General features: G+C 40.2%; 4 protein-coding genes and 1 long non-coding RNA gene across 10 annotated transcripts; 3 read left to right on the top strand and 2 right to left on the bottom strand.

Moving 5' to 3' along the window:
• Positions 1–179,322: 179,322 nt before the first annotated feature.
• LOC115608451 lies at positions 179,323–183,546 on the top strand. The gene is made up of 2 exons (XR_003991544.1): positions 179,323–179,450; positions 183,231–183,546. It is a non-coding gene; the product is annotated as an uncharacterized LOC115608451 (long non-coding RNA).
• Positions 183,547–185,294: 1,748 nt separating this feature from the next.
• SNTB1 (syntrophin beta 1) lies at positions 185,295–297,823 on the top strand. The gene is made up of 7 exons (XM_030487285.1): positions 185,295–185,918; positions 241,966–242,182; positions 257,825–258,032; positions 284,949–285,088; positions 291,430–291,626; positions 293,338–293,528; positions 294,890–297,823. Exons 1-7 carry the CDS (start codon positions 185,405–185,407, stop codon positions 294,980–294,982), a joined length of 1,560 nt encoding a protein of 519 aa, XP_030343145.1. The 5' UTR covers positions 185,295–185,404; the 3' UTR covers positions 294,983–297,823.
• A 3,596-nt stretch (positions 297,824–301,419) lies between these two features.
• On the bottom strand, positions 301,420–328,379 carry MTBP (MDM2 binding protein). Of its 3 annotated transcripts, none has more exons than XM_030489902.1 (22): positions 328,225–328,379; positions 327,696–327,776; positions 326,372–326,445; positions 326,104–326,249; positions 325,562–325,620; positions 324,477–324,621; positions 323,779–323,893; positions 323,043–323,177; positions 322,179–322,273; positions 321,436–321,508; positions 319,725–319,842; positions 318,205–318,378; positions 316,927–317,040; positions 315,449–315,613; positions 314,952–315,045; positions 313,435–313,590; positions 311,177–311,272; positions 307,810–308,076; positions 306,335–306,581; positions 305,080–305,193; positions 303,528–303,593; positions 301,420–302,023 (listed from the first exon to the last, which is right to left on the bottom strand). In XM_030489902.1, exons 1-22 carry the CDS (start codon positions 328,298–328,300, stop codon positions 301,988–301,990), a joined length of 2,646 nt encoding a protein of 881 aa, XP_030345762.1. In that variant the 5' UTR covers positions 328,301–328,379; the 3' UTR covers positions 301,420–301,987. The 3 variants fall into 3 exon arrangements, with proteins under 3 accessions (XP_030345762.1, XP_030345686.1, XP_030345842.1); XM_030489826.1 differs by having other exon boundaries at positions 323,779–323,896; XM_030489982.1 differs by lacking the exon at positions 311,177–311,272 and having other exon boundaries at positions 323,779–323,896.
• MRPL13 (mitochondrial ribosomal protein L13) lies at positions 328,274–365,209 on the top strand. The gene is made up of 7 exons (XM_030490111.1): positions 328,274–328,489; positions 329,136–329,259; positions 333,107–333,200; positions 334,834–334,894; positions 345,658–345,744; positions 346,073–346,194; positions 362,853–365,209. Exons 1-7 carry the CDS (start codon positions 328,463–328,465, stop codon positions 362,875–362,877), a joined length of 540 nt encoding a protein of 179 aa, XP_030345971.1. The 5' UTR covers positions 328,274–328,462; the 3' UTR covers positions 362,878–365,209.
• Positions 365,210–367,052: 1,843 nt separating this feature from the next.
• Positions 367,053–486,506, bottom strand: COL14A1 (collagen type XIV alpha 1 chain). 4 transcript variants are annotated; one of them, XM_030489511.1, is made up of 49 exons: positions 486,421–486,506; positions 486,123–486,217; positions 482,278–482,396; positions 476,559–476,675; positions 475,589–475,732; positions 472,307–472,393; positions 451,016–451,171; positions 450,179–450,298; positions 448,697–448,861; positions 448,192–448,353; positions 446,194–446,345; positions 445,895–446,024; positions 441,483–441,628; positions 440,072–440,201; positions 436,694–436,833; positions 434,889–435,015; positions 433,713–433,852; positions 430,447–430,579; positions 429,251–429,322; positions 428,309–428,460; positions 424,412–424,541; positions 423,262–423,384; positions 421,718–421,867; positions 420,876–420,992; positions 418,880–419,026; positions 417,228–417,302; positions 415,789–415,928; positions 414,612–414,735; positions 412,947–413,090; positions 410,817–410,981; positions 409,302–409,340; positions 408,945–409,083; positions 406,583–406,725; positions 405,504–405,613; positions 403,656–403,814; positions 399,174–399,251; positions 398,841–398,927; positions 394,474–394,527; positions 393,987–394,082; positions 392,674–392,727; positions 391,406–391,459; positions 383,371–383,424; positions 382,351–382,422; positions 380,372–380,407; positions 379,877–379,943; positions 379,185–379,373; positions 370,399–370,476; positions 369,301–369,456; positions 367,053–367,979 (listed from the first exon to the last, which is right to left on the bottom strand). In XM_030489511.1, the coding sequence occupies exons 3-49, from the start codon at positions 482,363–482,365 to the stop codon at positions 367,654–367,656; spliced, it is 5,667 nt and encodes a 1,888-aa protein (XP_030345371.1). In that variant the 5' UTR covers positions 482,366–482,396; positions 486,123–486,217; positions 486,421–486,506; the 3' UTR covers positions 367,053–367,653. The 4 variants fall into 4 exon arrangements, with proteins under 4 accessions (XP_030345371.1, XP_030345461.1, XP_030345290.1 ...); XM_030489601.1 differs by lacking the exon at positions 486,421–486,506 and having other exon boundaries at positions 428,318–428,460; positions 486,123–486,250; XM_030489430.1 differs by lacking the exon at positions 486,421–486,506 and having other exon boundaries at positions 486,123–486,250.
• Positions 486,507–501,286: the final 14,780 nt, after the last annotated feature.

Here is a 501,286-nt window from a genome sequence, read left to right on the forward strand (position 1 = left end):
TCTCTTAACCTTTGAGAAGTCATAACAGGAAATAAATGTAAAAACATCTCAGGAAGTAATTTAATCCAGCCTCCTGCTCCAGGGCTGAACTTGAACTGAGAATTTATAAGAAATAATAGGAGGTAGCCTAGTGAATTACTTTCTTCCTCAGTCACCTAAATTTCCTTTCTCTAAAGGATTCCAGTGATTGGATAAACACAAGCTTACCCTTACAAAAGCCATTTTTGTTTCTAGAAACACTAAAATTATGATCTTCTTTCTATTGGAGGGATTCTTTGATGCTGCAAACCTCATTGTACAATTAGTTCTCTGTCAAGGCTGTGAAAACATGCAGGTCCGACATAGCAACTTCTTAAACTGTGAGTGACACCATCATGTCAGAGATTTTTAGAAGATTTGGTGTAAGGGAACTTAAGTAATGCTCTACATCTCATTATTATTTAGATATTTAGAGATTTAGATTAGATATTAGGAAAAAAATCTTCACTGTGAGGGTTGCAAGACACTGAAACATGTTGCCCAGAGAAGTTGTGGATACCCCATGCTGGAAGTGTTCAAGGCCAGGTCAGATGGGTCTTTGAGCAACCTGGTCTAGTGGAAGGGGTTGGAACTAAATGATCTTTAAGGTCCCTTCCAACCCAAACCATTCAATGATTCTGTTATTATACTGACTGGATCTCCTTTGGCTATGTTGGGGTTGAATGGGATCCAGTGAGATACAGGTGTTTGAACTGCAGTCACAGGAATCTTAGTCATGTTCATATACAGGTTTGTATCTATAAGCACAGCCACTTTAGGTTTCATTTCTATGAAATGGTCATGTGAAATAGTGACAGTAACAAAGTTCCCCAAGAGAAAACCAAACTTAGGCAATAGATCTGGCTTCTAACAGGGATTGGCTGATGGCCAGGGGGCTCAAAACACTTGCCATAGAAGAGTTCCTTCTGCTCCTGGCACTTGAGCTCAGCTTATCCACGGCTGAACTCCCTTAGCCCTCTTGTGCATTCCCTGTCCCCAGCCCCCTTCCACTAAACATCTCTCAGGTAGGGCAGAGAAAACACATCCACTCGGGGATGCACATAGGGTCCTGCAAAGACTTCAGTCTTTTTGCCTATTTCATGTCCCTATATGGGGTTTTAGAGGGAACAAAGAAAAGATTCTAAGCTTCCAGCAGAAGGCAAAGGGGCAAAGATGTCAGATGGATAGAAAAGTTTTCCATTGTTTGCAAGTGTACCAGTTAGCCTAGTAAAAGATTGTTTCTGCCTACAAACCTTGTCTTTCATCACAAATAATTCAACTAACATTATTACTCCACTGTAATTTATAACACAGTCTAAGATTTTTTTAATCCTTCCGTTACTGTAGGGACTGAAAAACAAGCAAACTGATTATCACCTTGCCAACACTTATCATCAGGTAGCTGTGACTGTTTAGATTGCTGCCCAAAGCCATGAAGTAGTACATTAACTTAGAACAAAAAGTATTGTTTAAAAAAACAACAGTTACCGTTAAGCCCCCAGATATGGATCAACTAAATCCACTGATACTGTAGGGATCATGACCTCTGGGTCCCCTGCCAGGCCCATTACAATTTTATCTTATCATCACTGTATATCCAAATAAATCAGTGTGAGCCACAAAAACATACCACTTAGCACTGCCTTTCCAAAGGATGCTTTGCAGCTTTTGTTGCTTTAACTAAGCATTCCCTAATTGCTTTAGATTGGTTTAGCTGGACATCCAGGAATAGGGATTAGATTTTAAAGATTTCTGGGATGAGGTGTGTTCCCACATACCAATTTTTCCAACTGTGCTAACAAACAGGAGGCAAAATGAATGGGTGGCAGATACATACAGGGCTCAAAGCACTGGACTGCTTGGGCAATCAATTAACACCTTCAAAACTTATGAATGCCTTACAAAAAGCAAACTTTCACATCTCCTGAAGAGCAGCAGCAGATCGTGACTATTGTGACCCTCATAACAAGCTGTACAAAAGAAAGTCTATCCCACAGGGTATAGACTTGTGTGTCCAGTCTCTCTGGTTTTTGCAGGGTATTCTGCCCTTATGGCTGTGAGCCCCAAAATCAAGCATCTGTCATTGATTTGTCAGCCACTGTTCCTTGTTGTTTGCAGTGGGGGGATTTGAGTCTTGATTTTGAGTTATTAATGGCATCCACTGAAAAGGCAGTTAGAGAGACACTGTGGAAACTTTCTAACCGGAGCTAAACAAAGGTAAGGTCAGCCAGATTTGTGGAGGCTGTTGTGAAAACGAATGACTTTTTTTTAATGTCCTCTCCTAGCATTTCAAGTAATTTAGAGATGGTGCTTATCTTGTTTTCTGTGTTAGTGAAAAATTTTGATGATGAAATATTAAGGAGTACATTGGTGATTATCTGATCTTGCTGTAGACAGTAGCAAAGTAGGCACTATGATATTATATTTAGGCACTAGGCCCTCAGAGTCAAAACTTGAAGGGACCTGGAGATAGATAAGGAACAGATAACAATAGATTAACAAATCCAGCTATTGCAGTTTAAGAATGAGTCCTCAACTCTACCCCATTCCTGGAATTAACGACCCACTCCTGTGACAGAAAGGTATGTTAAAATAAATTAACCAATTTAGTGTAAATTGAACATTTTTCACTAAAATGGCTGAGATCTGAGCAAATACTGTTTTTCCAACTATGCTTTGCTCATTAAGCACTGCCAGAGAAGAGGAACAGTGGCAACAGAGAATAGTAACATGTTAAACCACTTCCCTTGAATACATCTTCAGTGCCCTTCAGCACAGAGGCGATCCAGCAGAGTGAGGTTCAACCAGCACCTGTAGGTACCTACTATGAAACACTGCAAAAAGCATGACTAAATCCTTACCCCTTGCTAGAAATCAAGAGTGGCCCTTGAAGTGGGTTAGGTGGTTCTCCCACTAAGTCTGAATGACAAGGAAATTTTCAATGTTGGTGTTACATCCATCTTTCATATCACAGCTGTGTCAATAGTGCACTGACCCATAAAGTACTTTAGGTTGAAGGGACTCAAATCCATGTCTTTGTCTACAAGAAAGTGCCTAAACCATTTGGCTAGGTAAGGTCCCCTTCACTTTCCAGTGGGATCTGTGCCCTGATGCAAAAAATAACACAGCACCTCAGGGCCCACTGAGAGATGTTCTTTCCCAGAGTGCTTGGTATGAAAAGTTCCGCAGTCAAGCTGAACAGGGAGGTCCTCAGTGAGTTTTAAATATTGCCATACATAAGTGACCACCAAAACGTGCATTCTTGGAGTTGGCATTTTAAGAAATTTCTCAGATCTGGTCCTTAGTCTTCTGGCTTTGTTGTTTTCCCCAAAATTATCAAAACCCAGGGTTTTTTACTGCAATTAAAATATCCACAGATGTTTATTTTACTTGCTTACATCACGTTCCTGGTGTCTACAGTGTGGGCAGGATTGCAGTAATAAAGACCTCAGACTAAATAAATACGAAAGAGCCTGAACTCCAGGCTTAGTAAAAGAAGCAGACACTTAGGAATTGAATTGACTTGAATGACTTATCTAAAAAAAATGAGATAGAAATCTCCAGAGGACTGGGAGTTTTAGGGGATTTTGACATCCCATGTTCCCAGTCAGGCAGCTGGCAGCCAAATGGGTGCTGTTTTCATAGTGTTTTGTGTGGTCTTCTTCCAGCAGACCAAGAAAACCAGAGAGGATGTTAATGCCTTGGAAGATCCTTTGGCTGCACCGTTTTAAGGTTCCAGAGGAATTTGGTTGAATCAGCTTACATGAAGGGATGGTTAGCTGACTTTTATTTTATCAGTACATTTGGCCCATCAGTAATCATGTAATGTATCCACCCAGTGCTCACTCCCACCTCTAAAAGCAGAAACCAGCAATGTCCTTCATCTGATAACCCACAGTCTGAATACTCCTATGTCATTCACTTTTCATTAACAACTTCTTTCTGGGCTTGATGAAAGGTCTTGCTTAACTCTGCATGTTACTGCATCCAGTGGTACATCGCCTTTGCTGTTTTCCTGCATTCTGCCATTATTGTCCTCCCTTTTTCCCTGGTCACAGCAGGAATTTGCCTTCAGATGTATACATTAAGCCTCTAAGCCCTAAGAACAGATATGCTGTGGCTGGAGCTATTCGTCCTGTGCCATATCAAGGAGGCTTGCCTTGCTGTTTGCAGAGGGCAGACACATGTCCTTCCTTTTGCTAACGCATGAGTGCAAAGTAGGTTTGACTCCCTCATCTGGGTGCAGGGACCAACAGTCAGCAGGTCTCCAACAGCTGCAGTCAGAGCCAGCAAAGGACTGTTCACAGCCAGGTGATGCAATGTTAGATTTTAAAATCCATTAAATTAGTCCATTACTTTTTTACTTATCAAAACACACATTGCCAGGTACTGCACTGCATATCCAAGTCACCAAGCACCCTCTTGCAAAAATGCGTATGTATGGTTTACAGCGCTGTCTTTCATGACAGTCCTCTAAGTGAATTCATGCTTATGATTAGCTTTCCTTCAGATATCTAAAGACCAGCTACTAGTCAGGGGATAAGTGCAAGACCAACATCACCTAAGCCAGTGTGACTACAGTCAGCATGTCTTATGTCTGTGCAGGAGGTACCAGCTCATCACTAGCCCTTTGGCAGGGGCTGCTGACAAAGAGGCTAACCAGCTCCAAATAAAGGGGTTTTCTCATGCAGACACATGACACTGGGATTCAGACCACCAGCTCTTTCCTCACAAGTCACTGAACATGCATCAGAGGGGAATGGTGTTTTGTTCATAAGACAGAGGTGAAAGGCCCTATATCCTACTGCATATCCCCTGAGCCAGCTAGTCTCCATGTTTACATTTTTGTCGGAAGAAATCAAGGATGTTTTTACATTTGTGAATGGAAATGCAGTAACAGGAGTGTGTATGAAGTGGTATTTCTTAGTGCCTCCTCTGACTTAGTGTTGGATAGCAGCCAAGGAAGGAAGGAAAGTAATTGCCAGCTCTCCAGCTGTGAACATGGGGCCACGCTAAACCAAGGATTTCTCTGGCACTCAATGGAAGTGATGGAGAATTTTTCTGTTCTTGAAGTCACCCTCAGAGCTGATTGATTGCTGCATTCTGGTGACTGTGCAGGTCTAAGCTAACACCACACACAGAACCAACAGTTCTGTGTCCTGGTGACTCCAATAAAGAGTATCGCTATAGTGAGCTCTCCAGCCTTGGGTCCTACAAAGTGATCCAGGCTCTGGAGAACTTGACTCATCAGATTTGCTCAATGCCTTTTGGAAATGCACTTCTTTCTCACACTTTGGTTTGGGATCATTATGTCCTAAAATACAAAAAGATGCTGTTTCTGAATTAATTTCCTAAGTCCTATTACGACTGAAGCTACAAGTGCTTAAAATAACCTGTGAATGATCCTTCTCATGTGCCAAAGTAAATCAATATGAATACCTCATAGAAAAACAGCAGAAATGTTTCTATAATGGTGAGTTAAATAGCACCAAGCAGAGTTCCCAGGTTTAGTGATTCAACCATATGTGTTGTTCAGCCAGTAGACTAGCTCCTGGCAAGGTTTTGACCTGGCTAGCTAGCTTTTTCCAAGGTGAGAAAGATTCGGAGCAGCCAGCACAGGCCTGGGAGCACTGCTGACCCAGTCTGGGTGCAGACGGACAGCAGAAGCTCTTTGGCTCTCATTTGTAAGCTCGCATGTAAGTTTTGGAAGATAGAAAAGAATGTGTGCAAGCCATTGTGTACCAGCTGGCCTCAATGCCCAAGGGCAGTCCCAACCTTGGTCATTTGGTTCCCTGGGAGTTGGCTAGAGATGGGATGAACAGTTCTGGCAGGGCTAATTTGAACCTGAATACAGTGTAAGGTCTTTGATGCCTGTTTTCTTTCTCAAGGCTTTTAGCCCTTCCAGCTCACCCAGCACATTCTGTCCTTTCAAGGAACTGATCTAAAACATGCTCTCTTCTTTGGTCTGAAAAACAGCGCCCCTTATCTCGGCTCCATTGGCTATTATTCACACCGCTGCCTCCTCTTACTGCCCTCCTGCTGCCTCTGCTCTGTGCTCTGTCTCCTCCTTCTCCTGAGCTCTTCTGCCTCCTTATCCTCATTGTTGCCACTTCTCTCCCACCACACCCCCCTAGAAATTTTCTCCAGCTCCTTCCTCCCCATCTCTCATGAACCAAACCATTTTTCCTGTTTTGTTGTTATAATTGCCTGTGGGCAAGATCCCAGCCTGAAGACTTGACTCTGTTGAATCATGCCCTTGACTTCCTTGGAGCCAGATTTCTCCTGAAATGTTTTGATTATTTCCCATTTCTGCACACAAAGAAAGACACGTGTGTGAACCAGCTCCTCCATAAGATTCATCAAAGGCCAGCAGTAGCTGATGAGTGAAACATGATTAAGATGTGATTATAGTATCAAACTTAGTTTAGTCCATTTCCGCTAAATAAGCCTATCTTTCTTGGCTTTCAAGTTGACTTTGTTCATGTGTAAATAGTTTCATATTATGGAACCCAGACCATCTCAGCTGTTCGGGTTAGTTTGTTTAAAGTTATAGGAAAAGCTACTAGAAATGATGGCTACAATCTGCTACTTTGGCCCAAATGTAATCTGTACTAGATTTCCCGAGTTTCTGAACTTTACAACATCATAAATTTGTTCAATTATAACTGTAGAGGCAAGAAGTATGTAAGCTCAATGAAAACATCTGAATTAACATCATGTAATGATAAATAGATTCCCATAAAAACTGCTACAGAAATCTCCAGAGAGTAGTTGTTAAACAATGACCAGAAAAAAAACCCCAACCAAATAACCTAAAAACATTATATACTGTATCTAGATGTTTTTGATTTTTAAATGGTCTACACTGGGCTATGACTATGACATTTTAGGAAAATTTTGAGTGGAACTGTTTAATGAAAAGTCTTCATAGTGCTCCTGAGAACAAATGCAGCTCCAAGGCTCCTTAAGAGAAGTCCTATAAGGTCTCTCGCTATATTGGCACTGGAAGACAAAGTTAATCAGCTACAAAAAAGTTAAGCTATTAAAATACCCTTTGGCTTATAGAAAACATTCAGCTCTCTGGCTTTTTATCCACTGCTAGGTAAAGAAAGAACTTCATCTGCTCCAGTTTAAGTCAATCACTACGTCCTGATTGACTTAAACAGGGAAATGGCTGGGCCACAAATGCAGGATGGGAGGGAGCTGATTGAAAATGGCTTCATATTTCTGTCAGAGCAAAGGAAAATATCTGTAAACAATTTCCTTCTAAGGCCTTTTAGAACTGAAGTGATTAATGGAAAGCAACTGGCAGAAAAGCAACAACCAACCCACTGAAGGGAGCAAAATAAGCAGAACATTTACACAACCATCTTTACAGGGCAGCTAATGTCTTTCTCACACCTATATTTACTTTTTTATGCTATCTGAAAGTGAATACACTGAAAAAATACATTTTTTGCTTATTTTCATAGCATCATCTTTTCTACCTTCTTTTCCAGCTTTGGTAGGGCTGCACAACATGTAATAGGGAGTTTAGTAAGCTTCAGCTGCTTTAACAATCATTTAATCTTACATTCTTTTGTTGTAGAATATGTCTTCTATATTCTCTTGTATCTCTTAAAAAATTGAGGCACAATGAGTGTGTAAGCAGAAGTATTAATTGCAAACACATTTTATTTATCTTGCAATGTGTAAATGAAGAAAAGATAGATAGCACTTAAAAGGAAAGCAGTCTTTCCTTCCACAAAAAAAAAAAAAAAAAAAAAAAAATAGACCTCTAATGTTCTTATCATTCCTGTTCTTATCTGGTACAGAGCACTTTCAATCCATCAAGACAGTACTCTTCTTGTCTAATCGAACTGCTGAGAGATAAGAGGTTTTAGGATTTCCTGACCATTGTTTGAACCTTTTTCTTTCTGGCTCAAAGAGGAAAGTCTTGAAAGTCACTAAAGCTCCAACTGTAACTAATTAGGGAATCTGAGGAATATTCAGTTCAATGCAGAGGTTAACAAATAGGAAAACTTCAAACCACTACAGAGATGACCTTAATGGGAGATTCAGATTTGAATTAAAGCTATAGTAAGCTAGTCACTGGAGATTCAAGCTGCTTCTTACTTTGAAAAGCTCAAAAGCCTACTGTTAAGCAAGCAAAGAACAAAAAACTCCAAACTTTAAAAAGGTTGCCCACTTGTATTTATTTTTATCGGAGTATTGAGCCATTTTAATGGAGATGAGCAAAGAGCTGGGCAATTAGCTGAGTAAGTTAGTTGTGTAGACTTACGGCTTGGACCAAAGTGGGCAAAGGAAAAATTAATGGAGTTTTTTATACAACTCTAATTGGCTCTTAGAATTTAAAATTAAATACCTCCTACAGGATAATATGACATTCCAGAAACAGAACATTACATTTGCCGATTTTATTCCTTTCTGTTGCAATATTATTTGGTTATGTGAGGACTAATTTTAACCAAACACATAAACCATGTAAAAGCAAAGCATGCTTGGCAAAGACCAAGAGACAGTGAACCACTGATTCCAGATAGTTGCCTGGTTTTGTTTTATCCCAACAGACTTTCAGTTCCTTTGAATACAATAGACTCGCATTTAATTACATAACCTTTTAAAATCATCATGTCTCCCTTGATTTAATGGCAAATTAAAGAGGGAACACTTCTCAGAATTTAGCTTCCTGCTTTTAAAATTGAAATTTTTCTTGTTCTGTAGAATTAAAAAATGTCATCAGGCTTTTACTGTCTGCAGTTTGTTATGAATCACATAAAACTCATTAAACATGGCATTTTTCATTGTCATGTGTATTAACAAAGTCATTACAAATGTGGTTCAATAAATCACCAGATCAACTGCCATGGAAAAGCCAACAGGAGAGTTAAAAATAAATATTCTTTCATGGTTTCCCACAGTAATGGGACTGTCTCAAACTCTAGCAATTTATTTATAGTCTTTTTTTAATAGTAGCTACTTAGTTGAATTTCCGCCTTCATATTTGGGTTGTTTCATCTAGACATGAGTATCAGTCCCAGCCTGATTGTTTGGATTCAACTCTAATTTCTCCCAGATTGTCCACAGAGCGTGTACATTACAGAACTATGTGGCTAAAAAGAAACATACATCGAAAAATCTAGCTCAATAACCTGCACCGAGACAGAATCAAGCAGACTAAATCCTCCTCACTAGAGGGTCATCCACCTTGATGTTCTTGAATGCATTCACTGAAAGGTTTTTCACACATAACTGGCTGGCCAGTGCTTCAGAATCTTCGTATATTTAAAGTTTTCTTCTTTTTAGGTATTAAACAAACCTTGTTCCTTCAGACTTTCCATATATGTGGTCTATATCCCTTATCATCTAGGAACCAGGTTTGGGCTTTACCAGCTTAGCTGCACTATCTAAACCTTGTTGTAACAATCCTAACACTCCTGGAACGCCCCTCCTATGAAGAAAGGCTGAGACAGTTGGGCTTGTTCAGCCTGGAGAAGAGAAGGCTCCAGGGAGTCCTCATTGTGAACTTCCAAAATATAAAGAGGACTTATAAGAAAGACAGAGTGAGACTTCTTATCAAGGCCTGTAGTGACAGGTCAAGGGGCAATGCTTTTAAACGGAAAGGGGTATGTTTAGATTGGACATAAGAAAGAATTTTTTTTATGATGAGGGTACTGAGGCAGTGGAACAGGTTGCCCAGAGAAGTTACAGATGCATCATCATTGGGAGTGTTCATGGTCATCTTGGATGGGGTTTTCAGCAACTCAGTCCAGTGAAAGATGTTCCTGCCCATGGCAGGGTGGGTGCTGGACTGGATGATCTTTGAAGGTCTCTTCCAACCCAAACTATTCCATGATTCTATGGTTCTACTGAAACAGTTAGAACAAGGTGTTGATTCGCAAGCAAATGACATTTTCTATTCCTATCTATTTTAAACTCTATCAATCATAATCTCCAAATTCACTTTGCTATACTGCTTTCATTGCCAGTTACTTCAGCTCTGCATTTGTGGGTTTGATCCTCACCCCGAAGTGTCCACATCACAGTTGTTTTTGCAGAATTTCCACCTGTCTGTTTTGAGCCATCTACCCGATTTGACAGACTTTGAATTCCCACACGATCCGCTGGGCTGTCATTGCCAAAACTCACAGGGCTCCATTGATGATGACAAGCCATGTCTCAAAAGCACTGGTGCATCCCACGGGGACTGCAGAAGTTCAATTTATCTCAAGGATGGTCCCGTGTTCATGTGCTGTTCCGTTTTACCTACAACAGAAGCAGCATGCAGGAGCTGCTTCTTTCTGCAGCTGGGGAAACACTCCAGATCCTCATTTTTGCCCATGCAATATAAAACATACAAGCTAATGATGAACTTTTTAACGGTCAGGAAATGTGGAACTTATTCCATTAAGTATACAAAGCGTCTAGATCTTTAGAAAATGTTTAGAGAAACATTTTGGCTACAGGAAGTTGATCATAGGCACTAAAGGACTTTTTCTTGAATTGGAAAAAAGATTGAGACATAAAAGGAATGAGACTTGCTTTTGTGAAATGCATTTAAGCTGTCCTTTTAATAATAAAACCCAGTTGTCTTCAAGATGGGATAACTTTTAAATATAAAAAAATAACACACCACAGGGAGCTGAAAGGAAAAACAAATTTAATTATGTATTCAAGGCCATCCAAACCACCCACCCACATATTGTTTGCTGTCTACACAGACGCTATAGTTGCCATGGCTCAACCAATGATTTTTGTATGAAAAGTAAACAACACCTTTGTTAAAAAATAAAAAAATGACATGGAGTGAATAATCAGACGGTTAGGGCAACATCCTGCTCCATCTGAAATCAGCAGGCTACTTTCAGCAGGATGGGTGCTAAATTTTCAGCTATCTAACAAAAGCTGGGGTAACTGTGGTGAGGATGTCAGGAGCTGTGCTGGACCAACAGCCCAATGCTCTGATAAAGAGCAGCCACATCTAACAAGGGGCCAAGGGAGGAAGGGTAGAGGTTAAGTAACGGGTGCAGGACTACCAGTGGTGGACTTTCAGAGCCACTGTGTCCATCTTAGTGAATTAATATGGAATTTAGTGGTATAGAGAGTCAAACTCCTGTGTCTGTGAGCATTCACTGGCATTGCTTTATTTTCTTATATAGATATAGCTCTCAAGAGCTGTCTGTCATGTTATCAACAGGTTGGAAAGGACTGAAGTAAACTGCCTTCAGTGTGCTGTCGCAGATGCCCACGGCAAAGCAGCTGTAGATCACCTCTGCCTGAACAAAATGCTGATTAATATTCAGTCTGTGTGCCATCATATGTGGCTGTGTCTGCTGGTACTTCAAAATTGCAAACACTGAGAGGCTGAAAATTTCGATGAGTGAAAGAATGAACCTAACAGGGTTGTGCACAAAAAGTCTTTCCAAATATCCCTGAAATGATGCATCTCACCCTTCTGCAGTCAGCAAAGTTTGCGGGTGGTACAAGGCAGCTTCATTAAATGGAAAAAGACAGGTCACTGCAGCAAGAAAGATGAAATATCTGCTTCTTTTATCTGTGTGTATATATATTGCATCTATGTATCATGCAGGCTTTTAGTAACTGAAATCTAGAACTGATGGCAACTGATATAATTTTGGTCCTTGAAGAGGGATGCTTTCTTATGGTACACATAGACTAAAGCCTTTTGGAGAAGACAGATGAAGGGACCATTGTAAAAACATATTTACCCATTTTCTGTGATGTATTCTGAGAGGATACTGATTTCAATTTGTCATAGTTTCCTGGTTGTTGATACTATCTTCCAGACATGAAAACATCAAAAGTGACAAAAGCAATCTGTGAAACTGCCATTTACAAAGCTGCAATTTGCAAAAGCAGGAAACACAAGAGGGACTACTGCTGGGAGTTTGGGAGTGCAACATTTTGGAGGCTTGTGAGGATGCTGCACCAGATGAAAGGCAGAAGTAGCAACAACAACAACAAAATTTTGCAATGGCAGGCATTCAAAAGCCCCCATGCTGAGAGAAAGAGACATCAAGTCCATCTGAAAAATAGCAAAGGTAGATGGATGCCAGCAAAAATAATTACTTTGTAGAGACAGAGCCGAACTTTTGGAAACAAACTGACTGACTACTGGAGGAACCATCCGTTTTAACTGGTTGTGGCAGAGGAGTCAAAAATACCTGTTGATGCAAACAAAATGAATAAATTAAAAATAAAGAGCTGTTTACAAACCTAATTGCTTAGAAGACCCTGAAAGGGGGAAAAAGCCTACCAGCAGCAGCAGTGTTCTTGCAGCCTGGCATTCCTTAAGACACAGAGGGCAAACTCCAGATAGACACATCACTGCCATGCTGAAAATGCATGCAATTCATTAGGATGTAATCATTTTGGTGAGGAAAAAAATTCTAGAAATACAGAATGGAGTAGAGCTAAGGGGCATTGGTAAATCTATATACCTGTCTTGAGTAATTATTCAAATGGTTGCTTCGGAAGAAACTAAAAGAGTGTTAAAAAGGAAATAAATGAAAACCCATAGGTAATACAAGTGCATCTGTGCAAATGAGACAATGTGATGCTGCTATGGCAATGACTGGGCTAAGAGAAATACTACAGAGTGAGTATGTCCATGATAATGAAATGTCTCCCAGAAGCCTAAACCACGTCAAACCGAGTGATATGCCTTCTTCTTCTCGTTTGTTAAATCTGGTCCTGCTGTCTTAAAGGCAAGCAGAGAGTGAAGGGGTGGCTGATATGAACCGCTAGAGAGAGGGAGTCTAGTAAAGTCTGTTCAGATACGTGTGTTCTGCTTTTGCCAATCTGGGGTTTCCATGCTGCCAGAGCTCCTGATGAAAGTAAGAAGCCAGAGGATGAGGAGCACTTTCAGGGAAGACTCTTTTCCATTTGCATGAATGAGTTTTCAGAGGTCCTGGGAGCACTGCACAGACCCTCGCCTGCAGGAGGTCTCTGTTCTACTGACCTCCAGAAAGCTCAGTTTACATTAGCAAGGGATTTTTCTCAATTCAGTTCCTTATTTGAAAGATTTCAGTTGCTTACCAAAATCTTTCTGAGGTGTATACACAGTTCCTTTTCCCAGGAAATCAGGCTTTAATCTACAGACATGTATTTTTATGCCTTAAAAGCAGAGATTTGTTTGAGAGAGAGAGAAAGGAGGAAGGACATCTCTAAAGAGCCTGCAGTCATGGGACATACACAAATAAATAGAGATTCCCTGGGGGAAAAGGGAACATCAGTCTGACCCTGCTAAATTAAACTCTTTCATTCATTCAGTATATGCAGTTAAGATGTAAGGATCTTGGTCAAAAGTGGATTAAAGTGCTTTGAAACAGCTGGTCTCATCTGGTAATTAACCAGGCATTCAACCCTATATATAACCAGGATAAAACCAGGAGAGCAATGCTAGATGTCCTTTTTTTTTTTTTTTAATTCATAGTAAATATTGTAATATGATTTTCTAAGAAAAAAAAAAAAGACAAAAAACCAAAACCAAAACACAATAAACCAACACAAAACAGACTACAATAGATATTTCTGATTCTTTATTAAGGCATTAAAATCAACTCCTATTCTTACTAATATTAATTACAAACATGGCTCCTGGATGATCTCCTAAAATCCTCACAATCCCAGAGAGCGGTTATTATCCCTTGATAGCAAAATATCCTTCAATATTTTTTCTCAGAATTCATAAGTGGGTCTGTGAGGGAGAAAATGCTATCTCACAACATAGCACTGGAGAACTGGTTGGTTCTTTTAGTAGTAACTTTCCATATGATTTTTACTAGTGGGAATGTCTGATAATAATTGCATGCTTTCCAAACCAGGAAACCATAAACGAAGCCTTCTTCGTTTATGTTATGTATGGCCAAACTGTTATGTATTATCATAAGTAATAGTCAGAATGTGCACTCACATTCACATAAATTCAGTGTAAGAGGGATGTTAGCACATAGCACCAGATTTGCTTTCCATGTATCTCAAATTTGCCCTTGTGAATTAAAGGAGAACCATAAGGTTTTGAAGACAAAAAGGCTGCTTAAGCCACTTAGTTCCCCTCCATGCCAATACATGATGGCTCCTTGATATGCAATCATGTGTGTGTTTTAGTTTTTTCTCCCTCCTTTTGTCTTAATACAGATGTATATGAAAAAATTTAACAAGAAACAAGAATGCCCGTGAAACAGAGCACTGTGATACTGGAACGCATGAGAAGCAACTTCGGATTTTCTGACTGCACTGAGAGGAGCCCAGCTGGTCAGTCCCTCCTGTCCTATTCCTCCCCCTTCCCAAATCCAACCAGAAGATTCAGCCTTCACATGCCAAGATTCTTGTCTGTGAGCTTTAAAAGCTACATACACACCGGTTTCCAAGTAAAGCAGTGCCAAGGAGAGACTGCTGCAATTAATGCAATTAAGAGAAATCCAGCAGCATGCTGAATCCCAGCCTGGCTCGAAGCCGATCCCTCCTTTCAGGAAAGGTCACTCCTAGCTTCAGATGGAGCAGAGTAGTCCACGTGCTCCTGGGGTTTGTCCTGTCAGCGACAACGTGGCTCATGTTTCTGGATGCTGCATGTGTCAGAGCAATCAATATCTTCCACCCTCCCAGACAGAGCTCTTCTAGCAACTGCAGTGTCAATTCTAGGAACCATCCTGTGTGTGAATGGGGAATTTGCTCTTACTGGGAAGCAGAAACTGCCAAGGGATTTACAAGGAGGGGCAGCATATCTCATTAGGAAAGTCATCCAGGAAGTCTCATTTCCAAGAACCAGCTGGTAAACAGTTTAGAGCACCCTGTTCACATCTGTAACACTCAACAATTAGTGAGATGCTGCTCATGTACCTATAAAATAACCTATTTGGTCTTGTTTATTTATATCATTCATTGAGCATTTGTCACTGGCTTTGAAGAGGGAAAACTAGGCTTAGCTGCAGCTGCAGGATTAGGGAGTGCTGGCACGGAAAGGTGACCTATCTCTCCTGTTAAACAAGCAGTGGCTATGGTCTTAATTTAATGTCAAAGGTATTTAGAGTGGCATTAGCAGTTAATTAATAGCCTGAAATACCCTAATCTATGATACTGCTCAGGTTTATACTTTACTGCTAGTTTAGAGCTGCCAAAATATTTCTCAGACACCTGGAGCGTCAGCAAGCAGTACACAGTCTCAGAAACGTTCCCCACCAGTTTTCCCTAGCCACGTACACAGGAGTGAGCACAACTCCCACTAAAGCATGAAATCCTGTCCAGACTCTAAAATGAAGTTCTCTTTTTCACGCTTGCCTGACCCAGAGAATGTCTGCCCAGTAGAGACTGGCAGCCCTCAGCGTTGTCCACTTTAGAAGAATACAGCTGCTCTTTTTTAACAGGGGGGAAAAAGGAGGCTTTTATGGCTATCCCTGAAGAGAGGCCTCTCACAATGCATCGCAGTGTCTAAACAGACCTACGTGCTCTGATCCCACTTGGCAATAATGAGGGACTTGTATTCCTCAGGCTTCGGAGACCAGCTCTCCACATCGGGCTGCAGATGCAGTCTCCAGTTACAGCAGCGGCGTGTTCAAAACCTGTGACATTTAAGGGGGAATGAAAATTAAAATTGTCTTTTGCTATTGTCCATGTATTTACCCTTTGCTTTGGTCTGTTTCCATAGCAATAAAAGGAAAGAGATCACATGTGTCCCCCTCGGAGCGGGGCGGGCGTGGGGAGCGCTGAGCCGCGGTTCTGCGTGCAACCGCGCCCCGCCGTGGCTCCGCGGCGAGAGTGGCTCCGCGCCCCGCATCCCACTTCCCTCCCACATCCCACTGCGGATGCACGCTAGGGGATGGAGCTCTGCCGGACAGTGAAGGGGTTTGTCTTGCCCCTCCAAATGTTTTGGGAAACTCCCGTTTAGCTACACTACCGGAGTGCTCACTGTTTTCTCTTGGTAAAGCCATGTGAAAGGCAAGCTTGCAAGAGGAACAAACCTCTCTGAGAGTGGATACCTGTTCAAAAAACAGCTCCTGGAACAAAGGAAAATCTGAAGACAAAAGGTTCAGGATAATGCCTCTTCCCTCGCCTGCATCAGCTTCCACTGACATTGACATGGCAGTGCAGATACAAACATTACAGCGTGATTCTATGTCTGTCCCCAGCTCCCTGTGTGGGGCAAAACCCTCACTGACTTCAGTGGGCCAGATTAAAAGAAGCTGTTGCCTGACTATTGGTTCTGCCGTCAGCCCTCTCCCTAGATATTTGATGAACTTTGGGAATTTCTACCTGTCTGAGCATAAACACATCAGATGGCCACGGCCAGCAGATCATGGCAGCTGCTCCCCTATTTTCTGTCTACATCCCATCAGAAATTGTATTATAGGCTCATAAAGGGTAATACATGGTTCCTAATACATAGCAGTTAATAGAGAACTTACTAGAGAAGTTAGTTAGGAGAAGGACTGAGAAATAAAAATAAAAGCCTCCCCTTAAAATAGGATTTACAATACTCAGAACTTTTTAGCATTAGTGAGTTTCATATTACTAATTCAGTTCATTCTATAGCTTTATTATTATAAATTTAAGTTAAGAAAGTGATTTCTTCTCAAAGAATAAGAATAAGAAAGCAAACTTTCCTAACCCAGAACTATTTTTTGCCTTAAAGCTGCTGCTAATGTTGTCACATGGTGGAAAGCAAGTGTAGTTGCCTCTGCTTGCTTTAAATAGTTTGGATACCAGAATTGATACACAACTCTCTTCTTTTTTTGTCTGGGACAGAGTTAATTTTCTTCCTAGTAGCTGGCATAGTGCAGTGTTTTGGATTTAGGGTGAGAATAATGCTGATAACACACCGACGTTTTAGTTGCTGCTGAGCAATGCTTACACTAAGTCAAGGACTTTTCAGCTTCTCATGCTGCCCTGCCAGCAAGGAGGTTGGAGGCACAAGAGGCTGAGGGGACACAGACAGAACAGCTGACCCCAACAGACCATAGGGTGTCATGAAATTCCATACCATATGGTGTCATGCTGAAAAATAAAACTGGGTGGACCTGGCCAGGGAGTGGTGGCCCACTGAGTGGGACTGGATGGACATCGTTCAGTGGGTGGTGAGGAACTGCATTGTGCATCACTTGTTTTGTATATTCTTTTATCATCATTATTATTTTCCCTTCATTTTCTGCCCTATTAAGCTGTCTTTATCTCAACCCATGAATTTTCCAGTTCTCTTTCCCATCCCACTGTGGGGGAGTGTCCTGGGTGACTGAATGGCCTTGTGGTGTTGAGATGCCTGTCAGGTTAAACCACAACAACATTTCTCTCTTCTTCAAATAATTTTTCTTGTTTCTTGGGAACTAGTTCAGGCTTCAATGAACTCTGTGCTGAAGAGCTAGACTGATTCTGGTATACCAGCTGGCTTCTTCAGGTCTAATATAGGCTTCAGAGTTTATAAGTTAAAAAAGCTAATTTATGAAGCATTCAATAAATCAAGTGCATTGGTGGGAAGAAGTAAACTATGTATCTAACAAAAAAAAATATAGAGGTTGAAATTGTATCTAATCCATTGTTGGGACGGATAGAGAATAATCTTCTAGGTTTGGAACATGTTTAAGTAATTTTTTTGGTTTTAGAAGAGACCTTCTATTAAAAACATAAAAGTACTCCTCAAGACTGTTGTTCTCTGATTTCAGATGTATCTCAAACTAACATCTTGTCAGCACTTTTTTTAGTGAAAGGATGTGGCTTACCAAAAAGAGGAACAGGGTATTTTCCTTGTTATTTCCCAAGTGGGGAATTAATACGTGTATTTTTGATAGTTGCAAACAGATCCATAGCCTTTTACCAGCCAGAAGTCTTGCAGAACTTTGAAGTGCAAGCAGCCACTTATTTTGTCTTTGTTTAAATAAAAGAAGAGATTTAAACTGCATGAAAAGCCATTGACCTTCCTTTGAAGAAATCAGTGCTTTTTTCTTCGAACAGAAAGAAATTTTGCTGCAGGACATGCTAAATAAGGGAATAAAATTTATTGAAACTAAAAATGCATTTTATTAGGTTATCCAGTGTCCTTTTCTGAGGATTGAGAATAATGGCACATGGCAATTGTAGCTCTGTGATTTATATAGCCATGTATGAATATAAATATTTTGGAGGCCACACACATTTTTGCCAAGTCAAATCCACCTTTTTGCTTCTGCAGTCCTATCTGATGCCCATTCTGGTAGCTCACATCAAGCTTATTGACTTGTCTTATATGTCTTGTTAGGAAAACAGCCTTTCCTGGTGAGAGCATTATGGATGTATGTTTAGATCTTCCAGTCAGAGATGATTAGGGGAAACTCTTGAGCTTCATAAAACATCAACTCTAGCTCCAGAGCTTGCAGAGAGATCAACGGGAAAAACAGTTGCACAATTTCAGGCAAAACCCAATGCAGGACTAGGGAAATGATCATCCCCTTGTACTGGGCAGTGGTGAGGCTGCACCTCGAATGCTGTATTCCATTCTGGGCCCCTCACTACAAGAAAGACATTGAGGTGCTGGAGCGGGTCCGGAGAAGGGCAACAAAGCTGGTGAAGAGTCTGGAGCACAAGTGTGATGAGGAACGGCTGAGGGAACTGGGGGTGTTTAGTCTGGAGAAAAGGAGGCTCGGGGGGGACCTTATTGCTCTCTACAACTAGTGAGGTGGATGTTGGTTTCTTCCCTAAGTAGCAAGCAATAGGACAAGAGGAAATGGCCTCAAATTGCGCTAGGGGAGGTTTACATCGGATATTAGGAAAAATTTCTTGTCTGAAAGGGTTGTCAATCATTAGAACAGGCTGCCCAGGGAAATGGAAGAGTCACCATCCCTGAGGTATTTAAAAGACATGTAGATGTGTCTTTTAGGGGCATGGTTTAGTGGTGCACTTGGCAGTGTTAGGATTATAGTTGGACTTGATGATCTTAAAGGTATTTTCTAACTTAAATGATTCTATGATTCTATATTCTGAAGATGGTCTGTAAGTCTTAGACTTGGGATAGGAATCTATCTGTATTTTCTGCCTAACAAGAAAAATAAAAATAATTAATGAATAAATAAATAAATAGAAACAATTTAAAAACTCCAATTGTCATGACTACTGTGTGAAAGTTTATAGTGAGGGAAATAAAAAAGATAGATCTATTCAAACACACTAAGGTATTCCAGAATGTCTTTTGGCTCTTACATTCAGGCGAAGAGATAAGAACCTCAGCATTTTCTTTGACTTAGGAAATAGCTTTCCAGTCGCTGCAGTAACATCCCATTCAGATAACAATATCTAGCCAAGGTATTTCTGATCCATGTAAGACTGTCTGTACTGCCTGTGACTGGGGCTAAACCTCCTCCTGTTTAGACACTGCCAGCAATCACAGTCTCTGGCACTGTGAAAATGGGCTGCCCGGAGCATTTAAGGGTAAGAGAATTGCACAGAGCAATGGAGTTTCCTCAGTGAAAGAAGCAGAAAGGTACCAAGACAAATAAGTCATCTTTGGATGTACGGTGTGCATCCGGCATCATAGTCCATACAAACACGCTGCCAGATGTGTGACTGGATGCACTTTGATAACGCAGGTTGCCTGCCTGTGTACCTCTGGATGGATGCACCTATTTCTGAAGAGGGCCTCAGGCTTTTCCTTTTTTTCAACATCTCTTTTCTGCAGGCCTCCCTCCGCTTGTCTGAAGGTGAAAGACTCCTCTGCATCGTCTGTACACATGATGGAAACAGATGAGTCCCAGGGGAGAGCAGAGCGACCTTTGCACTTCAGCAGCTTGGCAGAAGTGCAGCAGAGCACTTCAGATCCTCCTCCAGAGCGGGAAGGAGCCCTAGGATGTTGACAAGGTTCAGAGGGGTTTCCTTTCTGGTTCTGCTTTCTGCAAAGAGAAAGTGCTGGCAACCAAATTAGAAAAAGTTATGATACTCCTTGTTTGTTGGCAACATGCAATAGACAGGTTAATAACTTGCTGGCATATTTTTCCTTTTTTGCTTTTTTTCTTTTTGCTTATTCCTCAAACTTCAACACAATAGTAAAAAAACAAGAGAGAGAAAAAAGATTCTTTGCAAATGACTTGTTAAAAAGCAAGATGTTTCTTGAAAAATCCCAAAGATGATATAAAAGTCTACAGCTGGTTAGGAAATTAGAGTGAAATTGCAATAAATTCACTGTATTTGTATTCCATGTAAGGTTCTGTTCTCCTTGGGTACCAAAAATACAAATACACTTCCGTAAAACTCTTGTTTCTTTAACCTTGTGGTCATTCCTGCAAGTTCAGAGCCATGTTTTTGAAACCCAAGATTTAAATTTCTGGAATTTATCAACAAAGTTAACAAATCTTACTACAAAAGCTCAGCGTTCACACCTTACCTGTTTCTGCCATGAAACACAATAAGCTGAACCTGCTAAGGCTGATGTACTCTCTAACACATGGAATAATTTTGGAAGGCATTGATTTAATGGAAATAGTCATGATTTCCATGGAGAGTTGATAATATCAGTCACTCCCCTTCTTCCTTCCATTCCTTCCTCAAATGTTCAGTGGAAAGATTAAAGTAGAGGGTTTAGGAGAGTTCTGGGCTATCAGGAGGTGATCTGTGTGGCAGAAAAAGTTGAAGGAAAGACGGAACACAGCTCAGGTTATTAACTGGAAGAAGTCATGACTAAACCCAAGGTGCTCATGTCTAGGTCATCAAAGATTTGCAGAAACTCTGATGGGAATCAGTCATACAAATAGGAGAATGTGTTTAATTACCTTTGAAGTTCTTGGAGTAAAGGTCTCCTAAAACTGATCTTCTTCCTCCAATTCTGATCATCACATTAGAGACCTCTATGCCAAGTAGACTTGAAATATCACATAAAGCTGACTTTATGGCCAAACTTCTAAATTTAAGATTAGAAGTATGAGGTAGCCTAATCATCATAACCCTGTTGATTGTAGTTGAAAATTTGCATGGCATCCAAATAACTTATTCTCAGAGCTTATATATGCATTTAAATGCTTAAACTTAGTTGCTAGTATCTGAGAATTCTTGCTAACCAAATCAGGAAAACAGAATAAATTATTTCTGGAACAGGTTATAAACTGACTGTCTTTAGGAGCTAGAGTTTTTCTGCGGTAGCATTTTTTGTATAGCATATACCACTAGTGAAACCACAACCCAAAGTGAAAACTTCCAGTAGAAAACTTGAGCCCCCATGAAAGGAAGGCATACACAGAGAAACAAAACAACACCAATGGGTAAAACTGCTGGACTACAAGGATAAATGACACTTTACGTCTGTGCATTTGCAGAGTCTAATAACACAGATATTAGCTGGAATTAGGACATCCCTGTGCTGCTCTGACATAGCAATCATAGTATCTGAAAGGCACAAATAGCCCCAGAACAGCATAGGCTGTTTTTGTGACCACTGTCCACGCAAGTACAAGCAGGAGTGTAAGATACTCCTGTAAACAAGAACACAGTCATTAAGGTCATCCTGTGGGTCATGTCTAGTTTCTTACTGTCACAAGAAGCCACGCTGGACAGTCTCTTTTGTGAGCAAATCGAGGTTCTTCTTCAAAAGAAATACAACAAAGAGTTGATGATCTGGATAGCAGTTGTCACACTCCCACACAAGAGGACAGCGCACTGTGTTCCCCGGGGAGACTTCTCTCCACCCTGTGGCAACAGAGTGACTCCTGGAGATGGGCATTGTGCTTTAGTTTAGATCAGAAGAGCACTTTTGGAGCAAGTTGTTCCCATTTACTGTCCTTTGGTTCACGTTGTTGAGCAGTCTCCCAATGCACAAACATTCTTCTTTTGTGAAACTGAGCTTGAAGTGTGTGTGTCAGACACCTCGGCTGCAAATAGGTGTTCAGTCCAGAACTAATCTCAAAAAAAACCCCTTAAAGGTGCACAGGGTGGAGATCGGGTCTGCAGGACCAACTGCTTCACTGTATAGATCCATTTTATTGATGGGCACTGCCTGCTCATGCACACATAACCTCTGATGAAAAACCCTAAATGCATTTCTGGTTGATATTTCATATGAGTGAGTAATATGCATGCACAAAAGACAGTGTAGATGACTTTGCATCAAGTTTGTCTTCCCTGTGTCCTTGCAGTAGTAGATAGCACTTCCAGTAATGTCTGAGGAAACCCAGAACCCTCATTATGCTATACACTCCTCCTGAGCCCTTGCAACGCCTCTGGTTTATGCCATCACTCTCCAGGGCACATGCATTTGGTATAGAAGACTTAGCCAAGAGGAGTCATTGTTGCATTTAAAATACACAAACCTCTTAGAGTCAGTTTATGCTGGGGATAAAAAATCTCACTATCTAAAAATATCTTTATTTCCTTGTTTTTTAACTTGACAGAATTACAGCCATGAATCAAACAAGAAAATCTAGCAACCTATAAATAAAAGTAAATATGTGTCCAAACAAGGCTGCTCATTCACTCTCAGAGCTTGGTAGACAGACACCAGCAACTCCAACATGATTAATCTTTTGAGGGATTGTGCACAACAGATCTTCTCTGAACTCTTTGCAAGTGGTGATTATCTTTCTCCTTGAGTCTACTCTGTTTATATTAGCAATCCACAGACAAAGACTCAATTTTTGAACAGATATGCTCAGCAGCTTTCATCTTCCTTGTATTTCTCCCATTCGGTTCACAACCTGGGACTGTGTCCAGAGGATGATTAAATGAACAGACTTCTAGGTCCACATGTCTGTCTCATTCCCCATTGATTTATACTGGATAAAATAATATAAGACAAAATACAACAAAAAGTCTTCTGGGGCTGAGGGGATAAACTGAAGTGAGGAGGAACTGGTTCCATATCTCTCCTACTCCCTCTCAGCCCCCACTCCAGCTACGTAACTTTTCTGTTTAACATCCAGTTCAGCAAACATCTGAGCTTTTTCAGGACACAAGATTGCTGAAGACTCTGAAGTATATTTTATTCTTCTTGGTTACTGCTTATTTTTTAAGGGGTTTGCTTGCTTTGGGTTCTTTTCCCTAAGCTTGTGTGCTTCCTACCTGAGAAATCTTGGGCTGTTTGTAGTAGACTTTTGTAGCTATACGTCCAGATAAGCCTAGGATGGGCTCCATGCTGTCTAGATGCTGCATTCATGCTCTCTAGATGCAAATTACTTCTAGTATCTCTAGCATTTTTCACCCCAATTTACATCATTAGTCCTTTTCAATAAATATTTTTACTTGGCATCAAGGACCATATTGCACAGAGACATAGCAAGCAACAGTCTTCTTCCTCTGGACAAAGCAGGAGAAACCAAGGCACAACAAGGTCATACGATAAATCAATGAGTAGCTTAGCCATAGCACTCTGATCTCATACTCTACCTATAATTACCCATTTGGATACTAGTAGCCTTCTAAGTCATGTCATCAAAGATGCCAGCTGGCATGAAGGGCGCTTTGTGCCTCACAGAATGAGGTCCTAAAGAGATGAGTGGCATCTGAGTGCAGTTTCACTAGATGAGACAGAACTGGTGAAGCTGATTAAGAGGTTTGGCCCTCACAAGCAACAACCATGCTGCAGCTCACCATCCTCCCAAGAATGCAAGTACAACAGTGTGCAGCACCGGCACAGTCAGCTGCCTCCCGCACACAATCCTAAAAATACCCTCTGTCCCTGAAGGGGAAAGGGAGGGAAGACAATGTCCTAGCACCTTTTGTTTGTGCAAGGAACAACCTGTTGGCACCATGCTGCTACTTCAGGCTTAGTAATTCTGCTCAGATTTTATGGCACCCGCGCCTGCAGCCCATGAAGTGTCTCTGCCTTTCTCTGCTTCCTGAAATTGGAAAATGCAGTAGATCGATAAAGAACAATTTGCCCACAAATTAGAATTATGTCTGATCTAGGCTCCTGTTTACCCAGGAGCCAACTTCAATATCAGACCTGACCACTGAGCATCTTGTCTCATAGCTGTCTCTCACCTAGAATACAGTCCTTTCAAATAGCTTTAGGCTGACCACTGCAGCCTATACTCCAAAAGGAAGAAGCAGAGGAAAAGGCAGCCTTCTCATTTTTGGCCCAAACGTGAGCTAACTTGCTAGAAGATACATCAGTAAAACACTTGTTAAAATATTTTTGTTTGGAAAGCAAATCTACAGTGTTCCATCTCTGTTCTCAATGTGGCATCAGTACCAGCAGCTCACAGATATATTAAATGCGCTAATGGTTCCTCCTTGCCTGTGAATGCATTCCATCGGTCTGTAAGGATTCATGCTGGTGCTTCAGTGTTTTGAACACTGTTATTTCTAGGCTCCACTGGAAAGCAAAAGTTTCCCTGCTGTGGCAAGTAGATATGAATGGGTCATTATGTGTTTTTTTAATATAATGGTTTGCCCCTCTTCCCCACTGTGCCACACGACCACTTTCTGCCTTCTACAGCCCCCGCTTTTAATAGGCTTTACATCCTGTTCTTACCTTAGCCAATTCCTCAGTTTTACATAAATCATAGCTTCATATATATAAAAAAAAATATCTTCTATTTCCAGGGTACTCCATAGACAGAAATAACAGCTCTGCAAGGGTTTATTCTTCATAATTTCTAAATGTGTTTTTGGAAGGCTATTGAGCCCATGTGCACTTGCTGGCTGTTATTCCTGAATGAGAACTAGAGAATTCATCCCTTTAGCTGCAGAATTAATATGAGAGCAATTAGAGCATATTAGAGATGCTTAAAGTAGTAACAAGCCAGAAAGTCAGGACTTGTGATTTTGGCTTTTATTCTTAGCATTGGACATGACTTCAAGAACATTTTAGGACTGTGCTATACCTCCTTGCATATCAGCACCTTGCATGTTACCTATAGACAAATTGAAAGCCCTTCTGCGTCCTTAATCACTATGGCTCCATTTAGGAGTTTCCATAGCAGCTAATACATGTAATTTTGCATTCCAGAAAAATACATAGCATTTGAGACCTTGGGACTGAATACCAAGTCTTAGGACTTGGTGTTTGAGTGCACCACTAAAATTAATAAGTAATCTTTATTCTATAAGATATCTGGATTGGTTAGTGGTATCAGTCTATTCTCTGACAGAAGAACAATGCAGTCAAATGTTGTGTAAATAGGGAGGTATTAGAGTTTCCTCAAGTGTGGCAGACTATTTTCATCACAGATCAAAATAATTTAAGAGTTACCAGCAAGAATTATGAATTGTGATGGAGAGAGTGTTCATGTTAGTGATAATGTAAGTCAGAATTATCTCCTATATTTTCAGCTTCTCCCTAACTCTGATGTAAATCAACAAATGTGTTTATGCAGTACACTGAAGTATGGCTGTTGTATCATGCCATAGATAAACAATTACTTGCATGCTTCAGTTTTGCTCCTGTTAGTTTTCTGCACTAGAGGAGTAGGGGAAGGAGACAGGCTCTGAGCACGCCTGAACATCCAAGAGAATGAGAGCAGATCACAGGATGATAGAATGGTTTGGGTTGGGAGGGACCTTCAAGATCATCCAGTTCCAACTCCCTGCCACGGGCAGGGACACCTTCCACTAGACCAGGTTGCTCCAAGCCCCTGTGTCCAACCTGGCCTTGAACTCTGCCAGGGATGGGACAGCCACAGCTTCTCTGGGCACCCTGTGCCATAGCCTCACCACCCTCACAGGGAAGAACTTCTGCCTTATATCTCTAATCTAAATCTACTCTCTTTCAGTTTAAAGCCATTACCCCTTGTCCTACCACGACTTGCTTTTATAAAAAGCCCCTCTCAGGTTTCTTGTAGGCCCCCTTTAGGCACTGGAAGCTGCTCTAACACCTCCCTGGAGCCTGCTCTTCTCCAGGCTGAGAAGCCCAACTCTCTCAGTCTTTCTTCTTAGCAAATGTGTTCCAGCCCCCTGATCATCTTCGTTGCCTCCTCTGGACTTACTCGAGCATGTCCACCTTGTTCTTGTGTTGGGGCCCCAGAGCTGGATGCAGTACTCCAAGTGGGGTCTCAGAAGAGTGGAGTAGAGGGGGAAAATCACCTCCTTTGACCTGCTGGTCATGCTCCTTTTGATGCAGCCCAGGACACGATTGGCTTTCTGGGCTACAGGTGCACACTGAAACCTTGTAATGCTGACCTTCTCATCAACCAACACTCCCAAGTCTTTCTCCACAGGGCTGCTCTCAACACATTCTCTGCCCAGCCTGTATTTGTGCCTGGGATTGTCCCAATCCAGGTGCAGAAGCTTGCACTTGGCCTTGTTGAACTTAATAAGGTTCACATGAGTGATGACACCAGAGTAAATGCTGCAATAAAGAATTATGATTTGAAGCCTCAGACTACACTTGGTTTATTTGGCATCTGGGCCACACAGACAAAGCCAGCTCAGAGAAGCCCTTTATATCTCTCAGAATCTATACTAGGCAGATCTTATCAACAGTTAGAACAGAAAATGCTGCCTGGAGTGGAATTCGCTTTGCATTTGTTGGAAAGGCTGGGAGAGCAGAGAAAAAGTGTTTGTAGCACATGGCAGCAGCTGGGCCAAGGCTGGACAAAAGTGAGGTTCCTTTTTCTGCAGGAGAGAGATCTTTGGGACTCTTTGGAGTACACCTCCTGTGACATCAATGAAATACAACCTAACTTTTGTGTTTTAAAGAAAAAGTCTCCACTGAGCCCTAAGAAGCTGAAAGTAGCTGTAACAACCAGGATGACAGAGAGAAGGTCCTTCTTATTTCTGTTGCTGGGCAGTCATGGGCTTTGTCTCAGTGTCATCCATCTGGTGAGAACTTACTGCATAGAAAAAAGCTCAGAGAGACTTAGATTTCTGTATTTCTAACCCAATTTCTGTTCAGCCACGCAATGGAGTTGCCCCTCAGTTGCGGCTCTGGGCCATGTGATGACAGATGCTGTACAAATGGATCAAAAAGGACAATCCTCAACACCACCACCACTCCAAAAGCAAAACTGAATAAACAACAAGAAACAGCATCTGGGTAAATGCAAATTGCAATGCCCAACAAGACCTTTGCACCACTCTGCTCTTTGTGACATGGCCACATTACTCCATCTGTGTAACTGCAGTCAGGATTTAGGGAGCCTGATGGTTTGGGTTCTGGAGGGTTGCCTGGTTTGCAAGAGATCAGACTGATAGCAAGCTGTCTGATTTCTAAATTCAAGCTAATAAAACATTGCATGGGTGTGTTTTGGAAGCAGGAGCAATATTAAGATGCAATTTCAGAAATCTTAGATTTTGGCAACTTTTCTGGTAATTCTTTTCACCTTATTTTGGAGAACAAGAAAATTGATGGCAACATCAAAGCACAGAATTGTGAGATAGAGAAAATTATAACCTTAGAGGTGAACAATGAAAGGCATTTGTTTTCCTTTATGAAACACAGTTTTTGGATAGAAGCTAAAAGGTCCTGTGAGGCCCAGAGGAGTCATGTAGTGATGTGCTAGAAAGCTTGGGCTCTCTGTTGTCTAGTCCTGGGTGGTGCAAAAGTTATTTGAAAAGGTATAAACTATTGCTGCAACCCTGTTTCCCCTAGAGCAAATTGTTAAATCTGTGTGCTTTCCATAAGACAAGTGGGAGCTAGGCAGCTGGTTTGTTCTCTGGGAACAGCTGAGCCATGTAAAATGCTATGAATTGTGTCCTCTGGAAAAGGATGGCTACCTTCAGAAAAGGTAGGCAAGCAGCATCGGGAGATCTCTGGGGTTATGGTGGGAAAGATCTGCTCGGGTACACATGGGACAAAACAGGGTAGAAATGGAGTGACCAGAAGGAAAACAAAGTGTGGGGAACACAGGGCATCTAGGGACTGTGTGTGGGGGAGGCAGGCTGAGGCCCTGGAAGCCTGCAAATTTTGCAATAAAAGGTGGGAGAGAAATGAGCCCTAATATTGATAAACTGAACACAGTAATAGCTCATCCTGCTCACTGGAACTGGGACCTTTGGTTTGTCTCATAGGAGTGTTTGGAAATTTCTCACTGTGTTTCAAGATACAACTGATACCAGATCACAAAAGTGTGTGTAACTGAGCCAACTGAATCTTGAGGATAAGAAGCAGACTCTTCAGAAAATTAAGAAGAAAACCTAAACCATTACAGTACTTTGAAAGTATTTGGGAAAATGAACCACTGGATCAGAGTCGAGGTATTAAAATGTGCATGATAAATATATGCAAAATACAGTATGCTGGCGCTGCATTGTATCTGGCATATTTAATATCTGGCATACCTGTATCTACACTACACAGATATGGCAGGGAAGCTACACTGATGAGTGATTGAAAAGCTGAGAACTTCAACATTGCATGTCGTTACAGCAACATAGCAGAGAGGACTGGTACAACTGAACACCGAACTTTTTACACTTTCCTGCACTGAAAACTCCTACATAAAATACCACAAAGTGCTGAAAGATTGCTTGGCAAGTTGGCTCCAAAATGAAGATGACAGCTTGGTTTGACTGAAGCTTGTCAAATATTTCAGCAGTCTTTTTCAGAGAACATTGAGACCATGTTTTCTGTACAGTTTGTCACTCATCACTGCATTGTAACAAATCGAGAAATAAGGCAAGAGCAGTTTTGACACTAATTCCTATTGATAAGATGATATTACTGGTCCACTTCTGGTAGTGCTTTGGAGAGCAGCAATGTAGACCAAAGAAAGCCTCTGTGATTGCAGCAATGAAGCAATACCATAAATCTCCTAATTTTCTGACTAGAAGACAAATGACTAGACTACATAAAAAGAATTTTTTTGTTCCTATCATCTGTTTTAAAACCTCATTTGTCTCACTAACAGAAAGGAATTTTCCATGGTTATATCATAACCACTAACAGTTACATATCTACATCGCACAGCCACCATTATTCAACAGACAGTTCAACATTGTGGACTCTAGTTACCTGAGAACAGATATTTGCCTCTATAGGCTGTGAGCAATTCCAAGCGAAGTCAGCAAGGTCCAGATTTCGTCTCAACTAATTCTGCCTATGTAGGTTTCCTCTCCAGTCAGTGGAGGGACAGGTGGAACTGACCTGTCTGAAAATGTACCTCTGTATGCTGATAGCACTATTTGTTTCTTTTAGGATGAGTAACTCTCCTGGAAGTAATTATTGACTGACACAGAGTAAACCTTGATGATTAACTTGGATTAGAAGTCTAAGGTTTAAACAGATTGAGAAAGGTGAAGTGATTTCTAAGACTCACTAAATCTCCTGGGTGTGAAATGGCCCGAAGACACCTTGCAACAAGTACAAGAAAGAATTGTGCAGTTTTTTTCCACAGAAGACTTGAAACTGGCAAAAAATGGATCTATTGGACAGACAAATAGCAACAAGACCTAATAGTATGGGGAAATCCCACTTCAAATTGTGCAAATTGTTCCCTCCCCATGGTTGTGTGATTAACGGCTATGGGCACATAACTTCAATGATTCTGGTGCAGAGAGTAGGGCAGCTGCTCCTGTGTAGTAAGAAGGATACGCGTGTGGCATAGTGAGATACAATGCCATTTTAGTCCAGGCTCCCAAAGGAACAAGATTTACCTGATCACACTCTGACTGCATATGTCTATTCCCACAGCTAATTTCTGGATCAATTTGAAATAAAAATGGCAGCAAAGTACTAGTTCAAAGAAAATAGACAAATTGGTAAAGGAATTCTACTTGCAGAAAGGCTTCAGCAACACTTCAATCCTCATTAGTTATCAGCAGGTCCAGACAAAGAGCGCACATTTTGAAGGACCCATATGAACAGCTCAACTGTGAGAAAAATTCTGTAAAATATTTCCATTTCACTGGAGAGCAAAGAATCCAGACATGAAACCAGCTGCATGTATATGGACTAACTGGAGAGGAATTAAATATAGGTCTCAATATGAAAATATACATGCTTTTGAATTTAAAGTCATAGCTCTAATACATTAACAGTTATGGTTGGGATACAAAATACAGAAGACAAGGCTGTAATTAGACTCGTGAAGAGGAAACTTACATTTGATAGCTGCCAAATGTTTGCTGATCATGCAAAGCCTGTGGTGCACGTCTTTCCTACATGGTGCACACATTTACGTGCAAATATTTACTTCTCATAATTCTACTGCAGAACCAATGAGGGAATGTTATAAGCAGTGATTTGAGATAAAGCACTTCTACCATCAGGCCTGCAAATTCCACTGGGGTTTGAAAATCAGACTGCATGGTTGTGTTATTTTTGGTTCCCACTTATGTGCCACTTCCAGCAGTAAAAAATAAAGGATGGTTGGAGGCAATTTCTGATTTCTTGCTTTGCTTTCTTGTCTTTTGATCGGATCCCAAGAAGCCTTCTGTCCTTGCAGAGGTACAAGTCAGAAAAGTATTTGGCTTTGCAGCTGCAACTCAGTTAACAATTCTTTGAACAATTAACGAGCCAAACCCACATTTTTCTTTTCAATAGAGTATAGAGAGAGCTCTGAGGAGCTCGCTCAGGAGCACTGGTTTCATAAGCAGAGCTGAGGAAATGCACACACATGAACATGCAGAGGAACGTGCATTTTGCATTGAAGTGTAACATCTCCAGTCATTTTCCTCTAAAGCTGCAGTTCAGCAAGCTCATGGTTGCATCTGTGTTATCCCAAACTTTCCAGGGCCAGGAAGGTAGGGAGCTGTGCTGCTGACTGCGCAGCCTTTTGCCTACATCTCTGCCCCTGGAAGGATGAGCGGACAGTGAGGCAAAGCTGCTAGGGCTGAATGCTTTTCCTAATGTATAAGAAAATTGTACATCAGAGAATGATCCAAAAAAAGATGCTTGTTTCTAGAAGACACTCTGCCTGTAAAGAACTTCAAGAATCTACATAAAACAAGGAAGAAAAGGAAAACGACACTTTCCCCTACTTTACAGCAGCAAAGAGAAAAGTCAGTGTTAACTTCGCCTTTATTTCTTAGTTTACACCTAGCACTAAACTGTCCATCTTGGCCGGCATCTGGACAACCACAAGTTATATGGGAGAGGATTGTCTGTTGTAAACTCACCAGTAGCGTAGAGATCACGTATCATTTGTTCTTGTCTAACCCCTTTTAATAAAAGTAACAACAACAACAAAAATCTCAGATTTTGATTTGCGCTCTCTTCCGTCATAATGTGCCTCAGAGACGTCTCTGGCATTGTAGGTCAAGTTCTGCTGATTCAGTCCAAACAGTTTATCAGTATCCAGCTTGCTTCAGGCCATAGGGACAGATCCAGCCTCAGGAGGGTTCAAGTTAGGTCCCATATTTGAGACACTCCTTTTTCACAATAATCACTTATGGAAGCAAAGTTCCACTTTCCCAACAGTTCTTTCTCCATTTTTTTTTTTTTTTTTTCTCTTTAGAGAGGGGGGAGACAACTGTTGTTCCTTTTTTTATATTTTCCAAGTGAATGCCATAAAGACAATGGCTGTTTCCATTTCTCTAGACCCACCGTCTACACCAGTTCACATGCGCTAATGGTGCCAGACATTTATCACTGCTACCTGGGATTGTCTCAGGCTTTCAGTAAAACAGGTTTGAGAGGTCTGGGCTGAGCAGATGTATCTCACCTTACTTCCCCTGTCAGCCTTGCTTTAACTTTTCTGCGTCGTGGTGAATAACTAATGTCAAATGCTCTTACAGGAGGCAAATGGCCAGTATGTCATAGGCTGGAGATTACATCTTTATACGAAAGCTGGGATAATTATCTAGTTTTAACTTCTCCAAGTCAGGGATTTTGTTGTATCCAAAATCTCCTTCTACATTCTTTCACTTTATGGTTCATCGGAAATCTACAGAAATCAAATGTTAGATACAGAATCTAGCTATGAAAACACATAAAGGCTTCAACATAAAATAGAACCGCTTCAGTATCCTTTTGGTTTGGAGTCTTAACCAAAAAATTACTTATCTTCATACAAACATTCCCTCAGTTCTGGTCTATGATTGCACGATTGTAATATATCTGTGCTGCTATATTTTTGCAGAGGATCTAGACAATTCTTTTCAGAAGTATTATTGTAATTTTGGGGCAGATTTTCTGAGTTGCTCCATCTTTTTGTGAGATTAGATAAATTGTGCCTGAATTCAACTCTATAAATATTTTAATTGTTGTGAGACTGTCAACCACAAAGGTCATAAACAGAATAAAAGCAAAATCAGGAAAGCCATATATATTTCTACAAATATAGTCAGGAAGAGCCTTTTCTGATACTGTGCTTCTAGCTGTCTATCTAGTTGATGTTAACTGTCGTCCCTGCAGTCTTTCTTCTGTTGTGGAAAATTATTTTAAAATTAAATACACTTATTTCACAATAGAAAAATGATTTAAGACACAACATGTTTGTTAACAGTGTAGGCATTTTTACTGAAAATATTTTAGAAAGAAAATAGCACCAAGCTCTGAATAATTTTCTTCACTGTTTTTGCTGTCATTTAGGAAGTGACATTTAGCAAGTGGCACAAATGACCAGCAACTTTGGTGGAATGTTATCTGATATATATACAAATTTTCCTTAGGAGTTAAGTCTTGCAACATATTCCCAACTCTTCTAAGCATTTGGTGTGACCCATGACAATGAGTGTGCTTCCTTCCTAAAGCACCACCTTCCTGAAATAAGAAATTAAATTGGAATTCTAGTTTTCATTAGGAAAAAGAATAAAAACTATTTACATTTCTGGTCACTACAGTCACAGAAGAAAGCTGAACAGCTTGACTCAAGACTTAAGAAGTCAGACAAATGAGCACAACTGCTTGCTAATTAATTCTTTCATGTTGGCAATGCTTTGGAGGACAACTCATAATTTTTAAGTAGCTGGGGTGGGCCATACCAGCTATGGGATACAATATAAACATGGGGAAGGAGAAGGACTGTCTGCACCATCATGTTCTGGTTATGTTCATAACAGGACAACCAAAGGAAGGGAAAGTAGTTCAGTGTTGAGAGCTCTTGCATAGTAGACCAAAACATAGTTTGGGTGTGAATAACTGCAGTAACAGGCATGAGCAGCCAGGGTAATTATCCAGAGCCCCACTGGGTTAAATTAGGGACATGCACAAGCCATCTGCTGTGCAGATGGGGACAAGAATGGGCCCATGCCCTTATCTTCCACAAATCTAATGCTATCTCTGGCCATCAAATAACAGCTGAAAGGATGTGCCCGTAGGTCTGAAACCCACCACTTCCCTAACCTCCCGTAAGTCTAACATGTAAACCACAGGTTAGTTATTCTTCCCAAAGACACCTATCTCCAAAAAGTATAAAGTCTTTGAAAAGGGAGAAAGAACAATCCAGCACAAGTTTACAAGCCCATTAGCCTAAAGACTTTGATTTCCAGCTCCAGCTTAATCCAGTCCTAGGTTCCATTCCCAAGCCCGCTGTGCCTCCTCTGGAGCAGGTGGCAAACTTCATAGAATCATATTTCTCCAATTCTGCAGAGTTTTCCCATCTAAAGTGAAGACTATGATACTCATTTCTCTTTTTTAGAGCTTCTTCTTTGACAGGAAGATGCTAAACACATCCATAAGCAAATAGTAAGAACAGGGAAGATGGCAATGAGAAAGCATGGCTGAAACCAAGGCAGAAGAGTTACAAATGAAGATAACACAGTGGGAAAGTCTACAGCTGGGAGAGGGAGGGGGTGTGTGTGAAGAGAAGATAGCTTTGATTTGAAACACATGTGTGCTGGTTAATCATGGCTGGAACCTGGGATCGGGTGAGACTCTGTAGCGGAGAGGAGGTGGCAGACACAGGGAAATTATTTTTTATTTCAAACAGATGTATTCACAATGGTCTTATGCTGATGAAACTCAATAATGAAGAGATTTAAAGAGGGGTATACTGGGATGGGAATTTGTAGCTGGGAGGCAGAAGGGAAAATGATCATTTGCAATAGACATATGTAATCACTGTGCACGCTCAGTGCTGAGGAGAGGGTGGGACTGCATCTGCTAGAGCAAGTGAAAAGGAGAAGCCCAGTCACTACTGCAGCAGAAAGCAGGAAGAAGGGGTAGGCTGGCCCAGCAGGAAGGGAGGAGGAAATATGTGGTAGAGGATGTATACTTTTCAATTTGTGACTTTCAACAAAACTGACGGTGTTCCCTCAACATGCCATACTGAAGATATGTTCTGCTCAGTCCTGTAACTATTTTCTCTGTGGGATGTTTTGGGCCCTCTTAGCAGTTATAGCACAATGTCCGAATATGATCCTTGTGTTTTCATCATCAATACATTCATGATCTTTCTCATTCGACTTCTCATGAAGTTAGAATTTCACTTCCTCTTCACAGTTTTTTAATTTTTTTATTATTATTTGCTTTGGTGGGGTTTTTTAGCAATGTGTTAGAAACTTATGTTCCTAATTTGGTTTAAGGTGAGAGCTGTTATCAGCTTTGACTCCCTGGGGAGTTTCTAATCACAAGTAGTAAGAGATTTTACGTAAAAACATAAACACATATTATCATGAGTAACTGGGAAAAAAAAAAAAAAAAATCAGTGCAGGCAAGACCTGAACAATTTACATATAACAGCAGTAGAAATTTGGTGAAATCCATGATTATACGGATAACATGTTCAAACCAAACAATAAATGTTTAGACCTAATGTAAGTTTTACCTTGGAGAACACCGGCAGACAAAATGAAAGTGAAGAAGTCTTCCTCAAGTTTCGAGGGTACCCAGGGGTAGGTGTCCAGGTGAATGCAAGGAGGCTCAGCTTTCACGACCATAATTAAGATCTCATCATTGCCACTGCAGACTAGGATGGGATGCTTTGCCATTTTCAGGTGTTTACGTTAGAATAAGATGATTCCCATTTTACCCTCATTGACCACACTAACTCTTTGCTGTTTTCAAAAGACTAGAGTAACTCTCAAATCTCTCAAATGTATCTGCTGCAATGGAGATACCCTTTCTTAATCAAGTGAATCTGAAGCATTTTGCTTTCCCACAACAATGTATTTTGTAAGATAGGAAGACACAAAACAATAACACTTATTTTTAGGCATCCAAGGACTCAGATATGCATTTAAGTTCCAGTAACAAAGAGCACGTGCTCAGATACCATGGCTTGCTGATATGTGATGGCTTATTAGACCTAGGGAATTCCTTGCATCCCCAACTCTGTCATAAAAATAGCTGATTTTTCAAAAGCTTTCATACAGGCCACAGCCTTGAAACTGCATGCAAATAAAACTGTGATCTAATTAATGCTGGTTTATTCTCATACATGGGTGAAAAGTGCTTATTTCCTATGACTTGCCATTGACACAACAAACAGAAGGAACTGGAGATGCGTGATGCTGGGCTGCCCCTGGTATGGGAAATAACTGCTCTGACCCTCAGGGTGCAGTCTCCCCCTTTGGGAGGCTTTTGTTTTGCTCTAAGCTTTAAACAAAGCTCTCTGAAGACTGTTTTTACAAGACAAATTTTCTTTCCTTTGCTGTTTGGATGTCAGGGAGAAAGTAGAGTTTATGAAAAAAAAAAAATTTGGACAAGGCAGAAGTATTTAAGGGAGATTTCTGAGTTTGATTTTTTGTTCTATCTTTTTAAATAGTATTGCCGGCTTGCAGCAAAAGGCAAAGTAGAAATCCATGGGAAAGAAAACTGAACTTAGATTTTCAGAAAAGCTGTTTGCTATCAGCTTCTGCTGGTTTCAATCCACTGCATGCCTAGAACAAGGACATTTTATGCTCTAGGTTTTGCTTTCAAAATCCAGACACAAGGGAAGTGCTTGTCAAAAATTATTAACATCTTAGACAGGGTTTACTATAGACAAAGACATTAAGATAGATTTGAAAACGCCCATATACATTATAAAAGTTGGAGAAATGTGCTTTTTCCTGTGCTTTTATAGGACAGAAAGGAGAAGTGTATATTGTATGTTTCTCTTGGGACAGATTCACTAGCAGTGATTTGACTAGAAAGAAGCCTCCTTCGATTCTGCAATGTATAATGAAAGAAAACTGAGCTGTAAGTGAAAGATGAAGGTGAAAGCCTGACCCCAGTGAAAGTAATGGGAATACTGCCATTGATTTCAAAGAGGCCAGCATTTCAACCAAGGTACAAACTTTATTTTGTTCTGCCTTGTTCTGGGAGTTAGTCAGGAGTAGTGCTGTGTATGAAATAGGGTTTTTTTACTTTTTGGTTCTCTGTCCAAATTGAGGCAAAAATAAAAGAGAAAATAATCTCCAGTCAACCAAAACCCATTGTTTGTTTTGCTAAACCAACAAAAGCTCAGAAAAAGTTTTTTGTCAGCAGAGGTATTTCTTCTGACACAAAATGTATTGTTTGTGTGTCTCAAATCTCTCAGGCTTCTGTCTTCATTTACTATCAAAAACAGTTTTCCAAGTAAAAACTATTAAATGTCTTTGTTCAAAGATGTCAAAACAAATTGTTTAGAGTTTTCTAAATCTTCTACCACCTAATGCTTTTGTCCAAAAGCACTCATGAAGTTCAAAAGGGATTCATTTGAGTTCTTCAGGAACTTCACATTTTTGGAATAAATCCCTTTTCTGGAAAAAAAGACCCAAAACAACAACTCCAAACCAAACAACACAGATCTCTTCAGGATTTCAATGTGGAAGCACAGCAAAGAGAATTTAGGTTAGCTTTGAAAGAAATAATCATCACATCAAAACCACTTTACAGTGGTTTTTGAACAGTGAATAGTGATAGTGAATTTCAAATAGTATTTTCAACATGAAAAGTTAACATTTATTATTTTGTGTCACAAATGAGAGAGGAATGTGGACTAACATTTTAGTGCAAGAGACAGAATCAAGTACGGTCAAGATCCCAGTGCCTTTAGTTCTGAATATATACTCACCTCTGCTTCAAAAACTTGTCTAAAAACCCTCCCACTTCATTCAGTTATGGAGTTGAAGGAGCAATGCCATAGTAGCACACGGACATGCACAGAGTCATGGATAACATCACCACATAACCCAGCTGCTGAGGTGTGAACTGTTAGAGCTTAAGTGTTTGGAATGGATTGGGATTTTTGGCCGCCTTTTGTTTTGTATGCCAATATAATGTAGGTTTGAATAGCTCAGACTTTACACAGCTCTAGTAGAAATGGAAAGTCCTAACCACAGATTAAATCATCTGTATTGTATTATGAATAGTCAGCTCTGTTGAGAAAGGACATTTGACTTTGCAATGTGGTAGATATTAGCAAACACTTAAGAGAAACCACAAAACTTCATGTATTTGCTCGGAGTAAGCCTGCAACATCTGCTCGAACCCTTCTGGGTCTACACTGTTAAAGAACATAAGTCGGTTTGTTGGTCATTCCTCTGAACTTGAAGCCAGATGAGCAAATCCAAGCCATTTCATGGTACAATCACTCTAATCATTTCAGCATGGTTAGTAGGTTTTTTGCAGAGGATATGAGCTTCAGAAAAATATTAGGCAGCATTTGCAACACTTCCCTCCCTTACAAAGATTAAGCTGTGTGAATTGCAGAGCTCTGAGAAAAAGCCCTTCTTATCTGTCTGGCTGGTTTATTATTCATTTATTAGGTTACATTCCCAGGCCTTTTAGTTCAATTTGTATTTGGCACTACTGGCTTTTTTGTTCATGACCTGACATTGCCCATTTGTATTTTCAGTCAAAGGAATGGCTATTAAATATGCATATGAGTTACAACTTATAAGGATACATTTTATTGTACAGTATTTTCATAACTGCTATGGGTGTAGAAATATCTCTATGAGGTAGAACTGGATTTGTTCAGCTGGCAAGGTCAGCACTGACAGGTGAGTGAATAGGGATTATTTTCCTTGGCTCTTACTGCTTGTTAGATGTTGTACTTTGAGAGTCACAGGGTGTACACAGATAGCCAGGGTGTGCTATAGTAACAAATGCAAAGGTATAAGCAGCCGCTACCATATTGCCATATTTATACAGAACCCCTAATATACATAGCAGCCTGTGAAATTTGAAAGACAAGTCCCAGCCCTATGTATTTCACAATCCAAAAAAGACACAAGGTTGTAAACGATGACAGCAGACAACAGTGTACTGCATGAATGAAAGAAAAGCATTACAGGAGATAAAAATCCAGATTTGCTTTGCAAGGTTTTAGCTGTCTTGTTAGCTTTTTTTTGAGTCTCCCCTTTTATTCTGCTGATTTATTTTGGAACATTTGGATTTACTTACTCCATAGATACAAATTAACTGTAATGGGAACAAAATTTGTTGCCCATTTAAGACAAAAAGAAGCTTTCTGTTTTTCCAGTTCTGTGTCATTTTGGAAATAATATTTTCCAGGTGTCTGCATACAACTTTCTGTGTTGAAATGGGGTTGACAAAGTGTTGTTTCTTGAAACTTGAGTATTGATATGTAAAATCTAAATTCTTAGGGTGAATTCTAAAATCTGATCCAAACATTTCGTCTGGGAATTTGGTCAAGGTTTCTGCAGGGGCTGAAGCCAAATCAGAATTTGATTTGTAAAGAAATATCTTTCTGTATGAGGCAGAAATTCCTGCCCTTCTGCCCACCCCCAGTTTTCTTCTAGTGTGGCAAAATAGAGAATATTGAAAATACTTTGCCTCCTTCCCTCAAAGAAAACTCCAGTATTTTTGCAACATTCTCTTACAACTAAAAGAAATAAGTTAATGTGTAAGAATGTTCCACAAATGCTTTCGTCACAATAACCACTTTTGAAGCTTACCAGGTGATTGGGTATCTCATACAGAGGACAAATAATAGCAATGACTGGATGTGAATGAAACTGAATAAAGATTATCCTTCCAGTGTTCACCAAAATCAAAAAGGAGTCCTCACAAAAAGTTAGATACCTTTTAGTAAAGTGAGAAATCTTATATTTTCCAATTATCTTTTGTCAAAAGGAGGCAGCCAGGACCACTTCTTTCAATGCTTTCCAGGAAAAATAGATACTTTTGGCCCAAGTCTAAGCAGAGAGATTTGTACTAAAAAGGAATTGGGAGAAGCTGTAGATAACTGGCCATAAATGTGAGTTAAAAAAAAAGCAATCTGGCTATCAATTGTCTCATTATACCACTGCAATTACTGATGGAAGTTGAAAATCTTAGCAAGTCCAAAATAGTGATTTATATGTTCAAAATCAAAGACAGAAAGGATCACACTGTCCACACACATGCTGTAAAGAAACAGCAGCAGAACCATGTGCTGAAACAGTGGTGACGAGCCAACAAGTGTCACTCTGCCAAGCACAAACCTTCAAGGGAATTTGCCCTTTGTAGCGATAGAAACGGAGTGCACTGGTGGCTTCTGTGCGGCAGCTGCCATGGAGTCCCCTGAGGGCAACTCATGAGAAAAGCTCTCCAAAGGTGAGTTGGTACAGGCTGTCCTTCACTGCCTGCGTTGTCAGGGGAACTACTGCCAAGAAAGTGTTTGACTGTGCCAAAGAGGTGGTCAAGACAGTTCACCACCTCCCTTGGGTATTCCTGAAATGTCAAGAACTGAGAGAATATTGATTTAAACTAACAATCCTGTTGCTTTCGCAAGAGTCTTGCATGATTTTTCCAGAGGAACATCTGAAGAAACAAACACAAATACACACATGTTCTGGTCAGTTTTGCGTTTGGTAAGATGTCTCTTGTTTTCACATCTCATGCCCATAGTTCTTTCGACTGAGGGAACATATCACAATTGCTTCTCTGCTTTCCAACTAGAGGAGGAGAAGAGGAGGCTGTTTTATCCCCACTTTGTTCCCTGCAGAAGGAATTCCGTAGTGCATGTGGAAAGGTATATTCCAGATCTTCTTGCTAGTTTGCAGACCTACATTAATAAGTTGTGTTTTTTCTGCACAGAGCAAGGATACAAAACCACGAAGGCAGTGTATTAAATGAGCAGCTGTTTGCTCTCCAGTTCTGAAGGCACCTCCCAGTTCATTGCTCATTGTTTCTGGACCACTTTTTATCTGTTGTTATCACCTCTTCACTGCCATGAGAGAATCATTGCAGTCAGCTTTCACAACCTATACTTTCCACATCTCTCTCACAGCTTCAACTAAAGCCAATTCCTAATAGCCTGCACAGCAACCTAATACTTCTTCCTCTGGTCAAATGGTCCTTAAATGAAGCTACTACAACTGGAGGTCTAAAACAGAAAGTGAAGAAAACTCTTCTAGGAGGCAATTCAGAATTGGTGCTTGGTGAAAAAAACAGAGCAGATGAGAAGTCTCAAAATTAGTGATATGATCCAATCATTGATTGCAGTTATCCATGATATGCCTTGATATTGTGTATGTCTGAGTAGCCCACAACACAGTGTGTTATTACAGGGGAATATTGTACACATCTGTTGCATGCTGCAGGAGTAAGTTATGGGCTTTCTAAGCATAATGCAATTGCTCCACAATTAACAGCCACCACCAGGACTTTGGTTAACAGCCACCATCTAGAAACCTAAATCTAGATTTCTTTTTCTAAATGTTCCATGTTAAATTCTGAGGTGTAAGCTGCCTTTTACTTCTAATGGGTGTAGCAGACTGGAAAATACAAGAGTACAAATCAGATTTTTTTTGGGGCCGGACACCATGTAACCAAATGTTTAACGGAATTGATAACCTGAGCCAGAAATATGGAGTTTACTTATCCATTGTATTTTGCTTCTAAATAGAAAAGAAATTTAGGGAAAGGTCTGAAGTGAGACTCAGGTGTCTAAAGCAGAAGCTAGGTAGACTTCCGGTGCCAAAACTCAAACCTGCAGATAAAAATCCCTTCTCACCTGGTGGTGTGCTAGCTACTGCCTTTCTTCTTCCTTGGCTGATCTGAAAGTGTTAGGTCTGTGATTCTGCACTGTCCAAAGGCCCGCAGTTGAATAGCCTGTGGGAACTTCCCACAGTCCTGGGAAGCCAGAGGTACGTGCTCCAGGTTCCTCCAAAGTAGGCATCGTAGTGCTTTAGTCCATCTCCAGGTGAAGACTGTAGAGAGGCATTAAATAAAAGCTAAGTACACATTTCTCCAAGTATACATTTCCTCTACATTTGGCCAGGAAAAGTGGGATTATTCTCATCTGCAATGTAGCACATTTAGCAGGCAAAGCACTTCAAATCCTGTATTAATGAGTTCATTAAAAGTACTATCCATAAAGTTGTGGTGCTCATCATTGGTGGCACTCTGCTTTTGAGATACTATTCACCCAAACATAAAAGTTTCCAACCATTATTCATAAATCCTGTGCTGAGCACTTGAACTAGAGACACCTGTATACACTGGGAGCTGCAGACAAAGGGGCAGTCAAGCCAGGCCTTTGTACCTAGCAAGATTTTCATTAGAAATTGAACTATTCTTGAACACAACTACTTGTTCTGCCTAAACAGCCATATTGTGCAATTTCTCTTTGCAACTGCAGCTTCTGTGCACAGCCTCTTGTCAGAGAAGTGCCGGAACAATCCTTATTATCATAGATTCAGAAGAGGATTCAGTGGTGCCTATGCATAAAAGAGCAAGTAAACCATTAGCAGAAGTGGTTGGGCTGTCATGAAACAGTATTCAAAAAGTGGTTCTCTACCCAGTCACTTGTGAGGATCACAAGGGTCCTCTTAGATGAGTTTAATTATTTTTAATAGCTCTTTTCAGAGAGGAATTGGGTTATATGTATGAGCCCTGGGAGTGTGGCAAGTAGTAGGCATGTGTTCATTTGTTAAACTTCCATACTTGCTTTAGAAAAAGCAGAATATCCACACATGATCTTTCTTGAGAAGGTTTCATTGATTTTTTCCCAGGCTAATGAAAATCTATAAATATTCTGACAATTTTTGGTATGAGAGGTTATTTGCTGAGGTAAAAATAAATATAAATGATGAAATGTTTATACATTGAGGCCAGTACCTGCAGTTATGATAACCATAATAATTATTACAAGGTTTAACAAACCTGCTTTAGGGCATAAACTAAGTGTCTCAGTAAAGCCATCTTTTAATTAATTGAAAATGTTTCCAGTGGCTTCAGATGTAGTTGTTTAAGCTCCCAGTCTGGTAAAGACTTTCTCTTCCCCAATCTAAGCTATTGTTGGGCTGGAGAAGAAATTTACCAGAAGATAATGTTCCTTCATTTACAATTACCACTACTGATTACCTGGCATTTTTCAGTGTGGAAGACAGACTTCTGAGCTATATAAAACAATGGCTTTATTCAATAACATATTTTTTCTAACTAAAAATGAAAAGATTATTTTGAAGGTAAACTAGAAAAATATATCATGAAGTAAAGCTATTTTCTACTTCTTGTGTTAGCTTTGTTGGTAAAATATTTATTCTTCATATATTAACAAGTGATAATGAGTAATCAAGAGATTACAATAATTTTGGGTCTGTGATTCAACTCTAGGGTAATTTGGAAATGTTAACCTTGTGTAAAAAGTCAATTATAGTTTTTCACGGTAGTTGAACAATATCACTGTAATAACAAATAGTAGTACTTACTGGTCAAATGAGATCAAATCAGTTCATTAGTATTCTCCGTGTTTTATCAGAATAGACTCTGAGCTCTGTTAATGGGGATGGACCATATCAGTAAGTCTCACACACCACACAAAGATGCCGCGTGTGATGTTCATAGGAACCCAGGAGTTGATGCAGGAACACTATGAGGCTACAGAAGAAATCAAAGCTCTTTAACGCGGAGTCAGTGTCTGGCAGTGTCTGGCTTTTCTCTGTTTCAAGCTAATTTAAAATTTCTGTGATTATAATACATGTTAATAATACAAGCACTGCAGATGTGTTTCCTGCCTAAGTAGGAAGACACTGATTCTGTGCTTGCTATCAGAAGATCAGACCTTACCAGACAGAGCATGGGAAGCAGGACCCAGGCCACCAGACCCAGGCAGCTCATGTTTGTTATCAGTTTCCACACAGCTCTGTTACACCAAAACTAGGCAGCTTAGGAAGATGTTAACAAGCAATGGTTGTCTGTTTTTTACTCTATATTCAAGACAATAAATCATCATCTTTGCCACATTAGGATCTGAATTCTTGATCAGCTTAAAGAGGTATTTGATTTTTCGTGGGCCTGCAGTATGTTATTTAAAAAAAACCCCACAACACAACAGAAAATGAAAGTTGCAGATAAAACTTTCCAAATTAATTATCATTCATGTTCAACTGCCCTGTAAAAATAAATTAATCATCATGTTATGGTATCAATAAAACAACAAAGTATACTGCTGGAGGAGACAGAGAGCTGCCATTGGATGTCATCCTTCTGCCCTAAGCAGATCCACAATATCTAAAGAGTAGTACTGATAGAGTAGTTCCTGCCATTGACTTTTGACCAATTATTTTTTTCTGGATTCTTTAAAGTAGAATACAAAATTAAATTAATAAAATATAAGAAGAGAATTATACTTTCAAATATTTTTCTCCATAACTTAAGACAGAAGAGCAAAACAAGTTAAGGCTTTAACATGGCAGTATTCACAGTCATATCGAAAGCCGAAATAATCCATCTGGGTGAATCTGTGCATTTATGCTATTGATAAATCAAGATGTCTTCTGAAATTGCAATTTATGTAGTGCCACAGCTTTTACCACAATGGTATGTGCCATTTAGGAGTGCCTCCTAAAGCAGTTTTACACATGGAGGTGGATAAGTGCGATCCTCATTCCTTAGGTAGTATGAGTACTATACTTAGGTAGCATAGTGTATGTAACCCAGCCCTGGAACCATACCAGTACAATACACATATTTTCATTCTTGATCCTTACCTTAGAAATTGTCTTTGTGAGTTGAGCCTAAACCACACTTTATTAACACTTAACTCTCTTTTACACTGAGTTGCTGGTTCAACAAGATATTTTCAAATTATAAAATTACCTATCCTGTTTGTGATCCTGGATGATGGTATTTCTTGCCAAAACAAATAGGCTTGCTATCAGCATTTACGCTTTAAGAAGCTCGTGCCTGAACAAGATTAGCAGGAACCATGTATGTTCTCAGGAAGTGCTGTTATGAACAACCTTCACCAACACAGCTATATCTGCCAGCAGAACAGCTTCTGCTCTCTCCAGGCAAGTGAGTATTTATAAAAAATTCTGATATCCTAAATATTAAGAATGTAAATATTATTAAGAACATAAACATTGTAACAATTTCTGACATCCTAAATATTAACAATATTTTGTAGGAAACAGTTTAATATCTAAATTGCAGTTCTAGTAAATAGCACCAATGCACTGAATACACGGGCCTTTGCATTTGGGTGCTCTAGACAGTTTGAAGAGAAACCTGTCCAAATAGTTCTGCATGATGTGGACATCTTTCTTTCAGTGCCTCACAGAGATTCATTGGGCTGTCCAGGCCAGGATCAGACCCAGAGTGAAGTGTCCATCTACACAAGGTCTGAATTTGGACCCAAGACTCTCTCAGGCTTAAAAAAATTCTACAGCAGTTTACTAAAACAAAATCAATCAAAAAAGAACCCCCTCAACCCTATGATTAATCAAATCAAATATAAGTTCCGGTAGAATAATTATTTTCAGGATTAAAGAGAACACAGGGAGACAGCAAGCCAGACTTTTTAGCCTGAAGGCAGGGGTTTATTTATCCTCTGCATTTTAATGTTTTTTTTTCTTTTTTCAACAAAAAGCTAAGGAAATCACTGGTTTTCAGCACTTCTTCTCTGGTACTTTGCAAAATTAGTATAGGTTTTAGAAATCTCTTAATAAAATGTAGCCACAGTAACAGCCAATTTAACAGACTCACAGCTAGCCTGCTTGCTGTCATTTTACCACCTGGGAAAAACAGCCATCTAATATTAATTACAAATCACCCCCAAATCTTTGCAGGTTGCAAATACAAACACATTTATAGGCTATGCTCTCTAATATCTGATTTTATGGTCAGAAAAGCCAGAGCCAAGGAAATTCCCCATGTCCCCATGTCAAAAGGCAATAAACTGCGCCACCGCAGAACAATTATATGAACTGATTTTTTTTCTTATTCATCCTCATCTATGAGGTTCATCTGGTTAGAGTCTATGAAGATATTTTTGTAGAAGAAACTTCTCACCTGTTAAGAGTTTCCAGGAGGGAAGTGTTTTGTGTTTTGTTTCTGTTGCACTTTTTGTGCTAAAAGCAAAATTTTGCTTTAATTTTGTACAATGGTGTAAACCCTGACCAGCTTCCTTCACCAACAGAAAACCTAGTGATTCAGGGTTTGTACAAAACTAACTGTACATAGAGAACCACCCATGCGAGGAAGTTATATACCCTAAAGGACCTTCATTGAGCAGCAACAAACATATTCAGGCGTAGGAGCTACTTTAGTACCCTCGCAATCTATCCATAAAAAGTGCACATATTCTGAGGGTCCCAACCTCAGAATCTTTGGAGAGAAACTCTTCCTTTTATATATATATATATATATATATGCTATTGAAGTTTCCAAGCAGTGCTAATGCAATCTGTTGTTGGTGTTGTAGGGAAATAAAATTGCATACTTTGTCAGACCAGATGGAAGTGAAATTTGTTCGATTTAATATAGTGTAGACTCTCTCCATTATCCTGAAATATAGATAAGAAACTAGATAAGAAACTAGAAACTAGATACTAGAATTCCAGAATGCTAGAAGCTATATAAGCTACCCAAACATTTGAAGTATTGCTATAATAATTTCTTACTATAGACAGCGTCTCCCAGTTGACCTTTTCCTTCTTCCTTCCAGGTTGCCTATTATAACTCCCTAGTTTGGAATAAAGTGTGATTTCAACCCTCTTAGCCACTAGGATTCCCTCTTAGCTGTTTTAGGCGCTAAGAAGACTGGGAACACCACTGTAAAGAAATGGAGATGATGAAGATGACAAACTGGAAGCAGGTGGGAGCTCTTCAGGTCACTGGAGAGGAAAGATTGACATATCAAATGGGGTGTGTGAACCATCAGAGATCCCAGATACAAGTATTTAGAGCTATCCTAACTTTAGCTGCTTTAGAACAGCATTTTTCTCTGACAGGCATAGCTAATGCAGTCTGGTTATTTCATCCTGAGCTTGGGTGTTTCTGCATATACAAATTGCATTGTGCCATATAGATAAAGACACAAAAAGCCTGGAGCTCAATGCCGAATGAGAACCAAAGAAAAGACTTATTTCCATGGTTCTCATAAACCATCTGCATGAATTTGTGCAAAATAGGTGCTGGACATGAGGAAATTCACACTGCGTAACATAAAGCTCTAGTAGGCTGCTCTGTAAGCACTGGCCATTGCTCTTTTTTATAAAAGAGCATTCAGTCAAAGCACTATGTGTGACAGAGAGAAGATACAGTCATCAAAACATTAAGCTCACATGAATTCCCCATTTCCTTATGGGAAAGACTCTCCAGGATTTGAACACTCACCAAACCGTGTGGCCATTCTGAACCGAGTTCTGAGCATTGGAGCTCCTTGTTGATGACATTTTCCATCAACATCTGTTATGGACCTGCCTCCTTTTCCCCTTTTAAATTGGTTTCCATTGTCAGTGGAGCAAATATGCAAGCGGAAATTCATATGCTGCACATAGATGTCCTTTATAGTATTTAAATTCTTTCCTGGATCACGCTTCACATAGAGATAAGCCAAACATGAATTGCAACATATAGCTTTAGGAGGACAAAGTTTTAGAGAAGGAACCTTTTTTGCTGAAAATGAAGGTTCTCAGCTCAGTTTATGAGGCTTAGGACATATTTTTCACAATATTATCATTTATAGTCACGAATTGCTTTAAGCTGACAGAGGGGAGATTAAGGTTAGATATTAGGAAAAAGAAATTCACTATGAGGGTGGTGATACACTGGAACAGGTTGCCTAAAGCTTACTTCACTCTGCATTTGCCACTCAATATCCCCATGTAGACAATCCTTCAGTAGCTGCAGATAGGTCTCTATCTCCTGGCTATCATGGATGGATCTATGGAGATCCTGGCTGCAACTTTAGTCAGGCTACAGAAAAACAGGATTTCAGGTAAACCATAACCTTAGAAAGTCTCTTCCAGACTCTGTTTCGTAACTTTTACATAGCGGAGACTATAGACCTCGAAAAAAACATCATGGCTCTTTTTGACCAAGGTGGGGCAGTATCCTTGATACAAGCCATGCCACCTTGGCCAAAAAATAACAGGCATGACATTTGCTAACACATTATTTGAAATGTGTTCAGAAAAAAATATAAAATAGTCTAAAGAGACTATAAAATCCCAAAGCCTAGACTTCATGGGCCATGCAATAATGAGTGAATTCAAAAGGGTATTGAAAGAACATGAAATAGGCAGATACAGACACATTTATAGTGTGAATGGCACCATGTGTAGAGGCCTCTAAAATGTGGACAAATAGCTAAGCATATAAATGTGAATGTTCTCTGTGGTTTGTTTTCTTGGCACATCTTCTAGGATTCACTTCTTCTTGTATTTATTACTTAACGCATTGCGGATAATTTGTTAGCATCAGCTATTTCTCCCTTTAGGAGGCCCTACTAAATGAACACATTTGAAGTCGATAAAAACCAATCTCCCTAGAATAAAGAAAAACCAGTTTCTTGCTCATAAGGAACAAAATTATATTTCACATTCCAAGTAGTCTGTTGTTCGTTTTCAAATTGGCAGGAATAAAGTTGAAATCATGTCTAGATGGGTTATGTGAGAACTACCGGAGTTTGGAGGTATTTTATTAGGGAAAAGAAGATAAAAAAAATATCAAAAGTATCTCAAATAGAGGTTATCCATGTACACAACATTTAAATTTGGGACAAGCGTGAAATAAGTGTCTGATTAGTAAATAAGCCCATAGTTCCCCCACAACATACTACCTAGTAGCTGTAGAAAGAGTAGTTATATAATGGGTTAAAAAACACACAGTCAAGAAACTCAGGCTAGAACTAGTGTTACATTCAGCTTTTTCTTTTATCATGCCTTACAAGTAGGGGCAAGCTCTAGTTACCTTTGTACTGAAAAATAAAAGGATCTCTATTAAAAATAAAGCAAACACTACACTACAAAAATAATTTTATAGCAATTCTTAATGCAATTTATTTTTTGCAGTTTTATGTTAGGAATGGTGATCTTGGTCACCTTGGTTAGGACACTGGGCCTATACAATAGATTCATAGAATCTATTGGTAGGAAAACACCCTTGTGAATATCAAGTTCAACTGTTAACCTAACACTGCCAAGTTGGCCACTAAACCATGTCCCTAAGTGCCACATCTATACATCTTTTAAATACCTCCCTTAATTGCTACTACTAATATTAACAATTGCAGGGAATTAATGACAAAAAAAAAGACAATAGAGATGTAAAAATGCCTGAGATCACCATCTGAGAACATAACTCCTCTTTTATGGCAGTTCTACAATGACTACACCATATGCAGATACTATTAGAATAAAAAAGTGGATCTATTTCGTCTGTTTCTGGTTGTTTTTATTAATTGTTCTCTTCTGGGTACTTGAACATAGTAAGAAAAACGCAGGCTGTTACTTTAATTTTCATTTACATGATACCAATTAATAAACAAAGAAATTTGTTGTGTTTATTTTTCCAACTATCCTTTCATTCCCACTATTTGGACAGCAGTATCTAAGATCACCCCATTTCTGAGAGTATCCTTGAAAAGTCATCAGCATTAGCAATAGCAATCAATGGTTTCCTGAACTTTCAGAAGGTAGAAATGAAGCTGAGAGTGCTATGTGCCTAAAAATAATGTTGCCAAAATGAATGCCAGAACTTGAAAAGACAAGAGAGGCAGAAGTCTGAAGCATTTTAGAAATGTCATCAAGCCCAAGTATTAGAAGGAAACACTTTAAAAAGTAGGCCTAAGAGATGGGCTATGGTTAAAGTCTACTAATAGGGCAGGCAGTGACAGGGTCCAATAACGTTTGCTCTAAACTTCAACAGGAAAAGGACAGTCACTAAACATTAACAAGGGGATTTGTCTGATCAAAACCTGATGGCTACATATGCACTACTCTGTGAAATTCATTTCAGCTAATAGCAAGAATATCTCATCCTAAATAACAGGTAATGGTTTTAAACTAAAAGAGGGGAGATTCAGACTAGATATAAGGAAGAAATTTTTTACTATAAGGATGGTGAAACACTGGAACAGGTTGCCCAGAGGTGGTAGATGCCTCATCCCTGGCAACATTCAAAGTCAGGTTGGATGTAGCTCTGAGCAACCTGATCTACTTGAAGATGTCCCTGCTCATTGGGAGGGTTGGGCTAGGTGACCTTTAAAGTTCTCTTCCAACCCAAACTACTCTATGATTCTGAAGCAGACACAATAGGTCAGAAGAAATGTTCCCTAACAGAGTGTGGTCACTGCATGGGCTGCGCAAGTCCCATTGAAAACAAGCCACGTGTGGAAAAGTACTTTGTAGGTAACCAAAACACAGTGAGATTAATCCTGTACTATTGAAAGTAAAATGGTGCATCTCAGTTCAAGATTTATATGAACAGAATTGTAAAGTTAGAATTTTGGACAAATACTATAGCTTCTAGAAAATCCTAGTTTGTGTCTGCCTGAGAAACCCAGCCAGTACTGCTGAACATTCTTTAACATATTAAGTGTTTTATATTCCTTCTATAAACAGCACAATGAGAACTTACTCTTTTGCACACAAAAAAACCTACAATACCCTTTGTGATTTCTGTCTAAAAACAGTTATTGAAAGATCAAAACAAACCTTTCACTTGTTTGGCTTTTTCTAATACAAAAAAATAAAGTGTCTACTGCAGCACCATCCATAAGTGAGAGAAAAGGACCTTCCAAAACACCGTTCTCTATTACCCCTTGTTTGTAGATGGCAGTGGACAGAAGTTGGCTCTTGGATACTGAAATACTATCTTGAGTGCAGGCAAAATTAAATCATGTTCTCTCAAGAAAGTCCAGAGCTGGTTGCTCCTGCCCCAGGAAAGGGATCATAGCATGGGGAAGTCATATGGGGGCAGCTTGCTCCTCTGGGGATAGTGAGGACAGCAATTGATACTTCTTAGAGATGTCCCCTCCCCATGGACTGCCATCATTCTGCTGCTCCAGTCCTCTCTGATACATCATACTGCTGCCCCATTCCCCTCTGACACACCAGCAGCAGAGGGGCCTCCTGCCCCCTTTCTAGGTTTGGCTCTTTGTTTCCACAGTGCCTTTGATCATGTAAACAACTACCACCTCCACTTCAAGTTTTACAAATCAAAATGAAACAACAGTCTACATCAAACCCAATTGGTTGTGGGTTTTTTTGGTTTTTTGTTGGTTTTTTTTTTTTAAAGTCTCAAGGATATGTTGCTTTTTAAATTGCCACAGAATAAGACAGTACCTTCTTCCTTTACCAGCTTCCTTTTGTGCAGTTGTATCAGTATTGCCTTTTGTACGCACTGGATAGCTCATCATTCTGTGGGTAAGAGACTGGTGGTGTGGTTAGCCAAAAGCACCAGCCCATCTGACCCTAAAGATCTCTGAGCAAGCATCATTATCTGGGAAATGCTATTGTAGCAATCCTGCTGAGCTGGGATCAAATAGTATTGATTTGTATTTGTTAATTCCTTCCCCGAAAAGCTGGCAATTACCATGAAGCAGAGCTAGTCTGAGAAGGAATTTCTTAAATCCCACTTACAAGGGTTTCTCTCCTGATAACCAGAAGAAACTTCTGCAGCTTGCCTTAGTTGTAAATATCAGTGCTGTGATGTGAGGAAAGGAGAAGAAAAAACAAACACCCGCAGCAAAGTTCAGATTTAAAACAAAACAAGCTAGAAAAATAGCAGAATATCATAACTTTACTGATGCCTTTTGGTGGAGGAAGAACACATCCTTGTGACTGCTGCACAGTTTTGTCCTGTCCGACTGTTCTTGCCAGCTCACATTTCTTCAATTAAAACACTTCCCACTTATTGTATATAGTGCCTTTCATTCAAGTATCTCAAGTTACCTTGCGAACACTGATTTTGCCTTTCAGCCTTCCACAAAGAACAACCATAGTCCAAAGTCACAAATTTTTCAATGAGGAGAGAAATGTTGTCTTGGTTCCCAGCTTTATGCATTAGACACTAGTTAAGATTGTCTTTTTGCATATTCAGCATTTAGACCTTAAGGAGGTAATAAGAAAAAAGATTCTTGAAGATGGTAAAGACAAATCAGTGCTGTCACTGGAGAAGAGGAAAACAATTTTTAAAAAGGACAAAAGTTGATTTTTTGAAAGTCAAAACAATACTCTATTACTACATCTCAAATAAAGTGAAATGAAACAAAGAAATGCATCTTAGTGTTTTTGTTACTGTAGCCATATAGTCTGAATATCAGAAGCTGAAAGAAATCAATTTGGTTTAGAAAAGTAGATTGTTGATTGGTGTTTCTGCTACTATGCCATGTCAATGAGTGGTGCTAGCAATATAAATAGAACAATATGGATCTCCATTTATACCAAATATCTGCTGTGTTTTTTACATTGGGATCTGTATCTAAGTTAGTGAATTTTAAACATATCTGCGTACTACCTTAAGATTTGCATTCTAAAAAGAATTATGAACATGATTACTTGGTGTGAATTATGTGATTTTTATTTTTTTTTTGGGGAGAGGGAAAGTTACCTGTTGCCTTTAGTGTATGTTTATTCCTTACAAAGAATTGGAGGAAAGTAGGCCAGTATTGGAAGTCATAAATATTTCTCTTTGAACCCCAGCAAACTTTTCATTCCTTGATTTTTGATTCCTAAAAGGATAAAGTGTAACATGTACCATGTCTTGCCTTAATTTTAACTTTCTACATTCACAGGGCACCCATTCCCCTTCAATTTTCAACAAAATAACATTTTATCACTATCAATCAGGGCTGTCATTTGCGAAAAGCGGAATAGAGTAATTTGTAAAACTGAATTTTCCCACCTTTCTATCAAAAATATCACTTCCTTATTGCATTGTGGTTGAAATAGGCTAACTGGTTAGTTCTCAATTAAACCAAATTTGGAATACAGAAAATATCCTCAGGAATGGGGACAACACTTTTCGACAGAGGAAAAGTTCATCTCCTTCAGGGAAGCTCAGCATTCACACCAAAACATAGTAATGGGTGGGGAGGAAGAGAGAGTTTTTCTCCAGCAATAGCAGTGTCCTCAATTCATGTATATGAAAATATAGACTAGTATTTTTTATTTTAATGAACAGTGTCAATAGCACCTGCAGCCATTGCTGTCCGTTTGGTGTGGTTGCTGATGCTCTTATGCACTGCTGACTCCCAGCAGGTCTGGTTCAGGCTCCAGTTTCCCAGGCAGCCTATTGCCATCATTACTGACCTGAGGACACCATCTGATCTCTTGCTCAAAACCCTTCCAGGCGAACCTTCATATGTCCACATTTCCTAGCATACAAGCTGTGCTACCTGGCCTTCTGCACCCACCTCTCTAGACCCTTTATCACCACAGCAAAGTGCCAGTAGTTTTCTCTGTTTCACATTGAATGCTACCCAGTGATCCCACTCTTTTGGATGAGCAGCTCCCGTGCTGCCCAAACTCTGCCAAACTTTGCAATTATGATGCCAATAGAACAGGTACCTGCAGCATGCTCCTCAGGGTCCTGTGTGGCCTCTTGCATTTCCTCCTTCATGATTATCTGAAAATATGTCCTCCAAATGCACTTAAAACACAGTTAAGGTGGAATGGTTAATAAAGCAGCATGTTTGTGTTTTCACAATGCGTTGCTAAGGGATGTCACAACTAGAGACTGTTATCTAAGCAGTCAGACTGTTTGCAAGACGAAAAGCAAATTGATCGAGGTCTTTCTCCCAAGTACCCTAACCAGATACGATAAGAAACAACAGTACCATTGTTTGCTTCCAGTACATGAACCTCCCCAGTGTTGCTGTTATGTAGACATTAAAAAGTTTATCTCTGCTGATATTTACTATTTCACTTCCAACAATGTGGACTTGGTGAAATTTCTGTCATGAAATTGCCAGTTGCTCTCAGTCACAGAAACTTATTTAAAGCCAATTAAAGTTTTGAATGCTTCTTTTCCAAAGTCAGGTCACTTCAAAAAGATATATTGACTTGCAACCTGAAACACAATGATCTGACGTCAGTATTCAGGCACTTCACATTCCAAAGCACTCTCTTTTGTGTTTAGAGACCTCATGATGTTATGCCAAGCCATAGACCAAACAGCAGATTTAAGATTTAAAAAAGTAATAACACATCAATTAATTTGGCAATTTTAACATATAAATCTACACACACAATCTGCAGTCCATAATGCAACAATAATCTTCTGATCTTTTGGACTAATTCCTAAAGGCAAAGGTTTTAGCTACAGATGAGAACAACAGAGAACACAGTTCAGAGGCATTAATGAAGTTATTGTTTTGTACAGATATAAAATCTATGCAGAAGATCTTCGTTACATGCCAAAATATCAGTTAGTGGTTTTTCCTTTTCACTGTCTTCACTGTTCTTTCCCTTCATTGTACATAATACTTTCCCATGTTCTCACCAGGTTTTTGTCCTAGCACAGTGAGAGGGAGGGTGGAACACCCTCTGCAAGGAAACATTCAAGCTGTGTACTGCATGCACAACTCTAGCCAGCTGGTGGCATATAAACATCCGAGGTCATATTCAGTCCATGCATACATGACCTCAGAGCATTATCTGAAGCCTTTTCACTGACCCCAGGGGCACTGGTTCCTCAGCTAAACCAAGTGTACTATGTGTATATAAACCTCTGCCATCCACACTTTGGCCAGATTTGATTCATCAAGGCACATGACCTCCCAAATCTCACCCCAAAATCTGAAAGCCAAGTGAAGGAGCAGTATAATTAAACACACTTCATGCAAAGATTGTTAGGTAATTTTCACTTGGATCTTCAGGAAGGAAAAATAAAGAGTTGCTTTTGCTGACTAACTTGAATCATGTACTTTACAAAGAAAGAAAACAGACTACTCATTTTGTAGAAGAATAGATAATACTGTCCAACAAGGCTGCTCTCTTTACAAAAGGAGCACTGACTAAATGAATCTTTTCTTACTGTGGAGGCACAGGGTAGACAGTAAACACATGAGATCTTTAACCTTCCCTCCAGGACAGACACTGAAGAGGCATCAGGAACCCCAGTTTATAATAAACAACTCCTCCATATTACACTGCATCTAACAATACAACACTGACTGCTGCTGCTGCTGTTGCACTGGAATGTCATTACTGGTTACAAGCCCAAATCCCTCTGTGGGACCTGACCATCTGGTATGGAGAACAGGACACAGTTTGATGCAGTCTTATCTATGGACAGGAAAGCAAAACCAGCAACAGCAGAATGAGGTAGTGCCTAAAACACGAAATGCCTGTAAAAGACGGATGTGCCAACTTCTTGTTTTATTTCATCACCTTGCAACTGCAGAGGAATGATTCTTGCCCAGATCCTCGGAAAGAGCCTGTGACATCTTTCAGCTTTTGTACCCATGTAATGTGAGCCTACCCACAAGTCCAAGTTTTACAGTTCCTAGGCTATTATCCAAATCCTTTGATTTGCAACTGACACTTTCAGAGGACACATCATCTTCCAGAGCTACTATAAAACCATGAAGACAAGTGAGGTGAATGATAAACTGAACAAGTTTGAAGCAAAATTGATAACTGATACATCTAGATCTTTGGGGAGGCTGAAAAGGAAGTAATGATACAGCTGACTTTGCTGAGTTGTTTTCTGTAGCTTAAATTCTGCATTTTAGAAGTGACTTTAGAACAGTCATCTTTAACAAACTGATATCTTTTTACAGACAAAAAGAAAGTATTAGAATAATGTTGGAATAATGGCCAATAAAATAGCTCTCTTGGAAGAAGAAATGTTGACTTAAACAAGTCTTTTCATGTAAGGAACAAGAAATCGGGCTTCTTCGACCACTTTTTCAAGTGTACCCCTGCACAACATTTCCAGCTCTGCTAAAGCCAAAATTCCAAAACCAGAAAAGTGTTATCTAGTGTAAAGCCAAAATAATGGGATATGGTAATGTACCCAAATTTTGTGATGATTATGATACTGAAAATGTCAAATATGATCAAGTTTAACCATCATTGATTTGCATCATGCAACACTAAGATAGAATACACAGCTGATCCATGTGAAACACAGAAGCATTTTTCCCCTCGTTTTTATTTCACTGCGTTTGAATTAATTCTGCTTTGTTCTTGGTCCATAGCCAAGATGAACACTGATTTTAGCTGATTTGGGTTTTTTCCTTCATTATTTTAATTAGACAGTAACATACTAGAGTTCATTGCTCAGCTATATTGCTATATCTAAAACCTATCAGAGGCTTGGTGACTGCGTGTACTATCCCAGGCCTTCTCTAAACAGGGTGCAAATATTTTATCAGCTCTCCATAAGATTTCTACTAGAAAACAGCATTCTTTGGCCTGCTTTAGACATGATATGCACAGTTTTTGAAATGCCTTTCCACTCTGTTTCAAATTTGCCCTTTCTAGTGCTGCCTTTTAGCATAGGAGAAGGGCAAGAAATGCTCAGATGTCCCTGTGGGCTGGGGAAGATGCCCTGGCTTCCGCAACCCCTGTGGGACTCCAGCCTCCCCTCATCCCCAGGAAACCCCACAAGGCATGAAACATCCCAGCAGTGCCACAGGATTCATTCACAGAGTCTGTTTTTTTGGAGCTGATTATAACAACAGCGAATTATCGCTCACATGGAGCACACACTTCATTTGTACAAGCTGTCACAGAGCGAAAAGAGTCCTTGCTTGATCACTGTTTTGCTTACTTTACTTTTTTTCTTCATTCTACCTTTTTCTTCACATTCATTCAGTTAATCAAGTTATTAAAATAGGGCTACAGGCCGAGGAATTTTATTTCAAATCTGAAAGTTGCAGAAAAATAAGGCAGCAGTGCTGGGTGCACACTTTCCTCTCTGCATGGTATAATCAATTAAACAGCAGATAGTAAAGGGGAAAGGTAAGTTTATTATCTCTGCTTTACTCCACTGCCCATTTCAGAGCCTCCAAATTTAATTTAGAGTCATCTGAAGTCTGTCACCTGTGTGATATCCACCTTTTGTTCAATTATGTCAACTCTTTTCCATCTTGACTTTTTATCCTTAGAATCATATAATCATAGAATTACTTAGGTTGTAAAGCACCCTTATGATCGTCAAGTCCAACTGTAAACCTAACACTGCCAAGTCCACCACTAAACCGTGCCCCTAAGTGCCACATCTACACGTCTTTTAAATACTGCCAGGGATGGTGACTCCACCAATTCCCTGGGCAGCCTGTTCCGATGCCTGATAAGGAAGGTGAAGGAATTTTTCCTAACATTCAATCTAAACCTCCCCTAGTGCAACTTGAGGTCATTTCCTCTTGTCCTATCACTTCTTTCTTGGGAAAAGAAACTAACACGCACCTCGCTGCAACCTCCAAGCACAGAAAGTGTCACAGAGAAAAATGTCTCAGCATGGTTTAAAAACAGATCAAGATCAAAACAGACTATTGACTTATTAATGGCAGAAATCAATAAACTGTGCATTCAGAATCAACAGAGAAATCACAATACTACATACTTAACACCAGTTGTTAGCAAACATCTATAGATTGCTAACCACTTATCTAACTAGCAGTGTCTAATAGCAACACAGACATACACTCAGTGGCATGTGGCTTTTGTGGGCACCCACCATATGAACGTTATCAATTTTGGACAATTTTGGGTGTCCCATTCACCTGTTACATATACAAGCCCTCCTGCCTTAACAGCCATTATTATCCAGGCCATTTTATGAAGGGCAGACCATAAGGACATCCCTATAAGAAGTCCTAACTAACTTCACAAAGTGTATTGTATTACATGTTTTTCCCAGTCACTACTAAGGCTAAGAATGCTGTTGTCATCCTCTAATACAGTCAGAAAGTATTTTCTGTCATTTGCTCTCCAAAATAAGCTCAGCTAGCAGGAACTGATGTCAAAAGACAATTATCATGAGATTTAATGCAGCAGACAGATACAGTTTTAGAAGTATGAATGTTTCTAAGAAGAACAGCCATTGGAACAAGTTATGTACTGATGGTGTGGCATCCATCTATTCAGATCAAGACAAGCTGCTATTCTTAGAAGATATGCCATAGGCCGAACATAAATTATCATGCAGGAAACTGATTTTTCTTGGCCTTTGTTACAGAAGTCAGATTAAAGGAGAGCAAGTATGGTTACTACATGTCTAAATTTTCCAAATATGTGCTATTTTCTATCTAGAATTTATGTAAAATCCTATTTGGAATTAAAGGGTTTGGGCCATTTTTCTAGAAGTCTCTACTGCACACATGTAAAGGGCTGCATGCATGCTGTGCCAGTGACCTGTGCATGCACCATAAACCCGAAAAGCCCTATTGAATACTGACTAAGCAGCCCCAGGTCAGCAGTACTTTTTTATACAATCCTTCCCAGATGTGTCATATACTGTATGTGCAGATGTGCTATAGAATGTATATTTCTGCTTGGGAAATCCCAGCCAAAGTTATAGAAACCCTTATAACAGTTATTACCATCATAGGTAACTGATGTTTTTTAATTCAGTCCTAACCTTTAAGAAGAAACTTTCCCAAGACTGCAAAAAGTTTTGCCAGCCATGGATGAGGAAATAAAAGGAGATACTCCATGAACTGAAGGACAGTTTGAAGGACAGCATGATGTCATTTACATAAGCATAAACCAGTGAAGTAAGAAAACATTTAACAGGTTAAAAAAAAATCCCAAAGAGGAACCACTTTCAAGGCCCTTTCTCAGTGGACCATATTTCATATGTTTATTGATGAATCTTTAACCTGGCTTTTTTTCCTCAAGTTTGCCCTTATCAGGAGAGTGCAGAGCTCTAAAGAATAGGTGAGGATATTCAGACAGCTCTGTTTCTTCAAAGCAGACATAGCTGTCTGACTGGGCTTCTTGTTTGCTTTTTGTGGGTTTTATTTACATTTTCAAGTTCTTCATTCCAGCTGTGCCTGAAAGTGGAGGGGACAGTTTAGTCCCATTCAAGCCAAGTTCATGTGTGGTATCCGCTCCTACTTTCTCAAGATGGGAAGATAGCCAAAGGACATCCAATCAGCAGGAAAATGATCTTCAGGGATGCTCGAGGAAGGATCCATCAAAGTAAAGAGCCAACACAGCTGGAAAAAATAGGAGAGACCAAGACCTCACCAAAAGCCAGATGTTCAATGCACATTTTCCTTTTTTTTTTTTATTATAATACTTTAACAACAACAGAAAAAAATAGGGTTTTTTCTTGAAAATACTTTGAAATAAGTTTATATATAAAATGTTATTGATTGGAGGAGAAACATATGCTTCTTGGCCCAGCAATGCTCAATGCAGTCAACATTAGATTTGTTTTCTTTCTGTGGATGCCTATTGGTTTTGGATTAGTTGCATTGTAGAATTAAATTTATATGAAAGGATTTAGCAGACAAAACAAAAATACTTTAGAAAAAAGTGATTTCAAGCATATTTTGATGGGAAAAGAGATATAAAATCATGGGGAAGGGTGTAGCTGAAGAATAAGAAGTCTATAGGGAATCTTTCACTTCAGAACTTAAAAGCTTGGTAAATCCAGTGCTGAACTAAAGTACAAGGGACTGTGACTGAAGCAATGCCAAAAGAAAGAAAAAGGGAGGATCAGATGTTGAAAAAGCCAGAGTTGTATTGAAGAAGTCAGTCTGGGGGTACAATGGTAAAAGAACTTGGAAATAGATATGCCTTGTTAGGGCCAGATGTCTCCGTGTCTCTGTACAGGTGTGACGAGTATTCCCCCTGATATACAACAAACTTGAAGAGAAAGAGCACTCAACAGGGATTTGAGAGTTCAGCTCTAGGCTCTGTTATGGACATTTTCTGCGTGTACATGAAGTCCTGATCCTCCCTCTTTACGTCAGCCTTGGCTGTGAGCTCTCCTAGAAAGAGTGTCCTGTTGCATTTACAGCTACTACGCTATTTGTAATAATAAGGCATGTTGTCAGAAACTGAAAATTTTCATAACAGTTCTATTCAGTCAAAATTGATAAATTTTACAGTGTTTCAATCAAGAAGCAGGCTCATAATGGCAGATGGGACCTTTTATAAAAAGAGAAGGAATGTGACGTATTAGCGATGACAAAATCATGATTAGACTAGTCAAATGAGATAACACAGAGAAATAGCCAAAACATGAAACTAGATCTGTTTATGAGGAAAATGGCTAAGTACAAGGTCTTCTGATGGTCATGCTATAGAGCCTAAGGCTGATTCAGACCTTCATAGAGTCATGATTTATCACAGGAAACTCTAAATATTCCTGATACAACCTGACAAAGAGTCGTAGTAATGAATTACCCTATTATTTAGAAATAGATTATTATCTATTTTGATAGATAATAGAATAGAAATTATCTATTTTGGTTAGAAATCAGAAGAATTAAAAAAGTTAGAATGTGGTTCCCAACACTTACAAAATGGAATTTTTAGCAATATAGTAAAGGAATTACAGTAAAAAGCAAAAATGAAATGTTATATATGTTGTCTGCTTTTCAGATAGGATTTATTGCACTTATCCAATGGAATTGAGCATGGCAGGGACTACAGAAGAGAACCCGACGTATCCCACCCCACATTATCTTCCAGCTTCCTGTCACAGCTCCTTTTGTGCTCCAGGAAATGTTCCTTTTATCTTCAAAGCTATCCAACTCTTAAATTATCATTGGCTTCCTTTCAAGATTTTTATAACCCTTTCCTCAAGCTATACAATTACCTTTCCCAGTTGACCACCTTGAGATCTTCATAGTCCTCCTACTTTGGCTGAACATTTCCAACTCTGGCCTCTTCACCTTTTAACCCCCTCACCAAAGAGAAAGGGCTTCTCAGCCCTTCCCTGAAGCCTATATCCTGGCTAAGGTCTCTTTTTTCTCTCAGCAACCCTCAGAATAAGTTCAGATTTTCCTTAAAAATCACCCACCACTCAACACTTCAAAACTGCCCCAGGTGAGCTAGCTCCTCTAAAAGTCGTCTTTGAGCTAACAGAGGAGAGGGAAGCTTTTTTCAAAGCTTCTGGTCCTGAAGTTTTGGCAGTTTTTGCTCCTCCCAAAAATGATCTGCTCTTCTGAGAATAATTTCTTATTTCCCAAGACTTCAGTCTTTACTTCAAAGAATCTCCCCAAATAAGCAGGTTTGGGCCCTCCGGTGTCCTTCTGTAAAATGTGTCCTTCTGTAACACGTGTCCTTCTGTAACACATCGAATGCGAATCATTGGTGTTGCAGACATACGCTAACTTCACAGAAACAGTATCACATTAAATTATTCATTTTACATTAACACTTGAGTATAATGGTCACTGAAAATAGACCTTTTTTGTTTCAGCTTCTGAAAACAGAAATTACAGGTATGAATGATGTAGAATAACTTGAATGACAAAATATATTTTATCCCTCATCTCCCAGTTAACCCTTTTGGCAGACTTTAAATGTCAATCCTATTGCAACAATTGATATGGTTATACTTAGAGTTTGGGGTTGTAATTATTTTAATTAAGATCAGTTATTTGTAGTAACTGGAATTCTCTTTTATAGGTTAACACATAACTAAAACTGTAAGTTTAGAGAGTGCTTGGGTTTTTATACATACTGTAGGTTGTATACAGTGTTACAAGAGTTCTGAGATTATTCTGACCCAGGTGTCTCTTTTACCCTCAAAAAGTATCATATGTTGTGGATATTGTGAGATCCCAGACAAAAGAACAGGAAAAAAGGAAGCTCTGGTTGAAAAAAAAATGAGGAAGAACAACAGCTCCTCTCCTGCTCCAAGGAATATACAAAGTCTCCTAGGACTGACTGCAGCTCTAACAGGGATGGAAAGTTTGCATAGGTCATGGTCTCATGTGCTCTGTACTGCGTGGAGAGTCTTGTAGATATTTGTCAAAATTCTTCAGCATCCTCTTGCATAGTCCAGGCCTTTAGTCAGGCATTTTATGAAATGAGGAAATACTGTATCTATAAAGACTAATTTTAGTCTCAGAATCAATGTTTCTGGCCATTCACACCAAACTTTGTTTCTGGAAAATCCTTTTGGTGCTACTGCCTTTTCGTTACACATCTGACACCAGAGCTGTGCTTTCATGTAGCACTGTTATTGCTTTGTGCTGTTTTTAAACTTTGTGTTTTAATCATAAGCAGCTGCCTCACTCAGTGAAAGGCTAATGATCCCCTAGAGTAAGAAAGAGGATAGAGAAGAGAAGAAAGAACAAGAGAATAGCTTCAACTCCGCGCCAGTATGTAAAGCATGACACAGGGACCTTTTGCTTCATCCCATGCAGGCTGGGACTTTGGGAAAGTCATCTCATTTCTCAGTAGTTCAGTGTTCCTAGGTTTGAAAACAAGCATGATGATAACTATAATGATAGTACATTTCCAAGTCCTGTTGGAGAAAAAGAAGTGTTGTATAAGAACATATATACAGTTGTAAGAATTGGAAAAACATTCGTATTTTCTTGGCACAACCCATGTTAAATCAACCATCCTTACTCTATGCTGTAAAAATATGGAACACATAAAGGACTTAATCTCTTGGTTTTGTATCAGATATAAGGTCTAGACTTGCTGTTTAAAGGAGAAAATAAATCTTCTCCTTAAGGGGACAGCATGAAAAGGGGATGAAGAAGAGAAGGAATCAGTGAAGCCTTTAGTAAATGTGACAGCTTTACTAGAAACAAGTAAATAATGCAGGTTAAAGAGAGATAAATAAAGGTCTGTCCCACCCAGTATAATTGTTTATAGAGTACCTGCCATTTTTCTTTACTGGAAGATATTAAATATGATAAATCTCTGCTGATAAACTACTCTTGTGTAGTCTGGCTTCCAACCCCCACAAGCTTTGAAATTTCAGGATTGCCTTATTTAAGCACTTGCAGTGTTAACTTTCACCAGACATCTCTAAGAATTCGTGGACTAGTCTCAAATATGAAGCTCATGGAGATTATTGTCAAATATAAGATCAAGGAAATTCCATCGAACATACCACAATCTCACAGACAGGCCTGGTGGCGAGCTGGATTTGATCCTATGAGGACTTCTACAGTCCTAAGCTGCTTTAGGAAAAAAAGTGAATGACATTTTCAAAAGCATGCAGGACCAGATGGTAATAAGCAGAGATAGATGGCTTCTCAAGGTTTCTGAGCATGTTTTTATGAAAACATAGCACAAGATATTGTATATTACAGCACGATATACCTATATAGGTATGCCTCTTGTGTGGTTGTTTCAAATTAAAATGTCATTAGTTTTATTAGCAAAGGCAGAGGTTGAAAATAATTTATGCAATCAATGCACACACCTGGCTTACTTGTATGTTACCACTTCTAACAACCAGGGCAGTCCTAACACCTTCAACTACACTGGTATTATTCTGAAATTGCAGACTGGCTTTTTCTGGAAGCTGCTGTTCAGTCATTAGGGTATCATTTTTAAAATCTGATTTCCTTTCTTTGCTCCTTTTTTTCTTTTTTCTTTTTTTTAATTAAAAAAAACACCAACCAAACAAACCCAAAATCAGACAAAAACCACACCAACGAACAGATTTTTAGTATATACTCACAAATCTTGATGCTCAATCGGGCAAGCTCTGTAGGATTTCTGAGATGACTGACAGTCTCCCACTTTAGCATGACTAACCAAATTGTTTCTTCAATAAACCACTATATTCATACACTAGCATCCCGATAATCAGGTCAGCTGGCACTACGCAGAAGTGATCACAAGGTAGCTTCAAATAGATCTCAAATGGTGCAGAGATTGTTTTACCAAGGAAAAATTTCAGTGATATCATTGAAGTGACAAAACATTTTAGTGGAGACAAGATAAATGTTTTCATCCTTCTAAGGCTACTTTTAGTGCGAACTAACATATGTGGGTAAGGCAATATTTCCAGAGTGCAAAATCCTGAGTCACTGAATGAAGCACATCCATATGGATTGGCTTACTCATCCTGCCATATGATTCTCCTTTCCAGCACTGAAAGCTGTCGCTCACCAGACAGATCTGGCTCTCTTCAGTGTGATCACATAAATGTCGTCTGAATCATCACTTGAATGCCTGGAATCTCTGGCAAGAACTGCTGGTGATTCCCTTAGAAACCTCTCCTGGGATGGATAAGTGACCGCAAATGATGAGAGAGAGGGCAAAGAGGTTTTTCTTTGAACACCAGTGTTTCCTGGTGCACGTTTGAGGACGTGCTAGTGTATTGCAAACAGAGCCTGCACTGCTCTGCTGAAGTTTGTGCTTTAAGCAATGGGGAAAAAAACATCTGCTCAAGCAAACAGCAATTTCTTCCATAATCTAAGCTCACCAGCTCCACTAACATGTACAAGATCCAAAGTGCCTTGCTGCCCATAGCAGGGCTGAGGCACAACTGAACTGCAAGGAGTAACCCACAAAAATCCTGTCTGACAGCTAGGACCTTAAACCTTCCCTGGGAAGCTTTCTGGTGCTAAAAGCTATACTGTGCCGCATTCCCAGAGATGTCTTCACCTTGATGAATAGCTTCTGTCCAGGAATGTTTGGGTTACACAAACTCCTCAGACTCCCAAATCTCTGCATTTTTCAGACTCTGCAACCTGCCCACCAAGGAGCTCACCTTTGCACCCTAGAGGTGTCAGGAAGTCCTACACAATGTCCTACCATGCTGCCACATGGATGTTTTTTCTATTCTTATGAGGCAGAAGCAGTTCTTTCAGCATAAGAGTGTAGAAAGCAGCAGTCATTTTTGGCTGCAAGTGTCATTATTGGCTGCAAGAGCTCGTTAGCTTTAACTGCGAGCAGCAGCTCAGCTGCTGGGGGGCGGGGGGGTCACCAAAATTTACATTAAGTGTCACTGTAGCTGGTTTTTGCCCTCTGCTACCCTGGAGGAACTAAGGTCTTCCAGCTGTTTTTTAATTTAGACGTGGATGTAGGGAAAATTGTACGAAGACACATGAGCCAAAAGACATCAAGGCTTTCAAAAGCTGGAAAAACACAGTTCCAGAGAATTAAGGCCTTTGGTGTGGGACTGTAAATTCCATCACTAAAGAGACACTAATGTAGCAGTGCTAAGGTTAGTATGTCCAAATCCCTTTATGAATTTGGATTTATATGCCTAAAATTTGCTAGAAACAATAAAACAGGACATTCCGCAGGAAAACAGAGAGAAGGCCGAGATTTCAACTTACTCTGTGCAAAAGACCCTCCCATCTTCACAGAAATGGCAACTCTTTCAGGCAATCTGGTGTTAATGACCAAAATGTTTCACCATCCAAAGAGGAAGACCATAAGTGGATCATAATTAAGTAGAAATAGTCATTTGCTCTATCAGATCAATTCAGAGGTTACCATTTATCTTTTTAACTACAATTATCAATTTATAATGGAAAATCAAATATGTTTAAGTCACCACATGGGAGTATCTCTTTCACAGAGGACACATTTTTGTAATTATTTATTATGTAATAATAAAACATGACTATAGTAAAAGATTCACATAATAGAATATATACACATAACAATTTAAAATTTGCAATTTAAACTACAAAATTTTCCTTGTTCTTCTTAATGTTCATTGTACCATATGAGGGGTCAAATTTTAAATAAAATTACTAATGAGGGAAGAAAGTTGTGCTGAGGGCTATTTTTTGCAGGTATTTGAACAGAGACATCAGGATATGTTTATCCTGATTTCCCAAATAGAGTTTTAGTGGGTCATAATAATGAGGTTAGTGCATAATAATAATTGTGCATGAGCATTCATTTGTGCACATGTGGTCTCAGATGCCCCAACTACAGCTGAGATTCTGATTGGGCTACATGCACAAATCAGGCTTCGGAAAGCTCCAAGTATAAAAATGGAATTTTTTTCTGCCCTTTGTATTTGTTTCCCCTAGAACCTGCTCAGCTTTCCTGTCCTGCAGGCTCATTTGCTCTCCTCTCTTGGCCCAGACTCACTTCAACTCCTTCCCTGCCACCTTTGCTTTCAAGTTTAAAAGACACAAGTATCATTTTCAGCTGCTGCTAGCATTGGCTATCCTTTTCCCCACCCCTCATCTATAAAAGATTTTATACTTTCTGTATTTGACCTCTACATTTCCTCTTGGGAAAGTGTTTTTCCCAACAGGAGTGCTGCTGCAGAAATGACCTAACATTGCTAACGTTGGTGTTCAGCTGTATAGCTCAGTGATGGTTGTACCTATCAGCATGAAATTACATTGGAAAAGACCATTAACAGTAATAAAGGCTTTCTGTACCTTCAGTAGCCCATGATATAATTAACAAACTAAAAGGGCAGAAATCTGTTACTCATACTTTAAGGTAAACTAGAAACCAAAAACCATACTAAACAAACACCTCTCTCAGATTTGGGGGAGTTGAGGATATAATGTATTGAATATTTGTTAAATTCGTTGTTAGATATTTTTCCTGCATTTGGAGTCTAACTTCAGGTTCTTTTGAATTTTACTTTTTTTCTGGAATCCTATGCAATTAGCCAGTCTCGACATAAAGTGAAGCAATGAAGTGCACTGTGCTGTGAAACATGCCACTGATAATTGCACTCCACTTCAGTGTTCCCAAACCAAAGTTCCCCTTTCAAATGGTTTCCTGAAGAAAACCAAAACAATAAAGTCTTATTTGAAAAGGGATGCAAAAAACAGTGGTCACTTGAGTTTCTTTCTTATTTCCAACATTTTCTCCAGAGGCAATTTCACAGAAGAGTCAACAGACATTATAAATCCTGAATGTGCAATCACAGAACCGCAACTCTCTGTATCGTAGCTTTGAGAGCATTAATCTCTCTTAATCTCTCTATCCGAGTCAGAACCAATCAGTCCTGGAGGAGCACCAAGAACACAACCTTTAATCATGACCTAAGATCACTTTTCCCCTTTTTCCTTGATTTTTCCTTTTTAAATGAAAAATGCTGCAGAAAACTCCACATGTAAGCAAAATTTTGGGAAAAGCTGACATTAACAGGGTTTTTTTCCTTAGTGCTTCTTCTTCCACTATTAAAGGTAAGATAATAAATAAGTTAATAAATAAAACATTTTTAATACAATCTTACAAACTTGGTGATCTTTTGTCATTCAAAAGATAGAAATAGTTCTCTCCATCAGGCAGAATATACTTTTTAGCTATTAATACATACCTAGGCTGAAGAAAAGGTAAAAGGAAGGAATTCTTGTCCTATTATTTTGCAAAACATACAAAAACTCATGTAATATTTTCCAGCTTCCAAACGCTGATGTTTTCCTCTGTTTGTAAAATATTCTATTTCTACGTCTGGTTTTCTAGGGGTTTATGCTTAGCTTATGCTGCTAGGAAAAGGCAGCCTTATTAATTTACCATATAGTTTCTCCATATGAAGCAGATGACCTTCAGTAGCATCAGAAGAGTATTGTGCATGGACAACAATGATCCACCTCAATGTAATTAAACCTTGAACAAAACTATTATCAAAGGAAAACAGAATCATGCAAAATGTTGTGATGTAAGAGATCAGGAAGAATCAGAGAGTCAAAGTTTATAGATAAAGGAAATTCCATTAGACCAACCATTATAGCTAATGAAAATGCATTTTTTTGGTGCACAGACCATCAGGTCTGAATGGAAGAAGGAATTTTTCAATTAGAAAGCAATTTTCCTGAGATTGACTAAGCCTTTATCAACCAGTCTGAGTTTAGGAGAGATGGGGTACTTAGTATGTGTGGAGCAGAAGAAAGTATTAGCAAATGTAGATGTAGGAGGTGTTTTTCTCTTAGGAAGAAGATAGGGAACCAGAGTTCTCTGTGCAACAGAGAGTGTTACAATTTGATAGAGTTAGGAAAAATAATACGCAACAGAGCCTGTACCTTGTGAAGTCCATAATTTTAGTATTTTTAGTAGAGTTATGAAATCTGGTTTGGAGAGTTATCTTTCAGTTTGTTTTATAAGATCTCCTGCGAAAATAATGATTCAGATTTCAGAGACAGGATAGATGTTTTAAAGAAATATTTCTCCACTTTTGGCACTTTGGTTGCTCATTTTTAGCCACATGGTTTCCCTGTGGCTATTGGATGGCCTGGACAAAATACAATACATTCAAAAAAGTGCAAACAGAGTATGTGCAGGTCTTGGTAGTTCTCTCGTCTTGGGTGTTCATTGTGATGGCTGTGCAGGTGCCTCAGAAATGTACACATTATTTCTAGATCTATTCTGTGTAGACATTTAATCTATGGATGTTTGCTTCTGATGCCCAGTCTACCTGATTCCACAGCCCCACTCATTGCAATTCCCTATTACACAATTCATAATATGACGATGCATCTTTAGGAAGCATCTTTCAGTTAAAGTAGGGTACATGGGTTTTTTATGTTATGTGTTAGAAGAAGTCAACTTTTTCATGTACCATTATATATCTGTGACATAGTTACAGGACTAATAAATAACAACAACATACAATAAATAACATATAAATATGTGCTTGCAAGCATATAGTTTCCAGCTTAGGGACTCTCTCTTTGTTATCACTATTATTCCCGAAGGCTAAATACTTTGCAATAGGAATCATTAGTAACACTGCAACTGGCTGATGGTAGAACTGCTGCAGTGCACTTCCCCACTTGATAATATGTAGCTCCCCTGAGCACCTTCGGTGGGTTTGGAGACATGTTAGTAAGTAAGATTAATTTGGCTCAAGTAATTTGGACCCTTATTGGTGAGCTGTTGTGTTATAGCAAAAGCACGTAATGTGTGTGATTAAACTCACATATATAATGTGGAAGGAAATGTTAAAATTTGTGCACTTTCTGAAAAATGTAGTTTTGTCAACCAGTCAACACTCAAATAATGGAAGAATAAAGTGTAATAGAGGTGAATGTGCATGCAGTAACTTGAAAGTGTTATTAGGCTTTTTCCTTCTGAAATGATTAGTTAATGGCCAGTTCACCACACATAATTTAGTACTAGTCATAATTATGGTTAGCCATAGCAGCTAAAATATTTTCCTCTCAATACTTTGAATCAAACACATAATATTCTCAGCTCCTACCTTACTAAAATAATTTTTGTCCATAAAATTGAGTATGCAAGTAAGTAATGAACACAAGGTCCAAATGGTTGCAGCATGCTAAGTTATCATGGGGCAAATTGGGAGATTATCACAGCTAAAGGAACATCTACCTCCTGAAGAACATAAAGTGTGATGCAAAGAGGATTTGAGCACAAATGCCAAAGGGCAGAATGGACGAAAGCCTCACTTGTATTCTAAGTAATTAAAAATCAAGAGTAATCTAAAAATTTTGCCTCCAAAATTGCATAGGTATTTGATATATACTGCATAAACCCCCACATCCACAAAGAACCCTTCCAGCTGTGAAGACAGATTTTGCTCACATTTTGTAGGTAGCAGTCGCACTCAGGTGCCATGATATCTCAACAATGTATTCTTTTTGTGTTCAGAATTCACTGCTTCCCTCTCCCCAAAAAAGTGCGCTAACCCCTGGGATGAAGGCAAGCTTGGGGAAAGGCAAATCCCATTTCCTCTCTGTGCCTGTGCACAGGTGTGCCTGTGCAAAGAAAGGACTGGATCCTTCGCCCATATGTGGCCAGTGATCCCACTGAATACAAATCAACAACACTATTCTTTTCTAAGAAAAGAAATATGATTCTTTTCTAATTAATTTTTTGTCAAAATGCACTTCACTGAAGGACTGGGCATTTAGGTTTGAGTAGTTCTGCCTGATAAAGCCACAGGCATTAAATATTATTCAACAGACCTTGGAGTAATGACAGTGAGCATTGGGGTGAACTATGGATATTACAGTGAGTTCGCTGCACAGAGGAATCCATGAGTGTCAGGGCCACAAGTCATCATTTGTGGAGCACTATATAGAAGAGGAAGGGGGACAGATGAATTGAGGAGGTTCTGCCATCAAAAGGAGTAATTGCAAAAATTGGACAGAGAGCAAAGCTGTCACAGAGAGGGCTTAAGGCCAGATAAGCCAAAATTATTATTGATTAAAACTGTTCTTCTTGACGTGAAGGATGGTCTGAAAAAAGAGACAGTGAAGTTCTGCATGCTGTCATCACAGTCATATCATTTCACAAAGTGTGATTAGCAAGTTATGCCCATGCCTTTATATGCAATCTAAAGTTTGCTTTGAAAAAGAATACTACCTTGGGTTTTAACATTGCCTCACCTAACAGAGGGGTTGACCTCACAGCAAATTGACAAGTGATTTAGGTTGTAGCAAAGCGAGTAATCCTTAGCCAAAAAGACATTGCATTTCCAGCGCTGAAGGTGGAACATACTGCACTTCAGCTCTTCCTGACTGAAACAGGAATGAAGAAATGATGAACAAAGATGAGGGAAAAAATTCCGAATCTGAAGAGATCCCCAAACATGATGCTTAAAACAAACCATAGGATCCAAGCTGACATCATCTTCCAAGAAAGCAAAGATGAAGGAGCTAGTTGGGAAGTAGCTCCTCAGCTAGAAAGAAAGAAAAAGAAAAAATATAAATCTTAACAGCTTTTCAGCAGTATACCACAGAGACTTTCCAGCTAATCTCAGTGTTAGGGCGTGTAGGGTATATCATTTTCTCTTCATTTACTTGCATTCCTCCCAAGATATTTGCAACAATGTCATTTCTATTTGAATTTGTAAATATATTCCCTCTTTCATTTTACTGGAAGTTGCTCTGGGTTAAGGGTGATTTTATGGTAACAGGGAAGCTGGTATAATGGAAATTCCTTGCAGCTAGTCAGGAAAAATCCCTGGCAGTAGGTAAGGAACAAACCATACTAAACAGAAAGGGGCAAAACAGATCAAACAGAAATAGAAAATGTAAGGGTAAATTAAGAATTCTGGAATTAAATAGGCAAATTCTAGGAATCTCATTCTAGTAGAAACTAGGTGAAATGAAGTAAGAATATCAGCAATGTTAAATGCAATTAGGTAATTAGTTAAAATTAATTACTATAATATTAATATAGAGATAAAATCAGTTAGATGTTCGCCCATCTCTGCTCTGCTTCTTTTGCTTGTGAGTGACTCTTTTTTTTTTTTTTCTGCCTACCTTTCTTTTCCCACTTGTGTGTTTCTTTCATTTGTGACTGAAGAATGTGGGACAGAAGATATCTTCTCAATTCTCACTGAAAACCCTGGGGTATGTTAAGGAATGTAAAATGAATAATCCACAGAATTTAATAAAAAAGATTGTTCCCTCTGTAGAAACAACATTAAAAAAGGAATTTCAGTTATAAAAGAGAAGGAATTATTTTATCCTGATTACTTAAGTGTCAAGACAAAAACTACTTTTTCTTTCGATAAAGCCAGAAATTGATTTCATTTACTTGAGAAGTAACTAACTCTGGATTCACCCTAAGGATGGCCCTCTCATAAGAGTACACCTGGGAAGCCTAGAAATAAGATCACAAATTTCCTGTGATTGTGTTTTCTGTGTAAGAGACAGAAAGGCTGGGTGAGGTTGCAGTGGTCCCCATACCATATCCTTCCAGAAATGTGAAGGGTGTTAAAGTGAGGGGCCAGGTTTACTGACCCATCCAGTATTGGAGTCTTGCATCTGCCATGTTTTCAGGCTCCCGAATGAGAATGAACTGGCCAGGAAGTTTTATAAAGGAGGGAATAGAAGTAGGATAATTTGGCAACATAACTGTGATCTTTCTGTAATCGTGTTCTAAATTACATTTTTATGTGCACAAGAAGACATAATAGAATCACTGCTCCATTACATCAGCTAGGTAACTTTTTCAACCCGTTATCCATTCAAGATAACAAAGCAGTTGCTATAAATCATTAATAAAACCCACTTAATTGAAAAAAAAAAAAAGAAAGAAAAAGAAAAATCCAAATCCTAGAGAACTGGAGAACAATAAAGCCCAAACATTTACAGTAACAAACCCAGCTCCTCCATCAGCTCACTCTGATATACTGGCAGTCACTAGTGTATTAAAGGCTGGTTGCAGAATGGTGGCTCTCCAGTTTACTGAACAAGTTTAATTTGACATGGCAAGCAAGCATGAGCCATTAACTCATGCAAAAAAATCAGGTTACTTTCTCCTGATGGCTAACTCAGTGACAAAGTTTCTGCCTTTGTTTCCAATGCTCAATCAGGTTTTAGATCTATAAAACAAAAGGTCATCATCAGCAAGTTTCCAAGTTTACCTGAAAATTCATTGTGGAAGGGATTCCAATAGGCCATCTAGTCCATCCCTTCCCTGTGTTAATTGCATCAGTTATTTCTTTAGCTTTCCTGACATGCTTGTCTAAACTAATTTAAAATCCCTTCATGATGGAAACTCCACTATCTTTTTAGGCAAGTTATCTCAGTGTTTTATTATCTTTATCTCAGAAGTCTTTTCCTTTCTCTGCATACTTGAAAATGTTGGGATGCTCCCCCACAATCTTTTCTTCTTCAGACTTAACAATATGGTTTTTCTCCATTTCCCTCATAAATTATGTTCTTTAGACCGTTAATGACTCTGGATTGCTCAGATTATTAAAATGAGAAGCCCCAAACCGAGCACAACGATTCAGCCAAGACCTTACTAGCGCTGAGCACAGCAGAAAGTTTACTTCACGTGTCTACAGGCTGTTTATGCTATTTGTATAGCCCAATGTAGTGCAATAGCATGATTTTTTTATTTTTTTTTTTAATTGGGGGAAATACGTGATCTTCTACAGCCTTTTCTGGAAGCCCACCAGGTAATGAGTTGTTCCCATCAACTTTTTATGCAATTGATCATTTCAGCTTAAACATACTGCATGGGAATTGTCCCTCATTTTTTGATTTTAGTTTTTCTTGGATCATTGTAACATCATGTCGTCTGCAGATGAACTCTATTCCATCATCTATGCCATTAATAAAAATATCAAACAGAAATTGACCCAAGACAGACTTCTGCAGATACTGTTTCATAACAACTTTACATCCTAATAATGAACAATCTGTAATTTTTTCTATGGTGCAGTTTTATAATCAGTTTGGCATCTATCCTATAGCTGTTTCACAAAGAACACGTTTTAACCTAACTTTTGAAAGACTCGGAACTTTTTTGTACTTCCCTTTTCTGTTATTTTATTTTTTATTTTTTTGCCTGACCAAGTTTCTGAGGTTTGTATGCTTCTGTTATGTTATTGAGGTCAACAAAGAGCTCATGATTTAGCCAAACTGGTCGCATAATATGCTTCCGATCCTCTCTCCACTTTGCGATGATTTGTGTTTATGTCCTTCACTTGGGGTATTGCTGCCAATAATGGAAAAAATTAGCAGTCTCTTAGTTGCTTCTATTTAACTGTTTTGTGTCTAATCCCAGTTTCTTTTATACATGTAGCCTGCCATCCTGAGACTCTCCTCATCCTGCCTTGTTATGGCAGTTCCAGTTAGCTATTATTATTTTTCCATGTATCCTTTGCCTTATACATTTGTGTCACGCCTAAGTAGGGAACTTTCAGCTTGTTGATATCCCCTTCCCCACCTCTCCTTTAATTTCTTGAGAAAGCATTACAGTCACCTTTTTTGATCAAGCAGTTAAGTATCTAGTGCTCCTTCTCCCTTTGAAAAGAATGGTTTCAGGATACAGAATGCATGCTGCTGGTATCTGGTATTAGCCTGGAACACGCTACAAACCATCAAAGGCAAGCACAAACCTCAACAACATTTTTGTTTACTGCTTCTGAATCTGGGCACTGTAATAGGCTTGCTAATAGTTTGGTTTCCATTGATCCAGTGGCACAGGCTATGTGAAGACACCCACTGCCTTCCAGGCTGCACGCAGCCCAGAAACCTTTGGATGACACGCACAGTGGAAGAATCATAGCAATTAGCTGCCTGAACCAGCCCCAAATCAGTATCACCCTTTTCCTCAAGGAGCTTCTGAACTGCTCAGGAGCAGGGTGTTGCCCTGCTGAGTTAAAGGGTAGAGATGGAACCTTCTTGCTGTGGCAAGCTGAGTCTTGAAATGAATGCAGAAATAGGTGCAAGACCAAGAACTAGAAAGCATGGAAAGAAATAGATAAGGATATAAAATTGTATTAGCAAACTCTGCGAGACACCAGCACAATGTTTAGAAAAGATAAAACCTACAGGGCTTAATAGGAATTGGTAGGTGTATTTCTAGCTATAGATTATAAACAGATTCTATTAAAACTGTAAATAAATAAATACAGAAATCTGAAAGTTTTCTTATTTATGATAAAAACAGTGGAACGGACAGCACATTTCAGTTGGAATCAAGAAAAAAATAGCACCCTTATGTCCCTAGAATGGGTACCAACCACATGAAATGCCCAACCTCCCTCTTTAATATGCTTCGACAGTTTTTAAACACTTGATCAGTTCCCACAGTCTTCAGTTGCCTGCTTCAGGACTCTGCCACAGAAAATGTCATTGCTCTAGTCCTTGCTCATGAGCTCACTGATAGCAGTTATTCCTTGGTCAGTCCATCAAACCAATATATTTTAGGAAAACTTTTCAGCATTTCAATGATATGTTGTTTCAGACAACTTCCTTAAGACAAATTATTACAGGGATATGCTTTGAAAACTGTTGAGGGAGTCCAAATAATCCTCTCTAAGCATCCAGCCCTCTAAATCCCTACCTCTGTGTTGCTGAAATTGTTTGAATCTTCACAAAGAAGTACTGTTGTACAATCCCCAACACATGCATGTTTTACAGAGCTTGCAAGCAGATAACACACGTTTCCTATCACTAAAAATACCATAGGTATAATATCTCTGCTTGTAAGATGACATACATTTTTAGACTCAATGTGCGTTTTTTTTAGTTGCCCTTTCAGTGCATTATTACCAGCAATGTTGTAGAACTGCCTTTCCTGGATAATAAAGCCTTTTCTCATCAAGAAATGCTAAAATGCCTCTTACTGTATTTGTTACTTACAAGGCAATCTGTGAAACCGTAGAATTTGGGAGTTAGTTTTTCATTGCCATCTTCTGCATTCCTAAGTGTCTTAACCAAGGTACAGCCTGCTCATACTTGCCCATTAATACTCTGTATTTTACTGAACATTTTAAAAGTTATTAGTGTACCTTGCTTATAATCAACATAGAAAGCAATTAAATATGAAATTTTACATACTTCCTCCTATTTCCATGAGTTAAGCTATTCTGCTGTAGTATTTTCCCATATTGGCTTTTAATAACAGTAGTTAAAATGGTGAATTTTCTCTTTCCTTTTCCCCCCGCAGTTAATCAAAACCCACTTCCCAGCTAGAGAGAGTGCAGCATTTGCACAGTTAAACTGCAGCTGTTTCTCATATGGGTGAGCTCCAGAAATGTTATGAGGGATTTGAACCCTGGGAGGAGTCAGGCACAGAAGGAGAAAGCTCTGTCTAAAATTATTTCCTGCCTTCCTAGTTATTAGAAAATCCTCTGAAAATTATAAGAAACTTATCATTAAAGTTTCTTTAAGTTGTTTTTTATATGCTCTCTTCTGGTTTATTTTTTTAAATTCAAGAATTTTAAATACACTCTATTTTTTTGTGATTTTAAAAAAGAGAGCAGAAAATGACACACAAGAATGTTAACGCATAATTTTGTTCACCATATAAATGTCATGCACTTTATAAAATAAGAGACTTTTCAAACAGTATGCAGCCATTGCCATCTGTCTGCAACAGAACAGAACCAAGAAAAAACAAATTAGATGACTTCTGCTTGTTTCCATTGCTACCGTTTTCTAAGTGCAGTTTCCTAAGACAAAAAGGCTGCTACTATCACACTATCTGTCTCTCCTCAATTTTGAACCCATGGCCAATTTCAAAGAAATTTAATAGAAAGGGCGAGGCTTCAAAGGTAACTAAGTCCCTCTAGGTTGAACTGAAGAGTACAGTGAAAGAAACTGTGAAATATATATATATCAAATTTTTGATAAGCTTTACCACTACTAGATTTCACTCTTCTCTTAGTTGAACACAGGGAGGAAGCTGTAAATCTGTGCTCAAAGGAGTAAAAAATAGCTGGAAGTCTGAAGCACAGCCCTTGTTCCCTGGGTTACAAGGAGAAAGGGAAAGGCATCAGGTGGAGAAGGCAGAGAGATGGGGTGAGAATCGTCACTCTTGGCTTATACCTCATTTGCCAGCATGGGAAGGGCACACCCCTCGGTGACATAACCAGCTTTCCTATCCTATAACTCTGAAACATCAGTTGAGCTCTAACTTAAAGCAATCCAGAATGATTTACCTTTTACAGATCATCACATATAGGAGTTGGCTTTGTGAAGTGAAATTTTACTGCAAAATAAGTGTCATTGTAGAAACTAAGAATGGAAAAAGCCTTTTCTCTACCTCCTTCCTCTCCCATCCCGGTCAGTAAAGTTCTTCAGTGAACACTTAGCACTGCTTTGCCTGTGTGCTTGTAAGAGGACAGAAGAACTGAGCTCCCAGTATTTCCACTAAGTACGTTAATGTCCAGTCTGGCCAGTAACACCACCCACCCTGCCATCACAAGTTTTACACTCTGTTTTCAGCCTTCTTTCCTCATTTGTCTTCCACTTAAGTATGTGAAATGCCTCAGTATAGTCCAAGGAATTATTTGTGGAAAACAAGTGTTAATGATGTCAGAATCAGCTGTTTGTTTGTTTGTTTTTGTTGTTTTTGGGTTTTTTAATATACAGCACAGATTACACATGGGAAGACTGATAGCTGGCTGTCTGCCCTGGAGATCACCAATATTCAGGACATCTCAGAATAGCTCTGTTGAGGTTTATATTGTCCCAGTGCTTGCTAATGTATTGGAAATGCCTAAGGTTATTCTTCAGTTTGACACCTACAACTTCCTTAGCATTGATCTTGCATGCAAGCCCCAATAGCATCAGCAGAAGAGTTCTTTCTCCAGCCTAAGAGTGGAACCAGACCAGATCCGTGCATTCAAGCTGCCTCTAACTCTCCTCACTCAGCAGTTAGTATCCTTTTAATAAAGAAATTCAGCACAAAACTCCTCTCTTATAAGGCAGACTGATACTAACTGGATTTTTCTGTCTTATGCCAGCATGAAAAGCCCACAAGGAGAAGGTTTTTTTTGTCAGCTATTTCAGAGGTCTGAACAAAAAGCAACACATAATAGCAAGAAAGGTAAAAAGTAAAAGAAAACCCAAGCCAAACTGTGTATTTTAGATAGTGCTTAAGACGGAATGGCAAAGCGGAAAAAAATTGATATTCTGAGGGAAGGGGATAATACATGATGGGAGCACCAAGAGCCAAGGAAGGGTCTATTTGGAAGGACAAAAGGTTCCAGGATGCAAAGTTGGAGGCCATCAGAGTGCTGGGCAATCTCTGTCATTCCTGGCAGCAGCAGAAAGCATCTTTGGAAGAGAAAAATAAAGTGGAAGCAGTAAGAGAGAGAAGGACTGAAAATGTTCCAGGATCAGTGAATTTGTAAGCCATTTGCATGAAGTTTGTTGCTGCCACACTCTCCCAGAGATAGTTTGCACCTCAGGGACTCCTCAGTGCTTATGCCAGCACATGCAGGACAGACCCTTCAAGACAGCAGAATTGCTTCCCAGCCAGCAACACAGCTGTTTGCTGGTTATCAGCTGTCTCTGCACCAATATGGTTATTATTAATAGATTCCAAGTTCAGTAGGTGACTTCCACTCAGAGCACAATAGCCTAAGAAAATGCTGTCCCAGATCTACAACAGACAAAAGTTTGGAGCCTTACTGAATGCACATTGACAGCATTTGCCAATAATTTTCCGAGTACGGATTTTTATCTAAAGACATGCTCTGATTTTGTCCAGCCCAGATTTCTCCAGTTTACTTGGCAGCATATAATATGGGAGAGCTTTGCTAAAAAAGCAAGATGTTTAATATTCACTGCTTATTACCCCCCACCCCTGATTTTCTAAATCTTCCTTCTTCTCTGGATAAGCTGCTCTGAGACAGATGAAAATGGCAAATGCTCTCACAAGGTTGCTGCCATTGAAAAGGATCTTCCAGGGACACATTAGGCACCTCCACTCTCAGGTAACAGCTACACAGAACTCTTGGGAGTTATTCAGCCATTGTGACAGGTAATCTAAATAAGTAGCTGGAGAGCTCAGTTTATGCACCTCGTCTATCCTGTGCAGGCATCTCTGATGAAAAAATATACATATGGCTTACAGTGATTAGAAGTTCACAGTGAAAAATAAAACCAGTATCACTTGGATTGGGCCAGGTTATGAAGAAATGTAAAAGACTCCAGTTGGCTGATTTTTAAAATGCTTTGGGGTCATTCAGTCATTTTTAAGTTTTAAAAGTGTTTAAATGCAGCTAGACGCTTTCCTCAAGTATCTGTTCCCTGTGTCCCCTTACAGCAGTCTGCATATGTCAATGCACCTGTAGGTCAAAAATAAATGTGTTTTAGAGGACACTTCAAAGTTTAAAGGTCAATCTACATACTAGCAAACCCATCCGTTTCTTCCATTAGGTGACATTGCTTTTGGGAGTCCCACCTTTGAAAGTTGTTTTTTTGGCTGGTAGAATAAAAACCCCATGTGGTTAGCCCTGAGCATACAATGTAGGGCATAAGAGTTTGCAAATTACCGTAGGAGTTTTGCTCCTGGGACAAGCAGGCACTATAGAAGATCTGACATTTATCTGCTTTAGCTTCTGGGCAGAGAGGAAGAATCGAGAAGGTTTTGCCATGTATCACCATTTTTCATTTCCTTGCAGCTGCAGTATGGAGCAGCCCGCTCTTCCTAGAGCACTGTGAGCTTCTGTTACATCCTCTGGGAGAAAAAAGCTTATACTTGGGAAAAGAGAGTCTGAATCAGGAAAGCTAGAGACACCAAAACTTCTGCTCTGACTTAACTCATGGTGAGTTACTATTTGGGGTTACAAAACAGTTTTTTTGGCAGGAGCTTTGTAAGGGAACAAGTGGGAGGATGTACGGGGCCAAATGTGATCATTAGAAACCTCTGTCCTAACAAGAAAAAAAAAAAAAAAGAAAGAAAAAAAAGAGGAAGAAGAAAATTAACAGGAAATAGAAAAATTCCTCTTCTTGAGGTAGTTTAATTTACTCCTTCTAAAAAAAGAGGGAAGAAAAAAAAAGGAAAAAATAAGAGCCTAGAGCAAATAACCTACCATAGACTTGAAGTGACAGCAAATAACTTCCATACAGATATAATATCACATAATTGATGAAGCAACAATTAATGGTTCTTTATACAATACTTCAAAACATTTTTTTAATTAAAAGCATTTCTTTGTACAAGTTATATTCCTTTTCCCTTTCAAATCACTTGGCTTCTTCGCAACCTTTAGTAAGAGCCATAAATCCAATTTGTTTTCATCTGGCAACAAAGAGGAGCTGCAAAAAGGAAAACCTTCCTTCTGCAAGGAGATGGGAAGGTTGCTCCTGGATAAGTGTTAACATAGAGAAATGATCCAAATACTCAAAAATTCCCTCCAAAATACAGCAAAGGTTACCATTGATTCCAGTAGGGTTCAATCCAGGATCCTGCTTCATTTACATGCCCTGCAGGTGTGAGCTCCACAAAATTTTAATCCATTGCTCTCTCCTGTCTGTAACATGTTCTTGCCCCCTCAGAGCACACAAAGCTTCTTTCAGGGCCTATAGCAGTTTCAATTGTAATCAGACATTTGCAATACCAGGTATGAAGCCTTCCAAGACCTATATTCCCACTGATGTGCGAGAGCTGTGTGCCAGGAAATGTGCAGCTAGGGGATCCAGAAGGACATATGCTATCCCATGCCATCTGGATTATGCTTTGCTCTGCTCAAGAATGACATTAGATTCACAGTGGGAATGAACATGAAGTTGTGAATGTTCCATCCCTCACAGTGTTCAAGGGCAGGTTGGATGGAGTCTTGGGTGACATGGTTTAGTGTGCGGTGTCCCCTGCCTATGGCAGGGAGGTTGGAACTAGATGATCTTAAGGTCCTTTCCAACCCTAACTATTCTATGATTCTATGATTCTATTCTATGATTCTATGAAACTGCTCTCAGATGATCAGGATAGCATCCTAAGAGGAGTTAGGGTGTTTAAGCATCAAAGGATAGAGTGTACAACTCATGGTCACCCCTGCGCATTCCTTCCATTTGAATAGGGAAGAATCCACAGTTTAGGACTCAAAAAATGCCAGCTGCAGAAGGAAGAGCAACACTGGCATGTCCCAGGTGATCCCAACATTGCAGCACTGGGACAGTCACAGAGGGAGCTGCAGATGACTGCTAACCTAGGTATTTGTGGCCTCCGGTCTGAAGGGCCAAAATCTTCCTACTTTAGATCTGCCTCTTTCTAAGACGTACAGAAAGACAAGGGTCATACTTCTCACTGTAAAAAGATTTTAATAAATATAACGTTTTCTTAGCTCATTCTTACATTGTTTTTCCTTGATTATGCTATGCAGCCATTTCGGTGGTAAAGAGAATGAGCAGGGTGAGCTGCCAGAACACTGCAAGTACCAGCAAGCCGCCTGTGGCTCTGTCAGAGACCATATGAAAACATCTGGAATAGCCTGCCAGCTGCTCTGAATTGTGCTTGGACACAAATATCACTAGAAAGCAAGCAGTAGTCTCCTTCGCTGACTCTAGAGAGGTGCTAAAGATGGGAATTGTTTTACATGGTATTTAATTCTCAGCATAATACTGTGTAGGATATGAGCAAGTACAAAGTTAAGGTGATACTAGGTTGAAATACAATGCTAAGAAGTGTCAGCTGTTTTCCTGGTGTATGGTTAAGAGGGCAGGACAGCTTTCATTTAAATTATATTTGAATCCCTTTGGATTTGATGGCATTGTGTCTCAAAGAAACATTTTTCTCTAATACGAAAAAATACGTTTTCCAACTGCGGTAAAAGGATTTCTGGTATTGTCCCATGGACATCCAATTGTGTCTTTGAAAGTAGCAGAAGGACAAAGATATATTTAAAAAAGAGTGGAAAGATGCCACATTGTGTGTTCACAAGGTTAGGGCAATTAAAGAAAGAATTTTTAGTCATGCCAGGTGTCCTCAGACCTGTGTATTCAGGGCTTTGGAAGAGAGGAGTAGGGAGTTAAGCACAATATATATAAATTCAATCTCTTACGTGGATATACTCCAGGTTTAGATATTTTTGGAAGAAGAAAGAATAGAACTGAGATTAAAGAGTATCTGCAGAAGAGTGACATTGAAACTCAGCAGTTTCCTTACAGATTTTGGATCCCAAATACAAACTTGTGTCAAATGAAATGCTTGGCTGAGGTGTTAGTTGGACAGGATATAAAGAATCAGAAACTGTGATGTATGAATAAAGAAACAGATTACAGACTCACAATGCTAATTGCCAAGGCCTCCGGTTACCATTCTTCATGTTTTGATGTATACCGTAGATTTATAATGGCCAAGGGCCTGATTCTCATTTATGTCACCCAACAGTATAAAGTGAAATGACAGCAGAATAAAGGGACGTGAGTGCAAGTGAGAATCTGGCCAAATACCTATGTCTTTTGAAGTTTTGGCTGGCACCCAGAAATAATCTGGAGGCTGAATCTTCCTGGTTATTATCCAGTTGCTGTAACCCAGATGTGCTCAAACAAGGGCACAAGCCTCCAACTGGCGGAAGAAGAGTCCCCAAAGGGATGGTGAGCTTGGCAGAAATTCACTGATCAAGCTGGTGTTTGGCTGGTGAGACAGAGAAGTGGGGCTCAGGACTAGACATGGGGGTGATCACAAACAGCATGGTGCTGTAATCCTTGGACTGGTATTCATCTCCCTTAGAAGAAATCAGAGGTGATCTGAAAAAACAATTTAAAGTCCACATTTCTCCTCAGGATGGTTGGTCTTCAGAAAGCACTGGAACCAAGATGCATCACGTAACAAATTCACCCAAAAAGACTTTTATAAAAACCAGTCTAAAAGGTATAGTGAAATGTTTCCAAACCAAATTGCTGCATATTGTGTTATAGAACAGGATTTACAGTAATTGCTTGTTCAAAAGCTGCTTTTTTCCCCATCTTTCCTAATAGATCACTGAATCTTCCAATCTCAGATATTAGCTGCACATACATAGTACTGCCTACTTCTTTCCGGAAAGCAGAATCTTTTCTTCAAGGTAAAATTTCTCTGAACTAAAACCAACTCTGAGCTCATAACTCTAATTGATATGGCTCACATTACCCTTCTGCATGACCAGACAAGTACACAAGATTTATACGTTCTATCTGGCTTGCATTTTAGGTCCGAATAAGGGCCTGCAGATACCAAAACTTACCTATGTTTCCAACTATATCCAATACTGTGATGAAAGATACTAGTTCTCTGGACAAATCTTCATTTAAATCATTAGGTCACCACAGATGTTTATTACTGTTCTTGAATAATCTCTGGTTTTCCAGGAAGGAGTGTTTTAAGTTGTTCAAAGAAAGCTGTGTGATATATGCTAGGTGATCTTAGGCTCTTCAACTTCGCTTTTTCCTGCGACGCAGTGTTTGAAGATCACTCTTTGCTGCCGTCATCACAGTATTTGCTTTCAGGTGAAATTTTGGTAGCTGGGGGCTACAAGGGTGGCTTCTGTGAGAAACTACTAGAAGCTTCTCTATGTGCCGTAAAGCCAAAGCCAGCTGCCTCCAAGACAGACCCACCGCTGGCCAAAGCTGAGCCCAACAGAGATGGTGATAGTGCTTCTAGGATAGCATGGTAAAGAAGGGGGAAAACCCCACTGGGACATGGCACCTGGAGAGAGGAGTGAGAATATGTGACAGAAACAGCCCTGCAGACACCCAGGTCAGTGCAGAAGGAGAGAGGAGCAGCTCCAGGCACCAGAGCAGAGATTCCCCTGGAGCCCATGGTGAGGTAGGCTGTGCCCCTGCAGCCCATGGAGGTCCACGGTGGAGTAGATATCCCCTGCAGCCTGGGAAGGACGCCACACCAGAGCAGGGGGATGCCCCCTGAAGAAATCTGTCACTCCGTTGGCAGCCTGTGCTGGAGCAGGCTCCTGGCAGCACCTGTGGCCCTGTGCAGAGACAAGCCCACAATGGAGCAGGTTTCTGGCAGGACCTGTGGCCACGTGGGAGACCCACGCTGGAGCAGCCTGTTCCTGAATGATACAACCATGGAAGGGACCCACGCTGGAGCAGTCTGTTCCTGAAGGACTGCACCCATGGAAGGGACCCATGCAGGAGCAGTTTGTGAAGAACTGCATCCTGTGGGAAGGACTTAAGTTGGAGAAGTCCATGGAGGACTGTCTCCTGAGGGAGGGATCCCATGCTGGAGCAGGACAAGAGTGTGAGGAGTCCTGCCCATGAGGAGAAAGGAGCAGCAGAGACAACGTGTGATGACTGACCATAACCCCCATTCCCCATCTCCCTGCTCCACTGAGGGGAAGGAGTTCAAGAAAATCGGGAGTGAAGTTAAACCTGGGAAGAAGGGAGGGGTGGGGGGAAAGTGTTTTTAAGATTTGATTTTATTTCTCATTACCCTACTCTGATTTGATTAGCAATAAATTAAACTGATTTCCCCAAGTTGAGTCTGTTTTGCCCATGGTAATTGATGGCTGTTGATGAGTGATCTCTCCCTGTCCTTATCTCAACCCACAACCCTTTCATTTTATCTTCTGTCCCCCGTCCATCTGTAGAGGGGAGTGACAGCGCGACTTTGGTGGGCACCCTATGCCCAGGCAGGGTCAACCCACCACATTCACAATCAGAGAGGCTACAGGATAGCACAACTTTCTTTCCAAGGGTAATGTCACAGGACAGAGACAGAAGGTGACCTTTCAAGAGCTGAGCCATGTCTGGATGTCCTGGCTTGTCTGGGTCAGAGTCCCAGCTCCAATTGGTACATTATACACAAGACCAATAGCACCAAACATCAGCCCATGTATGTACACCAAAACTCACTGCAAATTAATTTCTCAGTTAGCAATAAGAAAGAAAAGCAGTGGCCATAACAAATTTTCAAGGAAAATAGTCGGGCAGTTAAAGAATTTTTCTGCTTTCCTTATGTCCATTCCTGTGACTGTTCTGTCATCATTTGCCATGGTTACACACACTATAACGTGAAGCACTTCACTTTAAGGACTGTTTCCAATTTGTCTGTTTGCTTATTTCCCAATTTTGTGCCCAGATAGTTTTACTAATGACAAATTAATATCAGCCATCCTTGTAAGGGAGCAAGTATATAAGGTCTACAGACTAAATCAGGATCTTGATGCATTGTTAATGATCATAAAATCCTTTAATCTCATGTTGAAGGAAAGCATATGGCAAACACAATGCTTAAGTTTTCTTTGAATTAAAGGAAAAAATTAATACATGTGTTTACGGGTAACTGTAAGAGACTGATCAGAATTCCCAGCACTAACTGTAGTGACTCCAAATGTTCAGAAAAACTTAGCCATAACTTTTGAGAAGAAAAGCCTTATCCCTTAAAGCAGTAGTTTTATGAATTACTTTTCACAGACTGCACTGAATAATCACTGTCTTGAAGGAAATACTGCCCTACATCCTAAGGATGCTACCCTGACACTCAGTAGATCTAACATAATGGAAGACCAGGGAAAACACTTACCGTCCAGCAAGAGCAGGTGAGTATCTTGGGTGGGATTTTGTGGTTGCTATTAGAGCATGACATGTAATGTCAAATGCTTTCCCACACCCTACAATAGTATGACTACAATTTCAAGTGTGTGGCAGCACAGTTGGTGTACTTCGTGGTATACTAAAGGCCATCTGTCAATAGCTCCAAAGGAGGAGAAAAAAATACTGTGTTCTTGCTGCATTTGTGCTAGCAAAAGTCTATAAAGAGAAAGCAGATGGCAATTGTATTGACAGTTCAACAGTTTCTTCCACAATGCTAACTAAGTAAACATGAATAAGATAAATATGCATAGATGTTATTTTCAAAAATTACCTCTTAATTAACATAAGAAATTTCTCCTTAATCCAGAAACAGATGAAATATATAAAACATGGAATACATGAAACAGGACTTCTTTTTTGAAAGTCCTGAGGGTCTGAATGAAAGCCCTTTTTAGAGAGCAGCCATCTCCTCAGTGACTGGTGTGTTCACTCTAACAGATTTCATTCTGGGGGTTGTTCTAGCACAGACTACTGGTTTGACCATCTGTACCTTTTTATTGATTATGAATTGATTATGAATATCATTGGGATGGTGGACAACTGAGTGTATATTCATAGTTTATTTATTATGACTCAAGGGACCATTTAGAAAATTTAAAGATTCAGAAAAAACAGAGAAATCCTAATCTGGGAGTTTGGCCATGGCCCAGCTCTTGTTCACAGGCAGCTATCACATACAGAGAGCTGGACTCTGTTCTCATGTTCAGAGGGGTAAAAAAGCAGGACTTCTCTCTTTTGCTTTAGGATAAGATCCGTATTCCCAACAAGAGTTGAATGGGTACACATGACAAATTTAGTAACCACTAAAGAAGACCCAGAAGAACAGAAAATTCATGTTTCTGGCAAAAGTTTATGCCGAAGTTATCTTCTAAGTCACAAAAATAAGCTTACAAGGTGGAAGAACCTGTATTTTAAGTTTCAGTCCTTCCACTTCCATGTAGTTTCATAGACAGTTGTCCTGCACTAACTACTACAATTCCAGCCACTCCTGTGCCTGTGTAGTGTGGTTGTATATTACCTCTGCAAGCAGATAATTTGACAAGGGTTATATCCTGATTTTAAATCAAATTAAGATTGCCAGGAAGTCCTATCCTCTCTAGCTACTGGAATGCCTCCCCCCTCGCCCCAGCCTTTGCATTATCTAGGAAACTGGGCATAGACTTGCATGCTGAAAGGAAGCAAAGAAACAAAGGAAAAGTTGCCTAAAACAGCTTTACATTCACTCAATCTTTATCTCCTCTTTTTTGATGTGGTTCAGTAATGAAGAAACTCAGGCCAAAAACTCCACATCATAATTAACATAGGATCATTGTGGATAGAAATCTTCAAGGAGTCATCTGCCCCAAAGGAAAAACAACTAGATTTATGGTATTTATATTGTCATCTCAACAGTTGTTAAAACCTCTAATGATGAAGACTCAAAACCCTTCCTAGACCAGTCTACTGTTAGATTTTCCTCACCATTAGAAAATGTCTCCTAAGATGTAACCAGAATCTTGTGTACTATATTTTAAGCCCTTTATAACTTGTTGTATCCTGCATAGTCATGAAGAATAGATTAGTCCCTTTCTCTTGGAAACAAGCTTCTAAGACTTGTCTTTCCTTTTCCCTCCTGCTTCCAAGCTTCTCTTCTTTAGCTTGATAACCTTGGTTCTGTTTATCCGTCCTCATGGGTTATGCTGTCTGGTCCTTTGATCACTGTTGGTGTTCCAGCTGGCCTGCATCATTCTAGAAATACAGTGCCATGACTGGGGACAAAAATATCTCATTATCAAAAAGTGAAATGGAAAGATCAGTTCATCATTTTACTTCTAACTCGATATTTCAGACGCCTTTATTTTTTTAAAACAGCATGAAATGCTCAGCTTCCCCAAATTACTACTTCATCGTTTCCTGACCTTTTCTTGTGTAGGGGAATGGTCCTGAGAAATACCTTATTGTTCCTTTGAGTTTTGCCTTACCATTATCCTGATTATTTCTGCAGCTTTGAGATAATTTTTAATTTCAACCCTGTCCTCCAGTGTACCTGTAAACTTTGTATCATATTCAAATTAGTAAGCACACTCAATATTCATTCATGAGATATAAATGAAAAATACTGAACAGAATAAGACCTTAGAGAAAAACCTGCTAAATATTCTATATCAGCTTCTTTTTTTAACAGTGAACCTCTGATAACAGCTCTGTGAGGGCATTTTTCAAACAGTTCTGTGTCTCATACAAGTCCCATAAAAATCATACCCTTTTAGTTACTAATGATAGTGGCATTTGAAACAGTTTCAGATCCCTCTTACAGCTTTTATGACACTGCTTTCTCACTGTTCATAAAGTCTGTTTCATATCACATAAAAATGTGGCTGTTTTGACATGAAACTTTATTGACAAAGATATCATAGAATCATAAAATTATCTAGGTCAGAAAGGATCTTTAAGACCATTGAATTCAATTGTCAACCCAACACTATCAAGTTCACCATACACCCCCTCATACCATCTGGACACAGTTCTAGATTTACCTGTTGCAACTACATGGTTAAAAATTGGTGTAATCAGATTCAGAGCAGAAGTATGTTCACAATACAACAACAAAAAATGCTTTCAGCCTGGACATCAGCCTTTCACATTCTCCTTTCAATTTGACTTCTCTGGTTCCCTCTCTTTGTATCTTGAAATAAGCTTTTACTTTTGCTTAATCTGGCTCCTAGTTCTGCTGCAGCTTCCATTTCATTTTCCTCCACAACAGAAAAGTCGTGTTTAGACTGTTTTTTCAGCATGTATTAGCAGATCTCCTAACCCTGTCTTTGACTCACACCCCTGATACAGAATTTTTTCCTAGCAGACTTCCTCCCCACACACACTGCTCTCCTATTATTCCCATTGGATTTGCTCTGTTCTTGCTTCTTATGAATGTCACATCATTCCAGTGCTCATTTCCTTCATCTGGGGACAGGGGCCAAGGCTGGCTCAGGTGCAGGTCTCTCACAGGGCTTGCCCATCCTCCTCCTCCCTCCTGATTCGTTCAGATGTCACACTCCAGTGTTTATGAAACTGTCATTATGCAATCACCATGGCAGTGAGTCAAACATCGCTAACGCTGCATCATCGAGTGAATCAGGCAGAAGAAGGATATAAAAAGGGAGAGCTACTATTTATACACAGACATTACAGTAACCAGCAAAGACAAGAACACACATGGAAGGAGGTTGCTAGACATCATATCCATCACTTTGGGGTATTGTCTAGCAGGAGTGCTCCCCTGCTGCTCACCACATTCCCCACTCAGCATTCGTTTAGGGAGTTGCATGTTCCTGAGAAGGACACCCCACACACTGGGAGAACAGTGAAAATGCAGCTAACTAATAACCGCAAAGGCTGCTGAGAATGGCTGAGTGTGGGGAATGCCTCATCCAGAGTCAGGCTGTGGGAGCACAAGGGAAGTGTTCTGCTGAACTCACAGATATCTTATTTCATGATATCTGGCTCTGAGTGCTTTGTTTCAATTTGGAGTGCTCACTGATGGTGATGGAGGGAGTTATCGCTCTTGTGTCATCATCCTTAATGGTTAAAACATGTAAGTCTGTGGAGGAAGAGGGAAGCAAGCTCTCCTTTCAAAATTTGCTCTTCTCACTTAAACTCGTGCCATACTGGAGCAACTCAACCTGACTCCATGAAATTATTACTGATTTATACCAGGACTAGCCAGAACCAGGCCAGCTGCTGGTCGAAAGTGCTGTTTCAAACCTTTTCTGAAGTTTCCCATTCCTCCTCTAGATTTCCCCTTTCACCTGAGATACAGGACATGTTTATCTCACAGTGTTTGTATGAGATGGTGTCTCAGTGGCCTGGATGTGACAGCCCAGAGGTCCACCCAGTTCTAGGTCTCTGAGCTTTTCAATGGGAGTATTGTCAAAAGAAAGGAGAAAACTAAAGAAAAAACAATAGTCCAGTCATATGTAACCAGTCTCATGGGCTTCTCTTGGAAACATCTTTAAGGTCAGAGCTTTCCAAGGCAACTGCAATTTGACAGGGCTGACAAGTCAGGCTTGTCAAACAAGGGCTGCTAGTAATCAAAAATAGCAATTAAAATAGGTAAAAGTTAACATTTTTAAAATTTCAAATAGGAGGAGATTAAGACTGGTTTTTTTTAATGATTCTTCCTCAGGCAGACACTAAAATAACCTGATGGAAATTGAGATTTGACTTGGTAATAGAGCAAATCAGAAAAGATTATGTGATATCATTATTCTCTAATTTTAAAAACCATGTGAACACACACAAACCAGAAGAGTTTCCAGCTTGAAAAGAAATAAGATTTTGACTCTGACATGTGCCAGTGAGCATAGGAGTGGTCCGTTCTGAATTCAGATCCTGTATTTACTAAAACAAAATCTTCTTGGATAAATAATACAATGTTCATGTGTTTAGGCAAACAACTTCTGTCCTGAATTCCAGGCAGAAAAGCTCATTTAGATGCAGCACAAGCTGGGATTGGCTTGAATGGAGTTTTTATTGTTTACAATAGGACTATAATCCCTGTGCCCCCAAATTATATTAAATTATTTTAGGAAAAAATAAGTCAATTGGGAAAAAAAGTACTTCATCATCAAAGATAATAGAATCAAACCTTCTGTCTTTAACATCACCGTATTCCCTCTTGCCCTCTCTCAGTCCCAACTATAATAAACATATCTTTTATGTTGTTCATCCAGAGTGATACATCAGGATGGATGCCAAATGGAGGGAAATCTGCCAGCAAGCAATTAAGTGACTATGTTCTGGGTGAGATGTTAATGTGCCATAGACAGTTCCAAAACCAGATATACCTCCTGCTGTGAACAGAGCAGAAACAAAACCATGCTATAAATCTTTGAAGGTGTAGCATTTAAAAAGCCACTAGGCATGGGCCAAACCAGCTCTGGCTTCAGAGGGCTGCCAAATGCAGGGACATTCCCTGCCTGCGCTCCCCATGAATCCTAAGATATGCCAGCAATGGTCCACTGCAAGGGTGGAGGCTGCAACTGATCTTAAGGGCTACACAGGTACCTGCCCATGCCCAGTGTTTGCAATTTCACCTTCACAGCTACATGGAGGAACTGCAAAGGTTCCTGCCAACAGGTACACTGCCAGGGGGCAATAGATGCATGAAAGCAGACAATGCTACTTTAAATCCTACGATCTGTCTTGAGTAAGGTAGTGTGAGCAGATTCACGGTACAGGGGGTTGGAACTAGATGATCTTAAGGTCCTTTCCAACCCTAGCCATTCTATGGTTTTATGATTCTATGATTCTATATCTACATGGTAATTTACTCTGCCATTTTCACCCAGTAAGTGTGAGCTCCAAAGTAGAAGCCATGGGGCATAGCACTAAGCCAGGTCAGTTAGCCCTACTGGCACATTATCTGGGTATCACTTCTGCTCTAGCGCTGTTAGTAGACCTGCTACAGATGGCAAAACACATATACTTTTAGCTGCACTGTTAGGCCCTTGGGGGACTGATCTGTTTCTCAGTTCTTCAGCCCTTTGTTCCATACCACAGGACAGGCTTGCAAGAGCAAGTGGACAGGCAGCCAGATAGAGTGCTACCTGAGACCATCCAGATATGGTTGAACACCTTGCTACAGTGAGTCCTTTTACCATCAGTGTGCATCAGTCAGGTCTCTGACCCAAAAGCGATGTTAGTGGAATTTATGTCCTTCCTCTTAACACTGTGGCCTGTGAGTGTGTTTTCATACATACATGAGAGTTTTCCTGTTTGCCGTGCAGCATAAGGAATGTGTCTGGTAGAGACATCCTTCCTGGGAACACTTCAGTGAAGGACATCCTATTTGACCAATGAGACAACAGAGGGCTGTAAACACTAGCAGATATCTTGATCTTGGATGAGGGCATTGAAAGGTCAGTTCCAGAGAAGGAAATGAAGGAATGCTCAAGCGCTTGGGAGATAAAGGACTTCTGAGCACTTCAAAAAAGGGAAAAGTGCACTCCAAAATAAGTAAGTGGGTACGGATATGTAAATGTACACAGTGCTTATTTAATGCTTATCTTTTCTTAACAAGGCAATTTCTAATGGTATCAAACAACTTGGGACAACAAATTTTATCACTGAAATGAAAATCTGTATTTAAAATATTTGCATGGGATTTTCAACTACAATAAACCATTGAATGTTTCAGTAGGAAGTGGGTCCCCCTCAGAAGCTGACAACAAAATGTAAAAGTTTTTCTCAACTTCTGTGACTTGGTCACATCTGCAAATTATCTTCTGCAGCATCTCTGTCTTTCTACAGATCAGCTTGCTCCTCAAATGGAAACACCAACAATCTTTTAGATCTCTTAAGGAAAATAACAATGCGGATTTTACTCAGATTTGTAAGGTTGTTTTACCCGGGTGTTGTCACCAGTGTTGATCTTCTCAACTTTTCAGGCTTTTTTCTCAATCAAATTCTATTCTTTTAACATGTGACTGTTCAGTTACAACAGTTGAATCATAACCACTTGCTCTGATGCTGGCTTCCTACTTTTCAGCAGCCAGCCAGAGGGTGCCCTGTGGTAACTGTGCTTTACACACCTGATTGTCTTCTATGATAAAGTAATCTGCTCACTTGATATGGGTAGACATTGTCTACTTGGACTTTTTCAAGGCTTTTGATAAGGTTTCCCACAGCCTCCTCCTATTAAAACTGGCACATTATTGTCTAGACAAGTGGTCTGTGTGGTGACTGGGGAAGTGGCTGACCAGCTGCACCCAGACGATGGTGGTGAACAGCTCCTTGTCAGACTGGTGAGCTGTCACAGGTAGGATCCCCCAGGGATCAATACTGGGACAAACACTGTTTAATATCTTTGGAAGAGAGAGCCGTGCTGCAGGGTGACATGGGTAGGCTGGAAGAGTGGACTAACAAGAACCTTATGAAGTTCAACAAGGACAAGCCTAAGGTCTTGCACCTGGGAAAACACAATCCAAGCGTGCAACTGCTACCCGGCTGGGGAGCAGCTCTGTGGAAAGGGACCTGGGGTCTTGGTGGACAACAAACTCAATATGAGTGAACAGTGTACAGCTGCAGCCAAGAAAGCCAACAGGATGCTGGGTTACATCAACAAGGGCATCACCAGCAGAGATAAAGATGTCATTATCCCACTCTAATCAGCCACACCTGGAATACTGTGCTCAGTTTGACCCCTGCTATACAAAAATGGACAGGCTGGAGAAGGTCCAGAGAAGGGCTACAAAGATGATCAAAGGACTGGGAACTGGGAAGCCTACTGTATGATGAAATGCTGAGAGAAGCAGGGTTGTTCAGCCTTCAGAAAAGAAGGCTCAGGAGAGACCTTATCCTCATGTTCCAGTACTTAAAGAGTGGCTACAACAGGGAGACTCCTGTTTTTACAAGGAGTCATGTTAAAAATGAGGGGTGCTAGGTACAGTTACTCCCAGAGAGATTCTGACTGGACACAAGAGGAAAATTTTTCACAATGAGAACAATCAGCCATTGGAATAATGTCCCCAGGGAAGTGGTGGATTCCCCAACTTTGGACTCTTAAGATTCAGCTGGACAGGGTGCTGGGACATCTTGTCTAGACTGTGTTTTTGCCAAGAAAGGTTGGACCAGATGATCCAGGAGGTCCCTGCCAGCCTGGTATTCTATGATTCTGTGAACTAATGTTTTTCACTTTGTATTTGCACTCCAGGACTTCTGGAGATATCAGTTTCAAGACTCACTTGATCTTCTCTGGCTGTCCTATACCTGGTCCAAGGGTGAATCCTCCAACCTCGTTGAAGGTCTCCTAGATCTCTTTCACATCTGGGTTTGGGGTTTTTTTGGCTTATATAGTTTATATAATTTTTAGTGGCATTTTCCTTTTACTCGCCTGTAATCATTTTTCCCAGATATTGAGAAGAGCCACAAATCTAAACCGTTTTAACTAATTGTGCAGGTTCTTTTTCTCATGTAATTAAATACTGTGATGCTTTCAACTAAGTCCTCAACACAAAGTTAGTGAATAAGTTATTGCGCTACAAAAACAGTGAGTACCTTGCCTTACACAATTTCACTCTAAATTTCAGGATTTTTAGAGACTTTAATGAAACCACCCCAAATGAACTTTTCTAATCTGAATATTTCAGCTTAACTGCCTATTTCAATTCTTTCAGGTTGAAAAACACTCTATATGCCTGCCTGTCTTTGCTACCTTTCTCAGTACCTCTTCAACCTCTGTCTTTCCTAGGACAGAATAATCAGAACTATGTGCTGAATCCAAAATCCCAATATATTATAGATTTGCAGAATGGCACAACAATTTCAGTTCTTTTGCCATCCATTCTTATATGCTTTTTGAAGTCTATTTGATTTCACAGTTGCTTTCAGAAAATGACCAACAGTGAATTTTCAACTTCCTTGAAGAGTGATATTTAATGATGCCATCTTTGAGTGTCAGTGGTATTTTTCTAAATGGGAGTTACTTTGCTTTGACATTCCCTCTGCTTACAGACACTTAAAATTGTAAGATTGTTCTGCAGCTTTTTACACTTAGTTTTAGATTTGACTGTCTTTATCCACTTCCTAAAACTTTTGTGTAATCATAAAACTGAAATTAATGGAAAGAGCTGCCACGCTGCTTCAGACAAGCAGAACTTGGCAGAGAGAATGAGCACCACTGAGATGCAAAAGTAGCCTGAAAACCAGTCGTTCAACTCAAATTGCTCAATTATTCTATTATGCTATACCTGATGTTTCACCATTTGCTTATTTTGTATAATTTTTCCTTTCCCTTTCAGTTAATTATTTTTGACTGTTTTTTGTTTTATTAATTGATGAACAGGTGTTATATTATTATGAATGCAATTTTCTATTAATTATTTAATTGTAACTGTTCTTCAGGACTAATAGTGTAAAAACCAAAATTGTAACGAATTTTACATTCAAGAAGGTAAAAAAAACCAAACCATATATTCTACTTGTATGCAATAGGTCATAACTTTACCCACATAGCCAAATGTTCCAGTTAGATGATCACAGAATCATAGAATAGTTAGAATTGGAAAGGACCTTAAGATCTCTAGTTCCAACCCCCCTGCCACTAGACCATGCTGCCCAAGGCTCTGTCCAACCTGCTTTTGAACACTGCCAGGGATGGAGCATTCATCACTTCTTTGAGCAACCTTTCCAGTACCTCGCCACCCTCACAGTAAAGAACTTCTTCCTTATATCTAACCTGAATTTCCCCTGTTTAAGTTAAAACCTATTCCCCCTTGTCCTATCACTACAGTCCCTGATGAAGAGTCCCTCTCCAGAATCCTTGTAGGCCCCCTTCAGATACTGGAAGGCTGTTATGAAGTCTCCACAGAGCTTCTCTTCTCCAGGCTAAACAGCCCCAAATTTCTCAGCCTGCCTTCATACGGGACATGCGCCAGCCCCTTTATCATCCCCGTGGCCTCTTCTGGACTTGCTCCAACAGCTCCATGTCTGTCTTATGTTGAGGACATCAGGTCCCATGGACTTGTGCACAATCAGGTTCCTAAGATGGTCTCAAACCTGTTCCTCTCCAATAGTGGGCCTAAGGTCTTCATGATGTTTATGTACATGGAGCATTGTGTTACCCTGAGAGTATTTTCATATAAGCACAGTTCAGTGGATATCCAATCCAAATTACACACAGGTAAATACAGGATGTAAAATACTGTCCCATTAATTTCATGATCAGCTAGGGCCAGAATTTCTCCTCCTGCAAAGCTCAGAAGCAACTGCTGTAACAGCACACACCATCCCTGCTTGTCATAAAGCACCAGAGGTTGTCTGGAAGTTTCTATATTTACACATTTTTTTCAATCTAAGGAACAGATGACATGAGCTAATTATGGGGCATCTTCTACCCATGACCAGTGCAGTCTCCCCTACACTGAAACTCCAATTTAGTCCGTTGATAAAGACTTCCTGAGAACTACAGGTTGAGAGTCAATTGGAGAAGCTGGTATAATTCATTATGCTCAGTTTATGCAAGATTAGAGAGATTTTCCTGCCTTTTTTATACTGGTTCACTGCACCACTACTCCCTGCAGAAGGACATTGCTGAAGGATTTAGAACAGGCTGAACTTATTATTCCATGCAGATCTGCACACAAATGGTATCCGTACAGGGTCGGGGTGGGGAGGGAATATCCAGCACACAGAGTTTGCTTCACAGTGAACATGGACTGGCATGCACTTTCCTTGAACCCCACTTGGAGAAAGGAAGAATTTCAAAGCTCAGTTAGAAACTCAGAGGAGGTGATGTAATTTGTTTTGGTGATATTTCTCAGTTACCAATTTAAGGCTGGCAGTTTTAAATGATTTGTGGTGAACAAATGGGCTTTAATCAAACTTCCTTTTTAAAAACTAACAGAATCAGGTATAGCAAGTTGACAGGGAAAATATATATGTTTAATGGGGAAAATACTCTGTGTATAATGCTGGCTGCAATACTTATTCACTTCATAGGAAGAGACTATCATTTGTGCACAACTGTTCAGCACAAAGAAAAGCTGCCAGAGAAAGCTTTTATTTTTCAATTGGTTTTTCAGCTTTTTTTTTTTTTTTTTTAACTGATTTTTGGAAACGTTCATTTAGGAAAGAAAGAAGAAGATGTAAACACATGTGCCCAAGCCAATTTACAAAATGGGCTTTAAACAAAGTTCAGAACTTACAAAGAGCACAAACTAGTGGAGTCGGAGCCTCGAAAGTGCTTTCTTCATGCCTGGGACAGTGATGAAGAAGACAAGTTTGTGAGGGAGGTGTTCATTTCCCCAAAAAAATGACTGCTGAAGACAATCCAGTTGCTCAATGAATTGCTAAAGGGCAGGACAGTGGTCTTCAGCACTCTGCCCTCTCTCCAAGGACCCGCATTTCTGGGTTCAGCTCAGAGGAAGGCTTCCTCTTATTCTTTCTCTCCTGTCCCCATCTTGCTCTCCGTTGGCCTTTGTTCTCCTTCTTGCCCGGGGTCCCACAGTATTGCGGAGCCCCACTGCCTTATTCCCCCATTGTCCCTAGGCATGTCTCCCGCTCCCTGGCCTCTCCCTGGGACGGACTCATGGTCTTTTGGCAGGACACATCTGATGGCAGGAGAGGAACATTTTCTAACTGAAGAACTGAGAAGTTTCTCAGGACTTTTCAAGTGTCTGAAGAGGAAAATTGACAAGAATACCTCTGTGTCCTATTATTTAAGACACAGTTGTGAAAAATTTAGATCCTCAGTCTCCCACTCCCCTTTCTCAGCAGTGCCCCAATTCTGGAATTGTCTAAAATTTCAGATGATTGTCCCAGTAAAATTCCCCAGATACTAAACTGTCTATTGCTGGTCACACCCAGAATTGCTTAATTCTGGACAGTGCTGAGAAGCCAGGCACTGAATTCATGGCTGAATTTTGTCAGAATTTATAATGTAAGCGTTTCCCCTGTGTCTAGCAGCAGTGCACTGGGTTTTCTGAGTGCACGCTGCCAGACAGTGTCTAACATGAAGCAGAGAGATAAGAAGGTGCTACACCCTTCTTCTGCTTGACCCCAGCAGTCAGGTCACTCAGCTAAGACATGGGAAGATTTATCAGCGTGACTTATAATAATCAGCGAACTATAATTTCGCCTATTCTATGTAGAGATCCCTGTAGAGTTAGCACCACCCAGTACAGCATACTAGCACACTTGCTTCTATAATCTGGGACACTGTTAAGAGCCAAATAGCCACCCCATTCACATAGACTATACCTGACTCCATGGTGCAATGCAAATCCTCAATCCTGTGTAACTCATGAACTTTCCACATAACTGCAGAGCATCAGAGCATAGGAAGTACTCTCACTAGCTGACCTCAGCCTCTCCTGTCAAGAAACAGCTGCCTGCTGTAGGGTCATAATGCCTGAGAGCCACAAGGTTCTAGACCACTTCTCACACTCCTGTCTTTTCTCTGGCTCAATAGATGTATTCTAGTTCGCCATGAAATTAAATCTGTCATTAAGCTAGGACTTCAGCTGGGTAGGAGGCGCCTGGGAGCTAGCTTCTCCAAAGTCTATGCCCTTTCAATGGATGTGGGCATTCATGGATTCCAATGCAATTTTGAAAATGATGTTTCAATCTCAAGTAATACAGTTCAGAACTGGGAAATGGGACTTAACGTCCTTAGGTGTTTTGGAAATGTGACTAGGCAGTCATTTGCATTTTCACTTTTAATTTTCATCATTTGCACTTTTACCCCGATCCTTTCGGGATCTATGCTATGAGACATTTTCGAACATATTATCCCTGCACTATTTCATTCTTTAGAGTATTCCCCAAGCATGGCATGCCAGGACAAAGGTGCTCATGTGCACCAAAGTGACTTAAAGTTCATGAAGATTGCCATACCAGGTTGGCTTCAGGAAGAAACCTTTGCTTTCTGCTTCCATTATCTTACCAGGTATTACCTTACAGGAATCTTTGCCATCAGTGCAGTTTCCTGCCTATTATTTCAGACAGAGGTGAGGTTGAGAGTTGAGGCCTCTAAAGGAGTAAGTCTTCCAGCCTATTATTCAGTTTTATGTGAAGACAAATGTGGTGAATGCCAAATTAACACACTGAGTTTTATACACAAAGGAATGAAAATGAATGGAGGTATTCTAACTTGCACTTCCAGAACTGCTTTTCACACTAGCATGGGGACTTTCAGCAGAGAAATGTTTGCTGCAATGATATATTCTTAATTAACTTTGACTTATTGGAATCCTTCATCCTGTTTCCTGTAACTTGATCTCCCTCTGTCTTGCATTTTATCTCTTTTTGTCTGTATTTCTCAAGATTTCCCATCAAGTGCTAGAGGGTAGATTTGTTCACATTATGAATGAATTTACAGTGTTAGTTTTATTTAGCTCTGTACTACTGTGTATTTGGTCTGACTGTTTCTTTTTTTAATATGTTTTAGTTTATTATCCAGTGCTTTTTGTAGTTAGAATCTTATAGAATCTTTGGTTGGAAGAGACCTCTGAATTCTGTGGTCCAACCTTCCTCCCACAGCAGGAGTATCACCAAGTAGATGAGGTCAGCTGTAGCTTTGCCTAACACAGAATTGAAAACCCCCTAGGACAGACTTAATAACTTCTCTGGATAACCTGTTCCATTTCTGCACTATTCTCCCAGTAGAAGAAAGAGTAGTTTCCCTTGGTCTACTGACCAAGATCCTCATAATGTATCTTGGTATGAAGTTTGCTCTGTTTGCAATGAGAATGCAGTGGTGGCCCATGTTCAGCCTGGCATCCCCCATCACAATCTCATTAAGCCAGTCTGTTCCCAAACTACAGCAAAGCAGGGGGTTATTCCTCTAGATGCACAATTTTTCTTTACTGATCCTCACTGGGGCTTTGGTGGTGCAGACAACTTTACTGAGGCTGCTAGACTGACGGGTCATGTCAGTCACTCCCAAGTTGAGTGCCACCACAGGTTTGCTGAGGGTGCACTTGCTGTCCAGGTTGCTGATGATATTGAGCAACCATGTGCCTCAGTATCAACCCCTGGCATGCTCTCTTATTTCTGGTACAACAAGATAGGCTGTGAGACTTCTCTGTGGTAACCCAAGACAAGATCCAAAGCCTGGTGAGGCAAATGGGAATATTTTCAATGTTTCTGCCAGTGGCCCAGTGGTTGGGGTCCCTAGATATGATTAAGCTTTGGCTTATAGCTTCAAGCTGCTTGAGCACAGGCAGAAGCAGTTTCAAGCAATTATTCCCATGACTGAGCCACATACAACACTGCATAACACATTTGGCCAGAAATTTTACTTCTCTGGGCTAAGGCCCAAGTGTTTAGTGACTAGAGGCATCTTGTGCCAAAACACATCTTTACCTATTATAGAAGGTGATAGAGCAAATATTACGGTAGAGCTTTGCTATTCCTGAGTGAAGCGTGGAATACTGTGAGATTACATTTCGTTCATTACCAGCTAAAGTACTACGTTACAATCACCAGTGTCTGTAACAGTTTTGCTACTCACTTAAAGAGAGAGCAAAATTACATCATAAATTACAGGGTAACAACTAATGTATCATCTCCCAAAGTTTCCTTTTTTCATTTATTTTTAAGAACAAGTTGGTTTTAATTCTTCATATGTATGGATACATCTGAACTAGTATCTTTTGCTCGAAGTGATAGAATTTTAGTATAAGAGGGTATCCTTTAGGCATACCTTTTTACATTTCCCTGGAAAGAAGTCTTTTTTTGTGTTCTGAAAAAACTCCCTCAGGGACAGCCCTGTCCTAAGCTAGGGACTACAAGTTAGGTGTTCCAATTCAATATTCTCTACACTTAAGCTGAAATGATTTTAAAAGGTGCCTAAGTTTAAAGGAATGAGGCCCTGCTTTTTTGCACTTGAATACATACGTCTCTGTTACTCATTTGCCACTAAAAAGAGCATGTGGTAGAAGGCAGCACCTCTGTACAAAATTGTACATGCCCCCTTGCATTGCAAATCCCAGTTTGTGTGGCAATTGCTTGAGCTCAACAATAGCAATCATCTTTTCTATTTCATCGTGAGGAAATAGAAGAAAGGCAGACAACTAGTAGTGGATTATCAACACATGTCCTGTCAGGGCCACCTTGACATCCTGGACTCAGAAATCAGACCAGTCCTGAGGACAATGATTTGTTGGGATGGGTCCATCTGGTAGCTGAAATTCAGCTGTGTGAAAGTTTGGCAAAAAGTTCAGCAAAGAGAGTTAAATTCAAGAAGGAAATCTGACTGACAAAAGAGAACATCTAGACCACATGTCAGAAGATCAACCTGGGGGAAGAAAAAAGAATGAACCCGCCAAGCCTAGGACACTCTCCAAGGAAAGACTCACAGGAAGAATGAGGTCAGAACTGGAGCAGGGAATGGGGATTCTAGGAAAGGGGTCTGTAACTTCTTTAGCACTTTAAAAAAAATTATTAATAAAAGTGAACGTGTTTGCTTGAGAAACTCTTCTGCTGATAGTACTCTCTGCCTCATGTATTTGACACACAACTGCTGAAAATGATGAGCAAGAACAGGGAGATACCCAATTTAGCAATGGTTTTAGGGTTGTGAAGACGAAAAAGGGCAGAAACTTCCACATTCCAAAAACACCTCGGAAATATGGGCTAAGCAAAACTGGCTTTTCCTGGGCTCACTTGGAGCATAAGCACGTGGGATTCAGTAATGATTCACAGAGCACTAGTATTCATCCAGAGCCAGGCTGTGACTTCTGCACAACATGTTCCCTGGATGGATTCATGATCTATGCCAGTCAGTTAACAAACTGAAAGCATCATTCGGCTCGCTGTTACACTGCAGCAAAGTTGGGTGAGGCTTCATGGACCTGTGCAATTTATAGCCACCGCATTCTGGCTCCACCGAGATCACCAGAGTGAAAGATTTTATTCTATTGCTTCAAATCAGCTTAAATTCTTGATTATTTTCTTATTAGAAAGATTAATTATTGTAAACAGCTGGGCCTGAAGCCAGAAACTCTTAAAAAATGTAGCTAAACCAAAATATTTCAGAGTGCTGCATCAGCATCACAGGCAACCACAACCACATTAACATATATTCCCCTGTGTATACTGTCTTTTCATCTCAACTTTAACATCTTAACACCTTATCAAGGTTCCCCATAAACTGCTTCCTCAGTACTTTGGTACTTTTTAGTAGTGTGGTTCAAAGGGCCATGTTCTAGGCAGTAATCAATACCATCACACCAGACTTTTTGATTTACAGTAAGTTTATCCATGCAGGAATGGACTTTTCTCACGAGCTGGTCCACGATTGCAGAATAAATCTTGGAAGATGCACACAACTGGAGGTATTTTTAAGTCCAATTCTATGGAGCCATTCATGGAGTAAAGAAGTTGAAACTGGTTACATGTCTTCTAGATTATTTTTATCATAGAGTCAGATCGCTCAAAAGGGTTTTCTTTTTTCAGTTTATATTTGTATTTTTTCTTTGTAACATCATCAGCAAGGCTGCAAAATACTGCTTATATGCTACACAAGGAAAAATTACTATCCTCTGCATATTTTTTCCCATTTTTAAACCATCATCAACATTAAACTATGCTGACATCATCCAGGAGCTTCCTACAGAAACACACACCTAAAACAGGTCTCTGCTCCCACCGGCTCACTTTTATACCTGCAGTGGAGAGGAAAGTATTTTTCTTGATCTGGACTTCACAATTTCACTTTGCGCAATGCTGAAATCTGTGCCCCGGAGAAGAAACAACTACGTTATAAACACCAAACTGGATGCCAGCTGGCTCTGCTTGCTGAAACAACAAAAGCAAATCCATTCCAATGTAATCTTTACCTCAGGAAGGGTAAAAAAGTGAGAGACACAAGTAACATCAAACAATGCAAAGTATTCCTGCAGCGAACTTTCTAGCTAGCCAGGGAGCAGCACTGCAAAGTTGGTTGTTAGCCTTTCAGTTTTAAATATAGACTAAATTAGAAAACTATAAGCATGGAAAATCAATGTTTTTCCATATTCCTTTTCTTGCCTCTGAAATGACCATAGGAGCAATTGTCCTTTTCATTGAGAACTAGCCTGCAATGGGCAATTCCAGGCCGGTAGAAAAGCACCTTGATTGACAGGTGGTTTTGGAAGGGACAGAGTGTGTTTATAAGAGTGAGAAGCTGAAAGAGAGGGTATCTGTGCTGACTTTATTTCATGGATTTTCCTCTGCCCAGCTCCAGGCTGCCTGTAATAGCTGAAGCACACTGAGAACCCTCCATACACTCTGTGATGTAAAGCGGAGCCTGGTTTGCTGGGACAAGCTGGAGACACCATTCAAAACTGCGCTCCTGACCCAAACTGGCATGCAGACCCTGCTGCTGTGTCATAACATGGTGAGGTCAGGGCATCTGACACCCTCATATTCAGCCCATACTGTGGTGGGGTGAAGCTAAAACCTGGTCCATGAAATACAGCACAGAAATATGCTTGCATCCTGAGGGGGAGTTTGCAAGAAAATTTGTGAGGAAGTTTATCTGTTGCAAGCAACCAAAAAAGCTGGGAAGAGGAAGCTTCCCTCACACACACACCCCCCTTTATAAGCTTTTGCTTCTTCTGCTTTGTTTTCTTCATATTTGTCCTAACAACAAAATTAATGATGTCTCTATTTCCTTAACAAAGAAAATTGCTTATTTTTTAACAAAAAGAAGGGTTGTGAAATAAAATTTTGACAGATAAGTAGGTCTTCTTTTGTACAAATGAGACACATGGCTAGCAGTGATTTTTAAATAAAAATCTCATTTGAAAGATTGCATGCAAAGGGTAAGGAAAGGGATATGTTCTTTGAGCCAAATAACGTATTTTTCTTTTCAGGCACTTCATTTTTCTCTGTGTTTAGCAGGGAAAAAACCAAATAATCTCTTTGTAAAATCCTATACAGGCCATTTAGAGCCGGCCAGAGATAGGCAGTAGTAAAACCAAGAAAAGCAACACCACCTTTGGTCTGCAATTGCTCAGGGTTTGACACCTTTCTGGTCCATTGCAGCAGCCTGGCAGGAGCTCGAGGAACCCTTGAAAGCTGCAAGCCCCAGAAGATGTAGATGGGGCCAGAAATCCAGCTCACCAGTACCCAGCTTCTGACAAACCCAGAAGAGCAGCTCCCCTTGGGGCAATTTCATTTTGAATAAATAATTCTTCACATAACGTGTTTTGGCTTTGACAAATCTAAAAACCTCCAGGGAGAAAAAATGGTTTTCCCTAGACCTATCCAAACTGACTGGTACTTTTAGCTATGACACAGACATACACGCTGGTCTTCTGTCAAAAGCAGCAAGTAGTCTGCTGCCTCCCTTCTCTTCTGCTGCATTTTTGCGTTATAATCTCCACCTTTTCGGGCTTCTCTTACCAGGAGACTTCCCCTACCTTAAGGAGAATGAATAGACAGAAAGTGGCACTCACCAGTGATGTGCAAATCAAATCAACTCACATCTGATACCTATAGCTTGAAAAACATTTTCAGTGAATTCTCACAAGAAGTTACCAAGAGATGACTCCTGGAAAGTTCTTATTGCTGAGGGGATTCAGCAGCAATAGCAGCTTAAGGAATTTCATTTTCCCTCTCACAAAACTTCTCCCAAACCTTCTGATTTTGAAATAGTTTTGGAAGGCATGGAAATGCGAGAAATGTATTTCATTGCTAATTGTACCCCAAATACCTGTTGCAGTGATGAACTTGCTTAACGTGAAATAGCCTGTCATATGCAGTGGTGGATGCTAGTCTGCTATATATTCATGCATGCACCCAGTTTCTTTTTGGAAATGGGTTCTTCTCACAGCATTAGCTGGTCAGTCAGCCACAGGGCTTGGGTGAAGAGCCTTCTAATGTCTTTAAACAAAATTACGAGTATATTAACTCAATTTAAAACAGAAAAAAAAAAAAAGAAAGAAAAAAAGGAAATTGCCACCAAGGCCTCAGGGCTTTTGTTCTGTGCAAGACCATTGAAGTCATTGTTGCTCTATTTTTGTCAGGTTGGCAGACAAGGCTCTCTCTGCAGTGTGAAGCTAGCTTTGAACTGGCTGTTTGAGGTGGTTTGCCAAAGTTTTAAATGCCACAACAATCATTAATGCAATTGAGAGTGGCTAAGGTGGTACTTAGGAACTCACAGCCCTTCCACTTGCTAGTACAGTTCATGAGCCTGTTGTATCAAGGGGATTAATTTCCCATCTTGCAGCTTTATAGCGCTCTGAGCAGACAGAAAAAAGGAACTCTTTACTTTAACCTTCTAGTGTTATTATACAGGTCAATATCTAATCTCTTTATTTTCAAAATATAATGAAAAAAATGGACAAAATATAAAGTAAAATTTGCATCCCCTTGTAATTCCTGGGCCACAAAATCACATTTAAATCTTCCAGTCCCCACACTCATACCCCAGCCCATGCCTTGGAATTAAAAGCAAATTGTAGTTTCTTGTTTCTTTCTCTTTTTCTTAATTAGGAATGACAGGGAAAAATAAGAAATCCTGAATTTAAGAAACTACAGGAGGTTATTTGACAACTGTTTCCTTCAGAGAACTTTGATCTGATTCAAATATTGAAGCATTAAAAAAGTAACACAAATCTATGGAAAAATGATAGAATTGTGGACTTCATGACTTTTCTGCTCTTATGGCATAGCCTTGTCTGGTTGTGGCCACTTGAATGTAATGATACAAAGAGATCTTGTTGGAAAAATGGGAGTATGACCTTGGTGTTTCTTCTTGTAACTTTGTTGAAGCAGATAAGTCAGCTGGGCAGCTTGTCAGCCACAATTGTGCTGTCTCTTCCTACAGAGCCCTCACACCTTTACTTACAGAGGTTTAAATGGATTTTGGATTTCCACACGAGATGCTAAAAGTTGACACGTTGTGACTTCTGAGCACCAGAAGAATGGAAAAAGAGACATTTTCATGGCATTTCTAAATTTTATCTGAGTGGAAGAAGGAAACACCAGGAAATCTCCTCCTAGGAAGCTTATGTTCTCTGATCCTGTGAAGTCCTGAGAAACATCAGAAATTATGAGCACTTTTATACGTTATTTTCTTGCATATTTTGGTTACATCTTGCCTATTTGTTATGCTTGAATTCCAGTAAAATCTTAGATTCTTCCTCTCCCCCCCATACTGTGTCGTTACCCCTCCTGCAGCTTCCATGTGCTTATGAGCACCTTCTACCCCGGTGTCATGCACTGAAGTAGCACTGTGGTGTCACTTACTGCCACACATGGTCATACTCAGAGCAGTCTGCTGCTGGCTCTTGAGTCAGCTACACAGACAGAAAATGGGTGAGGAAAGTAGACAAAATGATGCTTACAGCTGCTCCAGAGCCATCATGCGTGCAGATGACGGTTAACTACCGTGACATTGTGTTCCACAAGCACAAGAGAAAATATTGCTGAAACTTTCTACCATGATATGTCCTAATATGAACAGTTATGAGGCGACAGGGCCACAACGGTCTTCTGTTCTTTTAATAGCATCTGAGAGTCTTTCATTTTAAACCAGAAGTAATTTCGAAATTCCTGGTGGACTTTACATAACCAGCAAAATGTTGGACTAGCTAAGGTATTAGCAAACTTCCATCTGTACAGACTTGATGCCTACTATCTTTCACTGGTGGAACATGCTTAGGAATTTCAAGATGTGTGGTGTGATTTATCCTCTGCTAGAGTTGTGGGGGTATTCACTAGTCAGCAACAATTTATTGTACTCCCATATGGAAGAATAGAATTTGGAAAGAGATAAGAGAAGGATGATCTCAGAATGTGGCCTATTAGAAGATAAGGATCATGATTCCCCATTCTCCTGTTAGGAAATTTTATTCAGACCTGCATTTTGGATATAACTCACAGAATATGCATAAAATTATGTGTCATTGAAGGAGAGGAAGAGGGAATTGGAGTTATATCCCTGGAGTAAAATTAAATCACTCTGGACTTGTATAGCTTCATTGTATGTGGCAGTCCCAGCCATCATTGATCCCAGCAGGAAGGGGAGGATGAGTATATCAGAGCAAAAGGGAAAAGAAATCAAATCCAGATAGAACAAGATCACACATTTCAATTTGCATCTGTATCATCTTTGAAGTCGTGGTTGCAATTATTGAACGGAGCTGGCTGGAAATGTCTTTCATACCAAAATGATTCGGTTGCACTGAGTTTCTCTTTTAGCATGTCAAATCAATTAGCTGGTGTTTGGACAATGCTTTGAAAAGAGGAAGCAAGATATTACATACACACAGGCACATGTGTATCCCCACAACCTTCTGTGCAATTAGTATTTGTAAGGAATGGAAATCAACGTTTTAACTAGCAGAAGCAGCATACAAAGAAGATATTTAAGGCCTAAGTTCCGTTGCAGATTTTATAAAACAAAAACCAACAACAACAAATAAGAGCAATAAACTGAAAAATAAAGAATTTTTAAAGTTTTCATTTTAAACCAAGTTCAAAACTATACAGCTACTGAACTAAATCTGCAGCTCATTACAGTGTTATAGACATTGGAAAGTGATTGTGTATTAGTTCATCCTTCCATTGTGCTATGTCAAGTTGCAAGTCTGGTAGCACCAAGGGAAATGTTGCATGTTGCTTTACTTACAATCTCATGGTAAAAAATCAATGACAGCGTGGGTAACTATTAATCCATATGTTAGCACAGTCAAATAATGAAATAAGAAACATGTAAATTCTTGATTACACTTACGTAGATATCTCTTTCCTCCCCACCAGCCCTGTTCTCTCTAGTTTCATCACCATCCACTGCTGGCTATGTAGGTGGCAGAATTTAGCTGGTGAAAAGCATGGTGAAATTTTAAATTAATACAATATTGTAGTATCAGATTTCCACAAAATACCCTATGATTCAAGAAGAATAGGCAGATCTTTGAGATCCGTTGCATTCAAGATGCTCTTGTTTAGCACATTTTAATGTCTTCTGTTGCAGATTTAAACTACACCTCTGGCTCTGGTGTATTCTATGTGTTTTTCCATAATGCACTATCACTGAGGTCTATAAAACTACTCCTGTCAGTGCAAACACGGTATAGAAGCAAATCATTTGTCTATTATGAGAAATCACTGTGGGCTGATGGACATAAATTTATAGTTCAGATCTTAATCAGAAAAAAAAAATAAAATTACCTTGGAGTAAAATTTATGCATTTTGCTAATTTGAAGTCATAATGGCAAATTGTGCTGAAGATAGATAGGCAGACAATGAGGCTGGTCCTACATTAGCACTTTATTTTGGCTCAGGAAGACACTTCTAAAGTGAATATCTCATCACACCCCAACACCACCACTTCTTGTGTTTCACATCACAGAGCAGTCTCAGAGAGCACACACTGTATTCCCCTTAGACAAAATGAAACCAGATACTAAGAAGCTTCCAGCCTGTGGGACCAGAGCTAGCTGGAAACTAACCCCCCAGCACAATGTACACACCTCATACAGTGGATCCTCAGCACCAGTTCTCCAGTTCTCTGCTTTATCAGCTCCTGCTAGGCACCACCACTGGCTAATGTAGAGAGCCCCAGGGTATTTAGTTCTTCTCACTTTCCCAACCCTCTACATGACACAGTTTTTACTAATTCATATTTTATCAACTTATCTTTCCAAAGAGCCTGGGATCCCCAGTGGGATCCTGGAGCATAACTGCAGTAGCAGCCAACACAGAAAACAAGAACTTCTCCCTAGAGAGCTTCTAACCAGCTAAATAGGAGACACAGGATTAGATGGAGACAGATAGACCAGTGACAATGAAGTGATAGTGCCACAACATGAGTCAAACTGGGCTGATCAGAGAAAGAAGTCACCTACTCAGTACTGGAATACAGCTAGGTGGGGAAGATTATGCCAAGAAAAACTCTGAGAACAAAGGAAAAAGTGCATTTGATGTGATAGAGAAGTACCGGCAGAGAGGACAGAAAGAGAGATCAAAGCTATGATTTAGGAAAATGCTTTTTGCAGCAATAGTCTAGACGGAATATAAATGGCCCAAAGCTAAAAAAAAGCACTGTACCCAAAATGCTATCCAAGTTCTGCATGACCTGAACTAAGGCTAAGGCACAAACCTCTGGCATGTGATAACAATTCCTTCCTCTATCCAGAATCACTTCAGAGATGCAAACATCCCCTTTAACACTTTCATTACAACACATATTCCATGTCAACAGCGGAAGCATAATCTTAAAATAAAAATAGAAATGTCCCTTTTCACTTGAAATACATGCACAGTGGTGCTTTCAGCTGGAGAAGTCTTGTGACATAAAGGGACCTGTGAATACTCAAACAAAAAAGACTATGTAGCAGACAAGTGAAAGAGGATATTGATAGTGCTGTTATCACCACAGTGAAGTGATTTAGAAGGCATGAATTTAATGTACCAGCTGTTCTATTTACTTTTCCTGCTTTCAGCACAGCACACATAAGTGAGGACACTGGGTAGCTGTCTTCTCCTGGCCAGAAAAGGAACATGTCCTGATCTATGAGCTAGGGAAATCAAGAACTCTGATGATACTGAGCTAGCTTAGGTTTCTTCTAGTGACCGAGTCTCCCTTCAACTCACAGCTCTTCACCCTGAACTATGGAGATCTCCTGCAAAATGAGCACTTGAAGCAGTATACTTCCAGACTCACACAGAAGAGCCTTAGTGCAAAGAAGAATCAGGACTAAAAGCGCAAAGAACTTTACTTGGTATAGGGTATTTCTTATTTTCAGTGCACATCAATGAGGAACCATATTTTCGTGTGAATATTCAGCACAGGAAACATTTTTTTCCAATGCCCAGAGAGCTGCCAAAAAAGGAAGTAATGTAATTCCCCAGTTTAAATCCATATATATGGTATATATACGGTCCATCTTTTAAATCTGCAGAAGTAGATCAACAGCACTATCAAATCAGGTTTATCATTTTGGGGTTTTGTTTTGCACTTTGTGGAAAGAACTGTCAACGTTAATTGATGGGATAAGGATGAAACCCAAGTTTGTTCTGCAGTTACAGCTGCTGTGCATCTGTATCGGGCTGTGCCTGGATCCACACCCTGAATATTTAGACATTAGTTACCTGTGTGTTCCCAGGGCTCCCAGCCAGTGTCTGCAGAGGTGACAAAAGCGACTGAACTGAGATAAGGTGGTTGTCTGAGCTCTCAGTCAGCTTCATAGCAAAGCCCTTGCCTAATTCCTGCAGGACATGTCCAGGTGGGAATTTTGGGCAGTCCCAGAGATTTCATCAGGCAGTTTCTGCTGCGCCTAGACCATTTGAGAGGCACTACCTGTGTGCTTCAGTGTGTTTGCCTCTAGGATGGAGAATTTGGCCAGGGGCTCCTCTAAGCAGCTCCTGTTGTAGAATTAACCAAATTAACCACACAAAGTGTGCCACCCAATCAACTCACTGCCCCTAAACTCACAAAGGTAGCCATAGAAAGACATACGTAGTGTGCAACTGAACTCTTCACTCTAGTTCTGTATGTGGTCTAAATTTTGGATAAAGATGATCATTGATTTTACTGATACTTGGTAAAGGTGTTTATCTACTTTCTGTATTCATTCTGAATGAAAAGGAACAGTACTATTAAGCAGGTTGCACCAAATTCCATCACAATTCAATGAAAAGCCCAATACACAATTTCTTTGCCAAAGTGCAATTAATATTATGATGGTTTACATCACTGTATTGCTCTATTAGACAAAGCATAATGCATCAAGTTAAAAGTTAAGGAGTAACCCTGAATTTCTTTGGCAGCTTTAGCCGGAACATACTGAAGGTGTTTGTTCTAAACATTAGGGCCACTATGGATTGTTATTCAGGTTAGATACTGATGCAATTAATTGACTCTATTGCATAGGACATGGCTGCCCATAGCAGTATTTTAGCTAATCTAATGCGGTAAGATCCAGTTTGACTGTGGAACTTGCTTGTAAAGCAACAGGGTAAGAGGAGTTCTTTTGTGAAGTTGTCTTCGTATGGAAGTATTAGGTTCACTGCACTCATCTCTGCAGCAATATCAAAGACGCCCTGCTCAAAAATCTATGCTTCTCCAAAGCTCTCACTAGCTCCTAGAGTCTGCAGAACACAAAGCTCTGCCAGAAATGTCTTTTTTCTATCAATCACACTTGTTAATTACAGCAGTACTTTCACAGTTAAGAGATGTATGTCTATTGCCATAGCAGCTCTCATCGGTAGCTCGGTAGTGGTTCTGGTTTTGTATTACAGTGTCCCCCATAAGAAGTCACCAACGTTTTCCATGCTAGTGTCATAAAAATAAACCCCCCCAAAACAACAAAATAAAACAACAAAATTCTAAGCTTTAAAGCACAAGTACATGAAATCACAGCACACCAGTATGACACAAGTAGCACAGAAATACCACACTGATGGCTGAATTCCTTCTGCTATGAAGTTCGCATAACCTTTATTTACCATCTGACAACAAAATGACTGGCTTCATTTTTCTTTTAGAAGGCAATTTAAAGTCCATTTCGCATATTTAGAATCATAGAATAGAATCATAGAATCGTAAGGGTTGGAAAGGACCTTAAGATCATCTAGTTCCAACCCCCCTGCCATGGGCAGGGACACCTTGCCCTAAACCATGTGGCTCAAGGCTCTGTCCAACCTGGCCTTGAACACCGCCAGGGATGGAGCATCCACAACCTCCCTGGGCAACCCATTCCAGTGCTTCACCACCCTCACTGTAAAGAACTTCTTCCTTATATCTAATCTAAACTTCCTCTGTTTAAGTTTGAACCCATTACCCCTTGTCCTACCACTACAGTCCCTAAGGAAGAGTTCCTCCCCAGCATCCTTGTAGACCCCCTTCAGATACTGGAAGGCTGCTATGAGGTCTCCACGCAGCCTTCTCTTCTCCAGGCTGAACAGCCCCAACTTTCTCAGCCTGTCTTCATATGGGAGGTGCTCCAGCCCTCTTATCATCCTCGTGGCCCTCCTCTGGACTCGCTCCAACAGCTCCATGTCCTTTTTATGTTGAGGACACCAGAACTGTACGCAGTACTCCAAGTGGGGTCTCACAAGAGCAGAGTAGAGGGGCAGGATCACCTCCTTTGACCTGCTGGTCACGCTTCTTTTGATGCAGCCCAGGATACGGTTGGCTTTCTGGGCTGCAAGCGCACACTGCCGGCTCATGTTAAGCTTCTCGTCAACCAACACCCCCAAGTCCTTTTCTGCAGGGCTGCTCTGAATCTCTTCTCTGCCCAGCCTGTAGCAGTGCCTGGGGTTGCCCCAACCCAGGTCACATAAAAAGAAAACTGTCAATTAATAAGATGTGCCATAGCCTTTTTCTGATATCTCTAAACAGCATATGTATCTTATCTTCCTGAGCACTGTGCATCTGTTATAGGAGGTGAAAATCCATATACCTTCAGAAGACTCATTCCTATATCAGTTAGTGTAAACTCACAGAGATTACTAAAAGGAAAGTAAAAAGAACTGGGATCTGGTAGAAATGAAACAACCAAACAAGACCTAAAGCTCTGTCCCATGAAAAAGACAGGAACGATAGCAACACAACTGCCACCACCACCCACGTACTAAGGGAGTGTACATACTTTTATAACAATACCGCTAATCACTGGAACAGCCAGTTGACCAACAATGCTGTAATTAATAACAGATGATCATAAAATACAGCTATCGCAAACAAACAAGAACTTTAGGGTGTTTCACATATATAGCTTAGAAAGAAGCTTTAGAATAACTACTAACTGCCACAGTTTGTTCACCGTTGAAGTTTTTGACCCTTAAAAGATACCAACTACCAACTAAGCCAAAATAAAAACTAAGAAAATAGTCACCTAATTTTTCTTATTGCATCTTTGTGGGAAATAATTCTCCTACTTAAAGAGCTAGTCAACATTTACTTAAAAAATCATGCATTCTGAAATGTGGTAAACCCAGAATCTTTCATGGTGTTTAATGAAAAAGTATCTGCCCATATAGTAGGTAACAAAGGAATTCACACTGGATTTAAATTAGTAGCAGATTCAAAACATGAATTCTGTTCAAATTCTTATATTTCCCCCATGGGTGCTATCTCCACTGGACCATGCTCTGTTCTATTGTCATTATGTTACTGTCATCTCTGGTTTAGACCAGAAATTTCACCTTGAAAATAAGCACCTTTTCCTCAGAAATCACTTCTTCATATTAGTCTATTCCCACACATAGAGGGGAAGGAAAAAAAAATTGAAGAGAGTATTGACTTTATTGATTTCACATTGCAAAGCAATTTCCTCGGAAAAATCTGACTAGTTCCTAGAATTAGTTCACAGCAGGTGATAAAATAGCATCATCACCATTAACCAAGGGTCTTCCTCTGGGCTTAGCAAGCAGCCTGGGAGAAAGTACACTCTTTTATAAGTAAGCTATAAATCATTAAGGCAGGCAGCTTTGTAATTGTTTACAGCTGATCATAGCAACTCGCTATTGCTCTGAAGAAATAACAATTTTGTATTACTAGAGAAACAAGAAAAAAAAAGATTTTTTTTTCTATGCATAAGGCATGTGACATGACTCTCTGTGACTTTACAACAGTGCCAGTTTACGTCAGCTAGCTGACAGTGGCGTCAAATTGGCATACTCAAATAAGAAATGACCTGATGGAAAAGACACCAGTAACTATGAGGAAAATTATACATCTGCTAATGATATATCAGCAAGGTAAACAGTGGCATACAGCAGGTAAGGGAGTTGATGTAGGCTCTACCTTCACCCCATTACTGGTATCCAACCAGAAATCATATGTCTATTTACTAGAGTCAGACTTTATTAGGGATATTGAGGTAGAGGAAGGGAAAGGAGGTCCTCTTTCCCTTTGTGCACCAGGACACAATGTCTTCTTGTCACTGATGGTCACTTCCAGGCCCGAGTGTTGTCACCATCATTCTGGCCATTGCAACAGAGGATGACAGCACAGTAATGAGTCTGAAGCACAGACAACCCTATTTATGGTGCAATTCAAAGCGTCACTCAGGTCCTTGTGGACAGATGTCCCTGCATAGTCCTCATCTTCCTATTTCTCCAGCCCAGAGGCATGCATGAAGGTGTTCCATACCTTCATGCTTGATCACTATTCATTGCAAGAAGGCTCAGAATTGTTGGCCTGGGAAGTCTTCTCAGTCAAACATGCCTGAGCATGTATCCTTGAAGGCCATTTCTCAGCTATCACACTTCCCTCTCTGTGTGGAAATGTCAAAATGAACAGCTGTCAGGAGCCAATCCATAACCTTTCAGGAGTTCATTAGCTACTCCACCAATTTTCATCTCCTTTCCAAAGGCTCGGAAGTTCTAGATAAGAGGTTAACTAAAGGATGTGAAAGCCAGTCTCTTTTGCCCAGTATGTCCCTGCATGGTGGGTCCTTTCATCATCCTTGCTCTGCACTCCATCATCTTTCCGTGCTCTCTTAGCTTCTACAAGAGTCATAGAATCCTCTCTGTGTTCCTAGGAAAATTGACTTCCCACAGTCCATTTGGCCCAAAAGATTGTCCCTTCTCCTGAAGGGTTTCCACTGCTCCAGCCACTTTAAGATAGTAGCAAACAGAAAACGCCACCGCTGCAGATGGCACCATCTTCATTATATCATTCAGAACATGGTACCTGCACAGCAGGCTGCAAAGCAGCACATGAAACACAACGAAATTTCTTTCTGATAGCACCTTCATGTCATTTTAAAAGACTGGAGCCAGCTAGTTCAGTGGTAGCTGAAGGACCACTTTCCTAGCTTCAGTACAGAAATTGATATAATTTTACATTTTACACGATGATAAGGCTCATATATGTTGCCCATTTGCAGTGATTTAGAAGTCACTAGGCACCAATGGACACCACTTAGATGTGCCTGTTCAGGCTTGTCAGATACAAACTGATTTGATTAAAGATTGCGTTTAAGAAAAGAGAATTACGGAAGTCACACAGTTTCATAGTAGTTTGTGCTACATATGCAGATAATTACTACGATAATTACTACTTCTCAGCTGACTTGTAATAACTTGTTTAGACCATGGTAACTTGATCATGTGTCTACATCTTTACACAACATAAGAAGTATGCAAAGGCTTGTAATCCTTGCTGGTATAAACATGACGAAAAAACTACAGAAGTCACTAATACAAACATTCAGGAGGCATATTGAAATTTTACTCACTCTCTCATTGTTCCCAAGCAGAAACCTTGTAATGACTACATGAGGATGAAATTAGGAATTTGGAAATCATACAGTGAGTTTCTCGGGGAAAAAAAATGAGATGACGAAAGAGATGGATAAGATCCAGTGCTATTAGACAGTAAAATAGGATCTGCAAACATATAGCTCTGTAAAATAAACATTGAGAGGTCTGCAAATATATGTACACAAATGAGAACCATTGGCTAAGCACTGGAGGAAGTTTAATACAGATAAATTACTCTTTTAGAAGACAGGCTTCAGTAAACAGATATATTTACAACTAGTTAAAAATCCAGTCACACAAGATAAAAAAAAATAGAAAAAAAACCCACTACTATTCACTCAGGCAGGCCCTGCAGAGCTGAAATGATGCTCATTTTGGAGGCTATTTAAATACTGTCAGTGTAAGCAGTGTGCTGTGTCCTAGAATGGACCCCATTGCTCCTCCTACTGCTTTCCAGATGTTCCTCTGACTGCTCCTTCTGGCATGCTCCGAGGCAGCATTCACTCTCTGCTCTTGTCTTGTGTGCAGCCCCTGAGAGCTGGTACCCAACACACTTTGCTTCCTGCCCAGCTCACCCTGTTGACCCAGCTAGCGGGGCAGTGGACTGTAAGCTCAGCCTATATATAGGAAGCTTTATGGGGTGGCAGCTTACTCAGAGATAGCAATGTATTTATTGGTAGAATAATATTACTCCTGATAAATAAGCTGTTAAGTAACTTAGAATTGTTTGGAATATTTATGTGTGACATCACACTGGCCCGTGTCACTCAGGTGCCACAGCACACTTCAGTATGCAGCTCCATCCCTATCTCTAGTGATCTTTCTTCCTGAACGAGGCTGAATGAAGGTGGTAACGTCTGAGCAGAGTTGACGTGGAGGTAGGTAAATGTGGCCACCTTCCAACCCAAACTATTCTATGATTCTATTTTAACAGCAAGGATAACTAATACCTGGTACAACATACCAAGATTACTGGTGAATTCTCCTTGTGTGGGAATTTTTACATCTAGGGTTTTTTAAGGGGCAGGAAATAGTTCACAAGTGAATTCAGTCAGAATGGGTCTGGACCCTGATTCTTGTGGGCCCTCCTGGCCATCAAATCCTAGAAGCTGCTTAATGTATTAACGGCAGAAGCTTCAAAACTGTGGCTTGAGTGTGGTGTCAGAAGAGCAGGAGTGCAGTTTAGAACAGGCTAACGTGAAGTTTTCAAGGCAGTAGAAAGGCAGGTGGGTTCAGGCTGGCTGATGACAAAAGGAGTGGCTTGCAGAAATATCCCTAAAATTCCACCCAAAAATTCAACCCTTTCATCTTGTCCTTCCAGCAGCTCACATCACTTTGGCATTTGAGATAAAGCTTTTGCTTTTCTAAGGACATCACAGAGTTAGCCTCCTCCCTCCTTCCCTAGTTTTCATTCTCTCTCTTTCTTATTTCAATTTAAAGTTCCACTGTCAGATTTTGTTTTCTCCAGGACAGCATAGAGCTCTATCTGGCTGGGCCGACTGACTAAACTTCAAAATGAAACACACTAGGCTGAAAATTACTTCCAGGCTCTCCAAGAATCAGGTGGCTCCAGAGCATTCAGGGGACTCTGGCTAGGACTGAGTCAGCAGAAGCACCAGGATTTCTTCCTGGGGGAACTGCAGCTGCAAAGCAGAACATGAAAACAAACCCACTAACAATAAGAGCTTCCATGTTAGCCAGATGAGTAATAGGAATGTTTCCACAACACACAGGACACTCTGCCTTCATTCAGAGGGTCCAAGGAATGTGATATTCAACAGGTCTCCGTAGCTACCATGCAATACCTTTGGTGCTTGGTGTTGTTTTAAAGACAGTTGAGTAGGGTTTTGCTGTTAGAATAAAGGTCCCTAAAAGTGTGGGAAAATTGTATCTTTTTCCTCTGATTTTATAGAGACCCTGAAGCCAACCTCTGAATGGTACAAGTGGCTCCTTTTTAAGTTTAGCTCAGATATCTCGATGACTCTTTAGTGAACTTTCCAGTCCCTGAGGGGAATCATGTCAACATGAGTGAATAGCATTTGGTCTTCATTTCTTGAGCAGAAGAAGTCTCAGTGAAACTTCTCTTTTCTTACCCCTGAATACCTCCACTCAGCTTGCCAGTAGAAATATTATTGCCAAAAGAAACAGACTTGCCACGGGACAGCTCCTGACCCCAGAGACTTCAAATCAAACCTAGAAGTCCCTCTGAACAAAATCCATGCTGGAGTGGGAATAGCCTAATTTTTTGGGCAAAGGCTCAACCTTGTTTCTTTGTCCCCACTTCTTGCTGGAGGCATCTTACTGCCTCTTTTCTTTTCTTGAGGAATTTTTTTGGAAAAAGTGTATGCTTATCTGTTTCTTTCAAGAAGTAGAGTAACTCCACCAAAACACCCTCCTGTCCTGTCTCCTTCTTAATCTTCACAAAGATGTCCAGGCAACCCATCCCCAAGCACACAGATTCACCTGGGACCACTGCTTGGATCAGTACTTCGTTCTGCAAGGGCAGTAGTCAGTAAATGCTCATATAAATCCAATTGTTTTTCCTCTAAATCATCTGAAATCCCCAGGACCTATTCACAAGCCTAAAATTTCATATCATATTTCATTATTTCTCCCATGAGAAAAGAAATATTGTTACGTCGCAATTCCTGTAATTCCCAATGAAGATCATGAATAAGTCAGTGATCCTCATTAAAAATACACATTAATAAAATCATTGGGCAAGGCAGGCTGTTGGCTTGCTCTGCCCAGAAGAAAAAAGAGATTTCTGTGTCTATCTCCCCACAAGAGAAGTTTGGTTCACCTCAACCGATATCATAAAGTACAGGGTAAAGCCACTGTAATGATGAGAATGAAAAATAGTAGATCCAAAGGACTTAGGACTGCAAGTGTTTTGACTATCTTGTGTACTGCTAAAAACAAAGCAATTTTTTAAAGCATAAATTACTGTGCCACCAACAAAACTAAAATTTATTGGCTGTCATAGGATTATCTGCTATTTTTATGTTCTGCGCAGTAGAACCGGAAATATTTCAAAATATATGTTTCTGGATTAGATTCCTTTGTGATGTATTTTAATGACAATATTGAAGTATTTACTGTTCACACTATATTCTTTATGTCATTAGCAAATAATAGCACATATTCAGGGTCCCGTAAGCTTTCAGGTCCCCTAAAATCCATTGATGTCACTGTGTGTTCTTTGGTTGCAGCGACAGAACTGTAAAATAAATTACTTGGTTGTACAAATCAAGCAAATTAGGCCCACTGCAGAAGTTTGAAGTACATGAGAAAAAACAAGGCTGCAGCACAAATGTTTGTTCAGCTCCCATGGTTTTTAAAAACATTGACCTAAAAATGAGGCGTTTGCACTGGAAACGAGAGCCAAACCCCACAACAGAACACAGCATACTCAGCGGTCAGACTGCGTACTGCTTCCTTGCGAGGTCACAACAGCAGGCCGAGGGAACCAACATCTGTGATGCAAGCTAGATCCCTTGAAACACAAATGACTTTGGCATATTTTAGGGAGAGAGAGACATCTCCTGGACGAACTGTAAAGCTGCTATTCACTCTTCTGTGCACTTATTAACACACGAAGAAAGTTATAACCATCTTCAGTGTAGTTGTATGCTAGATAAAAGGAGTTCTTCTGGTTCCATATTTTATTATTTCAAATGAATTTAAAAGTACTGTGCCATTGATATCAAGGGGAAAATAACAATGTGTCTACAAAGAAAATGAAAATGAGTTTTAGGAGCATGGCCCTAGTAATAAGACAGGGAATTAAAATGTTTTTTTCTAAACCTTTCTTTTATAAACTCATTTCACCACTTCAAAATCCTCTCATGGCTCTGTAACTTCTTAGATTACTAGCCACATCATATTGCTATTAGAGGTAAGTTGTTTTTTATCCAGAATAAAATGTATTATGCTGCATTATAAAGGCATTGCTTCTTATCTTTCCAGTATCTTACCATTTTCATGAGATGCAGAAAGTGTGTAGGAAATCTAATTATGTTTTCTATTAGCAGCAATTCCAAAGGTGATATGTGAAGTGGTATCTAGGTGGTTATCCAAATAGTATCAGGTTGCCTGAGTGTGAAGTCCCTGGCTATCACTCTTTCAGGAGAAGAACAGCCAATGTAGTTCATCTTTATCAGATATTTTTGTTCCTCACAAGGAATTTCCTAGATAAATTCTCAGTGACACAGAAGCTAAACCACATATTTGATATAGAGGTAGGGTTGTTATGCCTTATCCAGTTTCACTAGGTATTTTGTTTTGTGGTGTTGTTAAGATAAAAATATAAAATAAGCTTTCTAATTTTATCAGCAGAGGAATATAAGGGAAACAGAACCAGCAGAGTTTCCATTCCACAATGAACAAATTGCTGCTTCTGTGGCTGACTGCCCCTAGGATCACATAGAGATACTTGAAAGGAAATCCTAGGTCCATGCCTGTCTGAACTGCCTTGTCACGTTTGAAGGGAATATTAACATTTGGCCTGGAGACAACCAAGGAGCAACAGTGAGAAGTTATACAGCTGTATGTGGTAATTACTGCCACATTTCCAGTGATATACATTGGAAAACATGAACAGCCATAGGCAGATGGACAAGGAATGGAAAGTCATCGCTGATCAGTTGCGAATATCAAGGAATTGCACCCAAATCCCTTCCACCAGAGTTTAGATAGAAATGAGTTGCTGCACTTAAGGATCCTCAAAATTCAAGCTATCATTGTAGGCAAGGGACACAGAGAGGCGATTCAGCCTACCTGTGTATTATCTTGTCTCCCTGAGGTGCACCAGTGTGTTCAATCGTGCTCCATTGACATCACCTCGCCTTCACTAGGGATGTATCCTGGGAATTCTTTCTCTGCATGAAGATGCTTCAGTTAAGTATCTAAACCAAAGTGAGATAAGTCTCTGCTTTTGCTGTCAGTCCAGAAACAAAAGCACACAAAATGTGGTGGCAGGAGCAGCTGCAGAGAAAAAGTTATTGCATCTTTCTTGAGGTTTAGGTTGATTTTAATATTTATTTATATTGCCAAGTAATACCATTCCTTCACCTCCAAAAGCATTCCCTAAAGCAAATGATTACATAAAAACACAGTTAGACTAATGCAGTGCTATTCATACCACTAATCACACCTGAGTGAATCTGGATTCTAGATGTTTAATGTATGAAACTGCAGTGAGTTTACAATATTATAGGCGGAATAATTTTTTAAGTAACAGCTTATTCTTCCAAGTGCTTTCAAATGCATGTGCACTCTCAGATCTCTTTGAAATTTTCTGTCCCTCATCACAGTTCCAATTAGGCTTCACAGCCTTTATTTGTTACTATTTTTTCAATCAGTTTCCAAGATACATTACCCTCTCAAAGCATTTGATATCAGTTTCCTGCTTATGGTTTAAATCTCTCCAGTTTAATCACTGGCTAAGCTTTGATCTTGGCATTCACTGCCTCTCAGAAAAAGAAATATTTAAAAGGTCATAAATATGTTGGTTGCAGAAGACATCTTACTGGTACCTCTTGATGCAAATTGACATGGCAGAACCAAGACAGTGTGTGAGTCAACTGTTTTCAAGATGAAAATTATATCTGTGTACTGACAGCGCAATTCCTACTCTGCTGTATCAGCATCCTTGTAAATTCGGCTCTGGATACACCCAAGCTGATACACCCAAGCAAGGGACTCAGGCCAGATCCTGCTGCCTGGTTGTGACCCAGACTTCTGAAAAACCCATTTCTTCCAGCTCTATATGCAAAACCAGACTTCAGCGTAGCCAGGCCGTGCTGGGAAGCACAGATGAAACACAGTCCTTTTAAGAAGCTCTTGGTCCCACTGACTGTTACCTTCCTGCCATTAGTGAACAGCTAACAGGGATTTAACCTCATATAACAGAATCGCGGAATGACAGAATGGTTGAGGTTGGAAGGGACTTCTGGAGTTTATCTAGTCTAACCCATTGCTCAAGCAGGGCCACCTAAAGCAGATTGCACAGGATGATGTTCAGACAGCTTTTGAGTATCTCCAAGACAAGTTCCATTTGTTGGTTTTGAAATAAGAAGTTATTTTAGCAAGGACTGTTTCCATGTTTATGACCTCAGGAACATCTGTACCAGCACAGCTGAGAGGGCATTTAATTGCAACAGGAAAAGAAAGAGTGTAAAGAAATGTGTAGCCAGTAGGCAAGAACTTTTACAGCTAGCTTTGTCTCCAGGGTGTTATTTAGCTACATTATGAGTCTGAATGGGAGCCAAGTTCCTGAAAACAACAAACACACACTCTGTCCGGGTACAGAGGTAGAGTTATGCAGTCTGTGGCCATAAAATGTTTCTAGAGATAAGGCAGATGGGAGCATCTTGGGAGAGAGGAAGCCAAACTCAGGAGTGACTATCCTTTGGGCACAGTGGCTGGAATGAGCAAGCACCAAGAAATCTCTCCTTCAATATGCCTTAGCTCTTCTTCCCCCACCTGTCTCCCTCAGACTCCTCCTGAAAGAAGAGGACTTGGAAAAGAAAGAGAAAGCCTGAGGCAGCGGTAGGGAGGAGTGGGGTATCTCAACATCCAGTCCTAGTCCTTCCCCTCTTTGTTGCTGATGCCATCAGAAAGACTAGCCTCCCTTGCGGCCTCCGTCATGTAGAACATGAAGCAAGAAGGACTTCTCCTCCTATGAATGGAAGCAAATTCTTTTGACCCCTCTACTACCTACTAGAGCACTACCTACTGCCTAGAGCTTCTTGAATTCAACTTTAGCACACCTCCAACACTTCCCAAAGACAAGATTCATCTTTCTGCAGCGCTCCTTTTCCTCCAATTGTAAAGGTACCTACTCCAAATAGCTCTTGCGCAATTCTTGGCCCATTTTTGTTGCTTGTTTTAAGATCTGTTCAGCTGTAACAGTCCTGATTGATAGCAGTTTTGAGAAATGCGGTTATCGTCAGTTTGGGGGTTATTTTGCTAGAGGAATAGAAGTGTTAAGGGAATAGTAGTGATGTATGTGGTTTGCTTTCTTGCATAACCATTTATCATTTGCACTTTATGACCTTTTTGATTAATGTTTTATTCTACTTGGCTTGTAAGAAATTGCAGAAGTTTCCAGATTTTATGTCTCTATATACCACTAAATGTCATGCTGGCTTTCCACTTCTGGGCCTGATCATGATGGATTATGGTAGCAAAGCCTCATAGGAAATTAATGCATTGGCCGTATTGGCTTGTAATTCTTAACAGGCCTGTAAATGAAACAAATTTGTTTTTCAAGACTTTATAAATGACAGGATATTTTTTAAATATTAGGTAGTCTATGGGATAGTATGTATGTAAGTTTGATAAAGCCATTGTACTGGACTGCAACATTTTTCAGAACTCTTGGTTCTGAATAGTCAAACCCTTTTCTCTCTGGGGACATGCAATAAAAACTCATGTTCTGAAGGACTTGTCAGTTATTTCAGAGTCAAGCCTGGAAAGATCCTTCACACAAGAGGTTCTTGGTCAATGGTCAAGAAGGATATTTGGTATTGAACAGGATGGACAGCAGCAAGCAGATCTCTTTCCTCAAAGTGCTGTCAGATCCCATCCAGATATGATGGAAGTTCAGTCATCCTGATCACCCATGAACAGTAATGATGTCATAACACTTTTTGCAAAGAGATCTATTAATCTCAGTATGTGACTCTGACCCCATTTTTTCATTCAGGTTTTTAGACTGAACTGACTAGTTTGCTATACATTATGGCATGACAGCACACTGGATATTGCACTAAGCAGATGGGGTTAGGCATGGGTTAGGTTGATGCACGGTTATTTTAATCCATTCCCCATAAAAGCCTCTTTGTCCAAGTGTCCTCTTGGAGAGTAGTTAGACTGCTAATTATCTGTAAATTCAGAGCTTTTATTTGCCCCTTGCTTTCTCATCTACACTCATTTACATACAGTTAGAGCCACCAGCCATTAGGTTTGGCCAGACAAGGACAAGAGCAGCTCTACTAAGCCAGGCTTGCTACTATCACTCAGTGAGAGGTGCGCTGTACAGGCTGGTGGCTGTTTTTGCAGGCAGAGGCAGGTGATACCCCAGAGGCACTGCCATCATCTCCTAATCCACCCAACAGCAGCAGGAGGCACTGAGGTCCAGCCCCCAGTCCTTGTAAAATTCAGAAGTCTGAAGCCAGCTTTATTCTTCCCATAGACAAGCCCTGACTCACTATATATAATTGAAACTATTTTAAGGAATATAGTCTTGCCAAGAGAAGTAGCATGAAATATTTTACAAGTCACACTGAACACGCTTTTCTGAAGCGGTTCCTCCAGTAATTTCACAAGGACATTTGCTCTAACCAAGCTGATTCTTGGGGCCTGGTTGCACTCAAGGAATCAGCTCATTAATTTCATTTAGTGAAAAAAACTGCATACCACATACCATAGAAAGAGAATATCCCTTTTAAATCTACTTTTGAGTCCATCACTTCACAGAGAAAATACCTTGTGGGAAAGTATTTCTTGAACCCTTGCACTTTCCATTTAGGACCAGCAAAATCCCTCTGAAGCTGATGTTACTCCACATTGATAAAGGGCATGTTCAATCATGCAGCTACAGTCTCACCACTGAAGCCTTCCTATCACTGGATAAGTATCTGGACCGGCTTCTGTAGTTCTGCCTCATTTCAGTGCAATCTGCTTTCCAGGCTGCACTTCATTACTACTGGCTCTTCTTTGCTTAGAGTTAGATTCAAAGGATCAAGAACAGTGGAAACCATGAAGGAATACTGCCCAAATCCTGTTCTGTCCAAGCATGACCTAAGAATTTGACAGGTTTTCTGGTAGATATTAATTACTACTTGCAAAATGCGCTCAGAGGACAGTGAAAAGAGACATCAACATCTGTGTGTCAACAGCTTCATGCTCCCAAAGCAAGGTGTCAGTCAGTGGCTCTCTGTAGTGCCTCTCCAGTGTCAGTGTCCAGTGGCAATTTCAAAGCTACGAATCTGGGCTCATACCTGCCCAGCTACTGTGCCACAGGCGATCTTGAATTTTGGGCACAGTGTATCTAGAAGTTATTTCTGAAGTTGAAAAATCTTAGCTATTTCTTTTAAATTAACAGCACCTTGGCACAAGGGTTTCTGGCAAAATGAAAATAAAACTAGGTGACAAAATATAGGGGGACAAACGCAATAGGAAGAAAAAGAGAAATGATCACAACCTTGAAGTTGATAAACAGAAACAATGCCAGATATTGCTCAATACATCACCAGGAGAAGGAAGTAAGAAGATATTTCTTTATGCATTTGACATGTTTCCATATATACTTATCTCTAGGTTATACATAAAGGGATGTGTGACGCGCAAGTCATGGAAGAACCAGGAGTATGCTAGTTACAAAAGCAGGCACTAAGAATCATGTTGCAGAGTTGCATTTGTTTACTATACTACGTTTCTCTGTTCGCCAGGATTTTTACTGTCTTTCTAGTTCAGTTAAATACTATATCCATACTTAGCCAAAGCAAATAAATCAAACTACGCCCAAGCTGCCTGTACAGAACCATCTGGAAGTCTCTTGAAGGCAGTCCCTTGTGGGCTTTTTCTGCTCTGGCTTTGTGCCGGGATATAAAATATTACTGGACACATCACCTGTATTTCATGGCACTGCACCTGAGTACATACATCTTGCAGACCACACCTGACTCTGCACACAGCCAATTTATGTCTTTTCATCTGCAGCAGATTAAGCCAAAGACAGATAAAAAGCCTGTCAATAATCATATTTTAACTGTATGACAAAACGCAATTGTATCTTCACTATTGATAGCCACCAGGGACAGAGATGGAGCTATTTAGTGGGATTGAGTTTCAAAAATGTTGGTACTTGATAATAACAATCTTATTACTTGATTTCCTAGGTTTGTTTTTGTGGATACAAAAGTAGAAAAAAAAATATCTTTGAACCCCCAACTGGCTGTCTTTTTCAAGGATATTGAATATAAAGAAGCATATACTAAACTTCAGATTTAATGTAGCTCTAGCCCAGGTCCTAGTCTTTTGAAGAATCAAATAGTTTTAGGATGAGAAATGCCACTTTCTACCAGAGCATGAAACTGCAGGTTTGACTCCTTGATAAAATGTGACTATACAGGTGTGTCAACATTTCCCCTCTGCCCGAGGCAGGACCTATCAATTCTCTGCATTGCAGCTGCCAGAGTCACTTGCCTAGACAATAATATGTGTCATATCTGATTTAGCTGACGTTCACAGTTACATTTCTGTTTCACTGTTTTGGACAGGCAACAGGATATCTTTGAATAGAAATTATGACAATTATAATGTTATATATGCAGTTATATATGACTATAACTGCAAATAACTTTGCAGTTATTTGGGCAATTTTAATACACAGTGTCAAGAAAATTTTGTTGTGTACAGGACAGAAGAATAAATTTCTCATTTTCTCAAAGTTTCAACCATATGAAATAAATCTTTCATGGGAGTCTCTAACATATCTGTCACCATGGTGTCACAGTATAATAGCATAGGAATAGCACAGGAATGAACTAAACTAAGCTCATCTCACAAACTGCTGATTAATGCCTTCTCATTGGCAGTACCAACATCATCAGACATGAAAGACATTTAATATTGTCACCTGAGCAGTCTTAACCAAGGTTAGTGGAAACATTGCAAAACCTCCACCCTGCCATCTAGTGGTTCTCAACAAAAAGGAAGACCTGAGCATGCAATAATTTGATAGGATGCATTTATACCTGATTATGAGTCAAATCTCAGTATTTTAGAAGTTTTCCTAAAAAGACGCAGTGGTACTAATGTCCACACAGTAAAAGATTTACTCCCACTGTCCTTTATGAAAAGAATGATGTCCACAGGGTATTAGGATCTCTGACCACTATAGAGAACTCCAGAACAACCCTATTTACCGTATGATAAAGAAGATATAAAAGACAGAGCACTTTCCATTTTTTTCGCAGGTGAACACAAATCTGTGAGCTCAGGAATAAGGACACTGAGGTATGCTTGTTCTCAAGCTTTCCAAAAATACTTGCTTTAGAAATTTTATCATAGAATTGGATTGGAAAGGACCTTCAAGATCATCTAGTTCCAACCCCCCTGCCATGGTTGGAACCAGACCAGGTTGCTCCAAGCGCCATCCAACCTGGCCTTGAACACTGCCAGTGATGAAGCAGCCACAGTTTCTCTGGGCAACATATTTCAGTGCCTCACCACCCTCACAGTAAAGAACTTCTTCCTAATATCTAACTTAAACCTACCTTCTTTCAGTTTAAAGCGATTACCACTTGCCCCATCCCTACATGTCCTTGTAAAAAGTCCCTCTCCAGATTTCTTTTAGGCCCCCTTTAGCCACTGAAAGGCTGCTGTAAGATCTCTCTGCAGCCTTCGCTTCTCCTGGATTAGCAAGCCCAACTCTTTCAGCCTTTCCTCAAAGGAGAGGTGCTCCAGCCCCTCTGATCATCTTCATGGCTCTCCTCTGGACTCAATCCAACAGGTCCATGTTCTTCTTCGGGGCCCAGAGCTGAACAGTGCTCCATGTGGTGTCTCACCAGAGGAGAGTAGAGGGGGAGAATCTCCTCCCTCAATTTGCTGGTCACACTTCTTCTGATGCAAGACTGTGAATATCTAAGATGGTCATTTGAACTTAGGTGATATCTGCGTATTTGAAGTTCTTAAGGCTGAACAAAGAATAAAAGTCTTTCTCCTCTGAGGTGTGTACTCTAACTACTAGGTCAGCATATCAGTGTCAAGCATAACCCAACATTTTAAAATAGTCATTCATCTGTATCCAAACCCACAATTTAGACCTTGAAGGGCAGGAAATGCATTGGACCTACAAACGACAGTCTCATACAGATACCTAATTCATAATCTGGGGGACAGATGGACAATCTCTCTCCTATCGTCAGTTTAGACATCTGCCCACCAGCTGGGCTGTCTACTGAGTCTTTTTCGGACAGTTAACTTTCCCAGTGGCAGCAACATAGGTGCTTAGCTGACACTGGACAGTTCTGCTCTGAAAGCAGGACAGATACAACTCAGGGAGATGTTTGTTATGCCAACAAACATTAGCAGAAAAAAAGATGAAAGTATGTTTGGCCACTCCTGTGCAGACCTTAATGCTAAGCTTCCTTCAGCCAGGAGTCACACTTAAGTCCCTGGAACATACCTCTCAAATTTACTAACGCTGTAAAGATATATGTGACCTTTTTTATCCTTGCTATACTTCTGCTCAACTTCCAAACTTGAATGCAGATGTGCTTTCATTATGTTGGACTCTTTTCCAACTTTTGTCTTCTTTTCTTCTTTGAGTTCAGCCAAAATCCACCATAAACTACAGCATTATCAGCTGGGGAGAAGTCATGTGGTGTAAATGTGTTGATGGCTCTCATGACTTTAACACATTACAAATATATTTGCTTCATTCATGAATCTGAACCATAATAGCACCAAACCACTGAAACCACTATGTAATGACTCCTTGAGAGGCACATGCATTTTCTATGCACTTTGAAAATGTTTTTAGTCACAAAGCGATTTTAAAAAATGGTAAATGCATTTTGCATCTTGCATCACACTTCAGTAAGATGACAATCTTTTATCATAGACTCAGTCTTCAGACTTCTGTGCCATTTTTCATTTACAATTGCACACCTGATCACAAGACAGCAGTGGTAGGGTTGTGACAGAATATTTCACTGCAGTCATTTCATTACTTCCTATTTTCTTTCAGTCCCTGTGAGGTATTTACCTATCATCCCCCACTGTTAGTTGTACACCCCCTGCAAAGGTGAGGAATTGTCTTGTTAGGCATCATCTTTCTATTTTGTATTATTTTGTATTATTTTTCAGTTCTGTACAATCCCTAATCCCAGAATCAGATCCTTCGAATTTTCCCCCTTCTTAGCCCAGCTCCGGTGTCAGAAAAAAATGCATATAAGTGCTTTTTCAGTTTCTTTGAGCTGAAGTATGATCTGAACAAGAATTCTCATATTGTGTCTTAGAGAGTTTTGTGCCTGGCATTTCCAGCTGGCTTCCTATCTAAATACCAGAGAAACCGAGGGCTGCTGGGGCTGCAGGGTCAGGAAAGGTGAACATACATTTAGCCTGGTGCTGCTAAAGTATGACAGCTAAACAAGCTATTTAAGATAGCTGCCAAAGGTCTACACTAATACCTGGCTCCTCATCAAAGCAATTATCTTTGCTAAAACTGTGCTTTTGTTTTCCTACTACATTTCTGTAAAGCAACGTAAACCTTTTGAAATACCAGCATGAAAGTTTCTAAATCTCTCCTTGAACCACCATGATAAATTGGGGATATGGGATTTTTCACAACAACCCGCTTCCAGTGGACTGGTACACCTACATCCCTTACATGCTTTGGAAATTCTCTTCCCCTCACAGAAGGAAACAGAATAGGACAAACAGACTGAAGTTAAGTTCTCTCTGTTCCTATTCCTCTGCCACATGTAAGCTGTGCGATTTGTACTAAGTCCATCTGAGAAATGCTTAACAATATTCTCATATGTTGACATGATCCCTTGGAAAAAAAAATAGAAATGTATGTTTTACTATATTCCGTTATAATTTTCAGCATATTCTTCAGAGAAAATGCACATCAGTATGCTTATTGCCTTCACTTCTTTTCTTCCTACACCATTTAACACAGTTCAAAGCACCACAGTTTTTTGCAGCATCTCCAGTAGAATATATACAACCTTACCACCAGGCTGTCCCCAAAGCACAGATGGTGAAACTTGACCTTGCCAAAATTTTGTTTGCTTTTCAGCTGATGTCCATAAAAGTTGTCTACAGACAGGATTAGCAGAATAGACTCAAGTTGCCGCACATAATTCTGCTCTTTGTGCTTTGGCATATATATATGCGCAATTTTGGTCTAGGTCTGCCAGATGACAGGTTGTACATACCAGGTGAGCCTGGTATGGCCAGACTGAAGTGGAAAATTAGTGTCTACATTCTTATGAAGCTCTGGGCAAAGCTTTTTTTTCCTCTCCTGTTCTGTCAGTCTGTCTGGTGTTACCAAATGAAGCAAGCCTCTTCTACTAAAAAAAGCTTGTATAACTTTCCAAATGAGGAAAAAAAACCTCAGTCAAAGCACAAGATGAATTTGAAACATCTGCAACAATCCAAACAGGCCAGGCATAAACTGAAAAGAAAGACATGGAACAATTTATACTACTGCGTTGCTGCTGAAGAGGACAAAGAAAGCATGGTCCAACAGCTGGCATTGTGAGGAAAGGAGGCAGCATATCTCTGCTCATACTCTGAAGCACTCCAGGAAGGGACTGTCCTAATAGTCCATGTTTAACAGGAGATCCCAGACAGGTCGCAGAGCCTGTGATGAAAGTTTAGCAGCACGCCTGCACTTTCAGGAATCACAATAAAGGCACAGTCTTGTATAAAAGCTCTGCCACAGGTGGGCAGTGAGTTAGCTGCACTCTGAATTTGTTATCCTGCTGATAGCAGCCGTTCTCAAAGCAGGGGTGGGCAGCATATGGGAGGTCACTTGTGCCCCTCAGGTGGCCCTCAGAGCTGTCTCTGGTACAGTGATGAAGCATCAGCTAATCTTCAAGCTGTGGTACTTGTGGGAGGTTAGGTGAGAACTATTGTGGGGGTTTCAGAAAACCCTTTGCTAACTACATTTGTCGGGTGTTTCTAGGGTGTAAATTCCCCTAGAGCCATGCTTTTTAAAAATGGCACAACTTTACAAGAAGTAATAAAGTTATAGGGGAACAGAACTAAAGTACGCTCAGAGGTATAGCACAGCATGGGCCTCAGGCAATGAACACAGGCTAAATACTTCGAAAGGCAAGTATACCATTATACAAATACAGTCACTAGTATATGTGAACGTAAACAGCTGCAGCCGTTCCTCTTCGGCTGATATTCCACTGACTTATTAGGTGCCCAAATGCAAAAGCTACAACAGCTATGAGGACAAGACAAAAGTGATATAAAAAAATAGCCTGGAAGACTAATGGAATCTGGATTTCCTCCTTTCCTTCATAAGCATATGTGTGTTAGAACAGCAAAAGAAGTGAGAATGAAGCCTTCATACAGGGTGTTCCACTCAGAATACATGAGATGGGACTGGTGTTGCTGTATACAAGTATTGCAAGGCAAAAAATTAATTTGGTGGGAAATTACAGGAAATTACTAAAACTCTTCATTCTTCATGGGTAATTATGTTTTAGTTCTAACTTCGTGATTTGGAGGAGATTTTACTTTTGGGGGGAATCTCTGCAGTTAATTTTTCCACTCTGATTAAAAAATTACACCAAAGACTAAATAAATAAGTGGAGTCTTTTTTAACTACACACTGAAGTATCACAGTGAGAATGTTCCCTGTGATTAATGGGTTTTGGCCTGCTGCATAATTCCATTCAACCACTTATCAGCACAACTCGCTGTCACTTTTCTTGGCGTTGGTTTCAGATGCATATGAAAACTAATTGCCATGTAAAACAACAGCTTATGGTGCAGAAACTGAGACTGTCTAACCCAGTCCAGAAAGTTCCATGTAGTTTTTACAATTTTTTTTTTTTTTTCTAAAGAAAAATCTCACTGTCATGAAAACCCTTCAGGTCCCAGGGAAAACATGTTTAGAGAACTATAAAGAACTTTTAAAGCCACTTCTTCCACAAGAGAAAAAAAAAAAAAATGCTGGAAGTTTAAAAACTATCCTGTACCCACTATAAGGAAAACAGGAAATTAAATATTGGCCACAAGATATGTTTCCAAGGTTTATTGATGTAAGAGTTTTAACAATGTGTTTAACTGTGTAATGCATTCAGCAATTGTTACCATGAAGCTTCTGCTTTTCTGTACAGCATTTGCTGCCCCCACTTTAGAAGTTTCCACATCACAAGGGTTGTAAAAGTTCTTTTAAAATTTAAATTATGCTTATTAAAAGCTTCAGAATTGCCAGGAGAGCCACTGTGATGAAAACCTTCTTATATATTTTTCCAAGAAGATTTACAACCTACATTAGACACAGCACTCAGCCATAAAATCAAATGAAATGTGCGGACCTGACATACTTCCTCTGAGCAACAGAAATTAAAATATATATCCCATGAATGTTGTCATAGTAACATATGGGAAACATTAAAATAAGCTGTCATGATGAACAGGTATAATTTATATTTCTTTAGAATCTTACCCCACACATCGCTCATAAATCATCCAGCTTGAGTCCATAGTACAGAGGTGTTCAACTTTCCATCCTGCAGTCATACTGTTCCAAGTGGCAAAATAAGAATAAGTGCTGGAAAAAATGACTCAATGTCAACTGGGTCTTACAATCTGCTTACTAATAGAGATATACAAACTCTAAAATAAAACCAAGAAAAAGCTGATACCGGTTTTATAGTTCCTAAACAGATGCTGTGTATCAACAGGATTTATTTGTAGGTTTAAAATTAAGCACATGCACAAGGTTTGCAGGACTGAAACTTCAATCAGTGCTTTAAGCACATCTGGGGCAAGACACTCCCATGCAGGCTTTTGGATCTCTGCATATTCCCTACAGCCCATGGTGCACATTAATGGAAATCACTGCGTGTGCTTCTTGCCCTAGCATTACAGACTGCTGCTACCTACCATTTGGGATGACAACTTCCAAGCAAAGCCCTTCAGAAAAGATTGGTGAGCATACACATTTCTGGGTTTGGTCCTTTCTGAACTGCCACAAAGCTAGATATTCACACGTATATCTGCGAGGGAGCTCTGGCAAGAAAGGAACTCAAAACCTGCAGCACTTGCAACCTTAATGATCAAATCTTTCCTAGATGGTCTAGTTAAATGATTGGTTTATTTAGAAAGTCTTGCTCTAATTAGCTGTTTAAGACTTTCCTTTTTCATAAAAGCTCTGTGGTTCACCCACTTGGAAAATGGAAATAAAAAATTAGTCAGAGCACCTGTAGCCTAGCCTTATAGCGAGTTTCATACAGTCCTATAACTTCAGCAACCATCAGTACACTGACAGGATCCAGTTGGGGTCTGGTTTTACGCCTAAAATAACTTAGTTAATTTTACTTTTAATATATTTCATAGTCTATATTGACAATAAAATAACTCTGTACAGTTGATTTACATTAAAAAAATACTTCCTAGACTATCAAGTGAATAAAAGATTTTAAAATACCCAGCCATTATTTCACAGGCTGTAACAGTTCCTAAGAAGCAAGCAAGCATCTGACACATAGACAGAATTATTTGCACAGCTTTGTGGAGGATACTTTGCATATTATTTGATGTGTAATGAGAGTTATGACTTTTTTTCAGTTTTAAATAGCTGTGGGGCTGAAAAAAGGCAAAGGAAATAACACTACCAGAGATAGAGGAAAGTGATATAAAAGGTCTTCCTTAAACCAACTGAAGTCTGGCTGTTCAAAGCTGAGCATAAGAATTCAAAATTAACTCACCCTGTTTGAGCTACTATCATTTTTCAGCAACTGAAGGGATGGACTACGTGATACAGATATCCGGGCTAACCTCCATTGAAGATAGTGGCACAGCTATGGAGCATCTGCAACAAGAAAATGCAGTGGAGCTGCTGACCTGGCACAGGACTGAGGACAAAAGAAGGTGGGGACAGCCCAGGCAGGTATGGGGACAGCCCAGGTCAGTGGTGGAGTCATACAAGTTTTAGCCCATCTGGGGGATTGACACCAACCTGTGGAGGGAGGTCACAAGTGATTTTGCAAGGGAAGGAGACACATATGAATCCTCTTTCAAATGGGAGAGGAGAGGGTCCAAGAGCAACAGGGGTTATGGTTATGCTGCTGCTTGCGTGCGGTACCAGTAGCATTCAGCTTCTTTCATATCCTGAATGCACAGACATCACACAAATCATCCCAGGATGTTCATCTACTTTGTGGGGGAATTTTGACACTGACCTCAGTGGGGCCAGGAAGTTTCTTGTGCAGAAATCCACACTGGTCAGATCTAGACCTGTTTCATATAGTGGCATTTCCACCATAGTGGCCACCAGCAGATGTTAAGAAGTGTTTAAAAGTAGAAGAGCTTGGGAGTGTAAAAAGAAGCTTTGTTATAGAGATCCTGCATCACAGTTATCAATTTTCTGAGCAAAACCTTAAGCTTCTTCTAGAAGTTTTATCTTAAGATTGTAATATTTTAATGTGACTGAATATCTTTAGATTACCTCAAGTGCCGTTTTCTCAGACAATAGAAAGACTGCAAGCAGAAGTAATGAACATTAGGGAAAAAACCCTGAGCAAGGGACCTCAGGTCTTTTAAACATAAGCTTTGTGGTCTTTCAAAAAAGAAAAAAATATATCCTAAAATAACATGTAAAATAAGTTTGCCATAAAATTACTATGATGCTTAGCAACGTGACCTATACTTCCATTCACTGTCTTCTTTTGAAGTTTCAAATATAAATTACTTCTACTGGATTTGTATTGAAAACGAATGAACAAACAAACGATTTTCAAAGTACCTACAAACTTTCCTTATGGTATTCTTTTAACATAACAGCTTAATTTTGTGGATGGTCTTTCATAAAGAATTATTTTTGCTTTGCAAGCACACTGTTCTGCTGGTTTGTTTACTGATTTCTTTATGCAAATGCCTCTGAAGAATAGGGCACTTCGCAATGTTTTACATAAAAGCACTTTTTTTCCTATGTTGTCTAAAAGAACAACTTTTTCCTGACAATCCATGTTGAAATGAAACGATTTCTGAAGAATTTAATTATGTTGAAAGTATCTGACCACAGCACTTTTCTACCTATTAAAATGAAAATCCTAGAAGACCATATCACATATACATGATCCAAAACATTGAGCCACATTGATTTATAAAGTCTAAATGGCTTCGCTCTATTTTGCATGCTTGTGTCCATTTTCAATAAGCTTACATTACTCCTTTGCTTTTCCTTCAGAAATCCTAATTTTCATTCAACTGGATGTATTAGGAAAAAAAGTGAAATGGAAGGCATCTAATCACTGGGATCTTACACCTTGTTGCAAAGCAACAGCAGAGTTTGGATAATGTCCAGCCTTAAAATTAATGAGTGTGATCCACAGAGAAATAACTTTAACCACAATTTGGCTAGACCTTAAAGTCTGCATTTTTATTGTTTTTGGCATCTGGAACTGTATTTCTAATGGATTCACTTCCCTTGAGATAGGTAGTGAAAGAAAGGTGCATAGTCCTAAACTTGAACCTTTTGTGGTTTCTTTGCTTTCTTTTCTGAGATTTAAATAGCATTAATTACATTGTAACCAGAAAAGTCAATAGTCTTATAGCCTGACAACATTTGGGTTTGTTCCTAAGATTGGAGCCCTCGTGTTAAGAAGAAATTACACTCAACTGGGACTTGTTCCAACAGTGACAACAGCCTTGGGATCAATGCTGAAATGGCTTTTGGCTTTCACTTCCCTTGTGTAAGCTCAGAGAACCTGTTGAACACAAGACAACCAGTACGTTAAGCAGCCATTGAAATTAATCAGCTCCAAATGAAGAAATAAGAGTAGTATATGGTAACTAACCTGGTGAGGTCTTAACCTTCTCTGCCTGTTGGATGGCAATGCTGAGAAGGTGATAACTGCAGGTAACCACCACGCTTTGTTCTCCCTGTCATTTTATGTTGCAGCCCGACTATGAAAACATCAGGGTTGTTGGGCACCACAAAGAATTCCATGAGCCATATCTTACCCATGAGAAATGGACTGCAGCCATTGAACTAAAGCATAGGGTGACAAATGGACCTCTGTGCATTATTGTCCACCAAACCTGGCACTGGATGTATAAAGTTTTTTCTTTCTCTAGAGCTAACAGACTCATGCAAAGCAGAAGGCTGGCTGTTAATGGGACATTTTCCCCAGGCATCTGCCACCAAGGGCTGCAGCAGAAGGCAGAAGGTGTGACCTGGGAGACCTGCAGCACTGATATCTATTTATGAACTAGCAACCCAAGGCTCTCTTCATATCCAGTGGTGAGAAATGGGCACTTTTTAGGCATCATTCATTGATTCAGATACTAATTTAGGATGAGATGAATGACACTCAAGACAAATTACTATTTACTACTACTGCTTACTACAAATTGCTATTTAATATTGTCTATAAAGAAAATCAGACAGTGATCTCAAGCCTGCACTTACATTCATTTACTCACGTACATCTCTGTTGGGTCTGAGGAATCTCATCCAGATTTCCCAGCAGGTGTGGGTAAATTTTAGAAAACACATCTGCAAGACAGGCTTTTCTGGATCTGCTTTTCAACAACAAGGAAATCATAGAAGTTTCAGGCAGGGGGTTAGAGTGACTAGAGAAGATTAGGGAATCTTCTCATAACAAAGAAGAAATACAGAAAAGAAGCCTTCAAGAAAGTTAAGCACAGTAAATTCAGGGAGCTGGCAGTTAACATCTTATAGAAATATATGTAAAGGAAAAGGATCAGGTAAACTGGCAATTCCATTTAAAAATAAAATTAAAGAAAATTAGAAGCATTGGAATAAAGTGTCCCAAGGCAAAGCAAAAAGCAGAAAAAACAGAGTAAACAAGAGGCACTCAGCAGAATCAGGAGTCTTCAATAACCTGAAATATACAGAGGAACTAGACAGCAAAACAAGGCTCGAACACCTAAAGACAAGAATTAAAGCAAAGCAGAAGCACACAAAGATATGAAAATCAACACAGATGCAATTATCAAGTAATCTAAGAAGTAACAAGAAAACACTCAATGTATCTATTAAATGGAATACATCTATATAGATGGAAATGATCTTGCCACTCTTGATAAAGAGGGAAATGCAGGAACAGAAGATCTTAAGAAACACTTAACATCTGTATGTCTTTACTAGAACAGCTGGTTGTCACCAGACAGCAAACCCATAGCCAACCACCACAACAGATCTGGTGGCAGATTAAGGAAAGAGTAAATCAGAGATTACTCAGATAATCAAGGATTACTTAAATAAAATAGGTCACATAAGTTATGAGTGATTAGGGAGGAGCACGCACCTCCTTCATCTGTGCGCTGAGCTGGCCTGTTACACGGCACCTGCAGTCCCAGGCTCCGTGGGGTGATTAGCTTGGTGTGAGCCTAAAACCAGAGACCTAAACGTGAAAAATATACCCCTCCTGCTTCTTCTTATCAAATGTCCAAGAGGGAAAGTGTAAATACATCAGTTCTGGTTAGTTTTACCTTGGTTCAAAAATTCAAAGGCGAGTTGTGGTTAGAAACCCCAGACAAAGACAACATAAATGGACGATAATTTCCTTATTTTGTTCAACATTTTGAAACTGCTGCTTCGGTACATGTTTAGATAAACTTGATTTAGAAAGCTCTGCTGTGCTGAAAGCCCTCCCCTCAGCCACCCAGAAACTGTTCTGGCCCAGTATAAGCTGTCAGCCAGCAAGAGTATGGCACAGGTCACAGCCAGAGTGCTGCAAAAGCTAAGAATGGGGATATTTATCCAATATGGATATTTACTATTTTGGACATGACCAGCAGTTTTCAGGCAGCTTCAGCTTATGCCAAACATAGCAAAAAGCGACTTTTTTCAACTATTACTTCACTTAATAGGTGCATCTCATATAATAGACTCATTTCAACAATATTTGGGGTGGCTGTTTGGGTGACTCATAAGTATCTAAGCACACTCTTTTCCCAGAAGAACAAATGAAAACAACAAACTCTTTCCTCTGCCAAATAAAATTGCCCAGTCTATTAAATCCTACTTTCTGCACCAGTAGGTCTGGAGGGAAATACTAAGCTGGAGAAATAATTTAGGAAAAGTGATGAAACAAAATTTGAGTTCTTTCTTTTTTTTAAAGATGTAATAATTCATTTATTCTAGAAACATATACTCTGACTACTTCTTCTAGGACAAAAAAGGTATGCAATTATCAAATAAGATTCATTCATTTAAAATTTGTCCAGGCAAGCCCTAAACCAAGAAAGTGCCAGACTTCAGATTGCCCTTGTCATATTACATTGGCCTCCCTGTGCTGATGCATCATGGAATGATCTTTAATTACATGACAGCCTACTATCCTACCTGCAGGATTGCTGCCTCATGCAATGCCCCATGTGGATTATATTAATGGTGCAATATATTGTAGGCATGGCAGGAAAGATTCAGTCAACAACGCAAAAGAAATCTGTAATCGACACAGAATCCTTCACTAGAATCAGAAATAATCCAGAATGAAAGTACAAGACTGAAATCCTTAAAGTTTCAATAAATATGTATCAATTTCAGAATTGTGGTATCTACAAAATCTTGATGCATATACTTTGTGGAAAAGGAAATAAGCATTTTGCTTTGAAGTGGGAGCATGAAGCAACATGTAGCCACAAAAGGTTTTCCAAGTGCAAAAGTTCCATGAAGGTCAAAAGAATCATAACCTACTCCCAGTATCTTTATGGGAAGAAACATCTCTTTCCCCCCAAAAAATTAATATAAAATAAAGCAATTCAGTATAGAATGCTAAAGCACCACAGAATAAGTATAATTCTTTAATATCTGAGGTGTTAAGGCATACTGGCATTTTATGCGAAGGCGAAGGAGACAAATCTGACCATATTTTTCCACATCTCCTCATAAAGGTTCATGCTAGTACTTATAGTGTTAAGGATATTATATTACTTGTAAAGTACCCAAATAATTGAAAAATAATGAAATCATCTTCATTTTCACAATTTGGAAAGGAAATTAAAGTAAAAATTCAAAACTTCAAACCATGAAGCTCAGGAATTCAGAACAGTCTTCCCTGGTCTTCAAGGAAGGCTACAGTTGTTCATGTGATCTTTTACTGAGAACAGAGTGGCAATTAGCATGTTGAAATGAAAACCTGCTCTAGCCATCTTATTGCATCCCTTTAGCAGGAGAGAAAATTAGATGAAGTCATTGTGTATTTTCTCTCTGAACCTAGCCACCCCATGCTAGGATGCTACTCCAAGTCTTCTCTGCCATTCACATCATTTGGCAGTATGCTGCCAAACTTTAACCCTTGCCAGGGTAAAGAGAAATGAAGGTTGTTCTGCACCCATGAAAGAAATGGGAAAGGGTGTGGGATCTGGGAGTATTGCACAGAATAGGATGGGGACCCAAGGGAAAATCCACGTTACTTAAACTAATTAAGTGCAGTAGTTTTCTGAATTGAGCCGTGCTATTTCCGCAAGAATCATGCTGCAGACAAAAGCCCTTTATTTTTCCATCCCCATAACACAGGACTGATGGGGAGGCATGCCACAAGAATCTGTATGAAAATTTGATCTGTTTGCAAAAGACAGAGTTTTACCTTACTAGATATCAAGGATAATTTAAAAAAACTTTTGAAGTCTTTGGAAAGCTAGAGCTTACGCCTTGAGGAGAGAAACTGATGAGCTGCACCATGGAACAGAGACATGGTACTGCTTTAGACCTGCTTTCCTTTCACCTTCACACAGCTTCAGCACAGCTTGTTGTTACATCTAGAAATGGTTGCTGTGGTGGTGTAAAGGTTGTCTGCTGGTGTCCCAGGGACCATCATTGTTTGCTCTGGGGCAAACTGATGAGCTAAAGAATGGGCCAAGGAACCCTCTGGCAGCATTTGCTGGTAATTGCAACTCCACCTCACTCCCAGACTTTCTGAAAAATGAGAAGCTAAAATGTTTTAAAGACACGCTTACAAAGACCTGTCTTTTATAAAGGGTATTTTAAAAGTCTTCCAGTTCCCTGTTTTCTCTGGCTTCAGTAATCTGTGAGTAGCAGAAATCCAAAATATCTTTAAATATCTTTAATCTCTAGAAAGGTAATAAACTATTTATGCCATCATATATATAGTAGGAAAGCTGTCTTCAAGATATTTGCATTAACCATCAATTTGTATATTGTTTATCATTTAGAAATGCTTGGTCTTTGCAGATGTTCTCCTTAAACAGAGAACATTTGGTTACCTGTGTCCAGTTTCTAATTAAAAAAAAAAATAAAGTCAACAAACAAACAAACACACACACACTTTCACCCATGTTCATTTCATACAGTTGTTTTTTTTTAAATCAAATTATTTATTTTTTTCCCCCCAGAATGCGTTTTCAGAGTCCAGCCTTGCCTTGGATCACATGTCCTTGCTAGAGCAGGTCAGAAAAGCTTTGATGAAATTCGTTGAAAAAGCTGAAGTTCGAACTGAAATCCTTCAACTGAAACACCTGAAGTTTCTTGTAGTCTTGGTAGACCACAGGCATCCCATTGAAACTTGCCTGGCTTCAGAAAGTAATGACTAGGACTTCATGCTTTTACAAGAAGCTGGAGAGATCCAGCACCTAGGTCTTCCCAGCCCTGCCTTCCAAAGCCAAAACCTGCATCTCTTTGCCCTTGGAGACCTCGGGGCTCTCAGAGTTGTGGCTCCATAGCAGCAGGTTGGAGCCCCTTGCATGCACAACTCCCTCAAGTGGTGCCTTTTGGATGTGAGAGGTGATTGCTGTGAAGTTGGTTGCCTGGGAGCCATGAGGTCCTGGCTCCAGCCACACGACTGGCTCCCAAGTTCTGATCCAAAACCAAGATGCTGAATCTGGAAGTTGCTGCACAAGCTCTCCGGGTCCATTCCTGAAAAGAAGATCAATTTATTGATCTTTAGAACTTCACAGCCTACCACAACAGCCTTCAAATCACAAGATGATGTCCCAAGAGCCTGAGAGTGTTCTACCCAGCCCAGGGAATGTGGTGGACAGTCAACCTGGAGATCTCTGGAGCTTATGCATTCAACGCTTCTCTCTTGGCAGTGGCGAAAGAAACAGCAACGCCATTTTCTTTCACACCATAGGTACTCTGTGAGCAATTTTTGTTTTCAAAGGTCCAGTCCGTTAGATATTTTTGAGCAACAATTGTTGTTGTCTGCCAACTTGAAATTCTGTATTTCTGCCAACTCTGAGCAAACTTCAATTGATGTAAAACCTGAGGACTAAGGACATATAAGTGACAAAATATATCTAGATTGGCAATGTTAGAGTCATTCTGACGGCAATGGACTGTGTGTATGGTGAGAATCATGTCTATTAATTTTCTTAAAGTAATGGATGGCGTTAGCAATAAATTGGGGTCTCTAAAGTACATTGGAATTTTTTAGAGACCTTTCTTTCCATGCCTCTTTCATTTTTAACATCTATTGGCAATAGCAAGTGTCTAAATGGATGCAGAAACCAAATCATGTGCCAGAGTTCATATGTAGCACAAGCAGCAAGCAATTTAGATTACTAGTTTGGTTATTACTAACAGTGCAAAATTACTGTGAATGAGGCAAAGTAAAAATACTCTCACAGACTTCTCCATTTCATTCCATTTCCTGCATTTATTTTAGAGGTGGATTCTGCTGTGTTTATAGCTGAATCTTATGGATAATTATATACTCTCAGTGTTCAGTTTCATTATTTAGGCACGAATCCTTCTAGCACTTATGCATATGCATAACTTCATTCATTTTGCAAGTTCAGTGGGACAACCCATTGTACATGAAAGCAAGCATATGAATAAATCTTCATAGGACCAAAGCCCTAATTTGTACAAGAAGAATTAGTTGTTAGAGTAATCTATTGCTGGTTTAGGGAATGTTAAGTTCCTCCCAAAATACCAGATGTGGGGAAGAATGCCCAAAGAACAAAGTAGACATGACATCACCTAATTGCCATTGTAGAAATAACATCATGCATATAACATAATCCAACATGTGGCAGATATGGACAATTTGATTTAATCTTTTTTCAAAACCAGAGTAAAATTAATGTAAACTGTAGCTAAATAGCCAACTCGTCAGCCAGCATATGAAATCCACTCTTAAACAACGGCACAGATTAAAAACCCTTCTCTTAAAAGTGAGTTTTAATTCTCCATGTAAACTAGTTTGTTTCAAACCAGGATGCTGATCTTGCCCAGAACGGGTCACACAAGCATTAGTGATCTAGCAACCTGATTGTCCCCAGGCAGCACTGCTTCAGTGTCCTGGCTAGGAGCAAAGGAAAATGCTCCTCTTTAGAGGTCATGGGGCCATCGTGAACCCCCAATATTACCAACCTCAAACTACTCTTTATATTTTGCCCCACCATGTAATCACTTTCTCTGAAGAGCAAGCTGAGCCCATCATAGGTACTGCTGCACCCTGAGTGTGTAAGAGAGTTAACCACCCTGCCACTACACCTGTTTGAATGATCAGTATTGGAAAATGCTTCATCTATTGCTAAATATTAACTGGAACTAAAATATTTTTTTATATATTAGCCTTATCTTAGAATTTCAGTGTAGCCTGAGCAGATTTTATCCTATTTGTGCTGAACCAATAGCAAAGTTGCTACTGAATTTGTGAATGCAGGACCTGGTTTGAGTAATCTCTGTGCTGTAAATTATAAAAGAATGATGTAGCTATTACCCTGTATTTGTCTTCAAATGATTTTTTTCCTCTATTTTAACTAGTGAGTTAGCCAGCCTCTCTGATGTGCTTTAGTTACAAATGCTATAGCTCTAGAGAATGAATTGTTATTGCTACACCTAAAAAATCGTGAGGAGCATGACATGGATCCCTTAGGAGGTATTGATTTCATCTCCACACTGGGCATCAACAGGTAGACTGGCTCCATCCCTGAGCTGTCTTGGAAAAAGCGCAGCAAATCTGTGTGCTCCTTGATCCAAGTTGAATGCACGCTGAAAAGAAGTGTTTGTGTTTCTGCAACTATGGCAGGGTTAATCCACAACACAGGTGAGCTTCAGGCATCGCTGCTGACATGAGTGTTTTCAAAATCCATTACTTGGCCGCTTGACTATACACCCCAAAAGGCGAATACTGACTGTTTTTTCCCAGTACTATTCAGCTCAACTTTAATATTTTTTTCTTAATTTCACATAATTTGGCAATATTTGATAATATTTTGGAAGTGAAAAATAAAAAAGAATGTATTGTAATAATAGGGAAAAAAAAAATCCACCAAAGCCTTACAGGCATCCAAAGTTGTTCGTAGCTTTTTAAGTAACATGCAGCAGTTAAAGTAAAGGTTTAAATGATTAATATACTTAAGCCACCAGGGGTTTAGTAGCAGTTAGAATGAATTCCTGTGAGCAGTGCAAAATGGGTTTAAAGCCTCTTTTTAAAAGATGGCTATATTTATACTTCAAGTTTTAACCTCATCATATTAATTTTAGGGTTTTTTTCAGTTCAGCAAAACATTTACTGCAATAAACAGGAAGAGGCTCATAAATCTATATATGTGATTGCATGGAGGGCAAAGCAAAGATGGTGGGAGTCAGAATTGCAATTCCAGCCGGTTGCCTGCTGGGCAGAACTGCTGCATGAATTTCCACCTTTCTTTTTTTATATTCTTCCCATTGTGACAGTGAAAGCCACTTGGGTGAAGAGAGAGATTTCTTCCTGAGAGGTACTTAATGCGTACTGCTGTAAGCTTATCCACTTATGTAATGTAATGTAATGTAAGCTCATTACTGCAACAGCAATTAGTCACATCTGGTCTTAGATCTGTCATGAGCCTGCGAACACACACTTCACCCCTTTCTTAATCAGCCCATAGGGTTACCTGTAGCAATCCATACAGGCAAACCAGGGACACTATCCCAGAACCTGCCCCATATGTGCATCCTCCTCGGGCTGCTACCCCACTTTTGGCTGTCCAAACTATCAGTCCTGACGGTCACCTTTTCTGCAAAAAGCCCAACTGAATTCCAGGCAAACTTCTCAATGTGAAAGCCAAATTTTGTCCAGTTTTCTCATTTCTTTAACTTCATGTCATCACAACTGAAGGAAGATTCTGCTGTCCAGCGGTGCCTCCCTCCTCCAAGCACATACCTGGCCATACGTGAGGGGTTGCAGTGGAGCACACGAGCACATCTGCACACATCTGAGAGTATCTGGCCCTGAAAAAAATTACTACAGTAAGTGGCTTACAGTAAGTGGCTTTCACTAAGTCCCTGTGCAGTCTGTCCTGGTCAAGGGCAGCCTCCCGTTCTGAACACCATCTCAATTTCTTTTTGGCTTGTTTTTTAATTTCCGAAAGCTTGCAGGGATGATCTTTTCCTTTTGGAAGAAGACCTGTGCACATGCAACAGCTGTGAACCCATCACACCTGGAAAGGATCTGCTACCTCTGTTTAATTGAGCAATTCAACAAGGTGACTCTTAAAGGGCTTCTCTGAAGTTACTGGGAGATTTATTAGTTACTTCAGCAGTAGCAGGATCAGGCCCTTTGACTTCATCAGGCATGTCATCCATCTTCACATGAACAGGCTGACAGGACAGGGATTGAAATTTCACAGTCTGTGATATATTTAGAGATTGTTTAGATTGGATTAGGCTATGGAAAATACTGTGCTGACCAAGATAATCATCCTTCAGATATTGATCTAACCCCTGTCTGCTCAAATTTGTTCTTCCAAATCACATTGTCTGCAGCTACCTACCATTATCTTACAGTAATATTGCAGTGGCAGCTGCTGGGATCTTTCCCCAATGGAATCAATAGTGAAACCCCAACTGACTTCAGAAGTACAGGATTGTGCACTATGGGCACTGTCTTCAGCACCACATTTCCCACTAAAATGGGTGCATGTTTTGGGCTGCAACACTGAAAATCAGAGAGCAATATCCCAACTCAGTCCAATAATACACCATTTAGCTTTGGGGTGTAGGAAGGAGAATACACCCACAGAAATCATACCTACAATGTTATATAGTGACTGCTACCTAAACTTGGTCTGAACAAGTTAGCGAGAGTGCCCAGAGAATGTGCCAAATTTCCACAAACACTGTACCGCAGCTAACATGCATGGCCCCAACAGAGCTAAAATGTCCCCAGGATATCATTGTACCACCATGGCTGTACTGCTCCCAGCATGACATTAGCTTGTTCCAAGACAGCTAAGGTATCTCTGGATGGTGCTGCCTTGTCATATTTTGATTTAGACACATTTTTAGACCTTTGCTGAACTGGGTCTAAATATATACTACTGGAACAGCTCCATAACCTGGGTCTCCATTACAACCACAGATTTGGAATGCAACTCTAAACACTTGGGCTGGCTTGAAAAGGGCACACAAAGGGAATGACTCCCTGCAGCCCAGAAAACTGGGGACATTGCCAGCAAGGCATAGGGTGGAATAAGACCAAGAGGACTCCTAAAGCTGTGCCGCTGCCTGTTAGATATAAGGCAGGCTCATCAAAGCACTATTGCAGAAAGAAATAACAAAATAACAAAATGTTATGTCAGACCTGTAAGTACAATTCCTGCACTGGTTTATAGACTTCACATAGCATTTTAGGCAACGCATACTGTGGAAATCAAATGGAATTTAATTTTCAAAGCATCCTTTTTCCTGGAGGGAGAGAAGTGAATTAAGGTGAATTGAGTTTCTTCTTCTAATACCTTGCACACCACACAAAATAAATTTAAAGCTCTACCAAAGCTATACAGATTTGGGATTTTGCAGTATTATAAATGATTGCCCGCGGGGCAAAACAAGAGGCTTCCTGATACTTCTTCATAAGATTTGCTGCTAATTCAAATAAACTAGTCTCCTGAGTCATGCTGTTTTTCCTAGAATCCAAGCTCTCATGTTTAGCAGATCACATTAGAAACTGAAGATACATTTTTTGACATAGTTTGTTGTAATCCAATGAACAAGACAATTCAGAGATGCAGCCATGTGTGTAACAGGTTTTGTTGTAATATTGCTAGGTGTTTACTGATGTTCCATTTTAGCTCCAGATCTTGTGATCTGCATTTTTTTGTTGCTGGAGGTGATGAAAGGTTCGCTCTACCTTTTGGCCTCTTATTTCAGCTTGTGAGGTTCAGGGTCCATGTCAGCAGCATACACAGTATGGTTCAATGCTTTGGGATCAATAGGCTTCAACAGCTCATTAACAGCTTTTGTTCCAGAACCAGCAACATTTCCCTCTAAACCCTCATAATGTTCCTTCCCAGCGTTACTCTGAACTATAAAACTTCATGCTGTTCCTGTTTTTATGGATTCTTGACAAGGATAAGATATCCTGCCAAAACACGGGTTTTTCTTCTAAAAGCCTTGTACATCCATTCAAAAACACCAAATAAGAAAAGGTAAATAACCCCCTCTCTCAAAGCATCCTCCTCAACTCATCAATGGCTTGTAAATTTTTGACTCTTTCAAGAGACATCTCTTTACTTTCTACATCCTCCCAAAACAGTAGCAAGGAGGGATTATCAGGGGAATCTTTTAACTAGAGAAAGCAGCAAACTGTCCAGATCAGAATCAAATAGATTTTATAACACATTAATAAAATTTTTAATAAACCAATAGAATATGTAGCTACAACAGTGGCCCACATTCAATTGTGATTTTGACTATTACTTCATAAAAAATTAATGCAGATTAGTCATTTTGACATCAGAAAAAAATAAAATGCAACTCTAGAAAATAGTCTAAGAAAGACAAAAAGTTCATACTGTATCAATTATTCTAAAATCAGGTTCAAAGTATATGCTATACTTTCCAAGTATACTCACAGTATTTCACTTCTGATATTTTTGATTCTTAGAATTTGCAGTAAGTATTTCCAAGAATTCCTTTATTGGTTTATATGTTTTTAAGTTAAATATTTGAGATTTCTGTAGTAGAAAGTTTTAACTGTATGTATTAAAGAGTGTGATTGGGCTGTAGTTCAGATTATTTGCTGCAGCTAAATAGATGGGATGCCTGAGGACATGCAGCTGTGACAGCAGAGGCAGATATGACTGAGATCAGAACAGGAGGTGAAAATATGCAAACACCTATCAATATAGAAATAAAAATTATCATAATGGCAATGATCTTTCTCCTAACTTGAGCTGCAGAGGGGTTGGTTGTTGTTGTTTTATTCTGTTCTTGCACCACATAGCTAACAGAGTACTAACAAACAGGCATTGTCCCCCCTCAAAGGAGAGCATTTGATGTCAGAAATGGGTCTTGGTCTATGGGAAAAGGACCAGAGCTTCTAAATGTGACTGAGAGAGGCAGAATTACCCACTCATATATGCTTAGGATGCTCAGTGTGAAACGTTTTGTTCTGGGCTGCTATGCAACGCTTGGGTCAGAGATTTCTGAATTGCTGTCATGCCTTGCCTGTCACTGCTCCATCAGCCACCTTAGTGTGAGTCAGTGCAAAAGATCCAACATCCAACTCCTGCCATTGCCTGCCCAGGCTGACACCAGACACAGCTTCTCTCACTAACTTTTTAGGCATTCTCAGGAACTGAAACCTGACATCTCCTGTCCATAGATTTGACATAGAGCAGGTGCCTGCCCTAATTCTGTCTGCCTGTGCCCAGTTTCGGCATTCTTCACTGCTTACAGCCAACTCACATCTCCTGTAAACACACCATCAGCCAAAATGAGGCCTCCAGTTCCTTGGAGCATGGGTAAAGATGCAAAAGCTGTTTAAAGCCTCCAGGGAACCATGCCAGGGTCTTTCCAGGACAGGATGCTAGTTGGGTTGAGCACGTTGGATTGAGGCATGAGGAACCGTAGTCAGCAGCTGGAGGAGAGAAGATGTAGCAGGTCCTCAGGTAATGGCATGAGCGTGGCATAGACTCAACTCATCCACACAGGAATGAAATGAAGCTACCAACTGGGCATAGCTGAATGGAGCAGAGAGGTTGGTTTTAAGAGTTAACATCCATGATTAGGATAGAGAAAAAAACTCTCTGGAAGATCAGGGACTGAAGTGGAGAGGTCGGCAGCCATATGCAGGGCTGAGGTTCATAAATACACTCCTTCCTCGTTGCCAAGCTTTCAGATAGCAGTCAGATTTGAGCACCGATGGAAGATGTCACGCAACATGTACCACAGTACAACGCGTCGACAGATGACAGCAGACATTCACTGCAGGTTTTCACCCCAGTATATACATTTCACAACAAGCAGGACTGCTGTTTTCTTCCCACAAGAGGGCCCTACAGCTTCACTCTCCAGACTAAGGAATCCGACACTTAAAAGTAGCGCTTGTGAATAACTGTAATCCCACATTGCTTGTAAGAGCTGAAGATAAAGCACGTGGTATAAGAACGATTGATTTCAACGAGGCGTTTTGCAATAATGCTATCTACTGGTGGGCTAACCAGCAGAAATGTTAGAGATGTGAGACATGACAGCAGCCAGGCATGCAGGCATGTTTCCCCAGCTGGTAGTGCTGACATGTGGTCACTAAAGAGAAAACAACTGGAAGAAGCACAGTGTAACCCTGGCTGGTCCCTCCCTCACCATCTCCTGGACAACCTGGGGGTCACTGGGGAGACGGTGAGGACTCCTGCCCAAGGTTGCAGAGAACAGCACCCAAAGGATGTCAGTCCCTAGGAAAACTCAATCCCAGCTTCTTGCAATATAGAGACATAAAACCTGACTCCTGCTGCAGATCCTAGAGAGGCCAGGTTAGAGCAGTGTCTTAAGCAGTGCAATGCTGGTAAAAGCTTTCCCTTGCCCGAAGTGTTTTTTCAAACCACAAGCTGGGTCCATGGCCTCCCACAGTCAGCGCAAGACACATTTTCTCCCTGTCATTTCTTGTATGTGCTGGTCTTGCTTTACCTAAGGAAAGAGGAACAAACTTCAAACCATGCAAATTAACTTCTTTTTTCCTCCCCACGTGCAGACACAAAGACAAAATGGGCCTAAATGAAATTTTATACTACTTTTAATACCAATGAAGAGATCCTCCTACAATAAATTTTTCAGTGCTTAAGGAAAACCTTATGTCAAAACCATGTTTCATCTACTATATGTCGAATTCTTCAACTACATTCTTCTTTTTTTCTCCCTTAACTTCAATAAACCATAAAAAATATTTTAAGGATGGTTATCACAATTGGAGTCATATGCAATCACCTGACAAAACACCAACCACAGGTACACCATTAACTCCCTTTGCCCTCTTGAACCTCAGTAACACCCTTTTAGCAAAGCAATGGATTGGCACAACCCCAGTCACACAATAAAATTCCTCTTGCTGTCCTAACAGTTATGAGAAAGATATAAAGGGAGACTTGCAGCAACTCTTAGGACTACAGATCAGAACAGAAACTTACAGTGCCTGCAGAACAGATGAACAATAGACTCTTGATCAGTAAAACAAGCAAGTGGAACAGCCAGCTACATTCAATACACATCAATCCCAGGAAAAATAAATATTTATACAAAGCTGCACAACCAGTGTGGTCACCTAGAGGTTTTTTTCACCATGTGGTTCATATATTGACTAATTCCAAACATTTTTTACTTGGGTTCACTTACAGGTGCAAGGACAAACATCTAGTTGACTAAAACCAACTAAGGGCTCATTTAGGCATGGCTGAAAATGGTCACAGTACATAGCTTGTTCAAAGCTTGCAAAAGTACTACTGTTGTCACACTACTGGTGCAATGCATTTGCCAACCCTTTTTTGCTGCATTGCTGCATATCAACTATTTATTTTGATTCTAAAAAATGCATATCATTTGCTTCAGACAGGTTACTGTTAGCTATAGAAACTCAGGTTTCTATATAGCTTCTTTTGTATTAGCTACCCTCCTAAGTGCTAGATAAAGGCAAATAAAAATATATGTAAAAGGTTGCAGTTCCCTCTTTGCATTGTGGTCCAAATTTAGGAAGTAATGTCTCAACTGCCTCTAGCCAGTACAGAATTTAAGACAGCATTTGACTATAAACGCTTGGTAATGTCCCACTGAAATAAAAAAAAATATATGTGCTTCAGTGCTTATGCACTGAAGTGGATCATCTATGTGGCTGCAGTGGGATTTGGCCACTTAAAATTGTCTAATTTAGACTAGAGATTCCCCCAATGATGAGGGGAGACATAAAAACATCTTCTTGACCACTTCTCCAACCCATCTGAGAGCCCTGCATCAGGCAGGCAGAGGGCTCTCTGGACATGCCTGCTGGTCCCTGGGGTGGCAGAGGGACAGGCAAGCCAAGGCTTTCACCTCTCCCAGTGCAGGGCTATTTCTGACTGTTACCTGGGACCCCCTTAAGAGACACGGGTGCTGCTGGGGGCAATTGGTCTGGTTTATTTGAAACTTTCTTTAGAAAAGATGGACTTTTTCCAGAATCCGATCTTATAAAGTATGAGAAAGGACTTCACGATATACAATCCAATGCATTTACAAGTGCTACACATTTTCTCTCAAGTACCGCTCTGCAGAATCTCTTGGCATCATGAAGGACCTTCTTTAAAGTCAGAGGTCCCTTCGTCCTAATACAATGTTCAGTCAGTGTCTTTCCTCAATATCTGCACAAAACTCTTTCTGCTTTGCATTACAGAAGTCATGCTTGAGGCAATATAAAGTATAAAGATAGGGAGGCATCAAATCCAGTGTGGGTTCATAACAAGCAAGGGGAGCTGGATGATATGAAAGCTGCAGCACTAAGATGGACATCACCACCAAGTCCACCTAATCATTAAAGCAGAAAGACACTCACAGTTGGACATGTGTCTGCCTAATGGCTGTGCATGGTTACATTCTGCTCAATACACTCTTTCTGTTAAAAACCAGAGGAGTCATGTTAAAAAAGTAACAGAAGGAGCAGCTTGCTCAGTGAAAATGTCAAAGGGATAGCTATGCTAAGTTGTGCCACTCTTAGTATCCTCTGGCATTTGGGCGTGGGGTCATTCCCACGTAGGCAGACTGCCTTCCACAGCCACTTCCAGCTCTCCTTTATTAGCTTATTATAGACAGAACATGGTATGAATTATATGGCACATAGCAGTACTGAACAGAAAACGTAACAGGTCACTTTTAGGGGCCATGATTTTAATTTGGAATTTTCTTTCACTATTTTGTTAATTTTGTCTTCAGCTCCTACAACTTTGACTAAGGTACAGAAAAATGTGTTCTACAGAGAGATTTCCCTGGTCTGTACTGATGGATTCAGAAAGCTATTAGAACTGGAATCAACTGGTATTTAGAATAAGTTTGCAAGCACTTCTGCCTATTTTATTAACCGTAGACACTTTCTGTCTGCTTTAAGATTCACTGTTGGCTATTTAGGTCAGGTTTATAAGCTAGTCTCATTCCATGCTTCTCTCAAGCATCCTGTGAATCCTGTGCAAGATTCAATTTGCTAAAGATTTATGAGTCCTTCCCATTCCAGAGTCATATACATAATATGGAAACTATGGTGCAATGGAGAGCTTCAGTTGTCTCCAGAATGGCATTATGAACTAACAGCTTCTGAAAAGAATCGCCATAGTAGTACCATAGTCTTTTTTGTTGTTGATTTTTTAAAATTTCATTTAGGCCCATTTTGTCTTTGTGTCTGAATGTTTTCTAGCCAAGTCCTTGAATGTTGCCAGGGAAGCAGAGGAGAGAAAAGAAGACAGAAACTGCTGCTACCTGCTTTTAGCCTCTGGCTCCCAGGTAGAGCTAATGGACTGAAATGTCCAAAAACTGAACCCCTGAGGTTGTAGACAGAATATTTGCATGTGTGTATTCTAGCCCACTGCCTCTTCACATGAAGAGGCACAGTATAAAAATTGCTTTTCAATGATCTTAGCTCTCGTAACCAAGTTGCTGCGAAGAATATACAACCCAAACAGAGCAATAGATGAATTGCATTAGAATGAGGTTTGTCCAGATACAAATATGTACTAGGGAGAGACCCCCTATACTCAGACAACAGGTCTACCTACTGCAGCAGCCAGCAGTGACCAGAAGCAGAAAATACATTAGAAAACAGGACAAATATAAAGTGATCACTGCCTGCTCCACATTACAGATTTAGCATTCAGAAAGGTGATACCTAAACCATAATTTTTAGTAACTAAAGACTAGTGTTTATAACAGTGTTTAATACTCCTTAAATTTGTCTTTTCCCATCTTCAGCTTATACACATAGCTGACCTATAGAAATGCATGTTGCAAAGCAGCTCATAATTTGACCATGCATTGTGTGAAAGTATACTCCTCTTGGTGTAATTCTTTACTGTGAGGGTGGTGAGGCACTGGGACAGGTTGCCCAAAGAAGTGATGAATGCTCCATCCCTGGCAGTGTTCAAAGCCAGGTTGAACAGAGCCTTGGGTGACATGGTCTAGTATGAGGCATCCCTGCCCATGGCAGGGGAGTTGGAACTAAATGATCTTAAGGTCCTTTCCAACCCAAACCATTCTATGATTCTATGATTCTGTGATACATAGTGTGTTCTTCAAAGAAATCTAGTAAATATATGTAATACAATTTTCCTTTCTAAAAGTTCAATTCCGCTCTTTCTCAGTTTATAACATTTATGTATGTCTAGTAATTCTAGTAATTCATATTATACCTCCACTAATTTGTGAGTAGAGATAAGATTTAGTGCTCTGTAACCTCAACAGTTTACCTTAGACCCCTTAAAAAAACCCTTGGTGTCACCTTCATTTGAAAGGTAATTTCGAACAACATAAAATTTACATCCTATTCTATAGTAAGTTGTATTAAATAGTCTCTTAGAAACAGACCAGCGATTTGTCGCTCAAATGTTGATTCTTTACAAGGACTGAATCACTTTGTGAATAAAAGTACAATTTTTAAACTATGACTCTTGTAGGGGTTTTTATTTGAAACACAGCAATATCTCAATGCAATATTCTATTAGAGTATTTCAAAACATGTTTTAAAAGCAGAATTAAACCTTGTGAAATCACTGCCTCTATTAGATGTAGATAAAATTGATTTTTATCATTGCCATCTCATTCACAGGTGAAGCAATGACTCACTCGAGAGCACAATAGTCAGTGCTAGAACCAGGAATAAATATAGACATTGTACCATTGTACCATTCGGTACCTTGCACTAGACATTAGGTTGCATTTTCTTTCCCAATTTATTACACTACGACATTGAAGAAAACTGTAAAGCCTTTAAGTGTGTCCCTGCTTTACAAGACATTTTCCTATGAACCCTTCCTGAGATTCATTATGACTGTGGCTCATGAAAACTGCAGAAAAAAAAAGATAAATTACTTTAATTCCACATGCATAAGATAGATAGTCTTAATGAAACAGGCCCCCATCTAGGAATCACTTTCTTTCCAGATGCTTTGTGATGGTGAGTGAATGAGCTGTGTTTTTTGACAGACAAAGCAAAGGTGAATATGTACCTAACCTGTAAAGTCTGAGGCAAAATGCGAGACTCCCTGTGAGTAACTGAATGTGACTATAGGCTAGCAGCTCTGATTCTAATCTCAGTGCAAGAAGGGTTCTAAGTAACCTGTCTCATAACCTATTCAGAAATGCATTCCTGCATGTGTTTGATGTAAAAAGCTTATAGAAAGAATTCTGTATTTTCTGGACAAGGATATTTGGCATTCTCTTTGCACAATCATTGGTAACGATGCAGAACATGTGGAACAAGAAGTAGCTCAGAGTGTGTATGATTTATTGGATTCTTCTCAATTTGACATTAATGAACCATTTATAAAATCTCCTTTGGCTTGCTTCATATGGAATTTACCTTGGAATTTCCAGATTTCCTCTCTTGTGACAGAAAGCTCCAGGTGATCTGCCAAGTACTCTGTTCTTTTAATCAACCAGTGGATATTTACAACGTAGTCAAAATGGATGTATCATGGTAAATAATACCAACATTTCCAATTTAACATACTGGCCCTTTTCCAAATGGTATAACAGAACAAATAAATTTCATATCAGATTTCTGTTTTGCCCACTGTTTACATTATTAACTGTACAAATATTTTTGCCATGAATAACTAACTTCAAGTAGCACTTGCACAAGATTTCACATGCAATAACTTGATTCACATAGTAGTCTATAAGGTTTTGAATATTTTCTTATTCAGGATGTTCAGAGCACCAGAGGAACTATTGCTTTTCTAATTACTACTACTGAAAGCCCTGCTCCCCAGGAGAGGCGAGGCAAAGGTGGACACCAGCACAAAAAAGGAAATTATTATTAACATAGCACTGCCTGTGTACATGTTGTACCCTGTTCCTAACGGCTTATATTTGAAGGTCAAGAGCTGCTATGTCAAAACCTTTTGGCTTTTTCAATACTAGCAAACACTGCTCTGGTATCCCTGTAATATATACATGCAAAGGCTGCCAACTTTTGCAATTCTATCTCCAGTCTCATCCTATTCTGTAGTTTCCTGCCTGAAGGCCCCACTGGTAAAACAGAAATCTTTCCCCAAAGGTTCAGCTTTCATTTCTAAGGTAGGTTTCCATCCCCCATGGCTAGAGAAAAAAAACTTTAAGGGGAAAATCATGTGCCACGAAAGGATAGGGACAGATTGGCAACTAAACAGAATTTAGAATATGCTATTATAAAACAGCTGCCTGATTCTCCCAGGCTGGGTTTGCCGACGCACACTTGTAAAGCCCACTTGGCATCTGTCAATCAGATAGTGCTCCTCAAAATGTGAGCAGCCCAGAGGTGTCTGTACAGTTCTCTTCAGCAATAAACATCTGTCCCTATATTTACAGGGAGATAAACAGATTATCTAAATTATCATGTAATGTTGGTTAAAATTTGAAAATTCAAGTTATTGGAGATGGATAAGGAATTTCCTACAGATACCCCATGACTCTCACTTTAGGATTTTGGTTCATGGTTGTCATGCAGTTGCAAAGCAAATTTTCCAATCAATCACCCGTTTACTGCATGTTGACTGTTTGCAAAGTAGCTTTGGTGCACATGAACTAGACCCTTCTCAAGAGAAATCAAACTGTGTGTGTTCCAGAGCACTCCAGGCCCTCGTGGAGGTGGGAGGTGTGACTGGCTCTGCAGACAGAATCCATTCCTACACACAATCAGGTCAGATAACAAGACCAAGCCCAGTCCCAAGCAGAAGCCCAGAACCACACAAAGTGCAGATGAAAAGCCTCAGCACCCACTTTATTTACTGATTGTCGCCTACTGCTCTGAATTAGCTTCCACCAGTAAGATTTAGTGATTTAAGAAGGCAATATATCTCGCTTTTCTTCATTAAACTAAAAGAAGGCAAAGTTAACAAACCATGGTGATGTAACCCAATCTTGTTCCCTGGCCCACCTCCTCCAGCCCTGGGGTCAGCAGCCTGGCTGGAGCTGCACCTCCCTGAAAATCACCTGAGACACACAAATCCATAACTGTTTTTGGGCATCTCCAAGAACTTTAGACATCTCTCTCTAGATAGCTCATTCCAGCCCTGCCTGACTACTGTGACAACATTACAGCCATCTGGAAAGAAATACAACTGAGTCTTTCCCTCCTCACTTGGGACTATTAACACCGAATGGTTAATATTTTGCTAAAAGCTCTTGCAGCATGAATAGTCATCTGTCCCTCTGTGCTGCATGTCCCCAACAGCCCCCTTCTGCCCTCCTGCTGCTTTATCCCCGCTCTGTGCAGATGCACCAGGTGCAAGGTGGGGGATATTAGGGAACCAGGCAGGAGAGCATCTGAGCCATTAACTCAGATTTTCTCTTCTAACGTCAGAAGATTCAGCCAAATAATTACAGCACACAGCTGGTGCCTGCTAATACACTTTAAATTTTATAATCTGTCCAGAAGTGAAGAACATTTTTATTCAGTGCAGGTTGGAAAGCCAAGGCAAGAGAATTGAATGAGACAAGGCATTTTCAACATGATCTTTTTCATTACTGTGCTTCAGCTCTATTGACTTTAAGACTAGAGGAACATCTAGGCAAACAAAAGGCTTCTTTTTCATGTTCAGAAGTTACATAATTTAACAATACTGTCTCTTCTTTTTCCTCCAGACTTGCAGAGTCTTAGCAGCTCTTCTCTGTCAAAACAATGTCTGCTCTCAACACCAAATTTCCTTAATTGCCCCACCTGAAGCAGAAATGTGTCAATTACGTGCTTGTCCTGATTATCAGACAACTCACTGAAATATGTTGAACCAAGAGAAATTCACTTCTGAAGACAAACCTGTGTGATGAACACTTTAAAGATATATGTGTATACATATATAAAGGTGTGAAATCAACAATCTTTATGGCATCTGGGAAACAGAAGACAAAGCAGCTCTGTTCTGGCACGGAGCTTGGTGCTCAGGGAGGTCCATATGTGTCTCTGTTCCACCTGGTCCATACTGTGCCCTCACAGAGACACAGAAGGCTTCAGCCCACAGAGAGGACACTTGAACCAAAGATCTCAAAAGCAGTTGTGCAAGTATTTATCCAGTCTCCTGGCACAGCTGAGTAATACAAGCCAGTGTCACATTGCCCACTGTACTGATGCGCAAGCAGCAGCAGAGAAACAGAACTAAGAAACAAAAAAATGCAGCATTTCCCATCAAAACAGACACCTGCATGTTGTGTCCATCATTCTGTGACATACCTGGGGTGAAGGTGCCCAGTGCTGAGAACCACTGGTGGGACTGAGATGAGACTCCTCATCCTGAGGGTTCACACTGTTTGGATGGATTCTGCAAAGGGTGTTTTTATATCAAATGGCAATCTTTAAACTTTTGTGGTAAACTATGTGTGTATATCTTCTGGAACCAGCTTCCTCATAAATTCAACTGGCATGTAGCTGTAGTTGCATGCATACAGAATGAACTATGAGTGTAGAGAGCAATATTTACTATCCTATTATTAAGGCAGTGGTGTTAAACAACACAGTCCATCATGGGGACACTGGTCTTAAGTTATGGAGAAGAACTAATCTGTATTTGGATACCCAGATGCAAATTATATGTACTAATGTCTCCACTTTATATGAAGTGTCATGGGGTCATGCTGACAAGCCAGCATGTTGCTGACAGCCCACTCTCACAGGAGGAACATTAAATGACAATAAACCAATACTCCACCACCAGTGCTAACACTCATCCTCCCCAGATTGACCTGCCATGCCTTCAGCTGTTTCTGCTCAAAATGCTATGGGATGAGGTGGGAATGAAGCTTGTGTCCCCAGAAGGGTTAGCAGGAGATCCAAGTATGGGGTAACTGAGGGTCCATCAGACACACAGGCAGCCTCTGCCAGGCTTCAGCAAGGATCTGATGATGAACGTCACCTGTGAAGCTGTTGCTTGCTCGGCAAGATGTTCATTCACTGAGAATAGCAAAAGAGCCTTCTAAAGTATTAGCTTTGTTGTCTCAGGCTTAGGAAATTTTTTAAAATAGACCAACAGGATATTAAATGAAAGTAAAAAAAAAGTAAAATGAAAGTAAAATATAAGTAATAAAATTGAATCTTTGTATGAGAAAAAGATTTGCAAAGTTACAGCTATTTAAAAATAGAAGATTTTATAGCTGCATGAAAATACTTAAAGTTACTCAGGAAAAATAGACATTTTACTTTGTTATATAATATATTTAAAGGTTGTTCATTAAATTGTCCATACAGGTCTTTTCAGTAGCTGTGTAAAAGCCCAGGACATCAGATGTTACTGGGCACACACAATCTGCCGAGAGGTAAAATGACATCTCAAAGCTGCCCAGTTTTGGCCATAATTATTCAAGCCTCAGAGCGTCTCCCAGTGTGAGAGAGCTGCTGGCTCAGGCCTCCCCAGTCTTGGAGGATCAGCCCTGCCGTAGATGAGACAGACTTTTCCCAAACAGTTTTCATAACGCTTCTTTGCGGCACTTACATTTTAACTCCCCATTTGCCAGAGACAGCCCACATAAGGGGGCAGTTTGTTGTATGGACCAGCTGAGACGTAAAGCAGCTCAAGCTCCTATTGCTCTGATCAGGGACATGAAGTTCAGCGTAGTAGAAACACTCCCTGCCTTTCCTATAGCACTCGTGCTCCAGTCCAACTAGTCTGGATTTGTGCCATGCCATACATTCCCCTCACCATACACACACATACACACAGTTCTTATCTCTCTGGCATTACAGAACTTCCATTAACAGCAGAAGCCTACAGAGCTTGTGCTCATAAAAAAAGGGAACACTTACCATAGCAAACACAAACACATAAAAAGAGACGGGCAGATGACTGCATGAAAAAATATTTTCCACAAAGGAGTGGTGGGACCATTTGTAACCTGGGGTAATGAAGTTAAAGTAGTCCAAAAAATGTGAAGCAAAATTGGGGAAGTCATCTTCACAATCAAGTCAGGCTAACTCCTCTGATCCTACACGGCATGCAGAGACTAGCAAACCCCAGCAGGAATAAGTATATTTTTAAATTAATTTGTTTCAGATCACTTTTTCCTGTGCCTATCTGTCATGATCAGAGATCGGACCTAAGGCTATCTATCATAGTAGACGATATGTTTGTTAGAGTGGCTGAGGTAGCTAGGCAGGCTCTTGAAGAGAGCTCTGCACTGCTTTAGGTGTTAGTGATGGCCATGACACAGATCTTCGCAAGTAATGAAAATTTTAGTTCACTTTCAAAATGTTCTTAGAAGTGCAGTGAAATGCCATTTATCCAGCTAAACAAGCTGCAGCTCTCTTGACAGTTTCTGTGCTCCTACTTCAATTATTTATTAGTATATATTACTGGGTTATAGGAATGTTTAACAGTTTGAACCAAGAAGGAGTTCTCATTGTCAGAGGTGTTGTACAAGCACACAGCAACAGACAGCTCCTGCCCAGAAAGCTTCTGATTTGAGCAGAAAAAACAGGCACATACCGGGAAAGGCAAATTGACACAGGGAGGGAAAGACATTCATCCTGCAGCAGAACTAGGAAGCACTTTTTCTACACTTATGCACAGGGTTTTCAAGTCTTTTCTGCCTTGTTGGGACAATTCTCATGTAAAAGAACCCACCTGTGTTTTCCCACCTGGGACCAACCATGAGCATGAACATCATTAGTGAGTTGGCTAAACTCCTCATCATTCCTCAGTGCATTTTTGGCCCACTTTCCAGCTGAATTATGTCATTAATTTGTGTTTGTGGAACAGTCAGCTCCTCCCAAATATTTTTTTAATCTTTTGGCTCGTAGCAGCCAAATTTAATGGAGGGATAAAGGTCTCAACATTATTAAGCTTCTGGCAAGTTCTGTAGAAGTACTCAGTAATCAGAGAGAGGGGAGAAACCTCACTAATACCCCCACTGAGAGAAGGACAGTACTGTGACCTCAGCTCCTTTCAGAAACTGGGCAATTCCCACAGAAGCCACAAAACATAAACCCCTAAAAAATGATGTGCTGTTAGATCTGCTGCTCTTGAGACAACCTGGCCGTGCAAATGCTGATATTTGGATGATTCTGCTCACAACAGCAAAAGAACAGAAAAGCCAAGTCATGTACATTGCAAAGATATCATTTTACCTTCTCTCCCAGGAGTTCCACCCTTCCTCAAAGATCTCATGATAAATTCTGCTGCTGGCTGCCCTGGGACCGTCAGAGCTGTCTCAAGGCTTTCCAGTCATGTAGCAATAGTGGATTTTTCCCAGCCATAAGGATAAATATACACAGTCCTTATCCTCAAGCGAGCCCCCAAATTTACTTTATTAGTGACAGCAGAGCTGATTCCCAAACTGTGAAGGGAAAGTGAGGCTGTGGAGAAGGTAGCTCTGCTGAGTATTGCAGAGTTGGGGATGTTTTGGTGCCCATTGGGATAAGTCCATTTTCCCTACTTTCCTGCCAGCTCTTCCTGGATCTAGCCCCTCCATCAGGAGCTGATCCCACTGCCCTGCATGGCTGTTAGCAAACCTGGACTCCTTTTGCTGCTGCTTATGGGTGGTGACGGCACGTCTTTTCCTTCTCACATCCATTGTCATGCCTGCCACTGTCCCTCTTGGCAGGCTTTCTTTGCTGAAGACTGAACTGCATGCAATCCAACTAGGAGCAAAGCAAAGTATTTCAAAGTAATATATAGCCTGATGTGGGAATACGTGCCCACATGAGGATATGGCCTGTATGCTGACTACATGTACTCATTGCCATGCCTTGCTTCCTTACAGAGCATCCCAAAACACATCCTCCATAGCGTGTAGTGGATGCATCCCCAAAAGAGTGCTGTATACACCACATGCAAACCATCTGTCTCCTCCTCCATAGCCAGAAGTGATGGATACTGGTATTAAGGCCATGGAACAGCTCTCTAGTGTTCCCACTACTTTCTCAGATGCTTCATGTGCAATGGTGAGGCAGTTTAAAGACAGAGCCAGCTACAAATGGAAACCCCCAAGGGTAACAGTTCTCAACATTTCTTTTATGTCTGTGTGAGGAATTTGGTGTAGGAAAGCAACAGCTCATCTGAGCCAGAAAAAGTCATGCCTTGTAGGTGAGGCACAGAGGGACTTTGTATATGGGAGCCTTTGGGAAGGAAACTGGAGGGTTAGTGTGACTCAGCAGAGCAACAGAGACAAACAATGCGACCAAAACGTACTGATTTGTTTGAAGCTGAAGACTTAATGACAGAGAAAAGTTCAGAATAGAGGCACCTTCTTCTTCCTTCACCATTCTGCAATGCTCATTATTTTCCCATTGGTGCAACTGGAAGCCTGAAGACCCCATGGCACCAAGAAAATGTGCTTGTGTTTCAGGACAATATGGGACTTGTTTTGTACACTTCCCAGTGCAAAATTCAGTATGTGGCACCACCTTCCCGGCTCAGCTGACCTTCCTCCACAAAGCACTGTGCTCAGCAAGTGAAGGACCAGTTTCATTTCTGAAAAATAACGGATTACAGGTGTGGAAAGGATTACGGAAAAGGAAAGGTGGTTGGATTTACTCATGCAAAACCTGCTCAGCTGGGTATTATTTTTACTCTTTTTTTGCCAGAGTATATTTTGGCTCCATCATTTGGGCCAATCAGATGGGAAATCCAGTAACTCCAAGGGATTTGGAGTGAGCAGTTCCAGCACTGAGCTGTCTCCCAGAGGCAGCCAGCAGAAAGTGAATCAGCTGCTACACCAACAAAAATGACCAAGAATAGAAAGTAGATTTGCAGCCTTCCTGCTTTGCACAGTTTTGTTTTTCCTTGCAATGGCAGTGGTGATTACCTTATCTGTGCATAACAGCCAACCACACGATCCAGGAAAAGCCACCATCCAAGAAATACCCATTTAGTAACTCTTGGCATATTGAATGCAGACCCAGGAAGGCAGGATTCTGCACAAGAGTATCTTCCTTCAGACAGGCTCCACAGTGACAAATACAAATGCGCAGGTGCATGTAAAAAAATTTCGAGGAAGGGAACATCCAGTAGGAAATCTACCTTCTCTTGGAGAGCTTTGCAAAAGTCCTTATTCATCCAATGAGTGGAAGTTTCTTTCTACTCCATGTCCTTGGAGAAACATGTATTTTTGTCTCCAAACCCATATGCCAAGGTTGGGGCACATTTCTGAGTACCCATCAAGGCTCCATAGATGGGTACGCAAGCTGTATTCTCTTTCCCATGTCCCAGCTCATCAGGTGTCACCATGGTATGGCTCTCAGGGAGCTGGGTGATATCTTTCCCCATAGAACCTTCAACTATTTCACATATTTGGTAACTGAAAGTTAACAGCACCAGGAGACCTAGAAAAGCTTGGCCAAATAGAGACAGAAATTATATGATTTCTCTGTATAAATACATCAGGAGGCTAAATGTCAGTGAAGACAAAGAGCTATTTAATGAAAAGAGTATGTTGGCAGAAGAGCAAACAGTTATGAACTATCCATCCATTGATAAATTTAGGCTGGAAATTAGATGAAGGATTCTATCCATTAAGGAAGTGGGGATCCAAAACAACCCCAAACAGGGATGACAGAAATCAAAATCCCAAGACAGGACTTGTTCCATTAAGGAGTGGATTACCTAAATTGATAGACTGTAGCTGGAGGGGACTGGACCCAGAAGCACACAAGGTCCTTCCCCTTCCTATGCTCTTTATGTCATTTTGAAGGGAAAAACTAAACACATATGCTCCTAACTTCTTTCTTATCTCAGTGCTAACCATATGCCCTAAAATGCACAGACAGGGACTGGCATCTCAACAAGGAAAGGGGAGAAACACAGAGAAGCACTGTCACAGTCTAAGGATGTGCTGGACCTTTTCCTCCTGCTGGCTGAAGCACAGGTACACATTATAGCAATCAGTGACCACTTTAAAAGCATCCTAGAATGAGCACTTTGATTCCTGATTACTCTGGCTTGCAACTGACTACCTATTTGCCGAACTATAATGCCTGTATGTCACGAAATGCTGTTATCATATCATTGAAGTAGTAATTTTCCTTCTACCTCATTACTATTAGTCTTAGTAGGACACTGCGTTTCTATTACTTATCATTTATATTGCAGTGATATCTAGATGTCCGCATTATGTCAAGACTCCATGTGCTGAGCTCTACTCGGATGAGTGACAATTCTTTCCCTCTCCCCCCAAAATATAGGATTTTCTATCCATAGCATTATACCAGTTAAAGCCCAATACATGCAAACAGTTCTGCACGTGTAAAAATAGAAATATATATATTTCTATTTCATTGTGGTATGGCTGAGCAGTCACTTCTGCTCCTACAGTAAAGTGCTGAACAACTCATGTTTCCCACCCTCAAAGCTGCTGGTTCCCAGCAAAATCTTCAGCAGAGGTGAAGCAAAGACACTTTGTCCTGGAGTGGCTTAGCAATGTCATGTTGTCACTCAGCAAAGCGCAGCTCAGAGGCAGGACCACCACATGTTTCCAAACTGTTCATCTGACCTCACCATTTGAGCAATGTGGGAAGAGGTTTGAGCCTTCCTGAGAAAAGGGACTGTGTACCTGAGAGCTCAGTGCATGCACAGGGCTCCCACCTCTTCAATAATATATGTTTGCACTAATTTCATAGAATCATAGGATGGTTTGGGTTGGAAGGGACCTTAAAGGTAATCTGGTTCCAAGCCCCTGCCACAGGCAGAGGCACCTTCCACTAGATCAGGTTGCTCAAAGCCCCGTCCAACCTGGCCTTGAGCTGAACTAGCACAAGTTTGCTTTCTGGTTAGATCAGAAAAGTGAAAATCATCAACAAATACTCAAATGCTGACAGAACAAAAGAGAACAAGGTACTGCTAGAAGGGATATTCTCTGTTGCCTTGTATCTCACAATGTGTCTCAGGTGGAGACACTCTTTCTCCCATCAGGCAGTGTTACAGACCACTTTGCCCTGGGGAAAATGACTGCATAAGGTTCACTGGAGATCTGACCCAAAATGGTCTGGCTCAGCAGAGTGTGCGTAAGACTTTTAAAGCAGTCACATAGCCTCACCTGCTATCAGCAGGCTTCCTCTCACCTTACCACAGAGGTGAGTTTTCAATCTGAGCTGCAGCTTTCCTGTATTTTTACCTGCAGTGGTTATCCCAGGGCTCACTGTCATTGGACATCAGCCACTTCAAGAGAGCGCCTTTGAGGAACAGTGTCTGAGACTGAAACAAACCACACAGATTTCTCAGGCAAAAAAACTTAATGCAGCTCATCAGGGAGACAGATGGCAGCTTCCATCCCGACAGGCACTGTAGGGGCTGAGTTTGTTCAACTCCCTCTCTCTGCTCTTTGATGTATTCCAGCAGCTGTATGAAATTAATTCCAATAAATTAGATCTCTTGCAGGGACAAATGATCCGGATGAAAACTATAACACTAGGGGCAATCAGCCATTTGAAACTCACTGATCTCAGAGTCAGGGAAGCAGCACCCTTTTGCTGTAAAGCCCCACTTGTTCGTATCATAGGCATTTGCTGAAGCAGCCAGAAAAGATTCTGTCAGGAAAGGAAATCAGATCAGGATCTAACGCTCCTTCTGTATAACCACAGCAGTGCCAGCCCACTGGTTTATAGTGATCAAAATTAGCCCAGCATATCCAAGCCCTGAGAGCCAACCTTCCCTAAGCGCATTGAGGAGGGTCTTTGCCGTAAATTTACACAGCCCATCAAGACACACTCCTCAACCAACTTCAACAGGAGGAAGAGCAGCTCAACCTATTTGAAACACACAGGTCTAAGACTAGCATTCAACTTAATCATTGCAAATTTAACTATGAGTGCACCAGTGTCTTTACTGCCCTTATGCAGCTAGTTATGTCAGTTGCTTGCTTTGTTTTAGGACCACTCCAATGAATATGACAACGTACATAAGACTCGGGGGGTGGAACGCTGAAGGAAGAGCAGCTGGAGCAGGTATCCAAGCTCTGTTGTTTCTGAGCTGTCAGCACCAATCTCTTCTCAGCTGTGCAGTAGGCAACCATTACACTCAGCAGCGATATTGCTCAATGTATTTACTATTAAACTTTAGGAGTAGAAGAATCTTTCAAGGGGCCGTGTCCACTAATTTTAGACTTGTTTTTGTGAACATCACAGTAATGTGCCCAAAGACACTGAATCTTCAAAATGAGAAAGAATCTCTATGGATTTTTATATAATTTTTTTAGTATTTTTTAATATCAATCTGCATTTTTAAATGTCCTTCTATTTTTCACCTAGCTGACCTTTTACAACTATAGAACTCTTTACCCTCTGTTGCATGAAGTGTCTTAAATGGAGAATACATTCATTTTTCACAACAAATAACATAGTGCATTGAGGAAGGAGTTGGGAAACTCAGGTGCTGGTCCTCTTTCAACCCCTAGCTCTGCTTCAGTTTGCCTGGCTATTAACTGGGTGCAAAAAAGTTAAGCATCTGCTGGCAGCACATTCTGTTCCTGATTACACAATATCTTAAGGTTCGTTGACTGAAAGTATTAGCAAGGGCAACAAAGCACTTGCAGCAGTTAAAAGAGAACTTGTTACTCTTTCCTCCACCTTTCCAGGAAAACTGAAGCAAATATTCAAATTACTTCTCTTTACATCCTCTTCTCTATGGAGAAGTTTTTAACTCCTTCTTTTCCTGTAAGAACTAAGAAAACAGAGCTGCTGGGAAAACATGAGGGATGTGCCTCTCAGCAGCAAATGGCCAAATAAAGTAACTTGCCACAGACAAATTTAGTCTAGCAGAACCTTATGGAAGCACCTAAATATAAACTCATAGCCTATTTTTGTAATAATTTATCACCAATATGTGTGGCAGGAATCATAAGCACAAACCTCTTAAGAAGCAGAAGAAGAGGTTTGTGTATGTTAATGTGGAGCAGCATTTGAACCCGAGACCCTGATGAGGACTATCCCTGCTTAAAGTACCCTGGGCCCTATTTTGTCTCACACTCTGCAAAATAATATACCCCGATTGCCTAGACCCTAAATTAACAAAGTATTTAAATGTGTTATCATTTTAAGCACCAAAATCTCAGTTTCATATGTGGATAGGAATGATGTGCATTTAATCATCTGCTTCTGTAACTCACTCACCTACTGATGGAGGATTTTATACACTGGTATAAAGTGGATGTAATGGCCTTGTTCTCACTCAATGATCAGAGGTGTCCCTCTAAAATAACAATCTGAACAAGTGTCAGAAGAGTCTACTGTGTGAAAAATGAGGCCCCTGGACTTTGAAGGCTTGATTATGATCCATTTCAAGATCTCCAGACTGATAACTCAGCCTGGCTGCTCGCTGGAGTGGATTCCTCTAGCGCCAAAGGAAACGACTGCCCTCGATGTTGTAGTGTCATACAGTGGGTGCAGACACAGCGGAAGAAATATGAGTCAGAGAGATCGTAAAGATGACATGTACTGGGAAATAACCCTGCCCGATGATCCCCATTAACGACATGTAGAGACCAGTGGATGGAGTACGCCTGTGCAAACAGCCACAAATTACACAACTAATTGCAGTAGCAGACGGAAAAGCTCTTTTCAGCACTTAGTCCTGTTCCGCAACTTGTCCCCTGCCCTGTGGAGAAGTGCTATCTAGCTGCAAGGGATCACGCGCGTATGTCCCAAGAGCAATGACGCTGCAGGCAATAGTCTTCCTTTCAAATCTTATCTACCATCTCATGATTCCTCTCCAGAAAGGCCAGGAAAGGTGTACCGCTTCTGCCTTTTTGTATTATTCTCCTTTCTGCATTTCTTTTCCTTTTCTTTGCTTTACCCAAGGAGCCACCAGAACTGCACCACTCCAGAAGTGGGAAATTTGCTTACTGTGGGATATGTGTTTAAGAAGACATTGTTATTGGCAGGTAAATCTATAATTTGAAGCCGTTCTTAGCTCCTCTCTCAGAGAGGATGAGTGCCTCCCAGAAGTTATTTGACAGCACATGTCCCCTAGCAAGCAAACAGTGCTGCAATATATTAAGAACGAAATCTAGCTATTTCATATAATTGACATAGAGTGGGATCACCTGGTGTGCAAATCTGAGCTGCGTTTGACCCTAAATCTTAAAGGATTTGCTATTCCATCAAATCTGTTATCCAGCCAGGCTCTTTTAATGTTGAAACTAACACCTACTTATGTAGGGACATTAAAAATGAACCAATCAACCCAGAGTGCCTATGTTCATTTCTTCATCAGTTTGAACACCACCTGTGCGATGGACTTGCCCAGCATAGCTCATAAACCTTAACACTCCATCTTCTCAGGAATCTGCTAGGATCAAATTCAGCAACTAAGGCTACAGGAATGATCTGTGTGGAGAAATTCAGAGGGGGGGATCCAGACCACTAACCCCAAAGGCCCAGCTAATACCTCCTCCTAAGTTTGCACACAGGTGCGATCCCCCATTCTGGGCAGCCCAGAGCCTGCTCACATCATGGTCCACCAACCACAAATTTCTCATAAGAAGCCGCTCTGGGTGGTTTTGTCCCATACGACAGCCTGCATGCATACAGCACTGATGGCCACCACTCTCTTTTAAAAGACAGACACCAGAGGAGGTCGTGTTCCCAGTAACACGCAGCAGCCGGGTGGTCAAAGGGCTCACCAGAAAAATAGGGGGTTACACAACAATCATGTTACCCATAAAACCTACCCATGGCTTGCTTTCCAGATACACTCCAATATGACACCTCACTTATTTTATGAAGTGTGACTTTTGAATAAAGGTACTGTGAATAGTCTGCCAGCAACGCTGATGTAATTCATCCTCTAACAAAATTCACACTTTGCTACTAATAACTCCAGCTAAGTCGGGTGGGAGGAGGCTGAGAAATTGAAGTGTTTGATAGGTTAATCACACATGAAAACAGGGGGATAGGTGGAGATTGAGCAAGCAAAATTAAATCTGTAATTGCCTTTATTCCACTTAATTACTTTTGGGGTGTGGGCATGTGAGTATCCTTAATCTGTTCTCAACTTGCTGAATTAAGTTAAACAGCTAATTCTCAGTCAGAGACAGATTCGGAAAGAGGAAGAAGGAGGGGAGAAAGGCAGGGGAAGGGTGGAGAAAAAAACCCCACAGTTTTCAGAAACTTACTTGTTCCCTGTAGGCACTGCAGGATCTTGCCCTTGAGCAGCTTCTACTCAGTGGCAGGACCTTCAGACATGCAACAGTAGTTACAAGTTCTGTAAATCTAGTATAATTCTCCTGCCTCTTTCTTGTGTTTTCCTACATGCATTTACTAAATCTCAAACACTCAGTCCCAGTTGGGATTTAGGGCTACCTACTAGGAATATTACAACATTCAACTTATTGAAGCAATCACAGACAATTCAGTGCAAATTCTACCTGAATAAAATCCTCAGGACTTAGCCATTTTGACAGCCTGACTACGGCATTATAAGTCTGACATAAAAGCTAAAATCATGTGGATGTAACTCATATAAATGATGTAATAGCAGACGCAGGGAAAATAAAGCATAAGAAGAAACAGAAAAATCTCTGGGCTATTCTCCAATAGAAGTCTCTGTGGATGAAGCTATTACAGGAAAACAGAATCAAATGTGATAAATACATACTTTAAAACATGAGGAAACTGGAAGAACGGAAATGTCAAAAAAGAGAAGTACCTAATGAAACCACCTATGCTTTGCTGCAAGTGTGTCCCTTTCATCTGCCTGTAACTATTGCAACACTGACATTAATGGTAACTCCCTTCACAGGAGTTCCAGAAGACGGGCATGTGTGGAATTCCTCTGCCGTCTTCAGGGAATCAGCCTGCCTCACTTCTTCTTATTTTTTATAGACAAAGTGTGGATTAGTAACTTTGAATGCTTGAAATTGCCAAATTTAATCCATGGAGCCCTAAATCCATATATATTACACAGCATTATAAAACATTTCTTCTTTAAATGAGTATGGCTGCGTTTTCATTCCAGATGGCTTACAGCAAGTAATTAAAGGGATCATTAGCAAAGAAGTGTACAAAAATCCTTAAGCCTCCCATGATCAGTCTGCTTCCTTAAGAAGTGGAATTGATACCTCCACCACCCTATTTAACGTAGATTGTTTTGGGCATATGCCACTTTTTCTTCCTAGACTCAAAACCAAAACATCAGCTGATCATATCATCTGCTGTGTCTCTACCTTGCTTGAGTAACAAGTCTGTCCTTAGAGAGATTTATAGCTCTGTCAAGGACTTCCTGAGTTACAACTTCAGATAAACCACCCATTTTCTCTTTTATCCAGTGCAGTATGATCAGCTTTGTGTGTGCTGAAGAAGTTCTTCCAGGCAGGGACGGTCTCCCTAAAAGTATGTCCGGTGCATAGCAAATAGGTGTTTCAACACAGTTTGGGCCTCTGGGCACTCCTGCAATGCAAACAATAATAACCAAACAACCCGCTGATGTGACAATAACTGCGTCTGCTGTTTGCCTTAAAATAGGTAATTATGGCTTTGTCGTGTGTTAGTGAGAAAATGATTAATAACCACACCGTCCTTATCTGCAGCAATATTACTATGTGTCCCCATGCCGTGTTTTCTCAGCAGCTTCCCTGCCTTAGAAAATAATAATCATACTCCTGTCCTGCCAAAGTTATGAAAAACCTAGTAATTTGGGTAGTTTCTTCAGGGTGGTTGAACCGTGGAAGCAGCCCTACCAGCTCCCTCTGCCAACCTCCACCCTCTCAGCAGTAATTGCAGCCCTCACAGGTTTGAGCCAGAGCTACGTCAAGTCAGACAATCATTTTAATACCTAAACCCATGGTTTGGCATGTGCAGTAGCTCAGGTTGAATTACCCTGACCTCCTGAGTAAGTCCAACATGCAAAATTACAAGCCTCTGTAGTATTAGAGGAGGAGAAAATGGCTCAGTTCCCCTAGGATGGATGTTCCAGCTCCAACCCAACAGGCTGCTCAGGATAGCAATTTTATGTGAAATGAGGCATGACAATAAGGTCATAAAATGTAAAAACTGCAAGTGATGCAATGACTCAGTTCGCACATCCAGTTGCCTGCCTTTGTCCACTCCACCACAAAACACACCCAAGCTCAGTTCAGCCTTAGGCAGAGCACCAACCTAACTGTCATCAGAGCTCCTCCAGTGTTGGCAGCCCAACACATGCTGGGCTCTTGCTGGGCCAGAGCTAGTTTAATCATCACCTTAAAATGCTGAGCTCTTTCGGGTACAGCTACACTTTGCTTCTCACCTCAGGAGCTTGCTTCTTTGGGCTTCCACCCTTTTTCAGAGAAAGCTGTTCCCTTCTTCTTATAAGGTTGTGTCTGTATGTCAGGATATCATTTATTCCCAAGTTTGCTATTAGAAATGCTATGTTCTGCTGAGATGGCTCCATGAAAGAAACAAAACTACACAAAAGCTGATTTCAGTACAGAATACAAATTCAAATAATGTCAGCAATGAACAAAGCATCAGTGAGTAATGCTAATGAAAAAAAAAACTTAAAAGGTTTTTATGATCTGTTTTTCTTTTTTAGTATTGTAGGATAATCATTGCTGTTCTAATGTACAAGTTTTACCCTGCCTTCTGTTTTTCTTAGATTGTCTGAGGTTTTTTCTATTCCTCGCAATTTAAGATTCAAAAACTAGTTTAAGTAAATGGAACAAATTATTTCAATTGCCAGTCCTGTTCTTCATAAACCTTTGCCCATGGCACAAAACCAGCTTACATTTTGACAAAGCTATCAGGCAGGACTGTACAGAGAAAAAGAAAGTGTGAGGAGTATGTGGTAAAGAGAAGGTACTTCACTATTGACTGACACTAAGCTTTGCCATTTCAGAAGCAAAACCTTGAATTTATACTAAATTCATACATATTTATTAATCAAGCATCTGGGCAGCAAGCTGCCATTCTGTTTGTAAGACCCAGGAGCAGTTAAGCAGCAGGAGCATCTTCCCCAGCCTGCAGAACAGAACGGAGCAGCTGAAAGTCAAACTCTTTTCCAAAGCTAATGCCTCCTGTGCAATTGGAATCTTCACCAGGGAAGGGGGAAAAGCAGGAAGGCCTACTGCTTGATATATCAGAGAAGGGACATGGTGCCCGTAGAAAACTGCTACGCACCATAGGTTTATAATCTAGTGCTCATTCAGACAATTTTAAAAGCCACATTGCAAAAACTCCTGCAGCAACAGTCTGACTGATGGGATTTTGTACAGCATTGAGGGGAAGTGAAAAGTTTGAACCGTGACAAAACGCATTTATTTCTTAACTCAGGCAAAACACCCATTTGCTTCCACTTAACCCTGTCTGGCAAAGTCCACGCTTTCCTCACTGTGGGTTTTGGCTGAGTAAAGACTCACCCTGCAAGCTCTAGTTCTCAAACAGTGAGGAATTAATGACAGGCAATTTTTAATGATTAACTCATATAGTTGACTGCCATCTCCCATCCCCATAATTAAAGAGCTATAGATGTGATGGGTAATGAGTGCTTTAGTATGAGCTTAATTGCATATCCACTTATCAATGAAGTGATCTACTGAAATATCTGTGGAGCAGTGATAATTTGTCTTTGCTTTGCAAGTGAAAACTCTGAGATGTGAAGAAGTTTGGAAAATTCACAACCACTGTCAATATTCCTATTCAGCCACTCGTTTTTTTCCAGCTACCCCATTTTGTCCTTCAGGACTGAATATATTTCAGCAACTATCAGACTTTGCATATTGAGGCAAAGGAGAAAGAAGAAAAGAACTGACATTGCATTATTAGTGTCACTTCATTCCAATTACTGTCTTTCTACTCTTAAGTCTGAAAAAACCCAACATTTCAAATAAGTTCAGAGCAAACCTTTGAAAAATCAGTATCAGGCATGTATAGGCCTTTGGGAGAAAAATTAATTTCTTTCCCATGTTTCACAGAACACATGAGGAATGAAAGAAGAATATCTTCTGGTGAACATCTCACAGTAAAAAATTAGCAGGGAAATTTAGACACATTTCTGCAAACAGACAGCAGTGTTTATATTTGTTGTCTACCAAAGACTATTTAAATAACTTGTAAAAGAAAATCTGTTTGAGTACATTCAAGCCTGTGAGCTGCTTGCAGACTGAACATTTATTTCTGGCATTCAAGCTCTGCCCTCAGTCACCTAAGGTACATGACATAACTGTGCTGCCATTCACCAAGACCTGGACAAGCTACAGAGTTGGGCAGAGAGGAACCTAATGAAGTTCAACAAAGGCAAGTCCTGCATCTGGGGAGGAATAATCCCATGCATCAGTACAGATTAGGGGTTGACTTGCTGGAAAGCGGCTCTGCAGAGAAGGACCTGGGAGTCTTGGTAGACAAGTTGTCCATGAGCCAGCCATGTGCCCTCATGGCCAAGAAGGCCAGCGGTGTCCTGGGGTGCATTAGGAAGACTGTGGCCAACAGGTCAAGGGAGGTGATCCTCCCCCGGGGCTCAGTGAAGGGATATAAAGATGATTCGGGGTCTGGAGCACCTCTCTTATAAGGAAATGTTGAGAGAGCTGGGCCTATTTAGCCTGGAGAAGAGAGGACTGAGAGGGGATCTTATCAATGCATAAAAACGTCTCAAGGGTGGGTGTTAAGAGGATGGGGCCAGACTCTTTTCAGTGGTGCTCAGTGGTAGGATAAGGGGCAACGGGCACAAATAGAAACACAGGAAGTTCCATCTGAATATGAGGAAGAGCATCTTTTCTTTGAGGCTGGCAGAGCACCGGAACAGGCTGCCCAGAGAGGTTGTGGAGTCTTCCTCTCTGGAGATATTTAAAACCCCCGTGGACATGATCCTGTGCAACCTGCTCTAGATGAACCTGCTTTAGCAGGGGGGTTGGACTAGATGATGTCTAAAGGTCCCTTCCAACCCCAGCCTATTTGTGATTCTGTGATATTGATTCCTTTCATAACTGGAAAACTTAACATGTGTAAATGGTTACTATTTCTATTCAAAATAGGTTGGATTTTTGTCACCAACATGGATTAGAGCAGTGACTAAACAAGTCCTGTCTGTGAGCTCAAGTTGCAGTCTTTCTCACGCACATGTCCACACACAAAACTCTCTTCAGAAATGGCCATGAAAAGTGCAAAGCCCAAGTGATAGCAGCCACCTGGAGCCTCCGGATTAACCCCAACAAAGATGGGCTTCCCACAGCCTACTTCAAAATCACTACATTGCCAGTAATTAAACTTTTATCCCTGCACAGACAATTCAGGCGTGAAATCAGGATGGCACTTACATGCTTGGTTTTTGCATGCATGAGTTCATCTTGGTGCTGACTCCTGAGCAAAAAATGAGAATATATCCATATATATATACCTTAATTATTTTAGAGAGGGAGAAAAGGGCACATGGCTGAACCAAAGAGTGGATGCTAATCTGAAATGGGAGGGGGGAAAAAAAAAGGAAAAAGATAAAAACGGGCAAAGGGAAATTTCACCAAAAAGTTTCATCATTGCAAGCAGCAGAAGCAGAGGCTGCTGTCGTCAGGATCCATAGACATGGTTGGCCTTAGCCAGACTTAACACTGAATCCAGAGCACCAGCTGCAAAACCAAGCCCCAGCGCTAGGGCTGCAATAGGAGTTTGTGGAGCGCAGCAGCTGAATCTGGCCCAGCATCTATGTTATCCCTCGGGACATCTGCTTGTGGGAGACCACTTATAACCTGCTCTATCCCATCTTTCAGTTTGTCTTTCCTGTCTCTTCAGCTCCTTTTGAGAGTTAGAGCCTTTCCTGGTTCTGGTTTAGTAATGCAAATAATGACCCCTTCAAAGCATTTAATGAAATGTGTTTAATCAACTCAGAGGCTGCAGGATTTTCTGGCCTGTAAAAATATGAAAAAGGGGAAAAGAAGCATGAGATTGTTTTTTGTTTAACATAAGCAGTAGTTTGAGGCAGATGTCTCAATCAAAAGGTCAACCAGCGGTATTTCTTTCACTTCACTGAAAGGCATTTTGCTAACTGTGGCACCCACCACTGCAAAATGCCACCAGCCACGTGGCCTACGTTTGTGATGCTTGGTAGGGTATGATCTGTAATAATTACCAGAAAATAACATGCCCAGGGGAAAAAAACCCTGTATTTTTATTCTCTGGAGGCTCTGTGAAGCCCATGATTCCAGCCAGAAGCTGTTTGCCATAGGAGCGGCAGCTGGCAGCTCTTACTTTCTAGTCCTGCCTCCACAGATGGTTTGCTGCACAGACCTCCATGAGCTGCTCAGCCTTTCTGCACCTGCCATTTTTCTTCATCTCTTACATTTTAATTTCATTTCTGCGCTCGTGCTTCCCGCTGTAAAAGCCCTGCACTCCCCTGCTCATCCTCATCAGCATGTCTCTCCATGGCAGATGAATATCAGTGTTCCTGTTTCAATAAGATGGAGATATCGAAGCATGGAAATTAAATTACTAGTCCACAGTCTCAGACCTCTCTGAATCAAAGCAATATCTTTTTCGTTTGTAGAGGTGTCCTCTCGCTACAAAATCATTTCTTTCCATCTAGTTCAGAGATAATAATAATCTCTGTAACTAATCCCCTGGTTGTTGTGAGAATCCGCCGTTCATTGTGTTGGAAATCTAAAGCAGTATAAAATATATTACTGATGAAAGATGATGACAAAGTCACAGTGAAGGTGGAAAATGACAATTATTCCTCCTAATTTTCAGGTTTTCATCTACAGCAACATGGCATGCCTTCTGGAGCCTTACTCCCCGTTCCGTTATTGCTATAGCCCTTTTACAGAGGAGCTACACAGGTGGACACTGCTAAAGGAGGGGTTAAAAGACAAGGTGTTATTCTGAGCAAGGTACTGACCATCAAAACAAGCACAATTTTCAAGAGACAGAAGAAATGTATATGACCAAGTGGAAGAGATGGTGGGAGGATTTCTATTGCTTTGACATAATTCAAGAACAATGTTTCCATAGTTAGTAAAATCCTTTCCAAACCTTCCTGGCCTTCCCTGCTGTGTCCTTCAAGGGTTAAACCCATCATTCCTGGGATGGGACCGAATTCCAGGGAGCCTGTGTAAGCCTTTGTGGGACCCAAGAATGTAGCGGCAATGGTTTCAAAATCAAGGAGGGCTGGGCTGCATCTAAATGAAAGCATGAGGTAAGAAGCTGGAGCTATGCTTGGTGAATTTTAGATCCCAAACTAGAAATGACCTAGACTTTCTCCAGATGTCAGTCGGCACTTGGGCCTACTTACAGCAGCCTGCTGTCCCTGTGGCCAGGGAGGGGGCCAGTTTTAGTACAGCACATTGAGAACATCAGGTAGCTTTGTGTACAGACAGCTAGCAAGTAAACATGCAAAATCCACAGCATTAATGTAGATTTGCTTTTGTAGCCAAATGGTGTAAAAATTGGCCTTTGAGCCAGACAGATGGTGTTAAACTTGGCTCAGAGTCCAGGAGAGAGGTTTGTCTTCTCTACAGTTTTGCTGGCAGAGCTATGTTGTTTGGGAGTATGAGGAATTCATACCCCTAAATAGCACATCTGTGTATAGAAACTCATTTAATAACAGGAGTAATAAGTCATTTCACTGGAAATAGAATTTCCTTTTTTTTTTTTTTTTTTTGTTTCATTTTCTCCCCCTACCCCTTAATTCCCAAGTATTTTATCATGGCCAACTGCTTTCTTAGAATAAGTGTGCAGGGACCTTGCATGCACCAGGGTAAGTTTGCCAGTTGAGGTGAACCAAGTAGACATGCAAATCCTCTTAGTGGAGACACAGTCTATAGAGGTGAAGGAGATGTATATCTAAATGGCTGCTCATAAGAGGAAGATCCTTTTAATGTAGACAAAACTACTATTTATTTTGTTATTCCAATAAGCACTAGCCTGTAATAAAATACTGAAGTATCAGACTTGAAGTTGTTAAGGTTTGTGCTCTAGTTGCTCTGCCACTTGAGAGAATGAATCTTCCCAGAGCTCCCTATTAGGAAGAAAAAAAAGGTGTGTGGGGGGAAATCAGGCACCAAAATGAGTTAGGTTCCAAGCAGTTTCAGCACGGATGAGATACAGCCTTTCATCTCTTTTGGAAACTTCCCTTTCCCAATCAGAGAATACAGCTGCTCGAATAGTGTCATGTCTGTTCAGCAAGTAGCAGGCACAATGTGCAGGCACTTGTAGCATCAATAGGGACCATTGTTCAGAAAATATTGCCATTGAAATATTGTAAATGTGAATAGAATTAACTTCCCATTCATCTTTCGCTGTTACACTCTGTTTATTTTACTGCACTGCCTGAATGGAAGTGCAGCCTCTCATATGCTCGTATGTCCCATATCACCCAACAAATGTCTGATTGTTTGTATTCGCTGCTCTTCCGTTCCTTCCTACTGAGCTTCTAGCAGGGATTTGGGCATTAACGAAACCCCTCCTCAAATCATCCTTTTCCTGCCAAAAATGTTATATAAGGCCTATTTCTTCTTTATGTTATTCTGTGCAAAGCCCTTTATATTGCTCTTCTACTCAAGGAACAAAAGACACTTGTTCAGCAGCAGAAGAGAATCAAAAGAACATATTCTTTCAGGTAATGGCACGCTTCCATTGATCGGTTTTCTCCTGTGAACATTGTGTACTCCAGTTCTTGCTACAAAAGAGAGTAAGATGTCAGATCCCAGAAGTTAATCACACTTGACTAGCTACCCTCTGTCCTGAATTATGAGTATCACGAAACAACACAGGTTGCTGAAACCAGTATTCTTTGATCATTTCTTTTATAGCCTCAACCTTTCTGCTTTCTCATGGCATTCTTGCAGATTTAAAACAGTTTTATCTGTAATGAACAGAGCATCATTCTCTTATTGACAGTAAATATGCATCTCCATTTTAATTAATTTTAGCACTGTAGGATTTACCGTACAGAACTGCAGATACCACAAAGGATGCTGCATGTGTGTGTGGATGAGTGTGTGCGTGTATGTGATGGAAAGCTGGGAGAGGACAGGGGATAATTCTGTACTGAGTTACTATGAGTCTTACCTCTAATGCTGCAGCTTTTTTAATCCTCATCTTTTCATGGGACCCACACCAAATCCCATTACATGGATGGGAATCTTACAGTGGGCTTTAGTGGGAGGCAGGTCACTAAATGGTGTTGATGGACAGTCAACATAGAATCATAGAATCAACTAGGTTGAAAAAGACCTTTAGGATCATCAAATTCAACCATTACCCCAGGACTGCCAAGACCACCACTAAACCATATCACTGAGGGCCTCATCTACACAGTGTTTGAACACTTCCAGGGACAGTGATTCCACCACTGCCTTGGGCAGCCTGTTCCAATACCTGATTACCCTCTCTGTGAAGAAATTTTTCCTAATATCCAATCTAAATCTCCCCTGGCGCAACTTGACGCCATCCCCTCTTGTCCTGTCACTTGTTCCTTGGGAGAAGAGACCGACTCCCACATCACTACAACCTCCTTTCAGGTAGTTGTAGAGATCAATAAGGTTCCCCCTGAGCCTTCTTTTCTCCAGGCTAAACACCCCCAGGTCCCTCAGCTGTTCCTCATCACACTTGTGCTCCAGACCCTTCACCAGCCCCATTGCCCTTCTCTGGACCCGCTCCAGCACCTCAATATCTCTTTTGCAGTGAGGGGCCCTGAATTGAACAGAGGATTCGAGGTGCAGTCTTACCAGTGCCCAGTACAGGGGGATGATCACTGCGCTGGTGCTGCTGGCCACACTATTGCTGACAGGCCAGGATGCTGTTGGTCTTCTTGGCTGCCTGGGCACAAGCTGCTCATGTTCAGTGGCCACCAGTCAGCAACCCCAGGTCCTTTTCTGCCCATCAGCTTTCCAGCCACTCTGCCCCAAGCCTGTAGCATTGTGTGGGATTGTGACCCACGTGCAGGACCCAGCACTTTGCCTTGTTGAACCTCATACAGCTGACCTCAGCCCATGGATCCAGCCTGTCCAGATCCCTCTGCAGAGCCTTCCTATCCTTCAGCAGATCAACAGTCCCACCCAACTTGGTGTTACCCACAAATTTACTGAGGGTGCACTCAATCCCCTCATCCAGATCATCAATGAAGATGTTAAACAACACTGGCCCTAACACCTGAGGGACACCACTAGTGACCAGTCACCCATATATCAATGCGATTCCACTTACCACCACTCTTTGGGATCAGCCATCCAGCCAGTTTCCAACCCAGTGAAGAATACACCTATCCAATTTCTCCAGCAGAATGCTGTGGGACACAGTGTCAAATGCTTTTCTTCAGTCCAAATAGACAATGTCTACAGCCTTTCCCTCAACCAGACGGGTCATCTTATTGTAGAAGGAGCTCAGGTTGGTGAAGCAGGACCTGCCCTTCAGGAATCCATGCTGTCTGGGCCTGATCCCTCCATCTTCCCGCACGTGCTTTATGATCTCACTTAGGATCATCTGATCCATGACCTTCCCTGGCACTAAGGTCAGGCTGACCTCATACATACGATGTCATACAACATGATTGTATCTACCACGTAGTCATTTTCCAGCATTTGCTAAAAATAGGGAAGGCACAACTGATATGTGCAGTGGAGTGTGTTCTGCTGGCCAGCTGTCTTCGAAGAACAAGCTGACTGATGTGGCTAGGAGAGCACAGATCTTTTCTGACCCCATCTTCCCTTCAGCTAACTGAGAGTCACAAAATCACAGGACCTCTGGGGGTCATTAGTCCAGCCTTCTGCTCAGAGCAGGGATAGGGCTTGACCAGGTTGCTCAGGGCTGTGTCCAGTTGATACTGCAATGTCTACAAAGATGGAGATTCACAATCTTTCTGGGTCCCTGCTTTAATATTTGACCATGCTTGCAGGATCTTCCTCCCTCCACCCACCTTTGGAATCCTTATATCCTTGTATCAATTTCCCTCATTTCAAAATTGAGTCTGTTGCTTCCCTGAGAACCCTGACAAGAGCCTGGCTGTATCTTGTCTAAACCCACCTATTAAGTAATTAAGTAAACCACATTAAAACCACCCTGAGCCTCCTCCAGTCTGAGCAAGCCCAGCTATTTCAGCCTCCCCTCTTACAACGTGTGTTTCACTGACCATCTCCGTGACCACCCATGGGACTTGCTCTGCTTTGTTAATGTCTTTCTTGTACTGTGGAGCCCAAAACTGGTCACACTGCTCCAACCCTAAAGGTGCTAAATAAAGGAGGAAGAATCACTTCCCTCCTGCTAGCTACATTTTTGGTAATACAGCACAGTATGTCAATACCGCAAGGACACACTGCTCAAGTAAAACCCCAGGGGTTTATACGCAAAGCTGGTTCCTATCCAGTTGGCCCCCAGCCTGTACTGGTGCAATGGGCTACTCTGGTCCAGTTGCAGGAATCTGCATTGACATTTGTTGAAGTTCATGAGTACCTGTCAGCTCACCTCTCCAGTCTGTCCAGGTCCCTCTGAATGGCAGCCCTGCCCTCCAGGGTATTGACTGCTTACCCACAAACTCACTGAGAATGCACTTTATTCTATCCTCCTGTTAATGAAGACAAACAGAATTGGCCTCACTATCAATCCCTGAGATAAACCACTAGTAACTGGCTGCCAGTTACTCCAGGCCAGGATCACTAACACTTTAATTCCCGCTCCCCTCCTTGTCATCCATGCAGCTAGTCCGTATCTCACTACATGGGTGACTTCTGAGGTAAGGTGATGACGGGCAACACAGGGAAACCTGCTGTCTGCAAAGATGTGTGGGAGAAAATGATGTCTTATGGGCTAGGAAAGCAGAAAAAGGAAGTTGCGTTGTTCATGGTCTTATATTCCCTTCTGCTACACCCATCTGTTGGACAATGGTGTTCCCTTCAAAGCTTCCTAGGAAGCCAGAGTAGTATTTCAAGAAAATTAATATGAACCTTGAATTTAATTTTTCTACTGAGGAAAATCTTCTGAGAATAATCCCAAGGATGAGAAGCATGAATTCTCTGTGTTTCTCAATCAGTGACTCCCAACAAAAGCTGACACATTGTACCCAAACATGTCAATGCACTGAGCCTGAATGCAATGGCAGTTCACTACATCCAAAGCTGGGTTTCAAACAGAATCTAAAAGTGGTACAGTGACCAGGACACAGATTAAATTCACAGCCTTGAGACAAGCTTGAATCCTGAACTAGAACCATCTACAAATGTTCCCAGGGTGGTCACAGAGCTCCCAGCCAGTCTCTGTGGAGGTGACACAAGGGACTAATCTGAGACAAAGTGATTGCCTGAGCTCCTCAACACCCTCACAGCAAAGCCTTCGTCTAACTCCTGCAGAAGGAATTAGGTGGGAGTCCATTTGGGAATTCTGGGCAGTCCCAGAGGTTCTCCCTGGCAGCTCCTGCTGTGCTTGTATCACTTTATAGACACTGTTTGGTGTGTGGATGTGTTAGCATTAAGAATCTGGCCATGCTGGGGACTCCCCCAGGCTGTACCTACTGCAGAACTGACAAACTTACACATTGATGAGCTGCTTCTAATTACTCAGTAGAAATTGTTCCTGCAGATGCAGAAATGGTCATGTGGAACAGCCTTCTGCACATAGTAAAGATAAGTAGAGGATGTTTTTCTCATAGTTTAAAATAATCTATAGTATGTAGTCATGTAGGACTCAACCCAGCTGGATTACAGGAACTGAGCAGGATGGTGGTTAAGGGGCTCCCACCCAATCCAGCAGAAGACACTGTTGCAGGGACCCTCACAACAGCAACTCCATTTCCCATGCAGATATTGAGCCAAACATCCCATCCAAGATATCTGATTTCCCATGTGAGCATTACCCTATGCTAAGACCCAAATAAACTAGGGATTTTCTTAAAGAAACAAATACTCTCCATGAGACAACAGATGTTGCACATTTGTTGTGCAGATGTGAAAGACTCGAAGCCTTAGAGCTCTACAGTTGTCTCTATCTAGACCTTGTCCATCACCACACGAAGGGATCGTGGGAGCCCTGCAAATGTCAGTGAGGCATGAACCCTCAGAGCTGCTAGACTGTCTGCAGAAGGGCACACAGAAGTCTGTAAAAGTCTTGGGTCTTTTGGGGCTGAGGCTGTCTGGTTGTTACAAACCCTGGTGAACATTTACAGATGTTCAGATCTATAAATGTTCACACTGATTTTACTACCGCTGCCAGCAGTGGGCCCAGAGAGCTTCCTGGCAGTGAAAGGAATTTGAATACAGTATTGTATGAGCAAAATGTTAAAGAAAAAAGATCCTGCCACCAAATAATGTTGTTTTTCAGTAAGCTGTAGCTGCTACACTCAACAGGGGTCACAGTCTAGACTGCTGTGTAGCAAGTCGATCTTCAGTTGTGTGTGGTCCATGTCCCCCTGCAAGACCTCCTTCAGGTCTTTACACTGTGCTCCAGGACTCACCCTTCACTGCCCTGGGTCGGTGGTACTGATCAGCATGTGGGCCTCTCCATGGGGCTGGAGCTGTTTTGTTGGACTGCTCCCAGCTCTGCTGGTCACACTTCCCTACTTTTATTCTATCCCAGCCTTAAAAAAACATTAAAGAGTCTGGATAAAAATAAAAATCATTCCCATAGGCTCAAAACACCACTGTCTGTAGGAATTTCATATTGTCTGGCCAAGCATACAGTCTGATTACACAAACTTATCGCTGCTATCATGAATACATTTTTACTCTTATAGTAAATGCACAGCAATCTTGCTTATATTGTTTATGTTTTAATAATGGATTGCCACCCAGAAAAAAAATGAGAAACACTGCTGTAGGCAACTGGGAAGCAGTCCAGAGCTACCCTCCTGTGTGTTCTTGGTGCTGGATTTCAGAGGCTCAGGCTTATTTGTCTCAGTTCAAATCTAGTAAGATAGTTATTCTGTATTTGCATTAGCATGAAGGAGAATATTCTGCTAAAATCACCCCCTTCTCTCCCATGTGTTTTGTCTCATCATATGTGGTTGAACCAGATTCCCAGAGGAAGTGTGCTTGGCTAAATAACTGTGGTGACTATCCCACCAGTTGTTAAACACATTGTGCAGTTTCTAATACTACTCTCATTTTAACAACCTGATTTTGATTTATACTGTATAAATACTAAATAAAATCCCAATATTTCGAAAACCACCCAAGCTTTGAAACAATATTTTCCATCAACAGTGTCTTTCAGCACAGTCTAACTGATATAACTTTCCAAAAGACCAAACTTCTTACACAAAGCTGCAAAAAATTCACCTTCACCATGAGCCAGATTTTAAAAAGGATTCAGCCTATTCCACACTGCCAGAAAATTATTCAATATGATCCATGTTCAACAGGATCTTTAATTCTGGAGGGGGGGTGGGATTAAATATATTAAAATACATCTGGTTAGTACATTATATGTATTAGCCATGTACCAGGAAGCTCTTACTACCAAGAGCTTCAAATCTACGTAGACCCTTTGGACAGAAGCAGTGACAGTGGCAGCAGCGAGGGGTACATAAGATGGATAGAGTAAGGTAGGGTAGGGTAGGGTAGGATGGATAGGATGGGATAGGATAGGGTAGGATAGGATGAGATAGGATAGGATAGGATAGGATAGGATAGGATAGGATAGGATAGGATAGGATAGGATAGGATAGGATAGGATAGGATAGGATAGGATAGGGTAGGACAGGATAGGACAGTGTGTTCCCTTATCACACAACCAAGAGTGTGAACAGTGTTGAAAAGCTGATGGGGATGTGGTTTGGCAGTACTGGGTGGTGAGGAAGATGTAACATCTAGAGGTTCCTGTACCCTCTGTAATTTTCTCAGCTTTTAATTCTACCCTGACTATTAAGAAATGTCATCATCTAGTTCATATGATAGTTTCCATTAAAGAAAGCCAAAGTACTTTGTAAAGAAAGTCAGTATTATATTGCCCATTACTGGATAAGGATCTAGGACACAAAACAAGGATTTCATCCATGCCCATGCACTTGGACATAAAGAAAAAAAAAACAAACAAAACCCAAACAAAACCACAACAAAACCCCCAAAACCGAACACAACCATAATAACAACAACAATAGCAAACTCCAAAACCCTGTCAACAGCTACTCCACTTAGTAAATTTGCATGAGGAATCTTCCAGGCAGATGGGAAAAGTGCTCAAACATCTCTCCTAGGACCCATTGTGCAACATGTGGGATTAACAAAAGATGCTTTAATGTTATGTTAGTAATGTCACTTGGATTTCACCGTCAAATACCTTTACAGTTTTTCAAAATGGCATTTAAAGCAACTTTGTGATTTGTAAATATGGTGGGTTTACTTCCAATAGAAATCTCTGATTTAACAAAGAACTGTGGGTCCATTTTACAAACTTAGCAGTGAATGTATTTGTTGCATGTAAAGGATCTGCTCCTACCCAGCCTCGCACACCTTCCCTGTCTTGCTTGGGTCTGGCCTTATTTTTCTTTCAGGTGATTCCTGTCCACGGAAAGCTAACTCAGACTGATTACCCTAAAATAAGAACATACTTGCGAAGTTTCCCTCCTAGAGCTGCCTTAGATTTTGATCTGGGCAAACAAACTCATTTGCATAATTCCCCTGAGTGTGATGGTTCCCATCTTAATTATCTGTAGGCACTTTGTGCCTTATTTCTAGAGCACAAGACAAACATCCAAGAAACAAAAATGTACTGAAGCTGATTCTCTTTTCCCTGGGATCAGTCTTCCATTGTCCTCCCTGGACTTACACCTGATTTACAATGCTGTGAGAACTAGTGTAGATATCATCTGAAGCAAGAGGAGGAACTAAGCCTTTGCAGTGCTCAAAAGTGAAACAAAAAGAATATTGCATGCCATAAACATATGCAAAAAATATAATAATATTACAGAGGACCTGAAGGTGAGCACTTTTATTCCCAGTGTTCCCGTGTTAGCTTTGGACTCTCCCATTTCTCAGTGGAGCAGGCTTTATGCTTGTCCACGCACCACTGTGCAGCACAAGGCACTTCTTGGGAAATCTACTACTTCCCCTCCGGTGCAGTTCTGCCGCGCAATGGGTGGGAGCAAGATCCCAGTTGCTGGTTTGCAGCTCATGTTCACTGCTACAGTGCAGAGCTCACAGGGGCTGCCTGGCCTCTTTGCCCTCTCTTGCAATGCAATGTGGGAGCAAGGTGTTTCTGAAGCAGAGAGAATCAGGACACGCCTCCTGCTTGAGTACCGAGTTGCTGCTCCCACGAGATCAGGTAGGTAGGTGAGCCTTCCTAAAGCCCTGGAGCCCTTCTTCTCCGGTCACCAGCAGGACCATGTTACTTCCTTCTCTTGGGCTGGGGGCTGCTCTTGGGAGACAAACTTGTTCTGAATTCATAGTGTGACCTCAGCATCATCTTTGCTGGACATGGAGAATTGCCTGTTTCCAAACAACGAACTCCTCTCTTAATTTCCCTTCTGTACTAGCAGACCATCTCTGCTTCCCACCACTCTAACAGGTTGATTTATGGCCCTGAGAGTGATATGGAAAGGGGAAAGACGACCTTAGTTCATCTTTTCATGCCAGGGTGCAGATGGAGCTCAAGGCTACAGAAGGAGCAAACTAGCTTTTCTAGCCAAACTGCTTTGCACAAAGGAAGCAAACACTTCTGGCACCTGCACTTCATCACAGCCTCTCCTGCTGTGGGGCAGCAGGCTGCAGGCACAGATGTCTGGGGACAGATGGGCAGCAAATACCACAGGAGATCCCACAGCAGGAAAAGCCCAAAGACCTTATGGACAGCGTGCTTTACAGGCGCCATAGCATGAGTGGGGTGGGAGGCAGGGCACCTCAGCGTGGGTCTTGCAGTAATGCACAGGGTTTGACAGGTTGAGGACATGGGCATGAAGTATTTGGGCTGTGGGGTCAGAACCACATGGTTGTAACAGACGACACACACACCCCTGCAGCATTAAAAAAATAGGGTAAGACCAGGAAAGAACATGATGGTAAAAAATGTTTTGGTTTCTTTGACACCCAACCAGATTAACTTGTTTCTGATGAAAAGGGAAACCAGGGCTGAAACACATTGGATGAAATCTGGAATTCCAACACCTTTTTCCTCATTATTTATTATATGTTCAAAAACTAACTGCAATGCAGATCTCTGATCTTGGCATTTAAAACATGTTGGACTTAGCTTAGGGAGTGGGGGGAGATTGGTATGCAAGAGATAAAAAACTAATTCAAGAAACTGCAAAGTGATGGGATCAAAGTAACTTGGAATGCAAAAGTTAAGAAACTAATGTACTGAAAGAGATCTGCAGAGCAAGTGCAGGACACCAAGACAGGAAAAACACTACTCTGCTACAGTGTCCACACTGTAGTTATGAACTTTTATTTTCAGAGTTTGTTGGTTTCAGTTTCCTAAAATTGCTTGAAACCAAGGCAAAAGTTTCTGAAGTTTTGAGCTTGATCCTGTCTATTTTGAAGTCATTTTAACAGTAGCAGGAACTAGCCCCAGATCTGTGAGCACAACTAACCTGAATGCTTCCTGGCACCCGCTTCTGCATTCACTGCGCCAGAGTTGTATTTGCAGAAGGGACACGTGTTCATTTGCAGCATGGCCCATAACTCCCCAGCAGTGGGAACACTTCCTCAGTTTTCCTAGCTAACATGTGACTTGGGTAGGTGCACATACAGATTTCACACACATACTTCTTTCATGTACATACAAGTAGGTTCCTGCTTTGAAAAACTGAATGCATAAAGCGTTCGCTGGCAAACAGCTACGCATTAATTTCACTTTTAGATGCCGTGATGTGCATAAAAACCTGGGTAGCTTCAAGCTAGGAGAAGAAAAACAATGCTTTCATAGTTTTGAAAATAAGCCATAATGCAACCTCCAGACTGTGAAGATCTTCAGGCGTTCTTGACAACTTCATAACCCCACCAGCACCAATGAGTAATGATCGGTGAATGCTGACTTTAAAGCCAACAGGCTCCCTCAACACTAAGGAAGGGGTGGAGACGTTGGGGGGATTAGGCGGGTTGCCAGCCCCCCACCAGCAATGCCTTTGCAAGGCATGACACTGGTCAAGAGAGAGGTCCCACCACCATGCAACAGGGACATCTGCATCAGGGCTGGAGCCTGACCCACTGCATCCTAGCACGCATACACATAGGAGGGGCTGCCATGGGGGAACAAGTAGGGTTAGTTCAGGCACGTTCCTCAGGAAGACTTACTTAAACTTGGCTGCTGCAGTGTTTGGGATCACTGGAGGAACTGGACTCCCTTCCAGCTCTTTCATCACTTGTCGAGTTTCCAGCACTGGACTTCCTTCCTGTCTAGGTCCATCTGCTGAGCTGGTCGGTGTCAGGGTAACAAGATGGGAACATCATTATCCAGACCTGATTTTGTCTAACCTCCATCATCTGAGACATGGTCGAGGATCACAACCTTGTTTCCAATTTAAAGGAATTTCGGATGAGCTGGCTTTGAGCTATTGTTGCCACACTGATAATGCAAAAAGGAAGAAAAAAGCAGCACTAGAAAGGTTCAAGCATCTCCCAAAAGTCCTTCAAAAATTTCATCTCTGCTATAGAATAGCACAGACAGTTGAAAAGGAGCCATAGCTTTAAAAAGGCTGCCTTGTGGTCTTACCTTCTCCGCCTGAAGTGGCGTGGAAGCTGTGTTCTCTGCACTGCTGTCTGAGTGGCAAGCTTGCATATGTGGCTTTGCAATGGTTTTGCTGTCAGGAGGCCAGTTTATTTATGTAAGGCGTGAATGCTGACCTCTTCGCCTGAAAACAGGAGGAAAAGAACTAAGAACAGGCAGTGTCCTGACTCTGTCTCCAGTAGCCCCTCTAGTAAGGCTGAGCCTGAAGAACCTCTTCAGCATCACCCTCACAACCCTTTCTGTGCTAGCTTTTCCTGCATGCATGCACGAACAATAAACCCCTTCCCCTTGCTTGGGCACCCAGGCAGTTCCTCAGACACCACTGCTGCACGTCTGACCTGGTCGTGCTTTGGTGCTCCTTGTCCGCGGAGGCAGTGTCTGTGCTTTCCAACCCCCTCACTTCTTCCACTTCACTGAATTGCTCCTTCCATTTAGCCTCTTGACTTTAGCTGACCCCACAGTCCCCAGCAGATCAAAGACCTATTCAACAGCAGCTATTGTCATTATCTTGCCTAACTTGTTTATACAGCACCTGTGAAAGGGGCTCTAATCTAGTTCAGGTTTTTACATGCTGCTAAAACACAAATGGTAAAAGATGATTATTTGACTTGTTTGAAAAGGTCCACTTTTCACAGCTGTCCCTTTCAGAAGGGCAAGTCATGAAGATAGACTTTTGCTAAGCTTTGTCTGTGCTGGAAGCCTTTTTAGTGACTAGAGACAGGAGCTTGGAAGTACCTCGTGCTCTGCCCATCCCACCCACCGCACATCCCGGCTTCTTCACGAATAGTCACCCAAACATTGCAATTGCAGTGTGTGTATTTACCAGTTATGCCAGAAACATCACTGTGAGGAGAAGCTTGTAGTTGAAATTAAGAGTTTGCACTCTGCCATGCACTGGAAACCACTAGGGACCAGCAGCTGACTTTGGAGTAACAGTTCTCTCTGTTGCAAACCTGAGCATTCAATAGCTGTGCACTTGATTAAACACCTGGTTTTATCTTCTGTTCCCACTCCTGCTGCACGAACCTGTATTTCAGAAACTGCCCTTGCAGTTGTGATTAGCTGACCTGAGGCAGGGCTGAGGGTGGTAAAGTTGACAGAGAGGTCTCAAGGCACCATTTCTTTCTCACCTTTGTAGTTGCTCACCAGTAGTTGCTCCCGGGGTACACAAAGAATCAGGGTACACAAACACAATTACCTAGGAGCCTGCACTCCTAGGACAGGGAAGCACAGACATCAGGTGTCTATCACACTATTTCCAGGCAGGGAGATGATCTGGGAGACTTTTTGCCTTGGGTCTGCACCTTAGCATCTCTCATGCTACCTTCTTTTTACTTCTATTTTCAAGATTAAAACATCACCTCTGTTTTCTTACAGCTCCAAGGTGGGGAGGAGGGGGGAGGAGGAGGCAATGAAGACTGCTATGAAGACTTTTTCATACCAGGGACCAATATGTCAGATGCTGACCCTGGGAAACTTTATTATTTACCTCTGCTGGAATGGGAAAGGAAAATAGCTGGAACAAGCACAGCTCTCGGATAGATGTGGTGCAATTGTCTGTACAAGGCAGCTCCATGGGAACTCCACCAGAGAACCAGACACACTCAGCAAACACAGCCGAGCACACAGAGCAGTGAAGGAGAAGTGTGAAGCATTAAACATTTCCTTTCCTTTCTCTATTACCTTCTCACAACAGGACAGAAACTATTTGAATATTTTTTCCTTGTAAATTCTCTGAAATGACTTTTTAAAAGTACTTAGAGACACATTTCCATTAGCAGCAGCACTGATTCTTTACTAATTCATGAGGAAAAAAATAATTAAACAACTGGTAAGAGCTGATCCCTTAGGAAAGAGAAATGTTTGATTTTATAATTCAGCCTGGTCACTTGGGCTGGGAGATACACAGGAATGTGAATGCTCCAACAGCTGGCATTGCAGCACCTGATTTTTGCAAGCCTGTTCTTTCCTCCCCATCCTGCTCTCACCTACCTGAAGCTGCTGGAACTGAACAAGCACACTCATTCAGTATGCCTGGCACCTGGGAATGGAATTTAATAAAAACACCAACCCAAACATCCAGGGTGTTGTACACGAGCTACCAATATTAGCTAGTGAGAAATGTTGGAGAAAAGGGTGTGTAACAGCCTCGTCCTGTCTAGGGCTTAGGTGCCTTGTTCAGGTTTAGCGGGACATGCTTCTTTTCACTCCAGATTCACAGTCCTGAAAACTTAATTACAGCTTTTCACCTTGCATTAATAAACACCCAACCCACCCGTTACCCTTGAATAACCCATCTCCTGGGGGTTCCCGCTTTCTCTAGGTGCAGTGTTGCATTCCTACTGGGGAGGAGCCTGGGTGAGGCTGCAGACAAAGGAGGGTTGATGCATGTCTGCTGTCTTTTGGAGGGAAGGGCATGTGTTTTGTGTAGCCCAGTGTGAGGGGCATGGTCTCAGAGACCCCACTAAACCAAGGCAAGCTTGTCCAGGGACGATGCTGCTGAATGTAGGTCCCATCAACACTGACGAGGTGAGTCCCAAGTTGCCCAGCTCACGTTAACCTGGGGCACTTGTGTGTACCTGGGAGCAAAACCTGGTGTCAGAAACAAATGGCATTGCTTCAGAGAGGTCCTGCATGACTCATATGGCCAACATGAATGGGACTAATAACCTCAGTGGCCAGCCCTCTTGCCCAAACTGTTGCTCCTACATACACCGAATGGCCCAGAAACACTGGAGTTTTCAGCCTGGCTTGGGAAGAAGTCAGGGCTGCTCTGCAAAGAGAAGAAACAAAGGCAAGCCAGGAGGTGCTTAGTGTCCATAGAGCCACATCACTGTCCAAAGCAACAGTGTGAACCCTTTGTCCTCTCTGGTGCCTGAGTTGGAGCCTCGAGCCCCTCATCAGGCACTGAATTGCTTCCTAAAAGAAAGTGAGCGTGGAAAAAAGCTGAAAATGGGCATTAGGGCTTAAAAATTTGTAATGAAAGAGAAAAGAGTCTCAAAATGTGCAAAGTATCCATGACAATCATTTACCACCTCCACCCTACAAAGCAGTGAAACAACTTGGATTCTACTTTCACTCAGTTGAAATCTAGCTACCTTTGTGTCAACTATTAGTTTGAATCCACTTCATGAGCAAGTAATGGGAAAAGCGAAGTTTGCGCTTTCGTTTACTCTGCCGCCGATTTCCTTCACCTGCTCGATGAAGCGGGAAATGCCATCACAGCCCCCGCTCGGAGCGAGACGCGGCTCCGCCAGGACGTGTCCCCACGGGGTGTCCGTGGGACTGGGGACACCCGCGGCCGCGCACAGCCCGCACCCAGGCACGGGCACACTCACGCACCCCACACACACCCGCACCAGGCGCGGCAGCAGCGGGCGGTGCCTCCAGGTACGCCCGCCCCGGCGCGGCCCCGGGGGGGCGGCCGCGGCTCCTCGCCCCACCCCACCGCGCCGGGAGCTCGCCGCCCCCCGGCTGAAGTCCGGTGCCGCCGTGCCGCGCCGTGCCGAGCCGGGGGTGCCGTCACTCGGCGCTTCCAGCATGCTTCTAAGATGGCGGTAGCGGCGGCGGGCGGCGGCCGGGCGCAGCGCAGCGGCTGGCTGGAAGTTTTGGTGCGGGACCGCTGGCACAAAGTGCTGGCCAACTTGTGCGGAGAGGCGCTGGTGCTGAGCGGCGAGGAGCGCCCCGACGGCGCGGCCCACAACGGCCTGGGTGGCGATGGGGCGGCGTGCCGCGGGGCTGAGGGCGGCGGCGGAGCAGCGGCGGTGCGCACCGCCTTCACCGACCCCCCCGAGCAGGTGCCCGAGGCTGTCTCCAACAAGAAGCGGTGCGTGAAGGTGTTGAAGCAGGAGCTGGGCGGGCTGGGCATCAGCATCAAGGGGGGCAAGGAGAACAAGATGCCCATCCTCATCAGCAAGATCTTCAAGGGGCTGGCAGCCGACCAGACCCAGGCGCTTTATGTGGGTGATGCCATCCTGGCCGTCAACGGCACCGACCTGCGGGACGCCACCCACGACGAGGCGGTGCAGGCTCTCAAGCGGGCCGGCAAGGAGGTGCTGCTGGAAGGTAGGGGACGGGGAACAAGCGACAGTCCGGGATGGGAGGCTGTGGGGCGGATCGGCTCGGCTGCCCGAGGGACGGTGGAGCTGAGCCGGGGGGTGAAGTGGTGCCTCCGCGCCTCTTGTACCGCTTCCCGGACGCCTTTCCAGCGGCGAGAGTTTATATCCCCTTACCCCGAGCCGCGTCGGGACTCCCGACGTGCGCTGAGACCGTGGCCCCTCGGGAAGGGCTGGGCGGGCTGCCGGGGAGCTGGGCTTTAACTTTCCGTCCTCACGTCAGCCGCGGAGCCCCGCAGCCCCCAGGTCGGCTCCCGGGCTCCCGGTGGGATCTTCAGGAACTGCCGTCTGCATGTTTTCTCAGCTTTTCAGCCCGAGAAAGGCAGGGAGGGAGTTGGGTACTGGGAGGGGAGGGGTTAAAGGAGTAAAGGAGCCCCCTCCGGGCTGTAAGGGAAAGGCTTGGGGGTCTTTTCCCTAGGCATCTGGAAACGCCCGACACTGCCTTCCCTCCCTCCAGTTCCTTCTTCCCCCTTCCACAATCCCACTCCCGATAGGGATGTTGGGGGCAAAGAGCCCTGAATGAAGCTGGAGGCACCTCACTGACACATTAACCATCCCTGCAAAGCTGGGGATTTCACTTCCTTTCTCAGGGGTGGCTGAAACACTTTTGTGAGAAGTAGCCTCAGAAGCTGAGCTTGGAGTAGAGAGCAGGCGTTGGTGTGTGTGGAGGGAGGGTGTCCCTTCAGAACGGGATGGATGTTGAGGATGGAGCAAGTAGAAGCAGAGCCGGGTTCCGCAGCACAGCAAGAGGCATTTGCAGGTGTTTAATCCTTGTCTCCTCACAAGCACTAATTTACTTGCTCCACCTGAGAGAATGAACAGCTTCAGAAACGCCCTTGGTGCGTGTTCGATAAAGTGATTACATATTTGCTCACAAGTTCATTTTACTGGAGGTCAGTGGCGTTTGAGGCATGCTGCTGCGCCGCTTCCCACCTCGCTGTGCCTGTGGCCCTTTCAGTACTGTGCATGTTTTCACATGTGCCTTTTTGGTGCTTATTCCGAGGAGCAGAGGAGGTGCCGCTGCTGGTTAGGAGGTGCGGCTGAGGATCAGCCATGGCCAACCAACTAGGGCATAAAGTTATGGGAAAAGTTTGAAGGGGAGGGAAGGTGAGAAAATGTCAGCTGCAGCAGTGTGCGCTGAGGAACTGTTTGGTGTTGTCCATGTGATAGTGAAAACTCCGATGGAGTGGTGTCCTGTGAGGATTTAGGAAGCCGCGGGCAATTGCATCTCCCCTCCGGGACCAATGTGTGTCTCGTCCTCCCTCGCTGCAGCCGAACCGCTTACAGAGATACCTGTGAAGTCTTAATGTGAACGTCTCTTTGAGGTCTGAACTGAGGCTGTTGATCTGAATTCTGTCACTGGCTTGTTTGCACAGCTTAAGGGCTCCCTGGGGTGCGGGCCAAGTAACATCTGACCTGTGGTGTGATCTCATGAGTAATGTATATAGTGCTTGCAACAGTCTCCCTCCCTCTGTATAGTGCCTGCAGTAGCAGCACCTGAACACTCTGTTGCTGTACGAGTCTTAAAAACCCCTGCTTTCTTCCTGGTAGGAGCGAAGATGAAGCTGTTTCAGTGTGGACTCTTGGCACCCTCCTTCTCTCCACTCCGCTCAATGTCACAGCTATTTTCTCGCATTTCTTTGCTCCGTGAAGGCTGATGTGCCTCAGCGGTTGTTTCTGTGATTGAGTTTGTAATCTGTAAATTGAGAGCATGTTTCACTGGTCATCCCTAGGTAGAGTTAAAATATTCTGACACTGAACTCAGTGTTTTATCCTGCCTTTCTCTTGCTGTTTCAGCAGAGTAACCAAGATGATAGCTGGCTGCAGCGCTGCCCCGGGAGGCTCTGCTCCCTTCAGCGGGAACCTCTCCACAGGAATGGCCTGTGTAAACAGGCAGTTTACAACAGTTCTCTGCAATTCAATTTCCCACTTTGAAGCTCTTTCTTCAGTAGCACAGTCTAAAATGGTCAATTTATTACTAAAGGAAGGAAAATCTAAAAGTTTTTTTTTCTCTTTAATATATAAGAGCGAGAGCCTTGATTTTCCTTTCCTTCCAGACAATAGCAATTTGCCATTTCCTGACTTCTTAGAGAGTTATGTATTGCACAAAGCAGTCTCTGCTGGGGCAGGGCAAGACCCCTGCACAGATCCTTTCTAGGATCTTTCTCCAGTTAACAGAGCAATGCCAGCATGTGTTTCCAGGGTCAAAATGTACACTTTCAGGGAGATTCTGAGACTTGCTTGTGACTTCCAGACCAGGAAAGCCGAATTTGCAAAGGTATGGCAAGGCATGAAGCACGAGGGTCAGACTTCACAGTGCAGCAGGGCTCTGGGTATTGCCCAGTGCCTTGTGCATTCCTAGAAAGGGTTTTATGGTTGAATATTTCCTAGAGGTTATCGGCAGTGAAGATGCGATCAGTATGGTTCAATACACCCAATGCGATATGTTATATAGTGTCCTTCCTAAAATTGCTTGCTCAGTGAAATGAGCCATTTACCAGCTCAGCACTACGCTGTAGTCTCTCCCGCATTCCTGTGCGGGGAGGAAGGGAGCGGAAAATCCCTCCCCAGCACTGTGTGTGGGCTGCAGGTCTGGCACTGGGGTTGGTGATGGGATGAGGAAGGTCTGCGAAGAGGGGAAGGGATGGGGCAATGCTTTATTTTGACACTTGCCCTTTTTGTTGCACCAGTCGCTGTCTCTGAGCTGATACAACTAGAGATTATTTGCTGAAGAGTCAGGGGAGGCATAGCTGCAGTAGCCGTGCTGGTGTGCGGGGCCACAGCCATAAGGCCCATGAGAGAGGTCCTCCTCTAAGGAATTTAATAGCCATTCTGGGTTGTTCTGTCCTGTCGTTTTCCATCCCTGAAAGACATCAGTCTTGTAGTCTTCACTTGTATAGTTCTGCTACTAATCTAAAGTTGTATAAATCAGTTCCTTCTTACCAGTCTCATCTTTGAGGTTAGCCGGGGTGCCTTGAAATCAGAGAGGATTTGATAAATGGAAGGGATATAAGTCAACAGGCAACACTGTTGCAGGAAGAGCTGTCAGGCAGAAGGGTCAAGAGGAGGGGATGACGATGGTGAGGAAGGAATTGAGCCCTAAGAAATCCTGCTCTCTCCTCATCTGCAGGATGGACCTCTTCTGCCTGCAGGGTTTAATTTCCTGTGAGCTTTCTGTCACAGCTTGGGCATGGGTGCAGGGGAGCAAAGCTGCCAGTGAGCAGGGGCAGGGGAAGCGCTGGTGTTGGGCTTGTCAGCCCGGGATGGCTCCTCAGGTGTTCAATACATAAGGATGGAGCTTCTCCTCAGCGTTCGAGAGTGCAAGGAATTTCTGTATGTGAGAGATGTACAGTGCATATTTGCAGGCGTGGAAGGCAGCTAAAATTATCGTGACAGCTATTGTTTGTACATATAATTTCCCTGAGGTTCTGTTAAATTGGGTCTTCTTAAATAACCACTTTGGAAAATCAAGCAGCCCTTTGTGCTGTGTGAAGCACATTACATTCAAGTGACTCTCAAGACACAAAAGGTGTTTGTTTTTATCAAAGCATACTAGATGAAAGTAGCCCCTTGGCGTGCTCTGTAACCAAGCTGGTTGTGCTTTACTTGTAATCTCTATGTGTTCAGTGAAAAACTGAACAATTGAAGTAGCCTGTGCTAATGTCAGGCAGGACCTGTCTGCATGATGCTGTATTTGGATGTGGAGAAACAAACCCACATCGGTGTGTTTTTTGCTAGCTGGCTGCAGGATATATTTTGAATTGCATCACTTCCTAACTTGTTAAATATGTCTGAACGAGTTTCGTCTGATGATGGTGGTGGAAGGTTGCAGCGGGAAAAGGAGCATTTTAGTGTTGCTGGAGTTTTTCGTTGGTTTTGAGTGATTCCCTGTTAAGCTAACACAATTGCAAGGTAGGGGACACAGCTCCCTTGAGAAGCGGTTCTCGCAGCATCTCTGGGTTTGCAGACATTTCCCACAGAGAGGCAGCCCCCTGCACAGTGAACTTTAGTATACTAGACAGTAGACATAGTCATCTTCTGTAGCCCTCTTGGGAGTAATCCACAGCTTTAAAGCAATGTAAGAATAAGCATGATGCAGTCTGTACCATAGTAACGTGTATTATTTTCCGAACAATACTTCTGTAAGAACTGTAAGGATTCTCCCCTTTCTACCCTTTTATATTTTCTTTGAGTGAAGCAAAGCAATTCTGGCCATGTGAATTCCATGTTGAAATAGTGTAAAATAGGCTATTTGTTGGCTGTATTTTTCTATTTTATCTATGTTTTCGTGTTTCTTTCAGTAAAGTAGCAACAACAGGAGATTTGTGGGGGTTAACAAAATACAATATTTATCCAAGAAAGCGTGTCTCTTGCAAGTATAGAGGAAAAATGAGGCACAGAGCACTTAATAAGTGCCTGTGTGGCATAACTACTTACTACATTCAGGGCTGTAAATCTCAGTGATTGCAAATTGTATGCAGTTATTCTTTACACTCACAGTAAGCGTATGGAGAAAACAATTTACCTTTTTTTAGTGCCAGCAAATATGCAGTTAGGAAGGTGCTTTGTACTTAAAGGCTATACCACATTTCATAGCCTGTGTAGCTGCCCTTAGCACACATCAGCTTGAAAGTGAAATTGAAAGGGAAAGGAGCAGGTAATCTTATTCTCAAGAATATCAGGTCTAAGCAGTCCCTCAGAATCTCAGTTTTGCTTGTTTCAGCTGCCCGTGGCTGATGGGGAAGCTTGAGTGGGAACACTTGATGTGTCTTTCATTGATTAGATTAGATTACAGGCTAATTTAGCAGTCCAGACAGTCTATATCACCTTTCACAGATAAGAATCAGTACATCCTCTTTGCAGTAAATCTGGTATAAGTCCTCTTTCTCAGTTACTGTAAAGAAAATAAAGCAGTTATGGGCAACACATTCCTGTATTTATCTGGACCAAGTGCAGCATGCCCCCTCAACCCACCCACCTTGGAAATCATATACTAAGCCCTATAGAAGGGACTTAGTACCAGCTCCTTAAGGGTGCTTAGAAGATTAAATATGTCTAGGGATCTGGGATTCAATTGCACGTACAGAGTTGACATGTTCAGTATCATTAGGGAAAAAAAGCATTTTTTTTTTTAAATCCCAGCAGTAATTCCTTTGTGGAAAATTAAATCGAAAACTTGGTATAACTCTTTGAAGACCATTAGACAGAGTAGAATTGAAAGCTGAAGACTTTTGCCATAGTTAATGAAACAGTGTTTTTATCTTGTGTTACTGTGGTAGGTGCCTTTTCACTGAAGGCCAGTCCCACCATCCAGGAAAGGCATTTTCCCACAGGCGATGGCCAGTGGCACTGGTCTTTCCCCATTCCTGTCACCTGCTGGGTTTGTGTTTTGCCTGCCCCAAGGGAGCTAGTGCAAAGTCTCTCTAATTGAAACCAGAGTTTGGATTTGGGACAGCCCAGTACAGGTGTTGATCCCAATAGTCGATGGTTTCAAGTATATTTTGGGAATATATTTTTAGTTTTTTTCACTTTCTTAATGTGTTTTCATAACACATGGTGTTGAGCTTCTCCTAGTAGTGATTTATCTATGAATTTGACTTGAAGTATAGTATCCATTTGTATGCATTCAGAGTTCATAAGTGTTGGAGCATGTATCTATTTGTAATGTGTTCCACTGGTCACTCTACTTCCAGGCTTTAAAAAACACATTATTTCCATTCCATTTTTCTAACTTATATTTCCGATCGTAGGATTATTTTGCACTTTATTCTGCAAGATTATGTTGCCATGGCTACTTGTTAGAATTGGTACAGCTACTTCAGTAGAAGGGAAATTGGAGGAAACAGTAGTTCAAGAGAGCAATAGCATACGTAAGTGAACAAAATAAGATGGGAACAAAGCTGCGCCAGTACTTCATGGGAGGCTGGCTTTCCAAGTCTAAAAAAAATTCTTCGAGTGTCCCAGAAAAATAGTTGGTGAAGAAGGGATGGTAGCGGTGTTTCTAGAACATGCAAAAAGTCTTTTAACTATATCTCATATAGGGTTTGTGAGTAGCCTGAATAACACAGTTTTGCTTGACATGGTGGGTGCAGGTAAGTGCTCCTGATCTCCTTACAGCAGCTTGGTGCGAAGTGAGCTTTGCTGAGCCCAGATGTGTCACCTCTCCAAACCTTAAACTATGTTGAACAGAGGAAAATACTGCTCTTGGTGTAAGCTGTGTCTGTGCTAATGGTCTTTGCCAGGACATGTGTACTTAAAGCAATCAAGGGGGAGCATCGTACAGTTGTGGCAGATTGGGAAAGAGATGGGACTCTGACTGACAGGAATAGACAGTCTGTTTTGGCAGGGGCACACAGCTCATTGTGGAGATGGGAAGGAACGTCAGGGTGGCAGCATTTAGTACATGCCTTGAGGAGGGAGCTAGAAGATGTTTGAGGTGAAGCGTGGCTGATTTGGGCTAGGAAAGTTTGTGAGAAACTACAAGGTATGTAGAAAGCATGGAGTGCTGCTTGTCGCTCATGCTACACGTTGGAAGGTGTGTTATAAGTCTCTTTTATGCCCTTAAATTAACATCTGTCAGCTGCTATGTTGCGGGACCAAGAAAGCTGCTCTATGAGGCTTGGTCTCCATGCTTTAAAAGATGGCTAATGGACCTGCCTTCTGACCTTGCACTTCTGTAAAAGGGAGGGTTCATTGAAACTATGGCATCCAGCATCTTGCAATGTCTCAGAGCCTAGCAACACTGAGTAATGAACTCGGACACAGAAGTTGTTTACCTAGCTCTGCTTGCAGGAGCAGTTGGGAAAAGACAAAATTGCTTTGTCCATCGTCCACTTAGCTATCAAAACATACTTTTCTCCACAACATAAGTTAACAACCTTGCTTACCAATGGTTTAATCAACTGTGGCTAGTCTTTCAGATTGCATCACCACTAGATACCACCTTGCTGTTGGGTTCAGTTTGTTCCTTCACATAAATTAAGGGACATAATTTCTGCATAACTCTTTGGCAGACTTGAATTTCTTCCTGCTGCTACTGTACACTTCTGTTACAGTCTGGCTTTAATTTTGTCTGTCCAGAACTTGAACTACTGAACTGGTTACGACTTTCACTGTGCATATACTAAGGGCACAACAGAGTAGGTCACTGCCAAAGCAGCACATCTGTATTGTAGCTATTGGGTAAAATGGAGTTCTTAATTGTAAGGAAATGAGCCAGAACTGTAGATGGTGGAGAAACTGTCTCTGATTAGAAATGATTAACATACAGCACACTCCTCCTAAAAGTGTTGTGCAGCTTTTTGCTGAACTGTTGGAAGTTGTGCTTGTTGGCACAGCTCTAAGTCATCAAAACTAAGTCTGTGGCTATGTTTATTCCTCACTGCTCTGGGATCTCTCCATCTAAAGATGATGTGTATTTGAGCAGTGAGTCTGCTTCAGAACACAGGTCAGTAACTTGTGTCTGTGCATCTGTGTGAATAGCTTCTGTTCACTTTAATGGCATGCCAAAAAATGGTAAATCCTGGTATGGTGTAAGTATTTGAGAAACAGGATCCTTTTCCCAAGTATTTGAAAGTTAGAGACATATTGTAACATAAAAATAAAATTTAAAAACTTTTTTACTTTAAAAAAGCACAGTATCAGAATGTAAATTCTCTTCTGGCAAAGAAGGCACAACTTAACTGATTTGCTCTAACAGATACCATGACCTAATGGGACTATTTATCAGCCTCATGTGCCCTTTCAGGGAAATAGGGCCATTAGTTAAGCTTTATGTTTCATTTGCCGTAGACATATTCTGCTGGTGCAATACCTATTTTGGCTTTTAACATAATCAAGTACTTATAAGAGAGTATTGAAAGCTATACCATGGAAATAATGTATCCCCACTCCTGTCTGAGTTATTTCAATAATAGCTGTTTCCAGGATGATTGCTATGCTAACATGTGTGTTTTAACTGCCATTGGCTCCAATTCTGCAAGGGGAGCAAGAGGCAGCTGCGTGAAGGTGAAGATGCTGGAGAGGTTTAGTGTTATCCAGCATGTAGCTTATGAGGCTGCTTTAAGCTAATAGCTTTAACTCAGACAGTGAGAGTTTATTGTTTATCTGGGAGTTTGGGCTTTAGTCAGTGTGAAACAGCCTTGAAGGACAGAGTCAGTAGTGGGGCTGGCAGGACAGCAGTGCCAGACGTGATTTCCCTCGTAGCAGGCAGATTCACTCTTGCCGGGTGGGAGCCAGCAGGATTCTTCTCTTGTTGATGTGAAGCCAAAGAAGGGATTTAATTACTGGATGTTCAAGAGTATTTTCCAGGAATGAAGTGAGCAGAATTTGCCTTCAGTACTCACTGCTTGAATTCTTTGTGGTTTGTTTTTGTGTTTTTGTTTTTTTGGGGTTTTTTTTGTGGGTTTTTTTTTTTTTTTGGTCAATTTTGTTGGGGTTTTGGTTTTTTTTTTTCTTTTTTTGTTTGTTTCATGGGATTCTTTTTGGTGTTTTTTGTTGGGGATGCTGTGGAGAGAAAAAAATGCTTCCAGATTACTATCGTTTCCCAAAGAACACATTATCCTTGATAACTATCTGCCCCTTTTGACTTTTTTGCCCAGTCTCATGCAGTGGCAGACTCTCCTGGTAGCCAGCCTCCTCCATCAGCCATGTGTTGATGATGGAGGGGTGTCTCCAGAGAACCAGCAGCATTCTTGTAGGATTACCTGCCATATAAATATGTATCTAGGCACTGAGACACACACCATAAGATGTATTTATATACATACTTCTATAATGAACATCCCCATCAACAGCTGTTCCTTATTTGGGGCTTGACCTTCAAATGTATATGAGGCCAATGTGGTAGTACTAACTTTACGTTGCTGGGACTTTGCCACATCTAGAGAGACTGAGCTGATGCCTGTGTTACCCATCGGGTCTCTGCTTTGAGGGCAGCACAGTGGGCTGTACTGGCTCAACACTGCATGGAGAGGCTTTACCTGTCGCACTTATGGGAAGCCTCTTCCAGAGCAGGGGATGTGGTTGTGAGCTCTGACAAGTAAAGTCAGGAAGATGTGCTTACTGCAAGAGAAGGGGAGGAAGCTTCAAGCTGGAATTACTTGGATAATGACAGCAGGCTCTTCGTGAAGAGCTCTAGGTGTTATTACTGTGCTTTGCCCATCTAGATTTTAGAAGCTCAGGTAAATGGCTGGTCAGAGGCTTAACATAGCTCAAATTCTTTCAAACTGAGGAAGTCCTGAGCACACTGGTGGGGAAAGACAAAGGCAACACTTAACCTGTGGGCAAACCCTAGGGTGCTACAGATGCCACAGCTAATCTGCCTGAAGCCATTGTTGCTCTCGTAGCTTTTGCTGCCCTCTTCTTGTAGAGGTAGCAGTTGGGTTGCAGGCTGATGCCAGGATGTCTCCTCTAGCCCAAAGGAGGAAATCTATATTCCTGCCTTTAAAAAAGGTGAAAAAACCTAGTAGTAACTTCAGTCTTTTTCATGTTTGTGGAACGCTGGAGAAGCGTCTAGCCAAAAAGGTGATAAAAGAAACCAGTGTTTCAATTGAGGAAGAATGCAAGCAAAAGGAACTAGTTTTAGGAAGTTCCCAGTCCATTCAGTGAATGGCTGTCTGTATAAATAAGCCAGACCTAAGTGATGTATGAGGGCAGGTCATAAAGAAAACATTGCAGTAACAAACTAATGGAATTTCCACTTAACACATTAAAATCAGCCCTGAAAGGTTCCATTAAGGAACCCATAAATTGAAGTTCTAAGAGGCGGCGTATAAAATACCCCTGAAACTAAAAATGATCCTCTGTCAGTTTTATGTTTTCCTTTCACTGTGTTATATCTATTTTAATAAACGTGGGATAGACTATCAAAAGAGCAGCACTTTGTCTGTGAAGCCTTGAGGAAATAAACAGTGAGTCTGGGCTTGTTATAAATTTCGTTCAATAAAAATAAACTGAAATTGATTCTGGGCTTTGCCTGTGTAAGGATTGCTATGCTAGGGCCATTCAGTGTTGATCTTGCTTTATATATATATTGAACTTTTCTGCTAGGCATACCTTGAAATGTTAGTATTTAATGCTTGAGTTTTCATTCAAGTACTGCCAGAGCTTTCTGTCTATGTACATAAATAGTATTAAGACCCTAGAAAGGTTTCAAGGTTTCCTCTCTTAACAAAATATTGAGAAACAAACACCTTTTGGTTTCTGAGGGAGCAAAGGAAAGGTTGACTTGAAAACACAAGTTTCTATGGGAATCTTTATGATTTTTAATTTGAAATGGCATTTTATATTTAAAAAGAAAGCAATTTGCTTTCAAAAGGGTGATTTGAATTTGCATTTAAAAACTTTTCTAGGTAGAATTTTCTACGTGGAGTAGCAGAGAATCACCCAAAGTACCTTCTCCTCATGTAAAATCTTTGCAATCATGTCACATTTATCAAAAGGAAATTTTCACGGCCAAAAAATTCAATGCAGTAATTTTTTCCCATTTTGTTAAAATATGTAGTTCATTTCTTTAAGTGCGGGTATTTATTTTGTTCTCTGGAAACTTTAGACATGCTGTTCTCCTTAATCACTTTGTTCTGTTATTTTTCTATCAATACTCACATTGTATGAGGTGGATAAGGATGTATATTTGGTACGAGCCAAGACAGATATGCTCCCAGTGGAGAAGTCACAAGTGATATATTGCATGAATTCCTGTAAGACATTTACATTTGATCTTTTCAGTTAGTCACAGTTCTGGGGGTATGCTTCGTTGTTTTTATGAAAGTCACAGTAGAAGCCTTGAATACAGATAGAAATGAGGAAGAAACTTCTCGAGTCACTAAAACTGGCCTAAAATAGCTCTTCTAGGTGCAGTTTCACTATCTCCTCAATGCAGCTGTAAATTAAATTGGCCCACTACCTTTTTAGCTTTTGCCTTATTAAAGAGTTTGTGTAACACTGTATGTATATGAAGGAATTAAGAAGTGCTCATAGAATCATAGAATAGTTAGGGTTGGAAAGGACCTTAAGATCATCTAGTTCCAAACCCCTGCTGTGGGCAGGGACTCCTCACACTAGACTGTGTCGCCCAAGCCTACGTCCAACCTGGCCTTGAACACTGCCAAGGATGGAGCATTCACCAGTTCTTTGGGCAGCCTGTTCTAGTGCCTCACCACGCTCACAGTAAAGAACTTCTTTATATCTAACTTAAATGTCGCATCTCATGAAACCATAAAGAGTGGGAAATTATTTCTATGGGGGAATACGTGATGCATTATTTTGTGTCTTTATTTTGTTTGCTTGCATTTTGTTTAGTATTGTGTTGGCTGATGTTGATTTAAGAATGCCTTTAAATGTGCCTGTTTAATTCCAGAGCTGACCTAGCCCTGGTGTAGGCACAGCTATAAATGTCTATCACCAATATTACATGGGCACAATGTACAAGTGGGTACATGCGTATAGTGTAAGCCGAGAGCTTGCATGTGTGTTCTACGTGCATTTGCTCATATCCAAGACAGAATTTGTTTGTTGTCAGTGCTATGTAGATTAAGTTAATTGTTCTGTGAAAATGGAAATAAATAAAGTCTTGATTATACCTGCACTAAAGGAGTCTCTGTGTTGATTTGTTTGCTGGAGTGCTTCACAGGAGGCTGCACCTGCAGGCTTGGTTTTCCTCAGGGTCTGTGTTCTCTCTCTGGCCCCCAAGCTCTGTATCTGGCTGTCTGTGGCTGAGCCTCCAGCGGTAACCAGATGATGGTCAGGCTGGTGAGGACAACCTGCCATCTGATGGAGAGTGCCAGGAAAGGGGGGTGAATGTGGAGCACAAGTTGGGAGAGCAAAAGCTGCCTCCTCTTCAAATTGGCATGAGTTTTCCCATTGATTTCAGTGGGATTAGAATATTTTTTAGCAAGCCATAATGATATAAATCACTGATGGGGAAAAAATGATGCTGATGCAGTTTTATTCCATCTCTGATACCTACTGCATTAATTCTCCTTTAAAATAATATGGACAGATCTTTGGTCCTTACTGGGTGACTCACTTGCTGGCTTCCTGCATGGCTGAAAAGACCTGCTTGCAAGCTTTTCGGTTGAGGCTCTATGTTAACGAGCTTCTTTACTGTGCTTAGCAGACCTGGCTCCATACTCCCCCTCCACAACCCTTTCGGCTTGTCCCTCCTCCCTTTCTGCTCCTGTGAAGACTGATGAGCAAAACCTTTGTAAAATAGATGTGGCAGCAGTTCAGTCTCTAATTTCATTCATTTTGTGCAATAATAATTGATTAACCATTGTTATTTCTTAATCTACTGTTCATTGCTGATCATAAAGGTTGAGTAATTCAGCACAGTCAGATCTGTGCCTAAGCTGTGGGGTCCTTGTCTCAAATTAGAAAAGCATCAAAATGTTGCTTCTGCAAACCTCCACATTTCTCTTAAATTTCAGGCTGACAGATACCGTATCAACAGCTTTCCAAAGGGCGTTTCAGATTATCTTTCTTGTTCAGAGAAAAGCTCTGATCTGCAACAGCAGAGACATGCTAAAAATAATGTTTAACTGGAGCAGAAAGCAGTCATTGTTTTCGGAGACAACAAAAATGAAATTTCAGGTGAAGGCTGGTCTGTAGTTATATCTCTCCGAAAAGCTGCACCCACAGAAATGTGACCTCTTTCCTGTTGAACAGGAGGTTTGTAGGTGCTGTCCCGCCCTCTCTGTTGTACTGTCAATGCGTAGATGGTTCTCCAAGAGAAATATGAGTTTTCTACTACCTTGGTGCCATTGCAGTGTATAATGCCAGACTGTGACAGTCATCGAAGATATTCTGGGTTTGAAGAGTATGTCAAGCTGGACCCGACAACGCAACACTCTTCTCCCTCTCCCTCCTCCCCTCATTTTTCTGGGTATCATTTGCCTCTTTTCTGGCTTCTGACTGCATCATTTAGGATGTGAGGCAGCATCAGAAGTAGTTTGATGTTTATCATCCTGATTATGGAGGAAAACCTGCAGTTGTAGCTGAACAAGTAATTGCATAAGCAAAACATTAGCTTGCTGACTTTATCCCGGCCGGCTGCTTTGTGTATGTGAATGCTGGCAGATCCCTGTTAGGGATGAATGCTGTGTCCGGGCAGGCTCTATCACCTGGCTAACAGCCAAGCCTGAATGGTTTTCTTTATCTCTAAAGTGGTGCGAATTTGCGACTGTAGTTTATGAATGATTGAAGAGTGACAGAATTGGTATCATCACAAGACAGTAAACAAACTGTAAGTCTGCTGTATTTGGTGTCTGAGGTCTTGAGAGAAGCTGAGTTAGCTCAGGAGCCCTGAGGTCTGCAGGCCTGTTTATGCAACCCAATTACCTTGTTGGTTTGGGGTTTTTTTGTTTTAAATATAGGCATCATTAGAACATACAGTGAGTTGAAACTAACCCCTAATTTTAAACCTGTAATCATAGCTTTGGAAGAGTTTTGCAAAGAAAGCTCTTACAGTATTACATGAAGAGTACCGAGTTAGAGTATAATAACTGATTCAGAAAAGTCAAGTGAAACACAGCTCCACAATAATAACTCCATGCTTTTTGAACATTATTTCCTCGATAAATGCTAGGAATAAAAATAATGTGAGTCTGATTCAACAGACATTTCAGCTGTGGTGCTCCTGGCATCAGCTCCTCTGTGGCTCAGTTCTGGTTGAAGGACCCCGTGGTGCAGCCTGAGCCCTCTGAACACTCCTGCTGAAGGCTGCTGTGAAGAGCCACAGTAGCCAAGAAGGCTGGAGAACCACCTCCTGCCATGTTCCATGGGAAGTGATGGAGGGGACTGAGCTGTGGGGGGCACTGGCAGCCCTGCTCAGACCAGCCTTCCTCATGGCTACCTTGCTCTGGGAGGATCCATGTGGCTGGATGCACAGCTCCTGTACACAGGTACTTCCTGAAGGTGCTTTCAGAGCAAAAGTAGGTCTCATTGTCTCTTCAGCCTTTAAATAAATATTGTGTAATAACAATATATGAAAACAGCAATATAGGAAAACAGACCCTCCACTTCACAGGCTGAAGCAGGGGCAGCAGCCAGTAAGGTCAGGCAGAACACCCTATCCAGCCCTCTTTGTTGTGTCTACAGACTGGAGTTTAGTGTGTTCTCTATGCTCTGATCCTGTAACTACATAGATGAGGATGAGCTTTGCATACGTAACATGTCTTAATTGATTTCATTGAAGCTAAGTTTGAGTAAAGCTCTACAAGACGAAGACTTATGATGTTGTTTTTCCTCTCCTGTGGGCATATGAGTGCTGATTGCACTGTATAAAGCTGCTTGCTGTTGAGCCTGTCACCGTTCAAGGTGGGGAGAGAAAGTGTTCATGTTTTTATTATCATTCCTCCCTCCCGACCTACACTGCACCAAAACAAGCAAATGGTGGTGACTGCCAAGGAGAGAAGAACTGCTTTGTAGATCACAGCTTTTCTGCTGGAAAAAAACGTAGCCCTGTTTAACTTCTTTTTCAAGAGCAGCAACGTTGAATGTACAAATTAAACTCCAATTTACACAGCTGAGATTTTCATGAACATTTCATACAAGTATTCTCAAAGTGCGACATTTTGAAATAATGATATCTGCTAGGAATAGGCTTTGGGGCAATGGGACTCGTGTTTTTACCCTTCCCCCTTTGATGCCAGCCTGTGTCAGGCCAGCAATGGGAACCAGGCAGGAGGACTGCGGCCAGCTTGGAACAGATCAGCCTTTGTGTCCCGAGCACAAACATCTCTCTTCTTTCCGAGGGAATGGGGAAAATGGGTTCTGACCCAGCATGACCGGCTGTTTGTGGCTTGTCTGTCAGGAGGAGAGAGACAAGTGCCTCCTCTGTGTCCTTGTTAAAATGCTGCTGCAGAGCTAACTGTTGAGCAGGCAGTTAAACAGTTTGAATCTATATGAGCCAAAGTTTAACATCGGCAATAAGGTATTTCGGCTGTGTCACAAGACTGCCCAAGTTGCTCTGCAGAGGTTTTCTTCTCTGATTAGAGGCTCAGAGCTGCTGCACTGCCCTGGAGCACCGAGTGGTGCAGAGACATGAGTGGTGCCCAGCAAAGTCACTGTTGGTTGTTTCTTGTTCTGGTAGCTTGAGTCTTCAAGCATTCAGTGGGAATACATCTTGTGGGAACAAGTTAGAAATGACAAAAGCCAGTGATAACATCTGCCATTGTTTGTTATCTTGGAAGGTGTGCCCTCATGAGAGCTGGAGTTGACATCTTTACATGTTTTCATTTGTATGATGCCTTACACTGATACTATTCAAGTGCTTGGTATTTTTACTAGTCCTAAGTAAACTGTGTACAACTTAAGTTACTTCCGAGGGCCCAAGAGCTACTAACAGTTTTTCCTGAACATGGTGTAGCTTGCAGCACCTCTTTTTTTGGAGCACCTCTCTTATGAAGACAGACTGAGAGAGTTGGGCTTTCTCATCCTGGAGAAGCAGAGGCTCCAAGGAGACCTTAGAGCAGCCTTCCAGTATCTAAAGGGGGGCTACAAGAAATCTGGAGGAGGACTTCTTACAAGGGCATGTAGTTACAGGACAAGGGGCAATGGTTTTACTCTGACAGAGGGTAGATTCAGATTAGACATTAGGAAGAAATTCTTTACTGTGAGAATGGCGAGACATTGGAACAGGTTGCCCAAAGAAGTGGTAAATGCTCCATCCCTGGCAGTGTTCAAGGCCAGGTTGGACAGAGCATTTGGCAACACAGTCTAGGGTGAGGTGTCTCTGCCCATGGCAGGGGGGTTGGAACTAAATGATCTTAAGGTCCTTTCCAACCCAAACCATTCTATGATTCTATCTGTAGCAAAATGTGGAGTGTTTCCATCACCAGGGCCAATGCTTTTGACACCCTACCTGCCATGTAGGGAGTATGGTCTGATTTCTGTGTTTGCTAGTTGTGCTCTAGATCCTTCTACCTCAGTTAATGACATGGAGCTTGGCTTGGGACATGGGCAGATGTGAAGCTGGAGCCTACAGGAGATGCATACATCACCTCCAAATGTTCTCTCTTTTATTTGCAGCAGTGGTGATGCACTGTGAGAGGTGGGCCCGGCGGCTGGCTGCCAGAATAGGCAGTATTATTAATGTCTAGTAACACTGATTAAAAATCGAGTGCTGAAGCAGATTTTTGCTGGAGCCAAAGCCACTCTTTGTTCCTCTAGCTCACTTGTTAGAGACTCTCTGTGGTTGTGGGCTGGGCTGGGCTTCAGCAAATAAAGCCAAGCAAAACATGTCTTTTCAGACCTGGTTAGCTGGCATTTTCACTTTTGGGTCATGGTTTTGGATGTTCATAGTGTAGGGGTAACAACAGAAGGGAAGTGCAATCGTGACACCTTGGCATGTGGGATCCTGTGTGGTCTTCTCTGTGGGGCGAAGGAGCACTGAGCCAACATGGTGTGAGACTGGATTGTGGCTGGGATTCTATCATCACACAACAATGTTTATTATACCCTGTGGGGCAGGAGGGAAAATACTTTACTGATACCATCCCTGTACCACAACTGCCAGAGATACCTGTCTCCTCAGCAGTTTCAGACCTTGCTGGGCTCCTCAGAAGCATCCTGGAGCCAGACTTCTAGGTAGACTTCAATTTGCTATCAAGAACTATCATATTAATGGTTTTGTTTTTTTTTTTTTTAAGAAGAGCTATGAAGGGCATGTCATTGTTTTAGCACTCAGAGAATGCAGAAAAGAACCCTTTACCTCCTAAGTTTTTGACGTTCTTGTGTAATTGCGTGATATGCTAACGGAATGTGTTGTAACAAAGATGCAGAGCTAGAGGCCACATAAAATGAAATTTTAATCTAGGCTCTCATCAAGCTGTAAAAAGGCATTTGACTTTGTTTTCAGGGTCCTCTTAGGTGATTAAGGTTATGTGAGATAGATCTCTCCCTTATAAAGTTTTTCCAGCTTTCTCTTTGCAACTAGAGGACAGTTCTTCATTTCTCCATTCTCACTCACTTACATGATTCTCCAGAATTGGAATTTTGAGGGAAATAGAATCTGTACAGAGCAGAAGAGCAGAAAGCGCTACATATCTTTGTTGCAGGTAATATAAAACTCCCTATACGTTGTGTTTGAGAATACTAGTGTGTAATTGCGTTGTATGTTGGACTTGGCAAGAAACTTGCATAAGAAAAGCCCATCTCTGTGCTGCAGTGCACCTCTTTCTGGTTGCACTGATTTAACCGTGTGCGATACTGTGCCAGAAGCAGATTTTTCTTTAAAATACATGGGCTAAAGGTATGCTTCAGGAAAGATGTCGTCTCTAATGCTTGTGTTCTCAGTGATGGAGTTTACAGAGCAGACTCGAAAGCGGTTTTGCGGGCAGAAGGGAGCCATGGGCTCCAGCACGAGGCAGGAGAAGCGCTGAGGCTGAAGGAGGGACCCAGCAAGGTGGTTTTGTTGCTGAAGCCAACGTGTTGTGAAACTGCAGGATCAGCTGAAACTGAGGGACTTTCCTGCCCTCATCCTGGCCTCGACAGCTCATTCCTGCTCCTCTACCTGAGCTCTGACAATTGCTGCCCTGTGGCCATGCTGCACGTTGGGGTGCTTCAGGTCCCCACATCGGCTGCCTGGGTGGCAGCTAGGTCAGGGGAAACTTGAGTCATTAGAGGTCCCTTTTGGGGACAGCTCACATTTACGATCCATGTAAAGCTGTTGTGAAACTGCCCCCATCATGCTGAGCCTTGTCTTGTTTTTGTCAACATGCAATGGATGAAATCTGGCCCTGGTGAAACCAACTTCAAACACTCAGTGATGGAGCAGGGCCAGGATCTCTCTTAGTGTTGCAAATTGTGCCACAGTTCAGAAAAAACCCCCACACTTTCTTTTTTTTATTTTATTTGGAAAGCGCTAGACTTGTGTGTGACAATCCTGAGTTTTCAGTGTTAATTGTGTCACCTGCAAGTTAAAGTGTGTGCTTCTTACCTGTTTTGTATTCTGCATATCCCAGCTTTTATATAACTTTGTCTTGCTGCATAAAGGATTGATATAAATCTTTCATACAGGCTGTCTCCTGGATTGTGTGTGGGAGTGGGAAATTCTACAGAAGTTAAAAGTACCTCTCCTGAATAAAGGCTGGGTTGATTTGATAGCAAGAGCAATGATTTTACAGTTGAAGTGAGGAGCAAGAGACAGAAAATTAGACACCCCCACTACCTCTGATGGGTGAGAAGAGGGACAGCCAAGTCTTGTGGTGCCCAGGAGCAAAGCACAGATTCAACTGGGACTCAGGAGCTGTGCATATTTAAGTGTTGGATTTGCATTAACCAAGAAGGGGAGACTGAAGTGCAGTAGTGTACTGAACTGGGGTGACAATGCATGTTGGAGAACTTGTGGTGAGGTCTGAACCATCCCTTACATGAATATTGGTCTTTCTGCAGTCAGGCAGGGAGTTGGTTCACTCAGCTGAACATGAAGAGTGTGTTTTCATGTTGTTTCATCAACAGAGTGAAAAAGATTCCCTAGCTGAGCATCTCTTACTGATCCCTTTGCTGCCTCCGGTCCCACATGCTCTGTAGTCAAAGTTGCTGAATGGCACATGACTGTGTCCCTTAGACTTGGGCTAATTTTTATGATCCCTTTTATAGTTTCTTCCGCCAATATAGCATGCTTAGCATAGCAGAGGGGATGGCAAACAGTGATTAATGGATAGGACCGAGAAGTTGGCCTGGCACTTCTTAAATCCACTAGAGAAATCACGATTACACACAAAGTAGTTTCATCCTGCAGCTGGAAAGCATGGGTTGTGAGAAGCCACTGAACCTGTTGCTTTCAGTTGCAGCAGCCTTCTTCATGTACTAATACGTTGTTCTAATTCAGTGGTTTTTTTTCTTTCCCCTTAACTGATATGTTTTAGCATAGTATCACCTTTTCTGAAACTTTCCAATTCTGGGAAAGTACAAGAAATAAGAACCTTTGTGTCTGAAACAGTGACTAACTCCTTTTTGGGGAGCTTATTTGAATTAATAGTCATGACTAAAAAGCACTAGAATGGGGAGGCCATGGAAGCCTCTTGCTGCCAATAGCCCAGATGGCATCTTGCCAAACTCACAGTGTGGGCAGATGGACTGAGACACCTCATGTGTCCCCTTCCGTGCTATTTCGTCATGTTCTTTGAGAAACATGCACAAAAACTTCCCCTTTGGGAAAGGATTGAACTGTGTCAGCCCTTTTCAGAGACAGCCCCAGTGAGGAACTGGACCTTTTCTGGGGTTTTTGTTGAAGACACAGCCAACAGTGAAGCCAGCAAGCCTGGAGATGAGCAGAGGTACATGAGTTCCTGGGCTTCAGGTTACCTTTTAATATCCCTGTTAGGCCAAGTGCCGATGACAAAATGCACAGTGCAGGCAGTCTGAAAACCTTCAGGGAGCTTTGGATGTACAGCAGATGAGTGGTGGCACTCTGTCAGTTTATCTTAAAACTTGATACAGTAGAATCAAGTTTGCGTCCTGGGTTCCCCTCCTCTTCTTGCCTTTTGCATCTCTCCCTGGTCCGCAGTGGTTGCTGTGAGCTGCCAGTGTCTCTCGTTCAGAGATACTGGGGGGTGGACACCAGGATGGAGAGCATGGCTCAGGGCAGAAGTAGAGGACCAGACTGTATAGTTGTGTTTGATGCACCCATAAGGATGATTTTTTTTCTTTTTTTACTTTCCTTTTCTTTCTTTTGTATATGAGCATTAAATCTTTTCATGCTGCATCTCTACATGCATTCCTGTAGTTGTCCTTGCTCTTCCAAGTTCTTTTACCTGGCTCTGAAGGGTAGTTTCTGTAGACCTCACAAGCATTTTTCTGCCATCCCTCCTTCCTTAAACTTTGCTTTTTTCTTTCTTTTTCTCCCTTTAAGTTACTACCAAGACCAAGTGCCCAGGCAGCGATTTTCAACCCCAGTCTTTGTTTCTTTGCTTTTGTGAAGTTGCACCTTCCCTGAAAAGTGACTTGGGCTGACTGCAGTCTGTGCCCTTTCCTGGAACAGGAATGGCTCTTTGGCAAAGCTTTTCTGGGCTTGTGAACTTTGTGCATTAGTTACAGAAACTCCTCACCCACGTCAAGTAGTGGGGTAAACCCAGGTCTTACCTTTAGTGGGGGCAAACTCAGGTTGCGGCTATACCTTTCTCAGCTCCTCAGAGAGAATAAAGGTATTGAAAGTTCAGCACTTCAGAGACAGCTTAGCACAGGACAGAGGAGGTGGGAGGATTTGGCATCTTTCTTGCAACAACAAAGGCAGCAGGAGGTGCAAAATATGAGTTTAAAACTCAAAACATTTCCTTTCTTATTTATCTTGAAATTAAGCAAGCTGAATCTGGAAAGGAATTACAGCATTAGTATGCCTTAATTTATTTTGTCAAAAGTGTAAGCCCTCTTTAAACCAGTAATGTTCCTGGAGGAACAGAATGGGCCTCAGAAAATGCGGTTTTGTGTGCTGTAGCAATTTGCATCTTTCAATGTTGGGGTGGGCAAGCTTAGCATATACACTGTGTCCAGTATTGAAATATTTGTAAATATTGATATTTATTCCTGATGAGAAATCTAGAAATCTCCTCCTTAAATGAAGGTGCATGTGGAGAGGTGGTAGGTGTACTCTTTATAGAGAGAAATGTCTCTGAGAAAGTAAAAAACCACATCTCTATAACCAATAGAAATTAAGAGATGAGGAATCATCTGCCATCTTATCCCGGGGACCTGCCACATCAGAGCGGTGAAGCGAGCAGCCCTCACTTCGGTTCAGGATTTCAGATGATTTGTGCTTGAAAATACCATTCTTAATTTCCATGACAGAAGATTACCGTGTCGCAAATGTTTCCAGTTCACACAAAAAACATAAATGGATTTTTTTTGCCATCTACTAAAGTTTCAAAGGAAGTAGTTATGTTTAGTTAATTAGTTTTGCTGTTTAAATATCTACAATTCATCCTTCCCTGGTTTATAGATTTAGTAAAGAATCCATTACGGAAACAGATAGCCTGAGGGGAAGCATATCTGCCCTGTAAACCCTTTTAGCTGATTGACATAACGAAAGTATGTGAAATGTTGGCTTTGTTCAAATGCAGGAATAAAGAATGCTTTTCTAATGTGCATTCTCTTAATCTGGTGCTTGATCAAAGGTTTTAGCTTCACAAACCAAAGCAGTAGAGAGGGTGAACAGGAAACAGTGTAGAAAACAAAAAGAAGCCAAAGCATGTTCTCTGCAAATATATGTATCTGATACCCGGAGAGTTCGGTGGTAAGGGTGTGCAGTCAGGCTAGCGCGCCGTCCTCTTCATTTGGTCTGTCTGCATGTGTGAAATGCTCTATGAAGTGAGCCTTCATCCATGTGCGAGAGGAGCGCAACAATTCTCTGTTTGCTTTTTCTCTCTGCTTTCATGTCTTCCATTGTTTATATTTTTTTCTTTGGTTCCTTCTCCTACTTGTCGCCTGGTGCAGCATCGTCACTGCGGCATCGCCGCTCTGATGCTCAGACATGATTAAACAGCCTCTGGAGCTTGGGCAAGTTGCTTGCACAAAAGCATTGGATCTGTTGGTTTATTTTTTTTTTTTGCTCAGAGGTTGAACTGCTTAACACGTGATGTTTTGGCCTTACACCTGACATTATGATTTTGTTTGCTATTTTTGGTCTGTATTTGCTTCACACTAAATATGTAGTCATTTCTGCCTTTCACGAACCTACAGAAATTGTAATTTAAGGGCAAACATGGATTGGGTCCAGTAGAAGCTGGCTAAGAAATGAGTCCTCATATTCAGAGCAATGGTATTTTCTACTCTTTCCCCCCTATCTAGTGTCTCAGTTGCTGAAAAAAATGGGGAGAATGTATCCATCAAAGCAGCCTATTACAAAGGCAGTATTAATTGAAGGCTGAAGTTCTGCATACAGGTGCTTGTGCATTTCTGTGCGTAGTTTAACACCTTTGAAGCTGAGCAACAGAAATTTGCCCCCTTTTAAAATCATTAGTGACTTTCAAAGATGTCGATTTTAATGGCAGTAAAGCACATTGGGGTTCTCTGGTGGAAAATGGAAGCAAGAAATAAAGTCCACAGAAATTGTTCTGGCAAAGCCATGTGGCCACTGGGTTTTTAATAATGAAATGATTCTTTCTTAAACTGCCAGGGAACAAATATGGTTCATTTCAATGGGATCTTTAAATATGGTTAGTGTTAATGCACTTCATTTCCTGTAAGAATGATTTTTTGTTTGCATCTCTAGCATATCAGTTGGATTCATTTGACTGTACCAAGGCTATAGGAGATTAAAAATAAAAGAAAGTGTATGTGCTTTCTTGAGTCTCAGTCGGGTATTGGAGCCTAATCCAAAGCTGCCTTGATTTGATAATTAGGAAGAAGTCTTTCTATTGACTTCGGGTTTCTTTGGATGAGTCAGAAGAAAAAATCATTTGGACAATTTTGGTCTTGTTACAAACATGCAAACATAATTAATGTGTGGAATTGGATTTAAGCCTATATATTTTTAAACATTTTGGTTTTCCTTTGGATCGTTAGGAGACAAGTAAGATTTTAATTGTGTGAAAACATGTGCACTCTTCAGGTAGGTACCTTTGCTGGTGAAGAGCATTTACTGCATTTTTTTCTTGTGGCCTCCTAATAGACTGTCGGGAACGTGATACCCCAATTCTTTGTCAGGTTTAGTGCTCTGAACTTCTAATCAAAAGACCTCATGAGACTCTTCCTTATTTGTGCAGCTCATAAATTGAAGCAGGTTTTGAACAGTTGGGCTTTTACAAACTTCCTCTATTTGCTCAAGAAAAGCATTTTTTGGGGAAGTAGCCCATCTTTATGTGAGACTATGAAGAGTATTGGTATTTCAATCATCTTTACAGTGGCTAGGAGAATACTAATTGCAGGACAGGTTTGATTGATGTTATCAGTACTTTTTCATTACTTGAAGTAACAACGGCTTATTCAGGGCTGTAGTAGGACTAAGAGAAAAATGTCCTGCCTTACAATCGTTTTCAATGCTGCTGGGAGATGCAAAAGTGTTATGTTGACCCAGCCCAGCAGACAGACCAGAGATGTATTTTGTCTTGATCTCGTTGTTGTGAAGGTATGAGATTACCTCTGAGAGGAGGAGAGCTAGAGAGAAAATTAGTCTTGGGGCTTACTCAGTCTGTCTCCAGCTGAGTCATTTATATTTGTCAGTACAGTGTTGGCTTGGGTATTTTTTTGCACTTGTTAAAAATAAAGACAAACCTCAGGGGGGTGGGGAGTCTGGACAGCATTGCATCGGGGTGTGGGAACAGCGTAGGCATTTGGCCTCCTTGCGACATCCTGTTTCCCCAAGTTATCACAGCAAGTCTGTGCTCTTTTTCCAGCCTGGCTTCCTGAGTCCCTCCTCTCAGCATGCCTTCCCACTTTTAACTCTTTTTCTTCCTACCTTAGCTAGGAAGAGAAAGGACTTGACTAATGTGGCTAGGCTGCTGTTCAGCGTGGAGCTGGAGAATGGAGGTTGAGGGCCTCGCCTGGAGTGAATTCAGAAGATAGTGGCTGGGTCAGGCCACTACCAAAGCATTGGCCCCTGGGGGAAGAGAAGTCTCCTCGTGCTGCTCTACTGGCTGTTGACATCACATATTCCTGGGGGGACAGCAGTTGGAGAGCATCCCTGGAGAACATCAGTGAGTGAGGACTTCACCCCTGGCTTGGGATGGGTTGATGAGCATACCCCCCAGCTGCGGGATGCTCTCTGCAGGACTGGTATTGACAATGAGTAGGAAGCGTACAGGGCTGCTGCTGCTGAGCAATCTGCATTCCAAAGCTGTGGTGAAGGTGTCCTTGTACTGCAGCTCACCCTAGGCTGGGCTCACCCTTAGGTAAACCATGTTACAGGTTTGTTCCTGTGCATGGACATAAGCATCAGTATGGATATGGCTGGATGTCTGCCACCCCAGGATCCTGTCTCTTACGCTGGCCAGTAAGCTGATATTTAGGGGGAGAAGAATGAAAACTTGCCTGAGGGTGCGCTGCTCCTCCCCTTTGTATTCCCATCTGCCTCTGGTCAGTTGGCAGCCAGATAGCGGAAAAGACTTCTGGAGCCAGGCGTTGTACCCCAGCCACTGCATGTCACAGCCACCACTGACCTAACCCCCATGGATTTGTTTGAAGTATTTTTTTTAAGCCTTATAATATCCCAAGCTGTGCCTACAATATCTTGCAGCAAGCGAATGTAATGCGTGGAGAAAACACTTCTTTTTCAGACCAGCTATCTTATAATTTCACTGCATGCTCATTAGTTTTCTGTTAGGAAAAATGATGAATAGTCATTGTTTTCTCTGTTGTTTCTATCATCAAACACATTTTTTCAACATCTCATGGTATATTTAGCCTTCTGATATGCCTGGAAGCTGGCAAACGCTTCCAAGCATCCTTTTTATCCCCAGTGCCTTTTCTTGTTTTTCCAAATCCTTCTTGAGATGAGTGACCAAGAGTGAATGCAGTGTTGGAGATGTGAGTGTACTATCAGTGTATTTCTCCCTCTTGCAGTCCCTGGTTCTGATGTTCTTTGAGCCTTTTCCACTATCACATTTAGATTTCTTCACTGAGTTAATAGCTAATGTTAATCTCATCAGTAATCCCTTACAGGACTATCTTGATGATTGTCAAGATTGGTTTAAAATAACCTTGAAAGACTTTTTGTCCAGCATAGGACTGGGAGCCAGATGGTATCTCCATGAAGAACTGAAACACCAGAGGCTCCAGCAGAGGGAAAGCAGGAGGGATTAAGAGTTGATGAGTGAACTTGACTGTCTGTCGTGTGTAGACTGCTGTCAGCTCTGTTTGATAGACATGCTAGAAATAATACATTTTTCCACTTCAACCCTGGAATAACTTCAGTGGCTACGGTGTAAGTCACATGGGGACGTTTTAGCAGTTCTCTGTCACTCCCTGATGTATTTCTACCAGTGACTCTCCAGCTCAGCCCTTCTGTCTCTGACCAGATCCTTACACCCTGACACGGACGCATTCCCTGGTGATGTGGCAGCTCATTTGTCCTTCAGCTGTATTTCAGCATCTAAATTACACCGAGAAGAAATTGCTCTTGAATTCATTGAGTTGCATGGCACAATTTTACCCTCTGTGTCTGAATTTCACGAGGGGACAAAGATGCAGTTAGAGGGATCTGAGGAGATGAAGCCCTTCAGCAGACAAATGGAAACCCTCCAAGCTGGGGGCCAGGTCATGAGGGCTGCTGTCTGCTTTAACCTTCCAGCTGATTTCCAAGTACAACCCCAAGTTCAATGACTTTAAGGGTGTTTGCTTCAAGCCTCCTATAACTTAATTTTTTTTAATTAATCTGTTAATCTAACTGGAGGGAGCAGGAGGAGGTACAGGGCCAGGAGTTGAAGGGGAGGAGTAGGACGGCCTTGGTGGAGGTGTATACAGAGGCTGGTTGTGTGAAGTTGCTCTTTGTTTAATCGGAACAGGATTTTTTATTATTATTATTTTAATTGAACTTCTCTTGAAAATGCAGAATTAAAATAGGACTCCCCAAAATTGGTAGTGTGTGCTTTCTGCAGGAGGTTTAAGAAAACTCAAACTGCTGAAGTGATGGTGGTTACTGGCTTAGAAACCATACAGATACTGAGAGTCATGTTTAGGGTGGCTGCACTAGATAAAGCTCTGCTTTTCCATTTGCTATTGGATCCTCATTGCCTCAAGCAAAGAGTGACACAAATAATGAATTTTACTAATTAGAATATTTATCCTATATCTGTTTATGTTCTTGTGAAGAGAAAGGTACCAAATGTAATGTCACAGTATGTAGCTGCATGTCAATATATTTTAATAATTCAGTGCTCACTCTGAACTTCAAGAAAGAAAGTTATAACTTGCAAGAAAATGAATGCAAAATAGGATAAAAATATGATGTTCATTTAAAACAAGGCTTTCCACTGCCTTAATTGCACCAGTCTGGTCTATGCCAACCTCTTCCTGGCTTCTCAGCCAGTTGAGTGTAATAATCTTAAAGCTTGTGAACAAACTGTGCTACTTATTTATTTGCAAGCTCTCGCTGGCTTGGACTAGTTTGGGTTTGTGGTTTAGTAACATTGCTTAATTAACAAGTAAGCCCTTTGGGTAGACACACTAGCTTATCTGCTGCCTAACTTCTGACCTTGTTTGCATCATGTCCTGTCCTGGTTGGGTTACGGTACGTGCCTAAAAAAACCTGGTGAAGTTTGGACTGTTGGCATCCAAAGGTAGGGAGGAGGAGGAGTGTCCCTTCTTCAAGCGCCCACAGTCTAACTACACAAGACCAGAGCGGGACAGGGGGAAGGAAGACAGCCTATACATAAGTGAAGCAGTATGTGCTACCATTGTGTTAGCTCCACAACTTTTATTTTATACTTTTTTATTCTCATTTTATGGCTTTGTCCTTGAAGTAACAGACAGCAGGAGCGCATGTAGCAGCCGGTTCTCCAGCTGCAGCTTTTATGGGAGCAGGTAAGGCCACAGGTAGTGCAGTGCCTGCAAACCAGCAGGCAGTCGCCCTTCTCCTTCTCTTTTGTCTGATGCATGCAGCACATCACTGCTTGCAGTGCCTGGGATTTTGCAAGAAGAACCAAATGCTTCCTTTTCTGATCAAGGCACATGGGTGCATTACTGGCCAGACCAAACGCCAGTGGTGGAATTATCTCTGGATTGGTTTTATCTTCCCTCTTTTCCCTTTTTAGTGATTACAAAGTAATGGTTTCCTGAAAACAGCCCTTTTCCTTGTAAAAATGCTAATGAGAGACACTTGGAAATAAGCACTCAAAACCCTGTTCCCCGGACTTTCTGCAGTTGCAGCAGGTAAATATAATCTTCACATTCATTCTTGGGCACTGAGGAAGGTGAAACTCACAGCTCTATTCCACTTATATTTCTCTCTATATTAATCCATCTAATCTTGCTTTTACTCACAACTGACAATTAGGTTTTTCTTCACATGAATCCTACTGTGCTGGTGACCATGGCTGTTTTGTGAGGACCTGTCAAAAAAAGGAACTTGGGTATTATAAAGGATGGTGCTTTCTCCCAACCTCATACCCAGGCTTGTGAGGGTGAATGCAAAGTCTGGTTGAGCAGAGGTTTGGGACTAAAAGGTGCTTGAGTGTTTGTGCTAATCAGTGCTACTTTGACAGCCACAGAAGATGAAAACTTTCATCCCAAGAAATGGCATGTTACGGTACAGTCGTTAGATATTCCCTTTTATGTACTGCAGACCCTAACCCAAAGAACTGCATTCTTGGCATGCCAGCAATCTTGAGAGCATTTGGTGGGTTGGTCATGAAATTAAGAATAGAAAAATAAAGCCTTGCACTGGTGCTTGAAATGCAGTCCATGTCAGTAGCGACTTAACCCTGTTATCTGATGGTTGTTCGGTGACCTTCACAAATTAATAGTTCGTTTGGTTTCCTTGTAGTTCTCAGTGGATAAATATCTGTGTTACAGGAGCTGCTCATTTGTGATACTCTTCTGCTTTGCCTAGGGGTGCTGGGGTGTGTAGTTTGGTTTTCTTTCTCCTCCCTGAGGGATTTCACTTGTTTTGTACTTCTGGAGAGAAACGATCACTGAATCCAGTTTCAAGAGTGGACTCTCTATATGTGCTGAGCCATACCGAGGGCTTACTGAAGTGTTGGTTGCATTAGTAGGGAGGAGCAGGTGTTTATTAAAGATGTCACAGCTAACACAAAAATACCATGCTGCTGAGCACAGGAGGGGTGTGGGACAGTACCAAACCCCAAGTCTACGGAGAGTTTAATTAAAGTTGGTCAAATAGAGGCAGCTCAGTGGGCTGTGTCAGATAGAGAGGGCTTTTTCTGATTTCTTTTGTCTTTGACAGGACCAGACTGGGATTTGATTCGCATGCCCTTTTTCCTTCCAGATGCAGACGTGCAGCTTTTTTCCTGTCTTTTTGAACCCAGGAGGTGGCCAGATGTGCAGTTCCTCTTCCAGTCCTGTTTGCAGCCTTCTCCAGCTTCCTGCTCCTAGGCTGCTTGCTGGATTATTCAGGGCACAGAAGAGCCCTGTTGTTGAAGCGTAACAGGTTATGTAAGGGTTTTGAAAGTACACCCTCTAGCACTTAAAGTCTTTCAAGTGTTTAAAAAAAAAAACTCAAAATTACAGACTTGCTGGGTTTTCCTGCCAGGGCCTTTTGTATATGAAAAGGTAGGATCCTTGTTAATGTTATGTTCTGCCCTCCCAAAAGGCGAGTGGCCAAGGTCTTTCTGCTGCATTAATCAGTGGTTTCGTATAAAGAAGCAGAGATCAGTCCTGTTACAGGTGCTGGATAACTTGGACAGGAACTGCTTAGATCTGGAATGGGTTGACACGTCATAGGCTTTTAGCATTTATTTTTTGAGACAGAACTGGAAACATGAAAATGAATAAGAACTAAGTGTTCTTTTCTTTTGCCTGTAAAGTTTTGTAGGAAGGTTTTTTTTTTTTTACCTGGGTATAGAATTTAAAAGTAGTTTAATTCAGCCTTGCGGCACAAGAACTGCGTGTTGTGTTTCCAGCTGAGAGACACAAGCTTAGGAGCAGACAGACTAGTTCCACCTGCCAAAAATAATAATAATAATAATAGTAAAAAAAAAAAGCCCTTCAAAACTGCTTTAGTCATTTGATTACCTGCTGTGTATTTAATGTTTTATTCATTTCTTTTGCACAGTCTTCCTTTCTCAAGGAGCAGGTGATTCTACGCATGCCTTGGCTGCAAGTTAAACCGTGTTGAATTTTGGGGTCTTCTATCACTATTTCATATACGGTCCTAAGTGTTTTCCCATGAGCTGGTAATAGTAAGAGAGCATCAAGCTATCTGTTGAAATGGTTAAATTCCTGTAGACTGCATTACAGGCATTGTTTTGCATTGGTACAAGACCAGATGGGCATGATGAACAGTAATCACAAAGTCAAAGTGCCTGTGGTGGCCATAGATTTTCAAAATCACAGCTGTGCCCTGCAAATGTGTAGGTCTTAGTGGATGATGAAATGCAGTTGTTAATGTGATTGAGGGACAAAAAAAATCCAGGAGTCATGTGCTGCATGGAGGTCGTGTTTTGCCTGTGTTACTTGGGCATGCTTGTTTCTCCCTCTTTCCTGCTTTTCTGTTCACGCTAATGAGATGTAGGTTCAGAGAGAAGAACCTAATCTGAATAGATTTTGGCAATTTAATTCTGATAAAATTTAGTGCTTTTGTCATATTACCACCTAATGGTTGCTCTAGATCTACCATAAACTTTTTGTACCTTGGGTAGCTCAATAATCTTATATCCCAAGGAGAATTTTTCATAAAGATTAGAACAGCGAGTCCAGATCCATGTTCCTGTTCCCTAACAGTTTTGGTTTGCGACCTCAAATTACTCAGTTGGTTTCCTTTTAATCCACTTTGTCCATCTGTCTTGAGGTGAAGATGACTGTAATGAAGTTTGATATCATGAAGAACAATCCCAGAGACCTCAAGAATTAGACTGCCAAAAGCCAACATTTGACATGTTTTTCATCATAAAGAATGTGTTTTGCTGCTCATATTTCCCTTATATCAAAAGAGTGAGAAGTTTTCTGGAAGACTTTCATGTCTTGGCTGCAAAAGTTTCAAGGAAGTTTTTTAGTGTGTCTGTTTACTCTGCACATCCATCTGTACTTCAGTTTCATCTTAAGGGCGAACTCATTGACTTATCAGCATTTAAAATCATGTTTGTCTACAGACACGTTTTAACGAGAATAAGAAATCTAAACTTAGGCAGTGATACCTTTGCAGGCCAAAGATGGCTTGGTACTGTTGTGCTGGTATTGTTGGAGTTCCCTGGTAAACCAGACTTGCACAAGCCACTTTCCTGTGGAAAAGGAAACATCCTTATGCTGTTATGGAAAGGAGACTGTGGCCACCACTGAGCTGCCAGAATTTCCTGATCAGGCTGAATTGAGTAAGTAGCGAATAGAAGGCTTTTGCTTCGCAGGTGAATGTAGTTGTCATTTTTGTTTCGGTAAACAAATAGTGAGACTGAGCTGACTGATCTGTTTAAAGTTTGTTCTAAAAATGGCTGGTCTGACTGATCTCTAACAGAGACAACTGAAAGAAAAAGAAAAAATTCCTATCACATACAACCTAAATGTATGGTACAAGACTTGTACTAGACCTTTCTGATAGAAGTGAGGAAAGGAAAAAACTTTCTAGAGCTATTTATACAAACTGGTATATACAGTTCATACATCTGACATTCTTCCTGCTTTGGGAAATAGCTTTCAATGTTGTCTTGCTTATTCCTGTCCTTATGGCAATGAAGAAAATCTAATTTTTTTAAGAAATAGAATTGTCAACTGATGAGATAAAAATATCCTGGCATATTTTACTTGAGTCACTATTATGTTAGACATTAACAGCAAGCTGTCGACCTGATACCTTCTGATAGCCAGGAAACACTTGGCTTGCAGCCTGCTTAATCCAACAAAACTTTCGAAGATTTTCAGACCAACTTAAACATTTTTCCATCTGTTGTGCTGTTGGTCAGAATTTATTTGCTTTCCTTTAAAACTTGGCTTTAAAAAAATATAAAATAGTTCTGCAGATGAAAATAGAAGCATCAGGGACAAATTTAACGGTGCAAACAATCTGCCAGCAAAATTTCCTGAGTTGTTTCATTGCGTCTGGTAATTCTTTGTATAATCTTCAGAAATCTTATCTAACCAATGGTATCCAGGCAACATGTTTTGAGCCTTTAATCTGAAAAATCCACAGTGTGTGAAACTTAAAAATTTCCAAAAGAGTGGATTGATGGTAGAATTGGATATAAATGCAGACAAAGAAGATGCTCCTTACAGCACTGACCCAGGCTCCAGGTTGGAGCTATGGTCAATAGTGTGGGGCTCCTCTACTTGCCTTAGTAGTTGGTGGATATAGACTTCACCCAAGTCCTTTTTTCTCCCCAGTTTTACTTTGGGTCTCTGCACTGAGGAATTAGGATTTGCCAACACATGCAGTTCTTAAGCTTCAAATGGCCCATAGTTGATATTTTTTAATTTTGCAAGTTGAAACAAGGGAAATTCCAAGTCAGTATAAGGCAGAATATCTTCAGAATGTGAGGTCAAACCCTGGGACAAGTTGCCTGGAGAGTCTGTGTAACCACCGTCCCCAGAGGAATTCAGAACTTGCTTGGGCAGGGCCCTGAGCAGCCGGCTCTTGACTTTGAGGTTGGCCCTACTCTGAGTGGGGGCTGGACAAGATGACCTCCAGAGGTCCCTTCCAACCTACGGCTTTGTAAGTTTTTGTTCCGTGATTAATGAAAGTCTTCTGAAGGCAGCGAAATAAGTCCAGGATAAGGAAGGTAAATAGAGATTCTTTGGATTCATTTTTCATGACTTTTGTAAAAAACTGAGCATATTGCTACCAGTTAGAAAAGATGCTTTCAAGGAAGTATGTGTGAAACATGAAGGCAGAAATTGGTAAAAGGCAAAGTTTTACTTCTGGTCATTTGCTGCTAACCACAGAATATTAGTGCAAACAGTGCAAAGCCATGGAAAGAGACTAATTATCTTCCTAGAGGAACTTGTATGTGCTGGTTTTATTCAGTCTTTTCTTGAGGTTGGAAGTGTTTCAGTAATTAGATTCGGTATGTCCAGACCATTCTTTATGTCTCTGATTTTGGTAAGCAAACCCATGCACCGCAGCAGCTTGCTCATTGTGTGTGCTAGCAAAGCCTGTATCAAGAGGATATTCAAACTCTTTAATCTTGTAAAGAAGTAGCTTACAAATGCTTGCCCAAGAATTCCTGCATGAAACAGCAGCATTTCCCTGCAGGCTCGTTTGTAGCAGCTCAGCCGAGCTCTACTTTGAGCTCTGGCTGTGACGAGGTTCTTTGTATTAGAAACATACATGGGTGTTTTGTGACCTTCTCTGGGATTAGTGTATTTTTTATTCTGTGTAACCAGTTTCATGTTATTGCCTTTGTATAGAGTCAGGGTGACCTTCTTAATGAGAAATGTTTAAGGAAGGAGTCAAAAGCAGAACATGTTGAAGTTACGGAGTTACCTACACTGTTTAACAGTACCTTCTTTCTTCCACATGGACAAGGTGATAAAGTCTTCTTTGTTAACTTGGGGACTGAATTTGGCCTTCTCTCCTAAATCCCTTAAACTGAGGAGTGGGCAAATTTCAGTCTTCTGCTGACTGGTCAGTCATCAAATGACACATCCATAATTAATGACAGCTAATTAGCTGTGTAACTCTGGGTTTCTGTAGGAGTTGCAACAAGGTGGAAGGAAACCAGGAGCAGAGTACAAGTTGTCCATAACCAACTCCTAACAGCTGGAGAAATAAACATATTGCTATAAAATGACACTGCATCCTCAAGAAAAAACGCTAATGAAAATGGAGAGGAATGGATTCATTTTGGTTTGACTTTATCAGCCCTATTGTGTACTCATAACTAACGCTTGGTCAGCTCTGCTGCTGTCAGCAGGGCTTTTGGAGAGAGCACCAGGAAGGGGTATAGGTTTTGATTTAGCCAAGGCATGTGGCTCTCTGTTGGAGATTAACTGTGATCTTGTTTCTATTGTAACCAAGAGACTGTCTCGGTATAGAGGCTGTCTGGGCGCAGAGTGGATTTGCTTCATTGTTGGAACAACTTTCAGCCCCTGAGTCTCCCCCCTGCAGCTATTAAATAACTTCCATGGAGCTCTAAGTTTCTGACCATTATTTTTACCACCCATCCTTGACTTGGATTATGGCAGAGAGGTCAGTGCTCTGTTTTTTAGTGCAGGAAATAAAAAAAGTTTTCTGTGCAAAATAAAATATGTTCCCTCATGCTCTGGTCAGTTTAGACTTCTACATTTTTTGGGTATAGAATTGGAAAAAAATTTGATTTTATGTTGGTTTTATTTATGCCTTCCCTGCTTAAGGTATTTTTTCTGTTTATTTTTCCCATAACTTCAGATTTTTTACTTGTTAAATACTCATTAACTCTGTCACTTGAAAAGTCAAGTTCTGTGCTCTCCCCTTCTATATACACTTTTTAGCATTTGGAAATGATTCCCAAAATAACTATTGGTTGACCATCCATATACATGTGCCTTGCCTGCAGAAAATGAGCCCTCAAAGTCCTTAACACACAGCTTTAACTTTTAACTTGTAGCTTGAATATGTGCATATTGGACTGGAAAACATGCAGCAGCAATGTGAGCCTGGGGAATTAATGTAGGCATTAGGCATAGGTGCCAGTTGTCTAATGTGGCTGTTTAGAACAAGATTCCCATGTGGACACTTGAGTTTTTCAGAGGGTGAGTTGACTCTGCTTTGAGGGTGTACGTTGTTACACTTGAATACCAATTCAGATTAAATTCTGACATAATTGTGTTCCAGACTAGTGCTTGCAGTAGAGAAAGTTAATTTATAATAGCTGAAATACTTTTGAATAAGAAATAAGGCGGTTCAGTGCTTCCTGTCCAGTTAAGACTGATTATTGTCATTTTCCTATAAAAAATGGACTAATGTGGTAGCTGATTCAGTGATGGAGGAGGTTTTGGAGTACAGTTTGGGTTTTAGTTGTATAAGTAAAATCTCTTCATTCTTTTAGACAGAAGAAGACCTCAATCAGAGCAAAGACAACATGTTATCTAATTCCTGTAAACTTTTTTTCTTTTGTTTTTTGGTAGTATTCGATTCTGAATTTAATTCTTCCCTGAAGAGAATCCTTGCCGGTTGGTGCGAATGCGTGAGTTCATCAATTTCAAGAGTAGAGCTCTTTGCAATAAATATTGGTGGCAATGATTAGAGCAGTTAACTTAGTTAAATTTGAAGAACTGTGTTTGACTACACTGTGTTTTGTCAGCTTGGCCTTTACCTTTAATTCTTGGTAATTTCATTGGGTAGTGTCACTGAGTGGAACAGTGGAATGAAGGCAATCAGAGGCTGAAAACCACCCATGGACCGGTTGCCTGTTCAGCTCTTGGGTTGTCAGGTGAAAATAGTACATTGCTGGTGTCTCACTTACAATCTGTGTTTATTCTTTGATGGTCATATGTTTCTGTTTTGCTTTGATTCACATAGATATTTACTTTAAAATATTATTCAATTTCACACCTTTTTTTTTTTTTTTTTTTTTTTTTTTAATCATCCATCCCTCATTGTGCAAGATGCCATCAAAATAAACCTGCCTGGAAGAATTCCTGAATGTCTCTGTCTTGTCTCTGACTATCCAAGCTCCATGTTTGAAACAGGGTAATCCATACCTTTAATTTGGAATAGGTTTGGGAGGGCATGGGAAAAGGGGGATGGATGAGTTTGAGCTAACTTCTTTTAAGATCCACTGGTTGGGACTTGTGAAACATAATGAACTACCTTGCCATTTCTGATTATGGTTTGCAGTTGAAAGAATAATGTATATGCATGTGATTAAGGTATGGTAATGTAATCAAAAAAACCTTATGGAAACTCTAGAGCATTTAATTTACTCTTATTTTCCTGTCTCCCAAGTCTTTGCAGCACCCCTTCAGTATTTACAAATTGAAATTGAATGATATGACCTTGGATCTAGAATACTGGATTTGATGCAAAATCAAATACGGGTTGCTCAAGTGGAGTCTTTTACTCTTCTGGGTGCAGTTCATCCCTCTGAACTTCAGCAAAGTGCTTGACAGCTAGCTGAGATGAGATACTGACTCTTCCCTGTTGTAACAAGGAGAAAGAGAAGACCTGGCAGCTCTGAAAGCTGATTTCTTCCCCCTTTACAATAACTGCTGCATGAATTGCCCTCTTGAGAGATCTATTTATCTCTGTGAACTATAAAGATTGCCAGTTTCTAACATAGTAATTTAAACTCAGTGGATTCCTCCCTTTATGCCACACTGTTGGCTGTTCTCTTCATTTTACATTTCAAGTTGTGTCAGGTCACATTAAAGGCCTCCTTCTCCCCCCAGACTTGTCATTTTTAGTCATTTGATATTGCCAACTTGATCACCAAGGGAATAGCAGCAGCATGTGTCTACCAAAAGCTAACTGTGCCAAAGCAGCAGAGACAATTAAATTGTCTCCTGAAGTCTTGGGAGCTCAGCCAGCTCCTGGTTTCTGCTCTACAAGAAGACTTCCTTATACTTTTATCTTAAAAGACCAATGTCACCATGCTTGGTTAAGCATGGGGATTGATGATGTTGGTGACTCGAATCCAGTAGCATGTTAGGGCCAGCTGCTGCACTGGATGCTTGTGATGCCCAGCTATTGCCGTTGCTCTGAACTGAAGGGCACTTCTAGACAGAAGGGGTTTTATAGCTCTTCAGGTCTCGCTTATCTACTCAGCTTCCATCACGGGCTCCATCTGGCCCAGTCTGGAGCATTGCTAAGTGGGGATGACTCTTTGTTTATGGGTACTTCTGGCAAGGACTTGACACAAGCTGAAGGCAGCCACATGTCTTATACTAGTCAGGCTCTTTCCATTGCGAGGGAGCAGGCTCCTGCTCAGACAAACTGTTATTTGAGGCTTGGGCTCTCTCTGTTAATTCTTCGAGGATTCCAATGTTCTGGGTTCTTGTTCTTGTAATTGCATTTCCTGGATATTTGCAAAAATAAGACGAAGTCTGACAGCCCAAGAATTAATGGAGCCTGGTTTCCAGTGAATCCTGTTTTGCGGTTGATTGAGTTATTAATCTAATTAATCAGGCAGAAATATTATAAGACTCTGGTGGCAACTCATGCCTTGTAAACATCGAAGTCCAGGGCAAGAGTGAGATTTGTGATGTCCTAACACAGGAAATATTTTGCTGAGCTTCTGTACCTCTTTACCAAAGAATCTGCACAGAGGAGAAAATGTTTCATACCATTCCCCTTCTGTAGATCTTCTGGTGTCCAAGGAAGGTTTGCCTCTGGTTATTTCTTTTAGCAGGCCACTGATAAAGCCTCTCTATACTGCTGTGTTTGAGAATGTATCTATCTGCCAGGTTCTGTCATCTTCAATCAAAATTGATCAGTGAATGCTGTTATTAGTCACACTAATACAGTGTGACTGCACAAATCCTCCTTCCATGCGATACCAGCTAAAATAAACACAAATTCCTTGCCCTAGACCTTCTTGGCCATTCAACAACAGCTTTTGCTTGCTGTGGGGGCTGCAGTGCTTGCTGTCTTCAATGAGGAGCACCACAGGGTGCCCCACTGCTCCTCTCTGCCGTGGGAGCAGACCTCCTGGTTGTGGACTGTGTACCACGTGGTTTTAGGGGTTTTATTCAATCTTCCCAATCGCAAGTGTTCTCCCAAGAGAGTATGTCCTAAGAAATACTACAGCTTCTCCTCTCTGTCTTTCCCCAGGCTTGGAAGTATCCACCAGCAGCACCTTGCATCTCTGTTGCTTTTTTAAGTTTGACCTTTATACTGATGGCAGTGTCTTTTTGCACTAAGTCTCTGGGATTTGGGGTTGTACACCTAAGACTTTCCAGCATCCTGAGTACCCAAGACAGGACTTGATTTCAGGGACAATTTCAGAGCAAAGCCTCAGTTGCCTCAGGTAATTCAGTGTTTCAGTAGCATCGCTGTTTGTACAAATATCTCTTCTGCTGTCACTGTCACAAATGACACATCAAACTGACACATCAAACTGTCTTATTTTTAACTCTTAGAAATCAGATGGCAGACGTAAAAGTGAACAGAAGCTAGCGCTCTTTATGCATGGTATGCAGGTTTGTTCTTACTAGCTGTCTGAAGTGGGCTGAATTTGATTTCCATCCCGTGATTCCCACCATCCCACAGGATTTCTGCTGATATAATCCATGAAGTAGGAGCTGTGTCCAAGCGGGCAAGGGATAAAAGACATTGAAACTGATCTTAAAACAAGCCTTTGCATTATACTGTGACTCAACTTTGCACTGCATATCGTGACTTCTCCTTTACTGTGAATCATACTTTCAGTGACCATACAGGTTTTTATATCTTTACTTTTAGTATAAACAAGTTACAAGACTGTTTTCTGTTTTAAACTGGGGGTGGGAGGAGTTACTGTTTTAAAATTATTCTGAAATGTTTGCAAAATATTTTTTTTTAATTACATAACAGTTTTGTTTGGTTTTGTTAATGGAGAATGCAAATGCAGTTTAGGAATGAATCCCAGACCATTCCTAAAAATCTACACCTCTATCTGCATTGTAAGACAAGAGTCAGTACTGTTTTCAGTATCAGACTAAGTTTCTTTGACAAAATAGTTTCAATAATGTGTATATATGCTTGTTTGAGCTGTGTGTAGTGGTTTACCTGCATGGAGAATGAGAAGAATTAAGGTGGCACTTTTCTGCTTCCTTTGTGTAGATAACAGATATACCTGATGAGTAGGGGGAACAAACCACGTAGTGTGGGGAATTGGGTGGGAAGGGAAGGTCTTGAGGCATTTCCTAAACCTGGTGATTCCTAACTTTCCACAGCACTAAAATGTCACATGTATCAGTATTCCCCGTATAGAACATGCTTCATTTCTAGCCTCATAAATGCACAGTAACCTTTTCAGATGGAGATAAAGGTCTTGCCTTTCAAGATAAGAATTGAGTCCTGTCTGCACCATCTCATAGTTCTGCAGCTTTCTTCATTTAATGTTTGCTCTGTGTGTTGGAGGACCACACTGCAGTGTAGAGGCTGCAATTCTGCACTTTCTCATCTTTAAGTAGACAGTACAGTTTGGGATAGTTTATTCCTAAAATGGAATTCATTTACAAGAGTGTATTATTTTTATATAGTCTTTTCAATTTTTTTATCTGGTTATTATCAGGGTAAAAGCTGACATGTTTTCTATGGCTGAGATTCCAGATTTAGAAAGTATGTCTAAGGTATTTAAATATTATGGATATATTGATTTATGTAGCTCCATGGTGAGTAGAAATACACATGTACGAATATGCTGGCAGAATTTAGTAGTGTAATTTTTCTCTAACACACTGAGAAGAAATGATCTAAACTTTTTCTACTACAAAATATTTGGAGCTTATTGTGTGCTTATTATGTGCTTATTGGGCTCTTCTAAGAGAAACAGGTTTTGTCATTAATATTGCGAAGAATTTGAATTCAGACATTTGTTTTTTCCTCACTGGGTCAAAACTGAGAACATTAAAAACTCCTGTCCCTCACCTCCCCTGCTCTTGCCTCCAAATTCACTTTCATTAGATTTAGGCTGGATTTTGTTCTGGTTTAGTGTGTTTCATTCACTGTGCTGGGAATGGGACCTCTTCACCAGGAGCAAACTTCATCCTGATATTTACTACAGGAAGATTGGGTAGCCTGATTGTTTTGATGGACCATGTGGCAATTGACTACTGTATGATGCAGAAATGGAAATTTAATGCCTAGTTATTCAGATTTCTGCTTGTTCTTATTTATTTGTATTTTACTCAGCTACCTGAGATACACATAGTATCACACAGAAATGCTCAAAGAGAAGTATGAAGGAAACTGGCTAGAAATAACAGTGATGGCCTTGATACCACCTGCGTTAGAGGCCAGATCATACCATATTGGCATTGCCTGGTGACAGGCAGTGCTGCACTTCCACAAGGTTTGAGGAGCATGTTTGGAGGCTCTGCTATGTTTGCTGTGCAGTGCACTGCTAAATCAGGTCTCCTGATCGCTGTTTCTAAGGAGGTACAATATATTGTCTACAGCCTGAGGTGTGTTTTCCTTCCTCCTGCCTCTCCAGATTTTGGTGGGATTGCTTACACTGCTGTAGTGCCTGCAACCCAAAAGCAAGACAGGTTTTTTTTCCATCCCAGCAAACATCAGGATCATGTCCCTGCAATGCTGGTCAATGCAGAGGGAAGCCAGAGGGGACAATGCTTTGCTTGAAGAGATCAACATCTAAAGATGAGGTGTAGCAAGTGTGTGCAATTGTTGATGGGAATAAAATAGGGATGAAGGGTGAGTAGAATAGTGGAAGATGATGAGCAAGCAATTAGATAGACTTAGTTTTATGGAATAACTCAGCCCTGACTTACCTTGGTTGATTGTAGGAAACAAATCAGACAGTAAAATAGAGCTAATCTCTGTTCTTAGTGGTTACTAGCTGGGAAAGCCCTGTAGGTTTTGTGGCAGAATTGGAGCAGATGCACAAAGGGATGTCCTTAAAAAGGAATATAGTCAGGGCATTGTAAACAGAGGACAGTAGGGAAAGATGATTTAAATCAAATGCTCATCTGAGGCTACTGAAGGACTGTAGAGTAGTAAACAGTGCATTGTGTAGGAAAGTAAGGAGGAAAAAAGTCGATGTTTGTGTCTCATATTTCTGATCTGATACTTCTGTATCTGATAGATGACTGGAACATGCAGCATTAATGAATACTTTGTGTGAGTAGTTGCGGCTTTTCTCTGTCGTGCCCCGGACGGTGAGCAGGAAGGCTGGAGCAAGCCCGGGAAGTGGGGTGTGCGTGTGTGCAAACCATGTTTCCTCCCGCTTGAGGAGCAACTGTTGAGTTGAAAGAAAAACAATGGCTTCTAAATGTGACAGCCCGTGCCAAAGGAGCCTGCTTCTCGTCACAGTGCGGACTCAGATGCAGGGCTTCAGACAGCTGTAATCACAGCACAGGGGTGAGGGGGGGCAGACAGCAGAAGGGGGACACCCAGTCCATGTGTGTTTTGCCTTCTTCACCTCACCAATGGGGGAAGAAGAAGCCCTGGTGCTACAAGAACATTTTAGGAGACTTGAGAAATAGGTTTTAGTCAGAAGTGTGGGGCCAAGGCAGTAGTGTTGCCCATTTTCCCCTCAGCCATGATGTTCAGGAGGATCTTGTCTACCATGAAAACCCTAATAATAAATTTTGACGTAAATATACCTGCTCATTCTTGAGCCTCACAGGCACGTGTCAGCCACAGACTTCCAAGTATTTTAAAATATAATTATTTGTGATCACAAGAAGGAAATAGCAAGGTCATTAGGGGTGCCTTAGGAGTGGGGGGATGCTTGGCTGGGAGAGGAGCTGTTGGTGGCCTGTTGGGTTAGTCTTGCTGGGAAGTGAAACATGGCTTAATTAATTGCATGAGGTTTTCTGTTGTCGGGTTTTTTTCTTCTCCTGAAGACACTCTCAAGCTTTCCATCTTCTGAGCACAGCAGGCATCTGCGCGATTACTGCGGCATGGTGCAAAGAGACGTGGGGAGAAAGTGTTGACTGGGCAATCCTGGCAAACATTATTTAAACCATTGGAGAAGTGCAGCAGATTGACTGCCCGACTGTCACTGCCGATAATGCTGCTTGTAGAGCTTGTCAGCATTCCAGTTTCACATTTTATAACCATTTAATTACTGCCTGCATTGAATGTAGCTGGAATTCACCATTGCAGCTAATGCTATGGAAGTGCACTGTAAACTGTAAGAACGTGGAGAGTATCAAGGAGGCAGCCAGGCCGTAATGAGTTTGCTCATGCTGTTAGGTAGAGTCTCTGTAACAGCCCCAATAACCATTCTGTTTGTTTTGTCTTTTGTTTGTTTGGTAGGTAGGTTTTGTTTTGGCTTTTTATTTGTTTGGTAGATTTTGTTTTGGCTTTTTAGCTTTTGTTTGTTTTGGTTTTAGGATATGGTGTCCTTTATGTGATGGTTTTCTTTTCCATTAAATCCACAATCCCTTTCTCAAAACTTAATTTGACCGTATGTGATTACATATATTTAATCTTTAATTTTCTTCTAGCTCCCCATGAGGAGTGGTGGCGGGCCATGCCATGGTCTGGCACAGGCACGTCACTGCTGTTTTATCAGAGGCTTCCCTTTGTGTGGAGCGGTGCAGACCTGCTGCCGCAACTTGATCTGACTGTGGTGGATGCTGAACTGCTGTGAAGTGATCTGAAAACACTGATGTGTAGCGAATGTTCTGAATGCTGTAAAGAGATTTTGTCAGGGAGGCAATATTTCTATGTAATGCTAGATAGTTAGAACTTCTGGCATGAACATGTTGGCGTCATTCACTGTAGTTCCACATGTCTGTCGGGGGATGCTTGCTCCTGTGCTTTCCCATGGGGACAGCTCTGCAAGCTGCAGAACAGAGGTCCAGAGCAGCATGTGCCGCAGCACAGGGTGCTGCTGGGGTGGGAGAGGTGCTGGGGTCCAGCATCAGCTGCTGCTCCCTGTGTGCACAGTTGGGCACGGAGCAAAGGGGAAGTGGGTGAGGGCAGCTTGACGCAGCAGCGGCGGTTATCTCTCTTCCTCCTCTTTTCTGTCCTTCCTCTCCTTTACAGCAGAGTTTAGAGGCTGCTGCTGTGGGAGGGAAGGGGTAAAAGGGAAGATGAGGTGTTTTGGGCAGGGAGAGGAGAAATTGGCACTTGCTGGGGTGGTGAGAGAAGCATGTGCAGGATGTGCCCGTTGGACAGAGGCAGGGAAGGGTTTGAGGCAGATGCTGGCATGAAGGGGAGACTGCTGCTGATCAGTTCCTGGCAGAGGAGCAAATCCAGCTCTGGTCCCAGGGGTTGACGGGGTGGGATCACTGTGAGCAGGTAACAGCTTCTGAAGGGATGAGGAGCCAGGAATCTCTAGATGTATAACAGCATCCTAGGATGTGTCATCTGTTGAGGAGATGCTTGCATATGGGTATATATTCGCAAAGGTCTATATATTACTATATTGTCTTGCATATATATAGGTGCTCTGTCGCTACTAAATTATCTTCTAAACACTTCCATTGAAGAGGGCTTTCTGGCCATTGATCATGAATTGAGCACAAACGCTATAAGCCACAGAGCGTTGAGCCAGGTCTAGTGGTTGTGAACTAAACTGAGGTGAGGGGATTATGTTCTCAATCTGGAAAAATCCCATGAGTCTTCCAGTCCTGCCTCTGAAGGAGATGATGATTTGGCCCTTTGGTGAGCTGAGACAAGGCAGCACAATATAAATGGTGTGAAATACAGTCTTGAGGAAGCTGAAGTGACCTAGAAGCAGTCTATTTACTGGCGCATACTTCTGAACTGGTCTGCCCTTTTTGTGGTAAATAGGCTTCTTACACTCTCTAATCTATCATATGTTTAATAAAATGCATGATACATGACAGAATAACCCTTAGTTAAACAAGGCGTGTATACATCAGTTCAATATTTTCAGCTCCTAACTTCTGCTAACTAGTGGACCATAATTTACCTACCCAGGGAACAAGTTTCTGACAATTACGATGGAAGAAGACTTGTAAGTATCACTGGCATACCTCTGCTATTAGCTAGTTTAAAATCCTTTCCCAGCTCCCCATCTTATTTTCTTAAATGCAATAACAAACCAGGCAGATTGGTTTTAGCGTTCCTTAAAAGTTCTGCTTTAGGCTCTCAGTCTGCCACCAAATTTACTTCAGCCTCTTACAGCCTCTGCAAGGGAAGCAACTGCAGAAGTTGTCTTTACAGGGTTGGAGAGGAGTACGGTACGAATATTGTTTATCAGTTTCTGACATTTGCTCAAATCTAGAGTTTCAAAGTTGTCCTTTAAAAACTGGAGCACAAACCTTATTGCCATACTATGGCAGTAAGCCCAAAGGTCAGCTTAGTTACGTGAGTGATCTCTTCAGAGATGCATCGACAATATTCTGATGGCATTTGGTGTGCAAGATGAGAGAAGAGTCGCCCTGACTGTGGGGACACAGGCAGGCTGGTGTTTGTGATCTGCGCTGAGGCATGGTCCTCTATGGCAAAGTCAGAACTTCTTTCTGTGGTTCCATTTGGGATATCTCTTGGTGAACTGCAGTTCTACTCATGCAGCTACCTGCCAGGGTTAGCTTTCCTCCCACTTCCCATTCTTTCCTTCGTTGTAGACTATTCATATCTTCAGCTTTGACCACTGGACCTGAGCTAATTCCCACTGGATGAACCCAGTGGCATTAGCAGAAGTTGTAAGTGACCCTGAGATCAGAAGCCCTTTGAGGCAGAAATTGTTCTTGTTTTCTTTTTCTGCTGTGCCCATCAGTGCTGCTGTTAAAGAAAAGTAAAAAAAAAAAGAACGAAAAAAGAAATAAAAAAAGCACTGATACTGAATCTGGTTGTGCTCTCTGCAAGTAGCAAGAGAGACCCGCCCTTGAACTAAATAAAGCAAACACAAGCCTCAAGCAGATAGTTATCCCTGTTGTGTATCCCCAAGCCTCTGTAAAAGCATACATAATCTGGATGGGAAGGAAAGCCCCTCTTTTCAAAGGTACTCCCACACTAGAGCATAAAGAACACAAGTTATGCTAATGGCAAGTATACACATACACCATGCTTGACTTTCAGGCTCCCTCCACCTTGCAAACTTGTTTACTTTTGCAACAAGACTCAGGACTTACAAGACAGAGTATAGGGACACTTATACAGGGAGAGAGTTTTTCCCTTTTTTAGGATTTGGCTTGAACATGTGAGACCAAGCCAGCAAGTGTGAGGTTCAGCAGAGCTGTAGTTAATCTGCACATGTACTGGGGACTTTTCTTGGCATTACATGTGCCTCAAGTCTGTGCCCCCTGTCCATAGAGGCCGTGGTGGCCATCCTCATCTGGCTAGGTGCTCCCAGTTACTTGAGCCGCCCTTGCTTCAGACAACACTTTTATATCTATATAATCTATATCATCTACATCATCTCTGTGGATCAGCAGAATTCAAGCAACCACTCAAGGGCAAAAACCTCTTATGCCTGAGGTAGTGCTGAAAGCTCAAGTTCTGATGGAATCCCTGCATGGGAAGCAGCAGTGATAACAACCAGGGAAAACTCTTGCCACTATTAATTGCAAACACATCCTAGCAACTGTATCACCCTACTCATATTTCCTTTTCTTCCTCTTGTTTTTCTAGTGTTTTTACAAACAGCACCTGCTACTGCTGTCTCCGTTACAGGGGAATACAACACAGCTGTAACAACACTAGGAGATACATGCATGATTTCTACCGTAGGCTCTTCTGCCTGCTTATTTCCTTGTCATGTCCCTATTGTCTCTTAACTTGTACTTGGTTTCTAAGCTCCTTGGGAGGGGACCAGCTTTTTGTTCTGTGTTTGCACAGCATCTGAGGCTGTCATGCCCTGGTTCTTTGCTAATCCTGGTGAGTGCTCCAGTAGTACAAATGGCAAGTAAATTTGAGATACAAACAAATTAGCATTCTTGTCACTGACGAAATAAATGGTTTTCTCTGTGATGATTTGAGCTGGAGTTGCATTTCATTACAGCCCTTTGAAGCTCAGCTGGGAATTGCCAGGTTTCTTTTCCAGCCTCTGTTATCAGCCTCCTGTACCAGTTGACCAAAAAGTACTTGGCAAGCAGATCGCAGACTCTGAAAAACAATAGGTTGTACTATTTTAACCTGGCTTTGACCTAACCTGGAACAGTCAAAACTGGCATTTGGTGTAGTCCGCAAATGTGTTTTGATGTGCCGAGTCAACTGCGCTTGCTGTTCAGCAGCTGTTGAGAGCAACCTGGGTCTGCTTGTCCTGCAGAGAGGTGGGGACCATGCTGGCCCCAGCATTGGCATGGTACCAGGCAAGCCTTGGTAATTCTCTGTAAAAAGGTTTGAATGAAGCAGGAATTGCTTTGTCCTTAAATTGAAGATTAATGTGATTTTTTCTGGGGCAGAAAACATTGCTTGTTTTCTGGATGGATACAGTGTCCACTGAAACAGGATTATATTTACATTATTATTGCAGGGCGATCTGTGAAATAGGCTTTCTATACTACAGTAAAGAGCCATGACCCCTCGCAGAGTTATCTTTTAAGCTGCATGCTAAACCCATGGAGGCTTATGGCTCAAAGCTAATGGGGATTTAACTTCTCACTGAACAGAATTTGAGGCCTAACCCTATTTAGATGCTCTTTGCTCTATTGATTAAATGCCCAGTCCACTGCAAGAAACCTAATAGAATCATAACTATATAAATTTTCCATCTGACAAAATGGGTGCTGGGGACACTCCATGCAATATTTATTAGAAAAGGAGTTTCATCTTAAAAAGACATTTTAAATCAAAATGTCAATTCAAAGGACTGTTTGTTTGTAGAGAAAGAAGTGAATTTGAATGAGAATGTATTTTTCAGAGCAACCCACAAAACCATTTCATGGGGGAAAAAAAAATCAGTTTCTAAATTGAGGATTTTAATGAGGATTTTCACTGCTTCTCTTGTTCCCTGTGTTCACTAATTCATTTCTGAGATCCTCTTTGCAGAATAGTTTTAAATGATGCTGTTTCAAAATAAGAAACCTGCTCTTTCCCCACCCTCAGTCTTTCTCTTCACCCCCAAATTGTATTATGCACTGGAGTTTCAGGAGGACTCTGTTCCATCAGGGAACATCGGCATTTTTTAAGATAGAGTAAGGGGGTGAGAATAGAAGAGCTGTCATCTTGGTAAGAGACTTTGAGCTGCAAAGAGCAGCACATGATGCCATGATCCCGTGGCAGCACAGCTGGGTTTCAGTTGGTCTCTTTGGGGCCTGCAATTCTGAGAATTTCCTATGCTTTCTGAATACCTTTCAGCCAGTGCTAATGACTACTGTGCTTATTCTTTAATTGGTGTAGTTTGTTAGGGTTTTGGTGGCTTATTCATAGAGAAAACCATAATCCCTGGGAGAAAAAGGCTCCATTCAAATGGAAGCCCAAGCACCAAGGTACAAGGATGTGGCTTAATTGTCCTTCTCTTTTTGTAGTCCTTGCTGAACACAGAGTTCTGCTTCCTCCACCTCTTGAAATACAAGGAGTGGTGTCATGTGAGGCCTTGTCTTCCTTACAGTGCCCCAGTGAGCAATCTGTCTGCTTCAGGTGGTTTTCTCCTAGCCTGTAGACCAGCAAGGAGATAGGGTGTAGAGCCAAACCTCAATCAGGTCTGCCACTCTTCTGCTGTGGCAAATGTCTTTGGGTGAAGAAGGGGCAGTTTGAGTTTCTACTTGGATTTCAGAACCAGGTAAAGGTGGTCTTGAGCTAACATTATGCCACGTTGAAATAATAAAAATAGAATTGCTACATTATACCCACCTCTGATAAGAAAAACTCATCCCAGTTCCCTATGATCAATTTAGGGACCTCCTTGGATTTGTGTTTCTTTTTTCTTAGTTATATAGAAGTCTTAAGGCTACTGTACAGATTTTCTTATGCCTCGTCAGAGGAGCTTCTCCTGTTGAACTGTAATGTTGCTGCAGCCTAGGGATGGTAGTTTTTGATGGAGCGAGTTGATTCCTGTGGGCTCACAGTGTAGAACTGGCTGCATGCTTCTCCAAATTTACCAAACTTTGTTATGCCCAGTTTAAATCAGAGAGGAAGAAAGAGATAGGCAGGCACACAGGCATTTACTTGGACACAAGTCCAAGTCACTGAACTTCAGTAGTGTTCAAATTATATTTCTCAATCTGTCTATCTAGTTGTATTTGTATGCCTGTATGGTTATAGATATAATGATATTTATAATCACTGGCATTTGAGTGTTCTGGATATGGCCATTGCTTTCTCCTGTTGGTAAGGTTGCAAACTAAAAGATTCCCCAAAATAAGGTCTTATGTGGAGATCTGATGCCTGTCAATGGATAGCCTAGCCCCAGGAAATACAGCAAGTTCTTAGCTGAATGAGTGCCTTGAGTTTGTTCATTTTCAAAGCTCTTGGTGTTGTCCAGTGAAGAAAGAAAATGATGAACTTTGAAATTTTGCAAGTGGTTACAGCTCTGCTAATCAAAATAAATCCTCTTGAAAGGATCTTGGAAGGTCTTCAAGGTCTTCCCATAGGGAGAAGACTGTAGGCATTGTGAATCTGGTTTTCAGTGGCACTGGGATCCCTTTGGGCTGTTTAAAAATGAAAAGTCATAAAGGTGTAGAAATTTAAGTTTATTGCAGAGAACTCTGTCACTGACTTACTGCATGACTTTGAGGAAGGCATTTTAACTTGTCTGCGTCAGTTTAGCCATCTGTAAAACAGGTACAATCATACACAGCATAATAATTTCCCTCAGTGAGTGCCATTTTCAGTCTATCCTGTACTACTTAATGATTTGTGTGACTGCTGAAATAACACCAAGCTCTAAAACCGTAATGCCCTTATGTATTTTTCACATAATCACTAGTGGTTGAATTATTTGTTCTGACACTTGAGATTACTCATGTAAATAGAAAAATTACAGCATGCTGGCGATGCCAGACACCTTGAATTCCATCTGACTGTGTGGGTGATTGGAGAGGGATCTATAAATACTAACAGAGGGGAAACAACAAGCATGAGCAGCACATGAGAAATTCTGAATCAACTTATTCCTGAGATTTAGAGAATTTTAGAGATTTAGAGATTTTAAAGTTGAGCAATCTGGTCTAGTGGAAGGTGTCCCTGCCATGGCAGGGCGTTGGAACTGGATGATCTTTAAGATCTCTTCGAACTCAAACTATTCTGTGATTCTGTGATATAAAATGTCAGTATTGGTAGGAGATGGTCCTTAGGAATCTGAATACTGCAAGTCCACTGAAGAAATGTATTTTGCTCCATTTCCATGCTTTATGTGAAGCCATGTTTTTCTGATGTACTTTGAGTAGAGTTACAAGCAGTATGATGACTTAATCCTAATATCATGGGACTAAAATCTACTTTTTATCATTTTTTAACTTCTGAAGCATTCTGCCTTGGAGACAAGCAGAAGCTCCGGTTTGATTATCAGTGAGTGACTCACAGGTCCCACAATGCTTTTTCTCAAAATGTGACTGCTAATTTTCATGTTCAGCTCCCAAATTGCCTGTTACAGATGTTTTCCACTTCCATTATGAAAGATTTGCATAGTTCTGATTGTGGAGTTCATAATGTCACACAGTGATGTAGCGAGTGAGCTGTGCCATGTTTTAAATAAAACTGTAGTAAGTTATATAGCTACTGCTTGCAGGTTTTGAGAGTAATCTTTGAGTTTTAGTTTATTAGATAAGGGCTGTTAGTTCAATGTAGCTGCTCCCTGTTCTCCACTGAGTAGTATTTCTTGTGAGTACATGCTCTTCAAGATAGTATCAGTGTCTCCTTCTAGATAAAGCCGTAAGCATTTCCTTTTTAACCAAACATTGTACTTCTGGGGTTTACAGAGGATTTACAAGCTAAAATCTGTCTGCATTTATTTTGGGGGAGTATGTAAAGTTTTTGAAGACAAGTGAATAGCTTATGGGACCTTGCTACTAGAATTCACACATTTATCATTACTGACATATCAAAAACCAGAACTGAATACATCTGGTTTATTGTAACAGAAACTTTGAAATTTAAAATGAACTAAATCACTTGAAGGAAACTGTAACGAATTCCGTGTAGTAGGTATGAGTAATGGAAATTATAACGGAAAGTATTGAGCAATGTCAACTGTAAAGAGTCTGCATTTAGATTATTATTAAGTTACTGGTCTGAATTTTTTCTGTACCAGATTACTGACAACCTGTGATTGCTTTTGATCACTCCATCAGCTCAAGTGCTAGAAAGTGTCATATATTCGGACCTTTGAACCAGACCAGTGATCCAGCCTTAGGCTTCATTGTGATTCTGCGTCAATCAGTTTTGTGCCTGCTTAGTTTTTGTTAATCTATTTTTAACAGAAACCAAAAAATCTCACCCTGACATAGAAACTAGTCCTGTTTCCTAGTCTCAAATATGAACTTTATTATTAGAACTGAGTAATGTAACTCACAAAGGAGCTGAAAGGAGGTGGCTAGCAGTGATGGGCTCCCAGTGACATCAGGGAGAAGTGGCTGAGAAATGCTGTCTGCAGGTGAAGCTTTCAGGCTGTCTCATATAGACCAGAGGGATCTAAGTTGTGTGCTCTGCTCATCCTTACTCTATATGGAGTATAAAACTGTGGCTTTGTGGAGGAATGAACAGGGATAAATACTTCTTAGGTTTTGCAGTTGACAAAATTGATACACTACATAAGATAAGAAGACATTTAAAGCCTTCATTCCCTAGAAACATTTACATTGAAGAAACTCAGAAGGGGTTGAATGAATGTTTGCTGAAGGGGAACATCAGGCTGGGGAATCAGTGGCTGAATCAGCCTGCATGATAGACAAAGTCTCAGGAAAGGATACAGGAAAAGTAACTCTCTGAAGAATTGTTGGTGTTATACGGAAGTATGGATGGCCCAGGAATGTAATATCCAGCTCAAAGTGCTAAAATCAGAGCGGAAAAGGGACCTCCCAGGGTGCAGATTGGAAGAAGGCATCGGCAGGGGCTGCCCTTGCCTCCTTTCAAGACTCACCACTGAGTTTCCTCTTACAGTTTCTTGACTTCTAAGACGCCTTTGGTGGTGTGTTACGTTTTTTGAAACCTGCTGTGGGTAACACAGTGTGACTGGTCCCCGTGCCCTATTAGGGGTATTAAACCCTGAGGTTTCACAGACTGCACTTTTGCATGGCTTCCAGAGAGCACCCAGTTGTCTCCCATTTTCTCCTATTTGATGGGGGCATGGACATGCTGATCCCTTGGTCTGCTGTCTGGACCTCAAGTCTTCTTACCTCATTGACAAAGAAATTCTCTTAACCGTGCAAATTGCTGATTGCAAGGTGCTATGAACAAGGACTGCCTTCATTTTTTGGGTGCAAGTGTGTGATGGTGCTTACAGCACTGCTCCACCCTTTTTATAAAAGCAGCTGCTAATTTAAAGTAACACTTTGAAGTATTCTTTAAATTTTTCAAATGCAATTGTTGTCTCTTCCACCCAACTTGTCTGTAGCTCACTGAAAGCTTGGACTTGAAGCCTGGTTGCTTACCGGCAGCCTTTTAGCACCAATTGCTAATGCCCTCCCTTCAAGTAAAGTTCATCTTAAAGATGTATTTGTCTCCTGGATCTTTCTGAAGTTACTCTTTCAAAACACTCATTCATGTCTTCCATATAAAAAATGTAATAAGCGCATACACTGTATCTATTTTAAAAAGGATTTTAAAAGCAGCCCATTAAAAGTTAGATCCAAGCCTGTCTCTTTAAGGGATGAACAACATACACCGAATTCAGCTGAATTAATTTTAAATCAGCAGAAAATGGTAAATTCAGCTTAGTATCACTGCCGTATGAGAAATGTCCAAAGCATAAAGAGGATTTGTATTCTCACAAGGTGTGTATTTTAACGAATTTGTATCATCTCCCAGAGGTGGAAATCTGATTCTCTTGGCAGATCAAGAGGTTTACTATTTCCAATCTCTTTCAGCGCAGGGGAAAGCAGATGATTTAATGGATGTTGCTTGTCTGAATGTAGTAGCAGATGTTTCTGTAGGAAATGGAGTGGAAACACTCTCAAGCAGGATTGTTGACTAGTTTTTGGTTTATGCCCCCATTAAAGCTGTTGAAAGGGTCATGCGACACATTTTCATGGATGATCTGATTAATAAACTCTTTTCTTCAAGTATTTGGTCTCAGTTTTGATGATTGCAGCAGCAGCTGGACAGACTCTTTTCTCATTTTTATACATGTGTCTTCACTGTAGGTTTGCTCATGGTTAGTGGAAATTTGATCTCATAACGTAAAATCTAGCAGGCAAATTCTAGTGTCATGATACTGAATTAGTTTTAATACAGTAGACCTTTCTCCAGCTCTGTTAATCTCAGTTCCATTGACAGTAGTATAAAATACTCTGCATTTATGTTGTCATTGCATGGGCACAGTTTGTAAATTCTGCAGCAAGACTTCTCCTTTCAGCTACAAGTAGCTTTGAAACCATTTGGGGCATTTTGGTTTGTGCCTTACCAAAAATGCTAGACTGCATTTTTCTGTGTTTGAATGTTTTATCAAGCAAAACTGCACAATCACGCTGAGTGATTGATTTGCTTGGCTGATCTGCCCTTCTGAAGGCCACATACCAGCAGTGATTACTTCTAGGTTTTGCTACCATCCACTTTTTTTAATTTTTGGACAGTATCACTTCAGCAGCTGTTACATGGCTCTGAATTATTCACTTGGACTTGTAGTGGTGCTGTCTACAACCTCAGAAGTGTTTGTCTTCACTGGTTACCTCCTTTCCATGTGGGAAGTGCATACCTGTAGGTTGGACCTCCTCCAGTTCTGCATGAGCAGCTCTTCTCAAATTAACCAAGCATCATTTTTTCAAGAAAAGTTTTGTATGCCATGCTGCCTTCAATACTCTTGCAGATGTTTTGGTGTGCTCACTTCAGCACAGACAAGTCAAGCAGCCCTTCCATACTGAACAAGCTGATAAAGCAATTGATCTCATTTTCGACTTGTGGGCTTGAGTGACTCCAAAGGTTGATTCCTACATGCAGTCTTAAAACGTCTTAAGTATGGTGGAGGGCTTGCCTAGCTTCTCATCTCTGGGCCATCTTTTACGCTGGCAGAAACTAGACCAGATGAAGGTGGATTTATGGGAACTTTGGAAAACTTAGCTTTAGGCAGCAGTAACGTTAGCACATCACTTGAAAATAGCCTCTAGAGGTTTCTGGGTGATGTCTTCTATTTATCTTTGGTAGCTGTCTTTGCATACTTAGGAGAGAACAAATGCATAAAGAGGGACTCCATGCTTTTCCTCAGCAAAGGGGAATTCCTTGATCATCATTCTTCAAGCAGCAGATTTGGGTATGTTGTTCCTTTTGCTTTCATATTGTAAACCTGCATATCCTGTCCTCATTCCTATAGTAATGAAAGAGCTGTTCTCGGGAGTGCTGGCTTCTCTTCAGTGGTCTTTTGTCTTCCCTCCTAGGAAACAGTTTGAATGTGTCAGAACGGTCCTAGTTCCTCAGAACTGAGTCTGGCCAAGAACCTGACCAAGTTGGTCTGTAGTATTTCTCTCATTAAAAGCCTGCTTCTTCCCCTCAGAAAAGTCAATTGTGAATGTAACAAAAGATTAATTGTGGAGACTTGGGATTTGGCAGAAGTGCATATAAATGAAGTGCTTTTTTGGAAGCTGTCTTGCAGATCAAAAAATAAATGCAAAGGATTTCAATGTGTATTAGTGGATTATTTAATTTGATTGCCACTTCCCTTCCTCTTCACTTTGTGGGGAGGGGTACTCCGGAGATTGGAATTTTAATTACTTGACCGCAGTTTCTTATTAGTGTGCACCAAAAGGGTATGGATCATTAATTAGTACTGAATATAAGGATCTCTGAGGTTGAGCTGTAGTATCAAATGGATGAGTCTAGGCAATGCTCGACTGAAATTATAGTCTATCAGTAAATTGAGTTATAATAATGAAACCATTAGATTCTTTTCTCAGTCCCTGAATGTTAGTTTCTGTGTTTGCAGAGTACATTCTGGTGGGCTTAAGGAATGTAGTATTTTGATAAAATATATATTTAATATTTTTATATATATTAGACATATGTACCTATTCTGGAGACATATATATACATACATGCCTATAGAATAGTTATACATATTTCAGAGTTGTTATACAGTGGCATGTCTTATTTAATGTTATTAAATGTTTTGGGGGTTTAACCTATGAGGTAGTTTCATTGGCAATATATAAAAACAGTGTTCTGTATAGCCTGTTTCTCTTTCAGTTGGTACCTGGATTTGTGCTACTGTATCCAAAGGGAAATCTAGCTCTTGAGTGTAATGGTCTGAAAACAGAATATTATCCACATTATTACTTTAATGTCCGATAGTCGGTATCGTATTTTTTCTGTTTTTAAAACTCGATGATGGAAGTGACTTGTATAACTTCATTTATACATTAACTTTGCTGCAAGATTCCCAGATTGTGCAGTATGGAATAGGAATGTGCCTGTAATACATGTTGGTATCAACTTGTTTTTTACTATGTGGATTAAGAACTGGTTATGGACAGGCTGCAAAATGCAGACACGTGTGGGGTCACCATAAATTGCTGTGTGTGTAGTAGGGTTACTGGTGCATTGCTATAAGCCAGAGTGTTCTGCAGTATTTGCATCCAGAGTTTAGAGGTAAACAGGAAATAATTGCTGATAAAACTTATGAATCATCTGGACACCATGTGCCTTATTTCAGCTAAATTTATAAACTGGACTTTGGTTATGGACATGTAATTATGGATGTTGATGGAGCAAATGGAAAACAGTGGCTCTGAAAATTTAAATAATACAAAAAATTATATAAATGGATCAGTTCTGCCACTGTTCCACTCCCATATTCCAAATCCATTTATATGTATCCGTCTGGGAGCTTTTAAAATATGAAACACATTTGAATATTCAAGGGCCATAAAGTCTGGGTTGTAAGACCCAGCAGAATTCAGCAATGAATATGGAGAGCTGGACTTGTATTTAGTTGGAAGTAGGAAGTAGTTAGAAAAGTAGTAAAATCAATGTGGTTTTTGACAGAAAACCTATATTCACTTTATTTTGCAATTATTTACAGGATGATGTTCGGCAGTTTACCTGTATGTTAGTGGGTCATGTAAGTCTCTGGGGCTGAGCAACCATCTCCTTTGAGAGTCTATAGAAACTAGATGTCTGGGAGTTCAGTATTTGGCAGGAGTTTTCATAGTACATTTTTCCTCAAGGTAATTTTCTTGGCTTTTGCTGTGTTTGAGACTTAGTTTGTGGAAAAAGGGTTGTGTTTCTGCGCTCTCCTCCTGCTCCTGCTTCCTCTTTCACAGGAGTTTCTGAAACAGTGCAGCTGCCTGACACAAATTCACTGGTGCGTCGCATGGAAACTTGGCTTCTTGGCACATGGAAGGAACCGTTCTTTTCTTCTGTCCCCGTCTCTGGGGAATTAAATTCACATTTTGTGTTCCTGCTTAGGTTTAGAGCCAAATTTTTCACTTCAGCTTCCTTCCTCCCCCTGCCCCTCTCTCCTTTCCTTAATTAAAAGATGCTCAGGTCGAGTGCATATAGCTGCAGCTGAAAAAGGATGAAAATAGCACAAATGAAATAGCTACACTATTGAAACCTGGACCTTTATTTAGCCTCACATCTGCTGCCATGTCACTGTAATGGAGTTCAAAAGCTGACTGGATTACATTTTTCAACAGATTAATTCATAATCTCTAAATTTAAAGGGAACAAATTTTTGTTTGGAGTCAAACATGATTTTTTACTGCTTCAGCTGTTCTTTCCATCTAAGTTAATGACAAAGTCATATTCATTCAGCGTAGACAGGAATAGATTTACTACATCTGTATGTGTTCAGTCTCTCTGTTTCCCAGTCTGTGGGTACATCCAAACTGAGATGCTGTCTGCTAAAACTAATACCTGTATGACACTAGCTAAAGGGGCTTATTTTCAGCATCTTTGAAAATCAGCTAATTTATGGAGTACCCAAGCATGAGCACTGGTTGGTTTTGAGAATTACGTGACGTGGGTTTTTAGCTAATGGACTTCAGACAGGTGTCTACAAAAAGATCAAAAAATCAATCTCAACACATTTTGCCTTAAATAGTTTCTGGAAGCCTGGAAGAATCCCGTGCCAGCTCTCCCCTGAGCAGGGGAGAAATTAATTTCAAAAATTACTTGGAATAGTATGCGGCAAAGAAATCAAAACAGCATTGTTGGGTAGGACACTATTTCTGATAAATCACAAATAATGCTTCTCACAGAGGACTATCCTGTAAAATACCTAAACATGTAAGTCCTTATAGTGGAAGTTAACAGATTTTTTTAAAAAGAAGAAATGGCAAGATGTGCACTAAGGATTTTTAGAGAAAAGATAGCAAGAGATGCTCACAGAGCCTGGACTCTAGTTTTGCACACTCTTGGTAAAGCGGCTATGAAGTGCCTTGAAAATAGTGCTGCTGAAATTACTGTATCTGTGGTTTTGGTAGAGCTGTTATGAAGTGCCTTGAAAATAGTGCTGCTGAAAATAATACTCACCTTATCTGTGGTTTTGACAGAAACACTGTTATTCTTCTCTGCTCCTCTGAATACTTCCCTTGCTTTCACTTTGAACTTAAAAACGTCCGTCTGCTTTCCCTAATTTAACCTCCTTCACCACAGCGCCCTTTGGTAATTTACCCATCTTTTTGTTACTCAGTTGTTCCCAGCTTCTTCAGCCAAGCTCACATGATGATCTGTATGGTTTCCTTGAAGTTTTCTCTCACAGCATTTTCATAACTTTGTAAGTTCACAGTGCTCCTGCCATTTTCAATTCATGTTGTTGCAGTTTGAATTATGGGTACAATTGAGGGGCAATAGCCAGTTAGGCAGCCACAGCTGTGTACATTGGAGGCACACGTTTAACCAGGGTGCTTAAATGTGAGGTCTTTTCTTGGTCGAGGTCTGTCAGGTTTGTGAAGGAGGCTGGCTGGCAGATTTGCCGAACACATGAAAAGCAAAAGCAGAATTGATCTTGAACTGCTTAAATAATTCAGAAATAAAGGGAAATTCAGAAAAAAAGGGAAAATTATGCAATATTTGCCTGCATAAAGAGACTAATATGAAGTATGAGTGTAAAAGAGGTATTTTTGAATACATTAAAAATCATTTGGGAATCCTACATTCACATTCCCTATCCACACTGGAAAAAAGCATTGGAAGAGGCTGAGAAGAGATCTAATCTGACACCTCCACTCCCACTCAGTGGAGAGTCAGAGTCAGGCTCAGACTCAATTTCATTTCCCCAAGAGAAGGCTAAGAGGTGTACTGGTTCTTGTTTATTCCATTTATATGTCCAACTAGATCAGCTAAAACTGCTTCTCCGGAAGCAGAAATAGCTGTTGAGATCAATGGCGTGACAATGACAAGCGTGAACCAGAAATGAGATGTGAGCTTGCAGCTCTGGGAGTATCACTGGAACGTTTTAGGTACGGGAATAATACATTCACTGTCATTTTGTTGAATGTCTTTCTTAAAAACTTCCCTGTACCTCAGCCATGAGGTCATGGCTTCTCTGCATAGGAATGTCTGCATGGTGACTTGCAGCCTGTCAAGTAGAGGTTGTATGGCTCTCCTGGCCTTATACTAACTATATGTTGTTATGTCATCTATTCTGTTCTTTTCCCTTGTTTTACTCATTGCACCACACTGAGATTGGCAGCAGTCAGATCTCCATCTTCTCTATTTGCACAGCTTCCAATGCTGTGATGCTGGACAAGTAGAAATAATGAACAGCACTGAGGGTTGATACCAGCTCAAAGAACTCACATGGGATGCAGCTACTGAATATCCATTTGTTTATTGCTTTCCTTTGTATTTTCCTTTTCCACAGTGAAATACATGAGAGAAGCAACCCCCTATGTGAAGAAAGGCTCCCCTGTTTCAGAAATCGGGTGGGAGACACCTCCCCCTGAGTCTCCTCGCCTGGGTTGTGCTTCTACTGACCCATTGTCGCAGCTTTCGCTCTCCATCCACAGAGACAAGAAGACAATACCGCTCAAGATGTGCTACGTGACGCGCAACATGACAGTGTCAGACCCTGAAAACAGGTAAGCGGTGGATTTGCCTGGGGCTGGGATTTGCCCTTTTCAGCAGTGGGATTGGTGAGCAGGAGCTGCTGGTGGGCTCTGGACACACAGCAACCCCATGAAGATGGCTGGGCGGTGGTGTCTGAGCCATGTGGTGCTGGGTTCAGCTTTTGCGTTGTGCCAGAGAAGCTCTTCAGTGCAGTAATCCAACATTTTTATTAGAAATAGAATCTCAGGGGTTCGTTTTCATCCTGATGAAGTGTCTGCTTTTGAACTAAAAGACGCTGTACGCAGTAATTGGTTACATCCTCTGGGCTGTCGTAATCTAATTGCACTAAATTGCATTTTCTTTCCTTTTTCAATGATTATTATTTTAAGAATGGCCTGTTTTGTCCATTCAGTTCTGGGCATTTAAGTCAAGAATAGGAGAAAAGTTCCACTTACAAGACATTAATGGGGAATTTCTGTGACTTCTTGGGGTTTTTTTTATAATGTTAAAAATAGGATGCGCTCTTACCAGCTCTTATTTATAACATATGTGGAACAGCTGCACCACACCAGCACACTCTCTGATCCCTGCTCTACCAGCTGCTGATATAAAGGGACGAGTCAAGTCAATAACACAGACGTGATTCTTCCATCCAAATAATGGCCTTTTTGTTTTCCTACAGCGTGCTGCCTTGCCCAGAAGCTGGGTGTAATGCCTTTGATTCTCAGCACTTACAGAAGGATAAGGGGAAGAGGGGAGAGCAGAAGGGGGCTTGGGGAGGACGAGTTCCCCTGTAATCTCTTGCATTGCAATTCAGAAACTGTATCAGTATCTGTGTAATTTTCCTTCTTTCCTTTTTTTTTATATTTGACTTTCTTTTAAGTTCCCCCCCCCCCCATGCTTTATTGTTCAGTATTGCTTTACTTTGCTTCTGTTTTTCATCTCATTAAGTGGTTACCACCATAGTCAGTGATAACTGGCCACATCAGAAGTGCAATTTTAAGATAGTAGTTACCCAAGCAGTCTTTCTCAAGTTTAAATCAAGGTGGTTATTGATAGAGGTCACTATTTTTTTCATATATATGAAAAAATATATGTATGTGTGTATGCATATGTATATGTATGTATAGCTTGAGATGTTGAGGTTTGATGGGTGCATTGCTAGCCTGAGAGTTTGTAGTTCTCTCTGCCATGGAGTGTATTATAAAAATACCCATGCAGGTTGCATTGTTTGAATCAGCACCATGTAACAATGCTTTACACATGTTGACTTCATTCTTCCAGCATTTTCCCCCCCTTTTTCTGAACCGCATTGTAGTTCTCAGCTTCTGTCACTATCATGGTCCTCAGTTTTGTTTGAAGGCCAAGAGGACTGATTCAGAAGGACACACTCATTCCTCATGATACTTCTGCAACGGAGCTGACTTTTTCAAGGCGTGCTACAAATATGTGTGTTCTTAGGTGTAACTAGGAAGTAACGTGTGGGAGAGTCATATTGCTTGTTGTCATGGTTTTCATTTTTGTTGCTGTCACGTCCTGTGGAAAGAGTGACTTCTGATTTTTGCTGTAGTCCAACACAGTGCAGTGTACAGTCTAAGCCAAATTTTTCCATCTGAGCACACAGCACCTCACCATTGTGCTAGCTGCAGTGTAATAGCAGCATCCATCGATTCACATCTTTACCTGTTTCAGGTTTTTTTAACAATTCTGAATACTGGAACTGATATTTCTTAGTAGAAATGCTATTACAATGCAGCCACCGTTTCCCACTGGTATATATCAGTGGTGCGTTGACCCCAGCTGGATGTCGGGTGTCTTCAGAGCTGTTCCTCTGACACTCTCACTCCTGTCACTGGCTGCAGTTGTTCCTTTGCAGCAACTTTTCCCCTTCTTAAATATGTTATCCCAGAAGTGCTACCACCATTGCTGCTGGGCTCAGCTTTGGCCAGTGGTGTGTCCATCTTGAGCTGTCTGGAGTTGGCTCTGTCAGACATGGGGAAAGCTTCTAGCAGCCTGTCACAGAAGCCACCCCTGTAGCCCCGCTGCTACCAAAACTGCCATGCAAACCCAGTGCAGTATCCCAAGATGGTAATCTGATTCCACAAAAATAGTTTGATCTTCATTCACAGCAGAGCCCAAACCATGTCCTTACATGCTTATGACACTTCTGTTTCATAACCCAGTGACCTGACACACATAGATCTTATAACTGATGGTGTCACTTTGCTGGACGACTTTAAAGAGCACTGCTGACAGGCTGCCAAAGCATATGCTGTCCATAAAAGGACTCCTCAGGACTATAGCTGAGCTAATTTTCCTCTAAGCCCAAGCGTGGACATAGAAAACCTGAATTTTCCAGTGCAGGTATTACTCCAGTGCAGGCTGGAGATCATGTCATAGCGGGGTTGTGGGACCAGGCTGAACTAGTTTGATGTTCAGCATGAGAAGATACGTATGTTAAAGGACCCAGAAGGAAATACCTGCTTGTTGGCACTGAATCGTCTCCAGTTGTTAGAAAGATGGGGTGAAATGTGGGTTTAATGGGCATGAAGGAAGTTACACATACAGTTTTCCTACTAGACCTGGTAGCCCTGCATAGGTTTTCTGCTTGTTCTTGAAGAGTGGCCCCACTTAAGAGATTCTGTGTCTACTCTGCAGTGATTTGGGAGCAAAGTTAGGTGCTTTTAGAGCCAGCAGTTCTCAGATGTCTCTGTCACCTAATCTGTCTGTGGGTTCACTCTGAAGGAGGTAGGGGATTGTCTTATCTGTTACCCAATTAAAAAAGCTCTAAGATACCAAGAGGAAGATCCTTAATCCAAACCAATGCCAAACTTAGTGTATAAGACTTTTTTTTTTTAATAGTACAAACATGGTAACAGGAGAAAAGATGCAGAGCATCTTAGTGGCATCTGTGTCATTCTCCTCTAGACACAGGGGCCGTTGTTATATTTTAGGCTGAAAGAAACTAGGTTAAAAGAATTACTACTTAAATCTGTTCTTTTTACTCTTTTCTTGGGGTTTTTTTGCCAGAATTTTTACCGATAAGTGTCCTTGGTGGCAGCATTAAAGGTTAATGTCAGGCCTGAAAGGGGAGCATCCCCTTCCAGTGAAGGGACATGTGAGAGTGGTCTCAGCTAATAAAATCAATAAGCAGTAAATCTTACTGCAGAATAAAAAGATTTTCATCAACTTCTAATGAAGATATTAAGGAATAGGGGAAAAAAGTAGGTCTCTGAGGTGAAATCTGTTCTGTTGGTGCTTTTAAAGTCTTGGGACGTAATACAAAGGTACTTACATACACAGCACAGGAGACACAACATTCCGTGGAGGAATGAGGCCATGCTGCATGGGCTGGAAAGGTTTCCTCATCTGCCTTTGAAATCACCCTAAAATCCTCCTTGCATTTCATTCAGCCAAAGCCAGGAGTTGTGGGCCTGATCTGGCCAGCTCTTAGTGTGCACAGGTCACATTTTTCCACTGCCAGGAGTCCAGAGCAGTGTGATCCTTATAGGGAGCTTCAGCAGGGATCCAGTATTAAAGATGGAGTTACTCCATCTTTGGCAAGATTTGGCCCTCTGATAGGAAAGGTTTGCCTTGGTTTTGAAGCTAGGAAACATGAGCCAAGACAGATTCCCAGCAGCGTGGTGCTGGCTGCCAGCTGCATGCAGTGGCAGTGCTGCAGCAAGCACAGTGCAGCTTGTAGACTTCACACCAAGGACACGTGGAGAAACAGATAAGGAACTTCCTTTATCTGTTGTGCATTTCATGGTTGGACTGAGAATTACGATTGGAAGGTAGAATTGAGCAGGTACGTGTTAAAGGTGACAGATGAACTGGCTGGTATCAATTCATTCTGCGCTCTGCGCACTGAGCTGCATCTGGGAATTACCCAAGCTTCCCAAAAAGACAAGGAGGTGTAAGACAGACTGAGATCTGTTTACTCGAAAGGCAGCTGTAGTCTTAAGCTGCTTCATTGCTTTAATTAATTTAAATTTTCTTTTTCATTGATTCACGGAAAGAAGGTACTTGCAAGATTTACTGCAAAGCTGTTGCTCTCCAAAACCGATCCTTTTCACACATTCTTACTAACACTTTTTTCTTTCATTATTTAGTAACACATCAGTAATGTGCAGTAACAGGGTCAGTGAGATTTAACATTTTGAATTGTAATTGATGTGTAAGCATTTATGCAAGCATAATATAGCCCTGTGTGATCCTGAAGTGGCATTTCAAAATCTTAAATACAAAACCAAATTCTGGTTAATTTGGATATACTTACTTTTGTTACAGTAAGGCATGAAAACAAAAGTTGAAGCTTCTTTAAAGTAAGAACTGAGTTTTAGCCAAGTTTAATATGACATAGTAAAAACTAGTCCTTGTGCCAAAAAATCTGAGCCATGAGTGCTGATAACAAATGTAAGAAGTTAGCAGAAGAGCATGAAGATGAGATAGAAACAAACATCTTTAAGTAGAAGTCAGGGATCGGTGACACTAGCATAGGGCAGCACTGCCCAATATTTAACTTCCCGACTGTTTTCCTGATGCATTTCTAATGCTTCACATTTTCAGCTGTGGGGCTGATTGATTATTTATGTAGGCGATGTCTGGAGTGCTAGTAGAAACTCCATGCCTCCTCAGTAAAACTACAGAAGATGACTGCATGTAGTTTGGGACCTGCCAGCACTCCCAGGTTCACTGCTGATCCAAAGCACAACTGTTTAAGAGGACTACAAGACTTGGCATATTCAGACTGGACATTACAAAGCATTTTTGTACCAAGAGGGTGGTCAGACACTGGAACAGGCTTCCTAGAGAGGTGGCCAATGCCCCAAACTTGTCAGTGTTTAAAAGGCATTTGAACAGTGCTCTTAATAACATGCTTTAGCTTTTGGTCAGCCCTGAAGTGGTTAGGTAGTTGGACTAGATGATCATAGAATCATAGAATCATAGAATAGTTACGGTTGGAAAGGACCTTAAGATCACACAGTTTCAAGCCCCCTGCAGTGGGCAGGGTCACCTCACACTTAACCATGTCACCCAAGACTCTGTCCAACCTGGCCTTGAACACTGCCAGGGGTGGAGCATTCACAACTTCTCTGGGCAACCCATTCCAGTGCCTCACCACCCTCACAGAAAAGAACTTCTTCCTTATATCTAACCTGAACTTCCCCTGTTGAAGTTTGAACCCATGATTGTTATAGGTCCCTTCCAACTGAAATGTTCTAGTCTGGTCTATTCAATTCTGTTCGGAGTAGAAATGAAAGACATTTAGCTCCTGCACCTCTTCAAGCTCGTGCCGATACAATTTAAGGGTGACCAAGGAGGCAGAGAGGCAAGTATTAGGCAACGGAGAAGAGTCTGGACGTCTTGTTGATGAAAGTGTGGGCTGACTCATGCCTCCACCCTGCCTGTTTCCTGCTTGGTAAATAGGACCATACTTTGATATTGCCAGGCACAAGCAGCCACTGGTATACAAAGCAAAGGCTGGATTCTCCTTGAACAGCAGTGTGGTTTAGGTGTGCAGTTTTGCACCCAGGTTTTTTCCCTGCTGACAAGGGAGCAGATCCCCCCTAGTCATATACCTGATGTGAGGCTGACAGAGAGCAGGGTACTGCCACAGTGACTGTGGTACCAAGAGTGAGTTACGGCTGCTCTCATAAAGCTTAGGTTCCATTTGTCTTGGTTTTTGCCTCTTGCCTCTTTAAGAGGTAGTTCGGTAACACTGGGCTCAGCCACTGGCACTGGCTACTGGTAGAAGCACAGATGGAGTGAGATGCTGGGCAAAGGCTGAGTCCTAGACCCAAGACTAAGGTGATGAACTGTTTCCATCACAGCACGCTGGAGCTGTGTCAGCCCTGGGTGGACACCAGCAGTTCTGTAGGGCTTCCTGGGGAGGTGGAAATCTTCTGTTCCTAATGGACAGTGCAGATTTAGTAGGACTGGCCTCTGGTTTAGGAAACAAGTCTTTTTTCTGTTACCATGTGTTGTAGGTGGGCAAAAGAAAGAAACAGGACTTATGTATGCATGGGGGATAGTGCAAGGATAAAGATACTATAATGGGCGCATTACTGGTATTAAAAAAGTCCCCCTCCACAGCTCCCCAAGGAATTTGTCCCTTGCTCCTTGTGCTGTTATTGAGCTGCTCTCTGGCTGTAAATAAAACCCCTGTGAAATGGAGAGGCTGTACTTAATTCGCAGTGTTGTCGTGAGCTACAGCTTGAGGTCCTTGGATGAAAGGCATATAGTACTTAATTATCATTATTGGCACAGACATGTTTTACTATTCGAATATCAGTAAGTCCTTTGAAGAAGTCACTGTGCTGGCTAGAGTCAAAGTCCTGATTTATATCATGAATTTTTGTTACTTTTTTTTTTCCCCTGGTGGGCTGTGTTTGTTATCTGTTTAGATTACTGTTAAACCAGGGAAGAAATCAACAATCCAACATTAAAGCAACTTGAAAGGATGTAATTAAAATCCAGAAAAGAACAAAAATTACAATAATCAGGGTGAAGCTCCGGTTGACTCTCCCCTCACCTTTAAATCACCCTTTTGTGCTATCCCACTCTGTTATAGAAGGATGACCTACCACTGTGAAGCCCTTTACATCCTTGCCCACAAAGGGTTGTGAATTTAAGGTCAAGGTGAATGTGGGTTTTAACCTTAGCTCCTGACTATTTTAGTGTTATGGATCCAGATCCTCCTTTCATGTAAAGTTGGATGTTTCTTGTCATATTCTTCTTTGTTTATAGTACTGTAACTGCTTATCTGCCCTGAAATCTGCTCTTTACTGGAAGGGGTGAACAAGTGGGCGGCACTTGAGATTTATCTACTGTTCTCTCCTTTCAAGCTGACAGAAGTTAGGTGATTTAGCTAAAAAGGCATTCGCAGCATCCCCTTCTATACCCTGAGGGCAGGAGAAGGAAGAAGTTGGGATATGGGGGAAAGGAGTGTGATAGATGAATGGCTGGGCATTGAGGAAGGCCTCCTCGCTTGATACATTAACATGTCCTGTCTAAGAGTTGCATTGTTGTGGGACCCTCCTTGGTAGCCAGGGTCAGTGCTTTCAGGCGTAGGGTTGTCATGTGTGAGACCTGTAAGATTCCATTTCTTCTCTTATAACAGAAGGCAATCATTAACTGCTAGAATTAATTGGTTCAGGCTGTGCTGTCTGACAGTCCTCTATCATCTACATCATCTGCTTTCTGTGCAGCTCTGCAATTGCTGGTGGATTTTGGAAGCTGTAGTCATCTGTCTTGATAAGGGGCAGTTTTCCAACCTTGTAGGAACTGGAGCTCTGAAGCCTCTAGGGAGAAAAGGTGAATTTTTTATTTTGGGGTTTATTTTTCATTATTAGGAATAGTTATTTTCTATCATTTGTGAAACTCCCCACCGGCCAAATGGGTCATCAGGTTTGCTCGGGGTTATACGAACTTACAGCTCAGCCTTAGTTTCTTCTTCCAGGCTTCTGGAATGCCACTGAGATCAGACACCTCTATAGGACTGTCCCTTCTGTACAGAGGAGCATTTTGGTCTCTTTAGTCAAATCACTAGCTGAGCTTTTTGGAAGAAAAAACCCCCGCACCAAACAACCCAAAGGCCATTTTTTCCAGAGCAACCTCAAGAATATTCATTTACATAAACACATCAGCAAACCAGGTTGAACTTTGGGTGTTCATTTACTTGTATTTACTTCAGGTTTAATTTTCATTTTGTTAAATCATGTTAAAATAGCTTTCTAATGTCCTAGTGATGTGCTGTAGTCCCTGGGCAACATCTGACAAGTGAATTGCTGCGGGAATGTGCCAGGATTTGGGAACACAGTGGAAACCCCTGAGTTTTCAGCAGGGTGTTTGAGATACCAGTGTGGAACTGGATAGTTACATCATGTTGTGACTGACCTTCAATCTGTGCAGGTCCTGGTGAATCTGGGATTAGTCACATCTCATTTTGTTGAAAAACAAGTTGCATCTTTTCCCATGACATAATGACATGGGGCTTTCCTCCCTCCCCATCCTTCTGGGCCAGGCAGGCAAGCTCCTGGTGTTCTTCCCTTCTCCAGCACAAGTCAAATAGGAATGGGCAAAGCTTGTGCACACGTTACTCAAAAGAAGTATTTATGCATGCATGCAGATATGTGAGTGCAAATAACACTCTGTGTACGTGTGTGTGTGTGTGTGAACGGGACCGAATGTGGCCTGCAGGAATCAAATGTGTCACAGTGAGTGGGTGGCGAGGAAGGATGTGTGTGGTGTGGAGGTGGCAGTAGCAAAGCTGGCAGGGAGCTTTCAGATGGATTTTTGATGAAAAAACTTTTAACCCAAGTCTTTGTTTTCTGTTAAAATATTTAAATGATGAGTTTATGGAGGAAAATAAGAGATGCTGGTGGGGTTTTGTGCCGTATTTTGGGGTTTTCTTCAGCCGCTGTTTTGAAATCAGAGAATTTCAATTTTTCCAACCAGCTCCAACTGTAGAGGATTGAGCTGAAGAAGAGAAGTAGGAGCAAAGGAACTGGAAATTAATCAGGGGAGAGGGAACAAAAAGAAGAAACTGCCTTGAGAAATGCATGGAGGGAATGGAGGAGACCAAATTAAGAATAAGTGATGGACAAAGAAGCCAACCAGCGAGGCGAAGTGATGTACTTGGTGGAAGTGAAAACTGCAGCAGATTTACTTAGTGGAGATTTTTGAAAAAGGGAGAAAAATCAAAGCATTGAAGAGATGGAAAAAGAGAAATACTCCAATAAATGTGTTGCAGATTAAAGGGAAAGGAAGAGCAGTTGTGAGTGCTGCAGGGCAGGACAGAGGAGGGCAAACAGTTAATCATGTTTTATGTGTGTCTGCCTGTAAAGGTATGTACGTGCTGACATCCAAGCTGCCACTAAATAACGTTGGAGGAAAATTTTAACACCCTTGAGATTTGCCAGAAAAAGAAAGCTGATATGCAGGGGTTTCAGTTTCCTGCCATGCTCCTCGTCCCCATAGTCTTTGTGTTATGGCCTGGAGCCAGTGACAACCTCGAGACCCTTTTTCCTGCCTTGCTGTTGTCCTGTGGTCAGTGCTGGGCTTTCCCTTGCTTATCAGGAGGTCTGCAAATTGGATTTCAGTCTTACAGCTCCGATGTGGCTGGACCTGCCATTAATCAACAAGCAAGGTTTTCAGCTGGTGTATTCGAAGCTGCACCCTGTGTAGTCACTCGTGTAGCAGCACATTGCAAATTACGGCCACGGCGTGCACCTCGGGAGGTGAGCTGCTGTCATAGATGCCCCAGCTCAGTGTTGGTAGGTGCTAAGGATGGGCTTCAGTGCTTAAGTTGTACGCACTGACGTTACTATTTTAATACCTTGTGGTCACGTCTAGCTTTTACATGTGTTACTGCTGATGGAAATTCCAGTTTTCCTGTAGTAGGAATCAGGGAGAGTGACACTGAAGTTGTTGCTTCTTCTCATCACTTAACGTACGGCTTTTCCATTGATCTCTCAGTCTATTCAATGGGAAGATGAGTTTTCTGCCAGTAGTGAAAGTGCCAGGAGGTGACCCATGCCCGCCATCCCTGAAAGGCTGGCAATATCTCCAGGAGGCTGGCTCCCAGGAGGTAGTCTCTCCACAGCACTCAGAGGCCAGGAATTGATCCATAGGGAATTTGTGGTTTTGACGTCATGGCTGTTGAACAGGCTTCTGTTCTGCGTCACTTGGCAGCTAAGCGGTGATCCCTGGGATTTCTCAATCATGGAATCTAAACAGTAGGTGTATAAAATAATGAGACACTGAGATACAGCCTACAAGATGAGGTGGACCTGCTGTTTGTCTCTTACAGCGAGGCTTTCTCCCATTACAATTCATGCCCCTGACAGAGCTCATCTATCAGCAGCCCTGCTCATTTTTCCCATTTCCTTATTAGTTTTCATCTATGCTTGTGGATCACGACCCCTTCTTTCCTCTCGGTCGTACTACAGCACTGCCTACCAGCAACAGCAACAGTGGTATTCCTTCTCAGAAGACATCTAATTCTTCTCCAAGCCCATGAGCTCTTATTTATGCAGCAGCATGAGACTCTTCACTCTCACCTCAATCTGAAGGGGTCATTTACCACTGTTACCAGCTACAGTCAGGTGCTCTTTGCTTAGCCCAGATGCAGCTCCAGCTGCACAAGGTTTGCCAAAACAATAGGTTTTTTTCCCCTAGCATTAATACACTTTCCCATATGCTGTGAGAGTTGCATTATGGGGTCTTGGTCAATGAATTGACCGCGCCAATAGCTACATCTTCTGGTCTTAAAGTTTCAGGCAGCACCTTTTAAAGGTTAAATCAAATTCCTACCATGCTTCTGATCCTCCCCCCCCCCCCCCCCCAAGTAACTGACCTCACTGCTCCTTTAAGCAGCACTTTTGCCATTTTTTGGTGCTGAATCCACTGTGAAGAAGGCTGGACTGTGTATTCCTGCGTTACTATTGCAACCGGAACATGAAGAAAAAATCAAGTAAGAAAAAGATTAGAGGGCTTTGGGGAAATGAGGACAAAGAGTTCTGCTCCTTAACACCCACAGACATTTAAAAACTATCAAATGACTTTTGTAGTTGTTCTGGGCAGAGAAGGAGACCGCATGTGATGTGCTCTGCAGATCACTCAGCATTGGCACACAGCAATGTGAGCAAGTCCGTTACAGAATCATGTCTTTTCCTTACTTGCATGCAGTGCGACTCCACTGATATCCCTTTTATTAAAGACCAGCTGGCATCAAATAGAAATGAAAACCACTGTGGCAGCTCAATTAGTGATACATGTACCCTCTGTTTGTACCTCAGTCTAGTCCAGCTCCCAAGAAATGAGTATCTACAGTGTTTTTACCACTGTAAGTTAAGACAGCATGTACCCTTGTGATGGTGAGGGGACTGAGAGTCTTTCTTTTATATAGAAAAAAATCTGCTTGATTACCACTTGGTAAAATTGCTTTCACTTCCATTTAGGTGCATCAAATGAAGGTGCTTCTTCAGTGTGTGCTGGGGCATTCATTGCAAGTCTAGCAGTCTCTTTATGAAATATTTTCCTTGCAGATTAAACCCAAAGTTTCCATTGTTTAATTTTAATGTATTTTATTCCTGGTGCATCTCCTGATGCTGCATGTAGAATTGAAAAAGGATTTAAACAGGTTTTTTACTTATTTTATAACAAAACCTACAGGGATTTAAATATAATCTGTGTGTTCCTCTAAGTCCCCCCCTTATGCCGGAAAGGCTCCTGTGTTTGTACACTCAGAAATCAACAGAATTACTTACTGTGGTTTCATGTGCAAAGAATGATAGAGGAGATGGAGTGAGCAGTTTGGCCCTTGATCCCTGTATAAGTTTGCAGCCTGTGGCAGAGTGTTTTGTTCCTGGCTATGCTGGTGTAAAATCAAAGTAGCGCGATGAACTTGAATAACTCTGGCTCCAGCTTATCATTAACTTCAAGGGATTTACTCCACTTTAATCAGTCACTGAATGCATAATCTGACCCGGGAGGAGGTATAAAGTGTAAATCAGTGCCTGATTTGGTCCTGAGCCAATGCTGGTGGGAGAAGTGCTTTCAAGGGATTTGATAAAAGGTATTTCTTAGATAATGAACACTCCTGCAGAAGGAGTCCTTATCAAATGTAGAATGAGTATGCTCTATCAAACATTTGCTTTCAACTTCTTCTGATCCTCTGTAAAGTAAAAACTCTGGATGATGAAGCGAGGGAGCAAGTTTTGGCCTCTTACGTGCAAGGTTATGGCATTGGGAAGTGCTGGGTTTTGTGTCACCCCATGTTCTGTGGGTGGAGAAGGGGATGCTGGAAACACTGTGGCTCAGTGGGACTCTTTGAGAAGGAGAGAGAAAATTACTCTTTTATTATAAGGTTTGCCAAATGATCTCTGAGAAAATGTGATATCATTCATATGCATTGCCAAGCTGGAGAGATGCCGCGCATCTTGGCAGCCATCTAGAGCTAACATATAATTCCTTTGGGTTGGTATGGGCTTTATCAGAAACAGCTCCATATGCAGTATTTACATAACTGTGGTGGAGTGTGAGAATAAACACAGCTGTGGCATTGCCCTAAATATTTCAATTCAGCGGGGAATTAAGGGAACTTTATCACTGAACTGCAGATAAACAGAAGTCAGTAAGCGGTGGTCAGTTTAGCCAAGGAACAAATCAAAGCTACAATGACTGGACTGCTGGAAACATTTAAGTGCTTTAGTGTTGGAGTTTACTAAGGTCATTGGTATTTTTTTGCTGTTCGAAAAATATGGAAATGCCATCAGTCAGCTGTTACACAAAACGCGTCATCCAAATGGATTGGCGAATCAAAGCAGTGTAGGCTGGAAGGCAGAAAAGGGAAGGGTTTATAGGTACAAAATGCTTTCAGCATCCGATTGCAGTCAGAGCCCATGGGTTTCCAGGAAGATTTTAAGTTTGGTTTAGTATTTCCATCCCAATTGACTGAGGAGACAGGAGTCCTGGATCTCTAGCAGAAATCTGCAAGCCTGGTTTCTTAAGCATACTTTAGTGCCCAGATCTTACAGCAGTAACCAGCAGCAGAGTTCAGGCAGTTGAGAATTTAGACTTTCATCCTTAAGGTATGAGATAAAAAGGCACCCTACCTAGCAGCTTCCACAGCAGTGATGCTCGCAGACATATTCCTTGGGCTGGACCAGTGCCATGGGTAAAAGGAAACAATTTCAGGGCTGTCAAAGCAGCATTTATTCCCATTTTGAGCTCACTTTTGAGAAGTGTAATACCTATTTTCCAATCTTCCTGTCATGCAGCTCAAGGAATGGGGTACACTTTCTGCAGTTGTTAGTGCATCACCATCAAATTTTGATGACTAACAAGCAGGCCCCAAAATAGCCCCATTAGAAGTCACTAAGGGATGATATTTCAAGAGTATTTTTGCAAGCATGGCTCCATATGTGTGTGTGCATATATATGCTAGAATATATACATTAATATCACAGTAGAATATGTATATATTAGAATATGCATAGTTTAGAACCCCTAAAACAGAATTTTTAAGAGCTGTCTAAATGTTCATTATTTTAGGGGACAGAATACTGAATATTTCAATAGCCACGATCAAGGGAAATAAACTTTGGTGAAAGCCGAATACTTGTTTGTAAGTTAATCCACTTGCTTTAAGTAACAATTTAAGCATTTTCAAAATTGGAGGGAAGCAAGTTGCATTTGGAAGCTCTTTCAGTTCTAGATAATTTATTTTTAAACCAGAGGCTGCTACAACTCTAACTTAAAAAGGAGTTGTTACACAAGTTTGCTGCTGTTCCTTTCCAACTGAAAAAGCAGCACATTCTGATGAGTCTTTATAGTCCTTGTTCAGCGATTTATTTACTACACGGTACGCAGTGGCTCTGGAGGTGGGAGTTCCCTTATAGAAACCACAGGCTTAGTAAAGAGCATTGTTTCACACAATCCATACAGTGCATTAACGTTTTTCAAAGTCAGCACAACACTGCTGTGCTATCCAGATACTTTTTGTCTTCAAAAGAAGTATTAAAATGGGAGGTAGAGTGCAGGAAATTCTGAGTGCTGGTCCTGACTTTTTCCCTGCCTTGTCTGGGTAATGCACCTTTCCACTTTTTTGGTGGTGAAATGGCAATGCTGTCACTGACCTTATTTGGTGCGAGATCTCCCACCAAGAAGTGCCCTATAAGCAATAAGCAACGTTTACTGATTACCACAATGTACTTTGAAAAGTCTGTGTAGTTTGTTGATAGCTGCCTACAAGAGTAAGTTCGAACTCAAGCCCATATGTTAGTGGAAGAGCAGTGTTTCTAATGGAAAGACAGACCAGAGTGTGGTAGCTGTACATGATCGTAATGATCATTGGACACAAATGGCTAAATCATAACTGTCAGGGACAGCTTTTTCTCGCAGTTCAGAAAGGAAAGTGTGATTGGGAACATGCCTATCTATGAACATAGTTTTCTTATTCACCAACCCTGCATCATCTGTTAAGAAATTTTCCTTTTGGTACCTGAAGTTGAATCCTCGGTGCGTCCTGGCACATTTAAATAGCTTTTATTTTCAGACAGCGCTGAGCTCCAGCAGTTTTACTGAAGAAACATGCATTATTGTGTTGGCTTAGTGCTTTCTGAAAAATCAACCCACTTTTTAAGCTATCCAGAAGTGATTTAGAATCCTGAACAGTTCAGCTGCTGAGTTTGGAAAATCATGACCTTTTCTATCTTTAGAGCAGTGTCTACGTGGAGACCTCCCCTTCCCAAAATGGACAAACATGAGAGCAGCAGTCCTCTCTCTCTGAGCCCCAGAGAGCTGCACAGATTGAGTCTCCTTGCGTTCTGGGTTCTGCTCTGATTTAACCAATTAATTAAAACATCTTAATTGTTAGTTGAGTTCCAAATTGCAGGATTTTGTAATTGCATAACAAATATTTGCATTACAGTACTGTTTCGAACTTCAACCTGAATACATTCCACTGAACTAATTACTTTTCTGCTACAGAAAGGAGTCGTTGTGTGTTCCAGAGGTTGGGCAGCAATACACAGGACAGAAGTACGTGTTTAGGCTCAGATCCCAGGTCGGATCTGTGTGGGTAGTGTTCAGGGGCAGTCACTGTATGTGTGTAATGAAAAAATACAACTGTAATATGGAATTGAGTGATGGGCAATGACCAGGGCTTGGTTTATAAATTGCTATATAAAGATAAACCAGACTATTACTTTGTGGGTTATTTAATAAATGTTCAAGTAAAAGCGGCCCACAAGCTATGAAGAGCACACAAAGCGCCACTAATAACTAATAACTTCGCTGAGAACAGAGCTGAAATAGCTGCTGCTGCCTCTCAAAGCATTTCTGTTGTTGTTAGTAAAGGTGTTGGCACAGGTCCCATAACCATGATGGACAGGATGAATTTTCCTGAAAACTGTGTTCATTTGTGCTTTTCAAACCACAGTGGTGGGGTGGAAGCCCACAGGATGGTCTAGTAAGCATGTTTTTTGGGAAAAAAATGTCTCCTCACAGGAGTTTGGAAAACTGTGTAAGATGCCTCCTAGCAGCAATCATACGTTTGCGGTTAGCACTTTCTTGCTGCCATTGTTAGCAGAATCTGAATGGAGCATTGAGGATGTTGGTAAATACCGGAGGTGGCCAGTTGCGGTGTGCTTCTGTTCGATGCGTAGTGGTGTCACTGAAACCACAGTGCAATCCCAAGAAAACTCCTCCATTTGGGTTAACGGTGGTTTTCCCTGCACATGTGAAATAAACACATTGAGAAACTCAGGATGTGCCGTGATATCCAACTAAAGAAGGCAGCAGCTTATCCCCGGCTTCTCCACAGTCATCTCCCATGCAGTTCTGGGTGATTGCCATGTCAGTGAATGTGAAGAGGTGAATGCTTCTCTTGTTTTTATGTTTGAAACTCCTATTGACATATTATATGTGGGGTTGCATCAGCATCAGCAAATCCCCTTCTCAAGGATTTTACTGTAATGCCAGTACAGACCTGGCTTCAGTTAGAATGGCGCTACTCTATTCAGGTGTTGTAAAGGTAAGTTTTTAGTGCTAGGTCTTGATACCAGTATCTTTCTTTTTAACTCATTGCTAACACTAAGCAAAGTAATAAATTTAGCTGCCTAACAGTATCTGAGTGAACATAATGTTTTTCCCCTCCATTTTTCTAGACTTATCGAAGTTCATTCACCTGATGCCAAGCACACCGTGGTGCTCAGGAGTAAGGATTCAGCTACAGCCCAGGCCTGGTTCAATGCCATCCACTCCAGTGTCAATGAGCTCATCCCCAGGGTCATTGCAGAGGTCAGAGACCAGCTGGGTAAAACAGGGATTGCTGGAAGTCGAGAGATTAGGCATCTAGGCTGGCTTGCAGAAAAGGTAATGAAAACATTCTTATTTTCATTTCTAAGCTCGCTCTTTCCCTCTTTTTCTTTGTTTCTGAATTCAGCCTTGTCTGGAAGTGGAGACGGTAAATGAGGTTCTGGGTTTTGATTTAGCTTTCCATGAAGACCTTTCTTTTCTTAATGTGCCAATTTTAATTTTTGTGGTTTTAAAAAAAAAAAAAAATATATATCTATATATATATCCCAGAGTCTTTGCTTCTATATGCCAGTTAGCAAAGGCTTTCCTGAGGGATCAAAAGTCTCATGATCTTTCAAGTTCAGGAATGGGACATAATTCACAAAGCCTGACACCAGCCTTGAGCTCCCCTACTGTTATGTCTCTTGCTCACGTACATGAGTTGTCACCTTCCTACTCTCCGCCTGAGAAGTAACCAGTTACTTGGCCCACAGTCCACCCCTTCACTGTGCCTGGCCGTAGGAGCTGGGCATTGTCTGGAGCACGAGGTGGTGTCCCCACTGCGCCTGGGAGCTTGTTCCTTAATTGTAACCCTGCATTTGAGCTGAGCTTTGTAGAAGGCCGAGCTTGCAACTGCAACTCTTAACCTGTGTCTTGCACAATTTGAGTCTCAAAGTATTTTATGTCACAGGGGAAACCTGGTGTTCAGTTCAAGAGTAGTTTGGGATCTACTGACCTGGTGAAAGCTGACCCATGAGTGCACAGGGGTGGTAGTAGTATGAGATGACCTAGTTTTAAATCAGTAGTCTCAGAATTTGTTTTAGGCACTGTACCAACTAGTAAGTGTGGATTTGCTATGGTAACAGCATCAAGATTATGCCTAGAAATACCTTCCGTCCGTGTAGTGCCCGGGTGGCCATTCAGAGCATCTTTGCCTCTCCAGCTGCCATCTCAACCTCTGCATTCAGCACAGGTGTGGAAAGCTGTGATTGCCCTGAAAAAAACACTGTACATTTTAGCTCTGTCTGGGATTTTGTAGATGACAATATGGGAGCCATAGGTGCAGGTGCTGTATGTCTATCTACTGCCCTTTTAGAGGGCACACCATTAATTTTTAGCAAAACGTAGGTTAACCCACACCACCTGTAGTAAGGCAAAGATTGCAAAAACCTTTCAGGAAGACTTTATATGTTTTCACGTCCCTCCGTCCAAGCTTGCAAAGTGAGGAGGACAGCATAACTCTGGCTTAGTGCCACAGAAAATGTAAAAATTTGAGGGAATAATTTGAGATTAAAACACCAAAGCACGGGTAGGTAAATATTAACAATATTAAACTGTATAGCCATGCATGGGATCTTTAATCTTTTTTTCCCTTTTGTATCTGTTTCTATAAACTCCTGAAAAGATGAATATAAGAGGCGTTTTGTGTTCAAAATCCTCTTCTCTGAAAGGGTAACAGCTCTGTAGCAGATCTACAGACCTGCTACATATGTAATATGTAAAATATTCACAGGTCATTTTAAGCAGACACATGGCACACTTCTGCTTTATGGATTTCCTCTCCTTACAGTTAATCCACAACATCCCATTCACACATTTCTTTCTCCTTTTATTGCCTTATGGACTGAGATCTTATTTCATGTTACTCATTATGGACTGGTTCAAGGTCCTGCTGAATTTAGTGGTGAAACTTGTGTTGCCTTTAATAGAGCCAGGCTGCAGCTCTATGCATGTTCCAGTATATTTAAAGTGGCTGTCATCAAGAATTAGCCTTGAGAGATTTGCAGTGACATTGTTTCCCAAAAGCCAACATGTTTTTTTACTAAACTAACCATCCAGAGCTGTGCAATAGTAATGAGTGAGGTCAAAAGTTCCCTACTTCCTCTCATGTTGGAGGCCTGTTGAAAAGCAGAGAAAATCACTACGTATGTTAAAAAGCAATGCAAAATTGCTTTTCCTTTGTTACTCAACTGTGGTTTGTAAAGCCTGTGTTAAAGAAATATAAACTGCAGTTTGGGAGAAGAAGGTATATATATTATATATATGCAAAGTGTGTATTTTTGCACTATCATCTTTCAGAGATGGTGTTCAAGGCAGCTAGGTGAGGTGCTGACCACAGGGTAGTTCTTAGATGCTTCTTGTGCAAAACCTGGGTTTGCCAGCGGGGAGAGATTAAATTTTGCAGTAATTTTTGGAAGCACACCAGGAATACCTGTGTGCTTCCATATAAACCCAGTGGTGGGTTGACCCTGGCTGGACACTAGGTGCCCACCAGAGCTGCTCCATCACTTCCCCTTTGCAGCTGGACGGGAGAGAAAATATCACAAAAGGCTCATGGGTCAAGATAAGAGCAGGGGCAGACCACTCACCGATTACTGTCATGGGCAAAACAGAATAAACTTGGGGAAATCAGTTTAATTTATTACCAGTCAGTCAGAGTAGGGTAATAAGAAATAAACCCAAATCTTAAACACCTTCCTGCTACCCCTGTCTTCCTCCTGGGCTTAACTTCACTCCTAATTTTCTCTACCTCCTCATCCCCAGCAGTGCAGGGGGACAGCGAAGGGAGGTTGTGGTCTATTAATCACACGTCATCTCTACTGCTCCTTACTCCTCACGGGAGGACTCCTCACACTCCTCCCCTGCTCCCACAGGAGACAGTCCTCCATGGACTTCTTCAACGTGAGTCCTTCCCACAGGCTGCAGTTCTTCATGAACTGCTCCAGCGTGGGTCCCTTCCACGGAGTGCATCCTTCAGGAGCAGGCTGCTTCAGTGTGGGCTTCCCACGGGGTCACAGCCTCCTTTGGGCATCCCCCTGCTCCAACATGGGGTCCTTCCTGGGCTGCAGGTGGAGATCTGCTCTCCATGGACCTCCATGGGCTGCAGGGGCACAGCGTGCCTCACCATGGGCTGCACCACAGGCTGCAGTGGAATCTCTGCTCCAGCACCTGGAGCACCGCCTCCCTTCCTTCTTCACTAACCTTGGTGTCTGCAGAGCTGTTCCTCTGACATTCTAAACTCCGTTTTGAAAGGCATCTTAGACTGGAAGTTTTAAGACAGCTTTTATGGCATCACATTATGTTACTTACATAGCACATCCTTACAGTGAGTTCTCAGCAAAATGGAACGATGCTAAGTGAGATGAATTCCTCGGCTTGTTTAGGGAATGCAAAATGTAATCCCATAGAAATTTCACTGTAATTTGCTGTGATTACTCGCTGCTTTCATTAAGTTATTTCCTGGTTTGACATTTTTTATATGTCTCTGCTCTAAACTTAGCTCTAAACTTCAACCTTTATGGTACTACAAAAATAGATTCATTAGCAAAGCCTCCCTCAGGTGCGTAACATTAAAATAAATAGTAGGTTATCTAAGGTACTAAGCAAATGCATGCTAACAGGCTTCTTACCCCTTCACCAAACTTCTCTGTGAAGACAGCCCTAAATTTGTCATCTTCAGCATGAAACATCCATCTCACAGGTCCACCATCAGGTCCCTGGCTGTGCCATGGGGTGGGGAGGGAGGGTCCATTTGCAGGTAAAGCAAAGAGCTCTGCATCACTTTAAGAAAGCAAACACTCACTGTGGCATTCTTGTAGGTAAGGAGAAAAACAGCCAGAAGCAATCATTAAAGATGCCATATTCCCCCTTTTATTAAGGCTCTAGCCTTGTCCTGACCTTGACTTTATGGGAAGGGTTTCTGAAGCTTGTCAGAGATTAGGGAAATGTATTAGTCACCAACATCCTAAAACTCTTCTGTAACAAAGAGGAACGTCGAGTACTGGTTTGTAGTAAAGTGTGTGCTCTCCTCATCCCCTTTTCTTTCTTGTGTTTATCGTTTCACTTCAGCAAGACCTGTGGGATTAACAAGCATGCTAAGCTGGAGGGAACAGCTACATGTGGGTTTTAATTTTTCCAGGTCTTTTGGTTTTTTAATGCTCCCTGTAAAGATACTTTTAGTGACAAATTACAAAAAAAGAAGTTAGCGATGTCATCCTGAGGACCTTTTCCATGTGTGTGCTTGTTGTCACTCTTCTTTCCAGGAATGCTTCCAATCCTTGCAGAAATGTATTTTCCACCTCTCTATGTTCCCCACTTTTTAATAGTTCTGCACATCCCATGGCTTATAGAGGAGCTGAAACAGGCATCACTGCTTTCCTCCTCACACTTACCCACCTATCATTGAGTTCTTTTGTGAGGAGCACATCCTACTCTTGCACTGGAGAGCTGAAACACTGAGGAAATGGTAGTTTATTTTATCACTCGTAATGTCTGCTCAAGTAGACTAAGATATTGTTAGCAAAAGCTTTATCTACATTTTTGCCTCTTTAATGCAAACTCAAAAAGGTATTCTGGCTAAAGTGGTTTTGCAGAGGTAGCTTTTGCCAGTTCATCAGTCAGCCACACAGGCAAAAGCATGACTGGTTTCAGGGGAAGGTGAAGCTATAGCCGGATGCCAGACTTGTAGCTGGGTCAGTTAAAAGAAACAATAAAACCCCGAGCTGTATGTCTCTCCCTGTCCTTGCTGTGCCAGTGACACTTCACATGTAGGCTTGGAGGACAGAAAAAGCACTTTGGCAGCCAGAGACTGTTCTCTTTTCTGGATGTCAAATACCTTACAGGCAGTAAGTACAGGCTGCTTAAAGTGATCTCAAAGCTCCTTTGAGAAACTTAAAAATAGGAGTTGCTGCAAGTTGTCTTTTGTAATGTTAATATCTGAAGCTGCAGAAAAAATCTTTTCTCACCAGAGCTCAACCCCAGCGCTTGTTTCTTGTTCACGTTGCTTTGCCTGCGCAGGGCAAGTGTGTTGCTGCTCCCACAAATCTGGTCTGGGGATCAGAGAGGAGAAAACACTTGATATGGGATAGGAAGTAACCAAAGCGGCACAGGGAATCGGAGTTGTTCTTACGCTCCTGACACTATCTCTGAAATGAAAAGTGTGTTAATATACAGCAGGCTGTTCAGTCTCCTCAAATCTTAGACAACCATATCATGGTGTTAGAGCTGAAGTGTGAGCGTGTCACAGCAGTGTGATCTTCGGTATCAAGCCGTTATTGCAATGTTATATTTATCTTCCTGCTGTAGCTCTAATTCAGAGGAGTTAGTGATAACAGCAAGATTGTGAGCCATGCAGGCTGTCCAAACAAGATGTAGGCAAATAACATGACAGTGTATTTGAGGGTTTTTTTTTCCCAATATGAAATGAAATCATTTCTGTTTTACCATTTCCTTTGGAAGTATGTTCACTGGTTAGCAAAACAAATAGACGGCAACAGACATGGGTTGTTATTCTCATCACAGACAAATGAGTTTTCAAAGAACCAAAGAGAGGCTTGAGTTTTAAAATTTTACGTAATTTCCAAATTGTAAAAGCCAGCTTAAAATGTCTTTGCACATGAAAATCACCAGCCCATCACATAGTTAAAACATTCTGCCTTTATTTGACATTGTGAATATCTGATTTTAAGCACTTTCCTGTGAAGCACAGCAGCTGCTAGGCAGCATTTTAAAAACTCTGGCAAGGTCGTATCCATGGTTTGGGGCTGTTGCCACCCCCCTTGGCTCTCCCAGCTCTTCATTGCAGTGGTGGCAGTGCTTGTCTGACCCTGAGCCAGATCAGATAGTTACGCTGGTAGAAAACTCATTACTTTCAGTGGGGTAGCATTAGTTTCTGCAGGGTTTATGAGAAATGCAAGTCCCAGTACAAGAGAAGTAGCAAGAGCCTGTGGCAAGGGTAAGGGCATTGGGAAGCTTCTGTGCCTGGCAGGATCATGGAGCAGATTCTCTGGAAACCATGCTAAGGCACATGAAAAGCAACTAGGTGGTTGGTGACAGCCAACATGGCTTCACTAAGGGCAAATCCTGTCTGACCAATTTGGTGGCCTTTTATGGTGGGGCTACAGAACCGATGGATAGCGGCAAAGCAGTTGACGTCATCTACCTGGACTTGTGCAAAGCATTTGACACTGTCCCACACGACATCCTTGTCTCTAAATTGGAGAGGCATGAATTTGGTGGATGGACCACTCAGTGGATAAAGAATTGGCTGGATGGCTGCATGCAGAGAGCTCAGTGTCCAACGGGAGACCAGTAATGAGTGGTGTCCCTCTTGTTGGCGTTGGGATCGATCCTGTTCAGTATCTTTGTCGGCGACATGGAGTGCGCCCTCAGCAAGTTTGCTGACGACACCAAGCTGTGTGGTTCGGTTGATACGCTGGAGGGAAGGGATGCCATCCAGAGGGACCTTGACACGCTTGTGAGGTGGCCAATGCCAACCTCATGAAGTTCAACAAAGCCAAGTGCGAGGTTGGGGCAATTGCAGGCACTGCTACAGGTTGGGCAGAGAAGAGATTCAGAGCAGCCCTGCGGAGAAGGACTTGGGGGTGTTGGTTGATGGGAAACTGAACATGAGCTGGCTTCAGTGTGTGCTCGCAGCCTGGAAACCAACCATATCCTGGGCTGCATCAAAAGAAGCGTGACCAGCAGGTTGAAGGAGGTGTTCCTGGCCCTCTACTCTGCTCTTGAGAGACCTCACTTGGAGTATTGTGTACAGTCCTGGTGTCCTCAACATAAAAAGGACATGGAGCTGTTGGAGCAAGTCCAAAGGAGGCCATGAGGATGATAAGAGGGCTGGAGCACCTCCCGTATGAAGACAGGCTGAGAGAGTTGGGGCTGTTCAGCCTGGAGAAGAGAAGGCTGCGTGGAGACCTCATAGCAGCCTTCCAGTATCTGAAGGGGGCCTATAAGGGTGCTGGGGAGGGACTCTTCCTTAGGGACTGTAGTGGTAGGACAAGGGGTAACAGGTTCAAACTTAAACAGGAAGTTTAGGTTAGATAGAAGGAAGAAGTTCTTTACTGTGAGGATGATGAGACACTGGAACAGGTTGCCCAAAGAAGTGGTAAATGCTCCATCCCTAGCAGTGCTCAAGGCCAGGCTGGACAGAGCCTTGGGCGACATGGTCTAGTGTGAGGCACCCCTGCCCGTGGCAGGGGGGTTGGATCTAGATAAGGTCCTTTCCAACTCAAACCATTTTATGATTCAATGAAAAAGGACTGCCTCATTAGGTAATGTGTAACTCTTTCTCTGGGCTAGCTGCCTCATCAGACTGCACAATCTGAACCAGCATCATGTTCAGGAATAAAAACTGGGTTATGTTAATCCCCAGGTCTTTCTTCTAGCCCTGGAAAATACCTGTGCATGTTTAGGCTGAAACTGCAGCAAGCTTTGGATTGTACTGTGTCTTAACTCCCAGTGGAAATCAGGGTATGGTTTAACCAGATAAATAACCTGGTAGAAACATGGCGTTTGCTAAGTAAACTACTACTCAAATGCTTAATTTCTTTGCAAGGAATTTACATTCCTGTAGTGTGGTCTCTTTTGCAATTTCTAGTCTCTGCAGGGCTTTTTTGTTCTTTTCTTTCAGTCTGTTTTCTTTACTAATTATCTAGGTATGTTTGGAAATACTAGCCATTTGTAATACCAGGAAGAAGAGCAAGGCAATTTGGTCCTGGCCTCCTGTTTTGAGTGGTTAGAGAAAGATACAATTTCTCATATTGACAATATACAGCTGGTCATAATCTTAAAATTGATCTGACCTTCTGGAGATTACACATACCTCAAATCGGAAAATCTTCTGTGTCCCCTAAATTAGAAATTGTGCTTTTTAAATCCCAGCTAATTACTCGCTGTGGAGCACTTACATCCAAATGAAGAGTCCTGCTTTTGCCCTGTGTCACTTAACCTTGCAGCTTATTAATTCCGGAACTTATTTGTTTGCTTTGTAAAACACCACAACAGAGCCCTTAATTACATTAACAGTCTTCATTATCTGGGATAACGATCAGCCTGTTCTTAGGAAAGACGTAAACCTGAAATAGCATGAAGAGTAATTTCCTCTCCCAGCTTCAGCAAGGTTCCTTCACAGGCCACTTTTATCAGCAGTGACATCGTTCTCTTCTTGCTGTAGGTGCCTTCAGTAAATGGGTATATTAATGAAGACTCAGGCTGAAAACAGCCATTTCATTCACCATAGTGTTTTAAATGCTTTGCCAGTCTTTATCCGTAACACACATGCTATTTCTGCCCATGCCACTGAGAGCTGAGCAAGTGATAAATCAAAGTCAGGCAGAAGTGCTCAGTGCAAGGGGATTGGAGAGAAGAATAAGTGTATATAAATCATGAAAAATTATAGGAGTATGATGGTAAATTCACGAAGCACCTGAGCTCGAAAGTCTGTATTTCTGTAGTACAGTTTGGTGGTTGTAGTGAAGGAAAACCCCTCTATAAGGTAATTACAGAGCAGAGGTAGTGAGTGAGCACTGCTGGGCCTGTGGTAGTCTTCAGGTGTTAAATTATTCTTGCAGAAATTGAGCTGAAGTGTAAACCAGGGCCTTGCATGTCCCCTCGCCCTTCCCATGAGGGCTGTCTTAGTTCTAGCCGGATCCCAGCAGAGGTAATCACATCCTGCCCGCTCTCCCTCTGCCTTAGTTTTGATCTAACCACCCTTAAAACTGACATAACTTTTGCCATAAAATACGGCATATTGCTATTGTTGCTCCTATGAACCCCAGGAACAACGAGAAAGATCCTTGTTAATGTCACCCCACCATGGAGTTTTATTTAACTTCTCCCTTCCTGCATCAGGAGGGATTGTGGGCCTGGAGGCATGATTCCTGCCCTGGCAGCCGTGCCTGTATGGGCATGGGGGGACACAGCCATGTGGTGGCCCATGGCTCTGCTGCGAGAGGGACCTCTGCAGGTGTCCCCCCAACAGACCCGGGGCAGGGTTTGAGAAGGGAAATGATGGGCTGTAGCTTGGAAGTAGGAGAGGATGCTGAAAGGAAACGGGGGGGGGGGTTCACTGCCTCCTGGGGTGTGGGAGCTGTTTCTCTCAGTTCCTCCACTATGGTGGGGTGATGGCTGTGAGAGCACGTCCTGGCGTGGTCCTGAGTGCCAGCCACTTTGCACAGAAGGGCATGGATGCTTAACTCCTTCTTCCACATAACCAAACCTGAACTGCTGCTTGGCTGGGCTGGGCTGGACAAGGAACTTTCTAGATTTTGGTAGATGAGGGATTTTCTTCCCAGATCTTGCTGAATTTTCAGGATTTTGGGCCTCTCCATCTTTTGCCTTGACAGCTGCAGTTGAATCTGTCCAAAGGGTCCATCTGCCCTCGCACATGTGCCAGGTCAGTTCACCTTTTGGGGCTTCGCAGGTTTGAAAGCCCGTGTTTGAACATAGTTGCAGTCAAGTTCAGTTGGAACAAAACCACGAAAGATACAGGTATGATGTGAAGGAAGGCTTTGATTCCCTTCCTTCAGAAGCAAGTGAAAGGCCTCCTTTTTTCTCTCAGCATCTGACAGTAAACGTTACAAGACAATGAAGGAATTGGAGGCAGTGATGTTCCTTGGTTTTCAAATGTGATTTAAATGCAGCATGAACCTGTCCTTTTAAAACACATGTTGCATAAGGAAGCAGAGACTTCTGCTGAACCCATATCCAGCCCTGCCGACAATGCCCAGAGGCAGAGGGTGCCATTCCCAATTATTTTAAGTACTTTAGTGCCAAAACAAATGTTCTCCTCTTGTCCCAATGTGTTTCTGCCTCCTTCTGCTGGTGCAAGTAGGATATCAGCAGCTGGTGGGGTAGGAAACGGGAGTGCCTGTTCTTGCCCAGCTGTAGGATGCAGGGTGGGAGAAAGCAGACCAGCATGTTGATTAGGGAAGGTGTGGAGCTCATCCTGGGCATTTGGAGGTGCTGTGGTTATCCGGGGTGGGGAAGCTGCTATTAAGGCAGTGCTTTGGGGCAAACTCAGCTGAAACAAAGAGCAAGGCAAATGCAGAATGCGCAATAGGAAAGCCCTGAGCATCAACGCCATTGACTGCGCTGACCCAAGCAGTGTTGTGGACACCCAACTTGCCCTCCAGCCCGTAGATCCCACTTCAGTTGTACAGGACAAGCAGACTTATTCTTACATCCCTGGGGTTGATCTGCCCTGAGTACACATCTCTGCGATGTAATCAGTGCTGAGAAAGACGGTGTTTTGTAAGAGCTACACCCTTGCACCATGTATGTTTCCTCATTTGTCTGCATTTTTCTGCTTACTGGCTGCATGTAGTGAGTTTGAAAGGAAAAGGATTGTCTGTCTTAGAAAATCCGACATTTTCCAAACGTTAAGTTCCCATTGAGCTGTGTTTTCTCTGTTCAAAGTTACCTTGTTCTCATTTTCTGTTTTTTTGTCTCCTGAAGTTAAAAATCACCTTCAGGGGAATGGAGGGGTCCATTAGGGGCGTGTTGACCTTCAGGCTATGCCCAGTATGAATTCCTCTCACCCCAGTCATCAAGGGTTTTTTTCTAGCACAACAATACTCCCATTTCAGCTTTTTGATTAATGGCATGAATAAATAGATTAGAAAGCAGCAGAATAGGCCATAAAAAAATCTGCTTCTCTCTGCCCTGCAGACCTTCTTCCCCTAGGACCCTGAGCTGATCCCCAAGGAGAATGCTTCTGGCAAAAGCAGAGGCATTCCTAGTAAAAATGCCCTAATTTAGAGGAAAATATTTGTTTTCTTTCCTATCTTTTTGCACTGTGTTGCCCCATCCTGCTCGCCCACTCAGCTTGCAATCAGAGGTGCATTGTCTCTACCCACAAGTGCTTTTAGGACAGATGACCTGGTTAATGTTTGAGGGGTGTTGCGGAAGAGCAAAGTATCAGTGCTGATATGAGCAGAAGCAATACATGCCTTGTATCCTGTTTTTGCCAAACAACTGTTAACAGAGAAAAATAAACATATTTTTCTAAAAATACCTTGAGGAGAAGCTGTGTTCTCTGTTGGAAAGAGGGGTTGACCTTTAGAAGAATAGAGTTTAAAAAAAAAACAACGTAGTGAAGAGGAAAAAGTTATATGTGTTGTAATTTTCACTGTAGCAAGACAGTCACTCAAAGCAGACTCTACAAATCCAGTCCAATTTTAATCCTCAACTTCTGTTTATGTAATAGGTTCCTAAGGCTATTAACGCCAGCCTTTTACCTTATTATTGTATCCTGTAAAAATAAAATTACACCCATAATACCATGACAGCCCTTACAAAAATGTGCCATTAGACAATTATATTGCAACACAGCAACTCTGGAGACTGCGGGGAAGTATTTCTCGTACAGCCTAATTGTTGTATCAATAGCATTTTCAACACCCTGGTTACTGGGGAAGAAAGAACATGATGATACCATATGTAAAATAGCGTATTTTGAAGTACTGATTCCAGGGCCTGACTGTGACAAGAGTGCTTGAGTTATGACTGAAATCCTTGTAAGAACTGTACTTGAAACAAATCCATGATTGAAAAGGTTTCTTGTATCATTCCTCTTCTCTCTCCCACTCCTAAACTAGTGTCTGTTTTATTGTAGTTATTTTGAGATGGGAAATGTTTTGACACTGGAGTTTTAACTAAAAGAAATACTAGTGCTGATGAAAAAGAAATACTAGTGCTGATGAAAAAGAAATCCTTTTATTTCTTTCCTCCAGATCCTTCAGTTCTGAAGATTTATTTCTGCCTGCAGAGTTACCCTCTCTGCTTAACTGGGCAGTAGTTGATAGCGTGCATCGCGATAATTAGTCTAACAAGTCTCCTAAACCCCAAGCCTCACAGCTACCTTTAAGTTCCACATTGCCTTTACTGCAATGTAAATAAAAGCTTTAGGAAAGGAATGAATAATAAAAAAATTGATAGCGAGGAAGCCTCCTTGCCCTCTCTAAGGGGTTTCCTCTTCTCATTTTTAATGAGGCCCATATTAGTTGTCATTTGTACCTTCCCTGATGAATAGTTTGGAAGAAAAGCTTTCTCTGTGCACAGCAAAATTTGTGCCAAGTTGCTGACCTTTGCTTTTGGTGGGACCTCATTTCAGTCTCAGTCCCAAGCCCAAACATATTGTTGGATCAATCATGTTGATTGTTGGCTCTGATAGTAATGTGCAGCTAATGAGTTGCACGGTATACACATTAACCTCAGACCCGACAGCGCTGATGCCAGGCACAGAGCAGAATCATGCTGGGGCTGCAGGAAAGAAATACAGTGCTGGCATCTTAATAGAAGAAGACAATTAAAAACAATAGAGCAGTATCACAGGTTCACTGCTTGTGGGATGTAGGATTTAATCAAAGCAGAAAAAACCAAACCATCTTCTGTCTGTTCAGGAAAAAAATAAAATCTTAACACTATAAAGGTGCTTTATGAACTGTGAAATAGAGAGGAAAGCCTGAATGTTTAAACAGTAAGATAATGATTTTACTACCAAAAGGGAATCTACTTTGGGGAACAGCCATTGCATAACATTAGATTTAACCTTGTCAGAGATTACCATCTAATGATTATCATGGCATTGCAAGGAATTTGGGAGCACTGCTATATTTTTTTGATTAGTAGATACCTTGTTTAGCAATACTTCAGCAAAGTTCTGTCCTCAGAAATAAAATTCTTAAGATCTATTGTTGAATTACCACAAACAGCCAGCATCACTGGTTTTGAAAGCAGCTGTGCCTGATCGCTTCCAAAAGTAACACTTCCATTGAAGGACCAGATTCTGATCTCATTTTACAATTGTAAATTTAGGGAGACACAGTATTTTGCTAATCATCCACATGGAGAGATGGGCAGAAATCCCAATATGCACAATATCCTTCTCCTGGCTATTTTCCTCACTTGAAAGATTAAGAAAGAAAGGAATTGTTGCACAATGACTACATAGAAGGCAACATTTCCAGTTTTAATGTAAGCCCTAAATAACCAGCTGCAGGGGACAGAGAAATAGAGATGGAATAAATGTCATTTCTACAAGTCACACACAGTTTTATGTTCTCTTTGTGCAATGAAAACTGATCAATAAAGCTGAAGGACTGTTACTGTTTCAAACAGCAAATCCAGTGAAATCAGATGGAAAAACCCAAAGTACATAGAGATGTAATCTTTGGTGTTCACGTTAGACTTTGGATGCAAGATAGGAAAAACAGCCTGAAAGGGATAGAGTGAGAAGGGAGTCAGTGGGTAGGGCAATTCAAAACAGGATCTTCTGGAAGAGCAATGTTCTCTAGGTGTATGATAAACTGCCCCATCGTTGCATTGTTCTCGGTAGAGTTCCCCATACAGGCAGCATTACCAAGGCCTGGAAAGGGTGGAGGTGAAAGAAGTGAAGTGGCCTCACACTCATGTGAAGCATTTGGGATGTATCCTATCAGGTATACCGTAGGGGTAGAGGAAGTGGGTGGTGGTGTATCTCACCTGACCTCATGGCAGAACCCATTGGAATGACATTGGATTTTTTCCAGCACTAGCACAGCACACAGAAATAATGCAATTCCAACGGAGATATGGTACACTGTCCTTAGTAATAACCACACAATAGGATCCATGGAAAAGTCTGCAGTCTGATTTAGAGCTGCTCTTGCTGAAATGTCCTACATTTTTCCTGGTCTAATAGTGGCATTAAGTATTTTTCTCTTCTAACAGCTTAGTCTTTTCTCAGAAAAGTCAGACAGTGGCAGTAGAGTCACAGGTATTACAAGCAATAGAAGTTAAACTTATGGGAGATAGGAATGAGAAGAAGTTGCTAAAAATGGTAGCACTTAGCATGCCATGATAAAGGGTGAGCCATCTGGTCAGCGACTTCAGCAAAAGCACACCCATTCTTCCAGCTACAGCTGCAAGACTGTTGAGGACCATCTCACAGATCTAGATGGATACCCTGGAATACTTTTTTAAGTATAGGTGTGTAAACAGGGATTTACACACCCTTCTTTGTGTTGGCTTGTACAGTGCTCCTGTTCAATAGTCAGGGTACAAAAAGGGGCTCTGGAGCCAAGGGAGCCGTTTCTTTGGGTGTACATCAGCAGGAGACCCTAACTGGGGGTTTGGACCTGCTGCTCCCAATGTAGTGACATTGCTACTGAAAACAAATGGACTTACTAAAGGTTTTCTCAGGTGTTATTTGAATTCCTGGAGTTTCAGGTGCTCATACAGTAACAGTAGCCCTGCTGGAAGGAAGCACCTGGGTTTTAATCACTAGATGCTAACGGCTGTTAGCCACAGTGAAGATTCCTGAAACTGTGTGAACACGTCGTGTTATTGTTGGGGCTTTTTTTATTTATACATTTCTGCTGAGCAGATGCTGCTGTGCTGACATTCAGTTGTTGATCTTGTGCTGAAAATAGTTGCAGGCATCGGCCAGAGTAGGCTGTCGATGTGTAGTATGGATATAGCTGCTTTTTTGTGCTTCATACTGGAAATCAGTGATGTTTATGGAAATGGCTCTAAAAAGTTCACTTTGAGGAGAAGCCTGCTATGGAAATAGAAGCTTAGCTATTTGTTTATGGAATGAAAGGCTTGTACATTATTATGAAAAGAAGTGTTTTATGATGTTGTCTCTGGCCTCATCTCATCCCATGAGGCTTTCGGAAGGGTCCTTCAAGAACTTTAGGTTTAAACATACACATGTGTTCATTCTACTTAAAAAATGCTTATTATTGCCATGTTCTTTGGATCCCTGAATCATACAGTTAAAGAATACAGTAATTTTCTCCCACCTAAACTTCCAAAACAGAGGTTTCAATCTGTTTGCCCAAAACTGGACACGGGTTTTAACAAGGCAAAGACAACTGGAAGAAATGGAAGAAGCTGGAGGTATTGCACAGAGGAGCAATGTGAATGGGGATTGCATGGCTGTGGGGGTAGCATGAGAATCTTTTATCTTGAGGGCCCCCTACCTTTGTGTTCTATAGGGAAAGTTGGTTGGTGAGGATGAGCTGACTTACTATTGAGTTCTTGCTTTGTTGTTGCTAGAGTTTGAAATGAGGAAGAGAGCAGCACTGATTCTGGTAGTGACTGTTGTGGTTAATAACATAGTATTAACTAATAATAAATAGTATTAATGATTATGTTAGTATATGAGGTCTTAGCCAAACCTGGAGTGCTATGGTGCAAGATTGAAGCATAAAAAGTACCAACAGGAGTAGACCCTGCTCCAAACTCCAAACCATCTGAGTGGCCAAGGTAAAGGAAGGAGGAAACATGGAAGCACACATTAGATGTGTCTCTGCTGTGATTTTTGTTCCTGTGAGACATACATAAGCCAAACGGCCAAGTGCAGAAAGATGAATAGACCTTGGGAGAAGGCAAGAGTGGGACAGCACTTGAAGAGCTTGGGAGATGAAGCTGAGCTATGGGAGCCTGAGGGAAGGTGACAGTGGCAGGAGCAGCCCACTGATGAGCTGTGGAGACTGTTGGGTGCAGACAGGTGTACAAATTGTTGTGTGGGCTGGAAGGTGTTGAAATATCCGCTGTTGGCAAGAATCAGACCAGCCTTCTCTGAACCTTTAGAACCCTCTAAGATTAATTCTTCACAGCTGCAGGGAGACCTCAAAGAGAGGAATGTTAGCTTTGTCTTCTTTCCCTTCAGACTGGACAGAGGGGCTGTTTGCACTCATCAAAGGTCATGTACATCATCGGTTTCCATTAGCCTGGACATGTCAAGTAAAACTTCAGTCTCTAGACCCTTCAAATAACTTGGAACAGCTGCTTGGATATTTGCAAGCACAAGCAGAAGGAATGGGCTGTGGTTACAGGATCACATCCAAGCGAGTGAACCATTCTGAAAAAGAGTCACGAGGAGACAACCACTAACTGATACTGGTTACACACCTGTAGCCCTGCCTGGACCTGCAAAGGGGTTTTGGAAACAACAGCATTGCAGGCTGCCCTGCTGAGAAATGAAATATAAGAACCCCAGTCTCAGAGGTAACACAGATCACAGACTGTTTTTCTACTAGGGAAGCAAATAGCCACCACGTTCTCTTGTGTCAGTTTAGTGCCCAGAGTTCAGCAGCAGTGAAGGTTATGTGCACATGTAGATAACAGCAAATGTGGTTTGCTCCAGACCTCCTCTTTCTCTTCTCCTTCTATCACTCTGCAGTTCTCCCCTGGCATTCCTGGTCACTGACTGCCCCTTCCTGTGATTTTAGCTGGGTTATCTGAGGATGCACGCTGTCTGAGAATGTGCTTTTTAATAAATAGCGATTTTAAAGGGGCGCTGGTTATATGCGTGAAAATGTGGTAATAGCTAGCCTGGCATAATTTAGAGTAAATCCACTGATGTCAGTAGAATTGGATGTATATAAATATAACTGAAATCAGATCTTATATTTTTAAGGTTAAGCATAGAAAAGGTTGTAACTTACTCTCCCCCCTTGCTTTATTTTCTCTTTCATGCCCTGCCACAAATATGAATGTCTTAATTGGGATTTGGTCTATTTCTGCCCAGTTTAATCAAAGATCTGTCAATAAAGAATTTTAGGAGACGCACACCTATCTTTAGAAAATCTCACTGGCTGCTGGTTGTGAAAAACCTTGGCAGCAGTTGTTCTTTTTTGCCTTGGTCAGTTATGTCAAGCAGTGTATCTATAGCTGTGTTTAGTTCTGAGCACAAACATGAGGCAGAAATGGAAGCTTTTTGGCAAGCAAAGATCATGATTTTCTGCCCGTTCGCACAGAATGGTGTTAATTAATAGATTGTTTTCTGACAAATAGTTAATTGTGCCTGACTGATTTCCATATGGCTGAGGAAATAAAAAAGCATGGTATTTAAAAACCCAGAAATGTTGGTGTGAAGCTGCTGGTGTGATATCCAATCCAATCCCATTTACTATACTTCTAAAATGGGTTATGTGAATATTAGTATATGACAATGTTAATGAAGTACATAGTTTCCACTTTTCTTTTTGCAGTTTTATACTGGTGTTACGCAACTGAGTTACTTAAGATTTTTATATCGGCATATTTAAGATGTTTAGGTCAGTGCAAACTACAAAAGATACCTCAATGAAAAGACAAAGATTTATCTCCATAGTAGGAATAAACCCGGAAGAAATAAGTTGTAGAATTTCCCAATGACTTCAGTACAAATAGATTTTTAACACCAAGAGTTGAATTAGGCATAGTCACTTCGTAATGCTCATATGTGTTCATCCTCTTGGGGTTTTTCTCTGTCTTGTAAGTGTGAAAGCATAGCAGCTCTATGATGTTCATGTTACCTTCAGCCAGTTCTTACTGTAAATTGTTGGCACTTGCTGCCTGGGGTGATTTATTAGCCCACAGCAGAGAAGAGTCTTCCATTGATGAAATCAGTTGGTTCATGAGATTGTATATCTCTTGTGCCAAAAATCATTTCTCTTTGGATATGTGATGTGATTATTAAGAGATGTAAAACTTGAATGCTGTTACCAGGAAGTTCTTTATTTTATTAAATTATGTATTTCAGGAATAATTCTTAAATTTCAAACCTTAGTTTCTCATCCTGGCCCCAGGAGGATAACCTGTAGCATGCAATCTGTTTATACAGCTTTAGAAATTAACTTTATTCCTCCCAAGTTTGTTTTTTTTCTAGAGGAATGTTCAGTTCTCGGTAGAATTGTCCTATGAGTAGTTAAATGCTGTGATTATTGCAAAAATATGAAACACTGAGAATTAGAACCAGATAAAGAGCATGAACTTTCAAAATTGCATAGCTTATAGCGTGTAATTTACTGATATTTGTAGGATTTGGGTCTGTAGATTGATGGCCCTCACTGTGTGTCTTTTATTAATGTAGATGAAATAACATGGCGCAGCACTAAATCCATTTGTCCTGTGTGTCTAATTTAAAGCTCAGCATAGATAACTGCCAAGTAGAAGGTTTTTTATGTTTGTCTTCCTTGTGTTGAATATTCATAGTTTCAATTAACACATGCCCTTCAATTTTGCTCCATTTTTGTTGTAGATAGTAGATTAATTAAAAAAATTGTTGCCATAAACCCCTGGGCTGTGGTCTTGTCAGATCTTGTAATATAAGCAGTATCAGGTCTGGGAAAGTGATGCCTCTTGCGAAGTGGCATCCTGATCATAGGTCCAAACCTCATAGCTTGAATACTCCAGGGAGAGTTCTTCTATTACCACCTTCTGAAATAAAGGGGTTTTATGAAAACTGAGCTCTCATTTTTATTGTAGGTTCCTAGCCACAGAATAAAGCTTGAAACTATGGAATGCCAGCAAAGCGAAAAGGCTTGATGTATCAGCAAGAATTAAAAATGTATTTTAAATACCAAGCAAACCTCAGACTGATTTTTAAGCCCCACTTGACATCCCCAAGGGAGCTGGCTAGAGCTGGGCAGAGCTGGTAATACTGGTTTCCGATTAAAGCTGCCTTGTCAGTTATTTTTGCAACATTAGGGATGTGTGTGCATTTCTTCTTGTAGCAGATAGGTAGTGGTGACAGCTACCCAGGAAATCACAGGACCAGTGACAAACTGCAGTTATCCTTTAGCTCTGAACTTTCTCTCCTGAGTTCTTGCTACTTACCCATTATTTCCTCCGTGACCATCACTCTCTTGAAATTACTTCAGCAGGGTCAGAGTAATGAGCATCTTAAAAAAACATTTAGCTAAAAACCAGATTTGAATGTTCTATTAGTCTCCCAAGCATGTAATGATATCTGACCTCACAGTATCCCCAGGACCACAATGGCATATGCTTCAGCATGGGCAACAATTTCCTAATGGTGGAACTGGCCAAGGACTAAGATAGAGTAGCTGGGGATTTCTGTCAGGGAAGGTTTTAAAGAGCAGGTTAGACAAATCTTGGGAGCAAGGTCTGTCCTTTCCTGAGCAGAGGCTGAATGAGTTGATCTTTCAAGTCATCTAGGAGTGTGTGGAAGATAACTTCCTGACACAGCTCGTGAGGGAGCCAACTAGGGAAGGCACCCACTGGACCTGTTGTCTGTGAACAGAGAAGGTCTTGTGGGTGATGTGATGGTTGGAGGCCGTCTTGGGCATAGCGATCACAAAATGATAGTTTTCAATTCTCAGAGAAGTAAGGAGAGGGTCAGCAGAACTGCTGCCTTGGGCTTCTGGAGTGAACCCTCAGTCTGCAGATGACACCAAGTTGGGCAGGAGTGTTGATCTGCTGGAGGGTAGGAAGGCTCTGCAGAAGGATCTGGACAGGCTGGATCAATGGGCTGAAGCCAGTGGTATGAGGTTCAACAAGGCTCAGTGCCAGTTCCTGCACTTGGATCATTGTTTTTCTGGGGGGAAAAAAAAAATCATCCTGCCCATCAGAAAATTCTGAATTTGATAAACTAATTCTAATGCAAATTATGTTTCAGTTCCTTTTTTTAACCCAGCAAGAAAGCAGGTATATTCCTTGAGTATCTTAGGTTGTGGAGGTCTGTCATTGTGCTGGCAGAGATACAGACTTTCTATCCATTTAAAAAGATATGGACTCAAATAATTGAATGGCTTTGAAAATGACAACCAGGTAAATAAATTAAAAATTCATAAAAAGACAAATACAGGAACTTTCTGTGATAGGTCTTGGCTTAGGCATCCAGGTGAGTATGTTTGGATTCCAAATTGTGACTAATTTTCACCAAACTTCTTAGGAAACCATGGTTGCTCCACACTTTTTCAAAATGAAGCCAAATTATTAAGGATTCTACTTGAATTTTTCAATAAGGCTTCCAAATATTTCCCAGCACGTTCAAAATTCCAGTTGATGAAGCATTCCATATAGATTTTATCAGTATTTTTTGAAAATAATACATTGCTGTGCCAGGCATGTAGTGAATGCATGCGTCTGCTTGAGGTCATTAGTTGCATCGCAGTCCATCAGTATTATTGAATATTGATCAATGACACAATAGATTGAAATGACACAGTATTCTGGACTGTCCTTGGGACAACAGAATAATAATGACAAAGAAACATCTTGTTCTCTCTGTATTGCTCCCCTACTATTTTTTCTTCCAGCACTTCTGATACATAATGACCCTTGAGTAAAGTAGTCAGATCTGTCAGTCTTCAAAAGGTACCAGTGATGATGGACCATTATTTCTGAGATGGGATACTAGGAAATGATAGAGAAAGGCACAGAACATCTTCTGGGACAGATTTGAGTCACTATAGTTTTAATGTAGACATTGATGATTACCTGTCCTTCACCAAACAGACACCGTCATAATTTCAGTTGGCATTTTACATGTTTAAGCCATCATTAAAAGCTGCAAGCTGCTTTCAAATAAGAACTCCACCTCCAGCATTCACATTTGGTTGGGCGTTGTTGACAAGTGTTCTTGAGCTGATGATTAGAAATCCATGCACTTTTACTGAATTGAAGGATGAGCTGTGTGTATCTTTTGAGGTACGCTACTTTTGAGGTAGTGGATATTACTCATTTTATCCTAGTGTGGTATCCACTTGATCAGCTGAAGTGAGATTCAATTGTAAATTATAGACTCTTTAGAGACAGCAAGTTGAAACTATGGTGTCTTTATGTCGGTTCTACTCCTGTACAGTTACCATTATGCCCCACTGATGATGGATGAACTCGCTCATAAAATGCATCACCTTGGCTTGATCAGAAAACTGCTCACAGCAAAACTCCGGCATAGAGCCACAAAGAAGATCTTAATGGTACAATTCCTCCCACATTTTAATCTGTGATTTTTATTTAAGTCTTTATTAAACTTAAGGCAGCTGCTGTCACCAGCTTTTTGGTGATACGTTCATGGAACATGTTTCAGAAAGCAAGTTTACAGCCATTCTCACTTGCAGTATGAAGAGCCCAGACACCTCATGGATAAGGCATGCGGGAACACACAACAGATTCAAAGATGTCTGCTAATAGCATCTTCAGTTTTATCCTGAATGTGCGGTATGAGCATGCTGGAAGGGAGAGATATTGCTGGGTGAAGCACAGATGTTCTAAAAACGTTTCTCTCAGTATCAAATCATAATTTCCCTTGTCTCAACTTGTGGGTATTGAATCCTCTTGCTGTGCACCTCCAAGAAGAATTTGGCTCCATCTTTGGCTCTGTAGCATAGGAGACATGCAGCCCTGCAGGCTTACTCATTTCCTTACTCATTTCCTAAGGGCCTAGTCCAAAACCTAAAGAGTTATTAGAAAAACTCCGGCTGACTTCACCAAGCTGTGGAGCAAAGCTCCACTAAAAAAGTGGGATCAGGCATGCTTGCTTGGCTCTAGGAAAGGTCTCGGATCACCTGCCATTCTTGCATGGGTGCGTACAGAGGACTGAGGTGCTTCTCTTGGCATTTAGAGGTACTTGGATATGAGCCATGGCTGTCTTAAAATCCTATTAGTCCAGAGAGCCAGGACATTGGCTTGAACATACTGCCCTGCTGACATGGTTGACTGTGTTACTTCTGACGAAAGTTGGCTCATGTCTTGACATTTTAAAGGATATTTAGAAGGAGTTCAGACTTGAACAGACCTGTCTTGAGAACGGGTGTCCTGTCCATACTCAGTAGTGCCCGTAACTGTAGCTGCCCTTGTATCCCTGGGCTCTGCCTGGGATGGTGCAAGTATTGGAGCAGCATGGCCCCTGCTGTGGTTACCGCCTGACCCGTGTGGCTCTGGCTGCGCACGCAGCAGTGGCACCATGGCCAAGTGTGTGTATCACTCACTGCTCACAGGAGGCAATATTGTGCCCTTTGGGGGATTTTTGTCTGTGCAGATTGTAATCCAGATCTGATACTGGCAAAAGCCACCTCTGAGCCATCACCGAGGTCAAAGAGAGAGAAGAACAAACCCAGACACATTTTCATTAGCCTTTTTTTCCCCCTAAACAATGTGCACATTATTTCCTGTTTAAGGCTACAGAGTTTAACAGCAAAACACATCTCATCCATGTGTGGCGTGGGAGGTGTTGATCTGCCCTGGCTATGGCTGTCACACCCACTCCTGCATTGCAAATCGCCTGCAATCAAATAAGCTCACAGAAATACCAGCCCTGTTGCATATGCTGAGGTTTGCATGATGTATTTCTGCATCACTGCTGTTCATCTTGTAGAAATCCTTTTCAGTCCCAGCTGTTATTTTCAGGAACTGACAAGTAGGTTTCTGTAAATGAATCACATTGATTCTGAACAAGGATATAACCCTTCATCAAAAGACAATGGAGAGGCAAGAAATACATAGTAGAACACATCCCAGACTCTGTCAAAGCTGGCTCTTGTCAGCATGGAGCGATTTGAAGTGAGGGAGAAGGGAAAATAGCATGAAAAAAGTTTCCAAAAATTCTTTCTTGGTTGCTCCTCCTGTGCTCTGTGTGAGGGGATAGCATAGCTCCGGGATTTGGGAGAGGGTGATGGAAAAAGGGATTAAACCACTTACTCTAAGTGTAAACTTGCTACCTTTACAGTGGTTCTCTGAAAGGCCACCTTTTGGATACTTGCTGTAGAGGTCTGCTGGCAACATACAATTTGTTTACTAAACAGGGAATGTAATTGGAATGTCCCTTTTGAGTTAATGAAAATACAAAACAGCTTTTCAGAGTACACCAAGGCCTCTAATTGAATTATCTGCGAGCCTCATAGATTAAAAGTATTCTTTCATCCATTCCTGGCAGCCTGAAGTAGGTGAATAACTGAAATTCAGAGAAAAACCTTATGAAAAGGAGACCTGGCAGAGGAAGGAGCAAAGGGCCAAACCATCTGTAAAAGGATTTCTCTCCACTGAGATGCCCATTGTCTCTACAGCAACTAATTATATGTGAAAATCATTAAAGATCTGGAAACTGTGACACCCGTCAAGGGGGCCAGGGGTTCCCATCGCCTGCAGGAAAAACGAGCTGGCTCTTCTTCGAAATGTTGTTCGCTGTGTATCAGAGGAGTTACTCTTTAAGGGTGCATTGCAAGCAGCGGCCTTAAGCATGTGAGCAGTTGCCAGAAAACCAGCAGGAGCAGTCCTACAGGTAGCACTGAGCTTGCTACATCGTTGTTTGCAGAATCAGTCCACAGATCCTACCCTAAAAGTGCCTGGAGCAATGCTGCCCTGCCACTGAAAAGGCAGCCAAAAGCGGCCAGAGCTCAGAGGCATCCTTGGTGCAGTGGTGTCTGCTGTGTCCTCATACTATGTGAGCCATATGCTTTCTGAATTGAAGCACTTTTGCTCTTGTATCAGCCAGAGGTGATGGACAAGTCTCTGTGTAGCTGCTGAACTACTGCAGCCGTTCTTGTGCACTTTTTGTCCACCTTCACATTTATGTCTGTTCCTGCCGTATGTCCATATGGAAATGCAAAGCATTTAGACTGACTTTGCAGAGGAAGCCTGGGGCCAAGCAAGACGTGAACACAGGTCTCCTCTGGTGTTATTGCAGGCCCAGCCATCACATTATTGTACACAAATAAATTAGGTTTCATCCCTGACACACATGAAAAGATTTCTGGATTTGGCAAAGTAAACCAGAGAGGTGCATATGAGAAAAAGTGGGGTTTGCACTTCAGGGGCGAGTATATGAGGGGCAAAGCGGTTTGCGAGTAGCGAAAAGGATGCTTCACTGCGCTGGGGTTTTTTTTTTGTTTGACTCTGTTCTCCCTTTTCAGGTTTGTGCTTGAAGACTTTGATCTATAGACATAGTGTGTCTAGAAAGGAAAAAAAGCAAGTTTGCTTCTTGTATAAACATTTACAGCTTCATTGACTTGAAGTGGAATTTCACCTGGAAACATAACCAGTGACCTCAGCTGAGACGAGCAGAGCATGGAGAAGGGCACTGGTACCTGTTGCTTAGAGTTACCCAAACAGAGCCCAGAAGACCAGTGAAAAATTTGCTGATTCATTTTATTGTGGTGGGAGGTCTCAGGAGTACTGATTTTTCTTCCTCTAGTCCATCTAGATTTGAGCAAACATTTTTGACTTTGAAAAAGGGTTGAGATTGAAAGTTTTTTGGAGTCGATGGTAATTTTATTTGTCTGCAGCACAGATCAGTGCACTTTGAATTGTACATGTACGTGATGCGGAGCGAAGAAACTGTAGTGCAGGTGCCAGAATTCTGCAAAACTCTGGCTAAGAAGCTGGCCCTAAACATCGTCTAAAATGGATCTCAAATGATACTTAAATTTACAGAAGTATTTCCTGTTATCTTTATGATAAGTCCAATTATAAAACCTCTAAAACTTGAACAAATCCTTCACTTAGCTGCCTGTAAGCAGCATGTTTTTTGCTTTTATTTTGTAATTTACTATTATACTCGTGCTTGGTACGACGCTTGCTTGAGCTGGATTAATTTCCCATGCCGATTTGTTCTGAATGTGCCCTGTAGGCTAACGGTGTATTTGCAGCCTCTCTTCTTCCTTTGTAAGATTTGCTATTACCATTTACGGGACAGCGTGTTCTCTTTTGACACCTTCCGGCACTGTCAACTGCCTGTTGAACAGCACGACATCGGCTGTTAAAGCGTGATCCAAGCCCCAACAAAACCAAGGAACAGTAATGCAATTCAGGGGGTTTAAGGAAAGGCAGTACCTTTTATTAGGTCAGCTGTTACATTTGGAAAGAATACAGACAAGCTTTCAGGCACACAAATCCTTCATCAGGTCTGAAATAGCAGCAGTATTGCTTACACCAGCATTCCTCAGCAGTAAGACAGACATGGTCCCAGCATAGTTTAAAAAATGTGTTTAAAAGTGTGTGTATTGCATGGTCCTTCTTCCTGGGGAGGGCTTCCTAGCAGGACACAGGCAAATATCATTCTTCTCTCTCCTCTTCCCATTATACACCCCACAAACAAAGTATAAGGTCCCTTACTCTTGAGAAAAAGTCTTTCAAAACTTTATGGCCATGTTTTCTCCATACTCACCCTGCAATTGGGAAGGACTGTGGCAAAGTTGTGGACTCTGTTGTGCAGGTGGCAACCACAAGATCCACACTGGAAATTCTGGCTTCTAATGTTTATGGCTGTCCAGCAAATAGTTTAGGGACCAGCTGCCAAAGTGAGTTTTATTCCCTTTTGTGTGGTTGCTTTACAGGGAACAGTGTTTCCCAAAGTTTCTGGAGACACATCTGACTGATCAGCCACCTACTAGCAAAGCCTGTGATTGAAAATGCTACACAGGCAGGATGGTTCTGCAGAAAAGCAGTGAGCAGCTTCCCGCTTGGGAATTGCTTGTGGCCACAGAAGTGAAAAATAAGAAGTAACATCCCAGTACACTGCCTGCTTATTATGGATCTGAACATCCTGCTTTTTCATCCTATGAGAGATTTCATATTTATATTCATCTTTCTTCTCTGGAAATCTCCAGAAGTATGTACTAAGAATCTTTCTAGTTGAAGAACATAGGCAGGTGCTCAAAAATTAAATGTTAACATTAACCATAATATTTATTAGATGTTAACATTAACTGTAACATTTCTTTCTATATTCCCACGCTAAGAACTAGGGTGTCAACTGCAGTTAATAACTGTGGAATTAAAAATCCGAGGATGCTTTTTGCTCATGTGAATATTTCCATGGTGCATAAGCTATGAGAACTCTGGATTTTGCATTCTTTTTGGAGTGTATTAATAGGTGTGTTAATTATGTGGCTTCTTTATTCAACCCTATTTGAAAATTAAAGGTTGCACTTCAAGAAAACTGTCACCACAAGAAAATTGTAAATAAGTATTAAAAATTCTGAAGAAATTAAAAGGAAGAAATGTTTATGACTTTAAGTTGATTAACACAGAGACATGAACAACTAATGAACAAGTAATACTGTAAACAGGAATATGATTATTGGAAAAGCTTGATTGAGAAGGAAAAATACCTCTTAAAGATTATACAAGCCAAAAATCTTAGTTTAAGATCTGCTTTGGGCATTGGTGTTCCGGTGTGAAGCTATCGACAACTGTCTTGAAAGTCCTTAGAAGATCAGAACTTTGTGGAACTCTGTCTTGTTATAAAATACAGGTGTTTCAAATGTGGTTCTTAATCTGAATCCATCACTTAAGGCATATCGTACTTAAGGATCTGATTCCTGGCTGTGCCACTCCCAAGCCTGGCCAGCCTTTGATTGATCCTTTTAACATGTTTCTCCACCCAGCGATGTGGCCAGTGACACATGCCTGAGGCAAGTAAGCTGGCATCAACCATAACACAGAGACAAGAGCTTCTTTTTTGTGGAGAATATCTTAATGGAGAAGTCATGTAGACAATCGGATTCTCTGGTGAATCCCAGAATTTGTTTCATTCCCTTTAGTACCCAGCCAAGACATTTGGGGTTAAAAGCATGGCACCGACAGAAAAATGGTGAATTTGTCTGTGAAATGATGAATTCGTCTATGAAAGACGAGCTTCATTCTTACTTGAAACTAAGACCCTTAATATTTCCATCTATTTTAAGACACTTCTATGCTGCCAGAGTAGAAGAAGTAAAATCCAGGATCCATACTTGGTCCCCATAATAGTGATTGTGTAGCCATGCAGACTACCACATGTTTAGCCTGCAAAGTACGATTCCACGTCTGGATTCTGCAGCCAGGAAAGGGCTCTGATGCTGCAGTCTTTAGACAACTTCTACAGATGGGTTTGAAATGTGGGTGCAGATCTATCACTGAGTCAATGCTTCAGATCAACACCTTGTTTAACTTGGATCTTTTTATAAATTGGCAATTGTAAAACTGAAAGAATGGTATGAAGGAAGGCGAAGCAATGAAAACATGAACTGCTGAGGAAAAAAGCTCCTAAACCACTGTTTTTTACCTGACATTCTTCTTTAATAGTGATGATGTTGCAGCTTTTTTCACTCATGAAAATAGAAACAGCAGCAGTAGTGTCCAGCGCTCGAGTTAATATGTCAGCAACACATGAATGGTGCACATTATAAGTATACATTTAAGGTCCTTTCATGCATTCCACAGCTAAATAACAGCCAGCTCTGCCTCAGTTTTCTTCCCTTACTGCATTTATGGAGTAGCCTATAGTAAGGGAAGGCTACAAGAGCTGTAGAACAGCAGGTGTCATTTTTTTTACTCCATTTCTTCTGCAACTGGTTATAAATCCATGTGGGAGATGTCAAAAAGCCAAAGAAGTAAAACTCTCATTTGTTCATTATCTCACCCAGGACTCAACATGTTCATATTGTTAGTCTCTGTGCGATGGTCGCTTTGCCTCTTGTTTCACCGACACTTGCTCTTTTTCAGGTGCCAGGGGACAACGAGAAGCACTGGAAGCCAGTGTTAGTGGTCTTGACGGAGAAAGACCTCTTAATATATGAGAGCATGCCGCGAATGAAGGAAGCTTGGTTCAACCCTCTGCATACCTACCCCCTGCTAGCCACCAGGTACCTGTGCTTTTATATCAAGAGTGGTGGGAACAGCTTAGTCAGCCAGGAACAGCTGGTGCATAGCCATATATCACACTTGAAATGTCATGGTTTGAGAAGCAGATTCTTCTTCAATGGGCCAATGTGCTCAGCTTAACTTCTCTCTTCTCCATTTCAAGTTCTGGCCAAGGGTGATGGCCAGAAGCACACCAGAAGGGTTATGCACGCTGCCGTTTGGCCCAAATGCAGAAGCAGGAGTGCTGAAAAAGCTGAGAGCTCAATCTCCTGAGATCTCTATCTCAGAGTGCAGACCTGAGGGCTTGGCAGAAGCACTCAGCTGCTTCTCCAGGCTGGAAAAGGTGAAATTGTCGCCCTGAGTTGGATGTGCTGGTGTGTCAGTTCTGCACCATCAGTCTGGGACTTCTGGGGGATCGCGCTTGTGATGGAGATGCTTAATTTCATTACAGCTTCTGTTCCTGCTCTAGCAAATGAATTCCTGGCTTTTTTAGCTTAAAATGGTGTGCTTGGAAGACTCATTCTTGAATCTAGGTTGGAAATAACCATCTGCATTATTTCGAAGGTATCCATCAACACTAATTCAGAGAGAGCTTTCCCATGGTTGTCTTTATGCAGTGGAAACTGTCCGTGCTTCTTGATGTGAATCTTAATCACGTTCCTCTGCCAGTATGGTCAAACGGCTTGAGAAAGAGCTGCTCTTCCATTGTGCTGGCCTTGCTACAGGCCTCTATTGTACCATTTTCAATGAGTTCTCATTCAGAAGGGCTGGTTGCACAAGGTCAAAAGCAGTGGGTCTCTTACTGCACTCTCATTAGTTAATTTTTGTTCTCGGTCTCTTGGTTGTCTCTCCAAATGAACTGAGGCTTTGCTGCTAAATCATTATATTAAAAAACCAACCAAAAACTCTCAGTGAATTACACAGATGGTTGTTTTGTCTCAGTCTACCTACACATGATGGAGCTTTCAGACTTCCTGGGAAGCCAGCTTCTGACTCACCCTTTGTTACTGTCACTTGAGGTGAGAGCCCCAAGCTTGGCAGCTTGCAGCCTGCCAGGTGGTGTGGTGGTGAAGGTTGACAACGGCTGATGACAACTGGGCAAGGCACTGGGACCAGAGCCTGTGTCCAGGTCTGTTACTGAGCCTTCGAGTTTGTGAAGCAAGAGCTCCCCAGCAGAAGGTGATGTGTTTTCTCTCCACTGCTTCTGGGTGTCATTTGTACATGGACCCAAATCCTCCTTCTTAAAGTGACTGGAGATCCTGCAGAGCACTCTGCCGCTTCCTGTCCATATGTTCTCACATGTAAAGGCAGCTCTTTGGTGGGCATTGCCAGCCCTCATTAGCAGAGACCACCGACTTACTGCATGAACCAATCCAAGTCCTTGTCTTGGACGACCTGTTACTCTATTATTTTTTCTCAAGAGTTCAGATTTGATTGCAACTGACTTGCCTTGAGTGGGGATAGTCATCTCCTTGTCTGACGGCATCCCCTTGTGAGTGGAGGAGCATCAGCCTTCAGATGAAGGGGAATGAGAAGGGTCTTTACAGACTGGAAAGATGGTCTGTAAGAAACACAGGAAGCAATTTTAAAAGGACAAGTGCAAAGTTCAGTGCTGGGGAGTAATGAGCTGTGCTGGTTTGGGGTGGAAAATAAGTGACAAAGTGGTTGCTCTGCCGGGAAGCATCTGGGCAATGTGGCAAAATTGCTTAAATCTACGGTGTTCTGTTTTTGAGAGGGGAAAACAAAGACAAATCATCTAGGGTTTCAGCAGAAGTGCTGCGTGTTGGGCAGGTGTAGTGATCATACTTAAGTGCAGGGCATGAGTTAAAGGCTTGGGTGATACACTGCCTTCATGGGAGGCTTCCAAAAAGATGCCAGTTAACTGTGGAAGGTCTGGAAGAAATTGATGCAAATGTAAGACCCAGAAAACACTATCAGTAGGGAATACTTAAGAAACATTACCTGTTTACAGAAGTCCATGGAAAACATGTAAATGGTTTTCAACTATGAAAATGAGACACAAGAAGGACAGGGGAGCATGTTTTCCAGTTCCCTCCTGGATACAACAGGACATAGTTGGCTGCATTTGTGGCAGGGGAGGTCCTGGGAAAAACATGGTGTGCAGGTGAGATACTGGATTAGATTCCCTAGGAAAGGTGTATGATCCTCATCAGTGGGGACTTTGAAGGACGGGTGGTGCTGTGACCCTCAGGAGCATTTTCATGCCCTGGGAAGGGGGATGCACCAGGTGACATCCCAAAGCTGTTCCAGCACCAACTTTGTGATTTCTTACCAATATCACTGTGAATTTAACACGTGGGTAAAAAGCACGTATACAGAACCTGACATTCAGAATGGAGTCGCAATCTGATAAATACATATAAATACATGAATCCCCAAAGTGAGCAGATTACATAAACTGACAGATTCCCCAAATCATTACACCTACTGTTTTGGATGATTGTGATTAAAACCCTGCAGGATCCTGCTTTTATGATCTGTCGTGCTGAGTACAGTTATAGAAGAAAAAAAAAAGAGACATACACAGGGATTGCTGTTGGTATCGACTGCTGTGTTCACGCTCGGTCAGTGATTACCCTCCTCGTGACAGGTTTTTTAATCCCCTCTGTTCATTGATCAGTGCAGTTTGGAACTTTTCACCTGGAAAGTTTGCAGACCACATGTTGTAATCTTGGCTGCTCCCGACATTCAGATTTTTATGAGTCCTTGGGAAAACATTTTTGCTTAGCTAATGCATATTTGAAAAGCTGCTGAAACTGGAAAACTTCAATGCCAGATACTGTAGAGAGTCATGCTTAATCTACCCAGGACATAATGAGCAGAGAAAATTGGAAAGTGGTAGAAGGATTACGATGTTCTTAGAGTATTTTAACAGCAGAATTTCAACATGTCCTTTTTGTTTGTTGATAACTTTCCCTTCAACCTATGGATGCTGTTAAGACCAAAAAAATACTTTCCAGTCTTTCGCAGCTTTATGTAGAATATGACTAATAGCTCACAGAAACCTGAGATCAGATTTAAGTTGTTCCTTTAAATCTCTGCACCGGGAGGCACAGCAGCTGGCTCATAGCCCTGACTCCAAGGACCTTTTTGTCATAATCCCTGTTTCAGTGTTTCCTTATGCGTGAATAACAGTGCCTCCCTCTAGTTTGGGAATAGGGATTAAGTAATTACATCTTAAATGTTTGCAGTCGAATTCCATTGTCTATCATAGCCAGATATGAAATGAAAGAAAAAAGAAAAAAGAAAGGTAGCCCATGTTGGGCTCTGATTAAAGATCAGGTGAATAGCTTTTGTGTAAAGCTGAGGCCTGGAACCAGAAAGTATTAAAGCAGTTTGATAGTTTATGCCATGGGAAGTTGGGGAAGGAGCTTGAGCACTGATTAGTCATCTGTGCAAGTGGGCAGAGGGGAAGGTGGGGAGCACTGGGGCCCCCCAGCACCCCAGGAAGGTGTATGAGGTGCTGTCTTCCCAGGACGGTGAGGGTGGTTGTAGCTCCCTCCGTGCAGAACTCAAATTGAGATCGTACGTTTCCAGAGTGCAGCCATTCCAGAGCAGGTTTCAAATGCTAAGTCAGGGTAAGGAGTGGTTTCAACATAAGAAAGGTCAGATGATAGTAGCTTTCTACAGGGCAGAGCTGCAGACTGTCAGTGCACTTGTATCATGGGCTCTTCTGAAATAAATCTTGAATGAGCAGCTGAACACTTGCTTTGAATGTCCATGCTGGTTTCACTGTCCTTTTTGAAGAGGCCATTAGATTTTGCTGTTGCAGTAACTGGTTGAAACTCTTCTCAGAGCATTGAGATGAAAAGCAGGTCCCAGTGCATCTCACGCAGCACTTCATGTGCCCATCGTGCTATCACACCTTTGCAAAGAATATTGCTTAAAAGGTCCCTAAAACATAGAGAGACAAGGAAGAAATTAGGGAAGATTGGAGTTGTCTCCCTGGCTCCCTGGGGTACGCTGAGAGTTGCATTTTACCGCCGCTGCCTGTTATCTATGCTCTTTGCAAACAGACTTGATCGTGATGACCAACCTTCTCCTGCCCTCTTGCGGCTCTGGCTGCTCTGGGGAAGGGTGCTCTGGCTCCTGCATGCAGGAGGCATCTCAGAAACTTCCACAGAGCCCAATAACCTTCATGGACTGCAGGTGAATATTACAGGAGCCAGCCCTCCCCACACACAACTTCTGCTGTGCTCAGAGTGACAGGAGGCAGGGCTGAGGGGAGCCCTTCTGTGAAGTTTCTAAGACTATTTTTTGCCTTTTAAGGTATTTTTGTGGTCTTTCGGGTAAAATATCATTTATGTAAATGAAGCCGCTTACATGAATGCAACTTTATTAAAGCTTGGGAGTCCTTTGACCTGTACCCACATACATCAGTACTGACAGCTGGTACATAAATACTATCAAATGTTCCCCTGCATATTTGTCTAGGTCATGTTTAACTGCATGTTCCAAAGCACAGTCTGGAGTTGTATGACAGAAAAGTCTTTTTAAATAGTGAGACTGCATAATGCAATGGGAAGGCAGGCAAGAAACAGTGTTCATGTTGGATGTGTCCACACATTTTAATTTGTAAAGTACGTCTTCATTCTATCCGTGTGCTGAAAAACCTACAATGCCAGTGCTATGGAGAAAGCATGAAGATGTAGGGGAGCTCGGGGGGTGGATTTGAGGGGAAATAAAGCACTGGAACTATCTGTCTTTCCACCTCCTCGTGCCAGATGAGAGTGAATTACAGGTTTTGGGTTGTTTGCTGCTGAGTCCCTCACTGCAAAACCTGCAGGTGGAGGCCTTGAGTACCAAAACTGAGCAGGGTGTTAACACAGCCCTTCTAGAGGCAGGAAAGCATTTGGCGCCTGCCTGGAAGAGGCTTTCCTGCCCAGTCATGGTGCAGGGTAGCTCTGACTAGGATTTACACTCACCTCCCGTGGCCTCCTGGGACCATGAAATCAAGGCAGATGCTGAAAATCCAAAGAAACTTACCACAAACCTGAGCATGAACAAATGAACAAATCTTGCAAGCCTTCTGGTGGGGTATGAAAGAGGGACACATCTGTTCGGCACAATGCGCATCCCAAATGTCAAAACAGACTGCAGGGAATTGGGGAAAACTTCAGATACCCTATGGTTAGTGTCACAATAACTGAACAGCTAAAGTCGTGCTTTTTCTTTCCTTTCTGCTTTTTTTGCTATTAAAACATGTCTATTTGATGGCATAGTTCTAAAGCATCAGCTAAAGGGAACTATTCTTCCAGATGCAAAACAATAATTTGAGGGTGAATTAGCATTCCATAGATGATCAGTATAATCTGATGCTTTATCCTTCAGCACAAGTATTCTCTACCATGCTGCACACTTACTTTATAGTCTCATATGATGTATATGGATTGCCTATAGAAAGAGAAACAGAAAAAACAGAAATAAGCTTTTCAGAAGAATTTCATTTTGTGACTGCCTCTGAGGGTTAGTCTCTGGGCCTCAAAGAATGATGAGCTCCTCTGGCTTATGTTTTTCAGCTGAATCAGTGTCATGTCCCTGAGTGAATTCTATATTCATTGTCCACGCTTCTGCAGGGAAAAAAAAAAAAACCCAACACAAAAGGGCAGCTTAAAGAACAATTAAATATTCTGAGGTATTGATTTTCTCACTGGAAAATATTCCCTCCAATGTAGTGTTTGCCCAGATGAATGAACCTTTCCTGGTCACAGGAGATCAGCTGTTGATGCCAAGCAAAATGTTAATTGCAGCAAAATGGGAGAGAATTTCAGATTACAAGTAGCTGCAACATCTTGCATTTTGCAGATTCCTTGTAGGAAAAGTAGGCACAAGACAGTACTTTGGCATCTGTGCATTTTATAGAATGTCTTACTTTACCCAACAGCATTTATCACTGAGTTCGTCTGCAGATGTTTAAGCTTTATTGCAAATGCTGCTTGACAGTGAAAGTTGGGATTCAGCTGCCGCATCTGAGTGAGCACTTGTATCTGTGGACTGAACAGATCATCACAGAGCAGTCAGTGATTTCTCTTAGTTCCTCATCTAAAGTGGTGTTTTGTACAGTTCATTAGGAAATTTTGGGACATCCCTGTCATCACCTGCATGTCCAACTGCTTCTGTACTTGCTGCCTTGGACCATCACTCTTCTGAGTGTCACTGGGAGTCACTTTAGGCTCAAATACAAAGGAGATGTGTGTTCTTGTGCTCCCAACCACGTGCATTTAGGAACACGCAGAGCAGAACTGTGCTCAGATGGGGATTTTGGCGCAGTGCTGTATGTCAGCGTTATAATTCACTCATGTGTTCTCACATCCGACTGCAGGTTGGTCCATTCTGGCCCAGGAAAAGGCTCACCACAGTCAGGGATGGATTTATCTTTTGCAACCCGTACCGGTACAAGGCAAGGGATAGAAACCCATCTGTTCAGGACAGAGACTAGCCGAGACCTCTCACTGTGGACAAGGAGCATCGTGCAGGGCTGCCACAACTCTGCAGAGCTTATCACGGAAATCACCACATGTGAGTAACACCTGCAGTGCCACATCTCCACACATCCTCATGGTGCTCGTGGGTAGTTCCGGGTACTTCTGCTAGAGGTGATTCATTCAAAAAACTGTGCATATTTAGGGTTCTGTGTGTTTAAAATACTGTCCCCTTGGTTTCTGAGCCAGTCCCAGCTGGTGTGATACCTGTGGCCATGACACAGTCACTGTCATTCTGACTTCTGGTCTTGTTTTCAGGACGTTTTTTCAGACACAGGTCAGAGGGCTGCATGTCACGGAGGAGTGATTGTCAGAGAAACCCACTGAAAAGAGCATGTTTCTGAGACTCAGGCTCCTGAGAGCCTGGCTGGAGTTTCTCCTGCAAAGGGAGGACGCAGAGGAGGACCGGCACATTTACAAGCATGAATTGGTCAATTACACGTACCCAGCTCTGCACACTTGAAAAGAGTGAAAAAATACAAAGCAGTCCGATAGCCATATTTTGACATTAGCTGGTCATTTCTGACCCTGAGCACCAGGGTGGCATTTCTTAGCACTCCGTACATGCAAAATGGACTGGAACAGAAGTAATCTAGAGTGATGGCCTGTTTGGCCAGGTACCTGCCTAGCCTGGGTTGATGGCTCTGGGGCTTTGACGCTGGGCCTTTCTCTTGAATGACTCCAGAATTTGGGAGTCCTTCCCCCATTAGCCCTACAGTATAGGGCTGTTAAATTGAGCATTATTGCCATTCATTGCCTAAAAAATGTGAGAGAAAGAGCCAAAGCACAAATCCACTCCATGCCAAAGGGTAGCTCGGATTTCATGAAGCCATCAGGTACAGCCACGTGCTGCTGAGCACAGGACACCTGCCTGTAGGCTGCCAGGCTCCTCCAATGTGGAAATCAACCAGTGTTCAGTGGGAACCAGCTTGAGGGCATGTCCATCTCCTCAGCACAGAGACACGGGTGCCTTTCTTTCCAAAAGCAGAAGGAGGGCATCAGCTCCTTCTTTAATTGTGGTGGTTTTATGCCAGTGCAAAGGACCGTTCTTGGCAGAACTGTTCACAGGAAAGTGGTAGAAAAGAGAATTTGGGATGTGAAGACCTAAACTCTTCATTTTTTAACTTGGATCATGGCCTGTGTTGCTGAGCTGAGGGGAAGATGCAGACTTTCTGCTGCAGTAGCTATTATATACAATTATCTGGGCCTTTTTTCAATTACCACGACACTAATGAAGCCTCAGGAGTGTCTTCATCTTTGTCAAAATACTTTAGGGAAACCCTTTACAGCTTCTAATTGTCTCATGTGGTGTGCGCCGCATTTATTGATTTTGGCTATGTCTGTCAGACGTAAGAAGAAGAGTAGCTGTGACTTTGTCAAGGTATGTGAGGAAGCAACGCCAGCCTGAGCCTTCTTAAACTTCACTAGATTGGCTTGGGGTCAGCATGTAGATGTATGCAGCAAGATGAAGAATGCAGCAAATAGCTGAAAGGACTGACATCAGGACTGCTGCTGCCAAGCACAGTTTTAGTCTGTGTGTTTACACCATCACTAACAAACCTTGCTTGGACCTTGCACAACAGGCAGATTGCTGCAGGTTTACAGTTAAAGCATGATTAGCCCAGCTTTAGGAAAGGTTAGTTTCCACAAGAGAGTGTTGAGATCGAGTGTAAGATGCAGGTATCTGCAGCGAAATGGACTTTGTTGCTTTTAAGAACGCTACAGACTAAATGTTGTTTCTTCTCTAGCTTGCACATACAAAAGCCAGGAGTGCCGCTTGACCATCCATTATGAACATGGATTCTCTCTTACAACTGAACCACAAGATGGTGCCTTCTCTAAGACAATTGCACAATATCCCTATGAAAAACTGAAAATGTCCTCGGATGATGGGATAAGGATGCTTTATTTAGACTTTGGAGGAAAGGATGGAGAAATTGTAAGTATTGCGTTTAGCAAAGGGATGCATGTTACCATCATCACCAAATGTTATTTGGTGGTCCTTCAGGCTGTGGGGATGGAGAAGCACTGATGGAAGTTGGACTAGATGATTATTGTAGATCACTTCCATCTGAAATATTATATTCTGTGCTGCTCTGGCCTGTTCTAATAACAGTTGGCCAGTACCAAGTCCCAGTACCACTACTGAGACACCATGCTTTCTAGGACAGCATGTCGATCTGGCTTTAGGAGACAGATAAACTAAAAAGAGAGATAAAATTGTAAAACCATGCAAAGAGGGATGAAAGATTTCTTATATCGAAGAACAAATTGTATCTCCAAATAGCCAGATGTTAGAATTTTTGTATGTATCCATTGCACTTTTTAAGTGATTCTGGGTGGAAGAACTTAAGAATGAGATATTAATTCTGATGTGCACATAGGGATTTATAACAACCACCTATGTTTATCTTTGAACATCTAGTTGCTGAAAAAAATCAAAGACTACAACTGTAATGCAAACTGTCTGCTTAAGCCTCTAAGTTAGCTGTCATGATCCCTAAGAATAAGGTGCTTATTCCTACAAGCAGTTTGGATACCATAAATTATGCATGTAAACATGGTCTTTCCTGCCAAAGTTTTTCAGCAGTTCCTGAGCACATTGAGTAGTTAATTCTTCATGTCATCATTGATAACATAAACCCTGTGAACTGCTTATCGTCAGGCTTTCAGAAGGGAATTTGTTACTAACTGTCAATAAGGTTAATATATGACTGGTGGAAAGGCAAATCTGGTTTGTTTTGATGGGAGCCTACTGTTGAACCTGCTGTCCACGCTGACAAGTCTGTCATCCTTAGCAAGCATGAGGTGAGATCATCTGAACCATGACTATGGGGGAAAAAAGTCACCATTCAGTCTTGCTGTGTGAACAGAGGCAGCATCAGCTGAACGTTCAGTATCCTGCTTCAGCTGTACACAACAGCAGCTGCACTGGCTATTGGCCACAGCAGTTCCACCACCATCCCTGGTCAGAAACAGAGCCCGAAATGATGGAGGGGTTGAACCTCTTGGAGGACTGCTTGCAGCATCTGACTGAGTTTTCTGCTGCTTGCCTAGGTGGATGCAAGCCCAGAGGCACCAGGATCTCATCTGCTCTCAAAATGCGTATTACTTTTAGTAAACTAAATATTTGCAGCTGTATGCAAAGGGAAGACCATATGTTATAATAAAGGGTTGTTATTAATAGAAGCTTGTTCAAAATACCAGGCAGCAGTTCATCAAGTACTCCACAAATTATTGCTTATTTGAGCCGTAATCTAATCTAATCATTCTCAACTTCATTTCTTTCTGTACTTTCAGCAACTGGACCTTCATTCCTGTCCAAAACCAATTGTGTTCATCATTCATTCCTTCCTCTCAGCAAAGATTACAAGACTTGGCTTGGTGGCATAAGTGGGATACATCTGTTTCTTCAAGGAGAGATGGATGACCATGCTAATCTGAAGTACAGTCAACAGCAGCAACCTGTACCAGCCAGTAGCATACACCAGCTTGGGGCTCAGTACCAGGCCTTGATGGTTTCTGCAGTCTTCCAAGGCCCAGGTTTCATTTTGATCAGCTGAAGAGGTCGCATGACAAGGAAAATGGTGGATTTCATTGTAAATAATGGGATTTTAAAATCCCATAAGAGACAGTAGAAGCATGTAGTACCATACATGTAAATGTTCCAGAATCATAAATTGTGCCTATTTCAATGTACTTGTTTATATAGAATAAGTAAAGGGCTAAGCAGACAAGAGCAGGTGTTGGTTGTGATGCAAGCTCACGGTTGGTTGAGTAGAAGTTCTCCAAACAAGATTGTCCCACCACTCAAAAGTAAAATATTGTTCCTGTTCTAACCTGTGCGCCAGTTACAGACTTTTCTTGTGGAGCACTGTCAGAAGTCATTGCTTGGGCACCAAGCAGAGCATGCAAGTGTGCACCTTGGAGTCAGATGCTCTAACTCAAAACAGCCATGGTCAGTGAACAGCTGGAGGGGCACTATCACATTAAATGATGAGGGCATCTTATATACATTCCCAAAACAGGACTAGCTGTAGTGATGCATTGAGACTCAGCTGTCAGGAAGGGACATAGGAGCATCATTTCTTAATGACCACACAGGATGTATTTTTACAGTGACTTTCCAGAATGGTTTAATGAGTTCCAGCTCCCTGGGCCTCCTAGCTTAGGTGAGAGTTACCTGAATCCATGTTAAAGCATGACCTAAACTTCTGCCAGCACACTGCCACAGCAGTTTTCCAAGAGAAAACCATGCTGAGCTTCCTGTCCTCCTACCCCGTGTCACCCCCTCAACTCAGATGAGGCTGGTTGTCTGTCTTCATGGAAGAACAAATGCAGAGAAGGAGGAAGACTTGATTTTTCTGAGAGTTTCCTAGATTAGAATAGAGAAGTTATTCAAGCAGCTCCACCACAGCGAGGAAACACACCAGGATGAGATGAGATAAAATGCCAGAAAAGCCTTAATATGGAACTGCTCCTATGACCATGACTTGACAACTTGATTTATTCCTGCTGGTGAAATGTAGGACATTCACCTCCACATTCATAACTTGCTAGTTCCTGTTTTGCAACACAACTACTGTATTAAGTCAAAACACACAATTCACTGTTCACAGTTATATGGGTACAAAGCAGGCAGCAGGCAGAAACACTGACCATCATCAGAGGTGATACACACAGCTTGCACTTGGAACTACTAAATTGGCTTAGTATGGTTGGGTGGGAAGAGAAAGCAGCAGAACAGGGATGGAATTTATGTTGCTCTTACTTTGTAACCAGAACTGCTTCACATAGGGGAGGGGTTTTGTTTGATGCGAAGTTTTGCCCTAAATTCACACTTAGAAGGACAGGAACTGTACAGGAAATAATGAACCCAAAGTCTGTGGAAGTTCTCTTGTATCACAACACGTTTATTTTTGAGAAAGCACGTAAGTTTCAACTTGGCATCACTTGGCTGGCAAAGAGGGAAATTAAAAATACAATTTGGTTCCATGTTGTTTTTAAGCTAAGTCTTGAGAGTTGAGCCTAAGTCATGCTGGACTATTCCTGTTCACAGCATAGGAATTAGTTCGTGGTGGTTTCCACGGGTATCTTAATCATTGAGACTAATTAAAAAATTAAGATAATGGGCTGAATTCACAAATACAGAAATGACGATCAAAGAACAACAGCTTAAACCACCCGCTGGAGGAGCAGCCCCACTCCCAGCACTTCTCACCAGTCTAAAGCCAGCATTCACCGAGCTGTGGACTTTGGTTTTACTGTTACGGTACTTAAAACTTAATTCCTTGTGTAAATTCACAGGGTGGGAGATGATGTTACATGGCTTACCAACACTGTCCAAATGGACATTTCTCCTTTAGCACCTGCTGCCGCTCACATTACTGATGGTGGCGGTTCCTTGGGTCTCTCTTGGCTTGGCAGCTTCTGGGAGAACACCTCCTGAGAAGCTGAGAGCAGTCGGTACGCTGGGGTCTGCGTCTTTCAGTATGAGCTCACACCACATCAGCAAGTAAACCTTTGTGTGAAGACTTCAGAAAGCAATTTGGGACATTTTTGTTGCTGTTCCAAAGTATAACTGAAGAATTTGGACACAGGCTCCTTATAAAAGTTCCAGAGGTTAAAGTGAAAACTTGTGTGGAGTAGGTTAAATATGTGTGTAAACTATACTGCACTATTTCCTTATTCCTTTAACACTTACAAATCACTGGAATGTTATACCTAACATGTATGTGCATTGTAAATATTACAAATTCCTATATTAGTACCAACAATTAAATGACACAATATGTAGTCTAAGGTGCTCAGTACTATATGAAGTATAAGTGAATAACAGTTTGCAAAGAAAATTCATATTATATATATTTATAGAAAAAATAATGATAATTACAGATGCTATTTCTTCATTTTCAGATTTTGGACTGATTCATATTTGGATGGGATAGACGAAATATGGACCTACTCCACATTTATAAAAGTATAGTGAATATTTATATTTTAGAGGAAAAGAATATATTTAATAAAGTCATTTATTGGATTTCTGTGAGGTGAGCTTAATTTGTACCCAAACAAGCTGTTTGGAAGGCTGGCCTCTGGTTTTGGGCTGGGGAAAAATACATTTTCAACTTCAGGCATTCTGTTAAGAATTCAGTTACTTGAGAGAACTCTTCATCGCATTGATGGAATGACTTTTAAAGATTTAAAATAAAAAAAGTATTAATGTACTGTCAATGGTGCACTGGTGCTTTCTGTTGAGTAAGCTCCATGTTCATGGGAGAGCGGTGCTGTTGCCAACATGCTGAAAGCATAAGCACTCAGCATTTGTTTCGTGTTGTTGCTGGAATTCACTGAAAGGCCACAGGAATGTGGCCTGTGAGGACAGGCTGAGAGCTGGGGATGCTCAGCCTGGAGAAGAGAAGGGTCCAGGGAGACCTTAGAGCAGCTCCAGTGCCTAGAAAGCTGGAGAAGGACTTTTTATAAAAGCAAGCAGCGATAGGACAAAGGGGAATGGCTTTAAACTGAAAGAGGGTAGATGTAGATTAAAGAAGTTCTTCACTATGAGGGTGGTGAGACACTGGCACAGGTTGCCCAGAGAAGCTGTGGCTGCCCCATCCCTGGCAGTGTTCAAGGCCAGGTTGGACGGGGCTTTAAGCAACCCGGTATAGTGGAAAGTGTCCCTGCCCATAGCAGGAGGTTGGAACTAGATGAGCTTTAAGGTCCCTTCCAACCTAAACCATTTTATGATTATAGTGCTGGGGTGGGTGGTTCAGACTGACCTGCTGAAGCTGCAGCACTTCCTCTGTTGCTCGTACTGAACTGGGTGGTTACAGAAGTAATAAATCAACTTCTGAATTCAGTGGTGACTTCAATTTTAAAGAGCAGATATTAATAATACACTAGCAAAATCTCAGGACCCTGAGCCTGGCTGATGTAAGTGAACCCCTAGATGAACCAGGGCAAAAGTTTAGTTTAAAAGCATGAGAGGATAAAAATGAAATATTTAAGTAAGAAAGATGACAACCTCTTGCAAACATACCATACTACTTCTTCCACGTAGGATTAGCTTTTCAGTTTATTTCCCTCATCAGAATTTCTGTGCTTATCTAAATCATTAGAGGCATTAGAAAATTAGTCCCAAAGGAGACCTGTGAACTTAAAGAGTTTGTGAGTTTGGAAAAGCATTTGTACCCAAGACAAGTTCTGTGGAAGCCTAGTGGTACATGCAGTCACTGTAACATTACAAGTAACCATATCACCAGGTAATCACAACCACATCAGTGGTGCCTTACCCCAGTCGTGTGTAATAAGCACATAACATGGATTATGGGTATAAACCGTAAACATACGTTGGTGAATATGACTTGCATCCTGACTTGCAAGAACACAAAAGCAAGCACCCGAAGTATGCCAAGGGAGACTGGATTTTGGGTTCAGCAGACACAAACAAGAAAATGATCTGAAGTTCAGAGGCAAAGGGTGGCACTATGTTCTGTACCACCTAAGTTACAACACGTTTGCCGAGCTATGAGAACTCTTGGGGTAGGATTTCTGAACTACAACAGATGTGAGGTAATCTGGTTTAGCGCTGTTACAGTAGACCAGGTCAAATTCTTTTGCATGCTCTTTGTAGGTTAAGAGCATGGACCAGGGCAGTTACCACAGCTGAATGGGGTACAGTGTTCTTAAGCCACAACAATAAACTAGCTATCACCCTACAAAAAACCCCAACATAAAGCACAAATAAGACGTGCAGTTTTGTGTTAGCTGAGCACTGGGAATTATGCAAACAAACAATACATCAAAAATGCTTATTAATGCTTATGTCTCTCTAACTGCTTTCCTGCTGATCATATCAGGCCAGCCTTTGAGTCTACAGAATTAATTAAAACAAAAGCCATTGGGCTACTTGCAGTAGAATTAAGATAATAAGTATCTAAATCCAGGGCTCACTGTGGACACTGTAGAGAGGTAACGAAGGAATGAGAAAATAATAAAAAGTAATTTTCTAAAGCACCTTTTTATAGAAGTCCTACAGACACATGCAGAGAGTTTTTCATCAAGAAAGCCAGTTACAGAGTATTAATTACTTTCCTGAAAGTGATTTTCCTTGCTCATGGCAGCTAGCTTTATGGTTTTTATGAAATGTAGAGTTTCTGTACTTTTACTTACCATCTTCTTTAACTACAAAGGTTCTGTAGTTACAAGTTTATAAGCCCCTTCCCCTCAATTAAGTAGGAAATACAGCTTTCCATAGCTTGCTTTATTATTTGGAGAAAAGTCCCATCATTCAGGCTGAAGAGATGAGATTATAACTTAAGGCTTTTCTCCCTCTATTTGTAGGTAGAGACTTTCTTTAGCCAATATTAGATGTTAAGGAAGATTAATGTCTTGATTAATTTCTTATTTGCTGCCTTGAATGCAAAGAAATATGAGCCATATGCAGAAACTGATACATGGGAGAAATTTTGTGCCTGCACTTATTAAATAATATCAACCTTCACTGCATTTATATTTCATCAAATCAGTAAAACTGGGATGCTGTAGATGAGTGGCATTTTCAGAAGCAGGATTACATTTGTCTAAGCAGTTGTGTTTGGGGCTAAGATGCACATGGTACTCACCAGCGCCCAGTGTCACCATAAACCAGCTGCACAGCTTTCCTACTGCCACCGCGAGTGCAGTGAAAACAAGTACATACACCCCATATGTAGAAGAGGTCTCGTAGAGTTCAGGAGAATACACAGTGGAACAAAGGAACAGAAGAGTTAAAAGATCCTGTTAGAGTTGAAAAACCTCCTTAGGGCTTGGCTTTACACAAAATAGAATTAAGCAAAGAATAATGTCACAAAACCAGGAAGGCTCTTTGGAGACTGAGGTTTCACAGCACTAAGTCTAGTCTACACATGCTCTAGTTCAATTACTTTTTCGTAATATTACATTTCGTATATATCTATATTGCTTAATCCATTCTCCTTCCAGGAGAATACAGCAAATAATAACACTGCATCTCTATCAATTTCAATCATGTTAGTTTCTATGATGAATAGGAAACGTTTCCATTGAAAACTGTAAAATACATTTGTTTTGGTAGGAACTCCTCATCTCATCACAATACTAAAGATTTAAAATAAAGTATTAATGTACTGTCGATGGTGCACTGGTGCTTTCTATTGAGTAAGCTCCATGTTCATGGGAGAGCGGTGCTGTTGCCAACATGCTGAAAGCGTCAGCATGCAGCATTTGTTTCGTGTTGCTGCTGGAATTCACTGAAAGGCCACAGGGATGTGGCCTGTGAGGAGGACAGGCTGAGAGCTGGGGATGCTCAGCTTGGAGAAGACAAGGGTCCAGGGAGACCTTAGAGCAGCTCCAGTGCCTAGAAAGCTGGAGAAGGACTTTTTATAAAAGCAAGTAGCGATAGGACAAAGGGGAATGGCTTTAAACTGAAAGAGGGTAGATGTAGATTAGATATAAAGAAGTTTTTCACTATGAGGGTGGCGAGACACTGGCACAGGTTGCCCAGAGAAGCTGTGGCTGCCCCTAGTCACACTAGTACAAATAACCACACTAGTACAAGCCAGATGCACACTTGAGACTTAAGCAAACTGAGGCTGAATTTAGTACCTTATTGTGCTTGCAACTCAGGTTGCAATTCTTTCCTTTCCATTTCACATTGGCATGCCAACTCTTAACGCAGCTCTCACAATAATCATTACTGCTATCATCTTGATTTTCTCCTCCTCCAGGAAAAGGAATCTCAGAACTCTCTGATGAATTGTTTCTAAGGAGTGTTACGAAGAGTACACATGAAATTATACCAGAAATTCAGCTTGTAGAACAATGATCCTTTCTTTAATGGAACTTTGCATCAAGTCTCAAAAGAAATGCCTTGCTTGCACCTGCAGCACAGGAACTGTTCTTAGTTATTCTATAAACTACCAACAGTTGATATTGTAAACAGCTGTTTATACAACAGCAAATAGTATGAAGAAAATTCTTCATGCAAAAAGGTAAAACAAAGTAGTTTTGTTATTAAAATTAAATCTGGTGGGGTTTTTATTCACATAAAGAAGAACTATACCAGTTAAATACAATACAAAGCTGTATCAAACCAAGCCAAGCTATATTACTTTTAACGATGAAACATAATAAATACGCATATAAAATAAAACCTTTTTTCATTTGAAATTCTTTTAAAAACTAAAACTTTCAGTATAAAATTTTCAAAACTTGCTACTGTGCTTGAGAAGTGAGCCTATGTAAGTACACTGACCAAAGTCCTCAGGGTGTGTAGGTACGTGTGTGTGAGTATGAGGCAGTTTAATGCTCTTCTCACAGTCAGACATGCCCCATCTCTGCACTTTCTAGGACGGTGTGAGTAGCATCCACGCAGCACCTCTACTTGCCACTCTTCTCTAAAACCCACTCAATCACCTGGGAAAATGAGAAAGCAAAGGATTTATGTAACTACAGGTCTTGAGAACAACTTAAGAACATCCCATACACTTTATCAATTCTTTCTTTATCACCATCTGTGTGGTATTTACAGAATAGGATTTAAAAGCAATCCATTCAAAAAGGAGAAAATGTTGCAATAAACTGAGAGATACAGCATTACCCAAGAACTGTATTTAATTTTACAGAATGCTGTCTTTAGAAAAAGGTATTTTTAGACCCCTTGTATTGAGCTACTTCACCTCACTCTCTCCCTATGTGCTGGCCACAAGGTGCACACACAAGGCTGAAGACTTCCCCCCCAAAAAATTCCTAACACCACAGAAGAAAGACTAAAGGACAATTTGCGCTCTGCTGTATCTACCGCCGTTATTACCGCTGTTTCCCAAACAGGGTGGTTGTTCAGACCACTGACTGGTCCTGGGCAATTACATTTCATGTAAGGTAGTTTTGAAGCATTCTCTAACACAGACAGAGGTGAGTGGCTTAAATGATCCCCAATTTTAATGCCTCTCTTGCCAACAGCAAACACACACGAAACTACCAATTGTCTCCCCAGACGAAGATGGTGGTAAGAAGCAGTGAAACAGCACAATATCCCAGTTCAACAGCAAACATCACAGTCCACATAGCTTTTGAAACCTTATGATCTGTAGGAAGCAATTCACAAGACAGCACAGTACAGAACACACTAAATACTGCTCTCATAGAATAAATTCTGTGGGGATCTAGCAGTGCTCCTCGAGAGTTTGGGGTTTATTATTTAACTGCCCCAGTCCAAATCCTTCCATTTCATTTATTATTTTGAAAACTGTACGGTAAATATGCATGATACTTTTTTCTTTTTCATATCATGGAGGCACTTCAGCATGTTTTTACGTAACTCTTTGATTTAAATTCTGAATTTCTGGAGGAGTATTTACTCCCATCCTTTCCTCTATGCTACTGCCCACATTAGTCCCACCTTACACACATATAAGCTCACGCGATCTCCCTCGTGCTTACAATTATTCCCAAGCTCAAAATTACTAATTTTCATTGCTTCTTTTAAGAAATTTATTTTCTTTTATAGATCCCATTATTGCTTCCTAACCTTTGAAAAGAAATGTTACTTCCTTCAACAAAAGGAAAGAAGAATTCCCTAATGACCCAGGCTTCTCTCAAATGAAGAAAAATCTCTTCTTATTTTTTTTCCAGTGATGTGGAAATATTTATTACCTTCATTTCCACTTATCACCATGCACATCACATTGGGAGCTGTAACTAGAACATCATCTAAAACCTCAATATATGCAACTGAAAATTTTGCCATGGGACTACTGATTGATTTTGGGAGATCAGAGAGTGAAACAAGACCCAAACAAGCCAAAGGAAAGCATCTCTTCATCTCTTAAATGTGTTGACTAAACCATCTTCCAGCCAAGCTGCCACAGCTACATTTAGCCTTGCCTAGTTACAGGAACAAATAAACCAATAGCTTTACCTGTTTAGCATTGTTATTTGCTGTTTTCTTCATTTCATCAAGAAGTCCTCTAGAAGTTTTAAGATCCTGAATAGGAAACACAAAGCCACAGAAATCAGCAAACTTGTAACTCAAATTAGAGTGAGCATGTAAGAGCCCTAATAACCAGGAGGGTGTTACCCTTTTGGCAACTTATTCAGAACCGCAGAAGAATTATTTTACTTCTAACCCATCCCACCTCTCCCCCCCCCCCAAAAAAAAAGGAATAAGCTAAATCTATTTCAATGGCGTGCAGCTCTCCTCTCAGCAGTCCAAACCTAGTATTCCAACATGTGATTGAGCCTTCCTAACCTTCCACACACTTCCAGATGTTTTTTATTTCTCTTAAATGATATTCAAATTTTCTAGTCCTGATTGAAATCATATTTTTATATAAGCATGAAAATGAACTGTGTGCCTAGATTCTGGCAAAGAGTTCTGGCAAAGAACAGAGAAGAGGACTTCGGGAAAGAAAATCAGTGCAACAAAGGAAAAACCTAGAATGTCTTGTCTGCTTTGCAGTCCATTAGGCCAACCTAACCCACTCTCCTGAACAAAGCAAGCACATAACTTTGCTGAAAGAGAAAGGAAAACTAAGAAAATTCATTTACTACTTGTCTCCAAAGAAAAATTATACCTATGATACCATGCTTCTGAAGTATATAGCACAGAAAAGGATTCGAATTGCTCCTACAGTCCTGGGGCTACAGGACAGTTCACGAGAACAAAATCCTGCTATGCCTCTCTCTACATGAGCTTCCCGAAGGAAAGGATCACTGCAGTACTCTTCCTTCTACTCTTCTACTTGAAATAGAACTGTGAACCCATCCGATTTGCCCTACTTGCTCTTCCCTACACACAGCTTCACAAAGAGTGGTAGACTGCAGACAGAAAATACTATAGACATGCAAATGAACAGAAACAGCAGCTCAGCTTATGAGCAACACTTTTAAACACCCTGTACTGTAATTTAACTTGATTTTGTGCCCAGACTATGTAACATGGACTCAAGCATTGACTTACAAAGTCTCCTAACTATTGTGGAAAGAATTCTCATCTCCACCTAAAAATGAGGTTGATACAGGGTGCTGCCAACTCCATACGTGTTAGATAGCTGTGCACATTTACAATGCATTTACAATGACTTTTGTGAGCATGGCAGGGAGCTTGAACTTATGAGTCAGTAGTTTAAGCTAATAGTGTCATAACAAGGGAGAGCTGAGATGTTCCAGCTATGGCTGGGAGACAGCTACAACAGCTAAGGAAGCAATACAATATAAGCATGACCTTACCTAACAGTCCACTACTTTAACATTTTATCTCACATAAAAAACTACCGCTTAATAGTTTAAAAATAACATTAAAATACACTGTAAAACTGTTTTTTCCACTTGACAAGTCCAAAGGTTTATCCACACACTACTAAGACAGCACTAAGAAGTATCAGCTTAATCAAGTCTGAATATCCCACAGTCATCTCAAGTTATTTTCAGGAATGGATTCACTTAACAAAGACCCGTAAGAGTGTGTCTACCTTTAAGTAGAACTTTGATATCTCAAAAAGACGCTGGCTGCATGACGCAAAGCACTTGTGATCTTCTGCAATTCCATGTTTTTCAAGAGTCTTAGCAACCACCTCCTTCAGCATCTTAGAAACAAGAGAAACACACTCAAAAGTTCATCCCAATTATCCGCATGAAAAATTGTCTAAGGGAACGGAAGAAACATTAAAAATAGAACACCCGATCTTTTTTGATGTTGCCTCTTGTCTTCCACTGGCCAATGCCATCAAGCCACTGACAAAGTTCGTCAGAGTTATTTAACAATCGACTTCCATTTCCTTCATCTCAAAAATCAAGGAAATGCTTACATGTCACAGCATTACAAAGGATCAATGAATGGGGTTTGGAAGGCAGAAAAAAAAAAATTGCTAATGGCTTGGGTTTGCTCTTCTCCAAAATATTATATATATACACATACATATATACACATATATAAAAAAATATAAAACTTTTCTTTATATTGATATTCCCTTGACACATCCCTATTAAAAAAATAAAAAATAAATCAGACACTACAATCAGACTAGAAAATTCACTCTGACATTCTTTATATCAGAGATGTTTAAACTTTGCTGTATGTCTGATTGAATCAAACCAATTACACTTACTTGGGTCATCCCAACTCACCTTTGAAAGTACAACATCAACATTCATGCAGTGTCCTCTCTAGCACTCTGGGATTGATTTAAAATAAGCATCACCAAGCCAGAAACACTTTTCTGTACTCTATTTTAAAAGTGGCATTCCTTCTATATAGAGCTATTAGCATTTAAATACTTGGTGCAACACTGTTTAATTATCTTGGTTAATGGACTTGTATCATTACTGGAATATTTTTTTACTCCCAGAGTAGTCTGTTTTTCCACAATGGCTTTGACCCTTCCAGGACAGGTATTTCTTTGGCACCTTTAGGTTTTATATTAATTTCCTACATTTCAAAACTCTTATACATTGACATCCATTCCTACCCTTTTTTATTCCTAGTTGTTCTCTCTCTCAGCCTTAATTCCCTGGGCATGATATAATACTCCTTACATACTCTTTCACTCCTTGCTTCTGCAGCACTCTCCTCAGCGCCTTCAGGATTCACTTACACAAGTGAAGAACGAAATTTAATAACAAATAGAGATGAAGACAGTTTGAGATGAAAAAAAAATTAAAAAATCAAGTCACATGGAAAGAAGTTAAGCAGATGCTTTTTCACAATCAAACAACGTAGACCTTTACCCGTGTATGTTTCTGGGATCTCGATTCCTTAGCTGGCTTTGAAGTCTCAGATTCGGTTGCACCTATATGACTTGCTGAGCCAGCCTTAGTGGTTACTCTGTGGGGCTGACCAGGCTGTTTCAATGGCACTGAAGCTAAAGAAGCTGATCTTTCAGAGTGCCTCCTCGTTACAGCAACTGCACAGTGACTCCCACTACTTCCGCTGGCCTGAGAGAGGAGGGAATCTGTGCTCTCAGATTTGGTCAGCCTGGAAAGGAAACAAAACAGAAAAGTAAAAGAGCTTTTAGATTTTGTTCCGACTCTTTTGTTTCTGCTATAGAGGCTGCTGCTGAGAGAATTAAGTACTGCACATTCTTGCAAACAGCGTCTGAAAACAGCCAACAGGATTCTGTTATGAAACATTTTTTGTGTTAGAAGAACACTTCACTGACTGGTTTGGTCTCTGGTAAATAGACCCATTGTACCTCCACTTAAAAAAGCCTAGAAAGAAACTGAAGAAACGAAGTAACTAAGAACAGAAGCTCTTTGGAAGAAGGGGGAGTTTTGCATAAGGACCCTTCATCTAGATAGCTAGGAGGAGCAGAGTTTGCTGGCCTCCAGTCTCAGGAGAAGACAAAACTTCTTGAAACTCTCTAATTTATTTTGGCCCTACAGGAATGTAACAATTCATCTTTAACTATGGGAAGTTGGGCATTATAATTCTACTGGAACATGGTAATGCTTGATCCTTAGTAATTCCAAAACTCCAATTTACAAAGTGCTAAGTACAGTTGCATCTGCTTTTATAACTATTCACTAAGCTGCAGAAGATACAGATATTCCTAAAACCATACCTCTGTCAAAGGCTTACTGGGATTAGATTGCAAAGGGTATCAAACTGGAAAGAAGGAAGAAGTGAAGTACTACAGTAAAAGTGAATTCAGAAGTAGTGTTACATAGCAGTTATTTTTTATTGACGCAAAGAGCTTGCAACTTCAGAGTGAGGACAAGGTACAAAGGGAAGTCTTAAAAATTAAACTTCCAGAAAATACGTTAATAAACAAGGCTGAGAATAAGCTTGAGTTTTGGTAGGTCATCTTATACAAGCAGTCCTTTAGATTAGGAATTCAATTATTCTGTTTGTATGGTGCTTAGCTTTCTAAACCTTCAGTTGTTTATTTGTACTGCAACAGCACTGACAGTTTTGCTCCTAGATGAGGCTGTCATCTTTTCAAAGGCACTTGAGACTTTGCAAGATACAACCCCAAATCTCTTAAATAAAAGCTGGCTGTGCTGCATAGTTTTGATTAATTTAATGCTATCAATGAGAGGTCACACTTAAGGAAGAAAACCGAACCTACAGAAGAGGCTTAAACAACTAGAACATCTGTCTAGATAGCTTCACAAAAAACATTTCAAGATGGAAGAAAAGATGCATTTCACAAGAAACTACTAAAGTATTTCATGCTAAAGATTTATTTTATTCAGTGCTTTACCTTTTCTTGGGATAAAAGCAATCCAAGTCTTTTGATCTGCGTTTTACCCTTGAAGCCTCTGTTTTGAGTTCGCTTTGTAAAGACTCTCCATCAGGGACACTTCCAGGCTCTGACAAGACTGCAGGAGATGCGAGAGGACTCAAGACAACCGGCACAGGGCAGCACTCTTTGGTGCAAGTAGTCTGAGTTTCATAGCGAATAAGACGAGTTTGAAGCTCAGCATATCCCACATCTCTCTCTAATGCTCTTCTGTTATCTAGACAGTATCTAAAATCGAAATTGGTAAGAAACTTGTGAGAGAAAGTTCCTGCTTTGTTACAGTCTGAAAAAAAAGAAACAAAACTTACTTTTGACCATCATATAAGCTCCAAAGCTTTTGTGTTTGGACTTGTGTATTGTTCTGAAAGATACCTTAAATCAGCCCAGTAAATTAACACCTGCCGGATGGATTTAGCTATATTTAAGACTAACTCCAATGAACAAGCTGAGTCATATACTACTTGTAAGTCTTTACGCTGTGGTCTTACAAATAAGATTTCCATGGACATTAGCAGAATATTTTCCTTGAACAGTAAGTGATGGATTAGGATGCTGAAGATGGATTTTTTTTTTTTTTACTTCTTATAGTTAGTTCTGTGTTACATCTGTATCATCAGTCTCTCTATTTTAGAGTTTACTGGTTTTCATATTCAGTCCATACTTAACAGATGTTACTCCTGTTAACGTGCCAGTGTGAAGTTCCAATAAAACAGCAGTGAGGATAGCTCTGAACCAAACACATGATGAGCCTGGCACACCACAATGGATACAGTAACTTCAGACCTCAGACCTTGCAAGCATCCACCAAAACTTTGAGACCCAGAAAATGTCAGGTTATTGCATATAAAATGATACAGTTTAATATGATAATATGATCATACAGTATGCCTCCACTTCTTCCTGGAAGAATGCAACTTTCTTATTCTAAAAAACCTAATCAAACAAACAAAAAAACCCACCAAGATCTCTTCAGTGCACATACCATAAGAGAAACACATAGAAAATATCTGAACAAAACACCCTGTAGTACAATATATGTAATGTGCAAGTTACAAGTACTCCAGGAATCCCAAAATGCAACGATACTGACATAATTTTAGGAAGAGCCAGGTTGTGCCAAAAACTAGGTTGCTGTGAGATTGCATTAATTGAGTGTAAGTATGCAGAAGACAGGGCATGGGTAAGTGTTTGAAATGCTATTTAGTACAGATTCTTTGCTAAGTGCACTCTCTGGAAACGCAGCCTTTAGCTTTGTCTGTCATATGGCACTGCTATATGAGAGATTCACATGTTTTAAATGCTAAAAATACAGAAGTGTCACTGAACAAGCACAAGCTTCCAAGCTTCCTAATGGTTACAAAGAAAAAGTGGTTTAATCAACCAAAATAAACAACAAACTGTATTAAATATGGTGGAGCTGCAAGAGAACAAATGAACAGTGCTAACTCAGTAAAACATACTCATGAGATTACAACAATGCAAAATGCATCTCAACTAACGTTTATCTTGTGTAAATGATTTCGAAGATTCTTTGCAATAGACCAATGTTTCATTGCCCAGTAACTTCTACTACCTCTACTGCAGGGAAAGACAACATTATTATCCAATATTATTCTATCCTTTTCTTAACAGGCATTCTGAACAATGTGAGCTCTCAGCCCACCCTCCAAACTACTTTGGGATGTTTCCTACTTTTAGGAACTCTAGACATATTCTTTACTTTTACCCCTTAACACAGAGTCATGTTAGATTGCTAGATCTGATTTTTCCACTTTCTTCAGAGTATTTTCATATTCAGGAAGAAAATCACTTTTCTAATAACAGCCCAGCGAATCCACTTCTACAGCTGAGTAAGACTTTCCACTAGAAATAAATTCATTATCTGCTAAGAGTACATTCTCTCAACTCACAAATTCCAAGGTATTTAATTTTCCTTATTTATATTCTTAGTCCCCGGAGTAATCACATCCCCTAGAAAGATAAAAATGTTTTTATCTTTCGAGCTTAAATTGCCGCTTTACTCACTCTGCTTTAACAGCAATTACTTTCTCTTTGCAACACAGGATTCAAGTGTTTGGCACAGGTTCATTACACCAGAAATTTGTTTTAATCATAGGTTCTTCCCTTTCATACTAGTTTCTACCATCTCACTCTATTGCCTCCCTCCCTTATTGCTAGCACATTCCCCTTGTAACATCATTATCCCAGGGTTTCCCTGCTCTCCACAATATTCAGGCCCTGCTGTGGTCTCTACCTGTCATATTTTGCCATAAGAAGAGGCAGCACAAGCTATGCTGTGCCTAATTTGAATCCCCACGCACACCACCTGCTGAGGGTAAGCAGGTCAACAAGCTACCACACGCCAACAGCCAAGCGCTTTCTTCCCACACATGGCAGGGCAAATCTGCGTTTCTCTTATCTACCCAGTTGCCCTTCTATGTCTTTTGTTACAGACTTAAAAAGGCTAACAGGCTCCTAAGTTACCAGCAGTTGATAGGAAAAAAAAAATCCAGCAGTATCATTAATCACATTATGATAATCTGAAAATGCAATTTTAGGAGGTGGAAGAAATTTGCAGGAAGATCAAAACTGCCGTTGCTGTGCTAAGACTAAGAGTCTGTCCACACAGAAGAGTTATGCTGAATTACCTACTCTAGAGTCTGACTATGTCCTTTTCCTCTTCTCCTCAATGACATTTATAACTTTTCTAAATGATTTTTATACAGCTACATTATGATGTTTGCCCATCTGAAGCTTTGACAAATAACTAATGCTGGCTGTCTGGGACCAAATACAATCCTAACGGTATTGATCCTTTTGAAGATTCCACTAACACTTGCCTGCTGGTGCTGTTGTCAGGTTTCCCAAACACACAAGTAGCTTAACAGCGGGTCTCATAAACCTTGTGACTATTAGTCTGAAAGTGCCTACAATTCAATATCAAGTAGAAACTACATATGTAGTTCACCAGTGTGCGGCTCCAGGGACTTGGTATGTACTAATGAACCCTCTTCCCCTTGCCACTTCTAATTGTGAATTACAATTTTCAGAGACATTGAGAATTGCTACAGCAGTACAGCTTAAAAAAAAAAAACCCCTTAAGTGTTTTTACATTACCATCAAGACAGGAGTGTTGCAATTTAAACTAGTGAATCAAATAAAGGTAAGAAGGGGAGAGGTGTCATGGGCAAAGTTGTTCCAGTGAAGGAAAAGGATACATAAAGTTTTCCATAATTAGTGTTCATGTCACTTGAAATGTTTCTAATTATACCATGACTGGAAGATGAAAAATAATTTTGGGAAAAGAAGCCCAAGGAAGGAAACTTACTCAAGTCCATGATAATGGCACCCAGTTGCTTTTTCAAAAGGTAAACCTCTGAGTTTCCGAGGAGTAAGCTCTGGTGTCAAAAGAAATGTGTTTTCACTGAAAGGATAAAAATACAGATCTATTTTAACTAATTACAGTCGGGATAAATTAAACTTCCTGAAGCCAGAAACAAATACCTTGCCATAGGAAGACCAAAACAGCATGTATTGTAGCTAAGCCCCTGGGTACAGCATCAAAAAAATATTAAAGCTCTACGGAAGTGAGAATTTAAGTTCAACTAACTAATACCTACTGTGCTATTATTATTACAGAAGCTTTTAGACATTTCAACCAGTTTAGAGGTCACTGCTCCAAATACTTTATCAGTAAAACCAGGCAACTATCACCACAACTATCACACCTATTTCACAATGGGACACCTGAGAAGAACCAGGAACTGACCTCCCGTTTCTCAATCCAGTGCTACAATCAGTGAATTCCTTCTCTTTAGCTTCAAGTTGTTGTCAAAGCTAACTGTTGCCCAGGCTTCATAACTAACCACTTGTCTCCTGTGACGTTTGAATTCCAGCTAGTAACTCTCTGCAACTAAATCATAGGAATGTATTTGAAAGTATTTCAACAGAATAAGCAAAACAGACAGAAAGAGCCTGCTGCCAGATCCTAGCATACCCTGTAAAGTCACATCCCATTTATTCTTCCCAAAGAAGGGAAGAGATGAAGGCAAGAAGTAGCAGTATCTGAAACTTACACATTGTTTCAAGTTTTATTCACATAGACTGTCTCTGCATCATTACCACTGAAAAAATTATCTGGGAAAAACATCCAGGAAAAATGTGATACTGAATTTAGAAGGATGGTAATTTAGAAAGACAGTCAGCCAAAACTCTTGTCTATCAAACGCCTGTTGAAGCTCAAACATCAAAAACAAGTGAAAATGCCTTTAATTCACTAGTCACTCATAAAATCACTTTTTAACTCCTGTGGGTCAGGAAAACCTTTGGGTCTGTTTTCACTGTGCTTGAACATCCGCTGTGCAAACCATTCTTCAAGAGAATTGAAGTACTCTATGTTATGAAGACTTTCTGGAGGCTTTTGAAAAATCAGGGATTAAAAAAAACCCAAACATCTTTGTAGCTAACAAATTATTCACTTCTTTCCCACACAACTCATTGGAATTAAAATATTTTACATTATAGCCAAAATTCTAAATCATCTGCACTCATCAACTAACAGTTCTGTAGAGGACTCTCAATCTTCACTGTGTATTTTCTAACTTGCTTGAATTCTTTACTCAGAACATCTTTAGGTTAGTTTCAAAACTCCAGTAAGTATTTTACTGAAGTCTCCAAAATCCTACAGAACCTTTCCCTCTCACAAGGCCTCTTATTACATATAATGTAGTTTAAAAAAGTATCAAGGGCTGTATCTAATAATTCCATTTTACATTCCATTATTCAACATTTAAAAGGTCAACAAATATAATGCTAGTGACTGCAAAGATGGTCTTGCTTACCTAGCAGTCTATCACACTCTTCACAAATAGCACAGGCTCTGCTTCTACAAACCTTATCTGACTCTTATACAGGTTGGGCTTAACTCTAACAGATGTTCAGATCCTGAATATTACTCCATTACCTCCCTCTATCAATCTTCCTACTGAAAAAGCAATGGTTAATACACTAATACTTACCCACAGACACGCCACTTGCAAAGCAGTCAGAATAGACAAGCTTTGTTTAAAGAGCAATTTACCATATAAGAATACCAGTAGGAATGCTGGACCAGCATGACATTAGACCAACACAATGAAATAGGCTCAGCTATTGCCTTTTTTTACACTTTAATTGTCTTCCCACCTAGTCTCCCCTCCACTGAATGAAAGAAATGACACCAATAAAATTAAAGTTCTGCCACAGTAACTTGTACTTTGCTGGAAATACTCTTTTGGAAATGGACAAGTATGGTGGTGACAGCCTGTAGCATAGCCACAGCAAAGGTCTACTGGCATCAGGTGATTACTTTGTTAATTAAATTCATAGGGCCAACATCATCATCTCTGGCCATTTCAGATTCTTAAAGAACTAAGTAGCAAGACCAACTGGAGGACCGTAACTTGATTTCACTGGCAGGCATGTGATGAAAATATGTTCAAGTTACAAACTCAAATCCAGTTAGACTGTTCTGAGACACTCATTCAGTTGTTATTCACATTCCCCTACATCAGTTCTGAGTGTGGTTTTGATCTGCTGAATTCATACCGTTTGGGTATTTGTAGTGGTTGAAGATCACCGATGGGCAGCCCTTCTGGTGTGAAGTATTTCAGTAATTCTTTAGCATCGAGCAATGTCAGTGACTCCCGCTGGCTATCTTTATGCCCCAGCAATTGCTCAGATGAATGTGCAAACATAGGAACTCTGAAACAAGGAAAAGAAAAAAAAAGACCAATCTAAGATTATTTTTTTTTTTTCCTTTTCAATCTTTGTGTTGGTAATCTCATTGTAGTTAAAAAAGAAAATCACTGCTAGTTGGGAGCAATTAAATGTATTGCCAAAGTAAAATGAACAAGGTTGCTCCTTGAGAACATTTACATGAATGTTTATCATAAGGTATATTTGATGCAAATTCTCTACCATCCTACTAAAGAAAAGTTATTCCTTCAAGATTTTAGAGCACAGTTATGAAATAAAACCTGGGAAAAATATTATTCGTCCCTTTTTTCCATTTAAAAAAGAGACATACAACATACAGCAAAGGAACTATGAAGCCACTACTGCATGCAACTCTCAGATCTATTTTATTTTCACTGTTGTTAATCAAGGATAGCAAAATTCTTTCTTTTGTACCGTTAAGCAACATGCTAAGCACTGACTCAGAATAAGCAGAAGATAGCCAGTTCAGAATGAAATAAAAGTTAACTGACTATGAAACAGAAAGGTCCTTCGGGAAGCTTTTCGAAAGCTAATTAGAAGGAAGAACTTCATCTCTTCGAGAAACAAAATGCATTAATAATACCCATGAGAAAGCAGAGATATAATGTGAGAAGTTCTGACATGCAAAACTCCAATCTACGCCATGGCTAACTATGGCATTTGAAAGACAGAAATGGGGTGCAAGTGAGTAAGAAAAGGTGGTTGGACACCTGGCTCTAAAGATCTGTCAGCAAAAACATTAAGGAACAGCAAAGATCGTTAAGTCTTGCATAAAAGTGAGATCTACACCAAAATCAATAAGCTGTATTAAGGAAGACAAAGGTCCACAGGTTTCACTTTCATAGCACTGAAGGAAAAACAAAACTAAATATAAATTTCAAATATAAAACCAATGGGATCTTCTACTTGAAAATTACTTGAGACCCAATACTAAGTACTGACTATTTAGGAAATATGGTACATGCTGACAAAAACTGCTGTACTATCTTTATTATTTATGCCCCAGAGCCTGTTGGGAGAGAAAAAAAAGGGGTTGAATGTTTTTCTACTCTGGCTACTATTTTCCAGTAGTTCCATTTGGTAATTTAATTTTAGAACTATGTTACTTTTAGCTAACTTTCAGTTCTGTTTTATCAATAGAAATCAAAACAATGATACTTTAAATACCAAAAAGATACGCCTTTGGAAATGGACAGAAACTTAGTTTTTGCCTTAAGCAATGTTTCCTCTGAAAGATTATAAATGTATTTGAAAACAGTTTACAGAATGGCTGTCAACATCTACAGTTACCCTACAGTAGTGCTTAATGGCCACTACAAAGATAATCTCCAGTATTTAGCCATCACCTCATTTTTTGTTTGGTTTTTTCAAAGTTTTCCAAATTCTGAAGAACATGTCTTTCTGGCCATTCCAATGGATTTGGCTCCATTAAATCAGGTTCTGCAAGAAATATACAGTGGATAACCTTTAATAGAAATAAAACAGCTTACTCTTTAAAGAAATACATATATTTATATAAACTGCCTTATACATACTCCTTCATATATATATATACACACACATACATACATATATATATATAAGTATATAAATATAATGAAAATCTGTCTGGTGCTGTGATGAGAAATGTTTTCTGCATAATTTTTTTGTCAAGGAAAAGAAAGGAAGCAGTTACTGCGAGGGTAATTTCAGTTTGCATAAAAGGCCTAGAAAGCTACTTCACTTTTCTATTTTTCCCTCCTCTGGTAAAAGACTCTCCTCCTTTTAGTAAAAAAATTGGCAACAGTTACGAAAATACATCAAAAGAGAATAAGCAGTGTATTTTCTAAATAGCAATACTTACCAAAAGTCACAGTGCATGACGTAGTTTTACTGACAACCTTCTGTAGAACAGGGTTAGAAAGACCAGTGTTGCACAGGTCCAAGAAAGATTCTCTTGTAAGCTCTAGCAATTTTTTGAGCTCACCAGTAGAAATAACTGGAGGCTGTTCATTCAATTCCTTTCGCTCTATAAAAGGAAAGAGAAAGAAAGAGAAGTTACTGCACCCATTAAGTAACAAAGAGTAACTGGAGCGTGCTAAAAACCAACCAAACAAGAAAATCCATAAACACAAGTTAGTTAACTGGTCACTATACTGACTGTTACATGGGCAAGTGAAAAAACCTTGCAGTGAGAATAGCTGAAATCACATAAGAATCACCTTTTTACAGCCCTTTAATTTCTGTATATGTGAATTTCTGAGTATATCCAGGTTTGAATCCCCCAGAGACAAACATCTGGACTTGCTGAACCTAAACATGAAAAGCTCCAGTCTGCAGAGCCTCCTACCCACCTATTTTTACTCCTGTTGCAGGAGGGTGGCTCCAGCATAACTGATAGCCTGTTCCATTATCTTTGGTCAGAATATCAAGGGTGAGGTAGTTCTGATATGACTTAAGATGATTAGCAAATCCCAACTGCTCCTGTTCAGTCTTCATCCTAATGGAAATGGGTGACCCACTCAAAACAAACTAAAACACAAGCTCTAAAGAAGCCCCAGGCTCAGGGTTAAAGTAGACAGGAATCTGAGAATGACTGCAAGTTAGTGGGGGTGGAAGACAAGACTATTAGCAGATATCTTTTTATTCTTGATCTGGTATTCTGTTACTGGTAATATACTTATCTTCACAGTATGCCATTTTCAATAATCTAGCCAATCTCTCAGAAGCAGTTTTTGTTTTAATTGAGTCTTAAAAAGACTTAAAGAGTCTTAAAGCAATGGACTTAGATGGAAAAAATCAGGACAGTAAAACACACTTCTCATCAAAGTCATGAAAATCTACAGAGGATGACCTTTCAGTTATTGTTACGTATGATGTATCATGACAAATGTAACAAATCTCCAATGCATACTTCTCTGCTGTGTAAGACTTCTGCAAGAAACAATAAAAAGCCCCTGAAAACCCCAAACCAGAATTATTTCTGTAGAAGGCACATCCAGCAGTAAGGAGTTTTGGAGAGAAAAGACATAAACAAAAAACCAAAGCAGAGAAAAAGTTAATTACCACAGAATTATTCCAAAACTATGCTCAAACATTCAGAATATTAGTGTAACAAACACCCACCAACTTTAAAGTTCAGTGTCCTCTTTTCCTCAATATTTAAGTCATTATCTGACATATAATCATGGATATACTACAGAAAGTTTCTTTTTAAAGCTCCACTTTTTTCTTCACAAAGTGATCAGCTCACTTCTGTAAGGTGAGCAGTCACACTCAGTTTGAAATAAAGACCTTCTAAATATTGGTTTGCGAACTACCAGTGTTCTCCCCATTACTTACTGAGATATTCCTTCAATGCAAACAGTTGGAGACGAGTCAGTTTCTTTTCTCTCTGTACAATCTCCTCTCCACAAAAATTTGGCAGGGACCTGATAAAGTCAGCAATAAAAAAGCCTGTAGAGATTAGGAGAAATTTATTATTAAGATTCTCTCATAGCACTTTGGAGACACCAAGTCATTACTTCTTTTAAGAAGATGGAAACACAAGAGACATACAAATTTCCTACTCGCAGGAAACAACCAGACTTTCAAATACAGCTGATCATTTGAAAAAAAAACAACAACAACAAAAAGAAATTAATTACAACTGAACATCAGGGGATAGCTTAGAATAGATATCTGACCATATTTTAGAATTTCTGTACTAAACCAATATAATGACAACACAATTAACACAACTAACATTTAAGGAAGGTAAAAAGATCCTCATTTTGATGCCAGGAAAGAAAGAAGTTTTCTCTCAACATCTGGTCTAGGACTTTCAGTCTTCTGACAGTGTACTAATGAGATTTTAATCAGGACAAATGGTAAGTAGTCAGTCATATCACACATGGATTTATTTCAATAATAAGGAAATAAGCGGATAAGATGCAGGTCACTGTGCTCTTTATCAGTGTTATTGAGAGCAAACACATGAAGTAGCAGAGTTATCTACTACATGGAGTTGTAACAGGACAACTACTTTAAGATAAATGCCTACATACACGCTCTTACCTAGTGGAGCAGCTACGATACGAGTGCTAGCTCGTATCCTAATCACTTTACAATAATGTGGACATCTGCAAAGTAACTGAAGACATAGTCATGAAATTCAACTTGCCTGCTCACTTTGTGGGTTTTACTTGTGGGTTTTAAGTCATCAGTTAAACAGGCTTGTCAACAGCTAATTGCCTTGATTTTAGGCATGGGTTGGTCATCCTTTACACCAACAATACCTACCTTTTAAACTTTAAGTTTTTGCAAATTTGATTTGCATCCATATTGCCTGGATGCCCGTGTACATTAAAACATTTACAACCAGTCACAGTTATGAGAAATGAGTGACTACAACTTCACATAGTCAATTTAAAAAATATGGTAGTAGTAAATTGTGTGAATAAATAAGTCCTTACATTTTTTACCAATTTGAAAAAATATTGCTGAAAGAGTATTCAAAGTGTACTATTCTTCTGTTTTCTCCCTCTTAACACAGATTGCAATGAATAGAAGGAACATATATATTTTAGTAGCACTTGCCTATATTCAGATACTCTCAAATAGATAAGTAATAATCCTTACTTGACTCTGTTTCTTCTGCTTTTGTGTTTAGCTTTCCATTTACTGCAGCAAGAGTGGCCATACCATTGATCTGGCTAGCTGAATGAACCAAGGTTGCTTTACATCCTCTAGAGCCATTCCCTTGTAGCAAGAAATAATATCGGCAAGATTCTCCTTTCAGTTCAATTTCTGGAACTTAAACACATCAGGACATAACTGTGAAACACCCTCAGGAAAACAGCTTTAAAACAAGCTATCATTCACCATCAAAATTATTCCCCTTGCTCTCTTCTGTTCTGTGAGAAATGTTACTGACAACTTTTCAGGAGGCACACTAACTACAGCTGATATTTACCCCTTCAAAAGTTACATGCTGAAGAGCATGCAAAATCTATGAGCTATAGCGGCGAAGATGAGTTTGGACCATGCTGCTGGCTTAAAGCTAGTGTGTTACCAGAACTGAACTCCTGTGACCATAGCAAGGAGCAGCTTTCCAATGCAGGCTACAAAGTACATCTGGTAACTCTACAACCACCAACCAAGAGGAATTCTTCAACAGATCTTCGTAAAAGGCACGCCTTTAACTGGCAAAACTACATTTTAACCATGAAACAATGAAGAGTTAGACAAATAGTGTGTTACGCATGTATTGACTAGAGAAGCGTCTGTTTTGCTAGGTTAAGAACAGGCATCTTTGCACATGTGGAGTGAATAATGGTAAATGGTCACTGAAAGAACATGTAGAAGAAAGACTGTACACGCTCTTTCCAAGGAAGCTGCGTTATTCACTAGAAGAATTTCATTCACTGCTTTATACTTGTGCATAGCCTGGGTGAGAGATCAAAACATTCTATTTTTAAACACTGGCATATAGTATGCACTTTTGATAATAAATTAATGTAGGAATTGATGGTAACGGTGAAAGGATGGGTTTGCTATCTTTTTACATAAAAAAAACATTTTTTAGCACATTGGTAGATGTAGAAACTGAGAGAATGAAAACTTTTTGCTGTACTAATTTTTAAAAGCCAAATCGATTTCATAAGATATCTGCAGTGCCATCTCAATAAATAACTAAAGAGCAGCTTGATATTTATTAGTATTACACATTTTTGTTTGGAACAAATATAAAGTATTTCAGTCTTTCGTGAAAAGTTTGATGGGGAAGAGAAGAGTGGGGAAATCCCACTACCTCAATATATACATCCAAAAAAAGAAGAAAGAAAAGAACAAGAAAGAAAAAAGGATTCCAGACATATTTTCACTATTGTCCCATTCCTCATTTCCCTAGTATATTGAAATATTTTCCTTTTCCAGTTTATCTTGGCATCGCCAAGTTAACAATTTCCCCCTACAAAAAGTCTGCATAGCTGAATTCACATTCATCAAAACTATTTGTATCAATGAAGATTACAATCACTGACTTAATCTCACTGGAGAAAAAAAGGGCATCCCCAAATGTATAGAAAAATCCCACCATATAAATATATATACACATACACACAACAAAATGTATCTGTAGTCATCTTCCTTTTACCTACCAGTAATGACCTTGGGTTTCCTAGTCATATATTCTTTCCATTTCTTGGTACTCAGCTGGGCAGGGGATGGGATTACTACACTGCTTACATTACACGGCAATGTAAATAAAGCTCCCACCTAAATAATGAGAGCAAAAACAATACATGCAATATTACTGCAACTGGCTTTAAGTTTCATTCTTGAACTACCTATTAGCCTCTATTCCAAATGTACCTCAATTGAAGAAAAATCTCTTTACTTAACACTTCTGTCATTCACATCAAGATGTAAAAGCATCTGGCACAAAGCTGTAAAAATTACACTTCTTTTTTGCTCCAGTTGAAGGCTCATTAACTGCTGAACTTCTATTTCATACATTAAAAGGTATCTGCTAGGAATTACAAGTCTTTCAGTAATCTGGCTAAAAACACTTCTGTAGAGTAGTATCCAGAATAAAAAGAGAGTTCAAAGATACAGTTGGCATTGGCAACTCTGCATTCCTTTGATAAACATCTAATTTTTTTCCTCCCTACATATTATCCTTTTCAATTAATAGGATACTGGACTACATTTATGTTTTTACATAAATTTCAGGCCAATAAGCACTAACAGAAAAAAAAGCATAAGTATTTGAATGCTCAAGCAATTCACAATGATTATACACCTATTAGAAAAGCCTACAAATACATCATACTTCCAGTAGCAGATTGAAAAAAAAATCCCTATGAGAAATCATTATCTTGGAAACATATTCAATTCAACGTGCGTGGACTTTATAAAGTAGCCTGAGAATGTGTTTTAACTGTTTTGGCTTTTTGTTTAAAAGAACTAGTAAAAATGCAAGCTCTTAGATTGTAAAAGATAAAATGAAAAGTACCTAGGATATTTACCAATATAAACCAATATATATACACCATATATTGGTATATATACTAACAGAAAACTATTCCAAAATGTACCTCTGATACAGCATTAGAAAAAGGACTTCTTTCTTTTCTGCTAAGCATAATAGAGTGGCAGGGGAAGAAAAAAGTTACTAAAAATCTAAATAACAAGCTGAAGATGAAACATACAGCCTGATAATGGAATTCCACCTCCACAGTAAATAAAGAACATAAGTTATTCATTATAACTGTACCAGCATTTTCAAATTCCAGGTTGTGTTTTAACAGACATAGATTTATTTTATAAACAGTAAAAAACCCCTTTCCTAAACAAGCATATATCACCTTAAACATTCAGGAGAAACATCTTCAAACTAATACTGTGGCTATGAATAACCATGCTATCATTCCAAAGGGAGAGTGGTGTGGAAAATTAGCCCTGGCGTTTCAAGAACTTTTTATCCAAAATCGAAACAGAAAAGCAGAACATTCATGTGCAAAATAAAAAAGCTTGCCACTTCAGACTAGCTAGATACATTTTGAAGGCTGCACAAGCCTGCCTTTTGCTAAAAGAATAGCTGAATTATGATAGCACAGAAATTATCTGTCAGAATAGAAATAAAGTTACAAAATGTTTTAGGAGATCATAACTTCGCTAAGGTAAAACCGTTCAGTGAGCTCACATATTGTTCAGACCTGTATAGCATGCACCTTTAAAAGCCAAATTTGCTTTAGAACTGTCCTGGGAGCTTGCACAGAGACTAAGTTTAAAAATACTATTCTTGTATCTTTTATGAATGATATACCTACTTTCATTTTTCTGCTATACCTAAAGAAAAGATTTTACCTTCCCAGAGAGGAAAGAAAACTGGTCCAAAAGCAGCGTAGATGTTTCCTTGATACTGTTTCTTGTCAGGCATCTGAACAGAACAGTTTAAGGAACCTCATCTTCACAAAGAACTGCATATCTCTATTTTATAAATCATGTTACCATCATATTTCAAATAAGGACTGCAAGTGTCTAACATCTGACACTCCAGTACCGCAAAATATATGAAAGTCACCTTTCCAGGCAAAGTGAATGATGAAATACACCACTGACATCTCTAATATAGGCAAGCATAAACAGATATTTATGAATTCATAATCCAGGCAGGCTTATACAGCCTCAGCTACTATTGTTACACCAAGACTTGTACCAAAAGTATAAACCCAATAAAAATACACCTTGAGATCTCTGCAGCATACACAACCTGAGAGAAAAACTCTGCTATATCTTGCTACAGATCTTGCATCTACACGATAAAAACATTTAAATTTATGCAGCAGTAAATATTTCTCTTTTCCCACAAATAGCATACACAAAGTACATGTGCAATACTATCAAAAAATAGCTGTTTATTATTACTGTAATTTAAATTTTAACATTAAAAAATTGATTTGTGAAGACTCACTCTGACTGTTTTGGCAGGCTAGAATAGAATGAGCCCTTGTCAATCCTCATGTATTGCTTGCATAGGTAGATCCTTATTGCATTCTTTGTGCTATAGACCATTATCAGCAGTAGTTTAGATCCTTAAAAAAGGATACAGCTCAAATTCCAGATCCGATATAAAAAAGGAAGGTAGGTCAGAGAGCACCACCATCTGTAAAAATTCTAGTGCAGGACCATAGTAATGAAAAACCTGAAAAGAGATCAGAACAAAAATATCTGTAACACTGTATATGATGCTATCTCAGTGGAACTCTCTCAAGTGTTTTGTACCTCTGAAGGAGGTATAAAGGTATGTAAAGAGAAATGCATTTCACAATACCATATTAAACATGAATATATAAAAAATAACGAAGGTATTTAATTCTGTTTGATGAAGCTTATTTTGTAGAATGTCAACCATGTGCATCAAATGGGTTGTAACTCTTATCCAAATCCAAAAAAAAAATACTATCTAGCAGGAACAGACAAATGCAATCCAAAACGTATATTTAAACAATGAGAATGATCATCTCTTAACTGGTATTGGCTTTCATAAACAGTTTTTTGTTTTTATCAACAAATACAGTTCTGGAGTTCCCACTGAGTATCTGCTTCTGGTGGAAAACATGAAACAGCAACAGTAATTTAAAATAAACAATCAAACTTTTAAAATTAAATAGAAAATGTTAGATAATACAGCATTCATAAATAAATTACATATTCTGAGTATTGACATTAAACAATCTTAATTTTTACTTGAGAAAAACATTGGTATCACATTCATAAGAACAAACAGATGAAGTTTAAGAGCCTGTTTGAGAACACACATGAACAAAAGAAGTATTCCTCAATCTTATGCAATCATTACTTTCATGTTTAATTTTCAATTCTGACTAAGGTTTGCCAACTACTAATTTTCCTCAGGAAAGTAAAACAGAAGAATTCTAGAGGCTCAAAGAAAGATCACGAATAATACTTGCCTCTGGCAAAGCATCAGTATTCTTTGATTGTCGTTCTCTTTTAACAGCAAAGCAAGAACTTAAATGTGAAGTGCTGAATGTCTTTGCTGAAGTGCTTTTCATACAGAAGTCTGGAAAACTAACTTCTGATCCAAACTGGAAAAAGGGAAAATAGAAAACAAATGTGTCAAAAGAGAGAGAAAAGTTATTTCTCTTCAGCCAGTTGTCAGTATTACTATTTTAAACAGTTAGTATTATATTTGTATCCAACAGATCTGTAAAAATATTACTTAACCAACTACTATATCCAAAACCTTAATACAGAAAATGTAAACAATGTCTTTCACAATCAAAAGCTATCAGCCTTTGCAGAAACATTAGACCTGTGCATGCAACAATGATATACAGTTACATGATAATGATTTTTGATAGATACGAAACAACCTAATTTTGAACAAGCAGCAATAAGGCAAATCTTTCAGAGGAGAGCATCTGGATTTCTGAAATTCCAGTCTTCATGCCCTGATCTCGCTTATCCTTTCATCATGCTAAAAAAGCAACTTGTTTTCCCACCCAGCCTCACTATTCCTCAACCAGCATTTTAATTCCCCACCTACACTTCACTTTACCTCTTTGAATTACATTGTCAAAACCAAATTTAGCTTAAAGCATAAAATGCGCTATACTGCATAATACGTGCTTTAAATGATGTACACAGATGCTTTAAAAAAACCGTGGCTGAGAAAAGTTATTTTACCTTTCTTTCCCAGATCTGAATCTTTCCTCTCCAGAGTTCCTTTGAATCAATGATATTCATGATATTATCTGAAGATACAAAGGCTGCTGATAGATAGTCTGCAATCTTTTGCCAGCTACTGTAAAAGTAAGAAAGAATTAACCTTGCCAAATTTAATACTACAAATTAATATGAAGTGCAATTTGACAGAATTTACATGAGAGCTACATAATCATTTTACAAAACCTGGAAAACTACTATCAATACAAATTACTATGTAGCATAGTACAACTTCAAAACATTGTATGCACACTGAAGCCACTACCAGTGTAAAGAGAAAACATTTTCACAGAATGGTTTGGGTTGGAAGGGACCTTCAAGATCACCTAGTTCCAAACTCCCTGCAATAGGCAGGGATACCTCCCACTAGACCAGGTTGCCCAAAGCCCAAAGCCCCATCCAAGCTGGCCTTGAACAATTCCATTTTACCTTCTGCTCTCACAGAAACAGGAACTTCGGAAGACTTGCTTTTTTGCTTGCCCCTCTGGTTAGGGCATGTATTTACAATAAATCACCATGAGTAATTCCTCTGCTCAAACAATAACGAAAGACAGATCTACATATTTTCAAAGTATACATGTAAAGTATTCAAGACCCTGATATACAACTAACACGAAACAAAAGCGACCTTGTTTACAGATCTAAAATAAATGGCATACCCTTTAAAGTCATTTGCTGCAATAGTGATTTTCGCAGAGTGCCATTCTCTCAGGTGTTTCAGGGCACCAACAGCAGGTAAGCAGTCTTTTAACTTGGGTCCCTCTCGTTCAACAGCCTGCAGTATTACATCAACCATTGTTCTGCCTGTAAAAACAGTTACATACGAATCAAAATACCATTATTCATTAAATTATTCTGTCATTTAAAGATATAAGTACATCACCGACTAAATGAGCTTAAAGATCAACTTCAAGCAACTTCAGCAAGATTTAAAACACTTTTCACGCATTTTAGCTCGTCTCTCGCTGCTCCTCTCAGATAAGCACAAAATATTTTGCTATTCACTCAGGTACAGCAGTTCTGTACCTTTCTCCTCTCTCTCAGCACTGAATTTCACAGATCAGAGTTGTCTCTGACAACTCTGATCTGACACGACGCTGTGTCGCTTTCCTTCTTTTAACACCTATGAACTGCTACTTCTCATTCTTTCTGCATTCAGTTCCTTTGCTGTCCCAAAGCAACTACCGTAACACTTATGTAACCCCAACATGAAAGGTAATGTGCATCCCAAGTTTATAAAATCTGAATGCAACAGTTCTATGTTTTTTCATGCTCCTTGGCTCCCACCCACAAGCAATCATCTGTCAAATCAGATGCAAGATGAATTTTAACAGCTTACAGTGGTTTCCCCACATGAACAACAATTATTTGTTAGCTGTGACAAGATGATACCTTCCATTTTTTTCATAAAAGCTTTCTATGGTTGAATGTTGAGTTTTGTATTGCTCATTGTCTATTGCTACTTTGGTGCCATTTCAGATGGAAAAATTAATTACACATATTAAACAATTCACCTTAAACTCTACTGAAATATAGCCTTCCAACGAAACAAGCAGCAAACTACTCTGTAAGCTGATCTGCAAGGCCAATCACACTCAAGTTCCTTAAACTACTTGCAAGAGCGGCATATAAATTAATTCAAATAACAAACCAACATCTGTTGAATTCTTCCATTTGACTCTGATTTTACCAGATGAGGTTTCACAGTAATAACTAACAAGATAAAAAAATTAAGAGAGATTACCTGGGGCAGGCAGTTTATCAGCTAACTGATGCAGACTTTCTGCAGCTTCATCATAGATACTGAAAATGAAGAGCAACACGGTTGGAAACAAAACATAAAGTAATTTAGAAACGAAAAGTTACAACTAACAACTACTACTTGAGGTAAGTATCTTATATCATTAAAATTCTGCACTAACATATCTAAGCAATGAGATATACTTATCTCCCCTTTCACTGGGGCAGAAGTAGGCTAAATGACTTCAAAACTGTCTGCAGTAAAACTGGAAGTAAGACTCACGATGGATTAGTACGAAACTTCTTTTTCTATATATAACTGTCAGTTGTTACGACTGTTCAGCTATTCTATAAAAGTTAACTGTAGCTAAAAAAATAAAGCTATGTTAAACAAAATAGAATTATTTTTAGTAGCAGTAGGGATTGTTAATAGTTAACTCTTGCTTTGGCAATAACTTTTACTCATTAAATTTTCTTTATTCCCTTGTGTTATTTCTGTTATATGTCAGATCACTATACTTCCAATAAGAATATCAATATGCATACTCAGTCATAGAGAGTGACTCTCTACTGTTATTGTCATCTTCCTCAAAATTTTGTATGGCTCCCAGGCATCCATCAATACTTGTCTGGAGAGAGTCTTCATTTTTCTGTGTGTCAAAATTTATTTCCTCCCAGTCAGAACTGCAGAACTAATCAAACAAAAAGAGTTATTTATGCAAAAATAAGTTGGAACATCACAGTTTTAACTTGCACTAAAGACAGATAGCTGAGGAACTTACATTGTGAGGGAAAAAAAAAACCCAAGTTTTACCTGATAGTAACCACATATAACATGTCTCGCAAAATACCACTTCTTGACTCCTGGAATACCAGCCACTGAACATGCTGCAAAGAGGTAAAACAATTATTTAAAATAATAAATCCACAATAATCCATTCTACCTATTATAATGAACATCTTTTGAAAGAATCTATGTAAGCAATTTAACGTGCCCGAGTTCTACTTTCCTTTGGCATCATAATTAAGTTCTAACAATATTAAGGTGTAGGTAAATGTCTTGTCAAGTGCCTAACTATTTCTGATCCTCTGAGTGTTGGTAAGTAAGAAAATCTTTGACCTCTTCTCTATCCTAGGCAATACGGCTCTCCATTTGCAGAGGTTGTATCATATCTAAAGTAAATCACAACTTCCATAACTGTGGTTCACACAGTTCACAAAATGAGATGCTCTCTCAACATTTCTATGCAATTAAAAGCACAGAAGTTGAAAACAGCTTAACATTCCCATCTTTATGAATTTTACCAGCTTATAGTGGTTTCCCCACTATACTTCCTCACTATACTATATTTCCCCACTTGTATAAATATATAACATGAATAACAATTATATGTTAGCTGTGACAACATGAGCCTTAACAGCTCAATGCTGGATATCCAAACCAAGGTAAAGAATTAAGAAAGCATTTTTTAACAACAACAACAAAAAAAAAAAAACAAACCACACAAACAAAAAAAAAAAAACCACAAAACACCACCCAACCACTGAAACTACTAATGCAGATCTTCAGAAATCTACTTTAAGATTATAAAATTATTTAACAAATATTCACAGATAAAGGTTCTGAATTGCTACCAAACAAATATTGCTTCCACTGAAAAAATTAGAAGACGTCACAGGAGCAATGAAAATATTAAGGTCAGGCTGGACAGGGCTTGGAGCAACCCAGTCTAGTGGAAGGTGTCCCTGCTCGTGGCATGGGGGATGGAACTAGATGATCTTTAAAGTCCCTTTCAACCCAAACCATTCTATGACTCTATGATCAAGCTGCCCACTGAAATAAGAAGCAAGCTCTTTCCTACTTTTCCTTGCTAAACTGGATTGAAATCTGCCAACCTTTCGAAACCTTTCTCTTTCACTTCTTCTGTCCAATCTATTTAACTGCCTCCTAACACCTCATGCTCTGAAAAGACATCAGTTCTCCACAGAAACAGCAGCAGCAGACACAGTCCCACCTGCAAGTTGAGACACACTGCAGAAACTGGTTTGCCTTCAGTTTCTGATTTGGTTCAGCTAGACCACAAAATGTGCCTAGGCCAATTCCTCGATAACATTTGCCCTACCTTACTATACGTTACCTGGGAACGTGCTCACATCTGCATTTACAGATGAGTTACAGCTTTCTTTCAGGAACTGATAAACACTTGCAGCAGTCTCAGCTGGGGAAAAAAAAATAAGTTTTTAAAATTACTGAATTACAGTCTTGCTTTTTTGCAAAAACAGTATAAAGCTTAGCTCATTATTAGTAATTAAAAAAACCCCACAACAAACCAAACAAATAAAAAAGCAAAACCCAAATCTGACAGATTTGCAGTTTAAGAAGGTGAATTTTGGAAAACTCTCGTTAAAGCAGCGCTCAGGAACGCCCTACCGAGTTATATAGCAATGTCGCAATAAAAAACCAACCCCCCTGAATTTCTGGGGATTTAAGTCATTATATACTTTAAGGGGGGTGTGCTAAGGAGGTAGGATCCAGGAAAGCCTGCACGGGCGGAGGTACTGGAGCAGCCACCGTGAAGAACAGCCCTCCCCAGGCCAGATCGCTTGGGCCCGCGGCAGAGGCTCCGCACACGGCGCGGCCTCCAGTCCGGTACCCAGAGGCGGTACCTGCTCCGGGCCTGCCCGCCGCAGCTCCCTCGCTCCTGCGCTCCCCCCAGCTCAGCAGCAGGACGTAGCGGTCCATGGCCCGGCGGGACGCGGACGGAGCCGCCGCCGCCGCCGCCGCCGCTCCGAACGGCCCGCGCTGCCGCCCTTGCACCGCCCCTCGCAGCGAAGCGCTTCCGCTTCCCGCCGGTGCGGCGGCCAAGGGGCTCTGCTTCCCGTCAGCCGCGGCGGCAGGGCGGCTATGGCCAGTTTCACCAAGGCGGCCCAGGTGAGCACGGAGTGCGGCCCTCTTCTCCCCTTTGGGCCAGGCACTGTCGGGGCGGCCGCTGCTCTGAGGGCGGCCGCAGTGGCGCGGAGAGCGGCCGTGAGGGAGAGGCAGGAGGCTCCCATGGGAGGTCTGGGGTGGCGGGCGGCCTCCTTCCTTCGCCTTGTCGCGGAGCGGTATTCGCCCCAAGGGGCCCGCTGGCAGGACCCGGGAGCGGTCAGCGTGTGGCCTGTCTGCGGGACATGGGCACCCGCTGCAGGCGGCTGCGGCTGGTCGTGTTCATAAAGCGACCTTTAGGAGAGATGTGTCCTTCACTGAGAGGGAAAGAGATGTCAGGCATTACATAGCCTACAGCGATTGCAATTAGCAAGAGGTCTTAGTTGTTTGAAGCAAAATCTTCAGAGCTGGTAATCTTTCAGTGTTGTTGCCACCACACACGTTGGAAGCATGCACAGCAGTGTGTGTATCACGGTGTGTAGCAGTGTTCTCCATCCATGAAAAGGTTATTTGGAGGGGTTGTTATTGAATATTAGTATTTATTCTAGTATTTTGGAGTGTGAATAAAATTTTGATCTAATTAGAGAAGTTAAACTTACATATGGAAGTGTGTTCTTTTACTATGTTAAGTACTACTTCTCTTTCTCTTTAGCAATGGGCTACTTTTGCCAGAGCCTGGTATCTCCTCGATGCGAAGTTGCAGCCGCCAGGAAAAATAGCAGCTGAGACTGTAATCAGGCTCGAAGGCAGGCATAAACCTATTTATCACGCACTAAGTGAGTATTATTGAGTAGGTAAAAGCGAATTTGCTTTCCTTCACTTGTATTTTTCTTCTGATTTCAGCTTTAAAAGCAAGCCTGATATATAAGGTTACATTTTGTAAATTATAAATGTCTTTGTTTTCCTTCTTGTCTTTTTCCTTATTACACCTCTACTACCTTATGTTGTTATCTTTGCCATATAAAGTTCATTATGAATATATGGTTTAAGTAGCTGAATTACAGTGGGTCATGCTTTCATTTTTTTGAAAGCCTCGAAATCATGTTTCATTGCATTGATTTTAGACGTCAAGATTTAATTCACAGTGCACGCAGTGAAACACTGAGGTGGTTCTTGACTAGACCACAGAGTCTTGGAGTGGTTCTCCATTCTGAATAAGGTGCAGAGACGTTGTATCTTCATGAGGCAAAAGGCACAAACTGGAACACAAGAGGTTCCCTCTGAACATCAGGAAATCTTTTTTACTGTGAGGGTGTCTTGAAGTGGTTGCCCAAGAGCTTGTGGAGTCGCTGTCCTTGGAGATGTTCAGAAGCTGGTTCTGCTTGAGCAGAGGGGTTGGACAACATGACCTCCAGAGATCCCTTCTAACGTCACGCATTCTGTGATGATGAGGCTGGAACCTGTCTGATTCTTAAATGGGAGACTTAATCATTGTTGAAAGATACCTTCTTGTTTACATGAAAAAGTCATTTTGCTTTTTGGCGGATAAGACAATTCAGCAGTGAAGGTGTACCTGTGATCTTGTTTGTTTCTTTTAATATACCATAGTGCCTGTCACACAGTGATAAGCACTTTATAGATAAGAAAAAGGTGATCACTCATTGATGGTACAGTGTTTCCAGTAATGCTTACACAAATTTTTCAAGAGACATTACTGAAACATAAAGGAAGCATTAAACTTTCCTCATCCATGTACAATGTACATACTGAAACCTGGTTTTCATAATAGAAAGTAGTAGCTGTAGTGTTCTAAAGAGGTTTTAAATACCAATTCTGCTGTTACAAATTACGTCTTATCCACAAGATGTCACTGGAGACTAAGGCTGTCTGAAAAATAAAGCAGGCACTGAGAGGAAATGTTTTTGGTTGTCCTGTGGGAAAGATCTTTGATTCTTTTGTGTCCCTGAAGTTATAAAATCCTGGAAAGTCATTTCAAGGATAACTTTATTTCATCTGAAGTATTCTATAAATCAGTACCAAATGCATTACACCTGAGTTTGGCATTGGTAGGCTACTGCTAGAGACATTTGATATTCTCTAAGAGAGCAGAGTATGCATGAATTTGTGGTTGATGTATTTAACACTTTTTTCATTCTTTTTTTTCTGAGCTATCAAAAAATATTTTCATGTCTGTGAAATAACAGTTCCTTAAACAGAATAATATAGTGAGGGATGGTTGTTTTGATTTGGTTTTAATTTGGTATCCAGATACCCTTCCATAAACTCATTATTTATTTATTGTGTTGAAAAGTATCTGGATGAGAATTTATGCTGTGGTCGGGGAAGGAAAGAAATTTGACTTCTTACGTATTTATTTTCTGGCTTAGGGATAATCTTTCATTATTTTTCAGTCTCATATTTTTAGGTGCTGTCAGACCATATGCCTTAAATGAGGGGATACAAACTTGTTCGGGAGGTTTGAATCTGGATTTTTGGGTTTCTTCTGCACCTCTGCATTCTCTTAACTTGCATGCCCTTGCATTCTGTCTTTGTGAGCAGTTTCACAATAGAGAGTCAAAAATAGTGGGCCAGATTTTTTTAAAAGATGGGTGATCTGGTTCTTTACGTTGGATTGTGAGCAGGTGTAGGTGAGCCAGCTCTGTTGCTTGGGTAGGATTTGCTGCTGTTCCCTGCCTCCTTGAAGGAGATGACTAGGCTACATGGAAGTGTCCTGCAAAACCGGTCTGGCCTGGGTGTTGCTCTAAACTGCAGTGTTAGTTTATAATAGCTAGAAGCAGCAGCGAAGACTTGTCTTCTAAACTTGTCTTCTAATGAAAGATTTGGCAAGTAGTTTGTCAGTCTTGTGAGCTAACAGTTGACAATATGTACCTTTAATTACCATTTAGTCCTAATTAAAATGTGGGAGGAAAAATGCATGTACCTGAAGCATGTGTTTTTACTGTATGATAGGAATTACTGAAGTTGTAAATATACAGAGATATAAAATGGATTTACTGTGGCAGCTTAGTTTTATCTGAAGAGGTGCAATACATATGCTGTTTGTAATGAACTGCATATACAATAATGTAATAGAATATATGGGACTTATTTTTGTGTATTTCTTGAGGAAAACATCCATAATTCTTAAAAGAATAATTGGATATTTTATCCTGAAAATGGTTGACATGCCCGAGGGACCTGGACAAGCTCAAGATATGGGCCCATGTGAATCTCATGAAGTTTAAAAGGTTAAGTGCAAGGTCCTGCACCTGGGTTGGGGCAATCCCTAGTACCCGTGCAGGCTGAGGGATGATGGGACTGAGAGCAGCCCTGAGGAGGGCTTGCGGTTACTGGTGGATGAAAAGTTGGACATGAGCCGGCAGTGTGCACTCATGGCCTGGAAAGCCAACTGGGCTACATGCAAAGCAGCGTGTCCAGCAGGTCAAGGGAGGTGATTTTCCCCCTCTTCTCCACTCTGGTGAGACCCCACCTGGGTTATTGTGTTCAGCTCTGGGGTTCTCAGCAAAGGAAAGACATGGACCTGTTGGAGCAGGTCCAGAGGAGGGCCACGAATCTGATCAGGGGTCTGGAGCACCTCTCGTATGAGGAAGGGCTGAGAGTTGAAGTTATTCAGTCTGGAGAAGAGGACTTTCAACACTTTAAGGGGGCTTATAAGGACAAACTTTTCAGTAGGGCCTGCAGTGATAGGACTGCACACTTATTAAACTAAAAAAGGGGAGATTGAGTCTAGATATACAAAATAAATTTTTTATGATGGGTGTGGTATAACACTAGAACAGCTTTCCCAGGGAGGTTGAAGAGGCCACATCCCTGGAAACATTCAAGGTCAGGTCAGACAGGGCTCTGAGCAACCTGGTCTAGTTGAAGATGTCCCTGCTCATTGCAAGGATTGTTGCACTAGATGACATTTAAAGGTCCCTTTCAACCCAAACTATTCTATGTTTCAACAAAAATAGCCTAAAAGAAGAGTTTTCTTGCATGATATTTTGTGAATATTTTTCAAAAGTAGGATGCCATTTGACTGTGTTTCTTGAGATGGTAAATATTTTTGTTTCCTTCCTATTAAGTGCAGCTGTCCCTGAAGTGAACAATGTTGTTTAAACACCAGTGGAAAATAATATATTAATTTGAAATTTTCAAGGACACATTCACTATCCATAAATTCAGTCTACTTCAAAAAGAATAGGTTGCTTATTTCACCCAAAATATTCAATCCTCCAGTAAAGGTTGGTACTGTTTTTATAAGAGAACGAAAATTAAACAAATATTTAGGTCTTTGCTTAGAATTAACCTTTTATTTATTCTGGGATTTTTGAAATACAGGTGCATATGCACCATAATATGTTGAATGAAATAATACACTTGCCTGTAAGCCAGATTTCCAGATCTTTGCTGAATAATTGCAACAGTTTAGTTATCTGGTCTGGTGGTGTTTTACCTGCTCACCTGCCTTCTAACCTGTCAGTACTAACAAAAACAGTAATGAAGGTTGGTATTTAGGTGGAGATTTGGATGGTGTGATTCAAAAAGCTCAGATCTTTGATTCTAAATTTTATGAAACGTATTTATATGCTACTATGTATATTTCACACGCTTAATAGTTATTTTGGTTGATTGCCCCTATGGTTCTCTTAATACTTTCCACTAACTTCTGCATTGTAGGTGACTGCGGAGATCATGTTGTCATAATAAATACAAGACACATTGCCTTCTCTGGTAACAAATGGGAACAGAAAGTATATTCGTCACATACTGGGTAAGCTTCATAATCAATATTCAAATGAGCTAGTGGTAGATTTAATGTCACATTTTCTTAATAGTTAAATTCTTTTTTAGCATATTGGTTCAAAAGGGAATTCCTACTTACGTGTTTGGAGTTTTGTTTGCTAGTGTTACAGTATTTAAAGGGATGCACATCTTTTTCTTTCTTTCTTTCCCTCCCACCCAGTGTATGTTGTTAGGGCAATAATCTAACTCTAAAGTAGTCAGAGCAATCGAGTAAGTGATCAGATTTGGTAATCCAGGTTGTTTGTGTGAACCCATGAACCCAATGATGGAATGAGGGGAATTATTCTGTTTACTAAGCGGCAGAAGACATTCCTATGGGCACCTTACATCTAAGATATATGCAGTTGCCAACTTCAATTACTTTATCCTACCAGTACCTATTTACCTAACAGTAAATATCAAGATTGATTATTGAATCAGAGGATAAAAAAAAAATAATTAAAAAACTAGTGAGAAATGAAATGCTCTCAAGATGTACTTATGTATACAGTACTGTACAGTATATTTTTCTGGGAGGCATAACTTGTTACAGGTGGAAGTGCAATAACCCATTACAGACTGTATGGCAACAATCAGTTTGGTGCTCCTATTTTACACAATGACAGCAACTAGATAAGAATCTCTAAGTGTCAAAACGTAAGCAGTCATGAGATGAATAAATCACATTGAGAAAGCTAATTTTGCTAGTACTAATGTCTCAATCCTGAAATTCCTTTGCTGAATTGCTGAGTTCTTCTTCAGTTGATGGAAATTAATACACTTTTTTCGTTCCTCCCCCACCTTTCTGACTTCTTAAAAACTTTCACTAAAAACTTCCATAGAAGTTAAAACACTTTGTGTAAGCATCTAAGTTGGCTTTGAGTGAGTGAAAAGAATTGTATAATTAAAACAAATACTTATATATCTGTGTAGTTTCTGAAGAGGGCATGTTCTGATGGTGTTTGGTTTATTTTTATTTCACGCAGGTTGATACCTAATAATGTAATTAAATCAAAACGAAACCCAGCTTTACTTGACATCCATGTCATTTCTTGCATGACTGTATATGCATAAGTGCAAATTAGTGCAACTTCACCGTATCTCATAGACTTTAAAAAGATGGATGCATTGCAGTAAAAGTCAAATTTTATTACTGTGGACACACCAAATCATGCTTTATTTAAAGCTTTATTTAAAATGGAGCTTTATTTAAAACAGTAAGAAAATAATAAATACTGCTAAAAATGGTTGTTTAGTGTGTCGGCCACAGACTGGTTGCGAGTCTTGATCATCTTGGAATACTTCCAAGTTTTGCATATCTTACTCCCACTGTATTCTGTAACTATGATGGTCTACTTCATAAGCAGTTTTAAAAACATATCCATCTGCTTGTGAAACACAGACATTTTAATAATCCAAATGAGTAAATAAGAAAGTATGGATGGTGTTAAACTTGGATACTTGCCAGGATGGAATCTTTCTAATAAAATGTAGTGAGAACAACTTCATTTTTTGAAGGCTTGTAATACCATTAAACTGTTGTTCAAGATGTAGTGATATTTGTGCTAACAATGTGCTTGAGCATATAGCTTTAAGCTTTTATGTTTGTTCTGGTTTTGTAGCTATCCTGGTGGTTTCAAACAGGTGACAGCAACTCAGCTCCATTTGAAGGATCCAACTGCTGTGAGTGTTTCCCCTTCTTCCCTTTCACTTGCAAAGCTGGTTTGTTTTCATTTAATTAGTTCCTCTAAACAAAAGGGATCGCTCACCTTTTAGTACATCTAAAGCTAAATCACATTTTGTTAAAGGCTCTTAGAAGCTTGGCTTGTGACAGTGTTTTTGTAAACAGCATGTTTTGAGGGTTAGACTGTAGGTTGTGCCTTTTTGTGATTCTTCCACTCTGTCCAGATGAGCAAATCGAGTTCATTTGCTTCACTCATTTGTGACTGATTCACTTGCTTTTAGTTTCAGGGGTCTGACCTTTCTCACAAGCCAACCGCCTCAAGTTAGACTTAGCTAAGTTGTACTTCAACTTATTGACCCTACTGCTTTTTTAAGAGCCAGCAAGAGTAATGCTAATCTTAAAAGTGTTAGAAAGCACGACTGCCCCTTCCAGTAAAATTCAACTGTAGGTTTTGTTAAATGATTATTTTATAAAAAATATCTTTTCTTCTGTGCTCTGTGTTTGTGTTCATGGTCTGTGAAAGAATTGGAAATGGTGATTATGTTGAAATTAAGCCTCTTTACTAAAGGTGTGTATTAGACTATTGTGAATTCTGAACATCCGTGTTGATGTGTTTGTTACTGATTAACAAACACAGGGTGCTAGATACAAACATTCTAGGTTGTTGACTTACACAGTTAAGGAATTTTACTAGGAGTTTGGGTGATCAGCATGGATCATGGAATGAAGTCTCTAAGTACTGGTGTTTCAGAACATGGTATGAGGACCACAGAAAATAACAGATATCTATTTTTGACTCTGAAATGCTTTGGCTTGGGTCACGTTATATATAAAATAGAAAAATGCTTCTTCCTTTTTCTTAGAAAAAAATTTTATCTGCTGTAAAATTCCTGGGGTTTGACAATGATTCTTTCTTTTTCATCTATGATTTAGAACTCCTGGTTTGTCCCAAGACTCTCTTATACAAGACATTGTACTCAATAAAAAGCAGTCTGCCATATGAATTTGTCTGATTTTCATTTTTACTTTTGCAAATTCTTTATTTAAAGTGAACTGAAATCCCACAGTTCAATTTTATTTTCTGTCTAGAATTTTTTAAAACAACTTAAATGCTTTTGAGAACAAGCTCTAAGATAGTTGTAATTCCTTTGGGAATTATTGATATTTCCACGTCTAAAATTGATTCGTCAGCCTTCTTCGTTTGAGCTTCAGGCAGACACTGTGCACTGGGAGGCAGTATAGGACAACTTGTTTGTTAGGACCTGAGACTTGGATGTTTTATAAATTACCTTCTGGCATTCATTCTGAAATACCTCTTTGCTTGCCAGACTCATAGATGAATTTCTGTGCAAACAGAGGAGGGTTATATGCGTTGCCAATAACTAAAGCATGTTGGACAGAGGCTCAGCAAATGCTGATGTGGCTCAAGGCTTGGTCTGATTTAGAGAGAGAAACTTCTTTTTAACATAATTGTGGAGCACCCTCCGCAATTAACTCTTTCATTCTATTGAAGATGAAGCATTCAGAACTCCCTTTGCTAAAGGTCTCTCATATGTGTCCTTGTCATATTAATAGGAATGGGTGGCAGTTATTCATGATATATTCTGCATGTGTGGCTGTGTAGGTTTTGACTTGCAAGTGGTTTTAAAACTAGAAATATTTATTTACTATGTGAATTTTTTGGCATGAAATACATTGGGATATAACAAAGGTGGAAATTATGATGGTATTTTATTAATGTGTTTTGTATTTAGAACTAGCTATTAAAATCTGAAAAAGATTACTGTAAAGAGAACAATGCCTAGCCGAAGTAACATTTGGATCTTCAAAATATGAGCTAAGTGACACATAGTTACTGTGGAGACTTTCATAAATCACTATCTTGAATTAAAAAGATACCTCTTCTCTTTTGATCATGTTAAGTTCCTGTGAAGACAGGGGAAAGAGGTAGGTTGTAGGAAGTAGACTGTGTCTTTCTATGGAATCAAAGTCTGCATTCTGTAAAGCCTTGTTTTCATCCTGGAGGCTACTACTTTTTCTCTGCCCTTGGTCCTATTGTCTCCTGCTAGTTCGTCCCAGTTGTGCTTCATTAGATGAGTCATTATTTTTGGAAATAGTGCTGTTACAGAAAGTAATGCATTAAATTAACGGAAGAGATTACTTCCAAGGAAAAGGATGTTGACATAACACCTTGTAAACTTGCGTGGTGTTACATAGAGTTTAGCAATGGATGTGAGTATTTTCAGTTTATGTAAGAGGTAGATTAATGCTTGTATGATTCTGTGAGTGTGTGTATATAGTAGGACTGCAGTATTGCTTAGCGCTGTTTTTACTTACATGTCTAACTTCAAACATACAAAACATACATGTCTAACTTCAAAAATTCCCCATGATAAATTATTTTCCATTATAGTTTTGTTTAAACATTGTTTCTAGTATACAGAAAGACTGGATTTAGGAAAAACTGGTACACAGCTAATAGCTAATTAAAAAGGTTTTAATGTGTAATTTGATGCAAAGTGATATGATTTATGTCTACACTGGGGACTGAAATTCGTAAGTATGGTTGTCAGAATTTAGACACATTTACTGCACTATCATCCTTGATCATTTCTAGTTCCTTCATAAGGTACCAAGACAGGGATGGATGATGATCTGATATTATCGCTTAATGGAGGTCGATGTCATTATATCTATCTTCCCAACTTTGGACCTTTATATTTATTGTGGGTAGTAGTTAGTGCTTCAGAAGGATTTGTGCTGAATTTTGAATATGCACATGCATTTTTTCATACGACCATAGGATGATCCAGGTTAGAGAGAACCTTGGGAGATCTCTAGTCCAACCTCACACTCAAAGCATGTCAGCTATTAGGTCACATGAGGCTGCTGGGAGCTTATCCAAACTGGTCTTGAGAGCCTCTCATGGCAACTGTTTCCAATCCAGGACTTTTTTTCTTAGTTGAAACATAAAAAACCTGTGCCTATTCTAAGTGTTTAATCTCAGATATATAATTTTGTGTCTGAGATTGACAAAGCATTACTATTTTTTTTCCACTTCCAGATATCTTTTAAATTAATATGGGGCAGTGAATACAAGAAGAGGTCTGCACAGTTGATGTTTTGTATAGAACTTGAAGTTCCATGTTCATTCTGCCAAGTTTTTCAGTACTTCAGAAAAAAATATTTTGTGGAAGGGCTGAAATTACAGTGTTTTGCTAAAAAGATATCAAAAGTAAATAGTCTGCATGTTTTTACCTTTAGCACCTTTGAGTGCCTTTGGGAGGCATGGGCAGGGGAGTGTCTGTGAATCCGTTTAAAACTTATAGTAGTTTCAGTTGTCTGCTCTTCTGGAGAATAGCAGAGAATAGCTCTTGTCTATTGAACTTGGCCAGGCTACTTTAGGAAGTGTTCATTGAAGAAAAAAAAAATAGCTTCTTCACATTTCAGCCTTTTTTTGTCTCTTACTTAGATTTAGTGTAAATTCTTGGACCACCCGTAGACAAGAGTATCTAATAGGTTCTTTAGGTGCAACATAACAGCTTGTTGCTGTAGTTCAAAACACCCTTTCTGTTCTTCAGGTTAATACAATGCTAATACTCTGTATGATATTACTACTCCCTTAGGATACATATTAGTAGACAATAGTAATTTCCATTGTAGGTTGCTAAGAAAAATCTGTCAGAAAGGTTTGGTGTGTTTCCTTTGACAAGAAAGCCTTTTGAAAAGAAAGGAAACAGGTAAACATTTTATTTGAGATGAGATGTTTGGAATGCATAGAATTTGCAGCAGTTTTGTTTAGCTGGAAAAATGCTGATGGGCATAAGACCAACATTTTCAAAATCGGGCTTCGAAGCACTAGGTACACTAAAAGATGTACTTTTAAGCCTCACAGATGTGAGAGGGAGGAAAAAAAGACTTGGAAAAATCTTTCTGGAAAAATCTTAGAGCTTCTAATTAAAATCCTTGCAAAAGATGTTGACAGATCCCATGTGTAGAACCAGGTAGTGATGCTGTTAGGACAAAGTTTTCAATCAATTTTTACTCTATTTCTAATTTTAGAAGTAAGCAAAACTTGGCTTACTTTTCCTTTTCTTTGGCGGGGGGGAGTTTCTGGTGGAGGCCTTCCCCTCCCCCAAAAAAAGGAGAACGTCATGTTTGGCTCATACCAAGTGTTCAGTGAGAGGATTGACCTTTGCAGTATTCAGAGGCTGTATTGCCTCTGACAAAGAAATAATGGGCAATAATTGTTCAGAATGAATGGTACCTGCTAGGGAAGATTATTAAGCCAGGCAGGGTAGCTCTATGGAAATGTGCAGTGAGGAAGCCTCCGGGGGTGTCAGGGTTCTCGTTTGTTCTGCTGCTGGCACTGATACTAAGGGGCTTAAAATGTTCCAAGTCTCCTTTTGACTCCTCTTTAGCAACTGCTTGCACGTATAGACTTGCCATTATATCTGCATAATAATGATCTTTTGAAGAAAAGCTCAACGGAAAACACGGTTAAATCTTGCTGTTGGTATTTGAAAGCCTATTTTCTTTGAGTCAGTAAGAGACGGTTGATATAATAATATATACATACTAAAAGACAGTTACTGAAACACCAGATAAAATAGCTTTTTCTTCTATTACTATGGAGAAAGATTTTTAATTAAGTAGAGCAAAACTTCAAAGGCTGGATTAGTAGGCACACAGAAGTTAGCATGGCATAGGGAGAAGAATACTGTTGTGGAATCTGTTATCTTAAAGCCTCTATGTGCTCTAAATAAGTTAGAGCCGGCTTGGTCTTTTGCTTTGGAGTAGACAAAAATACTTCTTTCTTTTAAAAAAGTCTTAATCCATTTCTTATTTGAATTTGCAAGGCAAATTATTATATTAATTTAAAGAACACAATAAACTTCTAAGTTTTAGTGCTGAACAGTAGTGGAAAGCAAAATCACATGTGATGGAAGTTTAATTTGTCTGGGACCAAATAATTCTTATGACAGTACTAAGTAAATTCACTATTGCTGTACTACTTGTACAACTGTGGGAGGTAAAAAGATGAAGTCCTTTGTATGCTTTTATAACACGTGGTGAGAAGAACGGTATCGTGTACAGAACAGAAATGCAAGAACTGGTAGAATGAAGATGTAGAGCCATGCTGTATCTCTGAGTAACTGGTGTATCTCCTGAAATTATTCTAGGGTTTGTTTTTTATGCCCTGTAATTAATCATTTTGTTTTCTCTGGAACACTGTGTCCTTCCCATGTTCTAGAGATGCTTCCTGGCGATTATTGGACTTCATTCAGCTGCTAGGGTAGATTTTCCTCTGGAAATTCAGCCAATTATTTTTTGCTTCTCAGGACTAGGAGTGGTATTGCTCTGTTGATTTCCTTCTTTAAAGTATGTTATATCTGGCAAAGAATCTTTCTCAGAACTTGCATCAGGCATAGTCTGCAACTTGCACATGAGCCAAGGCCTATCACAAACTTAAAATGTTCAAGCCTCACACAGCGTTTCAAATAAATGTATTTTTAATTTATTTGTACTCATAAAATGTTAGACCATATAGTAAGGGACTGAAAGGGCAAGAGTTTTACTAGAGCTGCCTTCAGATTCCTTTGCTCCTAATTAGCCCTTTACATTGAAACTAAAAACCTGATGTCATATAACTTTGATTAAGAGTGTGTCTATGCTGTAAGTATATAAATTAGCCAACTTGCAATATTCAAGGTGACAATTGTAACTAGAGCCATAGGAATTTTGTAATTAAAAAGAAATTGGGGCAAACAGCATTCCAGTACTTTAAAAATCCCTAAATATTATTGCTCTGGTGGCTGTATACATCTGATGGTAGATGTCTTGGAGAGAGTGTCATGGCCTTTAGGAGCGAGTATTTACGAAGATATGATGGAATTTTGCAGGTTGCTAGTACTAAAGGACAGGGGAGATGAGGCAGTTGGAATCCATAAAGAACTGAATAAACTGTTAAACTGTACTAGTCAGTTTTAAACTGAAACTGAGGATGCAGTGAGACCTATAGGGAGGGAGACCTCTTTGCCAATCTGAAATCCCACAGAAATCAGCTGGGGTTTATACCTTTCGTGTAAAACTAAACTCTCGTTATTTTAGTAGTACAAAGTAAACATAATCACATAGAAAATGATGAGAATTGTCTTTTATTAGAAGTATATTACAAACACGTAGAAAGATTCTGTTGTTGTTAATTACTTAAAACAGTACGTTCAGATGTGTGCTTTTCAGGGAGCATTGAAGCTGGGTTTGGGATTTGCATGAGCTTGGTAGCAAACTACTTCTTGCAATTCCATACCTTTTTCATTTAGGGTTGGTATATTTTTAGTAAAACTTGAGCATGTTCAGGTAACAGGAGAGCCCTTACTTAACACCCTGTAAATATTGCTGGTTGGATCTGCCTTTTCTGTTACACAACCTTACTCAAGTTGCAAAAGCAGTCCTTAGAACTTCAGTTAAGCCTGTACTTTACTAACTTCTTTGGCTTGTCATCGCACCAATTAGAGTGAGGTTCTGGCTCTAGGCAGAATTTGGGGCAAGGAGCTGGATGTAAACTTAGTCTTTCCGGGAGCTGGGTTTGGATTTGTTTTGGCTTGTAGAAGTCTTTGAGGCAGAAATTACAATGCAGGAAGCTATAGGTTTTCCAGCACTACCTTCTCTGTTCTAGCTCCCTGTATAGCCTTCTATTCTGTAGTTCAACTAACAAACTTGCAATAAATCTATAATATAGGTACAGAGTAGTACGACCTTTTAAATTTACACTCCAGCTTGCTTAGTAATACACTTGGCTTTTTACAAATCTCAAATAATAGGTTATCACCACCTCTACACACCTTTTTTTTTTTTTTTGGCCTTTTAATTTTTCTCTCTTTTTCGTCTTGACCAAGATGAATGAGCTTGAGGAGTGGGAGGTAGGCATTTGCCTTTGAACTGTTCCAGCAAGGAAATTATTATCACTTGCAGAAGCTGAGGTTTTGTTCCCTCTTTGCCTCTACTGTGGGTTGCTGGGGCAGGGAACATGCATGCTCAAACCCAAGATTATTGCTCCTCTTGTTTTCCACATGGGTGTAACATACAGATGGCCATATTTTTAAGTGGCTCAGCCATTAAAGGCTCTATGATAACCACAAAAACATGAAATTAAAAAATGAGCTGTTTGAAATGTCTAGTTAGTAAGTTTCAAGTTTGTTTCATCTGACAGTTCATTCAGTTGCATTGAAGCTCCAGGACAGGAGACACTAACAGTGAAGTCCAGTTTCCTGCTCTGGATCAGGCAAGGATTTAATATCTTCAGCAGTGACATAGAGAGTGGGATCAAATGCACCCTCAGCAAGTTGGCGAATGACACCAAGCTGAGTGGTGCAGTTGGTTCACCAGAGGGAAGGGATGCCATCCAGAGGGACCGTGACAGGCTTCAGAGGTGGGCTAATGAAAGCCTCGTGAAGTTCAACAAGGCCATGTGCAAGGTCCTGCACCTGGGTCAGAGCAAGCCCCTGTACCAGTACAGGCTGAGGGATGAAGGGGTTGAGAGCAGCCCCTGTGGCTGGGCTGCATCTAAAGGAGTGTGCCCAGCAGGTCAAGGAAGGTGATTCTTCCCCTCTACTCTGCTCTGGTAAGACCCCCACCTGGAGTACTGCATCCAGCTCTGAGGTCCCCAGCACAAAACAGACATGGATCTGTTGGAGCAGGTCCAGAGGAGGGCCATGAAAATGGTCAGAGGGATGTAGCACCTATCGTATGAGAAAAGATTGAGAGTTAGGATTACACAGCCTGGAGAACTGAAGGTTTCGGAAAGGCCTTTTTATGGCCTTTCAGTATGTAAAGGAGACTTACAAGAAAGATGGACAAAGACTATCAAAGCCTGTAGTGACAGAACAAGGGGGAATGGTTTTAAACTGAAATGGGATAGGTTTAGATTAGATATTAGAAAGAAATTGTTTCTGTGAGTGTGGTGAGACACTGGAACGGGTTGTCCTGAGAAGCTGCGGATGCCCCATCCCTGGCAGTGTTCAAGGCCAGGGTGGATGGGGCTTTGAACAACCTATTCTAGTGGAAGGTGTCCCTGCGCATGGCAGGGGATCAGAAGTAGATGATCTTTAAGGTCCCTTCCAGCCCAAACTGTTCTATGGGCCTGCCTGGCAGAAAAAATGGTTTGTGCTTCATGTGGGGGTGATTTTTCTATTGCAGATCTTATGGTAACGCACTGCTTGCATGTGTGAGAGGGCACAGAAAGCCACATGAATTCTTGAACAGCATGGAGATTGGCAGATGGACCAAAGCATACCTTGAATTATGCTTATTGCACTTACCGCATGATCTATAGAAACTATTATTGAAGATATAATTATCTATGATCATTCGTTATCCTTTATCAATCTTAAAGTCCTGCTTTCGTGTTAGTCTGTTGAGGTTGTCAGTTCTGCAGTGACAATATAGAACATTGAGAGTATTTCTTCATTGTTTAACTTAAGCGTATAAATCAGTCTTTCTTTTCCAGTATGGCTTTTTAATAGGCACATTTTTACAACTGAACTGTTCTCTTTGTAATGTGGCTAAAAAAATCAGATCGGGTTTACCAGGCAGAAGTATCCACAACCAGAATAGACCAGCTGTTCGTCCAGCTCACTGGTTTGTTTCCACAGGTGTCTGTGCCACATGCTGCAGAGGAAGATCAAAAATGAGACACAAACATTGACTGTTTGAAGAAGTAAAACATTTAATGATGGTCATCAAAATATTTTAAAGTCTCTCTTTTTTATTGGAGTGAAATCATTAAATAACTAGCTCTGTGTATCTCTAGGTCATAGGTCATATGTTAGACCATGTGTATGTACAGTTTACTAATCTAAGGAATTAGTACTGGTTCTATCACAATCTGAAGTTAAAAGTAATTTTTAGATAGGGAAAAATATCCCCACAGGCAATGTGTTGTGAAATCTCTGGATCTGTCATTTTAGATGTGATTTATTTTGATCTTTCGTTGGCTATAAGGAAAAATACTGGGTAGAAAGGAAAATAAGTATATGACATGAAAATGATTAATGGTAAAAGGGCTGTTCACATGAGCTGCTGTTAATATCTATGTATTTTCTTATATTGTTATGATGTCTTACTTGATTTTCAGTACTCAGTGAAGTAAACCACTCACAGTTCATTTTTTATCTTCATCTTGTAGTGTTCTTTGTCTAAGCGCATGACACAATAAACTGTAGTTTGCTGTACAAGCATGAATAGTTTTTATCCTTAAAAGCATTAGTTTTCATCTTTTTTTATTAGTTGCTTATTAATTTTTCTTAGAGAAGGTATCAACACTATAGATTACTCTGCCCAACCTGGTGTATTTTTTCTATCATCTATATTTTTATTATATTTGTCCACAGGTTTGTGGTACTGGCTGCATAACATTTTAAAATTGTCAGGATGTTGAGGCTTCTCTAAATGACTTCTGAGTTTCTCAATGCTTTTAGTATATGTTTAGTAGGATCCTAAGACAATGTTACTGTCTGTTACATGGCAAAATGAAAATAATACTGGGGCCAAATTATCTTGAGTGTTGGCTAACTTCAGAATCCATGTAGAAATGCCTGCAAGCTTAAGAACCTGCACTTCCCATTAATTTCACATGCAAGGATTAATCATTCTACCATAATTACGTGGTTCCAGCTGGGAAATCAGTATTAGTCATTGTCTCTAGTATTTCAATTTAATTCCTTTAATTCATTTTATAAAAGGAAGCAAGTTTGCTCAATACACTTTTCAAAATACCTGGATGCCTGGGTGGTTTGTTTGTACTTGGTGCACTACATTTGTGTGTGGCTTATTGACTTCAGCTTAACTTTGCACTAAGCATGCCAGGGCAGCTCCTGATGTGGAGCTACTTTATGTCAGAGTGGCGTGGAGCACACCTTCTACTTACTAAATTGCACAAAGGTCTAACCCTAAATGCATTGCTGTCCTTTATAAAAACCTTTTTGTCTCCTCCAGTTGCATGCTTTGTTTTATATTTACAAACGTTCCCTTCTGGGTGAACTCCATAGTGATGTGTTTTGTATTTAAATTACGTCTATACTAGAGTCCAAGAGAAATCTTGTTGAATTTTGTTACTTTTCAATAAGCACAATCTAGTGTAGATGTACAGATTCCATTCATTCCTGATGCTCAGAATTGAGATTGTTCATCTGGAACTAATAACAAGGGAATAAATTATATATAGTATGTTCATGATGCAATGTATTGGTGTGTCAGCTTTGCTTAAGATAGGATTCATTAATTATATAGAAATGTCAAACACAGCAAATATGTGTTAGACTAATTGCTGGGAACACTTGGTAAATTTGTTAGAGTCTGTCTGTTTTTTGTTGGGTTGGTTTTTTTTCCTCAATAACATGTATATAAATGTGCAATATGGTGCAGAATTACCCAAAGCTTCTCAGTTCTTTTCAAAGTTGCATGATCATATGCAATTATCCACAATGTTAAATATAGCTCTTTTCTTTCTGAGCTCAAATTTTCTATCTGGCTGATAGAGAGTATGTGTTTATATGATGGGGAGTTAGTATTTCTTTTTCCAAAACAGAAGTCTAGAGGCCTAGAGCACCTTTGAATATGGTGCCAGAATTCTTCAGCATTGAAGAAGTTAACTGAGAAGAGGTTCAGTGACAAGTGGAATGGGCAGAGGGAAACACAGCTTACCCTTTTTGTGTTATTTGTAGCCTGTCTGATTGTTTGTTACCATGTTCTCTTTCCTCAGATTGTTAAACTCACTATTTATAGAATGCTTCCAAAAAACCTTCAGAGAAGAACTATGATGCAGAGGCTGCACCTGTTCCCAGATGATGTGAGTAGTCATGAAGTTAGCTTTTCATTCTTGTGTGATTTGGAGGTGAAGAGGGAGTGTTAGCAATAGCAAAACTCTTGTCAAGATAAATTAAGAAAAATAAAGCTGCTTTTTATTTATGTATCTAAATGTAGTAGAAATGTTGATGCTTTTGTCTTTATTATTTCCCAAACTTATGACATATAAGACATGCCTCTATTTAGGTCAAAAACTTAGCATGAAGAATGCAGTAGTGTGAACAGATTTGGGTCTGGATTTGTGGGGGGAGGAGAGTGATGTTATTTTTTTAAAATAAGGAGATAGCTAAGACTGTGCTCACCTTCCTCAGGTTATTCCAGAAGATATAGAGAAGAATCTTCTACAAGAGATTCCTCAGCCACGTGTAGTCCCCAAGAGGTTAGATGAATATACACCAGAAGAAGTTGCTGCCTTTCCAAAGGTTTGGACTCCGTAAGTATCTCAGATTTTTTTTAAAAGAATACTTTAACTGAATATATACTATATAGGCTCTCACATTATCATTAATAAAAAAAAGTAATACTTTTGCTGTTGTGTTATTATGCTACTTTTTTTTTTTTTTTGAGAGTGAGGAGATCATTAAAGCAAAGAACATTCATATTAAAATGAGTGGTTGCTAAGGCTTTTGTATTTCTGGCCTTTCTTTTAAGGAGAAAAGCTTTACTTAAAAACATGTTTTCAAGTCTTTACTTCATCAAAGTCTGTTTAATAAAAGATGAGTAAAACACTTCATTACTTTATATGAGTTGTGCTCTATAATATGTAACTGTTAGCCATAGCCAAAGGAAACACCATGCAGCTCTGTGAGGGAGTGATTCATTGCGGGAGGAGGTGGGGGACCCTTCCGAGTTTCTCCAGAGAAAGGGAAAGAATTCTGCTAAATTAGACCTTGGAGAGTGAATATTTGGCAGGGAATATACCACATATTTATATTGATAAATAGTTTCTTTTCCATGCACAAAATCAGTTCCACAGTAGTTGTGTGGCATATGAATGATTATTTGTGGTTTGCTTTATACCACCACATGCAGCATTGAGTCAACCCACTAGTGAAAATCATGCATTACATTCTGGGTGTTTTCTGGTTAGTACCGGTGTGATTTTTCTTGTGTTCATTTTGAGAGTCCTGTTTAGGCTCAGGATCCCATTACAGTAGTTAACAGAGAAATTAATTTTGAAAGATTGCCCCTTTCCCGATTAGATTAATGAAATTTCAGAAGAAATGTAACAAGTAGGGAGATGAGGAAAGGTATAGATAAGCTAACTCCAGGACCAATTTGATGATTTATCTCCAAATAGATTACTGGTACTTCTATTTTAGTAGTAGCTTTTAAAAGGTTGTTTCTCTTTCTCCTGTAAGAAAAAAAAGTGTTCCTATGCACTTACTCCTACACTAATCCTAAAAAATAGTCTTGGTATGAGTCTCAAATGGTACGTCATCCTATTGAGTAGTTCCACTGAACCACATGTTAGCTGCACATGCACAGAGGTCAGATGCTGAAGTGGTATTAGCAGCTTATTTCTCATGAGTCTGCTTTCTGCTTAAGATATGATCTCTCAGGTGTCTTGATAGCTGAATGAATACAGAATGCTTAAGGTTGGAAAGGACCTCTGGAGGTCATCTCATCCAACCCCTTGGCTCAGGCAGGGCCATCTAGAGCTGGTTGCCCAGACCGTTTGTAATATCTCCAAGGATGGAGACTCCACAACCTTTCTGGGCAACCTGTTCCACTGCTCATTCACCCTCACAGTAAAAAAAGTGTTTTCTGATGTTCAGGTGGTTCCTCCTGTGTTTCACTAAGTCTTGTTCAAATCAGTAGGACTTCAAAGTGCCGGAACTCAATACTTCCTGTTTTCATGGGAGAATTTAAAAAGTTCACATAGATTTTCATGTCCAGCTGGTTGAAGAACACTATTAGAGAATGATCTGCAGCAACTACATGCTTTAGAGTTGTAGCTAGTAGTGACTAGATAGTCGCAAGCTTGTACAGTAAAAAAAACCCATTGTACAACAGCTAAACCAGTAACCCTCTTTTAAGCAAAGGAGGCCTTTAACAAAGAGAGGAGGCTTAATGAAGAGAAGGGGAAACTCGCATCAGAAGAGTGTTTTTAAATGGTCCGTTCATGAAAAAAGAAACCAAGTAATTTTTAGCGCGTGGCGAAAACTGTTTGTATACCTTTGAAAGGGGCCTGATGCTTTTTGCTTGGTCAAATTAATATTAAAGGAGAGTGGGGGTTGGTGTGGTTTGTTTTTTGTTTGGGTTTTTTTTTTTTTAAGTAAATGAAACATTTTAAATTACAGCATGTATTTTCTCTGCATCATAAGGCACATGCACATAAGGGCCTTCACCCTTTGTGGGCAGTGGGGATAAGGCAGCAGAGATGTGTGGACAAGAGATGTAATTTATCCAGAAGAAAACTGGTAATAAGATAAAGTAAACGAACACTTGAATAGGACATTCTTGCAATTCAAAAGCAGAGCTCATAATTCCTTTTATGGGCCAGCAGTTCTCACTGCTTAAGCCAGACCAATACAAAGAAATCCTAGGAATATATGTAGGACAAATGTCTGTATCCATTTCACATATATTTATAGGATCTGTATTCCTTTGAGGGGAAAACTTGAATAATGTTCCATTATTCTGTTACATGTTTAATTGAAACCAAAGTAATTTTTTAGTCAAAGTTCTCACTGTTAGTGGGTTTTTGCTTGCAAATCCTTGTCATAACAGGAGAAAGTTAGCCTGTGACATTTATCTAGTCTTAAGTGAAAAAGCCTGTTTAGAACTCTGTATAATGTCTATTTGTCCTAGCACATCCACATGCAAAGAAGTGATACAGAGTTGCACTGATTCTGCATGTCAGAGACAGGATGAGACTTTTTTTTTTCCTCTGCTTTTTTTTTTTTCCTCTGCTTTTAGTGATTGAATTTGGTGAAGGATGTGATGTCATGAGGGTTGACTGTATCATATGACTACTAAAGATGCACACCCTTTTGATTTTGTCTTTTTGGTTGTTTTCTCTGTCTTTTTCTCTTTCTTCTGTTATCTCAGAACTGTGTAGGTTCTGAGTAGAAGTTTTAGTTGGATTCAAAAAATGAGAAGTGTATGGCCATCAGTGGGTATTAAATATGGTTCTCCAGATGTGACTCATGGCTCAGGAAGTTGTAAATATTGTTGTATATTTATCTTGTTTCTTCAACTTTTTCTTTGTGCATCTACCACTGAGATGACAGAACTTTGATGTGATCTAAAAGGGCAGATCTTTTATGAGCCTAAGGCAAAGAGCTGTGGGAATGTAGCAAATATAGTATGATCTCCAGTCTTCCAGATGATCAGCACTAACTTGTGCTCTTCTGCTCATTTTCAGTATATAGACTTTAATGTGTGGATTTTGGTAGGAAAAAATTAAATATCACCTGGAGAACACCTAAATATGTGAGTGGAATATGGGGGGCACCTAAAAGTGTGTTCTGCACACACACAGAAAAAAGCAGTATCTCAACTCTCCTTTGTGATAGTGCTTGCTTGATGTGGGTTGACTTAGGTCTGTGTTCTAAAAATATGGGGAGGGCACTGACAGCATTTTGGAAATTACTTGGGTTTTGTTGTATTTTTCCTATATTCTCATGAATGTGTGTAATATTTTCAAAAGTTTATTAAAAAATCAGTTGTATTTAGATGATCCCAGATGATACTAAAATAGTCCGTGCATCAGGTCTTTGTAATCTGAGGAACCTCAGTATTACAGTCTCTGTTGAAAGGGAGCAAAATCCAGTAATGCTTTAAGCCTTCTACAGAGTGGAAATAGGTAGATTGGGTTTGGCTTTTTCTAAGCTATTTCAGTTATACAAATCGCTATGTTTGGTTTTATCCTCACTACTGGATGGAGTTTCAGTGCTGAGATCTCCTTATTCCTTTGAGATCTTATTGGATTAGCCCTGAAAAAACTTTAGACTTTGCACCAGTGATCAGAATTCTATGGTACATTAGAGTAAAGCTGATAAGCCTCTCATGCCCTATGTTATATTATACTCTGGTATAACTGTCTTTAGTACTAATACTAATAAAGATTGTCACACAGTAATTTATTGAATTGGAAGCTGGCACTTAGCTTTAACTAATTGGGAGTGTCCCTTTTGTCAAAGGAAATGGTGTTATGCTGTCAGAGCTTTTGAAATACTTCTCTTTGTCCCCACACGCTGCCATAGTTTTGCTTGACTTCACTTCCTCAGCACTGAGCCACCTTAATTGTGTTGACATCTAGGTGTGTGTGGCAGAGGACAAGTAAATTTGATGCCGTCTAATTTAGTCACTGCTGTCAAACTAAGTTTCCTAATAGCTTCATGTCAGCATTGAGAAGACTGCTTGAGCATGTTGATCCTTGAGGGAAATCTGCAAGTAAGAACACTTTTGAAGCTAGATTTCACTTTAGAATTCCCCTCCCATCATTTCTTGGAACCATTTCCTCTGAAGGAATACAAAACACAGAGAAAATATGCATTTGCTTTTTCATACTTCTTTCCTCTGCAGTCTCATCCAGATTGATTTTTGGTGCTATTTGTATGCAGCCTTTTTTACTCCATACCAGTTACAGAGGCTAGTTAGAGCCACTTTTAAAGGCAGAAGGACATATTACCATACCTTTGCTGTGTTGGACTGTAGTCCTACCCTCTTTTCTGCCCTCAGGAACTGGTAAGTCCTAGCAGAGGGATCAAGAATAGTGGTGGTTATCTACCATCTCCTAGCCGCAGGGCCCGTTGCTGTTGTAATTTCAGCTTCTTGTCCTGGCCTGCAACCAGGCCATTGTGACTGCGAGATATTAGTGTCAGATAAGTTTTACTTTAACCTTCAGCTCACTTCTCTGGAAGTTTTGATGTTGGGAAGAGTTTTCAATTTGAATTAATGGGAAAAATAATAATGCTTTTCCTGACTGAGGGAATAAATATATTATTGTGGTTCTCTATCACTCAAAGTGCCATGTGGGGAAGGGATTAGTTGTGAAATAAAAGATACAGAATTGAGCAAATTTGGTAAAATAACTTTCTGGGGTTATAAATTAAAAATCAAAAGTCTGTAAAAGGGGTCTTAAAGTGAATTGTAGTGGTCACTGTTCTGATTAAAGTGCCAGCTGAAGTGTCTGAGAATAAGCACCTTTACTCCAGAGGCACTAATAGAAAGGCTGCGTGAATATCCAACTGTAATAGACTGTGTTCTGAATTTTTTCAGTGTGTGTGAGCCCATGGAAGAAATAGTGTTTTCATTATTCCTTTGAAAGAATGTAAAAGCAACAAAGATTTAAATATTTACATGTTCTTTAATGGTGTCAGCTTTTTAGAGGCATGTAGCAAAAACGTTCTTTTAAAAACGAGTCCAAAAAGGGACAAAATAGTGACAGCTTTGTTCAACAGAGCAAAGAAAAGTTAGTTAAAATGATATTGTATAAATCTGATATTCTTTATAATTTAAGATGTCCCAAAAAAAGCCAACTACCTGACACCAAAATTGTTTCAGAAGAGGGTCTTTTTTATATATATATATATATATATATATAAATATAAAGGGAACATGAGTTGTTTTTTGGAAATCCAAATATTGCAGGAACACATCTGTATCTCAGAACACAAAACTGGCTTTCTGTTTGGGTTCCTCATCATCTTACTCTTTTCCAGCTGCCTGTAGAGGTTGTAGAATCTCCAGCCTTGGAGATGCTCAAAACTTGTTTGCACGACTTCTTGAGCAACCTGGTGTAATACTGAAATAAGTCCCAGTTAGTCTATGGTTCTTTATATATGATGAAAGTGAACAAATGTAGATATTAAAATAGATCAATATTTTAATAAACTGTGTTTGGATCCCCCAGTGCATATGTTGCTAGTAGTGTTAGTCCTGTTTGGCTTTTCCTTGGGCTGTTGCTTGTTACACTGTACTAGGATCTTGGAAGTCTGGGTGAGAGCACATAGTGCTAAAATGAGTAGCCTTTTCTTGTCCTCTTTGTCCTGCATTTGGGGTGTAAAAGGCCTATATGTTTACTGTTGTGTGCTTTGGTCTGTGAGCTTCTGCAGAACCTATAGATAGTTTCCAAGCAGTAAGAGTAGTCCCTACACTAAACCAGAAAATGAAGGATGCAGAAAAACTATAAATCCTTTTTTGTTTTGGTTTGGTTTGGTTTTTTTTTTCCTTCAGATGGTTTTAATAAGTCTTCCTGCCTTACGTGACTTTTGTTTTTAGTTATTATTTATCTTCCATGGAATTCTGAGCCTGATGACCGCTCTGTTTAACAAAGAGTAGAGGTTCAAAAGGGAATTAAATTCCTCTGAGAGTGACTAAAAAAACCAAAAGGGAGTTAGATGGAGAAACTCTTCGTGGCACATCTTTCAATGGAAAAGAAATAATGTAGTTGTCATTAGCCCTTTAAAAATAGTTGTGTCCTTTAATGGAAAAAATCAAATGAAAAGCATATCTTGATTAAAGGTATGCAAGGCTATAGAGGTAAACACAATTGCAAGAAGAAAATTAATCTTCAAGGTTTTACATTAAAACTTACACCCTCACTGTATATAAAATAGCTGTAAGACATAATAGGGAATGAACATAAAGTACTGAATTTATATGAGAAGTTACTAGTATTAGGAGGAAAAGAGCCTTTTTCTCTCTAATCTGAAGTAATAATATAAGTAATTTTAATTTGGAATGTGAAGAGGACATGTTCGGTGCTGCTAATGATCTCATTGGATTTTCTGCCTATATTTTGTGTCAAAGTGTCTTGCTACAGATGCGTTTTTCAAGGCTGTTTTGCTGGTAATTGGAGCCTGACACACCATAGACAAATATACAATATCCAAGTGGAAATGATTTTTAAGGAAAGCACAGGTCTGGTGTGGAAAACCTAGCAAATGGTTTGTTTTCCAGAGTGGAGAGCCTTCCTGTCACCCTCTTTCCACCACAGCAGAGTTCGTGATAGGACACCAAGTGGGATCCTGCTCTATGAAAGCAGAGAACTAAATGTCAGAATATTTCCACTGAGAGTGGTTTTCTTTGAGCATTCTTTCCTCTTACCCCTAACTGGGACCAATTGACTTCCCAGGTTGTGCAGAGCTTCTCTCTTAGATCCTTGATGGAGAGGTCTGAAATAAGCATGGTGGAAAACCGTGTAGATACAGGAAAGTTAAATTATGTCTTTTCCAGACACATTAAGAGGGAAAAAAAAGATTAAAAACTAGTTCCTTTGACAGTTTGATTTTGTAGCTTTTTACCATGAATGAAACCATTATTTCAAGTGTATTTGAAGTTTCAGATTGAATGGCTTTTAAATGAGTTTTAAACAGAAATCATCACAGAATTTGCCAGTCACGTATGACTAAGCAAACAATTCTGTTCCATAAAAGCAAGAATACGTCAGATTCATGTGTAAATTTTCCTGTTATATGCAATTTTAAAGTTGTTTAACTGTCTGGGTATATATATATATGTTTTTAGACAGTTTTAAAAGCAGGAAATTGTTTTTGAAGAAGTATTTAAATAAGAATGTTACCAAATATATAGAACAGCCACTCTGTGTTGTTCCAGTTAGATGGATGCATTCCTGAGAGTTTTGCTGAAGAAAGCAGAACCGTCTGATTTCCAGGAGTGCAGTGGGGCTGGTGCTGGTTGTGCATACTGAGCGCCTGTTCCACTGCCAGCCTTCATAGGAACTCTGCTTGGGCCAGACAGCCTCTTACTTGTCCTTCAGGGAAAAAAGTCCTTGGGCACTTCTGATGTTTTTAAAACTTGATGTATTGTAAACTCTGAAATTTGGTTTAAGAAAACCAAACACCTTTTTAATGTTTATTTTTTCTGAGTAACTTGACTGATTTCTGGCACCCATCTGTACATCCTGCTTGAAGCAGGGGGTTGCAGAGCCTGGTCTGAAGCCGTAATTCTGTTTCATCTGAGCAGCATGGGCTGGGCAGGATCCCGGTATTGACACTGCATGTCCCGCTCCATGGCATGGGACACTGATTCTTGGTAGTTCATCAGCAACGCTTAATGGCTTTCAAAGCAGAGAATCACAGTGTCACCACAAAGAAAAGTTTGTAGGTGATGAAACACAAGCATGTTGGACACCACGTGAACCACAGATGGCTCTGATAATCCTTGTACACATCTTGTGCTAATGTTAACTTCCAGTTCTTCCCTTGGTTTGTGCTCCTTAAAGCCAGCCTTGCCAACGTCTGGCAACTTGAAGCCTACTGCTGATGTTACTAGTAAACAGATTTGTAGGCGCTGGTAAACAGAAAGGCATTGGGATTAAGATGACCTCTCAGCCACAGTTTTGCTTTCTGTTTGTTATCTTGTTAGTTATCTTGCACAATTCTCCAATTTCTAGTGTAAGTTTCTATTCTTAGTTACTCAAATTAGTTCTGGGATGTAGTAGTAACAGAGCTGAAGAAGATGCCAGACATATCCTGGTATGGGGCTGAAATGATGCTATAAACAATACTTTTATAATTGCAAGATGCTGGCAGGTGGGGTTTTTTAATGAATTTTTTTGCCTGTTAATTTCTTCAGATAAAATTGTGGGAGTAGTTAGTCCAGCTATATTGAGACTCTCAGAAAGAAAACCATAAAGATCTCCTCTGAAAATGATGAGGTCTTGAGCTATTTTTATAAGGACCATCTTGAGTTTACTCATAAGCTTTTTTTCTGCACTGAAATAAACATATTCCTCCAGCCTTTTTCTTAGTTCCTGCTTAGTTGCAGAGTGTGTGTGTGCAGCTTTTAGTTTTTTGGTTGTGTTTGTATCATTCCTCATATGGCAGTGTTTGGTTCTTATCTTGGGCTATGGGGTGTTTCTGTAATAGGAATAAGTACTGCCCCTACAACTTGAATGCTCGTCTTCCTTCACAAAGCCAAGCTGCCATGTGTCAGTGTTGAGAGAAGAGGTGGCCAACACAAACTTCTGTGAAAGACTGGAGCCAGTCTTACTTTTTCCTAAAAACAAACTATAAACCAGGAAAAAGCTATCCTGCCCATGGAGCCCAATTCTGTTCCAATGTACTCTTCAAGGAATCCCTCTGGAAGTTCATTTTCTGTGGCTTTTGTGGCTCTCAGTAGGAATTCCAATAACTATCTGGAGATCATTAACCCTCATTGAAACCTGGCAATTATCACTGGTAACTTTTTTTTTATAGTAAGGGCATAAAATATCTCAGGATTTTGTGTAGCATTTCACTTAACAGGAGACTTGAAGATAGTTAAGGCTACCAGAGCTGAATCTAAACTCCTGTGGACAAAAAGCCACTCGGATACTTGAGAAAAAAATTGCTGTCCTCTGCATTAGGTTTTAACCATAGGCAGTAACTGGACACTAATCTAAAAGGATCAGTAGCTTAATCACCTTAAAAATCTGACACATTCATGTTTAGATTGTTTAGCCTATTAAAGTGAATTACTGGCTTTTCTCTAGCATGCATGAAACACCAATGCTACTGATTCTCATACCCTTTACCTGGGAGCAGCTTAGTTGTCTCTAAAACCAGAGTTGAAGGTGAGAGATTTAGTAAAAGGGGAACTGGGCGCTTTCACCTCAGGTGTCTGAAGAGGCTCTCAAAAAGAAAGTTCCAAAGCTACTTTCCCCTTCCCCTAAAATTTGTTGATCTCGTATGCGAGAATAGAAACTAAATTAATGGAAATTTGACAAGCAATATGAGAATGGTCATATACATACTGTTGAACTACTTGCCCAGATGAAATTAGTATTAGATTAGTTTTTAATTGCTCTTTAGAAATGTCTAGATTTGGTTTTTTGACTTTTGGTGCTGACAGTAAGTCTGGAAAGGATTTCACCGTTCCTTTACCCACTTCTCTGTTTATTTGAAGAATAACGTCATTCTTCAGGCAAAGCCAAGTGTACAGTGCTGTTCTTTCTATAGTCCTACAGGTTTTAGCAGAATATATCACTTAAAGAAAACGCTTTCATTTGCAAAAATCATCTTACTGAGATGAAATTTACACGAACATTGCATTGGTTTAACTTAATTTATTTTCCAGACAGAACTTGTGTAACCCAGGTCAAAATCTGGGATTGATAGTAATTTTTAAACAGCTTAGTTCAGTTTTACTTAATATGTTTTTAGGGAAATGGATGTTGTAGCCAATTTATTTTAAATTGTAATAAGCCATTCTTAATTTCACAAATGTATCTAAATTATTGTTAGCATCAGTTTAGGTCACTTCATTTATAGACATGTTTTAAAAATTAAAATAATTGCTAGCTTTATGTAAGAAAAACCCCAAACTGCAGTCAAGGACCACAAAAGATTTATCTTAAGCTTTGTGTGCATGGGAAAGGGTTAGTCACTCTAGCTCTACTGGCGTAAGAGTATCAGTAAAGGCATCTTTTCTTGCTCTGTTTTGTTACTAAATGCAGCTCTTGTTACTGTGGTTTATTCTCCAAGTCAAATAAGTTATACTTGTAGAAGTGCTTTTTAGCCAAGATGGTAGTCTCCATGAGAACTACACCAATATGGAAAAGGTTCTTTTGCCCCCAAGCAGAGCAAGAAGTTCATGGCTTAGAGTAGGCCAAGTGGTTATTGGAAATTTAATAGCTAGTTGAAATATCATTAGCTGTTTCACTAATGATTTTACCAGAGGCATAGAGCTACCCTGGGATAGTAGGTACATCTTGAGTAGAATTATTCAACTCCCTTCCCCCCGCCCCCAGCTCCAAACTCTTGTTGATATTTGAGTGTAACCACATAATTTGGTTTTACAGAGAATGATAGCCATGTCTAATCCGTAGGGTTTTATTTACTGGTGTGATTAGTCAAACAGATGAAATGTGTTCAGAAATCCCCTTTAGCTATGGTGCACTTACCTACTAGCTATTGACTTTGGCACAACTTGCAAAGTATACCTGAAAAATAGACATACTCCTCATGAGTTTACAATAAATTTTGGCTCTGTGTTGAAGTCTGTCTTTTAAAATTTGTCTATAAAAATGAATCTTCAGATACTTGGAATTTTATAGTTGTATTCATAAATTAACCTTAAATAGTATGTCAGACAGACCACAAATTTCATGCTATGTGTATTGTGCAACAGTTTTATATAAAATAGGTATATTGAACCTTTTGTTATAAGAAAAGGTTAAAAACATGTACTGCTATTAATAAGCAAACATGAAAGGTGAGCCATGGAATTATCCTGTGTAAGCCGCCGACTGTCATCAGTTCTCAATAATCCCACATTCCTGTGGTTGTGATTCCCATAAATATGAAGAGCATTACAGTAGTGCAGATCCAGTGTGCCTGCTATGTCAGAGTAATTGGACCAAAGAGTAGCAGAAGGCTAGATACTAAGTGGTGTGATCAATCATAAAATCTTTTCGCTAATTGATCTTCCCTGATCTCTCATCTTCTGTTACAAATCTTGTTTATAACACTCCTAAAAGACATTTATGAGCCAGTGGATGTCATTGGTTAACTACTTAACAAATTTGGGGTAGTTTAGAAGTAATTCGACACCAATTAAAATACATTTCTCTCTGTGTTCTAGTTTTTCAGCCAAGTTTGGAGAGATTTTATCCCTGTTGTTACTTAGAATTCTTGAAATCTGTGTAGGAAAATCATGCAGAGCTTGCGTGAAACTCCCCAGTCATCCTGAAGATTCATTCAGCTGTTTGGGGAACTCTCCTCTGTTCTGCAGGAAACGGGAAAAAAGGTGACAAAAAGCCAGTGGAGGAAAAAAAAAAAAATCTATCATAGCAGCCACAGGCCTAAAATCCTCTGGCATGAGATACTCTTAGAACATTTGGTAACTTTGAATTCAGACTCTTTTTTGGATGGATAAGCCATGCAAATGGGAATCCTACCAGACACGAATTTTTTTCAAGTAACAGGGAGCATTGTACAGACTGTGAATGGATGAGATGGATGTGCCTTTCATTCAGGATGGTTATTAATTTTTATGGGTTTTTTAATGTATCTGGAGTGCTTTTTCTCATTCATCGATGCAGTGAAATCTTCACAGAATTCTAAGCCTGTCCTTTTCAGCTTTTGCTCTTGTACCACTGCTTTCATCTCAGTTTATTAGTGTGCAGTGTTAGCTGGCCTTAAGGCACTGACCTTTTACAGTGCTGATGCAATCCCTTCTGAACACTCATTGTTATTATGGTGAGATTGCAGAAGGTACAGGGAACTCTGGCTCCCTGGGTCATGTTCTCCAATGGTGAGATAATTGCCCGCAGGTGAAGAGAAAAATGCAATTTGAGATCTTCAAAGCCTCCAAACCAGGTGTGCATTGCTGACTCAAGAGCAGGTATTGACAGGTCACTTCTGCAGCATTAGTGATATTATTCCTTAGTAGAGGCAGCTTTGAAACCATTAGTTACCAGTCATGAATGCAGGCTTGCGAACGCACAAATGACTGTAGTAACTCCATAAAATTTGACTTTGTATAATTTCTTTTGAAGTGCCTTAGACAATGCAACGTAACAACAAAACTATTCTGAGTAGAGACTTTACGGAGAGATGACTGTCCAGGTTTTTTGAGCTTGAAAGAAGATGAGGTCATGTTATCAAATGCTATTTTATCAGCAGCATGTGGTTGAAAAAACTAGGTGGGTGTGTGACTTCTTTTGGAAGAAGGAAGAGCAACATCTATTCTAAATTATAGTGTAGCTAATCCCAATAGATTTAGAAGTTCTAAAAACCAGAATAATTTGGGTTAAAATATGTAGTTTTGAAGAAGTATTCTGATTTATTAAAAATTAAGATAAAATATTTTTAAAGGCTTGTCTGAAAATCAAAATGCTGTAAAGGATTGTAAATTAACTTCTTTACGTATAAAATAGTGTCCTGTATTATCCTAGAGCCTTAATCTTATTATCTCTTTGAGGTAAGTTATGCTATTTTTCATCTTTGTGCTGTAAGGACTGTATTACAAGATGTTCTCTCACGTGAGAAGTAAGGTGGTGAAGTTGGCCTCTATTTTTTAAATCAAGATATGACAGTGTAATGCAGACTGGGGATTACTTAGATTTGGCCTACACAGAGTAACACCTCCCCCTTCTCCCCTTATTTTTTCTAAGGCTGTTTTACCTCCACAAAACATCGCTAGGGGAAGGGAAACGTCTCTGTTGGAATGTGCTGACAAGAATTTAATAAAGATGGAACTGTGCAGCAAGTCTCTTCAGAGTTGATGGAAATAAATATTCACTCTAGGAGTTGAAAATTGGAATTGAACATTTAACTTTTGGAAAGGGTCTCTGTTCTGTCTCCTTGACATGAAAAATAACCATAGGAAGAGCACGTTTCACATGGTATTGAAAAAGAATATTGAATATTGGGGAGGGGGAGGGTCCCATTGTAGTTGCAACTATGCAAGTAGGTGTTTTTGTACTGTTAGTTTCTGTTTGCCATCTGAGATACTCAGAGGCTGAGGTCATAGCTTCGTGAGCATTTCTTCTGGCAAAAAGGCTGCTTTTAAAGTATTATCCATCACTTTTCCTGCCTCTCCGTTCTACTTGCGTAGCAACAGAATAAAGAGCATCAGAGAGATGACCTAGATTAAAGATAACCTTGTTTTATGCAGCTGCACAAAGTAGTGTATGTTAGAGTTGGTGGTGGTTGTTATGGAAATGCATGTATGATCACCAGACTTCAGTATTAATTTAGCACAGGTAGTTTAAGCTCCATTTGGTATAAATAAAATGGATCTGTATTTAAAGTAATCTGGGGAAGTCCTGTCTGTCTTCAGTGACTTTAGGGATGACTTGAAGAGTCTCCTTGGACTAAAGCTTGCCATTGTGAATTCTGTTTTCAGTATCTACGCGGATTTCACACAGTTACAGTTTTCTCTGAAAAGCAGAGAAACAGAGAAAACAGAATGGCATCGTTCTGTTACTGATGCAGACCAATTGGCTGGAAAGGACCTCTGGAGGTCATCTTGTCCAACCACTCTGCTCAAGCAGGGCCACTTAGAGCCAGTTGCCCAGGACTGTGTCCAGACAGCTTTTGAGTATCCTTAAGGATGGAGGCTTCACAACCTTCCTGGGCAACCTGCTCCAGTGCTTGATCACCTTCACAGTAAAACTCTCATAGTAAAACAAGTGTTTCTTGATGTTAAGACATTATGTCCTGTGTTTTAGTTTGTGTCCATTGCCTCTGGTCTTCTCAGTGGGCTTCACTGAAAAGAGCTGGCTCTATCTTCTTTGCATCGTCTCTTCTTTGATGAGATCCCCTCGAGCCTTTCCTTCTACAGGCTGAACAGTCACAGCTCTCTTGGCTTGTCCTCATATGTGAGGTGCTCAGTGCTAAAGTAGTTGAGAGAGAGAAGCACTGAGAGGCATGGTGTAACTGGATGTTAATTTAATTTGCTGAGTATTTTGCCTAGCATTCACTAGACTGTGTCGTAACGCTTTTTATGTGCAGTATAAAATTTTGGTGAGACACGTATTTTTTTACATGTTTTAGTGGCAGACATCTGCTGCACAGAGCGATGTTGAGTATATTCAGTGAGCCCATAATGCTTTGCCTTTCAGCAGATTTCAGAGATGCTGCTTCCCATATTCTGCCTTCTATTTCCCCTTTTCTTGGAGCCTGCTGTCAATATACAGCAATTTTTTTTCCCTAGGAATGTTACCTTTAATAAAAAAAAAGAAAGAGAAGCAGGTATATGAAGTCCTGCCTTTGGGTGAATTTCTGAACCATCTCTTCTAGGAGATACCATTTCCTTTGTTCCAAATGCATAAACTTGGTGCTGTGCTGGAGAAGGGCAAAAGCGCTGCCATCTAAGAACACTCTTGCATGAATTTATGTCGTTTATCAATGAGCAGTTACCTATTGATGTTCACAAGTAACATCATTCTCTCCGAGTAGACAAGGTTTTTTCTGGGTTCATGTTCTGGTGTCTACCAAAATATTTATAACACTTTTGCCAAAGGCAGTGTTTTTCAAAGCTTAGCTTTCCTAGTGCCAAGGACTCTAAAAGCAGCGTCTGTGGCCTCAACAGGCAAGTACTAGTCGGCATAAAAGCCTACTGTGGCAGTAGAAGAAGCTTTAAAAACTTTTGTATTTGTTCACACAAGTGTTCTAGTGTAGAAAATCCTGCCTTTAAGCTTCATTAACTTTGTAAGACTGCAAACTAAGAGTCCAGTGTTTTATGCATTTAACTTTTAAGACAATGAGCATTAAGGTTGAAATGCAGATTACAAGCAAGAACACAAAAGTAATTGGATTTTTACCCAGAGCAAAGTATTAACTCTGCAGCACTCCAGCCTAACCAAGATTGAAGTTTTAAATGTACCATTCAAATAAAAATGCAAAATCCTTTGAGCAATGTGTAAGAGACCGAATAGGCCTATAAAAAAGAGTAATAACTATAAGCTGCAAGACAATGATGTCTTCACCATGCGGCATCTGTAAAATCTTTCAGCACAGGTCCACCTGTCTAGGATGGATGTGGTGATAAAACTTCTAAGTCACTGCTGAGAATTTTTCAAACTCTCTTAACACACCACAAGCAGTGTGATACGAGTATATATTCTGGTATGCAGAGGTGAGATCTGAGTAACAAAACATGGAGTATGTCTGAGTACTGAAACCCGGGATTCTAGGAAACGTGACTTGCTTTCCCAGTGCCTGTAAGCCATCAAATGTTGAGTGTGTTCAAGTCCAACATGAAACAAGTGTGTAAACGTACATGTTGCTTACAGCAGTTCTTCCATGCACAAAAGATACAAGTCCAAATGTTAATACAAATTATACCATTAAAATGGAAAACAGAAGCTTTATGATTCATTACAGTGGGACCACCAGCTCATCTTTATAGTCATTATTTAAAATTCATATAATCATCAAATTTTATATGACACACTTGAAATAGCACAGACTGAATTCCAGAGTTGCTTTCACATAAGAACCTACAGGCTTGTACAAGAGTTGCATGAATGACTTCACTGTCTGCTTTTAATTTGCATTTATGAACAAAATTAATGATAAAATTTACCACCATTGTAAATTTAACTTGCTGTTTGCTGTTGTGAATTGCAGCTTTTCCTGTATTCCAGGCTGGTTTCATTCAACTTCACAGTAAATCTGCTGACCCTGTGTCCCATTACATGTTTCCAAAACCTTTGTTACTACATCTCTTGTTCAATTCAATAGTGAGACACAGTTCACATTACCTGTTTTGATTCGTGTATAAGAGAAACAATCGTAAGAGTCAAGAGCGAAGGGCTGCTGTACTGATAACAGGTTGTGTTGTCGCAGGCAGTATGTGTCAGGGGGTGCAGCAAGATGTGAAGAGCAGCCTGTTCGTGCTATGCACATACAGTTTGTGTCCCAGGCATGTCAGAGACAATCACCCTGCACTGTTTGGGGATTTTAAGCAACTGGGCAGAGCCCTAACTTCTCTCCAGGGCCTGTTAGAGATGTAGACTTGCGTCTAGCCTTCAAACTTAGCATTCTTCTAAAACTCTTATCTAGTCTGAACCTTGTGGGTTCAGGAAGAACGTAGCTTCTGCACTGGTGCGTGTGTGGCAGGCAGTGAGTGATGTGCTTGAAGAGGGAGCTGTGGAGGATTACAAACAGCAGTTGTCTGCATGGTTTTCACATTTGCCATCCCAGCAGAAGGGATTGCAGAACCTTTACGATGCAAAGTGGGGTTTTCTTTAAATCATTGATTTTAACTATCCCAGTAGTGTTGTGGTAGACTATGCTTCTAACTTTAAACTTGCCATCTTATGCACAGGTTAGTCATTTGTTAAAAGCAGAGAGAAATTAACACTAGTGTTTAAAATCCTTGTGGGACTGCGTTCAGTTAAAGATGCTTTTTGGTTTGTTTAGGAAAGTAGGAGTGGCTCGTAAGAAACACCTTGACCAGCTAGTCCTGATGTCTGTAAATTCCTAGAGGTCTGAGCAAACTGGTTTGTTCTGTCTTTTTTATGTAATCCAAAATAAACTGTTACTGTTCTTCAGCACAAAACTTCAAGCACCAGAATAAGGAAATAAAAATAGATATGGCTGTTATTGCATCCTTAAAGGAAAGTCCCTGCAGTTCCAATACATTTCTTAAAGCACTTTTTTTGTTGTTGTTTTTTCTTTCCAGACCTAAAGATTTTCGATGGAAGTAACAACAATGAAAGAAGAACCATCAGGAATGTCTCTTCTCCTTGAAAATAATTTCTTCTACCGTGGAAGCATCTGTGCATCTCGGTAAATCTGGTACAGAATGTTTCTGATGGGTGTTAGCAAACTTTATTTGGAAAGATTGTAAAAATTACTGTGTTTGAAACAGCTAAGAATAGATAATATTCTATTAATAATTGTTAATACCAGCGGCACTCTGTGGTGTATGATCTGGAATTTGTTAATTACATCTGATTTAATAGTATTATTAAAGAATTGATACATTTTTTATTAATGTTTGCACCTCATGGGAACAATACACTGTTCACTGAAATGAAGTGTCTCACACTAAAGGTTGCAGAACTTGAATTCCATGCAATAAGAGCAGTTGTGGTCGCAGAGCTCCCACAAATGGCACGCTGTCAGTAAATGATCTGATTTGCTCTTCTGGTAAAAGAAGTGATCAATCCATCCTTACACAGCTTGATGAATGGCAGAATGCCAGGCTCAGTTCAGAAAAAATGAATTGTTCATGTAGAACTCGTTCTCTCTTTGTGGGATGTAAAAAACCCGGTGGCTTGAGCTGTTACCCTGCAATAGATTATGTGGTTCTTTTGAAAGCCGCTTCTAGAATGCAGTGTATGCATCAGATGAAATTCATAGTGAAGTTTTGCTGAGTGCATATCTACGTAGGCCTGCAGTATCCTTGTCTTTTTAGGTGAACGTACCCATGGAAGTAACTGTGGTGGTGGTGGTAAGCAAAATCAAACTTATTCCAGAGCCAAGTTGCATTAGGAAAACAGCTCAGGGCAGGTACCAAATACACATGTGTGCATACTGTAATCATGTTAGAGGGAAGAAAACTATTATTAGAAGATACATCTTGGAGAAATGAGGAGGCAGTGGCATTTGTGATGGCCATTTTTTATGTCCTATGGGAGTTTATCTCACAGTCTTCAGCAGCCTTCTAGAAAGAGGTTTCCTGCACTACATGCTTTGCCTGTAGTTCAACCTGTTCCTCATGACCAAAGACGTATTGGTCACCGACCATAATTTTTCATCCTCAAGCTTTGGCCTTTTTTTGATATGGTGTACCATATAGTGTGCTTGGAACACTGAAAATTAAGCCAAAAGGTGTTAAATATAATCCTAATACTGTTTCATTCTTGATATGTAGACATTACATGATTGTCAGCAGGAGAGTTGCTACCTGTAACATTTGGTCTGCCACAGAAAGCAGGCGAGCAGACCCCCACCCCATCTAGGCATAGCCTTTGCAGATGGCACACTTTGGGCTTGCAGTGCTGTTTACCAACTAAACCACCCATTTGGGGCTGTAAAGAGTATTTTCTTAAGTGGTTCTTCCTCCCCAGGAGTAGATTCTGACAGCCCAGCACAGATTTTCTGGAAGACCTCACTGAAATAACAGACAGTAAAGGCAGATCATATGGAGATACTCTTCCTTCCTTTCCCCTCTTAAATGGAAATCTGATTTTGATTCAAGTCACAGCAACACGCCTTCCTCACTTAAAGAATGTATTAAAGAATGAAGCAGCAGCATATTTATTATGAAAACCAAATGAGGAAACTGGAGTGTTGAATGATGCAAAAATAAGTTTAAAATTATTTTACTTCTGCAAATTACTTCCCTGAAGTTCATTATTGCTTTTCTGCTCAGAAAACCCTCAAGTGTTTTCTGTATCTGTTTTATACAGACATCATATAGGAAGAAAAACATTGGTTTATTTATAAGCATATTTCATCATATGAACTAATGGATTGGTATCAGGCATTTCTTTGGCATTCAGATGGGCTTATCCCAGGAAATGTTCCTGTCCAGTGAACGTGCAGATTTCATTTCCAAGTCAGTAACCACATTTCATGAACTAGTAAAAGTATTTTTAAAAGCAGTAGGTTAAAATAAATGCTCTTTTTTGCATAAGGACACAGTACATATACTTTATTGGGAAGATCTGGGTGGCATCAGCTGTTCATCCTGTGCTAAATACTTCACAGTCAGCAACTTCAGTTTCTTAGGCTGTCTGGAAAAACAGGAGCCGTTCCTGATTATTCGGAGACTGACTTTTGGAGAAAATGTTGACCATATGCATCTTTTTGGCACACATACAAATCCTGAATAATATTTTTATAACTTGGTGGTGCCCACCAGTTACATTTTATTGCCCAGGTTTACCCAGGAAGTGAACATACGACAAATGATGCATGAAGCATTTTGGTTAGTGGGGTGCCAGTAAATGTCGTTATGAAAGTAAAGCAAATTAGCTGGTGCAGTTAAAGTTTGGGCTTTAGTCTATAAATTAAGTTATAAAATTTTAACGAGTGTGCCTAATTTATTACCCCCAAGTAATGTCTTCCTTTGTTTAACTCACTGCCTGTACATCCCATATGGCGGGGGGAGTGGAATCTGATTGCGCTGAGAGCTGATGGTGTGGGCGTCCCACAGTCAAGGACCCCACAGACAGGGTACCTGAGCTCCCATGTGCCCAAGGGTGCAGTTGCTTCCCACTGCTCCCCTAGCCCAGGCGACCACCGTAGGAGGGCCACAAGGTGGGTGACACTGACTGTGCACCATGGGTGCACACAGGGCTTTGGTCAAGCTTTCAAAAATAGGGCAAATAACACCGATCGATTGCTTTATTTTGATGAGTTTGACTGTATCTGTGCTGTGCTGTCTTCCATGCATCCCTGGTTATGCCCTGCCAGCCTTCCTGGTCCCACAGGAACCTGAGCTTTGGGTACAGTGTTGCTTGACAACCTGTCTTGGGTGCAAATCTATAGTGAACTGTATATGAATCTGTAATGAACTGTAACTTGAGGCCCAAAATCTTTCTGAGACCACACAGACAGAATTGCTTCAATGCTGATTTTCCATCAGTCACCTTCTCAGAGTTGCTTCCAGAGGAGTTACAATTTGGTGTATCTCAGTGGGGGACTCCAGAAGGTCTCGGTACAACATATGAGTGGGAGCAGAGGAGGCTGGGGAGAGGGCAGAAAGAGGTCACATTTGGGGTATGTTACACGTTCATAGCCAAGTGCATGCAGGGTAATTAATCACGTAGTGCAGCCATAACCTGTGTTTAATTTTAATGGGACCTCTCTGGATGTCAGCTCCATGTGCCAGGCTATGGTACCTGCACATGTGCACCCATAGCTGTGCTCATGCGGTGCTTCAGTATCCTGTATACTGGGGCTAAGCTGCGTAAAGTCCATTAGTTGAGTTACACTCTTCTACCAACTTCTACTTTAAATACAAGTCCAGGTAAGGAAATGACATTCAACTCACGTTTCCATCAACTTTTCTCACCTTTCTCCAAGAAAGTGATGGGAGGTGGGGGTGAGAGAAATAATGGAAAAACAGAAACAGAGAACAGCCAGCTAGCCAGACTTTCCCTGGGATGGACAAAGCTGTGCGTGTTGGCTACATGTGAAGTAAGTGGTTCGCGTTACCACTGAGGTTGAGTTCTAGGCCACAGAATCTGAGACGACCTGGTTAAAGGCACTCATTTGTCATCTTCTTGGTGAGATGGGTGCACTGCTGACAGCAGCCAGAAGTAAGAGCTGACAGGTCCTTCCTTGCTGAGCAGGAACAGAGCCTGCCCAGTCAGGGCTGAGCCAGAAAACAGCCCTGGGATCTGCAGGGCTCTCCATGACCTTAGAGGGATGGATTAAAAGTGTTCCAAACCTATGCTTTCGACTTAAATGAACAGCTTTGAGCTTCTACTTTAAATCCTGCTTTGATGCTCAGTCTCTGCAGTGCTGTTCAGAGCTGTTCATTGAGTCACTTCATAATTTACCTCATTTGTTTTAACATGATGAATTGCTTTGTGCTCCTCAAGTGGTTGGGTTGGGGTTTTTCCTTCCTCTCATTAGCTGACCCATGTTGCCTTTTTGGTTCTACCTGCCAGACTTTTGACTTTGGCATGTCAATATGCAAATGGCCATAGATGGTACAACCACCTCAACTGTTACTCTCTACACTTGTTTATATATAATTCTAAAAATGAGGCTAAATATTGCTTATACTAAGCGCCTCTATTCTTTAAAATAAAAACTGTTGCCCAAAAGTGTTGAAAAAAGAAAATATATATTCTTCTGTTTACATTCTGCCCCCTGAAGATCTATACAATTGTTCCAAATTAAAAATCAAGCAAATACAGCCTTAACATATAAAAGCTTGCCACTTTTATTTGCATACAAAACAGAAAGGAAGGAGGTTCACAATAAATTATCAGTGTGCTCCCATGGAACATTCTGGTGTATTTATATAATGTGGGTTAAAAAAACCAGTCCCTCAACATAAGACTTTCTTTGCGCAGGGGTTAGAAGCTGGGTTCAAAAAAACCTGATGATGCATTGTCGGGTGTAGTCGGGTTACTCTGCTAGTAAAGCAATTCATCCACAACTAACAGAACAGAATCAACTGGAAAAACATGGATAACAAAACAATAACTATTCTGAATGGGTCTATGTAAACCAACTCGCTGGATGCATTTTTTACATACAGTTTGAATAGTGTATGGAACAGTACTCCAGAGAAGGGTCTACAAGTGACCTTTCATCATCATCTAGCACCAACCCTCTAACATACTAAGTTTCTGGCATGCAAGATAATTACCATTACTTGTTGCGTCAACTGGTCATGTACAATTCTTTTCTCCTTTCTTTCTTTGTTAAAAGAGCCTGTAAACACCTTGTGTGACAGGTGAGGCACGTGGACAGAAGGCCAGATGCACAGAAAATGTTTCCCTTGTTTAACCAGTTCATTGAGAGGGTGTATTTGCATTCGCCCTTTTGCGTACTGGAGTCTTGACGCTCCTTTTGGCTGTCTTCCTTGTGAAGCGACTAATTCCTGGGGATCTCAGTTCAACGGCTTCCATCTCTTCCCGAACAGGAGTAAACTCTGGTTGAGCAAGATGCGGTGATGGATAGGAGGACTGGGAGTATGGGGATGATAAGGGGTAGGACCCGTGAACTACGTACGGCTGCTGCTCACCATCATAAAGGTCCTCAGGGTCATAGATTTGGTAGGAGTTATGTGGCAACTGCACTACTGGGATGTCTTGATCAGTTGGCTCACCGTATCCACCTTAACCCACCACCACCAAGAGTATTCATACGGTTAACACAGGAGAAGGGGAGTAGAAAATTAAAGCACTCATTAGGAAATTGACATTTTATATATAGCTATATATAGTGTGTGTGAGTATATATATAGAATCTTTAAATACACATCTTTTATTCACATGAAGGAAAACATTTAACAAAATTAATAAGCTGGAGCAATTGGAAACCCACCAACAGACAGCCAAGTTAGTTGGAAACCACCACCAGAATTTGTCAAATGTCCAGTTGTAATACTGTGCTAACTAAACACTGCACAATCTGCCTGCTTTAGCTTATTCCAATTACGGCCTAAAATATATGATTAACTGGCAAAAATGGATCAGGCAATAATTTTTAGCAGTGCAAGGAAGCTAAGTGCATGTACAGCAGCTAGTGAGTTCATTAGTGGTAGTCAATATCGTTGATGGAAAGCACAGAGCAGTTCAGCATCCATCTCTGACCTTCAGCCAAATGAGACCTGAACCAGAATGAGCCTTTCACCTTCTGGATTGGTAGCCATTGTAAGGGATGGGGCCTTAAAACAGGAAAGGAACAACGGGGAGGGGAAGTGAGGAGAAAAGGATAGGAAGAGACGACAACAAAAACATTCAGGTAAGTAAAACATACAAATCACGGGCAGATTAAACCATAAACATCAAACAAATATGCCTTATGTGTAACATTTGTAGTAACTAGCGCTTTACTAATAGGTAGGGCAACATGATTTTTGGTAATTGTGTTAACTTCCTCCCACGGCCTCTCCGTGCTATAAGAGGGGAAAGTAGGATACAGAGAAGATGTAGAAAGGATCATTTTCTCCCGATTGCTTCACTGGTTAATGACGGACACGTGCATCCCTGTGTCAGATTACACTACCAGGGGTTTAGTAAGGGTCATGCTTTCATGCCATTCAGAGGCACACAGAAGGGGAAGTTGAGCAACACATTTGAACTGAAACAAATGTAAAAATTCTGCTGTCACGAACATTAGGAGCTGGGGCTTCAACACACAGACCGTCGAGATGGAAAAGGCTCATACAGCTACACAGACACGTACAGGACAAAACCCAACTACACGGGATCGGTTTTACAGGCTGGGACTGGCTGGTGGAATTCCTTTGGTCACTATGCTGGGGCCACCTTCTCTTCATGTCCCACAAAACCCAGCAGCACTGGACACACAGTTTTTAGGGAGCTCCCCCGCTTTACCACAAGGTTCACCAGTAGCCTCCATCTTACTTTGGCTGTTAGAAGATGCCAACCCCACCTCTGCAAACGGCAGCCAACCAACTTCTGGCTACTCACCTCCCATGCCATAACCAGCGCAGGAGGATGGATCGCAGTAGCCCGGCGGGCCAGAAGGACCCTGTAAGCCCGGGGGTCCTGTGTGCCCAGCAGGACCTCGTGGGCCTGGAGAACCTGGTGGTCCTGGGCTGCCAGTTCGACTTTCTCCTGGAGGTCCTGTGTAGAAGGGGGAGATGAAACATCTGAGTAGCGTCTTTCATAAAAGCAGGGAGTTGAGGCCACCTTTCCAGGCTTGGAAAACATGGCACTGAGCGTGCTACAAACAGTGCCAGGAGATAGCTTGAGCAAAGGAGCTAGGCATCCTGGCTCTGATTCCCCCAAGCAAGCTGAGGGAAAGGCTGCAGCCTTCCTCTGGCAAGGAAGACAAAGCATCAGCCAGAGAGGAGACCTGCTCCTGCTGAGCCTCCTACTCTGGCGTCTGCTTCGTCTTCCTTGCCAGAGACAGCTTTAGCCAGAAATTTATCCTAAAGCAAATGTTTCACCAAGCATCAGATGTTTGGAAAGGCAGTTCCATGGGGGGAGGACAGCCCTGGATGCCTGCGCAGCTCTTGATTCCCCCACTCCCTTTCCATACAGCTTGTGCATAATGCTATGTCTTGGTACTGATGCTCTAATGGCCAGAATATCCTTGTGAAGTCAATCCTATAACTGTTTCAACAGGACCTGGATATCACCCTCTGCTTTTTAGGGAGCTAAATATAAATCCCTGTGATTAATGTGCTTAATTACTGTACATGTCTCTGTCAAGTCACAGTTAGATAAGACATTGAGTCAATAAGAAAACAAATGCAATTAATCCAAATTATTTTTTTTCCCCATCTCTGAAAAAAATATTTGAAACATTAAAAAAAGAAGGTTTTGGAGAAGCAGTTTATCACAGGGAAAAGGAAAATACTTGTGTGAGTGATGACACCATCATGTGGCATTTCCCAATGTCATATTACATAGTAAGAGCATTGTGACAGTTAAGGGACCTGAACTACTGTCTCTTCTGCAGCTTAAGCCTTAGGAGCAGAGGACAGAGCCATGCAGGTCTCAGCTGCTTTGCACATCGGGAGCAGTGGTCTAATCTGGGTGCCTCCAATGTAACAGCTTTACCTGTAGATCCTGGTGGGCCTCGCGGTCCTTGTGTTCCAACACCTGGATTGCCTTTTTCTCCTTTCTCGCCTGGTAAACCTAAAGAAATAGTACCCATTGGAGTCACATTTTGATCAAAACTGTGTGCAGTGTTTATTATTTAACCAGGATTATAGTTCCATATGCTATTTTTCATCTAAAAACAGATGGCAGAGAAGGAAGAAGGTAAAAATAAAGTATTATCTAGTTCTTTTTCCCTCCCTTCTCTGACAGACTCTCAAAGGAAACATGGCATTCCTGGGGTCTTAAACATTTCTGCTGCCATGGTGGTTTCATCGGGGTGGTATGCAGAGGCATCGGCCAGTTTCCAGGCTACACTTCCTGCTGGAAAGCTGCCTCTGGGCTATACTGAGGTACAACTATTGTAAGTCAGAAGAATCCTCAGAGCCTTACAAAGCTGTCTATAAATTCCCATGTGGCTCTGAAAAGTCAGATTTTTAATGCTGCAGCCAATTTTCCTTCAAACATTCACCCACCAAACAGTTGTTCAGGCTAAGATGGTTCTATGCATAAATGGAGAGAGGTAGTGTGGGTTATTTCAGTCCTGCTAAAATGCAAGAAAGGAATTTCAGCAGAGTCAAAATCTTTCCCCCCAAAGCCCAATCTAAGTTTCCCACTCATGAAACTCTGAAGTTCCAACATGCACAGCCACTTAGTTGTGTTCCTGCACTTACTAATGGCCCTACATTTCTGTCATTGGATCTGATCCATGGAGATCACAGATCTTGTAATCCAGAGAAGGTACTACTTTCTTTCCGCTTTCCATCTCTTTCTGCACTACCACTATGGCATCCTATAAAAACTCCTCCTATACACACCGATCACAATAAGCAGTGTCAAGCTAAAGTAGGTGTCAAAACCATGAATTCCAGACCCTGAGTTTCCACCAGTGACTTGGAAACTCTCATAAAGTCTGTGTTTGATTTGGATGGTTCAAAGACACCAAATCCAGGTTGGGTTGCAGGACATTCCCCCCATTTTCCAGACCTCCCAGCACTGGTAATTACTCTCACTGCTTCACAACTTCCACACGTTCAGAGTCAATGCCAATATAGAGCACCTTCATGAAAGCAAAGTAGAAAACAGCTGTTGCCCCTGATGTGGTATTATCTGCAATTTCAACTGATGGGGTACTATCTACAATTCCAACTGACTGGCCTCCTTCCTTCCCTCCTGCTCAGGTAACTGTTACCTTTTAGAGAAAAACATCCAGAGGGACCTTAGTTTTGCAACATTTTTTTTCCTTCCTAAACTTATTCCATAGAATCATAGAATGGTTTGGGTTGGAAGGGACCTTAAAGATCATCTGCTTTCAATTCACACCGGCCCCCCACCATGGGGACACCCCCAAGTCTTCTCCACAGGGCTGCTCTGAATCACTTCTCTGTGCAGCCTGTAGTTGTGCTTGGGATTGCCCTGACCCAGGTGCAGGACTTGGGCTTGTTGAACTTCAGGACATTCACACTGGCCCACCTCATGAGCCTGTCAAGGTTCCTCTGGATGGCATCCCTTCCTTCCAGCTTGTTGACTGCACCACAGTTTGTTGTCATCAGCAAACTTGCTGAGGGTGTACTCAATTCCACTGTCCATGTCACTGACAAAGATGTTGAACAGCACTGGTCTCAATACCCACCCCTGAGGAAATCTACTCATCACTGATTCTGACTTGGCCATCAAGCCGTCGACTGCAGCAATCTGAGTACAACCATGCAATTAATCCGTATCCACCAAGTAGTCCATCCATCAAATCTGTGTCTTCACAGTTTAGAGACGAGAATGTTGTGTGAGACAGTGTCAAACGCTTTGCCTAAGTCCAGGCAGATGTCAGTTGTTCTTCCCTTATTCACCAACGCTGCAAGCCCATCACAGAAGGCCACCACATTTGTCAGGCACTATTTGCTTAGTGAAGCCATCTGGGCTTCCACCAATCACCTCTTTATTTTTCATGTGCCTTAGCAGAGTTTCCAGGAGGATCTGTTCCATCATGCTGCTGGGCACTGAGATGGGACTGACTGGCCGATAATTCCCTGGGCCTTCCTTTTTCCCCTTTTTAAAAACTGGGCTATGTTTTCCCTTTTCCAGACAGCAGGAACTTCACTGGACTGCCACGACTTCTCAAATATGATGGATAATGGCTTGGCAACTATATTTGCCAGTTCCCTCAGGACTTGCAGATGCATCTTGTCAGGTCCCATGGACTTGTGCATTTTTAGGTTTCTTAGATGATCTCGAACCTGATCTTCTCTACAGCAGGCGTTTCTTCATTTATCCAACTTTCTTGGGCCCCTCTTCCTCCAGGGCTTTATCCCATGGTACTCATCCAAGCAGATACCTGAAGAGGCCAAAGTCTGCTCTCCTGAAGTCCAGGGTAGCAAGTTTGCTGTGCATCCTCCTCACTGCCTTAAGGATGTTGAACTCCACCATTTCATGGTCACTGCAGCCAAGGCTGCCCTTGAGCTTCGCATTCCCCAACAGCTCTTCCTTGTTGGTGAGGAGCTATAAGGTAAGGTTCAAGGTCCAGCATAGCACCTCTCTTCATTGTCTCCTTCTATCACTTGGAGAAGTAAGTTACCATAAACGCATTCCAGGTTATGTCCTGCTGTGTTGTCCCTCCAACAGATATTGGTGTCCTCATGAGGACCGGGGCTTGTGAACGTGGGGCTGCTCCTCTCTGTCTATAGAGAGCCTCATCTGTTCGGTCTTATACAGACTGTTTCAGACTTTCAGATTATAAAGTGTCCAAAAGTTTCAGGAATTTAAAGCCCATAGCCTTTGATAGTCCTATATCCTAAATCTCACTGAAGGTCAATGGGTTTTCACTATTTAAATTACTCAGGCATCTCGAAATTTTCTAACATCTTTTGTTCTGGGATTCTTAGCAATGTTATGCACGGGATTCCTGCTCTCAGAGACTGTCATCTAAGTCGAGCATGAACCTCCTGTTTGCAATTTTGTTAGCATTTGGTTAGCAGAGACTGCAGTTTCACTCAGAAGGGCTATCCGGAACCTTTGATGAATGATTGCATTGTACAGTGTATGTAGGAAGCAGTCCCCAGTGGCAAATATATGCTCTAACCTGTATTTATATTCCTGGGGGAACTTATCAAAAACAACAAAGCCTCTGTGATCGGCAACTGAATTCTGCTCAAAGACAAATTTCTCAGGCAAACCTCTTGTCCTGCATGACAAATGCAGTTTTCAGATATCTCAAATTTGCTTAGCCATGGCTTGCTTCAAACATATGGAGAGACCCCTCTGTGGCAATTCACTACTGCTGCTGCGGGCCTTTTAACAAGGTAACACATTTAAATTGTCTCTTACCATACATGACCTGAAAGGAAATGCTTGCCAAATGGCAATGGCAAAGTCTGTATGTGTGTATTGCTTTGATCATAAGAAGACTGGCCCATGATAACCATCTGGAATCTACACAGGTGTTTAGTACAAGGACCATTAGTCATCCTACTGTACGATAACATGACATGGTGATTTCAAAGACAATGGCCACAATGTTTTCAAATCACAGCCTTCCATGCACTCAATTATGATTCTTTACATGCACAAGAACGCACACCCATACGTGATGTTCCATAACTGCAGGATAAACTGCACTAAGGAATTATAAATATGGAACAAATCTACTCAGGCTAAGAATAAAATGTTCATTCTGGAACAAGTTATGAAGCTCTTGCACAGAGAAAACCTTCTTTGAAATCACATGGATATCAAGTTCCTAAAGCAAACATACTGAAGGCCAAGATACAAGTCTGTTTCAGGTTTCTTTTAGTCTAATTTCCAGTAAAGTTTACCCAAGTGAAAGAGAACATAAACACTGCAGCAAGAATCTCACATGAGTTAAAATCGAGCACTCCATGGGCTTCCCTAATGGACTTTCCACCAAAGCTCTTTAATAAGAGTAAGTTAACAGATTCACAGACCTTTGTCATAGTTAATGGCGCTTTCCGATAAATGATGGAAGATTGAAAATTCATCTTTTTCTCTTTCTATCAAGGTCATCTTTGCATTTCATGGGAGCTTAGCTTAAGAAAGTCCACCAGACAAGACATCACACTGTGTCTAAGTTACTTCAGTGGTTAATCACTCTCAGGGGCAAAAGTGCATATCAAAATCTGTCATTTGAGTCAGAATGGCTTCAAATTCTAGTAACTCTTTTCATATTTGTGCTCTGGACATATTTCAGCAATACTGTAAAACTGTCTCTCCCCTTCACACTAACCACTTTTTTGTGTCTTGTCCCCATCCAAAATAAGCAATGGCTTGGGTTCATTCCTATGGAGATCACAAGTAACTGGAACCAATTATTTCCAACACTCCACTAAAGGCACCTGTGATAGCATCAGTTATTAAAGCCAAACCCAAGATCATGAACACATTCTATAGCAAATTTAATGTCCAGGGTGTCTGCATGAAAGGAAATCTTAGATATTGCTTATTTATTTATGTTTTTAAGAATACCATCCTTTGAGGAGAACTGCATATTGCAATTAAGAAAAATTAAACTGCTGCAAAAAATCTCTTCCAAAAATGATCAGTTGTAACCTGTCCTGGGTTCAGCGACATAACCATAATGTATAATAACACAGGATGGTTTTGTTTTTCATTCAGATTAAGTTAAAATTGGAAATAAAGATATTTAATTAACTCAACTGGCAAAAGTTCCATTTAATTCCATTGGAATTTTGCCATCAGAGCTGTAAACATGTGGCTTTTGATAACGCAGTTTAACTAGCGCTTTCATATGAAGCCAGAAAGAGAATATGGATAAAGCTGTACTTGAGAATAGCGACTTTCCCAGTGACAGCTTAGGTATTTATTGTATTTTAATCATAGTGGCATGGAGTGAGCAGCCGTAAGTTTTGAGCATGTCTTCAGGACATATGATAAGAGCAGAAGTTCACCCAGCAGAAGTAGAATAACTGCACTTTCACAGCATCTGAAAGGCAGCAGTGCCACAGCATAATTTTTACTACAGCTTTCACATTTTTCCTCAAATTTAGGAAACTACCCCGATATTATAAAAATAACTGGGGAAAAAAAAAAGATGCAAAACTCACGCTGAATCTTTCCTTTTTAATATTATTTTGCAGAGTCCCAGCTACTTCCCAAGCACTCAGAAGCCAGACACTATTTATTTAAGTCTCAGTTCATAAAAATAAATTCGAAAGATGTTCAAACTAGCTGAAATAAAACCAGAAAACAGTGCTGTGAACTAGTTAAAATTAAAATAGGGATGAGTGCTATGAATAATCAGTGTTTGGATTTGGTTTTTTTCCCAAATTAACTCCTGTATTTATGCAAATATGTAAGAGAACAAAATTCTATTAGTCTGGGATTATGTACTATAGACCTCCTTAATCTTTAAATCACTAATCCAATTCAAGTGGCCAGTTGTGACACCAACTAAATGTTACCGTTGCTAACAAATATTGAGGCTGCCAGGGATGTTTCTTTCCACATCATTAGAAAAACGCAACAGATAAGACCTCACAGTGTACAGCTAAACCAGTAATTAGCTGGGAAAACTAAATAACAAATGTCTTGGTGTGATTCTAATCCATTCATTTAAATCTACACTGTAAAAAAGCAGATCTTGGCTGGCAACAGACACTGAGAACTCAATCTGTCAAGAGAATGACGTATCCTTTCTCACTGAGGTGGTCTGTTGTGGAAGGACCAGTTCAGTGTGTTACTAGTCCATCCAGGAATGGGACACTCTGGACCTAGAAGTTCAAGTGGAGGTTTCTAACAAAACTCCAAAAACACTGTCTCAATCCAAGCCTCTTTCCAAAACATGTGATTAGCACCTGGCAGAGTGACAAGGTAAACAAAGGGAAAGAAGCCATTGGCAAGGCGAGTTAGCAGAGAAGTTCACTGATGTCAGGATCTCTCACAGCTGCCATTTTCCAGGAAGGGTCTCTTGGTACATGATTTCTAACCAGTTCCACACACTGCTTGCAGGATTTCCCTGTTCTTACAGGCTGGGATTGAATGGGTGGTGGACAGGAGAGGCAAGTAGCAGGAAACAGATATCTAACTTCCCACCACATTTTCTCTTCCCACTCTACCAGCACCCTGCCACTTTACTCAGAACCAGTAACAGGTTCTTGCAGCAATCCCAATAGTTTGAACTCTAAGGAGAAAAAAGCCAGACTAGTAGATAAACAAACAAGTCCTTTTTTCCCTTCCAGTATCTATTACTCCTTAATATGCTCTATGCACTGTCTCAGGACAAGCCTATACATTGTGACTTGCTGAACAAGTTAAATACAAACACCACTTCAGAACACAGCAAGGAATGGGGTCTGAGTCCATTTACCCTCCTTTCTCTAGTCACTGGAAACTAAAACCCCTTCCATCCAGAAGCAGAGCAAGTCAGCTACTTCTCTGTATGATACGTAGTTAGGAATCAAGTGAGAACTGTGAATGCACAAGAAGCTTACAGTCATTCTCCACAAGCATGAAGCTGGTAAAAATAATTTTCACTTTTCACTGCTGCATTTTGGGGTTAGCTTAGGGCAATTCCTTAGAAATGGATTCTGAAATATCCCAGGGGTCTGTACAATTCAAAAGGTTTCTTCCTGCTAGATAACTGCATCAAGCACACATCAGTCTAAAATTTCAGTTGCTTCTGAAGAAATTAAATCCTTGAGGACTATTAAATTACTCTATATTTTTACCTAGTTTCTGAATGAGCTCCTTCCTCTTCCTTCCAGAATCTGTGGAAGGCTCCAGTTACATGAATGTCCTAAAATCCATTTTCACCCACATAAACTAGCCAATCATTTTGTCTTTAAGTTTACACGTGGATTCTTGATTCCTAAAACAGTCTCATTTTAAGCTATAAACACTCCCAACATTTGGAATCACATTTTACAAAAATCTGCTGAGAGCTCTGGCTGACTGATTATAGTTCTTGAAGGATGCTCAGTAGGAGCTTGCTCTCTACTTAATATAAACCTCCCACAAGCACTAACTGCCAAAACCAGTCCCTTCTAGCATCAGTTATCTATGTAGAGAGGAAAAGAGTAATGTTCTCTTTTAATGTGTTTTTACCCATTCTGTACCCACTCTACTGCCAGTGCTGCTTCTCAGATATCAATATTATCAGCAGTGGGTTAACCCACATCATGTTTCCTTTAAGTGACTACATATCTAATCACACTGTGATTTCATAGTAGTACAACTTGTGCGTCTGGGCCTCAGCACAACAAATGCAATAGAAAATAGATGGTAAATGCTGGACAGATTTCCCCTTTCGTAGCTTGGCACTTTGGTTCCTCTTTTCCTCCAGCCCTAGCAAAACATTCTGTGACAGTCCCTGCCTGAAAAGGGGTTTAAAATACGCTAGTATTAGTATGGAAACAACTACCCTGAAATCTGCATTCAGTATCTCCAGGTCACCCCTTTAAGTTAGCTCCCCACTTGCTGTCTCTTCCAATTTTCATGGAATCACAGAATGGTTTGGGTTGGAAGTGACCCTAAAGCTCATCCAGTTCCAACTCCTTTCCATAGACAGGGACACCTTCCACTAGAGTAGCTTGTTCAAAGCCCCACTGAACCTCGCCTTTCTTTTCTACTGGTCTCCCACTCTCTCATTTCTCCTTCTTTCTTGACAGCATCTAGTCTTTGCTCAGCTGGAGCAGGCAGCAGCATGACTGAGAGGTCAGTACCCTAACCCTTGTCTCTTTTTTTAAGATGGTAATTAGAAGTACAGTCTTGAGAGGAAGAAAGGACCCAGAGACTCAACTTCACTCAGAGACATTCTTTTCAGAACAGTGCTTTAACTCTGGTCATCATGGCTGCTGTGAACTAGAACTATTAAGCTCCTGAACTGAACAGCCTCTATAGCAATCCATTTTTAAAATCCCAGTTAGCAGATTTTTTTAACAGCAACACCAGTTCATTGCTTTTGAATATCACATTTATCTCTTGGGTTTGTGGTCTCTTCCTTGTGTAATGGTCTTCAAAGCACTTTCACAGTTACAGATCTACTCAGTACTACCTCTGTGAGGTTAGTGCTACTCTGGTACACCAGAGATTGCCAGGGTTGCACAGAGAAGGAGTAAATCAAAACATGGAGTTTGTTACTTTATTAGGCAATGCCAGTGGAGGAAAGGAGAAAGGGATCTAGCCTACATGTGAGAACAGAAAAGAGAATACTTGTAAATCAGCAGTTGATTGTATTACTTCTCTCTGACCTCACCATTTCCTCTCCTTAATCCTCTCAACCCTTCATAAACTAGGATTTTTCTCCCTTTTCTTATCAACCTTGCTCCTTTCACATAATAATTTAGAAATATTCAGACTGACACATTTCAAGCTTAGCAGAAAAGCTTGGTCTTTCCCCAGCATGGACCTATCAGTTTTGCAGATTTCTTGTCTGCTTGTCTGTTATAAGCTCCTTTGCATGTACATTTAGAGATTCATCTCACTTCGGAGTCCTACAAAGATGAAAGCATAATGTGATGGGATGTGCCCAATTAGATGCCACCAGTCCTCAGCAGTTTAGGCACTAAACCTCTGTCTGATCCTGCCAAATCACGCTCAGCAAAGCCTACATTACCTTCATGACTGAATGTCTCTAGAGCTTTCATTATGCTCTGTGTTGAGCTACCAATCAACTAGTGAGAAATCTGTTTCTCTCACATTTACACAGGAGAAAAAAGCCATCAGAATGTATCAGAAAGAGGAGGTATATTTTTGTATATGTGAAGTACGAAGCCTACCTCTTTCTCCTGGTCTTCCTGGTTGACCAGGACTTCCTGGAAACCCTTGCATGCCTGGTGATCCTTGCTCACCCTGTGGCCCTGGAGCCCCTGGCCGACCTGGCTCACCAGGAGGTCCTGCAATTGTTCGTGTTGAGACAGACTGGCTTGGAATCTGGTTCAGAATCGAGTTATATCTTGCCATATGACCTGGCAGGAAAAGAAGTGTCATCATTTTCAAGTTTCAGTGAAGAATCCAGTTCAGCTGAGTTTGAACAGAGCACTGGCAGGTCCTCAAGGCTGTGGTCTGTCATGCTTTGATAATATCAAGTTGTGTGCTTGTTGGTGGAAAAACAGTGGTTTAGGGAGTACACAGAAAATGGAAGAAATATTGTACAGAATTTTATTTCCTTGCTTTGGGGAGGGTTTCATGTCTCTAAATATTTAGAAGTGTTACAACAGAAACTTTTGTATACTATAATAGCTTGGAGACAATTCAGGTTTGGGGTTTTTTTAGATGGCTGATGCTAATCAGCTCTAGTTAGACATAAATCCAGTTGAACATAAATATAGTTGGAACATAAATCTTGACTGTCTAGCGTAAAACAAACAGATCCCCTTGGATGCTTTGAAAAGCATCATATTTGTAAGTAATTTTGTCAGGAAAAGATCCGTTCTAGAGATAAAAGTATATTAACTATTGATGTACTTACCCTGGATGAGTTGTTCACACACTTGACGAGCAACAGCACGCACCATTGCTTGGGACTGGAGATCACCCTGGATAATGACAGCAGCAGTGTCAAAACACAATTTGCATCATTTGTGTCTCGAAAATGCTTAGATCAATGAAATACATTTACTATCCCTGAGACATGATATCCTCACAGATGAGAAAAAAAGCCAAATAAGTTTTGAGATTCCCCTGGTTCCCATTACTGTTTTTAGCCAGCAAACAGAGGTCTGAGAAGATAACCCCAGTGATAGATTTGGGAACATGCTTAATGCCACGTACTTCTCACTTTTGAAACATTAATATAGCTATATATAAGACAATGTCCGGAAAAGAAGGAAAATTTCCTTGATTGCACAGAGAAAACTGTTGTGCCTGTAAACAGAGAAAGATAAATTATCAGATAAAGCTTTCCATGAGAGAGAAGGCTAGACAGGAAATAAAAAAATGGTGACTAACATGAACATGGACTTACCCGCTCACCCCTTTCACCCTTAGCTCCAGGAGGACCCTATGGAAAGATTCAATGCAAAGTTAATTCTTTTTTTGCTCTCACTCAAAACTTTCAACATCCAAACATTGCCTCCCTTGCAGCATCACCGTAAAAGGAGAAAAGAATAAACAAGGAACAAGGTTTCAGGAAGTTATGTGACAATAACAAACACTCTTTTTCCATTTCAGCACTCAACAAAACAATTTACATGGCAACAATGACTTTCCCAGGGGTTTGTCACATACTGAATTCTCTTGTTTAAAATGGCAGCAAGGGCAAATGACCAGATGATGCATTTCACATGGCTGAAACGGGTCTAATTATAACTGAGTATAAGGAAGAGAAGGCTGATGGTAGACAAAATATCGTTCTGAAATTCACAGCATTTTTTGCACCAGTACTCTGCATCCACTATGAATGGAGTCAGCAATGGGATCAAACTGGGAAAACTCAGTATGACATTAAAGATGATGTAATATTGTAGTGATGGCAAGGATCATTATGGATTGGAGTAAGTTGTCTACGGCAGTTGCAGCTTCACCAGTGGAGGTTTTTGGGGTAGGCTAGACCATCTGTCACGAACTCCAGAAGTAAGGAAAGATCTGCATGAGTGGTGCATGGTTAAAGCATAGCTTATTCTGTCCTGGGAAAGAAGAAACTCCTACAAAGACTGCAAGGTTATTTCTAGGCCTCTTTTCTATTACTCTACCTTTTGGGAAAGACAGCTATTGAAGCTCAATAACTTTTCCCCCACCTAGCTGTTTTTTCAGAACTACTAGAGCCCAAACATTCACAGCAGAGCTTTTACATAACTCACAGGAACAGATACACTCTAGGATATTTAGTTTGATATCTGGAACATGTGTTTGGATAGGAACTGAAAAGTCAGCATGTTACACATTGATAGTAATGAATTCCATAGCTCATCAAACCTCCTCAGTAGATCTCATGATTACGCTTAGAAACTATGCAGAATTGGGCATTAGGTTATTATCTTTGATATATATTATCAATAATTTTATTTCCACCTAACCAAATAAAAATGCTTGCACTAAATCTCCAAAGCAAACTAGATTTTGGGGGGAAAAAAAAAAAAGTAAAATAAGTCTATTCTACACATAAAGTCAGAAATACAAAACTGTCCCATGTCTTTAAATAGAACATTCACTGTGATATGTGGAAAAAAAAATGGGAAAGCTTTATAATTAATCAAGTTGTCAAATGTTAAAATGTGAATACAAAATATTATATGAACTGTTACAAAGCAAAAGAGGTCCACTGTAAATCTTCTCTTTTATGTAATATATAACACTCATTTTATAGTTGTAGTTCTTTCTCCTAGTTAGACTATCCTTTTCTTGGGGGGGGGTTATGATAAGGAAAAAATATCTGATAGACAAACTTAGGGGTTCCTAATGTTAATTTTAACTACAGAGGGAGTAATTCTCCACTCGGTGAAACTGATGGTCAAATTTATAATAACAGCCCAGAAAAAGCCCTCACCATTAGTCAATTGTTCTGATGTAAACCCATAAAAGCCAGGTTTTATTCGTGCAATGTTTTCACAGTTTGAAAATCAGAATAATATTTTGGAAATATTGAAGTTAATAAATGGCAAACTTTAATTTCCAGAGAGTTGTTTGAAATGGAAAGGGAAAAAAGGAGAAAGTAATTACACACAGACTACAAATTCACATGCTGTTATGTTTTTAACTTCTGTGATTTAATCTCATGTTGTGACTCTCTAATCCTTATATTCCAGATATCATATGTAAGATCAACAAACAAATATAATTATGAAGAATGAACAAAGACAGACCAATATGCTGTTTCTTTAGCCACTAACTGCAAACAGATTATAAACTATAATTATTGGAGAGTTCTGTAAAAGAGTGAAGCTGGGATCAGAAATTAATTAATGCACAACAGTAAATATAGCAATAGTAATTAATTTTACTCACAGGAGCTCCAACATCACCTTGTGGCCCCTGACTTCCAGTAACACCTGGAACACCTGGAGCACCAGGTATGCCCTAGATGAGGAAAGAGAAACAAAGCAGTGGTGATGACAATCAACATCCATGAACCCTGATGAGAGAAATAACTCTGTGATGGAGAACAAGTGCACACAAATAGAACTGTCAGTCAAAGACTAGGGATGCTGGGACAGAACACTAAGCAGTACATGTTGCAGGAAGAAGAACATCAGAAGCGCAGGTCTGAGAAAAGCACTGAGAAAAATGGATTTGTGTTGCTTGCTTTCTGGAACAGTCACAGATTGCTGAACCACTGGACTAAATCCTGTGGCATTACTACCATGTTCAAGGGGCATGACTCAGAATGTTCTTTGTAAAAAGAACGGTATTTCTTGGAGCATACTCAATACAATCAGCAGTTTCACCTGATGTCTTAAATCTATCAAGAAGGCATTAACTTTGCGTGGCTGCCCTGCCTGAGAAGATTGAATCAGAATCAGATGTGACTGATTCTGGAGGCAACATATGTCTTGCTATGAAGGCTGAATGTGGCCTTTGCAGTCTTCCTTGATTACTCTATGAAAGCATTTGAATACATGCATCCACCTCCACCCCAAAACAAACTTGGTGATTCACTTAACTAATAATCCTAATTGGAATTTCTTATAAGAAGAAAGTGTTTCATATGTTAAGAGCACTGATTCACTTTATATAGTGCAGTTACTTGACTAAGAACAAAAAAAGCTATATAAAGCTATCAATCTATTGATGGAACTTTCTCCCCTTCCCATGTGAGACATTTTTTCCTGAGTAAGAAAAAAGTAAAAATGGAAAGAAATGACGTGAGACAAGCAGCTCTCTGCCAACCCCGTGCGTCATGAGAATTTCAACTTCTAAGGAGAACCCTTGGCCTTGGGTCTATCCACTGAATCCTAGATAACAGAGTGACCTACAATCCTCTCAAATCCTGTCTTTACAGTAACGAATTCCATGGGCAGTACTCACCATAGGGCCAGGAGGTCCTTGTGGGCCTGTGGGTCCATCTTTGCCAGGAAGGCCCTATAAAAGAGAAATACATACAATTTTACCGGCTTTTTGTATGTACGTAACAAATCTGTTCCATTTCATCCAGAAGACTTTTTCTTTTTGTTCTTTGTTTTTTCTTAAATTAATAATCGGCAGCAGTTGTTTCTTAGAAGAAAATTCCCTTATTTCTTCTGGGGGAGGTTATTTGTGAAAAGGTGCTATGGTGTCACTGATATAAAAAATCCAACTAGTCTCACAATGCTTTTGATGTATGAAGCAGCAATGCAAAAGTCTTTGTACTGGCAATTTTCACCTTGGAGTGAATTTCACTTGCAATGCTGCTGTTGTGAGGTAAATGAGAGGGTTGCTGTCAAACTTTGTGCCACAAGATGGGTCACACTTCAACATCTATTCCCACTGGTTGCCACTATTCAGAATCCCACTGATTAAGTGCTGAAAGAGACTATATCTCTGCCCTGCAATTCTGTACATATGTACTAGCTATCACCAAGGTCCTGATTCAGGAAGCAGCAGGAACGCTCATGTGGTTTACATTATGAACGTGCTTCAGAGCTTCCAGAAATGAGAGCCAAAAACTAAAGATAACTTGGAAACTGGAAAGCAAGCACATCGTAGAAAAAAGACTGACCAGATGTAGAAGAAAATACACAATTAATAAAGTATTCTTGCAAATTAACCAATACGCACATTTTGTAACCACATGCTATAAAGTGTAGGTTTCTGACCAGCCTGGTGATAAGTCAATTCCTCAATTACTACACAGCCTAAAAAGGAGAAATGTGATCTTATCTCTGGCTCAAGACCAGAATATAGAGGTGAGAGTAGAAGGAAAGAGAGGGCATGAAAGTGTTTATGCTGACACAAGCAGTAAAGAATATTCTAGGCCTCAGGATCTCCTAGAGCTTCAGAGAAAAAAATCACAACTCTTTCATTTTTTACTGTTTTTTTTTTTTTGAAACTTTATTTCTGACATGGTTTTAGTAACAACTATAGCATCAACAACTAGTTCTATGCTTTACATAATTTGGAAACTATGATTCAAACCTGCTATCATATGGCATGAAACACTGGCTGGGGAATGTTATCTGCCATGTACCTGGAAAATAGTTTTTAGAATTCCACCAGAAGGGTGTTTCACTGATAAAGTAAGCCACATTGTAACTCATATGATGTTATCTACTCATCCTTAGAGCTGATATGGAAATACTTTCTTATTTCATAGTGTAGCCGGATGGTTCCTGAAGCTTCAAGGACCAAAGCAGCTCCCCTATCACAGTAAGAACTAAAGCAAATGTAACAGCTAAGTGGCATTGTAATAAAAATACTAATAGTGTCTGTATCACAGTAGTTGTAAGACATACACAGAGAAAAGATTGCAAGCCTAGCTCAATTAAATAAATCTGCAAAGGAAAGTGTGTTTAAGGCTTCAAAATTGGTGATTCTAGAGGAAACAGAAAATGGTATAAGGAACTTTGAAACGCATTAAAAATTATAAAATAGGGTTTCTGATATTCTCTGGAAGAAGCACTTAGTTGTGAACAATGTTTTAAAAAATTCAGTGATAGCTATTCACAGTTTTATAATAACGTGGAAGTCCCTAGAAGATAATGCAAACTAGACAGTACACAGTAAAACCTTCAGGAAGACTGACATGCCTTCATATTTACAAGTATGTTTCACTTTTTAAAGCAAAGATTTAAAATCTGCATTTATTTTTAAAGCAAAGATTTAAAATCTGCATTTATTTTCGATCAGTCCTAAAGCAGGATGAAAACTGATTTGACCTTCTTCAGGGCTTAGTTTTAACTAGGAAGAGGGAAATGCAGAGATTTCCATTGACTTCTAGGATCTAGTGTGGAGTCACACAATCTTTTAAAGAAAAATAATGCTGTATGTCCCTCCCTTCTCCCTCACAGTCAAGGAGTAGAACTAACATTATGATCAGAATTACATTTTCATTGAATATGTTTCACACTTTCTTTCTTCTGAGCAATATTCTTACTCTTGGTTGCTCAAGAATCACCTCCTGTCTATTCTCTTAGGATTAATTGCTCTTGGCGCTGTGTCTGTATCACTTGGCCAGAAAAAAAATTGCCTCCTACTGTATTTGTTAGATGTGAAAATTCCTATATACTTACAGATGCAGTCAAAGAGAGGTTTGGTTCAAGCAAGAGTATGACAATACCTATTCTTTCGTGTAAGTAAATTACCAAAGATACTTGTTTGTGCTGCCAACAGGGTTTGAAGATGGTGTTACTCAGACCATCCAGTGCCCATAATGGATCTGATATTCATCCTGAACTTGTGAGTAGTGAGCAGACGAGATTAGTAGGTACCAGGAAATTGGCAGGAAGACTGGGAATGTGTTTCTTCTGGCACTTTCCCCCATTATTTTTGGTCTGTGTAATGCAAAATTAAACAGAGCACTGTGAGAATTCACAGAGTTTTATTCTGAGCACTGAAGCCTTAAAGATGTTATTTACTCTCCAATTTATTGAAGTCCTCTCTTAGCTTAGCCACCTCCAGAATGACTGGGGAAATTATACAGCACAAGAGCACTTCCTCTGATGCAGTCTCATCTAGGATAGAAACGATTCTCTTCAGAGCTGCTGAATGTCTTCCATGGAGCTCCATGTCCAAGAGCAGGATGGGACAGATTCTGATGTATGACATCAGTTGTAGGGCAGTTTAGAATCCAGGCACATATTATTTTGGAACACTAACTTAAGTCAGGACATATTATGCTGATAGCATGAAAAAAGGTTATGGAGAAACATAGTGCAGCTAGGACAGATTTTTTATAAGGAATTTTATTTGCGAGAGTACAAATAGAACTGGTGAATGTAGGCAGCACCTGAATCCCTGTGAAGACTCAAGTCTGCTGAAGTCAGTACTGCTGCTAACTTCACTATAAACTCTTTAACTTTTGGTAGCTTGGAATTTTTAGAGGTAGTTGTGGAGAGGTGATTTTTCAAGTAGGACTTGATGCTGGCAAAACCTTAACTGCAGCTACCAAACCCTGGTTTGAAAGACTTTCATGTACAGCCTTTAAAAAAATGCTGCAGCCTGGGTCCCATGACTGATTTATCTTTTTTTTCTTTTTCTGATGAAAAATTTAAAAATAAATGTTTCTCCTTTCAAGAAAAACCGCTGCGACCATCAGAGAAACATTACTAAACACTATCTCAGTGTATTAATCCAAGGCATAGCTTGCAAAAAATTTTGCACCAACATGAGCTATTTTAAATTAAAGCTAACCCAGAAACATTGGGTTAAATGTTGCTCAGAACACACAGCCTTTATTTAACTAAAAAAGGCTAGTTTTGTCTTAACACACAATAATGCTGTCTTAGCGTTTCTTCTCTTTCTCATGAAACTGCCAGAGCCATCTACAAGCTGATAGTCTGAAATTATTTTACTATTAATTCTTCATAATTTAAAATACAATTCCTTGCATATCTTTTGTTATTCAGTCATATTTCTCCTCCAACATCTGCAGTGTGCTCTTAAGATTAACATATGGAAGATAACACTCCTTTCCTTGCGTATCTGTGTCCCTTTGACTACGCCTTTGCTTGTATAACAAGTCCTTAGACAAATCATACAAGTCCTTGTAGACAAGTCTTTAAAGAAAAAAATATGACACAGCTCTTACCAACATACATAACTGCATTTCTGTGGCTTTGTGGAAGAGAACCAGGGGTTCCTGTGGGATAACAGGTCAACGGGTAGGGGGGAAAAAAAAAGTTACAATGAAACTATGAAACTTAATACTATCATGGGTTGCTCAGAGAGGCTGTGAAATCTTCATACTTGGAAGCCTTCAAAACTCATCTTAATATAGACCTAAGCGACTTGATCAGACCTGTTTTGAGCAGACTGTTAGACTAGATGACCTCTGAAGGTCCCTCCCGACCTTAATTTTATGATTCTACAAATCCCACTAAAATAGTAGGCATCTAAACTCCCTGCTGAAATAGCTTCTGATCTGTGCTATCCCCTGAACAACGTCCTGAAAGAGCTGGCCCAGCCTAACGCTGCCAAGAATGACAAGCATTAGACACCAAAGGTCACCAGGCAGTGCTCAGAATTAATTATGTTTTGGCAGTATCTAATTTACTAGTCTCTAGATAAAGGCCTTATGTCTCATAGCTGGTCTCTTTGCTCTCCTGCTCTCAGTGTGCTGAACAGGAGCCATTAGGAGCTGAAGAAAGGTTTAAGAAACTGATTCATCCTCTCTGTCAGTAAGAGGTGTCTTACTGCAGACGAGTGTCTTCAAGCTGAATAAGGTAGCATTAGTTGATGCTCAGCACACCAAACCAGCTGCAGCAGCTCAGGAAGATAAATCAGTCACTTGACAGTTTAACTCTGTGGTTCCACCCCTAGCAGACATATGGGGAAGGAAGCACACCCAACAGAGCTTCCTCCAGAACTTTTTAACCTGCTAAGGAACAACCATGCCTCTTTGCCAAGAAGAATTTTGGCCAGGAGAAAACACCCCTGAGGAAACCACCAGGCAACAGTAAGCAATAACAATGTCATGGGCACAAGAGATAGATACAAACTTGGGAGTCAGAACGGTCAAGAAGTCTCCCTGCATTGTGTCATCAAGCAGAGCATGCTTGCCACTCACAATGATATATTAGATTTCTCTTGTTGCAGCTTTGTAGATGTCTCCTCCCAGGTGGCCTGCACTTTGCAAGAAAGAATAGGGATTGCAATTGTGACCGGACCTTGGAGGGTAGCCATGAAGATATGGGAAAGGGAAGACCTTTCGTACTCTACCCACACATCTCAACAAGGGTCAGTTTCAGTATGCTTCCAAACTTTATACTCTTGGCTGAAAGAGATGAAGCAAAAGCACAAGAGAGTCTGATTACTGTCTATGTATGCACCAGAAGCATGACGTTGGTTTGGATTCTCTTGCATGTGCAATTCAAGCTCTATTTTTCAACCTTATATGCTTGGGACAGTTGGTGGACAAACACAATCTGTTGTCTTTAGTAAAACCTCTCTATATTGCCAGTTACAAATATGGGACATGAAGAAAGGATGCCAAATAACCACAGCACTGCCATAAAATAAAAAGAAACAGTTTTCTATTTTATAAAATCTTTTATAACTGGAAGCTCGTGAGAGGGAAAGAGACTGTTTCTTGTGTGGAGTCTGAGATATAGATTTAAATCTATATATATCTATTTATACCAGACAGGTATAAAATATTATCATGCACATTCAGAAAGTTTACTTTATTATGACAGAATGCATTTTTGACTCTGATTCAACCTTGCCATGGTATTTTTATTACATCCCACTCTTTTTCATAGCGGAGACATTTAATTAAGAAAATAAGGGAGAGGAGATGCTGTATGTCTTAATGACTTACTAAAAACCCATTAAAAACAAATAAACCAAAGACTAAAAGACAGACGTTCAGAAATTGGTGAATTAAAACATTAGGAGGAAAAAAACCCTTTTCTCAACTGATTTCAAAAATAAAACCAGCAAAGATGAACACGAGGAACCGAAACAAAAAGGAAGGTAAAAGAACTGTAAAGGTGAAGTGATTCCAACTACTAGCAAATGTAAGGGAAAAAATCTCCATTGCAGGACTTCTTGAGACTAACATCCCATTATAGCTGGTTCAGCAAAGCTCTCAGAGATCTCTCAATAAGTATCAGCTCCATGCTTACTTCCTGTTAAAATCAGTGTGATTTGGCCATCTGTTTAATTACTTTACAGCACTGGTACCACTATAATTAAAACATTTCAATGAACAATAAATTCTAAAGAGGCAATGATAGCTAAGCTAAGAATAACACAGAAAATATCAGTTCTAGTAGTTTAATAGCTGCAAGACAGTTTGGCATCTTGGCTAAAAGGAGGAAGCCCAACAAAGGGAACGTTATACAAAAAGGCAATTTACTTTTCAGGAATTTTCCAGTTCTCCTTTGCTGTTGCTGCAGTTACGCCCTTAGAATTATGCCTTTCTTGAGCACTTCGCCTTCAAAGAGACTGCGGTGAAATCATCAGACTGAATCTTCACCCATTAAAAGCAATTTCATGTTGTCATAACTTCACAGGATTCAAATGAGTTACAGCACCATGAACTTACTATAACATAATTATTTGTTGCCATAGAAATAATTACTGCTGGAAAATATTGCATAAGGGTCACACAGAGACAATAACAAGCTAACAGACCTAATTTTATGAGTTCTAGGCTATTTACCCAGCTCCTTTGATTAACACCAGAAGAAAGTGAACAAAGCATTATTACTGTATCTATAAAAAATGGCAATTTTGGTAATTACCCTACATTATTATAGACGACACTGAGGTCTTCTACAGAATAAGCACAGCATGACCTTTCCAGGCTGCATTAAATGCCTTTGCTGCACTAGTCTTCCTGATGGCTTTCCTCAGAAATGCCACCTCTCTGCAACAGCCTGCTGACTTCCACATGTGGGAAAACTAGACCACTTCTGAACTGCTGGTTCGTATCAAGACATGGCTGAGGATCCCTGCTGCTAAATGCAAAGTGATCTACAGAATACAATAAAAACACAGAATACAATAAAAACACTTCTCCTGGAATTGTCCCTTGTGATCAGGAATGCAGGAAGAGGCGGCACATACCACTCACACATACAATGTCTAGCACCAAGTCACCTCAACCTGGCTATGACCAAGATTAGACAGCATCATGCAAAAATCCAAATGTTCATCAGGCTCCAGGTCTTTATTAACCTGGAATGAAGAGGTGACACCAGGTATGGGGAATTTAGGGGGGAAAATTCTAATACAACCAAAAAGAAAATGTTAAAAACATGAAAAATGAGCTTCCACGCAGAAGGCATCATAGTATTATACAGCAGAAAGATGAATATATTCATCTTAATATTCTAGCACAACTTACTTGAAAATTAGAAGATTATTGTTCTGATTAGGTTATTTATCTAATGATAATGTTGTATAAAACTTTATCTTAATAAAATTACTTTATTTGCATGATTTTAGGGAAAAAACATCCAGGCATTGCCCAAATTCTACAGTAACTTCAGTGGAATTACTTCTACACATAAAGGTATGCCAATGCTTAAGTTCCTAGTAGTAAGCTCAAATACACATTTTGCTATAGGGATTATTTTTTTTTACAGCAAGGTCTCAGGTTAATGCCAGAAATCTAAACAAGGTCCAGATTTCTCTGAAGTTCAAGTTACATTAACGTATCCAAAAAAGGATCATGAATATGTAAAACTTGTTCAAATGAAACCGAAAAGTCATATTTAATAATGAACTTCTGCTGTGGACAGTAACCAGTATTATGCTAACAAAAACTTTCCATCGCCTGACTAATAATGAAACAGAAGTCTCCCCAGGGAGACAGGGAGAAGGATTTATAAGTTTAACATCAACATGAATCTGAATTTGTTTTTACTAATTCCTAGATAGACTGTACGTATCTTCATTTGCTCTACCAGAAGCAGAATAAGGTAGACTAAATTTTGATATTATTCTTCACCTTTTCTTTGTTTCACCAGTTTCTACAGGTATTTTTCTACGTTCAGTATTAAATTCCCTTGTTATTTTCTCTTGTATCCATTAATTAGTGAGAAAGCAAATTTAGATGATTGCATTGGATTGCATACTAATTATGTACCATTTAACCACCATCTAATCTCAAAAGTATTAGCAAATAGACTATTTGGCAGTGCTGGACACAAGTGACAACTACTCCTATCAAAGGCATTAAGCGCATCCATAATGCCTGGTTCTCCGTTACTCATCTGGTATTTCTCAACCCTGATCTAGCAAATGGAAGGATACTCCACCCGATCTCTGACTTTTCTGCTGATTGGCACAGTGATATGGGTCTCCAGAAATGGTAGAATACAAGTGATATAAACCATAATAAATCAACCTGGGAAATATATCCATTACGGAATGGAAACTTTTAAAACAAATGTAAAACATGTTTATTTTACCTTACCCTTTGACCTTGAGCTCCATCTCTTCCGGGTGACCCTGATGCTCCTGGGACACCCTAAGCATTACAAAGGCAGAGCAAATGATGAGATCAAGTTAACAGAATCCAACCAAAAATCACTTTCCAGTGAAACTGTATGGCATGCTTTTGAATAAATGGAACTAGGAGTTCAATAGTGGGTGGGACCATAGAAGAGATTCAGTAAAGAAGGCATTTCTGTGAAATGAGAGATGGCTAAACACACATTGTTAAAGCGCACAGCCTCCACACCCGCTCACTACTGTTCTATTAAGAACACTGACAATTTCATAAAGTCAGGCTTCCTATGCCACTTAGCTGAAAAGAGCTTTATTTCCTACATTGTTCCAGTGTCACGTCAGTGTAGATTCACTGCATGGCATCATTACCTTAACCTTATAATACAACTGTTATTAGTGTCTCATTCTCCCATTGCTAAAATGGAGTCTGTTACCATATTGCTTGAAGTCAGTGCAGCAATATCAAAGAGGAAATACCTGCCTGAGCAGGACTAGAAGTTACATTCAGCAGTTCCCTGTCATTCAGATGAAATGTCACTCTCTGGCTCATGAAGGGTGCAGAGCAACATTCTGGCACCATTATTACAGGGTTCACAAGGCTAACAAAACTGATTTATTATTAAAGACTGTATGAGTTCACTATTTGTTGCACCTAGGAACATGAGGGGGACCTGGTAACAACGAACAAATACTAGAGGTTTATAATCAGTGGAAGAGGAGCATCTAAAAAGGGAAGAGCAAATGATCCTGAAAAGCAGCAATCAATTGAAATGCAATCTCCAAACTAAATACCAGACACCAAACCAAGATTCACTAAATACTACAGCTTTTTAAGATGACAATTTTGTGAAAGATAGCATCAAAAAGATTAAGTGCTGGATCTTTCCTCCTAGATAATTCCAGGAGGAATTTAATGGGTTTAAAGTGAAAACAAGCAGATGATGGTTATTCGCTCTGTAAGCAGAAATCTAAGAGTAGGGTTTTTTTGAGTCTGTATAGACCCAATTTCAGAGTTAAACAAGGCCAGGAAAGTAACTAATCTTTCAGACCCTGAATGATTTTGTCACTGCACACTCGCACACCTTAAATTCCTCCTGATTCTAAATCTCCATTCAACTTTAACGCAACAACGTGCTTCTCAGCAGTTTTGAATATGTGCCCTAAATTCACAATGATGTCAATTCAACATTCAAACTTAGTAAGTGACAGGTTAAACAGTAACTTAGGAAATACCTGCAGGCCAGGAAAACCAAGATCTCCTTTCTCTCCCTTTTCACCTGGTGGCCCCTGCAAATTAAGAATCACACGTAGGAAACCAAATATATGATTAGTTTACTATTTTCAGTAGTTCCTTTCAGCTTCTTTAGAAAAAAACAAAGAAACAAGCGACCAATACAGAAAACAGATTGTTTTTACTGCTGAAAGCAAACCTAGGGACTCTATTTGCAAAACTGTAAATTAAGAATTTACAAATATAGAAAATAAAACTAATTTTAAAAGATTTCAGAATTAACCTGACAAAACTAGAGCCATTATGTTACAAAAGAAAGTAGGTTGTTTTTTTTTCTCCTCAAAGGAATCTGTTTCTCTTCAGCCATCAGAAGTATTTCCTATAATGATGAAACTAATGGATTTCTATGGAAACTAGACTTGTTTCTACAGTACATATGCATGACAAAGGTATGATTTTCTAGATAATACACGAATTTTAATTAAAGTTTATGCAGGAACATGATTTCTGTATTAAATAACTATTCTTGTAATTATTCTGTGTTATTCGCTGATGATAACATGGGCATGAACATACAGTTTTGGTAAATCGCTTCATTATATTTTACAGCAGTATCATATAGACAAAGTAAAAAGAAGAAAGTGTATGATAATGTAGTAAATTTTGAAAAAGGTCTATCAGAAAAAATATGTATCTACTACTTTTCAATTATGTATCTACTACCTTTCAAGGCTTGTGTGCACCCATCTACTGGAGATATATATGAAACAAGACTAGTTCATTATTCTACCAATGTGTCTTTATGATGAAATTCTGAGACTTATTTCACAACAGCATTGCAAACTCCAGATCTAATCACCTCCTCTGATGATAGATTCTGTAAAGTAGTGAATACTATTGCTTAATTTTGGCAGCTAATTTGGTTTTCTTGCTTGGGTGTACCTTTCAAGTCAGAACTGATCTGCAGTGAGCAATACCACAACCAGAAAAAGATAACATATTCACATTTTGGTTTGGTTCCATGTTATAACCCCCACTGCAGCCTTTTTTTCACTTGTCTCCAGGCTTCAAAGATATCCTGGGTCATATTAAGCCTGTGATCAGATCCCTGCAACTAGCTAAAAGTTCAGATACAAATAAAAATGGGAATGTTGTCATTGAATGCATATCCGCTGTAGGTTAAACCCAAATCTGTGATTTCACCTCAAATATTGAAATTCAGATTCTGATCAGGACACCAAAAGATATTTCAGTCTGGTCTAAAATATGTCCAAAGTGTCATTGGAAAGAACACTATTGATTTTATAAGTCTCACTGGAAGCCCTTGAATAGAAAGTCCACTGGGTCCCTGTGGTCCTGGAGGTCCTTGCGGTCCAGGAACACCAATTTCACCTCGAGGTCCATCTGGCCCCTAAAGTAGCACAGGACATAAGTTAAACTCTTATCATATGGACAAAGGCAGCTTCAAGTTGAAGAATGAAATAACAATAGACTCAAAACCATCTGAAATACAAGTTAACATTTGATTGAGAAGTTATGGTTCAATTTAAAACTGCCTGCTTCCTTTATAAAGGAAGATTTTATGCTGTGCAAGCAGCATTCTGAATTTTATGTATTTTAGCAAGGAACAAACAGGACAAGCAATTGTTACGAAAAGAGACAGACCAAAGCCAATGGCATTTCACTGTGCTTTTTCCTCAGTGACATCAGAAACAATCTGGAATTCGTTTGAAAGTTTACATGCAGCAGAGATAAATCAAGAACCTCTGCATCTGTCAACTGTAAAGTGCTGTACAAGGTACCTTTGGACCTGGATCACCACGATGGCCTTTGGCACCTCTGACACCCGGACCACCCTGTGAAGCACAAGCACAGGACTTGCTGAAAACCAAAACTCTCAAATAAACAAAAATTAAATCCAGAGAAACCCAAGCAGTTTTTTGTTGTTCCTGAATCCGTGTTCAGGAATCAGTGATTATCCTGTCAATATCCTTCCACTGGAGTAATTAAACTGAGAACATATTTAATGTGGCCATACACAGGAACAGAGTTAAACACAGATGTGACTACTTTCTAGAGCCAAGAATGCACACCACGTAAGTATGAAAATAACATTGAAAGCTACAACAGGGATGGAAATGTCTACATGTGGTCATAGGTTCCCTTCCAGTTGCTGAAACCTCTTGCACATCTGTCTGTTCTTACCAAAGTCACTACATTGTTAAAGGCTGAGTTTCCAAGAAGGTCAACAGCATCCTGGCTTGTATCAGCAGTAGTGTGGCCAGCAGGGCCAGGGCAGTGGTCATCCCCCCGTACTGGGCACTGGTGAGGCCGCAACTCAAATATTGCGTTCAGTTCTGGGCCCCTCACTCTAAGACAGACATTGAGGTGCGAAAGAACATTCTAAGAAGGGCAATGAAGCTGATGGAGCACAAGTCTGATGAGGAACAGCTGAGGGAACTGGGGTTGTTTAGTGTGAAGAAGAGAAGGCTGAGGGGAGACTTTACCACTCTCTACAACTACCTGAAAGAAGGTTGTAGTGAGGTGGGTGTCAATCTCTTCTTCCAAGTAACAAGTGATAGGACAAAAGGAAACAGCCTCAAATTGTTCCAGGGGAGATTTACATGGGATATTAGGAAAAATTTCTTCCCCAAAAGGGTTGTCAAGTGTTGGAACAGGCTGCCCAGGGAAGTGGTGGAGTCACCATCCCTGAAGGTATTTAAAAAATGTGTAGATGTGTCACTTAGAGACATGGTTTAGTGGTGGACTTTTCAGTCCTGGGGTTAACAGTTGGACTTGATGATCTTCAAGGTCTTTTCCAACATAAATGATTCTATGTGTCTATGATTCCAATGACTCAGGAATATTTTTCAGTAATGATAACTCTAGGTTGTACTAGACTTACCATGGTTTAATTTAGAGCTCCTTTTAGGTACAGCATTTGTACCTTTTGCCCATTTTTCTATTTTTTGCTTTCTTTAGCAGTGCCTACATCTGTTAATCGTATATTAACCAACTGTTGCTTTTTCTATTAGCATCATCTGAGATACTGGAGTTGCATAGATCTGTGGATGGCTGCCATGAATGTGTTTTGTATACGCATGCTGCCTGTGCTTTGTCCTCCAGGATAGCATAAATAAAGATTTTCTTTTTTGCACTTTTTTCCAGATCAGTTTCCCTCTCTCCCCATCTGAGTATATTGCTTAATCTCTTGTGATATGAGCTTTACAGGGGTTCTGCCCTTCTTTGTACTCAAAAAGGACCTTGTACAACCAGGCACCATAACTGAATAGCATTCTTTGGGGCTACAGTAAGTACTTATATAAATAACAGCATTTACATTAAAAACATAAAAATAGAAAATATGCTTATCAGATTAAATGCATATGTAGTATTTATGAGACTTTAAATAGGAATGTCAATAACAAAAATTTTGGAAGTACCAGAGTACTCTTGCTCTTCAGCGAAGGCATCGTCACATAGCCTTCATATATAGGATTACAGAGTGGATCTCTACTCCTTGTCCCAGCTTTTTTAGTCTTTTCACTTCCATCCCACAGCTCTCTGGCCGTGACCCATCACATCATGTCCAGCTCTGACCCTAAAATCTCATCCCACGCTCTCCACAGAGCTGTGTTCCAGTTGCCAGTTCCCAAATTCCAGGTCATTGCATTTCTGCATTCTAGCCTAGTAGTTCCCTCTGCCCTTTCTCCTGCCTCTGCCTTTCTCCTCCCTGCCTCTTAGATTAAAAATTTCTGTGCAAATACTCAGCAGAATAACTGCAACTTTTTCACATTAACAAAATCACACCATTTTCTCCCACTTAGTTCTCAAAAACAAATTACATTTTTACTGAGTAAGAAAGTATAGCCTGATACTGAGCCATTAAATCATATACTTTAAGATTCACACTGAATTTGGTACACTTACCCATTTTGAACCCATTAACTTCTGCTTAGTAAAAGCACAAGTTCCAGAGAAGCTTTTAGATTAAAACATCACAAAAGCCTCCCTCATTTTTCTTGTAAACTTGTTTTGGTGGTTATTCTGCAGCACTCCCAAGCTTGTGTGACTAATGTAAAATTTTTCATTTCTTTGAATTCTACTTCTAGCCAAGAATTCCTGTTATGCTTTTTTCTCTTATTTTGAATAACTTCTTAATAGCCAATGTTTTTCCCCAGAAACCATTATCAAGTCACCTCCTCATTTCTTTTTAGTAGTTAAAACTATGAAGCACTGAAAGCTTTTCTTTGCAATTAACCTTTTGCAGTCCTCCAATATTTTTTGACCCCTGCTTCACCTTCTCCAGTTCTGCAGCTCTCCTTTCAAAGCAGGGATCACTTTTGTGTGATACCTTACTTCTACTTTGTGTGGGGAACTTCAGACAGCATGACCAAATTCTGTCAAAGATGAAGCCATAAAACCAGTATCCTGCAATGAAAACTACCAGATAATCTTACCTCTAAATGATACTTTGTTTTACCAAAATGACCTACTTCCTAAAAGAGCTTAAAAAAATATTTCCAGAGTTACTATCCCAAACAAATGGAAGCCTTTTATTTGGTGTCTTTTTTAGTTTAGTGTCTAAAATTGGCTACACAGTAGAATCCTGATCTCTTAAACAGAAAAATCCTTGGCTTTGAGAAAAGTCACATGACATTCTAATGACTTGGAGCAGTACTGACCAGACATAGCACATGTGACTTTCTGACTTTTGGTTGGCACAGAGATGAACACTGACTTTATTCTTTTGCTCTGCTTTTTGCTAGACCTCTGACTTCTTTCCAGGGCTACGCCACCTAACTGTCTGGCAGAAAAACGTCACTTAGAAGAAGCTGAATTCCAGAATCACATACTCGTCTGCCTAAGCAGTGATTTTTCTGCTTGATTTTAAGCCTCCTCTTGCATGGCACTGTGCTACTCAAAACATTGTTAATCCTAAATGTAATAAATAGAAGTACATTATTTTACTGCTGGGTAAGCTTTAGCAATTCCTGATCTGTATATGTTTTGAACTATAGTGACACACATCCAGTCTAATAACTTTAAAACGTTTTTCTTTTTACTGTGACTACACAGTGGTCAAACTACTCGATTTCAGTTGATTTTCGTGTGAATTATCCCATTGTCTTTTTTACAGAACACAAATTGGACACATATTCAGAAATGAAAATCTTATTCCATATTTGATTTATAACCTACATTCAAATAGCAGAACAGAGTAAATTTTCCTAGTTCAAGATACACTTCTTCAGTGAATTTTCTCCTGAGTTCCTTTTTAGGCTTTCGTACCAGAGCTTGAAGAACAGTTCTTGTAGAAGCACTAACCTCTGAGTTGCTAGCAGGATAAAGGTCTGCAAGGACTTACTACATGAATATTTTATGTGCAAGTTAATTTTGTTGTTGAACAAGTATCTTGTGTAATTTGTGTACTTTTACCCTTTCCGAAAATCATTTTCCTTCACATTCTTCACTGGCTCTTTCTCTTTAAAACATGCTCTAGGAGCATCCAGGGCACAATATGAGCAGAGAAACACTCAGATCAGACTAGTTCATGAGAGGTCTCCATTTCAAGCTAACTTAGCAAGCAGCTAAGTTAGGTACCTCTTCTGGGAACCTCTCTGCCTCTAGGAGACTCTGAACAACCAGCACCTTCTGTTGTGCTTTCTAATAAATATTATACTTAGGCAGGGTTTTTAAGACAGAAAAGTCTTCTTTTGGCATTTATCATGCAAGTGGCATTGCCATACCCCAGATACTTAATTCATAAGAATATTGTAAATGAGCATCTCAGAAAGCTAAACTCCAAGCTACATTTAATGCACATGTGCTAGAGTAGACAGACAGCGGGTGATTTAAGTAATAATAAATGGCACTAACTATGACATCTACTAATACTGCAGACAGATTCAAGGTCTAAAGATTACCCTAACTGCTTCAGGTCTCAGTTAAACGATTCAAAATTTGACTGACTGGGTGAAAAGGTTTTTTACCACTTATTACTTAGCATCTTTGCTGTGAATTGAGTGTTTTTTTATCTCTTTTCCAACAGTTTAAACCCTAGTTTACCATATTAGATATACAACAGCAGTATATTCACATGTCTTGGAATAAAGGTGACCACTGGACTATTTGCTACAGTTGACTACAAACCTGAATAAAACCTTACCGGTGGTCCAGGAGGTCCAAGGGGACCCTTACTAGCTTCTGAACAGGAACAAGCATGAGGAAGGGCAGGGCAATTTTCTTCATCTCTCTAAGGAAAGTCAAGATAGGAAGAGAATGATGTCCAAAACTTTGATTCAGAAGTTAAGAATTTTATGAATCTAAGACATAGTGTGGATGCCTCAAAAGCACCTACTTGATTTAGAAACATACATCTCATTGACTGTCAAGCAGACTTTTTTGAAAACTTTTAACCATCCAATTCCATTAGAACACTTGTCTCAATAAAGGGGAAAGTAAGAGGTAAATTCTACAGTTATTGAAAAAAGTTTCTTACCAAGCCTGGAAGCTCACAGCATTTATCTCGATTGGCCCATGAGGTAGCACAAACAATGTCAAACATCTGTAACTGCAACTGTTTCAAAACAAGGGTATTGTACAAAATGACTGTTAGTTGTAAATCAGTGCAAAATGGAGCCATCAGCAAGAAAAGCTACCTTGATTCAAGCCCTCAGGCTAGACAGAGGAAAGGCTATCAATTCAAGAAGCTAGCCACAAATATGCTAACTTAAATTATAAAAGCCATTTTTTCTGCTAAATATGTGTGTTCTAACCAACTTGTCTGAACTATTAGACACTAAATGGATTGAACAAGCTGTTCAAGGCTAAATACCAACAGCATTTGTTGGGTTATTCCCACCTCCTTGATTAAATTCTTAATTTTGCCCACTGGTGCCTCCTGATACCTTCTTCTAGCAAAGGAGGCATTAAGAGTCAGGCAAAAGAGAGCTCAGCTTCTTAAAATTGTAATTCCTCTTAACCCACTGGTCTGGTGCTCAGATTTTATCTGGGACAAGGTCTCTGTAGTGTATAACTTACACTGGAGCTGAGCCACAAATAATATTTATCATTTTCTTGAGTTTTATTTTACTTTAGAATATGCCCTCTCCCACCCATATTATCCCCAGGCAACGATAGTTTAAGGATGGTGAAAAGCTTGCTCAACACATGACAACATTGGGTAGAGAAGAAAATTCCACAGGTCTGGAAACACGGTTTGGGCAAAAATGTAATCTACAAGAACACACACATTTGGTGAAAATAATGGCTGCTATGTACTCAGAAACAATATACTGAATAGGACTCAGTGGTAAAACCACTTCTTTACAGGAGAGAACTTGAACTGAACAAAGGGGTCTAGAGACATGAAGCTTTCTGCTGTTACTATTTCTATTCTTTTTCCATGCCTCATTTATGTGCATATTGAATAGAAAGTGGAATGGAACAGAACATCCCTTTAAATTAACCCCACATGTTTAAAAATTTGAGGAACTGCTAGAGATAGAACTCTCTTTGGATTTGCTCCCATTATTATTTTCAGTGGCATTATTTTAACACTAGAACAAAGGAATGTATTTTCTTAAAACTGCATTGCTTCTAAAGCTGTTAAAACGAACTACATATGTGCACCTTCAGCTTTGCCTCATTGTTTTCTTACATACTGTTATATTTTAAACAAAGGAATACTTTCATATATATTCTTCTTACCTGCCAGCAGATTAGCTGGTTTGCAGATATGCTGTACTACAGATGCTGGCGCACATGAGCTGCATCCATACTAAATGCCTTAGGCAGCTGAAGTACAGCATGAAGGCAGCTTTTGGCCCCTTGGTTTGGCTCCACAAAGGTCTATCCTGAGTTCAGCAAGTCTGTGTCCCTTGCTATGTCAAATGCAGGCTGGCTCCACGTGGAGCTACTTAGATGCCTCTTTGCTACACATCCCAAAGCTACTAGTTCCGGGAGGACTCAGTAGGTTGAGCACTGGGTATTTGAACATGCATGAACATAGTGCTCTGGGACTCAGAATGGCTCTGGGCATTTGCGTGATGCTACACTTAAGCAAACAAGACATCTCAGAAAATGTTGTGCAGAAAGAAACTTGGGTTCAGAAGTAAGTTATATTGCCAGTTTTTTCCATAACCCAGTTTATCCCAAGCTATTCTGTTATCTTGAACAACAGAAGGTTACCAGTAATGGCTAAAATTATGCAGTCCTGCATAGGCGTATATATGCATCCATTTTTCTGGATTAGGCAACCTAGAGATCCACAGTGACAAAGCTTGTTAGTGTAAAATACAGAGCAAATAGACATTCTCTGAATCACTGTATTCACCATCCAAATGTTGAATGACTCAGTATTCTTATGTTATTATGTGGGTTGCTCTGACTCAAGCTAAATAACTAAACAAAGCTTTCTTTGCTACCGTTAAACTTTTATTCATAATTCTCTGTATTAGTGGTGATTTTGCTTTCTAAGTATCCAGCCGTGCAAGCAGAACCAATAAGATGGAGAAGTCTGCCCGTCCTCCCCTGATCAGGCTACAGTTCTGCAAAGATTTCTCAAGAGCAGAACACATCACACATTACTTTTCTAGCAGCACATGGAGGTAAACAAGTTAAATTTAAATGAAAAGAAAACTTCAATAAAGAGGTTTGTGAATTGCAAAATAAACAATGTTTTAAAGCTAGACCTTTCATTAAATCCTACTGAAGGATCAAAGAACATTACTTGCTGCATGTCACAGTCAGGTTTCATTGCTTTAGCTGGCTGGAGTGCCTAATCCAGAGACACCTCACTATTAAGGGATGTTAAAAGGGCATGACACCTTCAGCCTAACCTTCTTTTTGTCTTATCTATCTCTATTTCTGCCTGTTCATTGAACTGTCACACACGATACACATTGATGGGAAAAAATGCAAACTCTGATATAATTATATTCCCAGAAATTAAAATGTTTTGCTAAATTCAAGTGATTGCACTGGATTCTGGCAAAGTTAAACTGTTCCATGTGAATTCAGAACAAAACATCCACAATTTTATTCCAAAATAATCACCTGCCTGTTTCTATTTTATGTAATAAGCATCTCTAACACTAAGATTAAAGCATTTCATGAAAATACAACTAATGTAAAAAGATCTTTACAGAGCTATTAACAAATTCCATCTTCATGTCAATTCAAAACATTTTTTTAGATTGTTTTGCAAAAAGGAATTTCTGCTGTTTCATGCCTTTATGAGCCTCTTAAAACTATGAAGAGACTGGAAAAGACTAAATCCCAGAATTCTATTTCCAGCGGTGGCACTAGTGATATGTAATGAAGCACAAGGGTGTAAGTCATACTCCTACCATACAGTCTACTATTTTCCAATGACTTTCAGATCATGGATTTCCTGCCCCAGATTTAACAACCAATATTTCCCTTTTATTCATTTATCCAGGCTTTCCTGCAATCTATGTAAGTATTTAGCACCCACAAAATTCTGTGGCAAGAACCTGCACTGATCTATCTACCTTTCATGAGAAGAACCTCTAGCCTGCTTCCTACTAGCTTCTTTTGATGTCCTCTAATTTTTGGAACAGAGGAAACCAACTCATTCATGTTTAAATGTGACTATTCACACAATTTCTACTCAACATGAAAAAAAATGTGCAGAATGGAAACTTGAAAGAATGGTATTTGGGTGCTTTCTTGGCTTGCTTGTAATTTGGTACATGTGGCAATACTCAAAGGCAGCTAAACAGTACTATGGAGCAAAGAATTTTCATCTTCAGCTACACATTTGTACCCTTACGTCAGTTTTACAGTTCATTTGAACAAAACCAAATTTTTCAGTGAGTGGGCAGTCTGACTTATCTTTTATAGATTCCTGGGTTCTAACAAAAGACACCATTTCTTTCCACTTCTTTACAAAGCCTTCTCTAATTCCAAGATTTCCTAAGCCTGCCTTTTTCTTTCTCTATTGGAATGCGACTACAAAGGTTTCTCTGTGTAATTGTCTTTACAGGCTTCATATAATTATTATCCATAAGTTTGAGCCTCAAGGCTCTTTTTTTGTACACAGAGATACATTCTGAGGGCTTATTTATTACTAAACCAAAGTATTTCCATATAGTAACAAATAAATACAATTTTGAAACCTCATTCCTATTCCAATCAAGCCCTGAGTTCAAGGTTCACATTCTCTGGCAACCTCATTCTAGGGTCAAGAAAGTTCAAAGAAAATTAGCAAACCATACTGCACAGCAAAGAAACCTTGCTAAGATCATCACCAGACTGTCAGTTCTTCTTCAACAACTAAATCTACCTGAAAAATCCAAACAAACCTTCTTAACGACACTGGAAACAAAATGGAAAGGCTCCCATAGGTTGCTGTGCAAACAGGATGATCAATTGCTGCTTCTAGGGAAATAATTTCAAAGGAATTGAAAAGTACTTAATCTTGGGGAAGATCTTTCATATTTAAAATATTTTGGAACATAAAAAGAACTAGATATAGTAAGACAGAGGCTTTTGGGGATCATCTGTGTTAAGCTAGTTCAATTATTTAATAAACAGACAGTGACCTAAAGGGCAAACTTTGTTAGAGTAACAGGGAATGAATAAGAGACATGTGGAATAATTATCACCCAAAACAAAGTTTAAATTATTCCAGACAATGAAGTTCTACATTGTTTTACTCTATGTAATAAAGTTTTGAACACAAGTCATATCTGAATGTATTGACTGTGTTCACATATGTATTTGAGAATAACATTTGAACAATGATGACCTAGTAATTTCCTTTTAAAATAATCAAAAACAGATTTTGCCCAAGTTGAGAACTATTGCAGGCTTTTGCAGAATTCCTGAAATGCTGGAACTTTGCTGTTTCAAATATGAGTTCACTGTGCTTCAACTTAAAACTAACTGCAAAGATCACAAACACTTGTATTTAGGATATTTTTAATATTTAAAGAGTTGTTCTTGTTCTACTCACTGGTGCAGAGTTGTCTCTTGGTCCTCTGGATCTGACCATTCTTCCCAGCACTTCTATGCCATCAGAACTAATATTTCCTGCTGCATTAATGGTCTTCTCTCCCACTTCCTTGCAGTCAATAATTATTTTGGCCGTAGTCTTGCTGATAACAACATGCAACTAAGCAAAAGAAAAGATGCTTTAACATACAAAGGAGCACATAAGATTTATTAAATTCCCGGGGAAAAGGAAGGGGGGGCGGAAGGGGTCATTTTTTAAAATAAATTCCAAATTCCATGTTTGCCAATAAACCTCGGAAAATAGTCCATAAGAAGTCATCTAGACGACCTCTAGAGGTCCCTTTCAAACTGAATTATTCTATGACTCTAATCTGTTTAATGAATTTAGTTTATTTTTCTGCTTATGGAACATCTGCATACAAAGTGACACCTTACGTATTTTTTCCAGAAAGAAAATATTTTATCCCTGACCAAAAAATCTACATAATTTCATATTATCAATACCACTCAGATCCCAAACAACCCTTGATTTATGTGGTCAGTAATAGTTCCTGGGCCTTGTATGATCCTGCTATATAGCATTGGATTTCACCAATGCATCCTTTATAGCCACTTGCAAAAACCAAACTAAGCAGTGAAATTTATTCTGCAAATTATGCATTAACCACTCAGCACTTTCACAGTGAAGTTTTTACACTGAAAGAAACCAAATCACATCAAACACAGTGCAGACAACAAAGCCCAGCAAAAAAGTTACTTCCTAACGCCTTCACTTCACTCTCTTGTCCATCGCTGGTGTAGCAAAGACATTCCCAGCAGAGAGGACAGTCCTACCACAATTGTTCTGTCATGAGCAAACTCTCAGTTAAGCAAAGGAAAAAATAATTTTGGGGGGCTGGGAGACCAGCTGAAGAGCTGGTAGAAATGCAGTGTCTTCTATATACCAGTACACTACATGGAGATTGGAGTCCAAGGTGAGAGAATGTCAGGAGGAAGTCCTGCAGCTGCTCTGCTCTGGGCTTAGATGGAACTAAATAATGGAAAAGCTGCAATGAATTAGGTCTCCTTTGCCTTTCAAACACGTGTACAAGAAGAATCATCATTCAAAGTTCAGAAAAAGAGGTGAATTTGCTGAGGTGTCCTATATTCCTCCAGAGCACAACTTAGAAGAGTTAGAATTAGAGCCCAGCTCTGACCTACCCTCTCTTTCTTGGTCTGTCAATTAAAAAGGAAGTACAGAAAAGTTAAACTCTGTAAATGCTATCCCTCAATCCACCGTCTCCTTTTTTTGTTTAGGCAAGATGCAAACATCAGGAATAAAAGTGAACAACAAAAGCACCTTCCACAACAAATATGTGCTACAATCCCAGCACTATTTCATCTGCTTTCAGAAAGAATGTTACAAGTTCTCTTACAACCAAGAAAAGTTCGACATGGCATAGCCCTTGAAATATGTTTAAAAATAACAATTCTGGTCAAAAAAGGATAATTTTTTTTTTCCTGGACATTTTCTTTCCTTTATGAGTGACATTTCTAATCCAAACCTTACAAGGAAAAGCCAATTGATTTCCAAATTACTTTTCAAGGCAAGTATTTTTAATCAAGTCTAAAATACAGGCACAAAGCGCAAGACGAGCATTGCTCACATCAGCTTCATCAGAGAAACTATGATTTGTTTAATGTTAATTCAATATTGCAAAGAGACTTGGACAGTCTGGTAGATGATTCTTAATATTCAAAATACCTTTCTTTTGGCAGCGGTTGACCACATGAAAGAAGACTTCGAAGCATGAAAAACTCCCAAGCCTTTATTCGGAGTGCTTCTTTTTTTCCTGTTATCATTACTAACCTTATGAAAACTCCCGTAAAATATCTTCCTTATTTCAGGACCTTCAAAAGTCACAGTTTGAAAATCTCCTTTGTAGTCGTAGTTGAAGAAAGTCAGAGTTTTACCACCATCTATGTGAGAATAAAAATAAGGGCTATGTGTTAGAGGAAAGAAAGGCCTGCTATGTTATTTGAAAGAATCAATTTTGTGTTTAATGAAGATAACCAAAGATGTCACATCAAATGTTAATAAAACACATTCATAAGTGATATATTGACCTGAAAGTAACAAGCTGTCTCAAGGAAATGCTCTTTCCTGGTTTGACAGAAAGGTTGGACCTTTCTGTTGGGAGTCTACCTCACCCCTGTGTACGTGATCCTACTCTCCCACTGGTTCCCTGTGAGACTTACTTAGACAAGAAGAGCAGGCACAGATCCTCAAGCTAGCTAAATGCCTAATTCCCACCTATTTTAAGGTGACATATCTAAAAAATTCTAGGAAAGATAGAAAGATGAGTACTAATACACGTCTTTTAAAATTGGCAGCTATGAAGAACAGCTATCTTAGGATCTACATCTTCTTAATTATAAATATGGAAACCTTCTAAATCATAGTCCTTATTTTACAGTTGTAGAAGTCAAATCAAGTAGAAATGAAATGAGTCATCAAGAGTTCAAGTCTCATGCTCTAAGTCTGCTCTACACCAGACTGCATTGCCTCTGCATATACCATCAGGTCAGTACCACTGGCATATATCAGAATAGATTCTACTAGAATCAGATTGAGACCAGTGGAAATTTTAAAAGCAAATGAGTACCTCCCTTACATCATTTTACATCTGGTACAGCTCTTTGGATTTCAGTATCATTCCTCCCACTTGAGAGCATTGTATTCAAAATTTGACTCTAATTCCAAATTAAACTCAGTTAAATTGAATCTAAAAAACATCCATTGGAGACTATCACTATTCAGATTTAGGTGGTTGCTCTGGCAGCAGATTAAAACAGTGGCAATAATACAGAGACAGAATACTACTAGAGACAGAATGAATAATTCATACAGTTAAAGAAAAAGTCACTGATAAAGCACAAAATACCTACTATCTAAAATAACTCCAACCAGTGGTTCGTATCCTTCATTTAAAATCTCCCAAAGAGCAAATGGCTCCTGAGGTGTGTCAGGGAGTATGCGAAAGAGAAACGTAATGGTGTAATCAGAAGGGAGACCTTCAGGATGCAAATACCTGGAAGAGAAATAATGTCTCTTAAACTGAAACAAACATTAAATCTGGTGATTTACTCACCAGATGTTCACTTAATATGCTTTCTATTACTCTGTAAATTTCTTTGGAAATCAAGACTGAAAAGCAATATGAAAAAGTGTTTGCAAAATCTACTCAACTTGGTAAGCATCAAAAGAATTCTTATAAAGAAAGGGGATTTTTCCCCCTGAAATTACCAAAATTGCCCTTAATTATCAATTTTTTTAAAAAAGCAGAAGATCAATTCAGAGGTCCATTTGAAATAAAGCTGAAATTAATTATATTAAAAGCTTTTAAAAAACAGTTGCCACTTGCAAGACTTTTGCTATTGTGTGGTTTGACAGACAATGAAAATTGAAATTGCTTGGAAGACCAATCTCAATAGACATGTCTTTTGTTATTAAACCATTACTGGGGGATTAAAATTCGGAGTGACAGACACTGGAACAGGAAGCTTTAGAAATAATAGGGAATTTAATTTATACATTTCAAAGCCGATATAGAAGAAAGTGAAGTCAAAAGAGATCATACAATTCAGAAATATAATCTCCTAGAATTTTTGCAGAAGACAGGGGAAGTTTATGATATAAAAGAGGTATGCTATTTCATGTCGTTTCCTAAAATCTTCTATTTTGTACTTGCAGTTTAACTTAACCTTTCATTGTCAAATCCCAAAGTGGGCCATATGGATGAGTGTCTGAAATGACTGACTAGACTGATTCCTTAAAATCATAGCAAAGGGATAGGAAAGAAACCTAAAGTGGTTATTTAATCAATTTCTTTTCCCCAAAATATGATCCATTCCCTCTAAAGTGTTTCTGGCACATATAAAATGCATAGATATGAATCATGCTGGCAAATGAGTTAAATGTGATACATAAGCAACGTATTCTGCACAGAACCTGTAGCTGATCAAAAGTGATATTACATTGCATATTTCCAATTGAGAAAATAGAGTAGGAACTCAATAAGTGTAAGAAAAAAGGCTTACAATATGCCCATTGTAAAAAGAATGGAAGAAAATTCGATAAGCAGGGTGGGGCAAACACAGAGGATAACAACATTAACAACATCCAGCACACAGATGTGATGACAAAAACGTGCACTATTATTCAGACATACCTGTAGATTGTCAAGAAAAAGGTATTCTTTGAACCGTAAAAGGAAGTGAAAGCCTAATGAAGCAGTAAAATTGGACTGGTGCGGCAAATAGAGAAGAGCATGTAAATGCAGCAGATCCAGTTAGAAAGAAGCAGAAAGGGAAAAAGAAGCAAGAAATGTTAATCCATGGAAATTTCAGCCCATCTAGACCCTAGGAAGAAACTAAACATGGAGAATGTGAAACAGCTCCAAGAAGCACTGCCTCAACTGGGATATGACAGGATAATCACACAAAAAGACTAAAATCTAATGTAAACCTTAAAAGTAATTTCCCACTGTTTTTCTTTCTGTCTCAGCTAAAGAACACTTTTTGTTGTATCTTCCCATATTTAATCCAGCAGGGCCACTGCTTTTCTCTGGTGTCACTTACTAAAAAGTGGTGGATTGGACTGAGAGGGACCACACACAACATACACACTGTTCATAGAAGAAATGGAGATTTTCTATCACATCCTCTCTGAGGAATGACTGTAAAAGTTCAATGAGAGGTTTCTTCATCATCTCCTCCATTTTTCTCCCAGGACACAGTCTTTGTGACTGAACTATGTCCTGCCTCCCAGGAAGGTACTAGACAGTGCTCACATTCAGCATAAGGAGATAATCTTTGTCTGTAATCAGATGAATGGACATAGATTGAAGTAAAACTGACAGAGGACAGCTAAAGCAGGTTCTCATTTTGACCCCTGCTTCAAAGACATTCTGAACTCTCTCAGACTTCAACCTGCATTCCAGAGGCACCTTTCACAAAGTACTATATGCCGGAATCTGCCCAGACATAAGCCAGCATGAAATTTCCTAGGTGCTAAACTGGCACAAGCGTGAAACTGGCTCATGTGGGAAACCCAAAAGAGCCAGTGGGCTTACCTAGTGCTATTTTTGAATGAAACTGTTTGAAGACTTGGGACACCAAACACTCTAGCATCTCTGCTCTGACATGAAAATACTGGTCCCTGAAATGAATTGCCTGCACTGGACAATTATCTTCATGTATTTTATAAATATGATTCTATGATTCTAATACATATACATTAAATACATACTTGGTAGGCTGGGATACCAGGGCATCCTTGTGTAGTCTGTAACATGGGTAAACATTAAATGTACCAGGTTCCATTGAAACCCCTTCCACAGCTGAAAACTCCTTTTCAACCAAACCAAACATTTCCATCATTTTAAATCCTGGAAGGTACCAAAATATACATTCTATTAATTTAAATTAATGCTGCATTACAGGAAATAAAAAAAGATGAAAAATCTAGTTGGGTCAAAGAGTTTCATTCACCATCTGTTTAACAGCTGTTTGCAAAAAGGGAAACTCATTGCCTAGTATTGTGAAAATCAGGTAATGAAAATGATTCCATAAATCAGGAACAAAAATGAACACAAAAATACTGTACCTGCAAAATTGTTGCCATCTTTAACTACCAATGGGCAGGCTGGAAAAGAAGGAAAGATATATTTAAGGATAGAAGAGATGTCCAACTGTGTCAGAGCAATGATCCACTCAGCCCTGTACTCTATCCCCAACAGCAGATGCTGTTCAGGAAGGGCATGCAAACCTGGCCACTTCCTACTCCATTCAAGTTGATGCTCTTCAGGATCCACAAGGGTTGTAGCAAAGATATTAAAGGATACATCCCTGTGTGTCCCATATTATATTCTTTTACGGATCTGTTGTCCATGAGTTTGTCTAATCCTTCTATGAACCTGCCTTCACAACCTCTTGTGACAACAAATTCATTGCCTGCTGCACAAAAAAAAGTTACTTTTATACTGGGTTTTAGCCTAGTTCTGTACTTATGACCTTTTCCAACCTAACTCCATCTCAAGTTCGGTTACTTTAGCTGTCATTGTCTGCTTTCATGAGTAACAGAGACCAGAATTCCACACAGTCCTTAAGATATGTGCACACATTTTAAATAGCTGTAAATCTGGTTTATATTTTCCTTATGACCAGGAAGAAAGCACACTAATCTCTTCCCAGAAAGATGCCCTGGGAAATCAATAAACCTAGAGACAGGGTGTCAAATATGGCACCCCAGGATACTCATATTCAGAGATTACTTTTGGAATAGAAGAACAAGTAATCAATAAACGCTACTGATGAGTATTCTCAATGTTCAGCATTCTCTCTACTATTTAAAGTAGAGTTTATGGTCAAAACCAAAGAATTAATGAGACACAAGCAACATATTTGTGTTCCCCAGCTTTGGTAACTCGCAGTCTCATGATAGCTCACAGTCCTATGCACAAGGACTCCTTACAATCTCAAATGAATTACATAAGCTACACACTGCCTACTTCCTGGCTGATATATAAAGAAACATGTTGAGGGCAAACACCTAAAAACATGTGAATTATTGACCTCTAACCACCAGGTGTTGTTCCAGAATCTTTCCCTTCATTTTCATAAAAAGTCTTTCCTAAGTGTGGTGTTTTCACAGATTTCAAAGAGTTTGGATATGGTTTATGCTTTTCCTTAGGCTACAACTCTTCTACTTTCTCTGATAATACAAACATTATTAGCTCTCCATTAATAAATTAACCATGTGATTTGAGTAATAATGAATGTAGCCAACTGTATTCTTACAGATGGTTGAAGTAGCCTAGAAAATAAAATATAATTAACTTTTTATTACTAAATTCTGAACCATTACAGTGTTTCATATGTAAAATAAGTTTTTTACAACCAATGGCTGTATTCCTGATTTGTAGCAAACAACCATTAATTGTTTCGCAGTCCAAAAGCCTTCATTTCCTTAATCTTTTATGGAAATAACAGTAGAGTTATATCATCTGCAGTAAATAATGTTAAAAGGATCGAAAATACCTTTTAATAGAAAATTAATAGCTACAAACAGCCCAATAATTGGCACTTATTTTAGAAGCAAGTATAAATCAAAATGGCTAACTTGCTGATGCAGTTTCACAAACAAAAGTGATCAGCTCATCTTCAATCTTTGTAAAGGCATCAAAGTCATCCACAAAGAAGACATGTCTTTCACTGGGCTTACTGCCAATATTAACTAACTCTGAATAGTCAGCATCAGCTATTCCAATAGCAAAAAAGGTGAAACCTGTAAAACAAAAAAGAACACTCTTGTGAGTCATTCATTTATAGAGTGGAAATACAATATGAACACAACTGTTTTTGCACTGGCTCCTTTCCTGATTAAATAGAAGGCGGAAATATTATTATTATAAATTCATGCATCTATTTAATCTAAAATAAATGTAATACATTCTCTGTGAGATATTTCTTTTGGCTATTTATGCTTAATGAGTTAATAAGTTAAAGCTTAAGTGTTTTCTTGAAGACATATGATTATTCAGTAGTTTAAAGTTTTAGCATATGTTCAAATGTTTTTCTAATTTAATGCTATACTGTATTGCACACAAAAATATCCATGTATCAAGTATATCATAAATACAAAACACAGAAATTAATTTCATATAGGTCTTTTACAGATTTTGTTCAGTGGCAGATATTAATCAGAGTTTTCAAGCCACTGCTGCCTCATGAGTGAACAGCTCAATACATGCATTCTCATTTCATCAGTGACTTAACTGCACTGGTTGAATCTGTTCTATATATTCTACATTAATATATTTAGAAATTTGACCCTGACTTCAAAGATTTCAGTGAAATGGACATTGTATCCTGTATGTTTGAGGAGCAGCAAACTAGCTAAAAGTTTTTCAACGCTTTCCTTTCCATAAAAGAGAAAGAAAAAAACTGTCTACATGAGGCTGAATATTGTTAATGGACATTGTGTTTTTGCATGGCTCACTCCCAAATTTACTCCAGTCAAGCAATACTGTCTTGAAGTTTGAATGAGGCCCAGGGGCATTCATCACCTTCTGCAGAGCTTTTAGCTTAACAAAACTTAGACTTGTATATTTATAAGAATATTGTCATGTTTCATCCAAGATCGGCACCTCTTCATGCCAGTCTCTATCATAGATGTGAGTCAGTACCTGCTCCAACTTATCAGCAGTCTAAACATACAGCATGCACAAAAGGAAATGGGAGAGAGGAAGTAATTTGTTCAAGATGGCACATCCCAGTCAGCAACTGAACTCCTCTCAAGCTCATTGCCAGTCCAATAGTTAAATAAGCATCTGCAAGACTCACCTGACTGTTGAACACTTTTTTTTCAGCTCAGACATAATCTCCAATTTATTCACAAACACAGAGTTTTCTTGATTGCTACTTAAAACAAGTTATGCATGCTTTACTATATTGTGATGTGATTTTACTTAATGAAGGCACTGCACTCAGCATCTAGTGGTAATACAAGCGGGCAGCCAAGATCAACGATTGAACGGGGTTTCAGGAATCACTAATATACACTGGTAACTTCATAGCTGTTAAAATCTGAAGGCAAATAAAAGAGCACAAATCTAATTTCTTGTTAGATCTCCTCACGTTAAAAGAATGACAGCTTTCTCTCTTCCATCCTTTAATTTTTTTCCATGTGGCTTTTGGATTTTGATACAAGCCTCAGTATGAGACCTTTCTACAACAACTAACCCAGTTCTTATGCTTAGACTCACAACACTGTGAGTCTGCTTAAAGCTCTAAAACTGGTGCTTTAAAAAAAATTCCTAAAGGTAATTAGTGAAACATGAGAGCAGATCAGAATCAGTAAAAGAACATATGAAAGAATTTTCAAAGGATCTCTTGTACAGAGAATAAAATAGTTCAGTTTACTGGTAACCACAAGGCTACGCTTCAAAGATGTTGGTCCAAATTCGCAGGATCATGTCCCCTAAATTATTCATCATGGGAACAGTTCCACTGACTACTACGTAATTTTAACACTGCTGCCAAAATGAAAAATAATAGCATTAATCACACACACACAAATCCAGAATCTAACCATATCCTAGTGAGATTCTGAGTTTCTCTCTGTCTGTTTTCTTAAAAATTGGAAATTTTAAAGGAACAAAAGTTACCCTTATCTAATGCCCACATTTATGAAGCTAAAATTAATGAGAAAAAGGAAAAAGTGAATAGTTCTTAAAACCACGCATTTTACCATCTAGTTGCATTTCTCTGGAGACTTTGTTCACATCATCCTGTGATCGCCCATCAGTAATAACAACCAAAACCTTTGGAATGCCCCTTCTCATGCCCGCCTCTCCAGTAAACAAGACTTCTCTTGCATGTTTAATGGCTTTTCCTGAAACAGAAAAAATTGACAACATACTTTCACTGTGATATAAACCCAATTTCTACTGGCTTCTCATATCATATGGTAGGCATCAATAAAAAGAGATATTTGTTGGGTCCCAGGTAGTCTGTAAATTGGTGCATTCTGTAATTATTAAAATACAGATTTAGAATAGTTTAATTTTGAGCTTAACCTTTGAAAATCTAATTCTTTCAGGCCTCTATTTCTCAATCCAGAAGGTGAAGATCAAGAACCTGACATGTGGGTGTGCTGGTTTTGGTTGGGATAGAGTTAATTTTCTTCCTATTAGCTGATACAGTGCTGTGTTTTGGATTTAGTGTGAGAACAATGTTGATAGGACACTGATGTTTTATTTGTTGCTAAGTAGAGCTTAGCCTGGTCAAGAACTTCTCAGTCTCTCATGCTCTGCCAGTGAGGAGGGGCATAAGAAGCTGTGAGGGAGCAGAGACAGGACAGCTGACCTGAACTAGCCAAAGGGGAATTCCATACCACAGCGCATCATTCCCAGTATATAAACTGGGGTGAGTTACCCAGAAGGGACCAATTGCTGCTTGCAGTCAGGCTGGGTATCGGTCAGTGAATGGTGAGCAATTGTATTGTGCAGCACTTGCTTTTCTTGGGGTTTATTCCTCTCACTCTTCTTGTTAATTGCCTTTTTATTACTATCACTATTATTATTACTATCACTACTATTATTATACTTTTACTTTATTGCAATTATCAAACTGTTCTTATCTCAGACCAGAGGTTTTACCTTTTTCTGATTCTCCTCCTCATAGCACCGAGGTGGGAGGAGTGAGTGTGTGGCTGTGTGGTACTTAGTTGCACGCTGGGGTTAAACCATGACAGTGCGAAAGGGTATTCTGTGCAGGTTAAAGATACAAAATCTTCCCCTTCTGGATTGTAAGGCACAGTCCACATACAACTGAAAGTGCCATTGTAGCATTTTCTCAAGTAAAGAGTTTCCAACTACAACAGATTTTAACCCTTTCAGCACTCATCTTTAATTTCTTCACATCAGAGAGCTATCTTAAGGGATTAATTACAATGCAGCTACACTCAGTTAACAGACATCTTCCCCCAGCCCAGTCTTCAGCATACCACTGAGTCGAAACTGTCCTGGGTTATAACCAAACAGACCTTTGACTTTGGCCACTTCTTTACATGCTCTGCAAGCTCCATTCCACTTTTCCATTTGCCAAGCTGATTTCATACTACTCCCCATTCCACCTTCCACAACCCACAAAGTCATTTTCTTCTGCCTACCTGCCTCTCTCCCTTCCTCCCTGACCCTTGACAGCCCTGTTGGTCAGAGGGTGAATACCCAGCAGTAGAGGGTGAAGGGTGTAAACTGCAGATGACAAAGATTTTTTTGAAGCCCAACCAATCACCTCTGGTATGAAGATACCATGCTCTCACTAGTTTTGTACTGATATATTAAACCACCTAGCAAATGGGAAATAAATATTGCACAAAGAAAATCTGCATCATAATCATGACCTTTCTTACCTGTTTTTGTATTTCCTCCTTTGTAGGATATTCGCTGAATAGCTTCAAGAAGAGTCTCTTTTGTTTTGTATGCATTCAATTTAAATTCTGTCCTGGGATCATCACTGAACTGAATTATTGCCACCTGTGCACAAAGATGTGTTCATTACTAAAGCTTCACCCAGTGTACAAGCAAAAAGTGAATTGGGACAGTTAAAACAAGGATTTCTCTTGTAACTTTGCTTCATCCTTAAACTGAAGCCAGAAATTTTTTTTCTCTTTAAGAAGCTTTCACTAAATAAAGTTTATTTTTACTCTCTGCAGCCTTGGCAACCATGTAACACTTTCTGGTTTCCTTTTGCAGCAAACAGGATGAAAAGAGTAATACCCACTTTGGCAAAAGCACTCTCAAACCAAGCCCAAAAGCAAAATCCTAGTTACAGCTGCTCATACACAGTTTACAGTTACTCATACACAGAACTTCAGGCACTTTATTCATTCTCCATGAATTAATAGCTGCACATAAGTAACGTAAGTTAAGGATCAATACTGAAGCAAGCAGCAGAAAGCTGCAGGAATATATTCTGAAATATTGCCTCTCCCAAATACGATGCTACATGAGTCCAGACCTTGTATTTCAATATTTTACACTAAGCTCCTACAACTCACAAAACATATATTGAACTTGACATTCTGTAAGTAGTGTGCCTGCTTTAAAAACAGCTATTCATGTGCTTAAGCTTAAGCTTTTCCATAAGTTTCTAAAGCACCATAGACAATATTGTGGGGAAACAGCTGTATAGCAAAAAAGAGTGAAAAGGCATCTCTCTACACAAATACATAAATATAACAATCATTGTAAATACTATATTTTACTTAAAGCACTGTAGATTTTGTAAAGCGTGGGATTTTAAATAAACGGACCTTTAATTTTCCTTATCAATGCCATTTTTAGCTTATTTAGAAATAAACATCACAGTGAGACAGAAATGATACCCAGCTTTCATCCTAGCAAAATTAATATAATGAATTTCAGCATATGATCTGTATAAAAGATGATCTTGAAAAAAAAAAAGTTTATATTTTCAAAAGAACCGTGAAATGATGTCAATCACTTTTTTATTCATTTCACTTCTGATGCTAGTCTAAAACACCCTGTCAAGTCCATGCACCTTCCATCTCTCTATATGTTGATTACCTGCGTTCCATCAGGACCGATCTTATCCAAAGCTCCAACAGTGCTATAGAGAAAGCTAATTATTTTATTGAAATTGTCATCTCCAATACTCCATGACCCATCCACCAGGAACGCTAGGTCAGCTTTGGCTGCTTTGCACACTGAGAAAGAAAAACAAGTATTTTGGAATTAGAGCAATGCCTCAGATCCTCAGGAAATCTCATAAATTGCTTAAGAAAATGCAACTGTCGTGAAAAGCCCTTGTTTAATGTTCATAATGCTTTAGCAAACAGACCTGCTGGCATTGACTACAGTGCAGGTGTAGAACCAGCTGAGCTCTGCAAGGGGTGAATGGTCTGCACTGACAGATCCTGTCACAGAACATAGTCCAAGGCCATAACAGTTCTTTAAAATCTGGCTAACGATTTTTATTTTTAGTTATGTTGTTAAGTAAAGTCACATATGAACTTCCGCAATCCCAGACTCCCAGCATGACGTAGTAAGCTAGATGAGAGAATCTCAACTGTGGAAGTTCCCAATGGGAAACTAGTCTATTCCGAAAGTTACCCTAAGCTCTGTAGTGCCTAATGCTCACCACTTTAACTATACTATCTAGCAACCACACAGGTTTCCCCCATCCCATCTTATTCCAGCATTTTCTTACTCAAAATGGCCTGCAGAGCTGTACATCTCATGTGTTGCTCAGTCCTTCATGGGAACTGGGAACCCTGAACATGATACAAAATCCAGGTCTACCGCTTGGGGTCAGGAATAAACAGTCTCAAAGCAAAGTTATGTCTTTCAACATATTTCATCATGAATAAAAATGTTCACCTAAATCCAGAGAATGGGACAGGAAGGTTGGTACCAGTATTTCTCGTTTTCAGTTGCATACTCCTTGGATTAAAAAAAACCCACAAATAAATCTACTGCTCACACACAAGGTCTTTTTTTCTGCATTTATGGGTTAAATTCTCAATTAATATAAGTCAGTTTGGTCCACTGACTTCAAGCTGATGGATTTGACCCTCAGTCTCCAATAATGCTCCTCACATGGAAATATTTATGAGACTCTGTACAAAACACTACATGTTCAAATGATAAACAGAAAGAAGGGACTGAACATGGCCAACATTTTTCTCATTATCTAAAGCAGGCATATTTTAAAAATCAAGTTTAACTACCCTAGGATGTCTGCCTCAGTTGCAGAATATGTATGGTTTTGGAATTTTGGAAAAAGAAAATCCCACACTTATTAAACCTTCATTCTGCAAATTTCAACAACACAATAATGACGTCAGATTTTTGGCCTATAAAATTTAAGCCAGCTGCTTTAACAGTGTCACTGTAGCAAATGCATTTTGAAATCTGATCCCCACAGCTCTAAAACAGTGTCAGAAGCAGAAAAATGCTGCAACAACACCTTAAAATTATTATAGACACACACATGTAGCACTCACCCTCTTTTGCAGGAGGGATTGTAGGTGGCGGAGGTGGTGTTGAAGGTGTTGTTGGTGGTTGAGTTGGAAATGGTACTGGAGAATAAAAGGAAGGAATATTAAAAATGCTTAAAAGCCCAGTGTATTGTATCTATATTAAACACAGCATTTTCTACTCCACATTTAAAATTCATTATCTCTAATCCGCTAGGTATGAAGTTGGAGAGAAATGTAGGTGAGCATGTGAATGTAATGTTCTCCTCTACTGACCACTTGAAAAAGGATTGTACTATTACAGAGCAATTAATGGCTGCATTTAGTGTCAATGACACCATGATACAACTGAAGTACTACTGGAACTGCCCTTTTGGGGGACTTCTCCAGTGTAGTAGACCAAGCAGCAGCTCTGTTATTGACCTAGTATCCATAACTCATTTTGTAAAAGATCAGAGATTAGCGCAAACAGGATTCATTATAAGCCTCATTTCCACATGAGTTAATTCCCACTGCAACTGATGTGGGTTTTCCCATTGGCTTCAACAAGAGAAAGGGCCAATGCTCTGAAAGATCTACAAAAAACTAATGCCCAGGACCTCCATGGCCACAGACAGACCAGGACCAGACCCATTTAGAAAGGGTCACAACTGTTGTAAAGTGACTTGAAAGGCTGCTCTCTAAGCACCAGAGAGGTACAGGTCACCCTGAAGAGTGTTTTCTTACGAATAATTTGTCTGCATCACAAACCATCTTTCTCAAATGGACATATAGGTCAAGGTGTGTTCATCTTCATGTCTCCCAACTCCCTGAACTGCAGAGAAAACAAAACAGATTCCTCTAAAGAACAGAGGCTTGGCTTGTTCCTCACTGAGAATGAGCCCTGGACAACTGAGAAGTGGAGCCATCCACTTGTGCAAATTTTTCCTATGTGAAACCATGTGTGGAAGGATTCACTTGAAGAGGAAAATTACATACATTATCTACCTTGAGAGACAGGTAACAGTATTCTGGAATATAGTAATATAATATGAGAAGAAGGGTATCACTGAGATTGAAAACAAGCTTGAAGAAAGAAAGAAAGATCATGTAAAATATTCACTCTGTTCATCCTGTATTTTGTTTTGAAGTGTTTTGAATTCAAGAGAGCAGAATCTTGCCTTCAAAAACAGCTGTGAGGGGGGTTTTGCCTGTCTGGTGTTACTGAGAATAATAATAAAAAGGCTGGTTTGTTTGTTTGCTTTAAAATATGTAAGTAGATTGGGTATCAAGGTCTCATCTAACTGTAAATTACTCAGACACTGGTGAGATTTTAAATAACAAGAGCTGCAGGATACAAAACTTTCTCTCTGCTTCATTTTCTGGGTTCACTTTTTTTCCCAAAGTCACAGATTTTCAGAGTATCCCCTAGTGGGACTTTTTAATGAAGAAAGCTAATCTATCCTCCCTGTTTCATTCTCATTAAGCCAAATACAGTTGATGGATGTGACTTCACAAGTAACACACAGCAGTGGTGTAAGAATCCTGAACCTCTGTGGAGGAGTCACAATGTAGTTGAAAAATTTAAAATTCAGCTAAAGGAAACTGCATAGGAATAGCACATCTGTGGGCAAAACGCAAAACACTAGAAGCAATCAAGCATTACTGCTGCTGGCTGAACTCTGATCTATTTTACTCACATGTTGTCTCCATGATGCTTACAGCAGGGCCCTCTATCTCCTGAAGCTGTGTATGAACACTGATTTTATATTCAGTTCCAGGCATCAGCTCAAAGAAGCAATGTCTAGGGGTCCCTCCACCAAGATTTACTTCTCGCTTTTTTCCATCTGGAATTATAAAAAAACCCAAAACATTAAAACATGTCTTTACTGCTTTATTGAAGAATGTAATTTAAATCTTAAATAAGGGGTACATGACAGCAGATGAAGGGCAAGTGGTTGACATATTAACAAACTACATGCTGCCTTATTTCTGGAAATCACCTCTATGCAGAGGTCTCTGTAACATTTCATCTTTTATATTAAGTAGGAGCTGAGGAATGTGTTAGACATCTGCAGGAAAAAGACAAATTTCACCCCTTGTGCTGAGGTTAATAAAAATCACTAACATTGTCATCAATGGGCTTTGGATCTGGTCCTAAATTATCAGAGTCTAATGAGGAACTGTTGCATTATGTAATTCTATAGCATCTTTTGTCTATGTCTTTGGTTCTCAGAGTCTGTAATATGCTAAGTAATTGCAAGAGAGACTGAACTAGGTATTGTATTCCATCTTCCACTAGTAACCACTTAACAAGTCAGTTATGGATTAGTATTTACAGGGTTCCAAAATTAATTCTTCTAAACTCTGAATTAGAAAACATATTGACGATGGAAAAAGCCTGGATATTGGAAATAACATATGGCATAATTTAGTAATTGTAAGAAAACCTTCAGCACAATTCATGATCTGTAGCAAAGAAGTGAAATGCAAGCAACTGATCTCACGTTTTACAGAATATATACAAAAAATGTCATTCAGTGCCAAGGAAAAAAACATCTGATGATTATCAGGAAGTGTTACATGAGTATAAAAATAATTGATCACTTCCTGAACAAGACACACACCCAATCTGACAATTTAGTTTCTTTATGATAGATGCTACTAAGAAGCAATTGTTCACACTTTAGCTTGTTCTGCTCACATTTAGGCTCTTTTGGCTCACTTTCGGCAGTTCTATATGATGAAAGCAGAACGTTGGCTAGCTCCCAGATGAGAAGGAAATCTGTGCTTTCTTGTGCCAGCCAAGATCTCTGTTTTCTGAACAGTCTGTCTGTATTCCAGGCTTTCAAATAAAAGTTATCACCACCCATTTTCCATTCCACAGAAAGGTCATTATTTTTTTGCAGCCAAATTTGTATCATTTCTTATGATACCTTTGATAGATCCTATTGAATATTATTAACTGCACTTCTCTCAAGTTATCCAAGCTTTTAATTTGTCACCATTCAAAAAATCACTGATGTCTACTGGGAATAAGAGAGTTAGTCTGCACAAATACTGACTTCTCCATAACCTCTTCTGGCTACACCTGAGAACCAGTGAGACAGAAGAGGCTGTAATTCACCTTCTGTACAGTAAGCACTAAAAGCACCAAGACACCATGTGTTGCCACACAAAAATATCATGCTTATCTAGATGAGTAACATCACTACAAGCTATAATTAACAATCAACAGAATGAGAACAGACAAAACTGGATGTTCTTCTGACTCTGTGAGCATGCTCTGGAGTCAATCAAACTTTTCTTACCCTTCTACCCTCCTCTCATGTCCATCTTAATCCTACAGAGATAACACCAAGGGTTTCTTTATGATCCTTTTTACATCCTTTATGCATCTTCTGTCCCTCACACCAGTGAAAAACTCAGGTAATATCACCTGCCTTCTACTGATGGATAAAAGTCAGTACCTTGCCCTATAAAAAGGGCAAGTTATCAACATCTGTTTGATAGAAAAGAACAAGAATGCTACTTCTACGCCTGAAACTTTCAGTGTGTACACAACTCTCTTCTGTCCATCATTTCCAGTATTTAAGGAGACAGCCTACAGGTCCAACTGCATAAAATCTCTTAACTTATGCAATTTAATCCTCTGGGTTAGGCTGTAGCTGCACATTGAATTACTTAGTGACTTACCCACAAGTGATTCTATAACTACCCTGTATGCAGTAGCATGTCTGTGAAGCTGCCACTGAGCACAGAGGCTAGTCATGCGGACTTGATAGGAATCCAAATTTGTCACACCCAGGTCCACTGAAAATTAAATACCAAAAGATCAGATTTACTCTTCTAAGAAGTCATACAAGAAAAAAATTACAAAAGAGTTACAGTTAAACACCTGAGCCAATTCATTTTTAACAAATAATTTCAAAAGCTGCTTAAAAAAATTATGTTAGGAAAATGCAAAATAAGAAGGGGGAAGAAAAAAAGGTGAATCTTTAGAGCAGAAATTTGGAACTTTGATTAAGACTAAATAATGAACACTGCTAAACAGTTGCAACAAATAAGCATAAAAGTATCACTATAACAGCAATATTTCTGTCAAAATCTAATTTAAAATTGAGCTTTAGATATATGCCTAGTTTATATAAGAATTTGCTTGGTTTAGATATAGCTTAATTTATATAAAATTAAGCTTCATAGATATAGGAAGCTTAAATCATTACATGTATCTTTGGAGCTAAAAAAAAAGGAAGACTAAGTAGACTTTCCATTAAGGAGATTTATATCTACTACTAGGCAAATAAATAATAGGCTGATAAATAATAATGTCTGCTTTATGACTCCTGTCTTGCTAAAGTCTAGCAGATTATTTTTAAGCCTAATATAGTCTGATAAAAAGAGAGACTTTCAGAAAAACAATTTGCACACAACTGAGAAAGTCTTCAATGTGAAAATTTATTCAGAGAGCTGCACAAAGCTACAGTTATAGCGAAAAACAGCCTCTAGAGATCTGAACAGCATGAAATCATTCTTACAGGTTTTGGCTACGCCTGTTAGGGCATCACTGAAGCCTGTTGAGTATGAAGCAAATACTTTAACATTGTACTCCGTTCCACTGAAGAGATTTAGAATGAGAATGGTATTGATATCATCCCCTACAAAGGTCTCCAACGCAGGACCAGGAACTGCAAAAAATGGAATAAATTCGAAAAACATTTGCTCATCCATTGTGTTAGTAGGTAGTGACATCTCAAGACATTCTAAATTACAAGTGCTCCTAAAGTTACTGGTATGTTTCTGCCTTGTTCTTTTTGGGGATTTTTTTCAACCATACAGAAAAACAAAGACATTCTGCTCAGTCCTTGCATGGATAGAAGCCACAACACACTTGAGAAATTCACCAGTGGGAATCATTAAGGCAGAGTTAGACTCTGGCATCTGTGAAGACCCTTTTGTTCTGCTTCAGTGACTTACTACTGCCCTAAATAAGCAGCCAAAGATCTCCTCAGCTTGACAGTATGCCAGGATCAACGGGGGGCGGACAGCAGATGCCAGCCAGCAATACAGTCCCTAAGGGGTTCTTATACAACAGCATCATTTAACACTGAGCAAAAATTATAATGAAAATAGAAAAGAATAAAACTTTCCCAAATCAGAACTGCAAACAGCTCCTTTGTTGCCTCTCTTGGTTGTTGTAGACGCACTTTAGAGAACAGGCAACAGTATTGTCTTTGGACAGTGTTTTAGACCCTTAATGGTCACACATTTGTGTTTCTCTCTCAATAGAGAACCATGTTTTTCTAAAGAAATTTGAAGGAGCTTGGGTGCCTTGTCTAACTGCAATGTGCAGGTGGGCAAAGGATGCAGACAAAATGGGCAATGAATAAAACAAAGTGTTTGGGAGGTGTAGAATAGGAAACTAAAACTTTCTACTGTGAAAGAAAGGAAGAAGAATAGAACACAGGAGAGAGAAGCAGGAGAAGAGCAAATATTAGTTTCTGAAGTAAACAAAAAGAGTCATGGTAAAATGTCATAAGAGCACAGACTGAAAGGGGGTTGATCATCCTTAAGATGGAGAATCTAAGCGGGAATCTTAGTGCTGCCTACTCCCACCCAATGGGAGGGGGCAGAGAATACAGTGTCTTCTGAGGTAGACAGGAAGATAGTAAGACAAAAGAGACAAAATTTGCAATGTGGGAAATTTTGATTAGATATTAGGAAATACAATTGCACAGTGAGGGTAGTCAAAAACTGGAACAGATGCTTAGAGTGGTTTTGAAATTTCCATCCTTGGAGAGATTACAAATTCAACTGGACAAAATCCAGTGAAACCTGTTCCAATCAGGCCCTATTTTGATCAGGGTGTTGGACCAGATGATCTCCAGAAATCTCTTCCAACCTGCATCATTCTGTGACTATGAAACTTTCCTATTCAAAACCAGAGACACCTAACCCAATAGCACTTTTGAGGTGCTGTAACTGCAACTGCTACATATAAGTGCAAAATTCAGCAAAAGTTGATGTCAAGATGTTGTTCAGTCAAAAACAAATGACAAAAAAGATCAGTTTAAAAACTCACTGTTGATAGGTTTGTAGACAATTCTGTAACCCATTGTTGGTGATGGCGGGGCATCCCAACTGATACGTAATCTGTTGTACCATTCATCTGAGACACGTAGATTTCTAGGAGCAGACAGAGGTACTAAAAAGAAACCAAACCGAGCTTTTACAAGACTATCTCAAATAAGCACATGCATAAAACTCAAGATATGCACATGAAAATAAGTGTGATATCCAGTACTCTCAGATTTACAGGTAAAATTGCCAGGATGAGAGGTTTTAATCAAATTCATCCTTGGCATTACGTCAGTGGATTAAGTTCAAGTATACCAAGTTATATCAAGGATTAATTATGAACTTTATTCAACAAACAATGAACTTTAAAATTAATTCCCAGCTTTGTCCCTGCATTTTTTTAAAGTAAAATAGTTCAGAGATAATTATCATTTATTTATACAGTTTCTTTCAGTCCAAGCATGCTAAATTTTTTAATATATAAATCATGTTCTTGTGAACACTTGATGCTTTCAAACAGAATGAAAGGAATGATTTGCAAGTGATTTAAGTGTCTGCACAAATAGCACTTCAATTTAGGCAGAAATTATGTAAATTAAGAGAATAATTCAATAAAATTATACTATCATGACTAACAGTACAACAATGAGATGATTTTTTACTAATATGCTGCAGAGAGGAAACTTAAGCTACAGCTGAGTAACCTTTTGGTACTTGGTAAGAACTCTAGAGATGATGCAATCACTTTTGTAAACAGTTCGACTGCATTTCTAATGACCTTTAGGAAGTAATGATCTCAAACAAAAGAAAATGCAACAGTACAATGGCTGGTTTGATACAATCCCAGCAGGCATTGTTTACTTTATTTTCTGCATTAGTTGGCTTGTCCTTGTTGGGCTATCTATCAAGGACTTACCAGCTTTATTACTCAGTAAGTTTCTGCAAACTCCCAGTATTTGGATATAGAATACAATTTCTCAACTAGAAGCAGCCCATTGTCTATAAATGAATGAACCGAGATGAATCTAGATCTCAAGTCATAGGAGTTATGCAATATAAGCCCATATTTATACTAAAATATATTAGTAAAGCCAAAAGAGTAAGCCTTTTACATGCATATCCTGGCCAAAGACAAGAAGAAAATTTGCACTCACGGGTTTTGCCAGGAGCTGAGACACTGACACCTTCCCCATCAGAATAGATGGGAGTGATGGTAACTTTGTATTCTGTATCAGACAGCAGAGGCTGAAGCAGAAGAGTGTTTTGTCTCCCAGGTACCATTACCTGGATAGTCAGAAAACCAGAAACAATCAAGCTTAATAACTAGAGCTAAAATCTTTTCGTATCTTACACGATCTCTGACACCACCTTTCACTAGTATTGCTGCATAGCTTGCATTTTTAAATATTTCTGCTGCTCTATGGTAAAATAAAATCATTAAATTATCACCCTTTTAACACATCTACTATCTATACCTGAGTAAAAATAAAAAAGGAGAATGTGCCTATGGGATAACACAGTTTTATATTAAACCTATGAGCCACTACAGCTCCATAAACCACTGGTACTATATGGATCATTAGTACTTGAACAGTTTTACTGTACAGACAAAATAAATCCTCTTACTGTATTTGTTCTTGACATCAATATGATTGTCCAAAGCTATGCCCATTAATAAAGGTTGATTGCTATGTCCTTTGGGGACAGAAAATACTCCTTTCCTGGGAGGAAGGAAAATGAATTCAGGAGATCGGGAAGCATGCACTGAGCGAGCAGGAGTAAAATATATTTGTCCCATCCTCATCTAGTCTGGGGACAAGGAAATTAAGATAGCTACTCAGGAGAGGAAGCTATTCAGGAAGGATGCCAAACTGCCATGAAACATGGAAGATCTGCAGCAGAATCCAACCAGGCAACCGAGTGGAAGTAGAGAAGCTGTAGAAATCCCTCCAACCAGTTTTAGGTGTGCTAGTGCAAAAGTTTCAACCACTGGATTAAGCACTGCTTCATTTAATACAGTACAAGGTTTCCCTATAAGCAGCTATTTCTGAAACTCTTCAATAGATGACTGTATATTAGCCGGAGACCTAAAAGTTAGTATCACAACAGTGGTTGTAGAGGAACCAATAAAGCCTTGCAATCTTCTACTTTATCAGCAAACTTTCAGTGTCAGAGAGCTCCCAAAGCCTGAAGGGGAGCTACATAGCACATGGAGTGTACATGGTGAAAAAAAGAAATCAATCCTATGTTCCCTGCAATAAATCTATGCTGTGAAGTGACATTGTTGGAAGCAACAGCCGCAAGGTCCAACCTCATATTTTGGACACTCTCTGGCTCATATCCATTGTGTGAATCTATCACCTGAGCCAGCCACCACACATATTTGGCAAGAATTTGAGAAGCCTATAAGCCTTAAACTCAACAGGAAATCACAGAAACTGAGCCTAGAAGTATTTTGCTATTTCAAAGAAGACTGATGCATGTGATGGTGGCAGAGCAAAATTTTCTGAAGCATATACTCAGACAAGAAAGCTCTCACCAGTTTTAACACCCCAGGATACATTCAGGCTGCTTCTAATTTTGGCAAGTACTACACAGCAGGAAATTAATCTAGTACACCCAGGTGTTAAGACTTGTCAAAGAAGTACTTCATTCATTGATCAAAACTGGACAAAACCATGTAAATACATGTGCATGAAAGATTCCCATGCTGAACTCTTCCATACATAAAACACATTAGCCAACTTTCTGAAAAAATAACAGTCAAATTTTTGTTTTATCAGGAGATGGGATGAAAGCATTGAGCACTCTCTCTTTTCCACATGTGCAGAGATCTTCTACTGAACAAAATAGCTTTCAGCAGCGAGAAATGTTCTTGGCTTTAAGGAAGAAAAAAATGTGATCCTTCCAGTATGTACAGCACACCCAAGAACATACATGCAATTCAGGGCTTGAGCCTTCTGTAGTGAAAAGTATTCTATTACATTTTCTAGTCCCTGATTTCCAGCCAATTGCATCAAGGATTAAAAAGCTTATTAATATTTCTATGGAAAGGGAGGAGTAACTGAAATTTATATCACTGAAATCAGAGCCAAAAAACTTAAGCATCCACCACAGAATTGTCACGCTATAGTATATTTAAGCCCAAAATTCCACAAAACTTTTGGGTTCTGGTTAAGAAATGTACTTAACCATATGAACACTCCCTTAAAAATTGAACATCTGTGTTATTTTATTGACATCTGTATTGCACCTCTCAGGTGCTTGGAGCCACACGATAAAATACATTCCTTCTGTTTAAAATGTGCTTAATTTTAAGGATAATCTTACATCATTCCTTATTCAGTAAAGTATTTATGCATGTGATTAATTTAAAAGATGAAACACATGGTTAACCTGTTTGCTGATTTGTGACCAAAGATAATAAGACTTGAGAGTGTAATTAAAAATTAAATAATTTGCAGAATTAAAGCCAATATATCTACCCAATCTTACAATTTTATAATTTTCTTTATTGAGCTTTTGAGCCAACTCTAATATCGTTCTGGTAGTCAAAATTTGAATACCTTTCCTACAGTTTTAATTTCCTTTTAAAATAATAGTCGTTGAATACTAAATCAGAAGTACATTTGTATCATTCAACTGAATTTGATTAAACTTCCCAGAGCTGAAATCTAGCATCTGAATTTTAGAAACTCTGGGTTAATGCCAGAAGAATAGTACAATTTGTGCCATTGTTCTGTGCAAGATTGCCACTGTATTATATACTATACTATCATATAGTTGAGGTAAATTCATAAAGAACGTTTTCCGGTCCAAAAGGAAACCACTACCTTGAAGGTCCATTTTCAGATTATAGTTGAAAGAGATAGTTAAAAAGTAATCTTCCACCAAGGTCTCATAAAAGATGAATGAAGCCAAAATGAAAAAAGACTGATTCCTATTTTGCTAGGAATTCAAGTAATTTTTTTCAATATTTTTTATGGATACAGTATGATAAAGAACTAAAAATGTCAGCTTCTAGGCGTCAAAAAAAATATCCCATATTTCCTATACAACTGTTCTATGAACAGAAGTCAGTCACGTGACAGACACAGAAGGAGAATAATATGGTCAGTATTTTTGCATTCTGAGCTATTTACTAAGAAAATAACCATGAACTATACAATTTCATCTCTTAAATGTATCTCCGTAGAGGTATCCCAATTTTTTAATTTAGTTTTTGTTGAAACGAAGTGCTGCAATAGAAAGATTTCCCCAGTTAAAGAAAGAAGAAGACAAAAAGGCACTTGTGTCCCAGAATTCTGAAATTATCTAAAATATTGTGAAAACTCAAAATAACAGAGCGAGGACTTCTCTTCTTACTTTCTATATGCACAAAAGAATACATGTAGCACTCTTCATTCTTTCAAATATTTTCCAAAATCTTCATCACCAAAAATTTTCTTTTTGTGAAAGACCATTTTAATTTTGATCATGACATGGTATTAGAAAAATAACATATATTCTTAGGCACTTAGATTAAAAAGTGCTGTCCTTATTGTGACATGTTCAGGTTAACAAGCAGTATGAAAAATCTGCATTTGAACTTTAATTGCGTTTCTTTAACATAAAATGAAACTTCTAGGGAAAGAGTGAAATTCCCAAAGGAAAAAAATTTGCATAAGATTGTCCTGTACAAACACATTCTCAGGATAGAAAAAGCCCTAGGAGTAAAGGATCCCAAAACAAACACAAAAACCCCAACAAAACAAACCAAAACCCACAAACACCTACACAAATTTTAAAAGTACAGGAAAAGGAGGACAGGCTGCCAGTGTTTATCTATGACTTCTTTAAACATTGTGTGACTGGGCCTTGATCTTACATTTGACTGCTGTTGCCTGCAGTGCAGCAGGTGCTGTATGATTGAAACTTCAATCTCATGGTAATACCAAACACGGACCTTTTACTAATTGCAATAGGAGTGTCATGTAAGGAAAGACCATGACTTAACAGTTATTAAACAAACTTTTCAAGCTTATGAAGCCATTCACAAAGCCCATACAGACCATTCTTACCGCTTCCTCAGCACGGTCACCTTTCGCAGTGAGGTAGGTCACTCTGAACTGCTGAACATTGTAATCTGAAATGTCCCATACCACCCTCAGACTTGAGGTTGTTTCATCATCTATAACAAGGTTTCTGATTCCTGTTCGAAAAACTAAAGCAAAAAACATTTAATTAACATTTTCTCAGCTTTATTTTTAGATGTAAAATTGCACTAATTATCATCAAGTAGATGCAAGCTCTTCTGAAGTCGTGGTGTACATGCAGATACGTGGTGGGCAAACCTATATACTTCAGTCATACTTGGGCTTAATAACATAAAAACTTTAAACAGTTGATAAAAATACAAGCTATCCTATACTGCCATTAACATATATTACTCCATCTGTCTTGTTTATACTACATGGCTTATGAAGCTTTAAAGTAACCAAAACTTCACTACAGCTAGAATGCTACAAAATAGAAACATTCCAGAATGGTTGTTCCTTACAAGTCAGTTTTCTAATTGCAGGAAAAACAAACAGGACACTCAAAACTAAACAAAATTCTGAAGAGTTTCTAAGCTCTTCAGAGAAAGAGAAGAAAGAGATGAATTTCCCAAATTACTTCCTATGTAATATCACTGCTATCATTCAGAGTCCCTACACTGTGTAATAGGTTGGCTCCTCATCCACACATGGCACATGCAGGAAGCCAGCCACATGCAGAAGGCTGGCGCAGGAGCACAATAGTGTGAACCTTTGACTGGCGATGTCCCCTGCCTGAGGTCTACACCGCTACAAGAACTGCCATAGCAGTGTGCTGACCTCATGGACCATCACGAACTGGGGTTATCAGCTCCTCGGTAATATCACAGTTCTCTGCCCCTAGACCTCGATGTGCTTGCAGGGAGCCTCAAACTCTTTGCATTCAGCATATAAACTGTTGATATTTGTTCTATTTACCTGCTGTGGTGGGCTTAGAAGTTGTGGTACTGGTAGTAGTCACTGTGGTAGGTATTGGGGTAGTCCTTGCAACTGAAAAACAATACTCAGCTCACTAACAATTCAACAAGACATGGAAGTCACAGTACTTATTTTGTGTTTCCAACTATGACAATGAAACTATGTGCTCACACCTACAGGCATCCCACACTTCAGGCATTTCAGAAATTACAAAGGAACTATTCATTTAGTTTACTTTATGCACATTTATTTACAGGATCAGCACTTAGATCTACAGATAAGATATAATTATACACTGTACAATTAAGTAAAAATGCATATAGTTTCCCAAATTCCTGGCTGAACTATGCATAATGACTTCCACTGTGACCATTTGTTAAGGGTATCAGATTAATTAAATTGAAAGCTCTTTAAGGGTGTTTTGCTTCTGTGCAAGTGAAAAACAGAAAGTAGACTCAGCAACACTGAGCATTATCATCATCATTTGGATAGGTAAGGGCCTCTGGTCTTAAGGCTCAAGATTAAGCCTGCAACTAAACTACTAGAATCAAACAATTTTTTGGAATTTACACATGAAAAATATCATTACTTAACCAAGTTACTATCCATAAAAAGAGAATGGATAGGGCAACCTACCTGAAATGCTGGCCACTGTTTTGATTATAAACTATAAAATACAGTGTACATGATTTTCAAGTTTTATGTTTTAACTTCCATGTTAATGTCACAGGATGCCTGTGTCAGCTTTTTGGACCACTATTTCAGCCTAGAGTGAATTCACCTCTAGTGAGTATAAATTACATAAATAAGAAAGGAAACGGTATACTGTAAATGCCAAACAAATTAAATACTTGTAAATAATTTTCTTTAAAACATTTAACACTCTGTTCAAAGACTAAATATTGGAATGTGAAAAAGACTAAATAATAAAAAGATGAGAGAATATCTACCCAGATCCAAAGGTTATTAATAGCACAGATCAGACAGGGAACCAAACCATCATTTTGATTTAATGCCATCTACCACATAATATTAATTAACAAAAGCAAAATATACAGTCATCAAAGCCCTGGTGCTAAACCAACACTTTCTTCAATATTATAGCTACCCAACAATGGACTGTATTTGAAATAGATGTGCATTAAATTTAAGTCATCTAAACATCTCTAAAAATTACAGTCAAGAGTTTGTCTTACATGTAGCGCCAAGAACAGCAACAGCTTCACTTTCAGTTTCATCATCGAAAACTGCGAGCAAAGAAACTTCATATTCTGTGTTGGGCAACAAACCCTCAATAACATGACTGTCTGTGTCTCCATTTATGACAACCTAAGTAACACAGCAAGATTAAAGAAAATCAGTTCTGTATGTGATTAATTTATATGAATTGACTGAAATGAAAGAAGGAAAACGGATTCTCCTTTGAAATGAATGAAATCTATACTCAGATCTGCCCAAAGAATTTATTAGTTATGTTGAAATAAAAAGTTTCACAGAGTACATCTGGGGAACAAAACCCACTGCTAAGAATATCTGAAATGTATTTATTAGTTTCGGACTAGCTTGATTATTCTAATGTGTAATTTTACACTTTCACCCACAGCTTATTAGCTGTTAAAGCTGACAATATGCATTTCATTTGAAAAATCACTAAAACTCAAAACATTCATCAATGAAAGCAAAATAGAGTAGCTTAATTTTCATTTATATTTCTACCATTCAAGTATTATGACAAATGTATTTAGCATCTCTGCAGCTTTACAAAATGCTGTTTCTATACCAGAATTATAATCCAAGTTACGGTTCCGCACATCTGAATTCAACTTCAAAGAACATTTGCTGCAGACTTGGGGATTAGGGGAGATCTGCTGACGAGAAGTTTGCTACATGGTATGATGTTTTAAATAGTGATTTTCCTTATTTCTACCTATGACAGCAGCAGAATATTCCCATGTGCAATGTTAACTATAAGCAGAAGGTTTCACTTCAGATTTTTATGTGCTTCACTTATTTTATTGGAAGGGATCAACAGATGGGCAAGAGTTGCATCTAAAGGGACTATAAAGCAGAATACAAGGAGCCTAAGCAATAATTCTGGTGAAATGGGCTGAATGAAATGGTTTTGGGAATAGTTTTTAGGTTATGCAGACAGATACTACAATAAAACAGCCTTTCTCTAGGTTAACACTGGCAAGTTTTTAAAGATGGCTACTGTATACACAGAATCAAAGTAAGACATAAAGAAATCGAACAAGTATATGTGCTGCTTAAGATCTACTACAGCTGTTATCAGAAACAGTGAATTACACTTCATTCTTTCATTTGCTACATGAGCTTTCCTGAGTTAGTCCTGGGGAAGAGGGACTCGTAAAATGATCACAGACCTTCTGAACTCAGATTAAAAGAGAAAAAAACAAAAGCAGAAAGAAATTAGTTAGGGCCATGCCTTCTACAGCTATCAAGTAATGAATTAGGCATCCCTCACTGCATGCTTTCTGGCACAGATTTTCTCAGGAAAATTTCAGAAACAAACTTGAAGGAGTCTAGCTGTATACTAAGTAGATCAAAATATACCTTCTTTTCCAATATCCCAGAGCCTCTAGTTGTGTATCAGATATTTATACATAGTTTCTATCTCTCACATAACTCCAGCACACTTTCTGAAGCATCACTTCCATCACCCTACACTCCCTGCTAATTTATCCCACAGAGAAGACCACTGAAAAAGAATGCAAAGTGCTGAACTTTGAAGTAGAGAGGACAAATAACAAAGTAAGAATAGTAACAAGCACACAAGTATAACAGCATGCATTCTGTACTGTAACCTAGAAATAAAAGGCCGCTCTTACATTTATTCTGGCTTTTTAGCACTGACACCCCACTAAACAGTCCTCACTTGTCAGCAGTGGGGGTGAAGTAAGCTTAGAGGTGTGTAATTCTTACTACCACCCCCTGACCCCACTCAGCTAATTGGCAAGTTGGGTCTTGGCAGAAAGACAGAGAGAGTGCATGTCATTTCTCTGCATGACTGATCATTTAGATGGGAAAGAAGCTTAAAGAGGCAACAGCCTGGAGGTATTGTGCTATCCTCAGCCTGACCCCATTACAGAGGTCATGCAAGGAGAACAAGAAAACAGCTTGGGTATTTTTAATATTTCAATATACTAAAACACTGGGGCCTCCAGCAGTTCTTAGTGAATATAATGAACAAAAGGAACCTTAATAGTTCAAATATTTCTTGATTATTTGTTCTCACACTCAAAGAACTCAAATATCTTAAATCTCACTTAAAGATGCACATGGCTTAAAAATGGATTCACTGACAGCTACTCACTAGGAGTTAAACAGAACAAATCAGTTCATCTACAGCAGGAGAAAATGCTAGGGGATGACCTGTGTCCACTAGCTCATCTGCCAGCTCTTTCTTTTCCCTGCTGGCTCCTGTTATTTCTTTCTTTCTTGCATGACTACTTCTTGCTAGGTGAAAGGTTAGAAAGAATGAGGCTAAGCTAAACTTACAGAAAAAAATGCCATATAACCTAAGCTACAATGACTGCTCTCTGCCCTAACAAATGACAAAAGGATGCATGAAACCTAGGGCCAGGTGGGAAGCATCATCTTCCCCACTGAGTTGTGCTCTCAGACAAACAGTTTGCAGATATGGCCTCACTTCACAGTGCTGATGTCAACAGAGCAAGATGTTTGAGGGAGACATTGGAGATTAAGGAGTACAAAAGAAGCCAAAAGAATGAGTAAATAAAAAAAGAAATGCAAAGAGGAAATGAGACAGACTATGAATGATGAAAATTTGGGAAAGGGAGAGAAAGTGTCTGTATTTTTCTACTTGGAAAAAGAAAATAAAACAGGAAAAGCTGAAGGGATGCAAAATCATTTTAACATTCAGACTGATAAAATGACATTATGGAGAAGACACACAAGAGCCTAGAGCAAAAAATACAGCATGAGGAGGAAAAGAGAAATAACAATAAAGGATAATAAAGGAACAATCTAATAAATTCACTACGTGCAAACTTTTCCCTTTGTAACATCATATAACTAAGGCTTCACAAGTGATTTTACTGTGGCCAGCACATTAGACAAACGTGGAGCTTTATGTGAGGATGTTGCTGCTCTGGTTCAGCTACTGTCATCATCTTCACAGCAAAGCAAAGAATACGAATCTCTAAAAGCTGAAGTAGCACCAAACAGCAATGTGAGTTCTATGGCAGTTGGCACATTGCAGATTAGATTGATTATTCACAAAAGATCTCTTCTTTCCTCTCTTCCTCTTCAAAAAAGCCCTGGAATACTGGTTTGATTTTCATTTAGAAATCTTTTCAGTGGGGCACATTTTTCTGTAAGTCAATTGGTCATATTTAATTGGCAAAAGTTGCAGCATAGGTGTCCTTGGAATGGAATTCTCTCTTCCATTTCACACCCTCAGAAAGTCAAGGCAACTAACCTCTTCAGATTCTCCCCCATCCAAAGGAATCCATGCCAATCTGTAAAAAGCAATATCTGATGAGGTGGGCTTCCAGCTGATCCTAAAACTATCGGTTGATGCTTCATCAATTTCCAGATGTTGGGGAGCTGGAACTCTTTCTGCAAAATATTATGCAAAAGAAAAGTGTGAGTAGATTATTCCCTGAGACTTGCACATATGGCAATGCCAAGCATGTACTTGCACAAGGAGTATAACATGGGAGGTAGATAACAAAGGCTCTGCAGAATTTTTTGCACACTTATTTGTACTTAAGGAAGTGGTTTTGCAATTGGGGGAGATTAATATGCACAATACATGCTCTTTATCTACTCAAACTGGACAAGCCTTCCCGTCCTCTCTCCACTGAAGGAGTCCCATGCTCTGTGCACCATGCTCTTTTTTTTCCTCTACCTCAAAGCAAAATTCGAATCTCTGCCCTCTCCAGAAATTCTATCTGCATTTCCATTTGCAGTTTGTATGCAAATATCAACCTCTTCTTCCATTCACATATGTTCTCTCCTTCCTCTTCTACCTCATGTTTCTCTTTGCTCCCTCAAAGTCCTTCTCTTCCCACTGTTACGTTGGAAATCATTAGTAAGTGCCATTAGCTGTTTGTTTAATGCAGAACCACAGTTACAGAAAGTATAAATGTGCTAAACAGACTGCAGAAGCCTTAAATGACTTATATGTTTTCCTTTTGGAGTTCCAGTTTCTCTTTCTATCAGGTTCTACCCTTTATTGCCTAGATAGTTCACTGGTTAAATGTATGATTCAAAACTCATCACACTCAGCTGAAGAGACAAATGCCATCACGCTGAAAGATGCTTCAGAACGCTGAGGAGACAAATGCTTTACTACCTAATAGCATAAAAGATGCCTTTAAATGGCTGATTGTGGAAAGACTTGAAAAATTAACCTTACATACACAACTGTTTTTAAGATGTCAAGAGATTACTCCCATGAGTAAGAATACAATTGGTCCCATAATAAGTGAGCAAAAAAGCTGAAAACCCCAATGAAAATAACAGAAAGCGTTCCATATATGTGAATTCACAGCCAGAGATACTTGCTGTTACTGGTCTTACTTTCCAGTAAAGTAAGAGAGTATAAAAATTCTTCTTGGAAAGCCTTCAAAAATTGTTCTGTAATACTTACTTGTGGTAAAGCTGCCAGTAAGTGGTTCAGATTGACCTTCATCATACAGAGAGAAAATAGCAGCAGTATACTCTGTAAGGGGTGCCAGACTTTGTAGAGTATGGGTTGAAACACGACCAACTTCCACCTAGAGAAATCATAATTTGCAGTAGATATTGATCATACACTTTACGTGATCAGTGTCTGAAATTCTGCTGGGTAATAATGATACAAAAAGAAAATGTCACATTATTAGTATGTAAATTCTGTGAAACTATGAACAAGTATAAACTCAGGGCCATAAAAGCTGACAAAAATCAAGTAAAATACACAAACTAGAGAAAAGGCAAATTTTATTTATGACAAACTAGCGTAAAAGAGAATCCAGCCTTGCTCGCTAATGTATCTGCACTGCATGTTCAGGAACCTATAAAGGGAAGGAAAGAGGCTATTGAATCCAGTCCCTTATCATGGATAATCATTGCATAAACAATTACGTTTTACATCTGTCAAGAGACAAGATAAGAGTTTTATCTGGTCTTTACCCAGAATGCAATGAACATGACTTTACTGAGGACATAAAACTCAAGGCCTAATAAACTGACAGTTTATTAGTCTGACTATTCAGTGTCACTCTAGCTCCGCACCACAGGGGAAATTCTACTGATGCAGTGCAACAAAAAAATGCCACCTGCTCTTTGAACAGATATAAAGGAAAAGTAAATAAAAAACTACTGAACAGTCATGCTATGAAGGGTATTACCACAAACCTGAGACATTCAAATAACATTGTGATGAGTGCAGCCAGAGGTAATATCTATATTAAGGGTAATCAATCGGAAGAGGTCAAGTGATTTCTAATTTAAATTCTAAGGGACCTAGCAGAAAGAAAAGACACAAAACAGTGCATTGGCATGCTTTCTTCGAAACTCGGGAACAGCTTCTTCAGGATTAATACAAATATTCCATCTTGTATGGATGAAAGGCCAGATATGTCCCAGAAGAAACATAATTGCACATAACTACTCTTAAAGACTTTTTTTGGAGGGCTAAGTTATCCATGACAACTTATTACGTAAGGGATCTGGACTGTATTAATAATTGGACCAATTTACTGCAAAATTTTTTTAACTTTTTCTGTATTTTTTTTTTTAGATTTCTGTGTTAATATCATTCCATCCCATTTTTCATTCTATCACAGGATTCATGCTACTAAAAGCTATTTTAAAGCATTTTTAGTAACCAGGCATAACTAAAATTGCACAAGTAAAATATTAAATGCAAGAGTCTAAGTTAGAACATCTTGGTATCATATTATCACTCTGTTCAAGCCAAATCCTGTTACTAGAAAGAGAGTTTCCAACATATAATTTAAGCAATAAATGTTAAGAAAATGTGGCAAAGCTTTCAGATAGTCTTTTTGAATGAGCTTGAGTCCATGACGTATGATAGATTGAAAGTCTCTTTATCTGGATTGAATCAAGAATACATATTTCCATACCATACATTAAATTAAGATCCTGCACATACGAACTGTTGTTCACTTGAGTAGTTTCCTTCAGTGTATGTGCACCAGCAATGACTGTTCTGGTATGTAAGATGTTCAAAGTACTGTTGCTCACATGTATGATCCACTCCAAATGTATACCCAACACTAAGAAAACTCTTATTTGCACTCAGTTTCAGAATTCGGAATTAGCTAGAGCTAATATTTTTTACAGCTTGCAACGTAGCTTTTGTTTATAAAAGTTACCTTTAATAATTCCGCAAGTTGGAGTTTTGGATGTCTGAGATTGGTTAAGGGAAGATTGATACTAATAATTTACCTCGTTGGTTTCTGTTCCATCTGTTTTAACGTACATGATGCGATAGCCATTCACATTTTTGGAAGCAGGATCCCATGTTAGCTTAGCACTATTGTGCCCAATATCTGAAAATTTCAGGTTTGTTGGTGGACTTAGAGGCACTTGAAAAGGAAAGAGATAAAACCATGAAAGCAATTCCAGGTTTTAGTTGTGAAATTTTTCATGTCTTGAAAATTATCTTCACATTTTCTATTCAAAAATTTGTATCACCAATATTTATATCAAAAGGCCTACATCAATGGAGCTACTCAAGTACCTGAAGGCAGATAAAATAGCTTAGTTCTTTGCTGAAACAGAACTTTCAATCTTGCTAAGTGCATAACAACTAATACTGAAAAAGAAAGAAATAATGCTGTTGTTCAAAGCAGATACCATAGCAAGACCTAGCCTACACAATACTTGCAATAAATTTGTGTTTGTAAATTAATTTAATTCAGCTAAATCTTTATGCTATATTTGTTTTCCATGAGTACCGCAGCAAAAATATTTTATGACAGTAACATTTTTGGCAAAAAACTTTCTGAATCCTAAAGGCCTCTGACATAAAGTTTGTCTCTGACAAACTCTGACATTAGTTTGTCTAAAAAGAGTAACTAGCTCAGATGATCTCCAAAGACGCTATTTTTTTTTTTTTTTCACCTCTGCTTAGCCTTTCCTATTTTATTACAGAAAGAAGCTGTTTCCTAACAATACCGGTTCAAGCCATACTTTATATACTATATATTCCTTGACTGTCATGAACTGAAAGAAAATAAGAGAGTCTCAGATTGCGTCCACTTTTCTGTCACACCAGAGAAAACTACGTGTGCTGCCTGTTACTCTCAGTAGTAGGTTCTGTATTAGCCCAACATCTGCTAATTTTCTCTGAATCATGGACCCTTTCTCCATCCATCCTGCCTTCCACACACTCCTCACTAATCCACTTGGACAGATAAATATCAGCACTTCAGAACCTGCTTCCCTCAAACAAGAGCACATGGGAAAAAGCAAAAGATGAAAAAAACCCCCATATGTTACGTGGGATCTTTAGCCAGACCATACATCAACTCAGAATCTGCAAGCAAACACCTAACCAGCTTAGGAACAGTCAAGTCAACTTGGCTGTGAGAAAAGAGAAGACAGGAACACATTAGAATTGTATTAGATGGTTTTGCCATGCTTTCTGGCATTCAATATATTCCTCTGAGTCTAGTGAAGGGAGTATCACGTGCTGGCTTTCCTTTCTCCTTTCTGTCAGTCATGGAATGCACTTCATTTCACCATCCAGGCCATACCACAAAATGCTTCAGTCTCAGCTCTTTCCTTTTGGAACCAACCTCCTGACAGAACTGCTCTCAACCAGACAGACAGACAGTCCTGATGCCAGAGTCATATTTACAGTGAGTCTTGGGTAAATTCTGGTCCCAGAAAGAAACCACACCACAGAATGGGTTTGTTGATCATGCCTCTGTTTGGCACAGAGAAAGGTTTCACTACAGTAACTGAGATGATACAGTGTATAGAAGAATAGTATTTACTAAATATAGAATATCAGATACTACACATAATACTACAGCAAATTAGGCAGATCACTCTCCAGGCAGATATATGCTTCAGGAAGAAAATACCAGATAGTCTATTCATTAGTTGGAAGCCAGAAAGAATCATAATCATAATCATAAAAACCCCCAAACAACTAAAAAAAGTAGCGTAAATCTTCTGAATCCAGACAGGGAGGATGCTACCATTGAACGCTAACCATGTGGAACAGATGTGCTCACCAAGAGCTTTCTTTCCTTCCAGACTGCCCCACTGTCTTACCAATCAAAGCCTGTTAGAAGAACGCTTATTTGACTAGCTGCGTATGGAAGGTTAGAATCAATCTTCATTCACATTACAGTGTTATAAAGCAGAGCTGGCTGCATTGAGTCACCCTAAAAATAAATGAAGGTTGCAGGGGTTTTTTTATTTTGGTCTGGTAACAGCAGTGAGGATGGGCTGACTAACACATTACTAGCTTCTGTGACCAAATGCTGCAGTCATGAATTCTCAGCTTGTGCCAATGGATCTGGAATTTGCATGTGATCTTCCATCCAATGTTTTAGCCAGGTTTTGAGCTGTGCAGCCTCCAAGATCATATGACATGAAGTGAATCCAGGCTGGCACACTCATAACCTACATAAACTACTGTTCAGGATAAATGAAACCAGATATCGGTCAGATATTGGCCAAAAGCATGGGGGGGGACGCACATACACACATATACAAAAAAAAAAAAAAAAGGAGAAGATGGAAGGCATGAGAGACAAAGATATGAAGCAAAGGACAGAGGGACAAAGAGCCAAAGAGTTGATTCTCCAAGTGTTCAGGATCTTCTACACTCATTTCAAGCCCACAAACATGCCCTGGCTGCAGTAGGTTACTGTTTTCACTTGTCCGTCTACAACTGTCCTCTCAGAGACGACCCAGTTTAAACAGCATTCCTAAAGCTTCTTCCAGCATTACTTGCTGACCTGACAAGCAATTGCTCTGGCTCTTCCTTTTCTTAGCACTTCTATGCCTGAAGACTTTCTGTCACCTATTAAATGTAAGTCACTTTCACATTGGCTTACTCATGCCAGGGGCACAAAACAAGAGGAAGCAATCACTCCTCTGCTGGGAGAAATAGAGATGTCACTGAATGCAGTCCCAGAAACATCCCAGTAGCACAATCTCTTATTTTCAATTACATTGTCTTCCAAATGCTAAGGCTATTTAGAGAGCTGACAGAGTGCTGTGTACAGTTAGCAGAGGACAGAATTTTGCTGGCAAAACTCTTGCTGCTTATTAAAAAGACACTATCTATCATGAGTGCAAGGGCTCTTTCCAACCCTTCGTTTACCAGATGTTAGGCAGCAGGGGTTGGACAGAAATTTTCTCTTTGCTTCTTTTCCACCCATACTGCTATTGAGCCAGAGGAATGAACTTCTCCATCTGAGCAGACTCCCCCACACACCTGGTTCTCTGGCTATAGGAGGCTAAACAGAGCAGTCTCAATTTAGCTCTATGTGGTGACCTTCATTCATTTTCAATAAGTTCAGAAAACTGTCAGTAGTTCCACCAAGATCAACAGGGATCTCCACAGTACCACTACCAACAAGAGAGAGGAGTTCAGTCCTATTCCAAAACCAAGCTGTTTTGTAGAAACTCACATCATCAGCCTCTATAAATTATTTGTACTGAGAAACTTAAGTACAGTTAAGACTTTGTCCTGTGGACTATTCAAATCAGGTTTTAAAATCAGGTATCTGCTCTAATATGTGCAAAGACTATTCTGAAGTTTTATTAACATGGGAGGGAATGTAGATATGTGCTACCTACATGTAGTTTCTTGTCCTGTAAGGGGATCGCTAGCTTCTTCTCCAAACATGGCATAAACTGTGAGAGTATATTCTGTATTTGGCAATAGTCCATCCAGTTCAATATCTGTTGAGGCCTCCCCAATTTTTATCTAAAAACACCATGAATAAAAAAAGACATATTATTTCTGAATTAGCTCATGACAAGGAAGAATATTGTTTACACACTTGGAATCAGATATGTGATCAAATGTAAGCATTTGTCTGATACTGTGCCTGAGGTACTTGGCCTAGGATTTGGGGATTTTGCACAATAATTATCAAAAAGTCAAAAGCCAACATACTTGTAAGAGGACTTCAAAAGTAACTAGTTATAGTAGCGTGCTCTTTAGAACATGTGGCTACCAAGGCCTTTTCATTCGCAGGTACACATTGTTTCATCTTCAGTCATAGGACTGAAATTTCACAGGAGGAATTGATTTCCATGCACACCGAGGCTCAGATCTGTTGCTATTTAAGGTATGTATAATTTTCCTCCTCCATCTCTTTACTGAGCCATGTTATCATGGACTGACTGACTTGTGGAAAAAAAGTCTTTCTTTGGTGTAAGGCTCACTCCTGAATCAGCCAGTTTTCAGGGAGGCCCCATTTATAACAGAACTACATGCTCACAGCCACTCATTTAGCAGAGAACACAAGTCCATGCGAGCTTTCAGTAGCTTCCTACGCTCTCCACAAGTTCACATGCCCCTGCATGTTTTTTAGTGTTCTTGCTTGCACAGAGATGTTGTACATAATCTTAGTTATACATATAGAAACTTGAGCATAAAAATTTTTAAATCCTGACCAGAAGTTCCGTTGGAATTATGCTAGTAACTTTAGAAACTCTACTGGTTTTACTAGTTTAGTGACAGAAGACTGGACTTCACCTTGTTCCATCTTCTTTTCACTCTAAAAATATCTTCTAAAAATCACTTATGATGATTAAAATTAAATTAAAAAAAAAAAGTTGAACAGAACTAAAAGAAAACCAATAAAGGTCACACCTGCAAATTCTACTAATTTTTAAAGGTCCTAATGAGAACAAAGGCTGAACTTCATATTCTTCTTATAACACACTGTAAAAATATCTTTATTTAATATTTTTCTTTGAGTGTTAGATTTATGTGATGATGCAATTTTGCATCATGTATCATTTCAAATGAGTCACTTTAATTTAGCTGAAATTGTTGCATTTTTTTGGCAATGATATATAAAAATAATGAACTGGTACTTGCATTTTATTCATAGTCTGTAACACATACAGTACTTAAGGCAGTCATGGAAAAAAAACTTAATGATCAAATTGGAGGTTAAATGCCATGTACTAATTTATTCCTTAAAATAATTATTTTTTTAATAACTGCTATTCAAGAGAAAGCACAATATATCACCTCCTTCTCATCTGCTGCCAATCCTTCTGTGAGGGGAGCATATAGGATCATGTAACCTGTGGCACCCGGTACTCCATTCCATTTTGCTCTCATGCTGCTCTGTGACACATCATACAATTGCAGATCCGATGCCATTGGCAAGGCAACTACAGTGGAACAAGAGACAGGCTTCAGTTGTGTCACTTGAACAACCAGCTATTTTCAGTTTATTTTACCCCAGGGAACACAAAAGAATATAGCTTTCTCCAGGCATGGAAGTGACATGACTGTGAAGAGCTGATTAATACATAAAAGAATGCAGGATTAGAGAAACAAGGGAATGATGACCTAACACATTGTAATGCCAGAGCAGAGTTACCACTTACAAAGCATTTCAGCTCTTTGTCCTCAATTGATTTGAATATTTCAAGTGGGAGGATTTCTGGTCTTTAAGCACTAAATCACTCTGTTTAGATCTCATCCTTCCCTCTTCCTGATGTGCAGGAGGATGATGGCTCCCCATTGAAGAATGAATACGGCTGCTATTAGGAACAAGGAGCAGTCCCCAGAGGTGGCTCTTTCTGGCAATAGTTCCCAAGCCAGAGTGTGGGAGAGTCAGCCATGAGGTTGGATACCCTGGAGAAAACTCTGAATGAGCATGTTGTGCATGTCAAAACATTTGACTGCAAACTGTTGTGTGTTTAAGGCCTGGATATCCAAACTGGCTCCCAGGCTTGTGCCAGTGGGATTATGCAAATAAGGGCAAGGTCATCCACTGCAACTCATGGTGAATGCTAACCCAGTGAGTACAGCTAAGCAGGCTGAGTGAAATTCAAACATTATTAGGAGGTTTACTTGTGAATTTAAGGCACTGATACCAGAACCAGTATGGGTTCTTGAATTTTTCTTTGTATTTCTGTAACTCTTTAGAATAACATTTTGCACTTCTCTAACTGTCCTCACTTTCTTCCTCTCACAGAACAGCATTCCAAGGCCTTCTCCACTGCTGTTTTACACCACTGATGGATCCCACCAAAATATCCAGTCACTGGAGAAATACAAGGGAACTTTGGTTGCTCCTCCACAAAGCTCTGCTTTGCGTGTTTCTGAAGAATCTGATCTGCAAACACAGATTCAGCAAGCAATTCTAATTACGATGCTAATAACTCACAGAGCTTCTCTAATCTCCTAATCTCCCTGTCCAAACAAAAACTACAGCCTGTCTAGCTGACAACTCCAAGGAGTAGAATATCTATTACATTATATTCAACAAACTCTAACAGAGCTTTCAACTTCCTATATACAAAACATGTAGCCTCATCCTTTCTTATCCATTGAGGCTGTTCACTCAGTCTGTTGTTCAGGTCTGTAAAGACGAGCAAAACTTCAACCTAGGCCTCTCTTTAGGTTTCCACTACCAGGTTACCCATTTATCTCCACTTCCAAACCTTTCACAGCCTATCTCCACCCTGTTTAGACCCTTGTTGATGTGGTGACTTATATTCCCATGAATTCCCACAACTCCTCTAATTCTAGGAGAAACTACCCATAAACATTTTCAAATGTACTTCAGTCTCCTCCCTCAGAGCTCCACTCAAACCTCTGATGCCTGCAGAAAGAAACTACATGTTGAGATATTCTGAAGGCACTTTGTCTCATTCCTATTCAAACTGCCCCAGGATCACAGAGACATTATATATCACCTGTCATTTTCCCTATTTTCAAGCTAAAAATCTACAAGAAAAATATCCTCTAACTTATGACTCATATTTTAACTCTCATCAGGAACTCCTAGATACTCTAGCAATATAAATAATCATTAACAAAGAGGTGACTGGAAATGAAACAAGTGGTATTTTCTATTAAAATTTGCAGCTGAAGAGCTCAGAATCTCAGATATAAGTGTCCAGTAGATAACACTGATTTGCATTTTGGACAGTTACCAGAGCATGCTAATACTCTGGTAATATAGAGATAAATCAAGCCTACTAAAACCAGCTTGAATAACCTAAACCATGTAAAAATATAATTGCAGCAAATTAAAATGTGAACACATTTCATATTTATTTCAAGTTAGAAATTGCTATTAAAACAGAAACCTTTCTAATTACCTGTATGTTTTGCATATTGAATGTGTCTATTTAGATTTCACATACCTGTAAGTTATTTTCAGTGTTGTATGTGAACAAATGTGGCAGGTGGCTATTTTAATCTGTCAGTATGTCACACAAAGGCAGGAACGCAAACTACAGTTTTCCATAGTTCTCCATTAGGACAGCAAAAAATACTTTCAAACTGCAGGTATTTTAGCATGTTGAGTGATTAATACTTGCACAAGTCAGGCTATTACTTCCAACACACTATCGAAGGCAGCTGTATAAAATGCTTGATGCTGCATGACCTTGGGGCATGATCTGATCAGATCTCAGAAAGCCAGCAGGGCTGGGCTCTGTCAGAACTTGACTAGGTGACTTCAAAGGAACACCAGGTGCAATATGAAACAATTCTGTTGGCTTGGTATGTGACTGGTCTCTCTGTCTCAATAAATTAAACAGGTCCTAACACTGTGTTATGGAGTATAACATGGCTGGAAATGACATTTGAGGAGACAGACTAAAATGGAAGTCTCAATTTTATATGATCCTATTTTATTTTATTTTCAGATTGGGAAGATTAGCAGTGGCATAGAATCAAAGAACCATTGAGGATGAAAGTAATCTCTTAAGATCTAGTTTATCTAACTTCTCTGGTCAGTCAGGGTCAGCTAGAACCATGTCCAGTTAGATTTTAAATACCTCCAGAGAGGCAGACTCCACCACCTCTCTGGACAACCTAGTCCAGTGGTTGACCACCATGACAATAAAATTGTCATAAAATCATAGAATGGTTTGCGTCGGAAGGGACCTTAAAGAGCTCCGAGTTCCAACTGCCCTGCCATGGGCAGGGACACCTTCCACTACATTAGGTGGCTCAAAGCCCCATCCAACCTGGTCTTGAACGTTTCCAGGGATGGGGCTGCCACGGCTTCTCTGGGCAACCTGTTCCAGTGTCTCACCACCCTCATCAGCGCTGAGCAGAGGGCAAGAGTCACCTTTTTCAACCTGCTGGCAATCCATTTCTATTCCAATCCAGGAGGCTCTTGGCCTTCTTTGTGACAAGGGTGCATTGCTGGTTCACAGTCAGCTTGTTATGTACCAAGACCCCCAGGTCCTCCTCTGCAGAGCTGCCATTCAGGTGATCACCCTCACAGTGTGCACTGACGCAGGCAGTTATTCCTCCCCAGGGACAAGACTTTGCAGTTATCCATGCCAGCCTCCTGTCGCCTTTGCTTGATTTCCTGCTTGTTAGTATGGGTCTTTCTTGAACTTGTACGATGTAATCTTTGGGTATTGACTTGCTCTTCTGGATCCCTCTTTTCTCCAGGGCCATATCTGTTGGGATTCTTCCAAGTACATCTATGAAGGGACTGAAGACTGCTATCCTGAAATCCTGAGTTGTGGTCCTGCTTTTTGCACTCCTCCCTTCCCTCAGAATCCTGGATTCCACCATCTCATGATCACTGCAGCCAAGGCTACCACCTGTAACTTTAACCTCCCACCCCAGATAAGTTCTTCCTTGGTTTTAAGAATCAGCAACAGCAAAGAACTTTCTCTTGCTGTCCTCTTGATCACTTGTGTCAGGAATTTGTCAAAGCATTGTAGAAATCTTCTAGATCACTTGAGTCCTATTGTGTTGTTCTTCCAGAAGATATCAGCTATTGATAGATCACATATTGACTTCCTGGCTCTTAGTTTGAACTAAAAAGTCAGTCTTGCATTCCTAATATCTTTCATACATACTAAACAAAGTAACTGTATATTGTATACAAATACACAAAATTGCTATGATCAATAGCAGCACGTTATGTCAGGTACTAGCATAGTTTTCATTATAGAACTTAAAACTGTAAATGAATTCATTCTAACAATATCCCAAGGCACCATTTTACAGACAGAAAATAACTGAATCATTGAGAAAGGAACTTACAAAAGTTACCTTGAAATCTCTGGCACTGATGGGAATCACATGCAGTTATTTCCGGTCCCACTTAATCCTCCACTCACGAAATCATCTTCAGCCATAAACCTAATTTATGAAACTTGGCTCCACACCCAAAGTGTAAGACTGTCCTAATTTAGGATTCAATGCAGCTGACTTCCAAGTTTAGCCCAGAGATAAAACTTTCCTCAGTGTTTAAATATCCACAGAGCATTTGGACTTAGAACTTAGCCCAGAATTAATTCAAACAGATATTAATTTAAGGCAAATGCATAAAAAGAAGCTAAATTGAAATAGACTTCCTTCTGTATTTCTTTTTCACTAAGACTAATACTTACACAGCATGATTAAATGGAGACAGTCAAATTCATAACAGACATGATAAGGATACTTACGTGTAGTTTCAGTTCCACGGAGGCCCTCACTAGCAGCATTTGGGTATATAGCAAATACGGCTATCTGGTACTCAGTTAAAGACATCAGGTTTTTCAGAACTGCTGTTGATAAGCTTCCATCTACCACAACCTGTTTAGAGAAAAAATCAACTAAATTCGCATATCTGCTTTCTGTAGTGGGCTTCAGAGCCCACTTCGGTAATTTCAGGGTAGATTTAAATAAGACCATGGATTTTCTATCATCTGGTTAGTTCTTGCTGTTGTATTAAAAATTTCTGTGAAGCTCTTCTTCCTATTACCTCTTCCGGTTGTCCTCCTCGAGTGGGATAGTACACAACCCTGTACTTTTCCACATTGCCTGGGGCATGGGTCCAGCTAACCCGGAATCCTCTAGCTGATACCTCAGATGTGACCAAATCCGAAGGAGCCCCAAGTGAAGCAACAATTGTTCCTAGGTTAGAGACAACACATATTTTTTATTCCCCTCTGTAAAATAATTTTTGGTTTGTTGTATTTGCTGAAGCTCCAAAGATTGCTCCTCATCAAAAATTCAAATAATTGGCTACCGCACATTTATTTAGGTCATTTTCGATGGAAACAAAGACTAATAATGAGTAGTGCACATGGAGTTTGCACTGGAACTAAGCATCCCTACTCTTTCATAAAAGTTTACATGAAAGAAAAATATAAAACTAAGCCTTCCTGTCCTTCCTCCTATTGTTCTTTCAAGCCATAGAATCATAGAATCATAGAATAGTTAGGGTTGGAAAGGACCTTAAGATCATTCAGTTCCAACCTCCCTGCCATGGGCAGGGACACCTTGCGCTAAACCATGTGGCCCAAGGCTCTGTCCAACCTGGCCTTGAACACTGCCAGGGATGGAACATTAGCAACTTCCTTGGGCAACCCATTCCAGTGCCTCACCACCCTCACTGTAAAGAACTTCTTCCTTATATCTGACCTAAACTTCCCCTGTTTAAGTTTGAAGCCATTACCCCTTGTCCTACCACTACAGTCCCTAAGGAAGAGTCCCTCCCCAGCATCCTTATAGGCCCCCTTCAGATACTGGAAGGCTGCTATGTGGTCTCCACGCAGCCTTCTCTTCTCCAGGCTGAACAGCCCCAACTCTCTCAGCCTGTCTTCATAGGGGAGGTGCACGAGCCCCCTTATCATCCTCATGGCCCTCCTCTGGACTTGCTCCAACAGCTCCATGTCCTTTTTATGTTGAGGACACCAGAACTGTATGCAGTACTCCAAGTGAGGTCTCACGAGAGCAGAGTAGAGGGGCAGGATCACCTCCTTTGACCTGCTGGTCACGCTTCTTTTGATGCAGCCTAGGATATGGTTGGTTTCTGGGCTGTGAGAGCACACTGCAGGCTCATGTTAAGCTTCTCATCAACCAACACCCCCAAGCCCCTTTCTTTCTGTTTTCTTTTGGATTTTTTTCAGGTTGTTTTCCTCCCAGTCACAAAGAACATCCAAGGACATCCACACCTGTGATACCCTGTGCTCCTCTGCAGGTTGGAAACTGATGTGCTGCCTGTTGGCAGATTGAAGAGATGTAGTGAATGGTCATCACTGGCAATCATCCCTTTCCACAAAGATGTCTCATCTCTCTGTGCTTTTTCCATCCTCTCCCTCTCAGTTTCCCAACTGACTGCTTACTCCTCCCTACAAGACACAGCTAATATTCTGTATTCCTTCCAGTTTCCAGGTAAATAAAAAGGGAAGAAAATGGAATGGAGCCTTACTAATACACACTCTCTCATTCCACAGGTAGAAATACTCTGAAATGTATTTTTGTGTATTAAATACAAAAGAGAAAAATTCCATCATCAGGAAGGGACAAAGTAATCTTAATAGTAAAAAATTTTGAAAACTTAGGAGACAATACAAACAGTAAGTTAGGAGATGGAAAGCACAGCACAAATGTAACAACTCCATGTGCAGCTGTTAAAGTAATTCATCTCCAAACCTGTGTATTAGAAAAAAATTTCCTTACCCACCACTTGGAAATAGTTACAGCAAAATGAATGTATATTTTTGTATTTTTTGGTACTACCAAATAACATAATATTTACCACAATCAAAGACAGAGAGCAAAAGATCAAAAGATGTCAAAGCAAAATTAAAACATACCTAGGAAGATAACTTGCCTGACAATGTACTTTCTTGTGAGCAACAAATATATAGCATGAGCCAAGTGCCAGACAGCAACTTTGAAGTACAGACATTTGAAACAGCATTTGTAGCTCTAAGTTCATATTAAGTTACATTACACCTTTTTTCTTATTCACCTTTGATTTCCTTTTCCTGTTCCTCTACTCGTGAGCACACTGTTCTGGTAAGACCTTCAACAATGGTATGCATGAAATTAAAGTCAGCAACATTGTAGACGTGTGTGCTGTCAGGTTCAGAGGCAATCTCTTTGAGTTCATTTATATCTGCATTCTTTACACCTTTCATTGGAAAGAAAAAGAAAATATTTGCAATGAAAAAGAAAAAATCTTGTATGCAGAGGGATTGATAAACTACGTATTACTCTGTTAAAACGCTACTTCAGAATGTTAATTTCTGCCAGCATAACTGGCATTTTTTCAGCTTATAATGTAGCATCCATGTATAGCTAAACTTCAGTTGCAGCATAATGTACTGGAAAATGTATAAAGAAGATTCACATTAGTAACAATACTTACTGGATACAGACAGAAATCCCCCACACTTTCTTAATATAGAGGGCAACAGATACAAATATACCAGAGCTTAATAGGACACAACGTATGGATATGGCAGAACACACACCAATAGCAAACAGCTCAATGCCAGCATCTCGTAGGTTTTTAGCAGGAGGGATAACATCATCTTGGGACTTCCCATCAGTGATCAGTATACCGATTTTAGACACCCCAGGTCTTGCACCTGCTTCAGGCTTAAAGCTGTTTTCCAAAATGTAAGTTAAGGCAAGACCTAAAAAAAGAAATATTTTAAAAGACTTTAAGAGGGGGAAAATGACCATTAATTTTGCTAGTATCACAGTGTTTGTCTTTCCACTCAATTTAAAAATCATGAGAAACCTCTTACTGAAGAATAAGTATAAAATAAGTGTTTATTTATTGAAAGTTTAATTTCCAAAAATCAATCTAAACTACAGAGAAGGTGACATTCATCTTTAGCAGCCTTTTGATCAATCAATGCAATTTAAACTGGCTATGGAAACCTAAACTGATCTTCCTGTGAATGCATCACCTTTTCTATCTTACTGTATGAAGTTAGAATAGGAAGTCTCTTCTCCTTTTACTTACATTGCTTACATGAAAGCACATGCTCTAGATAGCTTAGTAAATCCCCATACTACATACAAGCTTTAATTTGTTTCTTGGCTTGTTTGTCTTTCCAATTTACAATAATTTAAAGCTTGTGGAGGATCTGGTTTTAATAACTGCTAATTATTTAAAGGGAAGGAAGAAGAACATCTCCTCAGGACAAATTTACACACCACAATGAGATCCTATGTGAAAACTCTCTTAAGTCTCCCGCAACAAAGGTTCTTCACTCACCTTCTTCTAACATCCATATAAAATAATCATGATAATTTACTACTTGCTACCTTACAGTAATCTCATTCCCAGAATCATACTAGAGTCTTTCTGTTCTTAACTGCAATTACTCCTTCTACCATCCTTTCCTCCCTGCCAAAAAAATTTACTTACAGCCATGTCTGGGTCTTCGGATATATCATTCTCCTGGCAAGACAGCCAGTATTACTAGCTGCTACTTTGATGGTGCTGGAATTGTATTCAGAGACTGTATTTTTCACAGGTTGACAGGCATCCCCCATTTATCCATCACTAAGTGTCTTTTGGGGCTTCAGTGTTCTAACTTCTTAAAGGTCAATGGAAATCTAAAAGCCCCAGGCGATCATTTGAAAAGTTACTGTTGCCAGTTGTCAGGTATTAAAACAACATTCTTTCCTTCTCCAGAATAAAGCTTTGTGCGTGAGCATTATGAATGGATTTTGCATTTTCTTCCTAGCAGTAAGAGTTTACTCCCAGCAGAGGGTTCATGTATGCTTTGTTTTATGAGACTCTGTCCTGACCACAAAGATTCGCAGTCAAGCCAATGAGACAAGAGCTTCAGAGCAGACTTCACTGACATTGGATAAAGTCATTAGCAAGCTGCAAAAACCCATCCCTTTTGCCCTTCATAATAAGCACTAACACTTCTTAGTTCATGCATTACAACACGTTTTTTAATAAAAAGCAAAAGCTAAAACATATGCAGTACCTGTTAGCGTATTTCCTCCCTTGTATGGTAGATTACGGACGGCATCCAAAACAGCATCTTTTGTACCATAGGCATTCAAATGCCATTCAATGCGGGGATCGCCACTGTACTGTGCAAGACCTAAAGGACCAGAAATTAAGGTAATCCATCAGAAAATAAAGTTTTTTATTTTTTCAGGTATCTACACTTTGTGTATTTGGTTAAAAACAGCTCACCATAGTAAGCTTACCATAACTAGCTTTGCTGCCATACCAGAATTTCTGTCAATGCAGAAATACTGCATTGCTTGATGCCAAAAAAACTCAACAGTATAAAGTTGCTCTTAGTGGCAACTTCTCAGTTTATTTTCAAGGCCTTTCTTTCAAGTGCTAAGGACAGTAGGTGAGGAGTATGAAACTTTTTCAGAATTTAGTAAGATTCCACTAAATAGTTTTTTAAAAAGAATAATTTTATGTAATGTGCTTTTGAACAGGCTAAAATATAAGCAGCAGAACAGAAATATAACGTTTCAGCCAGTTTAAACCATCCATTGGCACATTCTTCCTCTGAAAATTAAACTGCAAGGTTTTGATTTAATGCTGACCAAAGTCAGTAAGACTCTTTCCATTCTTTTTTCTTTTCCACTGACATTACATTAGAGCTTACTTAAGCTGAGTATCACAGTGAACTGAAGAATTTATACTACAAACATTCCAGCAATATTACTCCTATGAGAGAAGTGCTAGATCCATGTGAGGATGAATCTTGCACAAATAAGTAGCATTAATCTAACTATCCTGAAAGCATGAAATTTTTACATTGCTACAGAAATATTCAGAAAATAATAGGGCACCTTACCTACTCTTGTTTTCTCAGATCCCACATTGAAAGCAGAAACCAGATTTTCCAGGAACAGTCTAACAAGCCTGAAATTGAATCTGCCAATACTCCAAGAACCATCTACCAGTATCACGATATCCGCGATTGCTGGAGTTTTACAGGTAAACAGGCTTCCTGTGAATCATTCAAATAAAAATAGTAATGTTAATTCAACAATAAAATTGTAACTCAGTAAATGTATACTTCCTCTTTCCACTAAGCTTAATGCTTAAACCTTCCTTCCATAGACAGAGTGAGAAATAAGCAAAATCACTAAATGTATTTGTTCTAAATTCAGTAATAGAACAGTTTGGCCATCATGTACTTCAGCTCTTCTATTAAGCTATTGAAAATTAGGGGTTTGTTTCTAAAAATATAATACTCCAGAAAGAAAAAATCAATTGTCATATTATGCAATCAAACCAGCAGTTCATTTTCATTCTCAAGAATATACATACACGGTATACAGTTCATGACACTTAACCTTAGGTGTAGACAATGCAGAGAGAGCTACCTAGAGTTGCAGGCACCCAGAACAGTTATCAAGATCCATTTTATAGTTGCCATAAAAAAGCAGATGTTTCTAAACATCTCATTAACTCTGCGGAAAAACTTCTTCAGCTGCCGTTGTAGACTTCTAAAGTTAGAAGTGAATCTCACCCTGGGAGTCTAGAGTAAAACTGAAGATCAACTGAATAAGCTATATTCAACCTTAGGAGGCACTCAACACAACAAAGCTAAAATTCAGAGACCTCCGCTTCAAGCTCACAACGTCTATGAGAATTAGCACCACATGAGGATTTAGTCTCACACATATATGGAAAAGTACACAAAAATAAAAGAACACTAAAAAAGCAACAGAATGAGAATTAGCACAGATGCATATTGGTAGTCTCTAAGGTTTAGCTAAGCAACAGGGAAATCAGAGGAAGTGGGCATTGAGATTAGACACAGACCGTGAGATAAGACAACAAGAAGGTTTTTTAGGGATACAGATTCCCAAGAAATTAAGAATTCAGTTTGCAAAAATGACAGGAAGACAAAGAGCTTTCCATAACCTTAGACAGAATTGCCCCATCCCACAGAAGCGGCTGCAGGACTGTAAAAGTAAGGTTGCTGAAACAGTGGATTCATATTGTAGGGAGGGAAAAGGAAGAAGTGATGTTACATGGGTACACCATACAAAAATTTATATTCTAAGTATAAAAATAGCAAACTCTCCACCAGCCTGACTGTAGAATAAGGATAGAATTAGGAAAGTCAAAGCAAAGTATGTTAGTAAAAAAGGTATCATGCATCACAAACTACTTAAAAATAATGCCCCTGAATACAGAAAAACCCCTGCAGATTAGTGAAGTAAGCTGCATCCAACTTTTATCATCATTTTTTTTCAGGATCCACTGCATAAATTTGTTAACAAAGGATGCCAATATCTAACAAGACTAACAAGAATCACCAAGTACACTGTTAGAAATAAACTGATCTTGAGCAGAGATGCTCAGCAAATAAAAGAAGTAATTCAGTGAGAAATAATCAAAAGGTGCTGATGTTAGATCACAAGCAGCTCTCCTGTTACACTGAGGGAATAAACCACATGGTTAGCAACTTAAAAATTTAACACCTTATTATTAATGACAATCTTCTCATTAAAGATGAAATTATAGTCTCACAGGCAAAAACAATCTCATGTGCAGAAGGATTTCAAATGATTGCTAATAATTATGGGTTACATTTGTAGTGTAGTGTAAATCCACTAAGCAAGAAACCCAATCCATGGAGTTACAGTTAATCTCTTAAACGTGTACTAAAACTGTTTTTAGAAGAGCAGGGAACATTTCCTACGTGCAGCTAGCAGGATGGAACAAGTTCTAAACACATGACAAAAATTCCACTTACAAAGATGCCAAACTAAATATTTTATTTTAGTTTTTACAGTACAAGACAATGCTATTTGAATTGGCAGCACATTTTAATGTATAAACACTGGGGAACATTTAGTAAGCATCAGAAAAATTATCTTAAATTGGAAGATAAATACAAAGGAGGTCCAAATCTTTATATCACTGAAGTCAACAGGAAAACTTCCCTTGATTTCAGCAAGACTGGAATCTGGTTTGTGATTAAATAGGAACTTAGTGGTCATGGCAAAATTAATGTTTTAAACATCTTTGCCAAATAAACTTCCTGTTGATCATACTGCATTACGTGAACTACTTGTTTTCCATTAACATGCAGTTCAATTGTGCCATTCTCACACTGGTCATGATTAGCTTCTTACGCTTCAAAAGAACTATTGGCAAAGTAAAACACTACTCAACACCACTAAGAATGATAGAACTGGACCTCTGACTCCCATCCAAGCAGCTGTACTATAGCACAGATGTACCTTTTCAGTATGATCCCAGCTGTTTAATCATATAGCCCAATGAGAATAACAGGATTTGTGTGGCTGCATTTCCCTTTTCTACTTCTACAATTTTATACTTACTATGAAAGCCATTTAGCACCTTAAATCTTACTCATTTCATATCAAAAGTTTTGCTTATAAGGCTTCTTTAATCCTGCAGTGATGGTTTTGTGAATAAAACTTTTTATTGCTTTTAGTAAACCCATTCAGCAAAGCAAAACCCAAAGAATAAAGAAAACAATAACGGCATTCCTTTCAATATTTTATTTCCACATCATCAGGTCAGTGCAAATAGTATCATTCAATTATATGTTTCTTTAAAAAGCGTGTGTGGTTTGATCCAAGATTGTACTGCAATCTCACAGAATGGGGAAATTTGATTCATTCTTCGTAGATAGGAGATACTTGTTGAATCTTTTCTGCATAAAACATTTAGGGTTTGTTACTTCTGTACACCCACTATTTGCTTATGTTTTCTCCTTGTTGTACTTAATAGAATTGTAGAAAGTTCCCTAAAATGGAATAAACGACAGTGAGATATTAAACAGAATAACATGCTGTATAGAAATCTTTAACACCTGATAGGAACACAAACACCACATCACCCTAACTTATAAGATTAGTCTAAAAGACACAGTGTGTAGCAAATAATTAATGTACCCCACTGAGATTAACCAGTTTCCATTACCAGTTCTAGCAAATGTCTTTTTAAGTAATCTTTCCACACAACCATACATGGTCATGAACTCCTTTACAGGAGTATTTACGGTTTGAGGATCATTTAAAATGTTAGAACTATCTAAACGTAACTTTAATAGGGAATTTTCTCAAAAACATTTCTTAAAGGAGGATGATAGTATATATTTCCATACAAAGAAAGTTTCCAACAGTCAGTGTTTTAGCCCACTAGACTTTTCAAATACAGTGATCAGGTTATGCATATTTCTCTTGTACTCAGTTATCAAGAAAACAGTAGTGAGAGACTTTTCTCTGATTTATAGAGTACTCACCAGTATTGAAAGCAGGACAGTAAGGAGGAGACCAGTTATCTAATTTTGTATAATGTTTCCTAATGTTATAGAGATAGCATTATTCTACTTCAAGTGCTGCATTCCACAACAAACAATAACGGAGTCTGTGATGTTTAGGTTAGAGAAAATGATAGAATTGCAAAAATCCTAAAGCCAGAAAAAGACTTCATATATTTTACACCAGCAACTGTCTTCTGTGCATCCACCTACAATGGATGGAGGAGTCTGATGGGGAGAAAGTAAAAAATTAATGGACTTTCTACAACAAATTTACAATCTTCCTGGCATTATTTGGCAGAAGGAACTTGCCACTCTGCCAGGAAATTAACTGAGGAGGAAGGGGTTTGGTCTGCTCATTTCTGCATGACGAAACTTCACCTTCAAAGACATCAGCATACAATTAAAGGCTACCAGCAATGTATTAGGACAAGATATTTGCAAAAAACTTGCTTCATTATTGCCAACAGTCATATCATCATCAAGAATTTTGATTTCAAAAAATAACCAGTACCGAAGGAAATCTGCATCTACCAAATGAAGTTTCCTGCCTTTGATCCCTCAAGCCCCTAGACATTAAAGGTGATGCATTTTCTTGCAATACCAATATGCAAGTGCTATCGCACCATCAAGACCCATGTTAGAGTTGTGAAAACAATGGTGGCAATGCTGGGAAAAAAAATCCAGCTAGAACTTTCTGGGACAGAGGGAGAGTTATTGAGGCCTACAAAATGTGGTCCTTGAGGCATCCCATTGAAGGGAACGGAGCGCAGAAGGGGGACTGGGAGAAGCTCTGGCAGTACAGGGGATACAGAGAACAAAGCAGGGTCTGCAAGCTTCTGTACACACGACCCACCTCTTTGGGGCCGCATTTTCAACCTGTTGCCATTCTTTCACATGTATAAGTGAGCAATCTTAAAAATCAGAAATTTAAGAAAAAAAAAAAAATCGCTGCAAGCCTTACCTAGAAACAAATGCAAAACTACGATTTTTAGACTAGAGTAGAGGCTCTTTGACTCTTGGAGTTTTCAGAAGTTCTTTGAAAGGCAAAAGGAGAAGCACCAAACACAGGCACTGCCACTCGGGAGAACTTTATGCCTTAGAAGAACCAGTTCAATTTGCATGCAGTTCTGATACATTTTGCAGAAACACATATGATATTTTGCCTCCCCTCGGTATGAAACTCTCTTCTCATTTTCAAGAGCCAAAACACACACTTCTGCTAGAATTTAAGACTATAATTCTTTCTGAGTCTGCAATATGTCGTTTCCTTTCTTACTCCCTGTCACAGTGGAAAAGTCAAATAATATATGTGGAAGGAGAGGAACAAAGTTCAAGTAGAGGTCAGTAATAATACAGTATGAATAGAAAACTCGTTCATGGGGTAGCAAAGCACAAATGTCAAGAAGCTTGACGACAGAACTGAGTGAAAAATACTTTGTGAATAAAGCATGAATGACAGAAAAGTCAGTCCTCCACAGTGATTGACAGTACCACAGCTGAGCAGAAGCACCACTGAGGACAAGGGCAATATAAATCTACATCAGCAAAATGTCATTTTAAAAAGGGGTTAGAAAAATACAGAGATGTGTGGCAGTGTTCAGCTCCAAAATTCAGCAACTCACTAGTCCACGCTTCTGACATTGATATTATTGCACTGTGCTGGTGATATCATCATTGCACTTAGACCTCAGTTTAACACATCCCATATGTCAGGCTATGGACCAGGCAAATGCATACAACATAACTGCTTTTCTTTGAACTATATCCAACCATAGGCTGAGTTTGAAAGACTCAAATGCTGGAACATCATTAGGTTGAAAGAGCAACCCAATGAGGTTAGAAGTTTGTCCCTGTTCCCTAGAAAAAAAACCCCAACAAACCAACAAATAAAATAAAGCAGCCAGCCCTTTCCCAGGCACCTTGTTCTGCTCCAGGAAACTAAGATAGCCCAGCTGGCAGGCCTACAGATTTGTTATTTGGAGGAGTTGGAATATTAAGGTTTACTGAATCTGTTGTGCTTAATCATGTCACATTTGACCGTGAATGTTTTCTATACCTACTCAATGACAGTTGTAATTCTGCAATAAGCAACCACTAGCTTAGAAAAACTTTTAGAACCTTCTTCCTACATCTGAACTTTTTAATTTACTTGAAAGACAGAAAAAATAGAAAAGATAATTATGGAAGTATGTTTTCTGGCAGACCACCGCAGGTTGATAACATGGAAACACCTGAAGTTTATAGCAGTTTCCCAAACCGCAACACTAACACTCTCTTGGTCTGTGTACCTCAATAGAAAAATATGCTTAAAAATCCCCCTTCATTTAAACAGAGTTCAAAACATTTATTTATATTTCTTTTCTAACAGGCAAGATGTCAAGATGGAACAAAGGGTACTGATGAAATCTTTCCTGAAACTGAAGTTCAACATGGCAAGATACTGTGTCCATTTAGCTATAATGATTTACACTGAAAATGTTCCACAACCCTCCTGTGAAACCTAAGAAACGCTTCTGCAGATTACAATGATAATGCTCTACTTCTTTTTGCTCTCAGTTCTGATCTGAGTGCAGGAATGTCTTACATGAAACAGCTGTCTCAAAGCCTAAATTACTTTTCAAGGCAGAGAACTATAATTTTTTACTAACATGGTCATATTCATCCGCCATTACTATGTAACAAATACATCAGAATTTAAAAGGGTTATTTTTCCCTTTGCTTTAGTGAAGTACGAAATCCCTGAAACAGTTTTTTCTGGCGTCTAAAAGGCAGTTAATCAGGGGGTTGCAGACAAAACTGGCATTCAGAAATCCTCAACGTTAAGCTGAATGTATAAATCCCTCTAAACCACGATAAAGAGCTGGTCTGTGCCTGAGCTTGCAACTAAGTTGTCACTTTAACAACAGCTAAAGTAACAGCAAACAAGCTCTATATCTATAAAAGTCATTAACACAGAACTAATTAGAAATTAGTTGAAGCTAAGTTGAAACTGCTACAACACTGTTACATTATAGATCAGCATTACATATGTATGTCCCATCTCTGGAAGTGTTCAAGGCCAGGTTGGATGGGGCTTTGAGCAACCTGATCTAGCGGAAGGTGCCCCTGCTCGTGGCAGGGTGCTTGGAACTACATGATCTTGAAAGTCCCTTCCAACTCAAACCATTCTGTGATTCTGTAGATACAGGTACATAGGATGTTGCGGCCTGTGTGTCCGGAAACTAAAAAAGATGGTGCAGTATAGTTACACTACAGAAGACTTTCAAATTCAAGTCCCTATACTACCTTTAAGCATTTCTTGACATGATATTATCATACTGTAACCAACATATATGCTTATAGAAATATAGATATGCAGTGATCTTCAGAAGCATCACTAATTTTGGATGTTGTGTCAATCCGCAAAAGCTTGGAATGGAATGTGTGCCCTCTTGAATTTAGCAATTAATCCGTTGTCTCATTAGCAGAGATGTCCAAGTGAACACCCTATTCTGAAGAATCTCTAATTCCCAGAAACACAGGGAGGTGGGAAGGAACCTCTTGAGACTGTCTAGTCAAACTGCCCTGCTCAAAGCAAGGGCAACTCCAGCAGATTGCTCCGGCCGTGTCCAGTCAGGTTAAAGCATCTCCAAGCATGGAGGCTCCATAACATAGTAACCTTCTTCAGTGTTTGACCACCTCACAGTAAAAAGAAGTGCTTTCTTTGATTAAATGGAATTTACACTTATTTCAGTTTGTGTCCACTGGCTCTTGTCCTTTCACTGGACACCACTAAGAAGGGTCTCTACCATCTTTACTCCTTCCAGTGTGTATTTTTACAAATATGCCTTGAACCTTCTGTACTCCAGGCTGAACAGTCCAGCTGTCTCAGCCTCTCCTCCTATGAAAGATGCTCCAAGCCCTTAATCATATTCATATTTACTAATCATATTCATGGCCCTTCACTGGTCTCACTTCACTAAGTCCATGTCTGTCTTTTACTGGGAAACCAGCCCAGCACTGGACACAGAACTCCACATGTGGCCTCAACAGGGCTGAGCAGAGAGGAAGGATCACGTCCCTTGACCTGCTGACAACTTTCTTCCTAATGCAGCCCAGAAGGCTGTTGGCCTTCTTTACATGGGCACATTGGTGGCTCGCAGCCAACCTGCTGTCCACCAAGACCACCAAGACCTTTTCTGCAAAGCTGTTTCCCAGCCAGTCGGCCACCAGCACACCCTGGTATATTCCTCAGAGGATTTGGTTTTGAGGTTGTTTGGTTAAGTCTCAATGAGCAATTTAAAAGAAGAATCCCAAAAGTCTGTGTCATTGCACCGTATTGGAGTATTGATCAGTGGGCTAAGCAGCAATAAACACACCACACATGTCTTTTCCTAAATAAGCATTTAAGATAACTTTTGATTTGCTTTTCCTCTAGTTCATAGACTTTCAAATTTTTCTCATCCACTAATTATTCCCCACCATAAACAAATGACTAAATAGCCTCCTTGAGTATTTTTCCCCTTGAGCAGATTACACCCCTGTCTTCAAGCACGCAACATTTATTCCTGTCCAAGATTCTAGTCTCTTTGATTCACTTATTAGTGCTTTGATCTTGTACTTATGGTATCACCCAGCTAGACAGATAAACAATGCGTATAGGCAGTTATGCAGTATCATATATGGCAGATAGTTAAATTTCTAAACCACAGAAGGACTAATGACAAATCTCAAAATAATTTACTGAGTATATTCTCCCATCCAATGCCATTTATAACTACTTTTCTTTATAACGTTTCGAAGGCTTCAAAATGAAATGCAAAGTCTTATCTCCAAATCTAACTGCATTTTTGAAAAATAAAACAAAAAAATCAAGAGTAGAACCTTATCCTAAAGACTTCAGCACAGGGATTTTCTTAACAATTTCACTCTACAGAGAAAGGTTATTTTTTAATCTTTAATTTGCAGACATATGAGAAAAATACTAATCTGATTTAACAGAAAATGTCTGCAAAGCAAGTAATAAGACTCTAATGACTACATTGCATATGATGTTTTTTAAAAGGTCTTCCAGAAACAAGTGCAAATTCTAAATCTGTAAGAGTGGTTTTAAAATTTACACCAAGGAAAAGACAAGTATTTTAATTAATCTAGACAGATTACCGGCTGCTACTCAAAGTATAGAGCTCTTATGAGAACTGTCAAAACCAAAGGAGAGGCCTGTCACAAGGTACAGACTCTGCTTAGACATTCGGGTTTATTTTAAGTTTGTCCAGTAGTGATTTATCAATTTACAATAATCAGAATCAAAATGAAATCACTGGCCCTTAACTAAATATGCACACCTATAGTTAAACCATGCTGGTGCTTGAAAAGCAGGGTGAGGGCAAACATATAAAAATTTATTAAAATAGTCCTATGGATCTCAACAGATGATTTTTTTTTTTTTTTCCCAAGGAAAAAGGTTCAATGTTCAATATATAATTGTTCAGTTGTTCTTGCTCATTTTTTCCAATAAATAGTAATTGTTGCATAATTACATTCTATTACATCAGTTTTAGGGTTTCCCTCCCACCATCTGTTTTCTATTCCCAGATTAATAAAAAGTACTAACAGTTGCAAGGCTAGCAAAGGACCTGTAATCCTGTTGAGACAAAACAAGAGCTTCTGAGTGTCATTTTCCTTTTTTAAGGTATAGCTAAACAGGGCTGCCCATCAAAGTCATAAAGGTATCTCAACCAACCTGCAACATATACATCATTATTGCTTGCAACTGATGCTTTATTACTACTTTTTGGAGAATGAAAAACCCACTAAATATTATGAAGTTCTTGAGACAGAAATATCTGCCACAGTTTGACTTCCCTGCCTCCTAGATATTGAGCTAAATTTGGATGTTGAGTTTGCAAAGTCTTGAGGGTATGGAGGAGAGATACAGTGTAGGGAGACACGAGATGAGAGTGGTATTTCAGAGGCCACAGCCAACTTAGTCTTTGTGAAGGAGCTACCATCTTTATGCTCACAATTCAAAGGTTTCCTTCCTTTGTCATACTTATTACAAACGTCGGTGTGAAAGACCAGAAATATTACCACACATCTTTAATCATGTAAACAAACCAAACCCAAGCAAAGACCCTGCTGTGACTAACATTTACTTCTGAAACAACTGTCTGCACCACTACGCAGCCCTCATTCTGCTAACTTTCCTGCCTACAGGGAAACTAAATATGCTCAGGCATCAATCTGCTTCCCCAGAGAAGCTCCTTTGAGGATTCCAGGAGAGCAGAGCACAAGAGTACCATGGCTCCACTTACTGGGCAATAATGAGCCAAACAAACACTTCATGAGACAAAGAGACACACACAAAACCTAGCAGTCACATAAGGAATCAGGACTCCCTCGTTATATGCAGACAGACTAGTGCGATCAGTACAGGTGTACCTGAAAGGTGAGAACACCTTTGAGTTGGAAAACATGGACAAATCAGCCAGGTAAGTTCTGTTTCAGCTACTAACTAGCACGTTTTTAATAAAGGGGCATAGTTCAGCTGTAACATCAAGACTCACTCAGCACACAGGGCACCACCCAAAGGGTACTGACCATGAGACAGCCCAGAAATGGAGTCCTGTATCAGCAAGTCCACAAAGAACATGAAGACCTCAGATTACGCAAAGAGGGTGGAGATGACCTCTAAAATAATCTCTTCTCAGTGCAAGCTTCTGCTTGATGTTGTTCAGCAGTGTTAGTACCAGATGAATGAGACTGTGAAACTAGACTTCCCCCCTCTCATAGGGTAAGGAACAGCCTTGAAAGGGAACTTTTACAGCAGACAGCTGAAAAGCAAAAGATTCGACACCTTCTAGTTGAATTCAAGACAAGGCCATCTCAGAGAACACAGTCCCTGAAAAGAGATACCAAAACATTAACCTTAATGTCCCATTTTGCTGTCCAAACCACAAAGCAATGCAGCTTGTTCATCAGGGTATTCAGTACAACTGGAATGCAAATCCATGATGAGTTTGCTGATGAATACATAAATCCTTTATGATCACAGCTTTCCTACAAAAAGGTCTTGGTCTTGCACTTCAGTGTTTATTAATATCTGTCTGCTACCAACTCCCCAAAACTTTTTTTGATTCTCCCTTCAAGGTTGCCATACCAATTCTAAAAACTGCCCAGAAGTGAAACTTCTTACTGTGTAGTTTCAGTTTCAAAGACTAGATTTTGATTCAAAGACAACCATCCCTCATGATATACTGAGATATTTGCCTAGAATATACGCAGCCAAAAGCAAGCCTACAGACTTCAAATTATGAGAAGTCATGAGGCCAGATGATGAAGAACTGTTAAGGAGTGTCTCAACATGACATTAATGACAGTATTTCAATAACAAAACATGTCAACACAGACCCTGAATCTGATGTAAGGTGAAAGTCTCTTGCTGCCAGCAGAATCCAGGAATGCCAGTGCACTGTGGATTGAATGGACACTCAAGAGCTAATGACTTGAAGAGATGAGAAGCAGTCTGAAGAGAATGAAAGACTCTTCATTCAGCTGAGCTTCTATTAGTCAGTCATTCAAAAATGTGAATAGCAGTCTCCCACTTCAACTAAGAACAGATTGCACAAAAAAATCTCAGTGCCTTATGAAAAGCTACCAAAGGGGAAAAAAAAAAAAAAAAAAAAAAGAGCCTAGACAGGAGGTTTTCAGCTGGTAATAGTTCAGATTTACCGAGCATTACACATATTTACTATGCAGTGATAGGAGGACAAATATAACTCAAGTGTTATGAGCCTGAGCAGTTCTGACATTAGGAGCTCGGTCACTTTATGACAAAATTGAAACTTACCTTTAGGTCCAAATAGGCTAAGTCCTTTTTTCTACTCTGAGAGAGTAAAGAGCTACAAAGTGTGTTTTTGGAGGGAGGGAAGTGTCGTTTTTTTTTTTCCTTGAGCTACAGGTTTTCTAGATATCTATGTCAACACTACGTCTACTTTTCAGTGAAGCAGATGCATTCAAAGAGAGTTCCTACAGAGGGATGAGGTGAAGACTGTGAATAACAGAAAGCAAATCTGTCCATTCTCAAGCTTCTGGCTGGCCTGAAACACTGAATGAAAGGATGAGAGGTAATGCACAACCATGACTATGTATATGATGTTAGTATACTGACAAATGGAAAAAAAGCAGTTCCTCCTACAAAAAGGAGCCAGAAGATAAGTGGAATCCCTGGGTAAGAATAGAGATTGGCCATAATTTCTAATACCAAGCTTTCTATTTTCTGAACAAAGCAAGAGTTTATCTGGCATACCCAAATTGAAGAAGGTATCCAGCAACCTCTGTGTTAATACTTAATCTCAAACCAGACTAAGGTAAATAAAGAAAATGATTCACAACTTTACAAATATCCAAAACAGATAAGGCAGTTACAAAATATATGAGACCCTTCTTACATTATGATCAACCTTCCCCCAAACTCTCTCTCTCTGTTTCTCTCTCTTCCCTGATCCCACTTCAATCAGGGATTCCTCCTGTCAAGATCAAAGTGCACTACTCAGAGTAAACCCAATTCCAGCATTCATAGCCACTTTTGGGTCTTCAGTTTCAAGCTTGTTTTCACTCAAGAACATATTTCTCTCTTATTCAGATGATTTCAACACACTTGCAAGTGAACTAATGGCTATTTAGTTTGGCCAGATGGCAGATGTAAATTCTGCAATCTCTAAATGTAGCTTGCTTGGTTTTCTCCAAAGCAACTACCAAAATGATGGCAAGGGAAAAGCATTTAAGAATTGTGTCCACATCAGTGCTGATACTTCCTGTCAGGTTTTCCAGTTGTGGGAGGCAGGAAGCAGGAGTCTGCCCGAGGATCCTGGCCAGGTCCATAAAATACTGCCATTGCAAAAAGAAATCTAAAGTTGCAAGTAGCTGTCAAAGGATACAAAAGCTTAGCTATGTCCTCCAGAGAAATTCATATGATGAACTCCTGGAATAAGCATTGGTCATTCACAGAGCAAGGAGCTAAACTTTCCGGACAGTAAAGGGGAGTTGACCCAAGAGCTTCCTTGCACCAGAGTTCTCCTGTAAGTCCTCCAGTGACTAACAAGGAATTTATAATGCACAAATCTCACAGGTTTATAGAATAGCTTGGAAACTTGATGGATGCCTCTCATCAAATTCTATCTTCTGAGAGCACAGAAACCAACATTGCTTGGCTGAGGTATCCTAAATTCATATGTCAAAGACAGCAGTGGTATATTCTTATAAGCCTACTTCATCTCCTGTTTTTACAAAGATATTTGCATCTTCTGAAGTTGAGAAAGAAGAAGATATCCATGAGAATTCACATAGAAGAAAATGGAAAGCCATCACTCGCATGGCACAAGTTAAAAAATAGTCACGGTCAAAAAACCCCGTGCTCAGCACACCTAGTATTGATGGCAGACTGCTGACAGGATTGTTGGGCAGGTTCTATGTGGATTCCAGAGCACAGAACTTTTAGCGCCACATCAGGATGGTGATCTGACCAACAGTGAAAGCACTGACACACCAGACTGGCTGCAGGCGTTTAAGTGTGACTCCTATTGGAGAAGATCACATGGTCAGGTGCTGGTTTCGCTAGAGGAAGCAAGAAACCATTTAGACAAATGCAATAAATAGTTCTAAACTTCATTACACTTTTTGACGCAGACTTTAATTTACATGTGCCCAAAAATGAACCCTATCATACTGAAGTACTGGACAATGTTTAAAGAACTTACCATATCTCCAAAGTAGGAAATACATCTGTCCCTATTCTGCAGCATCCAAGAAACTGATGCTAAAGACTAATGGCCAGGGTTATGTCTCCACTCTTCAATGGCGGAGAAGGTAGAAGTCCTTGAGCTAGCTAGTTCTGAGCAGAGTAGTGCATTCATCAGGGAGAGTGCCGTACTGGACAACATAGCTGTGCTGCTATTAGTTTTGTAGTAAACTCAGTTGCATCTAGTTCAAGTGACCCTTTGATATTACACTGCACTGCATCAGAAAGAAAAAAAAAAAGACCTAACATCTCCCTGGTAATGTTGTGCTTTACCTATTAAGCAGCTTCAGGCTAAGAAGTTCAGTGTTTGCCTCTTGTTTAAGTACAGCATAGACCAAGCAACTAAATATTAATTACAGGAGTCTCATCTTGCTGATATCTTCCAAGATCAGCAACATGTTTTTATAACATGGTCTGTTTACGGTTCATGCTGATGGGGGTTACTACTTAGGGGGTTATGAGACCTAGGGGATACAGGAAAGAGTATCTAGGGATTGTGAAAGATTTAGCATGACATGTTTAGGGGAGGAACCAAAGGCAACATAAGGGAGAGATCAAGTGGGGAGGAACAAGCATAGTAAAATATATAGATAAAGAGATAAAGGGGTGCAGTCCATCTACACCAGTGGCTGTTTAGAACAAGCCCTCTGCTTGATCACCCCAGACCTATTGGGACTACATGCTCAGTCTTGCTGCTGCTTGGATGTGGAGGCATGGAGCTAGGGCAAGCCTGCATGCTTCTAATGGGCTACAGGATTCAGTGATCCCTAACACAGGACAAATAAGAAATCATATCAGTAGTGGAAGAGCCAAGTACTTCAGTGATCCAGAGATCAGTGTTTCAGTGCTTCAGTGATCCCTAACACAAGACAAAAAAGAAATCATATAGGAAGAGCCAAGTACTTCCCAATGAACGTTGCTTTCACCCTCAGACTGCAGAAGCAGATTAACGTGCAAGGGCTGAGAAGATAAGGACTGTTTAGGAAGAACAGAATGGCACCAGGGAATAATGCCCACACAACATAGTTATGATCTCCTTTTTCTGCTTGCTCATATTACAAGAGCTAAAGAGCCCTCCGTAAAGCTCAGGGAAACACTGTTAATAAGGCCAATTATAGGCTTTGTAAGAACACAGTTGATGATTTCCATAGACAAGGAGTTCAGAAATAAATAAATAAATAATTAAATGAATGAATAAATAAATTGTAATGACTAAACCCAATATTTGCAGTTACATTAGCCAGGATGAAGTGAGTAAAACTATGAAACACGGCCAACAGAGCAGAAGTTTAGAAGGTATTAATTCCTGTGGTTTAGTCGAATACCTCATAGCATTCATTTCACACTGTCTAGTAATACTTACTGAAGCATCTGACACTAACTAAACAGACAAGTTAATAAATTAGATAATTAGTCTCTTCTGCTGAATAGTATTTTGATATACCTCTCTGGATTTTTTCCTACTCTACTTAAATAATGCAATTCAACAGCTACAGACTCAATGTCAAAGCTTATTTGCATCAAAGATGATGGCAGTATTGGAAGAAGAAAGCAAATCAGTGTATTTTTCAAGTTTACTGCCCTTTTCATTTCTATCACTGTCACAAGACTGATGTAACCTCACTTGAAAGAGTTAGTATAATAGAAATCTCAGATATGCATACCATGACATTTTGAGGAATGATATGCTTTTTGCATTATCTGATAATGTAGATAGCACTGGAAGAAAAAATATTATGAAAAAAAATCATTCAGAAACATTTACTTCAAAAGGTTGTAGAAATAATGTAAATAATAATATCAATAATAATGTAAAATACATTGGGAAGACAAAATAAATCAAAAACTATCTCACTGCAAAACAGAATCATTTTGGATATGTCTACACAGTTTTTACAGGCAGTTTTTAAAGTCCGCCTATTTTCTAGACATAGACCAGAAAGCTAAAAGTTATGTTCACATGAAAAGGTACAAAAGATCCAGAAAACCTACAAAGGATCCACCTCCAAAGAGATATTGTTTCTGCATGATACAGAGCACACTCACCTGAAAGAAACTGCAGGCATACTTATTCCTGTTAATACTTAGCAGGTTAGTATCACATGACAGATGGCTTCAGGGCTCTTTCCAGGAGATTTTATGATACTAAACCCTGAAAGTACTAAAAACTTGAAATTTACAACCAATAGAACTAAAATCTCTTCTCTGTGCAGCACTGTGTAGTGAAGAAAAAGAGGAGAACGGGACCGGCATGTGTCAGAGGAACTCTGAGTGAGCAGCCACCCTCTACAGTATTTATAACTTGCATGTGTATACATCTGTGTGCATAATAGGAATATCACTAATCATATTAAATTCACTAAAGGTCACTAATAATATTAAATTCTTTCAAAGGAAACATTTGTTTATCCTTACAGGTCTTTTTTACCTCTTCCTCAAAAGCTTTTATATTTAATTTAATATTCAAATGCAAGAATATCAGTCAAGATACATGAAGTCACTCTTCCATGTTTTTAACGTTAGTTCATGTTATGTTACCTAGATAATAGAGATAATATAACCTGGCATTTGCACCTTTATATTATACTATGTGGAAGCTAATGTATGGCATTACACAGCTCTTTAAAAACACCTTCTGCAGTTCTTTCCTACCTGAGGCCCACTATGATTTTTACACTATTTTTTACTCACTCAGTGCCTAATTCTTCCATTTCCAAGTCGTCCCATGTCTCAACAGATCAGCTATAAATTTTCTTTCCTAAGCTTCTACCTGCTTGTCTCAGTCTTCCACGATGATAAATGCAGATCTAGCTTTTATTGTCAGTTGATTTGTCTCAGAGTTTCCACCTGCATACTCCATTTGGGCAGTAACTGGGGGGCAATACCCCTTTTCTCAGGTCATCCAGCTGGTCCCACACTGGCCCAGGCATTTCCAGTAATATTCTACCAGTTTGATTCCTGGCATACAGTAAAGATGACTCCATCAGGAAGAAGCATCTAAAGGATTTTAAAGGCTGCAGTTCTCCCAGGCTTTTTAACTAGGCCATATGTCACTAGATTTTCACAGGAATTGGTAAAAACCCCACACCTGCCCCTAATGGACTTTCTCCAAGGGTGAAATGCAATTCTAATTTGGGAAGGTTGAATCAAGCAACATGTTCTGTGCTGTGCAGTGAAGATCTCTGACCTCCCTAACAAGTCATACTTACTAAATGACTATATTACATGCACTTTAGGATGAGAAAGTAACTGTTACACTGCTTTATACATAAATCACATAACCTTTTATGGGAGCTTATTTCTCATAATGTTAATAGTCTACCATCTGTATAAGGCTTATCCTGCAAAAACTTGATTCAGAAGAGAAATCTGGTCCATACATGCTTGATGCTGTCGTAAATCATCCTGACTTCAGATTTGCATAAGGGAATTTCCCAACAGGACATGTTTAAGACTGTGCAAACACTTTAGTAAAGCATTAATAGAGCACCTCTTGTATTGGGTGTCTGTGCCCAGGTTTAGCAGAGGTAGGCTGCAAGTATGGTCCTTTGAGAAGAGGCCTGGAGCCACCCCATGCCTGTGCACATCTGGTGGCACCTCTGGGAAAACGTATTTCAGAAAGGGCAGAAAATACTAGGTAGAGAAAGCAGGAGAGGGGAGAAGAGTGAGAAACAGCAGAGGGAACCCTTGGATGAGAAGGTGCTCCATTGTGGAGCAGATATTCCCTGCAGCCTTCGGAGAACACATGCTGGAGGAGAAGAAAAGAATGGCAGAGAGAAGCAACTCCTCAACACCCCTTTTGCACCGCTTGCTTCCTCTCTGAGTGGACTTGGACCGAGAGTAACCTTCAGCGATAAAAAGAGAGGAGGAGAGGGGTCTGGGAGAAGAGAGTATGTCGAGTCTGTGAAAGCAGGAAGGAAAGCTGTTGTTTTAATGTTTGTCTTTTTGTTTTCACTACCCACATTAGCATTCTTCTTAAATTCTCTTAATTGGCAATAAATTAAGTAAATTTTCCCCCAGTTGACTCTGTTTGCTTACCATGGTAACTGGCAAGCAGTCTCCCCATCTTTGCCTCAACTCATGAGCTTTTTCATTCCTGTTCTTTCTCCTTCCTCTCCTGTCCTGCTAGGGAGTGAGCAAGCACCTAGGTGGGACTTTGGCTGTTATCCCAGGCTAAGCCACCACACTTCTCAACTGAAAAACCCCACCATGCAGTCCACAAAAAGAAAATAAACTGGCCCTCGGTGTTTTGTTGGTTTTATTCACATGTATGGCTAAAAACATTTCAGACACACAGAAATACTCCGCAGAGAAAGGACATAGTTGCATATTTGCCACAGGATACAGTCAAAACACTGCAATTCTCCTCTCCCCAAAGGGATTAAATTAGAGAATCACTCATAGAAGCTATCTGAGAAACTGTAAAACATCTGAGAAGGGACAGAATGTATTAACCCCTGTCACTGTACAGAAAGGAGCTTTGTACATGAGGGAGTTGGAGAAGTGCCAGGGGACAAGTACTCAAATATCTGCATGCTGAAAGAAGCTGAGTCTGTGAGCCTTATCTCAACAGAAAGAGAAAAGGCTTCTGACATTAATATACGCGTGCACAGCAGTGATAAATCACTAAGCTGAAAACTGACAGTTTCTGAAAAATATAAGAAAAGAGATTCAAGACTCGAAAGTGGTTGTGCAGAGCTGGAGAAGGTTTCTGGAAATCAAATATAAAGTGAACATTTGATAGATGAGTGCTAGACATTAAACCTGAATTAATTTGGCACAATGACATTACTGGATATACACTGAAGGTTTGTTTGAGATAAGAGCATAGTACTTAGAGCAGGAAAGAAAGGAGTAAATCTTTTTGAGCTACTTGAATGGGCAGTACAGAATAGATGGAAAATTTTAATCTGGGTTACTGAAGCTGCTGGAAAAACTATTAGCAAGACACATGAGCCAGTGACAGAGTTCCATAATGACAGAGCAAAACCCAAGTACAATCTAATTTAAGGACAAAAGAAAAAGGTAGATTTTGGAGTTTAAGAGAAGACATCCAGACCTCCCAGTACTACCTAGAGCCTCAGAGAGTTGGTAATCAAATGGCAGACAGAACTGCAGAATCAGTCCCCCAAACCACAGATGAAAATAAGAGTGAAAAGTTTTGAAACTATCTAGAATCATTAATACAGATACCCATCTTGTATTTCTTAGCAAAGAGCTGGCTTCTGTGAGCTGGCTTCTTCTGGGAATCTTTGTTCCAGTGAAATTGAAAGTGAAATTTCTGGATTTTATTGTGTGACCCTACAGAAAGCATATTAGCTAAGTATTTATAAACAATAAATCTCTATAATTATGCGTCTTTCAGGAAAATCAGCAGGATATGCGATTTATCATAATGCACAAACTGGACCTTGCATTACTGACAGAGAACACATGCTTTTTCATACACATTTTACATACACTTCTTTTAAATACACATATTGCTGTGCTTTATCAGTTTTGTCCCAAAACTGATTTTGGATTTTCTGGCCTACTAAATGCCAAATTTGACAATTCTCCATATGCAGGAACATGACTGATGACCTTTGCCTTTCTAAGGCTTGCAAAGACACTATAGTTTCTTCCTATATAAACATCCTTTTGTAACAAGTGGGGCAGATGTTCACAGAAGGTACGTCCTTACACCAAAACTTGACTATAATACTTGCAGAAACAGTGAAATATGCTTTCTCTATTCTTTCAGTCAAGACAAGAGCGGAAGCCACAACCACTGTCAACACCAATTATTTCAACTTTTCTTTGTGGGCAAAGATTGCTTTCGTTTTCAGATAAGTTACTATACTGCTTAATAATTTCTTTTGTACTCTTAAATCCTGAGGTCTTACCAACTGGATCAAGGACATAACACAGCCACAGAATGTATCAGTGTTGCTCTTAAATTCGTCAAAGTTAGCCAATACTAAATTGCTATGAAAGCAATTAACTGCTGGCCTGAATTCATTTTGTCATACTCAAATAATTTCCTGTCAAACATCTGCAAAGTATCAAGTTATTCTTCATAGTTTTGCCATAAAATTTTGCTCTTGTATCTTTAATCCATTTCTTTCACAGACTTTTCTTTACTTTTTTTTTTTTAATCCAATTTCAAGTCTTTGGTCTTTGTATACTAAACTAGGAAAGTTTTGATACCATTACTCTCTGTGAATCAGTTCTAATTCACTTCTATTCCAGCTATGCACTTTTTTGCTGATGCTGTTATTTCTGCACAACATTTTTGCTTGGACTCTCAACCTACTCCCACTGAAGTAATTCAGTTGGAATCTCCATCACTTTGAATAATCATTATACTGTGCAAAGGGAAGAAATATGCAATAGCTAGACAGCAGCAAAAAAGTCTATTACTTTACATTAAAATATAGCTTGGTTGGGAATAGGGCTGAACAAAATCAGGAATTCATAAAAATTAGCATAACGGATTTTCTTGTTGGTCAGTTTTGATGATCAAGAAGTTTGTAAGTTTTGCCTTTTGTTCAAATGTGTACCCCAGTTTTCTAGTAAAACCTGCTACAGTAAGTGTAAAGCAACAGCTTTTCACAAGTCCTGGAGAGAAGTGCATTTTGCTCCGATACAAACTGACCCAATACAACTGAAGAAGTTTAGATGGCTAAAAATTGTGCAGAAAGGAGGAAAGTGACTGAGCTCAAGACTTCACAAGTAAACATGAATCCTAAAAAGGGAGAGGCTACAGATCCAATCTCCTCTTGCCAACTGTATTTTTGCCCCTACTCCATAAAAAGGCATAAATCCTCTCCCACAGTCTGGCAGACACTTTTCTCTGTCTGCATTTAATCAACATTTTCCTATTACAGGCTCAATTTTCCCTCCTTCAACTTTTATCACTTCATATTTTGTCTTTCATTAAGAAAACAAATCACATTTTCCTTCTTTAGTTCTCTCATTTCTTCCAACTCAGTCTTCTAGACATGAATGAAAGATCACCTATCCACTACCCTATCATGCACTAGCAGGTATAACTTGCTTTTTAAGTGTTACAACTACTAACATTTTCCCCAGCGCAACCAGTGTGACAAATTCAAGAGTGCTTTGGCTTGAGAAATGCTGTATGGAAACGAACTTGTATAGCATTAGTAAACACATGACACAAGTATGCCTGGTAAGAAAAAAAACCCACTGAAGTGAGAAAAATTTGCATGGACTTCAAGGAGCTTTGGGTGAGGGTCTTTGATGCTTGCATTAGCAGGAGAAAAAGCTAAAAGGAGCGGGATAAACGGCATCCTTGAAACTCTCCAATTTATTCACAGAGAGATTATTTAAGGTCATTAAGCTATTCTCGTCTGTGCTTGTTCTGAACATAAATAACCACTGAAGGGAATAATTACTGTTGGGGTTACTTCATAAAGAATATGCTATTTGAATGTTGGAATAACAGGAAATAGAGTTATATATTAAGCTTGAAATAGATTTTACTGTCCATACCAGACAAGCTTCTCATGACAGGCATTTCACCAGAAGATTGGCTTCTTGCAACAAGATAAAATGAACTCCTTTCTCCCCCCAAAAAAAATATTTCAAATGTTTTCATGTGTATGACCTACATTGGGACAGAGTTATTATGTGTTTAATTGTACAATATTACCAATACAACCTTAGATAGGAATTAATACTGCAAGTCTATCTTGAAGCCAAGATAATATGAAATTATTAGTATGTATATATACGCACATGCAATTCTTTCATTACTCAAAGTGCACTAAGTAAGAAAGTACAGGCAACATGCTTTTATGCTATTCATGGTGATGCTTAGTGCTTACTGTATAAAGTGGTAAACCACAACACAGAAATAAAAGCAATACCTCTGTTGTAGCAACACTCCAATATCCCTGGAAATACTGATTTTTCCCTTCTGTTTAACTTAACCCTGGAAACCAGATTTAAAGTACTGACTGAAGAAAAATCTATACAATGGCCAAGTTAACTAAAAAAGCTGATTATTTTCAGATTAATCGCATAAGTCATGTGTGTTATGATCTGACCTTCTGGAGCTGGTTTACTCGCATTTGTTTTTTCTGGATCCTTCACCTTGGATTTACTCGTTTCTTTTCTTCTTTCTATATCTTTAACTGAAAAATAAAGTGGGGAAAAATAATCAATCAAACTAGAAACAGTGCAGTCAGAAGCATGTAATTTTCTTCTTCCAGATAAAGAAGTTGCATGCAACAACTTGTGATATGCTTAGGTAGCAAGTGACTGTTACTGGGTTTTCCCTCCCTCCCTTTGGGTTTATTCTTTTTATGAATCTTTCCCCATCCTATCACCATTAAAGTTCTCAAAAGTGACTCTCCTCACACAGGAGAGTCCAAATACAGTGATGTCAGCACCTAAGCCCACGCTGACAAGATCCAGCACTGGAAATACAGTCCAGAAAATTGGCAAAGCTAGCTGGGGAAAGTCCAGCATTGCAGAGTTCCACTCCAAGTCACTCAACACAAAAGCGCATAAGCCAGCTGTTACATTATACTCTTTAAAGAATCAGCTTAGATCCCATGCCCAAATCTATGATCAGGGCACCAAATACTCCCATGTGAGCAAAGTTGCTCCAAAGCTCAGACTCCAACAGTTTCCTGTCCCACAAGTGGGTGGGATACCTCCCTTATTATGTCCCAAATCTCTCATAACAGCCAAGCAGAACCCAGCTTGATTAGCAATTCTTAATATTACATTAGTAGCCAGTATCACGCTAGTCAGTCTGAAAGATTCTGGCAAAATCACTGCTAAAGTCACATATAAGGAAAAAAAATAATCCTTTCAGAATTTCCTTAGTGTCAACTTGGTGTCAACGCCCCAGACATCTACAATGGCCAGGAACAGCTTAAAAGAATGAAACAGAGAATATCTTTCTTAGAAAATAAAATTCTGCTCCAATTAAAATCTTTAGTTCATGTAAAGCTGTATTATGACTGACATTCAAGCAGGAACTGAGTCTAGCCGTGATCAGTTTCTCTGTGTTACATCATTCAAAAAACACTGTGAGAGGATGAAAGAAGGTTATCTGTTATCTGTCTCTTGAAACATATAATATCAAATAGACAATACAAGTATTCTGTTTTACAGAAGTGGAACAAAAGTCAAATGGATTTCGCTAATTTGCCTAGTAGTATATGGAATATCTGAAACAGCCAAGAGTGCTCTAAATTCCAATCCAAAATATAATCGCAAGACCATCCTAAGGTCTAAGGAAGACAACAAGTCATTGTCAGATATGAGTGTGACTGTCTTAAGGCTTCAGAACCTACAGCCCTTACACTCCAGATATAGAGGTAAGGAAACTGGTGAAAAAGTAACCGAAGTTTTGACTTCTCTCCTTACTAACACAGCATGTGTACTTGTACATCACCTCTACATTTAGGTTGTGAAAGTGGTTCAGAAGCAAATTCAGGTCCACGAGCTTGCTGAGGAGTCTGCTTTTACAAAGGTATATCTTGGTTATTGGCTGGATTACAGATAATGCCATGATGACGCTAGGTCTTATTCAGAAGTTTAGGTTTAATTCTTATTTAAACAAGACTCCAAATAAAAAAAAAAAGAGGTCAAATTACCAGAATAATACTAGTCAAAAAGGATGCCATTCCTTAGCCTTCTAAGAGCATTATTCCTTTAGGAAAAGGCTAAAAGCAAGCTAAGGAGCCGCTTGATGACCTCCTCTAATGCTAGTGTTGTTCTCTCCAGAGAACCAATACCAAAGTCTGAAAATGCTCATAGGAGACAAGGTCACATCCTGACAGAGATTTCTGGATTTGGGAAAGCCATTTCTAACTGTCAAAATTCTAACTACATACAAAGAACAGACAAGAAGACACCAGCTTTACTCATTTATTTACAAAGACAAAAAAACTTATCTAATGCATTTTTTACAGCTGTTTTTTATAAGGAAAAGAAGAAAATCCCCAATGATCTTTGTTAATTGAGTACTACTAGAATAAGAATATACTAGAGCTAGAAATAGAAAGTATACCCAGCTATATAAAGAATACTTTTTCATTAATAAAATTTTATTGTAGGCTTGAGAATTCTTAGTACATCAGGTTCAACTCAGCAGCATCTGAAACATACTTTCAGTGCACTAAACCAGAGGATATGCTCAAAGTTTGCATATGTTTGACCGTTTTTCATCTCTAGAATTAGTGGCCACTTATCAGAGAAAGGGAAAAAACTAGAATGCAAGATAACAAAAAAGAAGGATTTGTATACATGCTGTACCTGGTTTTATTCATGCAAGGCATCATATTGTCAAATGAAACTGCATCCTCATTAAGTACTACTTGTTTTCAACTGCACCGAAGAAGAGTATACTAAACAGAACATAACTCCTTATTCTTAAATCAAGTTGCAAGCTCTACTTCTCCTGAAGAATAGCGGTAGTTTAAAAAACAGCCACACGTCATATTATAGCAGTTGGTGTAGTTTTATGTCGGCTGCTCTTTAATGCTACAATAATCTGTGGGTTTGTGGGTTTTCTAACTGGACGGAACTTAAAGTAGTAAACACACAGTTGTAGTGGTGAAAAGCTAGAAAGACTTTGACACACACCACATGAAGCAGTCAGCATATTTTATCTTGTGATAGTTCTAAGAGAAGGACAGTTTAGCAATGACAGTGAGAAGTATTATCCCAAGGGAATTCAGTAGGCTTTCAACTGTTCTCCCAGACTGTCACAGTTTTGCCTTATCGGCCAAATCTCCTTTAATCTCATTTAACTGTTTAAAATGCAGATCAAGACAATTATATCACTATGATTTAGACATTGATATTATGTGTAGATCAGATAAAAAAAAGTCTTAACCATAATTTGTAAACATATTTGACAGCTGAAGATCAGTAAGAATTCAGCCTTTCCTAGTATCATTGAACTAGCAACTAGTTGCCAGTTGGCACTGCTCTAAGAATGTTTTTATTAAAAGCTGGACAAAGAGAAGGAAATTTTTCAACTATCAGAACACAGTACTTTCCTTCTTGTTTCTGCTCACTGAAGATTCCTTTCCACAAGACACTAGCTAATTTCATAACAGAATGGGGAAGTAAAGTGATTCCAAAGCAATGGAAAGAAAGATAGCCCAAAGCAAGAATCTCCCATTCAAGAGTGACTGGATCAATTCAGGCCTCCAGCTCTATATGTACCAGTTAAAATCTGTAAGTAGCCTTCCACCGCAGAAGGAACTGTTTTTCCATTGTCCCACTTCATGTCTGATTTCATGAAAATTTCATAAGTTACATTAAATATCTGATAAATTCTGAATGTCATGCATAAAGACACATACTTCTGAACTGGCCTTGTGCTGGCTTACTCTCCTTGTCTTCACTGAATGCAATGATCTGAAGAGCATAGGTTTGATCTGGAATAAGACCTTGAATAATGGCTTTGGTTGCAGTGTTTTGAAGAATTAATTGATTGGTTTTTCCACCTATGAGAGAAAAGACAAAAAAAACCCCACAAATACATAATTTTGTTTGTTTTTCTTATAGCATGGTAAATGTAATGACTTAAGACTACCTCAAGCTCTACAGTGCCCCAAGTGTTCCCACTTTTGGAAATATCCATACAGCCCAGCCAGAGGGCATCTCAGAAAAACAAGAATTCAGGCAGCCTGACCAAAGACATGGAACAATTTTCTTAGATAGAAATACTCTAAGATCAACCAATCAGCCTTTGTACCTGGGCCTCGTATAACAGTAATTGGCATGTAACATAATATTATGTAATATATGTAATATAATAGTAATGATACGTAATAGCCACAGTGTCCAGCAAAACCATTAATTCAGAAAAGAAACATTTGACAAAAAGCTGACAAAGTTGCTAACATCATACCCACAGGCTTTTACACTGCTCTGTGACTGGCTGACAGTTCTGAACCCATCAAAACCATGTCATCTCTGAATAACCTCTGCCTGCTTCCTTTGGACAAGGAAATTCTCAGGTATAAATACAAACATTAAACATTTCTATGTGCATATATGCATACATATAGATTGTATACAAAGATTTTTTTAGCTGTAGGTTAAAAGCATATCTATATTTAAATTTAAATATGTATAGAAGTAGTATCACTACACAAGTAGCCTGATATAGGCAACAAAGTGGCTGTCTTTACATTTTAAGTTTTCATTCAAAAAATGTTTTAAAAGGTTTTGGGGGTTTTGGGGGGGCTTTTTTTTCTAATTTTTTTTTTCCCCAGCCTTAGGAAAACTTCTATACCTTAAAAGAGAACAAGCAGACTTTTGTTTTACCTGAACTTGGAGTTACGAGAAGTTTATATCCAGTGAATTGCCCTTTGGGGGCTTTCCAAGAGATCTGTACACTGTCAGGACTGACTACATTATATCTTAGCCTTGTTGGTGGGGACACTGCAAGTGGGGAAAGAAAACAACATTTTAAATTCAAATAAAAAGCAACTGCCATTTTTAAACAAACATAAAAATAAACACTTATAGGAAGACAACACAAAATTTTAAGGATAAAGGATGCAAGTTACTCAAAATGTCAAGTACATCAGTTTATTAGTTTGTAAAATGACATCCCCAGGTGCACTACTTCCCTCAGACATATGTTTTATTTATCTCTTTATAAGAACAAAATAACAACCTAACAGCAGAGGACAGAAAGACAAACAGTGTTAGATGTTAGGAGTCTAATTTAACAGGCAAAGCTGGTAATGAAAATGCTCTTTGTTAATATACGGGAATTAAAATTGCTCTCCTTGCTTACACTGCATTGCCCAGCCTCCTTTATCTTGCATTACTGTGGGTGCTTCCCCGCACCTAAGGTGACTCAGGGCCAAATTTTCAAAGCGTTGTGAAGACACAATAACCAAGAGGAAATACAGGCATGCACAAGGCAGAGTGAACATCAGCTGCCCAATTTGCAAACCTGGCCTAAGTAGCACAGACTTGCCCAGCTGCAGGAATTGCTTCGGTCTCATCAAGACTAGCATGCATGCACAGGCAAGTCAAGATTTAGACAGGGGCAATCTGGATGATAAGCAGATTCTATTTATATTGTGCCTAGGTTTCAATTAAAAGCAGCAGGTGAAATGAATAAAAGCATGAAATGTTTGAGAAAGAGGTGATATTTCAGTGAAAGCAATACACAGAGGAACAAGTAGAAAATCCACCCTATGCTGTTACTGCAATATCAGTAACTTTGTCTCTATGTCCATAAACTATTTTTTCACAGCTTCATCCCTCTGCTCGGGCAATCTCCGCTGGTGCTGGGAAACACCCTACATAGCATTTCAGCTGTGCTTCAGGGAGCCATATCACTCCACAGCAAACAACTGGAACAGAGCTGGTAGTTAGGCAGCCTGGGGTATCCAAGGCTGTCAGTAAGGGGAACACATTTGAATAGGGTTTGGCTCACAGAGAAGTAATTCATCTAGAGGGAAAGGCAGCCAGGGAAGCTGCCCAGAGGCTGAACAACAGAAAGGGCTAGAAAAGATTAACAAAGTCCCTCATCAACCTTACCCACCACCTCCACAGCTCTCTGAACTTCCTCCATTTTCCAATGGAGTGGTGCCTCTACCACTACCATCATTAAGGCTTCTGTAAGTCTAAGAAATAAGAGAAATTATCTGAAGGGGTGAAGTGGCAATTTCTTTTCCCCAGAGCCCAACAGAGCTCCTCAGTGACCAGGCTTTTGCCCATGGTTTGTTGGTCCACTAGATATAATAAGCCAACAGTTCTCATCATATTTCTGAGTTTCAAGGATTACAGCATATGGAGCATCTGAGTCAACAGGCAGAATGTGCCAGCCAACAGTTTCTGAACTCTCCATTTGACCTGCTACAGCCAACACAGCTCTGGCATTAGCAGCAGCCAAAGACCTGTCCTGAACTGATTACTTTTTCCTACGTGCTTCTTTTTCCAACAGCTTGAGGGAAGAAAGAAGAAGGGACGAGACAGGCTATAGTTTTTTGAGATTTGGGGTGGTGATTTTTTCATGTAATTTACCATTAAGAATATTTGGAGTCTTAGAAGTAAAAATCTGGAGGTTTAATACAAGAGATGTATTCCCTTGCATCCAGCCTCTCAATCCATAAAGGGCAGTTTTGGCAGACCAAAGGCAGGTTCTGCAGTTCTCTGCCTTGATGGACTTAACACTACCACACAAAAAAAAAGAAGAGTACATAAGCACCAGGAACAGCTTAGTAACACCTCCACCACAGTCTCAAAGGCTTCAGAGAACAAGCTCAAGAAGACAGGCAAGGGGACAGAAAGAACAGGTAGCACACCAGTTCCACACACTCCAAACTTTTCTGATTCACAGCACTGGGCTTACACCCAAACAGGGCATTTCCCAAGTTTCTGGGCACAATCTTGTCAGACCTCATCTTCAGACTGCCTGTCACGTCCCTGAAGTTTACAGAAAAAGAGGCTGCAAGCAAGAGTGTGTGCAGGAATCCCTGCAGATACAAATTAAGTTCTTTGAAAATTTGGCCCTCTTATTGCAAAATGTTTTGCTGGGCAGGTTTCTGCAGGAACATTCAGCATGCTATAATTGTAATAAAATGACAGACACTATGGCAAAAAGTTCTGAAAGCTAAGCAGACTGTAGTTATGGATTACATCTTTTAATTCATTCTCAAGATTCATTCTGTCTTTGAGCTATGCATAAATCACAATGAATTGGGACTGAATGAACCAAGTGTGACAAATCATTCCTAGAAGTTTGCAAAATATGCAATTCCTTTTGTTATTTATTTTGTCTAGGGAATAGCAAAGAAACTTTTGCACAATGACAGCATGCAAGTGTAAAAATGCTGCATGTTTTACCAGAATTAAGTGGTAAATTTGCATGGGGATTAAGAGGCAGAGCAGAGAGCAACAAAGTAACATCAAGGATTAACAAATAAAATCACGTCTTAGAATTTCAGAGTTTGTTTTCTCTGCCATCTTCTTCCTTCCCCTGTCATTCCGTTCTGCCCTCCTTTTAACTTAACAGTTTATAAAGCACCCTCTAACAAAGAAGCATAGTTCTGGCCTAATTGCTATTAGCCGTCACCAAACCAGGTACATTTTGGGAGCTCCTAAAAAACAACCACAGATCTTACAAGCAAAGAAGGACACAATCACCAAAAGTTCTTCTGTTTACTACAGAGGTACAACGTGAAAGACTAGAAAAGTTGTGCCAGGATAGTCTTTACATAACTAGTCAATTTTCATTGGGTACTTTTTGTATCAAAAGTGGCGGTGCAGGGGAATGGACATTCCCACACAGCAATTAATCATAAGGAAGAAAAGAATTATTCACCAGACAGATACTCAACTGTGTCTTAGTTGTGCAAAGACTAATATTCTGGCACAGAAAAGTACATATAGCTGAGGAAGTTAAAAATCTAACACTCGAACAGACAACAAAATATTGATGGGAATTACTACACATTCACCAACCTGAAGAGGATATCTTTATTTCTTTGGACCTTTATTGTCTGTGGAACAAAATCTCACTTCTTGCAGAAAGGGAAAAAAATTAATCCAAGCTGAGTCAGTTAACTGATAAAAATCGGTAGTGGTTTTACAGGAATGCAAAAGAGAATGGCCGTCAGCAACATTAGAGCAGTCACCCAAAAGAAAACTTCAGACAAGTTCAAGGCTTTGGTTTATGCCACCAGAGAAATTAGCACTCCAAATACATAAGTCTTGTTGACAACTACAGAAAGAGTGTTTTGAACTGTTCGGTATCCTAATGGAAAGGAAAAATACCAAAAATTGCATATGTGCAGCTCTCTCAGACACCCAGTAGTCTAATACTGGATACTAACTAAACCCTGTGGCTTCCAATTTACTTCTGTCATAAGAATTGAACAATCAATATTCACTGCAATTACATTAGTAACATATGGAAATCACTGCTACAGAAAGAAAAGTTTCCATCTTTAAACATGGAACAAAAATTCTTCAATCAAGTTACTTCATGAATACACGGAAAATTCTAAAGTTGTGTTCTTGCACAGCACTACTTTTGTGTGTTATATAAGAACATAGGTAGCCAAAAGTTGTTGTTTAAGTCACATTATGAATGAGGAAGAAAGAACAGTGATGAAAGTATAATTGCTGTTGAGTAAAAACTGAATGGCACTATGAAGGCATTCAGGTAATAAATGAGATAAAACCATGTAGCTCAATGCAGATAACTCCTCAGTCGAAGGAATAACTTGTAGCTTCAGGCATGTTGACTTCAGTCTCCCAACACATTCTCCTTTCCAAGAAGCCACATTACACACCTTTACCTGAGCATCTTTGCCAAAGGAAGGAAACAAGCTGGAACGAATACCAGCTCTTCCTACACCTTGGCAGGGTGTACAATTTCTTAAAACAGACAACCATACTGTTAGTGCTGTATTAAATTGTAAATAGCCTGCTGTATGAAGAGTTTACTGCAAGGGGTGGCAACCTTGAGGAAAGAACAGATTTGAGAAACATCTTATAACTTTAAGTGTAGCAAGAGATAGTTTTCTTCTGTGAATATGGGACAGAAACTTGTCACCTCGTTCAATAACATAACAGTCATTTGGGGCCAAAGAAATAGTCCACTTAGTATCACCCTACTGACAGCATTCAGCAGCTAATGCTTGCTGAAAGAGTGTAAGAACAAGGGGAGTATTGTTCTTTATTCATGAAATACAACAACTCTAGCTTCTGCTAGTGCGACTATGGAAAAAACTCTCTTTGACCTTCATTTCACTGTATTAATATTTGAGAGTTTTCTCCCTTACATATGGCTGATTAAATCAAAGTTTTAAAAAAAAAAAGTAAAAAAAAAAAGTAAAAAAAAAATAGAGAGTCAGGAGAAGATCATTGTTTTCCAAGCCCAAGGAATTTTACTAAACTTTGTGGAGATGGATCTCAATCCCAGTACTGTTTTGCAAATCTTAACCATATGTATTAGGACTGAAAAAAACAGAGAAAGGACTAACCATATGCGTTGCTTTATTGGCTCGTTAAGTCACAAACATTCTGAACCTCATTTCTGACCAGAATTGATGTGTTGAACATCGGGAACATGTACTTCTTCATTCATCTCACATCGCCCACATCAAATATTACTGCTTACATATGTCCCTAAGTTCTGTGAGAGGCTTGTGAAACTCTCCCAGATTCCCAAATATCCAAGATGGAATGTATGCTTCCCCAGCATGTGAGTGCCACGCAGGCTGGACAGCGCTGCTACTTGCATTTGCCAGAACTTGAAAAGCCTCAGGTCGCAACTAGATTCTGAATGTGCTCCTGAATAATGCATTATACAAGACACTTTAGAAGAGCCCCAGGATCAAATTCTGGTCCCAGTTATGCCTATGCAGTCTCATATCAAAGGGATTACATAAATATAAAGTTGAGAGAAACATCTTTCTTTATAAATTGGCATTCTTCCTCTCTTCTTCCCAAAGCAATAGGTTATATTTTCTCCAGAAGTCAAGCCGCTGTCAGTATGATCCAACAAGTATTTAAGCCTAACAATCTCAGCAGTATCTTTTAATACCCACAAAGGAGATTTAGAAAAAAAAGTTGCAGTAGTCTGTGACATTTAACAGCCCTGTGCAATACTGAATGATGTAAGTGTTACAACAGCTACTGTTCCAACAAAGAAAAAAATGTATATATTGAATACACATTTCATATCATAGCTGGTCCTTCAGACTTGATTATGTAGAAAATAGTCACGGCAATTTCTGATCAGTGTTTCATGTAAATAAGAGTAAATATATATAGAGAGACACCTAAACTTGCAAAAAGATTTATGCTGTTTGAGAGACTAGATTCAAAGAGAACATGTGAATACATAATTCTACTCCCTCCACACCCCAAGATCAGCACCAAAACTCCTGCTTCACTTCAGTAGTATGTGTGGATCCACATCCTACTAAGAGGGAAGTAACACTTGCATTTGGAATAAGAAAGTTTATTTCTGCACGTCAGAATGAAAATCTCCATCTTCTTATCTGTGGCTTACCTTGGCCCTGAGCATCACTGATGAAGAAAGCTGTAACAGCTAAAAAAGCCCACAGAAAACAGCTCTGCGTCTCATACCGACAAAGCATCTTCTTCTCAGTACACACAGTATCAGCAGGTCTGAAAACACATAGAACGGAAGACTTATTAAACCTGCAAAGATGAGGCATCCACTTTCCTGAAAAGTGTGGGCAAAATCTGGATTCCATGAAAAAGAGAAATAAATAAAAAAAATCAGGAACTTGCCATAGTCATCAATGCAGCCAAGATTTCATCCTGACAGCAGTTTTATAACCAAAGCGCATTTTACCTGAAAGGGATAAAGAACCCCATTTGGGCTACTCAATAGTTCTGAAAATTCAGTCCATGTAACAAGAAAACTGGTATTCTTTGCTAAGAATACATGAGTGCTGGAAGTAGAGTATGCTATGCATAACAAGATAAAATGGGTATCTCTATGCCATCCAGTGTTGCAAGCACCCTCTCAAGATGCCTGTGGAAAATAACTCTATAGCTCTCAATAGCAAAGTAGGACTAAAACTGTCATCTACTTTACATTCAGAAAGCATCCAGAATGGGATGTTAAATTAAGTATTTCAGGATTCTGTAATTAAAAAAAAAAAAACCCAAACAAAAAACCAAAAACCACAGATGAGAACTGCCCTGCAAGCCTATTATAGAAAAATATAACAATAATTATATAATAAAACATAATATAATAACAAAAATATAATAACAAAAAATATGTGTACTCAATAACCCCAGTGAAATAATCATTGATCAGTTTGACTGAGGAATTTTGCATATCAGTTGTCAAAAAAGGTAAAACTTTGTTCTGAGGAAACATGAGTTCTCTTCTCACTGCTTTCTATAGCACACTGGTTTTCCTTTTTCTACCTTTTCAACTTATTCCATGCTCTCTGTTGTACTACCTGGCACTTTCAGTAATTAAACCAGACACAGCTCAGAAGGCATGCAGGGTAGCAACTGAGTAAGCATGAATTCTATTTCCAGGCAATACCATGGTAAAAATATTTACTCTAACTTAATCAGTTAGGAACACCAACACTTCAGAGTGGAGCACCATATGAACAGTCAGGGCAGTCCTAGGTGAACTCGCTGATTACAGGAAGCAATTCTGGTGCCAAAGAACACGTTCCAGAAGGGGTAATTTATCTGCCCACAGAAGCTAGGTTAAGAACAGTAGAATCATAGAATCATATAAATTTCCTTTTCAGTACAAATTTCATTATCTGAACTTGGCCTTTACACTTTCCAGTACAGTTATTCAACATCTATAGAAGCACCTCTCAAGATACATCAGTGTGTTCACAACATTGTACTTACAAATGTTTTTCTGTCTCTGAACCGTACTACTGCACCAGTTTTAGTTGATTTTCTGGACCAGGAAGAAGAATTTTTGCTGCCCTCTCCTGTTAGTATTTCACAGAATTAAATTTACATAATAGTAGATTTCTTTCTGTCAACAAGAACTCAGCATTTTAAAGTTTACTTCGGTAAATTTTAGTTTATGTATTTCTGTGTTGCAGGTCCCTCTCATTTACCTCTTGTGCCATTTTCTCTAATAGTCCCAACATACTGTCGTTGAATTTGCCTTCCATGTTCTCATGGTCTTCTGAGGAAAGCACAAAGTTAGTGTTTTAACCACTATCTAATAAAAAAGGCAGACTAAAGTGCCTCAACCATTATTAAACAAATAAGAGGATAAGACCTACATCTCCTCCCTTTAAGTATTTACAAATTGTGATAGTTATTCCCAGGACTTGGTAGGTCCGCTGTTGCAAATCCCAGTCATAAATGCTTGATGTACCACCTAGAAATTCATAGGAGGCTTAATCATTGTGAATACCATCCCCACAGGAGGAAAGTTAATTTTTAGCCAAATGGCCAATGAATTTCACACTACACAAATATATTTTTTGAATCCATCTCTTACTGTATAAATCTATCAACTCAGAAGCAAATAACTAGATCCAGTAACAAAGATGTACACCAGAAACTTAGGTATTGCTATGCTCAGTTCTTAGGACACATAGTCCAGGTGGAATTTAGAAACCCCAGCAAAATGCCCAGGCTTCCTACTTGTATTGGATTTGCAAGGCATAAACCCAATACTGCTACATGAACTAAAGAGTCAGACACCCAAGGGCTGGATCCAGACAAGCCAGCATAGTCAGCAGACAGATGGCTAGTGACAGGCAACAGGAAGAACGAAGAAAGTTAAGTCTTAAACACTCTGAAATCTACCCGATTCTCACATTGGGTATCGATGCTTCTCCCCTCACACAGAAATACAACCAGAGCAAGCAAATGTAGCCTCTTCAAAGAACATCATACAACTCATTCTTCAATGTGGTCACTTTCCATGTAATAACCAGGATATTAAAATGTTCGCTCACAGTGGTGGCTAAACTCCCACTCTAAAATAAGCCCTATTTTTTAAAATAAAAACTCCCACTTTGAAATAAGCCTTACTCTCAAATAAGAGCTATAAATACTGTAAGACAGGTAATCATTCTACTTCTGGTTTTAGAGAAAAGCCATTGCACAGAGAAGTAAGATTTATTGGGATACACACAACTGGTGTGGGATAAACTAGGCACAAGTTCGCCTCTGCAATGACCCATGCTTCAGGGTTCACTGAGCTAGGCAAGGCAACCACCAGCCTGCAGCCACCTTGAGGCCGACATCATCTGGAACGAAAAGAAATACCCTATATCCTCCAGCTTTTGATGTATTTCACCTTTTATTAACTCCTTGGTAAAACAGTTCTCTGGCAGAACAGCCCTGGCAGCAGAGCCCAAACCTCCCAAACCAAGAGCACTGCCCAGGAGAGGAGCCCCGTTCCCCGTGTGCTCCTCTCGCGGGTGGGCTCCAGGACGCCTGCACAGCAACAGGGCACCTTCTCCTAAGGCCTCCGGTGCCCCCCAGCCCGGGAGACACGCAGCACACCTCTCCGTGCTCCGCATCGTCCAGCGCAGCCCGGGCGCCCTCCCCGAGGCTCCCGAAAGGCAGAGTGCCACCTGCCCGGCCCCGCCGCCACGGCCCCCCCGTCACGGGAAGGGGGTAGAAGGCGGCGGAGGGGAACGAGGCGGGGACACGGTCCCGGCTCCCGCAGACCCGCGGCGGTGCCACGACCCAGCGGACGCGTTTCGTTCTCCCCTTCCACAGCCCCGCAGCGCTGCTCCAGCCTGGCCCGGGGGGACGCAGACCACAAACGCTGCGCCGCTCCTGACCCTCGGCCCCCGACTGCTCTTCGAGGCGCCTCCAGCGCCCTCGGCCCCCCGCTTGAAAGCGAGTGGTTCCCCCCGACAGTTAGGAAAGGGACAGCGGGGAGGTCACCGCCTCCGCCGAGCCGAGGAGAGGGTCGGGCCCCGTGGGACTGTCGCGGCGGGTGTCTCGCCTGCCCGGATAACTCTCGCTAACCGGCACCCGACGAGCGTGAGAGGCCGGGGAACAGCGGCCTGCCGCGACACGCCGCGGAGGGAGGATGCGGGAGGGGCGGGCGGGGGCAGCAGCCAAACCCTCCGGTCTAAGGTGCGACTGGTTACCTTTTAATTATTATTAGCGTTAAAGGTAAGGCTTTGGCAGGAGTTTCTAACGGGCTTCTGCTGATCGCCCCATGCCTGACACTTTGTCCTCCTCCATCCCTCCTCCCGCACCCCGCTCTCCCTCCGGGGCTTCGCTCCGGCCGCCGCGGGGTTTGCCGGCAGGTGGGTGGGCAGCGCTCCTGATCTCGATCCCGATCCCGGTCCCGGTCCCGATCTCGGTGGTGCCGCTGATCCCCCTCTAGCCCTGGGAAGGCGAAGCGGAGCTCACACCCACCTGCGCGGGCTCCGCGGGGCTTTCAGGCGGGGCTGTGGGTGCGGAGCCGGCTGCGGGAGAGCTGCTTCCCTCCGCTCCGGCAGCTCTTCCCCTCGCTGCGCAGCATCCGATAAGGAGAAAGAGGAGCGAAAGGAGGCGGGCAATTATAGAGCAGAAGGTGGAAAGAAGGGGGGAAGAAAAAGCAGCGTGAGCAGTGCCTGCGATCCAACCCCCCGCCCCCGAGCCCGACCTCCGCGGGAGGGGGGGTACCGTGCAGGTGCTGTGCTTTTCTATGTCTTCTTGCTTTGAGTTTTGCTACCTTTTAACTCATTTTCCTCTCCCCGGAGTTCTGCGTTCACTTTGTTTTAGGTGATTTAGAAGGTGCCTACTCCACCGCACAGCTTGGAATGCAAGTATCCCCCAGTGCCAGGTATTGTGATGTGTGGATTAATGATTCATGAGGGAAATATTTATATTAAAGTGTTCCAGCACTTGTCTGGCTTTGTATAAACCCTGATTAAAAGCATCGTAGCATGTGTATATGTATATACACATTTTTGCCGTATGCATAGACACTGCGATGGGGATGTAGAACTGCAGAATCTATGTTCATATAGAAATATGAGTCACCCTATGGTATACCCTACTGAATTTACGATTAAGGCTACTACTCACAAAGATTTTAAGTCCCAAGAATTGAAGAGGTGATTGAAAATATTCGTTGTAACGTTCCTGGTCATCTGTATAAAGTTACAATTAAAATCACTGAAGGACTGCAGTTAAGAAACAAGCAGAGGTGAAACAGAGACGTGCATCCTTTTGTTCATGTGTATAGGAGCCCCTTCTAGGGAAGAGGAAGGCAGCATGCCTGAGATGACTGTGGCTAACTCTCTAGTGCAGGACCTTCTGCTGCTGAGTAGGACTCCCAGCCCTGCAGTCCTGTCCAAATTCACAGAGCACAGCACACTTCTGAAACTGCAGAAGTGTTGGAGCTTTAAAGAAACTCTTTTAAATCCGGGTTTGTATTTTTTTTTCTATGGTAAAGGTTAAAAGGCATTCCTAGATCTAAAAAGCATCTCCCAGATCTAGGAATCTGGGAAACCCTGTCATTATTCTACTGTCCTGCCAGCTGTGTGCAAGGACCGACACTTGTACCAGTCAAGAAGAGAGTAGCTTGTAAGATAACAATTCAATAAGCTGAAGCAATAAGATCCTCAGCTCATTGATGCTTAATGTGACACATTTGGTACCTTTTCAGTCCCTAACTTACGTATTTAGCTAAACAATAACACCCAGAAGACAAGGAAGCAGATGATAGGCCTATTTTGCAATGCCCTCAAGGACTCTACAAATGTAGAGAAATAAATCATAACCCATGACTGCTTGCAGGCTCATGCATTTCAGAGCAGGACAAGGAACAGCCTGCCAAGGAGAGAGTCTGGCGCCCTCTCTCTAGCTTTTTCTTATTTTTTCGTTTTTTTTCGGTTTTTGTTTTTCGCATTTATAACGTAGTATGCGAAGTCCATGAGCACCATCCTGTGGCTGCATCTAGTTAGAGTGCTGGAACTCACAGTAAAAAGTCCCACTGACCTGTAAATAGATTCTGTAACTCTCCGCAGCCTTCAAATAACTTCATACTTCAATTTTTCATCACCTTTTTGCATCAGAAATGAAACTAATATTTTAAGGTTACGCAAAGTGTGTGCCATTAAGGGTAACATGGTTGATTTTATTAATATCAGTTTATTTTCCTGAATTACAATGTTATTTTTACACTGTTTGTCTGCTTTTTAGAGTGAATCACACTTGTTACCATTAAAATTTACTTTTCTTTCTCTAAAAAGCACCACAGATTTCCTTGCATAATTAAAAGGAAGAGCTAATGTTGTTCAAAAGTTCAATCCAGAAGTTACAAGATAAAGCTTCCTTGGAAGAGTTTGTGTAAGCTGTCCATCTGGAAATAGAGTAACATCACAATATGCATAATATTAATATACAAATGATTTCCCAATGTTTCCTTCTTGTCTTCCATCCAAAAAAAACCTGGCATTTGGAGGAGAAATTTACTGAATGTGAATTGGCCCCATGAATTTACCTCCAATTGGCCAAGCCTCAGTGATTTCGAAAAAGCAGTGATGATTTACAGCCACCACATTTTAGAAGCATTCACACTGACAAGATCACACAATCACAGAATGGTTTGGATTGGAAGCGATCTTCAAGATCATCCAGTTCCAACCCCCTTCCACAGGGCAGGGACACCTTCCACTAGACCAGGTTGCTCCAAGCCCCATCCAAACTTTTGAACAACATAAGCTCTTCCTTGAACACTGCCAGGGATGCTTCAGCCACAGCTTCTCTGGACAGCCTGTCCCAGTGCCTCACTACCCTCACAGGGAAGAAATTCTTCCTAGTATCTAATCTAAATCTCCCTTCTTTATGCTTAAAGCCATTCCTCCTTGTCCTATCACTATATGCCCTTGTAATAGCTCCCTTTCCAGATTTCTTGTAGGCTCCCTTTGGCACAGGAAGGCTACTCCTGGTCTCCCTGGAGTCTTCTTGTCTCCAGGCTGAATAAGAACATGAACAAGATATGGACCATCCTTTGCTTGACTAGGATAGATTCCATGAAATTTCTATAAATATGATTACTTGGGAATGATATTGAAAATGCAGCTGGAAATAATTCCGGTAATCCAAGGGAAGAACAGAATTAGTGCAGGCTGGTGAGCTCGAACTGAGCCGGGCTGAATATCTAATGGCATGATTGAACAAAGTAATGGATCACCAACAGCAATACTTGTGAGACATGAATGGAAACCAAAATAAGGGATGATTTTGGTGGTTGTGGGGAAGAATTACACAGTAATTATCAATCCTCATCTTTCCAAATATCGTCTTCTTTTTAGGATATACTTAGGTTATTTCTCTGACTTTTTTGATATACTAATGAATGCAATGTTAGCTGCTATGGCATTTTTCACAAGACTTGGGAAAGGACCATGTCCATTTGGGGGGTATTTTAAATTTAAAATAAAAAAAAACCTAAGTAGGTGATGATTCTTTTATTACAATGATGTTTTTAAAGGGGACTAGTGGTTTTATCTCCTAAACTAATATATTTTACAGAGATGTACATTTTTAAATGCCCTCTCTTCCCCAGCATCCAAAAACTCCAGTCACATTTAAAGATTTTGACTACGGAACACCCATTTGCATGGCTCAATCTAGTCCCTATGCCTAACATCTTTGCCAAGATCAGTCTGTCCACACTTGCAATAATGAAGTGATTTATGAAGTCATGTGCTGAGGGATCACAGAAGGACTTAGGACTGTATTCGTCCAAATTAAAAATAGAGAAAAAATATTTTAATAAAAAATTGTGATACACCATTGTGATACACCATTTCTAACACATTACCCACGCTTACATTTTACAGTTTCTTGTCTTCATTAGTTAAGACACTTTCACAATTATTTGTGATATGAATATGCAGTGAAATGACTTCAGAAAAGGGTAGCTATTTTTTGCAAAATATTTTTTTCTAGTTACTTTCTTTGTGCTACTATTTCTCTGATATCACCCCCACAAATGTAGCTTTTTACAGTTCTGTTTTTAGGCCAGGACTGTCAGAGTAGTCCAGCTTTGCTTTGTTATCGGTTGGCATGTCTGATGAGTCATTTTCATTTCCTTCATACTTTTTAGAAGCTTTCAGTGCTCTCAGCACTTTAGTGAGCTGCTAGGTTTATCCATCTGAAGCTTATTACACATAATGAGGTAAGTGAAAGGGCTATGTAAGAAGCCAGATTTATGCCATGGCCATTGAAGTGTAACTGTTCACGTTTAGGGCTGGTCGTGCTCGTCCAAACGTGCAGGCAAGGGAGCATAAGGAGATGAAAAAATACAAATATTTCTTGGTCATGTATTTTTTTGTTCATGTCTCAGTATGAGCATTCCAGAAGGTAATGGGAAGAATGACGAGTTTAGCATTTCATAAAATTAGTTTTTCATTCTGTAGTCATATTAGATTCCTTCAGATTTGTGAGATGAGAATAATCTATCCTGTGTTTACACTTCAACATCTAAGCTGGCTGCTGAGCCCTTTTCTGGCTCACACTGAGGAACAGATGTAGCTCTATGAGCCTGGAGACATAGCCCAGACCTAAGCTCCCTCTTCTTAGCCTCTGACAAGTGTAGGTTATCCAGATCCATTTAGGGAGGGAGTTCAGCCACACATTATAGCCTGTGAGCAGCAGGGAGGCTGAGTGCAGCCTGCAGAGAAACTGGAGCCCTAGCCACTAATTCCTGCACCCGCAACCTCACAGCTGCAGTGAAAGGGCAATTGACCAGAGAAGCGATGTTATCTTCTCTGATGTGCGTATATGCTCACACCACAGGAGCCCATTTTACCTCACTGGATGGGGAGGGAGAATGAGCACACATAGCTACAAGAAGAAGGAAGAGTTTCCTGGTCTGCTGCTGGGCAATGTTCTGGACTCATGAGCATTCCACAGCATCACAGAATAATTGAAAATCTGAACCCCACCTTGCTCAAGGAGAGTCAGCTACAGCAGGTTGGCCAGGGTCATGTCAAGTTGAATTATGAGTATCTCCAAGAGCAGAGACTCCACAACCTGTCTGGGCAACCTAATCCAGTGTTTGACCACCTTTACAGTGTGGGGGAAAATTAAAAAAAAAAAAAAGAAAAAGAAAAAAGAGAGAAGTGTTTTCTTGTGTTCAGATGGAATTCTATAATTCTGTTGCTTGGTACAATCAGAAGAGCCTGGCTTCATCTTCATTCTCTCCCATCTGTTATCTATCCATATGGCTAAGACCTCCCTGAGCCTTCTCTTGCCTTGGTTGAACGGAACCAGCTCTCTCAGACTCTCCTCTTCATGAAAGGTGCTCCAAGCCCTCAGTCATCTTCATTGTCCTTCACTGGACTCACTCCATTAAGTCCCTGTCTCTCTTGCACTGAGGAGCCCAGCACTTGACCCTGTATCCAGATGCAGCCTCACCAGGGCTGAGCAGAGGGAAGGATCACTTCCTCCATCCTGCTGGCAGTGCTCTTCCCCATACAAGCCAGGAGACTGTTTTCCGCCTTTGCTGCCAGGGTACATTGCTGGATTCTGGTCACCTTGGTGTCCATCACCCCTGGGGTTTTTTCTGCAAAGTTGCTTTCTAGGCAGTCAGCCACCAGTGTGTGCTGGTGCCTGGGATGATTCCTTCCTGAGGGCAGGAGCCTGAACTTCCATTTGCTGAGCTTCATGAGTTTCGTGTTTCACCATTTCTCCAGCCTGCTGAGGACACTCTGAATAGTAGCAGAATCCTCCTGTGTATCAGCCACTCCTCACAGTTCTTTTTCTATCTGCAAACTTGTTCAAGGTGCACTCTCAAGCATTGACCAGTCCACTAATGAAGAGGTTAAACAGTATTGGCTCCAATAACAACCCTGGGGTACATCTCTAATGACTGGCCTCCAGTTGGACTTCATGCTGCTGGTCACAACCCCTTGAGCCCAGCAGTTCAATCAGTTTTCAATTCACATCACTGTCCGTTTATCTTCATCAGTGTGTCTATGAAGAAGTTATGGAAGACAAGTGTCATTAAACATTGCAGTCAAAATGCAATCATTGCTCCCATTTGCTCCCAGACTGCATGCTGAGACTTCATCGACCATCATCACAAGAGACTGCTGTATTTGATGGGCAGATCCTGGGAGGCTGCCGGCACGGAGCCAAGGTGCCCTGAGTAAAGAGGAAAGACCAGACTTTATGATGTTTGGACCCACCAGCAGCTGGAAATACATAGGCATAAATATGGCATTAGGCTGGCAAAAGTGAGCACAGATTTCTTTTCACTGGATTACACTGCAGTGCAGATGAAGTTGCAGCCCACCAATGGTACACTATAACACAGTGAGGGAAGGGTTCCCCCCATGTGTTACTGAATAAGCAGAAAACCTACAGATTCTGGCTGTCTGTGCCAGAAGTAATCTTCTTTGGAATGAAATCCAGGCTGAAATGAATATTTAAGCCCAGTAAGAGCTGGAAGCAATACTGTGGTGGTCTCTGTAATATATACCTTGAGTAATGAATACAAGAGATGTATGGGGCAAGGAAGAATTCCTTTGCAAATATCAGGTATCTTAAGCTATTACTTAAAAGAAGCAGAGCTTCTTGTCTATCTCCTACTGAGCTTCTTGTCTGAGCTCCTATCCTATACATTCTTGAACTATAATTACATATCTCTTGTGTGCTTTAGGCTACTTTACGCTCTTTTCTAGTACACATGGCCATGAAAGTCAAATGCTTGACATGAGGAACAAGGTTTGTTAAGTGCTCTCCAATGATCTGTTTTTCCATCTTGGTGTTAATGCAAAACTATTTTCAGTTTTTCCAATTTATAATTTTTAGAAAAGCATGCCTGTTCATTAGACTCTGAAAGATAATTACAGAGTTGTTTCATAGAATAATATTTCATGAAAACACACGGGGGTGTGTGTGTGTGTGTGTGCTGCTGAATAAACACCCAAACAAAACTCTTCTTTAAGATAGCACTTTATATATTGCTCACAGATTTTATTAACCTAAATGGTTTCCTTTATTCAGTTTTAAATAGCCTGATTCTCTTTGTTGCTTTTGTTTTATGAGATTTGAAGTGGATAATGAGATTCAGAGGTGGATGTTTTGATACCCCTACACATTTTTAAGCATTACAATTGTAATTTTCAAGGATAGACTTGGGTTTCCAATATTTCTTTAAGCATAAGCATATGCTAAACATACAAAGTTAGCTTTCCATACATAAAATATTGAATTGACCTTAGCAGAAATTTTATAGAAAAGAATCATAGAATCATAGACTAGTTAGGGTTGGAAAGGACCTTAAGATCATCTAGTTCCAACCCCCAAAAGAAAAGAAATGGTATTGTGATCTGTATTTGCAAAAAAAGAAAGTTATTATTGTGAAAAATCATAGCCTGTTTTTCAGAGTGGTTTTATACAAAATGTGAATGGAGAAAGCCAAAAGAAAAATTAATATTTTTATGTGTTGCAAACAACTCAGTAAAATTACTCAAATACTCACTGAATAAATTCAGTTTGCCTTCCAATTTTATAAATCAGGGGGATTTAAACATCTGAAATAACTGTTTGGTAATTTTTTCCTATAAATATCAATACTAAAAACCAATATACTGGAAATCTTACTTTATCAGGAAAGAGAAAAAGAATTTACAGCAGGTTTTTTTTAATTTCAGTTGTGAAGCAGTAACAGAGGGGGGCAGTCTTGGACAAAAATCTCTTCTACGTATTAACAAACCTTTATCTTTCTAGCTTCTCGGGATCCGAATTCAAGCATTGTGTCTGCTAAACCACAAAACTTTTATAGTTATTGTGCTTTGATCTACATTGTAAGAGTCAAGAAATTATCAGCTGTAAAAATCTGTATTACTCATCTTCTGTGCAGAAGGGTTCCACTCAGCCAAAGCCAACTCAAATGAAGCTCCTCTACTGAGATGCTACCATGCAATAGGCTGTGGTGCTGCTCAGGTTTGCCACTAAGGTCGTAGAGTTGTGCCTACACTTCAAGACCATGTGTGACTGTTGACAATGAGCCGTCCCTAAGACTGAGATGGCCATTTGCTGTCTCAAGATTGTGCCAGAAATTGTTGGTATAAAGAGAAGAAGGAGGCAAAGTTTTGTTTCTGCCCTGCACGTGTCGCAGAACTAGTCCTTGGTGTTGCATACACACCTAGGAAGTGCTTGGACGCTTCCTATTGAACATGATATAAGTACTTTAAATATAAAGCCAAAAATAACAGGAAATATCATAGGAGGAAAGCAAGTGTGTATGCTAACCTGAAATAAATAGCTGGCAGTAATTTTGCTCCAAAGTGATTGATCTTATGACTTAAAGAATTACAGGGTATTGTGACAAAGAATGTGAAAGTTGAAAAAAGGAGCGACAGTAGTCAGAACCACGAAAGGCAGATAAAATCTCAAAAGCTTTTGGGTGAAGTTTTACTCTCCCCTCAGCACTCTGAGTCTATTTTAAGCAATTGCACCAGGTTTTGCAGCATTGGGATCTTCACTGAACATCAATCCACGTTCTTCACAAAACCCAGGTAAAAATGGGACTTTTGGGAACACTCCATCCATGATATCATGCCATTTTCCAGTATTTGTTCACTAAAATGTAGTGACTGACTTTTCATCTCAGGCTTTTTGACAAAGTATGAATCTCATAATCTTTTTTTTTTTTTCTCCTGCTGTTTCTTTTAGATCATCATTGTTTTGGCTCTTGTAATCTTTAATTTACTGGTGGCATCCTTCATAAATGCTAGTTTAAATTTTATTGTAATATTGGCACTGGCCACAGTAATGTTCTTTATCCCACAGTGCACAGAAAAAAGTTTGTCTGTGGCCTGTTTAGATTAACACAGTGCTTAGGCTAAGACAGGTTACGACAGGGCACAAGGAAAGTACAGCCTAGAAGAGCACAATGTTTCTTACAGCGCAATCTTCAGAGATACCAGTGGTGTAGCAGACGTTCTTCTCTATCTTATACATATAGAAACTTTGTCCTGATGTTTGCAGTCTTGGAAGAATAGCCAAAACATCTGCTTTAGACCACTGGGCATTTCATAATGTTAATAATAATAATAGAAACAGTTATAATAATAATATTAATAAGCACATGGAAAGGAGTTACTGCTGTTTGGGACATCATCTGTCCTTTCAAATGTTAGCAAGGTTTGACTTGGAGAATTAGTTCTTAAAATCTGGAAGCTCTGAATGCTCTTGCACTGAGAAGTGAGTGTGTGTGTCCTTGTAGTAACAAACCGTATGTTTGTATTGCTTCTGCATGTGCTGGTTCGTTAGAGCTAATATTAGCCTGTGTAAGAGACTGAATATAGAGACAATTAGCAGCTCAATTAAGTCAAGATGGATCACGTTCCTATTCTATCCTGTTCAATTCTTTTTTCCTGATGCCAGCCAAAGGAATAACTTGCCTCCCTTACTCCCATATAGTAGCACAGGTAACTCTCCAGCGGAGAGTCAGACTATTAGTCTTTGGAAAGCTCCCCTTCTCGTTTTCCCTGCTCTCCACAGCTGTTCAGACTGCCAGCCTGGGAAGCTGAACAGGAGAGAGTGGGGTTTTGTTTCTCCAGTGTGCTACATTCTTCCTGCATTTTATCTTTAAAAAAAAATCCACCCATGGCCTTTTGCCATGGTGTTGCAACCACAGAACAGGGCAAGTAAGTTCAGATTGCTGTGTACATTCTGTTCATTTCCAGAAATTCTCATAAAACATATAAAATATTTCATAGTATATAAAATGTTCTCAGCAGAGGAATGCTGTAAGAGTGCAGTGCCATGATTTAGTTCTGAGTTCCCAGGGTTAGGTGAGAGCCTAGTGTAACACAGTTAAAGTAACCCATTAAAATACATGCCCAAACAAGACTTGGTGCTGTCGTAATGCTAAATAAACACCTTGTATATCAGTGGAACATAATTTTGTGTTGGCAGTAGTCACAATGAGAATTTGCTTTCTTTTTTGTTGTCTTCTTCTCCTAGAAGGATTTAGAGAATCATTATAGTCAAATCCGTGCTTCTGATGTTGGACAATGTTTCTTATTAAACCAAGGCTGTACTTGGTGAGCAAGTCCAGCTCAGATTTACAAAATAGTTTCCTAAATATGAGCTGCCTTTTATCTTTCTGCTGTTTAAATCAACCTGCCAATAAAAGGTCACACTGTAATTTCGCTTTTACTCTTACAGTCAAGTGGTGGTTTTGTACATTTAATTAATTATTCCTGATTTTCAAGTGGGTAAATAAAATAAAAGTTCACCATATTTATGTTCACTGTTTTCATTTGCCTGCATTGTCAAAGAATTTCCAACACTATTTGCTAAACTGGTGTAAGTTTTCTTCACTTGCCCAGCGAGTGTGTGTGGCTTTCTATATGTGATTAGTGTCAGTAATAAAATTAAAATTATTGATGGGGGTAAAATTAAATACCTGAACTCTTCATTATTCACAGTCTTTCACATGAGTGAAGCCTACATTTTACAGTTGTCATAGTTCAAAAGATGTTAACCAGTCATATTTACTTCAAAATTGCCACTGATCCAGCCCTCAGCAAGCTCAGCTGGCAGCCCATGGAGTTTGGCGCTGAGGCTTGCTGCAGTGGGAGCCTCTCACTAGGAAAGTTGGGAGGAAGAAGAAGGAGAACTTGGAGAGAACTGTGGAGCTCACAGGTTGGCTGCACATGATGGGTACCTGGCACACTGGTGACAAGAGCCTGCCAAGATTGAACATATGGGATTGCAAATAAATTTATGGCTGCAGAAGATTCAAAATATATAAAAGGTGATATTTTTCCACAGCCACGGAGCCCATGGGTTCTAGTCAATACAGGGGACTCCTTCCTTTCTGTGCTGGAGGGTGTGTGCCTTGCTTCCCCTCAGAAGGGTTGTCCAGCCAGCAGCAAACTAGCCTAAGTCTTGAGAGAGCAAGTTCCTGCTCTGCTCCTCCACAGGCCTCCTGGATGATCTTCAATATCCAGGTTACCCATTTGGATTTTACCTCCTGTATGGTGGATCTAGGAGCTCATTGGTGACACCGGAGAACAGGGGATGTGGGAGTGGGTGACCTGAGGATGTGCTGACAGATACAAAACTTATTGAACACGAAGATGTATAAGCCAGCTGGTAGGGCTGCAGTCACAAGATGTTAGGTAACTGCTGGTGAAATCTTCAATGCTGACTCTGCCCTCTAAACTCCTCTGGGGATTAACTAGGCTTTTTTAATGGATTTTTTTTTTTTTTTTTTTTTTAATGTCATCACCTAAATTTTCTATAAATTCCACTTTGAATTCCTCATTTGCCCCCTTCAGCTACAGGGGGTGAGCAGAAGCTACCCTTGTACCAAGGCTGAGATGTCAAACACTGAGTTACATGACTGACTGTGGTGCAGGAGACTGAAGCATATGGGAGGTATATAAATACTGCAAGACACCTGAGAGTTACAATATCCATCATATTGCAAGCAATGGAATAAAACTCAGGTTTAAGTGGAAATACTCGGTTGCTGCTGTCTCTGTTCTCATTTGCTGTGGTTGCAGTAGCTGTTACTCCTTATGATCTCTTTTCCCTCATGGGAGCAGGTTGCTGCCTTGCTGTAACTCCTCGGGTGAAATCAGAATTTTTCAGGACAACTTGAAAACAGTAACACCCAAAAAGCAGGAAGAGTCTGCTGAAACATGCAGAAAGTAATTATATATACAGCTTACAGCTCAGCTGACAAATGGCTGTGGTCCCCTTGACTGGTGATAGATAATTCAGAAAAGAAGCTGACCTTGGGTGAGAGGCCACGTTGCATCTTGACAAAAAGCATAAGAGGAAAGGAAGAGAAGATGCTTTTCTTGGGACATTTAATAATAGCACATCATCACAGGCAGTTCTCCATGATACAACTGTGCAACCATTTCTCAGAGAATTGGCTGGATAGCCAGGAAGTTCTTTCCCATCAACAGCACTAATTTAATATACAGCTGGGTAACTCCAATAAAATTACCAGCAGTAAGACAATTGAATTAGCTAATATTAAGAGGTGGTTATTAGGGATGTCATTCAGTTGTTCGCACAAAGGTGTCTAGTATCATCTGAAGTATCCTACAGCATTTAAGACATCCTCTGCAACTTAATTTCTAGATGCGATTTTGAGGGGGCATTGGCTTCCCCGTAGGCCTTCTGTGCCCCGTATGAATGTCTTAAATACATTAAAGCTTCTTCAATGTCACTTGACACTTATGTGTATGCAACAGAACCAAGCCCCTGGTTTGTGCGTTCAGACTTGAATTAGGTAAATTCAAGTAGATCCCATTACCCTGCTGTGATGCTTTTTCAGATAATCTTCAGACAGGGGAAAAGAGCACTGCATTAGCCCATGTGGCAAAGGTCATCTTTGCAATTACAAGTCCATTGTTAGGAGTTAATCAGGATAACTACTGGAAAAGAGCATCATCCAAAAGCCTTTAAAATGTGGACAACTTGACCCTAATTACAAAATTTTATTCCTCTATTATGTGGCTTCCTGAAACTCTGCACATTAAGACAGCATTGTCTGGTTTTTGCAAAAGAAAGAGTAATGAGCGAGAGTAAAGGTGAATGTTTTCTGTGCCTTCATCTTCCGAATGCAAATTCCATCTGAACCAGATGAGATTTTTTTCTTTGCCTACGTAGGAGATGAGGTCAAGGGGATTTATATTTGCACGGTCTCTGGAATGGAATACTGATGCTGCTGCAAGGAAGGTGTATCTGTAACCCTCAGAAAATAATCCGTTAGAAGAATAAACAATAACACAGTCCTGCAGATACATGCACAGAGGGTAATGAAACAAAATTTAAAAAGTGTAATGCATATTTTATCATTAAATTGAACATTTGGGAGGGTAACTTGTCACCCTTTTGTACATGCTTCTTTTAAGCATATTTTGTAATAGACAACTGCCTGGTGGAGTGCAACAGAAAATTAAATATTGATTTTTTTTAATATTCAACAGGATCTGTTGGTTCTGGCAAAACAAACAAAGCACACTCACATCCCAAACTGCAGTAACAAACAAAAGGGTGCAGTAGGTTTTCTTCAAAAAGCAGTTGAGCTGACAACACTTATAAACCAAAACAGACAACAGGAAAATGTAATCTTGAATACTTCCATGTTTCTTCCTTTCCAAGTTAACCCATAAAAGCTACTGGGTTCCAGCTGCAATATTTAAATGAGTTTTAAGAAAATCTTATCTTGTTTCTAGAAATACTTTGCAGGCAAAGCAGGGATGATAGGGCACTGTGAGAACAGAGATTAAATGGATTTCTGATCCGCAAAGTACTAAGCACTTCTTCTGAGTGAAATCACTTAATATTTCCCAGGCTTTGCTCAACATCATGCTTAATTAACCTTTTGCTAATAAACATGAAGAGCTCAGTTTAGCCCCATTGCTGGAGTCCATTGACAAAGCAGTTGTTCAGTCAAGCCTTATCTGCACATGTATTTATTTTTAGTCGATATGTACAGTGTTTTCACTTATATATTTTATAAATGTTTTAGAAATTGAAGATATGAAACAGTTTGAATTACCTCTTAATGTAAATGAAAATTTTTCTTTAAAGGACATGTTTTGTTTGGGTAGCTTGTTATGTTTGAAACTGAAATATTTCACAGGCAAACACATCTTTCTTTACTACTTATCTAGTGCATTTTACGCTTGAATGGTCTTCTATGCTAAAGTATTAATTACAACTTTGTTCTTATTAGAAAGACAGGGCTAAGAATTTAAATTGTAAATTAGTCATAAAACTGCAACATTTTTCTCCTTTGTGATGCTATTAAGGACAGAACCTTTCCGTACTGTACCCTTTCACTGCACCTGCCCAATGGATGCTTTTCTGGGTTCTACACTCATTTTCCTTCTACTTTGAAATCATCAACAAAAATTTTAAAATAAGTTAACACTTGATTTTTATTTACAACAAACAGAACAAAACTAATGGTCTGTACGTACTATTTTCCACCTACAGTCTAGTAATAGGTATCATATTGCAGGTTTTGCTCAGGTGAAATTTTCCCAGGGAGACTCAGTGGAGGTTTGCCTAAGAAATGCAGCTACGAACTAGTCTTCCCCAAGTTATGCTTGGGTAAAACAGAAAAGTATGATTTCTGGTCATCGCAAGTTCCACTGGAAGCACAAAGGGAAAAAAAACCCAAACATTTCCTAATTTGATAAAGGGAGATTTTTATTTATTTTCTTCTTCTTCTGTTTAATACAAGATACTCTAAAACCTAAGGAGGAAAACATAAATCCTACTGATTAAATTCTCCAGTCATTTACAGCTTGCTGGGAAGACACGGGTTTGTGTGGTTCTAAGCAGCTATGGTTGGGAGGCTGTGCTCTAGCTGGGATGTGGTGGAGGGAAGGAGCAGAGGGTCTGTGGTAGCTCATCCAGAGAGCAGGAGGAAAACAACACTCTTTGGAGGTCTCTTACCTTTTCTCTCTGTAATCTGAGAAAGTGCAAAAAAGCTATCGCCCATACTGTGTTATGAACCATATAGCTTTCTTAAAGAGTAGGTGGGGTGCTACATTATACCTTGAATGAATTTTATTCCATAATCATGGTAACTTTACTTTACTTTGTTCTCTTACCTCAAGGCTTTGCATGTTGTAATTTGATAGTTCATCCATTTTCCTGAAATCTTCAGCTTGATAAATAAGCAGTGCTAATTTATGAAAAGCTAGTGATGATCATGATAAAGAGCCACTCAAAAATAGACTAGTAAAAATGACAAAGACAGCAGGGCCATCAGGACCTTCAAGAACCATTTCTGAATTGGAAGCCGGACAACTGTTAACTATGTGACAAAAAAAGTAGAAGAATAGGAAAGAAAACAAAATATGTCCATACATCACTGTTGAAAGCAGAACATTCTGGTGGACACAGGCCGTCCTTTAGACTAGTGTTCTCCAGTTTGGCCTGCTTGGGTGCATGCAGCAGCGGGAGCAGGAGCAGTAATGGCATTTCCCAGTTGAGGAGGTGTTCAGCTGCTCAGGCACAATGTAAATACCTCTTTCAAGTGGTCTGCACACCACTAACTGTCCATGTACAATAATCTAGAGACCATTTTATAGAAGTGCCTTAAGAACAGAAGCAAGAAGTTACATATAAAGAGAATTTCCTATGGCTCTAACCACCTGCAAATTCTGTGAAGAAATGATGATTATTATTTGACAAGGCCATACAAAAGCCCATAGGCAACTGTTGTACTCTAAGTTCAGCGAGAGCTACTGTGACACAGGATGGGAAAGCTATGTGTGTATGGCAGCATTTTTGTGTAAAAATCAATACAACAATTTGTGCTATGTAGCATACATGGCCTCTTTCAAACATGTGCTCTTGAAGTTAAGCACTTAAGCATGTGGAAATTCACAGCTCCCATGGACAATATGAGAATGGATAGCTAAACACTAAGCAGAAGCCATTTTTCTAGAGGCCATTCAGCTTGATAGTTACAGCTATTCCCTTCTGAATATTTCCGATTTTTCCTGAGGAATTGCAAGTATAAAGACTACGTAGTTATACGTGAAACACTGTAGTATAAATTCTTTGTATCATTGAGTCCC

The sequence above is a fragment of the Strigops habroptila genome, chromosome 1 (genome assembly GCF_004027225.2).
Source record: "Strigops habroptila isolate Jane chromosome 1, bStrHab1.2.pri, whole genome shotgun sequence".
NCBI classification, from domain to species: domain Eukaryota; kingdom Metazoa; phylum Chordata; class Aves; order Psittaciformes; family Psittacidae; genus Strigops; species Strigops habroptila.

What these genes read in the sequence shown, in the direction of transcription:
- MTBP (XM_030489826.1), bottom strand. Translation starts at nt 328,300, where the DNA reads ATGGACCGCTACGTCCTGCTGCTGAGCTGGGGGGAGCGCAGGAGCGAG. An exon ending in TGATAAACTGCCTGCCCCAG is followed by an intron (nt 324,622 to 325,561) that starts GTAATCTCTCTT and finishes CTGTTTTTACAG; the next exon opens with GCAGAACAATGGTTGATGTA. An exon ending in AGCAGAAGAAACAGAGTCAA is followed by an intron (nt 317,041 to 318,204) that starts GTAAGGATTATT and finishes TAATCTCTACAG; the next exon opens with GCTTTTTTATTGCTGACTTT.
- SNTB1 (XM_030487285.1), top strand. Translation starts at nt 185,405, where the DNA reads ATGGCGGTAGCGGCGGCGGGCGGCGGCCGGGCGCAGCGCAGCGGCTGG. An exon ending in GTGTCAGACCCTGAAAACAG is followed by an intron (nt 242,183 to 257,824) that starts GTAAGCGGTGGA and finishes CCATTTTTCTAG; the next exon opens with ACTTATCGAAGTTCATTCAC. An exon ending in GAGGAAAGGATGGAGAAATT is followed by an intron (nt 293,529 to 294,889) that starts GTAAGTATTGCG and finishes CTGTACTTTCAG; the next exon opens with CAACTGGACCTTCATTCCTG.
- MRPL13 (XM_030490111.1), top strand. Translation starts at nt 328,463, where the DNA reads ATGGCCAGTTTCACCAAGGCGGCCCAG. An exon ending in ACCTATTTATCACGCACTAA is followed by an intron (nt 329,260 to 333,106) that starts GTGAGTATTATT and finishes TCTGCATTGTAG; the next exon opens with GTGACTGCGGAGATCATGTT. An exon ending in ATTTGAAGGATCCAACTGCT is followed by an intron (nt 334,895 to 345,657) that starts GTGAGTGTTTCC and finishes CTCTTTCCTCAG; the next exon opens with ATTGTTAAACTCACTATTTA.
- COL14A1 (XM_030489511.1), bottom strand. Translation starts at nt 482,365, where the DNA reads ATGCTTTGTCGGTATGAGACGCAGAGCTGTTTTCTGTGGGCTTTTTTA. An exon ending in ATGGAACAGAAACCAACGAG is followed by an intron (nt 435,016 to 436,693) that starts GTAAATTATTAG and finishes TGATTTCTCTAG; the next exon opens with GTGGAAGTTGGTCGTGTTTC. An exon ending in AAGGTGATGTTGGAGCTCCT is followed by an intron (nt 380,408 to 382,350) that starts GTGAGTAAAATT and finishes ATCTTTCCATAG; the next exon opens with GGTCCTCCTGGAGCTAAGGG.